A 563,805-nucleotide genomic window follows, 5' to 3' on the forward strand; every position below is an offset into this window, starting at 1 on the left:
CCCAGAGTAGTGGTTTTCAAAACATCTTTGGGGTTTTCTAAACTAGCCCCCACCATAACCATAGCATTTTATAAAACCGGTTCAATGGAGCTGCTCTGGTGATGCGGGACAGGCAGGAGACCTCACCGCAGCACGCCCCTTACAGGGCTCCACAGCCCCAAGGAGCCGTTCAAAGAGCACTGAGCTTGAGTCCAAGCACCTTTTCCTTTTATAAGCAGAACAAACCACCCCCAAGAGAGTTTCTGAGAGGCCAAGTGCTCCTAGAGAGATGAACAGTGCCACTTCCTGTTGCCACATTGTTAACTATTTATTGAATGAGGCAGTAAAGACAGAATGGAGAACGACACAGAATCCATGCTCTGCTACTGGGGTTTTGCTTTTCTTCTTCTTCTTGGCAATTTCTCAAACTATTAGGAGGTTATTTCAACACAAAGCAACGTGGACTTTAAAGCCCCTGGACAGCTTCACAATGACGATAAAAAAAATAATTAAAAAAATAACAAATTGTAGAACTAGGACTGTTTTATGTAAATTTCCCTTCCCGCCCCCCCATTACGTACAGAAAAAAAAAAAAAAACCATACAAAGAACATTGGATAGTTTTATATAAAACAAGCAAATACAAGAATCTGAAACTTTTCTCAAAGGCTGAGCAAGACATGAAGAATCTTTTAATGTCGCATTAAAAAAAAAAAACACATTAAATACACTATCACACCTGGGGGGCCCGGGAGGAGGGAGGAAGAGTTGTCCCTGTACTCAAGGAGCAGAGATTTGGCCTGTCAAAAAGTCAGGTGAATTTAGCCACTGGAGACCCAGGGCTTGCAGCTACGAAGTCACAGAATTTAGTTACAAGAACACCCAGACCAATCAATACCTGTGAGAAGGAAGCTGCGTGGGGCTGGGCCCAGCCGGATGCACCCGGGAAAACTGCAGGGTCCCTTGTGGAACAGGGCGTAACCCAGGAGCACAGAAGGCACCCTCAGCCCTCTTCTCTTCCAACGCCCCCACTCCCGGTCTCCTCTGTTACGCTACAACAGAAAGTTACAGGAAAGGAGGAAACTGCTCCCATGGGTGTACCCTGGTCTTTGAAGACTTTTCTCTCCCTCCTTCCTTTCCCCTTCCAACCCCTCCCGCGCCCCCTCCCACTCTCTCCCCACCACGCGCACACCCACAAGCACATCGAACGCACACGCACTCCTCAAACCCTTAATACTTCTGTTACCTTCAGCTCATATACGTGACCCATTCAGGACTGACCTTAAAACCAAAGCCATGTGTGAACAGCCATGAGATCAAGAAGGTTTCCTGGGAAGGGGAAGGGCTGGGAGGCTGAGGAAAACCCTCTCGTCCCTGCCCGGGAGCTTTAAGGACATTCACTTGCTGGGGCAAGGTCAGCACCTGGGCCAGCCCGAGGAGCGTCTCAGCTGCCAGACCGCGGGGCCCCTGGACCTTGCAAGCACAATTTCTGGACCTCACCCCGTTCTGGAACCTCCTTCCTCAGGGGAGTCCAGCAGGAGAGCTCTGGGTGGCCACTGGGAGGCAGCTTTGGTGAAGGGCATAGTCACCTCCGCCTGAGTTTGTCAGTAGCTCAACGCATGACCCTGGTATGAACAAGAACCGGGTGGCTGTGTCTGGCCACGTACCCTACACCCACTAAACTGGGTGAATTATTTTTCCACAGCTCACCTTGATTTCATACAGATAATTCCATGCGGGTTTCATATATATATATATATATTTACACACATATATATATATACTTTATATATATATGTAAATGTGTATATCCATATGTACACATATACATATATTCACACTCACACGTACACACACATAAGTATACACACATGTTTCCGCAGAAAGAAGTCCTGCCACAATTTGGCTTTTTCGGGACAGTGAAATCGATAACGTAGTATCTTACTCCACCAATCCCAGAAAATCAAGAGTGGTGCTTTAAAAAATGCAATTCCAAAATCTGCTGCCTTTCTTCCTTTTTAAAAAAAAGGTTAACAAAACTTTTCTTCCAAAGTCGAGAGACTTAATTCCATTTGATTGCACCTCTGCAAAATTGTAAAAAATTTTGAAGTAGACTAGAAAACGATGCCATGATATGGCTGCATGTCACTGTTCCAACGTCACCACCTCCACAGCCTGGCCGTCCATGGTGACTGCGCTGTCCGATATCCTGGTGGTCACAGGGGCCATGGCCACCTGCACTGGCCCATTGCCCTGGGCGAGGCTGGTTACCACAGTCTGGTACATGCTCACAGGGATCTGGACCAGTCCTGGGGAGACAAGGGGAGATGGTTGGTGGGGATTGGGTGCACCTTCCAGACTCTGGCTGGACAGGCCATTCAGCTCCAGCCTTTCAGGGTGTCACTGCCTGCGGCCTCAGCTAACTCAGATTTGTATCATAAAAATGGGTGCATCCCCATTGTCCAGATACAAATACAGCCCTTTTCTCATCTCCCCCCCGCAACCTTTTTATGCTTTTTTTAGGGCCACATCCATGGCACATGGAGGCTCCCAGGATAGGGAGCGGTAGCCTACACCACAGCCACAGCAACACCAGATCCGAGCTGCGTCTTTGACCTACACCACAGCTCATGGCAACGTCAGATCCTTAACCCAATGAGCGAGGCCAGGGATCGAACCTGCATCCTCATGGATATAGTCAGGTTCATAACCCACTGAGCCACAACGGGAACTCCTCTCACCCCATTTTAATTCTTTAAAAAGAGCCTATCAGGAAAGAAAATCTTGGAGAAATTGTGGAAACATGCCTGAAAACAGGGCCTCCCCAAACTGCCTGCCTGCCTGCCTGCCTCCAGCTTTAGGAAGCAAAGGCTCATTGGGTATGAAAGCTCCCATAAGCCAGCCCTCTGACTGCCTTCTCTAGGAAAGGCCACCAGTAATTTTCTTTGATATTCTGCTACACTGACTTCTTCAGCCCTCCCCTGCCTATGCTTAAGTTTCTCTCAGCTGAAGAAACTTCTCCCTCAATCCTATCCTGTCTTCTGGTCACTGTCCCTCTCCTCAGAGTCTGCTTATTTTACACAAGCAAGGGATTTCAGAGAAGGGCAGTCCTTCCTGAGAAAAACTTAATAATTTTATTTGACTTAAGGGAAAGCTTAAAAAAAGGTTTCCAATTAAATAAGACAGAATAAATGCACATACAGACCTCCTTTTCCTCCTAAAATTAAAATTACAGAGAAGGAGAAAAAAGATATAAATGAGGGATGTCACCAGATTTTTGGAAGACGCAAATGTACAGAGGTTCTGACTTATCAGAAAAGGGGAAGCTGCAACTCCTGTGTCCATGGAGGGCTCAGGACATGGAGGCTCGGCTATCGCAGAGCAAGGGGAAGAGGCCAAAAATAGGAGTGAGCTGAAAGCTTATACTCAACTGACTGGACCAGGAGGTCCCACCAATACCAACACAAAGAGCTTCGTGGATAGGACATCTGAAGTTCACCCACTGTATTGAGAAAGTACCAATACCAACACAAAGAGCTTCGTGGATAGGACATCTGATACCAACACAAAGAGCTTCGTGGATAGGACATCTGAAGTTCACCCACTGTATTGAGAAAGTAACCTGGAGAGGCCCCCCAAAAAGACCTACAGTGATATCTGGTGGCCGGGGAGGTGAGGGGGATGCAGAGACAATACAAAATCTGGCCTGTGGTTCTAATACTCACCATCCCGAGACCCCCACATCACCCAGCTCTGCCCTGAACACCCGACAACGTGTTTCAGTGTCTCACTCTTCAGGAAGGAACACAGAGGGAGCAGAGACAACATGGGGAGCAGCAGAAGAAAAAAAAAACAAAAAAACAACAAAAAAAACCCCCAAATGCCCCCAAACTCTAATACCTTTAGAGAGAGAAAAGATTTGTATCATAAAAATGGGTGCTTTTATTAAAAAGGGGTATGAGAAAAAAAATTTTTAAATCAAAGAGATGAAATACATTCCAGAGAAAGATCAGAAGGTAAAGTCAAGGAAATCTTCCAGAGGACAGAAAAGATTAAAAGACGGAAAGTAGGAGATTTCAAGAGGTCCGATAGTTGATGAAAGAGAATTCCAGAGATTAGAAAACACAGAAGGTGGGAAATGATCAGACACACTGTAAGTAAATTTCTAGAACTGAAAGAATTGAGTTTCAGATTGAAAGGCCCAGTAGAACAGATGAAAAAAGATTCAGATCTGAAGATACAGCTTTGCAAAATTTCACAACACCAGGGACAAAGCAAAGATCCCAAAGGATTTGAGAAAGGAAAAAAAAGTCATATACAAAGAACTGGAAGTCATAATCACGTGAGACGTCTCAAAAGCAAGCTGGGAGCTGGATGGGGCAATGCCTTCAAATGTCTGAGCAAAAAATGCTTTCGGTCTAGAACTCTCTATCCAGCTCGTGAAGTAACACCCAGGCCAGTTAAGTGGAGGCAGAATAAACACATATTCAGACTTGTACGGGCTTAAAAAATTGGCCCCATGCCGACTTTTTTTGGAAGCTCTGAAGGATGTGCCCCACAGAAATGAGAGGGAAAGCTTAAGAAAGAAGTGGCTGGGGGATCCAGGAGAACCCACTCTAGGGAGCTTTGGGGCAGGAGGAGGGGCCCAGGCCGGCGGTGGGGCAGCAAGTCTGGGAGGACGGAGGGGAAGAGAGCATGAGCTCATGGGGAAGAGTACCAGAGGGCCTTCCAGAAGTGGGCAGAACCATGATTACTCCTTAAAAAGGAGAAGAAAAAAGCAAGGATTAGCCATGCCCACGCAGTGAACAACTTTTAAGCTTATAAAATTTTGTTTATAATAATATAAACATAGAAACTGAGTTGTCAAAAGCTGTTATGTCTCAAGAAATAAGGATATAAGACTTCAAATAAATGAAGATACACATCACAAAAAAGAGCATGAAGTATTGCCCCTGTGGTACAAATTATTTCTTTAAAAAGGCCTCATAGTCTTTTTGTCACTTAAAACCATGTATCAGTTTGAGGAAAATAAAGATTAATTTTAAAAAGGGATGTGGAGTTCCCGTCATGGCTCAGAGGAAATGAATCTGATTAGGATCCATGAGGATGCAGGTTCGATCCCTGGCCTTGCTCAGTGGGTTAAAGTATCTGGTGTTGCCATGAGCTGTGGTGTAGGTTGCAGATGCAGCTTGGATCTGGCATTGCTGTGGCTGTGGTGTAGGCCAGCAGCTACAGCTCCGATTCGACCCCTAGCCTGGGAACCTACACATGCCCTGGGTGCAGCCCTAAAAAGACAAAACAGACAAACAAACAATAAAAAGGGATACTTTACTTTACCAAATATTTCCTAATGCAAGAAAAATCAAAGATAAAATCTTATTTTACAGTGTTAAATCGTATCTAATTGTTTTCTGGTGGTAAGTGTTGCCAGTTTAGGAATAAGTATTTGATGATGCAACATGAAATGCGATTTGATGTTCTATTTTGTTGACATTTGGGGGAAACCAGATTCACCCTGGTGTGTGTTAGTGGGAATGTTGGCATCCCTCACACTTGAGATGCTGGGGCCTAAAAGGAGGAAGGGGGAGGCCAGTCCATACTCACACACAATGCCGGGAGGAAGCAGGTTGAGGGGCCACGCACTGGCTTCAGAAGGCTGTTGGGTTCAATTTCTTTCATCTAGATCTTTGTAAATGGCTCTTACATGTCTCTAATCAATTCCTCTTTCTGTCCACTCCTTCCTCACACCTAAATTACCCTTCTGCAACACGTCATTCCCCAACCTCAACTTTTCAAATCTCCTGACGTTAAAAAGGTTCCCAAAGCTGATGATGAAGTTCAAATGTTGGGCTTGGCATTCGGGACCTCTCATGATTTGTTCAGTCTCATTTCTCTCACTCCTTGTGTTCTGGGCATCGCCCTAGACTACTCTCAGTTTGCCCAACACAGTGGTCACATTCCTTTCTCTGGGCCTTTGCTCAAGTTGTTCACCACCTGGAATTCCCTTACTGCCCACTCCTTCCCCTTTAAAACCCTTCTTTTGGAAGCCTATCCCAGCCCTAGTCAATAATGACAATAGCCTCCCTGGGATTCTCAGTAAATGCTGGACAGTAGAGTATAATCTGGTTTGGCTCAGTGACTGCAGTAAACAGGCCTTCCCACTAGACTGAGGGCTCCTTCAAGGCCAGGCCTGGCTCTGGTTCATGCTCTATTCCCCACAGTATGGGGGATTAGGTGCGCTATACATTGGCCTCAACGTAACCTCAAGGGCAGCAGGCCAAGGACTCTATTGCTGGCCTCGAGAGTGTGCAGCTGGGTTCTACTCCCTAGCTTCTAGACTCCAGGCACCGGCCTGAGTGTATGTGAATATCATGCGGCCCCTTCCATCACCCCAAAATATCTCCAAACTCTCTCTTCTGGTCAAAACAGGTGAAGTTAATGAAGTCACCCAAACTGCCCTGTGGCCAAACCAGGACACCTCCAAAGAACACACATATTAGCAAACAGCAACCAAAACCAGAAGCAAAGATCAGTCTTATTTCACTCTTCTTGCTTCGGGGCTTGACTCAGTACCAAAAGCTCCAAGGTTGGGGAACAAGTTACACGCTTTACATATACAGTGACTACTCGGAGTGGGGAGATTCCTGCTGACTGCGAGCAGCCACCCTGGGTTAGGACTGGGATGCAGTGAAACTCAAAGACTTGTCAGAGTTAAATCTCTTTTACCCCAGTTTAGGATGTCTCTGGGTTTCCCATGATGTGGCTCCACACCCAACAATGTTATTCAAACACTTGAGTACCATGGGAGATTTGCCCCAAAGTAACATTTGCTGCCCTCTTTTACAGCTCTTCAGTGGTTTCCAATGGCCCATGGGAATACGAAGTCCAAATCTCTTTGCAGGTATTTAAACCCTTCATGTCAGCCTCTGCTGTTCAGTTCAGCCTGGTGATCCCTGAATCTCCCCGCTACACACTCCGCCAGGTGAGCTATTTGATTGAGGTTCTCTACACACACCCTCCATGGTGCGCCCACAGTGTTACTTCTGCCCGGAATGACTGCGTGGCTTGTTCCTTGAATGGGCTCCTACTCATCCTTCTATAGTCAGCTCCAGGCTCTCCTCTGTCTTAGCTCCTCTTCTCCCAGGGGCCCACAGTACTTGGCACTGGCCTTCATGCAGGCAATGGTCGTATTCATTATTGCTGTTTGCATGTCTTATCTCCAAGGAGACGTTCCTTAATCCCTAATTCCTTAAGGGAGAGATGCAGTCTCAGATTTGAGTCCCCTAGCAGTCAGCACGTGATCAATAAATGTTTCTACGCTCGTGAATGACACCTGCCTTCTGAGAGTTCACACGTGTCCTCCTAGGGACTGAATGGTTGAAGTGGGTGAGCCTTGGGGTGATTAGGCTGTTTCAGAACGGGAGCTCAGTCCAGAAAACAGCAATATAGAAACGACTACCTCCAGAACTCCGCCAAATAAAACCATTTTAAAAGACTTCATCTTCTGTGCTTCACCTCAGTCAGGGAAGGAGCAAATCTGGCCCCTACAACTAGGTGACGAAATGACTCCCAAAGTTGTCTTGAGAGTGAGTGGTTGGTGACAGCAACGACATACCTAAAAAGCTTCTGGGAGGAAGGAATTCCATATACAGGGTCATTTTTATAACCTTAAATGCCTTGAAATCCCGAGTCTGTTCTTTTCTACATGCAGTTTCAGTCTACCTCTACCTCAAGTGAACGCATTACCGTCCTGTTGTGGGGATTTTAGAATCTCTCTCTCTCTCTCACAGCTATTTTGACATGGGATTAGATTAAATCGTCTCAGTGTCTCTGACCCAGCAGCCTTTATGTCCATGGTCAGGGAAAGGGGGAGGGGGCCAGAGGCTTGGAAACCCAGTGCGCGCTAAGTCGGGCTGGCTGCCCTTGGAGGAGAGATGATTAAATGCTGAGGTCCAGTAATCAGGCCAGGATTGTCCCTGCATCTGCTCAGCCGGCCCCTGATTAGCCCTAATCTAGAAGGCGTATGTTAATCTAAGCTTGTATTCTGGGTCATTTCAATTGATTAGGCAACAGGAAGCCCTGCCCCTTCTACTTTGAGGACTTGAAGTTCTCCTTTTTGTCTTTCAGAGAGAACGTGCACAACCCTAATAAGAATTTCTTTTCAAAGCCCTTCCTCTCACAGATTTCTGCTGAGGCTCAGGAACAGGAGGCAGGGCAGCTATTCTTCCCTGTCATAAATGACAGGCAAGTTCCTTTGGCAGACCACGGACTTATCATAAAGGCACATACTTATAAAATCCTCAAGATTTTAGTACTCCAATTTCTAGTACCCCCATCTTTCAAAGCTATAAGAAACCTTACAGTTATTTCAGTTTAGCAAATCCAATCCCCCTTTTACATTCAAAAGCAAACAGATAAAAGGTTTATTTAAACAAAACAAAACGTGGACTGAGAGAGACTGAGTGACTTCTTTTCCCTCGAGATGACTGGGCATCTGGGCCCTTGACCTGGGAGTCTCTCACACCCCCGAATGCCCTGCCTCCCACATCGCGGCCAGCAGGGACCTAGAAGGGTCACTGTGGGCTCGCTGCTGCCTTTCTGCTCAGCTTCCTGGTAAGGTTCACAGAACTGGCCGCAATGGAAAAAGAGGCCAAAAGGGACTCAGGAACTTCAGGTCCCAGCATAAGGACTCCTTCTTAAGCAGCAGTCAGACCAAAACCCTGGAGGAACTGCTGGCTTCAGGACCACATTTCCTATAAAAGACAATGAGACCTGACCCTGACCTATTTTTATCAGTTGGGTATCATTCTTGAGCCCAAAGGGTCAAACGCACTCCTCCACTCTTTTCCTGCCTCAACAATTACACCCTCTCAGTTGCTCAGGCCAAAACGTTCAAATCAAGCCCTTTCTGACTCCCGGCGCAATTCATTAGCAAATCCTGTCAGCTCTCCCTTCCACCACGTCGACTGCTGCCAACCTGACAAAACTCGTATCCTCTCTTGCCTCAGTGAGATTTTAGCTTCCCTCATGGTCACCCTGCCTCAACCCTCGGCTCCACTGCACTCTCTTCTCTCCCACACAGAAGCCAGAGGGACCGTCTAAGACTTTCACACGATGTGACAGACGTGGGGACGTGTTTTGAAAATTCAGACATTCACTTAGTCTTGTTTTCTGCAAAACAGGTCGCGCGGTTCTGCAGTGGTCTGTCTCTGATGCTGTCACCAGGGGAGGCTCTGTGGCCGACCAGGGGCGCCAATGAGAGTAACTTTAAAGCTTAGGGTCACAGCCTTGCACACTCTGGATTTATCACTCACGAGCCGATCTGCTCTATTCCTGACCTCTCCTGAGGTAATGATTTTCATCACTTACCTACTGTGTAACGGATCTCTCTCTTCCTCTCTCTCTCACACATACACACACACGTGTGTGTAAATGGAATTTATTTACTTAGGAGAAATCATTTATTTATCCCAAGACCAACAGCTTTTAGTATTCTGAGATCTGATAAAAAAAATCTATACATCCCAATTAGCTAAATCTTTCCACATCCCCCACCCCCCATCATTCTCCCACACTTTCGGTGGCTCTCTACTAAGGGAAAAATGAAATCAATAGCCAACAGATGAAGGATTACACCAGCCTTTCCCACAAATACTCTACACCTTCCCTTCACCGCAACCGTATCTGTCCCCGCAGTACTCCCAGCTACCACGCATGCTTACTCAGGCAGATCCCTCTGCTTAGAATTAGCCAGGTCGACCTAAGTCCTATGCTTTCCTTTTTAAAAAATTTTTAAAATTTAATTTTATTTATTTATCTTTCCTTCTTCTTTTTATGGCCACACTTGTGGTATATGGAAGTTCCCAGGCTAGGGGGAAAATTGGAGTTCCAGCTGCCAGCCTACATCACAGCCACAGCCACACAGGATCTGGGGTGCATCTGTGACCTACACCACAGCTCACAGCAATTCCGGATCCCTAACCTACTGAGCGAGGCCAGGGATCACTCCCTCACGGACACTGTGTTGGGTTCTTAATCCACTGAGCCACAAAGGAAACTCCAGCTAAATCCTTTTCTTTCAACAATTTCCATGTTTTTTGTAGAGTTACCCCAGACCTAACAGCTCACTGGGCCCTCTTCTTCATGGGATTTTGCCTCCCCATTCATTTGGCACCAGATCTGTGCTAACTTGTTTCCAAGTGGTTATTGTTTTTCTCTACAAAAACCTGCTTGCGTAGATTGTTGGCAGCACTGTGTCTTTGAATACCGAGCAACTTGAACACAGTAGATGCTTAACAATTGAATGTGACAATTGATGATCATGTTCTTCATGATTTTCAGGAACCTGATCACATGTCCCATTAGCCTGTGCTTCTGCAGCCAGAAGAGCCTTAAAACCTTGTACTCTGTTCCTGAATGAGTGGGATTTTCACCACAACATTCTTAAGGCAGGACAGCTGAATGCGGTACGGCAGTTCAGGTGCATTTTATGTGAGGGTAAAATAGGCTGTTTATTTCCATTAAAGGCTTTTCAGTCAGAAAGACCTACGTGTGTATCCTGGCTCTGCTACTTACTAGCCTGTGAGCCTCACTTTCCTCATATGTAAAATGGGAACTACTAATTTCACAAGGCCGTTGGGAACTAGATGTGCTAATGCAGATAAAATCTGGCACAAAACCCGGCACACAGTAGGTGTACAGTAAATGTCAGCTGCTTTCAAAGATGACTTCGAATAAGAGGTCTGGGTGAAGTCCGGCTGGGTCACAGATGTTAGACAAAAGCTCGCCGGAAGCAGAAAGGAAAGCAGAGACAGCACACATCTCCTTTCAGCAGTGATTTGCTCCTGCCAGGAAGCACATCGTTTTGCCAAAGGCCTTCAAAGATGTAAAGATTAGAGATAAAAGCCATGAAATCAGGGCAGATGGAGTGGCAGGTAGCTTTTCTGAAATGGTCAGAACTGGCACTGGAACTGTATCATGACATGTATGAAATAGCTGCCGATTCACTGTATCAGTAAATAAATAACCTAGGCTAAGCCACTAATCAATACGAAGAATGTTAAACAGATGATCAGGGGTAGTATGATATGATGTCAGCACACTGATAAGCTTCTAAACCCCAAAACTAGTAACACAGGCTAGAACCCAGTAAAGTACAGCACTGCGGGCCTGGTCAGGGTCACCCAGACCACAGACTGCCCTCCGCCACCCCACCCCATGACAAGATAGAGCAGGACAGACAGCCTGAGAAAGAATGGGCCTTTCATTTGCCCTCACAATCTGGGAAACCTTTGGGAATTGTTGTTTGCTGTAACCGAATCTTTCAGCCCAAAGGTCTTTCAAGTTGGTCATGAAAATATCTTTAGCTGGGAGAAAAATATTGATGGTTGTGAGAGAAAAATAGCTAAACGAATAAATTATCAAATAAAGACAACAGTTGGGAGAAGAGCAGTAATTCTTAAAACCTAAAGGAAAAATTCACAATATAATGCCACCTGTGTTTTATGGACATGAAAGCTAACTGTTAGGCAAATGCTGGCTTAAAGAGGGGACCAGAAGACTGTGACCAGAAAGGATAGGAATAAATAAGAAATGAAACTATGTATTGTTATCACCCAAGTCACTTCTTGTTTTTTTGTCTTTATCTTTTTGCCTTTTAGGGACACACACATGGCATATGGAGGTTCCCAGGCTAGGGGTTGAACTGAAGCTGCAGCCGCCGGCCTACACCACAGACATAGCAACACGGGATCCGAGCCGCATCTGCAATCTACACCACAGCTCGTGGCAATGCCGGATCCTTAACCCACTGAGTGAGACCAGGAATCGAACCCGAGTCCTCATGGATGCTAGTCGGGTTCTCTAACCGCTGAGCATGACGGGACTCTTCACTTCTTATTACCCAAGTCACTTCAGGTTTTTTTTGGCCATGTCCACAGCATGTGGAAGTTCACGGGCCAGGGATCAAACCCATGCCATGGCAAATGACAACGTTGGATGCTTAACCACTAGGCCACCAGGGAACGCCACTTCCGCAGTTTTTAAAGAGCCATCAAGGGCATAGACAGGTGTTTTTAGGGATGACAGGGAGGAGGAAATCCTTTAAAAAATCTTATCTTCAGGCCTGGAAAGAAGTTTACATCAGTGACTGCTGTCTAAGCAAAGCTACAACTATAGGAAGGAAAACAGGCACACTGTGTTCTGGTATAGAAATGGGAGAGCATGAGAGCAGATCACGTAAAGAAGCGAGGGCATCTAGGTAGGCAGAAGATAAAGAGGCTGAGAATAACAAACAAGGCAGAGGGAACGAGGACAGACAGGGACAAGAAAAGGAAGGTCATGGAAAGAATGTCACTATCAAATCAAAAGGAGATCCAGGTAACCGCCATCACAGTAAGTCATGGGAGAAACAGAAAAAGCCTTTCTCTCCCAGTGGTTCTGTTTCTGTTATATTAGCTGCTTCTGGGACATTTAATCTTCCTTTTCCGTGTTTTTTAAGTCTGTGGCTTTTGGGTGCATTTGAGGGATTTATGGATTAAAATATGTATTACATCTGGCAAGTACTGAATATTCTCATGAAGCCAATAGCTGTCTCACAAGTACCTTGGTGTAACAGACACGTCTCAGCAGCCAAGGTTTTCTCCCCTCTTGCTGGACAATCTCGAGCCTCTCTTGGGAAAATCGCTTACTGGAATAACTTTCATAGCCGTGACTCTGACTAGGGAGGACAGTGTCACTGTGTCCCTAGCCTTGATTTTGGAGACCACTAAGAAAATCTTCTTGCCTGCATCCCATAAGCCAAACGCTAAAAGTGAATTCATTTTTACTTTAGTAAATGGGCATGTACATGCCCAGGAGAACACCCGATCAGAGATGTATGGAGAAGGGGAGGAGGTGTCTAGTAAATTTCCAGAGATCACTGGGAAGGAGGGTGGGGAGAACTCCCAAAGTCTCCAAAGCCTATGGAGTGGACAAGGTATGAGCAATAGTGTAGCAACTAGATCTGACATGATAGAAACCTCAGAAGAAAATTATGGAGCTGCTTAGGAGTTTGCAATGAAGGCTAGTCAGGAGTTACCCAAAGTTAGGAAGGGTGATTTATTTACTTTTCTGTTATTATTTTCAATTTTTTTGCTATGGAAAATTTCAAATAGACACAAAAGGAGAGACTAGTCTAAGGACCCCCCCCTTCCCCCACCTGCATATGTCCACAATCAGCCCTTGCTTCTTCTATCTGAACAGTGATAGACTGAGGCAAAAAAGCTTTCAAAGATGTTCTCATGATTTTTCAACCCCTTATTGGACCCAATCTGCAGAGCACCACTTAGAAAACAAACACTAAAACTTTCTAAGAATACATAAAGGGCAGAATTTCACTTGTTTTAGGTAGTGAGACACCTGAAGACAGCAGATTGGAAAGTAGAAATAAATAATTATGGGGTTTGATGGTCACAAAGAAAGAAATCTATCTTAATAAACTTCATTTTGATCAACTATTTATCCTGCCTGTCCTATGCAGACTATATTTGTATAACCAAATTGTTAACGGGACAAATTCCTTACAAAAGAATTCCAGCTAATAAAGGCCGAAGGAATGATAATACTAGAAAAATCACTATTTTGAAACTCTTAGTGAAATAATGGATCTCCATAAATTCATCAATGGTTACTAAAACTGTTAGGTGACCAGGTAATGAGGACTGCAGAATAGAGGAATCCCACTACCCGTGCAGGATGCAGTTCCCAGAAGGGTAACCTCCCGCTGTCATCATCTTTCTGCAAAGATGAACCCCCTGTGGCATTCTGTCAGCAGCCACTCACAATGGGCCTGAGGCACTGGGAAAGAAGGGCCACCAGAAAGTGTGTGTGGGTGGGTGGGCAGCTGCAGGAAGACCACCTCTGACATCTGCCTGGGAGTTACAAAACCTTTGGTAAGTGCGCCAGCACACTGAGTGCTAACGGTGCGGCCGCGGGTGAAAGCCGATCTTAGTCAGTTCTCAGCTGAGCTAAAGGGAGGACAGGGCCTTGCCCCACTCTGCCCCTCCAAACGGGAATTTATGATGTGCTTTACTTGAAGCAGACTTATTTTCTAATTATGTCTTCTGTAAGCTAATATGAAAACTAATTTGTATTCTTTAAGTACCCAGAAGCCGGATGGGGGGTGGAGGAGGTGGCCCAGGCTTACCCTGGCTTGCTTAGAGAAACTGGCCAAGGATTTAAATCGTGTCATGAGTAATCTGCATGGCAGATAATCTGTGTGCAGCAGCTAAGAGTTGACTATATTTACATTTATAAAACCAATGGGCCATTTCTGTCTTATAGGGTTACTATGAGGATAAGGAACACCACATGATTCAAGTTCTTGAGAAAAGACAGACTGTCTAAATTGGAGGTAGCACTGGCCTCGCATCGAGGTTTTCTCCCAGGAGTCAAGCAACCATGTGGCAGCTACCAGAGCTAGACAAATGGAGGAAGCAAGCTTACAGACCCTGCCCCTGCTCCCCCCAGAGTCGCTGAAAATGGAAGATGCTGGCTCAGAGCTCCAGCCCCAGGAGTGTTGTCCACACCCCATGTTGTGCACGAATGTTGTACATGTGCTCTTGGCCCCCGTGTGTTCACATGCCCTCTTGTCAATGAGAAGCTCTGTTCCCTGAGAAAGCAATTCCCTCGTCCCAACAGTAGGGCTGTGAAAGCTTTAGGCAGGGAAGGCCGGAGAGCAGGTCAGCTGTAAGGAAACACTCCCCAAATTAACCTTGCTCAGGGTTACAACTCATCACCAGCATCAGCAGCATCATTATCATCATTATTACTACTGTTTCGTGAGGGGTGGGCAAAGGACATGAAATTCTTGGAGGAAGAAGAATTTTAAAGGTGAAAAGACAAATCACAGTCAAGTAACATGGCTGGAAAAAGCTGTTCCAAAATCATTCAGGCAAATTTCCTTTCCCCCCTCCTCCAACCAGGGTAAAATTCAAAGTCCAGGGCTCACTTCAATAGGCAAGACATTTCAGGAGTTTCAGACCCGTTTCTAAAATAGTCCTGTCCATGAGAACACACTGCAGAGATGCACACGCTGTAAGGTGGCTAGAGAGTATTTGGAAAATGTGGCTAGTGTACCCGAGTCTCAAATTTTATTTGATTTTAATTAATTTCAGTTTAAACAGCCAGAGCACAGCTCTGAAACCTTCCCAGAGCTTCCAGTGAGCCGACTCCACATCATAAGCATGTTTCAGCCACACACACACTGGAGACCATGATAAGAGTTGCCTTTGTTTAGATGGAAATTCAATCTGAAATTGGATGCTCTGCATTCACCTAAAATATATTTTCCTGGCACTTTCCTTACTTATGTCACAGGTTTCTCCTTTGCTGCCCTACACCATCAACTTATTTTAACAAGCCTTACCTCCTAGGCCCCTAGGTGAGAAGCTTTATCACCGTTTGGGAACACTAGAGTATAGCTATACATTAGAGTGCTACAAGCAGTAGGGAGAGGCTGGTCTGGGCAGAGTCAGAAAACTGCTGGACGCCTCTGTAGTGAGCCAATCTGATAGCAGGGTCTTTGTAGTCTAGCTCAGAGCAGTGTCTCAGTTTCCACATTTAGACCCCTTCAACAATTCTCAGATCCATTTGCTGGCTTTACAACGGAAAAGATTTTTTTTTTTCTAATCAATTCTACTTTCGAAAACCCCATTTAGGCTCTGAAAATCTCTAAATTGGGGCCTTTCTAATAATGAAGATTTGGTATAATTATAATGTCACAGGCAATTGTGCTGACAAAGCAAAACCAATATGTCTCCTTGCTGGGCCTTTGCTCTCAGTCTGACCAACGGGAGGAGAAAAGAGGCTTTGTCAGGAGCAGATGTGCAGTGGGAGGCCCCAGGAAAGCAGATCTGTTGAATGAAGCAGGTGCCCCTTCAACATTCACTTTACTGCCTCCAACCACAACCTCCCTTTCATTTGATATCCTGCTCTTGGCAGGAGGATGGGGAAAGAGCATCACACAAAAAGGAAGCATGTTTATCCTGTTCAGATTACTGCTCTGCTGGGCTGCTGCTGCTGCTGGGTTCTGCACATTTGCTCTTTATTAAGCAAATGGTAGAGCTGGGAAGTGAATCCCTGTATTTACACAGGTAATCTGAGAGCCAGAGGGCCCCAAACTATACTGGCGGCGATGTGCAAGCTATTAGAGTTAATAACAGCGTGCTGACATTCCTTCAAAATCCTAATGGAAGCATAAATAAAAAAAGCAAAGTCCCCCTTACCCAAGAACCTTAAAAACTTTATTCTGTAAGAATTTTTCCAGTTATGATATTCTGGTTCTTGCGTGAACAGTGATTAATCCCTTTTTTACATGTTCAATTAAAACTACTTTTTCATCCACATATTGAAAAGAAATGACTCCAATTAAACTTGTCCAATTATGATTCTGGATTTAGTATGCAAAAAAAAAAAAAAAAAAAATCCCTTTACAGAATATTACCTGCAATGACAGGCACCAAGATTCTGTCTTGGTTACAGGGAGCTGGAATCATCTAAGACCAGAATCTGTCTTTCGAATACAAAGACTCAGAAAGATCTGGGGACCTAAAGGGAAGGAGAATGAGATAACGAAACATGTAACTTGGCCTTGAGGACACTGGGGATGGACAGACCATGGTCAGTGGTGTCTATCTGCCTGATGGCAGGCACCTTCTTATAAATCTCTGACCTGAAGCCCTGACCTGAGTCCTAATGCCCAGAACATCCCTGGCTCATCAAGTTTACCCAAGCTGAGACCCCGACAGTCAGACCAACCTGGGTTTGCTTGCGTGCTAACTTCCTCTGGGGCCCTGAGGAGTCAACTCTGCAGGCATTCAGCTTTCAACATGGGAAGCATCTTAAAAGCATCTGAAGGCCATGGCCATGGCTCAGATGAATGCTAAGAATAGAGACCAATGCATAGTGGTCATTTTCATTGTAAAGGACCTCTTTTTCTCCACAGGGCCTAGATTAACAAGTCCTGGTAAACAATGAGGAATGCCTGAGACTCCGCAAGGACAAACATGAATCTAAACATTACAATGCCACTTTTGAGAGGCAGTCCTGCTCCTTCTGAAGGTATCCACAGGTCAGTATCTGTGCAGGAGACAAAGGCACCAAAGAACCCCAATAACTAGAAACTCCTCCAGCTATGGGAGCAACGTCTGGTGAGTGACAGAAAAGGCCTGCTAACTTTGGAGAACTGAATCTCAGTTTTGTCTGCCCCAGCATGCCTGAGGGACACAATATGTGTCTATCGTTACAGAGGCTTTCTGAACGATTCTCAGTGTGAGTGTTTGATAAACACTGGTAGTCGAGGCAGCAGTAGTAGGAGTTAATAGCTATTATGTGCTCATGATGCTGCAGGCACTACAGAGAAGCGGACTAAGTATTCTCCGCTGCCCCTAAAATTCATGCTCTCAATATATCCCCCTGGGTGGGGGAGACTGGGGAGTCAGAAAAACTGCCACTTCCCTCTGAGAGCTATTCTGGAAGGCATTTTTAGACTTGAGGAGGTCATAATGAAGGGAGCAGGAAAAGTGGACAAGCTTCTATGCTATGAAAGGGCTGAGTGAGCAACATACACGGGGAGGAGAACTGTAACCCCCTTGGGGTTCCTGCATCGAGAGCCCCGTTACACATCTCCAGGTTCCCATCTCTCAGAAGCAGCCACATGAAATCTCAAATTCATCCAATGGTAATAGCTTCTTTCAGCCTGTAACCTACAAAGCTCTGGATATTTAATCCTTTGGGGGGGGGTCACCATAAATCTCTTATAGCACCTGACCTCAAGATCACTACAGCTAAGAGAAATTTGCACTTGTGAGGCCACCAAGTGGAAATGGGCAAGTGGCCTAGGTCATGAATAAAGGGACTAGGAAGTGGGTCTAGGTGTCACCACTGCCTCCTGTCTCAGGTTTTCCTGCTCAGGACTCTGCAGTGCACAAAAATAGGCCAGTTCTTCTTGTAACCCTCCTGCCCAGCTGTTTGCTGGCTGCGGATTACTGTAGTCATGTGGTAGTTTTTTTTTTAGCAAAGCCATGCTGTCTACGAGCTGAGAAGGTCACTGGGAAGGAAGGCTCATGAAGTATTTCTGTTGCCCTCCCCTGGGCAGAAGGGGCACAACTTGCCAGAAGACCACAGTATGTTTGCTACGGCCTCTAGGTCAGTGCTATCCAACAGAGCGCTCTGCAAGGATGGAGATGTTCTGGATGGGTTTGGTCCATTAGAAGCCACTAGCTACACGTGGCTATTTCAACTTAAATGTGAATAAATTAAAACTACGTAAAAAATTCAGTACCTCAGGCCACAAATGACTACTGAGCACTCGAACTGTGGCTAAGTGTGAATAACTGAATTTTTGTTTAATTTTAATTAAGTTGCATTTAAATTCAAAGAGCCACACATAGCTAGTAGCTACTGAATTGGACACACCTTTAGATCTTGAGTTTTGATGCCATTTACTTATTTGCTTCTGTTAAGATTCATCATGATGCTGTCTTCTAAAGTGAGCAAAATACAGCTATGATCATTCCTTAAAATAAGCCTGCAAAATAGTGAGCCTCACCAAATAACAGTTTAACCACAAAAACAGGAAAGTGATGATTTTCGCTGGTTTTATACCTTCTTGGTTGGGTGGAGTGGCAAGATGGAGTGAAGGGGGCAAAAGCAAGCCCATATAGGCAGGAGAAAGAGTCTTGGAGGTCTGGGTTTGGTTTCCAGTTTCATCATTTAGTAGCTGAGCGATCCCGGGCAAGTCCTAGCTTTAGCTGCCTCTGCAAAACAGGGCTCTAAGCGCTGCTCTACCCACCTTACTGGGGGAAGGCGGAAGAACACAGAGTGCTCACTTAGTCAGTGGCAAGGGGGTCACGCTGGCGGTGGTAGTAGTAGTAAGACTAGTGGTAAAAAAATGAAAAGGAAAGAATGACGAAAGAAAGGAAAAAGATGAAAGCGCTAAATAATTATGCTCAAGGCATACAGACGGCAGATATAGAGCAAAACAGAAACAGTTATTTTCCGTATGACATCTATGAACACGTTTCCCAGAATGAAAACTATTCATCTTAAAAGTTAGCTGACTTAAATAGGGAAAACCCTGTCTGCAAACACAGAGTTTCCCTGAGCAGCATCCTGTTCGAGCCTGCTCTGTGCCGCTGCCGAAGCTCCCCAGTCACCCCAGTTGCAGGCCCCATTCATGTACTCAGCTCTTACCCTGCTTCTTTCTGAACCATAGCTCAGATCTCTCCTTATCTTATCTGTTCCAAGATATAACCTTTCCAGGTCTCTAAGTATGTCCTATTCCGCCCCCATTTAAAAAAGACTTATGGTTCTGAAGGGGAAGCAGCTGTAGGACCGATCGATCTTACAGAACGGGCAATGCCTCAGTTTGGTTTGCCTGATACCATCCTAGTATCTTAGCTTCCCTTCAGGTCTCCCTCTTTGTGGAAAGGAGGGCCATTTACTTTACAGGAGGGTGGCCTGAAAACCCACAGTTCCATAGGCGCTGCTCTCCAGGGACTGTCAGGATGGGGGGGCTTGCAGCCCAGGACTCTCAGCTCACATACAACGCTGGTGCTCAGGGGCTGCCTGCTTCCAGTCCCAGAGGAACTGAACGCACCATCTTCGCATTTAAAGGTACAAATACTATCAAAGAATCAAAGAACACAACAGTTCTTTTTAAAGCTATTATCACGTTTTACAGTGAATGAATATGAACCTTTAAATAAAACTTTACTTAATACATTTATTTACTTAAAATTTAATTACAATACTGAAGCAAACAGTGATTTAGGGCACACTAGAATAGCATATCAGTGTCTTTTGGAAGGAGCGACACTGACGTATTTCCTAAATTAATTTAATATTTACATCCCCACTGACTCTTTTGGGAACAGGTCCACATACTAATGTGTCCAGAGAATGAGGAGCACAGAAAAAGGAAGAATGAGAGATGGCTTTTATAGCTTATCAAAATGAAGACGTGGCATTTTAAAGAAGAGCTGGAACAGTCCATGTTGTAAGTAATGATGGATGATGGCGGTGGTGGTAAGGAGGAAAAAGTGAAAAAGTCGTCTTTCATGATGGAAGTTGAAATACAAGGCAGTTGCTCAGATGCGAAGAAACATTATGCCATCAGAAGTAACTAAGGCCACACTAACTACGGCAAACACTGCACTGGAAGAACAGCAGCCCTGGCCATGGGGAGTGATATAACCAAATGCAGGAGCCATTAAACAATGTCACCTTCAATCAAGGTTCCTTCGATTTCCTTTACTCAAGGTTACAGAAAAAGCTCTGATCTATTCTTGATTTTACAGTACTCATCTCTGGAGCATAAGTCCTTTACCTGCATAAGGTAAGCAGTTGGATGCATCCTAAAGACTGGAAAGCAGGGTCTGTGACAGTACTGTGTGCTCTAACAGCCTATTTGGGGGAATGCTGGAGGAGACATTGATGCTGACAGCTAATAATAATTTCATGTTTATGATGTCTCTATGTGTCAAGCACTGTGCTAAGCACTTTCCAGGAATCACTTTATGTCATGCTCACAACTACCTTCTGAGCATGGAAGTACTGCTACACTAATTCTTACAGCCGAAGCTTAGAGAGCTTATGTGCTTGCCCAAGATCACAGACCTTGGGAGTGGTGCAGCTTTTAGAGCATCCATCTAGGCCTGCAGGCCCTCCCACCTCCCTCACCCCTCCTTCTACTCTAAGTGCCATACCAGACACCCACGAAGTTAAATGACCCCAGCCACACTTTCTACGGCAGAGGTTCTTAATGTTTTGGTGAGGGGGGTGGGGGAATGGGAGATCTCTCTGCACATCTGATCAAAGCTATGAATCCCAGAAAAATACAAAACTTTTGTACAGAATTTCTCAGGGTCCAGAGACTCAGGTTAAGGATGCCCTAATGTTTGTCTAATACACAAAAAGTAGGTTTCCACAGAAGATTAAAACACATATGTGGTGCCCACTTGGGTCCAGCTGGGCTTACTTCTTTATTATCAGTACAGGGACAGGCTTTCGGCCATCCTGTCTCACTTGGGAAACCTTGCAAGGATAGGAATGTGTGTTCCAATCTCTCATGCAAGGACCCCACCCAAAAGTCCTGCTCCCTTTTATGAACTTCATGGTTCTGTTCTCACCCATCTACCCTTTTATCCCCCTTGCTAAAAAGGTTAATTTTTTTAAAAGGTATTCCCATGGGCATAGTTGAGATTAAATTCAACTGGGGAAACATACACATATTTTTTAAGTTTTTAAAAATGTCAAAGAAAAACAGGGAGGGGAAAAGATGATGCCATGTTCAGTGACATGAAAAGAAGACTGTTTTTTCTAAAAGAATTAGAAGACAGATTTAGTTTGATTTTGCAGTTAGTTGGAATGGGTAAGAAAATGTACCTGTGCTTTCTAGTGCAGAGACTGAGTGCGGTCTCTGGGCTGCAGGAAAATTTTATGTTGATGAATCTTAAGGGGAACCTCAGCAGCAGGACTGTTGCCAGGGCCAGGCCAGAACAAAGAGGGACGTATGGCACTGCAGAGAAATGAGAAGAGCTGCTCTTTCTCTAAGTATAATGTTAATGCCTTATCACCGGCTTTAATTTTTAAACAGACCCAGCCCTCCAGTCCGCTTCTTTCCGTTTAGGGCACGAGGAAGGTAGCTGGTCCCTGGAGTCAACCAGGATAGCACACACAGCGGGTGGTCTCTGGGTGGACAACAGTGAAGAACACTCTGGGGAAACGACATCAGGGGCTGGAGGCAGAGCCAAGGGGAAGGCTGCAGTGAGCAGCAGGGGAGGCACATCGGCAGCCGACTTGCTCCAGGCAGAAACGTACACCCCCTGAGCCCTTCCCCACACTCCCCAACCCCACCACCTCGGACGCTCTTTTCCTCGAGTCAGCTGGGGAGCCTGAAAGAGCTTGGGTATAAACTGAAGGGCTGCAGGAGGGCTTGGGCAGAGGCTTCTGGAAGGTGAGGAAACAACTCTTTAGATGTGTTTACTTCCTTCTGACCATCATCTACTTCTCTCCAAACAGCAGCCACCTATCCCCCTCATGTCCACTGACTGTAAGGTGATCAGCTCACTGAAAATACTTAGGTCTGACAGCCGGCTGCTGACTGGTTCTGTGAATTATGCAACCAGAGAGACACAGAGACCTATGGGCTTCTCCAGGCTGGCAGTCCTCCCTGCATGTGCATGTCTGCATGTGTGTGTGCGTGCACGGGCGTACAGGGAGGGCTGCTGGACAGGGGAGCACCTGGCATCAGAAGCCACCAGAGCATCCCTACAGCCATCAGCTGGGGTAGATGGGCACTACGGCTAAACGAGACCAAGGCAAGTGGCCTTCAAAAGAGATGGGGAGAAAGGCCTGACATTCCCAAACTTCTTTCTTAACATTAGGAGACGATCATCACTATATTTGTGGAGTCCAGGCAGAAATCGGCTCACAGAAAAGGGAGGCAGCACAGCAGAGTAGTTTGGAAACAAACCGCCTGGATTCAAATCCCACTTCTGCCACTCTCTGTGTGAACCTGGCCAAATTACTGAAACTTTCTGTGTCTCAGTTTCTCCATGTGTTAAATGGGGACAACAGTGTTTACTGCATAGGTTTATTCTCAGTTTTTCTTTTTTTAATTTAATTTTACTTTTTCTTCTTAGGGCCACATTTGCAGCATATGGATTCCCAGGCTAGGGGTCAAATCAAAGCTGCAGCTGCAGGCCTGCATCACAGCTACAGCAATGCCAGATTCAAGCCAAATCTGCGACCCTCACTGCAGCTCACAGCAACGCTGGATCCTTAACCCACTGAGCGAGGCCAGGGATCAAACCCACAACCTCATGGTTCCTAGTCGGATTAGTTAACCACTGAGCCATGATGGGAACTCCAGGCTAGTTGGGTTCTTAACCTGCTGAGTCACAATGGGAACTCCTGAGTCTTAAATAAGTTAATGCATATAAAACACTTAGCAGCATGCTTGCATAAGCAAGCATTTAAATAACATTAATGGGACAATGAGACTGAGAGACAGAATGTAAGATCAATGTGGAAAAGAATGTCTATCTTGGAGTATACTGTAAGTGGGGAGTCTCCTGACCATTATATTTAGTATAAAAAATGAAACCAAAGTTGGTGGAAAAAAAAGAGAAATTAAAATTTCAAAGTGCAAGAACTGCACATCCACAGACTTCTGCATAAACAGAATGGATGGCCACAGTTTCTTTTTTTTTTCTTTTTGGTCTTTTTCTAGGGCCGCTCCCGCGGCACATGGAGATTTCCAGGCTAGGGGTCGAATCAGAGCTGTAGCTGCTGACCTACGCCAGAGCCATAGCAATGCGGGATCCAAGCTGAGTCTGCCACCTACACCACAGCTCACAGCAACACTGGATCCTTAACCCACTGAGCAAGGGCAGGGATCGAACCCGCAACCTCGTGGTTCCTAGTCAGATTCGTTAACCGCTGAGCCACGAGGGGAACTCCATGGCCACAATTTCTTAGCCTAGACAGAGACATTTGGTTTGGCCTTAAGAAAATGAGCACCACTGCAGCAGGGACAACTGTCTCCTCCAGCAACAATTAAGTGTCCCATTACTCAGTTCACTGGAGCAGTATTCAGTGCACTTGCTTCTCACTCCTGGTCCATCTCTGTAATGATGAATACTCCCCTGTCCCCTTGCCCTGGTGAGGGGAAAACTTAAATTCATTAGTTTTTTTGTTTGTTTGTTTTGTTTTATTTTTTGTTTTTTGTCTTTTTGCTATTTCTTGGGCTGCTCCCACGGCATATGGAGGTTCCCAGGCTAGGGGTCTAATCGGAGCTGTAGCTGCCGGCCTACGCCAGAGCCACAGCAACGCGGGATTCGAGCCGCGTTTGCAACCTACACCACAGCTCACGGCAACGCCGGATCCTTAACCCACTGAGCAAGGGCAGGGATCGAACCCGCAACCTCATGGTTCCTAGTCGGATTCGTTAACCACTGCGCCACCACAGGAACTCCTAAATTCATTAGTTTTAAAACTTCTTAGCAGTTCTGCTAAAAGACTTGGTAGGATTTTTTAAAGGCTAAAATAAAGCTTAATTTTTCCAGATGAATTTTAAAATTATTATAAAGCTGACTCCCCCCAGAAACCCTTTGGATCTTTGATTGAATTTTTTTAAATTTAGAGACAGGCTTTTCACTAAACTACTAAAAATAATATTACAATAATAAAATATAACAGTATAAAGAACAGAATAAATGGATGAATAGAAACAGAAATGCCCTACACAAGACCCTACAGTCTATTTAGAATTCTGCCTAATAAAGATGACATTTCCATCTTTATGTTTAGAAAGGATGGATTTCAACCTTTTTATAGAATAAATGGTATTGGAGTAATTATGCAGGGGAAAAAAAAATCAATTCAAATTCCTACCTAATGCCATATACCAAAGTATATTCCTGATATTTTTTAGTATTTAAAAATAAAAATTGAATTCATAGAAGAACTGGCATATAGTTATTAGAGATTTATTTGATTTGGGGCCTATGTAAACATAAAGGCAAAAGAGAAACAATTAAGGAAAGAGAAAGTTAACTGAAGTGAAATATAATCCAGTGTTGGCAAGGGGTTAGTGAAGCAGGTTCTAAACAGTACTGTTGCAAGTATTAGCAAGCGTGAGCTATGTGGAGAGGAAAAGAATCAAAGATGTGGGTGAGATTTTGTACCAAGATGAACAGTTATTTTTGTTGTTAATTTTTTTTTTTTGCTCTTTAGGACCACATCTGTGGCATATGGAGGTTCCCAGGCTAGGAGTCAAATCGGAGCTACAGCTGCCAGAGCCACAGGAATGCAGGATTAGAGCTGAGTCTGCGACCCACACCACAGCTCACGATAACGCCAGTGCCTTAACCCACTGAGCAAGGCCAGGGATGGAACCCTCAACCTCATGGTTACTAGTTGGATTCGTTTCTGCTGTGCCACAATGGGAACTCCATAAATAACTATTAATAAATTATCAACAATAGGGGATTGGTTATTATGATGGATAATATGACGAAACATCAGCAAGTATTAAAGCGATCTTTCCAAGAAATACTTAACCTCATGAGAATGGTTAGGATATTTCAAGACAAGTTATAAAATAGTAGAGACATGATCCTAATTAGGTTAAAAAAATTTATGCATAGGGAGCTTTTTTTTTTTTTTTCTTTTTTTTTAAGGGCTGCACCCGAGGCATATGGAGGTTCCCAGGCTAGGGGTCTAATTGGAACTACGGCTGCCAGCCTACCCCACAGCCACAGTCACAGCCACGCCAGATCCGAGCCGTGTCTGCCACCTACACCACAGCTCATGGCAATGCTGGATCCTTAACCTTAACTGAGAGAGGCCAGGGATCGAACCTGTGTCCTCATGGATACCAGTCAGGCTCGTAAACCACTGAGTCAAGATGGAAACTCCAGAATCATAGATTTTTATAATCAGGACCAAAAAACCCAAATGAAAAATACCCCTCCCCCAGCAAATGTGATGCGCCCCCTTTTCTTGTGGCTTCATTAGAAAAAGTATCTGCTGTTTTAGAAAGTGTTGATCCTTTCTTAGTGGTTCTGATACGAAGCTTGGTGGACAAGCTGAAGCAGATGATTCCCATTCCCTTTACTGATGAACTATGGACTCCAAAGGTTTGTTTTGTTTCCTCCTCCACCTAACTTTCTTCATTATTTTTGCTGAAATAGGGAGGAAGATGAAAGATGTGTAGATCTGGTTCTCTGAAGACTGCTCACAGTGGGTGGCAAGGTTGGGGGAGAAGTGAATGTCCCTCAAGGAGCTCCTCAACCCGGCTGAGTCCCGGAGTCCATTAGCAAAGGGAGTAGTCCCTTTACTGTTGGGGTGAGACAGGGTCCAGAAAAAAGAAGTCTTTAGGGTATAACATCTGTCAGATCTGCCTTGGTGAGTTGGAATTTAAACTTCTGCCATGCAGGTGACATTATCCTTAACTTGAAAACCACCGTCCTACACTGCCCCGGCGTCCCTCACTGGTTCCTGTACTCTATCAAGCTTCACTCACAATGGTCCTCCCAGAAGGAGGACCTCTAGTTCTATCCCGGAAGACACTGAAACCCCTGCTTCAGGCCTGAACAAGCCAATATCCACATTGCTTTTAGAAGAAACCTCTGCTACACTGCCAATAGGACACAATCTAAAAGTATGAAAAAAGAATTCTTAAAAGTCCACAGAGATAACAAATCAGTTGGTTAAATGGGAAAGATGTGGTTCCGAGTGCCAGAGTAAATCCTACAGCGCTCTGGGTAAAAATGTTAGAAGACAGAAGGAGCATCAGAATTATTTGGATCATATCCATTATTAGATTCATCCTCTGGATTCCCAAGGGACAGATGACATGACTGGCTTTTGCCTAAAATTACTGAGATAAGGCATAGCTCAACGGTCTGATTTGATACAGCACAAGAAAGTGTTAAATCCAACTCTCCAGTCTGAGTTCACACGTGTTGGCAGGTCGCAAACAGGGAAATGGTCTGCTATGGGGAAGCACTGGCTTTAGGATGCAGATCATAGCTTTCTCTTAGTACAAATGCAGCCAACAACATGAAATGTCAATTCAACAGATTTACCCAACCCCAGCTACTGAAAAGAAGCAGATTCTGGGGATCAGTACTAAGTGTGACCCACTTTTATTTCATGCCTGTATTCAGGTCTACTCGGGCGGGAGACCCAGAAAGTCCTTACACTTACCTATAAACTCATCTATCTGAAAAGGTGAGGCTGCGGAGGAGCTGGAACTACAGAGCAGTCTGTTCTCCCCACTCAGACAGGTCAAGACCATTAGAAGGGATAACGAATTCTCCTATCAAACCCACACAGTGAAGTACTTTTAGCAGTTCCATAGTGAATGACAGCAACAGCACTTCAGAAGAGTTCAGAAGAGCATGACATAGTCGGATATCCTACCTCCCCTTCAAGGTAGATTAGGACTCAGATGAGGAATAGAGAAAGGTAAGGAAATAGGAGTAGAATTCTAGCTAAAAAGGGAGGTTTTCCTTAATTCTACCTCTGGTCCATTTCATCCTGAACATTCATGGCTAGAAGGTGCCCTTTGACTTGCAGTGTTGTTCTAAGATCAACTCTATCTCTCTTTGGGTTAGTTCACGGAAGCCCGTAGCCCTATAGAAAAAGCAGGCTGTAGCTGCTTTGGGTGTTTTGTTGGTTTGAAGGAAATGATTCTCAGCAGCCACATGGCTCTTTACACTTCCTATGCTATTCTTCTCTTGGGGTAGAAGTGCTATCTTCTCCCCACTTTTGAAGGAGGATGCAGCATTGTGTCTTTCTTCAAAGATTTTTCCATCTGACATGTTATCCAGTTCCTAGGGATCTACCCTAAAAAAAAGTGCAGGGACTTCTCTTTCAGCCACTAATGTGATTAAGGAACTGTCTGCCTAAATAAAAGTATGTTATTATCTACCTTATCCTCTTTCCAGGACTTTAATCTACAAATCTCCAGAAACCATAGAGTACTTGATTTGTCTTACTTAACCTAATTATATGTATATTTTAAAAGCTTACGAAACAATCACAGAGTCTCACAGAACAGGGCTGGTCCTTCCCTGTGACCCAGACTTCAGAGGCACTTCCCCCCGCAGCCCGAGTCTTGGTAACCTCCTCCCAGAGCCTGCCAAAGTGGATCCAAAGAGCTGAGCTGCAGTTGTAAACTCTTATCACCACATTTCTATGAACTTTATCCCTTTTGTTTATTTAGGGTATCACCAATATCTAGGAAGTCAAAGAGCTGGGAAAGAAGGGCAGGGTGGTGGCATGTTATTGGCTAAATCCAGAGGTTCTTGGTGAGGCCACATTTAACCGGAAGCAGAACCCACAGCATCAACTCCAAAAGTACCTTCATCACAGTATGCTGGCTGACCTTGTGGTGGGATGGTGGTGCCTTTTTTGGGACAGTCAGAACATTCCTCCCACCACAAGGCACTTGCCCACAAGACAGTATCTGCTATAGTAAAGAACACTGATCTATCCCATGGGAGAAAAAGGACCAAACACAACCCACAGAAAAATTTTAAATCCCTTTCAGCAAATAGTCACTTTTCAAATAAGCAATTCAGTTAGACAGCCATTATTATGGCTTCCCCCCACCCCCTCAGGAGACCCTAAGTTTCCTATTAGTGAAAGGACTCAGAGGCTCCTAGAATTTTCCTAGGTACCAGCTGCCTACCAAGGTAAAAAAAAAACTCACATCGAAGTTCAACCTCATGCTGAAGGGTTTGCTGTCAGTCATGCTGTGAAGGTTTAAGTGGAAACGAGGAACAAATTCAATAAAATATTTATGCTTTCTTACCATTAGCATCTTGGACTCCAGTAAGTGCTCCGACGGCTGCTGCGGTTTCCCCAGACAGGACGATCTGTCCCCCGCCTTGCAAGGTGGCCTCAGCCAGGGTGGCAACAGCATGGGCGGCAGCTTCGCTGTGGGTACAGGAGCAGAAGAAGGGGATGTGAGCTGAACAAAGGTACAGCACTGCAATGAGACAAACCAACCTTTCAACCCTGCCTACCTAGGATCTCTCTACTGACTGCATTTGTGAGCCTACCAGCAAACAAGGGATTCCAGTGCTACTGATAGAACCAGAGCAATTTTTAAATGATAATAATTACAGCTAGAGAAATCCCAAGTCTTTCATATTTATATGAATGAATAACGTGAGATTTTCTTTAAACCTAGGAGATGAATGTTTGAGGACAGAGGCACTCAGACCTAAGTTCTTTATCAATATCAATCAATCAAGTGCTTGCAAGCCACAGTGGAAGATCTGATCCATATTCACAATGCAAAAGCCATTTTGGCTGTCAATCACAAGAGTTTTTTTTTTTTTTTTTTTTTCTTCCTTTCTCTTTACGGTAACACAAGGCAGATGACCTGAAACTGCTCTTTTATAACCAAAGATGGATGATTATATGAGGAGTCAGCTACCTGGACTTGCTATTCAATTAATACTGAGTAATAACTATTTGGTTCCAAATACGAAGTAATGGTTGACTAATATCCTGCAAAGTTCACCCCTTCCCTTTGCCTTACTGTGCATGTAGGCAGTGCTAAATTAAGACTTAAAAGTTTAAATTATCACTTTAAGTCCAAGCTCCTCTAAAAACAGAATGAAATAATAAATCTCCCTTCACTGCAAATTCCCTGCAGAATAGAGAGTTGTTAACTACCTGTTTATAGTGAACATCATTCTAGCAGTTTGTCTCCCATTTTTCTTTTCCTTACTATATACTTAAATAACACCCCCCGCCTTTTTGGGTCACACCCGCAGTATACGGAAGTTCCCAGGCCAAGGATCGAATCTGAGCCGCAGCTGCGGTAAAGCTGGATCCTTAACCCAATGTGTCAAGCCAGGGGTCAAATCTACACCTCAGCAGCAACCCAAGCCACTGCAGAGACAATGCCAGATCTTTAACCTGTTGTGCCACAGCAGGAACTCCTAATATACCCATTTTTATTGATTCTATGATGATACAAACTATAAAATGTATTACTGTCTTATGTGCCCATAAAAAAGAAAAAGTTCCTGACAATTGTAATTTAAAATGTGAAAGAAAAAACAGATAAATTCATCACCTCTTTGGGGAAAGTATCAGGTGCCATTTTACAGTTACTGAGGGCATAGCAAAAGCGGGCAGGGAGGAAAGGGTGGTGTCATTTAATTTATTATCAGAGGTGGACCAAGTTCTGGGTTTGACACCAAAAAGCCAGTTGATTCAGCTCTGTTCTAAAGCTGCAGACTTCGTTACAACTCTGGCGGTCATCTTGCAATCACAGGCTACAGGTTAAGATGGGCAAGGGGCTATGGACTGGTTAGGGTAAACACGTAGCGACGGTGGGCAAAGCAATGTGTACTCAACTTAACAGGGTCACTTTCATCTAAGAAAGTCAGCAGACAAGTAAAGCAACTAACATGGTCATTCCTCTGGGGAAGACTTCTTGGTCACCAACAGGATGTCAGGAAGCAGTTTAAGACACCCAATGGACAGAAAATAGAAAATTCTCCCCTTTTGGCTAACTTGCCTTGCTTTTAAAATTGTTATGTGTGTGTTTAAAAAGCTATTTTTTTCCTCTGATACTAACAAAATTTATGTAGAAACTTGTATAAATTTTATTAAGTATAAAATAAATTTTAAATATCATGCAGATTTAAAAGGGATTTTCCTTCTAATCTTTTTTTTTTTTTTTAGGGCCACACCTTCAGCATATGGAAGCTTCTGGGCTAGGGGTTGAATCAGAGCTGCAGCTACAGTCTATACCGCAGCCACTGCCGAGGTGCATCTGCGACCTACCCAGCAATTTATGGCAATGCTGGATCCTTAACCCACTGAGTGAGCCCAGAGATTGAAACCTCATCCTCATAGAGACAATGTTGGGTCCTTAACCTGCTGAGCCACAACGGGAACTCTCTTTCCATTTAATCTTAAACACAACTATAAACCAATAATCAGGATTATATCATACATAGTTTTATACCCTGCTTTTCCTATCCGACTTTGTATTTCTTCACGTAAATATTCTTGGACATTTATTCAAAATAAGTTAAAGCACAAAATTGTTGCTGTCTTGGGAGTTCCCGTTGTGGCTCAGCAGGTTAAGAACCCAGCTAGTATCCATGAAGATTCGGGTTTGACCCCTGGCCTCACTCAGTGGGTTAAGGATCTGGTGTTGCCATGAGCTGTGGTGTAGGTCACAAATGCAGCTTGGATCCCATGTTGCTGTGGCTGTGGCATAGGCTGGCAGCTGCAGCTCCAATTCAACCCCTAACCTGGGAACTTCTATGTGTCGCAGGTGCAGCCCCAAAAAGAAAAAAAAAAAAGTTGGCTGTCTCCTCCTTTTCTAGTTGTTTAGCTGTGGTTTAGTTGTTTAGCTTTTAATTTCCAGACTTCCTTTGACTTAGTTCAAGATCATGATTACATATTTCAAATTTATTACTTTCTTCATAAAAAAGTTTAGGATGGAATTGAGGTTGAATAAAAAGCTGATCAGAATTAGAGTTGCCAACCAGCCCATTTAAAAGCTAAGATCCTTTTCTATGCTAAAAGATACTTTAGATCTGACAACCCCGCCAGTTGCTGCGTAGTATATGTAACATGGAGGGTCAAGCCAAAGCGGACCCTTGACCCAGAACTACTACTTTACATTTTGCACGGTAGATTTTCATTTCAGAGTGCTTTCTAAGTATTTATTAAGGATAGTAAAATGAATGATTTAGTGCCTAGACCTTTAACTTTCAGTATTTTTTCGGAGAAACTTGTGTCAAATAATACTACTAGCCAATTCTACAATGTTCAGCTACCACTGATTAATGATAAAAATATTTAACACTGTGACCTGAGACTTCATAGAAAGCCAAAAAGCACATTAATTGGAAAATGCTTCAGCTATGTAGTATTTTATTTTTTTATTTATCATTATTATGGATCAAACCTATGCCACAGCAGTGACCTAAACCACAGCAGTGACAATGCCAGATTCTTAACCCACTAGGCCACCAAGGGAACTCCTTTTAAAGAAGAAAACTGGTATATGGGAATTGTTTATATGGAAATAGGAGCTCTGCTCACAGATTACCTCGGCAACTGTTCATTCCCCACAGTTTTTGTTTTTAGGGCAGTAGCTGCGGCACATGCAAGTTCCAAGGCTAGGGGTCGAATCAGAGCTGTAGCTGTTGGCTTACACCACAGCCACAGCAATGCCAGATCTGAGCCACATGTGTGACCTAAGCTGCAGCTTGCAGCAATGCCGGATCCTTCATCCACTGAGCGAGGCCAGGGATTGAACCCACATCCTCATGGACACTAGTTGGGTTTTCATCCTGCTGAGACACAATGGGAACTCCCATAGTTTTTAATCACAATTTACAATAATAATTTTTTTTTGTTTTGGTCTTTTTAGGGCTGCACCTGTGGCATATAGAAGTTCTCAGGCTAGGGGTCGAATCAGAGGTGCAGCTGCCGGCCTACACCACTATCACAGCAACATGGGATCCAAGCTACATCTGGGACCTACACCACAGCTCACAGCAACGCCAGATCCTTAACCCACTGAGTGAGGCCAGGGGTCAAACCCACAATCTCATGGACACTAGTCGGGTTTGTAACCACTGAGCCAAGATGGGAACTCCTATGATTTACCTATGACCATCAAAGGTGATGCCCTGGCACTCTTAGATATATGCTTGCAGTGTGCAATTTCATAAGCTGTAAGGGGGAGAGCAGCTACCTGAGCCCTGACCCCGAAGTGTACCTGTATCTAGTCAAAGCCATTTTATGATATCATATTTATGATCTCTGAAGTTCTAAATATTTGAAGTCATCCACAGGTTGATACGGTTAGATATTGCATGTCCAATCAGGGGCCAGGGCAACACAGTGACGCATGGATCTTTCATGTGACGCATAAAGACCACGGTGATACCTGTGGTCAGCAGACCATCATTTCCAAATCTATTCTAACCACTTACACTAGATTTCATGGGAAATGATCAAACTGTACTGCTAGAAGGTTACCTTTACTTCAGAGGTGAATAGGGATCAAAATGTCTCGAAGATACCACTTCACAACTTTTTGACAAAAGCCATTTTCAAACCAGAGTTACAAATCAGTAGTTTCCATCAACTTTTTATCTGCAAGTGTCCACTCTTTATCTACAAGGAAAAAGAGGCAGTTGCACAGTCCCTGCCCTCCATTTCCAGAGAGGATTTCTGATCTAGGCTGTCCATTCCATGTTACTGAACAAATAAATATAAGTCTATAGATTAAAACTATCTTTTAACAGTATCTCCAATTTTAAGTCAATATTTTCATCTTTAAAAAACAGTAAATTTTTCCTTAAAAATATTATTCATGTCTTTTTTTAAGCAAAGTCTTTTCACAGCACAAGAACAGCCACTCTTTCTTGGGAAGAGAATCAATTTAAGCATTTATTTCCCCACAGCACTGAGTCAGTCGTAGCACTATGCACAGTAGACACTCAGTAAAAACGGTCTCACTGGCAACTACATGATGTAAATTTCTACCAGGGCAAATGCAGATTCAGTCTCCCAATACTGATCATGTATTTCTATGCAAGGACTCTACTGACTGACTTTGCAGGACTTGTTTAAGAGGGAATATAAGCCTAGGGCAGCTTAACCAACAAACTGAAACTTCAAATTAATCACTGTATTGTGGCAAGCAAATGTTTTCACTTCCTCTCCTATCTGGTTGTTCAGGGTGAATAGCTCTTTTTTTTTTTTTTAATTAATTTTTTGAGCTGTGATTTCTGCTTTTCATTTGTTCACTTTCTCTCCCCATCTCTTTCCTAAAAGGATGGATTTATTGTGTATCTTGAAAATAATTAACTACTTTTCAGATTTTTAAATGACAATTTCTCCATACCCCCTTTGGGTTATTGTAATGCCAGGGTGAGGTCCAGGTTGTCTGAGCCCAGGCCCTCATTGTAACTTGCTACCCAAAACTCTTTAAACTGCATGGGTGAAAGACAGATCTGTCCATCTGTCCTGCACCTGTCTTTCCTCTCAACAGTTGAAGGAGCCCCTCTGCCTTCTTGTTCCCCACCTGCCATTCCATGTAGCCTGCCTCTCTCTCTTCACTTGCACCACATCTGCTGTTTACAGTGTAGCAGAGGTGCAGGTGACTATTAGAGAACCATGCTTGTTCCAGCTGCACCTGAAACAAGACAGGCTGGAAGAAGCAGCTCTGAGGAACTGCTTTGTTATTATAGGAACCAAGACCAGATTCTCAGTGTTTTTTTCACCAAGATGACTTCCAGTAACAAATTCCATGCAGAGACTGGACTAGGTCTCATCCCACAGAGAAGCAAACACCAAGGGCTTGTGTCTTGGGTCCAATCCTCATGACATTAGACAGTGGATTACCTCTATTGGAATTAGAAGCCCACAATGTTCTCCTAATAGCCTACTATAGTCTAGTCTTCGATGCCAGGCTTGGCTTCCTCATCCCCAGCAGAGGTTGTAACACACCATCCCCCAACATTCATTGGGGCGATGAATTATCTGATTGCAAACAGATTTCAACATCTCTTTTCTCCTCCTACATGCCACGGTGAACCATATTCTCCTTCCTTTGGAGTAAACACTGTAGCCACCTCAGCTGCATCTGAGTTTGTTAACAAGCCCTCAGGGGAAACCATTACCCTCCTTGCCTTTAGAAATAAGCCCGGTCCTTACACTAAAGGGAGCCAGAATGTGCTTCGTATTTTCCACTATGTACCGGGTCCCAGGACACTCACGCTTCACTGGAATATCCAAGGTGCTGGCTCAATGAAATTAAGTTCTTCTGGTCTTTAATGATGGCCTATTAGGCCCCAAGCTACAGTGAGGGGTTATGGACCAAAAGGAAGGAGTTCTCACTCTGGCCAGAGTGTTCAGGAAGTTTGCGTGCCCTCTCTCAAAGGCAGGACCGGAATTGCATCCAAGTGTAAGGAATCAAATAAGACATTCATGTTACTGAAAAATGACATAGTTCAATAGGCTGAGAAAGAAGTTTCTATCCCAGGTCACTCAGGCACTCACTGGTAACTGGGCAAGTGTGTATACATTTCAGTTTTTTTATACCTAATCAACCTCCCGTTCCTGGACATACTTCCTTGAAAAATCACTTTTTTTTTTCTTTTTTTTTTTTTGCTTTACCACACCCACAGCATATAAAAGTGCCTGGGTCAGGGATTGAAAGCCACAGCTGTAACCTGAGGCACAGCAGGTGACAGCCGCATGACAATGCCGCATCCTTAACCACTAGGGCACCAGAGAACTCCCTAAATCAGTCACTTTATCTCCACTCTTAATACTAGTTTCCAAGCCTTTGACAAGTCACACCTGTACTGCCTCTTCCTGACTGGCCTTCTATTTCTAATCTCTTCTCACTATAAGCAATTCTAAATAGACAAATGTTAAAATATAAGTTAAATGATAATAAGTATAATTCCTGAAGTACTAACTATAGGCCACACACTCATGCGAGTTTTATTTTTTCTTAATTTTTATTAAAAATTTTTTTTTTTTGCTTTTTAGGGCCATATCTGCAGCATATGGAAGTTCCCAGGCTAGGGGTCATATCAGAGCTGCAGCTGCTGGCCTATGCCACAGCCACAGCGATGCCAGATCGAAGCCACATCTTTGACCTACAACGCCTCTCACAGCAATGCCAGATCCTAATCCACTGAAGGAGGCAAGGATTGAACCTGAATCCTCATGGATACTAGTCAGGTTCTTAACCTGATGACGCACAATGAGAACTCTGAGTTTTATATACATTATTTCATTCAATTTTTATGATTCTTCATGATGAAAATTATCTTATTATAATGATGATGAGACCAAGGCTCCGGGGATACATTTCTCAAGATCAAAGGGCTACCAAGTAGCTGAAGTAGGATGCATTCCTGAATCCACATGACCTCAGAACCCTCTTTTTAGCCACCATACTATACAACCTCATGAAAATCTTTTGTGCTTATGCCAGTCAAGGCTTTCTAGGGTCTATCACAGCCAATCTAAACCTTAGCTGAACTTCATATTTTGGAGGAACTGATCCCCTCCCTCTGAATTCCTATGTTCATAGTATATGCTATACAATTCAACAATGAATCACACTCTGTTTGCTAAGTGTTTTACTTAAATCTCCCCAATGACAGTATGGTTTCTTTTAAGGCAGATATTTATTCTCTCTTAGAGCACTCTTGATTTACAACCTTACCTAGCAGAGTGCAAGAGTTCAATGACTATCTGAGACTAAGAGCGGCTGTGCATTATAATAGCAGCCTTACTGTATGCTGGGCACTGATCTAAGGATTTCGCATCCACCGACTTTTCCAATTCTCTCAATACCCCTTCAAGGCAGGCACAACTTTTACCCTCACAGAGGAAAGCCTGGGCATTGAGTTCAAGTAAACCACCCAAGATCAAAGAGCTAGCAAGTTGACAGAGCTGGGATTCAAACCTAAATAGTCTGACTTCAAGGCAGACACTCTTTTAATGATCAGTTAAAATGCCTGGGCCTACTGAAAATAAAATTGTCAGCAATGAACAGTAAGAAGAACATGGGGATGATTTTTTCTGTTAACAACCAATAGAAGGAACCACCAGATAAGGAACAATACTTTTTTGGGGGGTGGGGTTTGGGCTGCACCTGCAGCACATGGAGGTTCTCAGGCTCAGGGTCGAATGGGAGCTACAGCTGCCAGCCTACACCACAGCCACAGCAATGCCAGAGCCGAGCCGCATCCGAGACCTACACCACAGCTCACAGCAATGGCAGATCCTTAACCCATTGAATTAAGGCCAGGGATAGAACCCACATCCTCCTGGATACTAGTCAGGCTCTTAACCCACTGAACCACAATGGGAACACCATCAATACAATTTAATTTTGGAAACTACTTATTACTGGAGTATTTCATTCTGCAGTATCCTTCCTAAATATACCTAAAGAAAAAAAAATTTCAATTGTTCCCAATAATCCAAAACTTATTTTATTTTGAAGTCACTGATAAACAAGGGAAACAAATTTCCTCAAAAGTCAGTAAAATAGCTCTTGACCAGCTAAAACATGAATATTCATAACAAAAAGCAGTGTCTTTTGCAGGGTAAAAGGAAAATCAATCCTGAAGTTTCTTCATTTTTTATTATATCCTCTGGTCCCTTTGAAAACACAAAGTACTCACATCTTGCTGCTTTTGGTGTGTTAATGAGCACAAAATGGGATAAAGCAAAAGGGACCCATGTCCCTTGAGCAGCAGGCTTGAGCCGGAAGTCAGAAAGCCTGGATTGGTTGCTGAGGGTGGAATGGGATGGGAACAAGGTGGGTGAGGGCTGACAATTTACAATATTCTATGGGCCAAGAGTATTAAGTTCCAAATGCCAATTGTGACAAACTGAGGCACAGCGTTTCTCTTTAAATCTGTATGTAGGGAGAGATTCGCCCTCCTCTTTTATCGCCCACCCCTGCCTCCACCTGTTGAGTGCCATGGTGACTGTAGCTCCCTGTTGCATCTCCTGAGAAGCTGCCACTGCGGCCTCTGCCAATGATGCCACCGCCTGGGTGGCCTCTGACGCTTGCGTTGTCTGGATGGTCATCTCACCTCCCTGTAATGTGGCCCAGTTTTGCTCCACCTAAGGCAGAAGGACATGATAGTTAAAACATCAAAGTCACAAAAGGATTATGATTTTTTTAAAAGTTATTTTTTCTAAAAAATTTCTATGTGCTCTGCCAAATATGTACACACTTATAAATTAATATGACTTACAACATATTTCAGCATGATATCTTTTGTGCAAAAAGGGAGTATCAGAATATATATTTGAATTTACTTATATCTGCATAAAGAAATTCCGCAAGGACACGAAAGAAACCATTGAAAATATTTTCTCCAGTGTGTGCAGGGGGAGCAGTTGTGGAACAGGCTGGATAGAAGACAGAAAGCAGGATTTTCCACTGTACACTTTCAAATAACTTTTTAAATGTCTGAGTCATATCAATACAATACCTATTCTAAAATTAAAGTTTTTGAATAGATCCTAAGTACAGTTCTAAAAAAGTTCAAACTGTAGCAAAGGGAATATAATGCCAGTACTTCAGACCCTCTGCCCAAAGGCCGCTGCTGTTACCTATTTCTCACGTATCTTTGCAGGAATATTCTCTAAATAAGCAAGCATATTTACGCTCACACTTCACACACACACAAACACCCCTACTTACTTTCTAATCCTTTCTTTTAAAAAAGAAAAATGGCAGCATATTCTACATAGCTTCTTTTTTTGTGAGGGTGCTGCAGCCACGGCCTGCAGAAGTTCCTGGGCCAGGGGCTGAACTGCACCACAGCAGGGACAATGCTGGATCCTTAACTGCTAAGCCATGGGAACTCCTACATACCTTTTTGCACCTTGCTTTTTTCACAAACCATGCAGCTCTGAAATGATTCTGTTTTGGAATGTATCAAACTGCTTCGTTCATTCATGATTGGTAATACTGGCCATATAGCATTAAATTATATAGAATGTTGCCATATACAGTATACTTTGAGGAAGTTAAATTACAGGGTAAGGCACAAAAGATTAAGATGGTAGTAAGGGGTGGAAAAATGGGAAGAAGCAGATGAAGAGATTTCTATTCAGAGTAATGACAGGCAATAAATAAATCAGCTTAGGTGTGAACGTTTCTTTGGAATTTACTATTCTTGAGTCTCAGTGCTTTAGCTGTGTTTGCTTGAGCTCTTGTTGCTCTCCCTTTCCATCTTTTGGGAGCCATTGTGTGGTAATATATGCCTGGATGTCACCATGTCCCAGAGAAAGGGCCACAAATTCTAGAAGGGAAAGATATTCAGAGGATGTATAGTTAGCTTCGGTGCTTTTCTGAGAGAGACCTACTACAATGAGGCCCTTCAAACCCTGGCTACCCTCGTCCCTCCAGCTATCATGAAGCACCTGAGTCTCTTCCACACTTTCACACACTGTGATGCCCTGCAGGTGCTGCTCCCTTGGCAGGAATACAACTGCCATCCTTCAGCCTTGGCTTTCTCTTCACCCCTCCAGCGGGAGGCTCAGGTGAGACTGGAGCTGAGATAGGTCCACTTAAAGACAACTCCCTGCAGTCCAAGGCTCAGGACCTCTCCTCCGTGTTCTACAGCACCCTGGGCTTGCTTCTACTAGATCCTTCCCTCACTGCCACTCTCTCGGACGTGTTTTCTCTACCATCTACCTGTGTGCTCTTTAAGAGAATAGTCTTTATTTTCCTGTACCTGTAGTATATATGGTACCTGGCACAGGGCTCAGACAGCATTTATTGAAAGGATAGGTGAAGACCATACTCCTTTGTTCATATTTTCCTACTTGTTTTTCAGCCACCTCTTATTTCAAATAAATTAATATTCATAAAAGAATCCATTTAAAATAAATTATGCTACTTCAAAACTGTTACATATGTTGATGATTCATTTTTTTCTTTTTATGGCCAGACCCATGGCACATGGAAGTTCCTGGGCCAAGGGTAGAATCAGAGCTGTAGCTCGGTCTACAGTACAGACACAGCAACACCGGATCTGAGCCACATCTGTGACCTACCCTACAGCTCACAGCAACACCAGATCCTTAACCCAATAAGCCACAATGGGAACTCCAATGATTCAGTTTAAAATTCAAGTCTGTAAAGTTTGTGTTCTGGTTTCTTCTGCTTTTTATAGACTCACACATATCACTATTATATCATTCTACTTCAAATTTTATTTCTTATGACACATAATGCAATTAATACCATCAATACCAATTAATGGTCTTATCACACAACAGAATAAATTCTCAAATCCATTTGCATTTGTAAATATGCCATCAAAGTTGAAATTGTAGGAGTTTCCGTCATGGCTTAGCAGTAACAAACCCGACTAGCATCCATGAGGGACGTGGATTTGATCCCTGGCCTCACTCAGTGGGTTAAGGATTTGGTGTTCTGTGGCTATGGTGTAGGTCGACAACTGCAGCTCTGATTCAGCCGCTGGCCAGGGAACTTCCATATGACGCAGGTGTGGCCCTAAAAAGAACCCCCCGCCTCCCCAAAAAAGAAAGAAAGATATATAAATATTTTGAAATCAGCATAGTTTATTTCATATTATTTTAAAATTCTTTTTTTTTTTTTTTGCCTTTTTGCCATTTCTTGGGCCGCTCCCACGGCATATGGAGATTCCCAGGCTAGGGGTCTAATCGGAGCTGTAGCCACCGGCCTATGCCACAGCCACAGTAACTCGGGATCTGAGCCGCGCCTGCAACCTATACCACAGCTCACGGCAACGCCGGATCGTTAACCCACTGAGCAAGGGCAGGGACCGAACCCGCAACCTCATGGTTCCTAGTCAGATTCGTTAACCACTGCGCCACGACGGGAACTCCAAAACTCTTTTCTTATTCATTTCTAAATAATTATGTAATGTGTTCCGTATCCCTAATTAGTTTTAAGCTGCCCAAGGTTAGCGATTTTGTTTGTTTCTTTGTAACAACTTAGATTATTGGATATTCTCAGAATACTAAAACAGGTTTTGGAGACTATTTATAACCAGAAGAGACAGGCCCACAAATGGTCCTTCTTATAAATGTAACCAAATACAACTAACTGGATGCTGAATGTAGTAAGGTCTAAGGTAAGAGTTCTCACTGGCAAGGCTAAGATAACAAAATGACCTCACAACTTCTCAAAGTATATGTATTGTTTATTTTTGTAAAAGCACTTTCTGTTCCTTGGGAGAAATGAGGCTAAATACAGGCAGCAGGATGTTTCTACTGAGTCATCTAATGCAATGCCTTATGGCTTGAAGTGAGATATGCCTTATGGCCCAAGTCAGTGAGATATTTTGTTTTTTGTTTTTTTTTTAAATTTTTAAATTTTTTTTTGATATTTTGATTAAGTATAGCTCAAAGCTAAGATGCTAACAATCAAGTCAATATCTAAGAGAAATCTGAAGGCAAAGAGAAGCAAACTATAAAATCGAAAATACTTTTGCCACTTTCTGAGAGAACCTATGCTTCTTCTCTTCATATCATTTTTGTTTCATTGGAAGTGTAGGAAGAGTTAAAAAAATGTTGTTGTGTATTGAACCCATGCCACAGCAGCAGCCTGAGCCACAGCAGTGACAATGCTGAGCTCTCAACCACTAGGTCACCAAGAAACTCCAGAATTTTTTTAATCTCACTGAATTTGGGTATTTGCCAACAGATTATTTGTATATGCCATCTACCCACTCACACATAGATGACTAAAAAATAATGTTAGTGTGCTGAAAAAGCAACAGATATGTGACCGAGATATTTTTATCTTTCATATTTTCCATGAACTTCTGAATACACTGAATTACCTTTGTATATGTGGAGTTATTTTGTAAAATGAGTTTCAAGGACTTTGTTTTTAGAGAAGTGTTTAAGAAACTCAAAATTACTTTATTAAATAGTGTCCAGGCAACATTCAGTTGGGAAACATGGTTAATAACTTTGAATAAGTCAAAAAGTAACAAATCCCATAAATGTACCCACCCCTGTCTTTGCTGCCTCTTTTACATCTCAAGGGGTGTCTGTCCTTTAGTTTGAGTGTTTTCGGACTGACCGATTTTTCACTCAGCTAATCCATTCTCTTTCATGATGTGTATATATTATTATTATTTTTTTCTTTTTACAGCCACCCCTGTGGCATATGGACATTCCCGGACTAGGGGTTAATTCAGAGCTGCAGCTGCTGCCTACACCATAGCCACAGCAACACTGGATCTGAGCTGCATCTGCAGCCTATGCCATAGCTCTGGCAATGCCAGATACTTTACCCACTGAGTGAGGCCAGGGATCAAACCTGCATCCTCACAGAGACAACGTCGGATCCTTAACCTGCTGAGTCACAATGGGAACTCCTACTTTTAAAAGTAAGTATCCTGTTGACTTCTAGTTTTCTTTTTCTTTTTTTTTTTTTTTTTTTGCCATTTCTTGGGCCACTCCCGCAGCACATGGAGGGTCCCAGGCTAGGGGTCGAATCGGAGCTGTGGCCACCAGCCTACGCCAGAGCCACGGCAACGAGGGATCCAAGCTGAGTCTGCCACCTACACCACGGCTCACGGCAACACCGGATCCTTAACCCACTGAGCAAGGCCAGGGATCGAACTGCAACTTCATGGTTCCTAGTTGGATTCGCTAACCACTGAGCCACGACGGGAACTCCTGACTTCTAGTTTTCTATACTGGAAAGCCAAAGGTCAGCTCCTGCCCCAAACCCTCCCAGTTTCCCCAGCTGGAAACATTCTTTCCTGAAGGCACAGACCATGCTGCAGCATCTCTACAGCAGGGACCAAAGTTCACTTGTGTAGACAATTCTCTCTCCCTGAGTGCAGGGTTCCTGTGCAAATCAACCCGACACATCTAACATCTCAACTGCTACCCGGCAGGGGCTCAACACATGCTGGCTGGCAGGAGCCTGCTGCGTTTCTCTTCATCTCACTGGCCGTGACCCGCGCCAGTTCTTTCCCTTTCCTGGGATGCACAAATGAAAGGGGCTCTCTCATGTTCTGAGCGAAAATATTCCAGGGTTTTGAACAAGGCTGAGACAATACTTTAAGCTTTATTTTTTATATTGCTCTTTGACATCTGTTGGCTATGTTTCAAACTTCAGGAGTACAACCTTTAGGGGAAAAGTCCACAGTGACTTAACAAACCATTTCCTGAACTTCACTGAAGGTTCAAAGCCTAGACAACATTTTTCTAAATGCACTACCTAGCTTCAACACTCACTCTGTGCCTTTGGGCCAGTCACCTAACCTTTGTTTTATCATGTATAAAGTGAAGATGATAACAGAACCTATACTTCCTAGCGCTGAGTACTTCCTTTAGTGAGTGCTCAATAAAAGTTAGCTACCTTTAAGTTAACATCTCATAATTACCTCGATTTTGATAGGGAAGGATTTTCTTGTGAAGCCTTTTCAAAGGCATGAATAAAATGCAATAAATTATGTCTACTGATATACAAACATATCCCTTCAAAGAATGTTATAGTCCGCTCCAGTTTTAATGATCTAATTTTTTCCATAAAGCCCAAAGTTTAAATTCTTTAGGATTCACAGCATAAAAGTACGGAATGGATAATCCATTTTTTTCTGTACTATACAAAATGCTATGTTGCAAATGTAAAACTGTAAGTTCCTCACAGGTCTAAATCATAAAGATCCATACATTTCAACTGGTATAATTAACATACACAGAGTAAGCTACTTTGTAAAACTGTCATGGTCTGATGTTTTGAAAGGTTTAAGTAAAATAATGGTACAGATGTGTAGGCTGCTTAGAGTCTCTTCATCTTCCAGACCCTCCCTTCTCCCTCACCTACACGTTCAAGTATTCAAGTGGATACAGACAGAATCCTCCTTCTTACCTCTCCATCAGCCACAGCAGAATAATTCACCTGGGCAACAGTGACTGTAGTTGGCAATTCTGAAGCATCGGCCAATGTGGCTACTGTTGCCCCTGTACCAACCTAAAGACACATAAGGAAAGGGATAAATGTCAGTAGACTGGTCCTTCTGCTTCTCCTTTACTCAGAAGACTCATTTAAAGCCATATTCAACTTGGATAACAATTAATACACCTTGTAATGTGAAATGAATTACCGAAATCATATCTTAGATACTAACATGAGCTTCAGAGTTTTACTTCAATCAAATAAGTCAATATTATTCAATCAAATATTCTTCAAATAAGTATTAGAAGCTGTCACTGGTGCCCCATGTCAGTCAACCAACTTTCTATTCTCACCCCAACCTGAATTTAATTTTTTAAAATTTTTTGTCTTTTTAAGGCTGCACACTCAGCATATGGAGGTTCCCAGGCTAGGGGTTGAATCGGAGCTGTAGCCGCCAGCCTATGCCACAGCCACTCCAGATCCGAGCCGTGTCTGTAACCTACACCACAGCTCATGGCAACGTCAGATCCTTAAACCACTGAGCGAGGCCAGGGATTGAAACTGTGTCCTCTTGGATACTAGTCAGATTCATTTCCCTGAGCCATGATGGGAACTCCTCTATCTTAACTTTAGAGGCTTCCTATCTATCAACAAATTGCGTTTTATCTCATAAGACGTAATATCAAAGAAATATCTCCTGGCCACTGACAGAGTGAAATGGTAAAAAAAAAAAAAAAACAAAAAACATTTTTACAGTGCTTTGATTTGGAAATATTCAGAAAAGCTATCTATAGCTCTGTTTAGCAAAATGCAAACAACTTAAAACACCATTCGAAAAATCAAGTTCAGGTAGAAAGATCCTGGGGAGCTTCATACAAGAATTTGTAGAAAGAAAACTTTTTCCAGTCTGAGATGAAGTGCCCATAAATCCACCTTAGAAACCACAATTTGGTAACTCTTAACTTTACTTACCTGGATAAGAGAGACAGTGCCATCGGGGTTACTAAAGGTCTGGACTACAGTCTGTGATGGTACAAGATGGGCTATACTATGTGTGGTTGTGGCTTGTGTTTGTGTTTGCTGATCTTCAAAAGCATACAAAAGGTCCTCCCGCCCATGCTGTTTATAACAGTTTTTAACTATGGTCCGTAGTGCCTGGGTCCATGAAACCTGTCACCAGAAAAAAGGCAAATTAAGTACAAAGAATGCTGGTTATTCAATCCCACTATGGAATAAGCAGGTGCTTATTTATCAAAGCAAACCAAACCTGTATGGAGTAACTCTCTCAGGATTATTTCCCATAGACTGATTCAGACACAAGGAAATTCAGGACTAAGCACCAAAGCTTTCACACCAGTTTCCTTTCTGATCAAAATGTGGTTTCGCTTTTGGGTTTTAGACTCTGTTCTAACCTGAGGCCAACTTTTAAACGTCTCACAAAAGAAGGTGACTCTTTTGTCAATAATTTTATACTTAAGATTCTTAGTAAATTTTTAGAGCTAACTGAAAACAAATATGCAGAACAAGTAAGGGAGGACACCTGGTGTAATCCTTCTTCCTTTTGGCTGTGCCCACAGTATGTGCAAGTTCCCAGGCCAGGGATCGAACCCAGGCCACAGGAGTAACACTGTATCCTTAACTTACTGAACCACCAGGGAACTCCTAGTCTTTCTTTTTCTTCTTCTTTTTTTTTTTTTTGTCTTTTTAGGGATGCACTGGTGGCATTATGGAGGTTCCCAGGCTAGGGGTCGTACTGGAGCTATAGTTGCCAGCCTATATCACAGCCACAGCAACGAAGGATTCGAGACCTATGCCACAGCTCACAGCAACATTGGCTCCTTAACCCACTGAGCGAGGCCAGGGATGGAACCTGCGTCCTCATGGATACTACTCAGATTCATTTCCCCTGAGCCATGACGGGAACTCCTAGTCTTTCTTCTTTCTAAAAACAAGTTTCGTCATCAGTGGACTTGACCAACTTAACAGCTCTCTCTTTTCATATTTTCGTAGTGATTCTTGCTAACCAGAAATAACGACATTTCTAAGTCTACAAAGTGATTAATACCTTTACTTCAAGTTTATTCAGTTTTTCCAAGCACCTTATAAAATTAAAACTGCCCCAAAGGGCAACAATGCAGAGATAAGTGTAAGCTCACAGACCCATCCTAAGTCTTTATAGTGATGGAGTAATGAATGGGAAAGTCTATAAATTAGAGAATATCAAACTTCTTTTGGGGGACACATTCAACACAATATTTGACACAAATATTTTTAGACTTTTTATAGCACAAGAAATAGGATAACAAAAACTAGGTGGCTGATTCAGAACAGAAAAGCAACAGGCAACTCAGGCCAGAGGAAGCCTCACCCTTTGCTTTTGCTCTTCTGTGCGGACATCGCTCCGAACATTTGCCCATGGGATATCTTCAGGCCACCAGATGGGCTTGCAGCTTTCTTTACCCCAGCCTGGTTTTCCTCGACCTGTGGAGTATTTCAGCATCTCTGGAATAAATGCCCGAAGCTGGGCCTAAAAAACAAGAGCATGGTCATCAGTAGTCACGAAAGACATCTGGGATATATTTGTGTCTCCCAACAAATTCTAAGGTTATAAAATAGAGAGTGTCCCTGGAGGCTATTGGAGAGTTCCAAAATGCAACACTGAGAACCAAATGTTTCCCATAGGTTATTGTAGCTCCATGAATGATGGAGAATTATACAAATGTTTGTAAAGTGCACCTTAAGCTGTGTTTCATACACCTGTTCCAGTAAGATCAAGAACATCTGCCTCCATGTTTGACTTCTGCCCCCTAAGATGCTTATTTCTCTTTTATCTTATTTTTTATTTTTTGGCTGCCCCATGGCAAATCGAGTTTACGGGCCAGGGATCAGATCCCAGCTATAGCTGCAACCTACGCCGTGGCTGCAGCAACGCCAAGTCCTTTAACCCACTGTGTTGGACTGGGGATCAAATATGCGTCCTGACGCTGTAGAGACACCACTGATCCCATTGCACTCTGATGGAAACTCTGCTTATTTCCCTTTTAGTATGTCCATACATTCAAGGTGTCAAACAAAGTCGACATGTTTTCAACACTGTGCTGGAGGAAGTAATCCGAATCATTAGATGAGAGAAATAAGAGATGAGAACAGATAAAATTTGTAGGTGATATGACTGTGGATCTGGAAATCTCCAGAGAATCAAATGAGAAACTACTATAAACAATAAGAGAATTTAGTAATGATGTGGTTATAAAATATATGGAAATAAATGGACTTTACTGAATAAAAAGGGAAAATAACCCTAAAACTCATCTTAAAAAGTTTCTAGTCCAATGTCTGACATACAGATATACATAATGAAGTATGTATTGATTTTAAACACATTATGGACTTCAAATTTTTTTAATATAAAAATTTTATTGAAGCACAGTTGGTTTTACAATATTGTATTAATTTCTGCTGTTTAGCAAAGTGATTCAGTTATACACACACGCACATTCTTTCACGGGTTCTTTTTCATGTGCTTCATCACAGGATACTGAATATAGTTCCTTGTGTTATATAATGGGACCTTGTGGTTTGTCCATCCCATATACAACCAGTTTGCATCTAATAACCCCTAAACTCCTAATCCATCCCTCCTAACAGAGGAATCTCTTGATTTCTATCCTAGCTGAAGATTTTCTCCCTGACATAAAGAAACAGACTGGAGATAGAGTAGGTTAGATGGGTGGGTCAGCTTACTGTGTCCTTGGGGTTGCAACCCAAGTCTTTGAGGAATTAAAAACAACTCTGGCTTCATTCAAATGTATTTTACAAATCAAATCCAGACCAAACAGATGCTAAACCACAGAGACAACTACCAATCTTCCTCCCTAGACCTACTTCTTTACTTTGAACCTGGTGGTCTATAGCTCCTCAGAGATAAGCAGCATCCTCCATCTAAGGACACACTCATATTGCATCTAGAGCCTAGGACCATAAGGAGAGGACAATTTTAGCAGGAGTCAGACCCAAGGACATGGGCCTATAGCTGTAAATTAGAGAAAGAAAAAGAGAGAAATGAGAATACTTAAGTATTAATGAGAGAATGAATACAGCAACATTGTATTGAAGAGACTATTTAAATATCAAATATTCTCATTTAAATATTATTTTACCAGAGGATAATGCCAATTAGTACATAATAGAGAATCATTAACCCAAAACAGTACTGTTCAGCTAATAAAGAAAGTTCAGTTAACAGTATTTACATCGTTAATTCCTGTGCCGAGCCTGCCATTTCACCTCTTTCTAAGTTCCCCATCTCCCAGACAGTCTCCTGCCTGCAGGATATGATATAATGCACTCACTCCATTATATATTTGGCTCTGCGGCATCAGGCAGCAGGCTAATAGAAATGTATCCATTTGCAAACCCAGGCTATCAGCTGGTTCATGAGGTCACTTCTTCAGTTATTTTAAGAAAGTGCATCTCAAAGTCATTTTCCCCTTTATCCTGGCTTCCTGCGAGCGTCTTTTTCTAGCCTCAGATAAACAGAGAAGGAAAAGGCTTATGTAATCCTCGCACACAATATTTACATTTTTCCTATATTAAAAAAAACAATGGCTTTCTCAGATGGATAAACAAAATAGACTCAATACCACAGACTTTTATAAGTCTCCCCTTTCTCTCAATCCCATTAACGGTCTTTGTATCCACACCTAACAAAGTGGGGAGATCATGAAATAAGAAGGCCAAATATCTCTAAATTAACAAAAAGCTAAAATTTTTTAAAGTCCTAAAAGATGTTTTATGTGCTAGAAATTTCTGGATGGGAAATGTTTCAAAACCCTAGGAAAAAGACAGTACAGGCTAACATGAGAAGCAGGAAAAAGAGAAGCAGCACAAAGAAAAGGTTACTTCCACAGGCAAAAACCCCATTCAGCTAAAAAACAGACCCAGTGAGAAATTAAGTTCCAATTCAGAGTCAGATCTTAGCTTTTTAAAGTACTAACTGTCAGCTGTATAAAATTTGCCCCATTTAGAGTTCCCTGGGGGCCTAGTGGTTAAGGATTTGGTGTTGTCACTGCTGTGGTTCTGGTTCAGTCCTGGCCCGGGAACTTGTGCATGCCATGGGTGCAGTCAAAAAAATTAATTAATTTAAAAAATAAAAATAAAATTTGCTCCTATATCAAAATAAGAGGCAAAAAGCACTTTCTATTATAAAAGTAAACTTTTCAAGTCTGTACAGATTGGGGATGAAGGACAATCTTTGCTTTTAAATGCATAGTGATAATATGACTTCACTGAAAGGCAATTTTCCACCAGACTATTTTCATACTGTCCCGAATAAACAGTGCCACGGCAAAAGGGAGATGAATAAGGTGAACGAGCTGTCCAGAACAGAAAGAGTTAAATCATTCCTTTCCAGAATTCAGCACTGTGCTCTCATTACCAGTTGGACTAATTACTGGTCCCGGAGAGTTTTGGAAACCCAAGCTACTCAATGTGCTTGTTAAGGGAGGTTTGTCTTTAATCCGCAGGGGAGACAATCAACAGGATCAGCAAAGGTAAAGCCCATCCTCTCCGGCTGGCCTCTAATTGGGCCACAACAAGCTTTCCCAGCTTCCCATTCAGAGTTAGGGCTCTAGATGGGCTTCCAGTGCCCAGCGTGGTCAGCAAGGCCACCTCAACCTAGTAGAGAGTAGGAGATACCACTCTTTCCAGGGCACATTCAGCAAGAAAAAAAGATATCAAATTTATGCCAGTGGCAATCAAAAGTAAAGATTATGTGGAAACCACAGACGGTTTTGTTTTTTTTTTTAAAAAGACTTTTTCTAAAACTCTAAAAATTTTAATCCAGCCACAATGAAACAATATTTCTTCCTATGCTAGAAACTTCCCACTTGTAAACTTAGTTACTTCTTTGCTGTCCAAACAAGGCATAATCCTATATTCTTAAATACCCTTCTCCTCTTATTCTTTCCCTCTCTGCTCTGCAAGTACTCAAGATGAAGGATTTTGAAGCTCCTGATGTCCATTTAGGTTCAGTTACCAAGAAAAGGCGTTTCAAACCAAAACGTTGGCCAAGTCCACCTCTGAAGAGGTCAGAGAATACATAACAAATTTAAAGAAAAGGCAGTTGAAATCAAATCACACTGAAAGGTGATGTTTTCTATACTCTACAGGAATGTAGCAGGGAAGGAAAACTGAAGAATCTTCAGACTGTGATTTCATTATTTTAATTTAAAATTAAGAATTTCCATGTTGACGGTCCCAATCATACTCAAGTGGACATTTAAAGGGCATTAGAAAACAAAAGCAAAATGATGTTTTGCTCACTATTGGGGATTATCTGCACCACTGACCTCCGTTCATAGAGATAACTTAAGTAGCTTTTCTTTTTTTTCTTTCTTTTTTTTTTTTTTTTTTTTTTTTGCTTTTTAGGGCCGCACCTGAGGGCTATGGAGGTTCCCAGGCTTGGAGTCTAATCAGTACAGCTGCCAGCCTATGCCACAGCCACGCCAGATCTGAGCCGTGTCTGCGACCTACACCACAGCTCACGGCAACGCCAGATCCTTAACCCGATGAGCGAGGCCAGGGATCGAACTTGCAACCTAATGGTTCCTAGTCGGATTCATTTCGTCTGTGCCACAACAGGAACTCCGAAAAGCGGCTTTTCTTGCTAGAAGTACCAATCCTATATTCCCACATTCCCTAGTAGGGCCAGCAGAAACACTGGCTTCATTTAATCTCATTTTTCCATAAAACATACTCCCATAGAAACATGGGAAGAACAGTTCAGAAGGAAAAGTAAGTTTAGAGAATTCGAGGGACAGTCAATGAAGACATTCCTCTCTCAAGCCAACACTTCTGCTTCTCTCTCTCCACATCCCATCAATGTATTAAATTGTCTCCCTCTCATTAATCAAAGTGCTCTTAAAATTCTACCTTCTCTTTGAAGGAGTCTCAGGTTGGTCAATTTCTGCTAGCTTATCCTACTTGTACTCTTTTGTATAAAAATTAAAATAACACAATTGACATTTATTATTACATTTAGAATGGATAAGCACAGGGAACCATATCCAGTCTCTTGGGATAGACGATGATGAAAGATAATATAAGGAATGTATATATATGTATGTCTGGGTCACTTTGCTGTACATCAGAAGTTGGCATAACATTGTAAAATGAACTATACTTTAATAAAATAAATATAAAAAATAAAAATAAATAACAAAGTCCTCTTTTTGACTCACCCTCCCCAATCTAATCACCTGTCCAGAGTCATTAATTTGATGAACATCCTTTCTTAGAGGCCAAATTCTATGTGTTTACATAAATATATGTTGTAAAGGCACAGTTTTATGTGATGGAAGAAAACATATTGTGCATGTTTTAGTACAACTTTTTTTCCGCTCAACATTCTGTCACAGAGATCTTCTCATGGTAGTGCAACTAGAAGAATCTTATTTTTTAAAAAACAGTTGCCTAGTATCCACGATACACATTTTTCCTTTTTATTTAACCATTCTCCTATTGATAAGGATTTAGGTAGTTTACCCTGCTTGTACATGTTTCTCTGAGCACATGTGTGAGTTTTTCTCTAGCAGAAAAGTGGAACTGCTGGTTAAAGGGCACATTCATTTAACATTTTAATAGATACTACCTACCTGCCCTCCTAAAAAACTTTGTCAATACTATTCCCCCCAACAGTGTAGAACAATATCCTTTATTTCAAAAGCTCCCTTTACGTTTTTTAATTGCCCTGCTTTTTTTCTCTCTCTCTCTCTTTTGTCCTTTTAGGGCTATACCCACGGCATATGGAGGTTCCCAGGCTAGGGGTCTAATCAAAGTTGTAGCCATTGGCCTATGCCACAGCCACAGCCACGCCAGACCCAAGCCGCGTCTGTGACCTACATCACAGCTCATGGCAAGGCCAGATCCTGAGCCCACTGAGCAAGGCCAGGGATTGAACCTGCAACCTCACGGTTCCTAGCCGGATTTGTTTCCGCTGAACCATGACAGGAACTCCCTGCCCTGCTTTCTTATTTTGGCTCACCTAATGTGGGGGAAATGATTTAATTTTCACTACTAGTGAAACTGAGAATCTTTTTATATGTTTACTTATTTTTTCTTTGTACGAACTGTAAGTAGTACTTTGTTTACTTTTCTCATTATCTTTTTATTAATTTGAAAAAATGGTAATGTCTTAGACATTCTTTGTCATATAATATGCAACTATTCTCCCCAGTCTAGTTAGTTCTGTTCTAAATGTGGAATTTATACACATGTTCCCTTCTTAGTATTCCTGAATATACCCTTAAAATTATTTTATTCTTATTCAAAATATGCTGTATCATATTCATGAACACAGCCAATGTTTTTGTTCCCTTTACACTCTCTTAATCTCACCTTGCCTATCTAGTACTTACAAAATGTGGAATGGTATCATATACACAAACATGCTTTGATCACTTTAGACAACTTTATACATAAACACACTTTGATCACTTTAGACACAGTAAGCAAAGCCTACTGTGCATATAGATTCTGATACCACATACAGTAGGAGAAGTATTAGGAACTCTTGCCCATAACAGTGGTTCTCAAAGTTGGCTGCACAATGGAATTGCCTGGGGAGTTTAAACACTGCAGTGACCTAGATCTCATCCCCAAAGACTTTGATTTAATTGGTCTGGAGTGTGGCCTGGGCACTAGAATTTCAAGTTCCCCAGATGGTTCTATTGTGCAGCCAAGTTTGAGGACCACTGAACTCATTAAAATACTTTTATCCACCCCTTCTTCTTTAAAAATTTTAATTGTAGTAAAATGTATGTAACATGAAATTTACCATTTTAAAATGTACAATTCAGTGGCATTAAGTATATTCACAATGCTGTACAACCATCACCACTATTTACAGAACTTTTTCGTCAAACAGAAATTCTGTACCCATTAAGCAAAAATTCCTTTTCTATTTTCCCCAGTCCCTGATAACGTCCACTCTCCTTCCTGTCTTTATGAATTTGACCATTCTAGATAGCTCATACAAGTGGAATCACTATATTTGTCCTTTATATTTGGCATATTTCACTTAGCATAATGTTTCTAGAAGAAACCAGATCTATGCTTTTTAAAAACAAAACAAAATAACACTCAAAAAACCTCAACTGACAACTGATGAATGTTTTCTAAGTAAAACATGTTAATCCCGGTGAATAACTTCTTTCAAAGAAGCTATCACTGTGCTGAATGTTTCTTAAGGTTTCCCTGAAAACTGGTGAAGAATTGCTATCCTGTTGCATCATCATTTCAAGGGAATATTAAAGCAACAAAAGATTCCCCAGTGAGAGTAAAAGGACAATAAGTTCAAGAGAGGAGGAAAGGGAGAAGGGGAAAGGGAATGGACTTTTTTTTTTGGTCTTTTTAGGGACACGCTGGCGGCATATGGAGGTTCCCAGGCTAGAGATCCAATTGGAGCTGTAGTCCCCAGCCTATGCCACAGCCACAGCAATGAGGGAACTGAGCCACATCTGCGACCTACACCACAGCTCACAGCAATGCCAGATCCTTAACCCACTGAGCGAGCCCAGGGACCAAACCCGCATCCTCATGGATCCTAGTCGGTTTGTTAACAACTGCTGAGCCATGACGGGAACTCCAAAGCAATGAATTTTAACCAATAATACCAGACTGGTCTTTTCCAGAGATATTTCTTCTATAATTATAATTATTAATTATTAAGTTTTGTCTGAATCTCTTCTAACACAAATTCCAAGAAGATTAACAACTCCCAAGAACAAAAGATTTCATAGGACTCAAGTGTAGTAAAGAACATACTGATTATCTACTTAAAAAAAAAAAATCATAGTTAATGCTTAAAGACTTCAAGAAAAGATGTAATTCCTTAAACTCAAAGTGTCATGTGGGAGTCAGCGGCACTGGCGTCACCTAGAAATTAGAAGGCAGATCCTCAGGTCCTACTCCAGACCTACTGACTCACAATGTGCATTTAAACAAAGTGGACTCTCAGGTGATTCCAAAGCACAATGAAGTTTGAGAAGCACAATCTAGCCCATCCTCTCGTCTTTGGTCTGAAGTATCCTAGAAAATTTTGCTAGCCCAGCTTTCAGAATCTCTGAAAAAACATGTCTTCATTATTTCATTATAAAGGGGGTTGCAGAATCTATATCAAATTAATGGTTTCTTCTTCTAAACCTTTTCTCAACCTTCTTCAGTACTTATGCAAAGAGACAGACATAAATGGGATAAGTTCTAGCCACTATTCATTTTTTTCTTCTTTTTCTTTTCTTTTTCGCGCTGCATTTGTGGCATATGAAGTTCCCAGGCCAGGGGTTGAATCGCAGCTGCAGCTTCAGACTACACCACAGCAGTGGTAAATAACACATTGGATCTGAGCCGCATCTGCGACCTATGCCACAGCTTGTGGCAACACCAGATCCGTAACCCACTGAGTGAGGCCAGGGGTCAAACCTGTATCCTCACAAAGTTGGGTCCTTAACCTGCTAAGCTACAATGGGAACTCCCTAGCCACTATTCCTAAAGATGACCAGAAATTCAATTTTTCATTTTTTTCATTAAAAAGACTACAGAGCTATGTGTTTCTAGTATACACATAAAAAAGACTTTATCAGGAGTTCCCGTCGTGGCGCAGTGGTTGACGAATCCGACTAGGAACCATGAGGTTGCGGGTTCGGTCCCTGCCCTTGCTCAGTGGGTTAAGGATCCGGCGTTGCCGTGAGCTGTGGTGTAGGTCACAGATGCAGCTCGGATCCTGCGTTGCTGTGGCTGTGGTGTAGGCCGGTGGCTACAGCTCTGATTGGACCCCTGGCCTGGGAATCTCCATACGCCGCAGGAGCGGCCCAAGAAATAGCAAAAAAAAAAAAAAAAAGACTTTATCAGAATCAAGTTATAACAGTAAAAACAGAAGCTTCTCAGGTAAACATTCTATTTACTCATAGAGAATTATACTTTTACCAAAAACAAAAACAAACAAGCAAAACATACAAAAACCCAAAACTACAAAGCTGCTTCCTAAAAGAACCAGGGCATTCAGTTCATAGAGGATTTAAGATACTCTGTCATACGTAATTTCAATCTGTTGAAGACAATTTTATGATTGTTAGAGCAAGTCAAGAAATTCTTTTAAAGCAGTGACTGTTCAGTGTAGATTACCTGAAATACTCAATCTGAATGATGAGAACAATAATAGTTCTACAGAAAAAAAGAGGGAGAGGGAGAGAGGAGAAAGCACTGGCAACAGGGACTTCACTAAACCCTATTTGTTTGTCACTAGCTTGCTTCTTCTTCTTCTTCTTTTTTTTTTTTTTTTTTTTTTGTCTTTTTGACATTTCTAGGGCCGCTTCTCTCGGCATATGGAGCTTCCCAGGCTAGGGGTCCAATCGGAGCTGCAGCCACCAGCCTACACCAGAGCCACAGCAATGTGGGATCCGAGCCTCGTGTGCAACCTACACCACAGCTCACGGCAACACCAGATCCCCAGCCCACGGAGCAAGGCCAGGGATCGAACCCACAACCCCATGGTTCCTAGTCAGATTCGTCAACCACTGAGCCACGAGAGGAACTCCTGACACTAGCTTACTTAAGAAGCTTCCAGGGATCTGATTCAAGCCGCAGTTGTGACCTACGCTGCAGCTGTGGCAATGCCGGATCCTTAACCACACAGGCCAGGGATCGAACCTGCGTCCCAGTGCTCCAGAGACACTGCCAATCCCACTGCGCCACAGCAGGAACTCCTGGCTTCTTCTCTTTTTGTCTCAATTTTTAAATACACTGTCACCTATACTGTTCCACTTCAATGCTAAGCAAAATAAAAACTGTTGGTTTATTAACTTCCTCTAAGTGAAAAATGGGTGAGAAATTGTATGATTAGGTTATTTAAAAGGTAATATAGGTAGCATATATAATTAGTATAAATAATTAGAAATAATACCTTTGTGTGATTCCTTAGTTTTCAAAGTACTTTCCAATATAATATCTCATTTTTTCTTCCTCCAGCTCCATAAGGTAGGAGGGCACTTTCAGAAATGAAACTGAGAACCAAAGCTACTACATAGTTGACTTGGGTCTTAAAGATTAAATCTTCTAACTCTCTCACAAACTATACTAACTTTCTAGTTAGTAAAAAATTAAAATAATGGAACATATAACATTAGAATAATATTGAATATAATTTACTCTCTTTGGATGATTCAGAACTCATTTAGGATTGTATATGAAATTATATTTGTAAATTAGGGTCATCAAAATAAACATTAGTTATCTCCACAGCTTTCAGTGCAGATAATTAATAGAGCTGTCTTGTTAATCCAAGTCCATCTCTATTCCAGAGCACTTTTAGAATTCTGGAATTTTAATCGCTTCAAGGAAGTTATGAATTACCCATATAGTCTCAACTCCAGAACTGGTGTCCACTTAAACTTACTTTGTCTTTTACGCTACAGACGATATCTGAGCTCTTCTTCTTTGACTATAAAATAGAAAGCATACACACACCCTTTCTCTCCCTTTCTGGAGAGCAAAGGTTAAATAAAATACCTCTGTAAAGAACTATTGAGCCTTCCAATGCACAGGAGCCACAGAAGAGAAAATTAGGTTTAAAAAAAAAAAAAAAAAGGAGTTGCCGACACCTTCAATGGAACCCATTAAAAAAAAAATCATATTTGGATAAAGCAAAGCAGAAACACCATCAAACTTGCACTTTAAAAAATTCAAATTTAACATAAAATATGAAAATACCTTTTTGGGTTTCTACCACGGTTATAAAAGTAATTCATGCTTATTAGACAAATAAAATGAAAATAACCTATAAGGTCACTATACATAATCACGTTAATGTATCACTGAACATCCCTCTAAAACTTCACACATACTCACACATGTGCAGGCAAGTTTTGTGTGCATATTTTAAACAAATGAGATCAATTAACTCAATTTCATGTTCTTTGGGTAGGGGGTGGGGAGGAATCTAGCCCCCTCAACAGAAACAAACAAAAAAGTTCTAAACCCCTCAAATCAGAGTACATAAGAAATGCTACTATCCGTTTTTGACTTAATATACCACAGTATTACGCTACTGCAACAGCGAGTAAATCATTTTTAGTGTCTAATTTGTCACTGCATATTCACTTCTAGTCTTTTTTGGGCTAAGCTGCTCTTCTTTCCATGTAAATTCTAAACACCACTACTATAATTTATTGAATCACACTTTCCTCAGATTTTCCTATTGTAAACAATGCCATGAACATAACATCTTTGCTTACTTGGAGGGCATGATGCACACATTTAAAATTTTGCCAACCTGCCCCCTGGAAAATGTACATTCTATTGATGGTGCTTATATTCCCCAAACCTTGCATATCTAGGTTTGGTTTGAAATAAAACCCTGCTTTTACTACTTACTAATAGTGAAAATCTTTAGATTTGATAAGTTTTTAAAAGAAAAGGTATTTGGCTTACATTCAAAAAAAAGTGTCTGGAGTTCCCGTCGTGGCGCAGTGGTTAACGAATCCGACTAGGAACCATGAGGTTGCGGGTTCGGTCCCTGCCCTTGCTCAGTGGGTTCACGATCCGGCGTTGCCGTGAGCTGTGGTGTAGGTTGCAGACGCGGCTCGGATCCAGCGTTGCTGTGGCTCTGGCGTAGGCCGGTGGCTACAGCTCCGATTGGACCCCTAGCCTGGGAACCTCCATATGCCGCGGGAGCGGCCCAAGAAATAGCAACAACAGCAACAACAACATCAACAACAACAACAGACAAAAAAAAAAAGACAAAAAAAAAAAAAAAAAAAAAAAAAAAAAAAAAACCAAAAAAACAAAAAAAAGTGTCTGAGGAAAACAAAATAAAATACAATAAAATAACAAAAAACAAAAAAAACCAGGATCGAATATTCAGAAATTCTCATTCAGCTAGAAGCTGGGTTCTTCATTATTCTACTCGCTCCTCCTTGTCACTTGCTTGTTTTACTTGTTGTTTGCTATTTTTTAGTCCTCATCTGAGCTGAGAAGGGTAAGGAGGAAATGGACGATGATAAAAAAGATGGACGCTTCTGATAAGGTACCTGCGAGACCGACCCATGACATTTAGCTTCCCGGGGATGCAGCCCTACACCAACTTCTACTGAGTGCACGGTTAACAAAAACGGAAAATAACAGTTGCTTTGTTTTGCTTTTTTATAGTCGCCAGTGTGGCATGTGGAAGTTCCCAGGCTAGGGGTCCAATCAGAACTGCAGCTGCCAGCCTGCGCCACAGCCATGCCAGACCCGAGTTGTGTCTTCCACCTACACCACAGCTGACGGCAGCAACAGATCCTTTAACCCACTGAGTGAGGCCAGGGATAGGACACGCATCCTCTTGGAGGCTACTCAGATTCTTAACCTGCTGAGTCACAATGGGAATTCCCAGAAAATAATCATTTCAAATGTTTTACCTCCAACATATTAATTAAACTGTTTGCTCTGACTTCTATGACCATTAGTAAATTTTCCTAATTATGAGCAGCTGTGATGATTTAATACAATAAAAACTTTGGATTATCTGGTTTATATTATTATTATATTAAATATTAAATTAAAATCTGCATAAATATACAACTCATGGATACAAAGGGCCGACTGTATTTAGAATATAGATATTATCTGGTGCTGGGCAACTGTACTGGACAGCAATGAAGAATGGAAACCAAGCCCTTGCTCTCAATTCTAGCGGAGGAGACAGATCACACACAAGTATAAATGTTAAAAATAAGATAATTTCAGGTACTTATAAGTGTTAGAAAGACAACAGGGAATGCATTAAACTGTGACTTGGTGGTAAGGACAAAGCCAGTGAGATGGGCAATTCAAGAGAGGCTTGGGATTTCCCTTTGTAGCTCAGCAGTAATGAACCCAGCTAGTATCCATGAGGATGTGGGTTCAATCTCTGGTCATGCTCAGTGGGTTAAGGATCTGGCATTGCAGTGGCTGTGGCATAGGCTGGCAGCTGCAGCTCCAATTCAACCCCTAGCCTGGGAACTTCCATATGCCACAGGTGTGGCCCTAAAAAGCAAAAATAAAATAAAATAAAAAAATTTTTACAGGAACACAAAAGACCTTAAATAGCCAAAGCAATCTTGAAAAGGAAAAATGGATCTGGAGGAATCAGGCTCCCAGACTTCAGACTATACAACAAAGCTGTAATTATCAAAACAGGATGGTTTTGGCACAGCTCGCTGGAACAGGATAGAAAGCCCAGAGAGAAACCCACGCACCTATGGTCAACTAATCTATGACAAAGGAGGCAAGAATATACAATGGAAAAAAGTCAGTCTCTTCAGTAAGTGCTGCTGGGAAAACTGAGCAGCTACATATTAAAAAATGAAATCTGAACATTTTCTAACACCATACACAAAAATAAACTCAAAATGGATTAAAGACTTAAACATAAGGTCGGATACCATAAAACTCCTGGAAGAAAACATAGACCGACCACTCTGACATAAATCGCAGCAATATCTTTTTTGATCCACCTCCTAGAGTAGTGAAAATAAAAAAATAAAAATAAAAATGGTACCTAATTAAATTTAAAAGCTTTTGCACAGCAAAGGAAACCATTAAAAACAATGAAAAGACACCTCACAGACTGGAGAAAACCTTTGCAAACCAAGTGACTGACAAGGGACTGATCTCTAAAGTATAAAAACATCTCACATAGCTTTACATCACAAAAACAAACGGCTCAATCAAAAAACTGGCAAATAGACATTTCTCCAAAGACAGAGAGATGACCAAAAAGCACATGAAAAGATGCTCAATATCACTAATTATTAGAGAAATTCAATCAAAACTATAATGAGATATCACCTCACACCAGTCACAATGGCAATCTTTAAAAAGTTATCAAAATAAATGCTGGAGAGGGTGAGAAGGAAAGGGAACCCACCTACACTGCTGGTGGGAATATAAATTGGTACAAACACAATGGAGAACGGTATGGAGGTTCCTTAAAAAATAAATATAGAATACCATATGATCCAGCAATCCCACTATTGGGGATATATCTGGAGAAAATCATAATTCAAAAATGTACACACACCCCGGTGTTCACTGCAGTACTACTTACAATAGCCAAGACACAGAAATAACCTAAACGTCCGTTGACATCAACGGAAGACTGGATAAAGAAGACGTGGTACATACATACAATGGAATATTAAAGAAGAATAAAATAATGCCATTTGCAGCAATGTGGATAACCTAGAGATTATCATATTAAGCCAGACAGAAAGACAAATGTCCTATGATATTACTTGTATGTGGAATCTAATAAAAAATGATACATGGAGTTCCCATCGTGGCACAGTGGTTAACGAATCCGACTAGGAACCATGAGGTTGCGGGTTCGGTCCCTCCCCTTGCTCAGTGGGTTAACAATCCGGCGTTGCCGTGAGCTGTGGTGTAGGTTGCAGATGCGGCTCGGATCCCACGTTGCTGTTGCTCTGGCCTAGGCCGGTGCTACAGCTCCGATTGGACCCCTGGCCTGGGAACCTCCATATGCCACAGGAGCGGCCCAAGAAATAGCAACAACAACAACAACGACAAAAGACCAAAAAAAAAAAAAAAAAAAAAAAAAGATACAAAAGGAAAAAATGGTGGTAGAGTAGGGGCAAAACAGGAAAACCAAGGCTTACACCTACGCTGGGACTTGAGCAACCAGACAGACTGCGGCACCGTTAGCTGAAGTGAGGAATACCAGGGGAGGAACAGATTTGGAGTAGAAAGTGGGGGCAATCAAAGGTTCTGTTTGGGGCATGTTAGGTACAGGAGCTCTAACAGTGGTATAAGCTGGGGTATAGATAGCATATAGATGGGATATAAAGCCCAAGAACAGGAAGAGATCACCTGGAGGAGAGTGTCGCATACAGAAACCAAGAAAAGACAGTGTTGAAGAAGGAAAGAGTAATCAACGATGTTAAACACTGCTGGAGTCTGAGTGAGATAAGGAAAGAAAACACACAACTGTATTTAAAGCTAGGAAGTGTTAATAAAGAAATATGGTAGAAGGATATGTTATAATAAAGGCATTTGATCTCAATCAAGGTATCACTTTTAAAACAACAACAAAAAAAAACTTAAAAGGGACAGTCTCAGCAAAATCACTGAGGTATGCTGATTAATCAGACTAAGTACATTTTGACTTCCCCTCTCAAAGGGAGAGGAGAAAAGCAATAATTCAGGAGGGTGTCCTCAGTTTTCCAGTCATATTCTCTGGAGAGGGGATCCTGCCTTGGCAATAGTATGGTGGTATTCAGAATTGATACAGAAAGAGGAACAGCTCAGCCCAAGAAGCATGAAGGCTTACTTGCCCCACCTGGTTGTGATTCATCAAAGTCCTAACAGTCTCCTGTCCAAACCAACTCCAGCTAAAGGTTTCTCCATCTAACCCAAGGGCCCAAGCGAAAGGAAAAAACTGCTAACAGAAGGAGAAGAGCATATCTGCACCCATGGTTGGGAGCATTTTTTTGGCCCTACATTTTCCTCTCCAAGGCTGTTAATGTTTCACCATCAGACTCCAAGCTACATCTCACTCCAGTGGTATATCACTGAGGACAAAACTAAGAAAAGTGATCTGGGGCCCGCCCACACCTGGGCGCCTGTCTTTGTGTCTCCTCCTCATTTCCCGCCCCTTACCTGGGTCATTTTGTCCACAGAGACTGGAATTCCATCTATGGTGAGAGGCGGCAGCTCTGAGTTAACCTCCTGTGGCGCAGGGGCGTGTTCTGCCAGGGCCGACTCCAGGTCTTCCAGGATCATGCTCTTGTACTTACGCACCTGCAGGGAATTAAGGGCAGAAGTAAACAAGATGCCCAACAACCAGGGAGGGTTGGTGCCAAGCAACCAGAGTGGGTGGGGCTGGCCTCCCTTAGCCACTGCAAAGTCCTAAGAACAAACACTTCTACAACTAGCAGATAAAAATACCTGCCGACCCCAAAGACATCATATGGTACAGAATTAAATAAAAAAGATGATGAAATTACGAGTAACAATGGTAGAAAAACTTTACAAGAATACTGCTCCTCGGTTAAAATCATGTTTTCTCAGAGAATGGTGCCCCATTACCTGTTACAGATCTAACGGGAATGGCATTCATTATTCTGCATTTCCCAGGACATTAGAAAAAACCTAGCTGTGGCAGTTAATTACCAAAATCATTTCGGAGATCACTGAGGACTTATGTCTCTAAAATTCTAAGCAACCTATTGGAAATTTTCCTACGCCACTACTTTCCTGCAAAGCTAATCATCAAACAGGATATTCAAGTGTATAAGAGGCTGGACTGAAAGGCATTAGAAAGAAAAACCAAGAGGTATACACTGTAGCTGGGTGTCACAGGTGCCACTATCAGTAAGGCCCAGGGTCAGAGAGAGCACCACAGGTCAAGTCCTCCTCCTTTCTGCTACTCACTGGTGACAGAGGTGAACTTCAAACTTGTGATGCCTCTGGAGCTAGATACTGTTGCTCTGACTCCATTCCTTCCACTGCGCAGTGAAAGATCTCTCAGAGAACAGAACTTAGCAGCACATTGTACATGTACACATTCTTCCACCATGAGCAGAAACGGTAGATAAACTGGATCTTACAACCACCAACAATGGGTTCACTCACAGGCATACACAAGGGGGATGAGGACATATCTGGGGATAATGAAGCCATGGAATTATACAAGTGTGACAAGATGGGATAGAAAATTAACTTGCTTTCAGGGCTCAGGTCATCATCTTAAAAAAAAAAAAAAAAAAGTGTAAGAGAAAACAAGTTTGCCTAGAAGATATGACGTTTGTCTGCTAAGTGGACTAAGCTATCAATCATGATATACTTCCTCATAAATACCTCATTATGAAGGTTAAAAGAGAAAGATTCCCATGCTCCACCTCAAGCATACGGAACAGGAAAAAATTGTTGCCTATAATGTACAACTTTTAAAGAATTTTCCAAAAAAGCAACGATAAAGGTGATGAAAGAAAAATAGTGCAAAAGATGTAGAATCATTATTACTCTAGACACTCAGTTTTATTGTTTCTAATAAAAAAGAAAGTTTCAAAAATTGCTGCCAATGTATTTATTGCAATTAAACAGCTGTGTTGCTATGGTATCTTTAATGATTCATATTTTCTGATTTCTATACTTCCGTATCTTGCGTAGAGTTTTTTACACCACCGACCCACAGAAAAACTGAGTAAACCTAAGTTGTGGTCTTTGAACTTCAATGTATCAGGTTAGATCATTATATTATTATGTATGCCCACAGTAAGAGTGAATGATTATAGTATAAAAATAAATTCACTGTGCAGAAACACTTGACAAAGACAAAAAACATTAGGTTATTACTATTATTACACTATTAGGTATCTTCAAACAATTTCAGTAAAATTCCAGGAATTCATATTTAAGCATTTTACTAAACTTATCAGTGCTATACAATTCCTTAAATATATCCTGTGTTTTTGTTTTTTTTTTTAAATGCTGGTCCAGCATCCCTCAGAGTAATTTACAATGAAACAAATTCAAGTGTGACCATGTTTCTAAATTTGCTTAGTAAAATTAACTAACTTTCTCAGAATTAAAAGCCAGTGCTTCAATTCTACTAGATCTATCAATTTTGAGATGAATTCCCCCCCCCCATTTATCATTCATTTGAAATTGGGATGAATCCTAAAATTACTGTAGACCAGGTATTATGGGGCACTGCAGTCATTGTGTAAGCATGGCTGTTATCCCTCGAGGCATGACTACAACCTCTCGATTTTTCAATCAACAAACCATTTAGCACCATTTCAGGAAGGAATGTTAAAAAAGAAAGAAAGAAAGGAATGTGAGTCTTGGTTGTCTGATAACTTCCCCAGTGATCTTTCTGGTAAAACCAAAAAGCACTAGCATCAAATTTGCTGCACCTTGGAAAAAGTCTGAGAGACAAGAGCAGAGCTCTTTTTAAAGAAATGCAGCACTACTCATGCTCTCTTGGCAGACAAAACAATATTACATGAAAACCACACAGACAAAAACGACTCTGAAACAGAAAGTAATTCAGAAGAACTGGACTCTGAATGTGAAAAAGTTTTAGGAACAGCTAAAAAAATTTTAGAAATAGGTAATCTGCCTCACATTTTCCTTTATGTATTTACAAAAGCAGTAGGATTAAAATCTACATCTAAGTAAGCCTGAAAAAACTTTCAATTCAGTATAAAATAAAATTTCTAACTGATAAGCACTGTGACAGAGTTTGTCAATGTTTTTTCTCTTTTTTGTAGCACATAAATAATGGTGCATCTTATAACTAATGTATCATAGATATGATGAAATGCAGGGTTTTTTCCCAACTTCCACCTTCTATTTCAAAAACCACAGCTAAAGCTTCTGTCATTTCATACCAATATGTCACTGTCAACTAACTGGTTTCACAATTAAAGTTAAAAAGAATTTCAAAACAAAAGTGATTTGCTTTTTTTTTTTTTTGGTAGCTGATCTGCCAATCAATCGCTCTTCTTCCAATTCATCTTGTATACTGGTGACATTCAAAATTTCTGAAACACTGATATAATAATCAAATACCAATTATTGAACACTTGCTATGTGTTAAGCACTACATACATTATTCAATTAATTCTCACATAATTCTATAAAGAAACTACCATGATACTTATTTTGCAGATAAGAAAATTCAGGCTTAAGTAACTCAACCAAATCATATAGCTAGCAGAAAGGGATACAGCAGAAAATCCAACTAATTTTTAAGTAGCTCCAAATCCTTTACGTTCAGCCACTTCACTATTATTTATCTTTTTTCTTAAAAATACTTACAGAGGAAAAAAAAAAGAGAAAAAAAAAATTCCTACAGTTCCCCACCACTTATGGGATGAAGCCCAAGCTTCTCAGTCTTGCATTTCAACCATTCTGATCATTCCCTACTTTCCCAGTACTCTGTACCAGGGCCACCAGGTACAGCTGTGCATGCCTAGCTCTGTAGACCATGTGAACAGCACCCTCTTGAGTTCCCAGCACATAGCCCAGGGTCCTACTGGGCAACTTTGCTCACCACTCTGCCTCTTTTCTAGGGGGTGGGGGTTGGGTGGGGGAGTTGGCGTGCAGAAGTTCTTGGGGCAGGGGTTGAATCTACACCATAGTATGACAATGCTGGATCCTTAACTCACTGTATCACCAGGGAACTCCACCATTCTCCTTCTTTAGCTGGCTGGCCTCCTCACTAAATTTTGCATCTAGCAAGTTCTTTTCTTTCTCTGGGTCTTTAATTCTGCTTCTTATCCACATTTATCCATTTTTCAAGCCCCAATTCAATTTCCACTTCCTCTGAGAAAAGTTCCCAAGTGTTCTTGCCACAATTCTCTTACTCCTTTAATTTCCTACACTCCAATAGTCATGTGTCACTTATACTATGAAACAGTCTACATATTCAGACATGTACAGATAATACATTAATAAACACTCTCATAATTACCAGATATGAAGAGTATTTAGAATGTTTACATGAACCACTGGAGTTCTGGGCACAGAATGTGCTTGTTGGGGATTCAGGAATTGGCTGCTACAATCATTAAGGTCAACAGGCCTTTAGTGAGCTTGCAACAATGGTCCCAGACAAGATACCGTAATTCTTATGTATACTCAAAGGTTTTCTGGATAAAAGAGGAATCCTTAGGAAGGTCTCATAAAAGACTTTTTTTTTTTTTTTTTTTTGTCTTTTTGCCATTTCTTGGGCCGCTCCTGTGGCATATGGAGATTCCCAGGCCAGGGGTCCAATTGGAGCTGTAGCCACCGGCCTACACCACAGCCACAGCAACGCAGGATCCGAGCGGCATCTGCAACCCACACCACAGCTCACGGCAACGCCAGATTGTTAACCCACTGAGCAAGGGGAGGGACCGAACCCGCAACCTCATGGTTCCTAGTCGGATTCATTAACCACTGCGTCACGACAGGAACTCCTCATAAAAGACTTTTAAAATTATTTTTTACCTATGAGCCCCTGTGAGATTAACAATATACTGTCATCTGAGGTATGCAGCCGAGATGCCTAAAAGCAGTGCTGCCTTCAGACCTGTGATCCAGAGCCAGGCCACAAGCTGTGGCCCATGAAATCTATTGGTTCCATCCTGTTCTGTCTTCAGTCCCAATGTCAGCCTCTTTCCTCTACTGCCTCAGTCCAGATCTCTAGTTTTCCCCTTGCTCCCTGGATCTCTAGTTTTTGTTTTGTTTTTTAAATTTAATGATTTTAATTTTTTTCATTATAGCTTGTTTACAGTGTTTGTTTGTTTTTTTTTTGGTTTTTTTTTTTGTCTTTTTGCCATTTCTTGAGCCACTCCCGTGGCATATGGAGATTCCCAGGCTAGGGGTCTAATCGGAGCTGTAGCTGCCAGCCTACGCCACAGCCACAGCAACTCGGGATCCGAGCCACGTCTGCAACCTACACCATAGGTCACGGCAACGCCGGATCTTTAACCCACTGAGCGAGGCCAGGGATTGAACCCGAAACCTCATGGTTCCTAGTTGGATTCATTAACCACTGAGCCAGGCCAGGGATTGAACCCGAAACCACATGGTTCCTAGTTGGATTCATTAACCACTGAGCCACAACAGGAACTCCTGGTTTACAGTGTTCTGTCAATTTCCTACTATACAGCAAGGTGACCCAGTCACACATACATATATACATTCTTTTTCTCACATTATCATGCTCCATCATAAGTGACTAGATATAGTTCCCAGTGCTGTACAGCAGGATCTCACTGCTTATCCATTCCAAAGGCTGGATCCCTAGTTTTGAATCCTGAAACCTCAAAGGACTTACATGGATGGAATCCTTGTCTTGGACTTTATAGCTAACAATGCTAGTTATTTGTTAAATAAGTTAATAAATAATAGGGATTTTACTACACTGATTTTAAAATATGCCTCCACATTTCATGTAACTTGAAGCCATTTTTAAAAAGCTTATCTAAATAAGTGAATGACTTAGAATAAGAAATCATGACCAAGTCCAGAGTCCACTAATCTACGGGGAAGGTGGAATTAAACAAGGGTAGGGGGATGATTTCAAAGAAGCTGGTGATAACCCCAGAGCTATTTCTGGCTTCTACGACTATGACTAATTTCCGCATCCATAGAACTGATTAGTCATACCCAGTGTATCCACATCTAAGTGCTATGGATTATTGACTCTGGAGAAAGAGCTCCACCCTCAGAAACCTCCACGGTTCTTCTGAAGAAAAATGGGAATTCTCTCTGTCAATAAAATATTTTTACGCCTATTCCTACAAACCTAAAAGTATGTATCATGGCAGGCAGCCACCAAGAGAATGCCCTTAGGACGCAACTACTCTGTTTCTTTTTCCAAAATTCTTTTTTGGCAGTGCCTGCAGCATGTGGAAATTCCCAGGCCAGGGACTGAACCTGTGCCACAGCAGTGACCCAAGCCACCCAAACAGTAACAACACCAGGGCCTTAACCTATTGAGCCACCAGGGAACTCGAGGGTGCAACAACCTTAAAACACTGATAGCTCTACGTTTTACTATGGGAGCCACACCTTCATTCACTAAGAATCACACTCAAAAAGATCAAAATATTCAATGGAGATAACTGTATTACAATTATGAGAATGCCCTTATTTTTCTAAGATGCATGCAGAATATTAAGAAGAATTGCAAAGTCTGTATTTTAAGTGGTTAGCCCTAAAAATGTGTGTGTGTAGATGGCAGATAAAGTAATTACGCCAAAATGCACAATTACTGAATCTAAGTGGTAGATGTAGAGGCATTTATTTTACTGTTCTACCTTTCCGTATATTTATACTCTGGAAGACATATTTTGCTTCTAATTCTACTGATATTGATTCTTTATCCTGTATTTATCAAATATCAGTCAACAGAAAACTATTTTCTACTTTTTCTCTCAGTCTAGGTTATTGTATGACATTTTTTCCTGTCTCAGGAAATATCTTTTGTTTTCTGTAGAGGATTCCAACAATTTTTAATACTTTCAAATTTTTCAGTAAATAATTTTCAGAGGTATTCTTCTGAGTTCCAGTTGAAGCTTTTTCACAGATCACATTATTTTTATTAGCAGTAAAACAATTTAAAACTTTTAATACTGAGGAAGACATGCCCAGATTTGATGTTTGTCAACAGCATGACACTCAGGGCTGCTTGTCAGACACCATTTTGTTTTTTGGTTTTTTTTTTTTTTTGCTTTTTAGGGCCACAGCCATGGCATATGGAGGTTCCCAGGCTAGGGGCTGAATCTGAGCTACAGCTGCCGGCCTACACCACAGCTCACGGCAACGCCAGATTCTCAACCCACTGAGCGAGGCCAGGGATCGAACCTGCAACCTCATGGTTCCTAGTAGGATTTGTTTCTGCTGTGCCACAACGGGAACTCCTACAGGCACCATTTTGAGCTAGAAGGCTTCTACCATATTTCTCTAAGAAAAAGTCCTAATATGCACCCTATTCTAGGGCCTTAGGAATCAGAGGGAAAACTCAAAACAAAATTAAAAAATGTTAAGAAAGAACCACAATGGGAGTTCCCATCGTGGCGCAGTGGTTAACGAATCCGACTAAGAACCATGCGGTTGCGGGTTCGATCCCTGCCCTTGCTCAGTGGGTTAACGATCCGGCGTTACCGTGTAGGTCGCAGACGCGGCTCGGATCCTGCGTTGCTGTGGCTCTGGCATAGGCCGGCGGCTACAGCTCCGATTCGACCCCTAGCCTGGGAACCTCCATATGCCGCGGGAGCGGCCCAAGAAATGGCAAAAAGACCAAAAAAAAAAAAAGAAAAAAGAAAAAGAAAGAACCACAACATTTGTGTGTGTGGGAAAAAAAAATAAAATCTCAACTGATTGCTAACTCTGAACTACTGAAGTGGTTATGTTCAACAAGGGAGGAACCCAATAAATGTCATTTGGAGCTAATACATTTTATTCTGATAAAAACAAAATGTGATTTAAATCTGGATAGATTATTATTCTACTAATGATTCAAAGTTACTTCAGCCAGAGAAAGAATAGTTCACATTTAAGTATGCAAGGGTAAAACTTTTTTCTTTTTAGGGCCACAATCGCGGCATGTGGAAGTTCCCAGGCTAGGGGTCTAACTGGAGCTACAGCCGCCAGCCTACAGCACAGCCACAGCAAGCCAGGATCTGAGCCGCATCTGCGACCTACACCACAGCTCTCAGCAACGCCAGATCCTTAACCCACTGAGCGAGGCCAGGGATCGAACCTGCATCCTCATGGATTCTAGTCGGGTTTATTAACCACTGAGCCACAAAGAGAACTCCTAAAACTATTTTTATAATGCTAGCAATGGATAGATATATAATCAAAATATTAAACTATATTTCAACACTGGAGCAGTGTTAAACCAATTCTTTCAAGAAATAACAAGAGATTTAAAGCATGCAACTCAAATATCAGTGATTAATAACATGTTCCCAAGTTTGCCTTATGAAGTTCACATTTTGAGTTATTTGTCATTGTGTTTCAGACATAAATTAATGATTGTCTTACAAAATCTTGCATTGGTTTCTTTATATATATATATTTTTTTGGCTGCCCCATGCCATATGGAGTTTCTGGGCCAGGGATCAAATTCGAGCCACAGTTACGACCTAAGTCGAAGCTGTGGTAATGCTGGATCCTTAACCCACTGTGGTGGGGCAGGGATTAAACCTGCGTCCCAGCGCTCCCAAGATGCTGCTGATCCTGTTGCGCCACAGCGGGAACTCCATTTGCATTGGTTTCTTAACAAACACAACATCATTTTTTTTTTTTTCCATCGCATCTGATGAGGTAAAATACCTTGTTATGGAAAGCAGAAACAGAAATGATCCTTTTTTTTTGATGTGCATAAAGGAGTTTGAAAACCAGATCCAATTCCCACCTCTGGATGAAGGAAAGAGAGAACAACTACTGTGCGAAGCAAAGGATCAAAAGAATGTGAACAAAAACCTGCAGAGAGCCAATTCAGTTTTCTTACCACATTCTCCAAAGGTGCTGCACCAAACACCTTAAAGACAGGGTTGGGTTTGGAGGGTGAGATACAAAGGACAATAGCTTGTTGTCCCACTCGAGTAGTATATTCATCTAACGTGGCTCGAAGTTTCCTGAATCAGAGAATGAAAACAAAAAACAGTCAAAGATAGAAATCACAGTGACATAGACACAAGATTTACTTTGCTTGAGACAATTTATTCTAATTAGATATGTGTTCCTTTACCTGAATTGTGAAAACAGAGTGTGAAGCTTAATATCCTGTTCAGAAAAAATCTGTATATACCTTTGTCCTAAAGACCCATGACTGGCCCAGTGATAGAAGGATCGACCTCAGGTTTACCACTGGACACAGCCAAGACACAATGTTGAATACAGCGCATAACATGCATTTTTTTTTTTTTTTTTTTTTTTTTTTTTGCTTTTATGGCTGTACCCACGGCATATGTAAGTTCCTAGGATAGGGGTCAAATTGGAGCTACAGCTGCCCGCCTACACCATAGCCACAGCAATGCAGGATCTGAGCAGCACCTGTGACCTACACCATAGCTCATGGCAACACTGGACACCTGACCCACGGAGCAAGGCCAGAGATCTACCTTCGTCCTCATGGATACTAGTCGGATTCATTTCTGCTGAGCCACAACGGGAACTCCCCATAACATACTTTTGATCTTAGCAATATCAAAGGGGTTTTCTCTTACTGCTGTTTATAATACACTATAATAATAAGATTAATTCTGAGACGTCCTCTTACACACTTTATTATATTATCTCCATGTTTAATGATGGGGCCTTCTATGACCTGCTTCTAATTTCTTTGACTGATAGTATCATTGTTTATGTCTTACATAATTTTATTGAAAAATACTACATCAAAAGTGCATTTCCTGGAGTTCCTGTCATGGTGCAGTGGTTAACGAATCCAACTAGGAACCATGAGGTTGGGGGTTCCATCCCTGGCCTTGCTCAGGGGATTGGGGATCCGGTGTTGCCGTGAGCTGAGGTGTAGCTCGCAGACATAGCTTGGATCTGGAGTTGCTGCGGCTGTGGTGTAGGCCGGCGGCAACAGCTCCGATTCGACCCCTAGCCTGGGAACCTCCATATGCCGTGGGAGCGGCCCAAAGAAATGGCAAAAAGGAAAAAAAAAAAAAAGCATTTCCAGATTTTCATTGTGATATAAATAATAATCTTCCCCCACTCCAGCTGTGCCCATAGCATGCAGAAGTTCCTGGGCCAGGGACCAAACTCACACCACAGCAGTGACCCAACATAGCAGTGACAATGCTGGATCTTTAACTGCTAGGCCACCAGGGAACTCTGATAACAATAATTCTTAGTCTTGAAGTATTTTACAAATGAGGATGGAGTAAAAGAGCTTTTTCAAATATGTCAACACTAGATGAAAGAAACTCTGTTCCTTCCCTCTGAAATCATTGGAGATTATTTTAACGTTCCACATCCTATAATTCTTCTGGTCTACACTTTCAAGTAACTGGTGAGTCATGCCAATTCAAATGAAGCAAAGCCAACATATCACAATAAAGTTTTCCATCTTTCTCCAAAAGTATGTACTGTTGTGCCTATGCCCCTATATCAAAGATGTTTCTATAAATCATATGTTCTAATTCCTCCTGTCTGTACTATTATAGACAGAAACAAGATATCATTAAAGGGAAGAAAATTGTTTTGGCCCATCTCGTGGTATATAACCTCTTTGCTGAAAAGCTACTATTACATATTTTCTGAATTTTGTAATTTCCGTTGTGGCGCAGTGGAAATGAATCCAACTAGTAACCATGAGGTTGTGGGTTCGATCCCTGGCCTTGCTCGGTGGGGCAGGGATCCGGCATTGCTGTGAGCTGCGGTGCAGGTTGCAGACGCGGCTCAGATCCCAAGTTGCTGTGGTGGTGGCACAGGCCAGCAGCTGTAGCTCTGACTCGACTCTTAGCCTGGGAATCTCCATATGCCGCAGGTGCAGCCCCCAAATTAAATAAATAAATAAAGTAACATTGGAGTTCCTGTCATGGCTCAGAGGAAATGAGTCTGACTGGTAACCATGAGGACAGCAGGTTCAATCCCTGGCCTCGCTCAGTGGGTTAAGGATCCGGCATTGCTGTGAGCTGTGGTGTAGGTTACAGAGGAGGCTCAGATCTGGCATTGCTGTGGCTGTGGCACAGGCCGGCAGCTATAGCTCTGGTTGGACCGTAGCCTGGGAACCTCCATATGCCATGGGTGCAGGGCTTCAAAAGACAAAAAAAAAAAAAAAGTATTTTTCTGAATTTTCGTTTCAGTTTCTTATAATTTTCTTATGTTCTTAATATAGACTCTTATTTTCTAGTTTGTCACATATCATTTACATGAGCTGACACTTCATTTGGAGCCACTACTACAATAAGCATTTAAAAAATTTGTATATAGCATTTAAAACATACAAGAAACTTCTGGAACTTTTATAGAGATTAAATTTCTTATCATATGAGCGCATGTTGTGCAATCTGTCAAAATATTAAGTCTTCCAGGTACCACACCTGTGTAATAATCTTTCTGTGCAATCCAGAGACTCTTCCGAAGAAATGAAAATGAGCAAAGGACCACATATCAAACAAGAAATCTGATAGCATTCCTTGAAGGAATGAGGATAAGATAGAATATACACTCACGTGTATATTCCAATTCCTCTCTTCTCATTCTCTTGAAAATACTCCAATCATTGCATCCTTACCACTCCTTTGCAAACACTCTTGCCCAGTTTAATCATGACCTCCACATTGCTAAATCTAATGGTCAATTTGCATCTTATTCAACCTGCCAGCAGTATCTGACAGTGCTGATCACATGCTCTCCTGCAAGAAACAATTTTTACACTTGGTCTCCAGGATACCACTCTCTTGGTTTTCTTCCTGACTCATTGGTCGCTTCTTAGACTCCTTTGCTAATTCCTTTCATTTCTCTAACCCCTAAGGAGTAAAGTGCTTTAGTCCATACTCATTCCCTTGGTGACTTTTTCAGTCTCATAGTTTCAAATACTATCCATGTGCTTATACATTTAGACAAGACACTGCCTTTGAATTACAGATTCATATACCCAACTGTTTATTCTGTATCTCCACTTAATGGTTAAGAAGTATCACAAACTCAGTGTATCCAAACCAAATTCCTGGTTCTGCTCTATCCTCACTCTCATACTTGTTCCTCTTCCAGTAATTATCATCTCAGTCCTTCCAGTAATCAGACCAGAAACCCAGAGGTCACCCTTCACTCCCTTTTTTCTCTCATACATCACATACAATCTGTCAAGGAATCATGCTGGAATTACTTCTGAAATATATCCAGACACTGACCACATCTTACCACCTTTGCTACTATCACTTGATTTCAAGACACTGTCATTTCTGGCCTGAATTATGACCTCCTAATTGGTCTTCTTGCTTCCATTCCTATATCCCCAGAGTCTGTTCTCAACACAGCAGCCTGAGTGATACTTTTAAAACATAAGTCAGATCATATCATTGCCTTGATCAAATGTCTTCATTGACTTCCTACGTTACTCAGAGTTAAGAGTGAAAGCCCTTATATTGGACCAAAATACCCCATGAGGAGGCTATCTACTCCTACTCTGACTGCATCTCTCATTCTGCCCCGAGCTGTTCCTCAAACATGACGAACACATTTCTTCCCACTTCGGAACCTTTGCTCTTATATTCCCTCTGCCAAAACACTCGTCTCTTAGACATCAACAAGGTTGCCCTTTCACCTACTTCAGGTCTCTGTTCAAAGGTTGCTTTATCAAAAAAGACTTCACACACCATCCCTATAAGAAAAAAGAAACTAATATATCCCCCAATCCTCTTAACTTTCTATTTCCTTCCTCGGTTTTGTTTTTTTCATAGCATTTTTTAATAATCTGATATTATTTCATATTTGTTTATTTTCTTTTTCCCTCCACTAGAATATACGTTTTTAAGGGAATTTATTTCATTAGCTGCTATATTCCCAAGGCCTAGAACAATGCCTGGTACATAGCAGGTATATAAATTTTCTCTTAATGAATATGATATTATACATCTGTTAATCATATTTCCAGTTTCATTTATTTACTTTTGTAAAAGTACCTTCAAGTCTAATTCTGTCATCAAGGAATTTAACTTGGTATCCCTTGATGAACAAGCTGACTCTCTCATCCACACTCTAAGTATTTGAGGAACAGCAACAATATGGAAAAGGAAGCCCTCACCTAAGCAAACGTGTTTGCTGTCTCTTCCGGATTGATGGATTAGACTCAAACACATGAGGCCGTTTCCGTTTCTTTCCTGTTGCCACAGCAGCAGCAGCAGCCATTCCCACAGGTCCTGAAATAATAACATATGCACTGAGATCAGGCAGAGTCAGTTAACTGTACAAGGCAAAAAACAATTACAGGTACAAAAAGTAGCATTTACTTCCTAATGTGTTATCAATAAATATAGAAAATTCCTGATACCATAAATATATTTCATGACTGTCAACATGGGTCATATTTTACCATTAAAACTTAGAATGAACCTTTCAAAAAAGTAAATGACTTACACCTCCCCACCACATACCAGCTTGAATTTTATATAATGTTTTACAGTTTTGTTTGGCCAGCATGCCCATACTGTTAAGACAATACTCTCAGAGGTGCTAGATGAAACTGCAGCATTGTGAAGAATCTAAAATTAAAAAAGTTATAGATTTCAAATTTCATTTCCATCCCTGTGCCCTTTTTTCCATTACCCTAAGACACTGCCAAGTTAAAGAAGTCAGAAATAATCACTAATACTTGAAACTCAAACAACATCACCATCATATATAAGAGGAATATCTGGAAAGAATATCATCTTAACTGGAAAATTTTTTCTTGAATATCTGAGAATTATACTCAAAATGGAGTTGCTGAGCACAAGGTCAAATTGATGAAAGCATCTAGCAGGAAAGAGACAAAAACTGGCATACTCTAAGGGAAAAAATGTTAATAAAAATTGGTGGGGGAGTTGCTGCTGCGGTGCAAAGGGATCAGCAGTGTCTTTGCAGTGTCAGGATGCAGGTTCTACCCCCAACCTGGTGGCAGGGTGGGTTAAAGGATCAGGTTCTGCTGCACGGGTTAAGGATCCAGCATTGTCACTGCAGTAGCTCAGGCTGATGCTGTGGTGTGGGTTTGATCCCTGGCCCAGAACTTCCACATGCCATGGGTGCAGGCAGGAAGGGAAAAAAAAAAAAAGCTTAAACAAGAATCCAAAAGGATAAACTTTAAGGTAAAACACTAATAATGTCACAATAGTATAAATCAAAACCTTATGGACAAAAAGAAATAACAAAAAATTAGGGAAGAAGTGGGCAACAACTAGGAGACAGTCATTGCAATATATGTTACCAAGAAAAGGCTAGGTTTTTTTTGGTTTTTGGTTTTTTGTTTTTTTGGGTTTTTTTGCTTTTAGGGCCGCATATGCAGTAGATGAAAGTTCCCAGGCTAGGAGTCAAATCGGAGCTGTAGATGCCGGCCTACGTCACAGCCACAGCAATGCCAGACCCAAGGCGTGTCTGCGACCTGCACCACAGCTGATGGCAACGTGAGATCCTAAACCCACTGAGTGAGGCCAGGGATTGAACCCGTGTCTTCATGAACACTAGTCAGATTTGTTTCTGCTAAGCCACAATGGGAACTCCTAGTTTTAAAAATATTGGAGTTCTGGAGTTCTCTTGTGCAACAGATTAAGGATCTGGTGTTGTCACTGCAGCAGCTTGGGTTGGCTACTGTGGCAGGGTTTGATCCCTTCCCATGGGCAGGGCACAAAAAAAAAAAAAAAATCAGTAACTCTTACAAAAACAAACAACCCATTTGGAAAATGGACAAAGGAAATATGAAAAAGAAGAAACATCAGTAGTGCTCTGTCTTGTCTTCCTGCACTGATTGGACCTCTTGCTCATACAAGGAAATTAAATCAACACTGAAATACTATTTCATACACACTAGACTGGCAAAAATGAAAAATAACTGACAATACTAAATGTGGTGAAGATGAGAAGCAACAGGCACTCTAGTACACTGCTTACGGGAATGCAAATTAATAAAACTATTTGGAAAGACATTTGGGGTATCTAGTAACGTTGAAAATGTCCCTGTCTCTGCCGTCAAATTCCCCACCTGGGTTATACCCTCAAACAATGTCTTTCAAACTACAGATTTTTACCCATTGGTGGCTCGTGAGTAGTTTTTTTGTTTTTTAAAGAAAGTGGAATAAAGTGAGAAAGATTACAATATATCAGAGAGTTTATCACTTGCAGTAGGGGTAAGTATGACTCCATGAGAAATTGTTATTTCAGTTGTACATGCATCTGTTTATTCTAGATGTACCGTAGAATGTATTACTGTGACACATTGTTAAAAAAAAAGTTTGAGGAGTTCCCGTCGTGGCGCAGTGGTTAATGAATCCGACTAGGAACCATGAGGTTGCGGGTTTGGTCCTGGCCTTGCTCAGTGGGTTAACGATCCGGTGTTGCTGTGAGCTGTGGTGTAGGTTGCAGACGCAGCTCGGATCCCGCGTTGCTGTGGCTCTGGCGTAGGCCGGTGGCTACAGCTCCGATTGGACCCCTAGCCTGGGAACTTCCATATGCCGCGGGAGTGGCCCAAAGAAATGGCAAAAAGACAAAAAAAAAAAAAAAAAAAGGTTTGAAAGCCAAAACCAAGATCTCACAATGTGCATAAGAAAATAATTTTCATTTGCAGCAATTGTAATAGCAAAAAATTATAAACAACCTAAGTGTTCTGTCAATATATGAAACAAATAGTCAAAATGAAAATATATTACATTTTCAACATAAATGAATCTCAGAAAAATAATACTGAATGAAATAAACAGAAAAACAGTATCAGAGTGATACGATTAATATAAAGTTTAAAATATACAAAACAATGCTAAATATTATTTATTGATACATAAACACATATTAAAAACATGAAAGAAATGCAAGAGAATGATAAAGACCAAATTCATAATAGTAATTACTTCAGTGAAGGGAGAAGAGGAAACAAGATTTAAAAAAGGAGTAACCATGGAGTTCCCGTCGTGACTCAGTGGAAACAAATCTGACAAGCATCCATCAGGACACAGGTTTGATCCCTGGCCTTGCTCAGTGGCTTAAGGATCCAGTGTTGCTGTGAGCTGTGGTGCAGGTCACAAACTCAGCTTGGATCTGGCATTCCTGTGGCTGCGGTGTAGGCCAGCAACTACAGCTCCAATTTGACCCCTAGCCTGGGAACTTCCATAGGGTACAGCCCTAAAAGGACAAATAATAATAATAAATAAAAGTAAAAATAGAAAGGAATAACCAGCTACCCTTCTCTCTCCATTTACCTTATACCTCTCTTCATTATTTTCTTCAGAGTATTCAGTGCTTTCCGAAATTCTTTTACTTTATTATGTGTACCCTTCTTCCTACCACTGGTCTGTAAGCTCCTTTAGGAGCAAGCTCTTGCCTGTCTTGTTCACAGCATCTATATAAATTTTATAGAGTATATGGTAACTCCTCAATGAATGCTGAATGATTAAATGACAAATCATTCCTACCAGTTGTGCCTCAATTTCCACATCTGCCACATGAAAAGGTTAGATCAAACTCCTTTGCTAATCTTAACACTATGACAATGCAGTACAGTAACTGAGCAAAACTATATTTCAAAAGCCTCTTTCTTTCTAAGAAAGAAGTTGACCTGGGAGTTCCCGTCATGGCTCAATGGTTAATAAATCTGACTAGGAACCATGGGGTTGTAGGTTCAATCCCTGGCCTCGCTCAGTGGGTTAAGAATCCAGCGTTGCTGTGAGCTGTGGTGTGGGTCGCGGACGCAGCTCGGATCTGGCGTTGCTGTGGCTCTGGTGTAGGCTGGCGGCTACAGCTCCGATTCGACCCCTCAAGAAAAGGCAAAAAGACAAAAAAAAAAAGAAGAAGAAAGAAGTTGATCTGGATTCATTATATTAGGATGCCCTCTTCTGGGAAGCATAAAAATTTCAAAAATATATTTTACAACCATTTTATATGCATTTTGTCGCCACGTCTTATTTTTATTTATTTTTTATTTTTTGTCTTTTTTAGGGCCACACTCACGGCATATGGAGGTTCCCAGGCGAGGGGTCAAAACAGAAATGTAGCCACTGGCCCACAAGACAGACACAGCAATGCCAGATCCGAACTGAGTCTGTGACTCAAACCACAGCTCATAGCAACGCCACATCCCTAACCCACTGAGGGAGGCCAGGGATCCAACCTGCGTCTCACAGACACTGGTCAGATTCGTTTCCATTGAGTCACAATGGGACTTCACTAAGTCTCATTTTTAAATTCCAGAAATACACAGTGGATAGTAACTGACAGCAATAAGTTTATTTTCATTGCAGCTGTCTTTTTCCTCTTAAATACAGTATGTGCGCGTGTGTATTTATTTATATTTAAAAACTGGCTATTCCTAACCATTGATTTCCTATCCACTTTTCCTAAATATCTTCTCAGATCAGTGTTCCTTATACAATTTAGACCCATCTAGGCATGATTTACTTAGAGTCTTCCACATAGTGCTAAACATACAATGTAAACAACAAAGAGAATGACAGAAAATATAACCCTGCTTTAAGTCATTTAGAGGTCCAGAAAATCCCCAAACCTTAAATTGGATTAAGATGATCCAGGATTGCCAGTGCCCTTGGGCATCTGGTAAAAGGAAAAAAAAAAAAAAAAAAAAATCCTCTCTAGAGGACAATATTAATAGTTTTCCAAAGATACACATATCCAGCATGCATTGAAAAATAACCAATACATGAAGAGAAAAACCAACATGAATAAGCAACAGCATTAACACATAACAGAAACAGTCCCATAGGCACTTCAGAGAGCAAAATTACTAAAAGGCCTGAAAAATCATAATGCTTCCTTTATTCATGGATATTAATGGAAAAAAAATTTTTTCCATAAGAACTGAAAACACCTAATACTGCAAATGAGGTAGGGAGGGAAAAAAAAAAAAAAAAAAAAAAAAACTAGAAATGCTAAAATTAGAAAACAAAACTATTACCAAAATTAAAAACTCAAATGAAAGACTTTAAGCACCTGAGACACAGATGAAGAGAAAAATTAATAAACTGGAAGACAGTCTAAAGAAACTACATGAATGAAGCACAAAGAGACAAAAGGGTGGTAATACAGAGACAGAAACAGAACAGAAAGAAAGAGACATGAAGGACTCAGTGAGGAAGACTAACATGCTCAACTGGAGTCATAGAAGGAAAAGACGTGAACGGAGGGGAAGCAAAACTGAAGCAAAATGTAGTAGCTAATATTTTCCAGAATTGATGAAAGACATCGATCCACATAATCAAGATGTAAAAGAACCCTAAACAGAAGTTGGATGTAAGGGGGATGTATAAAACAACTATGTATAAAACACCACTACGATCTTGCAGGGCTCAAAATATACAATTAAACAAAGAACAACAACAGCATACAGGTCAAGAACAGGGGGATCATATTCAAGTGTTCTAAGAAACTTGCATTATCCCAAAGAAGACAAAAGTATCAATTACATAAGACTATGAAATAAGTGAAAGATATGTATTTCTAGGTGTACCACTAATAGTAAAAGTATATATATAACTTCCAAACTAACAAGAAAAAAAGGAAAAGAAAAAAAGAAAGACTTTTCAATCACTCCAAAGAAAACTGAAGGAAAAGGAAAGAGAACAAGTGGGACAGAGAGAAAGCATACAGTAAACATGATCAATTTAAACCTAAATAGGAGTTCTGGTTGCGGCTCAGCAGGTTACAAACCCAACTAGTATCCATGAGGATGCGGATTCAATCCGTGGCCTTGCTTAATGGGTTTGGGTTAAGGATCAGGCATTGCCGTAAGCTGTGGTGTCGGTTGCTGTGGCTTAGGCCAACAGCTGCAGCCCCAATTTGACTCCTAGCCTGGGACTTCCATATGCCACAGGTGTGGCCCTGAAAATTTTAATTTTTTTTAAATAAAAATAAAAATAAAGCTGAATATATCAGTGACTACATTTAATGTAAATGGACTAATTCTCTCACTTAAAAGTAAAAATTGTTGGAATGGATGAAAAAACAAATCATATCACTAGTATTATATAATTCTGGAACTAAAGTCTCAGTGTAATACAGGTACCAGTTGTAAATGGAGGCTTAAAAACAAATCATGAAGATGTGATGCGAAGATAAATGGGAGTGCCTGCATCCTAGGCTCTTTCGGAGAAGCACAGTACCAGAGTGAGGCCAAAAATGAAGAGCTTGGACATTACCTGCGGCAGCCAGATGGGCTGTTACCTCATCAGCTGCTGTAGAGTTGAGTATGTCTGAATCATCATAAGAGGTGTCTTCAGGAGATGAAGGAGAGTCTTCATCAGCACTCAACATACTGTGTTCAGTGTAGGTGGCCACATGGACCTGCTGTACTTGCTGGGCCACTGCATGCGCTTCTATGGTAGCCATGTGTTCAGTCTGGCTCACTCCGTGTTCCTCCATGAAGAGCTACTGTCAGAAAAAAGGCAAAGAACAGGACTCAGTGTATGATATAATGCAATACTTAAACTAAGGTATTTCCCTCAAGAGCAGAGGAACTTTGATAAGCCTTTGATTTTTACTATACACCTCACCACACCAAGACACAGGAAATGGGAAGCACCATTCCAACATGACATAAAAATGGTAAAAGAGAACATTGCTGCGGCTGTGGCATAGGCCTGCAGCTGCAGCTCCAATTCGAGCTCTAACCTAGGAACGTCCATATGCTGTAGGTGCAACTACAAAAAGAAAAAACACAGCTAATAAAAGAAATTTAGAAGTAAAAAAAAAATGGTAGAATATTTTGCTTGTATTAAACTATTCTGATGGAAATTCACTGTGCTAATTTTATACCTCAGGTGACGAAACAATACATATCCTTGATATTACATAGGATAAAAAAATATAGTATTTGACACTGTGGACCTAAAAGGAGTAAGTAAAATACTTAACATTTTCTTTCCATTTCAAACACAAATGAGAGTTAAACAATTTTTTCCCCAAAATGGTCTTTCTGTTTATAAAACTTCATTTCTTGTAAACCCTGAAATAATGCAGTAATGTATAAAGTAATAAGATAAAGGTGTGCTCTCCTACTGCACTTATAATCTGTCCCCTCTTGCCTCTGCCCCAACCTACAAAAGTATATTACCCTTTAAAAATTTTTGAAGCATACATACATATACACACACACATGATTTTAAAAAATAGGTTCACAAAACATGTATTATTCTATAATTTCTTTTTCATATGACAATATATCTGGACATTTTGACATGTTGAAATATACAGATCTAGGGAGTTCCCGTCATGGCTCAGTGGTTATCGAATCCAACTAGGAACCATGAGGTTGTGGGTTCGATCCCTGACCTTACTCAGTGGGTTAAGGATCTGGTGTTGCCGTGAGCTGTGGTGTAGGTTGCAGACATGGCTCAAATCTCATGTTGCTGTAGCTGTGGTGTAGGCTGGCAGCTATAGCTCCGATTGGACCCCTAGCCTGGGAACCTCCATATGCCGGAGTGGCCCTAGAAAAAGGCAAAAAAAGACAAAAAAAAAAAAAACAAAAAAAACCAGATCTACCAGACTTCTAAATAGCTCAAGAACACTTCATTGTATTGCTATGCTGTAATTATACAACCAGTCAGCTACTGGCATATAGCAAGGCAGCTTCTAGAGTTTTGCTATTATTAATATCCTTTCATATAAAATTTTGCATATTGGTTCCTCATAAAACTTTAAGAAGAATTACCATATGATCCAGCAATTCCACTTTTGGGTATCATCCTGAGAAGATTGAAAATACGGTCTCAAAGGGCTATTTGTACACCAATGGTCATAGCAACATTATTCACAATAACCAAGAGGTGGAAGCAACCCAAAAATCCATGAACAGATGAAAGAATAAACAAAATGTGGACACACATACAATCGGATGTTACTCAGCCTTAAAAAGGAAGAAACACAAACTTAGAGGGGAACTTCCTCAATTTGATTTTTTAAAAAATCTACAAAAAGATCTAGTTAATATCATACTTAATGGTGAGAAACTAGAAGCTTTCTCATGATGATCAGAAACAAGACAAGGATGTCCCCTCTCACCAGTCCCTTTCAACACTGTACTACAAATCCTAGCTAATGTAGTAAGATAAGAAAAAGATGGAATTCCCTTGTAGCACAGCGGGTTAAGGACCTAACTGTCACTAAAGGGGCTCAGGTCACTGCTATGGTGTGGGTTCAATTCCTAGCCTGGAAATTTTTATTACCATAAAAATGCCATGGGCACAGCCAAAAAAAAAAAAAAAAAAAAAAAAAAAAAAGGAAGTAAAACTGTCTTTGTTCACAGATGACATAATTATTTATATAGGAACTCCAAAAGAATCAACAACAGTTAAAAAACCTCCTGGAACTATTAAGTAATTATATAGCACTGTTGCAGGATACAGAGTTTACATACAAAAATCAAATGCCTTCCTATATACCAGCAATGAACAATAGGCTAAAATTAAAAACACATTATCATTTACATTAGCAATCCAAAAGAATGAAATACATAGGTAAATATCTAACATAACATGTACAAGATCATAAGGAAAATTATAAAATACTGATGCAAGAAATCAAAGAAGAGGAGTTCCTTCATGGCTCAGCAGGTTAAGTATCCCGTGCTGTCACTGCTGTGGCTCTGGTTACAGCTGTGGAACAGGTTCAATCCCTGGCCTTGGAACTTAAGCCTGTGCCACCCCACCCCCGGTCCTCAAAAAAGGAATCAAATGAGAACCAAAATGGAGATATTCCACTTCATGAATAGGAAGACGCAATAATGTCAAGATGGCACTTCTTCCTAACTGAATCTACAGATATAATGCAATCCCAATCAAAATCCCAGCAAGCTATCTTACAGATACTGACAAACTGATTCTAAATTTAAAAGGAGAGGCAAAAGACTCAGGATAGCTAACACAATATTGAAGGAGAATAAAGCTGGAAGACTGACACTACTAGACCTCAAGATTCACTATCTAGCTAGTGTGGTACTGGTGAAAGACTAGACAAACAGATCAATGAAACAGAAGAAAATAGATTCCCATAAATATAGTCAACTGGATCTCTGACAATGGAGCAAAGATAATCTCTTCAACAAACAGTGCTAGAATACTGGCTGGATATCCACCTGCCAAAAAAATGAATCTAAACACAGCTTTTACACCCTTCACAAAAATTAACTCAAAATGGATCAAAGACTTAAGAGTAAAATGCAAAACTATAAAACTCCCAGAAGATAACATATGGTAAAAACCTAAATGACTTGGGTATGGCGATGACTTTTTAGATATAATACCAAAGGAATCATTCATGAAAAAGAAGAACTGAAAAGCTAGACTTCATTAAAATAAAAAACTTCTGCTCTACAAAAGACATGGTAAAGAGAATGAGAAGACAAGCCACAGACTGGGAGAAAATATTTGCAAAAGACACATAAAAGGAGTTCCCACCATGGCGCTGTGGGTTAGGAATCCAACTACAGCAGTGTGGGTCACTGTGAAGGCACTGGTTCAATCCCCAGCCCAGCGCAATGAGCTAAAGGATCCAGTGTTGTCACAGCTGCAGCGTAAGTCCCAGGCTTGGATTCAATCCCTGGCCCAGGAACTTCCATATGCTTTGGGTGTGACCATAAAATTAAAGAAAAAAAAAAAAGACACTTATTAAAAAAAATCTTATAAAGGGCTGTGTTCCAAAATACACAGCTCTTAAAACAGAACAGTATGAAAATGAACAACCCAATTTAAAAATGGCAAAACACCTGAATAAACACCTCATCAAAGAAGATATACCTATGACAAATAATTACGTAAAAAGATTTTCAGTATCATATGTCATTAGAAAATTGCAAAATCAAACAGACAACACTACACATCCATTAAAAATGACTAAAATTGACCATGATGGAATATAAGAAAAGGAATGTGTCTGTGTGTGTGTGTACATGTATATATATATATAATATATATGTATGACTGGGTCACTTTGCTGTACAGCAGAAACTAGCACAACATTGTAAATCAACTATACCTTAATTAAAAAAAAAAAAAAAAGAATGACTAAAATCCAAAACACCAGCACCAGCAAATGCTAGTCAAGATGTGCAGCAACAGGAATCCTCATTCATTGCTGTTGGGAATGCAAAATGGTACAGCCACTTTGGAAGACACTACGGTGATTATTACAAAACAAATAAACTCTTACCATACAATTCAATAATTGTGCTCCTTGGTACTTACCTGAAAGAGCTTTAAAAAAATGTCTACAAAAAAACCTGCACACAGATGTTTACGGCAGCTTTATTCATAGTTGCTAAAAGTTGGAAGCCACTAGAATGTCCTTCAGTAGGTGAATGAATAAACTATGGAACAGCCACACAATGGAATGTTTTCGGCACTACAGAGAGAGAAGTTATCAAGCCATGAAAAGACATGGAGGAACCTCAATTGTGTATATTACTAAGTGTAAGAAGTCAACCTGAAGAGGCTATAGAATGTTTAATTCCAACTATATGAAGTTCTAGAAAAGGCAAAACTATGGTGAGAATAAAAAGATCAGTGGTTGCAAGGGGCTCAGGTGGAGGGAGGGATGAACAGGTAGAGCACAGAGAATTTTGTGGGGCAGTGAAACTACCATATATGATACCATAATGGTAGATAAATGTCTTTATACATTTGTCTCAATCCATAGACTGTACAAAGAGGAAACCATAATGTAAATTATGGACTTGGAGTGGTAATGATGTGTTAATGTAGACGTTGTAACAAATGCAGTGGTGATGTGGGATGCTGATAGTGGGGGAGGCTGTGCCAGGGTGCAGGGTAAAGGGGTACATGGTAAAACGACCTTTTCCTCCATTTTATTTGTCAATTATACCTAATAAAAGTGAAAAAAAATCCAGTTAAAATAAAAGAAATTCTGACGCATGCTACAATATCGATGAACCTTGAGGGCTTTCTAAGTAAAATAAAGCCAGTCACAAGAAGACAAATACTGTATGATTCCACTTATGGGATCAGACAGTACCTAGGGTACCAGGGTAGGCTAGTACCTAGGGTGGTTAGTCAGAGAGATAGAAAGTAGAAGGCTGGCTGCAAGGGGCTGGGGGAAGGGAAACCGAAGAGTTGTTTCACAAGGACAGAGTTTCAGTTTTGGCAAGATCAAAAGAATTCTGGAGATCACACAAAAATGTTAGTGTACTTAACACTACCGACCTGTTCAGTTAAAAACAGTGAATTTTATGTTATGTGAATTTTACCATGATTAAAAACATTTCCCTCAAATACCAGCAACTTCTGTGCAAAGAATAAATGACTAATCTTAGAGCAGAATAATAAAACGCGCCCTTATTACCTTTTATAAAACTTTGCATATTATTTGATTTTTTAAAGAATAGATTCTTAAAGGTAAATTTTCTGAGTCAAGGATATTTGTATTTTTAATTTTTACACATACTGAAAACTTGAATGTTTAATTTATACACTAACATAAACTCTACTTGCACAGACATCTGAAATTTGACCATTATATAATGGTATACAACAATGCCTATCTAGAGTTTACCAAAAAATAAAATTAAAAGGGTAGTCATAGAGATATAGAAATAGGACTCTTCTGGCTACAAGAGAACATAATTATCTATTCCTGCAGAACTTCTCATTTTTCTTCTACTCTATCTTAAAACTCTCCTTCTCTGAGAACATCTAAAATTCTTTGCTCCTCTCAATTAAGTGCTTTCTTAAGTCCCACTCTGATATGTTGTTCTTCTTCAGGTCAACTGTTCCCATGCAGATGACTGAATTTTTACTTTTCTGAGGCTCTGGCTTCTGTTTTATATTCTTGAGCTCTTTCAAAATTTTTTTTCTTTGGCTTTTAATTATCTCTTTTCACTCTCATGCCATTATACATATAACAACTCATCCTTGTAACACAGTGGTTCTTAACTTCGGGACTACTAAATTATCTCAAGGAGTATCCTGTATTTCAAAATAAAATTTAATTACAAAATAAAACAACTACAGGAAGCCACAAATCCAAAAAAGATTAAGAATCACTCAGCTATCATCGGAACTCCTTTTCCACGCTATCTTTTCTGCTGGAAGTCATATCCCCGCCCTGTATCTCTGTGTGACACAGTACCTTCATCAACAAACTCAGACCTTTATTTCTTCAAGTGGAGCTTAAGAAAAGGTACCTGGCAAAGTAATACATACTTAATAGAGATACTATTTTTGCATCTCTTCTAGAAGTCTGAAATTACATCAAAATTAAAAAAAAAATTCTTTTAAAGAGAGGTACCTGATAAGGTTTCTTCTATATCCTATGTTTGGTGTGTTTTAAAATATTTAAGGGAATATATCCCTGATGTGCAAATATCAAAGGTACAATTTAACACATTATTTCACACCATTAAACACAATGTATGAGAGGAAGGCACCATTAAAATACTATTTGTCCATTCATTACACTGTTCCGTCTTAAGAGACAAATTGCTTAGGGCATTTTAGGTTATTCCAAAATTGTTTTTAAATGATTTGGGATTAGATGACATCTAACTGCTTTTCAAAGGGATTTGTATGCTGCACTTGGCATAATGGATTTCAGTTCTTTTCTCCAGAATGCAGTTCACAGCCTAAATCGATAGACTGTCTGCTTCACAGGCTTGTCACTTCTGCTCAGTGCCTCATCTCTTTCTAACTCTCTCCTCATCCTCTCCTTCAGCCTCACTAACCAGTGTGCTCATACTCTATAAAAACAAAACCATTTCAGACTTCTCTGAACCAGAGTGGGCTACTTATAAATGATGCTTTCAATATTTTCATAAAATAAATCATGCATACTGATGAAGATCATCATACCCCATCCAAGTCATTGTTAGAGAGGCATTCTAGTTTTTATCTCCAAGAAGTCAGATTCTCTGGACAGCAAAAGTGATAGGAACTGCTAACAGATGAAAACATACTATATAGTATGAATTGAAACAAAAAGAAAAACTGCACAGACTATTACCAGATACCCAGAACTCCTGGACAAGTTATTTAACCTCTAAGCCTCAATTTCAACATTTTTTTCCTTAATGAAAAAGAAAAAACAAAAACCAAAACTCTCTTCAAAAGTATATGGAGATTAAATGAGATTATATAGAAATAATGTGTGGAACACATAAATGCTCAACATTAATTATGATAATGATGACAGAATTCATGACTTCATCATTCTATTCTTCTTGACTCATTACTGACTAGTCTCTCAAGGGCTGGGCCTCAATTTTCTCATATTTAAATTAGGTAGACACTCATCTCTGTGAAGATATGGTTTTCTTAACTGTGTGAAAAAGATTCTGAGTCAGGCATCTAAAAAGCCCTTCTTTATTAACTCCAATGACTCAACCTCTGTTGTCCAAGACATTAAAATAAGGCAACCATATATAGGAAACCAATGCTCCTAACATAATTTCATGAGAGTACACAAAATGGAGAATGAGCAGATGGACCTGACAGTGATTCCTCTGAACAGATAGGAAAAGCAGAATGAAGAGTTCTCCTGAGGTGTACTCAAGCTGTCATTGCAGCACCTCAGGTCACTGCTATGGCACAGGTTCAATCCCTGGCCTGGGAACTTCCACATGCCCTGAGTGAGGCAAAAAAAAAAAAAAAAAAGAGAGAGAGAGAGAGAGAGAGAGAGAGAGAGAGAAGCAGGATGAAAGCACAGGCTACATGTAATGACCTGTGATTCTAAACATCACATCCAAATACAAAAACCTATCTGTCTATTACCTGGAACAGCACTGATATTTGGCACATTAGTCAACACTCCATTTAAAAAAAAAAAATCATTCTCCCAAACAGTAACATACCACGGTAGCAATTTTACTAAAACCTGGTTCTCAGCCTGAATCATCACTTGGGGTGCAACATGTACTTTCATCTAAAGGTTCTTCCTTAATATATAATCTATAAGGGATTAGAGGAGGAGCAGTTTTGTATTAGAGGAGTAGGTGTGGGACTAAAGATAATGGAAGAAAACACAAGAAAACACATTTTCTGGTCTAGAGCACCCTGGTAGTTGTAGTCAACAATATCTAAGGAGGAGTTCCCGTCGTGGCGCAGTGGTTAACGAATCCGACTAGGAACCATGAGGTTGCGGGTTCGGTCCCTGCCCTTGCTCAGTGGGTTAAGGATCCGGCGTTGCCGTGAGCTGTGGTGTAGGTTGCAGACGCGGCTCGGATCCCGCGTTGCTGTGGCTCTGGCGTAGGCCGGTGGCTACAGCTCCGATTCAACCCCTAGTCTGGGAACCTCCATATGCCGCGGGAGCGGCCCAAGAAATAGCAACAACAACAACAACAACAACAACAAAAAAGACAAAAGACAAAAAAATAAAAAAATAAAAATAAAAACCAATATCTAAGGAGCTACTGGAATTTGGATGAAATGTCCAAGGGGGGGTTAAAGTTACTCTAATCCACAAATAATGAGATTAAGTGTAGAGCATTTTAAAAATCAAAGTTGGAAGAGCAGGCCAGGAAATCCAATCAAGGTATAACTAAACTAAAAGAAAGCATTAGTCTCATCAATAGCATTATCATATCAAAAGAAAAGCTGAAAGATCGCCTGAGGCCAGAGCAGAACTGAATCCACAGCCAAACTAGGGACAAGAAAAGAGAGAGGCTCAACTTAATTCCTAGACATGCCCAGAATTATAAATTTCATAAGTAGAATAAAAGTTTTACTCAACAGAACAGCTTTTCTCAAAAAAGCCTAAAGCCAATGACAATATTTGATTTTGGGGGGACAAAGGGTAACAGATCAAAATTTTACCACAGCAGGAAAAATTTAAAAACAACTGTTCAATAAAGTCAAAGTGAAAAAAAAAGCAAAGTAAAATGTGGTTTAATTCTGAGTAATAAAGGTAGCTTAGGACAAAAGGAATCCATCTGACCTTCCTAGGAATATTCTCTTTTGAATAGCTCAAGGATGATATTAAAACAAAACAAAACAAAAAAACCCACATCACTAGGCTCTATAAAAGAAAAAATGAGGAAGCCTTAGATGCAGTTTATTGTTCTCCATTTTCAGACTCCAACTATAAATAAAAATACAGAAAATTAAATACAATACAAAGCCAAATGTAAATTTATAAACCATGGCAACATAAAGGCAAAGATAAGGCTCAGAGAGGAGGAGGTTAGGAGAGTGCCGGTGGAGGAAGGGCTAGGAACACAACACTAAGGCCCTATTCTCACCTATTCTCACAAGCGAGGGAATCAGACCAAGAGCAGATATTAATTACAATCTGTCAAAAGTAGAGGGAAAGGAAGGGAGTACTGGGAGGTAATGCTTATATATGACCAGTTTTATAAATCAAAGAAAAGTAGTATAGACATATCGTTTAAAGTTATGGAGGTAATGCTGTTTGATAACACTACAAACATAAAAGGAACTGTCTCTGCAAAGTGAAAACAAGGTGTAGGGGAACAGTGTGGCAAGAGGCCATTGATTTTTTTACTATAAATCCCTTTATTTGAACTTTTTCATATGAAAGTTTTTACTCTGACTTTACATAAAACAAACTTTAAAAACAATTAACTATAATACAGGCTTCCAAACTGATCCTTCCGAAACTTTAAATGACATAATAGAGGAGTTCCCACTATAACACAGCGGGTTAAAGGATCCAGTGTTGCTGCAGCAGCAGCATAGGTCCCAGCTGTGGCTCCGATTCAGTCCCTGGCTTTGGAACTTCCATATGTCATGGGTACAGCCATTTAAAAAAAAAAAAAAAAAAAGACATGCAAGAGCAAACTGTCACTAGAAAAATCAGGTGCCTTCCTCGTGCTAAGAACCAAGAGAATATAGTTCAAGTTTAGAAATAGTCCTCACCTTGAGTAAGCCTAAATTCCTAAATTAGAGCTTCTGAAACTAATTTATAACTGTATTCACATATTTTTTCATTCCAATGTTGATAAAATTTCTAAATATTGGCGTTTCCTCGTAGCTCATGGAATTAAGGATCCCTATTGTCACTGCTCTGGTTTAACTACCAGCTGTGGGATGGGTTTGACCCCTGGCCTGGGGCCTTCTGCATGCTGAGGGTGTGGCCAAAAAAAAGTAGAAAAAAATTTAAGTATTAATTAATATTAATAACAACCCAAGAATCCAGTTAATAATGATGCTTTCACATGGTATGTGAGAAAAACAACATACAACTACATAATGACCTAAGAGTGACTGGATGGTTTCATGAAAATATAAATTCACTGAAGGCAGGGTCTGGGTTCAGTCCCATGAATCATTAAGTAGCTATCAGAATTTGTTCCTTAATTAATGCTGGGGGGTGGTGAGGGGACGGAATTAAGATGGCGGAATAGAACGACTAGAGCCAACTTCTCTCATAAAAACAACAAAATTACAACCAAATCCTTCAACCAAAAAGACTGGAAACTTACAAAAAGTATCCTACTCCAGAAGACAAAGAGGAGGCCACATCAAGACGGTAGGAGGGGTGACTATGCCATATAAGCAACCCCATAACCGCCAGGTGGGCAGCCCACAGACTAGAAAGTAACTGTATCACAGACTCACCTACAGGAGCGAGAGTTCTGAGCCCCACGTCAGGCCCCCACACCCAGGGATCTGGCATTGAAGGCCAGGGGGGCTTGGATGCAGGAGCTCCACAGAACTGGGGAAAACGGAGGCCCCATTCTTGAAAGGCACACACAGGCTCTCACGTGCACTGGGTCCCAGGACAAGGCAGAGGCTCCACAGGAATGTGGGTCAGACCTGACTGCAGTTCTTGGAGGATCTCCTGGGGAAACAGGGGGTGACTGTGGCTCGTAGTGGGGGAAGGACGTTGGAGGCGAAGGTCTTGGAAATATTCCTCAGCTGTGTATTCCTGGGGAGGTGGCCATTTTGGGAAACTCTGACCCCACCGTCAGCGCTGAGCAGCCCCAGGGCAAACAACAGTTGGGTGGGATCTCAGCCCCGCCCCTCAGTAAACAGGCTGCCTAAAGACACACACCCCCCCCCCCCACAGCTGCCTCTAATCCCACCCAGAGACAAAGCCCCACCCACCAGAGGGATAGCAATCAGTCCCTCCCATCAGGACGCCTACAGCAAGCCCCTACCAACTTCAGCGCCAAGAGGGGCAAACACCAGAAGTAAGAGAGGCTGCAACTCTATTGTCTGCGAAAAGGACACCACACCAAAAGCCTATAAAAGCGAAAAGGAAGGAGTTCCCATCATGGCTCAGTGGTTAACGAATCCAACTAGGAACCATGAGGTTGCCGGTTCGGTCCCTGCCCTTGCTCAGTGGGTTAAGGATCCGGTGTTGCCTTGAGCTGTGGTGTAGGTCGCAGACGCAGCTCGGATCCAGCATTGCTGTGGCTGCTGTGGCTCTGGCGTAGGCCAGTGGCTACAGCTCCGATTAGACCCCTAGCCTGGGAACATCCATATGCCCTAGAAAAGGCAAAAAGACCAAAGGAAAAAAAAAGGGAGAGAATCATAACTCAGATAAGGGAGCAAGAAAAAAAAAAAAAAACCAGAAAAACAGCTAAGTGATCTGGAGATTATCAGCCTTCAGGAAAAAGACTTTAGACTGATGATGCTGAAGATGATGCAAGACACTGGAAATAAACTGGAGGCAAAGATGGATAATTTACAGCAAACACTGAGCAAAGAAATACAAGATTTAAAACTGAAGGAAGCAGAGATGCAAAATACAATAACTGAAATAAGTGCTTGGGGGTAACTGGTTGCACATTGTAATTACTAAAACTCAACCCAGGCAATTACGATTTTTCTTTTTTTTTCTTTTTGTCTTTTTAGGGCTGCACCCGCAGCACATGGAGGTTCCCAGGCTAGGGGGTGAATGGAAGCTGTAGCTGCTGGCCTGTGCCACAGCCACAGCAATGCCAGATCTGAGCCCTGTCTGCGACCTACACCACAGTTCATGGCAATGCTGGATCCTTAACCAACTGAGCACGGCCAGGGATTGAACCTAATCAGATTTGTTTCCACTGAGCCACGACAGTAACTCCGCAGGCAAATTTAGTTTCTATAATTTTCCTATAAAGTTGTGCTGGCTATTCATCTCGTCTCTCAACTTCCAAACCCTCTCTTCTATACTTGTTCTGAGCTGCTCTCTAGCCAGCTCTGGGCTAAGTCGGCCAGCTTTTAGGTTTTACCAAGGGGAGGCATCAGGCTAAGAATGGGAAGAGGCAGGGACAAGAGATTTCCTCCTGTTTGCGTTCCTATTAAAGTTGCTCCAGCAATAGAACACAGCCTCACTTCCCAACTCCAGCTGTGCCCCTTCACCCCTGTTGGTTGATCACAGCTGCATGGCATCCCACTAAGAGGTGAGACTACCAGCTCTTCAGGGGCCCCTCTGAACTCCTAGGTTCTTCTGTTCCCCCAGCCCAAGGGGTGGTAGCTGTTTCCTATAGTTATTAATATCTGGATTACCTTAGTGTCTACTTTTGCTCTTTTAGTCTTCCGACACCTGTGTAACCAATTCCCATAATTAAGTTCTCTGAAATACTTCACATAATTTATTAGGCCCTAACTGAAGAAACTATGTACCTTTGCTGAAATCACTCATAGAGTGCTGGTAAGCAGCAAAACTTTACATCGATTTGTATAAGTCAATACAATAAAATGTATTGACTTTTATACTATCAATAAAGTGATTCTAAGAACATTTTTATAATGCCACCACTAGGGTTTGTTTCTATACACTGATGGAAGCTGAATACAAAAATCATGAGTCTGCTTAATCATTTTAAGAAAGGCTGAATTAGAGTATAAAATGCCTCAGGAAGAGAGAAACTGACACAGAAGAAGAGGGCAGAGACAGAACACTGCTAAACACAAACTTTTAGCTGTTTGAGTCTATCTGCTCTTTAAATAAGATTCTTAATAAGTCTAACATTACAGCAAACCCCAAAATCAACGTCAGAGTAATAAAAGCCTTTTTATGAAAATAATAGTGACAATCACAAGGGAGATTCGTCATACTATTCAACGAATATACTGAGTTAGGTATTTGGACAAACAAAAGAAGATGTGATAATAATGGCAACTCTGACCTTTACCTACCATTCTAAGTTCTTGGCAGACTATGGAGATCTACACACACCTACTGAAAATCAATAGTTGGTACTATTATCTCCAGTGTGACTTTCAGAGATTTAATTTTTGTTTTGTTTTTTCTTATTACACTACTAGGCCCAAAGAATCTAGCACTAGAGCAAGCCAGGTATGCAAAGTCTCTTCTCCATTCCACCTCATACCTGCTTAAAGGTTTATCCTCACTTCAACAACAGGGTGGTTAAGAATGGAGATCCTGGAGCCAAAGTATTGGATTTAAATCCTTGCTCTGCCCCGCACTACCGCCTTAGACAAGTTTCACTCGACTTCTACATTTTTAGTTTTATCGTCCCTCAACTGGGATATTAATAGAACCTACTTCATAGAATTATTATAAGCACCAAAGAAATTAATTTCTATAAAATGGGACATGGTATATAATGCATGCTATGTAAGTGTAACCTATTAGTATTAGTATTACAATTCTACATAAAGCCAGAGATAAAGCACAGAAACGCCAAAGGGAAAGTTACATGATTTACCTTTTACACTGGAGGAAAAAATGCTTATAAATCACAAACTAGGAGTATAAACCATACAAGGGCCTTTGTCAGAGCATAGTTTTTTTTCTTTTGTTTTTTTTTGGGGGGGGGTGTCATACCCACAGGATATGGAAGTTCTCAGGCCAGGAATTGCATCTGAGCCACAGCTGTAGCCTATGCCATAGCTGTAGCAATGCTGGATCCTTAACTTATTATGCTGGGCTAGGGGTAGAACCTGCACCTTATCAGCAACCCAAGCCCCCACAGAGGCGGCTTGGGATCCTTAACCCACTGTGCCACAGTGGGAACTCCTTGAACATACTTCTTTTTTGAACTAGAGGCCCTTTTGAGGATGTGTGAAAACGACAGGCTTCCTCCCTAAAAAACTGCATACACACACACACACAAAATTTTCCAAAATATTTCAGTGTTTTTGGAGTCAAATCACAAATAGGTTATTTCAAGATGCTATAGCTCTACCAAACCTGTAAACACTAGAGGGTGCCACAACCAAAGAAAACCGTAAAGAAAGCACAGGGAATTTCAGGCTACTTAAAATTCGACTGGAAACCATCCTTGTCCAGAAAACAAGTGAATCTACTTCAAAATACATCAACTCTTCTGCAGGCTCTAGATCAGCACTGTCCTACAGAAATTTCTGCAATGATGAAAATGTCCTAAATTTGCACATGTCCAAAGTAGCAGCCACTAACACGTGTAGCTACTAACCACATGAAATCTAACAATTGCAACTAAGGAATTAAATTTTTAATTTTTATTTAGTTTTAAATAATTTTAATATAAATAGCCACATGTGGCTATGACTACAACACTGAACAGTGCAGTTCTTCTACATTCTTTTTTTTTTTAAGCTTTAAAACAAACTGCTTCTGATTGTTGTTAAAGAAATTTCTAATAGAGTGGGTGCAAACAACAATTCAAGCAATGTGTCCTTTGTGATAATTCAACACTATTTAAAAAAAAATGTCTCTCTCTCTCACTCTACAGGTATTCACAATCAAAAGTAAAGCTTTCAGAGTCCCCTGGTGGCCTGGTGGTTGAGGATTTGGCATTATCACTTCTGCGGCTCGGGTTAGATCCCTGGCCCAGAACTTCTATGTGTTGTGGGTGTGGAAGGAAAGAAGGAAGGAAGGAAGGAAGGAAGGAAAGAAAGAAAGAGAAAAGTAAAGCTTTATTTTACTCATTATAGAAACCTGCCTGCTCAATTACCTGATTAAGACCCTAGGTTAAAAGAGCTTAAAAAAATAAGTACAAATTGATAAAGTTAGAAGGCTTCTGCCTTTAAAAAGGACTTTTCTTTAAAAAAGAGAAGGAGGGAGTTCCCGTCATGACACAATGGAAACCAATCTGACTAGGAGCCATGAGGTTGTAGGTTTGATCCCTGGCCTCCCTCAGTAGGTTAAGGATCCGGCACTGCCATGCGCTGTGGTGTAGGTCGCAAATGTGGCTCGGATCTGGTGTTGCTCTGGCTGTGGTGTAGGTCGGCAGTTGTAGCTCCGATTGGACCCCTAGCCTGGGAATTTCCACATGCTGTGAGTGCAGCCCCAAAAAGCAAAAAAGCAAAAACACAAAAAAACAAAAAAATAAAAATAAAAAAGAGAATGGGTTCCCATTGCGGCTCATGGGTTAAGAACCCAACAGAGTTCAATCCCTGGCCTCGCTTAGTGGGTTAAAGTTCTGGCGTCACTGTGGCTGCGGTGTAGGTTGCAGATGCAGCTCCAATTCAACCCCTAGCACAGGAACTTCCAAATGTCAGAGGTGCGGCCATGAAAAGAGAAAAAAATATAATATTCTAGTGGTAATCATCAGCAAGGACTAAGGGAGCAGTGAGAAGAGAGAGCACAAGGACATGCAGTAAGTCTCATGAAGGGGAAGACAGTCTTCAGCCAGGAGTTTGTCAGGTGCCAGAAGGAAAGAACGGGCCTGGAGGCTCAGACAACAGCTTGTGAAAGCATGTGGCACAGTAAGAGGACATCAATAAACATCCAGATAGCAGACTCAGGAGGAGTCTGGGGACCAAAGGAACACACAGCTCCTTGGCTACCCTCACACCAGATTCCTTCTTTACACTGTAATTTAATCTACTAAAAATAAAGTGATTTAAGGACACGAATGCTGACCCACCTGTCAAAGAGGAAAGTCGTCTCCACATTACAGCTTACAACCCTGTGTCTGTCACAGTGCCCTGAGTGAGAAGGTACCTAATGAATGTTGATGACAATGATAAAAAGGATTAGAAAATGCATTCTCAAATATATATATTCAGATGCTTATTAACAGCTATAAATATCAATAAAAAGCAGGTGAGTTGCTTTAGCTATCCCTGGATGAGAAACATGGTGGGTAGGATTTAGCAGGCCCAGGCATTTGCAAACAGGTCAGAACGCAGCTGGCTCTTTATGCAGAAAAATCATTTGTCCACAGCTGCTCCCAAAAATCAAATAAGTAGTTGTCATGTGAAAGCAGGATTAGGGGCTGCCTCAATTTCCATTAAGGAGAAATAACAAATTGCCCCAAGTCCCACCCCTCTATCTCACCAGCACAAAGGACACTTTTATTCAGATCCTGCTTGCTGTGAAATATAGCATTGTTGCCTGGTGCTTCTGCGGTGGGCCTCAATACTGCTGGATCTGCCACTATATTCAGTTAAAACTGTTTCTTAGATTCCGTTGGATACTCCAATGCACAATTTTTCTTCTGAGATAACTTTTTTCTTTTCCTTTTTGAGATAACTGAACTACGACTTGTTTCTGGATAAAACTATGAATGTATAAGTGTTAGTACTATGGATCTAGGAATCTCTGCTGTTCAATCATTCATTCAATTCCGCAAACATTTAGTGAATTCTTATCAGGTACTCCTAGATTATTTTAACATTAGTATTCCAAGAAAAACTATGACTGGCAATTCTAATTGTTTATCTTTAAAAAATTTATTATCATAAAAATGACATATGTTCTTTTAGGGTAATTGAGAAAATCCAAGTCAGGAAAAAAACAAAACAGAAACCATCACCAGCTGAGACAGCCACATTACCAAATTAACAATTTGGTGTACATGCTTCTAGCATTTTCCCAAATATTTTATTTTATTTTATTTTATTTATTTTTATGACCACACTTGCAGCACATGGAAGTTCCCAGGCTAGGGGCTGAATTGGAGCTGCAGCTGAGGCCTATGCCACAGCCACAGCCACACTGGATCCAAGCCACATCTGTAACCTACACCGCAGCTTGCAGCAACACCAGATCCTTAACTCACTGAGCGAGGCCAGGGATCAAACCTACATCCTCATGGAAACTACATCAAATTCTTAACCCACTGAGCCACAACGGGAACTCCCTTCTTGAGTCGGTTGATTCCAATATTCACTACTATAAACAGCACTGCAATAACAATTCTGATATTCAATAAATAATGTTGAATCAATGAATAAATGATTGGTTTGCTAAACTAAGTCTTTTAAGTACACGCCCAATTATTTCCTTAGCTTTTAAGAGACATAAAACTTGGAGTAATCATTCAGTTATGATTCTGGACCTGCTATTATAGCAGGCATAGAAAGGTGGTACGGTTGGAGTTCCCGACATGGCTCAGCAGAAACCAATACGACTAGAACCATGAGGTTGCGGGTTCGATCCCTGGCCTCGCTCAGTGGGTTAAGAACCTGGCATTGCCATGAGCTGTGGTGTAGGTCGAGGACGCAGCTCAGATCCCGCGTTGCTGTGGCTCTGGCGTAGGCTGGCAGCTACAGCTCCGATTTCTCCCCTAGCCTGGGAACCTCCATATGCCTCGGGTGCAGCCCTAAAAAGCCAAAAAAAGAAAAAAAAAAGAAAAGAAAGGTAATATGGTAAAAACAGCAATCTAAACATAAAGATAAGCACATAATACTTTGTAGAAAATGGTGGACAAAATTAAAATATCATCCTTAATAGTGTAAAAGTAAAGTACGGCTCCCAAAAGCTAAAATACAGAAAGAGGGTATGTAGTGCAAAGAACTTACAGCCATTCTATAAATGACAAGTTGAGACTCTATTAAAAGTTGGTGCAGGAGTTCCCGTCGTGGCGCAGTGGTTAACGAATCCGACTAGGAACCATGAGGTTGCGGGTTCGATACCTGGCCTTGCTCAGGGGGTTAACGATCTGGCGTTGCCGTGAGCTGTGGTGTAGGTTGCAGACACGGCTCGGATCCCGCGTTGCTGTGGCTCTGGCGTAGGCTGGCAGCTACAGCTCCGATTAGACCCCTAGCCTGGGAACCTCCATATGCTGCGAGAGCGGCCCAAGAAAATGGCAAAAAGACAAAAAAAAAAAAAAAAAGTTGGTGCAAGTTCTCACTGTGGCTCAGAGGGCTAAGAATCCAACCGCCGTGGCCTGGGTCACTGTAGAGGACTGGGTTGGAGTCCCAGCCCAGCCCAGCCCAGCCCAGCCCAGCGGGTTGGTTAAAGGATCTGGCGCTGCCTGCAGCTGTGGCATAACTCGCAGCTGCAGCTCAGATTCAATCCTTGGCCCGGGAACTTCCATATGCTGTGGGTGTGGCCATTAAAAAAAGAAAGAAAAGAAAGTTGGTGGATCAAAAAATAAATGTTTATCATTTAAAATTATAAAGATGATTAATAAAAGACTTTCAAAAATAATATAAATATCAAATGAGAGAATGGAGAGGATAGGAAAAGTGACTTAAATGCTTATTTTTTCATATTAAAAAAGTCCAGATATTGTCTAAAGTTGATAATTCAAGAAACAGAGGTTTGCACATATTAAGCCTCATGGAAGTAATTCCTAGAGAAGCTAAAAACAGAAATAGTGAAATAGTTTTTAAAGGCTATCTCTGGACAGTAGGGCTGGAGACTAATTTTTTTTTTCCATTGTAAACTCTTTGTTTTTGTTAGGAAACACAGAGAATATCCTGATGAAATTGGCTAAAAAAACCTGTAACTATTCCCTTTGGATCCCCTAACTATACCTTCTTATTGTGATAACCAGTCAGACCCAGCTGCTGACAGAGCTTTTCTTTAACCAGAGGCAAACTTAAAATGCCCCAGACCTTGGGGACTAACTAGTCTAATTTTCTCATTTTACAGATTAAGTTGAGACCCAGAAAGGCTGAGTTACCCAAAGTCACAGCTCTAGTTGGTGGCAAAATCAAAAGTCGACCCCACATCTCCAATCCAATGCTCCATCCACTCCATCAGTCCCAGAGCACAGTCTCTAACCATTATCGGCTTGGGCGTGTTAACTTTTATCGCACACTATCATGTGTACATCTTCAACCCAAGATTTGGGTTTTACTGAGGGTTCAGTGAATTTGTACTATAAAATCGTCATTTTGAAATGAAGTGATCTTTTTCAAAATGCGCTCGCAGTCACCTGTCCCAGTCCCTCTAACATGCCTTCTATTGCCTCCACCCTTCAAGCTCTGCCATCACTGTCTTATAGCAGCCCACTGGCCTCGCTCAGTGGCTTAAGGATCCGGTGTTGTCACAGTTGCAGCGTACGTCACAGGTGTGGCTTGGATCCTGTGTGGCTGTAGCTGTGGCATAGGCCAGCAGCGGTAGATCCAATTCCACCCCTAGCCTGGGAACTTCCATATGCCAAAGAAAAGTAGAGGACAAGGGACTAACTCTTTGAGGAAAATGGAGAACTGTGCACACATTTTATGTAATTGTTTAAAATATCTTAATTGAGAGTCCCTATTATGTATATAAATTATTATTTGTATAGATTACTTACATAAATTTAGAAATGATTAAAAAAACATGTAAAAATGGGGGCCAGATCAATCACTGGAAATCACGTATATGCAGAAGAATCAAGACCTAATAACCAAAACCCTAGTACTGACTATATTTTCCAAAAACTATGCATAATTTATGGACTGTGTATTGTCTCACTAAATTTAAAATATATAATACTGAACATTTAAAAGCATGCTTTCTCATACATGGAGCTGTGCCTAAGGAGATAAGTGAGGCAAGAGCAACACTGATGAATATTGAAAAACAGGTTGAGCAGTAAGCTTAGCACTCATTGCTTTGTGCTTTACTTCCTGCATTTTACTCCCTCTGATCCACTGTGAAATGAAGGCCAAGGAACACATACATGTGTGTTGGGTGGTGGCAGTGTTAACTGAGGCTTTTTTAAAAGTCAATCATATATGAAAGCACTTTTATAACTGCAACATGATACAGAAACATATGGCAATATTTTATTTTATGGTGAAGCAAGAAAGCAAAGCAGAAGAGGAAATAATTACTGTATCGTCCATGCAAGCGCTTATCCGGCATATGAGTTCCAGGATCATGGGTAGGACCATAAGCAGATCCAAATCTCCTCAGAGGAAAACCATATAAACCAGAGCAGCCCCTCATACCTATTTTGTTTGGGTATGCTTGGTTTTTGTTTGGCTTTTAAATGTGAATGACTCGCCAACATTTTAAAATAGGGAAGTAACACCAGTAAGCAGTACCGCATTAAAAACTTGGGCTGGTGAGTCAGTTTTGTCATTTACTAGTCTGGTGACTCTAAAGCTCTCCACATGTTTCCTTATTTATAAACTGATAAAACTGGTAATAATGTATTAATACCTTCCTGGTAGTGTTGATATGAAGATTAAATGAAATGATATAATTAAGTAAAGGACTCAGCAGAGTGTCCCTCCCCAAATAAATGCTGTTACTTCAGACTGGCAACAAGTGACTGGCTAGAGGGAGCAGGACATGCTCTTATCAAAGTTCTCTTCAAGATGCCCATTCCTGGGCTCCCTTGATCATTTCCAATGCCTGTTTAGTCTCGCACCAGAGACTGAAAACTCAATAGCAACAAAGACTGCAATGCAATGTATAACTGCTAAGGAAGAAAATCAAAGGAAGAACGGGGCTCAAAGGAGAGAGTAGTTAATCCAATCAATCAAATATTGTCTGAGGACCAGATCCTAGGCAAGAGACTCAGGGATAAGAAGGCAGAGTCCCTAACCTCAAGGAACATACATTCTGGAAAAGGGAGCCATAACAATAAAGACAGAAAGGAGGAAACGAATCTGACTAGGAACCATAAGGTGGCGGGTTTGATCCCTGGCCTCGCTCAGTGGGTGAAGGATCCGGCATTGCTGTGGCTGTGGTGTAGGCCAGCAGCTATAGCTCCATTTGGACCCCTAGCCTGGGAATCTCCATATGCCGCGGGTGCGGCCCTGAAAAAGCCAAAAAAAAAAAAAGAATAGGCAAGAATTTCAAGAAGTGGCATGTGCTATGCAGGGGATAAAATAAGGCAATATGATAAGAAAATGGCGGTGGGGCGGGGAACAGTGGTCTCTGATGGGGCACATTGGATATGCAACCTGAATGGGTGAGAAAAAGGCAGCCACAGGAAGAGCCTGGTGAAAAGGGAAAGGGTAGAGGGAGACAGGATGGAAAAAAAACCACGAAAGGCCTTTGTAGACCTTGGAAAGGAGTTTGTTTTTAATTTTTATTTTCTGTCTTTTTAGGGCAGCACCCACAGCACATGAAGGTTCCCAGGCTAGGGGCTGAATGGGAGCTGTAGCCACTGGCCTATACCACAGCCACAGCAACACCATATCTGAGCTGTGTCTTCGACCTACACCACAGCTCATGGCAATGATGGATCCTGAACCCACTGAGTGAGGCTAGGGATCAAACCTGCATCCTCATGGATGCTAGTCAGATCCGTTTCAAGCCACGATGGGAATTCCCTGGAAAGACGCCTAGACTGTATTCTGATCAGGAAAGATTTTATGGAGTAGCTAGCTATTTGAGAGGTGTTGCTGGGGGCTAGGAAGGGGAGTGGGGTAGAAGTACTGGGAGCAGAGGAAACAATGTGGCATATGGAGCATGACCAAGCATGCCAGTACACCAGAGGTTCAGCTACCTGGAGCCACATGATGGGGGCCTTATGTGTTGTGCAAAGTAATCTGTACAGCATCTTATAGTTCAGTGGTACTCAATATTATGAAGATCCCTTTATAACAAGGGAAGGAAGGGAGGAGGGAGGGAGGGAAGAGAGAGCAGGGGGTGGAATCTCTACTACATGATAATTTTATTTATTTAGAAAAAACAGATAATGAAAAGAGTATACTATAGATTAGTTTATTTGAAAACTCAAATGTAAGCAATACTTTAAAGAGATAGTATCATCTATACGGTCTACAAATAACTGCAGGTCACAAAGGCCCACTACAGTAACTCCTTAAAGGCCATTCTTAAAGCTCTAGGCTACAGGATGCAGCACTGCTAAAGAGGATAAGCAGCATCCTGCAAACATTCCTCCCCGCTGTGTGAAGAATCATTTGGGAAGGACTAGGCTAGAGGCAGTCAAATCACTGATGGAACTAATTCAATGGTCCATAAGGGAACACTAATGGGGGCCTGAATTAAGACAATGGGGATAGCTGGGTCACTTTGCTGTACAGCAGAAATGGACAGAACACTGTAAATAAACTATACTTTAATAAGAAAACTTTTTTTAAAGACAATGAGGATGGAAAGAAAGTGTGAAATATCTAGGGGATGAAAATGGAAAGGATTTAGTGAACAACGGGATGGGAACAGTGAAGTTCAGGATGATGACAACGTTCTAGGCCTGGGTTGAGAACTGGCTCATTAACAAGACAAGGAACAACAAAAAAAAAAAAGCGGGTCTGCAGAGGAAGACAGTACATTACAATATTTATACAAATAGATACTCAGATCTGGAACTGTGATACAGGGACAAGTGTGATGCAGGTGTAAGTTGGGACTCATGAACAAGGAGGTGGTAGTGAAAGTACAGAGCATGAATAAAATTGACCAGGAATTATATGTAAAGTGGGATGATAAAAGAAGCAAGGAATCTTGGGAATATTCAAAGGGGCATATAAAGGAAGGGAAAAAAAATAACGTGTGAAGACAAATGAGAAGTTAGAAGGAAAAATGAGAATCAGGAGACAGTAGTGTCATAGAAGGCACAGGAAGAGAAGTTAACAATATCAAATGCAGTGGAAGAAAGGCTGAGATAATGACTGGCCAAGAGATTCAATTTCTTCATTCATGCAACATATACATAAAAATTATCCATGTGTATCAAGCATTGATGAAGGCACAGAGGAGAGAGCTGTGAACAAAAACAAGTCCTCGCCTTGTTAGGCTTTACATCCTACTGGAAGAAGGTCAACTAAACAAATATACACATAATATTTTAGGGAGGGGAATATGAGGGCAGGGGAGGGTATTGGTCAAGAAATGCCTTTCTGACAAGAGCTCTGAGCTCAGATCTGCAGGAAGTGAGGGAGGCAGCATGAAATGCTTGGGGGAAGAGTATCCAAAACAGCAAGAACAGCAAACACAAAGATGCTGAGACAGGGGCATGCCTGGTGTGATCAAGGAACAGCAAAATGGCCCATGTACCTGAAGCACCCTAAATCAGGGGAGGAGAAGCAGATGAGGTTGGAGAGGTTAGCAGAGTCAGCTTTGTGGGACCTTGAGGGCGACATAAATAAGAGCTTTGGATTTTACTCTGAATAAGATGGGAAGTCTTCGGAAGGTTTTGAGCAGGGGTTATAAATGTAAACTGATTTTCTGTACATTGTTCAAAAGATCACTTGGGCTGCTATGTGAGAGTAGACAGAAGGGAGAGAAAAGTGGAAGCAGGAAGACCAATTACAAGGCTACTGAAAGATAAGCATGTGAGCATAGCTTGGACCAGGATAGCAGCAACAGAGGTGATGAAAAGTAGTTACATTTTGCATGTTTTGAGGATAGAGCTATCAGGATCTCCTGACAGTTGGGATGCAGGGTAGAGTGAAAGAGAGGAGTCTAAAAATGACTCCAAGGCTTTTTGGTTTGAGCAATTGGAAGAACATAATGGCCATTTACTGGGATGGGAACAAAATGTCAGAGGAACAACTGAGATGCCTATTATAGAGCCATGTGGAAATGTTGAATAGAATATCGTGAACTGGAGGCTTAAGTGTGCTATTTTTTTAAACTGCTTTTACATGTTTTAAATGCTTTTTATCACTTATTTTTGCTCCTTTTTGGAACAATATAATTAAGATTTGCAGTTATATTCATACAAATATTGAGGTAAACATTTACTATTTAGGTTCATTCATTTCTGGATAAATCAACTATTAAAATGCCACTATTACCCTTTCTAAGGTAACAACACTAGGTCACAATTACCTATCATATCTCAGATTTCTGTCAAACATTTTTCTTTACGAATGTCAAAAGAGTCTATGAAAACAAGATAACTACATAAGCAAGTTAAACTATGTTGGAGAGATTCAAGGACATCCTCTGTATTATATGAATACAAGGACAAAGAAGCCAAAACTTGCAGTCAGGAATATCTAGTTTTGATTTCTAACTGCATAACTTTGCAATAAAATCATAAAATTTCTACGTGCTTCTGTTTGGTCATGTGCAAAATTGATAAGGATGACGCCTGCCTCATAGGGTAGTAACAATAATAACAGCTATCATTTATTGAGCCTTTACTATGTGCTAGCTGCTTTTCTAAGCACTTTTACATATATGATCTCATTACAGTGTATGATGTAATCCTCACAACTCCATGAGGTATTATTATCCTCACTGTCATGATGAAATGAGGCACAATGAGGTTAAGTAACTGTTTTAAAGCAAACAGGAAATGAGTGACAGAAACAAAATCTAAATCTTGTCAGTGGGCATAATGGTGCTCTATAGTTTATAAAACGTGTTCATATTTTGTTTTTAAAGGGAGGTTCAGCACAGTATTAGAATGAACAATGGGAAATTGCTTTTTGCAGGTCCAAAACCAAAACCAGCAATTTCATATAGTTCAACCCAAACTATTATGCTATAGCCACTTAAAAAAATGAAATGTGAAAATGTTAACTGGAAAGCTCTATGGAAGGTATTATTATTATTATTATTTTGTATTTTTGTCTTTTTCTAGGGCCGTACCCACAGCATATGGAGGTTCCCAGGCTAGGGGTCTAATCGGAGCGTAGCCGCTGGCCTACGCCACAGCCGCAGCAATGTCAGATCTGAGCCCCATCTGCGACCTACACCACAGCTCACAGCAACGCCAGATCCTTAACCCACTGAGCCAGGAATCGAACCCGCAACCTCACGATTCCTAGTCGGATTCGTTAACCACTGAGCCACAACGGGAACTGTGAAATGTGAAAATGTTAACAGTAAAACTCTATGGAAGGTATTATTTTGAACAACAATAAATAGACTCTAAGAATTCACACAACTGTCCCAATGAGAAGAGTATGACAGGGAACAGAGAGTAAGTATGAGAATCCATTCAGATTTCACATCAGTCAACGACCAAAAGTCAGTCAAAAGTCTGTTATATATCCAGCCCAGATTACCATTTGCACCCTCGGTATTTTTTCCTTTTTCTTTTTTCCTTTCCTTTTTCGGGCTGCACCCTCGGCATACAGAAGTTCACCGGTTAGAGTTCAAATCAGAGCTGCAGCTTCCAGCCTATATCACAGCCACAGCAACATGAGATCCAAGCCACGTTTGCGGCCTACACCACAGCTCACAGCAACGCTGGATCCCCAACCCACTCACTGAGCGAGGCCAGGGATCAAACCTGTGTCTGGGTTTGTTACCACTGAGCCACAACAGGAATTCCCTGCACCCTTGGTATTTCTGAAAAATTTGGAGACAATCTCAAACTGACATCATTTTCCCCATGCTACTCATTACCACCTGATGTAATATTTATCATTTTTCTCAACTCATTAGAAAGTAAGCTCAAAGGGGCAAAGATTTTTCTCCTTTATTCAATGCTTTATTCCCAGCACCTAGAACTGTTCAATGGTCACAATAATCACTCAAATTTGTTTACTGAATGAGAAATAGAATTTCCTAAATTGGACAAGACATATGAAATGCATTTTAAGACAAAGATAAAGAGTACTCAAAGATTTTGTAATATAAACAATAACAATTAAACCTTTCTAAATAGCACAATGGTCCCTACCACAAACACGTCAAAAAGTTTCAAACATCTAAATAGTACCTATTCAAAAATTAAAGTCCCTGTATTTACTTTATGAATGATCCATTAAAATAAATTATATCTTGAATTACTTACAAAATTAAAATTAGAATAGCATATAATCAAAGTTTCAGACATAGTAGTAAGAAGGAAAAATCATCTTAGAATCCTAGGAAGTTAGAGAAATGTAAAAAAGCACATGTTTTAAGAATAAAATTTACAAAGTAGTTAAATATAAAATTAAAATGACTTCACTTAAAACTATGAAAAATTTCCAGTTTAGAATTTGCTTAACCTGTACAAGCTATCCCTAAACTTAAAGGGCAGTGGCGGGTGGGGGAAGAAATGCCAACCTAAGTTTCTAAAGACATGAAAGCTGCCTGAACATTTCCACTATATTTCCTGTTTTAAAAAAATCACCAAAAATTTTCCATGACTATGAAGATGTTGCAACCATTCAGATGTTATTTGGAAAATCATAGAGCCCTGTACAGAGGGATGATAATAATCACCCTATAAAATAAAAAATATTTTTCTCACTACCAATTTCTCAACATGATCTTTGATAACATTCTAAAAAACAGAAGAGGAAAAGGGACCATCGAATGTAATTTACCACATACATTTATCGGCAACCACTTGGTCCTGGCCACAATAGACATCCTACAGCTGGCTGTCAAACCACCAAAAGCTGCTTGTCACCCACCTTCCTAGGAGTTTAGAACTAAGCTCACTTGGGTCAAAACAAGTCAACGGCCTTTCTCAGCAGTGGTAATATACTGGTATAAAAGTGTCAAGTATAATTCCGGCTGCCAAGATTTTGTTCTTAAGAACAGACTTGTAACTATTAAAGGGGACATTAAATAAGAGCTATTGCCTACAAGAAAAGGGCTATCTGCATCTGTAGCTTGATTAGGATAATACTTCTGAGGTCTTGATGCGTAATCAAGCCAGAGGAAAGAGAAGTAGAAAAATCAACAACTATCAAAACCCCAAAAAGAGTGAATAAAGAGTACCCTACTGAAAAAAAAAAAGTGTATGCCAGTAGCAATATGTAAATAAAAGTAGGATTATAATTTAGAACAGATTCCATATGTTGTGCAAGAGGGAATATTCACTGACTTAGTACAGTTAATGGAGTATTAGAGAAATATTACAGAAGTATTAAAGGATGAAACAGACTGATGTGTACTGACACAGAAAAATGTCCACAATATACTGTAAATTGAAAAACAAAACAAAACAAAACAAAACAACACAGGTTATAAAATCTGCTAGAATGGCTGTGGTTTCATTTTTTAAATTTTTTTTTAAAAAGGTAAAGACACCATTATAGGCAAACAAAAGAATATAGAAAGATACACTGAAACTGTTAAGAATGCTTTTCTTTTGTGCAGAATGGAATTGTGAAGAGTTCTGTTTTATAGATTTTTTTCTGCCTTTAAAATAACAAATATGTAGCTATTTTTATAATAGGGGGATGGAGGGTTAATCTCAGGTCTGGGAAAGAAAAGACAAATAGCATGACAAGCCCCTTCCCCCTTCACCAAATGAAAAATCTGAGGACTAACCTCATGGAATCAGAGATATATATGGTCATTAAAGATGCCCAATATCCTCTGCGAACTCTTTTAAACAGAATCCTATGTAGAACCTCAAAATATAAGACTAAACTCAGTGAAGGAGCTGAGGAATGAAGGAGGCATTCATCCCCCTCACCACCTGCAATACCCTCTGAGGGCTCCTTAGGACTCCACAGAGGACAAGTGGAAACTCCCAGATTAATGCAAGTCTTCCTTTGTGCAATTGGGAAACTGAGGTCCAAGAATTAGCCTCTTGTTAAGATCTCTGCCTTACAGACTGGTCCCAGGGTCATTTTATACATAAGCACTACAGACACAGTTCTTGGAGCCTGCAAGCTTTTCAAACACATACAGAAAAGTTTAGAGAAAACTAAAAAAACAAAAGAACTGACTCCAAAAGGCCAAAAGTATGAACAATCAAAATTAATAAATGTCAAAAAAAAGAAGAAAAAGAGATATAAAGCTTCTTGATGTTCAACATGATTCGAGCACGTTACAACTCCCTAGTGGCTTTGCAAATGTATGTTTTTCTATTGTCTGAAGTTCGTGTTTAGCTATACATATCCATCAAGGGTAACTCGAGCTGGCATCTGCCACTGAGGAAAACAAGTGGAAAAAAGGCAGCAAAGGAAGGACAATTGTTTTGGAAACTGAAAAGAGACAAAAGGTATGTTAATCCAATAGGTGGATAACTATAGAGATGAAGGGATGCTAAAGTCCGCCCTTGGAGAGTAAAATCAAATACCAAAAATGACTCAAACAGCCTAAAATAATAAGCAGGATCTCATAGAATAAATTTGAGTAAGCATCAACATAATATTCTGGGAGTTCCCATCGTGGCTCAGTGGTTAACGAATCCGACTAGGAACCACGAGGTTGTGGGTTTGATCCCTGGCCTTGCTCAGTGGGTTAAGGATCTGGCATTGCCATGAGCTGTGGTGTAGGTTGCAGACGCAGCTTGGATCCCGCACTGCTGTGGCTCTGGTGTAGGCCGGCGGCTACAGTTCCGATTAGACCCCTAGCCTGAGAACCTCCATATGCCACGAGAGTGGCCCAAGAAATGGCAAAAAGACAAAAAAACAACAACCAAAAAACCCCATAATATTCTGTTCATGCATAATATTCTGTTTATTTTATTCTGCATAAATTCTGCATAAAAAAAAAAAAAACCCAGGAGTTCCCGTCGTGGCGCAGTGGTTAGCGAATCCGACTAGGAACCATGAGGTTGCGGGTTCGGTCCCTGCCCTTGCTCAGTGGGTTAACGATCCGGCGTTGCCGTGAGCTGTGGTGTAGGTCGCAGACGCGGCTCGGATCCCGCGTTGCTGTGGCTCTGGTGTAGGCTGGCGGCTACAGCTCTGATTCAACCCCTAGCCTGGGAACCTCCATATGCCATGGGAGTGGCCCAAAGAAATAGCAAAAAGACCAAAAAAAAAAAAAAAAAAACCAGGGTAGAAAAATACAAAATGAAGAAGACATGTGCCATCATCACAGAAAAAAATAAGACTCAAGAGATGCTGGTTCACACTAAATTTTGTATGGAAATAAGCATCATGTCAGGCATTAGATATAAAAAGTGGATAATGAAAAGCTGCTTTCTGAAGTTCCCGTCGTGGCTCAGTGGTTAACGAATCCAACTAGGAACCATGAGGTTGTGGGTTTGATCCCTGGCCTCGCTCAGTGGGTTAAGGATCCAGCGTTGCCATGAGCTGTGGTGTAGGTCGCAGACATGGCTCAGATCCCGTGTTGCTGTGGCTGTGGTGTAGGCTGGCAGCTACAGCTCCAACTAGACCCCTAGCCTGGGAATCTCCATATACCGCAGGAGCAGCCCTAGAAAAGGCAAAAAGACAAAAAAATAGAAGAAAAGTTGCTTTCTGCATGCCTGACCACAAGTGTATTTAGTGCTGGGCATTTACTTTTTAAAGATGTATAAAAACCCCACTATATTTCATTGGGACTGTGAAAAGGCCAATTATTTAAGGAGAGCTGAAAAAAATAGAGATGTCTAAACCTAAAGAAAAGGGCTTTAATATATTAAAGAATTATTATGAGGAATTAGAAATATTATATGGCCCTAATAAGAACAGATAGGCGAGACGTTAGTCTAGATAGGGCAGATTTCTAGCTAATAGATTATTCGTCTAACAGGAGTGTGAGGACAGAGCAGGTTGTCAAGAAGCAGTAAGCAGGAGTTCCCCTGTGGCAAAACAGACAAACTGCATGTTCAATCCCCAGCCTGGCACCAGTGGGTTAAAGGATCCGGTGTTGCCATAGCTAGGTCACAACTGTGGCTCAGATCTGACCCCTAGCCTAGGAAATCCATGTGCCTCAGGGTGGCCAAAAAATGAGAAAAAAAACAGCAGCAGCAGCAGCAGTGAAGAATGCTTTCAACAGGTATCTTCATGCAAAGTAAAGACAACCACTAGAGGGCACTGGAGAAAGGGGCCTTGCACATATCCTAACAATCTAGCACGCACAAAGAAATGGAGCAAGATGCAAACTATAGCCTTCGGAACGCATAAGCAATGAGATTCTGCTGTAGAGCACTGGGAACTATATCTAGTCACTTATGATGGAGCATGATGGAGGCAAATGTGAGAGAAAGAATGTATATAGATATGTGACTGGGTCACCTTGCTGTACAGTAGAAAACTGACAGAACACTAAATCAATTAGAATGGAAAAAATAAAAATCATTTAAAAAAAACCACAAAGTAACAGAACAAAAGAAAAGAGAAGAAAAAGACTCTAAGATCCTATACGAGGAGATTCTGAACCATGGACTTCTCAGGTGTGTATCAGGAAGACTGTCCCAGATGACCTGAATACATCCCCTTGCCCTTCATCCACTGAGAGAAAAAAACCTACTGATACATAAGTCTGCTGCAGTTTAGGGGATATACAAACATACACACAAACGGAATTACACAGACAGTATAAAAGAAAGGTTTGGTTTGGTCTTGAGAACTGTAACAAAAGAAACCGAAAGACTTTCTTAGAGAAATGCAGGGGAAAACACTCTTCTGCTATCACAGTCTTAAAACATTTTAAACAGTGTCCTTATTTCTATTTTTTTTATTATTATTATTTTTAGGGCCTCTCCCACAGCATACGGAGGTTCCCAGGCTAGGGGTCTAATCCGCAGGCCTATGCCAGAGCCACAGCAATGGCAGATCCTTTATCCACTGAGCAAGGCCAGGGATGGAACCCACAACCTCATGGTCCCTAATCGGATTCGTTTCCGCTGAGCCACAAAGGGAACTCCTTTTTTTTGGGGGGGGGGGTCTGAAGAGACAGAGAGAAACCTTAAATGCATATTATTGAGAAGCCAATCAGAAAAGGGTACATCTTCTGATCTGATCCCAACTATAAGACTCTCTGGAAAAGGCAAAACTTTTCCAGAGACAAGAAAAAAATCAGTGGTTGCAGGACTGGGGGTGGAGGTGGGGGAAATAAAGTGGAGGACTTTTAGGGCAGTGCAAATATTCTTCATGATATTATAATGATGGATATGTGCCATTTGTCCAAATCCACAGAAACAGACAATATCAAGAGTAAACCCTAAAGTAATCTATGGGCTTTGGGTGATTATGATGTGTCAATGTAGGTTTACCCTTGGCAAAAAAAAAAAAAGTACCATTTTGGTCAATGATGTCGATAATGGCTGAGACTATGTGGGGGGGGGATATAGAGGAAATCTCTGTACCTCCCTGTCAATTTTGCTGTAAATCTAAAACTGTCCTCAATAAAAATTGCTCGTAAAATCTTTTTTAAAAAGATGAAGCCTACAATGAGTATTTACGTGCCATTTAAACTATGTACTATTTATGATTTTATCTTTTCTTGGCAAATAAACGTCATGGTTACTGAACAGAACTGATATTTCTTTTGACCTAAGTGCCTTTAACTCTTGTGCACTTTTTTCTTTTGGCTGCACCCTTGGCATGTGGAAGTTCCTGGGCCACGGACTGAACCTGTACCAGAGCAGTGACTCAAGCCCCGCAGTGACATTAACCCCCTGTGCCACAAGGGAACCTCCATCCTGTATACTTTTTAGTTAGACCTTTATTAGCAAATCATGTCACTGAAGGAAGGGAGCAGAAAGAATATGTTATAAAATTTGAGACAAGTGCCACCATAGGTTATTGCTGGCAAACATGAGCTCCATCAAACTATTATTGTTTATTTATTTATTTAGAGCTGCACTCACAGCATACGGAAGCCCCCAGGCTAGGGGTTGAATCAGATCTGCAGCTGCCAGCCTACACCACAGCTCACAGCAACACCAGATCCTTAACCCACTGAGCAGGGCAGGGATTGAACCTACATCCTCATGGATACGAGTCAGGTTCGTTACCACTGAGCCACAACAGGAACTCCCAAATTATTATTTAAAGAAGGAAAAGTCATAGGTATTTCTCTCACCAGTGAGTGTTAGAAAAGCTCCACCACCAACACACTCTCTTCACGCAGTGAAAGTGACCCACTCCCCTGGTTTCTTCAGTCCTTCCCCACCACCATGCATCCTATATATTCAAGTGTATTTAATTTTATAAAACTATTACTATATTTATCTGTAAATTATAAAATATATATATATATATATTAGGAGTTCCCTGGTGGCTCAGTAGGTTAAAGATCTGGTGTTGTCACTGCTATGATATGAGTCTGACCTCTAGCCCAGAACTTCCACATGCCATGGCTGTAGCTCTGCCAAATATTTATATAATTACTATATGTAAACTGTAACATTAAATAACTATACTATTCAGCATAATCTAACTACAGGCTATGATCTAGAGGAGTTTCTGACTATGCCTAAAAATCCCTGTCCCCCATCTTTATTATGATTGCTTAGAGGAACACCAGTGTTTGACATATGTATTTTTTAAATTATTTTAGGTTAATAGAAAAATGAAACAGAAAGTACAGTGAGATCCCGTACACCCCCTCCACCATCTCCCTCTTCTATTAACATCTTGCCTTTTTTTTTTTTTTTTTTTTTGCCACAACCGGCATGTGGAAGTTCCCAGGCCAGGGATCAAATCTGTGCCACAGTTGTAACTTGTGCCACAGCTGCGGCAACAACAAATCCTTAACCTGCTGCGCCATAAGGGAACTTCCAATACCTTGCTTTGGTGTGGTTAATTTGTTAACAACTGAAGAACCAGTATTAACTAAAGGCCATAGTTTCATGAGAGTTCACTCTTTATGCTGTAGTCGGGGGTTTTTGACAGGGGTATGATGACATACCCTCCATTACAGTACCATACAGAAGGGTTTCACTGCCCTCAAGCCCCCACATTCTCTCCCTCTCTCCTCCCGAACTGTGGCAACCACTGGATCCTTTCACTATTTCTGTAACTTTGCCTCTCCTGGAACTTCATACGGCTAGACTCATACAATAAGTAGCCTTTCAGGTTGGCTTCTTTCCCCCAGTAACATTTATTTAAGGTTCCTCCATGTCTTTTCATAGCTTGATAGCTCATTTCTTTTTAGTGCTTAATCCACTATATGGATTTACCAGTTATCAATTCTTTATCGCATGGATCATGCCTTTGGTGTTGCATCCAAAAAGTCATCACCAAACTCAAGATCATCTAGGTTTTCTCCTATGTTATCTTCTAGGTGTTTCGTAGTTTTGCATTTCACACTTAGGTCTATGATCCATTTTGAGATAATTTTTATAAGGGGTATGAAGTTTGTGCCTAGATTCATTTTTTGGCAGGTAGATAGATATCCACGTGTTTCTGCACCATTTGCGAAAGAGATTATCTTTGCTCCATTGTCAAAGATCAGTTGACTATATTTACGGGTATCTATTTCTAGGCTCTCTATTGTGTTTCACTGATCTGTTTGTCTAGTCTTTCATGAATACCACACTGCCCAGATTACTGTAGCTTTGTAGTGAATCTTGAAGTCAAGTAGTGTCAGTCTTCTAACTTTATTTTTCTCCTTCAATATTGTATTAGCTACTCTGGCTCTTTTGCCTCTCCTTACAAACTTGAGAATCAGTTTGTCAATATCCATAAAATAACTTGCTGGGATCTTGATTGGGATTGCATTGAATCTGTAGATGAAATTGGGAAGAACTGACATCTTGACAATATTGAGTCTTTCTATCCATGAATATGAAATACCTCTTTCAGTTCTCTTTGATTTCTTTCATCAGGTTTGTAGTTTCTTCATAGAGATCTTGTATATATTAGATGCATACCTAAACATTTCACATTTTCATAGTTAAAATCAAAAAACTACTTAATATTAAAGAGATAAGCATCGCATCTGATAATTTTGTTTACTCTCAGATAATTTTAAGAACATGTTAAATAATACCACCTAGCTCTTCCCAGATACCACTTATATGGTGTTTCCATACTAAGAAATATGCCATCGATATCTGCCAATCAACAGATAGTAAATTTTCCAGATATATGTAGAATACCTGATTTGGAAAGCTTTTTTTTTTTTTTTTTCATTTGCCAACTAAGAATCAATGAAAATGAGATTATAGCCCTTATACATCTGGCAATTTTATGTAATTCATAACTATATCCCATTCATATTAAATAGTACCCCAAAACACATAAATTTAAGTGCAAAGGGGGGAATAAAAGGGAAAAAATTAACTCTGGTATCTTTGGATGGTAAGGCTACAAATTTATCTTCATTTTTTATTTTCAAAATTCTCTACAAAGATTATACATTACCTTCACACTCCATTAAATCAAATATTATACAGCACATAAAATGAGTAAACTATAACCACATGGGTCATTGTATCTTTCCCATGAATATAACACATAAAGGGAAGGTTGCTAAATGCAGGGAAATATTAAACATCAAATTCAGAATTCAGAATAATGGTCACAGTTGGGAAGGGACAAGATGAGGAAGGAATGCCCAGGAGGCTTTAGTATTATCTGTGGTTTTTTTTTTTTTCATTTTATGGCTGCACCAGTAGTATATGGAAGTTCTCAGGCCAGGGACTGAATCTGAGTCACAGTTGCAACCAACAACGCAGCTGCAGCAACACCGTATTCTTTAACCCACTATCCTGTTCCAGGGATCAAATCTGCACGCACAGTAACCTAAGCCACTGCAGTCAGATTCTTAACTCAGTGTCCCACAGCAGGAACTCCATCTGTGATATTTTATTTCTTAAGTTGGGTAGCAGACAGATGGTATTATATGGTCATTATATTGTTCTATATCCTTATTTACGCCTGAATTATTAAAAAAAATTTTTTTTTCCCCAGGGCCACAGGTGTGGCATACAGAAGTTCCCTGGCTAGGGGTCGGAGCTACAGCTGCTGGCCTACACCACAGCCAAAGCAATGCCAGATCTGAGCCACATCTACAGTCTAGACCACAGCTCGAAGCAACACCAGATCTTAACCCACTGAGCGGGGCCTGGGATCAAACCAGCACTCTCATGGATACCAGTCAGACTGACTTCCACTGAGCCTCAACAGGAATCCCTAAAAAATTCTTAAAGGCAACAGCCACTGGAGTCATACCAAAGTAGTAGTACTTAACTCCAATCTCCTCAAACTACTTAACTGGGATAAGTAGAGGAATAATAGATACAAACGTATCTCCTTATAAATGAGAAAATTCTTTGGAAAACTCAGTTATTCTCAAAGTGAGTTTTCATGTGTGTATTTACAAGCAAATAACAATCTGAAACCTGTATCCCATAAAGTATCTGCAGCAACCATTCCAATCTGTGCCTTACACACAGAACTCAAAATTAAATCTGTTCAGGAATTGTAATATATAAATTATTTTTAATTTCGCCTTACTCTACATTTCTACTTACAACTCTGTTTTAAAGCAGATTTTTTTACTGGTCAGTTTTAAAACAGTATTTAGTCTTTTAAGGATGTCATAATAAAAATAAGATTAATTTCAGACTTATATTTTCCAGTTGATGATTTAAAATGGTTTCTAGGAGTTCCCATTGGGGCGCAGTGGTTAACGAATCCAACTAGGAACCATGAGGTTGCGGGTTCGATCCCTGCCCTCGCTTTAGTGGGTTAACAGATACGGTGTTGCCGTGAGCTGTGGTGTAGGTCGCAGACTCGGCTTGGATCCCGCGTAGCTGTGGCTCTGGCGTAGGCCGGCAGCTACAGCTCCGATTGGACCCCTGGCTTGGGAACCTCCATGTGCCGAGGGAGCGACCCAAGAAATGGCAAAAAAAGACCAAAAAATAAAAATAATAATAATAAAATAAAATAAATAAAATGGTTTCTAACCAGGACATGGCATCCATGACAAGAATCGCAAATGGAGTAACACAACCCTATACTAGCTGAACCCTCTCATGTTGTTACACAGGTCTGATAAGCACCAAAGTTTAGGTAATGTCTATCCTATCCAACTTTTTGGTAGTATCCATTGCCAATGTGAATTAATGATTTTTAAGGACATAAGGTAAATTCATAAGCTGTTTGAAGAAACTTCTTAAAGTAGACTCAGTAACTTTTAACATGAATCAAAAAAGCATAGTTTTCATTGTTAGAAATACCTGATTATCTCTTACAATCTTTACTTGAAATAACAGGAATAAGTTTTTTAAAAATAGGGATTAGGAGTGAGGGGTGGAGAAAGACCTGGGATGGTTTAAAACTAATACCGTTCCTTTCCATTTCTGCCCCAACTTTATTGCCCATTCCTACATCCTAGATGTAAACTAGAAATAGATTGTAATAAATCATTTGAAAACAAAAGGAGAAGTACTATTTAACAAACTCTGAGGTTATCAAAACATAGCAAGACGGATTAGGCTTCCACACTAAAAGAAGAGGGTATATATCACACCATCTTACAGTCCAATTCCTTCCCCCAAAAATACATGCTAGGGTATTCATACGAAAGGTTTCCTTAAAAAGGAAAATTACTCAATTACTACTACCTTGGGGGGGAGAAGGGGGAGATAAATTAGGAGTTCAGGATTAACATCACACACTACTACATATTTCAAAAATATAAACAACAAGCATCTACTTTATAGCACAGGGAACTATACTCAATATTTTGTAATAACCTATAATGGAAAAGAACCTGAAAAAGAAAAAACACATATGTGTCTACACATGTGCTTCTGAATCAATGTGGTGTACACTTGAAACTAACGGATTAGGCTTCCACACTGGGAGTTCCTGTCGTGGCGCAGCGGAAACGAATCCAACTAGGAACGAGGTTGCGGGTTTGATCCCTGGCCTTGCTCAGTGGGTAAAGGATCCGACATTGCCGTGAGCGGTGATGTAGGTCACAGATGTGGCTCAGATCTGGCGTTGCTGTGGCTCTGGTGTAGGCTGGCAGCAACAGCTCCGATTAAACCCCTACCTAGCCTGGGAACCTCCACATGCCACGGGTATGGCCCTAAAAAGACAAGACAAAAAAAAAAAAAAAAAAAAAAAAAAACCTAACACACACTGTAAATTAACTATACTTCAATTAAAAAAGGAGAAAAAAGATAAAACTATCTACTTTGGTCTGCAGTTTATATAAACCCAATACTTTTATTCACTATTCTTCATAAAAAGTGATTTAACATTCATCTTCTATAACCCTTTTTGAAAAAAACTTTACTAGATCAAGCATAGGCTGTGACCTATTGAAATGTAAATGAGATGTTTGCTTTTCAGATGAGACTCAACTTACTTCAAATCCTCTTAAACCACTACAAAGTTAAGGACCCAAAAGTAGAGGACTCATTAATGGAAACTTAACAAGGCTGAAATTGTTGGCTCTGTAGGAACCTGTATATCTGTATGCTTTTCCTGTGTACTCCTAAAGTCAGTTAATTCTAATTTCAACATCACTTATATTTAATTCTTTATTTCATCATTTGCATTTACCAAGTACATTATCATCCATATTCCATTTGTTCACCTATTCTCACCAATGTCTGTGGAAAAGCTGCCTGATCAAGAATGCCTGGATGATGCACAATAATGGATGGAGGCAGTTACACAATTTTATTCACTGAGTTCTATCCTGTTTAAATGTCATCGTATCACATTCGTTAAACAAGTACCTTTTGAGCACTTTTCTGTGTAAAATCCAGGACCAGAAACTGAAGGGAGACCTGTAGGTGATTAGTTTAATCCTCAAATAGCTTATAGCAGCAGTTCTCAAGTGAACTTACCCTAGGTATTCCTGTGACTTCTCCAAGAGATCAATGAGGTCAAAACTACTTCCGTAATAACTAAGACATTCTTTGCCTTTTCTCACTGTGCTTATATTTGTACTTATGATACAAAAGAAATGGTAGGGTAAGACTACTGGCATGATGCACAATTTAAAGCAATGACACCAGAGTTCCCATTGTGGTGCAATGGGTTGAGAATCCAACTGCAGTGGCTTGGGCTGCTGTGAAGCACAGTGGGTAAAGGATCTGGTAGGTTACAGCTGTGACCTGGATTCAATTCCTGGACCGGGGAACTTCTATATGCCATGGACATGGCCATTAAAACAAAACAAAACATAAAGCAGTGGCACCAAAATGTACTAGTAGTCATTATATTCTTCACCTTCATGTACTCACAGTAAAAAAAAAAAAAAAGTCAATTTTACTTAAGAATGTGTTAATGCAAGCGTAAAAATTATTAATTTTATTAAATCTTTGCCTTAAATTGTCTTTTTATTACTCTGCATAACCCACTGGAAAGTATGTATAGGGCATTTCTACATTTGGAAGTGTGGCAACTGTTTTGAAAAGCACATAAACCATACTTTGAGCTGCAAACTGAATTATCCACTTTTTCTCAAGGAATCCATTTTTACTTGAACAAGTGGCTGACAAACTATATGGTTATTCAGACCTGGGTAACTGACAGATGTGTTCTCAAAAATTATAAAGTGAGGAGTTCCCGTCGTAGCTCACTGGAAGCAAATCTGACTAGCATCCATGAGGACGCAGGTTTGAATCCCTGGCCTTGCTCAGTGGGTTAAGGATCCAGCGTTGCTGTGTAGGTCGCAGCCAGCAGCTCATGGCTCAGATCCCACATTGCTGTGGTTCAAGCCAGCAGCTACAGCTCCAATTCGATCCCCAGCTTGGGAACCTCCATATGCCACTGTGCAGCCCTAAAAAGACCAAAAAAAAAAAAAAAAAAAAAAATTACAAAGTGAGCCTACCACTTCAAGGAAAACAAATGAGAGCATTTGGTTGACAATAAAATTTGGTATTTCAGGTGATAATTAGAATTTGGAAAACTTGCAACTGCCACATGAGCTTGACAGCTTTCCACTACTTAAAAGTCTTTTCTGATGAGGCCAGTGGTAGTGTTAATGAATATGATTTTTGTGTCAACATTTGGAGAATGTGCTAACTCAGTAAACTAATATTTTCTAAATGACCGATAAATGGGTTATAAAATCATGCACAGGTTAAAAGAGCCATTCAAAGCTCATGATAAACCAATATATTTCAACATAACAAAGCACAGATATGGTTTCAGACTCCACACTGCAATTCACCTTTAAGAAATTAACACTGCTAAATTTTAGTGTAATATCAAAGAATATCCACAATAATCTAACAAGGTTCTTAAAATACTCTTCCCTTTTCCAACTATATATTTGATGCGAGGCCACATCTTCTTTTACCTTACCCAAAGCAACATATTGCAGGAGACTGAGTGCAAAAGCAGATAGGAGTATCCAGTTGAGCCAGACATTAAAGAGATTTGCAAAAACTGTTGAATCACTCTTCTCACTCAATTGTTCTTTGTTTTGGAAAATACAGCTACTTTTTACTAAAATATTTTACTTAGTTTAACATGTAGTGGGTAGATTATTATTTTAAAATTAATAAACATTTTTTAAAAATTGTTTTAATTTCTAATACAGTAAGTATCAAAAGTCATAACCCACATAAACAAAAGCTCAAGTTGATAACTGTTAAGAGTATAAAAGAAAAGGGTCCTTAGGACCAAAGATTAAGAACCACTGGCTTACACTGTAACAAAAGAAAGAAGAAAAAAAGAAAAAAGAAAAAACTCTACAAATAATAACCCAAGGTAGAATATTATGCCTACCCTTCTATTCTTGAATATTCTAGCTTTATTTAAAGGAAACTTATACTACCTAGTTCTTGAAATAATTTATTTAGCACTGCTGTCAATACAATCAAAATGAGTAATTCATTTAGCAAGCATGAAAAGGCCTCAAGCAATACCAAGATAATGTGTTAAACCAATGTGAACTGATGAGTTTTTCTTTACTCATTTTCTAAATAAGTGGCCTGAACTAAAACTGGTCTTATTTACTTTGCTGGTATAAAATTAACCTATAAAGAGAATTTTTTCATGAAGGACTATAAAATATACAATTCTCTTGGAAATGCACCCCACATAATCAAATCAGTAATGGAAAGCTACAGAATTTGGTTCCTTGCCTATCAAAAATAGAGAAAAAAAAATACTTTTATGTATCCTTAAAGATAGGCTAAGCAAAAATATGTGTGTATGTCCCTTTAAAAAACCACAAATGATTGCTTATGTGCATAAGGTCCTCTAAAAAGTGTGTTTTTTGTGTGTGTTTTTGAATGTCGTTTTGTATCCTGATCCTCAGCACCATATTTCCATTATGGCGCAGTGTAAACAAATCCGATTAGGAACCATGAGGTTGCAGGTTAAATCCCTGGCCTTGCTCAGTGGGTAAAGGATCTGGCGTTGCCGTGATCTGTGGTGTAGGTAGCAGATGCAGCTCAGATCTGGTGTTCCTGTGGCTGTGGCTTAGGCCAGCAGCTGCAGCTCCGATAAGACCCCTAGCCTGGGAATCTCTATATGCCGCAGGTGCGGTTCTAAAAATCCAAAAAAAAAAAAAAAAAAATTTATGCTACATTAATCAGTGGCTATACACTACCCAGAAAGCGGAACGAGTTGAAGCTACTGCAGTTTGTGCTTACCAGCCCAGTTCTGCTTATGCTGGCTTCTAGGCCACACATGCTATATAGGGGCCCTGACAAAGTACATTAGAGTCAGAGGAGTTTGGTTATGTGGAAGGCAACATGTAATGAGTTAGCTACCATGTATCAAATACTTCACCCGAATTTTCCTTAAATCTTCTCATATCAATGATTAAGTAGTATTATCTTTGTCTTAAAATTAAGGGGATTCAAACTCAGAAAGTTTAAGGAAAATGCTCAAGGATGCAAAAAGTTAGTAGGTAGCACTATCAAGATTTAAACCCAGAGCCCCTGCAGTGGGGTTGTATGCTGGCCCCCAAAAATATGTCCACATTCCAACTCCTGGAAACTATGAAAGTTATCTTATTTGGAAAAATAGGTTCTTTCAGATGTAACTAAGTTAAGGATTTTGACAAGAGGATGTCATCCTGGATTACCTAGTTTGGTACTAAAGCCAAGTATCCTTATAAGAGTAAGGCCAACACAGATTCCAGACAGAAGAGTAGGAGACAATGTTCCCATGGAGTCACAGCTGGAAGAAGCAAAGAACAGATTCTTCCTTAGTGTTTCCAGAGGGACTGTAATCCCACAAAGCCTGATTCCTGACTTTTGACCTCAGAATTATGAGAGAATAAATTTCGGTTGTTTTAAGGCACCAAGTTTATGGTAATTTGTTATAGTAGCCCTAGGACACTAATTATCTTTCCAGCAAACCTCATTACCTTTCCAAGAAGGTTTAAGGAACTAAGGATACTTAAACTAAAATAGAGACAATTCAAAGGACTTTATCTTTTTATTTTTTAAAAGAAAAGAACTCTAGGAGTTCCCGTAGTGGCTCAGTGGTTAACGAATCGGAATAGGAACCATGAGGTTGCAGGTTCGATCCCTGGCCTTGCTCAGTGGGTTAAGGATCTGGCGTTGCCATGAGCTGTGCTGTAGGCTGCAGACGGGGCTCAGATACCACATTGCTGTGGCTCTGGCATAGGCCAGTGGCCACAGCTCCAATTAGACCCCTAGCCTGGGAACCTTCATATGCTGTGGGAGCGGCCCTAGAAAAGGCAAAAAAAAGAAAGAAAAAAAAGAAAAAAAGAAAAGAACTCTAGGGAGTTCCTGTCATGGCACAGTAGAAACGAATCCGACTAGGAATCATGAGGCTGCAGGTTCGATCCCTGGCCTCGCTCAGTGGGTTAAGGATCCGGTGTTGCCGTGAGCTGTGGTGTAGGTCGAGGACGCGGCTCAGATCCTGAATTGCTGTGGCTGTGGTGTAGGCCAGCAGCTTTATCTCCGATCAGACCCCTAGCCTGGGAACCTCCATATGCCGCATAGGTACGGCCCTAAAAAGACAAAGAAAAGGAAAAGAAAAGAACTCTATGTATTTTTAGAAGTCCTAGAGAGCAGAAGAGAGACAAGTAAAAATTACAGAGAAATTTCAGTTGAAATTAAACTTTCTAACCATCTAAAGTACTAAAGACTAAACAGACTTTTAGTAGGTAGTATCAACCAAAATGATCTCCTATCACTGGATGTGTTCAAGAAGAGACTGAGACCATGTAACTTTGGAGAGCTAAGCTGACTCAGAATCTCTATCCCAAGTTTCTAAAAATTATAAAGTATTAGACGATACCACAAAAGCCTAGTAATAAGGTAAAGTATTACAAGTGAATTTTACAAGGTTTCTACAATCATTTATTCAAATAAATACTACCAGCTATGTGTCAGGTACTGTGCTTGGTGATGGACACTAATGTCTACTTTCATAAAGCTTATAATCTGGTGGGAGAGAGAGACATACATCAAGTAACATACCAACTAATGTAAAATGACATGGACAGGAGTTCCCACCGTGGCTCAGTGGTTAACAAACCCAACTAGTATCCATGAGGATGTAGGCTGCATCCCTGACCCCACTCACTGGGTTAAGCATCCAGCGTTGCTGTGAGCCGTGGTGTAGGTCATAGATGTGGCTCAGATCCCATGTTGCTATGGCTGTGGCTCTGATTCGACTCCTAGCCTGGGAACTTCCATATGCCACGAGTGTGGCCCAAAAAAGATTAAAAAAAGAGAGAGATGTGTATAGACATACATGGTGACAGAAAAGTACAAAAACAAGGTACACCTGGAGTTCCCACTGTAGCACAGTAGGTTAAGGATCAGAGTGCTGTGGCTCAGGTTGATCCCCGGCCCTATGCAATGGGTTAAGGATCTGGCATTGCCACAATTGTGGCACAGGGTATAGCTGTGTCTCAGATTCAGTCCGTGGCTCGGAAACTCCCATATGCCATGGGTGCAGCCAAAAAAAGAAAAAAGAGAAAGAAAACGTAGGTGGGAAGATCTGGTAAAACTTCCCTGAGGAAATGATGCTTGGGTAGAGATTTCAATAAAATGTATAAGATTTTACCAGATAGAGAGGAAAAAGCTTTCCAGGCAGAAGGACCAGCAATAACAAAGGTCTAATAATGGTTAGGGAAGCATGTTTGATACGAAAGAGTCCAAAAAGTAAGTGTAGCCACATTAAGTTTTGCCTTCATTCTGAATGGGCAGACATGATCAAATTGCGTATTTAGAAAAGATCAACTAATCCTGCCTGCAATGAGGAGAATGGACCGGTGCTCAGTCACAGTGGATACAGGTGGACCAGTTATAGGTTACTGCAACAGAACAGGAAACAACAGCAACTCAAAAAAAAAAAAAAAAAAATGGTAATAATGGAAATGAAGAGGACAATTTGAGCTTATTTAGATTAAACAGTGAGTTCCTGTCGTGACTCAGTGGGTTAAGAAACCGACAGTCTCCGTAAGGATGCAGGGGTTTTGGTTTGTGTTGCTTTTTAGGGCCATACCCATGGCATATGGAGGTTACCAGACTAGGGGTTGAGTCAGAGCTACGGCAATGTGAGATCGAAACCGAGTCTGTGACCTACACCACAGCTCACGGCAAAGCCAGATCCTTAACCCACTGAGTGAGGCCAGGGATCGAACCCGCAACCTCACGTTCAGATTCATTTCCGCTGCGCCATGACAGGAACTCTGAGGATGCAGGTTTGATCCCTGGTCTCACTCAGTAGGTTAAGGATCTGGCATTGCCACAGGATGCAGTGTAGGTGGCAGATAGGGCTTGCACCCAGTGTTGCTGTGAATGTGGCAAGGGCCAGCAGCTGTAGCTCCAATTGGACACCTAACCTGGGTACTTCCATATGCCGCAGGTGTGGCCATAAAAAATAAAATGAAAATAAACAGAAAGCTAGACAAAATGTGATGATATGGAAAAACCAAGGTTTCTGATCTGAGAAAATTGGTGAAACAGTGGTTTTTTTACCCTTCACTGAGGTAAAGCATGCAAAAGGGTCAAGTTTGAAAAGGAAATCTCATTTGGGGATGAAATACATCTGAGGCATCCAAGAAATATCAGTCAGGCTACTGGATATAAAGTTCTTAACCTCTGTTGGTAGGCCAAATCTGAGTATGCATATTTACATGAAACAGCTGTATATTCTTTTATCTTTAAGGTAAAACAGTTCTTATTATAAAGTCATTATTCTTAAAAAAGATAATCTCAGGAGTTCCCACTGTGGCTCAGCAATAATGAACCCGACTAGTATCCATGAGGATGTGGGTTTGATCCCTGGCCCTGCTCATCGGGTTAAGGATTCATGGTTTGTAGCTCTGATTTGACTCCTAGCCTGGAAACTTCTATATGCCACAGGAGCGGCCTTAAAAAAAGCAAAAAATAAATTAATAAAGATAATTTCAAAATCACGCTAAATAAAATCACTACCTTACTTTGGTTATTAATACTAATCAAAGATTACCTATTTAAAGGACATTAGCTGTATATCATTTAGTTATAAAATGATTTCTTTAGAATGAGAAGTATCCATCATGGTGGATTCTCAAGTTAGAATTAGCTACTATTTTCACAACCTTCAGACACAAAAACTGGAAAAAAAAGTTTGAGGCAAAAAGTTTGTACCTTTTATTCCCCAGAACGTCTACCTCCCCCTATGTCTGAAAGATACAGACTTCAGTTCTTTTATTTTTTTGCTGCACCCACGGCATGCAGAAGGACCAGGAAATGAATCCGCTCCACAGCGGTGACAATGCTGGATACTTAACTTACTGAGCCACCGGGGAACTCCTGACTGAAGCATCTTTTTTTCTTTTCTTTTTAGGGCCACACTTGCGGCATATGGAAGTTTCAGGCTGGGGTCAATTTGGATCTGTAGCTGCCAGCCTACACCACTGTCATAGCAACACCAAATCCAAACCATATCTGTAACCTACCACAACTTGCAGCAACTTGGAATCCTTAACCCACTGAGTGAGGCCAGGGATGGAACCCTCATCCTCATGGATACTAGTCAGATTCTTAACCCGCTGAGCTATAATGGGAACTCCTGACTTGAAAACATCTTATTGTCAAACATAAATAATAAAGTTTTGCTCCTGCAAAAGATCCTAATTTTCAAAGTAGAAGGGAAGAGTATACACAAATCAGACTTCTTTTCTTCCAACACAAACCTCCATAGGCTTGATATTCTACTTAGAGGAAAAATGACTAGACTAGTTTAGATGTTAATTGTGATAACTAAGGAATTTACTCAAGATTTGCTTTCCATTTTGTATATTAAAAAAAAAAAACAAAAAACAAATCAGCTATCAGAAAGATTAAAGACAGAACTAATGAGTAGGTAGGAAAATTGCCTTACATTACTAACTCGAAAGAGAATCCACTGCACAAAATCTTTGCTAATTTTGAGAAAGATCTAGTATTCTTTACATAAAACTAGAATTATACATATGACATACTTGAAACAGAGCATGAATCAGACTACACAGCATTTGTATTTATAAACATATTTACATTTTATGTACATAAAATCTTTTGAACTTCCCACAGAAATATATGCTTTAAAAAAAAAAAAAAAAAGGCATGAGTTCCCCCCATGGCACAGTAAGATTGAAAGCATTTCTGGAGCACTAAGACGAGGGTTTGATTCCTAGCCCAGCACAGAGGGTTTAAAATCTAGTGTTGCTGCAGCTGTGGTGTAGTTCACAACTGCGGCTGACCCCTGGCCCAGGAACTCCATATGCCTCAGGGAAGCCAAAGGGGGAAAAGTACTTTTAACACTTTTGTATTATATGACTGCTACTTCTAATATCACTTTGCTGTCAATGGGAATGTAACAATTCAGAAGATTCCAGGGTAAAATAAAAAAATCAATAACATATTGAGACAAGCTCCTTCACTTCAGAAACCACCTACAAATAAAAATCTTGACTTAGGAAGCGTTAGGGCAGAGTGGAGAAAAAACAAGTTAATATGTGAATGAAATTAAGGTTAACCCAGGATTTAGCTTTCACTCTTCACTAAGTAAGCTTTCACAGGCAAGCCCTTCCGCCCTTACTCCAAGTTACCCTTAACTCAGCAAAACCACACAGCACATGAAGCAGACAGTAAGCCTTCCCCAGACAAATTTGTATTTAGACAGAAACTTTAAATACCTTTTATATTTCATTAAAATGGATTTATTGGAGTTCCTGTTGTGGCTCAGTGGAAACGAACCTGACTAGCATCCAAGAGGATGCAGGTTCGATCCCTGGCCTTGCTCAGTGGGTTAAGGATCTGGCGTTGCCATGAGCTGTGCTGTAGGCCAGCAGCTACAGCTCTAATTCGACCCCTAGCCTGGGAACTTCCATATGCTGTGGGTGTGGCCCTAAAACGCAAAAAAAAAAAAAAAAAAAAAAAAAAAAAAAAATTTATTTATAACTGCCTCATTAGGAATGCTTCAGAGCAGAAAGACAAATCAAACATTTTTAGATATTTCTGGTTCAAGACAGCATGCAGAGTATTACTCTACATTATCACATACAGTACACATATATGCAGTGTGTATGCACACGCCAGTACCTACACATATACTTAGGAAAGTATCTAAAACTATATAATTAAAATATTGTGAAGTTATCTATTATGGTAGATTTACAATTATTTTTAATTCTCTTCTCTTTGCTTTTCTATAATGAACACATATACATGCCTTTTTACCTTAATAAAATATATTTGTTTAACATGTTCTAACAGAGACCCAGAATTTCAGAAGTCGTTTTTATTTAGAAGAAACTTTACCAATTTTGTCCTCTTCATTTTTCAAATGAAGAAAAAGGCCCAGTGAGGATAAGTTACATGTCCAATATATGATAGTGACTCCATAGGGCTATAAATCTAATATTCACATTTATGTCTATTTTTCTGATTACAGAAATCAATGCGTTTTCGTTCAAAAAAAATATATATATATATACACACACAGTGGGGTTTTTTTTTTTGTTTTTTTTTTTTTTGGTCTCTTCAGGGCCACACCTGCAGCACACAAAGATTCCCAGGCTAGGGGTTGAATTGGACCTGCAACTGCTGGCCTATGCCATAGCCACTGCAATGCCAGATCCGAGCCACATCTGTGACCTACACTGCAGCGTATGGCAGCACTGGATTCTTTAACCCACTGAGTGAGGCTAGGGATCAAACCTGCATCCTCAGAGACACTAGGTGGATTCTTAGCCCGCTCAGCTACAACAGGAACTCCAGGAAAAGCCATCAAGAAAACGAAAATCACCTATGCTTATAAACCAAAGATAACCATTGATTTGGGGGTTTTTTGTTTTCTTTCTAAAAATTTTCACAACAAAAATAATACATTTTCAATGTAGAAAAACTTTTAAAAATACAAAGAGTAAAGAAGAAAGACAAAAAAATTAACACTCACTTAACTGGTGATATCAGAATTATTTCTTCTCTAGACTCAGTTCCTAAGGCCAGTTTTGGGTCAGCAAACTAATTCTATGATAGTGTCCTTATGTAGCAAACCCTGGTTGGTTCTTTAATGTGATTATTTTTATATGAAAGATCTACTCCTAAAATTTTTATTTCACAATTGTTTAATGAAAGACAAAAGACCAAAAAACGATGAACAAAGAAAATACTCCACTTCTACCTGGGTATCTTCTTTTTAGACTTAATGAATGTAAAGATAATCCACAAACACAAGCCAAATTGCAAGTTACAAAACACAATATTCTAAGATTACCCAATGTTTATTCTTATAATTCTTTTATTTACCAATACCTTTACAGGGTATCCTATAAAACACTACCAACTGGCATTAATTACAGGGGAAAAAAATCATGAGTTAAGAGCAAATATATTTATAAAAACAAGCTAATAAAACATAAATTACAGAACCATCATTAATACAGTTAGCAAGACACTTAAAAATACCCATTTTATCTCATCCCTTCAAAATTTCTATCTTCTACATATTTTATAAAGCACATAAATGTACCAGTACAATAACAGGAACATCATTTTAAATAAACGTGATTCAGAATGTGTGCTCAGGAGTACCCTGGTGGCTCAATGGGTTAAGGATCTGGTATTGTCACTGCTGTGGTATGGGTTCAGTCCCTGGCCTGGGAACTTCCACATGCTGCAAGCACCCCCACCCCAGCCCCCAAAAAAGAATGTGTGCTCAAAATTTTACTACTAAGGGTAACAACAAAAGCTGGAGATCACTGCCCAAGATCCAAGGATAGCTGACAAAACTGTCTCTTTCATTCCCTTTCTCTATTTATTTAAGCATGCATACATGCCACAACCATGGCATGTGGAAGTTCCCAGGGCAAGGATCTGTGACCTGTGCGCCAGCTATGCCACAACAGAACTTCCTCTCCTAATCTAATTTAAAAGATCCAAAGATTAGAAGAAAAAAGTAAAAATGACTAATTATCTAAAACTTCAGAATGAAATATTTTGGGAATTAAGTAAGTTCCATATGAAATATTATTAAATAATTTGCTTAAATTTCCAGATTTGGAGTTCCCGTCGTGGCGCAGTGGTTAACGAATCCGACTAGGAACCATGAGGTTGCGGGTTCGGTCCCTGCCCTTGCTCAGTGGGTTAATGATCCGGCGTTGCCGTGAGCTGTGGTGTAGGTTGCAGACACGGCTCGGATCCCGCATTGCTGTGGCTCTGGCGTAGGCCCGTGGCTGCAGCTCCGATTCAACCCCTAGCCTGGGAACCTCCATATGCCGCGGGAGTGGCCCAAGAAATAGCAACAACAACAACAACAACAAAAGACAAAAAGACAAAAGATAAAAAAAAAAAAAAAAAAAAAAAAAAATTCCAGATTTTATCAATGGCTTAAGAAATGTGAACACTAGCAATTTGTTACCATTATACCACCTTAAATCTCAAAACATTCAAAACTGTCAGATTTCAAACAGACCCCATAAGATAAGCCAATGGTGTTTTCATTTCATGGTCAGAAAAATTTAGCAAGGAGAGAATAAATGTCTTGCCCCAGATCACTAGTTTGAAACATGTGCATTTTAGAAGTTTTCCAAAGTGTATATAAGCAACTGCCAACTTAAAAATGAATTTGCGTGCAGTCTATGAACTCACTTTCTGGGGGGAGGGATGAACTGGGGGTTTGGGATTGGCATATGCACAATGAGGGAAATGGAATGGTTGGCCGACAGGACTCGTGGCACAGAGAGCTCTAGGCAAAGTTCTGAAAGAGAATGAATGTGTGTACATGTATAACTGAATTACTTGGTTGTACAGCAGAAATTATCACAACCTTGTAAACCAACTAAACTTCAATAAAACTTTAAAAAAAGAAAACTCACTTCCTCTTTAATACACTAATAATTTGATCCTGCCACAAAGCTTGTTGTATATAGTGCATGAATAGATAACCATATATAGTACAAGTGTGAATCCTAGAGTATAAAAAAGCAAGGAATCTAGATGACTTGGCAAAATTCTGAAACTGGTTAAGCTTTGCTTTGGCATTCCTCCCATCCTCCTAGTTGGTCCTACTCCTGTTCCCTAAAGGTACCTTATATCTTCTCGAAGTCCCTTACCCAAGACACCTACTCAAAATTTCTTTCCCTTGCTTGACCCATCCCAGTCAGGATAACTGATTTCAGGTAATTAACACAACCAACATCTCACTTACTCATTAACACTACCAAAAAGGCTCTTAACTTTTCTGTGTCAAAAACTGAGAATCTCATAAAAGTCACAGTCACTCTCTCCAGAAAAATCACACAGGCACACACAAAATTTTTCAAACAATTTCCAGACAGTCAGGTTCACACAGCCAAAATATATCTATGAATCCCAGAACTACAAAACCCAAGTTAAAAAATCTTGCACTTAACATATAAAGATCACAAAACCTCAAAATCCTTCAAAAGGAACTTACATTTTAAGAGACTATAAACTCAACTACACTATATATGCTCAAATACAAATACTCTAATTGCTAAAATTTAAGTAACCTCCCAAAATTTTTAATGCTGTAATTCCCTTGATAGGAGAGTAACAGGACTATTTCTAAGCATGGGTCATCTATTAAATTGGGTTGTATTGGCCCTACCCTTATATTCAACAATATTCTAGAAATCTATTATGTTTAATTATCATGAATGACTCATGGCAAAACAATACATAAGTGCACACAAACGCATGCAGAAATTTTATTTCATTTCTTAATTGTCAAATCCAGTTGCCAAATTCCCTGTTAAAATTCCCTTAATCGCTATCCTCAGCTTCTTCAACCCTATACCATTTATCTCTTCAGCTATGCTTTTTCAACTTCCTTCACGGGCCTTTCTTCTTCCACTTGACCCTCAGAGGTAGGTAGATTCTACCTACCCAAGGTTGTCTTTAGTTGTTTCCTATTGATACTATACTCTTTCCAAAGTTTCTACATGTTATATTAACAAACATAAATCTACTAAAAGGTCCCCACTTCCCCTTGAGCTCCAGTACAAAGCTTCAGGTACCTAAACTATTCGACATATCTTGATTCCCACACCTACAATCATACCCTATTAATTTTCTCCTCCAATTCTGTTCTCCCTTTACATTCCCCACCTTATTAGAGGCATCGTCATCATCCATTAACCAGCTATAATCTTTAACTCTTCTACATTCTTCCCAATCAGACTACAATCTCAGCAGCTTCATTTCCCACTACTGCCCAAGTACAGCGAAATCTACTTGCTATTTCTCAAATCAGACTATCACTGCCCTTCCTCTAGCCTTTTCTTTCCCATCAATAAAACAGCTACTCACCCTTCAAAGTCCTACTTAAACACCCACTACATGAAAAGTCTTTTCTAACCTCATGTATTCTATCACTCATCCTTTCCCCAGAAGAATTTCCTCCCTCCTTCTATAGTCCAGGACACACCAGGACTTTTTCTTTCGTTACACTGTTTTAGTTCTTAACAAGTTCTATTATAGTTAGTTGCACCCTTATCTTTCTTTCCTATAGACAAGTCCATGGTTTGTTACTCTTGCACCTAGCACACACCTGGAATATAGTATGTCTTTAATCAATGTCTGGTAAATGAATGACAAAACTCCAAAGTCAGGACATATTTCAGATTATTTCTCAGTGAAGGGTGTATCTCATCCTCTTTTGAACACAAGACAAGAATTAAATCCCCTAGTCCCTAGCTCCCCATTTCTAGTCCACTGCTCAGTTTTAAGCAACAGCTCATGGGGCATTGCCTCACTTCCTCTTGTTCTTTGTAGGTTTAGCTGCCAGTCTAACCACATTACAATTCAGTGGCAGCAGTAAAACAGATCCTCCAACTTCTAAAAAGCATAGACTTTACAATTACCAACAGCAAAATACAAGCTCTTTTTTTTTTTTTTTTTTAAATGATCTAACATTTACTCAAAGTTCATTCTTCATGATTCTGAAAAAAGCCTGGAATAGTTTATCTAACAGGCACCAATTAAGAGTTAAGAAAACATCCAAATTATCAGCTAAACTTTTCACATTTGTAACCACAGAAATTGGCATACATGAACAAACCTAAATATTATGTTTATATACTAAATACACTATAAACAGTAGAAAGTGTACATACCAAACTGATGACCCACATAAAAGTTAGCTTTTAGCTTCTTTTAAAAATACTACACCCCCAAAATTCCAGTGATCATCCTCATCTATAAAACTATATTCTTTTACCTGTATTCTTTCTTGTACTCTTTCCCCCTCTCCACCAACTCTCCCCCAACACACACACACACCCCCCTCTCCCTTACTAGACATGGCTTACTCAAGAAATTATCTGATAGCTTGGTAGCAGTTTCATAAGGCAGGCTACCAGACCTGGAATTCTGGAGAAGATTCCTTATGGTCAGTTTATTTTCTAAGTGACTGTTGTTGATGATACATCACAGACCGATCTCAAGAGATCACAAATGTGGCAAGCATGCCTTGAAGGCCGCCTAGTTTTGTTTTTTGGGGTTTTTTGTTTGTTTGTAAAAAATATAATATGAAGTTGTATTTCTGATTTTTCAGTTATATAAATGATCACATTTTACAAGTAAAGATCACATGATGAAATCTTTTTGACACTTCAGTAACTAAATTGCACCGAGTGGGGCTGAAAACATATTAGCCTAATTATAAACCGTACTTCAGAAAAATACATCTATTTCAAAAAAAAGAAAAGAAAAATACATACATTCCAAGGCATATATAATCTACTTATTTTCCTTAAGCAGTCCAAAAGCCTTTTCATTTTCTAAGTTTTGTCCATATTACATCAAAATAACTTCAGGCAAAGCATTCTTGTTGCTCCAGGATTAAAAGTTTCCAAAAGCTCAATGTGGTTATAATCTTCTGGAAACACCTGAAATTGATTTGTTTCACCTCCTTTACTATTCCTCTTCCAGCCTGTTCTCCTTAGTAAATATACTGATGGATAAACGCACTAACTTGAAAAGCCAAAAAAATGGATAATCCACACCTTAGTTAATAAGGAACTATATGATACATAATGCTCAAAAATTAACATATATCAGAGCCTTAAAAAAATAATAACTGGACTTGATCTAAATAAAATGTTTCTAAAATAAATTTAACAAGTGGGTTTCTTTTTCATTGCTGTTTTACTAAGCATTGATGGAAAATTCTATCTGGGTAAGTTCAGGCTGAAAACACTAGCTTTAGCTCTCAAGGAAAACATGAAAGAACAGAAAATGTCCTTCAATACAAAACATTTTTTGAATTTTTTTTTTTACAAAATCAAAGACTGGTACTTATCTGTAAGATTGATTTTACAAATCTTTTAAAATATGTATTAATAAGCATCACAGTCACACATAAACTAAATTTAAATATCAAATTTCCTGAATTACAGACCCAGAGAGTACACCAAAACTCTTGAGTTAGACACTTCTGAGACTCAACAACCCACAGAGGCCTCTCCCCTTATCCTCCAACTTTTCAGAGTGGCACTACAGTAGATGAACAATCCCACTGCAGCATAAAGGACTGGGCTTGCCTAAAGATATATGACAAAAGTTGAACCTATGCAATAACTTCCTGTTCTTCAGAGACTGTAGGGTGTCCTTCCAAAAGCTGACAGTTTATAGTCCCTTCTAGAAACCAAAAAATCAGCATGTCTTTTCAAATACTTGTAAAAAATTTTTTTTAAATTTCAATAATTACTGTTTATCATTATTACCCTTTAACAAACATTTACTGAATGCTTTATTACATATAAGAGGTATTAAAAATTAACCCCAGGGAGTTCCCGTCGTGGCGCAGTGGTTAACGAATCCGACTAGGAACCATGAGGTTGCGGGTTCGGTCCCTGCCCTTGCTCAGTGGGTTAACGATCCGGCGTTGCCGTGAGCTGTGGTGTAGGTTGCAGACACGGCTCGGATCCTGCGTTGCTGTGGCTCTGGTGTAGGCCGGTGGCTACAGCTCCGATTCGACCCCTAGCCTGGGAACCTCCATATGCCGCAGGAGCGGCCCAAGAAATAGCAACAACAACAACAAAAGACAAAAAAAAAAAAAAAAAAAAAAAAAAATAACCCCAGACCACAAGGACCTTGAATTTCCCTTAAAAGTCACCCATTTTTATTATTTCACATAAAATACTTCCTGAATACTGCTTGAACCTATCATGTACAGGCAATGTAAATAAATCATGGGAAGTTGGTCGTTAGCTCCCTAAAAAATCAGAGATAGATATATAACTGTGATTTAATAAAACCAAAAAACCCTACAATTTTGGGTTCCGTTGGAATATACATGAATTGGGATGGAAACCCGAAATCCTTTCTCTTTTTAATTTCCTCTGTATCTAGACAAGGGTCCTCATTATATCCTACTCCTATAGTTACTTCCTTAAATTCAGAACTTAATTTCCTTAAAACCTGGCAAGAAAACTATTTCCATGAAAACTCCTGGCTTGGGAATAAGAAACCCTTCCCGCCATCCCTCAAATGAAAATATGAGCACTGACTCCTAAGCAAAAATTTCTGCACAATTTTAGACCCAAGTTAAAAATAAGTATTCTACATTACATATGGTAATTGTTATGTTTGTTTTTGCACTCATAGAATAAGGAAATTACACTCAGACGCACAGACAGAACTAGCCATATTTTCACCACCTATGGGATGACACATCAAGAACTTTCAAATACAATCTTAGGGAGTCAGGCTACTACTACCCAATTAAGGGAAGAAAAAAAAAGAAAAAGAACCCAGCATTTCTAAGCCGCCTCCCTTCCCACCCCCCCTCCTGGAGTGAGGAACAACCCAATAACTTACTGTTTAAGGCCAAAGGAAAAGGAATTTTTTAAAAGCTGGATGGAGACAAAATGGGGAAAAGATCACTGTGAGCTGTGACCCCTCCTATGATGCCCTCCCTGGGACAAAAGGTACAAGATGAGCATGCCCACTCTCCTGCAGCACTGTCCGAGTTGACAGGCTCGCTCACCTTTTATCTTAAGAATTTCCCAATACATTGTTTCTACACACTTGGGAAAATGCGAATTTTGCTCTGAAAGAATTAAACACGACCAACACCAGCTCTCAAGTAAGCAATTAATATATTCTAATCTAATGCTTAAGAAAGGAGACCAGGCAACAGCTCCTCCAAATGGCTTGGCCAGATATCATTTGAAGCCCTAAAAAAAATTAAGATTTTTAAACAACCTCAAGTTTTGATGGGCACAGTCAGATGCACTGTGGAAACTTTGTGACCAGAAGCAACGACACAACAGGTGAGAGAGGCGGTGGACATCATTGCCCAGTTAAGCGGGTAACATGCAAGGGCAAACCCTTGAGTTCCCCTGAAAGACTGGGGATGTGGGATAATACCCATGCACAAGGACTTCTAGAGCCCCTGCCTTTCCAGTGGCAAAGGTCCGGTACCTTTCCGGGGTCGCGCCACTCCCCCTTGTCCCTCACCCAGGGGACCACCACCCTAAGCCTAAAAAGAACAGAGGCCCCTCCACCGGCAGCATCTCAGCTGGAGAAGAAAACACAATGTCGCTCCTTATTTCTGCGTACAAAAGGATTTTGCGCCCTCCTTCTGGAACAGCCGCCGCTGCCGCCTCCTAACTTGCAAGAAGGTGGGCAACGCGCCATATTCCAGCGTCCCCCAGTCTACCTGGGTAACGAGCCCACGCCACCCCGGAGGGAGAAGCTTCGGAGGTCGCCCAAAGAGCCAACCTCCTCTCCCGCAGGAGACAGCGACTCCCGCGCCCCGGCCCAACCCGCCGCGCCGCCCGCGGACCAGACCCGAGAAGGGCAGAAGAGGCGAGCTGGGAGCTGCGGCTCCGGTCCCGCGCAGCCCGCCCACCTCCCGCTCCCAGGCCGGCGCGCTCCCGGGCCTCTCGCTCCCGAACCCGCGGGAAGGCCGAGCCCGGGCCCCAGGTTCCACGGCGGACAGGAGGCCGCGGCCCCGAGAGCCTCAGGCGGCGGGGGAGGCCGGAACCCTGGGGCTCTCGGGAGGGCAGCGCCTCCCTCCCGAGCCCGCCAGGACGCCTGGGGCCTAGTGCGGCCTGCGCATCCTCGGGGTGGCGGTTTGACTGGGCCGGGCCGGGGCCCCCCGCCCGAGGCGGGCCGAATCCGGCGGGGGCCCAGGCCTGGAGCCGGGGGCGGCAGGGTGCCGGCTGCGGGGCGGGCCGGCCGGCCGGCGGGCGGGCGGCGTGTTGCGGCTGCGCCGGGGCTGAAATAGCTGGAGATTGCGCGGTAGGGCACTCACCTCAGAGCGGCTGCGCTACCGTGGGCCTGCGCCGTGGAGACTGCGACCGCGCCGGCTCCTCGCAGCCTCCTGCCACCAGCGGCAATGGCGAGCGCTGCCGCCTAAGCCGCCGCCGCCGCCGCCGCCGCCGCCGAGGAGGGGAGGGGAGGGAGAGGAGGCACGCACGCGACGCACGGGCTAGGCTTCCCCGCCCGGCAGCCGCCATGATGGGGAGGTCGGCGCTGCCTTGGCGGGGCTTCCCGGAGGGGTTCGGGCTCCGGCCCCCGTCGCCCCCTGTGGCCTCCGCCTGTTCACTTTGCCCTTCCGAGGCTTGGATGGGGTTGGAATCACGGAAGGGGCTGCGTTATTCTTCTGTGGACGCCCCGGAGAAATAACGCGGGCGGCCCAAGATGGTTGCTAATCTGGAAATAGTCACATTTCTCGCCCCCCCACCCCCGGGAATTAGGACCTCCAGAGGGTTCCTAGACAACCGGAGAGGGGGCTTCCCCGCCTTTTTGTCGGCGCTGCCTTGCCATTCGCATCCTCACCCTCTCTTTGGAATGACCTTTGCCTCCCTCTTTCAAACCCTGCCTAGGTATTTAAAAGCAAAAGTTTTTGTGCAAAGCAATACATTGTTTTCGCTCATTCATTCGGCCGGTGAATATTTCCAGAGGGCCCTTTCTGTGCCGCATATTGTTCTGGGCGCGCTGGAGGTACGCCTCTTAGGAAGACGAACTCAGAGCTTATATGATAAGTGGAGGAAGCCAGAGGCAATAGGAACCCCCATGCCTGAGAAGTAGGGAGGGGTGTAGAGTAGTAGAAAAACTAATGTTAGAGACTCGGGAGAGGTAGTTTTTGTTAGTTTTTTTTTTTTAATTACTCAATGAATTTTATTACATTTATAGTTGTACAATGATCATCACAACATTGTTTTTTAAATTGTGCGGAGATCACCTGCATCAGAGTCACTCAGGCTGATTTAAATATTGGGCTCCAAAGGGTGTCTCCAAAATCCTGGTTTCTTAGCCCAGGAACCCACATTTTTAACACTCCCCCTCTCACCCCACCCCATCCCCAAATACACAGTATTCTCCCGGTGATTGCCATGCATACCATAATTTAAGAACCGGTGCTTTAGGGAATTACGAAATATCTCAAAGGATGTCAAAAAACAGTTTAACAAGACCAGGACACCTTAGTTTTCAACAATATTCCATTTACCTCAAAAGTCAACATAACTAAAAACACGTCTTTTTATGCAGTGTTTCTAAGAAAGTGACTGAGTATCCCCACTTACCACCTAAGTGCTCAAGCCAGCAACCTACAAATGATCCATCACTCCTTCCTCTCTCAAGTGCCTTATCTGGTTAGATTTTTTTTTTTTTTTTTTTTTTTTTTTTTGTCTTTTTGTCTTTTTGCCTTTTCTAGGGCTGCTCCCGCAGCATATGGAGGTTCCCAGGCTAGGGGTCTAATTGGAGCTGTGGCCACTGGCCTACACCACAGCCACAGCAATGTGGGATCCGAGCCACGTCTGCAACCTACACCACAGCTCACAGCAATGCTGGATCCTTAACCCACTGAGCAAGGCCAGGGACCAAACCGGCAACCTCATGGTTCCTAGTCGGATTCGTTGACCACTGAGCCATGACAGGAACTCCTGGTTAGATCTTTTAAAATAGGTGTTCCCTGTCATTTTTACTGTGGTCCAGGTAACTGTCATCTCTCATCAGGAAGCTGCAATAGACCCTTCATGGTCTCCCTGTCACAGGATTTGCCCTCTGCAATCCATTCACCCTCCAGCTTGAATGATCTTTCAAAAAAAGTAAACCATGTCATTTCTCTCCTTAACAGCCTTAATAACATTTGGTTATGCATAAGTTAGTCTAAAATACTTTGAGGTGCCTTCAGGGCCCTTCCTAATCTCACCCCCTGCTGCCATCTCTACCCTCAACTGTCATAGACTTCTCCCTCAGGCTACAGTTGAACTGGGAAGCTGGCGGGTCACATAAGACAGGAAGTTCTCCCAGCTAATAACTCGTGTAAGGGCTGCTCTCTGCACAGAACTTCTCTCTCTACTCCTTCCATTCATCTGCTTAAACCTGCACATGAATAAATCCTAACTACTCCTTAAGGTCCCTTCGAGGAAACATTCCCTCATTTCCCCCTTCCATCATCACACCCACTACTTACCACCTATGTTTATTGAGCCCTCACAATGTGTCAGGCCCTATTTTAAGTCCTTTACACACATTATCTCTTTTATTTAATTCTCAAGTGGAGTTGATGAAATGGGTACTGCTATTATTATTTTCTCATTTTGCTGATGGAGAAACCTGGGTATGCAGAAATTGCTTGCTCAAACTCAGATAGTAAAAGGTGGAGCCAGACCTGAAAGCCATCAGCCTGACCTCAGAATTGTGCTCTTAACCATTACCAGCTTTTTTCAGACTGTAGGTTGAAACCCACTGATGAAGCACAGAATTAACTTAGTGAGTCATGACCAACATTTCATAAAAGAAATAGAAAATATCAGAGAACATCAAACTTAGTAACACTCTTGTTCTATGAAATTCTTATTTCAGATATATAAATATATGTATGTAGATGTGTATGTTTATGCTAGATCATGCTATAAAATGCCTTTATTTTGGGATTACAGTTGCAAAAAGACTGAAAGCACTGCATTACTCTTTCTGCACAGTACTTCTCCAGTCATGTATCCTCCACAATCCTGTGAGGGCAGGGATTTTGGCCAGCATCTCATGCAAGGCCAGTTTCACAGTAGACCTTAAATAGCGGGAGACCTCTGTTTCTACCCTCCTCGGAAATACGAATTACAGACAGCCTTCAGACCTCAGTACCCAATGGTTCCAGGACCCCCACGGATAACCAAAATCTGAAGATGCTCAAGCCCCTTATATAAAATGGCATATGTAGGGTTTGCATATAACCCACCCACATCCTCCCATTCTCCTGTGAACTTTAAATCACCTCTGGATTACTTATAATACCTAATACAACGTAAATGCACTGCAAATAGTTGTTAGTACAATGTAAATGCAGTGTGAATAGGTGCCCTGTGCATGGCATATTCAAGTTTTGCTTTTTGGAAATTTCTGAAATTTTTTTCAAATGTTTTCGATCTACTATTGGTTGAATCCACAGATGTAGAACCTGTGGATTCAGAGGGCCACTGCACTTACCTAAGACAAGGGAGCCTGGGAACCTTAGTTGATCTGTCCAAAAGGCTAAAAATAACCTGAGATTCTAGAATCAATCTCAGAAAAAAGGCAGAAAAATCTACCATAACAAATTAAAGAAAAACTATATTGCAACAAAGTTACAGTGATTATGTTTTGCACAAGGGAGACAGAAACTGTAAACAGTATAATATGGGGAGAAAACTCCATACGGGTAGGTAGTAAATGCATTAAGAAAAAAATGTCTCGAAATGCCATAACCTTGGGGCCCAGAGCAAGTTAAAAAGGAAGCTTAGACCCTTGAGAAATGTCTTGGAGCCCAGCAGCCTGGGCAGTGCAGGAGATTCCCAACTTGGCTTTGCTTTCTGTGAGCCATGGTCATTTGATTGACTATAAAAAAATTACAGCACGTGGTAAGTACCAAATGAGGGGTGATACAGATAGTAAGCACTCTGAGAGTCAGAACTGAAGTTACATGGGAACTCCTAGGGGGAGAGAGAAACAGAGAGATGAGCTGAGGCAGCTGTTCTCACAGGGGACTCTTCAGGACTCACTGATAAACTGCGGGGAGTCCCAAGAGAAGCAGCCTCCCCATCTCTACTTAAGAATGTGTGCAGCCCCCACCCCATAGGGATGAATGGGAAGCTGGCCCTGTGAGCAACTTCGGGGGAGGGTTGATGCTGGGGACATCAAGGGCTGGCCTAGGCAGGGTCTTCATTTCCAGAGAGCACTGGCCCCAGTGGCCACTGCCCATACTTTCAGAGGCCACCGGCCTCTACTGGGGAGGCATGAGACATCAAAACATGGGTGCTGGAGTCCAATTCCCAGTTCAAAGCCTGGCTGTACCACTTCCTACCAGGAAACTTCAGCAGTGGCTTCACATAAGCTTTGTCTTCTTTACCTGTGACATGGAGGTCAAGAGGGAATACTCCTAAAGGACTTGGAACGGTGCCTGGCACCCAGGAAGCACGTGGTAAGTGCTGGGTATTATTAGCTCTTCCCCATTACCATTCATCATGTAAACTGCTTGGTACAAAATACAGGTGTGTGGAGTTCCCATCGTGTCGCAGGTGTGTGGAGTTCCCATCGTGTCGCAGCGGAAACGAATCTGACTAGGAACCAAGAGGTTGCAGGTTCAATCCCTGGCCTCGTTCAGTGGGTTAAGGATCTGGTGTTGCCGTGAGCTGTGGTGTAGGTCACAGGTGCAGCTCGGATCCCACGTTGCTGTGGCTGTGGCTCAGGCTGGCAACGGTAGCTGTAATTGGACCCCTTGCCTGGGACCCTCCTTTTTAGGATGTGGCCCTAAAAAGCAAAAACAAACAAAACAAGATGCAGGTGTGAGCAATGATGGCTGCTGTGCTGGAGACGTGATGAGTGAATGTTCCTGAGCACTTGTAAATATCTCTGGGGACTTCCCCAAAAAGCTGGGGAGCATATTCAAGGGATGCCAAAACAAGGGATTTGTGTAAGAAAGCAGTGTGTAATAAGGTTAGAAATGTTGGGGTGAGGGTTTTTTTTTTTTAATTCCTGAGGGTGATTTGGAGAAGAGGGAAAGGGAAACTACTGTTACTTTTCTAAAAAAGATATTTGATGTGTTAACATAACTTTTTAAATTTATTTTTTTATTTTTTCTTTTTTGGCTGCACCCCCGGGCATGTGGAAGTTCCCGGGCCAGGGAATGAATCCACTGTAACTACACTGAATCCTTAACCCACTGCACTGGCCAGGGATCAAACCCGAGCATCCACACTGCTGCAGTCAGATTCTTAACCCACTGTACCACAGCAGGAACTCCCATGTAACAACTTTTATTATTTTTTTATCTGTTTTTTTGTTTTTTCTTTTCCCCTTTTTAGGGCCATACCTGTGGTATATGCAAGTTCCCAGGCTAGGGCTCCAGTTGGAGCTGCAGATGCCGGCCTACATCGCAGCCAAAGCAACGCCAGATCCAAGCCACATCTTTGACCTACAGCCATAGCTTGCAGCAATGCTGGATCCTTAATCCACCAAATGAGGCCTGGGATCAAACCCTCATCCTCATGGACACTATGCTGGGCTCTTAACCCACTGAGCCACAACAGGAATTCCATTTTCACAGGGCCCTTCTTTCCCTGAACCCAAGCTCTGCTGATGATCCCCTGTAATATAGATCTCCTCCAAACTGTTTCTCAAGGGTCTGCCCTGTACATGAGACTTGAAACTGTGATCAGGGTCTCATTTCATATGGATGCTGCAAGTTCAACAGGTTAAAGCCTGACCTTCCTCAAAGCTCCTCCTCCTGTGATCCCTGTCTCAAATCAGTGTCTGTGGGTTATAATGTCTTAAATCTTTTTTTACATTTCTTCACAGTTCAATTCAACACATATTTATTGAGTATCTACAGTGTACCAAAGCCTTCCTTGGTGCTGGGGTTACAGTGGGAAACATGGGCTTTGTCCTTCTAGACTGATTAATCAATCAAACATGGGCTGATTAATGCTCTTTCAGTTCAACTGAAATACACTAAATTCTTTTTTTTTTTTTGGCCACACTCAGGCCAGATATGGAACCTGTGCCACAGCAGCAACCTGAACCACTGCAGTGACAGCCCAGATCCTTAACCTGCTGAGCCAACAGGAACTCCACACTAAACTCTCTTAAATAACTATTTCGCTTATAACATTAATAAATTTCCCTCAATGCTTTTTCCCTAAAAGATTTTTTTTTTTTTTTTTTTTTTTTTGCTGTTTAGGGCTGCACCCATGACACATGGAGGTTCCCAGGTACAATCGGAGCTACAGCTGCTGGCCTACACCACACTTCATCAGGTCCTTAACCCACTGATCAAGGCCAGGGATCGAACTTGCAACCTCATGGTTCCAGTCGGATTCGTTTTGGCTACACCATGACGGGAACGCCTTCCCTAAACATTTTAAACAGCATTTATATATGGAATATATTCACTTTGCCTTTTAAATATTGCATTTAAATTGCCTGATCTAGAGTTGTCTTCCATATGCAGTAGGTGCAGCCAATAAATAAATAAATAAATAAATATCTGATCTAACAAACAAAACCTTCTTGTATACATAACAACAATAACCAACTTATTGAGTATTCACTAAAAGTCAAGCACTATTGCAAGCTCTTGTATGAATTCATTAATTTTTATGAAACCCTATCCATTATTATCTTACTGATTTTACAGGTAAGAAAACCAAGGCAAAAAGTTCAAGTTACTTGCTCTCAGTCAGACATCTAGCAAGTAGCCATTAATCAAATAACTCTTATAAATATAATATATTAAACTTATAGTGAATGTCAGATTCTATTATTTGCACACTTGTAAAAATCTCTAATACAAGTCTAAAATCAATTATTCAATTATTTATTTTAGATGGGAATCACGAGGCTGATTTGTCAGATTTTCTTTTTCTTTTTCTTTTTTTTGCGGTCTTTTTAGGGCTGCATCTTCGGCATATGGAGGTTCCAGGCTAGGAGTCAAATCAGAGCTGTAGCTGCTTGCTTACGTCACAGCAACAGCAACTCGGGATCCGAGCCGAGTCTGCGACCTACACCGCAGCTCACGGCAAAGCTGGGTCCTTAACCCACTGAGAGAGGCCAGGAATCGAACCCTCATCTTCATGGATGCTAGTCAGTTTCGTTAACCACTGAGCCAGGACGGGAACTCCCAGATTTTCTAATATAAAACATTACCTAAATCTTGCAAACGTTGAAAATGCCAAATTATTCAGAATTAAGGTGAACACAAAAATGTGAATACTATGGAACTGGTTTATTTCATCATTCTCATACTTAATTCTGAACCTTCTTAGGGTTAAATGACATTCACGGTACCAAGCAAATTGAGGTTACTGCCTCAAGCCTATTGGGTTTACCTTTGCAAGAGAATCGGGATTCCTGTGTCAGCAGTCTGAGGTTGATTTTTGGCCAGAATGTGTCAGAGAGATTCTTGTGCCTTCTTGTGAACAGCCAGTCCCTTCTATGTGATGCTTTGTCAACAGGGTTCTCCTAGACCCTACACTGTAGATTAGATTCCCATGATGCCTTACCTACTACTGATCAGGTTATGAGGTCTGAAGAAATCTGGTAACCACCCAGGCTCCCTCCCCCCTTGATTAGGTCCAAGTGACCTCTTTATTGGATGACTGTATCCTTTTCCTATTCTTGCCCTGTTTGCCATAACCCCCAGTTCATTCTAATGACAAAAAAAAAAAAAAAGGTAGCTGAGCCAGACTGTAGAAGGTCCCAGTGGCCTCCTTAGGAACTGTTTCATAACTCAGTATGCAACAGATAGCTTTTGACAATTTTGTGCAAGGTACTAACAAAATGGGAATAATGTAGATTCACCAGGAATCCAAATATGAGTTGAGCCACTGGTCCCTAGGGGGCACTCAAGACTTTCCCCTTCTTCACCCTGTGTGAAGTCAGGATGAGCAAGAAATTTCACCCCACCCCGCCCCCACCCCATGAAGGAAGAAAAGCTTACTAAGATTGGAGAATATGGATTAAGTTACATTTCCTCAGGGTAGAGCCTTTAAAGGGTAAAAGGTTCAGCCTGAGTGGATTCAGTCTTCTGTCTTCAACTTACCCTAAGGGGTTACAAGGGCTGCCCTTGCCCTACTTGGAGCCACCCCAGCAAGCAGCCTCTCCCCCTACCCCCGTACACTGAGGAAAGCTTGGGACAGCCCCAGCCTTTGGGCAAAGAGACTGTGGATTCATCTTTCTCTTGATTTTCTCTGTTGAGAGTGGCCTTTTGTTCATTAGGCAGTAAGATTCTAAGATGTGGAATTCTTTTGTGGCTCAGCCGGTTAAGGATTTGGCATTGTCACTGCAGTAGCTTGGGTAGTTGCTGTGGCACAGGTTCCATCCCTGGCCCAGGAACTTCCACATGCCTTGGGAACAGCCAGAAAAATTTTGAAAAAGCGTGAAATGATTCTATGAGGACAATGTAAGATAAACTAAAAAAAAAAAAAAAAAAAAAGATTCTAAGACTCACATTTGGGCATCCATGGGGGAACATGGACAGAGACATCTAGAGTCCAAACTGTTTTTCCTGACCTCTGCATTGTGGTTTGAGGTCAAATAGCCAGCTAATATAAAGTTCTCTTTTGTCTAGTTGTGTCATTGCTGCCTGTTCATATATGTCCCCCGGGGACCTCATGGGAAGGGGAGATGGCTGGCCAAGGCAGGGTTTAGGCATTCCCAGATCCCCAGCCAAATATCATCTCCTTATTATGTTAATGTCACTCCTTGAAAGACATGCTGCACAGACTTAAATTAAGCTGGAGATGGCCAAAAGAAAAGAAAAAGACCCCTAGGGGAAATCAAGGAAAATTCAGTACTGCTTGGTAACTGATGAGATACTGAGTGACGAGGAGGGCAAAGGTCAGAGGTAATTCCAAGGTTTTAAGAATTAAGTGATGGAAAGAGGGTGGTGGTGTTGTTGACAGTTATCTAAAGGGACAGCCTATTTACTTATTTACTTATTTGCCTTTTTAGGGCTGCAATGGGGCATATGGAGGTTCCCAGGCTAGGGGTCCAATTGGAGCTGTAGCCGCTGGCCTACACCACAGCCACAGCAATGCTGGATCCTTAACCCACTGAGCAAGGGCAGGGATCAAACCCGCAACCTTATGGTTACTAGTGGGGTTCATTAACAACTAAGCCACGATGGGAACTCCAGGGACAGCCTATTTCAATGGAAAGAGGATGTTTGCTTTCAGACAGATTGAGTGACAGTGGCAAAAGGGAAGTCATGTGTTGTGGGAAGATTATTCTGGGCACAGTCAACAGCCTGGAATGGAGGAGGGAAGGTTGAGGCAGAGCAGTCAGAGTGAATGGTGAGTGGAGATGCTGCAATGGAAGGGGGGGAAGGATTTGATAAGACACAGGGAAGAAAGCTTAATCAGGGCTTGGAGATTGATTAGATTTTGAGAGTGACAAGTGAGTGAGTTATCCAATAACTCCCTAAGACTTATGTAGGAGCTTTGGACAGCTGCTTTTTTTAATGAGATTATTCTCTCATTTCATTTACTTATTCAACAAATACCTTGTAACAGTGACCTATGAGTGGGACTCTGGATGAGACTAGCTCAATAGGTTCCGCCTTCTCTGGAAACTGCCCCCATTCACAAAAATGGTCCCCCAGAAGTCATGCCTATACTTCTGAAACACCTCCTCCCCCTCCCCCCTTTTTGCTGAGTGATGCAGGCATAATCATCTGACCCACGCTGTGCCAAGTTTAGGAATTTAGGATGTTTGGCTAAGAAACACAGAGACTGGAGTTCTCTTGTGGTGCATCAGGTTAAGGATCTGGCATCAGTGCAATGGCTCAAGTCACTGCTGTGTCTCAGGTTGGATCCCTGGTCAAGGAATTTCCACATGTTGTGGGTGCAGCCAAAAAAGAAAAAAAGAAAAAAAATTGTAGAGAAAGCAACTAAAACTCTGAATGCGAAAAGAAATACAGTTATCTCACTAAATTTAAGACCATCTGAATGTCTGTAGAGGAAGAAAGATTAAAAAACCATGTGTTAAAATAAAAAATAAGTTGTGTTTAAATTGATGGGATACTAAGGGGTTTTGCTTATTTCTCTTTCTCAAAATTTTATTTTTATGATTACATTATTTTCATACTGAATGCAATCTTCCAGATGAAAGATTTGTAGAAATAAATAATACCAGATCTAATTAAAGGAAAGCTTACTGTAATATTAGGCTTGCCTCTTTTTACATTTGAAACTTCTATGGTAGGAAAAGAACTTCAGGGAAGTACAATGCATAATTTTGGCAACCACTGGGTAATTAAACAGGTTCTCCTCACTGACCTTTTAAAATTTAGTTTTGTTGTTGTTTCTTTTTATGGCTCCACCTGAGGCACATGGAAGTTCCTGGACCAGGGGTCAAATCCAGGCTGCAACTGGGGCCTAAGCCACAACCATGGCAACACTGAATCCAAGCCACATTTGTGACCTACAGAGGCAATGCTGGATCCTTAACCCACTGAGCAAGGCCAGGGATCGAACCCACATCTTCACAGAGACAAATCAGGTCCTTAGCCCTCTGAGCCATAACAGGAGCTCCAACATCTTAAAATACAGTTTTAATAAAATTTTAAAAGAAAGATATATAACACATAAAAGTGGACAAATCGGAGGAGTGGAATTCCATGAAACTGCAGCATCACCTCACCTGTGTTACCTGTGGAACCAGCACCCTGATGGAGAATTAGAACATCCCCAGAACCTCGGACTTCTCCCTCATGTCTCCTTCCAGTCATTACCACCCCCTTCTCCCTCAAAGGGGACCATCAGCCTGACTTTGATACCGTAGATTAGTTTTGCCTGGTTTTGAAGTTTACATACCTGGAAATTTACAGTATGCATTCTCTCGCATCCTGCTTCTTTTGTTCAAGATTGTGAGATTCACCATATCATACATAGCTAGAGGTCCTTCCTGCAGTTTACAAATATGCCACAATTTTTCTATTCTACTGCCACAATTCATCTGTTCTACTGTTGTGGACATTTGAGTTTCCAGTTTGATAATACTATTAATAACGCTTGCGTTTTTGTTTTTTTTTCTTTTCACAGCTGCACCCATGGCATACGGAAGTTCCCAGGCTGGGAGTTGAATCAGAGCTGTAGCTGCTGGCCTACGTCTGAGCAATATCAGATCCAAGCGTGTCGGTGACCTACACCACAGCTCGCAGCAACACCGGATCCTTAACCCACTGAACAAGGCCAGGTATTGAACCCGCAACCTCATGGTTCCTAGTCGCATTGATTTTCACTGTGCCACGATGGGAGTTCCTTCACAGATTTTTTTAATTCACAAAAATTTTAGGAAGGAAAAAGGGAAAGGCTAAGGGCATTCATTATAAACATATATGAATAGTTAAATCATTATTATTATTTTATTTGCTTTAATTTCAAAGTTATCTACTTTTTAAAAACAGACATTCAAAACTGCAACATGGAGTTCCCGTCATGGCGCGTGGTTAACGAATGCGACTAGGAACCATGAGGTTGTGGGTTCGGTCCCTGGCCTTGCTCAGTGGGTTAACGATCTGGCGTTGCTGTGAGCTGTGGTGTAGGTTGCAGACGCGGTCGGTTCGGATCCCGCGTTGCTGTGGCTCTGGCGTAGGCCGGTGGCTACAGCTCTGATTTGACCCCTAGCTTGGGAATCTCCATATGCCGCGGGAGCGGCCCTAGAAATGGCAAAAAGACAAAAAACAAACAAACAAAAAAACTGCAACATAATCTGTCAACCGCTTACTTTTTTCTTTTTTGTTCTATAGACTATTATAGATGAAGGGGTAAAGAGGTCAAATGGAGCAAACCTCAAAATGATTCTCCACTGGAGCACTTTGTGCTCTGAGGCACTGAGCTTTGAGTATAATCTTTCAAAATTATTCCAAGATTACATGCTTTATTAGAGATTTATTTATCTAGAAAGCATTTTATGGAGTTCTCTTGTGGTGCAGTGGGTTAAGGATCCAGCACTGGAGTTCCTGTCGTGGCACAGTGGAAACAAATCCGACTAGTATCCATGAGGATACGTGTTTGATCCCTGGTCTTGCTCAGTGGGTTAAGTGGTGTAAGTCACAGATGCAGCTTGGATCCCACATTGCTGTGGCTGTGGTGCAGGCCGGCAGCCGCAGCTCTGATTCGAACCCTCCCTAGCCTGGGAACTTCCATATGCCGTGAGTATGGCGCTAAAAAGCAAAAAAAAAAAAAAAAAAAAAAAAAAAAAAAGTATTTATTTAAGCTTCTGAATATATTACTTGTGGTTCAAACATTAAAATATTTATAAACGCATACAGTCAAAAGTCTCTTTCCGGAGTACCCGTCGTGGCGCAGTGGTTAACGAATCCGACTAGGAACCATGAGGTTGCGGGTTCGGTCCCTGGCCTTGCTCAGTGGGTTAACGATCCGGCGTTGCCGTGAGCTGTGGTGTAGGTTGCAGACGCGGCTCGGATCCCGCGTTGCTGTGGCTGTGGCGTAGGCGGGTGGCTACAGCTCCGATTCAACCCCTAGCCTGGGAACCTCCATGTGCCGCGGGAGCGGCCCAAGAAATAGCAACAACAACAACAACAAAAGACAAAAAAAAAAAAAAAAAAAAAAAGTCTCTTTCCACCTCAATTGTACCATCTATCTAGTTTTTTTTAACTTAATGAATTTTATTACATTTATAGTTGTACAATGATCATCACAACCCAATTTTATAGCATTTCCATCCCAAGCCCCCAGCTCATGCCCCCATCCCCCAACCGGTCTCCTTTGGAAACCATGAGTTTTTCATAGTCTGTGAGTCAGTATCTGTTCTGCAAAGAAGTTCATCGTATCCTTTTTTTAGATTCCACATATAAGTGATACCATATGACGGTGGTATCTCACTGCACAACTGCACTCAGCATGATAATTTCTAGGTCCATCCATGTTGTTGCAAATGCCATTATTTCTTACCTTTTTATGACTGAGTAATATTTAACTGTGTTTATGTACCACATCTGCTTTATCCACTCCTTTGTCCACCGCTATTGTATATAGTGCTGCAATGAACACTGGCGTACATGTACTTTTTGAGTCATGGTTTTCAATGGATAGATGTCCAGGAGTGGGATTGCTGGATCAAATGATAATTCTATTTTTAGTTTTTTGAGGAACCTCCATACTGCTTTCCATAGCGGTTGCACCAATTTATATTCCCACTAACAGTGTAATAGGGCTGCCTTTTCTCCACACCCTCTCCAGCATTTATTATTTGTAGACTTTTTGATGATGGCCATTCTAGCTGGTGCAAGGTGGTACCTCATAGTAGTTTTGATTTGCATTTCTCTAATAATTAGTGATGCTAAACATCTTTTCATGCGTTTTTTTGCCATCTGGATGTCTTCTTTGGAGAATTGTTTGTTTAGATCTTCTGCACATTTTTTGATGGGGTTGTTTGTCCATCTATCTAGTTTTTATGCACCCCAGGAAGTAGCTACTGCTGTTGGTTTCTTATTTTTCTTCCAAATATTTTAATATAAGCTACCATGAAAATATACTTTTCACTTTTTTTTTTTTACAATGATAGCATATTCTTTTGTTTTTCTGTTTTGGCTGCACTCATGGCATTCAAAAGTTCCCAGGCCAGGGACCAAACCTGCACCATAGCATGGACCCAAGCTGTCAATATACATATACATATATATATATGTATACATATATATATGGCCAGAACCACACTAGAATTAACCTATCCTAAAAAAGTAGCAATAATTTCTTAGTTTCATTAAATATCTCATCAATGTTCATTTTTCCCTGACGTTTCAAAAAATTGTTTTGGAGTTCCCGTCGTGGCTCAGTGGTTAATAAACCCAACTAGCACCCATGAGGACATGGGTTTGATCCCTGGCCTTGCTCAACAGGTTAAGGATCGGCATTGCTGTGAGCTGTGGTATAGGTCAAAGATGTGGCTCGGTCCCATGTTGCTGTGGCTGTGGTGTAGGCTGGCAGCTACAGCTCCAACTTGACCCCTAGCCTGGGAACCTCCATATGCTGTGGGTGCGGCCCTAAAAAAACAAAGAAACAAAAAAAAATTTTTTTCTCATTGTTTATTTAAATCTGGAAATGAATAAGGTCTGTATATTGTGATGGGTTATATGTCTTTTTAAATCTTTATTTTATTTACTTATTTGTTTGTTTGCTTGTTGGCCATACCTGTGGCATATGGAAGTTCCTGGGCCAGGGACTGAACTCACACCACAGCAGTGACTGGAGCCACTACAGTGACAATGCCAGATCCTCAACCCACTTTGACACAAGAGAACTCCATGAGGATATGGGCTTGATCCCTGGCGTTGCTCAGTGGGTTAAGGATGTGGAGTTACTGTGGTGTAGGTAATTAGGGTTGGGTGAGATCATGAGGGTGGGTCCTCAGGATGGTATTAACTTCTTTATCAAGAGAGAGGGAGATAGGAGATCTCTCTTCTATCAAGAAATACAGGAGTTCCTGTCGTGGCACAGAGGTTAACGAATCCGACTAGGAACCATGAGGTTGCAGGTTCGATCCCTGCCCTTGCTCAGTGGGTTAACGATCCGGCGTTGCCGTGAGCTGTGGTGTAGGTTGCAGACACGGCTCGGATCCCGCATTGCTGTGGCTCTGGCGTAGGACAGTGGCTACAGCTCCGATTGGACCCCTAGCCTGGGAACCTCCATATGCCGCAGGAGCAGCCCAAGAAATAGCAAAAAGACAAAAAAAAAAAAAAAAAATATATATATATATATATATATATATATAATGTGCGGCCCTAACCTGGAAGGGGGCCCTCACCAAGGATCTCACCATGCTGACACCTGGGCTCAGATTTCCACCCTCCAGAACCTGAGAAATGAAGTGTTGTTTAAGGCACCTAGTCCATGGTATTCCAACAATCCAAACTGCCTAAGAAATTCCCATCCATGAACCACTCCTTCCATCTCCCCTGGGAAGGAGGCGACACTCATTGATCAGCGATGCTGGAGAAGGACCTTTTAGAGAGATTATCCTCTGGATGATATGATCCTGGCCTCCCCGTGATCCACTCCAGAGTAGCTCTGGCCCTGCAGAGGGCAGTTCTACATGGTAAATCTACCATGGGGGAGGGACCCACCAGGAAGTATGTGGCTACCAATCTAAGTCTGTTCCCCAATTCCTTTTATCTAATAATGTTGATATTTTATCTCTATTTCTGCATTGCTTCTATGCTCAGTGTGCAATAGACTGCATGTACGTGTATCCCCCCAAATTCATATGTTGAAAATTACCCCTCAACATGATGGTATTAGGAGACAAGGCCTTTGGAAGGTGATACGGCCATAACAATAATAATAGGGGGCATCCTTGTGAATATAATTAGAGCCCTTATAAAACAGATTCCAGAGCACCCACTTACCCCTTCCACCATGTGAAGACACAGCAAAATGATGGCCCTCTATGAATGAAGAAGTAAGCTCTCACCAGTCACCAAACCTGCTGGCACCTTGATCTTGACCTTCTCAGCCTCCAGAACTGTAAGAAATAAATTTCTGTTGCTTATAAACCACTCAGTCTATGGTATTCTGTTACAGCCGCCTAAACGGACCAGAGGGAAATTCTAAACACAGCAGATTATCTGATACGTTTGTATGAAAAATTCAACTGAAATGCTGTAGGAGGGTATGCTCCATAGAAAACAAATTAAATTAAAAACCATGGTAAATATTAACTTAGGGGATGTGTGGGGAGGGCAGGGGAGCTGTACAAACAATGAAACTAAAGCACAGTAAATCGGCAGGCTCAGCATTCTTTCATCCCAGACGTTTATTGATAGCCCTCATCAGGCCAGGCATGTTCCCAGGCTCTGGGGACAGAGTGGTGAACAAAGTGCCTTCCCTCAATAAATAGAGTCAGAATTTAAGTCAATAAGTACATAACATAATACTAGGATGTATGTGTGGTAGGTTTGTGAAGGAAAGGAAAATGGGAAAAGAGATGAAGGGGGAGGGCATTATTCTAAACAGGAGGGTCTGGAAAGACTTCTCTAATCAGGTGATATGTGAGCAGATTCATGGCTGAAATAAGGAAGTAGGTCAGACAAACATCAGGGAGGAATGTCTTCTGGTAGCGGCAAGGGCAAGTGCAAAGGCCCTGAGGTAAGGATGTGCTCAGCATGGTTGCGTGTTTGCGGAACAAGTAAGGCCACTGATGCTGGGGAGGAGCGATGGAAACAGCAGGGGGACAAGGGTGCCAGAGCCAGATACTACAGGGCGTTGCAGGATGTGGCAAGACTTGAAGACTTTTTTTTTTTTTTTTGGTCTTTTTAGGACCGCACCCATGGCATATGGAGGTTCCCAGGCTAGGGGTCGATTTGGAGCTACAGCTGCCAGCCTACACCACAGCCACAGCTATGCTGGATCCGAGCCGCATCTGCGACCTACACCACAGCTCACGGCAACTCAGGATCTTTAGCCCACTAAACGAGGCCAGGGGTCAAATCTGCGTCCTCATGGATACTAGTCAGGTTCGTTAATGCTGAGCCACAATGGGAACTCCCAGTATAACGCAGTTTTTTAAATCATATGCCATACTGCTCTGACAAAGCCAAAAAAAACCAACACAGGAAACAAAAACCACCAAAAAGCCGAATGACCTCCCATGTTCTAGTTCCACAGGCAATGACAGGGGTGACCTCCTTCTATGATGCTGAAACCTGTTCCCTGTAATTGTCACCCACTGGCCTAATTCAGCTATTTGGAAAGACCCCAAGAAGGCTGCTCTTCCGCACCCCCACGAGGGGAATCAGGTGTGTGAAGCAGATCTCTCAGGAGACGCTCTGAAGCTGCCCGTCGGCCTGGACTCTTCTCACCAGACAGTTTCCTCACAGAACCAACTCAACTCGTGATAAGCAGCAGCACAGATGGGCAGGCTGGGGGCTGAGATAAGGGATGGGACAGGGTTTGAACTTAAAACACAACGGACCAAGCCTTCATCATGCTCTGGGCCATGCTTAGTGGGAGAGGTCACGAGGGAGAACTCACACTCGCTGTGTTCACTATGCTCTGGTTTAGTGCTACAGGCTTTATATACATTATTTCATTCAATCCTCAAAAACAACCCTGTGTGGGAGTTCCCGTTGTGGCTCAGTGGTTAAGGAATCCGACTAGGAGCCATGAGGCTGTGGTTCTATCCCTGCCCTTGCTCAGTGGGTTAAGGGTCTGGCGTTGCCGTGAGCTGTGGTGTAGGTCACAGATGCGGCTCGGATCCTGCGTTGCTGTGACTCTGGCGTAGGCCGGTGGCTGCAGCTCCAATTCGACCCCTAGCCTGGGAACCTCCATATGCCGCAGGAAGCGGCCCTAGAAATGGCAAAAAGACAAAAAACAAAAAAAACCTGTGTGGTTAATATCATTGACTCGTACACTCTAAAATGGTTAAGATGGATGTGTTGTACAATATGGGGAATATAGCCAATATTTCATAATAACTGTGAATGAAAAGTAACCTTTTAAAATTGTATGAACAATATTTGAATTTTTAAGATTACAATTTAAATTTAAAAATAGTTAAGATAGTACACTTTATGTGTATTTTATCACAATTAAAAAAAAAAAAACCTTATGTGGAAGGTATTGTCCCCATTTCTCAGAAGAGGAAACAGAGACTTAAGAAATTAAGCACCTTTTTTTTTTTTAGGGCTGTACCCACGGCATATGGAGGTTCCCAGGCTAGGGGTCTAATCAGAGACGTTCCTGCCGGCCTACGCCACAGCCACAGCAACTCAGCATCTGAGCCTTGTTTGTGACCTACACCACAGCTCATAGCATCACTGGATCCTTAACCCACTGAACATGGCCAGGGATCGAACCCGAAATCTCATGGTTCCTAGTCGGATTCGTTTCCGCTGTACCACGACGGGAACTCCAGAAATTAAGCACTTTTTAGACCTCAATAAAAATTATTTTTTTAAGAAAAGAGGTGTTCCTGGTAGTGCAGCGGGTTAAGGACCTGGCATTGTCACTGTTGTGGCTCAGGTCACTGCTGTGGGTTCAATCCCTGGCCTGCAAATGTTCACATGCTGCAGGCATGGCCAAAAAAAAAAAAAAGAAAGAAAAAAGAAATTAAGCAACTTCAAACTACCCAGCTAGTAGCTGTCTGAGCCAGGTGTGCCTGGCTTCAAAGCCAATGGCTTTCAGCCCTGCTGGGAGGTCTCCAGGGAGGAGGTAGATGCCAAATGAAACGGAAGGAATCAGCTCTAGGAGGGGGGATCATGGTCTTTCTTTAGAGTCTCACAGTTTTGCCGGCTGCCAGCTTGGCAGTGAGCAGTGAGCAAATGCCGAGGTGAGGCTCGTTAATTACCATCCCCCCGCGCTCAGCAGCTCTGGGAGAGGGGGTCCATCAGTCTGTTTCTCACCCATGAAGGCCATGTCCACGGGGGGCTCCGCTGTCTGCAGCAGGGGGACACGCAGCTCTGTGACTTCTTGGAGACTCCGCAGGAGGCTCCTTTCACTTGATTTTGGGTTCTGAATTAGCTGAATTTTTAGATGATGCAAATCCAATTCTTTCCCTGGAGGAGTTGGAGGAAATGACAAGTACTTGACAGAGGGCAAAGAGACCATCAGCATAGCATTAAAACCCAGTGAGGAGAGTGGGGGTGGGGGAGGGAAGGCTTAGGAGGACAGGTGAAGGTGTGATGAATAATTACAATAATAACACCACCGACCATTTTATAAAGCACTGTTCCAAGCACTTCACATGTATTAATTCATTTAATTTTCATAACCATGTTACGGGGTTATCAGGTGTTATAGTTAGCGAAAGAGTACACAGTTTATAAAGCATTGGCTTATCCTATATTCAATTTCCACCAAAACAAAGTGGAAGAGTGTTTCTTATAACAGACAAAAACTTGAAACCACCTGGAGGTCCAACATCAGGGACTATTAAAGCCATGGCATTGAAGCAGATGCAGGTAGGTAAGTAATAATAATAATAACCATTTCTATGCAGTGCTTGTCACCACCACCTGCGCTTTACATACATTATTACCTCCTTTGACCTTTAAACAACCCTTTCAGGGAGATCCTCATAGGGCCCCATTTTACAGGTATGGAGACTGAGGCTCAGAAGCCTTAGATCGTTAGCTAGAGTAGATTTGAAACCCAGCCCCTTCTTACTTCAGGACCTAAGCTCTTATCTATGATGTATCCTGGCTTTGAAGCCTGGAAGGTAAAAAGTATTACACAAAACTGCTACTCACAGGATCACGATCCATAAAACCCGAGGCCGTGGGAAAACGCCAGCCGTAACTACAGTGTGTGAATTCAGTAAGAGGGTGATCTGAGTGAAATGAATGGAAGGTGTTCTCTTTAAATACAGTTGTTAAAGGAAGCCCCGTCTCTTCCCTGCTTTCAGGGGACAGACCCCCTTCGCTGTCGTCATGCTCTGTGCCACTTTGAACATCCGGACCTTCATGTCCTGGGTTCCAAAGGGAGAGAGGTGGCAGAAAAGAGTTGTTTTCCTTTCCCAGTTTCCCTGGGACCTGTAGACCTGTCCTGACAGCTCTTGGCTGAAGTCACACCCGCTTGGAGCAGAAGACTGTGGCCCAGGTGTCTCTGGGGCCCACAGGCCAGTGGAGTCCCAAGGCTTCTGGGAGCCCAAGACTTCATTCACACGCCTCGCCACGGGCACCTGTGTCCTCACACGTGCCATCAGTGGCCCAGGGTGACTCGGGGGTGACACTTGGCTCCTTCCTTGACTTGCAGAAGACAGACCAGGCCCCCAGAGCTTCTGTTGGTGTCGCTGTGTTTACCGATGATTTCAGAGGGCAGACTGGAGGTTCACATCAAAGCCGCATGATATCCTCACCTTTCTTAAAAGTCTTTTGCCTTTCTCGCCAGTTCTGGCTTCTCACCACCTCTCTGCTCTTCTGTGTGTCTTCTGTTTGCTCCTCTCACTCTTCTCTCCTCTTTCCTAGTCTCCTCCCAGCTCAGGGGCAAAGCCAGTAATTCCTCCCCTTGCCTCTTGCAGAACTGCTTCCCCTCAAATCTCCAGGAGACTCAGCAAGGTTCTTTTCCTCAAAAGATACCTCTTTTCCTAAGAGAAGTTCTAATAACAATTGTTTAGCAAAAAAGACTTGTTAAAAACAAAACCTCTGCATTTGTGATCATCTGTGGTCAGCAGACCCAGAAAACAGACTGGGTAAGACAGGGATTTGTGTGCAGGTTTACTGGGACATGCTCCTGGTAACAACCCTGAAAGAAATGAGGGCAGCAAGACTGACGAGAGGGGGAAGTTAAGCTCTGCTGCAGTTGAAGTCTTTATCTAATCCTGCAGAAAATTCTGGAACTGGGATGGCCCTTTGGAATTACGCCATTGAGGCAAGGGGGCCAGGCCTTTGTGCTCCCCTCTCCACATGCATATTAGAGGTCAGTCACTGCATGACTTCGGCAGCAGAGGACTGGTTTAAATGGGGACAGGGCAGGCAAACTCCCAGCAGCTGTGGGAAGGAGCACCTGGCTCCCGGGGCGGGGAGGCACATAGATGGCAAACACTGCATTAATAATAATTTTTTTTAAGTATAAAATAATTGGGAGTTCCCATTGTGGCTCAGCAGTAATGAGCCCAACTAGCATCCATGAGGATGTGGGTTCCATTCCTGGCCCCACTCGGGGGGTTAAAGATCTGGCATTGCCGTGGCTGTGGCTCAGGCCGGCAGCTGCACCTCTGATTGGACCCTTAGCCTGGGAGCTTCCATGTGCTGCAGGTGCGGCCCTAAAAAGAAAAAAAAGTATAAAACAACCTAAATGCCTATCTACAGGGGATCTGATAAATCAGTAATGGTACATCCATGCCAATGAATACTACGCAGTTGTTAAAAGCTCAGTCTATTTACTGACATGGTGTGGTAGTCAAGATATATTCTTAGGTGAAAAAAACAACCTGAAAAATGGTATTATCTCATTATTCCATTTTTACATTTAATAAAAATCTTTTTTTTTTTTTTTTGCCATTTCTAGGGCTGCACCCACGGCACATGGAGGTTCCCAGGCTAGGGGTCTAATTGGAGCTGTAGCCACCAGCCTACACCAGAGCCACAGCAATGTGGGATCTGAGCCGTGTCTTTGACCTACACCACAGCTCACTGCAATGCCGGATCCTTAACCCACTGAGCAAGGCCAGGGACTGAACCTGCAACCTCATGATTCCTAGTCGGATTCATTAACCACTGAGCCACGACGGGAACTCCAATAAACATATATTTAAATATATATATATTCTAAAAATATCTAGGCCAAACTTTTAATACAGACTGCCTATGGAGAAGCAATTATACTAAAAAATAAACAATAAGCATTATTTTTATTATAACAATAAGTTGAGCCTAAAACCTTTAAGGAAAAAAAAAAAAAAAGTCCTAGCCAAATGAAACCAGGTAGCTGTTGATCAAATTTAAGCCAAGGAAGTGACTTTTCTTGCTGCCCACTTGAATTTCTCTCACCATCAGTTTTGTGTGAGAAATGGTATTTCTCTGCACTTCCTGCCTTAAATTGTGCTGCAGCTTAAGCAGCTGTTGAGCAGCTGTCACGTCCTGTTCCAACACAGAGGTGGCTGTGAGCACCTAATGGGAAGGCTGTTGGCTTGCTGTCCAGTGTGGGAGGAACAGGAAGAGCTGGGGTTGCCCAAATTCCACAGTTTTGTTGCCAGGCAACAAACTCTCTGGCTGTCCCTGCTGCTCAGTGTCCCTTGAGGCAGGAATCCTGGCCTTGTCATCATTATCATCAAAAGAACAATGACCACTTATTGAGTCTACTGTGTGCAGGCGATGTACCAAGCATTTTACATTCATCATCTCATCCCCTTCTCACAAAAAGCTTGTAAAGTTATACACAATTTTTCTGTTTACAGATACGAAACAGAGGTCTGCACTACTTTGCTAATACACTAAAGCCACTGAACTGTACATTTATGGCACATGAAGACTTTCTCAAAGCTGTTTTAAAAGAGGGAGAGAACTAAAGTCCATATAGGGGGGATAACTTGCCCAAGATCACAGAGCTGCAAAGTGACAGGATGTTGTCAGCAAGAAGGAAGCAGGTGATGGATGCTTGTAGTATCTGCTATACCAGACCTTCCGACAGCCTGCAGACACAGCCTGAGTCTGTGGGGACCATGGGCTCCAGGGTGGGCAAGCCCTCTGGGCAGTCATTCCAGCTGTGAGCAGTAGCTGCTGGGTTCTTCAGAGAGTGACCCTAGCAGTGTGGAGGTGGAGAGGGGGTGGTAGGAGAGGGAGTGAGAAAGACCAGTGACATCTCTCATGGGAAGCCCCTGCCAAAAATGCTCCACTGTGTGGATGGCTGTATCAGTAGCTGCTGTAAATCAGCCACGCACCAGGTGGAGAAGGGGCCAGAGTTGCTGCTAGGGTTCTGTTCCAAGGGTCCTGGGAGCTGGGCATCCAGCTAGGGTGTTAGAGAGGTAGGGGGCGCGGGGAGGAGGTCTCTGTGGGAGGGGCAGTCCCAGGCTGGGTCTCAAATCGCTGTCTCCACCCGCGCTGGAATATGTCTTTCCTCTCTGTTTCCGAACCAGCTGTGTGGGACTTGTGCTAAGGACACGTGCTTGTGCTGCTAACCAGACAACGGGCAGCATTATCTTGAAATAGTATGAGAAAGTTTAATGGCTTTGAAATCCTTTGCCTTATCACAAGAAATTTCCATAAGAGCTGTTAAACACTTTAAAGATAATTTTAACTGCTGTAAAACTTTGAAGGGTGGTAAAAACACTTTTAAATTTTTTATTTCTTACTCAGGCAAAATTTCTCACTGATAGTGATTACTTGGAACTTGAATAAATCATTATTCAAAAATCTTCATTGGCAATTATTTATCGCCATTGCAAGCATATAAAAAAGGAGTTCCTGGTAGTGCAGGGGGTTAAGGACCTGGCTTTGTCACTGTAGAAGCTTGGGTCACTACTGTGGTCTGGGTTTGATCCCGGGCCAGAGAACTTCCAAGTTTCTCAGGCGTGGCCACCCCCCAAAAAAATAATTTGAAAGAGTTATGTTTGTGCTCTATTTACCATCTCATCTCCTCTGCAGAGCAGCATGGCCCAGGCAGCCACTGGCCACACGGGGCCACTGAGCACTTGAACTGTGGCCGGTCCAAATGGAGATGTGTTATGACTGACAAAACACACCAGATTTCAAAGACCTAGTAAGAAAACAAGAATGTAAAATGCCTCATTAATAATTTTTATATTGATGACATGTTGAAATCATAGTATTGTGGATATATTAAGCTAAACTATGTTATATAGGTTTTTTTATTTTTTTATTTATTTTATTTATTTATTTTGTCTTTTTGCTATTTCTTTGGGCTGCTCCCTCGGCATATGGAGGTTCCCAGGCCAGGGGTCTAATCGGAGCTGTAGCTGCCAGCCTACGCCAGAGCCACAGCAACACAGGATCCGAGCCGCGTCTGCAACCTACACCACAGCTCACGGCAACGCCGGATTGTTAACCCACTGAGCAAGGGCAGGGACCGAACCCGCAACCTCATGGTTCCTAGTCGGATTCGTTAACCACTGCGCCACGATGGGAACTCCATATAGTTTTTTTTAAAAGTTATGTTCATGGACGCAAGCTCAGGTTTCTCATTAAAATTTGAAAATATTTTATTTGGAAAATTTTATACAAATTCAGAATTTAATATGTTCTCTAATTGTTTTATATTTTATTTTTATAATTCTTTAATATAAAGAAAACATAATTATTTTTTCCATCAAGTCCCATACAGATGTTCCCAATTCGCATCTAGTTTACTTGAATGTGCCGCAAAAATGTGGATGCTTCCTATGAATGTGAAAATTTCCAAGAAGGTATTTTTGAGCATCTTTAAGGTTTGGAAAGGCATTTTTGAACTTTTTTCTTTTTCTTTTTTTTTTTTTTTGGTCTTTTTAGAGCCACACCCGAGGCACATGGAGGATACCAGACTAGGGGTCGAGTTGGAGCCGTAGCCGCTGATCTACACCATAGCTACAACAATGCCAGATCCGAGTCTGTGACCTACACCGAAGCTCACAGCAACGCCAGATCTTTACCCACTGAGTGAGGCTAGGGATTGGACCTGCATCCTAAATGCATGCTAGTCAGGATCGTTTCAGCTGAACCAGGATGGGAACTTCTAGAAAGGCATTTTTGAGCACCTTGCCATGCCTGGAGCACCTTGCCATGCCTGGATTCTGGGTTTATACAGGGCTGTACATAAGGTGTATTGTATAGTGTACACAGGGATAATTATTCAAAGGAACTCTTTTTTGTCCTAATAAGGAAAGGACACCTGACAAGGAGCTCCCAGTAACCTCCTCTGTTGGCCACAGAATTCGTGGGCATCTTAGTAAGGCTTGGACCAGCCAAATAGCAGTGGGCAAGGAGGCCTCAGTCTGAACAGAGTGACAAGAAGAGACGAGGCCCTTTGATTTTCAAGCTTTATGTTTAAGTAGAGCCTCTAGCCTGGCTCCATATTACATGTTTCCAGGACATGAGGCTTTCTCTCTTTCCTCCTGTAAACTCCAGAAGCCCTGGCTCGGCTGCCAAGCATCTGTGTGCGGGTTTCCTATAATCCACATGCCTGAGGCAAGGCATGCCCAGAAGTCAGAGGCCCGCTACCCGGATGATTGTAAACTTGGTTAATTTCTGCATGTGTGGCTTTAGCAAACCATTTAGTCCTCATTATGGGCCAGCCAAGTGCCAGGGCTGACTTTCTGTTTCCAGCCTCGGCCCCTGGGGCAGAATCCTGCACTCTCTATAAATGGCCTCCAAAGTGCAGGACGCCCCCTGTGTACCCTCACTTGTATAAGTCTAGATGCTGGCATTTTCTCAGCTCCTCCGAGGTGAAGCCCAGGAGACAGTGCATTTCACGAATCATCAGGGAGCTCTGAAGGTGATGGAGACCAGTGTTAGATCCCAGACTTTAGGGACACTTCTCAGAAAAGCAGAGAAGCAACGTGGCATCTGCTCAGATAAATATTGCTTTGTCAAATTCTGGGTGGCCTCAGGGTTGCTCTGTGATATAACTGTCACACCTTCTCCATCTTTGCTCCAAAATACCTACATACTCGTGCCTAAAACAGTTGCTATACAAGCGTAGATGGTACACGTTACCATAAAACTGTACACACGTGTGGATGTACATGGAGGAGGGGGTACTTAGTTATAAGAAGTGTTGTATTCAAGGTCCTTTTCTAAAGTGCAGAGAACTATATTCAGTATTTTATGATAAACCATAATGGAAAAGAATTTAACTGATTCATTTTGCTATACAGCAGAAATTGACAAGACTGTACCAACCATATTTCAATTTTAAAAAAGTGTATTAAGATGATAGCGGTCATGTCATGAGTGTAATTTACTAAGCTAAATTTTATTTTATTTTTTATTTTTTTTTTTTTGTCTTTTTTGCTATTTCTTGGGCCGCTCCCGCGGCATATGGAGGTTCCCAGGCTAGGGGTCTAATCGGAGCTGTAGCTACTGGCCTACGCCAGAGCCACAGCAACGCGGGATCCGAGCCGTGTCTGCAACCCACACCACAGCTCACGGCAACGCCGGATCACCAACCCACTGAGCAAGGGCAGGGACCGAACCCGCAACCTCATGGTTCCTAGTCGGATTCGCCAACCACTGCGCCACGACGGGAACTCCAAGCTAAATTTTAAATAAACATTTTAACTTAAAAAAAAACCTGCCTAGTTAAAAGGAAAAATTGATAAAGCCTTTTTTTTTTTTTTTTTTTTTTTTTGCTTTTTAGGGCTGCACTCACAGCTATGGAAGTTCCCAGGCTAGGGGTCCAATCGGAGCTACAGCAGCCAGCCACAGCCACAGCCACGCAGGATCTTAGCTGCGTCTACGACCTGCACCACAGCTCACAGCAACGTCAGATCCTTAACCCACTGAGCAAGGCCAGGGATCGAACCCGAAAGCTCATGGTTCCTAGTTGGATTCGTTTCCACTGCTCCACAATGGGAATTGCTAATACAATCTTTTGAAGAAAGCCTGTTAAAAGAATTTCAGCCATGAGTTCCCACTGTGGGTTAAGAATCCAGCTACAGCGGCTCAGGTCTCTTTAGAGGTTCTGGTTCAATCCGCAGCCTGGCCCAGTGGATTAAAGGATCCAGTGTTGCCTCAGCTGCAGTGTGGTCACAGCTGTGGATCACATTCAATCCCTGGCCTGGGAACTCCCATATCCATAAAAAAAAAAAAGAAGAATTTCAGCCATTTAAATGTCCAATAATAGGGGGATAGCCACGTTAATCACAGTAATAATGAGTTACCACTCACTGTACACTTTACTCTGTATTAAGTACTAGTCTAAGTGTTTCATATGCGTTATTTCATTTTTTTTAAAGTGGTCAAAATAACCCAACAGAAGAGGACCGTTGTCATGACTCTTCATTTTCTGGATGAGAAAATTGGGGCAGAGAAACATTAAGCCACTCATCAAAACCACATATCTAGCTAATGGCAGAGGTGGGAGTCGAAACTAGGACTATTAGGTCCTATGACCAGCTGTCAACCACTAAGGTACCCAACCACCAATGGTAAGTTTTCACAGCAATACACACTATTGATGGAGCTATAATCCTTCAAATCTTCTAAAAGGAAGGTAACTTTTCCACCTCTATCCCAATGTTAAGATGCATATACCATTTGTCACACAATTCCACTCCCATCCAAGAGAAACTGCACGTACAAAATGACAGTTGTGTAAGTGTAAATATTCATTAAAGGGGAATGGCAGAATAAAGTTTGGCACATCTATGGATGGCAGCTTTCTTAAAATGCAGTGGATCCCTATGTACTGATAAGGAAATGTCTCCCATGAGCACTGGGCCATGAAAAAGCTAGTTGTAGGACCCCTTTTTTTGGTTTTTAAGGCTGCCCCTGAGGCTTTAAAAACCTGAGGTTCCCAGGCCAGGGGTTGAATCGGAGCTGTAGCCACTGGCCTACATCACAGTCACAGCAATACCATTTTTGAGCCGAGTCTGAGACCCACACCACAGCTCACGGCAATGTCGGATCCTTAACCCACTGAGCAAGTACAGGAATCGAACCTGCGTCCTCATGGATGCCAGTCAGATTTGTTTCCACTGAGCCACGACAGGAATTCCCTCTACTTCAATTCCTGACCCCAATACTAAGTCTAGCAAGTTTCAGCCCAACTCCATCATTAACTATAACATGACTCTGATCCCTGCCCCAGGAACTTCCATATGCCACGACAGGAACTATGGAAATATTCCATATTTCCACTAAACCACGACGGGAACTCCAGGACCATTTTTAAAAAGATGTTTTGCATAAGAATAGAGGAAATCTGCAAGGATAAAAGCTAAACTGTTAAGAGTTCCCTCGTGGCTCTGTGGTTAAAGATCCAATGCTATCACTGCTGTGGCTCTGGTTACTACTGTGGTTTGGGTTCAATCCCTGGCCCAGGAACTTCCGCCAAAAAACTCACCTTATTAATGTTAAAAATGGTTTACCTCCGAGGAATGGGGGGAAAAGGGGACTGAAGGGAAGATTTTACTTTTACTGAATTACTTTTTATATTTCTGAATTAATTCTTTACGTCAGTGTTATTACCTTTGTAATTAAATAAACTAATATGGAAAAAAATTTAATGTTCTCAACCAATTTTTAATGATATGGGAAAATAATGCAACAAGTAAAAAAAAACAGAGCATGAAATTATGTATACTGTATGATCTCAGCTACAGAAAAATGCATTTAAAATCCAGGGAGGAAATATATCAAAATGTTAATAGGGACTGCCTCTGGGTGGCAGGATTAGAGGTGAGTGTTTTTTTTCCCCCTTTTTTTGCTGTTACTTTTCTATACTTTCTAAATGTGTCTTATTATTTTTATAATTAGAAAAATTTTACAACCTGTGTGCCAAAGGTGCACACAGCTTGTAAAACAAGCAGCTGCACCCACACTGTGTGGCATGACGATCCAGGATGCCCAGGCGCCTGAGCAACACTGCTTCATCACAAGGGGACAGATGAGAAGTAAAGATGGTTTTTTCCTCCATTTTTTCTCTTTTTTTTTTTGTCTTTTGTCTTTTTAGGGCCACAACCACAGCATATGGAGAGTCTCAGGCTAGGGGTCAAATCAGAGTTGTAGCTGCCAGCCGATGCCTTAGCCACATGGGATCCCAAGATATGCCTACAACCAACACCACAGCTCACGGCAACGCCAGATCCTTAACCCACTGAGCAAGGCCAGGGATCGAACCCACATCCTCATGGATACTAGTCAGGTTCGTTACCACTGAGAGACAACGGGAACTCCGAAAATATATTTATTTTTAATAAAATATATTTCCTCTTTATTATACAGTTAGGAATATATATCTATACCTGCATATTTTTAAAAATTATGTGTCTAGCTAGGGTATTTTACCTCTGAATTTCATCTTCAGGGTAGTGAAGGATCCTGCCGGGATGCAGGGGGAGCCCTTCAGCCAGGCTCTCTGAGGCGCATAGCCCTTTGGTCTTCTCTTCCAGCCAACCTCGCCCTCCCCACCTTGGTCTCTCCTGCTCCAGTCAAATCACCTGCCTGGTGACTCTGCCACTGAAAAACCAGCCCAGTCACATGCTCTGTCAATTTGGTCACCACTGTTCTCGGGTGGCTGTTGGGTGAGAATGCTGAACCCTAAGCACTTGATGTAGGCCCCCAGAATTTTGTCCCTTCAATAAAAGAATTCAGCAAAGAGACTGAGGGTAGTGAGGCAAACAAGTGTTTATTTAAAGAGAGGAGATAGGTGTGAGATAACACAGGCAAGGTTTATTAGGGGATAAGAGAGAGGATAGGTACCAAAAAAGCACAGGCAGGGTGGGAGTGGGGGGTGAGAGTAGAGGTAGACGACAGAGAGAAACCAAGAGAGGAAGAAGGCAACGAGCCTCGGAGGGCCTTTAAATCACTCGTAGGGGGCAGTCCTTCTGAGCTTCCTCTGGCCAATCACCTTGCTTTGTTTGGCTTTGGCCTGACTCTGGGCCCTCCCCTGTGTGCTTGAGCGTCTTTTAGCCAGGATGGATTCCAGCACCAGGGTCTCTGGAAGTTGACAGGTTGTACTATGGTCTGCTGCCCCTCCTTTCTCTAAAGAGAGAGAAAGGGTTCCTCCTGAGGAACCCTTCTGCGAGTGTAGAGCTCCCAAGGTCTCCTCAACCTCAAGAATGAGAAATAGGAGGTCTCCGTCTTTTATTCAAGCAGGATGCAGCTTTTATCTTGAAGTTATCTGTCCACAGGGAACCGATTACAGTTGCTCAGCCGGGACCCATCTATCTCCTGCTTCACCATCACCCTGTGTCATGATATTGTTACTCTTAACATTCCAAACTATAAATAAGAAAAATAAGACCATAAAATGCCGAAAACTCAGCTGGCAATTCAAGTGGCATAAATTAATTGTACAGAGTCTTTGCAAGGGCTGTAACCTCTCTGTGTCCCCCACCCAGTGGGGTAGGGCATGAGAGCCAAGATAGGGACATGAAAGTAGGATTGCCCAGGTTCCATCAGCCTGCAGCTGGGGAAACGTGCCCTCTTCCCCTTTTCTAGAGGATGCAGCAGGGGTGGACTAGAGCTTTGGCATCAGACAGCCCAGGCTTGAATTTCACCTAGTCACTGCTGTGTGAATGCAGGGAAGTTACTTCACCCCTCTGAGCCAGAGAAAATCTGCTTACAGAAGATTCTCTACTTCTTGCTCCGTGTGTTTGAAAACTCTTGTCTCAGAGACCCCTCTGGCAACAAAACACAGATTTTCTGGCTCCACTCAGACCTCCTTGTGGCCAGTGCCTGGGCAACACTTGGGACATGGTGGAGAGAAAGCCAGACCCAAAGTGACTGTGTCAAGGAGACATTTCAGGTAGCAGAGGGGAGATGCTGGGGCAATGCGAGCTCCCTTCAGGCAGACAGGGACCTGGCCAGGTTGGGTGGGCCTCATCAAATACCAGCTAAAAGTGGGCTCCAAGGAACACAGATGGCAACCCCGGAACCTGAGACGCTCTCTGGTGACACACACAGGGGACCAGTACACCCTACCTGGGCCTACAGATCTGCTGGAGCCCCAGTACTAACATCACAGGTTTCAGTCAGCACAGGAAAAAGACACCTTTGAAGCTCTGTTAGGCCCAGGATGAGAAATAAATCCACATTTTCAGAGGGAAATGGAAATGTAATATCCTTTTCAGGTTCCTGGTAGCCCTGGCACATTCCAAACCATGAAGAATGGACCATCTGTTTATTTATTTATTTATCTAAGAATGGACATTTAAAAAAAATTGGTACCTCCACTATGGAAAGCAGTATGGAGCTTCCTCAGAAAGCTAAAAACTACCATATGATCCAGCAATCCCACTCCTGGGCATATATCCGGACAAAACTATAATTCAAAAAGATACAGGCACCCCTATGTTCACTGCAGTACTATTCACAATAGCCAAGACATGGAAACAACCTAAATGTCCATTGACAGAGGGATGGATTAAGAAGATGTGGTATATATACGCAATGGAATACTACTCAGTCATAAAAAAGAACAAAATAATGCCATCTGCAGCAACATGGATGGAACTAGAGATATTCATACTAAGTGAAGTAAATCAGAAAGAGAAAAACAAATACCATATGATATCACTTATATCTGCAATCTAATATATGACATAGGAGTTCCCATCATGGCTCAGTGGAAACTAATCTGACTAGTATCCATGAGGATGCAGGTTTGATCCCCAGCCTTCCTCAGTGGGTTAAGGGTCTGGCATTGCCGTGAACTGCGGTGTAGGCCAAAGACACAGCTTGGATTCCCCCATTGCTGGGGCTGTGGTGTAGGCTAGCAGCTACAGCTCTGATTAGACCCCTAGCCAAGGAACTTCCATATGCTACAGGTGTGGCCCTAAAAAAAAAAAAAAGACAAAAAAAAAAGTTAAGATATGGCACAAATGAACCTAACTACAAAACAGAAACAGACTCACAGACATAGAGAACAGACTTGTGGTTGCCAAGGGGGATGGAGGAGGGGGTGGGATGGACTGGGAGTTTGGGGTTAGCAGATGCAAACTATTATCCATTTAGAATGGATAAGCAGGAGTTCCCATTGTGGCACAGTGGAAACAAACCCGACTAAGAACCATGAGGTTGCGGGTTGGATCCCTGGCCTCGCTCAGTGGGTTAAGGATCTGGCGTTGTCGTGAGCTGTGGTGCAGGTTGCAGACGTGGTGCAGGTTGCAGACGTGGCTCAGATTCTGGGTTGCTGTGGCTGTGGCATAGGCCAGCAGCTGTAGCTCCAATTTGAGCCCTAGCCTGGGAACCTCCATATGCTGTGGGTGGGGTCCTAAAAAGCAAAAAAAGAATGGACTTTTTTTTGCTTTGTCTTTTTAGGGCCGCACTTAAGGCATATGGAAGTTCCCAGGCTAGGGGTTGCCACATCAACTTGGGATCTGAGCCACACCTGTGACTCACACCACAGCTCATGGCAGTGCCAGATCCTTACCCCACTGAGTTGGGTCAGGGATCGAACCCGAGAACTCATGGATACTTGTCTGGTTCGTTACCCTTGAGCCAGGACAGGAATTCTATGAATGGACATATTTTTAAAGCCAGCTGATTTTTCCTGGTCATCTTTTCTCTATAAATTCCATGAAGGGAGTTCCCGTTGTGGCTCAGTGGTTAACGAATCCGACTAGGAACCATGAGGTTGCGGGTTCGGTCCCTGCCCTTGCTCAGTGGGTTGACCATCCGGCATTGCCATGAGCTGTGGTGTAGGTTGCAGACGCGGCTCGGATCCCACGTTGCTGTGGCTCTGGTGTAGGCCAGTGGCTACGGCTCCGATTGGACCCCTAGCATGGGAACCTCCATATGCCACGGGAGTGGCCCAAGAAACAGCAAAAAGACAAAAAAAAAAAAAATTCCATGAAGGCTGAAAATCTAGAGCTCACCGCCTCTAACACTCCTTAATCCTGCCCAGTCCCAACACGAAGATATCTCTGTATAATTTCTGATGAGGAAAAAACATTTCACTGAGGTGATTTCACAGAATTTTTGTCCCTTGTCTCCCAGCTGTGACAGAGTGAGCTCAGACTTTGAACCCCAGGGCAGCCCTGTTTTCTGAAATGCCTGACTCATCCAGGCTTTCTTGAAGAAAGTGAAGTGAAATTATACCCTCCCACACTCCTTTAAAAATGTATACTCTGAATTCCAGTTGTCGTAGTAACATCTTCCCGCTGCCCTGGTGCCTTTTATATATTTCGATGCTGATGGACCATCAGTTACCATGAGAACAGGAGTGGTTTCAAAAAACAACGAATCTTGTAGTGCTTGTCTTTGTCTTGTGAAAAACAAAACCCACGTCCACAGGGACAGCCTCAGCAGAGCTCAGGTAGTTTACTGATGAAAGGATGCAGGTCTCAGTTAGTAAAAGCTGGAAACCACTAGAGGTTCACTTTATTTGTTCTCTGAATTGTATCTGGGAGGGGTACTTTAAAAAAAATTTTTTTTGGTCTTTTTGCCTTTTCTAGGGCCTCTCCCCGTGGCATATGGAGGTTCCCAGGCCAGGGGTCTAATTGGAGCTATAGCCACTGGCCTATGCCAGAGCCACAGCAATGCAGGATCTGAGCCGCGTCTGCGACCTACACCACAGCTCACGGCAACGCCAGATCCTCAACCCACTGAGCAAGGGCAGGGACTGAACCCGCAAACTCATGGTTCCTAGTCGGATTCGTTAACCACTGCGCCACGACGGGAACTCCATGTACTTTTTTTAAAAAAGATTCAAACGCTCTATTAATCGTAACTCAAGTGAGCAGATTAGTTTTAAATGCATATTCCTACCCTCAGCCTTGAAGACAAATTTGTCACTCCTGTCACACAACTGTAATCATTCTTTCAGCCATGCTTTTCTCTACTCCCCCAGCCTGACCTGGCAACCCACTAGTGACCAGGCAGTGCCAACTGACCAGATGCTCCCTGCTATTTCAGACCCAAGGTCTATGCATTTATTCTTCCTTTCATAGCTGAATGTTTGGAAAATGTAAGCCCTTTGAATTCAATCAAGGACAAAACCAGGAATGTTCAGAATTCTTTGCCTAGTCCTATTTGTTAAGTGATTTAAGCTTTCCATTCTGATATACAGAATTAAATTTCAGCTGAGAATTTTCCGTAATTTCAGAGGATTTTTGAGTGGGAAAAAAACCTGAAGGTAGGAAGAAATCAATCCCACAGTCTGAATAGCAGGCTGTGTCAATGACACATTCTTTTTTTTTCCTTGGCTGTGCCTGCGGCATGTCGGCGTTCCAGGCAAGGGATTGAACCCACGCCACAGCAGAGACCTGAGCTGCTGCAGTGGCAATGCCAGGTCTTTAACCTGCTGCACCACAAGGGAACTCCTAACACGTTCTTTAATTAGTCCTATGGATGTAAATAACATGTATCATGTGCTTACCATGTGCTAGGCACATGGCTCAACACATGACAGGTATTATCTCATTTAATCTTCCTGATACCCTACGAGGTAGGTTCTGTTTTCAATCTTTTATGCATGAGAAAACAGAGCCACAGACATTAGACAACTTGACCCAAGTCACATACTACCTACCCAGTGAATTACAAGCATCTTGCTCCACAACCCATGCATTTGATCACCAAGCCAAGTATAAACCTACTCTCTATAGAGACATCCTTGGTCCAAGGCCAGTTGTACATCTGGGCAAACTCAGCAGCAGAGGCAGCAGTAAGTGGGCATCATTCTCTGAGTTCCATCTTTCTGCCTTGCCACCTTGCTACCCCTGCCCCAGCAGAAGAAAATGAGGCTCAGCTATGAGAATCAGTGCTCTGTGAATCAATTCCTCATCCTCTGGGAAACAAGGTGGCTTCTAAAAAGCCAAAAGGCTCCATAAAAAGATTTTGATTTTTGACCCAGTACTCTCACTCATGGGAATTTATTCTAAGAAAACTATTCAAAACAAATCTGTATACAAAAAGGCTTTCATTCAGCATTAGATACCCTAGCAAAAACTGGAAGCAATATAAATGTCCCACTATAATGAATTTTTGGGTAAATCATAGTACATCAACTAAATGGAACACCACATAGCCATTAACAGACAGCAATGAAGATGATTAAACGACCAGTTAAAATGTTTATAATTCTACGAACATATTCAGTTCAGCTTCTGAAAATTACCCTTCATCTAAGACTACGGCAATGCTTTAAAAAATGTTCATGGTAAGTGAAAAGTAGAATATAAAATATGTTTGTGCTATTACAATAATAAATGTGTAAAAAATGAATTGACTCTGTTTGCAAAGGGCCTGAAAAGACAGGAAAAAATATGCAGGAGTTCCCATTGTGGTTCAGTGGTTAACAAACTCGACTAGTATCCATGAGGACGAGGGTTCGATCGATCCCTGGTCTCACTCAGTGGGTTAAGGATATGGTGTTGCCATGAGCTGTGGTGTAGGCCAAAGATGCGGCTCAGATCCCGTGTTTCTGCGGCTGTGGCATAGGCCAGTGACTACAGCTCTGATTCAAGCTCTAGCCTAGGAACTTCCCTATGCTGCAGGTTCAGCCCTAAAGAGACAAAAAAAAAGAAAAAAAAAGGCCAAAAGAATAATGGTCGATCCTGACTCATCTTGGTATCCTCAATACCTAGCCAATGCCTAATACATATGAAATGGTCAATCAATATTTTTGGATGAATTATAAAGCATGGAAAAAAATGCTTGCTACATCAGTATGGGAGAATCCAGTTTCTTAATTTTTCTTCCTTAATAAGTTTTTTTTTTTTTTTTTTGTCTTTTCTAGGGCTGCTCCTGAGGCATATGGAGGTTCCCAGGCTAGGGGTCGAACAGGAGGGGCTGTTGGCCTATGCCACAGCTCACGGCAACACTGGATCCATAACCTACTGAGCAAGGCCAGGGATCGAACACGTGTCCTCATGGATGCTAGTTGGGTTTGTTACCGCTGAGCCACAATGGGAACTCCATGATTTTTTTTGTGGTAAAATACGTGTAACACTTATCATTTTAATCACTTCTAAGTGTATGGTTTAGAGGCATTAAAAAAAAGAGAGGCATTAAATACATTCACAATATTGTACAACCACCACTGCTATCCATTGAGAATTTTTTCATCATCCCAAAGAGAAATTCCTAAACAGTAGCTTCCTGTTCCTCTCAGCCCCTGGTTACCACTATTCCACATTCTCTATTTTATATATTTACATATATTTATATTTTATATTTGATTCTCTCTCTATTCTATATAGAATTTACCTATTCTAGAGAACTCGTGTAAGTGAACATGCAGTATTTGTCCTCTTGCGTCTGACTTATTTCATTTAGCATAAGGTCTTCGAGGTTCATCCACATTGTTGCAAATGTTAGAATTTCATTCCTTTTTCAGGCCAATAGTCCATTGTATGTGTGGACCACAAGTTGTCCATCCATTCATCTGTTGACGGACACCGGGTTGTTTCCATCTTTTGGTCACTGTGAATAATGCTGCTATGAACATGGGAGTCAAAGATCTGACTGGCTTTCTGCTTTCAATTCTTTTGGGCACATACCTAGACGTAGAATTGCTGGATCATATGGTAATTCTATGTTTAACTTTTTGAGAAACTGCCAAACTGTTTTCCACAGTGACAGCACCATGCCTTGAGCTATTTAAATGGAAAACGAATCTATTCCAAAAGCCTCATGTCAGCTTGGCCTGGAAGGACGGCCTATGTCCAGATTTTAGGAGGGCCCAGTTCCACTGGGCTGTGAAATGTGGATGCCCTCTCTTAATGACAGGGCAATGGAGGAGCCTCCAGGAGAGGGTGACCAAGACAGGTCAAGTTAAAATGGTCAGAGGGATTGGGTGTTTGGCCAGGTGTTCCTCTTCACAAGGAGCTGTCTCCGAGGGTGTGAAAGGCTGTCACGTGGCAGAGTGGACAGACGTTACTGTAGCCATGGAAGGAGAAGGGAAGCTGGAAAAAACCTACCAGGAGACCAACTTTGGTAACACTGCTTTTGAGGGCCAGAACCTGCCCTGGTGGTAGCCACAGGTGGCAGAGGGGGTTCCTAGGATGGGTCATCGCTACGGCTCCAGGACCCTGGGAAGCCAGGGAAGAAGACAGCACAGAGCTCACACTTCCTGGGCTTCTTCTCTTGTTGTTCTTCCTTTGAACAACAACTACAAAAAAACTACTACAGGTGGCCTGATGGTTAGGACTCAGCACTTTCACCATTGCGGCCTGGGTTCAGACCCCAGACTGGGAACTGAGATGCCACATCAAACATGCCATGGCCAAAATAAAAAACAAAAAAGGTTGGAGGATTTTTTGCAATGGAAAAAACCTCACTTTCCTTTTTACATAGGAAAGCAAGAAGCACACAGTCTCAATGCAAATGTAATTTGTGGATTATGAATTTCACTTTGATAAATTTAAACATTAATCAAAATAAATTATTTAAGAAGTCATCTTATTTTAATCATTTCCCTAGAAGCTGGAGGTGCAGAAGAAAATGAGATCAGAGACAGGAAGAGTTTTGAACTGAATTTTGCTTACTCAGGTATCCTCACGGCTTTGGATACCTCTACAGGTGGCTCAGTAAACAAAACCTGAGCGCACGGATGCAGCATTTGAGGATACATTTCTTCTTTAGCTGGAAACTCCTATACCACTTGTTTCTCAGCCTTGTCTCCTTTTTAACTGTTTGTGGGTCCTTTTGACTTATTACCAAAGTAACATACTAATACAATAGTTACTAGTGCTGTCCAGCAAATATTTCTGGTCTTCCTCTGGGGTGCATTGGGCATTGTGTTTCCCCACTCCCTCAAAGGTAGGTGTGGCCATGTGACTTTCTTTGGCCAATAAAGTGAGAGAAGTGACTTGTATCATTTCCAGGGAAAACTTTAAGGGTCCGTGTGCAATTTCCACTTCCTTCTTTCCTTCCTGCTGCCCAGCAACCTGTGACATTTTACTTGGTGGCTGCTGCATAAGTCTGGGTCCCTGAATGAGGATGACATGGGCAGACCCCCAGGCTACCCTCAATGGATACAGAGCCTGAAGGAGAAAGAAAAACCTTTGGGACAGCCCTTCATGAACTGCAGCCTTAATAAGAAACCTTGTTTTAAGCCACTGTGATCAGGAATTTATTTGCTACTGTAGCATAATTAGCTTGTTACAAAAATCCTTCAACAAATGTTTATGTGCCAAGGTGCTGTCGGTATAGCTGGGAACAAGAAAGCGGTCAATAAGCCACCAAGCCCTGCTATCAGAGAGCTACTTTCTAGCAAGGAAGACAACCATTAAACAACGAACTGTACAATTAGCTGTTCAATCGTCAAAGCATGGAGAAGCACAGGGCCCTGAAGACTGTACAACAAAAGACCTAATTTGGCCCCAGGGCAGAGAGACTTCTCCTGGGAGACATAAAGCTTGCACCTAAAGGCTGATGAGGAGTTAGCCGGCTGAAAGGGAGAACAGTGTTCCAGGCAGAGGGAACAGCAGGAGCAAAATCCCTGAGGCAGAAGGGAACTTGAGCAGCAGGGATGCTGAGAACAGAATGGAGAAGTGCTGGGATGCCAGGAGGCCGGGAGGCAGGCAGGGGCCTGGCTTTGGGCCACAGTGGGAAGTTTGGCCTTAACCCAAAACCAGAGGAATGTTCGGAGGAAAAGAGTAAGGTGATCCTAACTGCATTTTTTTTTTCTTTTTCTCTCTCTCTCTCTCTTTTTTTTTTGGCAGAGACGTGCAGCAGCCTGACGCAGGATCAGTTCCCAGACCAGGGATTGAACCCTAGCTGCAGCAGTGAAAGCGCTGAGTCCTAACCACCAGACCACCAGGAACTTCCTTAACTGTATTTTTAAAGAGCAGCAGCCAACTCAGATTTTTTTGTGTGATAAGAAATGTCAGGTATGGAGAAAAATCAATCCTTAGTTGGCCCTGATCCGCAAGACAAAACACAACACAGCCCCCAAACCCAGCAGCGGAGGCTTTGCCTGCATGTGGAGCCTGCCTCCAGGAGCCTCTGGCCACTGCAGGCTTCAAAGCAGGTGGCATCGCCGCGGCTGTCGCAGCTCAGGGACGCAGGCTGCATCCTCCCACCACCAGGGGGCGAAGAGGAGGTGCGCAGCGCGGCGGGGCGCAGACTCGGATTGTGACAGCACGTGGTTACGGTTACGGTGTGCGCTCCGCGGAGGCCTCTGTTCCTCCTTTCTACGTTTACTCTCAACTCCTGTTTATCAAGGAGCCTGAGACCAAGAGGGCCCCCTGTCCAGCAGATCGTGGTCCCTCTTCCCTTCCTCATTCTCCCGGACAGCTGCTGCGTGCAGCTCCCCCCAGACTCCCTTTCTTCCAGGCTCTTGCTCTCCTCCTCCACCTGTGACAGTTCTTTTTCTTCCTTCTACCCCTAAATCAAAGGAGGCTGTTCGCAAGCTTCCTAACTCGGTGCTCCTTTCTTTGCACTACCCTGACGAGCTCTCGGCCCCAACCATGAGCTTGCGTTGGAGTACCTCTAAACCTACAACCCCGACCAATAGCTCTATAGGGAGCCCTGGTCCCTGACTCCTGACTCCCGAATGCCTGCAGGGCATCTCCCTGAATTTTCCATGGCCGCCTGACGTCCCCCAGAGAGAAGGTGTGATTCACTTCGCTCATGTTTTACAGCCAGGTGCCCAACCTTGGTGCAGTCAGGGAGGGTGGGAGAGTAGGGGTGGGAAGGAAGCGGAAGTGGTAGAGAGCATAGCCAAAGTGGGGCACAAGGGGAGAACCAGCGTATAAATAGAGACCACAGGAAGAGGAGAAATAAAACAGATATGGGGAGTTCCCGAAGTGGCTCAAGGGAAACGAATCTGACTAGTATCATGAGGACGCAGGTTCAATCCCTGGCCTTGCTCAGTGGGTTAAGGATCCGGCGTTGTCATGAGCTGTGGTGTAGGTCACAGACGTGGCTCAGATCCCACGTTGTTTGTGGCTGTGGTGTAGACCAGCAGCTACACCTCCGATTGGACCCCTAGCCTGGGAAGCTCCACATGCTGGGGGTGCAGCCCTAGAAAAACAAACAAAAAAAACACAAAAAACAAAAACGAAAACCAGATGTGGAAGCACAGGCTGAGCTAGGAGAGCCAAGAGGGATGGTGTCAAGAAAGCCCAGAGAAAAGAGACTTGAGAAGAAGGGAGTGGATGGCAAACAGGACACTGGCTTTGGCAATTACCAAATTCCATTCATTCAGAGACATATTTTTTTTCACATTTGAACACAATGTATCATATAACCAATGGTACTTCATTGTTAATTTGAGGTGAGCCCCTCCCACCTCATTCTTAGTGGTACATAAAATAATGTTATGGTTTGCAACCTTTTTTATTTTTTTGTCTTTTTTGCCTTCTCTAGGGCCGCACCCACGGCATATGGAGTTCCCAGGCTAGGGGTCTAATCAGAGCTGTAGCCACCCGCCTATGCCAGAGCCACAGCGATGTGGGATCCGAGCCGCGTCTGCAACCTACACCATAGCTCACAGCAACACCGGATCCTTAACCCACTGAGCAAGGCCAGGGATCGAACCTGCAACCTCATGGTTCCTGGTCAGATTCGTTAACCACTGAGCCACAATGGGAACTCCTAGTTTGCAATCTGTAGAATTGTAGAATTAATGCAACAATGACAGTTATCAAGCAATTTCACTGGAGCAGTGGAGGCAGAAGTTGAATGTGATGGATTAAAAGAAGACATTCAACAAAACAACTGCTGCTAGACTTAAAAAAATGTCAACATGGGAGTTTCCATTGCGGCTCAGTGGTAACAAACCTGACTAGGATCCATGAGGACATGGGTTTGATCCCTGGCCTCACTCAGTGGGTTAAGTATCCTGTGTTTCCATGAGCTGTGGAGTAGGCCTACAGCTGCACCTCCAATTTGACCCCTAGCCTAGGAACTTCCATATGCCACACATGTGGCCCTAAAAATGCAAAAAAATTCCCCTGCCCTGCACAGGAGGAAACTGTTTCAGATTAATGGAGACCACAAAAACACAGTGGCTAAACACAATGTGTGATCCTTGATTAAATCACTGGTCAAAAAATAATCTAGCTCACTGGGAAAAAATTCATTAGGAGAAAATGAGTAACAACTATAAAATTATACTGAATTGAAGTCAATTTCTTGACCATGATAATCCTATTGTGGTTATAAATGAGAATGTCCTTATTCTCAGCAGCTAAAGTATTTACGAGTGAAGAATAATAATATATGTGACTTGCTTTAAGATGTTTCAGGAGGGAATCCCTATTGTGGCTCAGTGGGTTACAAACCCAACTACTATCCATGAGGATTCAGGTTCAATCCCTGGCCTCGCTCAATGGGTTAAGGATCAAGCATTATGGTAAGCTGTGGTGTAGGTCAAACACAAGGCTTGGAGGCTATGTTGTAGGCCAGCAGCTGCAGCTCTGATTCAACCCCTAGTCTGGGAACTTCCATATGCCACAAGTTTGGCCCTAAAAAAAACCCCAAAAAACAAAAAAAAGGTTCAGGAAAGAAAAGTGCATATATATATATATGTATATAAAGTATATACATATACATATATATACACATGTATATGTATATATAAAGTGTGTATATATACACACTTACTGTATGTATACATACATATTTTAACATTTTGTCACATTTGCTTTCTATGTATGTAAAACACATAGATAAATACACATTATATGTATAATATGCATATGTATTATATAGAGATCCACAACTTTTTTTTTTTTTGGTCTTTTTAGGGCCACACCCAGGGCATATGGTAGTTCCCAGGCTAGGGGTCAAATCAGAGCTGCAGCTGCCAGCCTACACCACAGCCACAGCAATGTGGGATCCATAACCCACTGAACAAGGCCAGGGATCGAACCCACATCCTCATGGATACTAGTTGAGTTTGCAACTCACTGAGCCACAACAGGAACCCTGAGATCCACAACTTAACACTTTCCCACATTTGGTTAGTCACTCTGATTATCTGTATATAAGAAATACATATGCACATATACATATATGTATGTTTACATGTATTTGTATTATTCATTATGTAATATATACAATTTATTACACATGCACATGTATGTCTATACATACATTCACATATACACATACTGTGTGCAAATGTTAGTTCCTGAATCTAGGTCAATTTTTCTCAACTAGGGATGACTTTGCCTCCCAGATTTGGTGATGTCTGGAGACATTTTTGGTTGTCTCATTTGAAAGGGTGCTACCAGTATCTGGTAGGTAGAGACCACGGATGCTGCTAAAATCCCACACAATGCACAGGACAGGCTTCCAAAACCAAAAATCATCCAGCAGGCCAAAATGTGAATGGTGCCAAGGCTGAGAGCTCTGGTCTAGGTAAAGGCCTAGGTGTCACTGCACTTACTTTCAACCTTTTGGTAAGATTGACATTTAAAAAAATACAAAGTTGATATAAAAAAAAGAGTGAGAGAGGAAAAATATATGACAGAAAGGTAAGGAAGAGAAGGAAAAAGTGTAAGCCGATTCCTTCCAGGATCTTGTCTATAAAGGGATGGATTACAGCTGGAGGGAAAGAAAGAAGGCAGTGCTGCCCACTGCACTGCACCGCCAGCCCTGCTATGAAGAGTCATCCTGCGTGTCCCTGCTTATGGCACCTGACCAGCATCCTCAGGCACCGAGGCCAGACCAGCTGGAGTTCCTGGTCAGTGGCAGGATGAGGTGGGTCTCTCAATTCTCTCTCCTGTCGACTTGAGAACGAGGCATTTGGGAAGCTGACTGAGGAGGAAGCATAGAAAGAGCTGGAGTCATGGGGACCATGACAAGCTGAGGTTGCAGAAAAGCAGATACCAGGTCTAAGCAGAACTTAGGACACAGTGAAAAGCTGAGCGGAGCAGCGGGGACAAGCGTCATCAGCTGGTGAAGGCACAACAGAGGCGCAAGAGTAAGGACTGCCGCCGGCCTCTGAGCTCTCTGGCTCCATCCTGAGCCCTGGGGTCCCCCAAGGGTCCTGCCCAACCCGTAGGTTCTCACCTTGTGCCTCCCCATCTCTGTGCCCTTGTTCAGCTCCTGTGACCTGCCATGCTCCCCCCTAACTAATTCAGTCCTAGTTAACACCTTCCTGGGGCAGATCCAGGTTTTGTAGGGCCTTACGAAAAAATGCAACAACCAGAAGACACAATTGCTAGGACTTCACCAGCCCTTCCTGACACTTCCTCCTTTTCCAATCTCAACTCCAGCATCACTTCCTTGGTAACATCTACTTGTCCTTCTCTCCCTGCTCCACTAGGTCAAATCCCTCCATAGGTAATTCTCTGCCATCCGACCCAATGGCCACTGGTTACACGAGGCCATTTAAATTTAAATGAATTACAGATAAATCAAATGAAAACCCACTGGCCACATTTCCCACACTCAAGAGCCACACGCATATGTGGATGTGGGGATGGTACTGAACATCATGAATACAGAAGATTCCCATCACTGCAGGAAATTCTGTGGGACAGTGCTGGTGCCGTTGTCAGAGCCCCAACTAGCGATCACTCACTTTGTCCAGCTCAAGGCTGAGGGCCGTCACAGACTGCACGTCAGATGGACCAATCGGAGTCACCCCTCACCCCCATGCCTGGCACACAAAAGGTCCTCTTTATTTTATTTTATTGTCTTTTTGTCTTTTGAGGGCCACACCTGCGGCATAGGGAGGTTCCCAGCCTAGGGGTCTAATCAGATCTGTAGCCGCCGGCCTACAACACAGCCACAGCAACACTAGATTCGAGCCATGTCTGTGACCTACACCACAGCTCATGGCAACACCGGATCCTTAACCCACTGATCGAGGCCAGGGATGGAACCCCAAACCTCATGGTTCCCAGTCGGATTCATTTCCACTGAGCCACAACGGGAACTCCCAAAAGGTCCTCTTTAAACATTCATCAAATGACTGAATGACTGTGCCTGTCTTACTGCTTCAAGTATCTCCTTCAAACCCTGCCCCAGACTTCAGGGAGTCCCCACCCTTGCTTCTTAAGATTGGGTGGGGGGAAGTCCTTCCTTTTTGAGATGGAGGGAAAGGAGCTGGCAGAGAGGGAAAGCTTGAAAGTACAGGAGAAAGACTTGCCCTAAAATAAAAATATACACTCTCCCACATATGGAAATATATTCATATTACCACATAGGAAAAAGCCCAAGACTACACCAAACATGCCAACATGTTGGCAGAGCTTATCGCCAGAAGGGTTAATAGGGGTGAATCTAATTACCTTCTTTGTGACATTTGTTTTTGCAGAGGTTCCCTGTGTATGTTATTAATAAAAGAGATAATCAATTAAGTAAGCTCTACACCTAAAAATGGAAGAGAAGGAATACAGAAGCCAAGAGGAGGTAATTCCAAACGTGCAGTCTTCCCCAAAGACCAAGTGAGGGTGGACGGATGCAGAAGGTGGAAGAGAACTATTCAGTCTTGAGAGCCTCCAATTCCCGGTGAAAGGGGACGAGGCTGAGACTAGAACCGGGGTGCCTCTTCTAGCCCCAAGCTCAGTGCCTGCCAGATGAGGCTGCTGGAAATACGCTGATGAAGCATGGAACAAAGAATAAAAAGAGGTTGGAGGAAAGGCACCTGCTCTGACATCTGGTCACCCTCACCTCCCTTATCTCCCAGGCTTTCTGGACCTTTGCTAGCTAGCTGTCATCAGCTTGTTAAAATGAGATATAACTCACATACCACAGAATTCACCATTTTCAACTAATTCAGCAGTTTTTAATATATTCACAAGGTTGTGCAACCATCACCACTGTCAATTCTAAAACACTCTTCTCGCCTCAAAGAGGAACTGTGACCCATTAGCAGTCACCTCCTATTTCCTTCACCCCCGAGAACGACTTATCCATTCTCTGTCTCTAGGGATTTGCCTATTCAAGACAGTTCATACAGATGTCATTACATAAGATGTGGCCTTCTATGTCTGGTGTATCTCACGTAGCACAATGATTTCAAAGTGTATCCATGTTAAGGCAGGTTTCAGAACATCATTCCCTTTAATGGTCAAGTAATATTCCACTGTGTGGAAGGATCACATTTTGTCTAGCCATTGTTCATGGACATTTGGGTTGTTTTCACTTTGGGTCTATGATAAATAATGCTGCTATGACTGTTCATACACAAGTTTTTGTGTGAATGTATTTTCAATTCTCTTGGGCTTATATGTAGGAGTGGAATTGCAGAATATATGGTTTATGGTAACTCAGCTTGTACACACTGAGGCGGATGGAACAATTGAGACCAGCTATATAGCACAGAGACCTCTACCCAATATCCTGTGATGATGCATGTGGGAGAATAATCTGAAGGAGAACAGATGTGTGTGACTGCATCACTTTGTTGTACAGCAGAAATGATCACAAACTTGCAAATCAACTACACACCAATACAATTTTAAAAAACAAAAACCTTGGAGTTCCTGTCGTGGTACAGCAGAAACAAATCCAACTAGGAACCATGAGGTTGCGGGTTCGATCCCTGGCCTTGTTCAGTGGGTTAAGGATCTGGCATTGCCGTGAGCTATGGTGTAGGTCACAGACGCAGCTCAGATCCCGCGCTGCTGTGGCTGTGGTGTAGGCCGGCAGCTGTAGCTCCGATTGGACCCCTAGCCTGGGTACCTCCATACGCCGCAACTGGGGCCCTAAAAAGCAAAAACAAACAAACAAAAAACCCAAAAAACAAAAAAACCTCAAAAAACTCTACTTATAACATTTTAAGGAACTGCCAAACTGCTTTCTATAGCAGCTGCACCATTTTACATTTCTGCCAGCAACAGACAAGGGTTGAATTTTCTCTACATCTTTGACAACATGTGTTATTGGCTTCCTTTTTAATTATGTCAGCAACTTTGCAAGGGGCACTTCCATTCTAAAAAATGTCCTCTACCCACACGCACTGTCAAATCTTCCTCCCCCGCCATGGACACGTCGCCTGTTCCTGTGGTCGCTGTTCATGGCACTCTGCCTCCTCCCTCACCCTTGAACAGAACTTTCTCACAGTGAGGAGACTCGCCTCCCAGGGACCGCGTGTGGCCAGCGTGTGGCCAGCGTGTGGACTTGGCCACTGTGACTCCCTTCACATACCCCCCTTTGAATCCTCACCCACAGGAAGGATCAGGATCCTGGCCAATTTGGGTTTAGGGAAATAAAACCAGCAGAAATCAAGGATCTATGTGATCATCAGAGGCCCCCCTGGTACCCTACAGAGGCAGTCCCACCTTCCTCTTAGTCACCTTCATAAACTGTACAATGAATGTGTGCTATCTCCACTAAAATAGAGGAGTTCCCATTGTGCTCAGCAGGTTTAAAACCTGACATAGAGTCTGTGAGGATGCACGTTTGATTCCTGGCCTCAATCCTTAACTCCGAGTGGGTTAAGGATTTGGCGTTGCTGCAAATGTAGGTAGCAGACGTTGCTGTGGTGTAGGCCGGCAGCTGCAGCTCTGATTCTACCCCCAGCCTGGGAACTTCTATATGCTACACGTGCAGCCATAAAAAGAAAAAAAAAAAAAACATTGAAATAGAGAGTTCCCTGGTTGTTCAGTGGGTTAAGGATTCAGATTTATCACTGCTGTGGATCTGGTTACTGCTGTGGAAGAGTAATATAATATAATATAGTATAACACAATATAATAAACACATCTTCCCTCCCTTGTGATGGAACCCAGGCATCAGCCTCTTTCATGAGGCTGGAAGCGCTTAAAGGGTAGGAACCCTGTCTTATCTTCCCAGTGCTCAGCATAGGAGATGCTCAATACATTGTTAAAATGAGATACTTTTGTTGAAGAAAGTTGTGGGCTTTTTCCTTTCCTTTAGGGTTTGTTTTTTGTTTTTTGGTTTTTTTTTTTGGCCCCACTCATGGCATGTGGAAGTTCCCTGGCCAGGAACTGAACCTGCTCTGCAGCTGCAGCCTGTGCCACAGCTGCAGTAGCACCAGATCCTTAACTTACTATACCACACTTCCTGAAGAAAGTTTTAAATGGAATGTTTCACCAAAAAACTGAATTCCTCTCAAAGTAAAATGTCACAACTTTTATATGACTTGTGTGTGATAGATCAGGTCATATACTATAACACCCCCACAGCTCTTTAATTCAAAATTCCTAATGGCTTCTCAGAGCCCCAGCCTTCCAATGACAACAATACTGAAACAGCCCTCGGCCATTCTGCTAAAAACTGGGTGGAAACCCAAGCACACAGTGCCCCATCCAATCAGATCAGTGCTTCCTCTATTCTGATGCTTACAACCCTTTCCACTCATCACTTACCCATCTCTAAAGAAGGCATTTCCACCTCCAGATGATCTCCTAAGCTTGTAAAAGTCTGACGACCAGAAGGCCTGCCGTCCCCTCAGTGGTGTTATCTGTGCCGTGGACAAGATCAGCAGCCAGCTCTGCAGGTGCCATCTCCCCAGCGTTCCAATAAACATACCTGCTCAGACATGGGCTCCTGAACCCAAGCCAGGCAGAAGAGGGCTTTAGACATCCTACGAGTTCAGAGGTTTGTCAAGCCTTTTAGCATCTGATGAGGCAGCATGAACTAGAGCTTTTCCACAGGTCTGGTCCAGCAGCAGAACAACCTAGGAGTTTAGCGGAAACGCAAATTCTCAAACTCCACCCATCCTTCCAGGTAGAGCCCAGCAATCTGTGCTCTGACAAGTCCTTGGGTGACCGTGGTGCATGCAGTTTGGAGAAAGACTGGAATAGAGTTGGTGCGTCCACAAACAGAAACTGCTCAGGTCCAGCCCAGCAGACATAGCTGAGTGGAAAGGTGGCCCTGTTTCCCAGGCCTGTAGACAGAACAAAAATGGCCCCTTTCAGGTTAAGAGGAGCACCCATCTTCACCTGAGCTAGCTGAGCAACAGCTCCTCTGGTGACTAGGTAATGGCTACACTGAATCCACACAGACGGTACAGCCAGACGTGTGTCATTGCCGGCAAACTCAAGTACGTTCCCAGCACCTTGCTTCTCTGATACAGAAATTCATGGGGTTGCCCTTTTTCTCTGATATTTATGAAATCCTGAGCCCTGGGTTGCAGCCTTCCTTAGCAAGCTTTGTGAACCACTGAGGTCCTCAAAAGGCAGCCGGTGACATCATGATAAGCAATTCAAACAAACTGGATCATCTCTGGACCGGTGCTGCCTTGAGGAATCAGCTTTGAGCTGAGAACTGTGAATGGAGACAACAGTGCAGGTGTCAGCACCGGGGGAAGTGGCAAACGTGCCAAGAAGGTGGCAGGAGGCAGGGATGGAAGGCCAAGTTATTCAGAGGTGGTGCTTACACTTAAAAAATGCACCTCCTTCCAAGTTTCTCATTTGGGGCTTGTGGGCAGTTTTCTCTCTTAAGTGTCTCCACGCAGGCTGGGGAGATCCAGGAATATCAGCCAAAGTCCCAAGGCAAATTTTTAGCACCAACTCTGTAACTTGGAGTCAGCCAAGTTCAAAAGAAAGGCTGCAGAAGGTGGGAAGAAAACGTAAGTGTAGAGAAAAAGACGGGTGAAGGAAAAAGGAACGCAGGCTGACCTGCCCTCTTCTCCCCAACCACTGACTCCATCAGCTCATCTGAGCCCAGGCAAGAAGGTCAGAGCAGGATTGACAAGCCTGGTCTCCCTGGTGTCTGTGGCTCATTCAAATTAGACAAGAGTCAGATCACTGATAAGAAAGTTAAAGAAAAAAAAATTTAATTTTTCCTGAAAAAGACAAGGAAATGGAACTGTGCCCCCAAAAGGGATGTTCATAAGCCAATCCTGTGCTTTTCCATATATTCTCTAAATATGTACCCTTTTTGGCAGGGAACCCCCCCCCCAAAAAAAAAAAACTCAGGCAAGCTAGAACTGCCTTTGGAGAGTGCAGTTTAATTCTGACCCAGAATTCTAATAATTTTTTAGAATTCTAATAATTTTTTAAAGTCCTATCAATTCCACCACACTGTGTGGGGATTACTCACTTTTTTCCCCCTCTTAACTTCTGAAAAACCAAAGCGGCTCACCGTACCCGCGTTTAGCTGAGGAGTGAAACGTGTTTATCATTAGTGACCACAGAAAAGCACACTTAGCTTGCGTCTCAACTTGTCTTGAGTAAAGTCTATTTTTGCTTGCAACGTAGTTACTACCCTGATCTCTCGTCCCCAAGTTCTCTCCTAAGTCTTGTTCTTCCCCTTCTTGGACTTGGTGGCGCCCGGCCAGCGGAAGCCGCGCAGGTACAGGCAGTGGGCGGCGTTGTGCGCGATGTACTGGAGGTTCAGCATGGCCGCCGGGCTCAGGATGTCCACTTCCGGTTTCTTCGGCTTCTTCCGGTGGGACCGGCCCTGGCCCTTTCTCTTCCCTTTACCTGGCTTTTAAGACAAGAACATGTAAGGGACAAAAATTAGTTGTTATAACCTTGACATATATAATTTTCAACATTTCCTACTGAATTTTAGGGAAAAAAATTCCTAAAAGGAAACAAAAACTTCTATGTGGAGTGGGAATGGAGGTCATGCAATCTAATGCCTATCAAGCCCCCCAGATTAAGAGACCCAACCGAATGCACCTGTGTGGATCTTGCTTGCATTGATTAGACAAACAGGCCCTAAAAAGGCGTTTTTTAGGTAATTGAGGAGATTTGACAATATCAAGGAATTATTAATTCTATTAGGTCTGAAAATCAATGGTACTGGGTCATGGCAGAAAATTTTCACAGGTTTCTGAGATGCACACTAAAATCTGTAGGAATGAAATGAAAGAAGGCCTGAGATTTGCTTTAAAATACTGCACTCCGGAGTTCCCGTCATGGCTCAGTGGTTAACGAATCCAACTAGGAACCATGGGGTTGCGGGTTCGATCCCTGGCCTTGCTCAGTGGGTTAAGGATCTGGCGTTGCCATGAGCTGTGGTGTAGGTCGCAGACGCGGCTCGGATCCTGTGTTGCTGTGGCTCTGGCATAGGCCGGCAGCTACAGCTCCGATTCAACCCCTAGCCTGGGAACCTCCATATGCTGCGGGAGCGGCCCAAGAAATGGCAAAAAGACAAAAGAAAAAACAAAAAACAAAAACAAAAACAAAAAAACCCTGCACTCCTCTTCCCAACCCACCCCCAAAATAAAGGCTAGATGAAGAAAAGGTAGCAAAATGCTAATAATTTCTGAATCTGAGATATGGCTACATGAGGATTCATCTTATGATTCTATTTTTGTGCATGTTTGGAAATTTTCCTAATAAGAATAAAACATTATATAATCAGGATCAGATATATATTCTTTTTTTTTTTCCTTGTCTTTTTGCCATTTCTTGGGCCGTTCCCGAGGCATATGGAGATTCCCAGGATGGGGTCCAATCGGAGCTGTAGCCGCCGGCCTATACCACAGCCACAGCAACGTGGGATCCCAGCTGTGTCTGCAAACTACACCACAGCTCAGGGCAACACCGGATCCCTAACCCACTGAGCAAGGCCAGGGATCGAACCCACAACCTCATGGTTCCTAGTCGGATTTGTTAACCACTGAGCCACGACGGGAACTCCCAGATATATATTCTGACACGTGTTATGTGATTGTCTCTACATCATTAAGCAGTCACCAGGATTAAGTGAGACATGGATATAAGGCAGTTAGCCAATGTCTGACATGAAGTAAGCATTCATTAAAGGATGTTGCCATCACCTTTATTACAGCTAATTCTCAGAGCTGTGTTTCGAGGGAGGGAGGTATTATTCTTGTCTTAAAAATGGAGAAGCAGGGAGTTCCCTTCGTAGCTCAGTGGTTAATGAATCTGACTAGGACCCACGAGGATGCAGGTTGGATTCCTGGATCCATGAGGATGCGCGTTCCATCCCTGGCCTCCCTCAATGGGTTAAGGATCCAGCGTTGCCGTGAGCTGTGGTAAGGTGGCAAACACAGCTAGGATCCCGCATGGCTTTGGCTGTGGCCAGCAGCTGTGGCTCCAATTTGACCCCTAGCCTGGGAACCTCCATATGCCGCAGGTGCGGCCCTTAAAAAAAAAAAAAAAAAAAAAAAAAAAAAGAGAAGCAGAGGCTGAGTCACATAGCAAACCAGCATCCACCAGGCTCAGCACCTGTGCTCTTGCCACAACCACACTGCCAGGTTAACCCCCTGTGGGCAAAGTAATGGATACTATCCGAACCTGCGAATAAACTATCTCTAAAGTTTTACTAAAGCTACACAAAGCTGAGTGGAATTCTCTGTGCCTTATGACTCACATATACAGAAAGTAACAGATGGAAATGTATTATTTAGAAAGTGTCTCCTCTAGGCAAGGGAAAGGAAGAATGTGTTAAGTTAGCAAGGACGCCTGTGAGGGCTAAATGTTTGTGTAAAATAGATGTCCTGTCATAGCACCTCACTTTAAAAATGTCCCAAGATAAACAAAGAGAAACAGTTGATGCGTTAAAAACACTAAAAAAGGAGTTCCCATTGTGGCTCAGTGGTAATGAACCCAACTAGCATCCATGAGGATGCGGGTTCGATCCCTGGCCTTACTCGGTGGGTTAAGGATCTGGTGTTGCCATGACCTGTGGGGTAGGTTGCAGACACAGTGGATCTGGTGTTGCTCTGGCTGTGGCAGAGGATGGCACTTGTAGCTCCAATTTGACCCCTAGCTTAGGAACTTCCATATGCCACACCTGCAGCCCTAGAAAAGCAAACAAAACAAAAATGCTATAATACATTTTTGAGTGAAGTGGAGGACTTGTTCCTAGATATAAAACCCAGGAATGAAGATGAGATGTATCTTGCAACATAGTGGCCTGGTTTCCGTGAGGAAATCCAAATGAAGAGAAACAACATGGAGCCCCGTATGATAACTGCATCTCCTGATAAAGCATCCCCTTGGGGTGTGGGATGTATACTTCCATAAACTCTTTAATAATTTTGAGTCTTGGCTTCCTTTCTGATTTCATACTTTTTTTGCATGTCAAACACACTTGACTTACCTGAAAGAATTGCAAAAAAAAAAAGTTATGTGTTTATTTGTATTTTTTAAATTATTTTTTTTAGCCATGCCCATGGCATGTGGAAGTTCCTGGGCTGAGGATTGAACCCAAGCCACAGTAGCAATCCAAGCCTCTGCAGTGACAACGCCAGATCCTTAGCCTGCTGCACCGCAAGGGAAGTCTAAAAGTACATGTTTTAATCTCCAAAATGGTTTGAGAACTAAGATTCACACAAAATTTGGACATTTTTATTCAAAGTTCTCATCTTTTTGTAGAAATTGGCAAACTGGTTCTAAAATTCATATGGAAATTCAAAGGATATAAGATAGAAGTTTGACTTTTTTTCAAAGTTCTCATCTTCTCATAGAAGTTTCTAAAATTTATGTGGAAATGCAAAGGACTTTGAAAAAAGATGAACAAAGGCTGAAAGACTAACCTACCTATTTCAAGAACTATTACAAAGCTACAGGATCCAGATAGTACAGCTTTGGTGTTAAGATAGACAAACAGATTAACAGAAGAGTCTAGAAATAGATCCACACATATACAAACAACTGATTCAACTGATTTTCTCTTTTTTTTGGTCTTTTTATGGCCGCATCCACAGCATATGAAAGTTCTCAGGCTGGAGGTCAAATAGGAGCTGCAGCTGCTGGACTACACCACAGCTACAGCAATGCAGGTTCCAAGCTGAATCTGTGATCTACACCATAGCTCACAGCAACATGGGATCCTTAACCCACTGAGCGAAGCCAGGGATCAAACCTGCATCCTCATGGATACTATAGTCAGGTTTGTTTCTGCTGAGCCACAACAGGAACTCCTCAACTGATTTTCAACAAAAGTGCCAAAGCAATGACAATCTTCAATAAATGGTGCTGGAACAATGACTATCCATTTGCAAAAATATGAACTTCAATCTGTACTTGCACCGTATGCAAAAATTAACTCAAAATGGCTCACAGGCCTAAATATAAAACTCCAAACTATAAAATTTATAGAAGAAAATATAGGAGAAAATCATTGTGACCTTGGGTTAGACAAAGATGACTTGGATATGACATCTAAACTGATGTCTATAAAAGAAAAAATTGATAAATTCATCATTAAAATTAAAACTTGGTCTCTTCAGAAAGACAAATACCGGGAGTTCCCATTGTGGTGCAGCAGAAAGTAATTTGACTAGGAACCATGAGGCTGCAGGTTCAATCCCTGGCCTCTCTCAGTGGATTGAGGATCCAGCATTACCGTGAGCTGTGGTGTAGGTCACAGATGCCGCTCGGATCTGGCGTTGCTGTGGCTGTGGCGTAGGCCAGTGGCTATAGCTCTGATTGGACCCCTAGCCTGGGAACCTCCATATGCCACAGGTGCAGCCCTAAAAAGACAAAAAGACAAAACAAAAAACAAAAACGAAAGAAAGACAAATACCATATGATATCACTAACATGTGAAATCTAAAATATGACACATATGAACCTATCCACAAAACAGAAACAGACTTCCAGGCAAGGAGAACAGACTTGTGGTTGCCAAGAGGGAGAGGTTTGGAGGAGGGACGGAGTGGGAGGTTGCGGTTGGCATATGTAAGCTATTATATATAGAATGGATAAACAAAGTCCTACTGTAGAGCACAGAGAACCATATTCAATGTCCTATGATAAACCATAATGGAAAAGAATATTTTTAAAGAGAGTGTGTGTATGTATATACATGTGTATGTATAACTGAATCACTTTGCTGTACAACGATATTGTAAATCAACTATACTTCAATTTAAAAAATTATGGGGGGAGTTCCCATCATGGCGCAGTGGTTAATGAATCTGACTAGGAACCATGAGGTTGCGGGTTCGGTTCCTGCCCTTGCTCAGTGGGTTAAGGATCCGGCATTGCCGTGAGCTGTGGTGTAGGCCGCAGATGTGGCTCGGATCCCGTGTTGCTTTGGCTCTGGCGTAGGTCGGTGGCTACAGCTCCGATTAGACCACTAGCCTGGGAACCTCTATATGCCGTGAGAGTGGCTCAAGAAAAGGCAAAAAAAAAAAAAAAAAAAAATTATGGGGAATTCTCTGTGACACAGATCAAGGATCTAGTGTTGTCACTGCTGCGGCATAGTTCAATCCCTGGCCTAGGAACTTCCACATACTGTAGGCACAGCAAAAAAAAAGAAAAAAGAAAAAAAAAAGGCCTAAATATACTTTTTAAAATTATGATTTCAAACAAACAAAACTTTTGCTCTTCAAAAGATATTGTTAGGAGAATGAAAAGTAAAGCCACAGATTGGGAGAAAATATTTGCAAATCATATGTCTTAAATGTGATGGTTTAATGGGAGTATACATATGTCAAACTTATCAAACTGTACATTTTAAATATGTACTATGTTATATCAATTATACCTCAATAAATCTGTTAAGAAATTATTACAAGGGAATGAAAAATTTCAGTTTCTGAGCTGGTTGGGTCATTTGAACACAGCCCCATAGCTCTTGACTGTTCCTGGTCTTCTTTTTTTTTTTTTTTTTTTTTTTTTTTTTTTTTTTTTGCTTTTTAGGGCCGCACTAACTGCATACGGAGGTTCCCAGGCTAGGGGTCTAATTAGAGCTGTAGCCGCCAGCCTAGACCACAGCCACAACAACTGGGCATCCAAGCCACACCTGCAACGTACACCACAGCTCACGGCAATGCCAAATCCCTAACCTACTGAGCGAGGCCAGGGATCAAACCTGCAACCTCATGGTTCCTAGTCGGATTTGTTTCCACTGAGCCACAATGGGAACTCTTGTTCCTGATCTTAGAACACAGAATTCCTGACTTAAAACCCTCCAAACTCCTGGAGTTCCTGCCATGGTGCAGTGGGTTAATAATGATCCTGTTTCTCTCTGTGGCAGCACCGGTTAGATTCTGGGCCAGGCCCAGTGCAGTGAGTTGAGAATCCAGCATTGTTGTAGTGGTGGTGAAGGTCAGAGCTGTGGCTTAGACTCAAGCCCTGGCCTGGGAACTTCCATATGCCAAGGGTGCTGCTGAAAAAGAAAACAAAAAACAAAAAAACTCTCCAAACTCTTTAATGAAAACGAATTTGGCTCCAGCCGCACTGGCCTTCATCTAGCTCCCAAACTTGCCAAGCCTGCTCCCCTCTCTTCCTACAGACCTTCAAGGGGGGCGTAATCTGTTCTTATCTTTGTGCTGGCCTCTGCTCAAACACCATTTCAGAAAAACCTCCCAGACACCGTGCGTATGGTCTATAACTAGGGTGAGCATGTAATTTATGGCCAAACCAAGACACTTCAACAGACATTAACTGGGACGGTCCCAGGAAAGGGGGAGGAGGCGCAGATGGTTTCCCGACAACCCTCCCCCGCAGTGTCACTTTCTGTGTCCTCACCCAAACATTCTTCACTATTTAACAGTATTTTTTTGGTTGTTATTTAAGTATTTTTTGTATGTTTCCCTAACCAGAAAACAAATCAGTTTCGTCTCCGTGTTCCCTGAATTCCTATGACCTAGAACTATGTCTGACACATTGTAGGGATGAATAAAATATGCTGAGTGAATAAAATGCGACTCAGATGCAATGCAGACACAGGATTTGGAAAACAAATGTAGATTTCTCCTTTTCTGGATTTTAAGATGCCTCCTTCATTCATTCAACAAATATTTAACAAATATTTCCTGTGCATGATGCCCCATTAGATGGAGAGCAAAGCAGGTCTGGGGTCTTGTCCTCAAGTGACTTACAGTCCAGTGAGGGGGAAAGCCACAAATACCCTGACTCACCAACTATGCTGTGAAGGAGAGCCCAGGGTAGGTGGCATTATGATGACATGGGATGGGTGGGGAGTGACCGAGTCTGAGACATAATGGAAGAAGGGTTCCTTAAGAATGGCCTGTGGGCTGAGGGGTAGGGAATTCCTAGACAGAGTATTTTTAAATTATTTTTATTTTTTGTCTTTTTAGGGCTGCATCTGTGGCGTGTGGAAGTTCCCAGGCTAGGGGTCAATTGGAGCTGTAGCTGCTGGCCTACACCACAGCCACAGAAATGAGGGATCCGAGCCACGCCTCCGACCTACACCAGAGCTCATAGCAACGCCAGATCCTTAACCCAATGAGCAAGGCCAGGGATCGAAACTGTGTCCTCACGGATGCTAGTCAGATTCGTTTCTGCTGAGCCGCAACAGGAACTCCCTAGGCGAAGTAAATAGCCAGTCAAGTTAACAACAAAATCAACGTGGCTGCCCATTGAGAGGAGTTGAGGCTGGAAAGGTAGGCAGGATGCAGCTCTGGCCTGCAGGCCTAGTAATCTAAGGTGGATGACCTTTATCCAAGGAGCCATGAGAACACATCGGCTCAAATGGCTTTACTTATTTATTTATTTATTTGTCTTTTTGCCTTTTCTAGGGCCGCTCCCACAGCATATGAAGGTTCCCAGGCTAGGGGTCGAATCAGAGCTGTAGCCACTGGCCTATACCAGAGCCACAGCAATGCAGGATCCGAGCCGCCTCTGCGACCTACACCACAGCTCAAGGCAACACTGGATCCTTAACCCACTGAGCAAGGCCAGGGATCAAACCTGCAACCTCATGGTTCCTAGTCAGATTTGTTAACCACTGAGCCACAATGGGAACTCCTGGCTTTACTTATTAAATCATTCTGCTTCAGTTTTCTGGTCTCTGAAAGGTAACGGTAGTGTCAACCATGTGAAGGGACTGAGAATAACTCTCAATTTAATCGAGAGATATTTAGTGCTCTTACATGGTGATTAACTGGAAGGAACATGGGCTTACATTTCTATATTATGGTCTAAGGAGGTGACGAGTAAGGCTTTCCATGGCCAAACAGGCAAAGCACCATAAGTGAGGTGCAGAGGGCTATGGGCACTTAGGGAGCAACAGGGGAACAGAAGTTGCATCAAAGATGGGTCAGTCTTTAAGCAGATGGATACCTCGAGATGAGACAGGGGCAGAAGGCTTCCAGAAGAATGTGGGATGTAGTTTTGGTTTTGGTTGCGTTTGTTTGTTTTTTAAACAGAGATGATAATATGGCAGATAAAGCTCCAAGAGGTTGAGGCCCTTTTACCAGAGGCTCCCAGAACTATGCTCAAGCAGAGCAGGGTCTAGTTCCACAAGGCCCTAAGGTGGGCGCGCTACAAGGTCACAGCCATTCTGGGATAACAGAATTGGCAGAGAAGGAGGACGAAAGAGATGGACAGGCCTTGGCTAGCGATAGCAGGCTACTGCCAGAATCCAGGCAAGTGGTAGTAAGGAGGCCATGACCAACAGTGGCAGTGAGAGAGGCAGGTCGCAAGGACTGGGGCACAGGAATGCTTTCGCATTTGCCGCCAGCAGAATGAATGAGCTGGATTTGAACACAGTTTGAAAAGGCTCTCTGGTAAAAAGATCCAGAGGGAATTTGGAAACGGAGGTTTGGCGTTTCAGTGTGGTTTGGTTTAAGATGGGGGTCTGTGAGCCAACGACTTAGAGCTTAGACAGAAGTAAGAATGTTGCAGGCTTTCCTGGACATAAAGTGCAAGAACTCCCTGCACAAAAGCTCTCCTCCAAAGCCCTTCCTCAAACTGGGGTTGGAAAGGATAATCATTGTCTAGAGCGGGCACTCCCCGCAGCACCAGGGCTCATTGTCTATTTCCTTAATCCACAGAGAAGAATCCCACAAGTGACAGAAGGCTGGCGGCAGCAGAAGCTAAGTTCCTGGCCAGCTGCTGTTGGCGTTAACTGGTGTTCCGGCATTTTCTGGGTGTGAAAGTTGCTCAAGAGAACCGAGGGACTTCAACCAACCAACTCACAAAAAAACCTTTCAGCCTGATTCAGCGGTTGCTGAGCTCTTCCGCGGCGGGCGCAGACCACCCAGGAAAACCCTCTCCCCCTCATTTTTATCCAAAGTGTTCATTTCACGGGTTGGGCACCACTCAACACAAGGAGATGAAGGCGCTGATCTCGTGGCACGGGCAACAAGTCTTAGTAAAGCGTGCCTCTACCAGACAGACGGTATTAAACTAATTTAACAAGAGCCTCAGAACCTCTGATGCTTAAATAAGACGTGTATTAATTACCATGGTAATGCTTTCTCAGTTGAGCAGGTGAGTGTGGCATGGGTTCCCAATCCTGAAATAGAGAGAGAGACCCCAGTTCTCCGCAAGGCCTGGGGGCTGTGCCCCCGCGCCCATTCCTGCCGCTCACCGGGCTGCCACCACCGCGCTCTCCAGCGAACCGCCGTGGGCCCGGGGCTTCGCCACGTTTCTCGAGTCCGCTCTCACCCTTCCGCCCGAGGAGGTCTAGGCGCTCGCGGGAGCCCAACGCGGTGAGGGGGCAGCCAGCCACCCAGCGGCCGCCACGCGGGGCTGGGACCCCCGCCACAGAGAGGCAGCGGGCTGCGCGACTCAGTGCTTCGTCGCCTCGGGGCCTGGGGCTCCCGGCGGGCGGTCGCGGGAGGGCGGGCTCACAAGCTCTGGGCGGTGCGCGCCGCGGGGGCGGGGCCGCGCGGTGTTTACGTGTTGCCAGGACACCGGGGCCTGGCTCCCAGCCTGCCCCGCGAGCCTGCGCCCGCCTTCCTGAGAGCGGGCTCAGTTCCCTTCTGGTCGCGCCGCGCTGGCTGGGTCATTTCACCTCGCGCGACGGCGACCCAGGCTGCTAGTGCCCAGAACCCCGCTGGCTTTGGGCGAACAAGTGGGCGAAGGCGAGGTCCGGATGGTGCCCCGGGTGAATGAGGCTGGCCTTAGAATAGGAGGATTCGGCTCAGAGTATGAGCTCGGCCCCTCACTGGCTGGCCTTGGAAAAGTTACGGAAGACTCCATGACCTTTTTGGAAAAGGAGATAAAACCTCTGAGAGTCGAAGTGAAAATAACATGGGGAAATGTTTGTAAAAGAGCCTGTAAAAAAAAAAAAATAAATAAATAAATAAAAATAAAAATAAAAGGAGTTCCCATCGTGGCGCAGTGGTTAACGAATCCGACTAGGAACCATGAGGTTGCGGGTTCGGTCCCTGCCCTTGCTCAGTGGGTTAACGATTCGGCGTTGCCGTGAGCTGTGGTGCAGGTTGCAGACGCGGCTCGGATCCCGCGTTGCTGTGGCTCTGGTGTAGGCTGGTGGCTACGGCTCTGAATAGACCCCTAGCCTGGGAATCTCCATATGCCGCAGGAGCGGCCCAAGAAATAGCAAAAAGACAAATAAATAAATAAATGAGCCTGTAATGATACAAACATTCGTAAAAAGGGCCTGAAAAACAAAACCTAGAGTGAGATTAGGCAAGAAAGGACATGGTAGATGCAATTCTGCTTCCAACCCTGAGTTCATCCTGACTCAAGAATGAAGAAGAATACAGTTTGGGAGCAAGGACTCTCATTCGTTTTTACGACTTTTTTTTTTTTTTTGTCTTTTTGCCTTTTCTAGGGTCGCTCCTGCGGCATATAGAGGTTCCCAGGCTAGGGGTCCAATCGGAGCTGTAGCCGCTGGACTATGCCAGAGCCACAGCAATGCCAGATCCGAGCCGCGTCTGTGACCTACACCACAGCTCATGGCAATGCCAGATCCTTAACCCACTGAGCAAGGCCAGGGATTGAACCTGCAACCTCATGGTTCCTATTCAGATTCGTTAACCACTGGGCCACGACGGGAACTCCTGGCTCTTCCCTTTTTATTCAAGTTATTAGGCATCTATCTTGTGTCTGTTAGTTCTAGGCCCTGGAAATTCAGCAAAGTTCTTTTTTGGGGGGAGAGGGTTGTAGAATGGGGGACATGGTGTACATTTAAAATGATAGATGTTAACAGGATGTAATACATTGGATGTATTAAATTGATGTGAGGGCTGCTGGCTTATTTTTTTATTTATTAGAACCACACTTGCGGCAAAGTCCCCTGCCCTCTTCCTGTGCTCTCTCCTCTGTTGGCCCCTCTCTTAATCCCTGGGTGGGGGTGGCTCACACTCCCTGTATACACCTCTTTGGATCTTCACAATTCTCTCAGGTTAACCCCTATTAGGCTCACTCCCAAACCTGTTCCAGCCCTGCTTTTCCTGAGTTTCAAATTGGAGGTTCAGAACCTTACTGCTGTGTTTTAAAATTGAGCTGTCCTGGAGTTCCCTGATGGCTCATCAGGTTAAGGATCCAGCATTGTCACTGCTGTGGCTTGGGCTGCTGCTGTGGTGTGGTTTTGATCCCTGGCCCTAATTTAGCTGTCTTAAAAGTAGATCTGTGCCTGGGGGTGACATGGAGTGTGTGTATGTATGAGATTGACTCCGCAAAGGCTTAAGAGAATAATTTGGGAGTGATAAAAATGTTCTCTGCATCCTGCTGTGGTGGTGGTAACACCAGTGCAGGACTGGCTACATAATTTGCATGGCTCAGTGCAAAATGAAAACATGGGGAAACAGGGGAAAATGCCACCAAAGGTATTAAATTATGAAACTTTTCCCTTTTTTTTCTGTGATTGCTGTTTTAGTTTGCTTTTGAATATTGTGTTTCCCCAGGGAATAGGGACACTCCACTTCCCAGGTATCTTCCCTTCCCAAAGGTGCCACCTCACATGGGTGACCTCGAAGGAAATATAGCCCCTTTGCTGGGATGTGCTTGGTAACCTGGATCCTGATAGGTGAGATGCTCACTCTCTCTGAATGTGCTGAGGTGTGCCCTGAGACATCTGGGTGCCAGTCTGACTCTGAGGTGGGGGCGGAATGGGTGAGAGTGAGAGTTGGGTGGTGTGAGGGTGACAGGAAATGAGATTCATCAGACTTGAGACTCCAAGCCCTTCTGTCCCACAAGATCCATTGTTTGATCAGGCTTCATCTACAAAACATAAATTCTAAAATAAGTTAAGAATTTCAAGGAGTTCTCATTGTGGCTCAGTGGGTTAAGAACCTGACTAGTATCCACGAGGATTCGGGTTTGATCCCTGGCCTCACTCGGGTAGGTTAAGGATCCAGTGTTGCTGCGAGCAGATGTGACTTGGATCTGGCATTGCTGTGGCTATGGTGTAGGCTGGCAGCTGTGGCTCCGATTTGACCCCTAGCCTGGGAACTTCCAGTATTGCAGATGTGGCGCTAAAAAGACAGACAGACAGACAGACAGACAGACCGACACACACACACACAGAATTTCAAGACTGAACTCCGAGCATTGAATCTCAGAGCCCTTCTGAGTAGTACCCTTTGTGACCACTGGTCACATGCTCAAAAGGCTGGCCCTGCATATATATATACACACATTTGTCAAAATTTATTACATACTTCAAATGAATACCATTTATTATAAATAAATTATATCTCAATAAAGTTGGTTTTAAAACTTCAGCTTTTAGGAACCTCAACCTTACCTTATCTAAATTCAAACCATTGCATACTATGTGTGCATTTCTTTTTATTTTGGATAATGGCATCAGCAGCTGCCTAGGCACCCAAGTATAAGCTAGTTGTCTTTGCTATCTCCCTCCTCATATCCAGAACTCTCACATACACCTACTTTAGCTGCCTCCTGACTTTATGTCTGTGGGTAGTGCTAGCTGTGCCCAGTCACCCAGGCTCAAACTTCCACTTTTTTTTTTAGGGCTGCACTTGTGGCATATGGAGGTTTCCAGGTTAGGGGTCTAATGAGAGCTGTAGCTGCTGGCCTACACCACAGCCACAGCAATGCGGGATCTGAGCTGCATCTGCGACCTACACCACAGCTCACAGCAACCCAATGAGCAAGGCCAGGGATCAAACCCACAACCTCATGGTTCCTAGTCGGATTCATTTCCACTGTGCCATGATGGGAACTCCTATTCTGATATTCTTTTTAAAGCATAGATTTAATCATCTCTCACTCATTTCCAAAAACTTTCAATGATTATTTCCTACAAAGTCAAGAAATCCTTGGAGTTCCTGCCGTGGCACAGTGGGTTAAGAATCCAACTGCAGCAGCTTGGGTCTCTGCAGAGGTGCAGTGGGGTTAAAGGATCTTGGGTTACTGCAGCTGTGGATCTAAGGTGGCCAAAAAAAAAAAAAAAAAAAAGGAACTCCTCAGTTTGGTATGTATGGCCTTTCAAAATCTTGCCTCAGTCTTCTTTTCTAGCTTTATTTATTCTCTCTATACCTTATTTTTGGCACATCCCTCTGTCTCCGGGGTTTGTTGCACTCACACCTCCCAGCCTTCGCTCACACAGTCCCCCTAACCTGGAATGCCTGCTCCCGCTTACCTGCCGAAAGCTTATTCCACCTTCAAGCCCAGCACAAAATAGAGCATCTCCGTGAGCTCATGAGTCACTACCAATGCACCTCGTGCCTGTTAAAGTGGGCTAAGGCCTCTGGCACTGCACTTACTTAAACCGTAGCAATGTGTCTACTTGTCTCCACCGGTGGGCAGCTTCTTGGAGGCTCGTCTTCGTATGGCACAGCAGTAGTGGGAGATGTCAATGGAATGCTTTGTATGAATCTGTGGGAAGTATTATTCCTTTCATTCTGCCAAGCCCGGCTACTTCTTCATTCTCCTTGAACGGTGAGCCTAAGTGAATGTTGCTCCGCTCCCCTCCTTTCTGTGAAGTCTCCTAATTTTTTCTGAGATGCTCATTATGCTGCGTGTTCACCTCCATCAGCCATCTCATGCCTGTCTGCTCCTGCTGTACTCCAAGCCGTGGCTGATCTCCAAGTCCAGTCCTCAGACTCTGATGATGTCTCCTCTCACATGATGTCTCATCTAATGCCAGTGACTCTCTTGGGATGACACAAAATTGTGAGAGAATGGCCTCCATCTGAGCTCCACTCCTCAGGCCCCATTATTTCCTGGACTTAGGGCATCTCACCCCCACATCAGTCTCTCTATTTCCACGGTCCGTAGCAACCCCGCTCTCCCAGTTTCCCACCCTTTGTCATCTCTGATTTATCTCTTGACTGATGAGCCCATCACCGAGGCCTGAGCAGCCTTTGGAAATTCTCTTGTGTTGCTCCTTCCCTGGACGCTCTCATCACTTCAGACTAGATCTTCATAATTTCGTGCTGCAAATAATAGTTAACGTTGATGGAGCGCTGTCAAGCAAGTGTGGTTAGAGAGAATACCTTGCCCCAGTTCACTCAAGCAGCTCTGTCTGTCCAGTTTATGATGGTAAACACTGAAATTTTCAGGAAGGTACCCTGGACTTGAGGCCAGATGTGGGTGCAAGCCTTGGCCTTGATATTTATTAGTAGGCAACTGGGGCAATTCTCTGAGCTTCACTTTCTTCCCAGGCTGCGGTGAAGGTGATGTGACAGAATGTATGTGCAGGTGCTTTATAATCAAAGTGTTTCCAGTAAACCTGACTTTAAAAGATATAGAGGTGTGGGGGGGGGGAAAGTGGAAGGGGGAAAGGTGGATAAAAGGGTACACAGGTTCAGTTATGGTCTGAGGATCTCATGTAGATGATGGTGACTATACTTGATAACACTATATTATATAATTGAAATTTGCTGAGCGAGTAGAACTCGTGTTCTCTCTCTCTCACACACACAGGTAACTATGTGAAGTGATGGATGTGTTAATTCGATTGTGGGGATTCTTTCATGATGTATACATTTATCAATCATCATGCTGTACACTTTAAATATATTATAGTTTTGTCAGTTATACTGCAATCAAGCAGAAAAAAGATATAAAGCATAAGAGAGCCTGATTTGTCAGTGGGTAGGTGGGCATAAAATGCATGGTCTAACAACAATTGGTACAACTTCAATGGCAGCACTGTTTCACATTGACCAAATGGGTCATCAGCCTTTGCACTGGAGAAAGCCTTAGCACTGACCTGCAGGGAGCTGAGGAGTGGGGCTAAAAGGCAACTTCCTTATAACAAAGAACACAGGTTACTGTTTTGTTTTTGGTTTTTTGCTTTTTTTTTATTTTTTATTTTTATTAAGGGCCACATCTGTGACATATGGAAGTTCCCAGCCTAGGAGTCTAATCGAAGCTGCAGCTGCCAGCCTATACCACCACAGCCACAGCAAGGGGGGATCTGAGCCACATCTGCTACCTACACCACAGCTCATGGCAATGCCAGACCCTTAACCCATTGAGCGAGGCCAGAGATCGAACCCAAATCCTCATGAATACTAGTTGGGTTCCTAACCCACTGAGCCGCAATGGGAAGTCCCACAGGTTACTGCTAGAATCAAAGGAAAATGTCATTGACAACATAAGCCAGTCTTTTCTTTTTTGCCTCGCTGGCAGCATGTGGAAGTTCCCAGGCCAGGGACTGAACACGAGCCACAACAGTGACCCGAGATATGGCGATGACAATGCTTAATTCACTGAGCCACCAAGGAACTCCTGAGCATTTTTCTTAAATAGTAGTCCACTTAAGAATCACTTAATGCTTAGGACTTAAGATCCATTTATTCTATAAGAATAGAAAGTCTTTCTGTATAATTTGGAAGATGATGTTAAATTAGGTAACTATTCAAACTCACATTGGAAAAGCACTAGTTAATTTTATCTAAGAGTACACACATTATGTCTTCTTTATAAATAGTAACGCTAACTGTTGTTCTTTAAAAATAAATACCATTACTAGAATTGAAGCATGGATTCTTAGACTATCCAAACTTAGAATATTCTATCACTATCTTTCTATAGAAGTTATAGTTAAAAATTCCTATTTCTTCCTTTCTACTCTGGTGGTCTCTCTCTGCCTTCCTCCTTCTCTTCCTTCTTTCCTTCTCTTTTTATCTATTAAGTTCAACCATATAGCAATGCATTTACTTCACCCACGGTAGCTCAAATATTGAAGAAGAGATTATAGAGGAAATAAAATGGTCTTTGCATATAATCTCTGGTCAGCTACCAGGGTCCCAGCAGTGAGAGCCATGAGGTGGAGTAAGACCGTGTGGGGCAGACTTAGGAGAGGAAATTATCTAGAGCAGGGGTTGGCAAACTCAGATAGTAAATATTAGGCTTTTCAGGCCTCATGTCCTCTTTTTGCAACTACTCCATTCTGCTGATGTAGAATGAAAACTTTTATAGATAACACATAAATGAATGTACGTGGCTATATTCCAATAAAACTATCACGGAAAACTAAAATTTGAATTTCATTGAATTTTAATGTGTCATAAAATATTTTTCTTCTGTGGATTCCCCCCAGCCATTTAAGAGCATAAAAAACATTCTTAGCTCATAGGTTGTATAAAACTATAGGTGGGCCAGATTTGGCCCATGGGCTATGTATAGTTTGCTGATCCCTGAGCTAGAGAATTTAAATGCTATTTATTTATTCTTGCTGAGGGTTTCTTTAATAGGGAGGGAAATGAAGTGGGAATAACCAGCAATTATTGAACACTCATGTTTAGCAAACATTACTCTAAGTAATAATATATTGACACATTTACTCTTACAGCTCCAGAAATTAGGTAGTATCATCATTCCCATTTACAGGTGGGGAATCTGAGGCATAGAAATTAGCTGTGTCACTAATGACACAGCTAACAGAGGCAGAGTCTGGATATAATAACTCACCAAGTTGGGTCCAGCACCCTCAGCCTGAGCCCTTATGCTGTATGGCCTTTCTGGGTAAAATATCTCACGTCTTGCGGCAAAGCCATATTTTCATGGGCGTCCACATGGAGGATCTTTGTCCCGCCAGCTCCGTTAAGCATTTGGACAAAAAGTTACAGAATGTTCAAAGTAATGCTTCCATTTGGAGGCAAAGGGACAGACGGCATTATCTTATTTAGTGAGAAAGTCACTGTCACCAAAGGTGTTTGAGCAGAGGTGGGACGACTTTTGTACTCTTGCAGTTCCTTAGAAAGACTTTGGTTATTTTCTTTTCTATAAAATAAAAGGAAAAATTTTAAATCTTCACTTTTTGAAATTTAAATCTATCTAATTACTAAAGGAGCAAACAAGCTGAACCTCTCCTCATAGCCCACTCAGGTACAGTCTCATTCCATGTAAGGGATCTGGGAGTCTGATTGGCCGGAACTGCTGGGAGGGTATCTATCATATTGCTTTGGCCTATAATGATTCTCCCTCAACCTCATTCCCACCGCAGCAGACACACATGCTCGCTTGCACTCTCTCTCTCTCTCTCTCTCTCTCACACACACACACACCATTCTTCTTCCCATCCGTACCCTGTCTTCTAAAATTTCTTCTTCACTGGAAAATGTTTGAAAGCAGTGTTAGGGAAGAATGATTTGATTTAATTATTTGATATACTAAATTTATACACATATAAGAGGATATGGAAAAAGAGATGTTCAGGATAAATGATAAGAGCAAGAATAGAACAGTACATTGTGCTACCATTTGTATTAAAAAAAATGTTGGTAAGGAGGAGATGGGTGTTATCATGGGAATTTTCTGAAATAATTAAAAAAATAGAAAAAATATTGATAGTCATTACTTTTGGGGAACAAGATGGGGATCTGGGTTGGGAGATTACATTTATCATTGTGTACTTAGAAAATTATTTGTTTTTTTTATATGTGTCTTCTTAACAAAAATACCACGACATAAACGTATTCTTCAGTTTTACACATGGTCCCTCATGTCATATCCTCTACTCAAGCCTAAAATTCTTTCTTTACTTGAATCACCTTTGATGACATCAAATGCTGCAAGTGTTTGAAATTAAAAATAACTTCCCCTGAGCCTTGCCTTACACCTCTAATACTGAGAGTAAATGAATCAATATTGCTATTTGCTAGTGCCTGATGAGTTTTAGGGGTTGAATTGTGGCCCTCCAAAAGGTACATCCACGTCCTCATCCTTAGAACCTGTGAAGATAGCAAAAGATGTAATTAAGATTACTTAGCTCATCAATTATGGCATCCAATGAGATCAAAGCTGTGAGTCTGATTGTTGTATGAACCAGGGCCATTTTGGTCCAAAATCACAGGTGCATTCTTTTTTTTCTTTTTCTTTTTGGCCATGCTCACTGCATGCAAGAGTTCCTGGGCCAGGGGTTGAGCCCTTACCACAGCTGTAACCAGAGCCACAGCAGTGACAACACCAGATTCTTAACTCACCAGGGGACTCCTCACAGGTGCATTCTTAATCTCAGCTAGCTTTACTGTAAATATGGGTCATCTCAAGAGGACTAGAGGGAAGAATTCCAACTCATCACCACTACTTGGGGAGAAATAGAAACCATCAAAACACTTGTCTTTATATAACAATGATTAACAATTGTTAAATGGAAGAGCTGGGGATCTACAGACAAGAAGGTTAAGAAAACCACACTGGAAATATCAGCAGAAAGCACTGAAATGGGTGGTTTCAAATGTTCACTGGAAAGCTGTTTTCTCTAGAATCTCTCGAAAAGTCCCACCACCAATCTGAAGAGCACACTGGGAAGCTGTTGCGACTCACTGTCTACCCATACATCTGGTTGCAACTGCCTCCCTATAGGATGTATGCTTCCCTGGTCCAGTGTCAGGCTCACCCATGTGAACTGCTTTTTTGCCAGTGGAATATGAACAATTTGACTAGTGCCACATCCAGGTAGGAGCTAAAGCTACATAAATGCATGTGGGTGTTTTGGCCTTTTGATCTTCTCCTTCATTATGAGAATGGTCTGTCCCAGGTAGGGGTTATTCCATCAGCCTAGTACCAGAATAAGACAACATATGGAGCAGAGCTAATCTAGCAAGTCAACCTGAGTCATGCAGAGCTGTAGCTGATCCCCAGAACCAAGAACAAGAAAAAAAGATTTGTTGTAAGTCACTGAGATCTTGCAGTTGTTATATCAGTCTACCCCCTGGGAATACTAATATAAGATTTTATATAGTCATCCCTTTAATTATATCCTTCCTTTCTAGATCTAATGTCTTTAAGATTCTCCTATGTTGAAGAAGTTAAATACCAAACTTCTAACTTCAGTTCAATTCTCTTTTTATTAAAGTGCTTCAGTAGATAAACAGTATTATCAACAATCAACACAAACTTTACTGAAATATTCACAAATAAAAATCTTCATTATAAATCACTCAAATAATGTTCTTCTATGTTGTAACAGTAATCACTATTGGAGGCTAAATTTACTCCTAACCACACACATACATTCTCAAATTGGGAACATCAAGCCAGTTACTGAAATCTATGGGGCTGGCTATCAGTACCTGAATGCTAGTCCCAGCAAATCAGTGGTAAAATGATATAATTTGAAACTAAACACTTATCCTTGGTGCATCAGTTTTTCCATGTACACTGAGAATTAATCTTCCCTTAGAAAATATTTATTAAAAAAGTAAGAAATGTTAAAGCTTAGCATACATCTCTGATTCAGAAAGCATTCATGTGCATATTTTTAACATCTGTTCTGGACACAGATACTCCATACTACTTAACTCAAAATAAATAGATTGATAATTATTCTTTCCTTTAGGTAAAGGTTGTCTTTTCACTTAAATCACATTAAAATCACAAATTAATAGGGTTCAGTAATGATATACTCAGTAAATTATTTTAATTGCAATGAGGACTGCTGTCCTATTCAAGCAAAATTTACAGATTTTCAGTTTTATCCATTACATACTTACATTCTTTCTGACCTCTCAAAAAAAAAAAAAAAAAAAGCAGAAATCCTACTACCCTAAAGCACAAAAAGGTGAAATCCAAGCTATAATCAGAGTTTTGGCAAAGTTCCTTCGGAAATCATTAGCAACTCTATCATGACTTCCAAAAGAAACACTGGTTGACCACGGATGAAGTAAATATGCTGATTTTGACTAGACCTCCTGGCCCAATTACAGTGGCCTGGTGTTATCATAAAAAGGATTCAGTAGTGTCTATGTTGCAGGGCAGGGGCATTTAAAGTAAAAACACTTGAAAATATAGATGGCATAACTGTGAGGACAGCTGAGAAACAAAATGATCCTGACAAATCAGAAACTTTTCTAAAAACCTTGTTTCAGTGAGGAAATATGTGATTCCGCTGTAAAAGAGAGGTGTTTAAAGAGGTCAGTACATCAACCCTTATATTTTCAAAGAAACGTGTAATACTTGCAGGTAGAAACAGTATTGCTAAATCTCCACATGACACTTTGAAACTGCTAGCAGTAAAAAGGGGAAAAAATCATTAATCAACATAGAAGAAAAAGAAAAATGATAAGCTGTGATGCTCTTGCTGTTCTATTCAATTAAAAAATAAATTGATCATGAACACAAATGGATACACCATCTCAATAAATAAAACTTCCTGTAGTTAACTTGTCATTTAAAAATGAGCTGGATGAAAAGGATAATTTTCTGCAATGTACTCAGTCATTTTAAGACTGAAGCAGTTTCAGAAAAACATGAAATGTTCTTAGAAGAGGCCTGACTGTTTTATATTGATGGTGGCAGAGCACTCCATGCCCTATACAGAGTACACAAGGAAATAATTTTCACACCGAACACAGATCTCTTAAGGAATAAAGAAAAAAGACTTTACACAATATACCTTTCTATAACATGCAGTATTTAGGTAATAGTAAATCATCATCCTTCACAAAGAAGGTGCAGGTGCTCTAAAAATCATCTTCGAGCTAAAAATTTCAGAAAGAGGTGAGTGTCAAAATTTAAAATTTTAAATACAGACTTAATTTCAAAGTTGGGTTTGCCAAACATCTGGTAGTCCAGGTGAGCAAGAAGAAATTTTATGAGCCACACTTCCCATTACCTATAAGGAAGGCCATGGGTCAAGTGCCATAATAAACTTATTCACACTCCTGGGGCCAGCAAAGCCTAGCCTGGTTCTAGGCAAGACTAAAGCAGGGAGAAGTCTCACAAAAAAAACTGTACAGGACTTTCCAGCAAAGAGATTTTATGGGCAACTGGGCACCCAACTGACTCCAGGGCAAGTAGATCAATTTTTATGACTCAGGATCCCAGCCTTATACTATCTCCAGGCCTAAAAGCCCCCAGAATAGTCCTGAACTACACTAGATGTCCTGGGCTGGGCCAGCTCCACCCTGGACAAGCGCTCCTAGAGCTTGAAACAAAGGCTAAATGGGCAGGGTAGGCAGAGCACCATTTATTGGAGCCAACCACTCCCTATCAGATACTTGTTGACAAGAGCTCAGTCAGTGGTTCTGGAGCAGCTCCTCCCAACAGATGGGCTGTGAAAACACCTCTCTCTCCAGCCAGAGCTCATATGAATAGTGGAAATCCTCAGGAAGATCCAACCGCTGCCCCAGCACACTCTGCAAGCAGTTATCCACAGGTGAAAACTCAGAGTCCTGGGGTCTGTCATACCGGCGGCTGTTAAAAGCCTCAATGTTGGCCCTCAAGGTGCATTCTTCTGCTTGGAAGTCCCACGGTCTGGCATCAATGTCTGTGTTGGGAAGATAGGAAGAAAAGATGTATACAACTCAGGACACTGCTCTCTTAGCACAGAGCATGGTCTATGGGATACCAATATTGGAACTGCACAGAATTTCCTCTTCTGTAAAGAGCAATGTACAAAGTATAGAATATGCTGTTGCTCAGGTTTAAAAAATGTGCATATGCCCATATACATATGCTTATATATGCAGAGACTGTCTTTGGAAGAGTCTAGAAACTGGTTAACAGTGATGACCACTGAGAAGGAAATGAGGGCCCTGAGGGAGGTAGAGTTGTTTTTATGGTATTTCCTTTTCATTATTTCACTTTCTTACTAGTTAGGAATACGTATTATTTTCCAAAATGGTAACTCAGTTCCTGTTATTGAACGTTCCTTGGGGATGGGAATTTCCTATTTGAAAAAAAAACCATCAGTTTTTAAGGAATGGTAAGAGGCAGGAAGAGGCACAACGAGGAGAATCAAAATGGACCAAGGTCTGAACACTTTCCTGATTCCCTGGAACCTCCCCCAGCACATGGTAAATCTATATGTCAGCTGATACTAAGACTATGAGGTGAAGGCTACCATGGAAGTAAAAACAGAAAACAATCTGCTTTGCTTCTATTTATCTTCCTTGTGTCCCCCACTCTACAAACGCAGTTTGGGTTTGTGCTCGTGATGGCAGAAGCAACAGACATGCCATTTGCAGGATAAAACATTTCTATATTTTTAAGAATCTATAAGAATTTAAATTAATTGCACTTATATGTCTTATAGTTGAAGATGCATACTGGCTTACTAGTCATCAATCATATACTTCCTCAGTTCTCCAAACTCTTTTTTTTTTTTTTTTTTTTTTGGTGAAGAAGAAAAAGATAGCTTTATTGCTTTGCCAGGCAAAGGGGGGCCACAGTAGGCTAATGCCTTAAAGACTGTGCCCCTCTCCAAACTCTTTACTGCAGCATCCTCTAAGTTCAGGCACATGACAGATCCCAGCAAAGACAATCCATTATTCACCGAACCAATAACTCTTAAACCCAAATATGCAAATAATGGTCAAATCCCATCATAGCAAATGTCAATACAATGAAAAAGCTCTCCAAAATAAATTTTTTCAACTCTCGCCAGCCTATAATATCTTGGTAGGCCAGCCAGGTAAATAACGCCTCTTTTTTTTTTTTTTTTTTTTTGTCTTTTGTCTTTTTGTTGTTGTTGTTGTTGTTGTTATTGTTGCTATTTCTTGGGCCGCTCCCGCGGCATATGGAGGTTCCCAGGCTAGGGGTCTAATCGGAGCTGTAGCCACTGGCCTACGCCAGAGCCACAGCAATGCGGGATCCGAGCCACGTCTGTAACCTACACCACAGCTCACGGCAACGCCGGATCATTAACCCACTGAGCAAGGGCAGGGACCGAACCCGCAACCTCATGGTTCCTAGTCGGATTCGTTAACCACTGTGCCACTACGGGAACTCCAATAACGCCTCTTGATGTGAAGCAATATGCAGTTCATTATAGTACATTACCTAGAATGTACTATAGCCAAAAAGGTTTACCTTGAATTCATCAAACCCTCAGATCTACCTTTCAGCTTACAAGTAATACCAAAGATAAAGAAATTAGGTAAATGAAACCGCAAAGAAGCAAGCAGGAAGGTCTAGAAGGTGGATGATATGCAGGACAACTGGCCTAGTTCTTCAATTATGTCAGTGTTATGGAAACAAAACAAAACAAAACAACTCTGTGAGATTCAAATCAAAGACTATAACAACCAGATAGAATTTATGGTCTTGGGTTGGATTATAACTTGGGAAAAATAGCTTTAAAGAACACTTTTGGGGCAGCTAGGGAATTCTGAACATGGATTTGATTATTAGATAAAATGAAAGTGTAGAAAGGTGAAGATAATGTTAACTAAAAAGAGAAGAAAATAAAATAGCATACACAATTTGCTTTCATTTAAATAAAACGTATGCATATACATAGAGAAAAGATCTGGAAGAACATATAAGATTTTAGTGGCAATCTTTAGGTGGTACAAATATGGCATAAATGTAATAGTATTTTAAAATGTTTGCTTACTTGTATTTTCTAATTGCTTTGTAATAATAAAAGATTATTTTAGTTTTAAAAATCTCTTGAAGAGACCTGTCACTTAGAGGAATGTTTTGGAAAAGGATAATTATCCCTCAATTTACTTGTTTTATAAAATGAATTTTTTTCTTTTTAAGGCTGTAACTGTGGCATATGAAAGTTCCCAGGCTAGGCGTCAAACTGGAGTTGCAGCTGTGGTCTATACCACAGCCACAGCAATACCAGAACCAAGACGCATCTGCAACCTACGCTACAGCTTGTGGACATGCCAGAATCCTAACCCCCTGAGCAAGGCCAGGGATAGAACCTACATCCTCACAGATGCTATGTCGTCTTAACCGGCTGAGCCACAGCAGGAACTCCATAAAGTGGATTTTCATAGTATACATAGGACAAGGTAAGTGCTAGAATCTGGGGCAGTGCTTTAAGGTTTTTTTTTTTATCAGTACCTGAATATAATCACATATTTTCTCATCTAAAACATGTAACAATTCATACCAAAAGAGTAGCAAATGTTTATTTAGTTCTGTTTAAACCCTGGGCAAAAGCCCTGAGAAAACTCACCATTCCCATAAGCCCAGTCATCATTCATGCGGTGGCGTACTTTCTGGTAAATGGCTGACATGGTTTTCATGTTGCTTTTCCTCCACTGGCGCCCCAGGTACTTGGTCTGTATTTTGAGCAGCTTCAGGACATAAAGTTGCAGCATGGCCTGTTTGACCTTGAGAGCCCGCTTTAAGATTGGAGCAGATTTAAACACTACCAGCATCTGCCCATTTAAAGAGGGTGGGAGTGAAGAAAGATAGATAAGTGTCTAAAGTTTCTTGGAATTTCCACCTCACAGACAAATTAAGCCAAACCTTGTTAACCTCAGACTACCCTGGTAAGTTTTGGGAAATCTGTGGTCCAAGCTCCACTTACGCTTGGTCATAAGAACAGAGAGGATCCACTCTATTTATATTCCATAATTCAAAATTTCTAATATTCAAAGTGCCGAAGAAGTTAGTCAGCCACACATCCCATTTCCATTGTTACCAGTTTCCTACGTATCTTCTGGAGATAATTTTGTGTACGCATATATTATTTTATTAACAAAAATGATAGCAACTACATATCCTTCCACATTGTTCCGTATCTTGATTTTTATTTAACAATATTTCTTGAAAACTATTCCATAGCAGTATAGAACTGCTTCATTCTTTTTAATGGTTGTATTAATATTCCATTACAAGGATGTACCATATTTAACCAGTTGGTCACATATTAATGAACATTTAGGTTGTTTCCAATCTTTCATGATTATAAATAATGCTGTAATGAATAATCTTAGGCTTGTATCATTTGGGATATGTACTATAATCTAAAAGATAATCCCAACTTCCCCACCAGAGCTGCTCTGAAGGAGAGATCATATTAAGTTCCCTGAAAAGAAATGGACCATTTAATAATTATCTCATGTAGAATAAGTGCCCAGAATTAGGAGGTGCTAAATCTTACAGAGCATTCAGTGTCTATCTATAGACAAAGCAGGAAGTCCATATTTACTAAAGATAAAGAAAATTCAGTCAGGTGGACACCGTGATCTGAAGTTCCACTCACCATGGTTCTGGAATGCTTCCATTTGGTCAGTTTATTGAGCAGCCTCAGAAGGTTGATGCAGGAAAAGAGATTCCTCCAGCAGAACTGGTTGTTGTCTCCAGCTTCCTGTAATAAGGCATGTTCATCATTATCTCAACACCTACAAGGCTTTCATTCCCACAGAAATCTGGAGGTCACTGTTGGTCAGTTTAGGTGAGACCTTCCATATGAAATGCTACCTCCTTTCCATCCTGTTTCTCACACACCGAGGCTTCAAAGCATGTAATATCCTTCATCTGAAAACACACAGCTGCCAATTCTGGAAGACTCTGTACCTAGAGTAAGTACTAGAGAAAGATGATATATGAACACAGGAACTTCATTTAAGCAAGCTTTCTTGTATAGCTTTTTGCTTTAGGAAAGCTTATGTCTGTAACTGCTAGGAGTTATTCTGGTAGATTTCAAACTATATTGGATGGATCTGATATTCATTACAGTTTATTTTTTTAAAATCAGTCTCCACCCTCCTTTATCAAACCACGTTGCAGTTTAAGCAATTGCACATTAAGCAATTTAGCTTAATTCTCTGGCATGGAAGGAAAAATGGCACATGGTTAATTCAAACCAGGTGGTTCTCTTGAATGTTTCTTGATAGTTTGTGAGCACCCAACCAGTGATAACAGATGGATGTCAGATCAGAAACAGGTATCTGCTCATAGGAACATCTTTCAGGAACGAAAATAAGAGTCTTTATGGGTTTTGGGGACTGTAACTATACACTGGTGTCAGAAGCTATACAAATCAATGAGCGCACATGGTGGTCAAACTAACTTCTTGAAAATTCCTCGTGTCTACCATGTGAATGGAGAATGAAGGTGTGGGAGACGTGCAGAAGTGAGCTGCTATCTAGTAAATGGAAGATTACTCCCTCCTCTCCCAAGTTAATTTGAAGTAACCAAGACAAACACACATCAATTATGGAATGAACAGGAGTTCCTGTTGTGACTTAGTGGGTTACAAACCCGACGAGTATTCATGAAGATGCGGGTTCCATCCCTGGCCTGGCTCAGTGGGTTAAGGATGTGGCGTTGCTGTGAGCTGTGGTATAGGTCGCAGATGCGGTTCAGATCCCATGTTGCTCTGCCTGTGGTATAGGCTGGCAGCTGCAGCTCCAGTTTGACCCCTAGCCTGTGAACTTCCACATGCTGCAGGTGCAGCCTTAAACAAAAAAAAAAAAAAAAAAAAAAAAAAGAAAGAAAGAAAGAAAAAGAAAAAAAGAAAAGCAAAATCAAAACATAACAAAAATCAGAGTTCCCGTCATGACTCAGCGGTTCACGAATCCAACTAGGAACCATGAGGTTGTAGGTTCGATCCCTGGCCTTGCTCAGTGGGTTAAGGATCCAGCATTGCCATGAGCTGTGGTGTAGGTCACATAAACAGCTCGGATCTGGCGTTGCCTTGGCTCTGGCGTAGGCCAGCAGCTACAGCTCCGATTGGACCCCAGCCTGGAAACCTCCATATGCCTCAGGTGCGGCACTAGAAGAGGCAAAAAGAGCAAATAAATAAATAAATAAATAAATAACAAAAATCTTCTGGGATTGGAATTCCTATCGTGGCTCAGGGGTTAACGAACCCAACTAGGATCCATGAGGTTGTGGGTTCAATCTCTGGCCTCACTCAGTGGGTTAAGGATCCAGAGTTGCCATGAGCTGTGGTGTAGGTTGCAGACACTGCTTGGATCTGGCGTCGAGGTGGCTGTGGTGTAGGTCAGTGGCTACAGTTCCAATTCCACCCCTAGCCTGGGAACTTCCATATGCCACAGGTGCAGCCCTAAAAGGCAAAAAAAAAAAACCCAAAAAACTTCTGGGATTATCTGTATTACCTGATTTAGGAAGTTATAAAAATTAAATTTAATAAGAGATGAAAGGATCAGTTATATAAATTTAAGTGATATGAACATATTTTTATAGGTCTTTCTAGATATAAATCAAATCCAAATTTAAGAAATTTTATAATGAACTGCCTTTTAAAAACTAACTTAATAATTTCACTTGCCTAGATATAAGAGGATATTCCAAACATTTCTTTGCAAATGGCTGGGTCATGCAAATTCTGACCCAATGCTTTGGACAACACTTCACCACTCCATCTATTGCCTTACCACTAGAGGATGAGATTGGGCAAGACACTAAGAAACTTCTAGCTCTGATACTCAGTGACTCCTAAATACAATGTGTGTTTATTTATAAATTATAAACGGATTGTTGTAGCAACATGATGTATATTATAAAGTGCACAGAAATATAGAAAAAAGGATATTAATACACATAGAAGATCTAATATATTCCACCCCTAAAGCATCGTGTTGCACATCCTACTTCTCATACCACTGCTCTAAACAACCACCCAGAGGAGGCTGAGCTTCCTACAGTACTTGCTAAGGCCACACCCACTGCCTCTTTAGCAACCTCCTTCCAAAGGCCATACCTAACTTCCATACAATCATATACTCATCATCCTTCTCTTATGTTTGGAATTTAAATTTAATGTCTTTTTAGTGGGTTGAATTTGGAATATAGACTTTTGGAAAATTGTGAGACTTCCTATGTCAGGTAGGTGAGGAAACTATTCAGCACATGAGTAAAGATGGCCTACTGGAGAGAGAAATATTTTGACAAAATGAGAACACTTTAGAAATTAACATGCCATTAACTCTGCCTTTATTTCATGTCCATTATATGTGTAGTTGGAGTGCCAAATGAAGTTGAACTCAGTTCAAATTCAGAAAACTGAAAAAATATGAATCGAGATTACCTTAGCCAAATAATTCCACTTCAAGGAATTTATCTTAAGGAAATAATCAGAAATGAGGTACGAGTATATTCATTTTGGATACGAAGAACACTGAAATAAATGCCCAATAATAGTAGAAAACAATCTTTAAAAAGAAATTAAGTAGTGGGGGGGGTTTCCTTGTGGCACATCAGGTTAAGGATCTGGCATTGTCACTGCAATGACCTGGATTGCTGTTGTGGTTCAGGGGTGATCCCTGGCCTGGGAATGTCTACATGCCTTGGGTGTGGCAAAAAAAAAGTAGTGGAATATTATGTGTAGCTATTAAAAATTATGTTCTCAGGAATGTTTAATAAAATGATATTGTGAACATTTAAATTTTACCATGTAAATTGAAACATGTAAAGTTCTTATTTTTTTAAATAATATGTATATGTGTATGTATATATATATACATATATATATGAATGATATATACAAATGAATATATTGAATGAACCAATATATACATGGTTAACTGCAGCAAAATATATTTTTTTCTTTTTTCTCATGCCCATGGCACATGGAAGTTCCTGGGCCAGGAATGGAACCTGTGACACAGCAGTGACAACACTGGATTATTAACCTGCTGAGCCACCAGGGAACTCCAACACTAGTCCTTTCTGAGTGCAGAAGCCATCAGATTAGATAAACAAACCACTGTGTTGAAGGCCTGTGTGGAGCGAACTTGCTAGTTAAGTCCATTACTGGGCTCAGGGAATTCTTTTAAAGTTCAAGTAAAAAAACAAAAAACTGATTACCAAATGAAACCAGCAGGTGCCACTGTTGCTTCACAGAAAGGACAAGAATACCTAGCATGAGTGTTTTTTATGCTAATTTCTACTTATGTGACTGAGAAAAGAGAACACATTGTATCAAGAAATAGATTCAGGTCATAAAAGCTGACTTTATGTTTTGAAATACCCTACTAATTGAAAAGGGTGGGTTTCTTTGTTTCTTCTTCTTTTTTTTTTTGCTTTTTTAGGGCTGGACCCATAGCAAATGGAGGTTCCCAGGCTAGGGGTCGAATAGGAGCTACAGCTGCCAGCCACAGCCACGCCAGATCTGAGCTGCATCTACGACCTACACCACAGCTCATGGCAATGCGGGATCCTTAATCCACTGAGTGAGGCCAGGGATTGAACCCACAACCTCATGGTTCCTAGTTGGATTTGTTAACCGCCGTGCCACGACGGGAATTCCTGAAAAGTTTTAATGCTATCTGTGTACTACTGTTTCTGTGAGAAAGTGCATTCCTCATTCCAACTCTGAATGGCAGGGACGCATTGGCAGAGGGTCTCCACTTTGGCTCTGTTGCTTTCAACTGTAAGGTTCTGGCAGCTACCTAACTTCTCCATCTACAAAACATTAATACCAACCTCATACAGTTGCTTTAAAAATTGACTATCATAAATAAGGTTAGACAACTTATTACCTCTCTCTGCAGTGTTAAGAAGCTCTCAACTTCCTTGACTACTGAGACCACATCTAATTCAGACAGGAAGTCTCTGCCCAGGTGCTAAAAGAAGTGCTAGACTTGGTGTCTCAGGACTCAGGTTTTTCTCTAATTCAGGGTTGATATCTATGAGGAGTGGATCTGACAAGTCACTTCATCCACTGGGCCCCTAGGTTTCTCATCTTTGAAATAGGGGGGTAGGCCAAATGGCACTCAGGTCCCCTCCAGCCAAGAATCCTACAGTTCTGTAAAACTTGTGCCCCAGAAGTTACCACCATTCTACTTTTGCGCAATATACTTTTCTGATGTGACACTTTGCAGGTATTAAACTGGGGGACAAGGGGTTGGGGAACACACAGGCACTGCCATCCGATCATTTATTGAACTCCTTCCATGTACTGAACATGGTGCTAGACTCTGGGGATATAAAGATGAAGATGGTACTGTCTCTTCCTTCAAGGAGTTTTCTGTCAAATGGGGAAACAAATACAGATAGACAATCACAGTGCAATGGGGTGAGGCTATGGGCTGAGGTAATAGCTAAGTTGATCTTCAACATGCTGTTGATCAGCCAGTTTCACAGGATTCAGAATAACTCTGAGGGACTTTTCTGATTTGCCTAAAGCTCTTTCCAGCATGAGGAGCTTTCTGGGTCATCCTTCTGGGGCCAAATCGACTTTTGCCTCAGAGAGACAAAGACAAATATTTTCTGAAGTACACACTCCTGGGTTGTATAACCTATATGGAAATGAGAATAGGCTGAAGCACAGCAAAAAGAAGACAGATAATTGTTTTAGGCTAGAACAGAAAAGAGTCTCCGGCCATTCAGCACGGATGTTCACATTCAACTTGACTCCCATTATCTTTCTAAATTCTCTCTCCTCAGTGTTTTGCACTGACGCTTTTCCCTACAAAACGCTGTGCTCAGCTTTTCCAAATCTTTCTCAACTGGGTCGGCAGCTCTAAACCCCTCCTACCTCTGTGCTCTTGCCAAGGTGCCTTTATTGATCTGAGACTCCCAAACCAGGGCATTAGGGGGCTAGAGAAGAAAAGGAAGAACAAATGCCAACCTCTGCCACCTGGCAATTTCAAAGGCTACCAAATCCCCATCTGCTTACCAGACTCTCTGTAGTAAGCTCTGGCAAATCCTGGATGGTACAGCAAGGGTAATCCAGGACCGAGATGCTGCAAGATGCAGAGATAAGGACAGCTTTTAGGTAAATGGCAATGGCAGGAAATGGCTATATGAGAAAGGGCAGGAGTTATTTCTCCTCGGCAGGCCCCATCTATTTCCCAGATTGCTTAGTGACTTTAGCTCAAACTGAGGGTTCTGATGCCAGCAACGCCAGATCCAATCTCCTCCTCATGGCCATGAGAGAAACCAACAGAGTTCTTTCAGGCTGGCCCCCATATGGCAGAGGCAAGAGAAAGCCGAAAGACCTCTGTATGGCCACCTTTCTCCTCCCTTCTTCAATGAAATACATAAGCTTGTGTGCATTTGTGTTTCTGTATTTAAGAGTATGCTTATGTGTATGTGTGAATATAACTGCTTTCCCAGAGATGCTGCCCAAACTTATCCCACTTCACAACAAATAACCTATGGCTATGAGGATGAAACAAAGACCTCTCCTGTGGCTCTTACCAGATGTTTCTGAAAGCCAGCAGGTCTGGGAAATGTTCGGCGAAGCCACTCCTAGAGGAAACTTGAGACAGAGGCAGCTTCCTGCAGCAAGGCCAGTCTAGTAGCTCAAGAATGGTAATAGCATCTGCCCCCCAAAATAGGCAGTGAGGGACTAAAAGAGGGCTGGAGACTCTGTGGTAAACCCAGGGGTGCAGGCATGAGTCAGAAGGGGAAATAAGTACTGCATGATGACAGGGACACAGTCACTCAAAATGACAGCTCTCTCTCTCTCTTTCCTCTTCTCCCTTACTCACTGGCACAATGCAGAATTTAGACTAGCTAATCTCTAGTGAGCCTTCTGGTTCCGACATTCCATGAAGTTTTAAACAGCAATCCATCTGAACTAGAGTAGTTGGAAATGGATAAATGATGTTAGCAAAGTGGAGATTTTTATAAAGAGGAATATGAACCTGTCTCTACATTTTGAAAGTCAAAACTTCTATCCAAGCAGAAGGCAACAATTTATTTGGCTAGAAATAAGCCAAGAAACCCACAAAGGCAGGAGAGGAGAGGGCAGTGGATCTACCTATAATGTTGCTCATCATCTTATTTCACTCTGTTGGATTCTCCCAAGGTTGCCAGTTCAGTTCTGCTCCATTAGGACAAACATTCTTGGCTGGCTTATTTACTCATCCACCCACCTCCCACTGACAAAGCCCCATGGCAAAGTAGGTACTGGTGATCAGGAAATGAGGGTGGGAAATCAAAAATGAATTGTTTCGGGAGTTCCCGTCGTGGCGCAGTGGTTAACGAATCCGACTAGGAACCATGAGGTTGCGGGTTCGGTCCCTGCCCTTGCTCAGCGGGTTGACGATCCGGCGTTGCCGTGAGCTGTGGTGTAGGTTGCAGACGCGGCTCGGATCCCGCGTTGCTGTGGCTTTGGCGTAGGCCGGTGGCTACAGCTCCGATTCGACCCCTAGCCTGGGAACCTCCATATGCCGCGGGAGCGGCCCAAGAAATAGCAACAACAACAACAATAATGCCGAGGGAGCGGCCCAAGAAATAGCAACAACAACAACAACAACAACAAAAGACAAAAAAAAAAAAAAAAAAAAAATGAATTGTTCCAATCTCAGTGTACTGAATTCTAGCCTTAGGGGGCATAAAGTTACAAGTTTCTGGCATATCTAGATTTTAGGAGCCATGAGGAAACTGTGCAACAACGACCTGTGGGTGCTCAAGTTTCTTGGGATCATGCAACAGTAAAGCTTGCAGATGATACACAGAGGACCACTGCATCCAGATCAATCTTGGCAAATGGTGTAGTCTGGCACTACTGCTCTTTCAACTCCAACCTGAACCTGATGGATGCCTACTGGATTGTCTGACCCCTGCTTCGAGGCCCATGGTGCAGGGAGGCATTTAGCTCCTGAACCCCACTCCCCAGCCACAGCTGACGGATCCAAAGATGGACCTCTATCCCTGGGAATGTGGAAGGGGGATTGAGAGCAAATTCAAGTTCTGAAGTGGCACAGGAATATGTTTAGCTCATGTGGGCATGTTTTGCCAAGTGGCCTGAGAGGCAGATAAAACTGTTTATCAGTGAGAAAGGAAAAACTGGAGTGCAGGTACAGAGGCTTAGTGGCCCTGGATGGAGGTGGAGGGCTTCCTGGGCTCCCTATGCTACAGACCAACCCTGAGGCCCAGAGCAGCATCTTTGTCCTAGGTTCCTCAGGATAACGTACTGCCCATTTTCTCTTGACAAATTCCCAATCCGTGTGAGCCACATCCAGTTGGTTTTGGCTACTTAAGAGGGTTGACTGATACACACAGGTGCCTTCATGAAGCTGCAGCCCTTACCCAGCCGGACCTCCACTTTCATTTTCCTGGGTAACCCCATGAGCACTTATCAAGTGCCATTTTTAAGTGAGTGTACAAGCCTCTGTAGTTAGAAAAATACCCATTCTCCAATGCTTCCCCTAAACAGAAAAAGTAAAGCACTCTCAAATATGTTTATCTTAACTAATGCTTATAAAAGTCTATGATATAGCCAGAATATTATTTTATTTAAAAAATTTTTTAAATTCTCATTTTAAAGACAAAAATACTGTGGCTCAGAGAAGCAAAGTGTCTTACACTCGAGATTACACATCTAGCAAGTAGCAGATCTAGGACTTGTGACTTCAGATTCTGTGTGTTTTAAACTACATACAAGTAGGCTGCCTCTCCAGGATGGGGTTTCAGGCAGTGCTGACAGACTGGTGTGGCAACATCTCCTAGCCCCTCTGCAGTCACCTCCAGTATCAGGTCAGCCTTCTTCTATTTTAGGAACTTTGCCTCCGATAAAGCACTTCTGGTCAACTCTACTGATTAACATGCTTCTAGTTCTTAAGGAAGTAGCAAACCGAGGACGAAGCATCTACTCTTAACCTCCCAAGTCCCCACTTGGCTGGAGCAATCCACAGCAATTGTGATCAGAAAGCAATTTTTGGAGTGCCCTTCGTGGCTCAGCAGTTACCGAACCTGACTAGCATCCATGGGGATGCAGGTTCGAGTCGTGGCCTTGCTCTGTGGGTTAAGGATCTGGTGTTGCCGTGCTGTGGTGTAGATCACAGACAGAGCTCAGATCCCAAGTTGCTGTGGCTGTGGTGCAGGCTGGTGGGTACAGCTCCAGTTTGACCTCTGTAGGCTGGGAACCTCCATTTGCCACAGGTGTGGCCCTGAAATAGCCAAAAAAAACACAAAAAACAAAAACAAAAAAACAATTTGTGTTTTGACCCAGAACTCTGCTGCTTACTTTAGGGATCTCACCAGCATGTTATCCTAAAGTCAGTCAATTAACCTCCCTGAATTTTCCTAATTAGTGAAATGGGAATAAAACTTTTGATACCTCTTAGCACTGAGGAGATTAAATGAAATAATGGATGTGAAAATACTGTATTTTTTTAAACTAGAAATTGATCTATCTATAGTCTATTATCTACCTTTGGTTACAAATTCTGTATAACACTTTAAAAAGAAGTATAATTGACCCAACTTATGATTTATACTAGAAATCACGGTTGGCCGGACAGGTAGCCTCCTTCATAAAAAACAGTTTTCTGGATCCTTCTGCCACAGGGCTGAAATTCATTGCTGCAGTTTCATTTCTTTGAGTTGTGGCATTTTAGGATTTCAGAACTATTAAAATACAAATGTCTTTGTGAAGAGGCCAAACCATACACCCCACCAGCTAATACTTCAAGGAAGTTAAATTTGACAGTGACAGCTTTAAGTTCTCCCGGGACACCAGGAGAACTGAAAGGTGGCTCAGACGCAATGTAATTTCTCAACCATCCCAAATAGCCTTTTGAAATAAACCTGTCCAGAGTCCTTACCTGTTTTTGGCAGTGATGTAGGACAAGATATTTTGATTGAAGAATTTCAGGATCAATGGAATGCAGTTAGCAAATACCAAATGTTGTGATACATATTCAAACTGAATTAAAAGATCAAAGCAGAAAGGATGCTTATTTGGGGGAGAATAGAGGGTCTGTATGAAAAAAAAAAAAGATGCAAGTACAATTCTATTATCCATTCCTGAGAATATTCACTGTCATCTTGTGTTATCAGCCTTCCTGCCTGGGAAATGGGGAGAACCGTCTTCAGCCAGCTCATCCTACACAGAAAGGGACGTGTGTACATCCTACAGTGTGTACATTGCAAGGGCCTGACCTAAAGCATAAAACATAAACAAGCCAGAAAGAAAATCCCACTCCAGATAAATAAGAAGAATTACTGTGAGATTTGTTCCTAAGCTCTACAGGAAAGGAAGGCTCCCCGAGGGAGTTGTCTTCCATACCAAAGCTCTGGCTCATAGTGTTTCAACAGTGATTGATAAAGAAGGAACAGGTGCAGCCTAGTCCTGGCAACCTAGTCCTGGCAACTGCTAGCATCACTCACTCAGGATGGATACATCACACAGTAACCAAATGAACCACTGGTATGCAGGTTCCAGCAAAAGTCTAGTTCACTGTATTAGCTCCATACTTAAGACTATCAGTATTTGAATGAATCAATCAACAAGAGTCCTTCAGTCAACAGATACTGCACTGAGAATAAGGCCAAGATCTCTTTGATGGGCTAAACAGCAGAACATAGGGCTCCATTTTGCTCTCTTGAATCTGGATCAGGTTTGCACCCAGGAAGACCTGCTGGGGCAGTGTCAGGGAGTTGTGTCACCATGATTTACCCATGATACACTGAGGAGCATCAGGTAACAGTTTGTCTTCAGATCCAGAACCTAGACTCCTGGGACAGTACAGAAACTGGACTGAAAAAGCAGAAAGTTACAGTGGTGTAAATTTAAATCCCTTAGCTCTTCCTGATCATTAAGAAATAGGCATGGTAGCAAGCTAAACTGCCCCCTGCCTAGATGTGTGGTTAGAGGTGGGGAGTCATTTTATCTTGCCCATTTCTCTCTTCTGCTCAAATATTTTCCCTGGCAAGTGGTCCAGGGTATTTTCCAAAGCCTCAGATGGAGGAGCCAATACATACCTACTAACAAGTGATGGGAAACATTTTTCAGTTTGAGACATGTCTGTAGCCTTGTCAGGAGTCACTGACACATACTGGCAAGGCCCATCAAGCCATCCATCTGTCCATCTGGTCATCCACACACTGCCCACCAAGAGAAGCAGACAGAAATCCATATCCACAGTTCCCTGTTCTTTCTACTAGGAAATCTATCTCCTCCATCCCTATTCTTTCCAGCCCTGATGCTGCTCAGCGAACACTGGCAGGAGAATTGTGAGTATTCAGGGTTCCCTAACGCACCCAAAGATGTCTCTGAACATACTGAAGTGGAGAAATGCCCTGGTCGTACAGTCAAACCCTCCATGGACGCAGACCCTGCAGGGCCTTCCCTGCACTCTGAGGACCTGCTCTTCTACCAACAAGCCTGGTCCTGACTTCTTGGGAGGAAAATGGGGCAAAGCCTCTGTGCAGGAATGAGAAGCCTCCTTCTCCTCTCCACGTCTCACCACAGAGAACATCCATTCACTGCCCCCATGTTCTCCCATATCTTGGCAACACCCATAGCACCAAGTCCAAACTCAGCATGGCAAACAATGCCTTCATGGGGAAGCAGGTTCTTAACTTTTTTAGCCTTAGTGGATCAAATAAGACCCACCTCATAGGGAGTGGAGAATTACTTGAGATCCTCATGAACTTAACAGAGGGCTGAGCACATTGTAAGTGTGCAATAATTATGTGCTAGCACATGTTCTTTTTTGTTGTTTTTTTTTTGTTTGTTTTTGTTTTTGTCTTTCAGGGCCACACTTGTGGCATATGGAGGTTCCCAGGCTAGGGGTCTAATCAGAGCTACAGCTGCCATCCTACACCACAGCCACAGCAATGTGGGATCCGAGCTGCATCTGCGACCTACACCACAGCTCACAGCAACACAGGATCCTTAACCCACAGAGAGAGGCCAGGGATCTAACCCATGTCCTCATGGATGCCAGTCAGGTTCAACAACCGCCAAGCCATGACAGGAGCTCCCTAGCACATGTATTATGCTCTGCTCCCTGCTGTCTTCTCCAGCTTCGGGAATCACCAGACCTCCCTATCTCTCTCCAGCCCAGGCAGAACTCCAGCAACATTTAATCAGTTTCTAAAGGGAGTTTACTCTCTCCCTTCTGGACTTTCACAAATTAGCTTTTCTGCTTGAAATGCTTGCTGTCCTCCTTCCCTGGTGACTTTGGTATCCTGGCTAATGTCTGTTTCTTTAGGGCTTGGGTTAGAAGTCACCTCTTCTCCATCTCAGGCTGGATTAGGTGTTTCCATAGCAGCCAATGATTACCTGAATCACTGCACTTATCACTCCATAACTGGCTATTTATATATCCATATCCTTCACAAAACTTCAAAACCCTTAAGAGCCAGAACTGTGCATTTTACAGAATTACATCTCAGAGTTACAAAAGTGCTTCACTAACGGGAAAATATACTCGACATACCCCCCACCCCCGCCTTTGGTGCATGCTTGACTCTTCCATGGCATCAAAGCTGGCTGGGTATATTCCCAAGAGGCTAGGGATTCCTACTTACAACCCTTAGATAATGTTCCAAGGACACAGAGATTTACACCTTTCTAGGACAATTCCCCACATCCCACTTCAAGCCTGTGCAACAAGTATCTGGATTCCCTGAGACAAAGAAAAGTCTTAAAGATGCTCAGCTGGACTACAAAGGCCCTCTTGTTCTTCCTTTGGGAGGCAGGACCTGGAGGACACCTGAGACCAGAGGAGAAGCGCTCCTAGCTGCTCACCTGGTAGATATGGTTCAGTTTGAAGTGTTTGAGGAGGAGCAGGAGCAGGGCAGAGATACTCTTTACGATGATCTCCTTGTGCCTGTTCACATCAATGCCCAACTTCATGCTCTGGAGAACAGTGATGCTACAATGGAGGGAGGAAGGGTCAGTGCAGAGGGTGGCCTCACAGAGAGGCCTACGAGGACCCAGGTATTTGGGTCAGATACAATATACGCAAGGGAGCCAGAAGCTGAGAAACCTGAACTGTGCTGGGGAAACCTCCGGAGTTCCCACTTAGGAGTCTGTCTGGAAAAGGTGCTCTGATCTCTCTGTTTCTCTCCATTCTTTGGCAAGCTCATTGCTTGGCAATGTCCACCCACATACCTGTGTAGTCAGTCAATGGCACTGATGTTACCCTCCAGACTCTAAATTGTGAGTTAAAAAGAGCACAGCAGAGAGCGCTGCAGTGGAAAGAGGCTACTAGTGGCAGAGAAGAGGTCTTTTTGGAGATAATCCCTGTAAGTGTAAACAAGGTGAGACCCTGCAGACAAGACAGCTAGGATTTAGCAGCTGCCCCGGTTGAAGCACTCACGGCATCTCCTCAGGCAGGACATCTGCCAGGATATTGATAGAGTCAGTCTTAGCCTTGGAGGTGGGGGCTGCCGCCAGCAGAATCTTAAGTAGAGCAATCTGGGAAGAAGAAAATGAGGAAATCCATCCCTGTGCATCCCATTTAACAAAGCTATTCTTTTGCAACTCTCCTAGGGGAGAGGCCTTCTTCTAAGTTCTTCCCTCAATGACCCCAGCCTCCAGAGGACAAATAGGTACCCAGTCCTGATAGGCCTGCTTGTGAGGCTGAGGAGCCAGAAGAGAGCTTGTGGATTGTTCTGCTTCGAGTCTTTTCTTTCCAAAGAGGATGGAAAGAGGAGTTCCCATTGTGGCTCAGTAGGTTAAGGACCTGATGTTGTCTGTGAGGATGTGGGTTCAATCCCTGGCCTCGCTCAGTTGGTTAAGGATCTGGCGTTTCCACAAGCTGTGGTACGAATTGCAGATGTGGCTCGGATCCTGTGTTGCTGTGGCTGTGGTGTAGGCCTCAGCTGCAGCTCTGATTCAACCCCGAGCCTGGGAACTTCCATAGGCTGTGGGTGCGGCCCTAACAAGGAACCCCCCACTCCACCCAAAACCCAAAGAGGATAGAAGGAGCAGAGCAAGAGGGGCAGTGCCTAGAAAAGAGGTGGGAAGTATCAGCAAGATCTCACTCCTCCTCCCTTTTCCTTCTTCTGCTTCAGACCACCGGCATCCTTACCATCACAGTCTGAAGCCACCTAGCACATGAGAGACCACAGTCGCCCTGAGAGGACTAAGGGCACTTATTTAGGAGAAGCCCCCCCCCCGATGCATCCAGCACTGATCCCACCTCATCCTCCACCCCTCCGAAAGGACTTGGGAGTATAGCCGAGTCCTCCTACCTCTGAGAGAAGCCCTGAGGAAAGCTCAAAATTCTAATGTGTTAGAGAATGCCTTGCCTAAAGGGTGAAGGTTCAGGAAACAAGCTCCAATGACAGATGGCTCAGCTTGAAATGGCTCTCTGTTAGGGCAGTTAAGGCAGCTCTGGCCTGGTCATCTCCTTACCATGTACTGGGGGAGGCTATACAGCATGCCCTGGTAGAGGATTTCACACGGCGTCTCTGGTACCACCTCTTCCCCCTATGGTAAGAAACACACAGTTTGTGCAGGCCATTTCCCACTTGACCAAAACTTAATGTTTCTGGGAGCTGGGAGTCAGATCTGGGTTCCCATCCTAGCTGTGTTAATGATTCATTGACCTTGGGTATGCTGCTTTCCCTCTCTAAGACTTAATTTCCTCTTCAGAGGATCAGTGGGCTGGCCTAGATGACCTCCGAGGGCTCTTCCAGCCCTGAGAATTTATGATTTTGGTTTTTCCACTATATGGAACCAATCCAGAATTCTTTCTATGTCACTTGCTAGATCAGGAGTCAGAACATCCACTGAGGAGTCGGCTCGGACCACTGCTTTGCTAGACATAGAGGGGCTCGACTCAGGCCACACTGGAACCAACACCACACAGAGGCACCTTCTACAGTGTCAATGTGAGGCCCTCTGAGAGCTCTGGGATGCTCCGAAGCCAGGAAGGAGAAGTATGTGACTCAATAGAGAGGGTCAGAGGGGCATTGGGTAACCCACGGCGTGGTGAGGGAGGAAGGCGTATTAGCAGGGAAGATTTTAGCTGGAAACGATTTTTCTTTCCTTCTCCATTACCCCCTACAACATCCCTTCCTCCTTTCTGACCAGCCCCCTCATATGCAACTCTGTCCTTTAATGACCCCATCTCACCCTTATCAGAGGGGAGACAGGGCCTCTGGTGCTCCAGAAGCTACCCAGGCCACTGTCATCTTTGGCCAAGGCAGTCTTTCCTCCCCCCAGATCCTGCTATTACTCAGCAAGGATCACTGCCATGAGACGCTGAAGCAGGGAGCAGTAACCAGACCCTTCTATCCCACACAACTCAACTCCTGCTTAAATGGACATAAATCTTAATAACGCCAGCAATCCTGCTCTCTAAAAGACCCATTTCATACCTTCTGCCCTCTCTTCAAACAATCCCTTCATCCCACAGCCCCTCAACAGTTACTGACCCTGCCTCTCACTATATGGACAAAACAGAAGCAATCAGACAGGCTCAGCCTCATCTTTTCAACATCAAATCTACCTTCCTTTTTTTTGGCCACGCCCACAGCATATAGAGGTTCCCGGGTCAAGGGCTGAGTCCAAGCTGCAGCGTCAAGCTATGCTACAGTTGAAGCAACTCCAGATCCTTAACCCGCTATGTCAGAGCGGGAACTCCTCTACCTTCCTTCTTGACATGAAGAATCAACTGCCTGTGCTCCTATCAAAGGCCAACGCTCCACTGGATCTCACACCCTTGCTTTTTCAGTTCTACAATTATCTCCTTTCTTCTGGATCATCCTTTTTTAGGACATAAACATATTCCAGTATCGCCTAGCTATAAAATGTTCCCTTGACCCCACACTCCTACAGGTCCATCCCATTTCTATCTTCCCTTTCATAACAAGACTTCTATGTGGTTTGTCTATGGGGACCACGTCTCCCTCCTGTTTTTACATTCCATTCTCGCCATACTCCAACGAGGCTTCTAGCTCCACCACTTCACTTGAGGTTCTTTTTTTTTTTTTTTTTGGCTGTGCCCATAGCATGTGCCAAGTTCCCCAGCCAGGGATCGAACCCGCACCAAAGCAGTGACCTGAGCCACAGCAGTGACAATGCCAGATCTTAACTTGCTGAGCTGCAAGAGAACTTCCACTTGAGGTGGTTCTTATCAAGGTTATCGCCAGGTCGCCAAGTCAGTGGGCACCTCAGGTCTTATCCTGCTCCATTTATCAGCACCATTTGACACAGCTGATCACACTCTTCTGAAAGACTTTCTTATTTTTATGGTATCACAGTCTCCTGAATTTCCTTATTTTTCTTTTTCTTTTCTGGCTCCTTTCCTGACTCCTCCCACCCTCAACATAGTGGTGTGCCCCAGGGCTTTGTCCTGGGGTCCATTCTCTTCTCTATCTCTATTCCCTCCTCAGCCACCTTTACGGCTTTTAACATTGTCTATGAGTCACCAGTTCCCAAATTTATTTCTCTAAGCCAGTCCTCTCTAGAACTCTAGATCCTTACATCTAATTGCTTGGCATGGGTATCTAATGGGTATCTAAAAGTTACTACAACCAAAACAGAACCATTGATAGAACAGAACTCATTTTGACAAATGGTACTTATTCCTGATTGCCCTTTTGTCTCTCTATCCACATCCAGTTGAACTGCAGCTCTTGTCAGCTATACCTCCAAAATATAACCCAAATTCATCCACTTTCCCCTGCCCCCACAATTACTACGTGGTCTAAAACACTGTCATCTCTCACCTTGACTATTGTAAGAGCTTCCTAACTTCCTTGCTTCCACTGTTTCCTAGCCCAGCTTTTACAAACAGCCAATCTTTTTTTCTTTTCTTTTCTTTTTCTTTTTCTTTTTTTTTTTTTTTGGTCTTTTTGTCTTTTTAGGGCTGCACGCATGGCATATGGAGGTTTCCAGGCTGAGTCAAATCAGAGCTACAGCTGCTGGCCTACGCCGCAGCCACAGCAATGCCAGATCTGAGCTGCGTTTGTGACCTACACCACAGCTCACGACAATGCCGGATCCTCAACCCACTGAGCAAGGCCAGGGATGGAACCCGAAACCTCATGGTTCCTAGTCAGATATGTTTCCGCTGCACCATGATGGGAACTCCCAATCATATTTTTAAAAATAAATCAGATCATGTCACTCCCTGTTTAAAATCTCCAAAGGCTCACCTTTGTACTTGACCTTGAGCTCTCTATCTTTTCTTACACATCCTGTGTAAAGTGGCCCCAGGCCATCTCTCTGAATCCCAGGCCCCAAACCCTCCTCCTTCTCCCTGCACTTCAGCCACACCAGCCTTCATTCACCATCTAAGACTCTGAGCTTGCTGTCACCTTGTTACTGAGGCTGTCCCTTCTGCCTGGAGTGTTCTTTCCTCTCATGTTCTCACGGCTAGCTCCTCCTATAACTCGGATCTTGGTTAGCCGTCACCCTCTCAGAAGTCTACACACCCCCACCGCCAATCTAAAGTAGTCTACTACGTTATATGTCATCTTACTTAAATTTTCTTTGCCATATCTATCCTTCTCTGAAAGTCTTCCTGTCTCCTTAATTATTTATTACCCCTTTTCCCAAGTTTAACATATTGTGAAAGTAGAGACTTTGCTTTGCCCAGCCTGAGTTAAGAGTCCAACAGCATACACTTAGTCCATGACAGCACCGCAGACAGATTTCCTCCTGTGCAGCGCCCCCTGACTCACCAAAGACATGGGGCACTTCTCCAGCTCCTCCTCATTCTTGATCTGAACATCTGCGATGGAGATATACTTGTGCTGCGGAAGAGAAGACATCAATAAGGGCCTCGATCACATGTGTACCAGCCTCTCGCTTAACTTCCTCAATGACAAGGAAATGTCCTGCTTATGGGTCTGTCACCTCAAATAGGAAATGTCCTGTTTATGGGTCTGTCACCCCCCATAGACCATGGACTCTTTGAAGGCAGGAGTCTTACTCACCTTTGCAGCATGAACACCAGTAAAGTGCTTTGTATTCAGTATTTGTTTATTCCACGTTTCCACATTGGTTGAAGAGCAGCAAATACCTTAGCATTTTTTTTTTTTTTTTGTCTCTTGACTTTTGTCTTTTGTCCTTTTAGGGCCGCACCCATGGCATGTAGAGGTTCCCAGGCTAGGGATCTAATCGGAGCTGTAGCCACCGGCCTACACCACAGCCACAGCAACGCCAGATCTGAGCCGCGTCTGCGACCTACACCACAGCTCACAGCAACGCCAGATCCTTAACCCACTGAGCGAGGCCAGGGATCAAACCGGCAACCTCATGGTTCCTAGTCGGATTCGTTTCTGCTGCACCACAACGGGAAATCCATACCTTAGCATTTTAACTTCAACCAAAGTGCAAGCGGACATGAAGGCCCTTACCACTGGACCACTGCCCTGAGAGTTTTGCTGCATGTGCGTGTATGTGTGTGCAGGTGTATGAGTGCATGTGTGCACAGAGTGATAATGGGAGGGGGTAGGGCTCAAGGTCTGTGGAAGGAATGTTTACTCTTACTTGTGCTTTCACACACTTTGGAGTAAACTGCTACTCAGTCTTGGGCCTGTGGAAGTTAGTGAGTCTCTAAGGAACAAAGTGAGAGGAGAGGAAATGAGGAGTGGGAGGAGGGCAAAGGAAAGAGGAAGAAAGGAGAACTTTTTCATCTATTTGAATGCAGGACACTGCATAAGTAGGGAGACACTTGATTTTAACCTCTTCAGCCAAAATGCCTACAGAGGAAATACAGAAGAATAGGTTCAGAACATGTCTGGTGGAGGAGCCCCACCCAGGGCCCAGGAGCCGAGTCATCCCACTTGCCTTGGTCGCTCCCTATCTCTGAAGACTGAGAGCCCACCCTGGTCACCTGTTTGAGGGTCTTCACACTCTCATGGATGGGCCTGGGTAATCCAACCAAGGTATCTGTGTCCCTGTGAAATGTAAGACATGCCAGACCATAAGGGTCAAAAGTACAGAGAACTCCCGATACCCCCTGGAGTCACATGGACTACATCACTTTCAACATCTGGTACTCTGGAGCTTTCTCTGCAAGCTTCCTGGTCACCCATCACTGCTTGAGGACACAAAAAAGAACAATGGTACAGAGATGTGTCCCTGAAAATTAGGATTTTTGTGTAGTCTTTTGGGGACCCACCTCTAGGAGCAGGATCCTATTTAAAAGGGCATGTTGCCCAACAACACTTTGGACAGTGAAACAGCAGTAATGGCGGCTTCTCAGTTTTGTAGCAGCCAGTGAAAGGACTCGTGAGGCTGGGGAAATGGGGAGACACTGAATCTGTTCTGACCATCACTGCTTCACAGAACTCTGGCCCATCAAGAAGGGCTTATGGGGACCATCTAACAACATTCTGATGAGGGAACTGAGGCATAAGAGGGAAATGACTTATTGTTCAAGGTTCTACATCTAGCTCAGAACATAAAAGTTCTAGGAAACTGGAAGGAAAAAATTCCATGGCAAAAACTCAAAGCAGTCACTGGAAGTGGCCCATGGCTCTGGGTCGTAATCACCACAGCCAGGCAACATCTCTCATTCCAAGCCACCCACTCCTCTGGTCCCCTAAGAACCACACTGCAAGCCAGTTCTGACTATCCAGTCACTTACTGCCCCAGAGTGAATCCGATGAACTTGTTCCTGCTCATCTCCAAGAAGTGCTCAATGTCTTTCTGTCTGAGAGGACAGTGGAGAGCCAAATCCCAGAGAAGGGAAGAAAAGCAAACCTTGAGATAATCTTACTGGGCTTCCACCCTTCCAGTTGGAGAACTGGAACAGTAGGGGAAGGCAGCAACCAACAGAGGGAACTTGAAACCCAGGAGTTCTGATTCCCAGCCAGCTTTTTTTTTTTTTTTTGCCTTTTTGCCTTTTCTAGGGCCGCTCCTGTGGCACATGGAAGTTCCCAGGCTAGGGTCTAATCAGAGCTGTAGCCGCTGGCCTTCGCCAGAGCCACAGCAATGTGGGAACCGAGCCACGTCTGCAATCTATACCACAGCTCACGGCAACGCCAGATCCTTAACCCACTGAGCGAGGCCAGGGATCGATCCTGCAACCTCATGGTTCCTAGTCGGATTCATTAACCACTGAGCCACAACGGGAACTCCCCAGCCAGGTTATTGAGCCTTGACTCCACCCTGGGCCTTCAGTTACTGACACCCCAAAGCTCAGGGTCCCTGGTGATATCAAACTTACCTGACCTTTGGGGCCCAGGGTAGACCCTTGGGAAAGGTCACTCGCTCAGCAGAGAGGGGTGCCTGTGAAGGTGGAGGTGGTACTAGAGGGTCCTGCTCTAGCAAGTCTAACTCTCCATCCAAGGTTCGTTCTCCATCACCGGCGGACTCCTCTTCCTCTTCTGCGGCTGGTTCCTCAGTCTTAAAGAGATCTCTTTCGTTGTAGATGTCCAAGCTGTCCTGCTTAGTAAGGAGTTGCTGGGGTGGGGCAGGAGGGCAAGGAAGGGCAGAAGGAGAGAGGGAAGGTGTACAGAGATCTCACCTGGACATCCTTGTCTGAGACCACCCCCTCCGCAGGCTGCTAGACTTCAGGGAACATGGAGTAAGAACCCACCTCTAGTGACAACATTCCCTTCTCATTGCAACCCTACTGTCCCCACCAGGCCCAATTCCAGGACAAGCAGCTCTCAGGCAACCACACCAATGGCTGGGAAACAGAGCATGGATAATCTCAAAGTCACAGTTACTTAGCTTTCAGAAAGCACTGATATCTTTTTTTTTTTTTTGCCAGTACTTTCCGTCCTAATTATGCTCTACTTAGGTGAACATTCAATTAGTTTGCCTTCTGTAAGCACACACCAGCTGGCTGACTGAGGAAGAGGAGGACAGAAGCTTGCTGCTAGGCAGAGGGAAGCGAGTTTGGAATTTTAAATCTTGTCACAGAGAAAAAAAAGATTGGACAGAAATAGGCCAAAAAGTGAACAGTGACTGCCTCTGGTTGTTAAGATTGTGGGTGACTTTTTTTTTCTCCCTTCTTCACATTTTTATATTTGTTCTAAATTTTTTACAATGAGTAAGCTCTACTTTATAAAACAAAAAATAAAGGTTAAAAAAAATCACATTGCAGATAATATAGACTAGATTACTGAGTCTGACTGTCTGGGCCTGTCACTGGTAGCTGCTGAACTCAGGTAGATCAGGCAAGTGAATTCATCAGAGCACAATCAGGTCTCAGAGCAACTTGTCATTGTGACTTTTCCAGAGATGCACATTATATCTAGAACCCTAATCAGTCATCTTGAAAATGTAAGCCTCTGGTTTCAAGGCCAGTAAAGAGCATGTCTGGCTCAGAGTAAATCTTCTTGCTACTGAGAAAATGATAAAGCGCCTCACCCACACTCAGGTACCTATGCCCAGGATTATACCCTAACTGCTGTTCAGGATGCTAGGGAACTCCAGGCCCTGAGGTCCAGGCCAATGACCCTGTAGCAAGACGTGAATCTATGGTGTGCTATCACAGTATTACATCTTGATAGCCCAGGAACCTGTCAGGGCTGGGGGATAGAGACCAGAGTAAGGTTTCAGGTTGGTCTCAGAGCAAATAGGGGCAGGTTATGTGTCATTTACTGTTCTTTTCTACTACATCCAGCACTGCTTGCTTAGAATCTTGATTTTTGGCCAGCCAGTGTCACAACCCTACTGTCTACTTTAATTCATACCCTTCGAGAACCACGGCGACCTCGCAGTTTGGAGGGTGGTGGTGCCAGCTGAGACTCCCCCAGGTCGAGAGTGTAAGAGGGCGGGGATGCAGCACGCATGCTCTTCACCACCTGGATACTGTCCTCAGCCAGTGGAGGCAGGCCCAGTTCTGCCCGCTTCTGTACTTTGAGAGCTTGCAGATGCTCAAATCCACCAAGAGTAAACTAAGGGGTAAACAGGAAAGGGGCAGAGAAGAGAAGGAAGGGAAGTCAGAGAAAGCAAGGTCAAGGAAGCATGGATGGAGAAGAGGAGCCACAACCTTCAGTCCCCTCACTCCTTCTCCTTAATTAGGAAGAGATAAGATAGGAAGAGGCAAAAAATGGGTATTATCCTGTCTCAGAGGTGGTTACTATCCCTCAGAGCTCAGAGGTCAGAATAAAGCATTATTTACTGACCTACACTGGAAACATAACCAGAAACTAGGAGCGGGACGACTGGGGGACTCCAGGAAACTGCAACCCTTTTTAAGGAGCACATGCAGACACATATATAACCCCCAGAGTCACTCAATTTCCTCTGTAGTCATATAGTTAACAGGCAGTGCCTCTATGTGTTGTTAAGCCAGTCCTGTGGGGTGGAGGCCAGAGATGAAGGATCGGGTTGAATAATTAGTAACAAAACTGCCACCACACACTAATGAGGACTTTTTAAAGCAAATTCTCTATTTAACTGGAGGGAGGGCAGGCACTAAATCCTACTTTTTGTTTGCTTTTTAGGCCACGCCTGTGGCATATGGAGGTTCCCAGGCTAAGGGTCGATCAGAGCTGCAGCTGCAATCCTACGCCACAGCCACAGCAACTTCAGATCCAAATCTCATCTGCAACCTACACCACAGCTCATGGCAATGCCGGATCCTTAACCCACTGAGTGAGGCCAGGGATTGAACCCACATCCTCAGAGGGTGCATTACTGCCGAGCCACAGTGGGAACTCCCTAAATCCTACATTTTATAGCTAGAGAAACTGAGGCACAGAGAGTTGCCCGAGGTTCCTCAGTATCAGTGGGAGGCCAGACCTCCCAACTCTTGTCCAGTTTTCTTTCTGCGACACATCAGCTCTATCAGGGGAAAGTGCAGTGACACCTCAACTTAAAAAGTGGCACTTCCTGAAAGCCTTCCTGCTAAAATCTGGAACAAGACAAGGATGCCCATTCTCACCACTTTTATTCAACATAGTACTGGAAGAACTAGCCACAGCAATCAGACAAACAAAAGAAATAAAAGGTATCCAAATTGAAAGAGGTGAAATTGTCACTGTATGCAGATGACATGACACTATATATGGAAAATCCTGTGGACTCAACCCCAAAACTACTAGAACTGATCAACAAACTCAACAAAGTAGCAGGATATAAGATTAACATTCAGAAATCAATTGCATTTCTGTATACTAACAATGAAATAGTAGAAAAGGAATACAAAAATACAATACCTATTAAAATTGCACCCAAAAAAATCAAATACCTGGGGATAAACCTGACCAAGGAGGTGAAAGACACATGCTGAGAACTATAAAACAGTAATCCAAGAAATAAAGAGGATTCAGTGAAATGGAAAGATATTCCATGCTCCTGGGTTGGAAAAATTATTGTAAAAATGTCCATACTACCCAAAGCAATCTACAGATTCAATGCAATCCCTATCAAATTACCCATGACATTTTTCACAGAACTAGAACAAACAATACAAAAATTTATATGGAACCACAAAAGACCCAGAATTGCCAAAGCAATCCTGAGGAACAAATACCAAGCAGGAGGCATACCTCTCCCAGACTTCAGGCAATATTACAAAGCCATAGTAATCAAGACAGTGTGGTACTGGTGCCAAAACAGACATACAGACCAAAGGAATAGAATACAGAACCCAGAAATAAACCCAGACACCTACAGTCAATCTTTGATAAAGGAGGCAAGAATATAAAATGGGAAAAAGACAGTCTTTTCAGCAAGCGGTGCTGGGAAAACTGTACAGCCACATGTAACTCAATGAAACTGGAACACATCCTTATACCATGCACAAAAATAAACTCAAAATGGCTTAAAGGCTTTTTGTTGTTGTCTTTTCTTGTCTTTTTAGGGCCACACCCATGGCATATGGAAGTTCCCAGCCTAAGGGTCCAATCAGAGCTATAGCCACCAGCCTATACCAGAGCCACAGCAACACAGGATCAGAGCTGTGTATGCGACCTTCACCATAGCTCACCAGATCCTTAACCCACTGAGCGAGGCCAGGGATGGAACCCGTGTCCTCATGCATGCTAGTCGAGTTCATTAACTGCTGAGCCATGACGGGAACTCTGGCTTAAAGACTCAATGTAAGACAAGACACTATCAAACTCCTAAAAGAGAACATAGGCAAAACATTCTCTGACATCAATCTTACAAATGTTTTCTCAGGTCAGTCTCCAAAGGCAACAGAAATAAAAGCAGAAATAAACCAATGGGACCTAATCAAACTGACAAGCTTTTGCACAGCAAAGGAAACCAAAAAGAAAACAAAAAGACAACCTACAGAATGGGGGAAAATACTTTCAAATGATACAACTGACAAGGGCTTAATCTCTAAAATATACACACAACTTATACAACTCAATAGCAAAAAAAAAAAAAAAAAAAAAAAAAAAGCCAACAATCCAATGGAAAAATGGGCAAAAGACCTGAATAGACATTTCTCCAAAGAAGATATACAAATGACCACCAAGCACATGAAAAAATGCTCAACATCACTGATCATTAGAGCAATGCAAATCAAAACTACTATGAGATACCAGCTCACACCAGTCAGAATGGCCATCATTAATAAGTCCACAGATAACAAATGCTGGAGGGGGTGTGGAGAAAAGGGAACCCTCTTGCACTGTTGGTGGGAATGTAAACTGGTACAACCACTATGGAGGTACCTTAGAAACACTATATATAGAACTACCATATGACCCAGCAATCCTACTCTTGGGCATATACCTGGACAAAACTTTCCTTGAAAAAGACACATGCACCCATGTGTTCACTGCAGCACTATTTGCAATAGCCAAGACACGGAAACAACCTAGATGTCCATCGACAGATGAATGGATTAAGAAGACTGTTGTATATATACACAATGGAATACAACTCAGCCATAAAAAAGAACAAAATAATGCCATTTGCAGCAACATGGATAGAACTAGATACTTTCATACTAAGTGAAGTAAGTCATAAAGAGAAAGACAAATACTATATAATATCACTTATATCTGGAACCCAATACATGGCACAAATGAACCTTTCTACAGAAAAGAAAATCATGGACATGGAGATCAGACTTGTGGTTGCCAAGGGGGAGGGGGAGGGAGTGGGATGGACTGGGAGCTTGGGGTTAATAGATGCAAACTATTGCCTTTGGAATGGTTAAGCAATGAGATCCTGCTGGGAATATATCTAGTCACTTATGATGGAGCATGATACTGTGAGAAAAAAGAATGTATATACATATGTGTGACTGGGTCGCCTCGTTGTACAGTAAAAAATTGACAGAACACTGTAAATCAGCTATAATGGAAAAAAATCATTAAATTAAAAAAAAAGTGGCACCTCCCATAAGTCCAGCAGAAACAGGTAACACCTGATTTCTCTAGGACAGCATTATTGCCCCTCCACTAGCTAACAGCTGCCCTGTTCTGCCTAGCTCCAGCCTCCTGGAATCAGAGAAGAAACTGAGGTGACAGAGGGCACTGCTGATCTGATGAGAGGCGAGAGGGAGAGTCATCCACTCACCATAACTACTTTCCAGAGCAGAAGCAGGACCTTCTTTATGGGGAAGTGGGGAGCCAGGCCACTGCAGAACTTGGTAACCATGGAGAAAAGCAGAAGGGCAAAAGGCTCCTCATTATGCATGGAGAAGCCTGGGGTGGGGGTGTGGAGAGAGGCAAGAGAGAAAGTGAGGATGAGGCAGCTGAAACCCCGTCCCTGTAATACTGTTTCTGGACACACGGAGGAAGGCACTCACCTCCCCCAAAGAATATGAGTACCTGATCCTTAGAAGGAGGCTTAGAGAGCCCCCAGAAAGAGTCCCCTAACGGGCAGGCTAGGGGAGGCCATGGCGCTAAAATGGCATAGTTCCCAAAGCTTGAGGGTGCATGTCAAACTAGAAGTATCAATAATAAAGTTGCTGCTTTCTGGCTGAAGGGCTCAGTGCATTTTGTAGATCACAACTCAGTTTCCCACATCGATGAATTTATTTTTAAAAATCCTGCAGGTCTTCATATCTTATCCCTGTCTGATGATAACACCAACTTATATTTTCAAGGTAAGTCAACTCTTTTTTTTTTTTTTTTGGCCATGCCTATGGCATGTGGAAATTCTCAGGCCAGGGATCAAATCCGTGCCACAGCAGTGAAAATGCTACTTCCTTAACCAGCTGAGCCACCAGGGAACTCCATCAACTCATTTTTTTCATGTGGGACTGATGATGGAATGGGAGAGGGATGACTATTCCCATTTATAACCCAGAAAACCAAGGCACAGGGAAGACATATGACTGGTCCTAGCTCATAGACACAGGGCAATCAAGTCAGGCCCTCATGCTAGCCACAAAGTATCCCTGTCCTAAAAGAAGGGATGTTAATTCTCTTTTTTTATTCTTTTTTTTTGGGAGTTCCTGGGCCAGGGACTAAATCTAAATCAGAGCTGCAACCTATGCCACAGCTGTGGCAAAGCCAGATCCTTAACCCATTGCACCACAGCGGGAATTTTGGGATTTAAATTCTTTAAAAAAAAAAAAAAAAAAAAAAGGAAGAAGAAGAAGAAGAAAAAAAGCTGTGTCTCTCCTAGGCAGATGCTATGCTTCCTCTCCACCACAAGCACCTCACGTGCCACTTCTTACTCAATTCCGTGCGGAAGGTCTCCCGGGCGGTCCTCCACCCGCAGGAGTCTGTCTCGCGCTCCAGGCGGATATTTTCCACCATTAGGTACATGACACTCAGCAGCACCCTAGGGTTACAGAAGAGTCACAACAGGTTCCCAAGGCAGTTCCCAACCTGCCTCGGGGTGGTCTCTGTGGGGGCCCAACCCAGTGGAATTAGCAACTTCTAGTGGTCTGAGTGGGTGTGAAATTTGGGCAAAGGTAACCCTTGCTAACCATGCCCTCCCTGTTCCAGGCCCACGGCCGGCCCCACTCACCGGAGCTCTGTGCTGTCGGCAATGGAGATGGCTGGTTTCCGAAGAGCACTGCTGCAGGCCTGGCTGTTGCTGCCACAGGGACGAGGGAGAAAACGGGAACCCACAAGGCCTCTTTACTCCCTGTGTTCCACATTTATCGTATACACAAACATGAGTACCTGTCATTCCCTGGCTATGCAGCTATAAAGAAAGTGGTCTAAAGTAAAGGAGTCCATGGAATACTTCTGCTACCTCAGTGAACCCTTCCATGTGGTGAAGACCAGCGAGGGCAGGGTCTCTGATATTCAGTCCTCTCACAATCCCTGCCCTGTCTAGTAGTGCTGGATGCAAAATAGATGCTAAGCAACACTTGGTGAAAAATAAACAGATTTCACCCACCTCAAACTCCTAGGTAATAGACATGCGCAAAATGAAGGGTCACTATGGTGGCAGCAGCAGATAAGGCCACCTCCACAGCTACAGCCCACGAGGGAAAGAATTGGGCGCGGTAACAGGAGTTGCTCCTGTCCCTCTTGGGTCATGTTCTTATATGGATGATGCCTTCCTGGATTCCAGAGTTAGGCTGAGGTGAGAAGACGTTTGGATAAAAATGCAATCCAGGATAGGCCCGTGAAGCCCAGAATTGAAGCTGTAAGCAGGGCTGAAGCTCAGGGAAGAGGACAGAATATCCTTTGAGCATGGCTGGATGGAGGGGAACTGTCAGTGAGCTTCCACAGAGGTCTCTATAGGGAGGGAACCAGTATGGGAGATGAGGCACCCTTCAGGGAAGGGGGCTGCCAGCCCTCCCCTCAGGCTCTCACTCTATTTCCATGTGGAGCAGCTCCAGGAAGGTCGAGAAGGTCCCCATCTGATAGAGCAGGAAGCAGTTGTACCTGGACCAGTGTAGCACATCGACCTCTGAATCACATTCCCCAAAAGTGCCTAAAGGACCAGACAGTGCCACAGGGGTTGAGGAGGAGGGGTTATCCCAGTTCTTTCCCCCCTGCCCCATGATCTTAATACTAGGCTGCCAAAGGGAGGACAAGGGCCCCCAGAACTTCCTGGAATGAGGCAGGGGAGAGGAGCAGCAGTCTCCAGGGTTAGGTCCAATGTGGTCATCACAAGCCTGTCTTAAGTTCAGGTTCCCTGAGAAGCAGATCCAGAGATAAGGATTCAAGTGCAAGTAGTTTATTTGGGAGCTGATCCCAGGAGCCATCAGCAGAGAAGTGGGGAAATGAGCTAGGGAAGAGAAGGCAGCCAGGAGCTCCATCCCAAGTGGGGGAAAGCTCTGGAAAACAGTGTAAAACACATGACTCAGAATCATCCCACAAAGAGGGGTGAGGTAGTTGGGCTATTCCTCCATGAACTGCTGGCAGCCATTGATGAGTGCTGCTGGATTGGGGGGCACAGAAAGCCCTCAGGCAAAAAGCTACAGGTGCTGGCAGCTAGAAGTTGGCCAGAGCACCAGACCTGGAAACCTGGTTGGGCACTTCCTTGTTTGCTACAGTCTTCCCTTTACCAGATGTTCACCTTCCTTCCTCTCCATTTATGAGTTTCTTTTACATTTTTTTTCTTTTTTAAGGGCTGCACCCACAGCATATGGAGGTTCCCAGGCTAGGGGTCCAATCGGAGCTATGGTTGCCCGCCTACACCACAGCCATAGCAACATGGGATCCTAGCCACATCTGTGACCTACACCACAGCTCACAATTCCAGATCCTTAACCCACTGAGAGAGGCCAGGAATCAAACCCTCGTCTTCATGGATGCTGGTCGGGTTTTTCAACTGCTGAGCCACTTCGGGAACTCCTCTTTTAGTCTTTTAGCTCCCAGCTAGCTGGTTCTGCCAATAGTCCTCTTATTTATGATCTCAGGGCTTACTACTCCAGCTAGGCTACCTCGTTTCTCTTCCAACATCTGGCTAACAGGTCTCTTCTGGGAAACTTTCCTCAGTTAATCTCACTGAGTTCTGAGCATCTCCAAATTACAGCATCCATTCCTGCTGCTATGCTGGCTTGAATCTTCTAAATGCCAATGAAAAACAATGCAGAGAGTCCATGTGTAAATTTGTGACGCCCACCCTGCCTCCCCTCAGTGTCAGAGCCAGGCCACAGCTGATGAAAGAAGCCTCCACGCTCAGCTGGTAGCAAACTGTCAGCTCTGGCTACACTGACCCTCTTGCTAGTTTCCACACACGATTATAGCCCAGGTCAAGGCAGAAAATGAACACTATAATAAATCCTGGCATGCCTGGAAAGATAAATGCCAATCTGAAAGGATGCAGAACAGTGCCTACCACCATCTCCTCATCTTCCACACAAGCACAAGCTAACTCCTAGCACATGACAAGATCTGTCTTTGAAAGGCAGGGACCTTGTTTTCCCAGCATGGCTTGCCTCATCCTAGTCCTGATAACACCATTTCTCTCCCTAGTCTCCACCCTTCTCAACTTGGCAAAGGTGGCTACTCACCTTGGGCCAGGTAGAGAACAGCCCGGGCCACCTTTAGTCGCCGCTCCCTACTGACCACCTCCAGGCGGTCCAGGAGCCCCATCACATAGGCCTTCTGGGCATCTTCCTCCAACTCCAGCCACTCTTTACCCTGCACTGGGGACAGAAGGCCATACAGATCTAGTATCAGCTGTTGCCTCCCTTCCTGGAAAGGTTCCTGATAGCACATCCACCTTTGACCTTAGCTCCCAACAAATTCTTTTCTTAAAATCCTTCCTTATTTAGCTGAGAACAAATAAGGGGTAAAAAAGGAAAAAACCCAAATGTTCTGGCCCGAACCCACTCTATAGCTTCATCTTCCTCCACAACCCCTCCATCTCCCTAATCTCCAGCCCAGCCTATGCTGTTCTATCTCTCTGCCTTTCCTCAAGGAGTTCCCTCTGTTTCCCTATTTATCCAATTCCTATTCATCATTACAGTTTCAAGACAAAATTACCTCTTTCCTACTAATGCTCTAGCCAGAAGCTCTGTCTCCCAAGATATTTTGTACTTTTTTCCCTCTAACAACACTTCCCATTTGCCCCCTGGCCTCAGCTAGTTTTGTGACCTACACATCTCCCCTAAACTATCTGACTATGATCTCTGTAAATTCATCTTCATCCTTGCCTCCTGCATCTCTGGCACAAAAGAGGTACTCACCATGCATTTTTTGAGTTGAAAATTGAATTGCCGCTGAGTAAGGAAATGGAAGCCTGAGTGGATCGCAGTGAGGGCATATGAAATTATTACTAGATGCTATTTGGAATGGGGCAGAGTTGAAGAGAGGGGTTGAACACTGAGGTTCAAGGACTAGGCTGGGCACAGGGTGATAGGCAGCAGGGCACCAGTCCAGCCCCCAGCCCCCCATCCCTCTGCTCTCTTAGATCCTTGATGTCAGGGAAAGGGACCCAGCTCAGGCTTCTCTTGCTTCCATGCTGTGACCTCTCCACTTGAGATACAGGGAATTTTGTGTTCCGCATGCAAGAAGGGATAAAGTTATATGGTTAATGAGAGGATGAAGAAGGATCACACTTTATTTTAAGCTTTTTCTGGATTAAGCTGGGATATCATGGAGGGGAAGAGCAGAGCTCTATGAATACAGATCTGCAATCACCTTGGGTCTTGAAATCTTCTTCAAAGCACCTCCTGTTAGTGGTGAATTCCGGGTTTTCAGTGTAGCTATACAGTTCTGCGGCAGGAGAGATAGGACAGAGTCACAAACATTTAGCAGATCCTTATAGAAGGGGCCTGGGGGAGAGAAAGAGGCATGAAAGAACTAAAGCTTCCAACACATTCCTGTGTCCAATTCAATCCAGAGCCAGCTTCCTCCTTTTTGGAGCAGTTAAAAATAGGCCTTTGTGTCCCTGGGTGATTAAACCATCAAACCTGTCCTCCTCCTGCCAGCTGGCCGCTCTGGCAGAGAAGGCAGGCTTCGATATTTGGTGAGGGCCAGGAGGAGGGTTGGAATAGAGAGGGCTTAATGTCATCACTCCTGTTTCTGAGGGCTGCAGCCCTTTCTGCTTGTCAGCTCAGACTGGCACTATCCTGTCTCCAGGGAGAAAGGAGGGCAACACAACTCGTGAAATTTAGAGACAAGCTCCTTGCGCCATTCAAGGAGCCAGGGTGAGGGCTGGAGAGCATGTATTAGATGGCTCTTTGGGGCTGGAGCCAGTTCATTTTCTCCCTGATAAGTTTCCTTGAAGGTTATAGAAGTTTAGGTTCCTGCTCACGGCCACACAGGCAGGGGCAGCATCAAACCGTGCAGAAGCAGCTTTGACTGCTGACAGGCTGCCTGTGCCCAGGAAAATCTACCCTCACTGACAGCACTCTCAACACAAAATGTAGAGAGCTTATGAGAAATAAAAATGCCCTTTCTTACGCACACACACTCCGCAGCATTATACCAGTACTGTCATCTTAAGGAGATGGAAAAGTGAAGTCATCAAGTCAATAGGTGAGAGAAAGACTTCCTCAAAACTCTGTTCCTCAGCTAAGACTCTTGCTGGAAATTTAACGGTCACAGATAATTTAAAAAGCAACAGAAATTCACTTACATTCCAGCCAGGTGCCTAACAGTTAAGAAACAGCTTGTCTGAGAGCCCAGGACTTTTTTTTTTTTTTTTTTTTTTTTGGCTTTTTGGCTTTTTGCTATTTCTTTGGGCCGCTCCCGCGGCATATGGAGGTTCCCTGGCTAGGGGTCTAATCGGAGCTGTAGCCACCGGCCTACGCCAGAGCCACAGCAACGCGGGATCCGAGCCGCGTCTGCGACCTACACCACAGCTCACGGCAACGCCGGATCGTTAACCCACTGAGCAAGGGCAGGGACCGAACCCGCAACCTCATGGTTCCTAGTCAGATTCGTTAACCACTGCGCCACGACAGGAACTCCTGTTCTGTTTTAAAAGTGTTTATCCAAGCAGTACCATATTGTATAAATTATTTTTTCTTAGAAGAATTTTTATTATGTCTTTCAATAGTTTCTTTTTCTGGGGAGTTCCTGTCGTGGCTCAGCAGTTAACAAACCCGACTAGGATCCATGAGGACGTGAGTGCAATCCCAGGCCTCGCTCAGTGGGTTAAGGATCCAGCGTTGCCGAGGCTGTGGTGTAGGTTGCAGACGTGGCTCAGATCTGGCGTTGCTGTGACTGTGTGTAGGCCAGCGGCTACAGCTCCAACCCCTAGCCTGGGAACCTCCAAATGCCACAGATGCGGCCATAAAAGACCAAAAAAAAAAGTTTCTTTTTTCTTTTTTGGACATGTCTACAGCATCTGGAAATTTTGGGGCCAGGGATCAAACTTGTGCCACAGCAGCGACCTGAGCCACAGCAGTGACAATGCCAGATCCTTAACCCTCTGAGCCACCAGGTAAGTTCAAACATTGTTTTTTTTCCAGTTTTACATGAAAAACAGTGTGATAAACACATCCACTCACTTAACTGACACTAAATAGCTTTTATTTTTATTGATTCATTTATTTATTTTTTGGCTGCATTGGTGGCATATGGCAGTTCTCAAGTAGGGATGGAATCTGAACCTTAGCTGTGATCTATACCATAGCTGCAGCAACACGGATCCTTAACTCACACCACCAGGCTGGGGTTCAAACCGATGCCACTGCAGAGACAACACCAGGTCCTTAACCTGCTGCCCCATAAGAGGACTCCTAAAAACATCTTTTAGATTTGTGTGTTTATGCAGGTGTTTTTTTTTTTTTTTTTTTTTTTGGCTGCACCTGCGGCATATGGAGGTTTCCAGGCTAGGGGTCAAATCGGAGCTATACGCACTGGCCACACCACAGCCACAGCAACACCAGATCCAAGCCATGTCTGCAACCTATACCACAGCTCAAGGCAACGGTGGATCCTTAACCAACTGAGCAAGGCCAGGGATCGAACCTTCGTCCTCATGGATGCTAGTCAGATTTGTTTCCGCTGAGCCATGATGGGAACTCCTATGCAGTTTTTTGATGCATGTATAAATTATTTTGTCACTGTTTCTTTCCCCCCAACATTACGTTTTTAATATTGATATTGAAGCTATTGATATAGATCAGTTACTTTAATGACTATATAGTAGCTTAATATGTTGATATACACAGTTTACCCATTCCCCCCAGTAATCTATTTCAATTGTTCACATCTTTGTGTTTTCTTGGGCCCAAGCATTTCTTTAAAGTATACATCTAGAGTTGTCGGCTCATAATAGTGTGAATTCAACTGTGCTAGATATGATCAAACTACTTTCTAATTTTACACTTTGTTCCCTCATGCCAAGCACTGTATAAAAAATACTCATTTATTTGTGCCCTCACCAATCCCAGGCTTATAAATTTTGCGTCTGATGATTGTTGAATAATATCTCATCTTTTTTTTTTGGCTACACCTGAGGGATGCCAAAGTTCCTGGGCTAGGGGTCGAACCTGTATCACAGCAGTGACAATGCTGGATCCTTAACCTGCTGAGCCACCAGAGAAATCCAATATTTCATCATTTTAATTTGCTCTTCCCCATTTACTAATGTAATTGAACATCTTTTCATATATTTATTGACTATATGGTTTGCTATTCTGTGAATTCCTATTCATATTCTTTGACCATTTCTCTATTGTAGCTATTGGGTTGTTCATTTCTCTGTGTATTCATATTCTGGATTCTAATCCTTTGTTGGTTATTAAACTTAGTTCTCTATTTCTGTCATTCATCACAGAATTTATTCCCTATGCTTATCCACAAGAACGTCTTTTAAAGTGTTTGTCTCTTTTCTCTGAAAAAGCATGTCTGAAGTGTCAATTCCATGGAACATGGTATTTACCCTTCACACGACTTCCACCCAAAGCTCATTTATTAATACCTGGCATTCATGGCACGTGTAACATGGAGGCCCTTAATGTGAGGAGATGCCATTTAGTCTAAGCTACAAATCCAGACAGAGAGTTGCAGCCCAGCACTGAAAGAAGAGTGGAATCACTTAGCCCCAGCTCAGAAACATCCAAGCAGAGCTCCACTGTGATAGATATAGATGACATGTCCAGCCTTGTTCAGCTGGCCCGTTGTCTATGGAGTTTTTCTCCTGACATTGCTGACATTTCAATAGGGACAGGTATTGGGAGAAGAGGGCAAGATGGAAGAAGAGAAAGGGAGAAGAGATGGACTGGCAAAGAGATGGAGAGGGTGGCAGAAAGAAGGGGGCACACAAAGATATGGGTAAATATGGGAAGAGAAAGAAAGGAGAAGGTGGAGAGAGAGAGGATTTGAGAGTACATCGAAAGAGAAGATGGGTGAGTAGAAAAGAATAAGAGAATGAAAGAATGGAGAATATCATAGCCAAGGGAACAATAGCCACGGAGAGAAATGTGAAAGCACAGAGAGAGATTTACCAGTGGAAGGTGGAGAGAAGAGGGAATGTGCAGAAGGGTCTCTGTTCTACAGCCATTTACTGAGAACAGACGAGCTGCCAGGGGAGATGACAGGCACCTTCCCTCTCCTCCTGGCCATCCTTCCACTCCACAGACCCATCTCTCTCATACCTGACAACTCTGCTGCATGCCCATCTGCATCTCCATATTCAAATTCCAGGGTGGGGCAGTCCACAGAGCCCTGTAATGAAGAAATCATTGTGGTAACTTGGGAAAAGGGTTGACAAAAGGAGACTATACCCTCATTTCATCGTCTTCCTCTCTTGAAGGCCAAAGTTAGATCAAGGAGACAACTAGGAGAGTCCCACCTGGGCCTTTCATCCAAGAAGTACTCTCCTCCAAGCCAAAATTAGAGGCTCAGTGTAGAGCTGGCCTGAAGAGTCCTACACAGAATCAGAAACTCTGGGTAAAGGGTCAGAATCATGAACAGATATGAAAGCTACAATCTGTGCCCATAGCTGATCTACATAAACCCATACCAGAAGAACATTTATCTGACCTCCAGAAAAACAAGATGACAAACTGGATTCTGCCTTGAGCTCTGTCACGAACCCATTATATGATTTTGTATGATCTCATTCTGTGGATCATAGTTCCCATATATAAAAAGAGGTCCTTCAGCTCCAATATTCCACAACTTTAGGACTGTCAAATAAAGTAGCATTTCAACTTCAAGTTGTATTAAATGCTAGATTCCTATAATGTTGTATGTATAAATTTATAATCCATTTAATTTTTATTTATTTATTTATTATTTTTTTATTTGTTTTGCTTTTCAGGGCCGAACCCATGGCACATGGAGGTTCTCAGGCTAGGGGTCTAATTGGAGCTACAGCTGCCAGCCTAAGCCACAGCCACAGCAACACTAGATCCGAGCTGCATCTGAGACCGATACCACAGATCGTGGTAATGCTGGATCCTCAATCCACTGAGAGAGGCCAGGGATTGAACCTGCAACCTCTTGGTTCCTAGTCGTGTTCATTTTCACTGCGCCACAACGGGAACTCCTATAATCCATTTTAAAAGGTTTTTTTGTTTGTTTGTTTGTTTGTCTTTTTGCCTTTTCTAGGGCCACTCCCTCGCATATGGAGGTTCCCAGGCTAGGGGTCTAATCGAAGCTGTAGCCGCCGGCCTACGCCACAGCCATAGCAACACAGGATCCGAGCCGCGTCTGCAACCCACACTGCAGCTTACGGCAACACCGGATCATCGACTCACTGAGCAAGGCCAGGGATTGAACCTGCAACCTCATGGTTCCTAGTCTGATTCGTTAACCACTGCGCCACGATGGGAACTCCAAAAGGTTTTTTTCTTAAATATCTGAAATAGATATTCTCTCTTTTTCTTTTTTACCACATCCTCAGCATGTAGAAGTTCCAGGCCAGGAATTGACCCTGCACCACAGCAGTGACCAGAGCCACAGCAGTAAAAACACAAGGACCTTAAAAACACTAGGCCATCAGAGAAGTCCTTAAAAGTATTTTTAATATAATCCTACCACCAACCTCTGTAAATATTGTGGGGTATTTCCTACCAGTATGTAATAATACATATGAATTAAAAAATTTTTGAATCTCGGAGTTTCTGTTGTGGCGCAGTGGAAACGAATCCACTAGGAATCATGAGGGTGTGGGTTCAATCCCTGGCCTCGCTCATGGGTTAAGGATCCAGTGTTGCTATGAACTGTGGTGTAGCTCGAAGTTGTGGCTCAGATCCTGCATTGCTGTGGCTGTGGCGTAGGTTGGCAGCTGTAGCTCCAATTTGACCCCTAACCTGGGAACCTCCATATGCCGTGAGTGTGGCCCTAAAAAGCAAAAAAAAAAAAAAAAAAAAAAATTTTTTTTTGAATCTCAACTTTTGTCACATGTTCTGACACATATCTTGAACAAATTACTTAACCTCTTTGCACCTCAGTGTATTATAAAAATTATATTTGGTCCTTGCCTCCTTACCTCCCTTTCTGGCATAGAGCTCCTAAAACTTTTGGAATTTCCTGAGCCATAGGAACGTCTGTTGTTCACAAGGAGCTCCTGTCAAACAAATCTGAGTTTATTTATGCTAACGAGGTTACTCACAGTGAGAGTTTCAAAGGAGGGCTTCCAGGGAAGGGAGGAGGCTAGATACTGAGTTCAATCAAGTGGCCAATGGTTTAACCAACCATGCCCACCAGGTCATGAAACTACAAATAAAAATCCTAAAGCATTTGGGCACATCAATGTACTAGAAGGGTAATGCCCCAGAGAGGGCATGGAAATTCTGCACCACCCCACTGCAATTCCTTGTCTTATGCCTCTCTTCATTGGCAGTTCCTGAGTTGTATCCTCTACAAATAAAATCATAATAAGCATAGCACTTTTTTGAGTTGAGTTGCTCTAGCAACTTATTGAACCTGAGGGGGATAGTCATGGTAACCCTTGAATCTGTAGTTGGCCAGGCAGGTAGCCTGGGGACCCCAGATGGCTGGCATCTAAAGTGGGGGCAGTCTTATAGGACTGAGCCCTTCGCTTGTGGGGTCTATGCTAACTACAGGTAGTGTCAGAACTGAACTGGTATCAGGGAGTTGTTGGAAAATGACATACTTATGTTTCTCATCTGTAAAATGAGGACAATTAATAGGGTCATTGTAAGGACTAAACGAATTAATATAGGAAAAGCACTTAGGAGTTCCCATGTGGCACAGCGGGTTAAGGATCCTCACTGTCACTGCTACAGCACAGATTTGATCCTTGGCCCAGGAACTTCTGCGTACTGTGGGTATGCCCCCAAAAAACCCAAAAAGCCCCAGAAAAAACAAAGGAAAAGCACCATTGTAGGTGGTTATTCAGAATTTTACTTACTTATAATTTTAATATTATATTACGAAAGCATTTCTCATATTACTATGACTCACTTTAAATAGCTAAGTGGACAGCTGGATACCTGTTGGTTTACTTAACCAATTCTCTATTGTTGGATATTTATTTTTAATTTTTTTTTACTATATACATGAAGCAGTAATACACTTACAAGGTTTTTTTTTTTTTTTTCACAATTAGGATCTTTCTTAAGAACAGATTCTTATGAAGGGAATTAATGCATCACACCTTATGACTATTTGTATGGCTCTTTGTACATGACAAATTGTTCCCCAAACCCACAGTGCCAGCAAAGTGAATCATGTTTAAATCCACTATAGCAAAGAGTTCCAAACTTCTGGATTACAGAGACCAGCAAGAAAAAAAAGGAGTAGCATTGGGAATGACATGAGGTTGTTGACATTTTATTCTGCTAAATAGAGACTTTAAAAACCTTTTTAAAAATATGAGAGTTCTCGCTGTGGCAAAATGGGTTCGATGGTGTCTCCGCAGTCGCAGCGACATGAATATGATCCTTGGCCCAGCATAGTGGGTTAAGGGTTAAGGTGGTGCTGCAGTTATGGCATAGATAACAACTCCAGCTCAGATTCAGTCCCTGCCCTGGGAACTCCATATGCTGAGCAGGGCAGCCAAAAAAGAAAACAAAAACAAAATGTATTATATTAGAAAAAAGTTTAATATCCTCCAAATGGAAAGGATATAATATTAGAATAAAAGATAAAATTAAAATCAGTGTTTTTCAGAACTTTTGAACCATAAGTCAAAATATAAGTCAATGTTACATCATGTCCCAACACACACAGAAAACTGCAACAATGGGAGTTCTCTGGTGAGATGTGGTTAGAACTCAGTGCTTTCACCACCACAGCTCAGGTTCAATCCCTGGTCTGGGATCTGAGATCCTGCATCAAGCTGCTGCCATGGCCAAAAAAAAGAAACAGCAACAACTCAACAAAACAAAACAAAACAAAAAAACTGGAACAAAAGTTTAACAAAATAATATTTACCATTACTGTATGTGACACACTAGTATTTATTATTCTAAAAAATGTTGGTCTCAGAGTTCCCATTGTGGCTCAGTGGAAACAAACCCAACTAGGATCCATGAGGATGCAGGTTTGATCCTTAGCCTTTCTCAGAGGGTTAAGGATCCCGTGTGGCCAAGAGCTGTGGTGTAGGTCGCAGACACAGTTCAGATCTGGCGTTGCTGTGCCTGTGGTGTAAACTGGCAGCTGCAGCTCTGATTTGACCTCTAGCCTGAGAACTTCCATATGGTCCAAGTGCGGCCCTAAAAAAAGTAAAAAATAAAAAATTTAAAATGTTGGTCTCAATTCACTGGTTATCCTCTACAGTTTGAAAAACCTCATTTTAAATTATATACACCCTTTAAATTTAATGTATAGAACTACATTTTATGAAAAAACTTGCCTTAATGCCCTGAATTTTCCTCATTTTGCCACAAATCAGTTTTGTCGAGGACTTTGGGAACCAAGAGACCTGAGGTGAAACCCTTTGATTAGGTTAAGAATCTTTTAATTAAGCAAACAATTATTCTCTAGCTTCCTCTAAAGTAAAGATGTCCATACAGTAGGTTGCTGGGAGAGAGTAGGTCAACAGTGTTCCTATAAACACGGTGATGTACAAGGAGGCTCTCTTGACTTGTAATTGCCAACAGTAATTCTCTTGCAGTAATTCTTTAGACGCCCCAGAGGGGAAAGAAAATCATCTCCCTCAGGATTGTCTTCCATAGGAATGCAAAAGGGAGGAGGGAAGGAAAAGCGAATCGTCCTCTATCTGAGAGGGTCGAGCCAAGAGTCTGGCACCTGGGTGTTGTGGAGATAGGGGATGTACTGACAGCTAAGAGCAGCTCTTCTGCTGCAGTGGAAGGTGGAAAGCTAGTGTTTCCAGCCAGCCTTTGGGCAGGCAATGAGCTCAGATGGAGAGCACTGCAGTTGTCCCTTTCCAAGCATGCAAAGTGCAGCTGCAGACAGCCAGGAAGTAAACTGCGGTGCAGGTGGAAAGCTCTGAGTCCTGGCTACTGAACTCGATGGCAAGAGTAAAGTACTCTCAGAGCCTTTCCCAAAGGAAGACTTGATAGGTAGGAAAAAGGCCCCTTGGTTCAAGAGGAGTTCGAATCCCTCTCCCCCAATAGAACATATCATTCCAAAATTATTTCATTCACTCCCACATTGTCTCTCCAACCCCACTAGATGTTAGTGCCATGGGGCAAAGACCTTTTCTGGTTTACTGCTGTATCCCTAGCACCTAAAACAGTGCTGGGCCTATAGAAAGGACTCGATAATTGTTGAATTAATAAAAGACTCACTCCCCCCTCAAAAAAGAAATAATTTGAGCAAGATCAATGTCTCTTTGGGGAAGGAGGCACAGGGTATCCTAAAAAGCCAGATTGGAAGTAAAGCATGGGGAGGTGATGTGATCTAGCATGACAAGAGGGCTGAGCTCTACCTCTGAAAGGTGGTATGACTTTGGGCCAGTCTTTTCGCATCCTTCATTTCTCTCTCTCTCTCTCTTTTTTTTTTTTTTTTTTTTTTTTAATGGGATGATTTCTACTTGTCTGTATCAAAATGGAGAGCATACATGAAATCCCTTTGGAACTGAAATACCTTTCAAATGGTAAACCACAGACTGGGATGCCTAAGACCTGGCTTCTAGTCCCAGCTCTGTCCCTTGATGATGAAACTACAGAACCAAGAGCTACTATGTACTAACCAACTACATACACTGTGCCCGCACTGACTAAAATATTTCACATTTAATTATCTCTTTTTGAGTTTATCATAACTTTCTGAGGTAGATAACGTTAACCTCATTGCAGAGATGAAGAAACTGGAGCACAGAGAGGTTTGTAACTTGGCCAAAAGTCACACAGACAATAAATGACAGGGCTGGGATTCAAAACCTCAAAACCTGGTCTGACTGAACCCAAAGCCTGATAATCCTGGCCACTATGCCAGATGTATGATCTTCGACAAGTTACTTCTGTCTCTCACTTCTGGAAAAGAAAGGGCTAACCCAGATGATGTCTACAGATCTTTTTGTGGTCTATTCTCCTGATCCCATGCTCAGATCTAATTCTACTCTTGCCTAGTTGATGGAAACTGGCTGGATGAGGGGGTGGAGGGAGTGATGCTAAATCCTCCTAATTAGGATTTCTTTTAAGAAGAGGGACTATTCACATTCTTATCTGTGGGTTTGTATCCTGGCTGGTCCTCCACTCGCTCCAGCACTCCCCACCTGACTCGTGTATCCTGAACCCCTATGGGGAGGGGTCCTGAAGTTGGTGAAAAGCCAGTCCAAGGTGGGGGGTGGAGGGAAGGGGAAGGATCAGCTCGGGGAACCTAGGGGTGGGAGGGCGGCTGCCCGCACGCTGGTCCCTCTTCACTGCTGCGGAGAGCTCGGGCCTCGCACCGCTCCGGCCAGTCACTTCACCTTTCCGCGCCCGTTCCCTCCTCCGAAAATCGCGATACGAATTGCCGCTTCAGGGGGCTGCAGCGATTAAGTAGGTAAATATTTGAAAGTATCTGGGACGCTGGAGATCGCGCTATGTCTTCGGGCCCCCAGAGGGGAGGCCAGAGGGCTAGAAAGCCCCAGACCCGCGTAGGAGGCGGGCGGAGAGGGGTCAGGACTGCAGAGACCGGAGTCCAGGCGGCGGAGGACTCGGCAGGGGCCCCCTGGGAGGGGCAGCGGGGGGGCGCGCAGGGGAGGAGGCCGGGGCCGAAGCACCTCAGCCGCCGCTTCCCGCACCGGCAGTCTCCCGGCCCCAACCGAAGCTCTCCGGGCTCTCACCTCTGACTCCCGCCGCTGGCTTCTGAACGCCTCCCGGCCCTTAGGCGCCACCGGCTTCCCTTTGCCGCTGCCGTTGCCAACGCCGTTGCCGTTGGCCGGCGGGCTCCCGGCCCCGGGCGCCGCAGGGTCCTCCATGCAGCTCTTGTCAGCGGCTCCCCTCAGCCGCTGGCCGCTCTCTGCCCGGGGCGACCCCGCAGCCGCCGCGCGCCGGGAGCCAGGTCCCGCCCCCTCCACAGCTATTGGTTGAGGCCCCTCTTCGCAGCCCCGCCCCTCAGTTTGATTGGCTGTTACACCGCTCCGTGCGCGACTTGGAGGAGGTGGGGGCTCATTCAAGGGATTTGTTCCCCCCCTTTTTGCCCAGTCCTGCAGCATTGCTGGTGTGGGAGTTTGACACTCCTGGGTCGGCTCTCGGCTCCACCTCCACCTTCCGGGCCTTGAGCCTTAGCTGGTTAACTCCGTTCTCACTCGGTGTTCCTCAGCACTCACCCGCTCCTAAATAGCGACCTTTTCGAGGAGCTCTAGTCTCCGCCTCCAGCTTCACTGCAGTCTCGGTTTCCCCAGCCGCAGACCTCTGCCCCGAAATCCCGGCTCCGGAATACGTCCCAAATCCCGCTTCAATCGAAGGGAAGGGATGGCACCTCCGGGTGGCCAAACACTGCAAGAAACTAGGGACTCTCCCTCTTAGGAAGCTGAGATATCTGAGGAGAACTCATCCCACTCTCCAGTTAGAAGAGAGGGCATGGCTGGAAGACTTGGAGTTGAGGGATGCAGTGGGACGTTTTTTTTTTCACTGAAATTGCTGGTTCCCATCTGGGCTACTCCTGGCCAAACTGCTTTCTCTGCTCTGAACGAGGATACCTTTCTCATGGAGTGAGCTAGGGAGTAAATGTTGATTGGAGAGCAAGCCCCCCCGCCCCTTTCTCCTCAGTCCTTTCCTTCATTCTAAGATCCCTGCTAGGGGCTCAGTATTTCCTGTGGCAAATGAGGCTGTGTGGTTTGCCAACTCTGATATTTACATGAAAAGCAGTTTACAGGAATTCCCTGGTGGCCTAGCGGTTAAAGATCCAACATTGACACTCTTGTGGCCAGGTCCGATCCCTGGCGGGGGAACTTCCACATGCCGCTGGCACAGCCAAAAAAAAAAAAAAAAAGCAACTTATAGTAAACATGGTAAATATGTAGGCAGTCTGTGATCGTAATAAAAGCTCCAAACAAGCAGCCAGATGGGAATGGGTGGAATTGGGGAGACTGTTGAACTGCCACACTGTGCACTGGACACTTTCCAGATATATCATATCTGATAGGTTGTCTTCACTGATCCAATATTACTGATAAGGAAACCAGGACTCTCAGAGATTAATTACTCCTCGCAGTTCCCAAGGATACTATCTGGTGTCAGTGTATTTTTTAGTGGAGGAAACTCTGCTCTGAGTTAACTTCTATTCTTCCCTAAAGATTCTATTTAGTCCATTTAGTCATCATCTCCTCCTCCAGAAAGACTTTCTTTCTTTCTTTTTTCTTTTTAAGGCGGCACCAGGCTAGGTGTCGAATTGGAACTGCAGCTGCCAGCCTACGCCACAGGCACAGAATGCCTGATCCTTAACCCACTGAACTGAACAAGGCCAGGGATCAAAACTGCATCCTCATGTATACTAGCTGTGTTCATTTCTACTGGACCACATCGGAAACTCCCCAGAAAGCTTTTCTTTTGTCCCACCTCAACCCACTCAGGCTGTGCTGGTGTCAGCCAAGTCTGCCTGGATCCACAATCTTTATATTTTCTGCTACATCCTGAAAGTAAAGGGCCCCCAAAGCCCTTCTTGTATTATATCTCTCCCTCACACTTTCCTCTCTAATTTAGAGGTGACAGATCAATGCAGAGGGGAGCACTCCTTAGAGGTTTCTGAGTTTCCTTCTCTGCCTGGTCTCTAACATCTTATTTTACCCACCCACATTTTCCCATTCCTCTCTCATTCCAACCACCCACCTACCTGGATATAAACTCTTTGAGAGTAGCTTTTATTCATTTGTGTATTCCTCATTTATGTGTGTTTAACACAGGATTTCTTCTATATTACTGACTGAAAAATGTCTTGTTGTAGGGGGTTGTCCTGTACACTGTAGGATGTTTATCAGCATCCCTGGTCTTCCTTCACTAGATGCCAGCAGTACCCTCCCCCTAAATGTGATACCAAAAATGTCTCCAGATATTGCAAAAATGTCCCCTGGGGGAAAAAAATCTTCTGTGGTGGAGACCCACTGGCTTAAACAGAATTGAATTGATATGAATTTCCAAGAAAGTCCCTGGCTCAAGGCCTAAACCATTTGATTTTGGAATTTTTTTCAGGGTATAATTTTGTTAAACTCTTAAAGATTCATACTCTGCTTTAAAATTCACAACCCACGCCTAGCTCATCACTGCTTCAGTGTGGTAAACCTGTCACAGCACAGCCCATTGGGACTTCTTAATAAAAGAATTAATTTTTTTATCTTCCCTCTTCCTTAAGCTCCTTACTTCTGCTCCTTAAGCAGTCAGAGCTCTAGGATTGACAAGCCCAGAACTCCATACTCTCTTTTGTGAACCTAGTCAATCAGCAGAATCCCCAACAGTGGTGGCAGACAGGAATGGCCACCTTTGAAGCTTTGTTCCTTTTCTGACCTATCCTAGGTTTGAGGATAGCTCTCAGGCCCCCTCTGGCCTCCGTGCAAAGCCATCTTCTAAGCCTAGAGCTCCATCTGGCTTCCCTTTGGAGAAGGGGTTTTTTTAAAAATGGTGCTATGGACATTGGAAAGAATTAACATGAGCCACCTCAACCCACTATCTTTTCCACACTGCAGTGAAATGGGAGACAGTAAAGATCTGACAGCTGTCTGATCATGATAGGCCCAGACTTTTAGAGCTTATCCTAAGGAGGAAGATATCTAGAAACAACTACTGGAAGAATTAATGGAAGACTTTGAAACTGTAGGCAATGGAGTTGGCACACACTCAATTTCTTCTATCTTATTTGTCAACAAAGAAGTGACAGCATAAATACTACTGACCACAGAGGTACCCATAAATATACCTTGGAGCCAATTAGGGGCTGGTCTCCTTCTTGTAGAGATGGCTCCAGTGCTGAGTTATTTTTAAACCCCACTCACTACCACTTTCCCTTGTCTTCCAGCTCAGGTATTCTGAGGCTGCTGGCACAGGGCTGGAGGTATAAATAGGTATAGTTACAATAACCAAACATACCCCTTTCCCCATATAAGCATTCCACTTTAATCCACAGAGGTCAGATATGTGATTAAATAGCTAACACCTAGCATTGAAAAACCTTAAAAGTAAGATTGCAGGAAGTCTTAAAATATCTAGTTTTTGAGGATATCGGGCAACCAGGATAAAATAGCAGAAAAAGGATAGAATATTCTTTTTTTGCTCCATCATCAGCACATGTGGATGTAATGAGGCAATGCAAGTTGTAGGGTTCTAGACTGAGACACGGAATTGATATTTATGCAGTACCTAGTGTTTTCTGGATCTTTAAGCAATATTTTAAAAATTAAATCAGGTCGGAGTTCCCTGGTGGCTCAGTGCATTAAGGATTTGGTATTTTCAGTGCAGTGGCTTGAGTCACTGCTCTGGTATGGGATTGATCCCTAGCCTGTGAACTTTGCATGCCACCGGTGTAGCCAAAATCAATCAATCAAGCAATCAGGTCATTAAATCCTTTCTCTAGGAGATAAGCATTATCCATTTCACAGGTAAGAAAACGGAGGCTCTAAGTGGTTATAAAATTTGGCTCAAGTTGTAAATGGTAGAGCTGGTCAGGTCAGCCTGACTCTAAGCTTTTTCCACAATATCACAAGACGGAGAAATTGCACAGCAGTGGATAGCCTGGGCTTATCCTGTGAACTTGAAACTAAGACCCAGGCACCCAAGTTTCCATCTTTCACAAAAGAGGAGTCGAACCTTGCTATAGGGGAGCAAATCCTGTCAGCTGGCTCAAAGGCTCCCCCTGCTAATGGCTGCATTCTCCTCCTCAACTAGAGTGGGCCAGCTTTGAGCCATTATCAATTGCCCAAGCTCTTCTAGTCCTGGGGCCCTTAGTTTAGATAAACAGAAGTCAAAACGTCATGAGATTCTGATAGGGAAGAAAACATCATGCATAGAGGATGCAGAACTGATTAGATTGTCAATGAAAGAAAGTGGCTGCCTTTAACTGCTATTTCTCAAAAAAGAGCTACTCTACTGGTAGCTGAGAAAGAACAGGGGGTTGGACCCATCCTCCGACTATGATCTGGTCAGACAAAACCTGACTTAAGAGACAATTCTCTGCTAGATCCATTTCTTTCTTCTCTTTGATTGGATGTAGGCAGGTCCTGGGTGTCAATGTCTTTTGGCCCCAAACTTAATATGCCAGCTTTCTGTGCTCTCCAGCTAAGGGGGGCACACAGAGGGTTTGGGGGACCAAAAACCAGGCTTTAATTTCTCTGCCTTAAGCCTATACTTCTCAACCGCTAAGGGTGATGGCTCCGAAAGCGCAGGTTCTTTATACACATAACTGAATGGGCGATGGGGGATGTTTATGAGTGGAGTAACCCACCATGGAATAAGGGCTTCAAGGCCGAGGCCACTCAGATATGCCTATTGGTAAATGCTTCAGTTTTTTACATCCTTGCCCTATAACAGGCTCTCTGGCCTTTTGCCCATAAACCTCCCTCATCTCTGAATTCCTAGTTCACTGAAGCAAGGAATACGCTCAGGACAGGAATCCATTTTAAGAATATTTTATTTATCTTTTGAGATTACATATTCATTATTGCTGATCTAATACAATCACTTAGACATAAAGATTTCCAAGAGCCTCTCAGAAATGGTGGTCCTTGGAGGTTTTATTTCCTTTCAGTAAGATGACAATGAGAACTAGATGATTATTTATATATATATGTATTACGTATGTATATATAGTTTAGAACTTGTCCACATATAATTTGCTGGTGTTGCCTATTTTCTTTCGGTACTTTTCCTTTATTAAAAAGCTTAATGCGACAATGCATTTTGATTTCTCTTTTAAAACCATGACAAAGTTAATTTTGAGAAAACCACAGGAGCAGCAATTTCAGATCTGTTCAGAGAAAAGCCAAGCAGCAGAAAAGCTTTGCAGGAGTATGTGGCCATAGGGAGCCGTGCTCATTCGGGAGGGGAGGATGAGGAGGTAGGAGGGCCGAGGGAAGGTTGACCAGATACCATTTTTTTTTTTCCTTAAACGAGAAAAAGAAAACTGAACATTTCATCAGAAGGCAAAAAAGACCGTGAAAACTAACACAAATTCATTGCAAAGAAAATGGTAAGTATCCCCACAAGCCAGGGCCACATATAAAGAGATAATTAGTCTTCTTTCTCATGCTTGGAGATTCCTAGGATGCATCTAAGGTGAGGGCTTGAGGGAAGAAGATACATTTGTTCTGATTACAAGGCAGAAAGAATACTGACCATATTCCAACACCAAGGCAGAACCCGAATACTCAGGAGGCCTAGTCCTCCTTTTCCTTAATGGTCATGGCACAGGGTCCCAGAAAGGAAGGAAGAGTGGTCAACTGAAACTTAAGAGACAAATACCTCACCATGGGGAGCAACACTGGCAACCTAACCTCGAAGCCCAGTGGGGCTCCTTTTTCATTTGGAGTGGGTCTCTTTGCAGTCACAAGGCAGACGGAGTATGCAATCAGGACCAGCACATAGTAAGCTCCACAGGCAGCCAGTCTTTGCTGAGAAACAGGTTATGACTTCTGGCTTAAGAATATAATAGGCTAGAGTCCAGATACTTGTCTAATGGAATATGCTCTGGATATAAGATGAGACACAGATCTCATCTGCTGAATCTTCTGCTAAAGGGATCCAATTAATTAATAATAATAAAAAATCAGAACTGGGTAGGCAAAAGGAAGAACTAGTGGAATTTTCAGCATTTATGGATCTTCATAAAAGAATATAGCCACATATGTGCTGAGATATATGGTCTCTGAGGAAGCAGCCTCTATGGCCTGAGCTCGCGTACTATTTAAATGAGGCAAATAGCTATTTACCCTAAGGTTCACCTCCCTTTCTCCAAAAGGAAAGTCACTTCCAGATTAGCTCTTAGGGCATATGTGAAGACCAGGGGAAGTTGGAGAAGGTAGAAAATAGGGAGCAGAATTAGGTTGTAATGACCCTGGGTGGTCTTGTGTTTCCTTGAGTCACCTTGGTCTTAAGACTTTAAGAGAAAAAAGGGAAAAACAAATAGACAAGAGCGAGAGTGTTAAATAAGTTTAGCAGGGGGCAGAATGGACTCATTGCATTCAAGATTCCTAGGGCCATTCCAGACTTTCTTAAAACCAATCTGGTCCCAGTGGAACCCTTAAGACCAAATAGGGCAGTCTCCAAAAGGAACCCAACTCTTATGTGGGACACAAAATTTCAGGCTGCTCATATTGCAAATGTTTTATAATATTGGAATCACTCAAGAAACCACCTCTGCAGTACAGAATCCTAAGATGGACAAGGCCAGAACATAAAAAGACATCCTAGCAAAGAAGAAAGACCACAGACCAAATTGCAGAGACATTAGATCTCAGTTTCATCAGTGGCAATGGCCAAAGGGAAGAATGTCTGATGGGGTTCAAACTAGCTCTGATCATCTGGATTCAGTTTACAGTGTCATCCCTGCATAGCTTAGCCAGTTAAGCTGCAAACCCCTTCCCAGGAGACAGATATATTTTGCTTCCTTAGGGTGCTGAGCTGTGGGCCTGAAAGGCCTGCTGCATTTCCGAAGCCCTGGTCTCCCGCATCCCTTGGAAAGCAAGCCTTTTCCTGCTCAGTTTCAGAAGGCATTTTAGGTAACAGGAGGAAGCTGCATTTCACAATAAGCCTCCCTTTTCTGAGACAGTGCTGATCTGGAGGGAGCTTCCTGGCAAACTATCTGCTTAAATGACAAGGAAGTCAAAGTATGGGCCCCACGGGGCCGGCCCTGACTTCCTGAGCAGAGGCTAGTTGGGTTAGAAAGATGGCAAAACAAATGTCTGACAAACATCAGAGCAGCTGAGGAAAGTAACAGAGGCACACTCCTCTTGGAACATGAAAGTGTAAAAATGGACATAAATCTTTAAGGAGAAGAAAGGAGTCCTGGGCAAGGAAGGAGACTCCTGGGAAGCACAGGCACAGCTGGGTCCTTGGCACAGCTCGCCAAGGCCACAGCACTCCCTCCTGCCCAGCCATTTCATAAAAAAGGCAGTGACAGTGATGGTCGAGGCCGGGAACCCAGGCCCTGTTAATTCAGCGGCTTCCAAGAGGCCTCACCTGGGGAAGGGCCAAAGCTGAGAAAGGCAGCTGCTAAAAACTGATTCCAGAAAACCCAAAGACCAAGGAGTCTGGAATCCCTGGGCTAACTCCTGAGCCTGGATAAGAGAACAATGACCAGTGCCGAGGATCCAGCCAATGGGGAATGAGGCGAAAGATGCACTGGGAACCCCATGTCTTCTCCTCCTCAGCCGGTCCTCTGCAGCTCTCCCAGCCCACGGGGCAGCAACCACACTCTGGGCCAAGGCGACAGGCACAGGAGTCTAGATTTTAATAAATAAATAACCTAACATATAGGGTGAGCACGGCGGGCAGCTGATTGGAGAAGCAGCTTGCTGGGTTCTTTCCCATATAGGAGTGGAGAAAAGACTAGGAGTTTTATTCCTTAAAATTTCTTCTGGCTTGAGTTACAGGAACTTAATACCTGAAGGGAAAAAGAAAGATGAGACTCTGATGTTATCAGCTTGTGGGGATGCTGGGACATGAAGAGCCTGTACACAAAGGGGAAATGAGCAGGCAGGGACTTCTCTGGAGTGTGTGGTGAGGGGAGATAAATATGGTGCTTTTTCACATCAATGAAAAGGCCACTTTTCCTCCCCACAGGGGTGCACATCACTATCAGGAAGATGACGTGGCGAATTCAGGAAAGGGAGTACTATTTACTATCTGGAGAAGGCCTCAAAGGGTCCTCTGGGTGTGGCAGTGAGGAGGAGTGGGTTTATTTTTTGAGCTCATATAAATATGGCGATGGATGCAAAGACCAAATTCAGTGCAGGAAGCTCTTCGCTACCCAGGCTTTGCTGTTTTTCTGGGGAGTCCAAGGTACCTGTAGTAATTGGGCTTGAAGGGCCCATTCTTGTTGAGTCCCAGATATTTGGCCTGCTCATCTGTCAGCTCGGTCAGGTGAGCATCAAAGGTGGGCAGGTGTAGGCTGGCCACGTACTCATCTGAAACAGATCACAACAGACCTGGTATAAGCATTCATGCTGCTTGTCTGGGGCTCTCTCTAGCTGTAAAAATTTTTTTTTCTTTGTAATTTTTTTAGGGCTGCGCCCTCAGCCTATGGAAGTTCTCAGGCTAGGGGTCGAATCGGAGCTGCAGCTGCCGGCCTACACCACAGCCACAGCAATGCTGGATCTAAGCCACGTCTGTGACCCACACCACAGCTCACAGCAACGCCACATCCTTAACCCACTGAGAGACGCCAGGGATCGAACCTGCCACATCATGGTTCCTAGTTGGATTCATTTCTGTTGTGCCACAACGGGAACTCCTACCTTCTAATTCTTGAAGCTGAATGAAAAATGCTCAACTTTTGCTTACTGGACCTCAATTCTAAGGAACGGTTGCTTTAACTTAAACCTACTGCTTTTCAAAGGAATAATATTTCCTCTTCACAAGATGTTTCAGTCTTGAACTTTGCCTTCTCCCCAGAAAAGTGAGGGAAAATGAAAGAATAGGCTCTAGCATCTAAAAGAAAGGATGGGATAATGGGGGGACTAAAAAAATGGGAAGCTCTCAACTTTTTAAAATTATTATTATTGTTTTAAATTAAGGTATAGTTGATTCACAATGTTTCTTCAATTTCTGCTGCACAGCCAAGTGACATAGTCACACACAGTTCCCTGTGCTATACAGGAGGACCCCACTGCCCATCCATTCCAAGTGGAAGTTTGCTTCCACTAACTTTTTTTTTTTTTTTTTTTTTTTTTTAAGGGCCACATGCTTGGTATATGGAGGTTCCCAGACTAGGGGTCAAATCGGAGCTGTAGCTGCCAGCCTACACCATAGCCACACCAATGCAGGATCCAAGCCGAGTCTTCGACCTATACCACAGCACACGGCAATGCAGGATCCTTAACCCACTGAGCAAGGCCAGGGATTGAACTGGCATCCTCATGGATGCTAGTCGGGTTCGTTAACTGCTGAGCCGTGATGGGAACTCTCCACCAGCTTTTGTTGAACGCTATACTTTGGGTCATGCAGAAAAACTAACACCTGAGGAAATCAGAAAGGAGTGACTAAAGGAGGACCTCACACTGTTTGCTTTGCTTTCAGTAGTCTTAGATATTCCAGGTTTTTATTTACATTCTCATATTAGTTATTTAGAGTTTTATATCATTTCCTATGTATTTGTTAGGTCTCTGTAACATAGATTGTTCTACTTTTTTTATGTCCTTCCAAAATGTCTACTGAAGGAAGAATATTGCAACTTCTAACAGGTGCTGTGCATCTAATGCTAAAGCAAAATAAAACCAGACCAGATTTATTCCCTGATCTTTGACTCGGGAGTTTATAAACACACTGTATCAGTCCAGGTGCTTGAGGCAGGTTCTTTAAAAATTTAAGACAGTTTAATGTTTCCCTTGTACAGAACAGCCACATAACTAACCTCTTATCAGAGGCTATTCAGAGTCCTTCCTTTGGCCTGAAACAATGGGGTCAGAGTTAGAAGCTACAGTAAGAAAGTCTTCTCGGTCTGGGAAAAGTTTGGTAGGGGTTCCTTAGCAGCCTAGAAGTGGAATAAGTCTGATGTCACAAGGTAGGAGATGATTCTCTGTCTTAGGAGAAAGTTGTTTTTTTTTTTTTTTGATCTTTTGCCTTTTTAGGGCCGCACCTGCAACATATGGAGGTGCCCAGGTTAGGGGTCGAATTGGAGCTACAGCTGCTGGCCTACACCACAGCCACAGCAACCTGGGATCTGAGCCACATCTGTGATCTACCCCATAGCTCATGGCAGCACCGGATCCTTAACCCACTGAGCGAGGCCAGGGATTGAACACATGTCCTCACGGCTACTAGTTGGATTCGTTTCCACTGGGCCACAATGGCCGAGATTCTTTTCTGGCATAATAGATACTTTGGGAAAATCCCTTAAAATTCACAGGCAGGTAAACTAAATCACAGCAAAGTGTCAGGACTTCGTTAAGGCAACCTATTTGGAAAATGTCATAAATCAACTGGGGATGCAATTTAGGAATCCTAGCTCCTACTTTCTAAGATGAAGATATCTTTTTTTCCAGCCCTAAGGAATATACTGCCCCCAAGCTTCGCTTAGCCTCTGACTGTGAACTCCTTGGTAAGGATGAGGATAGAAGAGCTTATGCTTACCCATTTTCTTGGGCAGCAGGTAGACATCCTGCTTATAGCGACCCTCAGGAGCATTGTAGAGCTCTATCAAGGCAAGAGCCTAGAAAAGCAGAGAGATGGATGCTGACATGCCATTCACAGCCATCTACTCCAAATCACGTGAAATGCTGATGGGGTCATGACCTCTCCAGCCTGCTGCTCCCCCCTCCGGAGGCCTTACCTGAGTAGTAGCGGTGATGGAGAGCACAAATGTAGGCACTGTGGAGCAGCTTAGGTTCAGCAGACGGCCCTAGAGAGCAAGGGTTAACACATAAATGCGTTGGTTAGAAGAACTCTCTAGCTTTGAAGAGTGAGGGAAGAATAGGACTGCCATTTTCCAAACACTTCCCAACTAACATCTGGACAAAAAAGCAGGTGTTACATCAATGGAAATGAATTGATTGACATTTAAGTGAAATGTTAAAAAATTCTGGAAAATCTGATGAACTGTAGTAATAAGATTAAAAGCATCTCTGAGATTATGTAAAAAGGAATAGAGATGGTCATATGATACTGAGGCTTATGCTAAGGTATTCAAGGGTCCCTTGAATTTTCTACTTATTACAACAGAATATCTTCCTTCTGAGGCATATATAATTCCTTTGAAAAACTGTCTTAAACAATGATCTGGTCAAATCCAAGGGCAATCTCTCCAGGTTGTGATAGGACATATTTTTTAGTTTGGTTTTTTGGATGTGATGTTTTCTGTGCTTTTCCTTTTTTTTTTTTTGGTCTTTTTAGGGCCATGCCCGCAGCATATGGAGGGTCCCAGGCTGGGGATCCAATTGGAGCTGTTGCTACCATCCTACGCCAGAACCATAGCAACGCCAGATCCAAGCCACATCTGAGACCTGTACCAGAGCTCAAGGCAATGCTGGATCTTTAACCCACTGAGCAAGGCCAGGGATTGAACCCCCAACCTCATGGTTCCTAGTCGGATTCGTTTCTGCTGTGCCATGATGGGAACTCCTGCTTCATCCTTAATTTGGTTCTCCTGAATTTGAGGGCAGCCATTATTTCTAGTGGGTAATTCATAGAGTTATAAGGACTAGAGACTTCTCCCAATGCCATTCTTCCCTACTTTATTTCCCAGGAAGCTTTACCAGCTTTTTTTGGTTGAGCCATAACAGCCAAAAACAACTGTGGTATTTGCTTTTGTCACCAAAACTACTAGATGGACCTCTTTGGGTGACTAGAAATAAGTTACCAGACAATGGAGCTGACATTAAAGCAATTAATGTGTATTTAACAACCTGCCCCTCCCCTCCCTGTACACTCTCCTTTATAGATGCCCTGAAAGCATTTGAGAAGATGAGATAGGTGAAAAAAGATGAAAAGAACAGGAAGAATATGTAAGCATAAATTTAAAGGCCCCTAGAGGAAGACAATATATGTTTTAACACTTCCATACTCAGTTTCTTTAATTAAAAAGAAAAGACTGAAAATCAAAACTCAAGGAAAGTATTACTATCCTCCTTGTAATCCTGGTATCTTTCCCTGAAGAAGAGAAAGTGTCAAGGTAAAACAGGGGGCCTTGTTACAGCCGTCAGAAATCTAGGATAGAGAAGAGAGGCTGCCAAGAAAGGAAAAGTGGCCAAACAGTGACATGGAAGACGAAGTGGAATGAAAGTCAAGAGTAAGGCTGAGCTAGAAGAAGCCAGGAGAGGAAAATATCAATCATACAGCCAATGTGTAGCTGGGTATCTACTAAACATCTGGCTCAATTTAGGGGAATAGACACTCAGAAACAGGGAATCTATTAGCAAAGACATGACCTTCCCAGAGTTTGCTTAAGATTGTTTTAGCTACAGCCAGGAATATCTACTTTGTGCTTACTGATTAAACCAGCCCACAAATGACATTATCTTTTTATAAGCATCACTCAAAGTGCCAATGGTTCTATCCGTTAATTCCTTCCACAGTAATAGTCATCATCTGACTCAACCTGCAGAGTGACATAGAGAGACAGGATAATTGGTGAAAAGTGGGGAACCAAAATAGTTTCTTAATTGCTGAATGAAAAGACCTTTCACAATCAGATGTAAAATCCACTGGTAAAGTAGTTAAGCTTCTGCTTAAGAGGAGTTGAAAGTCTAAGAGAACATGAGGAGGAGGGGACCTGGCTTAGGCAGGCTCTCCTATCAGGGATGAGTCTCCCCACCAGCCTCGGGTCTTACCTCTGCCAGCAATACTATCCTCTTGCCATCGGGCCATATTACATGGTCAACTTGGGATCTCACTCGCTCCCAGGTCAGTTCTGGTGTCCGCAGACTCGCCTGGAACACATACGGCAAGCACGTCATCAGCCATGCCAAGCCCTGCTATCTGGATGGAAAGATGTTGAAGGGAGCCGTTTCAAATAGCAAGTTGAAAGGAGCAACCAACATGCCAGATGGAGAATACCTGTCCCGGGTTGGTTAGGACTGGTCCATTTCAGGGAATTTAATCTTAGGCCCAGCCAGGGAGGGATCACTCAGGATGTCATTCCACCACATACACTGTACGCCCACTCTCTGCTGAGCACAGTAAAAGGTGCTAGGTGCTATGGGAAATACAAAAGAAACCAAAAACATGGTTTCTGCCTTCAAAAAGCTCATACCTTAGTTGGGGACACAAAACAATACATATGTGAGGGGATAAAAGCCTTCAATACTTACAAAGCAACATGCAAACAAGTGCAAACTAATACAGTGCAAACTGAATACATGAGTGCTGAAGAGATACAGAAAAAAGGAGGGTCAGAGCTGAGTGAGATTAGAGGAGGCTGAATGTCCTATACGTAGGTAGCATGCTGGGGTCCCAGGTTCTGCCCTCGTGTCCCAATGTCCCAGGTTCCACCTTCTCAATGATGGTGGTTCACCCTAAAGTTACAGAAGCTTTGTGTCCTAAGTGCAAGTGTGACGTAGCCTTTAGAGAAATGCTTAAATGGTAAAGCTCCCAATGGCTCACCCTCCTTCCATTTCTGTATATTGTATATTCCGAGAACAAGAGAAGAAGTGTTAAGTTTATTAACAGCAGCAATCAAATAACAGTCACAAGGTTTAAACTTAAGACAACAACTTCCTTCTTCCAAGAGGCAATACCTAAAATAGAAAAGGACTCTGTACTCTAAGAGTACCCATTGGCTCAAATTGGTAAAATTGAGAAGCTCTGCCAAATAGTAGTTTTCAGACAAATAAAGAGAAAAACTTTAGTTATTCAATAACCATTTATTGAGTACATACTATATTCTAGGCACTATAGCAAAGATCACTATTTTAGAAAAGACCATGAACTCCTAGACTAGACTGTGAGCTATTTACTGACAGGAACTGTATCTTCTTTTCTTTACTAATCTAGTGGGAAAGAGAGACATGTAAGAACATTTCGGTATATTCAGGACTTTATTAATGGTCTGGATAATTTCTTTATTAGGTAGATGGGAAACATAATCTCTCTTGAGATGTCAAGTTTCATAAATTAGTTCAACCCAACTAAAGGGCAAACAAAACTTTACGTGTACCTAATCTTTGACTAAGAAAATTCACTTTTAGGGCTCTAGCCTATAGAAATACTTGTTCGAGTTCAGAAATAAAAGTGCCCAAGGATGTTTACCCCAGTGTTAGTTGTAATAGCAAAAAATGTAAATCAACAAAGGAATGGCTAAGTAAATCAGGATAATTTCATACAATGGAACATTATGCAATCCTTAAAAAAGAAATTAGGTCCATATCTGTTATCATGAATGCCATATATTAATGTTAAGTGAGAAAAATCAAATTGCAGAAATAATACACTATAAACCCAATTTTGTAAATTTTTTACTTCTTTTTTTTTTTGGTCTTTTGTCTTATTAGGGCCCCACCCATGGCATATGGAGGTTCACAGGCTAGGGGTCCAATCGGAGCTGTAGCTGTCAGCCTACACCACAGCCATAGCAACGCCAGATCCGAGCCGCATCTGCGACCTACCCCACAGCTCATGGCAACACAGGATCCTTAACTCACTGAGTGAGGCCAGGGATTGAACCCACAACCTCATGGTTCCTAGTCGGAGTTGTTTCCGCTGTGCTATGATAAGAACTCCAATTTTTACTTCCTAAACACACTTATATTGCTTGCATTTTAAATTAAGTATGACTTTAAAATTAGAATTTTAAAAAGAAATTTCATAAATAAACACGCTATAAACAGAGTTAAAAAGAATTTAAGCAAATAGACCATTTTGGTAAGTTAAGGACATACAAAGTAAATCCCTCAATCCTTAGAAATATCACCAATACGATAACCACGTAGAGCCAAGAGATACTCCTTGGTGACACTGGGAATTTTTTATTGAGATGATGAGACTTTAAAGTATTTCAAGTTCTTAGTGTTTCATACTCTTAATCTTCCATTGGACAAGCAATCTTGGTGACTGGGAGTAAAGAGCTGACACAATTAACGAGTCTCCTGTCTTAGGAAGTATTCCCTGGGAAAAAACATAACGGTGGAATCAAAGAAAGAGCACTTTGGAGTTCCCATCATGGCTCAGCAGAAATGAACCTGACTAGAATCCATGAGGATGTGGGTTCGATCCCTGGCCTCGCTCAGTGGGTTAAGGATCTGGCATTGTCATGAGCTGTGGTGTAGGTCTCGGAAGCGGCTCAGATCTGGCGTTGCTGTGGCTCTGGCATAGACTGGCAGCTGCAGCTCCAATTGGACCCCTAGCCTGGGGTCCAACGTGCTGCAGGTGCAGCCCTTAAAATCATAAAAATAAAATTTAAAAAAAAAAGAGCACTTCTTATGACCATCATAAAATGATCAATCCTTGGGAGAGGTGGTTTACTAGAGCAATGGGATGGCTATGATGCAAACAAAAGATATGAGGGTTTAAAATGGGGTTTGAAGAAAAACTTGGTTATCTCTAGCATTGCCCAGGCAGCTCCAAAAACCTATTAAAGTCTATTTGGCAGTTATACTCCTTGAGGGCAGGGTTTCCCAGGGCTAGCACAGTTTTACAAGGATTTCTCTTAAAGACATCCAATTGTCTTTTCTGTGATTTACAATCACTAAGCAATCTACCAGGAAAAAAGTTCCCTATACCTACCCACTTCCCAGACTAGGTGTACATCCCACTCTAAAGCCAAGAACAACAGTCAGTGGTTATAGTCCTGCAACACATGGAGGCAGTAGCAAGTCTCAGGTTATAATTCTTTGGCTGGCAAAAACTTTTTCTTTTTTTCTTTTTTTTCCCCCGCTTTTTAGGGCTGCACCCATGGCATATGGAGGTTCCCAGGCTAGGGGTCTAATCAAAGCCACAGCTGCTGGCCTACACCACAGCCATAGCAATGCCAGATACGAGCCGCGTCTGCGACCTACACCACAGCTCATGGCAATGCCGATCCTTAACCCACTGAGTGAGGCCAGGGATCGAACCTGTAACCTCCTGGTTCCTAGTCAGATTCATTTCCACTTCACCAGGATGGGAACTCCTGGCAAAAACTGTTAAAGCACGTGCACATAATGATTTTAACTACTTGAACTATGAAGCTTACAATATATAGGCTGTCTGTGTGATACATAAAGATAAGTAGGTCTTTTTTCAAGAGAAAGGAAGTAGGTGAAAGAAAGACTTGGCCAAAAGGCAGCTAAGAGCACAGTCCCTATCACAGATTCCCAAAGTACTCACGGTATTCTTTTTTTCAGAAAAAAATACAGCCTTCTAAATAACCAACTCTTCTTCATCTTCTTTTTTCAGTCACGTCTGCAGCATGTGGAAATTCCTGGGCCAGGGATGGAACCTGAGCCACAGCAGTAACCAGAGCCACAGCAGTGACAATGCTGGATCCTTAACCCACTGAGCCACCAGGGAATGCCTAAATGACCATGAGCTATTCCCTCCTAAAAATGCAGTAGTCAGCATCTCAGGGAGAGGTCAACTATAAATTCCTACACAAAAAAAGACCCTCAAATTTTTGATTACTAAAAATCTAGGCAAAAACATACCCAAATCATTCTCATTCACGGTTTTGCTGAGCAAACTTAGCCACTCAAAACCTTCCAATGGCTCCACTTGTATCCAGAATACAATCTACAGAGTAAATTCTAAAGGCCTACAAAGCTCTACATAACTCGCCACCTCCTTGCTGCCTCTTATTCTCCTCCTCTTGCCCATTCTGTTCCTGCCAGTGACATCTTTTCTGTTTCTCAAATACATCAAGCACGTTTCTATCTCATGATCTTTACTCAGCATTCTCTCTGAACAGAATGCTCATTCGGGTTTTGGATCAAATTCTATCTCCTCAAAGATACCTCCTCTGACCCCCTAACTAACAAAGCATCCTCAACATCCTCACCTTTCTGTTTTACTTCAATATTAGGCACTAACTGACAATAACTGTCTACTTACTATTTATTGTTTTTAAACAGGGTCTGTTTCCCACCCTAGAATAAACACAAGCTCCAGGAGAGCAGGCATATTGTTCACTGCCACTTTTTCTGCCAAATAGTTACTTAGCACAGAGCACAGCAAATATTCAATACAAATTTGCTATGTAGTGAATGAACATTCTGGAATCAATGACTAGTTGAGTTTGCTATTTTCTTTCTTTCTTTCTTTCTTTCTTTTTTCTTTTTTTTTTTTTTTTGTCTTTCTGCCATTTCTTGGGCTGCTCCCGAAGCATATGGAGGTTCCCAGGCTAGGGGTTGAATTGGAGCTGTAGCTGCTGGTCTATACCACAGCCACAGCAATGCGGGATCCAAGCCGCATCTGTGACCTACACCACAGCTCATGGCAATGCCAGATACTTAACCCACTGAGCAAGGCCAGGGATCTAACCTGCAACCTCATGGTTCTTAGTTGGATTCGATAACCACTGAGCCACGATGGAAACTCCAAGAGTTTGCTATTTTCTTAAATTTCACTACCATTTAAGGTTGAGTAATTTAATTTTTCCAAAGCCATCCTAAACATCTTCTTTTCTGGGCCATTTAGTTTAGTCCTATACCTTCTGCTAAGAAGAGCACAAAGAGAGTTGAAAGACGGCTCTTGGCTAGGCTAGCGTCACTGGCAGAAACTGGGGCTACCTAGCAACACCTGCAAAAGTGGGTCTGGTCTCAAGGCAGCAGCCAGGGTGATCCTTTAAAAAAAAAAATCATCCTTTTAAATCAAAAGTCATAAATCACACAATGGCTCCCTAGTCCTCTCAGAACACAATCAGGAGTTCTTACGATGGCCTCTGAGGCCCTATGAGATCTGGCGCATTACCTCTCTGAACTTAGCTCCTTTTCCCTGCTCCATGCTCTTCTGCACCAGCCACACTGGCCTCATTTTTAATCCTCAGATTAGGCCCAGTCGTGCCTCAGGGCATTTGCTTTGGCTGTTCCCTTGGCTTGAAACTGTCAACTAAAAGTCAGCATGGCTAATTCCTTCAGATGTGCTCAATCTTTACCTTCTTAATGAGGCTCATTCCTTGATCCCTACATTTAAAATTACAAATAGCACTCCTGATTCTCCTTACCATGCTCTACTTTTTTTTCCCATGGTGCTTTCACCTTCTAACATCCTCTAAATTTTACTTATGTTTATGGTCCTTCTTCTCACTGAAATATAAGCTCCATGAGGGCAGGAATCTTTGCCTGTTTTGTGCACTGATCCCAGGCATCTACAACAGCACCTTGCATATAACAATCACACAATAAATATTTGTGATTGAAAGTAAAGAGTCTCCTGGCCTTTATCCTGAGAGATTACTTACATCTGGGTTGCCGCTGGAAGAGAGATTACTGTCACAATTTGAAGTTAATCTGAAAAGCATGAGGAGATACTAGTATAAAGTACAGAAAAACAAAAAAAAATTGGATTGAAAGTCAAAAACCCTGGACTTTGTGCTCCGATTTCGTTTTCGAATCGATGGCTATGACTGAACAATGCACTTCAGCTTTTCGTTTCCCAAGTGAAAATCAGGAATAAGGATAATGCCTTGTAGGGTGGTCAAGAGGATGAAATGAGATAAAGCAAAAATATAAAAATCATATGATCGCATTTGGAATTATTTTTATCTTAGACTTCTTGAGGGTTTAAAAGGAAAATTCTTTCCTGCTTCCCTAACTCAGAAGATTTCTCTCTAGGCTTCAGAGCATGACTACTTCTCTCTAAGCTTTTTCCTTTTGGGAGCTCTATAAGCAGATTAATCCAGAAAAGGACAATCATGGGCTAGACAGTTTTAGAAATACTACTATCTTTGTCCCTTCAGTAAAAGGGCAGTATGGCACATAAGTAAAACTCAACCAAAAACTAAATAAATTATTCATTATAAGCAAAATATCACGGTAAGACAGAGAAATGGAGCCATGCCACTCAAAACCTTCAAGGGTAGAAATAGGCTTTAGCAGGCTGGTTGTTCAGCTATTTTTTAAAAAAATATTTTTTTTTAGTTATAGCTGATTTACAATGTTCTGTCAATTTCTGCTGTACAGCAAAGTGACCCAGTTATACATACATATATATATATGCATTCTTTTTCTGACATTATCCTCCATCATGGTCCCTCACAAGTGATTAGATATATCATGGTAAGACAGAGTAATGGAGCCATGCCACTCAAAACCCTCAAGGGTAGAAATAGGCTTTGGTAGGTTGGTTGTCCAGCTATTTTTAATAACAGAAGAATAGAGAACAGAGTTGAAAAGAGAAACCATTTAAAATAGATATCCAACAGGCTCTCAGTATATTAACTGATCCTTACCTGGCAATGCTGAAGCTCAATCAGAGCAGCCCTCAGTGGAGATGAAAGCATGCTTTGCTTGAGCCATTTACCCAGAGAGAAATACAGTTGTGCCAGAAAAATGCCACAAAAATTTAAAACCAGAGTGAAAGTCACACTGAGAGATACTTTGGTAAGTCTGTAAAGAAATAAATAACACTTCTATTAACTATTACTTGGGCAATCAAGTAGGGCCAACTGTTATGGTGGATTGGAAAATTTTAGGGTGAATATAATAAAATTAGAGAACCAAAATGGTAGATTTTTCCAGGTTTGAGGAACACATGCTGCTGAATTGATTGTGACAATTACACATCCAATTACTATAGTTTGGAAAATATGTTAAGGGGAGACCTAGCCCCACGAAAGAGGGAGAGAAAAGGAAAACCACCACGTCTGACGGACACAGTCAGTCTTAAGCAGTGTTCTCATCCCAGCCCATAGATTTCCCTGCCTTGACTTGTTTCCTTGAACCAACCTATTTATCTCACCTTAGGGGTAGCAATCAAATATCCCCAAAATACTGACCAGCATACTGACTCATATTTACTACATCTTTTTTTTTTTTTTTTTTTTTTTTTTGTATTTTCTAGGGCTGCACCCTTGGCATATGGAGGTTCCCAGGCTAGGGGTTTAATCGGAGCTGTAGCCATGGGCCTACGCCACAACCACAGCAACGTGGGATCCGAGCCGCGTCCTCAACCAACACCACAGCTCACAGCAACGCCAGATCCTTAACCCACTGAGCAGGGCCAGGGATTGAACCTGCAACCTCATGGTTCCTAGTCGGATTCGTTAACCACTGAGCCATGACGGGAACTCCTCTTTTTTGTATTTTTGACTTTACCTAGCTTAGTCCTAAACACAAAGATAAAATGGCTTAGACTATAAGTAGGTATCAAGCTTAGTAGAAAAAAATAAATAAATCATTTGAAATGATTGAGATGAAGAAGCTTTGTAGAATCCATATGCATAGGCCATAAGCCTAGTAAGTGAACAGACTGTAAGCAGCTCTGCCAGGACAGTCATTTGAGAAGGGCTTGTGACCCTGCTCTTTCTTCTTCTAGTTTATGTTTCTTGGGAAGCAGAAGGAAAAAAGGCCCCAGTGATGAGTCACTTGATCTTACCACGTCAATCTCCGTGTTCGAATGTCCCATGTTGCAAACGATGCAGCTATTTTTCATACGGTCCAAATGCTCTCTGGTTACCACATTCTTGTTACCTTAAAAACAGAAGAGATGTCCACGTGAAAAGGAATGAAATTGGACCCCTGCATCATGCCATATGTAAATTTAACTTAAAACGGATCAGAGCCCCAAATGTAAGGGCTAAAACTATAGCACTCTTAGCAAACATAGGAATAAATCTTTGTGATCTGGATTAGCCAATGGTTTCTTAGATACATCACTTAAAGCACAGACAACCAAAGGGAAAAAAAATAGAACTGGATTACATTGAAATTAAAAACTCTTGTGCTACAAACAATATGCTAAGAAAGTGAAAAGACAACCTACAGAATAGGACAAAAATATCTGCAAATCATACGTCTGATAAGAACTCTTACAACTCAATGATAAAAAGATAACTCATTTTAAAAACGAGTACAGGATATCTGAATAGACAGTCTTAAAAGAAGATGTACAAAACATGATCAGCATCATTATGGGTTCCCACTGCAGTGCAGTGGGTTAAGAATTCAACTGCAGCAGCTGCTTGGGTTGCTGCAGAGATGCAGGTTTGATTCCTGGCCTGGAGCAATAGGCTAAAGGATCCCACATTGCTGCAGCTGTAGTAAAGGTCTCAGCTGTGGCTCAGATTCAGTCCCTGGCCCGGGAACTTCGATATGCTGCAGGTGCGGACCACACAAAAGACGATCAACTTCACTAGTCATTAGGGAAATACAAATCAAAACCACAAGGTGACACTATTTCACATATACTAGGAATGCTGTAATTAAAGACAAAACAAAACAAAAACCCGAAAATAAGATGTGTTTGCAAAGCGTGAAGAAATTTTAACTCTCAGCCATAATAAACTGATGCAATTGACTTTGAAAAAGTTTGGCATTTCCTCAAAATGCTAAAAGCAGAGTTACCATATGATTCAGCATTTCTACTTGTAGGTATATACCCAAGAGAAATGAAGACATGTTCACAGAAAGACTTGCGCACAATGTTCACAGCAGCATTATTCACAATAGCCAAAAAGTAGAACAGTCCAGTGTCCATCAACTGATGAATGGACATCATTGAAATGTGACATAAATTTAAAATGGAATATTATTCAGCAATAAAAAAGAGTGAAATACTGATAGATGCTGCAACGTGCATAAACCCTGAAAATATTATGTTAGGTAAAAAAATAAGCCAGTCACAAAAGACCGCATATTGTATGATGCTGTTTACATAGGCAAATCTAGAGAGATAGAATTTAATGGTAGCTTAGGGCTGGGGAGAGGTGGAAGATAAAATGAGGAGCCATTGCTAATTGTATGGAATTTCTTTGGGGGATGAAGAAAATGTTCTGGAATTAGATAGTGGGGTGTTGCACAATGTTGCTAAAAATTACTGAATTCATATTTTAGAAAGCTGACTTTTATGGTAAGTAAATTATATCTCAATAAAAAAAAATTAGACTGTGGTGATGGTTGTATGACCCTGTGAATTTGCTAGAGAATACTGAACTGTACTCTTAAAATGGGTGAAATGTATGGTAAGTGAATTACATCTCAATAAAGCTATTTTCTTCTTCTTATTTTTTTTGGCCATGCCTATGGCATGTAGAAATTTCCTATTTGGGGATTGAACCTGTGCCACAGCAGCAACCCAAGTGCTGCAGTGACAACGGCAGATCCTTAACTACTGAGCCACAGAAGAACTCCTTGATAAAGCTATTTTTTAAAAAAGAGATCGAGTGATTGATGTGAAGCAATAACAGTTGCTTGTGGTCTCTTTTTGCCCCCAGCTTTCCTTGACGCTACAAATAATATTTTTATTCTTAAATATTTTGATTCTCCTCCTTTAAGATACAATTATAAAAGAAACACAATATATTCCCATGGTTTATGGTTCTAACAAAGACAAAATAGTATCTCAGTCCAAGGAAAGTAGCCATATCTGCATATTCCCCTCTACGACTCAAAATCTACCTCTCTGGGAATTAACAGAACTACCATTCTCACTTTCTCTAACTATGAGGATTTTTTGCTCTAGCCTTGCTTTAATTACAAGGACTAGAGAGAAATACACACACTTTTGGAGGTAAAATAAAACATCCAATGTACAAATTTAAGATCTAGCTTCCCAAATAAAACTCATCGGTAGCCATTGCCTGCATAACTAAGGATGGATGGAGATAACAGAAGAGTTTAAAGGGCTGGTGAGAAACTTTCTTCTAGGGATGACTTAATGACATACTTTTGGTTGGAGCTCTAAAGAGGGAGAAAGAATGTGAAAGACGGACTGCTTTTGTGAACTAGAATCTTTGTTTTTTAGAGTCTGGTTTTGTTCAGAACATCTCCAGTTATGTTTCACTTGTTCCATGAAAGCATTCTCAAGGGCCACCACATTTTATGTCCTAATCATACCTGTACAGGTAATAACAATGTCCACTTGTCGGATGACCTCATTTAATTTCACCAGTCGAAATCCATCCATGCTGTAAAAATAAAGCATGATCAATTAACCTGAACAGACAGCTGGGGAGCCTTTTGCCACAATCTCAAAAGCTATTATCTAAGCTTCTTTGGTACCTACGTCACTTCTCAATATAGTTGGACTATTCTTAGCAGTGAAAAATTCAAATCTTTTCCTTAGTTCATATAGGACAGAAATAAAAGGTTCTTTTGTATCACTGGGACCTAATTCTTCCTGATAATAGGGAGGCAGGGTTAACCATGAGATTCCCCAATCAAATTTCTAGAAAGTGCAATTTTTTTTCCTTTTAGGGCTGCAGGTGCAGCATACGGAGGTTCCCAGGCTAGGGCTACGGCTGCTGGCCTACACCACAGCCAGAGCAACGCAGGATCCCGCATCTGTGACCTACACCACAGCTTGTGGTAACATCAGATCCTTTAACCCACTGAGTGAGGCCAGGGATTGAACCTGCCTCCTCATGGATACCAGTCAGGTTTGTTTCCACTGCACCCCAATGGGGACTCCTAGAAAGTGCAATTTTACCTGAACCTACTACCTCACGGAAACTGCTCTCCTCCCCGAGATTATCAATGAGCTCCTGAAGGCCAAAAAGTTTTTTTCTCAGACCCCAAGATTGCTTGATTTCCTCCGCTACATTAAACTATTTCCCTTCCTTAAAACTCTATACTCTTCAGAGTTCGTGATACTGTTTCTCTTGGTTTTCTTACTTTTTTTTTTTTTTTTTTTTTTTTTTTTTGTCTTTTTAGGGCCTCACCTGCGGCATACTGAGGTTCCCAGGCTAGGGGTCTAATCAGAGCTATAGCTGCCGGCCTACACCACAGCCACAGCAACGCAGGATCCAAGCTGCATCTTCGATCTACACCACCGCTCACGGCAATGCTGGATCCTTAACCCACTGAGCAAGGCCAGGGATCGAACCCGAGACCTCATGGTTACCAGTTGGATTTGTTTCCAGAGCACCACAACGGAAACTCCTTTCTTACTTTTCTGATTGTTCCTTCTCAATTTCAGGCAATCTTTAAATGTTGGTATTCTGTAGGGCACTCTTTATTCTTTCAGCATTTATCCAATCCCTTTCCTTGGCTATAAAAGATGCCTCACAGACGGCTGATCTGCACATTGATATCTTTAGCTTAGATCTCTGCAAAGCTTCAGAGCCATGGATGAAATTCTCCACTAGACAGCCCCTCCACAGGCCCCACAAGGACCTCTAACTTACTGTGCATGAAGAGACTCATTGTCTTCTCCATGCCACCAACCCTATCTATCTCTTCTTCCATATTTTCTATCTTAATAGCATTGCTGTTCATTCAACTGTACGAGCCAAATAAACTAGAATGTCCTAGCCTATTGCTTCTCCCTAATTAAAACTGTCACCAAATCTGGTTGATCCTTTTTCCTTAATTCCTTAAAATCTCTAATCTATCCCTTCTCCATACAAACTGGCATTATGTTCAGGTCTTACTAATTCTTGCCTAGATTGCTACAGCAGCCCCTGGCCCAGTCTCATCACCTCTGGGTTTATGTCTCTAATTCATTTTGCAGGGTGATTTCCCTTCATGTAATTTGGATCATATCACTGCCTTGCTTAAAATACTTCAGTCGCCTGTTCTCAGGATAAGACCTAAATACTTCTGTTGATATATGATATAAGATTATACTGACATATGATTCCTACCTCCGGTATTACCATTCCCCCAAACTTATCCTATCGGCCAGCTTCATCAAAACACTTCCAGCTTCTTAAACATAAACATGCCACGTGTCTCCGTCCTAGGTGACCTTACACATGGTCCCTGCACCTAGAACTTATTTCCAAACTAACAAGTCACTTATACAAGTTTCAAGACTCGGCTCCAATGACAGCTCTTTCTGCCCCCTTGCTCTTTAGATGTTTCTCCTTTGTGCTCCTACAGAAGCACGTGCTTCTCCACAGCACAGCACTTGGTACACTGCACAGCGGTTTGTCTGTATGCTTCTCAAAGCAGGGACCTTGTCTCATTCATCTATTCATCTTATTCTTCCTTGGCACAGAGCACAGGACCTGACATAGAATAAGCAATCAGTTCACGTCTATAAGATAGTTTGAATCAGTATCTCCATCAGTATTAAAGCATGTTCCCATTTCTCTAATGAACCCTGAAAGTGCTAGAATGGTGATGGTTCCTTTGTGTGCTAGAGCTCCGACTCAGATAAAGCTCACAGCTCCAATGGAGAAATCTGTGTGTTGATGGCTAGGGTGTGTGAAGAGTAGAAGGAGAGGGGAAAATGCTTATGGTAACATCTTTATGTCCTGCCCCCTCTATCCTGGGTACCTTCCTCTTGAGGGTTAATGGTAAAGACTGGGTGGTTATTCAGGCTACAGACCCCAGGGACTTTGCAGTAGTTTTCAGGGACAGCGGTAGTTCCATCCTGCTGAGCGTGGCAAGAGACAATTTCAATACTAGCTACCACTTAGTGAATATTACGTGGCAGCACCTCTACACTTGATATAATTATATACTTATTATATAATGTATAATCATATGTAATGATTATATAATTATATTATGAACTTTCACATTTGAGGTAGATAAGATTACCCACATTTTACATGAGAAAGGAACTATTTTTTTTAACTTTTAATTTTGGAATCATTTCATACTTAAGAATTATATGGAGAGTACCCTTCAATTATAATTATAAGACTACCCTTCTGTAAGAGTTATAAGACTGCACCCCTAATTTGGATTTGTCTGATGTTTCTTCCTGCATACATTAGGAATGCATTTTGGGGAGGAAAGTGACGCAGGTGCTCTTTTCAGTGCATCACTTCAGAAAGGACCTGATTCCAGCCTATGCCTTTTCCGTCCATTGTTTTCAAAGAGAGAAGGATTGCCTGTGGAGACGGTAAGGGGCAACTTGTTCTCTTGGCTCAAGGCATCGCCTGTTACTATTTCCACAGGAGTTCTAAACTGTAGCTTCTCTGATAGTCTCTGAGCTCTCAGAGTAGAGTTCCTTGATCTTTGGAAGATGGGTGCTTACAGTTAATAGGAGCCTCTCCGGATCTGGGCCCTTCTAAGATAAAATGTGGCATTAACCAGGTCAGTCTTTGGAGGCAGCTGTAAGATCACACGTTAGACGGTGGTGCAGAGGAAAGAGCCAGTCTCCCTTTGCATGCTTACCAGGCTTGAAGAGCACAGATGGGGTCAATCTCAGTAACATACACAATGGACCCCATAGCTTTTAAGGCAGCGCAGCACCCCTTCCCCACCTGAAGAGGGGAGAAAATATGCATCATAAGGCAAGTCACGAAGAAAACAGTTTCTCAAAGCTTCCGGTGAAGTGTACCCTCCTTTCCCGCCCCCAAAAGGAATTTCACTGAATAGATTCATGCTTGGGGAAGAACAAGAAACACAAATAAGTGAATGCAGTTCATAAACAAACTCCTAAACCCTGCTTAGCACATGCATGTGCATAAGAACACCCACACTCACGATTTATAATCAAAACACAAGCTAAAAGAACATCATAAACACGAGTGCTGGAACAGTCAGAAAATCAACTTAAAAAATAGCAAAAATGCAAAGGGAAAAAGAAAGATTGTACTTTAACCAGAGAGCCCTTGAAGTTACTTTTTTCCCATCTAAAGTGGTACATGAGTGTACTTTTATGTCCATACAAGTGAAAAAGTCTAGTGTATTTCAGCAAAATATATTTTAAACATCTAATAACTGAAAAGTTATATCTTACCTCTCCGTAGCCACAGACCACCACCTGCTTTCCACCGAACATCATGTCTGTTGTCCTTTTAAGTCTATAGAAAAAACAAAAAACCCAAAAAACCCCATTAAATCAGAAAAATCTCATTTCTCCCTTGACATTAGATTTGAGCCTTTTTATTGTCATGTTTTTCTTTTTTTTTTTTTTGGTTTGGGTTGTTTTTTCATGTTGAAAGCAAGCCTGGTTTCTTTCTTAGAGAAGCTATTTAATGACCAGAAAGAAAGGTTCAATAAAATACATTTTTTCTTACTCCATGCTATCCAATCAATTCCATCTACATGTGAGGCCTTTTTTTTTTTTTTCCTTTTCCCCCCTTGTCTTGGGAGTGGTGCAGAAGGAAAGAAGCTATAGACCACAAGGTAACTGTTTTTTTTCCTTGTCTTTTTTAGGGCCGTACCCGTGGCATATGGAGGCTCCTGGGCAAGGAGTTGGGGGCTGTACCCGCCGGCCTATGCCACAGCCACAGCAACACTAGATCTGAGCCGCGTCTGCAACCTACACCACAGCTCACCACAACGCCAGATCCTCAACGCACTGAGCAAGGCCAGGGATTGAACCCACAACCTCATGGTTCCTAGTCAGATTTGTTAACCACTGAGCCACAACAGGAACTCCCCAGTTGGAAAGTTTATCACTATCTGAAGGTGCCCATGAGCTCTTACTACTCTGCAGGTTTCTAGAACATGGATGAAGTTTTCCTCCTTTCTTTGTTTTTCTTTTTCGCATGCACCCACAGCATATGGAAGTTCCCGGGCCAGGGATCAAATCTGAGCTGTACCTGCGATCTATACCACAGCTGCAGCAACGCTGGATCCTTAACCTACTGCGCCAGGCTGGGGATTGAACCAGCATCTCTGCAGAGACAAGCTGGATCATTAACCCACTTGGTCACAGCGGGAACTCCCCTATTTGTTAATTAACTTTAATTCCTGCTCCACTGCTTCCATCTTACTCTCACTTTCATTCATTTCTGACATTAAAGTATCTTTCTTATCTGTAAGACACTGCTTAGGAGGGACTCTGTCCATGACCCAGTAGAGGTATCTTTATGCATCTTTTATTAAACTTATAGGCAAGACTTGGGACTTGAAAAATATAAAAGAAACTTAGGGAAGTTCCCATGTGGCACAGCAGGTTAAGGATCTAGTGATGCCACAGCAAGTTTGATCCCTGGCCTGGTAACTTCCACATGCTGTGGGTGTGGCCAAACAAATTTTTAAAAATTAAAGGAAACTTTGTTGTGTATGAGTAAATATTTTTATGAGTATATATCCAGATCATTATTGATTTTATTGGGTACAAAGCCAACACTGTATAACATACATATGTGGACAGAACTAGGGACAGTCTATTAACAGACTGACAGGTTGAGAATTTACTCAGATGTCCAATCTATATGCTAATACTGTTGACTCCAAGAAGTAATAATTAGAGAATTCCCATCATGGCACAGCGGAAACGAATCCGACTAGGAAACGTGAGGTTGTGGGTTTGATCCCTGCCCTTGCTCAGTGGGTTAAGGATCTAGCATTGCCATGAGCTGTGGTACAGGTCGCAGATGCGGCTCAGATCTGGCGTTGCTATGGCTGTGGCGTAAGCCAGCGGCTACAGCTCTGATTAGACCCCTAGCCTGGGAACCTACATATGCTACAGGTATAGCCCTAAAGAAAAAGAAAAAAAAAAAAAAAAAGACAAAAAAATAAAGAGTAATAATTAACAATAGTTTGAATTTGCATTTGATATCACTCCCTACTATACAAAAATAAAAAGATTTCAAAGCAAAAGTCTTCCCTTAAGATCTAACTCAATTCTAGACGTTATTGTACGGTTCCAGAATGAAGCAGCAACAGAACTAACACTGAACACCAGGATTCACACCTTATCTCATTTAATCCTCACAACAATTCAGTGAAGTAGGTCTTAACTGCCACCATTTTACAGATGAGGAAATAGACATAGAGGTTAAATAACTAGTCTGAGGCCTCATAGGTAATAAATGAGAGAGTCAGTTGTCAAATCAAGGTCCTTCGTGCTCCAGTGCCTGTGGTGTCACAAACTGCCAGGGGTCCAGGCTAGTAGGCCTAAAGGCCCTTTCTTTGCTTCTCCCGTAACCTATACAGGATGGAAACCATTTGGCTTGGCAATATTCTAAACTGACTAGTTTCACATAGGCAATTACTGAGTCTTCCTAGCAAGAATGAAGGAATGTCAGGACACAAAGGTGGAAACAGAATGTGGGCACTGCAGAAGCATGGTGTTTGATATTGTATATTTAGGTAGATTTCTGTCAGACTTGCAGTTCTTTTTTTTTTTTTTTTTTTTTTTTTTTTTTTTTTTGCTTTTTAGGGCTGCACTCATGGCATATGGAGCTTCCCAGGCTAGGGGTCGAATCGGAGCTGTAGCTGCTGGCCTACACCACAGCCACAGCAACACAGGATCCAAGCTGTTTCTTCGACCTACATCACAGCTCATAGCAACACTGGATCCTTAACCCGCTGAGCAAGGCCTGGGATCGAACCTGCATCCTTAGGGATGCTAGTCAGATTCGTTAACCACTGCGCCACGATGGGAACTCCCAGAATTGCAGTTTTTACAGATTTGAAAAACTAGAAATGCGTCTGGGAAATGACCCTTTGCTCACCACAACTTCCCAGATAGCCAGAGAATTACATGATAGTTGGAGCTTAAGAACTGACAACCTGACCTAGAAGAGAAACATAGGAACCTTTTCCTAAATCATCAAAGATACTTATTTGTTTATAATGACCTTCGTTACTGACTTTCAGGGTCCAAAGCAAAAACTCTGCCACCAATAGATAGGGGCTGGTCTGACTTCTTAAAAAAAATAGATTTGCTTGTAATAGTGATAGCAATGGTAGCTCTGGGTTATAAAATATTGAGTATGATGTGATGACAGATTCAGAGGTGCAACACAATCATTTCCAGAAAAAACTAAAATAAAAAAAATTTAGAACCTCAATTCAGCAACTCAAGTTCATCCCAAAGATAATGATACATTACCCATCAAGAATTGATTCACGGCAACAGTAGAGGTTGTCAAATTTCTGTTTGGTAACTGAGTCATTGACATTCATGGCTGGGACACACAGCTTCCCAGCTTTGGATAGCTGGTACAGCCTGAGGATGAAAGAAATCAAGAACATAAAACAATGAGATACTGCAATCCACCATCAGTTTCATATCAAATTTCACAAATATGTTAACTGAGTAGGCATGAGAGCCTGAGACATAACTAGTTTCATCCTGTTAGGTGTATATGGAGAAATAAAGAATATCTTTCTAGAGCCTTGTATACAGCTTAGAAGTAAAGACCTTAGTCAAAAGGCAGAGGAAAATCTTTGATCTACCTTTAAAGTTTAAGGATTAAAATGTAAAATTTTAGGAGTTCTCGTCATGACTCAGTGGTTAATGAATCTTGACTAGGAACCATAAGGTTCCTCGCTCACTGGGTTAAGGATCTGGCGTTGCTGTGAGCTGTGGTGTAGGTCACAGACTCGGCTCAGATCTGGCGTTGCTGTGGCTGTGGTGTAGGCCGGCGGCTACAGCTGCGATTGGACCCCTAGCCTGGGAACCTCCACATGCTGCAGGTGCAGCCCTAGAAAAAGAAACTAAAGACAAAAAAAAAAAAAAAGTAAAATTTTGGATTGCTTACTAATTTTATTTCTTTTTAATTATAAAAAAGAGTAACTTAAAGTACTATTTTCTTCTTCTTTTTTTGGCCACGCCCATGGCATGCAGAAGTTCCTGGGCCAGGGATCAAAACTGAGCCACAGCAGTGACCAAAGCTACAGCAGCTTCAACACCAGATCATTAATCCACTGGTGTTACCAGAGAATTCCTTTTAAAAGTACTTTTTCTCCCCCTTTTTAGTGCCATACCTGCAGTATATGGAAGTTCTCAGGCCAGGGGTCAAATTGGAGCTGAAGCTGCCAGCCCACACCACAGCCACAGCAACACCAGATCTGAACCACATCCTCGACCTACACTGCAGCTCACTGCAATGCCAGACCCTTAACCCACTGAGTGGGCTAGGGATTGAACCTGCATCCTCATGGATTCTAGTTGGGTTCATTATCGCTGAGCCACAATGGGAACTCCTTAAGTACTATTTTAATTCCACTACTCTAATGCAACAATTTTAACTTTCAAATAGTCTCAATTTTAGGAGTTCCTGTTGTGGCTTAGCAGGTTATGAACCCGACTAGTATCCATGAGGATGCGGGTTTGATCCCTGGTTTCTCTCAGTGAGTTAAGGATATGGCACTGCTGTGAGCTGCGGTTTAAGTCGCAGGCATAGCTCAGATCCCAAGTGGCTTTGGCTGTGGCTGTGGTGTAGCTCTGATTGGACCCCTACCCTGGGAACTTCCATATGCCACAGGTGTGGAAGCAAAAAAAAGCAATAAAAGCAAAAAAAAAAGTCTCAATTTTATCATTTCAGTATATATATAAATATGTATATCTCTATATAGGGTTTTATTTAAGTCAACTAAAAATTAGAACCAGGTGTTTTATTCAAAATTCATCCCTTCCTGCGTTGCTGTGATGCAGGCCAGCAGCCAGAGCTCCGATGTGATCCCTAGCCTGGGAACCTCCATGTGCCATGGGTGCGGCCCTAAAAAGCAAAAAACAAACAAACAAAATTCATCCCTCTCTAAGGGTTTGAAAACATGGTATAACCCATAGTTTTATACATTCAAAAAGATCACAATTTTAAGATAATATTACAATATATTGAAACACTGATGGTGGCTTATTCAGAATTTACTTCCCTAGAACTGTAGGTTCTTTTCTGGGTGAATAACAGGAAACAGAAGTGATAACAATCTTACTCACGGCATTATGCTCATTTGAGAAACAGAACCCTAAATCCTGGTTCTTCATGTGAGAATATAAGCCTATAAGGGCCCAGGTTTTGGTCTGTTTCCCCCACTGCTAGATCCCGAGCATGGTCTCTAAAGTAGTTCCTGGTTCACTATAGAAGTTCAATAAATACCCATTAAAAGAATGTGTGTGTATATATATATACATATATATATGTGTGTGTGTGTGTGTGTGTGTGTATAACTGAGTCACTTTGATGAGCAGAAATTGGCACAGCATTATAAATTAACTATACTTTAATGAGAAAAATTTAAAAAGTACTTGTTCAGTAAATGAATTCATCCAAAAAAGATAAGCAGTCATTGCATTGCAATGACTAGAAAATACGAGGATGGCAATTGTTTCCCACCCATTCCCCCATTACCATTTTAAGTTTGTTATTTGTGTTGCTAATTAAAAAAACAAGTGTGCAGACTCAGGTCTCATCATTTTAGGCAGGTTCCAATTTTTAACATCACGTATTCTCTATATTCGTGATTACAAGAATACATATCCAGGCTGCATAAATCCTGTGTGTCCGCGTCAAATCTTACCTATGGACTCCAGTAACACTCTCCTCTACTATGCCCTTGATTTTCTTGAACATGTTGGGATACTTCTTATAAATCCAGTGAGTAAGATCTCCTCCATCATCCAAGATCTGCAATAATAAGCTTGATAATGTCATATTTCATATTTGCCAAACGGTCATGCACAATAACTTAAAGCCAGTATAATGACCAAACAGTCACTACACTGAAGAAAAAGACGATGAGGGTGAAAGGCCAGTTGTAATTCTCACAGCCAAGTGACGTTCCCACAGGACACACCTGCTAGATCAAAATATACAGCAATGCAGTGAGGGTTTTCTTATGGTCCAATAGCTTGACTGATTATCTAGATCTCTAGCTCTTGATGGTACTGCAGACAGTCAGAAAGCCTAAATTTGATATTAGCACATTTATATGGGTTAAATTTGGGATTTAAAATATAATTAAAGCTTAAATAATTAGTCTCCCTCCCAGAACAATGGCTTACAAAACTGTATTTGTTAATCCTTTACTTTTTTCTCTAAGTACAGGCATTCCCCTACCCAAAATGATCAGGCAGCACTGTAGGGTTTTGCCTAGCACAACCTCACACTCTCTATAAACCAAATTAAAAATAACCAGGGAACTGCACAGCATGTAGGTGTGCAAACATGCCTCTGAACAGCTCATCACTATTTCAGGTTCGGATGCTGTGCCCACTGGAGCTTCATCAGCAGAGGAAAGTTTCTGAATAATAAATAAGCTAATGAAAGACCAGCTTAGAATACTATTAGGCAGTAGGCTGTGGCATTTCAGCCCTTCCTCTAGCTGTTAGAAATGCTTGGCAGGACTTGCCAAACTGATACACCTACTCTCCAGGAAAGACCCATAGGACTGAGCTGCCCTCTGCTGACGTGCACCCATTTGGCAGTGCCATCAGTTGTCAACTCTACTACAAGTGCCAAAGTTGCCACCCTGGATGGCTGGGTACACGAAATTTCCAACCTCACATCTACCACCTGATTTCTTTTTTGCTTCTGCTCTTACGATGGATCTATTTTCTCTGATGCTACTAAACCTTATTTTAAGAGCAGAGATCCAAGGTGGGACTCTTAATAAAACTCTTACACTGCTCCATACTGCAAGTCAGTGCTCCATCTTCTCCCAGTAGAAACCCTCAGAACAGATGCCCTAAGAAATGAAAAGGCTCCTCTGAGTTTCTCTCTGTTTACATGTGTGAAATCCCTCATGGAGTTTTCCCTTGCAGCCTCTGGTCCCTAATCACACAAAAGATCAGAGACAAAGAAAGACTGTCTTGAGTCTCACTATCCTTGTCCACTTTTCCCTTTTAATAAAGGTATCGAATACACTCAGGGAATTGCTATCGCTACTATTAATTTAATGATTGTAGCCCATAATTCTCACCCTGTCATTCTAGTGCAGAAAATTCTTGGCACCTGGGAATCTTCCTGAGGTTGGAAAGCAAGTAAAAGTACTAGCTCTTGACAGGATCCAAAAAGGTATGGGTCCTGTTTTCTGGGGTCCAGTTGCTTTTATTCTTTGTCTTACTCTCTGCCAACATTTCCAGCAGTTTGTGTTGGCTCTACAGTGTATAAAAACTTACTGTGTACAATCCCTTGTTTTCTCTATGTTCATGACTATAAAATTAATGTTTCATTTCTAGTAAAACCCAATGGCATATCTCCTTTAGTGTCTGTCAGTCACACTTCCTGCTGTCACTGTTAAACTCTGCTGGAATGAGTTGACTCATCTTACAGCCAACTCCTCTTTCCCTTTCAGGATACCAAGGCTTTAAATCCAGCTTCCTCAAACCAACATTTAGTGCAGTGTGACCTGGATCACAGAATCCAGAAAGATAGGTTGTTTCTCACTGTTGTGTACCAGGCGAAGCCTACTCTGTAGTTTTTAGCAGCAAGCAACAGTTGGGCTACAGCTTCAAGGATTCTTGTTTCAGAAGGTTCCCCAATTTCTTTTCTCACTCATATGCAGAATGGTTTGTAAAGTAGGAATGCATCATACTTGGTGCAACTTTTTGCTTCCCCTTGTAAATCTAATATTCTATCAGCCTTTAAGAACTTGATCTTTTAAAATGAAATAACGCCATCTGCAGCAACATGGATGGAACTAGAGATTATCATACTAAGTGAAGTAAGTCAGAGAAAGACAAATTATCATATGATATCACTTATACATGGAATCTACAATATAGCACAGATGAACCTATTTACAAAACAGAAATGGACTCACAGACATAGGAAACCAATGTATGGTTGCCAAAGGGAGAGAGGGATGGACCGGGAGTTTGGGGTTAGTAGATGCAAACTTACATTTAGAATGGATAAGCAATGAGGTCGTACTGTAGAGCACAGGGAACTATACCCAATCTCTTGGGACAGACCATGATGGAAGATAATATAAGAAAAGGAATGTGTGTATATATATGCATGATTGGGTCACTTTGCTATACAGCAGAAATTGGCACAATATTATAAATCAACTATCCTTTGTTTTTTTTCCAACGACCCAAAAATGCTAAGTTTATTTTCATTGTCTTCCAAGATCTGTTGAACTGTGAATCCAAAAATCAACTATCCTTTAATAAATAAAAAAAGAACTTGGTCTTTTAGGAGTTCCCTTGTGGTGCAGCAGGTTAAAGATCAGGTGTTGTCACTGTGGCAGCTGGGGTAACTGCTATGGTGAGGGTTTGATCCCTGGTCCAAGAACTTCTGCTTGCAGGAGTTACAGGCTAGGGCAAACAAAAAACAAAAAACCACAAAACTTGATTTTTCTTTTTAGCTGTACCTGTGGCATATGGACGTTCATAGGCCAGGGATCAAACGTGAGCCACAGCTGTGACCTACACTACAGCTGCTGCAATACAGGATCCTTAACCCACTGCACCAGGCTGAGGACTGAACTCATGCCTAAGTAGTGACCCAAGTTGCTGCAGAGACTATGCCAGATCTTTAACCCGCTGCACCACAGTGGGAATTCCAAGAACTTGATCTTTTAAAAAATGAAACAGGAGCTCCCACTGTGGCTCAGCAGGTTAAAGACTCAATGGAGTCTCCATGAGGATGCAGGTTCAACCCCTGGCCTGGCTGCAGTGTAGGTTGCAGATGCAGCTTGGATCCCGCCTTGTCGTGGCTGTGGCGTAGGCAGGCAGCCGCAACTCCAATTTGACCCCTAGCCTGGGAATCCCCAAATGCTGCAGGTGCGGCCGTTAAAAGAAATAAAAGAAACAAAAATAAAAACTAAGCAAAACCACCATCCCCCTCAAACTGCCATTCATCTTACTTAAGGTGAGAAATTAATAAAGAGAAGAAATTTGAACTTGGAATCCTGTCAGGTTTACTACAAATTTAGCATGTGATTCTACAGAGAATGCTAATTACCACAGGAGCTATGTGTGTGCATGTGTGTTTCAATCACTGTTGTTGTTGGGGTGCTGGTGGTGAATGGTGGCGAGCAGTGGTAGGGGACGGTGACTCATTAATCTTACATTAACCAGTCATGGTGAACCCTGAGCAGCATTTTAATGTTGCTGATGAGTATGAGTGCTTTGTAGACCAGCACTGACAACTATAAGCACTTTGAGGCTATAAAGAGATTTGATATTCTTGGGATGCCGTAAGTATAAACATCTGGTTCTGCTGGAAGCCCAGGTACATTAGTCAGTAAAGGAAGCATTTTCCTTCCTTCCTGTTGGGAAACCTCCCCCACACCATCCCCTCCCTCCTCTCTATACCCCAGGTCCCAACAGAATTGTGTTAGCAGAACTCTAACCCACTGGGAATTCCCATGGTGGTTCACGAACCTGACTAATATCCATAAGGACATGGGTTCTACTTCTGGCCTTACTCAGTGGCTCGATCAGTAGGTTAAAGACCTGACGTTGCCGTGACCTGTGGTATAGGTTGCAGACTTGGCTTGGATCCTGCGTTGCTGTGGCTGTGGCATAAGCCAGCAGCTACAGCTCTGATTCCACCCCTAGCCTGGGAACCTCCATGTGCCGCAGGTGCAGTCCTAAAAAGACAAATGATTAAAAACAAAAAGAAAGAAAGAAACCTAACCCACCATGTTTGGCTGCCAGCCCTCCACATTCACACATCTATCAATGCACCACCAAAAGTCATCTTCTGACTCTCCTTTCCAGGCAAACACAGGAAATCCTAAGAAAAAAGGAACAAAAAGAGACCATTAAGGGATGAAAAAAGGACTGACCCTTTGGCAAGAAGATGCTGGTTTTTCCTAATTCCAAACTCTCTCGTTCTGCTGTACTTTTTGCCTTGACTTTCTTCATTGATCAGTATTGCCTTCACAGCCCTTTCACCTACTCCTTTGTCTTTGGTGGTCATTTTATTCTTCTCAGACCAAAAAGGACAAACAAAAGGGCCAGGAGTATATTAGATGCTAAAAATATGACTAATGGCAAAATGAAGAAACCAGAAATATATACATCTTTCTTTCCTTCTTTCCTTCCTGCCACACCTGTGGCAATATGGAACCTCCTGGGCCAGAGATTGAATCTGAGCTGCCGCTGTGACTACACCTATGCCAGTTCCTTTAACCCACTGCACCAGGCTGGGGATCAAACCTGCGACTCTGCAGTGACCTGAGCAGCGGCAGTTGGATTTTAACCCACTGCACCACAGTAGTAACTCCTTTTTGATCCTTCTTGCTTCATATAGTCATCCCATCCCCTTCATCAGGAAAACTCTTACCCTCTCCTCTCTCTGTTAAAATGTTGTTACAATTCATTGCCCAGTTATGTGTCATGTTCCTAATGAAGCTTTATTAACTCAGCTGGAAGTGAGCTCTCAGGGAATCTGAACTTTTATAAGCTCTTTGCTAGTATACTTTGTGGGTTGTGATCTCCTGTGGTATTATCATATGTCCTTGTATTATCATTATTTATATGTCTTCTCCCCCTAACCACAGTATAACTGAATGCAAAGACATCATCTCATTTGTCCTAATATCTCCTAGAGTAGGTCAATAAGCATTTGTTGAGGAAAAAGAGAAATGAATACATATGTACAACTAATTGGCCTATATATTTATATATAAGTACTTCATACACATAATACATTAATAAAGACTTTACGAATGAATGAATGCAAATGAAAGAACAAATAAAATGCTCAAAGTACTTATGAAGAGAGATAGTCATGCACTAAAGAGATTCCCCAGGATTTCTTTTTTTTTAATGTAATGATTTTAATTTTTTCATTATAGCTGGTTTACAGTGTTGTCAATTTTCTACTATATGGCATGGTAACCCAGTTACACATACATGTATAGATTTTTTTTTCTTATATTATCATGCTCCATCATAAGCGACTAGACATAGTTCCCAGGGCTACACAGCTGGATCTCATTGCTTATCCATTCCAAAGGCAATAGTCTGCATCTATTAACCCCAAGCTCCCAATCCATCCCACTCTCTTCCCCTCCCCCTTGGTAACAACAAAGGCTATTCTCCAAATCCATGATTTTCTTTTCTGTGGAAAGGTTCATTTGTGCCGTATATTAGATTCCAGATAAAAATATGTAAAGCTTCACGAATTTGCATGTCATCCTTGCACAGCGGCCCGTGCTAATCTTCTCTGTATCGTTCCAATTTTAGAATATGTGCCGCTGAAGCGAGCACTCCCAGGATTTCTTAAGAGCTCTAAAGCCATGTGTTTGGTATCCTGATCTGGGTTGTGCTGCCAAAGAGTAAAGGCAAGAAATTGGCAGAGTCCAAATTTCTCTTATTTCTTTTGTCCTTCAAGTGTCAGTGACTGTTGTGATCAAATATTAATCTACCAGGTCAAGCAGAAGCACCTGTTTACTGCTCAAGCAGAAGCAGAAGCATTAAATCAGAGCATACTGCTGAAGAACCAATGGGACCACACATCCATGCCTGAAGCGTTTTCTTTTCTAATCCATATGATCTCACACAGTGAATAGTGTTCACTGGTGCTCTAATATTAGCAAGTCAAGGCAAAGCATTAACTAATAATGGAATATTAGACATAAGAAGATACTCGTGACTATAAAGCAGCACAGTTACCCCAATCTTATTTAACAAGAGAAGCCCAGAAAGAGAGCAAACTCATCAAGAATAGGGATCCACCAAGACATGGAAGCAGCCTAAGTGTCCATCAACAGATGACTAGGTAAAGATGTGATATATGTGTGTGTATACATACACACACACGCATACACACACACACATATAAATATATATACACATGTAAATATATACACACATATATACACAATGGATTATTACTCAGCCATGACAAAGAATGAAATAATGCCATGGATAGATTTAGAGATTATCATACTAAGTGAAGGAAGTCAGAGAAAGAAAAATATCATATTACTTATATGTGGAATCTAAAATAGTACAAATGAACTTATTTCTAAAACATAAATAGACTCACAGATGTAGAAAACAAACTTATGGTTACCAAAGGAGGAGGTGGGGAGGGATAAATTAGGAGTACAGGATTAACAGATACACAATACCGTATATGAAATAAACAACAAGGATTTACTGAGTAGTATAGGGAACTACATTCAACATTTTATAATAACCTACAATGGATTGAAAAAAAGAATACACATATAGCTGAATTTTTTTTTTTTTTTAGTGCCGCACCCATGGCATATGGAGGTTCCCAGGGTATGGGTCGAATCAGAGCTGCAGCTGCTGGCCTACATCACATATAGCTGAATCATTGCACACCTGGAATTAACACAATATTGTAAATCAACTATACTCCAATTAAAAAAAAAAAGAATAGGAGTTCCCGTCGTGGCGCAGTGGTTAACGAATCCGACTAAGAACCATGAGGTTGCGGGTTCGGTCCCTGCCCTTGCTCAGTGGGTTAACAATCCGGCGTTGCCGTGAGCTGTGGTGTAGGTTGCAGACGCGGCTCGGATCCCGCGTTGCTGTGGCTCTGGCGTAGGCCGGTGGCTACAGCTCCGATTGGACCCCTAGCCTGGGAACCTCCATATGCCACGGCAGCGGCCCAAGAAATAGCAACAATAACAACAACAACAACAACAACAAAAAGACAAAAGACAAAAGACAAAAAAAAAAAAAAGAATATTTCTTCCAAGACAACTTTTAAATGTCAACTTTCCTTATAGATATATAATGAAATGATGAAACTTTACTGCAACTTACTTTACCCAAAGATGAAAAGAACATACAAAAGATCTTACCACTTTCTGCTAGAGCAGCAGCCACTTCATTGAGAGTGGAATAGATGTTGCAGGCAGCCCATCGACACTGTGCCCCCAGGGCACCCAGAGTTTCCATAAGCACCTATATTAAAGAGAAAGCAGAAGATGAGGGAGTTCCCATCGTGGCTCAGTGGTTAACAAATCCAACTAGGAACCATGAGGTTACAGGTTCGATCCCTGGCCACGCTCAGTGGGTTAAGGATCTGGTGTTGCCATGAACTATGGTGTAGGTCACAGACACGGCTCGAATCTGACATTGCTGTGGCTCTGGTGTAGGCCGGCAGCTGTGACTCTGATTAGACTCCTAGCATGGGAACCCCCATATGCCACAGGTACGGCCCTAGAAAAGACAAAAAAAGAAGAAAAAGAAGAAGATGAGCAAGCATGGGCCAAAACAACTGGTCAAGGAGAGTAAGTTTAGGTTTACATTTTTGACAATTTGAGAAAGCATATTAGGAATAACTGAGGCCAATGATTTTCAAACTGTGCTTTACAGAAACTTCCAATATTTTTTGAGGAGAGGGCCAGGGTTGGGGGTAGGTATGGGGAAAGTCCAGTTGAGCTCCATGCTTTTACTCATTTAACATATTGGGCCTCTCTGTAAGTTTTAATTAAACCAAGGATTTTAGAGTCAAAACATCTTTTTTAAAAATGACCAATTTATAGTTCTGTTTCTTCTTAGAATATAGAAAGCTGCAAGAAAAGTTCCACCCTAACAACAATAAAAAGCTGGATAATCTACAAAACCACAATTTTTCTTGAGCCCATTGAAGAGCTGACATCATAATGCAACTGAGGAACTGAAGTCCAAAGAGCAACAAATTCCTTTAAGGAGAGAGGGAACAGTGCTTCACTGTTGGAAGGGAGTAGCTGCCATACATTAGGGTAAGAAAAAAATAGCTAAAGTTTTAATGAATTATTAGTAAAGGCTGAGTGTGGGAAAGTGTCAGTATGAAAATTCTGGTAGCCGCAGGCATGAGGTTTCATATTCACATGAAGCTCTTTTCCAGGGACTTCTACTCAAGGGCTGACATGAAAGATTCGGGGCAAGAAGCTGATTGGCTGTCCTCAAAGATAAGCATAGGAGTTCCCATTGTGGCACAGTGGTTAACGAATCCAACTAGGAACCACGAGGTTGCGGGTTCGATCCCTGGCCTTGCTCAGTGCGTTGAGGGTCCGGCGTTGGCGTGAGCTGTGGTGCAGGTCGCAGACACAGCTCAGATCCTGAGTTGCTGTGGCTCTGGCATAGGCTGGTGGCTACATCTCTGATGAGACCCCTAGCCTGGGAACCTCCATATGCCGTGGGAGCGGCCCAAGAAATGGCAAAAAGACAAAAAAACAAACAAAACAAGACAAAACGATAAGCATGCAACCTGGGGACTTGCCCTCAATCTTCTCTCACAAGATGCAACTTTTAAACTGCAGCAAGAGAAACAGGAAAATTATACCTGCCACCAGGGACCAGGTAAAGATCCACTGCTTCTGGGGAAGGGTAGAAGCAAAAACTCTGCTCCTGGGAGAATAGTGGAAACTCTCTTGGGCCCAGCATCCTACATTGATACTAAGTAAAGATCTCCTATCTCTGCAGGAGGAAATTATCTCTGCTCAAGACCTAGCACAGATAGAAGGCAAAGTTTGGCTATTATAGAGAAGAGAGGTGGGAACACTGAAAAAGTCCTACCTTCACAGAGGCCTGCCTGAGGCTGAGGCTAGACCAGACCCAGGCCTAGCTCCAGCAAACAAGGAGCAAGTGGGACATGTACTGGGAGAGAGCACCCCCCTGTGGCAGGCAAGTGAAGAAGTGGCTGAAAGCCTGAGCGCGAGGCTGAAACACTGAGGAGAGCCTTCTGGCTTGGAGGAATTTGAATTCTTTTGTATAGAACAACAGAATTGAAATCCAGCCCAATTCATGGCAATAATAGAAACTAACATACTACCATTCAATATAAAATTTCAAGGCACACAATAAAGTAAAAAAAACAAAACAAACAAAAAAATTAACACATGGTCAAGAAAGAAAGTACTCAAGAGAACCAGACTCTGAGATGAACTAGATGTTTGATCAGACAGGGACTTTAACTATGATTAATACATTTATATTAAGGGATCTAGTAAAAAGATGGACAACATTCATGAAAAGATAGGAACTCTCAGGAGAGAGATAAGTATAAAACTAAGTCAAACAGAAACATTATAAATTTTTTTGAAAAGGGATCAGAGGTTAAGAATTCTTTCATTACAGAGTTCCCGTTGTGGCTCAGAGGAAATGAACCTGACTAGTATCCATGAGGATGTGGGTTCAATCCCTGGCCTCACTCAGTGGGTTAAGGATCTGGTGTTGCTATGAGCTGTGGTGTAGGTCGAAGATGTGAGGTGGATCCCTCACTGCTACAGCTGTGGTGTTGACCAGCAGCTACAGCTCAAATTGGACACATAGCTTGGGAACTTCCATATGCCACAGGTGTGACTCTAAAAAAAAAAGAATTCTTTCATTAGGTTTATCATCAGACTGGGTATATCTGAGGATAGAATCAGTGAACTTGAAGACAGATCAAAAGAAATTAGCAAACTGAAATACAGAAAGAAACAAGAGTAGAGGGGGGAATCAGAAGAGAGCATCTAAGATCTATGGTATACTATGAATGGTCTAATTTACATGTAATTGGAGTCGTAGAGGGAGAAGAAGAGAACAGTACAGAAGGTGAAGAGCTAATGGACAATTATCTTCCAAAATTAATGAAAGAGAATCAAGGAAGAATGCGATCCCAAGAGCAAAGTTAACACTACAGTACAGATCCATGAAAAGAAAAAGGAACCAAGGCTCCTTGGAGAAATGGCTGATTCCAGGGAGAGAACAGAGAATGTACAAGATCATCTTGTAACAGAACCAAGGAAGTGCTCAAAGGCTGAAAAGGATATGTCAAAAGACAAAGCACAGAAGCCAGCCTAAAGGGGTTCCTCCTGCCAAAATTAGAACAATTCTTATCATAATAAATAACAGTAACCAACTATAGCCTATTAAATAAAATAGGAAACAAAGACTCTATACACATAAAGATAAATGAGTGAATAAATAGAAGTTTGATGAAGAATGGGATATTTAACAGTTTTGTATTACTTATTAACAAGAAAGGGAGAAAAATAACTTTTACAATAGAAAAGTTTGTCAGATACCACCTCAAAATGAACATCAGTTATAGGACAAATTGAGATCAAGGGCCATCTGATAGGATTAAGTGAAAAAAAAAAAAAAAAAAAAAAAAAAAAAAAAACCACCAACAATCAGCATCATTTCCTACCAAAGGTACATATCTGAATCTAATAATAAGGAAGGATCTTAAAAGTCTGAATTAAGGACATTCTACAGAATAATTTGTCTATAACTTTCAAAGTTCCAAGTTCATGAAAGTCAAAGAAAGACTGGTGAACTGTCCAGGACTGAAGGAGACTAAAGACAGATGACAACTAAATGGGACATATAACTATGGACTGAATCGTTTGGTTATAAAAAAATATTGGGGCAATTAGTGAAGCTCAAATGGGATCTGAGGCTTAGATGGCGATAATGAATCAATGTTAGTTTCCTAATTTTGAATGGCTGTACTAGCTGCACAGGGCAATATCCTTGTTTGTGGAAAACACACACTGAAGTATTTGTAGGAGCATCATCGGGTTGGCAACTTACTCTCAAATGTTCAGAAAAAGTTATCTGTACTATATTTGCAAATTTTCTAAACATCTGTGTTTATTTCACATTTTAAAAAATTATTAAGATAAATTTAATTCACTGACTTGGTCCTGATTTCTTTTTACTTCAATATGTAAGATGGAGATAGGCTTTTTATTTAGGGCCGCACTTGAGGCATATGGAAGTTCCCAGGCTAGGGGTCAAATCAGAGCCGTGTCTTTGACCTAAACCACAGCTGATGGCAACGCCGGATCCTTAACTCTCTGAGCAAGGACAGGGGTGGAATTATGTCCTATTGTGTCAGGTTCACTACTGCTGAGCCTTCTTTTTAAGAAGGCTGTGTACCATCCTACTGCTATGATTAAGAGCCATTTTAATAAGGATAAAGCGTTGGTAAAAAAGTTTGTTTTAAAATTTCCTGACAGTGGTTAACTTTGTGTACTGATAATTTTTATTTTAAAGAATCTGTATGTTCTAATATTTGTATACTAAATAAAAATTCTTTTTTATTTTTATTTTTTATTTTTTATAGCCACACCTGTGGCACATGGAAGTTCCCAGGCTACGAGTTTAATTGGAGCTGCAGCTGAGGCCTATGCTGAAGCCACAGGAACACCAGATCCGAGCCGCATCTGCGACCTGCACTGCAGCTTAAGGCAATGCCAGATCCTTACCTACTGAGTGAGGTCAGGGATCAAACCCGCATCCTCACAGAGACAATGTCGGGTCCTTAACCTGCTGAGCTACGAGGGGAACACCTAAGTAACAAGTCTAATAAAAAAAGGATTTGTAAACAACTCCACTAATTTAGGCTAACCTCTTCATATAATTTGCCCAAGGCCATATAGTAAGTTAACAGCAGAACTACTCTTAACGGCTTAATTTCTTTACCTTTCAATATCTGATCCCATTTTTTCCCTCTCATTTTTTCACCTTAAAGAATTTCTCTCTTACAACTAAGATTCCTGAATTTGTCCAACAAAAGAATGCTTTGAGACTTACCTACAAAGCAATATCTATCAACTAGAAGAGTGGCTGGGACCAAGAATATAAGGTCTATTTAAAGAGCTATGAGTCAAGACTGCTGGCCTCAAGCAGGAGAGAAGGCAGGTATGAGTGGGAGAAGGGCAGAGCTTGGAAGCTGGTTTAACTAGACTTTAAATCATTGCTGTTTAGAAAGAGTAGCTCAGGAATCTGGTTAGAAGGAGCTATGGAAACACACCTGAAAAACATAAATAGATTCAAGTCTAGTAGAAACACAGACAGGAAACTGTTACCTCTGTTATCTCTGGAGCATGGAGACTTTGTCTTTCTATATTATAGATAGTGGTAATGCTTAAATATTATAAAATGTACATGAACTACTTTTGTAATTAGAAGAATAAAATAAAGATTTAGAATAAAACAAAGCAGGAGTTCTCTTCTGGCTTAACGGGTTAAGGGTATGGTGTTACTGCGGTGGCTTGGGTTGCTGCTGTGGCATGAGTTTGATCTTGGGCCCTGGGAACTTCTGTATCCCGTGGGTATGGCCAATAAATAAATAAATAAACAAAATAAAACAAAGCAAAATGTCTTTGTAACAACTTTTTTTTTTAAAGGAAAAAGAAAAAAATGTGGGATGGGAACAGTAAAAAGAAAGTAACCTTGAAGAGTGGTAATGTTCAGTGAGCCAGGGGGTAAAAAAGAAACTAGATGTAATTTAGCAACATGAGACAGTACAGAGGCTCTTACTATTTTAAGCCACCACACTCAAGTCTCATGTCCCTGACCAGGGAAGCCCAAAAAAGTTTCCACGAGTGTTTCTGCCTTGATTCATTAGTCTATAGCTTCAAAAAGAGACAGCCTTTCAATTTATTACACTAATTTTGGGCCGCAAAAGTACTCTTTTCCTCAGAAATACGTAACCCAGAAAAGTGTCACAGGGAAGATGCTACAGTAGCTATCTGTGTCTCGAGGAATCTCTGCTGTTCTTAATAAAGGATATGGCCACATATGTGTTGTGCACCAGCAGACAATCTTTTTTTTTTTTTTTCCATATGCTAAAGATATTTATTATTGGAGTTCCTGTCGTGGCTCAGTGGTTAACGAATCTGACTAGAAACCACGAGGTCGCGGGTTTGATCCCTGGGCTCGCTCAGTGGGTGAAGGATCTGGCATTGTCGTGAGCTGTGGTGTAGGTCGAAGATGCGGCTCGGATTCCACATTGCTGTGGCTCTGGTGTAGGCTGGCAGCTGTAGCTTCCACTGGACCCCTAACCTGGGAACCTTCCATATGCAGTGGATGCAGCCCTAAAAAGCAAAAAAAAAAAAAAAAAAAAAAAAAGTGCAGGACAGTCTCCTACAACAAAAAATCATACCATATCTGGCACAATTTTAAAAGTTCCAATGAAAAGCTCACATGAGTGAGAAATCTATAATTATCTGAGTTTAGAACTTTATTCCACTTTACAGAGCAACAAAAGTACTGTTTTAGTTTTAACACAAAAATAATTAAGACTGCAACAAGTATGTAAATTAAAACTTTTTCGTTGTTATTCATAAATTTACAAGAAGCTTATAATTTCAGAAAATTATATAATTTGGCAATACTGCTGATGCTCTGGAACCAGTAATACATTTCTATATATATACATTTGTAGCACTCTCATTCAAACAACGCATATAGGCAAGTAGAAATATCTGACTATTCTACTAAACTTGTACTCAAGCACTTACATATTGAAATATACATTATTTTATTATTATAAATTGCTTTCCTTTTGTTCTTCCTTCATATTTCAATAAGATTTATTTTTACAACATTATATGTACCCTAGCTATGTTATATTTGAATTTCAAGAAAATATAGGAGCATTGCAGAATATTTTTTAATAAAAAGGGATCACTGAATCTGATAAGGGTGAAAATTACTGGTCTAAACCAATCATGGGGAGTTCCATCGTGGCTCAGTGGTTAACAAACCCAGCTAGAATCCATGAGGCTAGGGTACGATCCCTAGCCTCAGTCAGTGGGTTAAAGATCCGGCGTTTCCGTGAGCTCTGGTGTAGGTCACAGACACGGCTTGGATCCCACATTGCTGTTGCTGTGGTGCAGGCTGGCAGCTACAGCTCTGATTTGACCCCTAGCCTGGGAACCTCCATATGCCTTGGGTGTGGCCTTAAAAAGACAAAAAATTAAAAAAAATAAAAAATAAACCAATCATGGTAACCCCAGTGCTTTTGCCAGGACAGTGGGGCATGGGCATGTGATCTAGTTCTGCTCAATGACATGACAGAGTATCCTGGAGGAATTCTGGGAAAGGTTTCCTTGCTCTAGGGAGAGACGAAGAAATGGTTCTTCTTCCTTTTCATGTCAGTTTGTGATGGCAGGAAGAGCTGCAGCCATCCTGCTGAGCCTGAGGATGAAGTAAGCCCAGTGGGGAGGCAGCTCCCAGAGAATCAAAGACAGATGATTCTATGGAGGAGACCTGAGATCCTTCAGCTGAAGTCCGCCTTACCCTTGGACTTGTAGCCATGTAATACAATAAATTCTTTTCTGTGTGGTCTGGGTTGAATCAGGTTTTCTCTTATTTGCAGCTGAAAGCTACCTAACACAGAGCTGCCCTGTAGCAGTGACACTGGAAGCAAAGATAAGGGAAGTAGCGTAGAACAGTGGAGAAAGCAAAAGCTTGGGAATCAGATAGACTGAAGTTTAATTCTAGATTTCATGATTTACTAGCTGTACACCCTTGGGCAAATTACTTAAACTCCCTGAGCCTCAGCTTCCTCGTTTATAAAATGGAAACAGGAATATGTGCTTTATGTGGCCATTACGAGGGTTAATGAACTAACACTTATTAAGCTCTTAACCTAGTTCTTGGCATGGTGCAAGCCCTCAATAGCTGATGGCTATTATTAACTACTGTTATGTGGAGGGAAGAAAAGGACTCACAGCAGTCTGAGCAGTGATGTGTGTACAACCCACAATTTTGGCTCCGGCCAAGGGTTTTTCTCCTTGAGCTCTCTTCCTCAAAGCCATCAGCGCCGGCATTTCTGCAAAGGCCCAATACATACACAGCAGTATTAGAGAGGAGGGTATGAGAGGTACAGAATAAATAGTACTAATGTACTAAGATCCTTCCCTGATCAGGTTCTCAGATTAGGTTTCTCAAGGGATCAAGACATTTAAACCTGAGGGACTTTCAGAGGCAAACGCTCCCGTGTTTGATTTCTGTATCCCAGTCTTCTGTATCTGGTCTCTCTCCCCCCTCTTCCATGACCTGCTAGAGGGTAATCCCTCCCCACACTGTTTCCTGAGCTCATATTTCTTTTGTTACAACTATTCTTCAAAATCACAGTGAAATTTCACAAACTACTAGACCCCAGAATATAAAAAGGGATGAATATGGATGAAAAGACACTGGCAGCTTGAGAAAGAAAATGCATTTGTTTTCTTTACCTTGTTCAGCAATTTCAATTTCTCTTCGTCCAAACTCCGCCTGTTTGATGTTCTTGACACAGAAGTCACTGCTTCCCTTGGAATTCTTTTGCTGCTTGTCCCTGGGGGAGGTCTCATCATCCGAGCTATCTGTATATGAAGCCGCTGGAATGACAGAATAGAAAACCTTCAGAAGAAAAAATAGGTTCCTCTAAAACTCCAAACCATGGAGTGAACAGAGGCCTTGCTAGTAATCCAGCACCATGTAAATGTATACATTTGGCAAGCATCTAATTGGCGCCGAAGAGCTGCCTCAATCACCACCTACGGAAAGTGCCATCCACAGGCCACAAAGGAGACACTGAGAGAGGTTTCCAAAGACATTCCCCCTGGAAACTAGGGCTAACTTTACCTTCAGAACATGCAGAGGTCCTTGAAAATGAAAAAAAAAAAGAGAGGTTACACCAGTAGGTTCAAGTTCTTAAAGCAAGATCATGGTCATGAACCTATGAGTTTCTGGGATCTCAGCTACCCTTCAGTTTGCTGCTTAAGCACCTGATGTAATTTGTGTTTTAGGACAATAACTGAACAGATAAGACCTAGAAAATAAGGAACCCATGGGAAACTAATTAAGAACCACACAAAAAGTGTTTGTCTCACAAAACAGAGCTTTCTTTTTTTAGACTGGCTCTGATGAGGCTGAGCTATGCCCGCAGACCCAATTAGACATTGACAATGAAGTATTCAGTGTGCTCTCCCTTCTTGCTGGCCTCGGTGAGTTCTGCATTAAGCATTTTTGACTCCCAAAGAAGCAGATAAATCCTCTTTTGGTATAATTAAATGCTCTGATGACTAGTCCTTTTGGCAATATACACTAGAGGGTGGACAGTCTTAAGACTTTTGACCGTGGCTAACAGGCAGCAGCTGCTGCTGCTGCTGCTATTCCCATGTTTGACTGAGGTCTTTTTAGTCTTCGTATAATTCTGGAGTTGCTAACCATTTGCTGGATGATTTGAAGTAATTTCTTTCTTTATGTTTAAGTTTCTGAGGATAGTTTCTTCCCAAATAGTTCTCAAGGTTTGCGGCACGGCAGCGGGGGGAAAGGAAGTTTGGGGGACATAAAGCACTGTCTATAAAGCATTATATGTTTTTCTCAATGAGATAAGAAGTACTTCCACCATTTTTTTAAGGGGAGAAAGCTGAAAAAGCTCAGAGCTTCTAGAGTCACCTGATCTACTTATATCCAGAGAATTAAGGCATTTCTGGGATTTCTCCGTGAAGGGTCTATCTCTGGGAGGGCTGTAAAAGGCAAGTCTGACCTTGCCCGGTTAATCAGGCATGGCACTACAAAGCATTTGGGCAGCAGGGGCCCAAGTGTCTCTCTTAGAGCTGGAAAACTGCCCTGGTGCAAAGTCCTACCACGAGGCAACAAGAATGAACATGGGCACCAGAGGAGGTGAGGGAATTAATAAATCCCAGATGGACTTTTGTTCTGTACAAAAAGGAGCTAATCTGTACAAAAAGTCTACGGTTCTCCCTCCCAGGGTGAGTGAGAGCTCAAAGTACCTTTGGCAACAGAGCTCAGAAACAGTTTCCTGGGCAGTCATCTGTTTCACTAATCAATACTCAGAAAAAGATTATGAGTCGGAGGCTCAGGGGAACCATGCTTCTACCAGCTGAGAGAGGAAAGATAACAGTCCTCCCTTATCCTGACCCAAATTTACAGGAAAATTGCTTTTGAAGAAAGTGTTCATATTCAGAATATCCTGAAATTTCAAACACTATGCCAGAGCTATGATGATTTTGATGCTTCCCAATGGCTGTTTATATATAGTGGTTATGTGTTCTGGAATCAGACTTTGGTTGAAGTCTCAGTCTTTGCTTCTGGGTGTGTAAAGCAGAGGTGATACCAGAACCTGTTTCATATAGGATTGTTAATTCATTTATGCATTCAGGCATTCACAATTCAGTTGTTCATTCAGTCAATTTTTTATTGCATATTTGCTATGTACCAGGCACAGTCTAAGTATTGGGGATACAGGGCAGATGTGGATTCTCTTTGCTTTCGTGGCAAATAACTATAAAATTATTTATAGTTTTTCTTTCCATATGGTTGTAATATGTGCTATGATGCAGACTGATATAATAGGCAGACATGACTTGTCAGAATCAAGTTGTTGAGAAGATTAAGATAATGTATAAGTACAGTGCTTAGTGCAATGCTTGGCATAAAGTAACTAAGCACTTGATAAATAATACCTTATATTATTACTGGCTTTTGCACACTTTTTTTTTCTGGTTGTACCCATGGCATGTAGAAGTTCCCAGCCCAGGGATCAAACTCTCACCATAGCAGTGACAGTGCTGGATCCTTAACCTGAAACTCCTGTACGTATTTTTAATTCAACTCCAAATATAACAACTTTAATGGTCCTCACTTAGCTTTAGGATTCCGAATGGGAAAGGAATGACATACATACATACAATATTATTTCAGGGTTTTTTTTCTACCCCCTTCATCCACTAATCTACCCGCGCAGCAGGTGGATGGCTGGCAATGATTTAAAAGGTTGAGAATGGAGTCCTAACCCTTCCCAGAACAGCTCTCCTTTCCTACGCCTTTTCAGCTGCTAAGGATGAGTCAGGAAAAAAGCCAACCACACAACAACAACAAAAACCCCCTAAATTCCCCTTAAGAGAGGTACTCAAATTTTTGACTTGAGTCATGTTCTTCTAACTCAAAGAAAAAAAAATCATTTATACCACTACCCTGTTCTTAAAGGAAAGAACAGTATTTTCTTAACAGTATTCATTCAACTGGTTAAGGTTAGTTCAACCAATGTTTTTCTTTGAGCCAAAATAGATTTGTTAACAAAGAGCCCTTTATACAGACTTGTTATCAGGTGAGAACCAAAAGTATCAGTTGTTTAGCCTGTACTAATATGTGCAAAATGGCCAACAGACCTAGACCAAGAATGTTATTTTTGCAAACACAGTGGAAAGATTATTCCTGAACTAGTCTGACATTTATTTTTTTGAACTCACAACTCATTCCTGCCAATATATTTAAAGTAGCTTATTAATGAACATAGTTGAGATAGCATTAAAAATTCTCCCTAGAGAAATTCAACACATGTATACACATGCTTGAACAGTTTCTTAATTGTTTGCTATTGTCAGCATACTCTGAAGCCCAAACTCATAATTTAATTAAAACTGAATAACTGATAATCAAGACAATAACCTACTAAAGCACAGGTCTGAGACCTTAGCTGTAGCTTCACCCGTAATTGATTAAGTGACCAAGTTTCAATTTATCCAACTGTAAAATAGGGAGTATAATAGATCCTCTCTTTCCCATGCTCTCCCTTTCCCCTAACTCCCACCAGAAAAATCATATGAACAAATGAGATAATCACAAAAAAGGGTTCAAATTCTAGGTAGAAAAGTAATACAAAGTACAAAATAACTTTACTATGGGATGTTCCCCTGTTTCAAGGTATCTCAGAACCAAAACATAACTTGGTGAATCACTAATCTACAATCTACCCCATGGAACATGCGTACGTATGTTCTATGGCTCAAGCCTGATAAAGCCTTCCCTCCCAGCAGCTGTGATACTCTGGGTTCTTGCCAGTAGATGACTCCTGCCTGAATTAGTCCTATTAGACTATTTTAAGTCAGGCAATTCCTCTTGGGCCCAATCTTTTCATTTGGAAACAGAACAACAGAAATGACCTGTGTGTGTGTCAATGTACAGGAGGTTTCATTGATGAGGAACACTCTAGAAGTATGTTAAAAGCTATGTGAGCAACCGAAATACAAACAAACAAAACTTTGGTACTTGGAAAAATCTGAAAATACTTCAAGTTTTAGAAGAATCAATTATGGACTAAAGGACTTTAGCCTTAATTCTTTATCCTTAATCAATGAACACACTGCAAAGACAGCTTTTTCAGAAATATATCACTGAGAATGATCTGACTTTGTAGAAAAATCTCCTTTGTTCATTTGTTTTTATGAGGTTTTGTGCTTACAGAAAGAGTTTTAAGAACTTTTTTATAAAATAATTTCAAGGATTAATGTAGCCCTAATGCCTTTCAGTTTCTATTGAATATGTGAATTAACTCATCTCCTATGAATCTAAAAGGTATTAGTTATGAGCCGTCCTTTGAAGAACCATCCTTTTCTGTGTTCTGTGATTCACACGAGGAACCCAGCTGAAAAGGCTGCAAGAGGTTCCTAAACAAATGCCTAGCAAAACTCAGTATGAGGAGTAGGGAGTGTTGGCCACAGTCTAAGTAAGACTCTAAGTATCTTCAGCAAAACAAACACTTTGGACAGGAAGGTATCTTTCTTTTTTTTTTTTTTTTTTTTTTATTTTTTTGTCTTTTTTTGCCTTTTCTAGGGCTGCTCCCACGGCACATGGAGGTTCCCAGGCTAGGGGTCGAATCGGAGCTGTAGCCGCCGGCCTTTACCACAGCCACAGCAACGCCAGATCTGAGCCATGTCTGGGACCTACACCACAGCTCACGGAAATACTGGATCCTTAACCCACTGAGCAAGGCCAGGGATCGAAACTGTAATCTTATGGTTCCTAGTCAGATTCGTTAACCACAGTGCAATGACGGGAACTACAGGAAGGCATCCTTTTTTGAAGTGTCATAAACCTTTGTCTAGCTGTTCACATACAGAGAATGTACCAGAGATGTATACTCCTTCACGGGATGTAAAGTAGTATAGTAAGAATGTCTCTGGGGAGTTCCCTTCGTGGCTCAGTAGTTAACAAACCTGACTAGGATCGATGAGGATTCAGATTCAATCCCTGGCCTCACCCAGTGGGTTTGGGGTCTGGCATTGCTGTGAGCTATGGTGTAGGTCGAAGATGTGGCTCAGATCCAGCACGGCTGTGGTGTAGGCCGGCGGCTACAGCTCTGATTTGACCCCTAACCTGGAAACTTCCAGATGCCTAAAAAGCAAAAAAAAAAAAAAGAATGTCTCTGGACATCTTTCCCCAATATTTATTTATTGAGCACCTCTTATGTGAAACCCAGTTTCAAGTGGTGGGAATAGAGCAACACAAAAGAGATAACAATTTTTGCTCTCGTGGATCTCATACTCAATTAAGGGAAGAAAGAAAACAATAAATTATATGATAATAAGTGCTACAGAGAAAAATAAAGCAGGAATATTTGATAGGGAGAATTGGGTAAGATATCTGTACAATTTTTTTTTTTTCTTTTTATGGCCACACCTGTGGCATATGGAAGTTCCTAGGCTAGGGGATGAAGTGGAGCTGCAGCTCCTGGCCTACGCCACAGCCACAGCAACATGGGATCTTTGCAGCATCTGTGACCTACACAGCTTGTAGCAATGCCAGATCCTTAACCCAGTGAGTGAGGTCAGGGATCGAACCTGCACCTTCACATAGGCTACACCAGGTTCTTAACCTGTTGAACCACAATGGGGACTGCTGTGCAATTTTAAAAAAGTAGCCAGGAATGGCCTCAATGAGGAGGTGATCTTCGGTTAAGAACTAAAGGAGGTAAGATAGCCAGCGAGGGTATCCTTGAGCATTCCAGGCAGAGGAAATACCAAGTGCACAGGCTTTAAGGCAGGACAGTGCCTGGCACGTTCAAAATAACAGTCAGAAGGACAGGACACTGGAGGGAAAAAAACAGCTGGGGAGGAGAGAAGTTTGGGAAAGTAGCAATGTGATTCAAAGTAGAATGTGAGAGTGGATGGTTTAGGGCCTTGGAGGCCATTGTCAGAACTGTAGCCCTTAGAGTGAAACTGGGAAGCCGTTGGAGGGTTTTGAGCTAAGTGATATGACTTGACTTACTTTATTTATTATTATTATTTTTTTAAGGGCTGCACCCACAGCATACGAAGGTTCCCAGACTAGGGGTCAAATGGGAGCTGTAGCCACCAGCCTACACCACAGGCACAGCAACGCCACATCTGTTGAGCCACATCTGCAACCTACACCACAGTTCATGGCAATGCCAGATCAATCCTTAACCCACTGAGAGAGGCCAGGGATTGAATTCAAATCCTCATGGATACTAGTTGGGTTTGTACTGCTAAACCACAATGGGAACCCCGACCTGACTTATTTTAAAAGAATGAAGCTAGCTGTAGCACTGAGAACAGACTGAAGAGCGGTAAGGCTGGAACTCATCAATTCAGTTTTTAAGATATGGGAGGGTTGAGATGCCTATAAAACATCAAAAAAAAAAAAATCCAAGTGAAAGGACTGAGTAGGCAATTGAATTGTCTGGGTCTAATGTGCAGATGAGAGATTTGGGTTAGAGAAAAATTTTGAAAATCAAATACCAATACATGATATTTAAAACTATGAGACTGGGAGTTCCCGTCGTGGCGCAGTGGTTAACGAATCCGACTAGGAACCATGAGCTTGCGGGTTCGGTCCCTGCCCTTGCTCAGTGGGTTAATGATCCGGCGTTGCCGTGAGCTGTGGTGTAGGTCCCAGACGTGGCTCGGATCCTGCGTTGCTGTGGCTCTGGCGTAGGCCGGTGGCTACAGCTCCGATTCAACCCCTAGCCTGGGAACCTCCATATGCCGCGGGAGCGGCCCAAGAAATAGCAACAACAACAACAACAACAACAAAAAGACAAAAGACAAAAAAAAAACCAAAAAAAAAAAAAACAAAAAACAAAAAAAAATAAAACTATGAGACCGAAAAAGTTCACCTGAGAAGAGATAAACAGAGAAGGGAAGAAGTCCAAGGATCAGTCTTTGGGGCTCTCCAATATTAATTTCTATAGTCAACTAAATGATAACGTATGCTGAAAATGGGTTCCAAGTTCTTATTGACATCATTTGCTTATCTTCTCATATTTAGAAAGCTGTAATTCCGTTACTCCTGGCTTTTCATTAGATGAGTGCAGAGCTTTTTCTGCCTCACCTCATATAACTTTCTCAATACCTCTCTGTTACGAGCACTGCAGGCTATAAGGGTTTTCCAGGATCACACAACAAGTCACACACTGATCAAAGCCTAGAAATGAAGGCTTTCCTAACTCCCAGTCCAAGACTAAAGGCAGCAGGCATCTCCATTTAGAGTTTAAAAGAGTTTGATGATTACTGATGTGGAAACAAAACAAGGTAAAAGCATGCGTGACACTGCTGCAAAAGAAGCAAACACAGTCTTAGGTTTCGTTTTATTTATTTATTTATTTATTTTATTTTTTATTTGTTTCTTAGGTTTCATTTCAAAAGCGCTTTGTTTATGGAAATATCACCTACCATACTGAGGTGACCATATCTAGAATATTATATTTATGGGAGTAAGATTTTGAAAAGGACATTTAATCTGGAATATATCCAGATGAGGTTAACCAGGATGGGGGCGGGGGGGAGGGGAGGAAATGCCTCTCAAATCAGGCAACCAAAAATGGTGATTCTTTTTTTTTTTTTTTTTTTTTTTTTTTTTATTGAAAGAATTATATAAATTTTATTACAAAACATTAACATTTTTTTTTTTTTTTTAATTTTATTTTCCCACTGTACAGCAAGGGGGTCAGGTTATCCTTACATGTATACGTTACAATTACAGTTTTTCCCCCACCATTTCTTCTGTTGCAACATGAGTATCTAGACATAGTTCTCAATGCTATTCAGCGGGATCTCCTTGTAAATCTATTCTAAGTTGTGTCTGATAAGCCCAAGCTCCCGATCCCTCCCACTCCCTCCCCCTCCCATCAGGCAACCACAAGTCTCTTCTCCAAGTCCATGATTGATTTTCTTTTCTGAGGAGATGTTCATTTGTGCTGGATATTAGATTCCAGTTATAAGTGATGTCATATGGTATTTGTCTTTGTCTTTCTGGCTCATTTCACTCAGGATGAGATTCTCTAGTTCCATCCATGTTGCTGCAAATGGCATTATGTCATCCTTTTTTATGGCTGAGTAGTATTCCATCGTGTATATATACCACATCTTCCGAATCCAATCCTCTGTCGATGGACATTTGGATTGTTTCCATGTCCTGGCTATTGTGAATAGTGCTGCAATGAACATGCGGGTGCATGTGTCTCTTTTAAGTAGAGCTTTGTCCGGATAGATGCCCAAGAGTGGGATTGCGGGGTCATATGGAAGTTCTATGTATAGATTTCTAAGGTATCTCCAAACTGTTCTCCATAGTGGCTGTACCAGTTTACATTCCCACCAACAGTGCAGGAGGGTTCCCTTTTCTCCACAGCCCCTCCAGCACTTGTTATTTGTGGATTTATTAATGATGGCCATTCTGACTGGTGTGAGGTGGTATCTCATGGTAGTTTTGATTTGCATTTCTCTTATAATCAGCGATGTTGAGCATTTTTTCATGTGTTTGTTGGCCATCTGTATATCTTCTTTGGAGAAATGTCTACCCAGGTCTTTTGCCCATTTTTCCATTGATTGATTGGTTTTTTTGCTGTTGAGTTGTATAAGTTGCTTGTATATTCTAGAGATTAAGCCCTTGTCAGTTGCATCATTTGAAACTATTTTCTCCCATTCTGTAAGTTGTCTTTTTGTTTTCTTTTGGGTTTCCTTTGCTGTGCAAAAGCTTTTCAGTTTGATGAGGTCCCATGGGTTTATTTTTGCTCTAATTTCTATTGCTTTGGGAGACTGACCTGAGAAAATATTCATGATGTTGATGTCAGAGAGTGTTTTGCCTATGTTTTCTTCTAGGAGTTTGATGGTGTCCTGTCGTATATTTAAGTCTTTCAGCCATTTGGAGTTTATTTTTGTGCATGGTGTGAGGGTGTGTTCTAGTTTCATTGCTTTGCATACAGCTGTCCAGGTTTCCCAGCAATGCTTGCTGAATAGACTTTCCTTTTCCCATTTGATGTTCTTGCCTCCCTTGTCAAAGATTAATTGACCATAGGTGTCAGGGTTAATTTCCAGATTCTCTATTCTGTTCCATTGGTCTGTCTGTCTGTTTTGATACCAGTACCACACTGTTTTGATGACTGTGGCTTTGTGGTATTTCTTGAAGTCTGGGAGAGTGATGCCTCCTGCTTGGTTTTTGTTTCTCAGGATTGCTTTGGCGATTCTCGGTCTTTTGTGGTTCCATATAAATGTTTGGATTGTTTGTTCTAGTTCTGTGAAAAATGTCATGGGTAATTTGATAGGGATTGCATTGAATCTGTAGATTGCTTTGGGTAGGATGGCCATTTTCACAATATTGATTTTTCCAATCCAGGAACATGGAATATCTTTCCATTTTTTTACATCTTCTTTGATTTCTTTGATTAAGGTTTTATAGTTCTCGGCATATAGGTCCTTTACCTCTTTGGTTAGGTGTATTCCGAGGTATTTGATTTTGTGAGGTACAATTTTAAAAGGTATCGTATTTTTGTATTCCTTTTCTAATGCTTCATTGCTGGTATACAGAAATGCAACTGACTTCTGAATGTTAATCTTATATCCTGCCACTTTGCTGAATTTATTAATCAGTTCAAGGAGTTTTGGGGTTGAGTCCTTAGGGTTTTCTAGGTATAGAATCATGTCATCTGCATACAGTGACAGTTTGATCTCTTCTCTTCCTATATGGATGCCTTTGATTTCTTTTGTTTGTCTAATTGCTGTGGCTAAGACTTCCAAAACTATGTTGAAGAGCAGTGGTGAGAGTGGGCATCCCTGTCTTGTTCCAGATTTGAGTGAGAAGGCTTTCAGTTTTTCCCCATTGAGGATTATATTTGCTGTGGGTTTATCATAAATGGCTTTGATTATATTCAGGAATGTTCCCTCTATACCCACTTTGGCGAGGGTCTTGATCATGAATGGATGTTGAACTTTGTCAAATGCTTTTTCTGCATCTATTGAGATGATCATATGATTTTTGACTTTTTTTTTGTTAATGTGGTGTATGATGTTGATTGATTTGCGTATGTTGAACCATCCTTGTGAACCTGGGATGAACCCAACCTGGTCATGGTGTATAATTTTTTTGATATGTTGTTGGATTCGGTTGGCTAAGATTTTGTTGAGAATTTTTGCATCTATATTCATCAATGATATTGGGCGATAGTTTTCTTTTTTGGTGGTATCTCTGCCTGGTTTTGGAATGAGGGTGATGGTGGCCTCATAGAATGTCTTTGGGAGTATTCCTTCTTCTTCAACCTTTTGAAAGAGTTTAAGGAGGATGGGCACCAATTCCTCTTTATATGTTTGATAGAATTCACCTGTGAAGCCATCTGGTCCTGGGCTTTTATTTGTAGGGAGTGCTTTTATGACCTCTTCAATTTCATTTCTGGTGATTGGTCTGTTCAGTTGGTCTGTTTCTGCTTGATTCAGTTTTGGCAGGCTGTAAGATTCTAGAAAATTGTCCATTTCTTCCAGATTGTCAAACTTATTGCCATATAGTTGTTCATAGTATTCTCTTATGGTTTTTTGTATTTCTGCTGTATCCGTTGTGATTTCTCCTTTTTCATTTATAATTTTGGTGATTTGGGTTCTTTCTCTCCTCTTTTTAGTGAGTCTGGCCAGGGGTTTATCAATTTTGTTCACCTTTTCAAAGAACCAGCTCTTGGTTTTATTAATTTTCTCTATTGTTTTTTGAGTCTCTATTTTATTGATTTCTTCTTTGATCTTTACAATTTCCTTCCTTCTGCTGACTTTAGGACTTCTTTGTTCTTCTTTTTCTAATTCATTTAGGTGGAGGGTTAAGTTGTCAATTTGGGATCTTTCTTCTTTTTTGAGAAAGGCCTGTATTGCTATAAATTTCCCTCTGAGCACTGCTTTCGCAGCATCCCATAGATTTTGAGAGGTTGTGTCTTCATTATCATTTGTTTCAAGATAGTTTTTAATTTCCTTCTTGATTTCCTCATTGACCCATTGGTTTTTTAGTAGCATGTTGTTTAGTCTCCATGGAGTAGGTTTTTTCTCTTTCCTTTTCCCATGGTTGATTTCTAATTTCATGGCATTGTGGTCAGAGAAGATACTTGAGATAATTTCTATGCTCCTAAATTTATTGAGATTCGCTTTATGTCCCAATATGTGGTCGATTCTTGAGAATGTTCCATGAGCATTTGAGAAGAATGTGTATTCTGATTTTTTTGGATGTAGTGTCCTGAAGATATCAATTAAGTCTAACTTTTCTATTGTTTCCTTTAGGATCTCTGTTGCTTTATTGGTTTTCTGTCTAGAGGATCTGTCCATTGATGTGAGGGGGGTATTTAGGTCTCCTACTATGATTGTATTCTCATCAATATCTCCCTTTATGTCTGTTAATATTTGTTGTATGTATCTGGGTGCTCCTATGTTTGGGGCATATATGTTGATGATAGTAACATCCTCTCCTTGGATGGATCCTTTAATCATTAAATAGTGTCCTTCTTTGTCTTTCTTTATGTCTTTTGTTTTAAAGTCTATTTTGTCTGATATGAGCGTTGCAACTCCTGCTTTTCTGTCATGTCTATTGGCATGAAATACTTTTCCCCAGCCTTTCACTTTCAATCTATATGTATCTTTTGTCCTAAGGTGAGTTTCTTGTAGGCAGCATATTGAAGGTTTTTGCCTTTTTATCCACTCAGCCATTCTGTGTCTTTTGATTGGGGCATTCAGTCCATTGACATTTAAGGTGATAATTGATAGATGATTATTTATTGCCATTTGATCCTCGTGTTCCAGTTGATTCTATGGTTCTCCATTCTTCCTTTCTTTTTTTTTTTTTTTTTTTTTTTTTTTTTGGTTGGATGGTCTCCTGTTATTATCTGCTTGAGTGTATTTTTTTTTTTCATTTTTTGCAAATGCAATATTTGGTTTTGGCTTGTGGTTGCCCTGTTTTTTAAGTATGCTAACCCCTTCCCATAATTGTGTGTTTTAGCCTGATGGTCCTGTAAGTTCAAACACTTCATTATTATATTAAAATTAAGAAGAGAGACATACATACAAACAAAAAGGATTATTTACCTCCTAACATCCCTTGCCCACATTTTATGGTTTTGATGACTCTTTTATTTTTTTCTTTTTAATTTTATTTTGTTTGAAGCATGTTCATGATTAAATCTGTATGCTGGCTTATTTGAGTGACTGCTCTCTGATTGTATCTTCCTCAGTCCTAGTTCTTCCTCTTCTTCTTCTTCTTTTTTTTTTTTCTTTTCTTTTTTCTTCCCTTTCCTTCCTTTCTTTTTGGTTTAGAGAAGCCCTTTCAATATTTCCTTTAACCTGGGTTTTGTGTTGCTGTATTCTTTAAGTTTTTGTTTGTTGGGAAAAATTTTTATTTCCCCTTCTATTTTAAATGATATTCTTGCTGGATAAAGTATTCTAGGTTGCATATTTTTTCCTTTGAGCACTTTAAATATCTCTTGCCATTCCCTCCTGGCCTGTAGTGTTTCTGTAGAGAAATCAGCTGATATTCTTATGGGGGTTCCCTTGTAGGTAACATTCTGTTTTTCTCTTGCTGCCTTGAGGATCCTCTCTTTATCACTAACTTTTGCCATTTTTATTATGATGTGTCTTGGTGTGGGTCTGTTTGGGTTCAGTTTGTTTGGGGCCCTCTGTGCTTCTTGTATCTTGAATCCAGTATCCTTTAGATTTGGGAAGTTTCCAGCAATAATTTCTTCAAATATATTTTCCATTCCCTTATCTTTTTCTACTCCTTCTGGAATTCCTATTATGCGTAGATTGGCCCGTTTTATATTATCCCATAGGTCTCTTATATTGCTTTCCAGTTTTTTGATTCGGTTTTCTGTCTGTTGACCAGATTGAGTGATTTCCATTATTCTATCTTCCATATCACTGATTCGTTCTTCTGCATTATTCATTCTGGTTTTTACTGCCCCTAGTTCAGTTTGCATCTCTGCAAATGAATGTTCTAGTTTTTCTTGGCTCCTCCTTATATTTTCTAGCTCCTTTCTGAGGGTATCTGCATTGCTGTTCATATCTTCTCTTAATTCCTTCAGTATTTTCACTATTTCTCTTTTGAACTCCATGTCTGTCAGACTGCAGAGATCAGTTTCATTGTTGACTGTTTTAGGTGAGTTCTCCTGTTGGTTTGACTGGGGGTGGTTTCTCAGCTTCTTCATCTTGCTTGTTGTCTTCTTTCTCCTGAGGGAGTTGTACTCTCCGTTATCGGGTAGTGTTTGCCTTGTCACTGCCCTGGAATATTTCCTGAGGGCTGTCGTTGTTGGTCAATCTTTTTTTGAGGCAGTGTGGCTTTTCTGGAGTGTTGATGGGGCTAACAGTGTTTCTTTGAAGCAAAGGAGGACTTCCTGAGGGCAGACAGGACTGGGAGGTCCACCCCACGATGGTAGCAGATTTCACTTGGTTCTCAGCACGCCCTGGGGTCTTGGGCGGGTAGCAGGGCCCTTGGAGACTCAAGAGGTTCCTCCCCAGGGCAGCCCGACTCAGAAAGACCGTCTGAGATCTTTTCCCGATTCCGCCAGGCTTGTTGCAGCTTTTCTGGGCTGCAGGGGGTCCTGCCTGGAGCTGGCAGTCCTATGCAGCTGGTCCACTAGGTCTCAGCACCCCTTGGGGTCTTGGGCGGGTAGCAGGGCCTTTGGAGACTCAAGAGGCTCCTCCCCAGAACAGCCCGACTCAGAAAGACCGTCTGAGATCTTTTCCCAAGTCGGCCAGGCTTGTTGCAGCTTTTCTGGGCTGCAGGGGGTCCTGCCTGGAGCTGGCAGTCCTATGCAGCTGGTCCACTAGGTCTCAGCACCCCTTGGGGTCTTGGGCGGGTAGCAGGGCCCTTGGAGACTCAAGAGGCTCCTCCCCAGGGCAGCCCGATTCAGAAAGACCGTTTGAGATCTTTTCCCGATTCGGCCAGGCTTGTTGCAGCTTTTCTGGGCTGCAGGGGGTCCTGCCTGGAGCTGGCAGTCCTATGCAGCTGGTCCACTAGGTCTCAGCACCCCCTGGGGTCTTGGGCGGGTAGCAGGGCCCTTGGAGGCTCAAGAGGCTCCTCCCCAGGACAGCCCGACTCAGAAAGACCGTCTGAGATCTTTTCCCGATTCCGCCAGGTTTGTTGCAGCTTTTCTGGGCTGCAGGGGGTCCTGCCTGGAGCTGGCAGTCCTATGCAGCTGGTCCACTAGGTCTCAGCACCCCCTGGGGTCTTGGGCGGGTAGCAGGGCCCTTGGAGACTCAAGAGGCTCCTCCCCAGGACAGCCTGACTCAGAAAGACCGTCTGAGATCTTTTCCCGATTCCGCCAGGCTTGTTGCAGCTTTTCTGGGCTGCAGGGGGTCCTGCCTGGAGCTGGCAGTCCTATGCAGCTGGTCCACTAGGTCTCAGCACCCCTTGGGGTCTTGGGCGGGTAGCAGGGCCCTTGGAGACTCAAGAGGTTCCTCCCCAGGACAGCCCGACTCAGAGAGACCGTCTGAGATCTTTTCCCAATTCGGCCAGGCTTGTTGCAGCTTTTCTGGGCTGCAGGGGGTCCTGCCTGGAGCTGGCAGTCCTATGCAGCTGGTCCACTAGGTCTTAGCACCCCCTGGGGTCTTGGGCGTGTAGCAAGGCCCTTGGAGACTCAAGAGGCTCCTCCCCGGGGGAGCCCGTCTCAGAAAAACCGTCGGAGAATTAGGTCGATCTATTCACGGCCTGGCTAGGCTTGTTCTAGCTTTTCTGGGCTGCAGGCCTTTTCTAGGGGCCTGGTGGTGTTTGGTGCTGCTCTGTGGAAGTGTAGCCCCTCCAAAGGGCAAGCAGGCCTGTGCAGGGAGAGCCCCTGCGGTGGTAGGCTTCAGGCAATTGTTGAGGCCAGCCCTCCTGGATGGCAGGCAGCCCCAGGTTCGGCGAGAGCGTAGGGGGTGGCGGGGGTGGGGGGAGGGAATGCACTGGGAAGCACAGCTTTCTGCTAGCTAGCGGGCCTGTAAGCTTGCTGTGGCGTGGGGGGTATTCTATGGGGACCCACCCCTTCTTCTCTCCCCTCCCCAGCACGGGCGCAGACCAGGCTCTTCTCCCAGGTTCCCTCTGAGGCGGCTTTCCACTTCCCCGCCCCTAGAGTATTGCTCCCTTCCTCTGCGACAGCTTTGTTTTCTAGTCTCCCAGGCAGTCTCTGCCCCGTCAAATGGTTTAGAGACCTCCCAAGCAGTTTCCGCTCTTCCCCGCCCCCCTAGCCCGGGGACTAATCTCTGGAGCCGAGGTCTCGGTGCCCAGCCCCCACCCAGGCGGCGCCCCCCGGCCCTTTCTTGGGGACTAACCTTCGGAGGCGAGGTCTCTGTGCCCAGCCCCAACCCAGGCGTCCCCCGGCCCCCTCTCGGGGACCAACCTTCAGAGCTGAGGTCTCGGTGCCCAGCCCCCACCCAGGCGTCCCCCGGCCCTTTCCCGGGGACTAACCTCTGGAGCCGAGGATTCGGTGCCCAGCCCCCACCCAGGCGTCTCAATTTTTGGTGACTGTGCCCGTAGTTCAGATGGTCCGTTGGGTTCTTGATCGTTTTTCCGTACTCCGACTTACTGCTACACTCTTCTCTGCATCTGGAGATTCCTCCGGTTCGTTTGATCTTTCCCCCGGTAGGAGACTTTCCAGGGTGCGGGATCCCTTTCTCCTCCGCAGTTCCCTTTCGGGAGCGCCCGTCCCGCTCGGATTCACCTTCTCTCACTCTCCTCTTTTCTCCCGTTCTGCCCAATAATGTCACGAACTTCTTGCCGTTATTGGAGTTTAGGTTCCTCTGCCAGCGATTGGTTGTTGTTCTGTGCGAGTCATTTCTTCTGTAGATGTGCTTTTTTTGTTGTGTTTGTGGGAGAGGGCGAGCGTGTCCCCCTACTCCTCCGCCATCTTGTCCTCTCCCAAAAATGGTGATTCTTATTTCTAAGTAAAATCTTTAAGGGAGTTCCTGTTGTGGCTCAGCGGTTAACGAACCTGACTAGTATCCATGAGGTCGCAGGTTCGATACCTGGCCCGGCTCAGTGGGTTAAGGATCCAGTGTTGCTGTGAGATGTGGTGTAGGTTGCAGACACAGCCTGGACTCTGCATTGTTTTGGCTGCAGTGTAGGCTAGCAGTTGCAGCTCTGATTAGACCCTTAGCCTTTAACCTCCATATGCCGTGAGTGCAGCCCTAAAAAGCCAAAAATAAAATAAAAATCTTTTAAGTTTTAAGGATTATGTAAGAGCTTATTGGGAGCCACATTACTAGATAAAGTAAGGATCACCCTATGATCTAAAATGTTTCCAAAGAGGCCAGATGGCCATTTGTCAGGGTACTATCAAGGCAATTCCAGCATCCCATGGGAAGATGCACAACTGACCTTTATTTTCCATGTCCCAGCATGTTTTGATTCCATGTGCCTGAACTTGGTATCCTTAAATGGATATATAAAGTTGATATATATATTTTTTTAACTATAGACATGGCAATTACACATAGTTCAACCCAAAAGGTCCAACTTTACCAAGGTGACATCAGTCAATATCACTCATCAATGAGCTATACCAGGTACTATGTGAAACCAAGGGCACCTAACTCACTCTTCTAGTTCAATAGGCATTTTTAAAGTACCCTCCCTGCATATGGGGATTCGTGGGAAGGCAGGCATTGGTCTTCTCTGCAGGAACACAGTTGGAAACATAGATCCAGTGCGTAGGGAAAAGTTCGAGCTGGAGTTAAAATTTAGTACTATTATTATTTAGTACCAATTTCTTTTCTTTCTTTCTTTTTTTTTTTTTCTTTTTTGTTAGTTAGTTTGTTTGTTTTAGGGCCACACCCATAGCATATGGAGGTTCCCAGGCTAGGGGTCCAATCGGAGCTACAGCTGCCAGCCTACACCACAGCCACAGCAACGCCAGATCTGAGCCGCATCTGTGAGCTACACCACAGCTCATGGCAAAGCCAGATCCTTAACCCACTGATCGAGGCCAGGGATCGAACCCGCAACCTCATGGTTCCCAGTCAGATTCATTTCCACTGAGCCAAGATGGGAACTCCTGAATTTAGTACCAATCTTTAGATAACACGCACAAACTCAAGAGTCAAAAATGTTACACAGTGTTTTACAATTCATATTTTCACAATGATAGTTTCCAGAGTTATACTAACTGGTTCATGAATTTTCAACAGTTACTGAAAATTATTTTTCTGCTGGTTATTTCCACAGAATAAGATAGATCCAAAACTCAGTATCTTTAGATGAAAAGCACCAGGGCTTTACATTATTTGCTTTATATCATTCAGTTATTGCAGGGGAAGTATAAAAAGTGTAAATGACAATATACCTCACCTAAAAGCTTCCCAAGTAAGTTTTCTTCAATTTACCTAACACTACTCTCCTATTCGTGTGAAAAACAAAATTTCAGGTCACAATAAAAATTTTCTAATGAATATTACTCTTTATAATGTGCAGAGGTAACTAGGAAAAACACTCAGCTTCCTACCATATTCCTATGTAAGAGCTAAATAAAATAGCTCCGTATTAGATTAGACACATGCTGGGCACTGCTGCACAAATGGCCAGTGCTGACAAGGGGTCCCACATGTCAATATTCATCTGGCATTAAATGATGATGCAGGCCCATGGCTCATATATTGGAATTAATGGCACTGCAAGAAAGGAGGGGGTAACAAACAATACAATGAGTGTCCTAGCTTAGAAGAGAAGGCTAAGGGCTCACTTGACTAGCTACAAAGGTTTCACTGTTTCTCCAGGCATCAGATGGAGGCATGGGGAACCCCTCTTCTACTTTCAAAGAATGGAAAAAAACGCAAGTTTTCACACATTCTGTTCAGTGAAGGTCCTCAGTGAGCAACATAATCTCACCCTCTGAAGAATCAGAGCTCAGTTTTCTTAATCACTCCCTTCTGCTTTTATTGGAAGAGGAGGCTCTATTAAGCTCCACTCTGAATCCCCGACAGGAATCCAACAAGTCCATCTAGAATTTTGGTCTGAATTTCAACTGAGAATCAAAGTGTTTACACCAAAGCACAGGCTTGATCGAGCTTACTCAGCCTTGGATAGACAGGAGGGTCTGGTGATCACCTAACTGGCCTCCACAGGGAGGCCCACAGCAGTTTGGTACTCACCTGAGCTGTAGCTGTCAGTAGATGACTGAGAAATGGAGCGAGACAGAGAGCGACGTCCAATTTTGGTGGGACGTTTATTGAATTCTTGCTTCTGGTCAGCGAACTGGATCTGCTGAGGAAAAGAACTCTAGTCACATAAAGGAAGAGACCCTCCCCTTGGAAACAGCAGTTCAAGGCTTTACCTTCCCTAACAGGGGATCTGATTGTACCCACCCTCACCGGGAATGTTAAGACTCTGGAGAGAATGATTTTTCATTCTTTACCTACTCTGTTTCTATCAAATTTAAATCCTTGATCTACTCTCTAACTATATATCTTCTGCAATAAAAAAGAGAATGGGATAGTCTGGTTAAAATACATGTTTAGAAAATTGAGTCATATTCCGAAATCCCTTCTAGAGTTTCACTGAAAATTAAAGCTGGAAAGAATCTTTGAGATGATCTATTCCAATCTTCGTATGTCTAAGATGAGAAACTGTAAGGTAAAGTGACCTGCCTTCAGGTGTTTTAAGATGCTCAGTAAATGGTATGGTGTAATGGAGAAAAAAAGAAAAAAGAAAAAAGGCTTTCTCTTCGTACAGAGCTTCCTGGAGCTGCATTCAAATTCTGGCTGTGCCACGCATTAGCTATGTGACATTCATCAAGATGCTTTTTGATTCTCATTTCTCAAAAATACAACAAAGATAAAAATACTTCAAAAGTTTTAGAGAGGGTTGCATGAAACGATGTGTGTAGACTGTGAAACACAGTAGAAGATTCAATACCCTCTTTCCTAGTTCCCACTCCTACAAGTTCACTGTTCTTTATTTTATTTTATTTTTTTTCACAGCCACATCTGCGGCATACGGAGGTTCCCAGGCTAGGGGTCGAATCGGAGCTATAGCTGCCGGCCTACGCCACAGCCACAGCAACTTGGGATCTGAGCTGCATCTGCGACCCACACCACAGCTCACAGCAACACCGGATCCTTAACCCACTGAGCAAGGCCAGGGATTGAACCTGCATCCTCATGGATGCTGGTCAGATTAGTTTCTGCTGAGTCATGACGGGAACTCCAAGTTCACTGTTCTTATAACTCCTGCAGGTACTCACTCTAGCTTTTTAAATACTTTCTAAAATGTGTTAATTAGCTTGTCAGTACTAATCAATAAAGATTAATTTATTATTTTTAATGTTCAGTTCACAAAATACTAAAAGCCATGGGACTGATCATTTATTAACTATCGCAGATGTAGGAATGGATAACTGGACAGGATATGTGTAAACGTCAATATTCTGGAGGTTGCATTTTGGACAATACCTGATGACGACTTTCTTAGAATTTTATCTTTTTCCTATTGTTGGAAGTTCCAGTGATACTTTAGAATACTTTACAATTCATATCATTATTCAACAAATAGCTTTTTTTTTCTTTTCCCCTAATTGAATGCTTGCATAATTGCTTAGATTATTCTGGATCCTACTGGCACGGAGGCAGGAAGGATCAAAGATCTGACAACTGACTCTGCCTTTCATGATAAAACAATGGTTCCCTGAGGGGCAGAACACAGAGACAGCAGACCACAGGGAAAGCAGCAAGTGCTGGTCCATTTCCTTCAGTGAGAGGTGACTGCTGAGTCATTTGAATGTGCAGTCAAGGGGACCAACCAAGGGCCAAATCACATTAGTTCTGCATGCCTTTGAGGGGAATTCACAGCATTTCACAGCTATAACAATAAAGCCCATGTAGTACTTTAGGGTTTGTTGTCAGCAATAGGAAGAATCATTGGATCAGAAGCTTTTCCCAAAGTGAAAGATGGCAAAATTATTTTGCTAAAGTAGCGATCTATTCCAAAAAGATAAAGTGGGAGTTCCCGTCGTGGCGCAGTGGTTAACGAATCCGACTAGGAACCATGAGGTTGCGGGTTCGATCCCTGGCCTTGCTCAGTGGGTTAAGGATCCAGCGTTGCTGTGAGCTGTGGTGTAGGTCGCAGACGCGGCTCGGATCCCGCGTTGCTGTGGCTCTGGCGTAGGCCAGAGACTACAGCTCCGATTGGACCCCTAGCCTGGGAACCTCCATATGCCGCGGGAGCGGCCCAAGAAATAGCAAAAAAAAAAAAAAGACAAAAAGATAAAGTGTTCTTTCTATGCACTCACATGGGATGTACAAGAACTCCTATGGACTTCTATCATAGCACTTATCACACTGAATCCTGTACAAACCTACCAGCAGCCTGTACAAACTAGGCAGGAGCTATGTATTCACCCTTATATCTGCTGGCACAAACGCCTGATACAACCATGCACTGAAACAATGAATCTTAACTCTGGCTTCGCCTTTTGTACTTGATTAAATATTAAGTAAATATGGTAGCCATAAGCCAAGTTTAAAGTTAAAAGAATTTTTAAGGGCCAAAAAAAAAAGTTGGCAAGGGGTAGAAGGTGGGCAAGATGATGGGGAGGGGAACAGCCATCAAGCTCAAAACTCTGGCTTCCATTCCAACAGGCTTGTTCAAGACAATGATACGTCTTTATTCTTTTTTATCGGCTTATCTGTGAAAAGGAGTAGTTATTGACTTTCCAAAGAGCACAATGAGTCACTAATTGTAACAGTGCCTACTTTTAAAGAACAACAGATAAACACTACCTTGGGTAGGTACTACGCCCCCACCCCCGACACACCACTAGAGGGGGCCAGTCACTCTACTTCTCTAGATTTGTAGGGTTGGGGTGGGTGGGCACACATCCATTTACCCCAACAAGACTAAACCTTGTAGCCATCTAGCTGCAACATCATCTCAAACCAGTTTTCTTAAACTGAGCTTTCCTCTCTATAAAGTCTCCATTTATAGCAATCCCTCCTGCCCAGGTCAAGTTTAGGCTATCTTTTGGCACTAAAGACTAGGCTATGTAGGCTTTTTCTACTGTGGGATTTACCAGGTAAATCTTGTTTACTTGGTAGGCACTGAGCTCAATTTTTTTTTTTCAAGATGGAAGAATATTAGAAAGAGACTGACCACTTACATACAATAAGTTATACAATTTTCCCAAGGAATAAATATTTATCTTTTACTGACAACCCATCCCTGATGCCCACCTCCCTCCAATAGCTAAGTGCCGTTACATTCTTCACTCTTACTTGTAACACAGTAATCTTCCCACCCCACTTGTCGTACTGATTCGAGGCCTAACTTTCCTCCCTATCTGAAAATCAGTCCTTTAAGGTAACCTTCCTTATCCGTTTCAAAGGGATCTGCCTAATTCCAACAGGCATCAAGGCAAAGAAGGGAAGACACTCTCAGGAGAACGGCAGCTCACCTTACGCCAGAAGAAGGGACAAAAGCAGGAAAGGAGGGAAAAAGCAGCTGGCCTTTTACAGTAATGGCTATAGCAGGAGCAAGACTGGTAAGTAAGAGCTTAGCCTCACCTGGGCTTTAATCCCAGAGTTGCCACTGACAATGTATTTCTTCTTGTTGCTCAGCATAGTGACATTACCAGCCCTACTGCCACCTCTCCAGTCCAGGGACCCTTGTGCCTAGGCCTTTAAACTTTCCTCATCAGCAATTCTGTTGGCTCTGGTTCGAGCTAGCTTTCCTTTCTCTCTCTCTCTCTCTCTTTTTTTTTTTTTTTTTTTTTGGTGGTGGTGATGGAGGGGGGAAACCCTGAAGCAGCTCCAACAACCCCTCCAGCAGCAGAGCCCAGTTTAATAAGGCACTTCTGTTAGTGGCTCTTTGGCCTTTCCAAATTCTAGTGGCTGTTTTGCTTTTATTATTTTTTTTCTAAACACCTAATTACACGGATCCTTTGACCTCTAAACCTTAACAAGTCCCTTGACAAGGCCCAACTTGCATGCGCATAACAATAGCTTATTTATATAACTGGTGCACTTTTTTGCCTGCTATAATTAACTTGCTAATTAGGTTCCTTTTTAACCTTACCTCCGCCTTTTCCATGTCAGATGACTTTAGTTAACCTAGTCTCATTAGAAAAAAATTAACTATAGAGGCACTAAAACAATGAGGGAATTTATTAAGATGGTAAGAAAAAAAATTGGTGCCAAGTGCTCAGTCAGCTCCTACCCTACACTATGTCCTTGGGTTAGTCAGACTGGGGACACTGGTTTCAGCTCTGTCACAAAGGAAATCAATTCTCTCAGTAAAGTAATTGCTTTACTCTTAATTGTGCATCTTATGTATAGGTTTTGACATTTGGTTTCTAGTCCCATTTTAAGACTGCTGCAGATTAGTGCTGAGTGATCTGCTTGCTTTTTTTAAAAAAACTTTTTTTGAAAATCTTTTTCATGGAAGATGTGACTATGGTTTTAAATTTCATATTCTTTCAGAACCTCTAGAATCACGAAGACCTTGTTACATATCAAATAGTCAAATGAAAGGGCAGGAGTTGTTCCCACTGTGGCTCAGCAGAAATGAGCCTGACCAGCATCCATGAAGATGCAGTTTGATCCCTGGCATTGCTCCTTGGGTTAAGGATCTGGCATTGCCATGAGCTGTGGTGTAGGTAGAAGACACGGCTTGGATCCCACATTGCTATTGCTGTGGTGTAGGCTGGCAGCTGCAGCTCCAGTTCAACCCCTACCCTGGGAACTTCCATATGCTATGGATTCGGCCTTAAAAAAGCAAAAAAAAGAAAGAAAGAAAGAAAAAAGGGGAAGGAATCACATTATTTATTTGTTGATTTCTGAATGGGACCCAGTGAAAAGGAAAGTTATATTCAACTGTATGTTACAGAAATAGAGGTGGAAATGGGATTTGAATTCCTCCTTAAAAAATGAGTGCTTAAGAGTTCCCTGGTGGCCTAATGGTTAGAGATCTGGCATTGTCACCACTGTGGCTTGAGTTCCATCCCTGGCCCAGGAACTTCTGCATGTGGCAGGTGTGGCCAAAAAACAAAAAAACAGTAGCAAAAATTGAATTGAGCACAAGAAAGAACATAAAATGCTAGATTCTTTTTTAAGGATAATCTTTATTTTGAGAGAAAAGTTCCCTAGAAGAACAGAATAAGAGGAAGAGAACTAATCTTTATTAAGTGCCTATTATGAAGAGCCCTATGGATATGTTACTTCTGTTAATCAGTGCAAGAATTTTTAAAAATAGCCATCATTATCCCCATTTGATAAATGAGGAAAGTGCAGCTGTGAGAGAACAAATGATTTGCCCGAGGGCTCCCAGCAAGGAAGTGGGACTGGAATGTGGGCCAAAGGTCAGAGGTGAAGCTCTCTCCACTATACCACACCTTCTGGAACAGAAGACCAGAAACTCCCCTGGTCCTAACCCAGGTTCTGCTAGCCTACCTCACTGCTCTTAGTTTATCTTGAATCTATTTAATTTAAAATTACTCCTTAAATTTACTTTATTATCAGAATGGGTTTCAGAAATCACATCATCCCAGATGATCCTGGGGCTCTGACCAAACCACAATTCCAGGAGTTCCCTTCGTGGCTCAGTGGTTAATGAACCTGACAAGCATTCATGAGGACATGGGTTCAATCCCTGGCCTCACTCAGTGGGTTAAGGATCCGGTGTTGTTGTGAGCTGTGGTGTAGGTCATAGAGGAGGCTCGGATCCTGCATTGCTGTGGCTGTGGTGTAGACTGGCAGCTGTAACTCCAATTAGACCCCTAGTCTGGGAACTTCCATATGCCTCAAGTGCGGCCCTCAAAAGACAAAAACAAACAACCCCCCCCCCGAAACCCACAATTCTAAAAAATGGCTAAATCATCTAAGAATTTGAAATCTAACAGCCCTTTAATTGGCAATGTTGCTCAATATCACTATCAAAAATTGAAATGAAAATTAACTGAACTCAAATATTGATGTTCACTATCACCCATGACAATCTTGATTTCTTATTCACAATTTCACAAAATTATTTTTCTGCTTGCTTGATGAGTCTCTAAATTTCTGCTCTTCCTAACCAAGTCTCTTTACCCTAGTACATTTTCAGCTGGTTCCTCATTTTCCTCACTCAGGTGTAAAGGAACTCCTTGGTCTAATGGCTTAAGTCACTAGGCTTGAGCAGAGGGGCTACAGATCTATACAAAACACAATCAGAAGACATTTTAGGATACTCTTGGAAAAGCCTTCCCACTTAACAAGTTTACCTAACAAGGCAGTTCTCAAATTTTAGCTGCATCAAAATCACCCCGTAGGCTCAGTAAAATGAACTGCTGGACCCCTATCCAGGGTTTCTGATTTAGTAAACTGGGTGGGGCCCCAGATTTTGCCTTTTTTTTTTTTTTTTTTTTTTTTTTTTGCTTTTTAGGGCTGCACCCACAGCATATGGAGGTTCCCAGGCAAGGGGTCTAATTGGAGCTACAGCTGCTGGTCTACACCACAGCCACAGCAATGCCAGATCCATGCTGTATCTGCGACCTACACCACAGCTCACAGCAACCTCGGATCCTTAACCCACTGAGCGAGGCCAGGGACCGAACCTAAAAACTCATCCGGTTCCCAGTCGGATTGGTTTCCGCTGAGCCATGACAGGAACTCCGATTTTGTATTTCTAACATGCTTCCCGTTGATGCTAATGCTCCAGGTCTGAGGACAACTTTGAGAACCACTGCGCTAACACTTCTCCAAGTATGAAGAAAACCGCCCTCTCTAGACTCTCTCCTTAACCAACCATGTTATCCTATCTGTGGTTACAACCATGGAGGCACATTCACAGGCAGAAAAGAAAAGGTTATTTCAAAGATCAGAGAATGGAATGGGGTGATCCTTTCTTTATACCCAACATAGGGGAGAAGGGAACTGGGTCTAATTGTGATTTCCAAACTTTAAGGCTGTTAAGAACAGCTGGTCAACACATAAAGAGAAATAGGACTCAGCGAGAGAATAGACGATCTGTTTGCCCTATAGAGGAGCATGCTGGGAGAAACAAATTCATTCCTTTTCAAGTACATAAAGCAGTATTATAAAGGGTGGTGATCAGAGTTCTCTCTCTGTATCTCCATTTCTTAACATTTCCAGTACTTAACATCTGTAATCCTCATTTGCAAAATAGGAACAATAATACCTACTGTGTCTATCTCAAATGTGTGCTAAGAAAACAAAATAATGAGGAGTTCCCATTGTGGCTCAGAAGAAACGAATTGGACTAGTATCCACGAGGATGTGGGTTCCATCCCTGCCCTCAATCAGTGAGTTGGGGATCTGATGTTGCCGTGAGCTGTGGTGTAGGTCGCAGACATGACTCAGATCCTGCATTGCTGTATAGGCCAGCAGCTGTAACTCAGATTTGACCCCTAGCCTGGGAACCTTCATATGCCTCGGGTGCAGCCCTAAAAAGCAAAAAAAGAAAAGAATTATGTGAGAGGGTTTTGGAGATGACATAATGATACACAAGTATAAAATATTAACTTTTTTTTTTTAGGTCAGAAGTTCTTCATCGAGAGCCCATGGATTTCTAGACACTGTAAAATAGAATGTAAATTTTTGTGCATGGGTATGTTTTCCTGGAGAGAGGGTCCGCAGTTTTCATCAGTTTCTCAAATGGTTCTCAGCTTTAAGTGTCAATCCTGACCCAGAGTTATAGTCAAGCTACCTCTACTACTATTAGAGGTTTATGTCTCATTTCCAAGTAGGTATGGCTCAAGCATTCTTAGAGACATTTCTCCCTTCCAAGCCAAATGAGCTGCTGGAACAAATTCTTCACCTATAAAAGGGATTACTTCTAGCCAAAAGAAAATCGGGTAACCAGCTGGCTGGATACTCAAGAAAGTCAATCAGATTTCCTACGGAAAAGTACCAAGAAAGGCTGAGTGGGAGGAGGAAATAATAAGATGTAGAAACCAAAAAAAAGGTTACTGCTGATCTCCATGCACATAAGAGGAGGTATTTCTCACCTACCACTAGGGACTAAAGATTTCTCAGGGGAAGAAAAACATTAATAAGGACAATCTTTAAATGGATGAGCTTCCCAACCTTGTGGAAGTAAAACTGCATGAACAGGGCTAAGAAAACCCAGCACATGAAAATAGCTGAGGAGCAGAGGTTCTAGCAGTTTTCCAGTGACTGATGGAATGTTAACTCGAAGCCCTGCCTTGTCAATTCTCAAGACTGGGGTTCTTCAAACGTCGTTCTGGCTTATTTCTCTGCTGGGAATCAGATATGTGAGTACTGTCAGCTGCTGTCTGTGGTTTTGAGCACTATTCTCTGAGGGGTATGCGAGTTCCTTTTCACCAAAAGAGGAAGGTATTATAATGTACTTTCTCTGCTAAATCTGCCCCCTGAAAGAAGGTTTGAGAGCCTCGTCATATTTCCTTTGGGGCAGGGATAGTCTCAGTGGGAATTTCATTACATTAATATGTAAACTGGAACCTGTGTCAGACGTTTGTTAAAGCTTTCTTAAATTGAAAATTTCACCTAATGTGGTAACTGGCTCCAGCGTTTTCTCTTGGGGGAAGAAAAGGACCTCACAGGTAAGGTCTGGCAATCTAGAGGCAAATACACCAGAGGGTGCTCCGAGGCTCACTTTGGTGGCTTAGTGGATATGGGTGGCAGCCTAATGAAGCACTTCCAGGCCAGGTCAGAAATGAACAACTTAACATAGTATCTGAAAGAAAGCCTCAATCTTTGGCAGGGGAAGGAGAGCAGATGAGAAACCGAGTTACTGAAGACAAGCTCCTCTCTACTTTTTCTCATTGCTGTTTTAAAAAATTTACTGATTAAAGATATCTTCCTGGAGTTCCTGCTGTGGCTCAGTGGTAACAAACCCAACTAGTATCCATGAGGACTTGGGTTCAATCCCTGGCCTCACTCAGTGGGTTAAGGATCTGGCGTTGCTGTGAGCTGTGGTATAGACCGATCAGACCCCTAGCCTGAGAGCCTCCATATGCTGCAGGTGTGGCCCTTAAAAAAAAAGAAAGAAAGATATTTTCCTGGTTTTTGAGTGAGGGGGGCCAGGAAGTCACTAAATAAGAAAGGTGCTACACTGAAAAAAAAAAAAAAAAAAAAAAAAAAAGCAGAGTTGTGCTTTATTAAAGAACAATTTCTAAAAACTGGGAAGCCTTAGGTAATATCTTTTGAGTAACAGTCACACTAAGTCCTTTAGGACAGTTACCTTGTTCACGAAAGTAAAAGGAAGGTAAGTAAGGTAAGTAGGTAAAAGTCCAGTAGAAGCTCCTCTTGAGAGGATGTGCTTCCGTGTATTCTTTATGAGAATAAGGGTCACCATAAAACCTGCGTTCATTCTAAACTGGCACACTAGTGTTCTGTGGAATTCTTCTGTAACATTCCTTTATAGAATTGCCAAAGGTTAATATCTTAATGTGGACCCTCACCTAAGAAAACCAGAATTCCTACTCCCCTTTATTATTAGTGAGTGGCTGGAGATTCAAAAACAAACTTAAAACCCGACTAGAATTATTACTTGAAACCTTTCCATTAATTCTAAAACATTACATTATTTAAAATAAACTTGTGGGTGGGGAGGATTTCTTTTGATCCAATGTTTTAAAACTGAGCACAAGGTTCTGGAATAACATTAAGGACAAGAACAAAAGTAATAAACCCAACAAAAATAATAAACAATAGTTGTTACAGGAGTTGAAACGTGGTCTCATCAGTTGGGCTTCTGTTAGGTCTACTGTATATTCAGTCTTATTATCGATGGTTATTTCTCTAAGTCCATAATTCCATAAACACTGAAAAGAACTTGCAATATGTTATTAGTCTAACCAATTTTCAATAAGGAAATATATATATATATCACACAAACTGGTATACAGAATGTAAGAAATCAGTCTAGACTCACAGACTTTGAAACACTTATGGTTTCCAAATGAGACAGGTTGGGGGGTGGGGGATACACTGAGGGTTTGGGATGGAAATGCTATAAAATTTGGTTGTGATGATCGCTGTACCACCATAAATGTAATAAAATTCATTGAATAATAATAAATAAAAATTTCAACAAAACAAGAGAAATCAGTCTAAACCTGGAAGAAAGCAGACAGTTAAGAACACGAGGACAGTTGCTGTTTTCAAATAAAAATTTAAAGTTAGATCTAAAATATAAGGTTTTACAACAACAACAACAACAAAAGACAAAAAGACAAAAGACAAAAAAAAAAATAATAAAATAAAAAAAGGAGTTCCCGTCGTGGCGCAGTGGTTAACGAATCCGACTAGGAACCATGAGGTTGCGGGTTCGGTCCCTGCCCTTGCTCAGTGGGTTAACGATCCGGCGTTGCCGTGAGCTGTGGTGTAGGTTGCAGACGCGGCTCGGATCCTGCGTTGCTGTGGCTCTGGTGTAGGCTGGTGGCTGCAGCTCCAATTCAACCCCTAGCCTGGGAACCTCCATATGCCGCGGGAGCGGCCCAAGAAATAGCAACAACAACAACAACAACAACAACAAAAGACAAAAAGACAAAAGACAAAAAATAAAAAAATAAAATATAAAGTTTTATGTGCTAGTTCTTATCAACAAATAAGTCCTTATTATAATTATATTTTAAAAAAACCCCAAAACCAAAGCAAACAAAAAAATCCCAAAACAAACAAGCAAAATATTTACCAGGCAAATAAAGTATTTTGAAGAATATTACCAAGAAAGCTACATAGTTCCTGCATTTTAGAAAGACACGTACAAAGGAAATTTGGGGAAATGTTTTGACTGGCAGGAGAAAAATGGGCGGATAGGAGAGAAATGTCTTAAGTCTTTTCAAAGTTAGAGCATCATGTTTATAAGTTCTATTTTTGTTTTTGTTCCCCCCCCCCACTATTATTTTTCTTTACCCCACGAGGAATAAACTAAGCATCAGCTTCCAAACAGAATGCAAAGCAATCACAGGATAACACAATCCATGCACAGCACCAGCAGCAGAGGGGAAGCTCCAGCCCAGAGCAGACAACCGGGCAATATGCTGACGGACCAGGCAGCTCTCAGACCTTCCCAGCGCGCTCATAATTAAAAAACAGGGGTTGAAAAAAAAAGAAGAGAAAGCAGCAAAGGTGACCCAGGAAATAGGAACCGATCAAAAATTAGAGTAATAACTGTTTTCCCAAGCTCAGGTTTTGGTAGGGACTTCTCACAAGTGATCCCTGTCACCTGTCAGAAATGGCTGCCTCATTATCAAGAAACGCAAGGAAAAGCAAAGTGACCAAAAAACTCACCATCCACTCAGGCACGTGAAAAGCTGAGGTGCCCTCTTTACCGTCCCAATTCTCCATAGTGCAGCCTTGGGTAATATATGTCCTGAAGCAAAAGGGAAAGCTGGTTTGGAAAGGCCAGGGTTTTCTGAGTGCCCCAAAGCAGAACCAAACCTAGTGATTCAGAAGTTCACAATATCTAGCAGAAGCGGCCTCTCCTTTCACAGAGGCTTCCTATTAAAGTCAAGATCATTAGTCAACTGCCTGACAAGTCCCTCACTGGCCCTTACTTCAAATCTTCTGCTTTTGATTCAAACCAGAGCCGATGCAAGGTTCTGCATCTGGGCACTCAACTTCCTACTGGGCACTCACTGTTTACGGCTACCCGAACACTCTCTCCCCACCTCCCCCAAGGGGATTTTCTGCAGCAACAATAGTCAGGCGCCCTTTCCTTGCCAGTGTGTAAGGCATTTGTTAATTTTCTCCCGCCCCTTGGAACACGTCATCGGAGGTGCTGATACCAAGATCAATAAGGATCGAGGTCAAGAAGGCACACCCATGTCTCCAGAGTTGCTCGATTTGGATCTGTAGAGTAAACAGGCGTTTCCTTGAAATCAAGAGTTCCTTATGGCTTTCAAGTTTAAACAGTTATGCAGAAGCTCCCCATCTACTCACACCGGGGATCTGGCACCACACTCAGGCATAACTCAAGTTAAATTCTTATTGCACAGGAGATTCAGATGGCGCCAGGGATGATCTCTAGCAAAACCAGAACTTAGCTCTGAAGAAAGTTCTGGGACCACAACTCCCTCTGCTGGCTCCCTGTGCTGCCAGAAGACAGATGCCCTGGGTGGATGAGCTGCTTCCCTGAGGCTAGTCAAGAGCTACCACGGTGTGGGCAGGTTTAGGGGGAGCCAGGGTTTCGAGTCAAGACCAGTGCTGCCCCTTTATTTTACACATACCCGTTTGTGCCTCTTAGTGTCCTACCCCTATTTTGCCCCTCCCCACGTTCCCCCTCCCCTCTGGTAACCACTCGTGTTTTCTCTACTTTTGTAGTCTACAAGGATAGAAGGTACAGCACAGGGAATATAGCCAACATAAGTTTTTTTTTTGTTTTTTTTTTTAGAGCCACAGCTGCAGCAAATGGAAGTTCCCAGGCTAGGCGCTGAATTGGAACTGCAGCTGCCGGCCTACACCACAACCACAGCAACATGGGATCCAAGCTGCATCTGCGAGCTACGCCACAGCTTTCAGGGATCAAACCCACATTCTCACGAACACTATGTGGGTTCCCAACCTGCTGAGCCACAATGGGAATCCCCTTCTAAATAACTTTAAATGGAGTATAATCTATAAAAATATTGCTGTATACCTGAGACTAACATAATTTCCCAAACAACTATACTTCAATTTTAAAAAAAGGGAGTACCCACTGTGGCTCAGCAGGTTAAGGACCCAACATTGTCTCTGTGAGGGTGTGGATTTGATTCCCGGCCTCTCTCAGTGGGTTAAGGATCTGGTGTGGCTGTGGTATAGGCCACAGCTACAGCTCTGATTTGACCTCGGCCCAGGAATTTCTGTATGCCACAGGTGCAGCCATGAAAAGAAAAAAAATTTTTTAAAGACTAGGGCTGCCTCAAAGTCCCTATCTAATGCTAGCTTTTACTCACAGGATTGGTTTCAGAGAGAAACAGCATGTCAACAGAGCCGTCACATACACTACCACCTTAAGGGACCTCAGGGCTGCTTCCTCCTTATGTCCCCATACCTGCTCCCACTCTGTACACACTTTGGAAGTTTGGAAATAAGACAAAACTAGAGTACCATATTATCCAATAAGAGTACCACAGATTTCAGGCACAAAGGAAGCCCAACAAGATATGCCTGCTTTGGTCTCCTTCAAGGACCAGGGACTCTTTACAGTGTTAATTCCCATTGCAGAGGATGATTTCTCTGGAGCTGAGAGTCATAATATTACAATTAGGATTATAGGTTCATGGCCCTTGAGGGCTTTCACTGGTTAAAAGAATGGTTCTTTGGATATGGAACAGAAGACAGGAAGGTAACTTCTAGGGGAAGAGGTATTACTCTAAGATGCTGGAAAGGGCAGAATTCAGATGACTGACCTGGGGGTCCATGCTTAGAGAGAAAGACAACTGAAAACAGATGGGGACTTGCTGGGCCAGGTGAATGCAGAGGTGTCAAAGGATCAGAGATCACAGGGCAGGTGGAGACAGAATACCAAGAGAGAACAGCAGCGGAGGAAGTATAGGAAGCTGTAGTCATAGAAGAGCTATGGAATAAAGCAATTTGAGTGATGGCAAGATATAGAAGGTCGATGAAATGCAGGAGCGATTTGAGGTCAGGGTGTCAATTTTGATAAGGCCCTCTGAGAGCAGGTTAATTTGGACAAAGCAACCTCCGTTTACTGTCCTCTGTCTGCTCTCCCTTTTATTTTATTTATTTATTTATTATTGATTTATTTATTGTCTTTTTGCCTTTTCTAGGGCCAAGGGATCTGAGCCTTGTCTGCGACCTACACCACAGCTCATGGCAATGTTGGATCCTTAACCCACTGAGCAAGGGCAGGGATCGAACTTGCAACCTCATGTTTCCTAGTCGGACTCGTTAACCACTGCACCACGATGGGAACGCCTCACCTGGGTTTTAAATGCAACATATTTAAAAATGATTGCCCCATCTTTCCTTTCCGCCCACCCTTCAAACAAGTTTCTTCTCACTCTTCTATCACTGTTCACTGTTCCTTCAGTCACCCAGATATAAAACCTCAGTCATGTTCGATTTCTCCCTTTTCCCCAGTGCCCAGAACAATTGGTTACTAATGGTTTTTGAGCCCTCCTACCAAGCCTCTCATCTCTTCCTCCCTGTCCATTTTTATTGCCTCCTAAAAACCCTCTGTAAATCACTTCCAGGAGGATCTCCCACTGCTTATTATCCCTATATACCCTGTATCCCCAGGTAAGCTGTATTACCTGCCATCTCCTAAAGGTAGACTGTACAAGAGAGAAGCTAAGAGCACTGGTCTTGGAGTTAAACAGACCTCGGTTCAAATGCTGGCTGACATGTAACTAACCTTTCTAAACCTCCAGTTTTCTTTTCTTTTCGGCTGCACCCATGGCATGTAGAAGTTCCCTGGCCAGAGATCAGACCCACGTGACAGCATGCCACCAGGGAACTCCCCAAACTCCAGTTTTCTAATCCATACAATGGAAATAATAATAGTCCTCTCACAGGATTGATGCAAGGATTTTTTGAAGTGCACATGGGAGTTCCTGCTGTGATGCAGTGGGTTAAGAATCTAACTGCAGGTGCTCAGGTCGCTGCGGAGGCATAGCTTTGATCCCCAGCTCCGTGCAGTGTGTTACAGGATCTGGCATTGCTATAGCTGTGGTGTAGGTTGCAGCTGTGGCTTGGATTCAATCCAAGGTGCAGGAAGTTCCATACACCATGTGTGTGGCAATAAAAATAATAGCAATAAAGTGTAGATACTTAATAAATGGTCGCTCTTACTCATGTCATTGTTATGCTGTCTCCTTTGCCACCTTGATGCCTTTGCTCATGCATTTTCTCAAACTGAAACGCATTCATTCTGCCACAGAATCTAACCTAAAAAAAAGTTATCTCTTTTCTCTAATACTGTTACTTTGTCACAACACTATTTTCACCTTTCCTCATATTTCAGTTGTGTGTGTGTGTGTGTGTGTGTGTGTGTGTGTGTGTGTGTTATCCCTCATTAGATCCCAGGCTCTTCAGGGCTTAGCTTTGATTTGCCTCGAGTGTCTGGCATTCGGTGTGGGCTTAAGACACTGTCCAATCTTGTATGCTGTACATATACCTTATAATACTCTGGGGCAACTTGCAGAGCCAATGTGTTCTACATATTTATGTCCATTTTATAGGATTTGGAACATTATGATATCTACCAAGGCTTCGTTATACTACCGACCAAAGCAACGACTTATTTGTGGTGAGTCCTTAATAGGTTTTTAGTCTTTAATTATAATATTATCACTGCAAGAATATACAATCTGCTTTCCACTGCTTGATCTGCATCAATTATAATCCATTATGATCTGTATCATAAGGAAGCTTTTCAGAACAAATCAAGGCCAAAAGACGTTTTCTGCTGTACATCAGAAATTAACACAACACTGTAAATCAACTATACTTTTTCAATAAAAAATAAATAAATGGAAGATGACTGGCCTCATGGTAGTGCTAAAACATAGACTTTTGGTTGGGAATAAAAGAATAAGCATAAGTAAAAGATATAACTTTAGCAGGCTAAATTAAATGTCATTTTAGCTGTAACTTTTTTTGTTTTTGTTGTCAGTGTATGTTTTAACTAAAATAGACTTCCTTTGAAAACTATATCTGTAATGACTCTGAAACAAAAATAAAACAGTAGCTATTACATTCAAGAACTGAAGGTCTATTAACTGAGTGGGACTGCATAAGGCACAGGGTATTGGTGTAAATACTAGTTATAAAGTTGTTTTCAATCTGATTTAATTTTACCCTACTGTGCCTTAGAAGATATACCTATAGCAAGGGCAAGAGTGAGGCCCCTGCGCACCATTATCTATAATAACTACACTTAGCATTTAGGATCTTGCAATTTGAAAAGGTTACAGAAACTGCACCTGCTCCTGCAGCCTTCAAGCTTTACAAAAATTGACCCAGTGTGTGAACAGCTCCAAAGAATCTCATTTCATTGCAAGAACATCAACTTGAAGCTCTATGTGCCAATAGTGTTCCTTCCAATGGTGACTTTTTTGGGGGGTAGGGCGGGGCTTGACATGCAGCAGCTTACTGTGGGATCTCAGTTCCCAGACCAGGGATTGAACCTAGGCTGCAGTGGTGAAAGCACTGAATCCTAACCACTAGACCACCAGGAAACTCCCCCCTACCAGTAATGATTTGATACAAGCACCATCATTAAGTAAGTGAGGGCAAGCCAGAGTGACCACCTGCTTGGGGCTGGAGGGTAAAGGACAGGAAGTTAATATCTCCAGGGCCAAAGTTAAAAAGAACCAGGCAAATAACGGAGGAAAAAAAGAAAGAAAGAAAGAAAGAAAGAAAGAAAGAAAGAAAGAACGAACCAGGCAGTGGTAAAGAAGTAACTACAATGGCAGAAGAGTTTTAAATAGGAGGTGATAAGTCTGGAGCCTAGCAAGTCATAAGGCACAGGGCAAGGAAGACAAGATTGTGACTGGTCCTCTATTCCTGACTTGTCACTAATGGTTTTATTAGATTTTGGCAAGTCACCTAATTACTCTCCTCTTCAGTTTCCTTATTACAAAATAAGTGGGAAGTGGGTAAGAGGGCACTGTGGAAGGTTAGAGCTGGTTCCTTCCAGTTCTGATATTTCAGTATTTCTCATCCACCCGGTTTCTCTGAGGCCATAAGAAAAAGCAGTAACTACTCCTTAGTCATCTAAGTGACTTAGCTTATTGCAGAGGCTAAGGTTCTTACCACCGAGTTCAAAGTTCCAGCTGGTCAATTATAAGGCTGGCTGAAATCTGCTAGGCTTTAAATCTCCCTCGCCCCTTCAAACTTGAAATGCCCACATTACCAGAGCAACTGGAGTTGTTCAATCCTCTGACCCCACAACTTAAATATTAGGCTTCCTACTTCTTGGTTCCTCAGTAATCTTAAGACTCATATCCCACAGGTATTTTAGGCTCCACATGGAGACATATCAGTACTGGGAAAGACCACAGGCTTTAGAGTTATATAAGCTTGGGTATTTTTGTTTGTTTGTTTGTTTGTCCTTTTAGGGCCGCACCTGTGGCATATGGAGGTTCCCAGGCTAGGGATCTAATCGAGCTATAGCTGCCTGCCTATGCCAGAGCCACAGCAACGCCAAATCCGAGCTAAGTCTGCCACCTACATCACAGCTCACGGCAATGCCGGATCCTTAACCCACTGAGCAAGGCCAGGGATCAAACCTGAAACCTCATGGTTCCTAGTCGGATTTGTTTCTGCTGAGCCACGCACAACAGGAACTCCTAGGTTTAAAGACTGGCTCCATTACTTACTAGCTGTGTATCTTTAGGTAAGCTATATAACTTTTTGAGCCTTTGCTTTCTCATCCGTAAAAGAGAATAAAACCCTCCTCATACTGAAGTTATAAAGAGTAAAGAATACATAGAAATACATAAGAGCACTTAGCATTGTGCCAACTATTTTGTTCAACACTAGACATAGAAGAGTAGTACCAGATGGATTTGAATCTTCAGTCATCACTTACCAACTGTGTAACTTCAGGCAAATTACTTATCCTCCTTAGTTTTCTTATCTGGAAAATGGCACATTAAGAATATCTACCTTATATGGAGTTCCCGTCACGGCTCAGTGGTTAACGAATCCGACTAGAAACCATGAGGTTGCGGGTTCGATCCCTGGTCTCGCTCAGCAGGTTAAGGATCTGGCATTGCCGTGAGCTGTGGTGTAGGTCGCAGATGCGCCTCGGATCTGGCATTGCTGTGGCTCTGGTGCAGGCTGGAAGCTACAGCTCTGATTAGACCCCTAGCCTGGGAACCTCTGTATGCTGCGGGAGCAGCCCTAGAAAAGACAAAAAGACAAAAAAAAAAAAAAAGAATATCTACCTTATAGAATTGCTGAGAGGATCAAATAAATTAACATATATAAAGTACTTAGAATGGTGCCTGGAATTTGTCATGATATTTATAATGATATTTATAATTTACTATTCTTATTAATCACAACACATTTAAATTCATCTTCTCTTCTTAGATATGGTGAATACATTCAATGGAACCACAATTCTTTTCCTTTTTTTTTTGGCTTTTTAGGACCACACCCATGGCATATGGAAGTTCCCAGGCTAGGGGTCGAATTGGAGTTACAGCTGCCGGCCTACACCACAGCCACAGCAATGCAATATCCAAGCTGTGGCTGTGACCTACACCACAGCTCATGGCAACATCAGATCCCCAACTCTCTGAGTGAGGCCAGGGATCGAACCTGCATTCTCATCAATACTAGTCAAATTCGTTTCCGCTGCACCACAATGGGAACTCCCGAACCACAAATATTTATTGAGTGCCTATCATGTGCCAGGCAGCAAAGAAAGACAGTCCCTGCCCTGGTGGTGCAGGAGAGAGAGAGAGGCAATTAGATAAGTAATTACCCAAAAAGTGTGCAAAATGATAAGGTAAACACAAGCTGCTACGGGAGTACATGGCAAGAGTACCAATCATGTGTACTGGGAGTGTCACATCCAAGAAAGGTAACGGATGAGCCGGGGGTACCTGGTGTGCATTGGGTGGGGAGGGGAATGAGAAGAGTGCTCCAGATAGAAAGAACATGTTCTCCACATCATCTCTTGCAATCTGTCCTAGCATCTTCATACCTACTGCTTAAAGCTTGACCGTCATCCTAGCCATCAGTGCTTCTTAAACTTGAATATGCCTACAAATTATCTGGAGATCTTGTTAAAATGCTGATTCTAATTTAGCAAGTCTGGAATACATCCCAAGAGTCTACCTTTTTTTTTTTCTTGGCCACGCCGCAAGCATGCAAAACTCCCCGGCCAGGGATCAACCCCACACCACAGCAGTAACCCATGCCACTGCAGTGACAATGCCAGATCCTTAACCCACTGAGGCACAAGGGAACTTCTGAAGATTCTTTATCTTTAACAGCTCTCAGATGATGCCAATACTGCTGAGACTACACTTTAACGGGGCCTAGATAACTCCATCCCTGTGATAGTCTGTATCGATTCATTAAATTAACATATTTATAAGTGGTTATCATCAGCACAGTTATTTAAAAATATGATTACATCACTCCTGGTTCATAATGCCTCAAAAGCTCTCCACTGTCTTCAAATTCATACTCCTTAGCACGACACACAAGACCCTTTATGACTTAACCTCTGCATACTTTCTGAGCCTCAGCCCTCAGCTCTCTGAATTCCCCCACATTCCCACTTAAACACACACACACACACACACACACACACACACACACACACATACCTTACACACATACATCTTCCGAAATGTAGCTTAGCTCTAACTTCCTTCAGTACATATTTCCAGCTCCTGGTCTAGGTTAAGAATCAACTCTCTAAGTTACTGAGTAATCGCCCAGACTGATCTCTATTACAGCACATATCAGTACTAATACTATAACTGAACATTTGTTTCCACACTAGGACTGCAATAAATTCGAGGGCAGATATGATATGTCTCATTCCTGTATTCCAAGCACATAGCAAACAACCAATGAATGTGTGAATGAAAAGAAAAAAAAAAGACTTAATCTAGGAACAGCTAACTCAGTTAAACCCCACCTGAAGGGTAAAAGGAAGGAAAAGGTTACATTTAGAATGGATAAGCAATGAGGTCTTAATGTATAGCACAGGGAACTGTACCCAATCTCCTGGGATAGAACATGATGCAAGATAATATGATAAAAAGAATATATATACACACACACATATACACACACGTATATATATGTATATACACACGACTGGGTCACTTTGTTGTACAGCAGAAATTGGCACACTGTAAATCAACTATACTTCAATTTTTAAAATATGAAAGAAAACAGGGAAGGAAAAGGGACACAGGTATGAGTAAGAACTGACAAAATCATAAAAAGAAACATCCTAACAAAAACTATGCCTAGTACAGCTAAATGTACCTCCTTGCCACTGACTGATCCAGCCACTTTTACAATTAAGGAATACAGACGAGAGAACACTAAAGCAGGCACCAAGCCACCTTTCCCCACTCCCTGCTAAGTCCTCTGGAATCTGGGAGTGGAGTGTGGACTTAAATCCTCAATCTCCTGACACAGCTAATAGAGTTCCACTTAGGTCAGAGTTCAGTTTGCTGCATAGTTAGCACCTCTAGCTAAAACTGTTCTCAAAAAGAGGTCACATTTAGACTTGAAAACTTCTCCTTAGACTTGAAAACAACCAGAATAAGAGTGGGGAGGGATCTATATTCAGGGCCCTCATTTTTATCACATAGTAGGAAGTGGGAGAAGGGTGTAGGATAAGATAATGAAACATAATGCCATTAAGTAAATGCGGAATGTGGATTTTTCACATTTCTTTTCTTTAAAATTAAATTGACATATGACTTACCTATGGAAAAAGTATACAAGTCAAAGAGTTACATTTCGATAAAATTTCAAAAGTCAGCACACCTATGGAACCACTATCCAGATAAGGAAACAGAACACTACCAGCACTCTAGAGTCTTGCCCCTGCCCCTCCCCCCCCAGTTATTACCTTCACTCTTCCCTAAAGGGAATCTCTGATTCCTATCACTACTTATCAAATTTTGAACCTGATATAAATACCATAAAAGATCTATTCTTAAGAGGCTGATTTTTTCTGCTCAATATGCTTCTAGGAGTTATCCTAGTATGTCGCATTGAGGAGTTCATTATTTATTGCCTGAAAGTATCTGACTGCATATTCATATTCTTTATGTATGCATATTCATAAATTATTGAATCCATTCTCCTGCTTAAAGTTTGGGGGCCTTCAACAGGCACATGAAAAGATGGCTCAACATCACTAATTATTAGAGAAATGCAGATCAAAACTACAATGAGGTACCACTTCACACTGGTCAGAATGTCCATCAATAATAAGACTACCAATAAGAAATAATGGAGAGGATGTGGAGAAAAGGGAACCCTCCTACACTGTTGGTGAGAATGTAAATTGGTATAACCACCATGGAAAACAGTATGGAGGTTCCTGAGAAAACGATATATAGAACTACCATATGATCCAGCAATCCCACTCCTGGGCATCTATCTGGACAAAACTTGCATTGAAAAAGATACATCCACCTCTATGTTCATTGCAGCACTATTCACAATTGCAAGTCATGAAAACAACCTAAATGTCCATCAATGAATGAATGGATTAAGAAGATGTGGTACATATACACAATGGAATACTACTCCACCATAAAAAGAACAAAATAATGCCATTTGCAGCAACATAGATGGAACTAGAGATTCTCATACTAAGTGAAGTAAGTCAGAAAGACAAATACCGTATGATAACACTAATATGTGGAATCTAAAATATGGCACAGATGAATCTATCTACAGATCAGAAACAGACTCGCAGACATGGACAGCAGGCTTGTGGGTGCCAAGGGGGAAACGGGAGAAGAAGGATGGACTGTGAGTTTGGGGATAACAGATGCAAACTGTTACATTAAGAATGGATAGGTGGAATTCCCCTTGTGGCTCAGCAGTAACAAACCCGACTAGTATCCATGAGGATGTGGGTTTGATTCTGGCCTCACTCAGTGTGTTAAGGATCCTGTGTTGCTGTGGCTGGCAGTTGCAGCTCTGATTTGACCCCTAGCTTGGGAACGTCCATGTGCTGCAGGTGCAGCCCTAAGAAGCAAAAAATAAAAATAAAAATAAAAATGGATCGGCAATGGAGTCTTGCTTTATAACACAAGGAACTATATGTCCAATCATTTGTGATGGAACATAATATTAAAAAAAGAATGTATATATATATATGTCTGACGGGGGCACTTTGCTGTACAACCGAAATTGACACAACAATGTAAATCAACTATAATAAAAAAAAAATTGGGGGGGGGGTCTTTTCTTTTTGTCTTTTTCGAGCTGCACCTGCTGCATATGGAGGTTTCCAGGCTAAGGGTCTAATTGGAACTGTAGCCGCCGCCGGCCTATACCACAACCACAGCAATGCAGGATCCAAGCCAAGTCTGTGACCTATATCACAGCTCAAGGCAACGCCGGATATTTAACCCACTGAGCGAGGGCAGGGATCGAACCTGCATCCTCGTGGGTGCTAGTTGGGTTTGTTAACCACTGAGCCATGATGGGAACTCCTGGGGGTCTTAAAATATAATGTTGCATGGAGTTCCTGTAGTGGCTCAGCAGAAACAAATTTGACTAGCATCCATGAGGACGCAGGTTTGATCCTGGCCTCACTCAGTGGGTTGAGGATGCAGTGTTCCTGTGAGCTGTGGTGTAGGTCACAGATGTGGCTTGGATCTGGCGTTGCTGTGGCTGTGGTGTAGGCCAGTGGCTTCAGCTCCAATTCAACTCCTAGCCTGAGAACCTGCACATGGCAAGGGTACAGCCCTAAAAAGACAAAAAAAAAAAAAAAAAAACCAAACAAAAAAAAACCCACACAACAAAATAATGTCGTTGTGAATGTTCTTGTTTATGACATATTTGATATGTATGTAGGAGTGGAATTGTTGGATTATAGGATATGCATGTGTTCAGCTGGAAAATGTCAAGCAATTTTCCAAAATACTTGTACAACTTTACACTCCTACCAGCAGGATATCAGTGTTTCAGCTGCTTCGTATTCTTGCTAATGCTTAGTATTATGGGTCTTTTTACATTTTAGGTATTCTAGGTAATAGCGTCACATTGTGATTTTTGTTTGTTTTGTTTGTTTTTGGCCACAGCTGTGGTAAGTAGAAGTTCCTGGGTCAGGGACTGAACCCATGCCCACAGCAGTGACCCAAGCCACTACAGTGACAACAGTGGCTTCTTAACCCAATACATCACATGGGAACTCTGTCATATGATTTCAATCTGCATCTCACTACCACCACTACCACTGCCATTGCAACTGAGCACATTTTTAATGGCCTATATTTTATTGATGTACATTTACTCTATACCCACTTCACTGAGCGTTTTTAACATGAATGGATGGTGAATCTTGCCAAATGCCTTTTCTGCATCTATGGAGATGATTGCATGATATTTATCCTTCATTTTGTTAATGTGGTGTATCTAATAGATTGATTTGAAAATACTGAACCATTCTTGCATCTCTGGAATAAATCCCACTTGATCATGATGTATGATTCTTCTAATGTACTGTCAAATTTGGTTTGGTAATATTTTGTTCAGGATTTTTGCATCTATGTTGATCAGGATTACAGGCCTATAACATTGTTTTGTGTACTAAAATATACATAAGGCTTGCCATTTTAACCATTTTAAAGTGTACAGTTTAGTGGCAATAAGTACAACCGCATTGTTATGCAACCACCACCACTATTCATCCCTAGGACTTTTTCATTATCCCAAACAGAAACTCTATACCCATTAAACAATAATTCCTTGTTCCCCTTCTCCCCCAGCCCCTGGTAACCACTATTCTACTTTCTGTTTCTTTAAATTTGACTAGGTACCTCATATAAGTGGAATCATATAATATTTGCCCTTTTGTGTCTGACTTATTTCATTCAGTGTGATGTTTTTAAAGTCCACTAATATTGTAGCATGTATCAGAATTCCATTCCCTTTTCAGGGCTCAATAATATTCCACAGTATGTATAAACACATTTTGTTTACATATTATTCATCCATTGATGGACATTTGGGTTATTTCTACCTTTTGGCTATTGGGAATAGTGCTGCTATGAACATGGGTGTACAAATATCTGTTCAAGGCTCTACTTTCAATTCTTCTGAGTATATACCCAGAAGTGGAATTGCTGGATCATATGGTAATTTCTGTTTAATTTTCTGAGTAACTACCTACTGTTTCTACAGAAGCTGCACCATTTTACATACCCATCAGTAAGGCACAAGAGTTCCACTTGGAGAAACTGGAACCTTTGTACACGGCCAAGCACATTTTTATGCTAATTGGCCATTTGGATATCCTCTTATGTGAAGTGGCCTTTCAAGTATTTTGCCTATTTTTCCATTGGGTTGTTAGTCTTTCTCTTATTAGTCTGTATAAGTTCTTTATATATTCTGGTTATGAGTACTCTGCAAACATCTTCCACTCTATGGCTTGTTTTTACACTCAGTGTTGTCATTTTTAAAACTTTTAATCTTTAAATAATTATAGACAGAAAAAAAATGTGTAAAATAGTGTAGCATTCCCATATACACTTTACCCAAGTCCCTCTAATGTTAACATCCTATAAAGCCAATTATCAAAATTAATAAATTAACACTGGTATAATACTATGAACTAAATTACAGACTTTATTTGGATTTCAAACATTTCTCCACTAATGCCCTTTTTTTTGGTCTGAGACCCAATCCAGGACCCCACACTGCATTTAGTTGTCACGTCTCCTTAGTCTCATCCAATCTGTTATAGTTCCTCAGTCTTTCATGGTAGTTGACTGAATCCTGAAATAAAGCTAAGTACTGATCAGATTTAAATCAAAACCAAAACAAAACACCTTTATATTATCTGTTCATCTTTTTTTTTTTTTTTTTTTTAGGGCTGCACTTGCAGCATATGGAAGCTCCCAGACTAGGGGGTCAAACTGGAGCTGTAGCCACCGGCCTACGACACAGCCATAGCAACGCCAGGTCTGAGCCACATCTGCCACCTACACCACAACTCACAGCAACATCAGATCCTTAACCCACTGAACAAGGTCAGTGATGGAACCCACATCCTCATGGATACTAGTCAGGTTTGTTACCTCTGAGCCACAACAGGAACTCCCTTAGAGACATTACTAACCCAAAGTCTTACAGTACTCCTTTTCCTCACCGATTTTATTTGGAACGTGATACTTTCTTTTGTTTATGACTTTTAATAAATTTAGGGGGTTAAGTACCTTAAGTGTTCAGAGGCCCTCTCTTCTTAACATGAACTAAATGTCTATATTTCCAGCTCCTGGGAGTTCCCGTTGTGGCTCAGTGGTTAATGAATCCAACTAGGAACCATGAGGTTGCGGTTCAATCCCTGGCCTTACTCAGTGGGTTAAGGATCCTGCGTTGCTGTGAGCTGTGGTGTAGGCCAGCAGCTACAGCTCTGATTGGACCTCTAGTCTGGGAACCTCCATATGCTGCTGGTGTGGCCCTAAAATGCAAAAAAAAAAAAAAAAAAAAAAAAAGGCCAGCAACTGAAGTTTAAGAAGCTGCCACCAGAAAAGTAAGAGGAAAATCCAAAGAGAATGGTGATATCAGGAAAGGAGATTATTTCAAGAAGGAAAGAGTGGTCGGCTATTTCGAACACTGCTGAGAAGTTTAGTAAGATGACAGCTGAAAATAGTTCACAGGACTTGGCAGCATGGAGGTTTTGGTGACTTGAGAGAGTAATGGGAGTGAAAGCAGGATTCAGGAAAACTAAAGAATGACAGGGAGGTTAAGCAGGAGAGACAGTTTGAATAGACATATCTTTTGAAAACCTGGGCTGTGAAGCAGAGCAGAGAAATATGGAAATAACTAAAGAGGGATTACAAGTCAAAGGAAGTTGTGTGTGTGTAAATGTGAGTGCATTTAGAAGTGTAAATAAGAGAGGTAAGTAGGGCTGCTAGATAAAATTTAAGACATTTGGTTATATTTGAATTTCAGATAAACAACAGATACTTTTTCAGCCTAAGTGTGTCCCAAATGTTGCATGGGACTATGTGTTGTTATCCGAATTTCAAATTTAACTGTACATTGTATTACTGTTTCTGTCAAGTTTAACAACTTTAGGGGTAAATCAAGAAGAAAAGTCTCCTGAGAAGAAAGAATGGGATCCAGGGCACAAGTGGAGAAGCTATTGTTGGTTAGGATTAGGAATACTTTTTTCTTTGTTATAGAAAGAAAAAAGAAGGAACAGATACAGCAGTTTACGGATGATGGTAATAAGATGAGGGAACCCACATCCAAGAGGTTCCCTCCTCCCTCACCAACGAGTTATGACATAATATCAATTAAAGTAGGTGGGGAGGAAGGGATGTAGGAAAACTGAGACGCATTAAGAGACAACTGGTTTAGAGTAATTTAAAAACACACAACTAGCAGCAACTGAAAGTTTCTAAGTAGGGTAGTAATATCTCTGCAGAATGCTATGATAAAAATATAAAGGAAGATGCATTCAAATGACAATGGGGCTGAAAAATGAGAGCAACTTTAAGGTCAACCTTAAAGATGCTTAAAGTCTGGATTTCCATATTACTACTATATGAATGAAAAAGAAACAAATTTGAGAAATTACATAAAGGAAGAACTAGCAAGATCTAGATAAAGATCTGGATGCAGAGTTGAAGGAAAGAAATGTTCCTATAATATATATATGAGAAGCCATTTTCAACATAGTACATTCAAATTCCATGCATTCAGCAACTTACATCATTGCTGCTTTTACGTTTGTGGAAATAACTACTATGATTATTTTCCCTTACCTGACTCGATTTTCTGCCAGGAAAGTTTTTTTTTTTTTTTTTTTTCCACACCTGCGTGGTCACGGCAGCATTGTTACAGCAGTTGCAACACCAAATCCTTAACCATTAGGCCACCAGGGAACTCCCCCCTTTTTTTCCCCCAAAAGTGCTAATCACTTTCCAAAATTCTTTTTCTTTTACCCTTCCCCATGAAAGTCAAATAGAGAATATTTTGATGAGTTTCAAAGCAAATCAATCAGGCATAACTGTGATTAGGAAGCAGATCTTTTTACATCCAAGACTAGGATATAATATAGTTAAGAAGCAAATATTTGCCTAGAATCTGAACATTAAAGAAAACTTACTAAGGAGACTGCCTGCCACCATCCTCCACATAACAAATAAAGCACTGCCTAGCAGCCAATTTTTAGAAGTTGAGTTGATGACTAATGTCTGTAAGATAAAGTCTTTGAAGGAAAGAATATATAAAATACAGTAGATTCTCACTATTCACTGTTATATTTTTTATTTAATTTTTATTTTATATTATAGTTTACATAGTTATATTCTAATAAAGTTTGACAAACACTGAAATAAAGGGTGCAGAGGTTTACTCCTCTGAAATAAAAGGTTAGGCTCCTAGGAGTCTCTGATTTCATTTTTGTTGTTGTTCTTTTGCTTTTGGTCGCACCGTTGGCGTATGAAAGTTGCTAGGCCAGGGATCCAACCTGTGCTGCCTCAGAGACAATACCAGATCCTTAACCTACTGCACCATAGCACAAACTCCTCTGATCACATTTTTGTCAAATTAGCAATGGATAACTTGTTTTATGTATGTTGTATGTTTCTATTTAAAAGCACCTTACTTGGAGTTGCCCAGTGGCCTAGCGATCAAGGATCCAGCATTGTCACTGCTGTGGCTCGGGTTCAATCCCTGGCCAAGGAACTTCCACATGCCTACCGCATGCCAAGAAAACAAACAAACCAAAAAACCCCCACCTTATTTTATTTAACATATACTGTTGATTCATTAACATTGAACTCACAGCCAATGTTGTTGAATGAAACTCACCTAACACAAATTTTTTTTGGGGGGGGGTCATGCCTGCAGCATGTAGAAGTTCCCAGGCCAGGGATCAAACCCAAACCCAAGCCACAGCAGCAACGATGCTGGATCCTTCACCCACTGAGCAACCAGGGAATTCCTATGAGAGTTTATTTTTTATTTTATTTATTTTATTTTTGTGGCCACACCTGTGGCATATGGAAGTTCCAGACTAGGGGTTGAATCAGAGCTGTAGCTGCCAGCCTACACTATAGCCACAGCAATGCCAGACCCAAGATGCATCTGCCAGACATATGCCACAGCTTTCAGCAGCACTGGATCCTTAACCCACTGATCAAAGCCAGGGATCAACCCACATCCTCATAGCTACTAGTCAGGTTCTTAACCCACTGAGCCACAACAGGAACTCCGAGAGCTTATAAGAAGGCAAGAGCACTGCCTTGTTTGACCTCCACTGGGGACATGTGTGTCAAATGACTCAAATTTTTTGCTGCTCTGTGCATGTCCTCAAATGACCCCTGAATGGACCATGAGTAGTGATTTGGGGGTTACAAATAAATTTAGCAAGTAGCCAAATTTGCAAACACAGAATCCTGGAATAATGGGGATTGACCGTGCTGTTGTATTCACTTGCTCAGAATGATCTCAAGGCAAATTTGCTTTGATTTTAAAGCTTACAGTTAATTATTGTCTCAGATGTTGTAAATACCTCCTGAGGTCCATAAAAACCTTGATTTTGCTTCTAAGTACAGTTCTCTACAAGATAAAGATGTTTTAAAGCCAAAATCTTCCAAGTCTGACAGTGACAGAAAGTGGAAGAGAATTCAAATTTCTTTAAGCAATGCTGCCATCATAGTGTTAAGAGGAGTCCACATCTGATAGGGATAGAGTAGGATAGTTATACGAGTAGTTGAAGAAGTCCTAGTATCAGGCCATGAATGGACAGGGAAACCACTGTAAGTTAATAATGGCTCAAGAAAGCCATTAGAACATCTTGGAATGAAGCAGGCTTGCTTAACTATAAAATCATAAATAAAAACCTGAGATATGTCTCAGGTCATTACGTGAAAGATAAAATGAGGCCTGCATTCAATTCAGCAAGATAATGATCCTTAGGACCAAGGACAGGAATTTAAGGGAAAGATGACATTCCAAAGTAGGACACCCTCATTATACAGAAATCTGAGGTGATTCAACATATTTTAGCACATGTTACCACCCTTCTGCTGATGTGAATAAGCACCAAAACAGTCCTAGTTTGACCTCATAGGGTCAAATACACTTTTACTCAGTACTAAGGAGTAGCTAATGATGTAAGCCTCAAAGGAGGAGGGAGAAGGCGGTCTTTTCCCCCTGCCCACTTTTCTTGGATTATAAAAATGTAGCCCCCCTGCATCAGAAAGCTGATGTAAACGATGAAGTGAGAAACGATGGTAACCTACAGTAGGTGACAGTGATACAAATGAAGAAAAGCAGACAGAATAGATTTGATAAACCAACTATGATGGAAAAAATATAAATCATTAAAAAAAAGAATAGACTTGAGGTAATTTTGAAAGCAGAACTTATAAGACTTGTTAATGAATTATAAGCAGGAGGTGGAAAAAAGAAATAGAGAATAATTTCCAGTTCTGGTTTGAAAACTGGTTGAGGGTGATTTATGAGGGTGAGAGAAACTTGGGTGGGGTGAAAGAGATAAAGTTTTATGGAAGAAACCAATGTTCACTTTGAACATGTTAAATGTGGAACATCCGTGAAACACTTACATGGACACAGAAAGCAGGTCAGTATATCTGAGTGTCTGGAGCTCAAGTAAGAGACACTAGAGGTAGCTACACTGGAAGCTGTCAAGCTCATGGGGACAGATTTGAGTTTTCCAAAATTCTAATTTTCCTTTGAAAGCTTGAATTTTATCATTGACAACAAACGCTGTCTATTTTCCTCGAAGTAACAGGTTCACTTTGTTCATTTTCCAAAAAATGTCTGCCAATGCCTAAATCTGAATAATTAAGATTTACCTGTCAGTTGTTTTTTCAAATAAAAGTGTTGTGCTATTTAAAAAAAAGAAAAAGAAAAAGAGGCTAGTTCAGTTTCAAAGCAACTCAAAAACCTGCTTTCCCCTAAGACAACCATCATAACTCAACATGCAGCAGAACTGCTTTATGTATACTTTCCACTTCACTAAAAAAAATGAGAGAAAACTATACTCTAATGTTGATATTTAATAAAAAAAAAAAAACTTCAGTTGCTTCATCAAGAAAATTCTTAAGTAAAACTGGAAAAAATTTTTAGTCACAAGTGCCTGGCAATGAAGAGTACAATGACAATCAATAGTTTGATGCTACTGCCGTAATTCATGAAAAGGTGCTAGTAGTTTTATCCACCATCGCTAATGCACCGTTAGTACAAATGTCAATGCAATGGAAAAGGCAAATAGCATGCTAATATTAATAAAAAATAGTTTTGATCTCATGGACCCCATAAAAGGGTATCACGGACTCCCAGAAATCCACAGACCACACTTTGAGAACCACTACATAAGAGGAGACCACTGGGGATTAACAAAGGCTTTGTGCAAGGAGACATGAATTTTTTCACCTGCAAATCAGTGTCTCAGAAAAGTTTTCATTCTTACAAATTCTATAACCTCTACCATTAATGGTGGGAATTTTCTTCTTTTCTACAGTCCCCTTTTATTCAAGGGCCCTTCAAAGTCAAAAGCATTTTCTTTTCCTTCTTTCCTTCTTTCCTTCCTTCCTTCCTTTCTCTTTCTCTCTTTCTCTCTTTCTCTCTTTCTTTCTCTCTTTCTCTCTTTCTTTCTTTCTTTCACAGCTGCTGACCTACACCACAGCCACAGCAACATGGGATCTGAACCATGTCTTTGACCTACACCGCAACTTACGGCAATGCTGGATCCTTAACTCATTGAGAGAGGCCAGGGATTGAACCTGTATCCTCATGGACACTAATCACATTCATAACCTGCTGAGCCACAGTGGGAACTCCCAAAAGTATTTTGATAATACTGCTAAATGGTATTTGGTCTTTTTCACTTTTCATTTTCTCAGTGGTATAGAGTAGAGTTTTCCAGAGGCTATAAGACGTGTGATGATGTCATCACTGTGCTAATAAAATGTGTGCTTCTGTATTTTTGTGTTTTCTTAATTTATCAAGTCTGATTTCAGGTACAGATAAAAACATGTTCAGCTCATTACTTCTATGTTCCTACTGTCTATCTTCAGTTATACCTGCTACAATTACAATCTCTGTCATTTCATTATCATTCAATACATTGTTATTTTCAAATCCCAGAGATTTCCTTGTGTCTATGTGGAAATCCAGACCCTATGAGGAAACGGTGCAGCCACTGCAATCTGAAAGCCAAGAGATCCAATGATTGAGACCTGATTCTGAGCTGCTCTGTTTTTTTGTCTTTACTGTCAAGAAAACAATAGAGGCTAGGGCATTCAGAAAGAGATCACTGCTAAGGGATTTGAGTAACAAAGTAATATTAGGAGAGGTGCTTAATTCTGATAATGTGGAATCCAGGGAACCTAGTATCTTCATAGAAAAACGTACTCTGACCCACCCTTCCAGTGAGGCCCTTTAATTCAAGAAACTGAATCCTACCTCTCTAACCAGTGCAACAAAGGCCATTTCCTTCAAGTGGTCATCAAAACTATCAAGGATATTCTGAATGTGGGCTAACAAGACTATATTAGCTCTCAAAAGAAGAGTGATTTGAAGCTCATCCTTGTGCCACTGAGCACATGGCAGAAAGAGAGCATGACATTTTCCAGGTGCAACCCAACTTTGGGAGGACTAGATTCTCTATGGTAAAAGTTTTTACTTTTGTAAAAATAGTTGGGAAATCTCTGAATTGACTACTGCTTAAGAACTCCCAGATCATCTATTATGGTGAGTAATATATTTCTAGTACTTACAATGAGGCTTGCTTCAAAATTACTACTAAGAGAATGTAATGAAGAAATACACAGCACACACACCCAAGAGGAATATGTAGGGATGATAACACTGTTTATAAAATCCTGAGAATCAAAAGAACAAAGAAAGAATAAAGGTCTCACTAGATTCAAAAAAGTCATTTCAAGAGCTCACTCTTGAGAAAGTGAAGGAAAGCAGAAGAGCTACTGCTGAACACAAATATATACAGAATATATATGCAAATTAAATTCAACAATCACCATTCTAAGGTAACCTGAAGAAAATGACCAAGAACACAATCAAGATTGTAAGAGGCTGGAATTGTATAAAACGTTTTACATACAACCCAGGGAGTTCATCCTTCAGGCCTCAGCTCAAATGTCACCTCTTCGGGAGTTCCTGTTGTGGCTCAGCGGAAATAAATGTGATCAGTATCTATGAGGACACAGGTTTGATCCCTGGCCTCGCCCAGCAAGTTAAGGATCCAGTGTTGCCGTGAGCTGTGGTGTACATCGCAGACATGGCTCGGATCTGGTGTTGCTGTGGCTGTGGTGTAGGCCAGTAGCTGCAGCTCTGATTCAACCTCTAGCCTGGAAACTTCCATATGCCACAAGTGTGGCCCTAAAAAAAAAAAAGAACAAATGTCACCTCTTCGAGGCCTTCCCCAATCACCCTATTTGGCCAGGCCCCCATCACTTATTTTCTTCAATTATCTTATTTTCTTCAATTACCACAATCTGAAATTACTTATTTTTTTGTTTTCCCATTCTGGAATTTAAGCTTCAAGAGAGCAGGGATCTTATCTGTACTATTTACCTAGCATAATGTCTGACACATACAGACACTCAGTATATATGTATTGAAAACACACAGCCTCTCCCTTGCAAGGCCTACAATAGCAAGAGAGATTATAACAACAACCAAAGAGCTCCAGGGACACAGCTCAACACCTGTGAGATCTGGGAAGGCTTCACCAGGGAAAAATCAGATATGGGTCTTGAAGAAATAATAAGTTACATCTAACTCTGTAAGTTTCCAAAATGTCATGGTGCTTTACAACTTCATGTTTTTGTTTTTGTTTTGCTTCTTAGGGCCACATTTGTGGCATATGGAGGTTCCCAGGCTAGAGGTCAAACCAGAGCTGCAGCTGCCAACCTACACTGCAGCAACGCCAGACCTGAGCCATGTCTGAGACCTACACCGCAGCTCATGGCAACGCCAAATTCTTAACCCACTGAGTGAGGCCAGGGATTGAACCTACATCCTCGTGGATACTAGTCGGGTTTGTATGGGGAACATGATGGGAACTTCCTACAACTTCATGTTTTTAATAGCAACGATAAGGAATATGAGACTAGTTATAAAGGGAAAACTGACAGCAGAGTATTTTCTGGTGGAAGGAAACATAAAACAGCAAAATGGCTTAGATCAATGTGTCTTAACTTTTTTCAGAGCCAGACCCTCTCTCTAGAATCTAAGCATTTGGTCTTGCTTACACAAAACTTGTTATACAATTTCAAGGAGTTCACAGATCCATTCAGATTGACAATCTAGATTTACTTAGGCCCAAAGGAAGAAGATACATCCTGGGAACCCTCCAAATAATAATCAAGGAATCGGAGGGGAAAAAAACAAGAACAAAGGTTGTCATTTATTGTATATTCACCACATGCCAGGCAGCACTGCATGAGGTTATATACATGACTCATTTAATCCTCAGGACAATGCTAAAGATAGGTTTTTAAGATCTGGATTTTATTTTTTTATTTGTTCATTTGTTTTTAGCTAGGTAACAAAGGTCGTGGCACAAAGTTCAAGAGACACACATTACCTTGGAGATCATTTCATATCAGCATTTAGAGCTGCCTCACTTTACCTCTTGCACATTATTCTAGTCTATAGATGTACAATATTTATTTAACTAGTTCCTCACCAATAGACATTTAGATCATTTCCTATCTTTTGCTATTTACTTGCATACCACCATGGTAGTACATAATGAATATTCTTCTATATATGATATTTCATACATGTGTGAGAATATCTATAGGATAAATGTCTGGAAGTATTAGTTATTATTCTTTTTTTTAAGTGACTTTTGCCATTCCCTCTACCCCCTAAATTTGGATACAATAAGAAATGAGAGGAATGTGTCCACCAGTCAGTGTATCTACCAATTACTTCACCTTAGTTTTACAGGCTTATTTGTATACATAGATATAACCCAATATCCCTTTTTCATCTTTTCAGAAATTGCTTTGGAACCCACAGGGGAGAGAGGCCCTGGTACTCAAAGTAGATTAATGTGTAATATCTAGGAGTTCCCTTCGTGGCGCAACGGGATTGGTAGTATCTCTGTACCAGGACATAAGTTCGATCCCCCACCTGACACAGGTGGTTAAAGGAGCTGGCCTTACTGCAGCTGTGGCATAGGTTGCAACTGTGGCTTGGATCTGATCCTAGGCCTGGGAACTCCATATGCTGCAAGGTGGCCAAAAAAGAAAAAAAAAAAAAGGTAAAAGCTTTCAAGTATGAAAAAGTACTTGGATATAAAAGTAAACAGGAGTTCCCTTCACGGCTGAGTGGCTAACAAACCTGACTAGGATCCATGAGGGTGCAGGTTCAATCCCTGGCCTCACATAATACGTTAAAGATCCAGCATTGCCATGAGCTGTGGTATAGGTTGCAGATGCGGCTCGGATCCCCTTTTGCTGTGGCTGTGGTGTAGGTCAGCAGCCGTAGCTCCGATTCGACCCCTAGCCTGGGAATTTCCATATGCCATGGGTATGGCCTTAAAAAGCAAAAAATAAAATAAAATAAAAGTAAACAGGGTAAAAAATATACCTGAAAGAAGATTTAAATATCGCTACTTAGTGAAATGAATTTATTTTAATTATTGGTATTGGGTGTCTTCCATCATTTCTTCCCCGGCAATATAAAAATCCAGACACTTACATCCATCCATTCATTAGGCTATAATTATATCTTTCCAAGGAATGTAATTGTTCACTATCAGTATAAAAAAACTTGATGGAGGTGGCAGAGTTGAGGAAGGGAAGCAAAACCTTCCCATTAAGCAGCAGCAAACAACTAAAAATAAAGATCAATGAATCTTACGATACTTACTAAGTGATTTCAAGTTTAGACCAGTAGTTCTGAGTTATTTAACCTGCCTTCAGGCAGTTTCTTATTACGGCTAGTTTTTTAAAAAATAGACTTTACTTTTTAAAGCAATTTCAGGTTCATAGCAAAACTGAATGTACAGATAGTTCTCAGGTATTCTCTCCCCTCCATCACACACAGCTTCCCCCCATCAACAAACAGCCCCAGAGTGGTATGTCTCTTACAATGGATGAACCTATGCTGACGCATCACTAACACCCAAAGTCCAAACTTTACATTAGGGCCCATTCTTGTGGTTGTGTATTCTATGGATTTAACAAATGTATAATGACACATATCCACCACCATTACACTATCATACAGAATAGTTTCACTGCCCTAAAATCTTCTATCTCTGCCTACTCATCTCTTCCACCCTCCACTCCTGGCAGCCACCGACCTTTTTATTGTCTCCATAGTGCTGCCTTTTACAGAACATCATACAGCTGGAATTGCACAGTATGTAGCCTTTTCAGCCTGGCTTCTTTCACTTGGTAATATGAACTCAAGGTTCTTCTGTGTCTTTTCATGGCTTGATGGCTCATTTTTTCTTAGTGCTGAATGATATTCCATTATTTAGATGTATCATAATTTGTCCATTCACTTACTGAAGGACATCCTGGTTGCTTCCAAGTTTTGGCAATTATGAGTAAAGTTGCTATAAACATCAGTGCATGGACATAAGTTTTCAACTTATTTGGATGAATACCAAGAAGCACGAGTGCTGAATTGTACGGTAAAAGCATATTTAGCTTTGTAATAAATTGCCAAACTGTCTTCCAAATTGGCTGGCCCATCCTGCATCCCCACCAGCAATGAATAAAAGTTTCTGCTGCTCTGCGTCCTTACCAGCATCTTCTGTGCTTTGTGTTCTTGAGCTGGCCATTCTAATAGGTGTGTAGTGGCAACTCACTGTCTTAACTTACATTTCCTTGCTAATATATGATGTGGAACATCTGTTTATATACTTATTTGCCATCTGTATATATTCTTTCGTGAGATTTTGTTAAGGTCTTTTGTCTATTTTTTTAACTTGGTTGTTTTCTTATTGTTGAGTTTTAAGAGTTCTTTGTGTATTGTGATTAACAGTCCTTTACTAGACAGGTCTTTTGCAAATATTTTCTCCAGTCTGTGGCTGCCTTCTCATTCTCTTGATGCAGCCATTTTTAAACGACCAGAAAATTGAGGTTCAAAAACTTACCTACTCAAGGCACACAGTAGGAAATGGCAAAACCAGGACCTAAACTCTGCTCTTACTATCATTCCATGTTAGATTTGCTAGGACTTGGAAAAGTAGAATCCTGAAGGAAAAAGCAAAGCAAAACAAAGCACTAGCAACCACTACAACCATTCTGGTTCTGAAAAAAGAAAACCAGGGATTTCCCATTGTGGCTCAGTGGGTTAAGAACCCGACTAGTAACCATGAGGAGGCAGGTTTGATCCCTGGTCTCACTCAGTGGGTTAAGGATCTGGCATTTCCATGAGCTGCAATGTAGGTCACAGACACGGCTCGGATCTGGTGTTGCTATGGCTGTGGCTTAGGCCTGCAGCTGTAGCGCCAATTTGACCCCTAGCCTGGGAACTTCCATATGGCGCAGGTTCGACCCTAAAAGGCAAAAGAAAAAAAGGAAAAAGGAAACCACACACCCTCTCCTTCTCTTATCTCATAAATTCCCTCGGATCATCTCTTCCATCACCACATTTCAGTTACCATGCATGTGCTAATAACTCCTAAATTTCTACTTAAAGCCCAGTCTTTCTGATATACATGTCCAAGTGCCTTTTGGACATCTTCACTTACATATATACCATGGGTTCCTCAAACACAGCCTTTCCAAAACTCAACTCATGATTTCATTGGACCTGTTGCTCTTCCTCCCAAACTCTCTATCTCAATAAATGGACCTCCATTTCAGAAACCTCAAAGTCGCCCTAGCACCACTTTCTCCTAATCTGCCGTTTCATTTCCAGAAGTAGCCCCAATTCATAAAATTCTGTCTCCTGTCCAACAACATCACTTTCACACAATTCACCAATCCCTTTCTAATTTTACTTCTCTCCTTATCTAGTCTAGATTTCCTGGTCCATCTTACAAATGACTCTCTCTCTCTTTTTTGGGGGCCATACCTGCAGCATGTGCAAGTTCCTGGGCCAAGGACTGAAGCTGTACCATAGCAGTGATCCAAGCCACTGCAGTGACAACAACAAATTTTTAACCTGATATGCCCAAAGAGGACTCCCTGAAAATGACTCATAAATAGCTCCATACCCTCTCTCTCTACATTACTTATGTCAGGCAAAACCTCAATCTTGATGCCCCTACCCATCTATTTATATCATGTTTGGGCCTAAAGGGCTAAATTTTGCAAGAAAAATACCATGTGACCAAGCTGACTGATTTCACTTTAATTTCACTTCCCAAAACCCAAATGAGTATCAATAGCACCTCAGTCATCTTATGAAGTTTCTTTAGAGGTACATACTCCCCCTGTCCCCTCAAATTTCTATCCTCACTTTCAAGTGACATTCTTACTTTACATAGATAAAAGAGAAGAAACAGAAAAAGAAAATACTTGATATAAATTTACATTCTCAGGAGTTCCTGTTGTGGCTCAGCGGTTAAGGAACCCGACTAGTATCCATGAGGATGCAGGTTCGATCCCTGGCCTCACTCAGTGGGTTAAGGATCCAGCGTTGCTGTGAGCTGTAGTGTAGATTGCGGATGCAGCTCAGATCCCGAGTTGCTGTTGCTGTGGCTGTGGTGTAGGCTGGCAGCCGTAGCTCTGATTGGACCCCTAGCCCGGGAACCTCTATATGCTGCAGTGCGGCCTAGAAAGACAAAAAAAAAATTTACCTTCTCATCACCAGGCCTACCTCATTTGCCCCAGCTTGGCCTTCGTTCCCCCTTTTACTGAAATAAGGGTCTCACTTTGTGCTCTACAGTCTATTCCCTCTCAAGTTCTTGAGGTCTTGCCTCTCTCCACATGATCTGGCACTTATCTCTCCAAAAAAGTTTATCTCTCACCATTTGCATTCTGCCTAAAAATACTTCACTAAAAACCAACCTTCTTCTCCAATTTAGGGCCTTTGCACATGCTGCCTTCTTTCCTTCATAATTTGCAATTTTTTATTAACTCAGTTGTTTGTCTATTGCTCCCATGCAGTTGACTCACCATCACCAGCACAATGGCCCTAGGCAACCACTGATCTGCTTCCTGTTCAGGAAGCAGATCAGTGTTAAGGAAGTTCCTGCTTCCTTAACCCACTGGCCTTGCTCAGTGGGTTAAGGATCCAGCATTGCCGTGAGCTGTGGTGTAGGTTGCAGATGAGGCTTGGATCCTGCGTTGCTGTGGCTCTGGTGTAGGCTGGCGGCTACACCTCCGATTTGACCCCTAGCCTGGGAACCTCCATATGCCGTGGGAGCGGCCCCAGAAATGGCAAAAAGACAAAAAAAAAAATAATAATAAAACAAAATAAAAAATTGGATTATGTATCTTATTGAGTTGTAAGTTATTTATACATTCTAGTTGCCAGTCCTTTTCCTGCTATATATATTGGAATAGTTTCTCCCATTCTGTGGTTTGCCTTTTTTACTCTATTTTAATTTTATTTATTTATTTTTTTAGGGCCGCAAATGACCCCAGGCTAGGTGTCAAATTGGAGCTGCAGCTGCCACTCTACACCACAACCACAGCAATGCGGGATCCAAGCCACGTCTGTGACCTACACCACAGCTCATAGCAACGCCAATTTCTTTCTTCCGTCTTTCCTTCCTTCCCCCCTGCCTTCCCCCCTTCCTTCCTTCCTTCCTTCCTTCCTTCCTTCCTTTCTTTCTTTCTTCCTTTCTTGTCTTTTGTCTATTTAGGGCTGTACCCACGGCATATGGAGGTTCCCAGGCTAGGGGTCGAATCGGTGGTACTGCTGCTGGCCTACACCACAGCTCACAGCAAAGCTGGATCTTTAACTCACTGAGCAAGGACAGGGATTGAACCTGCGTCCTCATGGATACTAGTTGGGTTCATTAAATTCATTAACCACTGAGCCACGATGAGAACTCCGCAACGCCAAGTTCTTAACACACTGAGTGAGGCCAGGGATCAAACCTGTGTCCTTATGGATACTAGTCAGGTTTGTGACCCACTGAGCCACGATGGAAACTCCACAAAATAGTCTTCAAAGTCAAAATTGCTAGCACAGAAGATACTATAATTGTTCATACACGCCAAACATAGATTGATCTCAGGATGAAGATTTTATTCATATTAAATGTAGGACAAATAAGGAAAAATATGAAAGTTTAAATTCTAAATTCACTATAAACAGTCCACAAAAAACAAATAATATCCTAGTGCCCTCTAGTGGCCAGAAGCTGCAGGGATAAGCCACACACAGAGAAAAGGGCTAAAAAAACACTATGCAGAAGAATACTGAATACTGACAAATGTGACTAATATTTTCATTTCTTCTCATGTTTTCTTTTCTTTTCTTTTTTTGTGGCTGCAAAAGTTCTGGGTCAGGGATCGAACCCCAGCCATGGCAGTGACACCAGGAATAACAGTGACAACGCTAGATCCTTAACCCTCTGCGTCACCAGGGAACTCCTCCTCACTATTTTACAAAACAAGTTTTTTTAAGTAAAAAGGAATATGTTTTGGGAGTTACCATATAGCAGAGCGGAAATGAATCCAACTAGGAACCATAAGGTTGCAGATTCGATCCCTGGCCTCACTCAGTGGGTTAAGGATCCGTCGTTGCCGTGAACTGTGGTGTAGGTCCAGATGCGGCTTGGATCTGGTGTTGCTGTGGCTCTGGTGTAGGCTGACAGCTGTAGCTCTGATTGCACCCCTAGCTTGGAAACCTCCATATGCCGCAGGTGCGGCCCTAAAAATGCAAAAAAGACCAAAAAAAAAAAAAAAAAGAAAACTGGTTTAAAAAAAAAAAACAGGAGTTTTAAATTTGCATTTCCACAGTATATTTACTATACAAAGGAAATGGAGACCAGAGATCAAAAGAAAAGAGAAAGGATTTTACATAACTGAGCAAGGATGTAGAAATGGTTTCAAAATACATAGTTTAAATACACATTCAAGATACATGTTAGCATACATTTGTATAAAAGGCAATACATAATAATGGATAGTATTAGACACGTACACAATATGTGCCCTGGAATGAAGCACAAAATATTGTCAAAAACAATAATTACCTGTGGAAACCAGAGGGGAGCAGAGAGAAAAGGGGGATTTATACATCTATATATCTTATTTATTTATTTAGACTTTTTAGGGCTACACCCACAGCATATGGAGGTTCCCAGGCTAGGGGTCAAATTGTAGCTACAGCTACCAACCTACACCACAGCCACAGCAATGCAGGATCCGAGCAGTGTCTGTGACCTACACCACAGCTCACAGCAACGCCGGATTCTTAACCCACTGAGCAAGGCCAGGGATTGAACCCACGTCCTCATGGATACTAGTCAGGTTCATTAACCACTGAGCCACAATGGGAACTCCTATATATTTTAAATATGTATAATAAGCACTCTTAAAATATAGGTCAATCACTTTGAAACAGTGAAATGGAATTTTACATACTAACACATGAACTCCCAAAATAGGTGGCAAGAGAATAAGACTTTGTTGAGAATAGTTTCAACTGGTGGTTATAATTAACTAACTCTTGTTAATTACAGAGTTAGATTAACTTTCAACATTCTCAAATATGCAGAAGGAGAGAAACAATACATCAAAAGTGCTTTCTAAGAGTTCCCATTGTGGCTCAGAGGGTTACGAATCTGATTAGTAGCCATGAGGATGCGGGTTCAATCTCTGGCCTTGGTCATTGGGTTAAGGATCTGGCATTGCCGTAAGCTGTGGTGTAGGTCGCAGATGTGGCTCGGATCCCATGTTGCCCTGGCTGTGGTGTAGGCTGGCAGCTGCGGCTCTGATTAGACCCCTAGCCTGAGAACTTCCATATGTCATAAGTGCAGCCCTAAAAAACAAACCAAAAATTCTTTTAAAAATTTTTCCATTATATAGAGTATTGAATATATTTCCCTGTGCTATACAATAGAATTCTGTTGCTTATCCATCCTATATACAGTTTGCACCTGCTAGTTCCAAACTCCCAATCTAAGTGCCCACCCCACAAACACAAGTGTGTCTTCTATGCCTGTGAATCTGTTTCTGTTTCACAGATAAGTTCATTTGTGCCATATTTTATATTCCACATATAAGTGATATCATATGGTATTTGTTTTTCTCTTTCTGACTTCACTTACCATGATAATCTCTAGGTTCATTCATGTTGTTTCAAATGGTATTGTTTCATTTCTTTTTTATTTTCCACTGTATTTATTTACAACACCTTCTTTATCCATTCATCTGGGGATAGATACCTAGGTTGCTTCCATGTCTTGGTTATTGTAAACAGTGCTGCTATGAACACTGGAGTGCATGTATCTTTTTGAATTAGAGCTTTCATGTTTTCTGGACACATGCCCAGGAATGAAATTGCTGATCACACAGTAACTCTATTTTTCATTTTTTAAGGAACATCCACACTGTTTTCCATAGTGGCTGTACCAATTTATATTTCCACCCACAGTGTAGAAGGGTTGCCTTTCTCCACGCCCTCTCCTGCATTTATAGTTTGTAATTTTTTTTTCTGTCTTTTTAGGGCCATACTTGAGGCATGTGGAGGTTCCCAGGCTAGGGGTTGAATTGAAACTGTAGCTGCCAGCCTATGCCACAGCCACAGCAATGCCAGATCTGAGCCTCATCTGAGACCTACACCACAGCTCATGGTAAACCTGGATCCTTAACCCACTGAGCCAGGGATCAAACCTGCATCCTCATGGATGCTAGTCAGATTCATTTCCACTGAGCCACAATGGGAACTCCTATTTGTAAATGTTTTGATGATGGCCACTCTGACTGCTGTGAGGTGATACCTCATTGTAATTTTGATTTGCATTTCTCTAATAATTAGACATGTTGAGCATCTTTTCATATGCTTGTTGGCCATCTGTATGTCCTCTTTGGAAAAATGTCTGTTTAGGTCTTCTGCCCAATTTTTGTTTAGTTTTTTGGTTGTGCCTGCGGCATGGAATTTCCTGGGCCAGGGAACGAACCCACACTGCAGTTACAGCCTGAAACACAGCTGCAGCAACACCAGATCCTTAACCTGCTGTACCACAAGGGAACTCCCTGCCAATTTTTTGACTGGGTTGTTTTTAATATATTTTTCTATATCAATTCTGCTCAATAATTTATTCCTTTAAATATTTCCATTTCCACACAAAGCCTCCAGAATCTGAAGGTGGAAATCCAAAATGCCTGCTCTCTGCCTAACTCATCCTTGAACAGGTTCTTGCAGTGTATTAACTCTAATGTCATTTTTCCAAATGGCATTTCACAAGTTTTCCAGTAGGTCCTGAAGAATTTCAACCTGAGCTTCAAAGCCTTTTGCTAATTCTACATATACCTCCACCTCTGAGGAGTCCCAGCCTCACTTAGCCTGAGCCTTCTAATCAACTGAAATTTCTTGGTATATTCACTTACCTTCTCCTCCTTCCACCTTTTTTTTTTTTTGTCTTTTTAGGGCCACACCTGAAGCATGTGGAAGTTCCCAGGCTAGGGGTCTAATCGGAGCTGCAGCTGCTGGCCTACACTACAGCAACATGGGATCTGAGCTGCATCTGCAACCCACAAAATTGTGATCAAAGTAAAATGTTTATTTTAAACCTCTAAATTCTGGCAGTAATTTGTTATGCAACAGTACTAACTATAATAGGTGTTACACAGTAGTAGACAAGCTCTTCACTTTATACTATTTGAAGTCAATATGGAATTTTTTTTTGTTTTTTTTTTGGCTTTTTGCCATTTCTTGGGCCGCTGTCTCGGCATATGGAGGTTCCCAGGCTAGGGGTCAAATTGGAGCCATAGCCACCGGCCTACGACAGAGCCACAGCAATGCGGGATCCAAGCTGATGGCAGATGCCGGATCCTTAACCCACTGAGCAAGGCCAGGGATCGAACCTGCAACCTCATGGTTCTTAGTCGGATTCGTTAACTACTGAGCCACGACGGGAACTCCCAATATGAAATCTTGAAGACATTCTATTTCACTTTTTTTTTTCCTACTCTTTTTTTCTTGGCTTAGAATTTCAGAGATATTTCTGTTATAATTCCAAACTACTTATTTCATAGGTGTGGAAACTTATGCCCAGAGAAGTGAAATCATAGGACAAATTACAGACCAAATTAGTAGTAGAATACAGATCAAAATCCATGCTTCTTGATTCTCAATGTAGTGTTTTTTGTCTGTAACCAAACCTTCTTTGTATTTTCTCCTTCCTTTCTTTATTCACTGCCTTTTCTTGTGGCAGAAAGGCAGCCAAAATAATATCAAACAACCACCTTTTTATACTTCCCTCCAAAGAGCCCAGACCTAATTCCAATTCAAGGATTTAAAAAGCATTTCCCAGTCCTGCTGTCTCTGTTCCTGCTGAACCTCTAGCAATGTGTGGTGTGGGCCTCCTGGGCCAGCCAATAAGTGGTATGAATTATCACCAAGAGAATGCAAATTTGCTGCTAGGTATACTTTGGTAACAAGAAAATTTATAGAACTTCCAGCAAGAAACCCATTCTCACCTGGATTGAAACCTATCATCCTTTGGCAACTGTAAAATTTAAATGTCACCTGCAGAATCTAACAATTTCCTAATGAAGGTCTAACTAGCAGTTAGGGAGGCTGGTGTATTAGGGTCAGAAGGAACCAAGTGAAGAAAATTTGAAAATCAAAAATAAACCAAACAGCACCAGAAAAACACATGGTAATAAAGAAAGTGAAACAGAGGGAAGGGGCATGGAGGTAGCACGACTGTGAAGTTATACAACATCTTCCATAGCCCAGATTAGAACTATAGCTGGATTTGCAGTTTTTCATTTATATTCAACCAGTTTCTATATATTAACTTCTGTAGCCTGTCCCCAAAGTAAGAGTGCCAATAAAAGGGGCTTAAAGTTATTAAAGTTCCAACTTAAAACTTGATATTAGTCAAATGTCCATCAACAAGGTTTTAATTCTACAAACCGAGATGCCTTCAAACAATGGAGTATTATATATCAAAAGATGAAGCTTTTTTTTTTTTAGGGCCACACCTTCAGCATATGGAAGTTCCGAGGCTAGGGGTCCAATCGGAGCTGCAGCTGCCAGCCTATGCCTCAGCCACAGCAACACCAGATTGGACCTGTGTCTCTGATCTACACTGCAGCTCACAGCAATGCCAGATGCTTTAAACCACTGAGGTCAGGGATAGAACCCATATACTCAGGGATTCTAGTCGGATTCCTAGCCTGCTGAGCCACAGTTGGAACTCCTAAAAAGATGAAGCTTTTTGTACTCATATAGAAGGTTCATATATATGACCTTTTGGTGTAAGAAAGGAAGGATAAGAATAAATATGTGAATTACTTATACTTGCATAAAGAAACAGAAATGATGACTAGGCCATGAAAAAAGTTTTTGGCTATTTACATGCAAGTTCATTACCAATGGCACTGCCTAGGGAGAGACTTAGGATTGTTAGAATGACAACTTTTGCTCTTTCCTGAAGCTTAAGGATGAACTGGACCATCTGAAAAAGAATGTTTAATTTAGCACTGGTTGGCACAATAGGGTCTGATGCTGACTGATTTCTTTTTTCTTTCTTTTTTTTTTTAAGGGCCTCACCCATGGCATGTGGAAATTCCCAGGCTAGGAGTCATATCGGAGCTACAGTTGCAGGCCTACGCCACAGCCACAGCAAAGCCAGATCTGAGCTGCATCTGAGGCCTACACCACAGTTCACGGCAACACTGGATCCTCAATCCAATGACCCAGGCCAGGGATGGAACCCATATCCTCATGTTCCTAGTCAGGTTCGTTAACCACTGAGCCACGAAGGGAACTCCCTGATGCTGACTGATTTCTAAAGTCTTCTCAGATTCAGATAAGACATGACTTTTTCTCCCTATCTGGATTAGATGAGTAATTGCCACACATTCTTTCTCCTCCTCCATTAATGTATCACCCGATGTTTTACCTCCAGTAACCCCTAATCGATATTTATAATTTAAATTAATACCTTACTATCTGATTCTAAGTACTCACCTAGTTTCTGCGCCATGTGTTTTTGGCTTCAGCTGTTATCGTTCCCCCCAGGTTTTAACTGTAGATGTTTGCAAGTTACTGATCAGCTAGCAACGGGTACCTTTGCACAGTGCCTCCAGGGCACATTTAACTATACACCGTGGAATTATTTTTTTATGTCAATCCCCAAATCCTAAGCCTTACATCATGCCATAAACCTTTTATTTTCCTTGGTTTTCCAGTCCTGAAAGCTTAGAATCTATTAACTCAAAGAGTGAGAGTTTCCAACATGCAAAAAGAGAAAAAGTTATTAGTTAGCTATACTTCTCAGCCGCTGGGAAAAATGACTAAGAACCAACACAAATAGCTATAGGTAACAGATTCTAATCTTGTACTTTAAAAGACAGAGAATGTAAACACAATACTCTCCCCTCTCAGCTTCTACCCTTTCTTGTAGTCCTTCCCAGTTCCTTTACCGCCTCTTCCCTTCTTCTAGGGAGGGAGGCCCAAGCAGCAGCTGGTTTACTCACAGCGAGCTTTGTTTGATTTACAGGGCAACAGAAATGCACAAGAAGTCAGGCCCCAAAGAGAACTATTTGTTTATGACTGGATCAAATTCTTTTCATCCAGGTAAAAAGACCCTTAAACTAACAAAAAAGAATTGAGAGAAAGGAGAAGCGAAGGAGGATTTTCTAGTGAAAAGCTAAAGGAAATGGGCCTGGGAACCTGCTAACTACATAAATTTCTAGATACTGGGCTTCTGATTTCTGAATCCTGTTACTAGTGGCCATGGTTCCAGATCTAGGGAACAAACTGAATAATGGCTACAACGTTATTATTTAAAAAGCTTTCAACCATTCACATCTTTGGATCCTGGAATAACACTGCAGTTTCAACTTTCCAGTTTTTATAAACTAGAGCCAAGAGGAAATTACAGGCAACATCAAGAGTGGATACACCCAAACTCAGCAATATATCTCTTTTCAGAAACAGAAGGGAAAAGGGAATGATTATTTTTTTAATCTACCCCACCCCTGTGCTATGAAATGAAATGAATGTCTTTTTTTTTTTTTTTTTTTGCTTTTTTTTAACAGCCGCACCCATGGAGGTACCCATGCTAGGTGTCAAATCAGAGCTGGAGCTGCCAGCCTACGCCACAGCCACAGCAATGCAGGATCCGAGCCGCATCTACGACCTACACCACATCTCATGGCCACACTAGATCTTTAAGCCACCAAGCAAGGCCAGGGATCGGATTCATTTCCACTGTGCCTCAACGAAAACCCTGGAAATGAATACTTTTTAAAAACTTCAATTATAAAACTCATCCATGTTCACTGTGGAAAACAAACAAGAGACAAAAATCAATCACAGTCCCAACACTCAACTATTATCATTGCTGACCTTTTAGAATATGTCCTTCTGATAAATTTTTATGGGCAAAAAAAATGAGATGATGTCATAACTTTTTTCCATGTAAATAAATATATCATTACATATTTCATGTCTATAAAGTCATTAAGTACTGTAATTGAGAGAATGGATTTTGAAGTCAGACAAACATAACTGGGTCCCAGATCTCCTACTTACTGTGCAATTTCATTTTATTTATTTATTTATTTTTTTAGGGCTGCACTCAGGGCATACAGAAGTCAGAGCAGTAGCTGCTGGGCTACGCCACAGGCACAGCAACAACAGATCTGTAGGTGTCTGGAACCTACACCATTGCTCATGGCAACACGGGATCCTTAACCCACTGAGTGAGGCCAGGGATGGAAACCGCATCCTAACTGGATTCATTACCACTGAGCCACAATGGGAACTCCTTACTGTGCAATTTTATTTTACTTACTTATTTATTTATTTATTTATTAGTCTTTTGTCCTTTAAGGGCCACACCTGCGGCATATGGAGGTTCCCAGGCTAGGAGTCTAATTGGAGCTGTTGCTGCCGGCCTACGCCAGAGCCACAGCAATACGGGGTCCAGCAACCTACACTACAGCTCACAGCAACGCCAGATCCTTAACCCACTAAGCGAGGCCAGGGATCAAACCTGCAACCTCATGGTTCCTAGTTGGATTCGTTTCTGCTGTGCCACAACCAGAACTCTGTTACTGTGCAATTTTAGATAGGTTATTTATAGTAAACACTCAACAACATATGCTGCATAAATTGTGTATCTCTACAATGTTTTATAAAGTGGCTAGTATTCCACTGAATAATATATCCTAGTTTATTTAAAATCCCTTATTGTCCAAATAAAGTTGTTTCTGAATTCATAGTATTATAAATAACAATCCAACAAACACTAAATCTAAATCTTTCCATGTCTGTGATTTTTTTTTTCCTTTAAATTTCTAGAAGTAGAATTGTAAGTCAGGAATTCCCACTGTGGTGCAATGGGATTGGTGGTGTCTCTGCAGTGCCAGGACACCAGGACACTGGATCCCAGGCCCTACACAGTTAGTTAAAGGATCCTGCATTGCTGCAGCTGTGGTGTAAGTCGCAACTGCAGCTTGGATCTGATCCCTGGCCTGGGAAACCCATATGCCATGAGGCAGCCAAAAAAGGAAAAAAAATTATTAAGTCAAAAGGAATAACATGTTCTCTACTGCCAGAATAACATGTTCTCTCCAGAAGAGGTGAACCTTTTTTTTTTTTGTCTTTTTGCCATTTCTGGGGCCTCTCCTGCAGCATATGGAGGTTCCAGGCTAGGGGTCCAATCAGAGCTGTAGCTGCCAGCCTACGCCAGAGCCACAGCAATGCGGGATCCGAGCCGAGTCTGTGACCTACACCACAGCTCACGGCAACGCCAGACCCTTAACCCACTGAGCAAGGCCAGGGATCGAACCCGCAACCTCATGATTCCTAGTCGGATTTGTTAACCACTGAGCCATGACGGGAACTTTGAGAAGAGGTGTACCATTTTATAATCCTATCTGCAGATATAAAAATGTTCATCTCACTCCTTTATATACATAGAGATTTATAAAATACAAGATTCTGATAGAAAATTCCATCATTTCAGAACTGGAAATGAAAGTTTCCCTTGCTCCAAGTTTTTTTCCTATTTGGAGGTCAATTTTTATGCAGCCAAATATACTGACCACATATGAAGGGGTTTAACTTGGGGCTATCTATCTAGCCAATTGGTCTATGTGCCTATTTTTATGGCAATATCATATAGTTTTGATTATAGTAGCTTTGTACTATAGTTTGAAATCAGGAAGCATGATGCCTCTGACTCTGTTCTTTCTTATGACTGCTTTGGCTATGAAGGGTATTTTGTGGGTCTACATAAATACTAGGATCATTTTTTAAATTTCTGTGAAAAACGCCATTGGAATTTTCTTAGAGATTGTGTTGAATCTATAAATGGCTTAAAGTAGTATGGACATTTTAACAATATTAATACTTTCTGACCCATAAATATGGGATGTCTTTCCATTTGTTTGAGTCCTCCTCAATTTCTTCCAACAAAGTCTTGTACACTCTTGGTGGGAACGTAAATTGGTCTAGCCACTATGGAAAACAAGAGAGAGTTTCCTCAAAAAATTAAAAATAGAGCTATGACAAGTTCCCATTGTGGCTCAGTGTAATGAACTTGACTAGTATCCATGAGGATGTGGGCTCGATCCCTGGCCTCACTCAGTGGGTTAAGGATCTGGCGTTCCACGAGCTGTGGTGTAGGTCCCAGTCATGGCTCAGATCTCACGTTGCCATGGCTATGGTATAGACGGGCAGCTACAGCTCTGATTTGACATCTAGCCTGGGAACTTCCATGTGCCACAGGTGTGGCCCTAAAAAAGACAAAAAAAAAAAAAAAAATAGAGCAATGATCTGGTTATTCTAATTCTGAATATATACTCAAAGGTAATGAAAATGGGATATCAAAGAGATTCATGCAATCCCATGTTTATTGTAGCATTATTCACAATAGCTAAGATACAGAAACAACCTAAGTGCCCATCAATAAATAAATAGATAATTACAATAAGGTATATATGTATATACAATAAAATATTGTTCAACCATGAGAAAGAAGGAAATTCTGCCGTTTGCAACAACATGAATAGAACTTGAGACATTATGCTGAGATAAACGAGACAAAGACAAATACTGTATCATTTAACTTAATATGTGAAATCTAAAAGAGCCAGACTCATAAAATCAGACAGTAAATGGTGATTACTAAGGGGTTAGGGAGTGGGGAGAATATGAGAGAGGTTGTTTAAGGGTATAAGCTTGTAATAGTAGATACATAAGACCTGGAGATCTACTATACAGCACAGTGATAACATCACACGGGCTGAGACTATATCTTAATTATTTCCACCACAAAAAATATATATGTGATGTGACAGAGGTCCTAGCTAACATTAGAATGGCAATCATACTGCAACATATAAATATCAAATCAACATGCCATACACCTTAAACTTAAATAATGTTATATATCAAATACATTTCATTAAAGCACAAATATATGTAATTAAGATATTTCTAAAATAAATGTTTATAGCAAATAAATAAATTAAATTAAAAGATTTGTTGAGTTATATGCAGAAATAAAATGTATCATAGCAATAATACAAAGGATGAGTGGGGAGAAGTGGAAGTATACTATTATAAGATTAACATACTATTTCTGAAGTGCTATAATATTATATGAATGTAGTCTCTGATAAAGATGTGTACCATAAACTCTAAAACAACTATTAAAAAAGAGAAAAGAAAGAGTTATAACAGTAAGTAGTTGGAAGATAAAAGCAAATAATTAAAATACACTTAATTAATATGAAAGAAACAGGAAAGGGGGAACAAAGGATAGACTGGGGAAAAGAGAAACATACAGTAAGATGGCAGATATACACTCAACCATATTAACAATCACATCAAATATCAATGGTCTAAACAACCCCACTTAAAAGCAGAGGTTATCAGATTGGATAAAAGCAAGATCCACCTATGTGCTGCCTAAAAGAAATAGACAGATACAAACACACTAAAAGAAAAAGAATGAGAGTTCCCTTGTGGTACAGTGGGTTAAGGATCTGGAGCTGTCACTGCAGTTGCTTGGGTCGTTGCTGTGGTACAGGTGCAATCCCTGGCCCAGGAACTTCCACATGCCACAGGTGTAGCCAAAAAAAAAAAAAAAAGAAAAGAAAAAGAATGGAAAAAATATACTATGCTAATACTAATCAAAAGAAAGCTGAAGTGACTACATTTTATATACATTTTCAGGTGATCTGAATCTAATTATATGATGATGAGGCACTCAATATACACTAGCTTCAGCTTATTAATCATACCTACTTCTTTCTGAGGATTAAAGGCTTGAGTCATTAAAAATTATATGTCTCATTCAAGCAGATTTTCTGTATACTTTACTGAGGGGAAAATTTTGAATGCGTTTTCCTCTACATAAATTGTCTTTTGTTTACGATTTACTAACATTTAAATCTAATATATAACTGGATGCTTCTCAGCCTCACACACTAGTGGTGCATAATTCCTAAAAATAGCAAAATTAAGTAATAAAGGCATCCATGCACTATGTCCCCACCCTTCAGGCAATTATTCTTGAGAAAAAGAAAATACAGAAACTTTAACACCCCTCCCTCAGTGAATTTAACCAAATAATTGTTTCAAAATACTCTCCATTTGTAGCTTTTTAAAAATTACAATATGATTTCTTTTTTAAAACCTGATATGGCTTTACTAATATCAAGTAAAGTATATTTCAGAGCAAAGACTATTACCAGGAATAAAAGATGTCATTTCTTAATCATAAGGGGTCAGTTCATTAAGAACATAATCCAAAGTGGTTCTATATCTAACCAAGCTCCAAAACATATGAAACAAAACTGCCAAGAGGAATAGACAAATCCACAGTTCCAGACAGAGATTTCAATAGCCCTCTCTTAACTGATGGAATGGACGACCAGAAAGGATTATAGAAGACTTAAACAACACTGTCAACCCACTTGCCCTCGATGATGTTTATCAAACACTCGACCTGAGAGCAGCAAAAAATACATTCTTTCAAGTGCCTGTAGAACATTTAACAGGATAAAATGTATTCTGGGCCATAAAACAAGTCTAAATGAATTTAAGAGAATTCAATTCAAACAATGTACATTCTCTGCTGACAATGAAATTGAAAACAGTAACAGAAAGATACCTTGAAAGTCCACTAAACATCTGGAAATTAAAAGAAAAAAAGGAAATTAGAACTTATTTTAAGCTAACTGAAAACATAGTCTATCATGGAGCTCTCCAGTGGCACAGCGGGTTAAGGATCCATGTTGTCACTGTAGCAGCTCAGGTCGCTGCTGTGGTTTGGATTTGATCCCTGGCCCAGAACTTCCACATGCCATGGACATGCTCCCTGACCCCCACCCCCTGCAAAAGAAAGAAAACATAGTATATCAAAATTTGTAGGATATAGCTAAGCAGCACTTAGAAATGTATTACGCTAAACACTTTTATTACAAAAAAAAGTCAAGTCAAAAACCTCAGATCTGCCTTAAGAAACTAGAAAAAGAAGAGCTAATAAAACCCAACGTTGCAGCACTATTTTCAATAGCCAAGACATGGAAGCAACCTCAATGTCCATCTACAGAGGAGTGGATCAAGAAGATGTGGTAACATATACACAATGGAATATTACTCAGCCATTAAAAGGAACGAAATACCGGCATTTTTAGCAACATGGATGGACTTAGAAATTATCATGCTAAGTGAAGTCAGTCATACAATGAGACACCAACATCAAATGCTTTCACTGACATGTGGAATCTGAAAGAAGAACAGAATGAACTTCTTTGTAGAATAGACACTGACTCACAGACTATGAAAAACTTATGGTTTCCAAATGAGACAGTTCAGGGGATACGCTGGAGTTGTGGGATGGAAATCCTATAAAACTGGATTATGATGATCATTGCACAACTACAAATGTAATAAATTCATTGAGTAATTAAAAAAATTCAATTAGGCAAAAAAAACCACAATGTAAACATAAAAAAGGAATAATAAAATCAGAATAGAAACTAATAAAATACAAACTAGAAACTAAATAATAGAGATCATTGAAACCAAAAGTTAGTACTTTGAGATGAATGAAACAGATAAAACATTAGTCAAATTGATGAGGGAAAAAAAGAGAAAGAAGATCCAAATTAACAGTATCAGGAATGAGGAGTTCCCATCGTGGCACAGTGAAAATGAATCCAACTAGGAACCAGGGGTTGTGGGTTTGATCCCTGGCCTCCTTGCTCATTGGGTTAAGGATCCTGCATTGCTGTGGCTGTACTGTAGGCCGGCAGCTGTAGCTCCAGATTTGACTCCTAGCCTGGGAACCTCCATATACCAAGAGTGTGGCCCTAAAAACCAAAACAAACAAAAAAACAAAAAAAAAAATATCAGGAATGAGAGAGGTAACATCGTTATAATTCTACAGATATAAAAAGGAAAATTAGAAAATATTATGAGTAACTTTTTCTAATGAATTCAACAAATTCCTTGAAAGACACAAAACTCATTCAAGAAGAAACAAATCTTTCTTTTTTTCTTTTTTTTTTTTTGCTTTTTAGGGCCATACCCACAGCATATGGAGGTTCCCAAGGTAGGGGTCAAATCTGAGCTACAACTGCTGGCCTATGCCACAGCCACAGCAACGCAGGATCGGAGATGAGTCTGCGATATACACCACAGCTCATGGCAACGCCAGATCCTTAACCCACTGAGCGAGGCCAGGGATGGAACCCCGAAACCTCATGGTTCCTAGTCAGATTGCTTCTGCTGAGCCACAATGAGAACTCCGGGAAGAAACAAATAAATCTGAACAGCCCTATTAGAGAAAGTGAATTTGTGGTTAAAAACCTTCTTCCTCATATACACAAAAAATGGGCTCGGATGGCTTAACTGGTAAATTTCACTGAATATTTAAAGAAGAAATAATACAAATTTTACACAAACTCTACAAAGACATAGTAAGAAAAGATAACTAGAGACTAATGTTTCTCACTAATAGAGAGTCAAATACTCTTAGCATATTTTTAGAAAATCAATTCTAGCAATATATAAAAATAATATGTCACAATCAAGTGGAGCTATCCTACAATGGGAGGTTGCTTTGGCATTTGAAAATCAATTGATGTAATTTACCATATTAATAAACAAAAAGGTTAAAACTATATGATCATCTCCACAGGTGCAGAAAAGCATTACATACAAGTCTTTATACATACATATACTTCCATTTTTCTTGGGTGGTTTTCTGAGAGTATAATAGCTGGAGTGTAATTCTGCCCCGTACAGAATTACCCAAACAGGTGACATTTTTTTTTTGGCCACACCCACAGCATTCAGAAGTTCCAGGGCTATGGACTGAATCCACGCCACAGCAGTGACCCATGCCACAGCAGTGACAGTGCTGGGTCCTAAACCTACTGTACCACCAGGGGACGCCATGGCAACTTGTGCTTAGGGCCTCCACATCCACCTGGCTGAGATCTTGTACTGTGGTCTGAAGTTCTCCCCACTTGACCTGTCTTCCTTCCCAGGCTTCCTTCCCAGCTGTTAGTCCTCTATCACATTCTGAAAGCTCTCCTGCCTATTCCTGGCTCCCTTTCCTCTATAGTTTACAGGTGCTTCCTTCCTTCCTCCAATAAATCTTATGCCTCTTGTGTCAAGCCTGACTTGACATCTGCCTCTTGGAAGATCCACACTGACACACGGAACATAATTTAACTGAGGAAAGAATCAGCTGTTTAAATTGGTCCTGACTCCACATTCTTCACAGCCAACATTGTTTCAAGCTGCAATATGGTTGGCTTCTCTGTGTTTTTGTTTGTTTGTTTGTTTTTTGTCTTTTTAGGGCCGCATCCGTGGCACATGGAGGTTCCCCACCGACGAGTGGAATTGGAGGTGCAGCTGCCGGCCTATACCAGAGCCACAGCAAAGCAGGATCCGAGCTGCTCTACACCACAGCTCATGACAATGCTGGATTCTTAACTCACTGAGCAAGACCAGGGATTGAACCCGAGTCCTCATGGATACCAGTCAGGTTTGTTAACTGCTGAGCCACGACGGGAACTCCTCCTATGTGGTTGGCTTTTATTGATAAGCAGTTAGAAGTCATGGCGCCAGACATGAGGAAAGAGACACAAGTTTTTAAAATCTTAGTACACTGTGAGCTCTTTTAGTTATTTCACTTGAACGCTCAAATACGTTTGCCTCAGGAAACAAAATCTCTCTAAGTGAATCACCATGTTTTTCCTTGTCCTATCTGAACTGAGAAATAACGTAGAGATCTGGGCAGCACTGAAGGCAACGGCACCATTCTCTGGCATTTAAAATGTCCCGAACAACAAGTGAGTACCAGCCCAAGGCTTCTTCATCCCCATCCCCAAGGACAATCTCAAATCTCAACCCGAGGATGGATGTTATGCCATCTTGTAACAGACAACATTCATTTCAATAGGATTCCCTCTGTGTTGTTTTTTTGTTTGTTTGTTTTTGTTTTTTTAAGTTTACATTTGGCTTACTGCTCCATCGTTCTCTTCCAAAGGGATGGTCTTAGGAAATCTGCCAAAGTTTCTAAATGACTGAAACAGATTAAGAAGCATGAAGCCTATAATGATCAGTGGTTTTATTTTAGAACCTCAAGAATCAAGCTGCCTTGTTGTGCATAGTGTGCAACCTGCTGGGTGTGGCTAACACAAGCTAAACCAATTCTCCATAACCTGCCCTCTAGGACAACAATTCTCTTTATTCATAAGACCAAAATATTCCACAGCAGTTTTTCAAGGGAAAGAGCTTCTCAAGTCTTACCTTTTGGCCTTACAGCTTCATACTATAAAAAGTTCTGAGGGATGAAGGTAACACCATTACCCAAAAACTACATCAGGACATTCCTTTTAGAGAACTATAAATTTGCCTGCCCTCAGTTTCACCTTCTTACCAAGTCTCCTAGTCCAGGCTAAATAATTCCTCTCTTGCTCCAATGTTAATAAACCTTCAGATATTTGGGAGTGTCTCTCTCTCCTGGATCTCATAGTTGGCAGATTTCAGTCAACCTTGCACGCTTAACATCTTTAAATGATCTTCATAAATTCATCTATTTATCCCTTTCAGCACTACAGTTGTTCTCAGAACTCACCACCTTCTGTTTCTATCATGCTGACACTGTGCTAAATGTAATACTCCCAGTGGGCTCTTGCCAACTCCCTCTGCTGTGGCACAATTCTTCTTTGTTCGCTGCTTAGAATAGCACTAGCTTTCCTTTGACTGCCAGATCACATTTCAAGCCCAAACCAAGTTACTGCCATTACTGTCAAGTCTCTCTTGCCCTATGGGGTTTCTTTCATTCTTTCTTTTTTTTTTTCAATCCCCTGTCAGATCTCTTGTATCTCCTCTTCAGCCTCTGAAACAAGAGTAGACTTGTGCCCTAATGCTAATTTCCCAGACAAATGAATATTGTTCATATACCAGCTGGATTAGTACCAGAAATTGCTTACTGATAATTTTCATAACTAAGTTATTCCCCCTCTGTTGGAGCCCTACTTCAGATTTTTCGTTAAATCTTCACTCAAACCTATATCTTCTAGTAACTATTTTAAGTTAAAACAAAATAGGTTTATATGTTCCATAGTTCATTTAATTCAACAAATTATTACTAAGCACCCACTAGATGCAAGTGTTGTGAATAATGATGAATATATCATTTTGCCTTCAAACAGTTCATAATCTTGTTTGAAAGAAAGACATGTAAATATATGTCATATTTACAGTATACATGACAGTGTAATAACACAATAGTGGAAGATTACATAAACTACAAAGGTCAGGAAAGGTGGTAACTTTAAGAATGAATAGGAACCCATTAGACCCAGAACAAGGAGAGGACATTCCAGTCTGAGAGAAATTCCAAAACAAAGGCAAAGAATGTTGAAAAGTGTGGGATGTTTGGAAAACAAGTAGCGTGGTTTACTACAGTGTAAAGGGCAGGCAAGGGGAAAATGGGAGGAGGGAATGAGAAGAGAACCATAGAGTTCCCACCATGGCTCAGTGGTTAACAAATCTGACTAGCATCCATGGCCTTGCTTAGTGGGTTAAGGATCCTTCATTGCTATAGCTGTGGCCATCAGCTACAGCTCCGATTCGATCCCTAGCCTGGGAACCTCTATGTGCCCTGAGTGTGGCCCTAAAAAGCAAAAAAAAAAGAAAAAGAAAAAAAAGAAAAGAAACCAAAGTAGTAGACCCTGAAGTGCCTTGAAGCTCAAGGCAAGGAGTTTAGACTTAACCATGTGAGCAATGAGCAGAGGTTAAAGAAATATAACAAAGGAAGCTACGGAATTCCCGTGGTGGCGCAGTGGTTAACGAATCTGACTAGGAACCATGAGGTTGCAGGTTTGATCCCTGGCCTTGCTCAGGGGTTAAGGATCCGGCGTTGCCGTGAGCTGTGGTATAGGTCACAGACTCGGCTCGGATCCCGAGTTGCTGTGGCTCTGGCGTAGGCTGGTGGCTATAGCTCCAATTAGACTCCTAGCCTGGGAACCTCCATATGCCACGGGAAGTGGCCCAAGAAATGGCAAAAAAAAAAAAAGGAAGCTAAATGACCAGTGTTTTAGAATAATCACTCAACTCAAGTATAGAGAAGAAAATGGAAGGCGGGGGAAGAGGTCAAGAAAATTAGTCCCGTGTCAGCCACAATAGTCCAGGTGAGATGTAAGGGCTTTAAATTTTAATTTTTTCAGGAGAAAAACAGTCAGAATGCTATTTGCAGCCTAGTGCTTACTGAGTATCAACTATGTGAAAGGTGCTGTATTATATGCTTTCCATATATTTTCCCATTTAATGGTTACTCTAGCCCTGTCAGATAGTTACCAGCATCTTAACCTAATATAGAGGAACCTGAGACTCAGAAAAAACAAATAAAACTCAAAAATACAACCAACGAACCACCAAAAAGAGTCAGTTTCAGTAAGATGTCATCTGTATAGTTACTGTGACTTCAGAGTAGAGTGCACCCTTAGTCTAGTCACAGACAGCCTCATTTTCTCTACTTTAATTCATTTAGTCAGCAAATACAAACTAGTAATTAGAATGTGCTAGCATTACATAATACTACTGTCAGTGAGTTTACAATCTGGTGGAAGAAAGACATAAAATCACACAATAAAATATAATTAGAAGCTAATAAAGAATCATAAAAGAAAATGTGTTGGGTATTATGAGACAAGAGAAGAGGAGAACTTCATTTAGGCTCGAGAGGAGGAGAAATCAGGGAAGGCTCTTGGGAAAGTAACACGTGAGACGGAAGAGTGACTGGGAAGGATGAGCTGATGGTGAAAATGTGCTTCTCTGCCTCTCTGGGCTGTTACTTCTAGTCACTTCATCTCATTGCTGAAAACTCTTACAACTAGCTCATGGCTCTGAGTGTTCAAAATTCATGGTATAACGTATCTTCAATGTTCGTGGTACAGAGGCTTGACCACAATTCCTTTTTACCTTTCCAAGTTTACACCAGTAAACTTGTCAGTACCTACAAATTCTACACTCTTCAAACTATTGACTTACAAAAAAATGTACAATCTAAAAGTTGAGAGTTAAGTATTGCTTGGGGCAAAATGAGGATTATAGCCCAGGAGGCAGCATTACAGATGGCTCTGGGAAAATGCTCCAAAGAGGTAGGGGGAATATCAGTATACATGTGATTTTAGTGAAGGGGGAAGGTACCTGCAATCAAGCATACATCTTGCAGAAGGTTGCTGCTGGTCTGCTGAATGTGAGCGCTAGTCATGAGAAGCAGGCATCACCATGAGGAATTTTAGTGCTTTTATAGATCTGAGGAGATGTAAGAATTGGGGTTATAAAATCTTCTCCTGAAAATATTTAACTGTCTGAGGACCTGTTCTTCCAGCTTTCCCAGAGCACAGAGCATCTCACTCCTGATCTCCACCCTGAGCTCCTTTCAGGGGGTGCTAAGGGTCAGCAGCTGCAATGGCTCATGATTCAACCCTTGCAGAGGCAGACGGCAAGTGCCAATCTCCAGCTCACAGAATCTAAAATTTAAATACTGTATTTCATCAGATCTAAGATGTCATCCATTGGAAGACTCACCATTATTTCACATACCAATAAAAAAAAAGTGGGAGTTCCCGTCGCGGCGCAGTGGTTGATGAGTCCGACTAGGAACCATGAGGTTGCAGGTTCGGTCCCCGCCCTTGCTCAGTGGGTTAAGGATCTGGCGTTGCCGTGAGCTGTGGTGTAGGTTGCAGACGCGGCTCGGATCCTGCGTTGCTGTGGCTCTGGCGTGGGCTGGTGGCTGCAGCTCCGATTTGACCCCTAGCCTGGGAACCTCCATATGCCGCGGAAGCGGCCCAAGAAATAGCAAAAAGACAAAAAAAAAAAAAAAAAGAAAAGAAAAGAAAAAGTGCTACCAATTAAACTGATATCTCAACTTCAGAGATAACAAAGAAAAAAAAAAAACCCTCCTAAATTCAACTATGGTATCTTAACTCTGATAGCAGCTGCTAATACTTTTATCAGTCTCTCACTCTATATTCCACTTTACCTCTTCCACCTCAACTAAGCTCTGGTAACTTGACCCTTTTATGCTATCCCAATCTGTTAGCTCTTGCTTGATAGCAAAAAATGAGACTGAAATTTAGAGACATGAATTTAGGCAGCAATTCTATAATTTACAGCACCAGCTGCATAGGCACAGACAGAAGCAGAGGAGGCAGGCTATAGGAATAATCCAGGAACCTGGGGACTAGTGGAGGATAAGAACCAAAGGGGCTGAAGGCACTTACAGGTAACTGAAATGACCAATCATTTGTGACTATCAGTATTTATAAGTCAATGCTTTAAAATACTTATATCTCAAAATATAACAGACTTAAAACTACCACATGACCATGAACCATCAGTGAAGCTGTCTGTAATGATCCACACTAGCCTGTCTATATCATGTCGCTCATATGTCTCAGCACCAAAATCACATGCCCTTTACCACAGCAAATTAGTCTTTTTTTTTTCTTTTCTTTCTTTCTTTTTTTTTTGTTTGTTTGTTTGTTTTTGTTTTAGGCCCCCACCTGCAGCATATGGAGGTTCCCGGCTAGGGGCTGAATCAGAGCTGTAGCCTCTGGTCTATGCCACAGCTACAGCAATGCCAGATCCAAGCCCCATTTGTGACCTACACAGCAGCTCATGGCAACGTCAGATCCTTAATCTACTGAGTGAGGCCAGGGATCGAACCTGCGTCCTCATGGTTACTAGTCAGATTCGTTTCCACTGCGCCTCAACGGGAACTCCAGCAAATTATTCTTCATTATAAAAATGTTTATTTTTTGAGATCTCTTTAGACTAATTCCATTATCTGAATGTTTCTGGCTTTTAAATTCACATAAAGAATCTTCAATACATATAATTATGTGCTAAGACACTCTTAGAAAAAAACATTTTGGTGTTTTGGATTTAAATTATCTAAACTAGAAATACAATAAATCAGAACAGATCAGATCCCATGTGTGTGGATACAGAGTCATCTTCTATATAAACAAAGGTGTGTACTTCTACACTGTATGCCTGGTGATAACAGTGAACAGGTACAACACCCTCCTGACAAGTCATAAGAGCACGAAAATACTCCTGAAGGTTGAGACATTCTCATCTAAACTATCACTTCCATGGGATATAAGAACTCAGTGAATTATTTTAAATATGTCTGAATATAAAGCAGGGGTCAGCAAGCTATGGCCCAAAGACCATTTTGGCACACTGCCTATTTTTGTAATAGCTCATGAACTAAGGATGGTTTCTGTATGTTAAAATGATATTTTAAAACTTTACAACAATATATCATGGTACACGGAAATTACATGACATTCAAACTTCAGTTTTCTTAAATAAAGTTTTATTGGAACCACAGCCACACTCATTTTGATTTACATGTTGTCTATGGTTGTTACTTTGTGCTACAACAGCAGAGCCGAGTTGTTGCAACAAGGACACGTGGCCTGGGAAGCCTAAAATCCTTACTATCCGACAAATTCCAAAAAAAGTTATCTAACCACTAACCAAAAAAAAAAAAAAAAAAAAAAAAAAAAAAAGTTTTATTTTATTGTATAATTCGATGGTGACAGTGACAATTATTTCCAAATGAGCACAAGAGCTTGAACCAACAATTTGGAAAATGATGACCTTAGTCAATTAGAATTAACAAAGCTTAGTTTAATAAGTAAATTAGTCTTAATTCAACTGGTAGAATGACAAGTATCAAACATACTCTTGCAAATGTGCCACTTAACAAGAGTTCATCTTTTTTTTTTTTTTTGGTCTTTTGTCTTTTTAGGGCTGCACCCACAGCATATGGAGGTTCCCAGGCAAGGGGTCTAATTGGAGCTGTAGCTGCCAGCTTATGCCAGAGCCACAGCAATGCCAGATCCGAGCTGTGTCTCACCACAGCTCATGGCACTGCTGGATCCTTAACCCACTGAGTGAGGCCAGGGATCGAACCCACAACCTCATGGTTCCTAGTTGGAATTGTTTCCGCTGCGCCACGACGGGAACTCCAAAGAGTTCCTCTATTTCGTTTAGTTCTTATAAGCCCTTACCCTGCTTTTCTTCCATTTATTCCCCAAGTAACCTTTTGTAAGAACTCTCCAAGTCTCCTCTAGGAATTTTAGGGAAAGCTACATAAAGGTATATAGTATTTTGTCACTGCAACCCTACCTAGGCACCTTCCACAGCTGATATATTTCCATATGTTTCAGGAAAATAAAATAAAACAAAACAGCAAGTATCCTCATGAAATGTCAACTGAATTGTGGCCAGCAGGTGGAGACAGTTTCTAACCAAACTAGAGTAGCAAAATTTGAGTTCAAGTTGTAGTGGAAAATTAAACTATCTTTTTAGATCCTTACCTTGAAATATTTAGTTAACTAGATAGGACGACGTGATTTGTTTCCCCTACTTCAGCAGTAAAACCAGGCTACCTTACGTTTCTTAAGTTGGATTTAACTAAGGGATCAAAATAGAAAGGCTGATGCTGATCACTTCATTCCCAACAGAATACGAACCTACTTTATCGGCTAGATTAAAGGTTTTCTTCTCTCGCCAATAAAAACATATTTTCTAATCATTTACTCTCAGTGAGGTAAGTATCTTTCCTCTCAACTCAAACCTCAGGCTTTCTTTTGTATACTCTCAAACTACTTGTTTACATAAACTGGGAATACTATTCAGCTATTCAGCAAGTAATAATTTTGATAAGAGCTTCAAACATTATTTACCTTCATTAACAAAAAAATCCTTCTCAAAGATTTGTTCTCATTTTATAAACAAGAAAAAAATTTTCTTTTATATACTGCAAATGATAGGAACAGAATCATGGTTCTAATTACTGGGCCACTAGTCCAGAGCTATAAGGCAATTTCTCTAGCAGTAGGTAGGAGGAAGGAAGCTGATTTTATTAGGCCTCAGGCAAAAGCATCCAAGTACTCAGTACCTTGGAGCCATTCACTACCTTCCCCAAAGCTCCCAACAGGAGCTTCTCTCCCTCTAATTTCAGTATGCACAACTCAGGCAGGTTTTAAGAGAAGCTTATTTCCGAGTAAAGCATGCTAAGTGCAAAGGACTCATAGGCAACCCCTGCCATCATCACGACCCAGGGGACATATGCAGTACAATAATTTCTAATTGGAATAAGTAACAGAAGCTCCCTCTCTTTGGAGAAGCCACCTCTCTATAATCTTTTCCTGTCACGCCCCCAACCACCTCTCTTATAGTTACACATTGCACAATATATAATCACACACACACACAAACACAGAGCCTTAACAAGTTGGCTTCCTACTTCAAGAAAGGTTGACATCTTATACTAAATCTTAGAAAAAAAGAACATAAATGAAAGCCTCTAAAAACTCTAATTCACCAAACAAGGTTACACAGACTATAACTTAGCAAGTTTAATTTAAAATGAAGAAACACATTCATCTCTCTCTCTCTCTCTCTCTCTCGCTCTCTTTTTTTTTTTTTTTTTTTTTGTCTTTTTGCCATTTCTTGGGCCGCTTCCGCGCGCGGCATATGGAGATTCCCAGGCTAGGGGTCGAATTGGAGCCGTAGCCGCTGGCCTACGCCACAGCCACAGCAATGCAGGATCCGAGTCGTGTCTGCGACCTACACCATAGCTCACAGCAAAGCCGGATCCTTAACCCACTGAGCAAGGCCAGGGACCGAACCTGCAACCTCACGGTTCCTAGTCGGACTCGATAACCGCTGCGCCACGACGGGGACTCCCACATTCATCTCTTAAAAGGCTCCTTTCAGAAGTCATTTACTTTGAGTACTGCTCTAAACCACTCAGTATCAGAAGGTTCAGACATTTTTATTTCACCTTTCAGGTCATGTGAAATACAGTCTTTAGCACTTTAACCTTTCCATTTTAATAAATCCCGGGCATATACTCTCTCTATCAATTTCACGGATAAAAGCCAAAATATTTAAATCCAATAAAAGCCAACATGACACCAGAAAATACTTTATCTTTCTTCCCTGGATGTTTCTGATTTTTTGATCAACTAGCTAACTGGAAGGAAAGTCTGTGGTTGACAGTGTATTATGGGGATCAGTGGTTCTTCACTGGCTCCTCTATGTAGCCTCTCCTCTACTCCTATTAGTTTCTTGATTACTTTCAACAAATACCCATTTTGAGTAACCCTAAGTGATTTCCCCCAAATAAGAACCTTGTAACCATTTTTAAATCTCCAATGAGTTTCTATAAGTAACTAGAGGTAAATATGGAAACAGCAGAGCCAAGAGGCTGGCATAAGGTACAAGATTCCAGGGTCTAAAATTAGCTATATTATTTATCCAAAATATATTTAGCAAATAAAAGGCAACAGTATGCATGTAGAGAACCTTTAAGAAAAACTGACTAATAATCTATTTTTATCCTGACTTTGGCCAAATTACTTAAACCAATGGCTTTATCTCCACATATATTCGTACAAACCCCCAGCAATGCCAGCAACTGCTGAGAGAATATAAGGATTGAGCAAGATCTTCCTAGTTAGAGACAATGTGAGTCCACCAGGGCATGCAGTAACCTTCCAGGGATGCCTGTGGTTAATCCTTTTCTCTGGCCATTCAGTGCTTGCACCTTAAAACAATAATTAGGCATAATTCTGTAATTGTTTTTATGGAACATTCATATACTTACTTATTATGTGCCTATCCGTGTTGAGTGTTGTGTTTAAATTTTCTTCCCTATATAATGGGAAAGTCCATGAGTCAGCTCACTAACAAAGGTCTGGAGAAATACCACATGCCTAGATGGGGGCTCAATTCTACAATCCATACAATTGGTCCCCCTGCTGCCTCTTTTTCTGCTGTCAGAATCTAGGCTTCTTTTCAAGATGCTATTGAGTCCTATTCCCTGAGCTTAACCTAGTTGCAGTTTACTGTTCTCAACCTAGGGACACAGACTGACTCACATGTAACATTTTTAAAGCTGCTGCTCTGCAGTGGACATCCCTCATAAAACCTTAATCACAATAAATTTAGTTAAATCCTTTAAAGCCAGATTGCTCTAGCTTCACAGAACAAGGCTGGCTGCTCAGCTTCAATTCCCTGGAGAGAAGGGAGAGGCTCTACTCTATTATGAAACCAGCTTGCCTAATCAAATTCCCTTTCAGAGAAAGAGGTCAAGGAGAACAACTGCTGTGCTATTTTTCAATTCTTCCATCCAAGAAATGACTGTGATTGACAGGCACTATTTCTTTGAGTTCCAGTGGCCTACTGCCAGATCAACTAATTGTTCCATAGTTAAAAGAATGATACCAATCCACCAAGCTACATGACTCTCCATAATCATAATACATAATACTTCACATCTGTAAAGTTTTATACTATTTAAAGCTTTCTCTCTCTGTCTCTCAACACCCCATTGGTTTTAGAGATGCAGTCAAAACAATTAAGAAAAAAATAGGAAAAGGCACTGGGAAGGCAGAGAAGACATTATCCTCATTTTAAACACTGTGAACCTGCAACAAAGGCAATATATCACTTGTCCAGTATTAGGTAGTGGATCTAAATATTGGGTCTAATATGCTGTTCTCCTATTGTCCTGCAATTTCCTACACATTACATATCTTTACAGTCTCTTTAATATGTCTACTAATCCTGTTATCAGCTCCAACGTATTGAAACTTTACTAACAGAGAACAGCGTGTTCCATCAGGTTAGTGTAGAAGATATAGATTCCGGCAGTATAGTAGGAAGAGTGCCATTTGGAGAGTGAGATGGGTTCAAAGTCTTGCCACTTAGGGTGTATGACGTAGGGTAAATTGATAACTAGCTCTAATTTCTTTATCTGTAAAATCAGTATACCATCTACCTCACAGAACTCATAGAATTAAATGATTTAACACATGTTAAGTGCCTGATACATAAAAGGCACTCAAATGTTAATGCCCTCCCTTGGAACAGTCCTAAACAGATCACAAGCCCTTGAAAGAGGCTAACTCATCTGATTTCAGCAACCCCTAAAAATTATGGGATGAGGATTAGGGAAACTGGAACATTAACATTAATGTTTTCCTGGCACTTCCCTCAGACATGTGGGGTTTTTTTGGCTGTCACTCTAATGAGCAGCTTTTAGAGATGCAGTCAAACCAATTAAGAAAAAAATAGGAAAAGGCAAATGTGTCCAAATAAATAACATTTATCATGGGTACACAAAGTAATTGTTCTACAAACTAAACATATACTTGAACAGCAGCTAGAATACACCATTCAGCCTCTCAGTGAGGTAGAAATGAATCAATGTTACTTTTCCTGCAAAATAACTAGTTAGAGCCACACAAAAAGAATAATACGAACATTAATTTTAATAATCCTTCTCCACTACTACTGAATAAGCCAAATGGGATAAAGCACTTTCCACAACCAATAAAGGATCACACTGACTATGAAATAAGTTCCTAAGAGTGAATTAACAGTCTCTTCAAATGAATTTCTTGAGTTTAAAACAAATCACGCCTGAGTCTTATTCTCAATATCATTTATAAAGTCATACTAAGCCATCTCTTTCCTGGGATTTATTGTATTTCATTAAAAGATAACTGCTATAAATAATTCAATGACTTCAACATGTTAACCCTGACCTATAAGAATTTGTTGTTACTGTTTTTATTTGAAAAAAGTTGGATGTGTGTTGGGTTCCCTCAGATAAATTTTATTCTGTGGCCATAATCGATTTGTGGCTTCTCTTAGGACATTTTCAAGGCCATATTTAGATACTGATACTAGTTGAAGGGGCATACATATATTTGCACATAACTGTTATGTAGTACAAGAGTATTTTTTTATCTCTCAGTCATGGAAAATCAGCAACAAACATATTTCTCATTAAAATTAATTTAGCTTTGTTATTTCTTGGTTTCCTTTTCTAAAACTTTTTTCCTCAACCATTAAAACAGAGCTTCCCAAAACTAAAGTTTCAAAGATAGAAAGAAGGGAATGCTACTAGATGTCTTTGCTATATCAATTTGAAGAGAGGTGGTTAAGCAACATGCTTTTAAGAGTAATGATTCTCCAACATATTAGATCAGATAGACTTAGCAGATATACATAGAACGTTCCATCCAAAAGTAGCAGAATACACATTCTTTTCAAGTGCACATGGAATATTCTCCAGGACAGATCACATACTAAGCCACAAAGCAAGTCTGAGTACATTTAAGAAGACTGAAATCATATCAAACATCTTTTCTGACAACGCTCTGAGACTAGAAATTAACTAGAGGGAAAAAAAGAACTGCAAAAAATACAGATATGTGAAGACTAAACAATAAGCTACTAAATGGAGTTCCCTTAGTGGCTCAGCAATTAATGAACCCGATTAGGATCCATGAGGATGCAGGTTTGATCCCTGGCCTCGATCAGAGGGTTAAGTAAATGGCCTTGCCAGGAGCTGTGGTGTAGGTCACAGATGCAGCTCGGATGCCGTGTTGCTGTGGCGTAGGCTGGCAGCTATAGCTCCAATTTGACCCCTAGCCTGGGAACTTCCATATGCCGAGGCTTCAGCCCTAAAAAGAAAAAAAAAAAAAAGAAAGAAAGAAAAAGCTACTAAACAACCAATGAGTCATCAAAGAAATCAAATCAGAAATTAAAAAAAAAAAAAAAAACCCTGGAGACAGATGAATCCCTGGCCTCGTTCAGTGGGTTAAGGACCTGGTGTTGCTACAAGCTGCAGTGCAGTCTGCAGATGCACCTTAGATCTGGTGTTGCTATGGCCCTGGGCCTGCGACTACAGCTCCAATTCAACCTCTATCCCAGGAACTTCCATAAGCTGCAGGTTTGGCTTTAAAAAGAACAAATGAAAAAAAGAAAAGAAAATGATCCAAAATCTGTATGACAAAGTAAAATAAGTTTTAAGAGGGAATCCTATAGTGATAGAAGCCTATGTCAGGAAACAAGAACAATCTCAAATACACAATCTAACCTTCTGTCTAAAAGAATTAGAAGAAGAAAAATAACAAAACCCAAAGTTAATAGAAGGAAAGAAATCAAAAAGATCAGAACAGAAATAAATGAAATAGAGACTAAAAAAAAATAGAAAAGATCAGTGAAGCTAAGTGCTGGTTCCTTGAAAAGATAAAATGAGAAACCTTTAGTCAAACTCATCAATGAAAAAAAAAGAGTGGGCCCAAATAAATTAAAATCAGAAATGAAAAAGGAGAGGTTACAACCAACACCACAGAAACAAAAAGATCATAAGAGATTACTACAATTATATGCCAAAAAACATCTATTTTTGGACAACCTAGAAGAAATGGACAAATTTCTAAAAATATACAATCTCCCAAGACTAAGACAAGGAAGAAACAGAAAATATGAACAGACTAATTACCAAAAACCATATGTATCAATGATTAAAAAAAACTCCTGACAAATAAGAATCCAGGACCAGATAGCTTCACAAGTAAATTCTACCAAACATTTAGAGAAGAGTTAACACTATTCTCAAATTATTCCCCAAAACTGTAGAGGAAGGAACACTTCTGAACTCAATTCTATGAGACCAGCATCACCCTGATATTAAAACCAAAGACAGGACACAAAAAAGAAAATTACAGGCCAATATCACTGACAAATATAGTTGCAAAAATTTTCAACAAAATATTAGCAAACTAAATTCAATAATATGTTAAAAGTAGAGTTCCCGTTGTGGCTCAGCAGTTAACGAATCTGACTGGCATCCATGAGGACCCAAGTTCGATCCCTGGCCTTGCTCAGTGGGTTAAGGATCTGGCGTTGCTGTGAGCTGTGGTGTAGGTCTCAGACAAGGCTCGGATCCTACATTGCTGTGGCTGTAGTGCAGGCCAGCAGCTGTAGTTTTAATTCGACCTCTAGCCTAGGAACCTCCATATGTAATGGGTGCAGCCTGAACAAGAGAAAAAGAAAAAAAAGGTAGAGAATAAGAACTTGCTACTGTTCATACCCGATTTGCTTTAATACCACCTAAGAAATGAAGACCTAGAGAAAAAAATTAGGGGTTGTGGGATGGAAATCCTTAAAACTGGATTGTGATGATCACTGTACAACTACAAATGTAATAAATTCATTGAGTAATAAAAAATAAATAAATAAACCAAAGGGACTTAGAAATACATATTTAAGAGAAAAAAAAAGATTTGCTTTTCTAGGAATAAAGTTTCATTCAAAAAAAAACTGGCTTAGCCATAATTATTTATCATTATAAAATGACAGATTTTGTGACACTAAATGATTAATTTTATCATATTATCATAAAATTCTTTTGTGAACACCATCCCATCCTGCAAGAGTCTGTGGTTAACTTACTAAAAGTAATTTAATAACACAGGTTCTAGAGAAAGAATATATGATTTGAATCCCAGCTCTGACTTTCACTAGCTGTGTAAACCTTCAGCAAGTTACCTAATCTCTGTGCTTCAATTACTTCATCTATAAAATAGGAGGAAGATAATAATCCTACCTACTTAATAAGGTTGTGGTAAGAATAATTATGTATGTTCCATAGAAAAGTGCTCAAAACAGTGCCTAGCATATGGTAGGTACCTAAAGTTAGTTTTTTTGTTGTGTTGTTTTGTTTTGTTTTGTTTTGTTTTGTTTCCAGTCACACCCATAGCATGTGGGACTTCCCCAACCAGGGATCGAATTCAAGCTACAGCTGCGGGCGGCAATGCCGGATCATTAACTAACCCACTGCACCACAGCAGAAACTCAGAAAAAAGTTAGTTTTGCATTACTTTCCTGCAAATTTTTATAGGGTTTTGTAAAACAAATGGATAAATTCATGAGGAATGTGCTTGATGACAATGCAAATGTTCTTTGACATTAATATTAAGGATTTTATTAAAAGAATGTGCAGGGAGTATGGGGGGTGCTTTTAAACATTATTTATCTTATAGCAAGTGAAGTAAAAACAAAGATTCTGATTTATTCCCTCGAACAAAAATACAATGAAAAGACTCATTATGAGGAAATAATGGAGTAAACAATTCCATGTCTCCTAAAAAACAGCAATTAAATAACATTACTTTTTTTTTTGGTCTTTTGTCCATTTTAGGACCGCACCTGCGGCATATGGAGGTTCCCAGGCTAGGGGTCGAATCAGAGCTGCAGACACTGGCCTATACCACAGCCACAGCAACACAGGATCCGAGCCGTGTCTGTGACCTACACCACAGCTCACGGCAATGCTGGATCCTTAACCCACCGAGCAAGGCTAGGGATCGAACCCGAAACCTCATGGTTCCTAGTCGGATTCGCTTCTGCTGCACCACGAAGGGGAACTCCAAAAAACATTACTTTTTTAAAAACACCTTTTCTTTCACATTTGCCCAGAATATTTTTCACTGTTGTATTACCTTTTTTTTCAGATCAAGCCAGAAAGCCATATTTGACACTGTTCCTCTGTCACGTCTCTAAAATGAACTCATATTTGAAAATGCTACTCAGAACATTCATTCATTCATTCAACAAACATTTACTGAAAGCTAGGCACCAATGGCACAAAGATGACTAAGATATGTCATCATCTTCAAACTTAGTCTATTAGAAGAAACAAATGTATAAAATTACTAGAAAAGGAATAACGTATAATAATAGCAATGGACTAAAACATAGTTATAAATAAAAGTTTAAATCTAAGCATTCATAATTAATTCAAAAACAAAACAAAACAAAAAATCCTAATCAATCACCACTGGAGAATGCTAGTAAACCAATTCATTATTTTGAAAATTGATAAATAAAAGGAAAGAATCAAGCATTCACCCTGACTTTCTGATATGAACTATTATACTGGGTAATCAAATACTAGAAAAGGGTAAGTTTCTCTTCACAGAAGTTCCCCAGCTAATAAATAAAGAATAATAGATTAGAATGTCACCATTTTGCAGCTCTTAATGATTTAATGGATCTAAGCAAAGATCATCAATAGCTACTGATATCACAAAGAGACAAACAGTACCTCCTAATGGAAGTATTTACCACTCATGAAGAAGTCTAAGCAAACTTGCAAATTTAAGTACCAATTTACAGGAAATGCAGAAGAGAAAGGAACAAGCTAAAAGGCACCACAGAGAAGCAATCAGCAAAATTCAGACTCAAGGAAACTCTACAAGATAAATGACTCAATTTCTTCAAGAAAAAAATCACACGAGAAAAAGAAAAAGAGAAAGAGATGGAAAGTCAAAAGACAAATCAACCAACTGTACTCTAAAAATTTCAAACATACTGAAAAAAAAAATGTATGTATGACACAATCAGGGAAATGCAAACACTCACTGGGTTTTGCTGCTATTAAAGAATTATTATTAATTTTTAAAGCATGATAATGGAATTACAGATTTATTCAAGCCCTTATCTTTTAGAGGTGTATATGAATACATTTATAGGTGAAATTTTGAATGTTTAGAATTTGCACCCAATAATCTGGGGGGGAGTGGGTAGGGGGAGCACAAGGTGGGTGATGGAGTACATGTTTGACATTGTCTAGCATAAAAAAAACCAAAACATTAAGAAGAAACAGTAAAGGTCGAAATAATGAGAGAAACTATGCATAAAGCACTTAGTCTGTACATCACAAGTACTTATAAAGTTTAATGATTGTATTAGATGACTTCTCAGGTACTTTTCAACTCTGAAAGTCTAAAACTCTATGACCAGATTATCTTTATTTATTTATTTTATTTTATTTTATTTATTATTATTATTTTTTTTTTTTTTGGTCTTTTTGCTATTTCTTGGTCTTGGGCCGCTTCCGCGGCATATGGAGATTCCCAGGCTAGGGGTTGAATCGGAGCTGTAGCCACTGGCCTACACCAGAGCCACAGCAACTCGAGATCTGAGCCGCGTCTGCAACCTACACCACAGCTCACGGCAATGCCAGATCCTTAACTCACTGAGCAAGGCCAGGGATTGAACCCGCAACCTCATGGTTCCTAGTCGGATTCGTTAACCAATGCGCCACAACGGGAACTCCCAGATTATCTTTAAAAAGGTCATTTTAATCTCTAAAACTCTTTGGTTCTTCCACAGGGATCTGGCTCAATTTTCTTCTCCCACTGGTTAATAATAGCACACAAAAACACTGAACAACAACTACTTTTAAAAAGCACATGAACTGGGATTGACTCCCAGTTCAATGCTTGGAGGTTTTAGCTATACCACCCACTTCAATTCTGGAGTCTGGATGTTATATTGCTTAATTACTAGGTTAAACAGCCAGTACTGACTAAACACATGGAAAATTTTGCTTTATTCACTGGTGTTAACTCTTGTGCTTCTTTTTCCTACACATAGACAGTTTGAGAACAGTGGTCCAGAAGGTCCTGGATATAGAAAGACACTTTCAGGAAGGCCCTGAGATCAAAAGTATTTTTGTAATAATACTAATATGATATTTTCCTTTTTTTATTCTCATCATAACTATCCAGTAAAGTTTCCCAGAGGATAAATGATCTGTAGAAATGCAACAGATCGAATGCAAAAGCAGATATGAAATTCAAGCTGTTTTTAATGAAGCCAGATATCAAAGAAATTTGTGAAAATATAAAACAATGCCTTTTTTCCAATTAAATGTTTTCTTGTTTTGGAAAATATACTTATTCTTCATGAAAATGTTCCTCATGTTAATATGTAGTGGGCTGATTATTTTTCAAATAAACTATGTAAATATTTTTTAAAATTTCTCAGTTCTAAATAAGTAGTAACATATTTACTATTTTTGTCTTAAACAAACCAAAATTGTCAGCTTTAATTCCTAATCAATAAATATTGGTGGATATAACCCTCTCACACAAAAGCTTTTTGGGATTTTCAAATTTTAAGAGTGTGAAGGGGTCCTGAGACCAAAACGTTTGAGAACTACTGAACACACACAACTCTGATTATGTCTGTTACTTTATTATCTTTCATTTACATTTTCTGCTGTATTGCTGCAATTCTTTCATTTGCACCTACAAAGGACACTGGTTTAAAGAGACAGAGGATTACTCCTCATCATTATAAAAAGATATGAAGAATTTAATCCCACAGATTCTACAAGGTCAAGAAGAACATTTCCCTTTGGAGGGAGACTGGCACTTAGTCCAAGAACCCAAGTTCTTTATTTTATAATATTTTTTCCTTTTCATTAAGACTTGCCAAAGCTAGAGTCTTCAATGCCAGTTCCCTGATACCATGGGAAGATATGACAAAACAATCCTTCCTGGTCAGAGTAGGAAAGCTAGTCATCTGAGGACACAGAGAGCTGTTCATTTCCTTGCCTTATGGATTCTCCATTAGGAATCTATGCACTGACCTCTGCCCAAATCTTCCAACAAAAACTTAAAAGTTTAATTCAGTTCACCAAACTTGCATGAGCTCTTGAAGAAATGACTCAAGGAAACCACAGATAGGAGAGAGAGAAAAGAATGTAGTCCTAAAAAGCTGATGCTGGCTATAAATACACACTTACAAATATACATATAAATGAAAACACTTAGAGTCGGCTGTTCCATCCTCACTAACCCTTGAACAGCAGTGCACCCTTCTAAGTCATTCTTCTAATCTTTTACACTCTAAGGCTTTCTTTTTTTTTTGGCCACACTGGCATGCAGAAGTTCCCAGCCCAGGGATCGAACCCATGCCACAGCAGTGAACCGAGCAGCTGCAATGACACCACCAGATCCTTAACCTGTTCAGCCACAAGAGAACTTCTCCAAGGCATTTTTTAAAATAAAAGTATAGTTGATTTACAATGTTGTGTTAGTTTCTGGTGTACAACATATATTCAGTTATATATATGTGCTTTTTAAATATTCATTTCCATTATGGTTTATTATAGGATATTGAACATAGTTCCCTGTGCTATTAGTAGGACCTTGTTTGTTTGTTTTTTTCATTTTTTAAAATGATTTTTATTTTTTCCATCATAGCTGGTCTTTTTTTTTTTTTAATCTATACTATATACAGTAGTTTGTATCTGCTGATCCCAAACTCCTAACCAAGAGAATTCATGTCCTTATTAATTCCCTTAAACTATTTAGCTAGAATACAGTCTTCCTAACCCAGAGAAATCTTGAAAATAAATTATTTATAGTAAAAGTATTCAAACTGGAGTTGCTGTCATGGCACAGCAGAAACTAATCCGACCGGGAACCATAAGGTTGTGGGTTTGGTCCCTCGCCTTGCTCAGTGGGTTAAGGATCTGGTGTTGCCGTGAGCTGTGGTGTAGGTCGCAGACACAACTCAGATCTGGCATTGCTGTGGCTCTGGCGTAGGCCAGCAGCAACAGCTCCGATTAGACCCCTAGCCTGGGAACCTCCATATGCCGTGGGTGCAGCCCTAAAAAAGACAAAAAGGCAAAATAAATAAATAAAAGTATTCAAATCGAATAATATACTAACTAGGCTAGAGGACAGTGCTAATAAAAAAATTAATTTTTATTTTTTGTTTGGCCACACCGACAGCATGCAGAAGTTCCTGGGCTAGGGATCAAACTTGTGCCACATCAGCAACCCAAGCCACAGCAGTGACAATGCTGGGTCCTTAACCTGCTGAGCCACCAGGGAATTCTACCCCCCCCCCCAACCCTTTTTAAAAATGGCTCCATTGTAAAAGGGTTTAAAAATATTTAAATGATTTTAATACTTGGATCTCTGCTTGTTTGTTAAAGCCTCAGGATGTGTCTATTCTTGGGAGGCTTCTTCCCTGAGGACCAAACTAGACCAGATTAGAAGATTGATTTTAAAGTAAAAAATGACCACCTGATGCTATTTGGAAGCTAATATGGAACAAGACAGTGATATGAGTTCAGGTCTCAGGGCCTGTATTACAAGAAGTATTGCTCTATTCACTCGATCATAGAACACAATAAATCTCTTTGTTTTAAAGATAAGCACTGAACTCTACTAGAATCAAAGCTAAAGGAATTATCTAAAAACATCTTAAATATAAAACTTTAGGATCTTAAAACTTTTGAAAAGAAGGTGAAGTTTAACTCGTCTGGAAAATTCTAATCACTACTTTACCTATGACAAATAAACTTGTTTGATTTATATATTTATCACAAAACACTTTAAGTACATTAAAAAGTACAGAAAATAGAGGCCTTCTATTTCCAGTCAATATGGAAACAGGTAAAGGATTTACCTACCTGCCTCAAACAAACAAAAGAACAGACAAAATATATGACACAACAGGTTTGAAGATACTGTTGCTGAGACAATGAATGAAGGACAGTGATCCTCGAGGAAGAAGCAAAGTGAGTTCTATGAATCCCTCGGCTTACTACCTTGAGACTATTTCCAGGGCATAGGTCAGGGAAGAAGAATCCAGACTCACTTAATTGAGATGAAGCTGAAACTGCAGCAACACAGAGTGCTGGAGAAAAGAGGGCTGTACAGTGACAACACTCTGGAGAGATACATGTTCAGTATACCTTCAAGTACTTCACAGAGTACTGATCAGTAAGTGACCACATGTAAGGAACCATTCAAAGGATTAGAGAGAACACTAACTGGCTCTTAAACACAAAAGGAATAATGCCTGTTCCTACCAATCATAATGGAAAACCTCATAATTTAAGGGCCCTGGGTAGAGTATTCAGAAGAGTGTTGAAGAATAATTACCAAAGACGGAAAACTGCTCTGGCTCCACCTAACAAATCTTAAGAGCAAGACCAGAAAGAGTCCAACTACATCAATAAATTAACTGACATGTAACAAACAACAAGATTCAGTACCCAACAAGGTAAAATTCACAACATCTGGAATCCAAGCAAGTTTACCAGCATGTAAAGAATCAGGAAGATACGAGCCATAAAAGGAGAAAAAAATGATCAGCTGAAACCAAGAGAGAATTGACACAAATGTTAGAATCAGCAAACAGAAGCATTAAAACAGTTATTATACCTGCATTCTATATTCAAAAAACTATGTATAAATATGGGGGAGATATATATATATATATATTTTTTTTTTTTTTTTAAAAGGGCTAAGTCAAACTTCTGTAGATAATATATACAGTCTCTGAGATGAAAAACTCAATGGATAGGATTAACAGCAGATTAAAAAAAATAATAAGAAATTAATGAACTAAAGATACAACAAAAGAAACTCTCCAAAATGTACTAGAGAAGAAAAAAGGGGAAAAAATACCATCAGTGAGTGTGGGAGCCCTTTAAGCAGCCTAATATATATGTAATTTTAATTTCTTGAAGGAGAGGGAAGAAGGACAAAAAAAAATATTTGAAAAATAATCACCAATTTTTCCAAATTTGATAAAAACAATATACTCATAGGTCCAAGATGCTCAATAAACCTCAAGAACAAGAACACTGGGAAAACTACATCAATAACATAATAATCAAATCATATAAATCACTGGTAAAAAGCCAGTCTTAAGCAGCCAGTATGTGTAACTGGGTCACCATGTGGTAGAGTAGAAAACTGACAGAACACTGTAAACCAGCTACAATGAAAAAAAATAAAAATCATTATATTTTTTTAAAAAAAGCAGGCAGAAAAAAAAAGACATTATATGTAGATTATATAGAGAGGAACAAATATAAGGATAGGAGCAGATTCTCATCAGAAATAATAAAAACCAACAGTGAAGCAACAGCTTTAAAGGAATTAAAAAAAAAAAAAAAAAAAAAACCTGTCAACCTAGAATTCTATACACAGCAAAAAATTTCTTTCAAAAATAAAGGTGAGGAGTTCCTGTTGTGGCTCAGTGGTTAATGAATCCGACTAGGAACCATGAGGCTGCAGGTTCGATCCCTGGCCTTGCTCAGTGGGTGGAGGGTCCGGCGTTGCCGTGAGCTGTGGTGTAGGTCGCAGACACAGCTCGGATCCCATGTTGCTGTGGCTGTGGTGTAGGCCGGCGGCTACAGCTCCGATTAGACCCCTAGCCTGGGAACCTCCATATGCCAGGGGAGCAGCCCTAGAAACGGCAAAAAAAAAAAGAAAAAAACCACACACAAAAAACAAAAAACAAAAAAAAAGGTGAAATAAAAACATTTTCTGTTACGCAAAAGAATTCATTACCATTATGCCAACATCAGAAGAAATGTTAAAATACACCTTTAAGTAGGATTGTACCAGATGAAAATCTGAATCTGCACAAAGAAATGAAGAGTATCAGAAAGAGTAACTATATGGGTACTTATAAGATTTTTTTCTTATTATTTAAATCTTTTTCTAAGATAGTTTATTGTTGATACAAAAGTAAAAACAAGATGGCCGGGTTAGTAATAAAAGGAGAAAATAAATGACAAAAATAGCATAAAGGCTGAGAGGGAAGAAAGAGTAATTCTTCTATTGTCTAATACTATAGTAAACTTTTTTTAAGCTTACTGTAAACTTTTTATGCTGTAGGTGAAGTGGTATAACACTGTTTAAAGGCAAACTGTGATATGCTGAAGATGTATACTACAAACCAGATTTAAAGCAATCATAAAAACAAAACTAAACCAAAAGCTGCCAACAAAAGAATAAAATGATAAAAATTAACCAATTAAACCTAAATAAGACAGAAAGAAAAAAATGGAACTAGAACAGATGAGACAAATAGAAAACAAACAGCAAGATGGTAGAGTTAAACCTTAACCATAACAAAAATCACTTTAAATATAAGAGGTTCAAACAAATTGAGTAAAAAAGAGATTATCAAATGCATTAATAAAGCAAATCTCAACTATATGTTTTTTGGTTTTGTTTTTTTTTTGCTTTTTAGGGCCATACCCTCAGCATATGGAGGTTCCCAGGCTAGGGGTCTCATCGGAGCTGTAGCCACCAGCCTATACCACAGCCAGAGAAATGCTAGATCCGAGCCATGTCTGAGACCTACACCACAGCTCACAGAAACGCCGGACCCTTAACTCACTAAGCAAAGCCAGAGATTGAACCCACAATCTCATGGTTCCTAGACAGATTCATTTCTGCTGCGCCATGATGGGAACTCCTCAATTACATGCCAAATACAATTGTTAGAATGGCTAAAAATAAAGACTTCTGATACCAAAAATTGATAAAGATGTAGAGGTACTCAAAATTTCCTATATCACTGGTGAGAATGTAAAATGGCAAACCACTTGGGAAAACAGTTTGGTAGTTTCTTAAACATAAACTTAGATGATGAAACTATTATATTCCTAGATTTTTAAAGAAGAGGAATGAAAGCATATGTCTACAAACACTTCCACACAAATGTTAAGAACAGCAATATTTATAATAGCCCCAAGCTGGAACTAACCCAAATGTCTGTCAACAGATGAAAAACAAAATGCGGACTAGCCATACAATGGAATACTACTAAGCAATGAAAAGGAATGAGTTGTTGACTGATAACAATTTGAATGAATCTCAAAATGATGACGCTAAGTGAGTGAAACATAATATCCCTTCCCTCTTAAAAAAAGAGTACATACTGAATGATTATACTTACATAAAATTCTAGAAAATGCAAACTCATCTATTGTTATATAAAGTAGATCAGTGATTGCCTAGGGGTGAGGTTAGGTGGGGGGAAGGGACAAAAGACTTCAGAGGTGATAGATATATTCCTTATCTTAATTGTGATGACAGTTTCACAGTTGAATGCCTGTGTCAAACTTTTTGCCTTGCCTGCAGTATGTGGAAGTTCCTGGACCAGGGATCAAACCTGCACCAGAGCAGCAAACCAAGCCCCAGCAATAACAATGCTGAATCCTTAACTTGCTGCACCACCAGGGGAACTTCTGTGCCTCTTTTCTATGGGGTAGATTTTTATTTATAATTCAATAACTTTAATGATCAAAGGTCTACTCAGGTTTCCAGCTCTTCTTGAGTCAGTTTTGCTAAGTTACTTTTATTTCTAATTTCTTTTCTTTTTTTCTTTTTTCCTTCTTTTTTTTTTTTGCTTTTTAGGGCCACACTTGTGGCATATGGAGGTTCCCAGGCTAGGGGTCCAATTGGAGCTACAGCTGCCAGCCTACACCACAGCCACAGCAAGGCCAGATCCGAGCCACATCTGGAACCTACACCACAGCTCATGGCAACACTGGGTCCTTAACCCACTGAGCGAGGCCAGGGATTGAACCTGCAACCTCATGGTTCCTAATCGGATTAGTTTCCACTGTGCCATGATGGGTGTATTTTAACATTTCTCTAATTTCTATTATTACTTCTTCTTTGACCTTTGATTTACTGAGAGCATGCTTTTTAATTTCCAAATAAATAATTTTGATCATTTTTTAGTTAAATTTCAATCTTAACTGAAGTAAGAGGACATAGTCTGCATAGTACCATTCACTAGTTTTGTTGAGATCTACTTTATGAATTTGGTATGCATTCAATTTTTTTAAAAACTACTTAAAAAGAGAGTATATTCTCATATATTAAGTGCAGGACTCTGTACAAGCCCACCAAATCAAGCTTGTTGGCTGTTTCTTCAACTCTTCTCAAATTTTTTATCTGTTTGGCCACCATAAAAACAAAAACAAACAGATTTATCTTTTTCTTATAACTGTATTTATGTATTTTCTTCCTGTATTCTGTCTATATATTTTGAGGCCCTACTATTGAATGCATAAGGATTTGGCATTATTATAGCTTCCTTTTACAACTTTTTGTGATGATTTTAAACTCTAATAATAATGTTTCCCTTCAAGTTAGTTTTGCCTACTATTACCTGTAGGCCAGCTTTCTCTTAGAATATCTTTCATACCTTTACTTTCAATCCCTGATTCCTTATGTTTCATTAGGTTTGTCTCTTACAAACTGCATAGAGCTGGATTATTTTCTATTCAATCTGACAATGTTTCAGTTATCTATTACTGCATAAAAAACTACCCCCAAACAGTGGTAAACAATGACCATTTATTATTCTCATGATTCTGTGGGCTAGAAATTCTAGTAGGGCACAGCAGAGACAGCATGTCTCTGATTCACAATGTCTGGGACCTCAGATGGGATGGATGACACATGGATGAAGGTGGCTGAGATGTCTCAAGAGGAGCTATCTGTTTAAGACCTCAGTTCTTCTCTCCAGTAATATTTACTAAGGCTGGACTGTCCAACATGGCTCCTTCACACACTCAAATGGCTGACAGTTGACGCTAGATTTCTGCTAGTAGCTCACTGAGGCTATCAACCAACGTCTACACGTGTCCTCTCCATTTGGACTGGGTTTCTCACAGTATGATGCCTGGATTCTGAGAGCAAGGATTCCAAGAGACATAAGCAGAAGCTACAAGGCTTCTTACGACCTAGCCTCAGAAGTCTCATTCAACTGGTCAAGCAAGCCACTAAAGCCAGCACAGATTCAAGCGGAGGAGAAGAATAGACTCCATCTCTGAATGGCAAGAAGGGAAGACATTGACAATGGCCACTTTGGAGACAAAGCTACCACAAACCACCCTCTGGCCCCAAAAAGTCCCTTCACATGCAAAATACACTCACCCTCTCCTAAGACCTTCAAAAGTCTCATCTCATTATGGCATCAGCTTGATGTCCAGAATCTTGATATCTAATTCAGGTCCAGGTGTGATTGAGGTTCCTCAGATGCAGTTCCTCAGGTACAGCTACTGGAGTATAATTCCTCTTGATCTGAATAAAGAGATAAATTATCTGCTCCCACACACCCAATATAAAAACGTACAATAGTGAGACTGACTCAGGATAACCACAATAGACACTCCATTTAAAATACAAAGAAAAGGGGCAAGGAAGAGGAGATACATAGCAGTTATTTTTCCACAGCAATACTGAGATTTAATCAGACACATATCAGCAGTTTCTTGGTCACAGCTCAGTTCTACTCTCTGAAAGTGATTCTTCCAAACTCTTGGATCCACCCTGAGTCACCCTTCCTTTTACATAAAAAATGGTTGATATTTGCAATGAAGTAGCCTTCTCAGCCTGCTTCCTACCTGTAGATGGTTGAGAAGTCCAGAAGCCTATTTTTTTATTCTTTTTTTTCCTTTTTAGGGCGGTACCTGTAGTATATGAAGTTCCTGGGCAAGGGGTTAAATTGGAGCTGCAGCTGCTGGCCTGTACCACAGCCACAGCAACATGGGATCCAAGCCACATCTGCAATTTATGCCGCAGCTTGTGGCAATTCCAGATCCTTAACCCACTAAGTGAGGCCAGGGATTGAACCTGTATCCTTATGGATACTAGTCCGGTTCATAACCCACTGAGCCACACATGAGAACCCCCAAAAGCCTATTTTTATGCTTTATTGTCTCTGTTCCTTTGAATCCATGCTGAATTGGTATAGTTTATTCAAAATCCTGCAGATTTCCTATGAATCTTACAGGGGGTTCACTCCAGTAGACAGAGCCATACCCACCTTCTCTATTTTAATTCCTGTGCAAGGCTACTGTAAGAAAACACCCTTAAAATCCTTAGAAGCCTTCTTGTTTAACTAAGAAGATCTAGGAGATGTTCCCTCAAGATCTTTAGATATCTTGTTATCTAGCTAAAGGTTCTATGAGGCACTACATTCAATCTTTCCAAAGTCTTAACAGTGGATTTATAGTTGCATCCTTGAGATATTTACATTGAGGCCATGTTTTTATTGGCAGCATGTTGACTTTTTTTTTTTTTTTTTTTTTTTGGATAAGGCTGCACCTGCGGCATATGCAAGTTCCTAGGCTAAGGATCTAATTGGATCTGCAGCTGAGGCCTTCGCCACAACCACGGCAACACTGGATCCTTAACCCACTAAGCTAGGCCAGGGATCAAACCCCCATCCTCAGGGAGATTATGTCAGGTTCTTAACCTGCTGAGTCACAAAGGGAACTCTAGCATGTTGAATTTAATCTTTGTCCTGAAGCCATTTCTTTAGAAGTCACTGGCTATCTGGAGCAACTGGGGATGATAAAAAGTTTTATTTCCCAACATAACAAATCGTGGGTTAAAAATATTTCCCCTCTAAGTTCTGCTTTAAAACTGAATAGCTCATTTTTTAGCTCATTCATGTTTGTATTTGCACCTTAGGCAATTAGAAGAAGCTAGATAATACTTTTCAACATCCTGCCCAGAAAACTCTATCTTCTGTGTTACCACACATGACAATGTTATTAATAAACCTTGAACCACTATGACCAGGTAATAAAGGCTGCCTTTTATCCAGCCTCCAGTAATACTTTTCTGTGTTTCAAGCCTTTACTAACAAGTCTCCCCAGGGTCCCTCCAGCTTCTACCCACTACCAACTCCCAAAGCCAATGCATATTTTGGGTTACAGCAGTACCTCATTTCCAGGAAACAAATTCTGTTCAGATTATCTATTACTACAAACTACTCCAAAGCTTACTGGCATAAAATGACAACCATTTTATTATGTTCATAATCCTGAGGGTCAGGAATTCACACAGGGTATAATAGGAATGGTTTGGTTCTGTTCCATGACACCTGGGGCCTTGGGTAGTGTGGCTCTAATGGCTGAAGATGACTAAACTGGGTCCATATGCCTGGCTTTTTCTCCATGTGATGTCTACTGTGACTGGCATGTCCAAGATGATTGCTTCACTCACTTATATGACTGGCAGTTGATGCTGGCTGTTGGCTGGGAGCTCAGCTGGGCCTCTCCATCTGGCATGAGCTTCTTACAGCATGACAGCTAGGTCCCCAGATTGAGTGTTCCATGAGAGAACATTCCAAAAAAGAATGTACAAAAAGGCTAGATGGAAGTTGCAAAACTTCTTCTTCTTTTAAACAATAATTCTTACTTTATTTGTTTTTCTTGGCCACGCCCACAGCATGCAGAAATTCTAGGGCCAGGGGTTGAACCAATTCCACAGCAGTGACCAATGCCAGATCCCTAACCTGCTGTACCACAAGAGATTCCAGAAGCTGCAAAACTTCTCATGACCTAGCCCTGAAAGTTCTAGAATGTTAATTCTGGGTACATTCTATGTCAAACAAGTCACTAAAGCCAGGCCAGATTCAAGATGAAAGGAGAAAATAAACTCCACCGGTAGGTAGGAGGATGGCATACATGTCAGCCATCTTGGAAGCATGCTGTAACAGTGACTCTGTCTTTTAACTGGTGAGTGTAATTCATTTACTTTACCATGGTTATTGATGCGTGTGGATTTATTTCTACCATCTTTTACTGTTTTTTATTTATCCCATCTTTTTTATGATATTTACCACATTTTTGATTCCTGTTTTCTATGAGATTGAACAAGTATACAAATCATAAACTCAATAAATTATCACTTAGTGACAACAACCATGTAACTACCACCAAGGTCAGGAAATGCAATGTTACCAGCACCCTGGAAACGTCCCCCATCCCCCCTCCCTAATCACGATCCCTTCTCTTTTCCTCAAAGATTACTATCATGACTTTTAACACCATATGTTAGAGTTTTTAAGCTTCATGTGTATGAAACCATGTAGTATGTACTCTTTTGCTGGCTTCCTTCATCCAGCATTATCATCACTCGACCCTGATCTTGGGTATACCAGCAATTTATTCATTTCCATGGCTTTAGAGTATTCCATTGCATGAATACACCACAATTTATCCATTCTACCATTGATATTGTCCTTTGAATTTTAAAGTTCAATGACTATGTTCTTAAAAGTTCCAGTCTTCAAAAACTCTAACAATATATCAATGGTGACGAGATATTATTCGAGAAAGCACTTTCCAAGGCCACCACACATCCGTTGTCCAAATAAAAAAATCTTTAGAACACCTTTAGCTGTGAGAATCCCATGAGGATATTCCTATAGGGAAGTTTTGCATTTGCTTCATCCAGATGCCATGGGGCTATCACTAATTCAGGACTATTTATATGTTAATTTCTCAGCTTTCCCTGAGCTGCAGAGAAACCAAAGTTACAGCAGGACAAGTCCATGGAAACAAATTCTCAGAACTGGGTTTTTTTGTTCTGTTTTGTTTTGTTTTGGCTTTTTAGGGCCACACTTGTGGTATATGGAGGCTCCCAGGCCAGGGGTTTAATGGGAACCATAGCCGCCGGCCTACACCACAGCCAGAACAATGCCAGATCCCTAACCCACTGAGCAAGGCCAGGGATCGAACCCGCAACCTCATGGTTCCTAGTCAGATTCATTTCTGCTGTGCCATGACGCAAACTCAAGAAAAAACTTTTTTACCTAAAGTTCACAGTATGGACAAACTTCCTTGATATCTACATCACCAAAGAGATGTTTTTCCACATCAAATTTTCAGTGCTATGGCAAACTTTTGAGGAACTAGCTTTATGGAGGGAGGCAGGAAAGTGTCTTGTTACTGTATGGCTGTTAAAATGGAAACCTCTTGGTTATCTAGGGCAGCCATAGCTTTAGCTCACATACCTACCACTTCGGTTTTAAATACCCTCTTCATTTTCTGCACCTGAGAATTTTCCTTCCTTTTTTTTTCCCACGAGCTCAGCTATTGGACTTAAAATAACATTTATTATAGTTTATCTGTCATTTGACTAGGAATTTTTAGTGCCCTTTTGCCTCTCGTTAAATGTAAAGCATATGACAGGAAAACAAACAAAGACCATAGGAAGCAAAACTCAAAAAGAGGAAAAAAAGAAAAAACTTCTGCCTTTTATCACAGACAGGACAGAGCACTCACAGATCCAAGGTTACCTGCACTAAGAAGAGCCTAATTAAAGGAATGCATATACTTTGCTATCGTATCTGCATCTCTTTGTGCTCCAGTGGTTAATGGAAGAGGACACTATACCAAAGGAGTCCTAAGCACAACTGACAGCACATCTAGAAGGCAGAATCCTTCAATCAGGGTGACTTGGATACAATGAGGAAGGGTCTTAGGGAACTGAAAAATAAAGTATTAAGATATACCTAAAAGTCTCCTAATGGGCTTCATCTTCTTTTCAATAAACTTTGACTTCTCCCCTACCAAGTACTATATAATTACATCCGCAGGAATAAAGACAGCCTGAGTAAAAAACTTTCATCAGTAGTGTAAGTGAAAACACTATTCAGCTAGTAAGTGAGTAGTTAGGGGAGAAAATGGAAATAAGAAACAGTAAATGAAATCCAGACACTAGGACAACATCAATAAAGAATATCTTTTAATGTCTAAAAATCCATGTAATACCACAAATTACTTGTTTGACATATGCTATGTACAAAGCATTGTATTTAATGATAGGGTACAAATATAAATTAAGAATCAAGCAAATTCATCACATAAGAGAGAGCTATAAACATTGTAAACTTTAAAGTTACCTCTAGGGAGTTCCCTTCGTGGCTCAGTGGTTAACGAACCCAACTAGTAACCATGAGGTTGTGGGTTCAATCCCTGGCCTTGCTCAGTGGGTTAAGGATCCGGCGTTGCCATGAGCCGTGGTGTAGGTTGCAGACACGGCTCAGATCCCGCGTTGCTGTGGCTCGGGCGTAGGCCGGTGGCTATGGCTCTGATTCGACCCCTAGCCTAGGAACCTCCATATGCAGCGGGAGCAGCCCAAGAAATAGCAAAAAGACAAAAAAAAAAAAAAAAAAAAGAATGTCCAGAACTAGTAAATATATAGAGACAGAAAATAGATAAGTGGTTGCCTGGAGATGGCATGGGGGTGGGGGTGGAGTGGGATAAGCAGGGAATGACTACTGCAAAGTTCCTTTGGAGGATACAGAAAATGTTTTAAAACTAGATTATGGTGATGGCTATACAACTCTGTAAACATACAAAAACCACTGAATTATACACCTTAAATGAGGGAACTTTACAGTATGGAATTTTACCTCAATAAAGCTATTTTAAAAAAGAGGTCTGGAGTTCCCATTGTGGCTCAGTGGAAACAAATCTGACTAGCATCCATGAGGACTCAGGTTCGATCCCTGGCCTTGCTCAGTGGGTTAAGGATCTGGCATTGCCATGAGCTGTGGTGTAGGTCACATTCGTGGCTTGGATCTGGCGTAGGCCAGCAGCAACAACTCCAATTAGACCCCTAGCCTGGGAACCTCCATATGCTATGGATGCAGCCCCAAAAAGACAAAAGACAAAAAAAGAAAAAAAAAAAACCAGTCTATTTATTTTCATAGAGGTTTTGTTTTATTTTGTTTTTTGGCGGTGCCCACAGCACACAAAAGTTCCTAGGCCAGGGAGCGAACCTGTGCCATAGCTATAACCAGAGCCACAGCAGTGACTTAACCCGCTTAGCCACAAGGGAACTCCAAAAAAAGGTCTTTGTATTTTCAAAAAGTTAGAACATTCTACCAAAAGAGAAATTTAGCTTACCAAGCAATGTTCAAGATCTTATTTATTTGTTTGTTTAAACAAATAAAACAGTGAAGTCCATCATTAATGCTGTCTCCAAAGAAGCATAAACCCTGCCCCAACTCTCTAATGCCTCCTTTGAAAGTTACAGCTTTTTAATACATATAGATCATTTCCACCTGGTCATACCACGATACTCTACCAAGGTGAATTTCTTTAGGGTCTAGCCGATAAAAACACTATCCTCAAGACAGCATAAGGATTTAAAAATCACCTCACAACTGCCAAAATTCGGACTTGGAAATTACTAATTTAAATTAGAACTTAGAGTAAAAGGAGAGTAGAATGAAATAGCAAGTCTGTCTAAAAGTCTTCAAAAGAAATTATTTCTCACTTTCACTCTCTCTAGATGTTCCCCATCAATTTTTTCTTAAAATAGATAATGTGATGCCTTCAGTGCTTTTTTTCCCACGTTATAAGGACTGTGAAATAACTAGGTGGTACTACCATTCATCCAATCATAAATGACAAAAAACTCATCTTCCTCTCATAACACAGAGCATCTACCTAAACACACAAATGTCACCAAATTCCATGAATTCTATCTTAATATTTCTCTTACTATAGCTCCTCTTCTCTATTTTCTTAGGTCAGGCCCCACCCTCTCTTACTTAGGTCACCAAAACAGCCTGATTATTCTCTTTGCCTTCAATACTAGCTTCACCCCCATCGCCAATGTATTATCCACACTATAGTTCAAATCTAATAAGGCTACCATGATCTCAATAAACCGGACGGCTTGCTTCCTGCATGCACACACACGCATCTCTCTCCCACGCCCCCTCCTTCCTTCCCTCCCTTCAAACTAAACTGATACTTTAAATTAAACTGATATCTTCTGTTCATGTTACTTTTTTTTATTTTCACTCAAAACATAATGATCATTTCTTGGAGTTCCCGTGGCTCAGTGGTTAACGAACTAGGAACCATGAGGTTGTGGGTTCGAACCCTGCCCTTGCTCAGTGGGTTAAGGATCCAGTGTTGCCATGAGCTGTGGTGTAGGTCGCAGACGCGGCTTGGATCCCGCGTTGCTGTGGCTCTGGCATAGGCCAGTGGCTACAGCTCTGATTCTACCCCTAGCCTGGGAACCTCCATATACCGAGGGAGTGGCCCAAGAAATGGCAAAAAGACCAAAAAAAATAATAATAATAATGATCGTTTCCCTTTCTCATTAAATATACTCGTGCAACATAATTTCTGATGGCTGAATATTATTACATGTATGGGTGTACCATATTTTTCTATGTCTTCACAACTTAATATATTCATGCTGCATAGTAAACAAAAAAGTTTCTCTTCAACATTGTCTCTTGCTTACCTTTCCTTTAAAATCTATTTATATCTAAAATTAAAATTAAGCTATATATGTGTGTATATATATATATATAGATATATATACATTTTTTGCTTTTCAGGGCCACACCTGCAGCATATGGAAGTTTCCAGGCTAGGGGCTGAATTGGAGTTGCAGCTGCTGGCCTACACCACAGCTCACAGCAATGACAGATCCTTAACCCACCAAGCAGGGTCAGGGATCAAACCCATGTCCTCATGGATACTAGTCGGGTTCGTTACTGCTAAGCCACTATGGGAACTCCAAGCTATTTTTGTTAATGTAAAATAAAATCATCTGAGTTTCATATCTTTTATAGCATTAATGGTATTTATTACATTCTAATTTGAGTATTACATGATTTATTAATTCTACTCTATTTTCACCCTCTAAATGTATATATTTTATTCAGCTTTGGTTGCCTCCTCCCCCACCCTTCCTACCACAGCATCTAATTTAGTACCATTATTAAATACTCAATGATATGGGTGATTTTCCAGATAAGGTGACCCTGCTAAAACTATTGTCAGCTATGCTATTATCTAGATCCCTCTGAGATGACTTTTTAGTTCAGCCCTCTTCCAAGGTATGGTTCCTTTGCATTTCCTTGTATTCTGTGAGTTACCCCTATTATCCTTATAATATCCACCTCCCCCCACCCACCCCTTTCTTTTTTTGCAACCAAAGAAACCTGATTAAAGGCTAGAACACTTTGTAATCACTCAACAGACATTTGTTTGTTGAGCAAAACAGTGAATGAATGTTATGAAAGCCAATTAAATGTGCACTGAGAAGGAAGAAAAGGATATAGGAATGTACTGAAACGGGAACATACTAACTACACCTACAGTAAGTCTCCAACCCAAAACAGTTAGCCTCATTTTGGACAACTTTTCCCGATTGCTCCCATCCTTACAGTTGTTCTTGCCACCGGCTTTGAAGTCATCCTTAATGCCTCTCTTTCTTTTAGCCACTCATTGAATTCATTCATATTTCCTGTTTGCTCTACCTTCAATATATATGCAGAACTTAACCTCTTCTCCCATCTTCAGGAGTATCACCTGGTCCAAACTATCATCATCTCTCATCTGGTTACTGCAATGACCTCCCAACTGGTCCCCTTGCTATCACCCTGACCTCCTTCAGTCTATTCTCCACTTTGCAGCCGGAATGATCTTGTTAAAACTTAGGTCAGATCATGCCCCTCTGCTCAAAATCTTCCAAAGGTTTCCTACCTCACTTAGAGCAACGCCAAAGCCTAAAATCCTTAATATGACATATTGAGACCATATGATCTATCTCCCTTACCTGCTGGTTTCATCTCTACAACTGCCCCCCGCCCCCCCTTTCTCTACTCCAGACACACGGGCCTCCTTGCTATTTCTTAAAATCTCCTGGTATACCGCTCGTCAGGAGCTCTGCACTTGCCATACTCTGCCAGAATATTACTCCTTCATTCTCTTATAAAAAGCAACTCCTTTAAGGTCATGTCATTCAACTATACCATCTCTTCCCCTCCTGGTTACTGCCTCTCTTACTCTAATCACACTAAATTCCACCATTAACATAGGTTTACTAGATAAATAATAGGTATAAGTGGAAGTTGTTGGATGTGGCTTCTGAAAAAGTCTTTTTTTTTTTTTTTTTTTTTTTTTGTCTTTTGCCTTGCTCTCTTCCTCCTTCTTGCTGGCTATAATTTAGAAATAATGCTTTGAGCTCCAGCAGTCATCTTAAACCATAGGAGAGTCCCTGAGAAGGAGTTCCTGCTATGGCACAGTGAGTTACAAATCGGACTGCAGCAGCTCTGCTCACTGTGGAGATGCAGGTTCAATCCCCAGCCTGGCGCATTGGTTTAAAGGATTCAGTGTTGCCACAGCTCCAGCGTAGGTCGCTGCTGGGCCTCAGATTCTACCCCTGGCCCAGAACTTCCTATGCTGCAGCTGCAGCCACTAAAAAAAAAAAAAAAAAAAATTGACCCTAGGGTTGGAAACAACATACTAAGAATGATGGAACACAATGACAGAAGTTTGGGGTCCCTAATCTTTGGGAAGCTACGACACCAATCTTGTAATCCTTATTTCTGTAGTTCTTTATAAATTAAATACAGTACATACATTCTGAGGGTTACAGCTGAGTAGAATGAATAAATCATTTATATAATTTACTCAGAATATAATAAATGCTGTAAAAGATGTGAAACGATGATTTTATATGACCAAATCTAGCATATTTTATGAGAAAATAAACCCATGTGCATATAAGACATTGTTATTGGCAGTTAGTGTCACATGAGGTTAAATCTAAGTAGTACAGATTTTTCTGGTGCACATTACCCAGGATTCTGTTAATAAAGGAAGTAGAAACTGAACACTGAGATAGACACCTTAGAAGTTCTTCAACACTGGGTGATTTTAATACTGCACAGATGGCCCATTAAGACCTTGGCCTTGGAGTTCCCGTCATGGCTCAGTGGTTAACGAATCCTACTAGGAACCATGAGGTTGTGGGTTCGATCCCTGCCCTTGCTCAGTGGGTTAAGGATCCGGCTTTGCCGTGAGCTGTGGTGTAGGTTGCAGACGTGGCTCGGATCCCGTGTTGCTGTGGCTCTGGCGTAGGCCGGTGGCTACAGCTCCAATTAGACCCCTAGCCTGGGCACCTCCGTATGCCATGGGAGCGGCCCTAGAAAAAGGCAAAAAGATAAAAAAAAAGACCTTGGCCTTGAAGTTCCCTTACCTTATCTCTAATGATATTTTCCTTCTTTTTACCTCAGTCAACCGGTAGCAAGGTCACACTCCAAATCTTATCAACACCAGAAATTATTACATCTCCAAAATAGCTAATTTGTATATTCTGCTCTCCTTTTAGCTTACTTGTTTAATTCTCCTATTATGACCTCACATTGACTTTAGCTCACTGATCCTTCTATTTTCAATCTTTTGGCCATCTCCTTTATTCCCTTTCCTTCTTAACCATGGTTCCTTATCCTTATATTCCATGAATCATCATTTTAATAACACTCTTTACATCTTCTGGGCTCCATACCCACAAAGCCAATTTGTCTACTAGTCATCTCCATTTAGATGTTCCACAGAGACTTCAAATCCAACATGTCTAAAACTAAGATATCTTCTCTTACCACCTGTTTTACCTCCCGTGTTGTGAATGGCATCACCATCCACCCAAATGTCCTAACTAGCCATACCGCTCTTCCCCGTCTTTTACTCCTCCCCACAATAATCAGGACCTGATTCTACATCTGGCATAACTCTAAAAAAAAATTCATCTTTCCACACCCAATTCTAGACTTCTAGTTTGTGCTTCCATATCTGAAACAGATTACTAACCATTCTTTTTGCATAAGGTACTAACTGTTCTTCCTGCTTCTACCCTGATGCATTCTCCCCATTCTCTGTACTGCATCCAAAGTAATCTAAAATGCAAATTCAATCATGGCACTCTCCTACTAGCTTAGAGATACAAAGGAAAGTTTCAGGAAACAGGGCAGCACAAGGTAGTGCAGAGACTAAAGTTGCCAGGACATTTCCTGGTCTCTTATTTCTCTGCACACTATTAAACTTCACTCCCTCAGGTTACTTTAAGTCACTGGGAACATGGCCACCAATGGCTCCAGGGTAATCCCAGAAAGTAAAAAAATAAAATTTGATATATGTAAATATATTCCATTTTTATTCAACATATTCACTGCCTCTCCCTGGTGGAGGATTAGACATTCCTGCCCAGCTGACATCAGGCTTGGGCATGTGACTTGCTTTAGTCAACTAAATGTGAAGAAATGACACATCCCACTTTTAAACAGAAACTTTCACAGAAATGGTATGGTTCTACCAAGTCTCATCATTTCCCTCCACCACAAGGGCAATATCTCAGGTAAGAGCAGCATCTCTAGCCCGGGCCCTGGAACACAGCCCATGACAGATACACCATATGAGCAAAAAATAAACTCTTGGGAGTTTCCATCGTGGCTCAGCAGCAATGAATCTGACTAGCATCCATGAGGATGCGGGTTTGATCCGTGGCCTCGCTCAGTGGGTTATGGATCTGGTGATGCTGTGAGCTGTGGTGTAGGTCGCAGATGCAGCTCAGATCCCACTTTGTTGTGGCTTAGGCCAGCAGCTATAGCTCTGATTTGACCCCTAGCCTTCCATACGCTGCAGGGACAGCCCTAAAAAGCAAAAACAACAACAACGCCAACTCTTGTTACTATAACCCACTAAAATTGGGGAACTGTTTGTTACCACAACATAACCTAGCCTAAGCTGATTTCTATAGTATATCATAAGGAAGGCATCTGGCCTGGTTTTGATGACATGCTCTGCTTAAAACCCTTCAAGGACCTTAACGTGCTTACTACAGGAGTCCAAATTCCAGCAGAGTTATAAAGACCTTCTGATTTGGTCCTGCTTACCTCTCCCATCCTCATTTCCTGGGACTCCCATTTATATTTCATATTCTAACAATACTGCCCTGTTTAGAGAGCTTTCAACAGATAATGTGGTTTTTAACTTCCATTTTTTGGTACATTCTGCTCTTTATTAAAGGAATGTTATTCCTCCTATCCCAGCCCAATCAACCCCAAATGCCTGTAATTCCTTTAAGAATCCACTTAAGGAGTTCCCGTCATGGCGAAGTGGTTAACGAATCTGACTAGGAACCATGAGGCTGCGGTTCAATCCCTGGCCTCACTCAGTGGATTAAGGATCCGGTGTTGCCGTGAGCTGTGGTGTAGGTTGCAGACGCGGCTGGGATCCCACGTTGCTGTGGCTTTGGCGTAGGCTGGCGGCTATAGCTCCGATTCGACCCCTAGCCTGGGAACCTCCATATGCCGCGGGAGCAGCCCAAGAAATAGCAAAAAGACAAAAAAAAAAAAAAAAAAGAATCCACTTAAACAGAACTTCCTCTGTAGAGGCTCATATAAACCTACCTCAATTAAGCACAATTGGTTGCTCTTTCCTCAGTTCCACCACAGGATTTTGAATATCCTCTGGCAGCCTTCATCCTGCTAGTCTATAAAAATTTATATTTATCTTTCCAACTACACTATGGACAAGGCCAAAAAAAAGAATAATCTTCCAGATTGGAAAGAGCAGAACACACTTGTTTAAGAGGAAACCAAAGCCTGGGATAGAAGAAAAGATAATAAAAGAGCATATAGTAGCTTTTTTAGTGTTCAAATCTCTAGGACCAGATAAGTTATAGCCTAAGACATTGAGATCTCCATGATACCTCATGAAAAACAAAAAGAGAAGCTAGAAAACTAGAAACAAGAAAATTCTATTTCAATTCTCTCAATTTCAAATGATAAACAAAAGACTAGATCTTAGAAACTATAAGAGTTTAACAAGGTTTCTTATACTATATATAAATATAACCTCAAAATGGACTAAAGATTTAAATATAAGACCTGAAACCATACAACTTCTAGAATACATAGGCAGTACACTCTGACACTGGTTTTAGCAGTATTTTTTGGTATGACCCCTCAGGCAAGGGAAACGAGCAAAAATAAACAAATAGAACTACATCAAACTAAAAAGATTTTGCAGAGCAAAGGAAACTGTCAACAAAACAAAAAGACCACATACTGAATACAAGAAGATATTCGCAAATGATATATTTGATAAGGGGCTAATATCCAAAATACATAAAGAACTCATATAAGTTAATTAAAAAAAAATCAAAACAACCCAATTTAAAAATGGGCAGAGGATCTCAATGACATTTTTACAAAGACATAAAGATAGCTAACAGGCACATGAAAAGATGTTCAGCATCACTAATCATCAGGGAAATGCAAATCAAAACCACAGTGAGATACCATCTCACACCTGTCAGAATGGCTCTCATCAAAAAGACAAGAAATAATAAGTGTTAGTGAGGAGGTAGAGAAAAGGGAACTCTCATGTATAGTTGGTGGGAATGTAAATTGGTGCAACCACTATGGAAAACAGTATGGATATTCCTCAAAAAATTAAAAACAGGAGTTCCTGTCATGACTCAGCGGAAACGAATCTGACTAGCATCCATGAGGACACAGGTTCAATCCCTGGCCTTGCTCAGTGGGTTAAGGATCCGGCATTGCCCCGAGCTGTGGTGCAGGTCGCAGACACGACTTGGACCTGGTGTTGCTGTGGCTCTGGCGTAGGCCAGCGGCTACAACTCCAATTCGACCCCTAGCCTGGGAACCTCCATGTGCTGCAGGTGTGGCCCTAAAAAGACAAAAAATAAAAACTAAAAATAACACTACTCAGAGTTCCTGTCATGGCTCAGTGGTTAATGAATCCGACTAGGAACCATGAGGTTTCGGGTTCAATCCCTGGCCTTGCTCAGTGGATTAAGGATCCAACCTTGCTGTGAGCTGTGGTATAGGTTGCAGACGCAGCTCGGATCCCGCGTTGCTGTGACTCTAGCATAGGCCGGCAGCTACAGCTCTGATTGGACTCCTAGCCCGGGAACCTCCATATGCAGTGGGTATGGCCCTAGAAAAGACAAAAAATAAAATAACATAAAAAAATTAAAAAATAAAACTACTATACCATTCAGCAATTCCATTCCTGGGTATTTATCCGAAGAAAACAAAACATTATTTTGAAAAGATATATATACTCCTATGTTCAGTGCAACTTTTCTTACAACAGCCAAAATATGGGAGCAACCTAAATGTCCATCAATAGATGAAAGGATAAAAAAGATGTGGGATATATAGATATATAGACACACACATACACACACAGTAGAATATTTCTCATCCATAAAAAAGGATGAAATCTTGCCATTTGTGACAACATAGATGCACCTAGAGGCTATTGCACTAAGTTAAATAAGACAGAGAAAGACAAATACCATATAATTTCACTTATATATGGAATATAAAAAACAAAACAAACAAACATAACTAAACAGAAATGGTCATAGATACAGAGAACAGAGAGATGGTGGCCAGAGGGGCTAGAGTTGGGGGAAGGAGAGAAATAGGTGGGGGAGATTAAGAGATACAAACTTTCAGTAACAAAATAAATGAGCCACAGGTATGAAATGTACAGTGTGGGGAATAAAGTCAATAATTATGTAAAGTCTTTGTAAAGTGACAGACATTAACTGGACTTAGCATGGCGATCATTTTGAAATACATAAAAATATCAAATACAAATTTCAAATAACAAATTTGTTGTGTACCAAAAATCAATGGATTAATTACATTTCAAAAACAGAAAAATGAGCAAACAAGCAAATTCATGGAAGAAGAGATTGAGTTTGTACTTACCAGAGGCAGGGAGTGGAGCAGGGCAATTGGATAAATGGAGTCAAAAGCTACAAACTTCCAGTTATAAGATAAATAAGTACTAGGGATGCAAAGTACAGCATGGTAAATATAATTAACGCTGCTGAACGTTATGTATGAAAAGTTGTCAAAAGAATAAATCCTAAGAGTTCTCATCACAAGCAAAAGGTTTTTTTCTATATCTTTAATTTTGCATCTATATGAGATAATAGATGTTCACTCAACTTATTGTGGAAATCATTTCATGATATACGTAAGTCAAATCATTATGCTCTACACCTAAAACTTGAACAATGCTATATGTCAGTTATAGCTCAATAAAACTAGAGCGGGGGGAAGAGTTTGAGAAGGATTCCCAGCAATATCCTGTCAGTTGACATAGAACATAGAAGGTAAAGAGAGCACCAGAAGCCAGAATGGGTTTAATAAGAAAAAAATCATTCTAACCTAATTTTAAAACTACTAGACTGCCAGACCAGAGAAATAACAAAGAACAGGTCAAATACATCTCATTGAAACAAAAAATGATTACGTTAGGTGACTGGGAACCGGCTGCACCTTCCTGAGATTATTAGCCAGTGACTTGATATCAGTCTGGACGGTGGGCTCTCATGCTGTCACTGGGTTCTATATTTGGGCTTACTTTAGTCAATGTTTATTAATACCCTGAAGATTAAGTGGTAGCTTATAAATTTTCCTAGTGATATAAACCTGGGAAGATAATACCACGAAAGACATAATCGAAAGTCAAAAACATCTAAACAGATAGAAAAAATGGGCCAAAAATGCAAAATGAAATTTAGCAAGGAGGTAAATGCACTTATCTAAAGAAAAGTGTAAGGGAGTTTCTTCATGGTTCAGCGTTTAACGAACCCAACTAGGATCCATGAAGATGCAGGTTCCATCCCTGCCTCGCTCAATGGGTTAAGGATCTGGTGTTGCCGTGAGCTACAGTGTAGGTGGCAGACTCGGCTCAGATCTTGTGTTGCTGTGGCTTTGGCTGTGATGTAGGCTGGCAGCTGTAGCACCAATTCGACCCCTAGCTTGGGAACTTCCATGTGCTGCAGGTGCAGCCCTAAAAAGCAAGGGGAAAAAAAGTATGCTACTAGTAAGAAATCAATTTTAATATTAATTGATGATTGAGAGTTTAGTTGACTCTAAGCTTAAAATGAACCTTCAGTATGAAGTGTCAGCTTGAAAAAAACAGCTTACACAAATTCAGTGAATAAAATAACAGTACAGTGACCTGAACTGAGAAGAAAATCACTACAGGTCAGGCAACTTCCTGAGAATTATAATTTAAAATATGACCTTTTACAAGTGATACTAACCACATATAATAGATTCAAAAGAGGATAACCAGGAGGTGGTAATGGGACTGGCAAATTATATTACATGAAGAAGAACTAAGAGAATCAGGAATGATTTCCACAGAGAAGAGAAGATCTGAGGTAGAAAAAGTAGTATCAGAGCTGTTTCCAAGTTTTTTGATGGCTGTTAGATTGAATGGCAGGAATTATGCTTTATACATTTTGTGCTTATTCCCTATGCACACAGTTCCAAACTTTGCATATAACAAATGCTCAAAAAAATTTTTTTCTTTCTCTTTAGGGCTGCACCCATGGCATATGGAAGTTCCCAGGCTAGGGGTCGAATTGGAACTACAACTGCCATCCTACACCACAGCAAGGACAGATCTGAGCCACATCCATGACCTACACAGCAGCTTGCAGCAATGCCAGATCCTTAACCCACTGAGAGAGGCCAGGGATCCAACCAGCATCCTCATGGATATTAGTCGGGTTTTGAGTTCTTAACCCACGGTGCCACAATAAGAACTCCAACAAATGCTCAAATATTTGAAGTTCAAAATCAACTCACCTGTTGATGGCCAAGCCAACGAAGACAGTTGTTAATACAGAAGTATCTGATGTGAACTACAACTTAACAAAGGGATAAGGCTAAAGGAAGGAAACTTAGAAACTAAAGCAAAAACACGTAAAGACCCTAACTGAAGCAAGCAAGCTACACAGGATATCTGAGGCACATTACTCTGAAAGTTAGAATTTCTCTCTTGTTTTAGATGATATTCTTGACCATACCAACAGTTATATCTCAGTTCTTTTTGTAAATATTTCCCTACACTAATCATTTTTTTTTCACTCTTCCTTTACAAAGAGCAAACTGAAGCTAACAGAAGCTATTTGGCACCAAGCTGTGTGACAGTGGTTAACCCTGAATCAGAACTCTTAAGCTTTTTACGCATAACCTCTTTGATTAAAACCACTGGACTCAGTAGGGATGCAGTAAACAAGTATAGTACTTAATTTAGTAACTCAACCCCAATTTGGTAATACTTTGGTTTCACTTTTATCACTCCCGCAGTCATCCAATCTCTAAATCCAGAGTAAGCCTGGATTAAAACTGTAAAACATATAGAAATTTTTATTTCTTAAAGCTTAAATGCTAAAACAAAAAACTGAGATTTGAAACCAAAGATTTGGCTGCTTAAGGCATAGCTATGGCACCATCGGTTCTATCATAAGCAAATCTTGGCCAACAGGGTATGCCAGGCACACACCACAGTTTCTCCGGAAACCTAAGTGGCTTCCTTTGTACACCAGAGATCTGGTGCAGAGCTGCAGCAGTGTTAGTGCCAGAAGGCAGTGAGAAAAACTTTAGTAGAGGAAAAAGAGGTCATGTGTATGAAGATAAGCACATCTGAGATTCATTTTGTTTTATATACATATTAAAAACATGAAACTCAGAAACGTGAAAGAAGGCTGGAGGGGCACAGAACTGGATGGTGTCCAAGGAGGAGTTACACCAGGATTTTTAAACAACAAAATGCTAGTCAGCTCTAGTAGTAAAATCTCTAAAGGAATGCCCTAACAAGTGCCCACACTCTCAGCTTCCTCCCCAAGAAGGCTCATTTACATCATAATGGTTGCCAAGGTTACTTTAATTCCGCCACAGCTCCTTTCTCCAGTGGCTAATCTGGAGCTCTGGCCTGGGTGGTACGCATTAACAATTGAGGCTAACTCAAAACTCAGGCTACTCAAAAGTTCATGACCCACAAAAGGAGAATTCCAGCAACCAAAAACGCCTATGCCTAGTCAACCCATGATTCTTACTGCTACCTCAGGGAACTCTCTAGAAGTCAGTATTTTCACCTGCCCTAACCAAAGATTCTGGTAGGAAAATCCAGACAAATAACATAAATTTTATAAAGAGTAACAGATCGGGAGTTCCCGTCATGGGCAGTGGTTAACGAATCCGACTAGGAACCATGAGGTTACGGGTTCGATCCCTGCCCTTGCTCAGTGGATTAAGGATCCGGCGTTGCCGTGAGCTGTGGTGTAGGTTGCAGACGCGGCTGGGATCCCGAGTTGCTGTGGCTCTGGCGTAGGCCAGGGGCTACAGCTCCGATTAGACCCCTCCCCTAGCCTGGGAACCTCCATATGCCGTGGGAGCGGCCCAAAGAAATAGCAAAAAAAGAGTAACAGATCAAAGCAGTGATTGCTTTAATGCCAGTATTTTTCCCTTTTCTTTAATCAAAACAAGGCCATTATCTGAAAAGACAGTGAAAAGTCTCTCATATGGCTCACCACTATTATCTTCTAAGAATGACAACATATGGTCCTGGCTATATAAGTAGTACCTAAACTAGACATAAACAATGAAGCCAGTATATTTTGTATTAAAGCAACAGCCAAACAGAACATATAGTAAGAGAAAAAGTGAAAGGGGAAGTAAAGACCAAAAAAAAAAAACCAAAAAAAAACCAGCAAATTTTCATAAACACAACTCCAAACATTATCTTTAAGTACAGTTAGATTAACAAAAAATGTTTCAATGATAATTTGTTATGAGAAATATGACTCCCAAAGATAGTAACAGTGAAAGACTCAGGGGTAGTATCTGCAGATATCCTAATTAGCCATCAGAAGCTTCAAAGTTTCACCCAGAGGAGAACGGAAGTTTCACATTTACATATTTTTATTGTTTATTCTCTTTTAACCCCACTCTCATCACCCTTCAACTGAGGCAATCATTGTAACGTATTTAATGTGTTTAGATGTTTTCTTATAAACTGTGTGATGTGTTTTACTTATATTTTTAAAATTTATATATATGCTATTGTGTTACATATCTCAGTTTGTTTTCATTCAGCACTACGTTTTTCAGATCCCTCATGCTGCCATGTGCACATGTAGTTCACTGCTTCAAACTGCCAGACAGTACTATCACTGTTTACTCAACATTGGGAAAAAAGTATGGAAAACAAGATTGTTTTCCAAGGCACAAATAACAATGTAATGAATGACCACTTGTGGACCTGTGGGAGAAACTTTCGGATATATACCTAGGAAAAGAAGTGCTGGGTCATAGGGAATAGGTAATGCATATTCTGATTAAGTACTACCCTCCAAAATGGCTAGACCAGTCTACACCTCCACCAACAAGGGGCCAGAGTAACTGAGCCACTACTTACAGGCACTGGATTTGGCCCTCCAAATCCTTTTTCTCCTATAATATCTCATCCTCTTCTGCTAGTCTCTGCCCTTTTTGCTTTTCATATCAGTGTTACCACATCAGAACTAAGAAGGCAAGGATTTCCACCCTTGCTTTTCCCCTGATCATTAAGTTCCCTATTCTAATTCAACGATGCTTCAGGTTCCCAAGGCCTCCACTAACCACGAAACTTATGAGGAAAAAAAAAAAAGTAAATGTTATTTTATTTTATTTCTTTGTCTTTTGTCTTGTTGTTGTTGTTGTTGTTGTTGTTGTTGCTATTTCTTGGGCCGCTCCCTGCGGCATATGGAGGTTCCCAGGCTAGGGGTCCAATCAGAGCTGTAGCCACCGGCCTACGCCAGAGCCACAGCAACACGGGATCCGAGCCGCGTCTGCAACCTACACCACAGCTCACGGCAACGCCGGATCGTTAACCCACTGAGCAAGGGCAGGGACCGAACCGGCAACCTCATGGTTCCTAGTCGGATTCGTTAACCACTGCGCCACGACGGAAACTCCAGTAAATGTTATTTTAAAAAGGTTTAATTCTGAAAAAGTCATTAACTGAAGTTTACTTGTTACACAGAAGACTAAGAAATTCCTTTTGTATATATACATTTCAGAGACACTCCTATTTTTCTCTGAGGATTCTATAGTCCATCTTCTTAGTCCTTTTTGGGAGGCCTTGGAGGAATATCTCTGTTTCTTTGGAACTCTTCAATCCAGGAGCTGGATTACAATCAGTGTTTCCATCTATACTCTGAAAATCTGAGGACTCAAAGGGATCGTGTCAAGACAAAAGGGGGTTACTTATGCCTCTTCAATTAGAACAGCACAATAAAATTTTCTTAATCTATAAATTTTGTTTCCTTCTAAGATTCAGTCTGGAGAACTGGTTCAGTAATAAAGGTTTATTCAGAAGTTCCTTGATGGCCTAGTGGGTTAAGAATACAGCACTGTCACTATTATGGCTCTGCCTATAAGCTGTAGCACAGGTGTGACCCCTGGCCTGGGAACTTCCACATGCTGCGGGCATGGCCAAAAAAGAAGGAAAAGAAAAGGTTTATTCACTCATAACTAGTTGGGAGTATTAATTGGTATTACCTCTATTGTGTAGGCAATACTCATAAAATTAAAAAAAATACATACCCATTGAACCAAAAATTTCACTTGTAAGAATTTATTCTACAGATGTTCAACACATATATAGAAATATATTCATTATAGCTTTGTTTATAAAGGCAAAATATATTGAAAACAATTCCTGAAGGACATATAAAAAAACATTCTGGTTGCCTCTAAGGAGAGCAATCAAGTGGCTAGATGACAAGAGGATTTTTGCTATATACTCTTTTTTTTTTTTTCCTTTTTAGGGCCACAACTGTGGCATCTGGAAGTTCCCAGGCTAGAGGTCGAATCAGAGCTGCAGCTGCCAGCCTACATCATGGCCCCAGCAATGCCAGATCCCAGCTGCATCTGTGACCTTTGAGGCAACGCCAGGTCCTTAACCCACTGAGCAAGGCCAGGGACGGAACCCATATCCTCAGGGACACTGTCGGGTTCTTAACCTGCTGAGCCACAACAGGAACTTCACATTTTTTTGCTATATAATGTTTTTAATATATCATTCTAATAACCTGTATTCTCTTCTAAAGTTACTTCTAGCCCTCACATTCTGATTTTAACATACTGACTTCCAATCAAATAGTATTTTTTTTCAAATAATCGGAAAAAGAAAGCAGTTGAAAGATAACAAGAAGCCAGCTTTCGTTTGGCAAGGTGAATGTGTCTATACAGGATAGTACTAAATTTAATCCTGGCACTGCCTCCTCCTTTAGAATGAATTTCCTTCTAACTGGATCTATTTTTTTTTTTTTTTTGGCCACACACACAGCATTTGAAAATTCTTGGGCCAGAGCCATAGCAGTGACAACACTGGATTCTTAACCCACTGTGCTATGAGGAAACTCCCTGGATCTCACCTTATTTTTTATTCGTATCAACTTCCCTTGAGTTCATCAAGCCAGATCTATCAAATGAATTACCTTGTCCCTAAGAACAGCTAGAAAGAAATAATATATCCATGTAAATAACAGATGGCAGTGTCATGAAGCTTAAAATTCCTTTTTTTTTTTCTCTTTTTATGGCTACAAGTGCAGCATATGGAAGTTCCCAGGCTAGAGGTTGAATTGGAGTTGCAGCTGTGGCCTATACCACAGCCATAGCAATGCCGGACCCTTAACCTACTGGGGTGAGGCCAGGGATCGAACCCACATCCTTATGGACACTATGTCATGTTCTTAACCTGGTGAGCCACAACAGAACTCCTCAAAATTACTTTTGAACTGTGCTGTTCAATATATAACCACTAGCCACATGTGGCTAGTGAACACTTGAAATGTGGCTAGCCCAAATTGAAACGTGCTGTCAATATATAATATACACCAGATTTCAGACTTAGTACAAAAAAAGGTAAACTATCTCAACTTTTATATGGATTACATGTTGAAATTGTAACATTCTAAATTTACAGGATTAAATGTAACCTATAATTAAAAATTACTTCTACTATACTTTCTGATTAACTCAGAGACCCTGGTACATTTCTGATTAATTCACTTGTTCACATGTCACAAAAAACTATTTCAAAATTTTACCATTTTAGTTAAATTTCTAAACACTTTTTCCTTTTCCCCTTTCAGCCTCAGAGAAAATAGAAGGGTAAACTATAATGCTGCCTTTAGGTCTATTTACAAAATTGTATTTTCTTTGAAATAAAGCTTGCAGATAACATTGTTTTGGCCAGGTTAAATAAAAAGTGATCCAGGGCTTAAGGAACACTGATGGTTTTACAATAGTGTGGTGCAACAAAGAGCCCCAGATGGAAAATTAAGACACCTGGACTCTGGACTCTAGTTTCAATAAAATTTTTTTTTTTTTTTTTCGGCTGCGCTGTGGCATATACAAATTCTCAGGCCAGGGCTTGAACCTGAGCCACAGCAGTGACAGTGCTGAGACTTTAACCACTAGACAACCAGGAAACTCCCTAAAAAATTTAGTTTTTCAATCCTAATTTTTAGGAAAAAAAAATAGCTTCCCTGAAATTAACATGTTATATTAAGGAGTGACTTACTTTATTTGAAACTCCATCAAAAAAATAAAAAACATGATGGAAGTTCCCTTTGTGGCTCAGCAGTAATGAACCAGACTAGTATCCATGAGGATGCAGGTTTGATCCTTGGCCTCACTCAGTAGGTTAAAGGACACAGTGTTGCCATGAGGTGTGGTGTAAGTCCCAGATGCAGCTCAGATCTGGTGTTGCTGTGGCTGTGGTCAGCATCTAGAGCTCTGATTCAACCCCTAGCCTGGGAACAACCATATGCTGTGAGTGTGGCCCTAAAAAGACAGAAAAAAAAAAAAAAAAAAAAAAGCAAAGGATTTAACTGATTTAAAAAGTATAAAGAGCTATAAATGGTAAAATTGTTACTGTAGGATAATGTAATTTTGTCAATATTTATTCTTCTTCCTGTCAATTTAATAGTGCTCTGTACCCAAGGTTCTCCCATTAGCCATCTCTGTCCTCCCTATAATCCTTCTAAATATAGTTACTATCATGATAAGGACCTGGTATGATAACTTTTAAAGCTATTTCTTGACTCCCTCCCTCCCATTTCCACTCTGAATCCAGTTCAAGACATTTTCCTTTAGATGTTACACTAATATTTCAAACACAAGGTAATAAGCTGAACTTGAGTTCTTATTCTATAGTACCTTAACCAAGTACTCATATTATGATTTAGCCAAATAAGCATTTGGTTGAATATAGTAAGAACTCAAGTTCAGTTTTTTACATTGTATTTGACTAACATCATAATATTTAAGCACAAAAGACACAACTATGTTTGTTTGTTTTTACCCCTTTTTACCCCTCTGAAAATTCATGAAACAAAAATCTAAACAAATGTTTTGAAACACACTCTAATATCTGCTCAAGAATATTTACTATCTTGTAACTCTTAAATTATTTATATTTACAGATATGGAAACTGAGCTGCTTCCTTGGCAAAACGTAGCATTTGTTTTTTGCATTTACAGTTGTCTGCTCTGAAGCCTTGGATAAACACTAAGTAGAGTGCTTAATAGCATTTAACAAACATTAATTTTATTTTATTCAGCATCCCTATTAGTAAGCTGTAATTGCTTACCACAGTGCTATTGTAGCAACTAATTCATATTTATAAGTGCTCCAAAGAGAGTATTATTTGATACTCTGCTACATCTTGGCAGGGTCCCAACCTTCCTAGGGTGCCCTTCCTTTTCTTCCCAAGACTGGGACAAAGGCTTCAGGAGTCCAACTCTAAGTCCCAAAATACCTATTGCCTTTGCTCCCTTTAAGCCAACAGCCCTCCTGCCGAGCCTCTCAGTCTTCAAGTGGAATATAAATCTACCATGATCTCTGCTACATAGTCAAGGAACAGTTTTGGAGAAAAAGAGTAGATAAAACTGTAAGATCTACAAAGTAGGCTTTAACCCAAAGGAGTCAACTGCTTTTTTTGTTGTTCTTTGCTTTTTGTTTCTTTTCTGGCCACACCCTTGGCATATGGAAGTTCTTTGGCCTGGGATCGAATCCGAGCTTCAACCTACACCACAGCTGCATCAATGCTGGATCTTTAAGCCACTGTACTGGGCCAAGGACCAAACTTGCCGCTTCACAGAGGTAAGGTGGATCATTAATCCACTGGGCCACAGTGGTAACTCCAAGTCAACTGGTTTAATGTGATGCTCTTGAATAAAACCAGAGGTGCTTTAGAGCCATCAAGTTTCATCATGCCAATATGTACTACACACTGTTCTTGTTGTTACTGTCTAGTCAGAGAGCCTGAAAACCCTTGGGCTCTTCCCAAAGGCTTAATTATTAGTGCCATCTGAGAGAGCATCTAACCAAGAAGGTTCCATACAAGAGCTGAAAAGTTAATACTTAAGTTTTAATACTTAAGTTTTCATGTGTGTGACTGCATCAGGGATTAAATTCATTCAAGGGACACAAGTAGTGAACTGGTAAGGGGAGAGAAGTATGTTATAAATCAACGGTTCACAATCGGGGCTCAGCCCTAAAATCACAAACATTTATTAAGCAGCTATTATATGTTAGCATTAAATTGTGAAAAATCCACCAACAGCAAGCCAAATACCAATGAACAAAAAGTGGATCAGCTAACCAAACAGAAGAGATTAAAAGACACTACTTCCCCAAGGTAAAGGGAAAAAATCTCAGTGATTTCTGGGATACTCAAAAGATCCTAAACACCATAAAAATTTATAAGCCACTAAGATAACTCAGAAGACAGTGGCAGAAAAAGAATTTAGGACTAGCCAAGCAAATTAATGGGTATATTCAAACTGGAAATAATTATTTTTGGATATCATCATTAGTGGGGTTCAGAACATGCTACCCCCAAATATGGCACCTTGGCATATTGAATATCTGAAGCCTTGCTAACTTCCCCGTAGTTTACTATCCTTAGCTCAAACCTTTCTTTTCTTTTTTTTTTTTTTCCCTTTTCTTTTTAGGGCCGCACCAGGGCATATGGAAGTTCCCGGGCTAGGGGGTCAAATCAGAGTTGCAGCTGCCAGCGAAAGCCACAGTCACAGCAACATGGGATGTGAACTGACTGCGACCTACACCACAACTCACGGCAATGCCAGATCCTTAACCCACTGAGCGAGGCCAGGGATCGAACTCACATCCTCATGAATACTAGTCGGGTTGGTTACCGCTGAGCCACAATGGGAACTCCTGGGTTTTCATTTCTTTTTTGTTGTTGTTGTTGTCTTTTGTCTTTTTAGGGCCACACCCATGGAATATGGAGGTTCCCAGGCTAGGGGTCAAATCGGAGCTGCAGTCGCCAGCCTACGCCAGAGCCACACCAGATCTGAGCCGCGTCTGCGACCTATACCACAGCTCACAGTGACACGGAATCCTTAACCCACTAAGTGAGGCCAGGAACTGAACCCGCAACCTCATGGTTCCTGGTTGGATTCGTTTCTGCTGTGCCATGACAGGAACTCCTGGGTTTTCATTTCTGATGAAGGCTCTGTCTCACGTAAAACATTAAATAACTTTGTATGCCTTTCTCTTGTTAATCTGTTTTCAGTGCACTTTACAAAGTCCCAGCCAAAGAGCCAATGAGGGTAGTAGAAACCAGAATTCATGCTCTGACAATCATGAAGAGACAGCCAGAACACCCCACTCGCCACGCAAAATATAGCTAAAAATCCAGGGACAACTGACAAGCCAGTGAAAGGAAAGACTCCTTACCAAAGTCAGCCTCCCAGGTCTGCAGTGTCTGGTCCAGTGAAGGTAAATTTCTCTTTGTCAGATTAGCAGGAGAAAAACATTTCTAAGAATTAGTTTTATGGATTGTGACTCCTAGGAATTTGGTTCTGCACATTGGTTATTGATACCAGAAAGAGTCACTGTTTTCCTGTATCTCTGTCTTTTGCGTCCTTTGTCATAAGGAGGTTCTTATGCCATGGAGTACAGTGGCTTGACGCAGGATCTCAGTCCTCCGACCAGGGATTGACCCCAGGCAGCAGTGGTGAAAGTGCCAAGTCCTGACTACTAGACCACAAGAGAACTCCCTATAAGGAGGTTCTTTATACCACCTACAAATACAGGTCTTTCCTTTCTTAGACTATCTTTGGGAGAAACTCTGGATTTTGGAGGGGATGGGGAGGAAGCGTTCTGCATCTGCAGCACCTTCTTTGGGGATGGCTCTTGCATCCACTTTTAAGTCATAAAAAGGCTTATTTGGCTTAGAGTCACAACAAAATAGCTATACCAATAACAATTTGGACTTTTATATCTAAAAGGACTTTTAGAGAGCATTCACCTTAAACAAATGTCCTATTAGTATCTATGGGAAGATTAGATTGGGAAAAAGAAAAAACACACAAGAGAATGCCTTGGCTTGTCTGGAGGTGAAAAAATTCCCTTAAGATTAGGCAGCAAGATCAGGCTTAGACCAGGCTTGAGATTTATGTTAACACTGATAGCCAGGAAACAGTTTTGGCAAAGGCCCCAAAAATGTACAGGCCTTGCCATGCTAAGCCCCTTACAAATATATTTTGGACTCCTACTGCAAAGAATTCATTCGACTTTTTTTTTCTTCTCTTTTTTTTCTTTTTAGGGCCACACCTGTAGCATATAGAAGTTCCCAGGCTAGGGGTTTATTCGGAGCTGCAGCTCCCAGCTATGCCACAGCCACAGCAAAGCAGGATTCAAGCCATGTCTGCGACCTACACTGCAGCTCACAGCAACGCCAGATTCTTAAAACACTGAGTGGGGCCAGGGATGGAACCCTAGCCCTCATGGATACTAGTCGGGTTCGTTTCCACTAAGCCACGATGGGGACTCCCTGGACTTTTTTAAAAGAGAAAGAAACAAGTAGTAATTACCCAAGAATTTTGACAACATGCAAATATGCCCCCGAAATCCTTATTAGAGGAAATTTATATCCTTTTCTCTGTGCCTTCAAGATGTAAATTTTCAGGAGTTCCCATTTGGCTCAGCAGGTTAAGAATCCAACCAGTATCCATGAGGATGCAGGTTTGATCCCTGGTCTCACTCAGTAGGTTAAGGATCTGGCACTGCTGCAAGATGCAGCATAGGTCACAGACGACCTATGAGACGAGGCTCAGATCTAGGATTGCTGTGGCTATGGTATAGACCAGCAGCTGCAGCTGTTTCTGCCCTAGCCTGGGAACTTCCATATGCCACAGGTGTGTGTCCCTAGGAAAAAAAAAAAAATATATATATATATATAAATTTTTTACTTTATCTTCTCTGGGACCTGAAAGCCATCTCTTTAAAATGCAAACTTCCAAGGAAATAATTTTTAACCTCCCAACCCAAAGGAAAAAAAAAAAATTAAGCCTTTATGGAAACAAACTGCTACCTGACTTGTTCCACAGGGTCCCTTGCCCAAAATTTGGTCCACAGTCTCCAAGATTACTTTTTGAGGAAAAAGGAAAATCCTAAAAGTCTACTCCACAAATACTGATTTTCTTAAAAAAAAAAAAAAAAAAAAAAAAGCTTTAGGGAGTTTCCTGGTGATCTAGTGGTTAAGATTCAGCACTTTCACAGCTGTGACCTGGGTTCAATCCCTGTCTGGGAACTGAGAACCCTCATTAAGCTGCTTTACGCCACAGGCAAAAAATAAAGAAAGAAAAAACATACTTGGATTAGAAAAAATAATAAGGTAAAGATGAGAATTAACTCTTAAATTAGTGGATTGTGTGTTTATGTATTTATACTTAACACATGGCTAAGCTTCAGAATGAAAGCTATGGAGTTCCTGTCACGGCTCGGTGGTTAACGAACCCGACTGGTATCCATAAGGACTGGGGTTCAGTCCCTGGCCCTGGTCAGTGGGTTAAGGATCTGGCATTGCCATGAGCTGTGGTATAGGTTGAAGATGCAGCTCAGAATACCACTCAGATGCTGTGTGGCGTAGGCCGGCAGCTACAGCTCTGGTTTAAACCCTAGCCTGGGAACCTCCATATACTGCAGGTGCAGCCCTAAAAAAAGAGACAAAAGACCAAAAAAAAAAAAAAGCTATAAGATTTGTTTACATTTGCCTTTGTTTTTGTATATTTACATGTGTGTTACACATACATATTTTTCTGCCTCCAGATGATATTACCAAATCAATTTATAAAATCTAAAGTTGTTCTATTCCAATTTGCCTAGAGATAAATGAGTGCTTCTATAAGTTAAGTATTCCAAAACTCTCAAAAAATAGAAACTAATCCAAATGTTCTTTTCAAATTCATGTGATCTGGGATGCTTTTTGTTTAAAAAAAAAAAAAGGCTAATTTAAAATCGGGGGTTGGGAGTTCCCTGGTGGCCCAGTGGATTAAGGATCTGGCATTGTCACTGCTGTGGCTCTGAACTGTGGTGTGGATTTGATCCTTGGCCCAGGAACCTCCACATGCCATGCGCATGGCCAAAAAATTTTTAAAAATAAATTGAGGTTTAGTAAAAACAAAGTAAAACTTCAGAGTTGTCAATAGTAAAACACAGATAGATGTACAATTTTTTCTACCTAGATTTACTAGTCAACAATCTTATTTTATCCCTACTAGATGTTTAGGATTATAGAACTGTAAATCCAACCTAAGAACAAAATGTACAATAAAAATGAATTTCTTGATAAATGTCAAGCACAGCAGAACTAAAAAAATTTTGCTGTTTTTTTTTTTTTGTTTTTGGCCATGCCTACAGCACATGGAAGTTGCTAGGCCAGGGATCCTGAGTTGTCACAGCAGCAGTGTGAGTGCCAAAAGCAGTGATCCAAGCTGCTGCAGTGAAAACTTGGGATCCTTAACCCACTGCACCACAAGAGAACTCCTACATTTTACTGTTTAGATTCCTTGCTTCTATGGTTTTTAAAAAATATTTGCCTAATTGCTTTCTTTCTTTTTTGTCCGCACTTACGGCATATGGAAGTCCCCAGGCCAGGGATCAAACCTGCACCACAGCAGCAATGCCAGATCCTTAACCTGCTGTACCACAAGAGATTTCCTATATTTGCCTGATTTGTCAAAAAGAAAAAAATAACTTATAATGATGACTAGCTTTAACATCTCATGAAATTTTGTTTTAAAAACTCATAACTTAAAAATTATTTTTAAAATAAGTATACAGAACAAAATAATAGAAGATAATTCAATAGTAAGAAAAATAAAATAAGTAAGCATAATTGTTAAAAACAAGTAAATTAATTAGATGTAAGAGGAATGAAAGTTTACTTTTTTTTTTGTTTGTCTTTTAGGGCCCCACCCGAAGCATATGGCAGTTCCCAGGCTGGGGGTCAAATCGAAGCTGTAGATACTGGCCTACACCACAGCCACAGCCACAGCAATGCCAGATCCGAGCCGCATCTTTGACCTACACCACAGCTCACGGCAACACCAGATCCTTAACCTACTGAGCAAGGCCAGGGATTGAACCCAAGTCCTATGGATACTAGCTGTAGTCTTAACCCGCTAAGCCATGATGGGAACTCCTAAATATGTTTAGTAATAGTTATAACTAGTTAGCTAGTCAATTTATAACTACTTAAAAATAGTTCCAAAATCTTTTTTGGTAACTTGAAACCTTAAAACTATACTAAGTTAAATGATTTATGATCATTGAATATTTAGGTCAGGCATCAATTAAGATAAGATACTGAAATTTTTTTTTTTTTTTGTCTTTTTTTTTTGCCATTTCTTGGGCCGCTCCCGCCACATATGGAAGTTCCCAGACTAGGGGTCGAATCAAAGCTGTACCCGCCGGCCTACGCCAGAGCCACAGCAACGCGGGATCCGAGCCACATCTGCAACCTACACCACAGCTCACGGCAAAGCCGGATCCTTAACCCACTGAGCAAGGCCAGGGATCAAACCCGCAACCTCATGGTTCCTAGTCGGATTCGTTAACCACTGAGCCACGACGGGAACTCCAAGATACTGAAATTAATTGCTAAATACAAGTTTATCTACTTATGGCATAATCTTTACAGAAAGATTAAACCCTGATTCGACCCCTGGCCTGGGAACCTCTATATGCCATAGGTGCAGCCCTAAAAAAAAGACAAAAAATAAATAATTTTTGGGGGGGGGTCTTCTTAGACAGATTGTGCACTTGTAACAAGCTCTCAGGTGATGCCCATGCTTCTGGTCATAGACCAGTTTGAGTAGCAAAGACCCAAGAGATTCCAAACTTAATAAACTGCCTTTAGGAAGATAATATGAGAAAAAGAATGTATATAGATGTTATGACTGGGTCACTATGCTGTACTGCAGAAATTGACACAACGCTGTAAATCGACTGTACTCTAATGAGAAAAAAATAAAATTTAGGGCGTTCCCATTGTGGTGCAGTGGAAACGAATCTGACTAGGAACCATGACGTTGCAGGTTCAATCCCTGGCCTCACTCAGTGGGTTAAGGATCTGGCGTTGCCATCAGCCACTGTGTAGGCCAGCAGCTACAGCTCTGATTGAACCTCTAGCCTGGGAACTTCTGTATACTGAGGATGGGGCCCTAAAAAGACAAAAATAAAAAAATAAAATAAAAATAAATTTAAAAAAATAAACCACCTTTAACTATAACCTGAGAACTTCCATATGGAGGTTCCCAGGATAGGGGTCAAATTAGGGTTTAATCTTTCCATAAAAATTAAACCAGAAGTAGATAAACTTGTATTTAGCAGTCAGTATTTCAGCATCTTATCTTCATTGGTGCTGGACCTAACCATTTAGTGATTATTAATCATTTAACTTAGTATAGCTTTAAGGTTTCAAGTTAACAAAAAGATTTTGGAACTATTTTTAAGCAGTTATAATTTAACTAGCTAACCAGTTAGCAGGTGGGCCCTAAAAACACAAAAAATAAAATAAAATAAAAATAAATTTAAAAAAATAAATGTCTTTAACTATAATTAAACTTCCCATGTAGACTTTCTAGTGGCCCCTCTAACTGACACATATTTCAGAACAGCTTGAATGTTATCTTCTGAGTATAAATTAGAAGTTATCACTTTGTTTTAAATATAATCTCTTGTGAGTTTGGTTTGAATGGACCAGTCCTAAGAGGTAAATAATCCCTAAGTGTACTAAAAACATGAATTTCTGGATTTGTAAAACTGGAACATGGAAACCTCATAAAGTTTCTGCTCTACTGTGAAGCCACCCTAGTGGACAACCAACTAGTTTTCCTAAGGTGATGCAACTTGGTTTCAGTGCTGACTTCCTCAAACTGCACCAATTCCTTGTTTCTAATAATTGCTCATACTAACTAGACTGTATTTATTTATTTTCCTATCTACATTCCCTACTCTCTCCTTGAGTGCAAAAACAGTATTTTGATTTAATAAATCTACCACTTAGCATCGTTTAAGTGGTTTTTGCACAAAAGAAGCTCAGAATGTACAAGTATCCACCAGCAGTAAAACTGCTTCTCTGCTTCTACAGTACAGTCTAGCATAGGCCCTAAAAAGGAACTAGCATTAGGCCAATCATCTTTTCTCTGTTATAGAAACAGACAGGTAGTAAATGTAGTAAAAATTCCTATTCTACTTCTGCCTCCCAAAGCAGAGTGACCCAAGAACTAGACCCAGTCAAGCTTTACCCAACAAAAGCTTTGTTGAAGAAGACACTTTACCTGTCAGGAAAAGAAGTCCTTCTTTAACCTGGAGCAGGTAATGTCAACTTGAAAGGCAAATGCACACAACTATCTACCTGGGGTAAAAAAATGTTCTTCCTACAGTCACATCTCATGTAATTCTTGGCAATGCCTTAAAAAGAAAATCAGGCGTTATTTTGGAAAAGTTGGTATTACCAGGATGGCCTTTTTAGAATCTTTTTTGGGGGGAAGGGGGTGGCAGGAGTCAAACCTGTGCCACAGCAGTGACCTGAGCCACAGCAGTGACAATGCCAGGTCCTCAACCCATGGAGCCACTAGGGAACTCCTAGAATCATTCTTAAGTTAAATAGAGTGTTCACTCAAAAATTACTTCTTCATGTCCAGCTACATGTTAAGAGAAAAAAACTGTTAATAAGGACAAGATAAAGAGGGGGAAAAAAGAACAAACTCAGAGTTCCCGTCGTGGCACAGTGGTTAACAAATTCGACTAGGAACCATGGGGTTGCGGGTTCGATCCCTGCCCTTGCTCAGTGGGTTAACGATCCGGCGTTGCCGTGAGCTGTGGTGTGGGTTGCAGACGTGGCTCGGATCCCGCGTTGCTGTGGCTCTGGAGTAGGCTGGCAGCTCGGCTCCGATTAGACCCCTAGCCTGGGAACCTCCACATGCCGCAGGAGCAGCCCAAGAAATGGCAAAAAGACACCCCCCCCAAAAAAAAGAACAAACTCGAGCAAGTAAAATATTAAAATTCATTTGGGGACAAATAGAGCTATCTTATATTCCAAATAGTCCCCATCTTACATTACAAACAAAAATAAATTCCAGATGGATTGAAAACCAAAAGATAATAAATACGACCATGAAACGCTAAAGAAAGTATAAAATAACTGGCTTATAAACCTCGGGTAGGAAAGGCCGTTTTGAGACAAAACGTTTAAGTCATAAAAGAAAAAACTGGCCTATCTGACTATATAAAAACTTTGAAAAAAAATTGCAATATATACACAAAGAATATCCAGAAAATATAAAGAATTCCTATAAGCCAAGACGAAAAAGACAAGTCAATAGGAGGGCAGAGCGCTATTTTACCACATCCCCAGCACCTGGCACATACTAGTAGTCCCTCAGTAAATATTTGTTAATGAATAAATATCAATAGCCAACTACAAAAAAAGAATATAAACTGCCAATATATGCAGGAAAATATTCTCAGCCTCACCATTAGCAGGAAAAAATACTAATGAAAAAATAGTAAATTACTTTTCTCATAAAAGGTGTAAAAAATATCCAGTATTGGTGAAGGTGTAGTAAAAGCGTTGTCATGTATATAATTAATTGATATGTAAAGTAGTACTATATTTTTTAAGGCAACATGACAAGATGTATTAAGTTTAAATTATGGCTATCAGAGTTCTCCTACAGCCCAAGAGGTTTAAGTATCTGGCATTGTCACAACAGCAGTTTGGGTCACTGCTGTGGCACAGGTTCGATTTCTGGTCCAGAAATTTCCACATGCCTTAGGTGTGGCAAAAAAAAAAAAGTGACTATCTTTCAAATTAGAAATTCTACTTTTAAGTATCTATTCTAGAGAAACACTTAAACATAGCCAAAGAAAATGCAAACAGATAGTTACTACAGCATATAAAAATTAACCTAAATGTGCATCAACAAAAGAATGGTTTAATATAATAATCAATAGTGGTATAGACTTTGGAAATTAATTCAGCAGTTAAAAAGAATGAGATATATAAATGTACTGATACGTAAAAAGCTCCAAGACATGCCATTAGGTGGAAAAAACAACCTGCAAAACAATATATATATAATGTGCTTTTATTTATGTACAAGTGATTATAAAACTACCAATTTCTCTGTGTACGATATGAGTGTAAAGTTGAAAAAGATAGGTTGATAGGAAAAGTCACCTCTGGAGAGGAGAATAAGACTGGCTGAGGGCCAAGGAAGATGTCTGCTTCATTAGACTGAAGTATAAGAATATATTCAAGCATTCCTCATGTAATTAAAAACAACTTTTTTTTTTTTTTTTTTTTTTTTGTTCCCAGGCTAGGGGTCCAACCCAGTCGGATTCGTTTCCACTGCGCCAGAACGGCAACTCCCTGAAACCATTCGGATCACTCTAAAAGATATGGTATTGTTGGCTACCTTTTCTTGGAAACTTTTCTTCACTGATGGCTACCATTTACTGAACACTTATTCTGTTCTGGCATTTATCTATCTTTCTATCTTATCTCATGTAATCCTCATAACAATTTTATCAGATGAGTATTAGTATCTTTATTTTACAGATTAGAAAATATGGGCCCAAAGAGAGTAATTAAGTTGCTCAAGGCTTGGCCAATCTTTGATGTTTTGGAGATTAGTAAGATGAAACACTGCCCACAGCAGTAAGAGTAGGCTTTGCCACACTGCCAGCCCCTTACTTTTCTGACTAAACTCCCATGTGAAATCTGCTTAAGCTATTGAACCTAGGCTGCTGAGTCCACTCTGCAACCTTCTGGATCCCAGGATCTATCCTTTTTCAAGGGGAGGCTTTGTGTTCCTTTCATTCATTCCCTTCCCACTCTTTTCATCCTCTCAGCCAGTCCAGTCATCCCAGACCTTTCCACTGTGTTCTCTCCAATCTGCTCCTCCATTAGGAGCAAATTCTCCTGTGGCATCAGCCTCCAGCAGGAAGATCAAGTTACAGGGGCAGCAGTAGCACCTGGCACCTGGTATCCGGAACTACAATAGTGCAACCCAAGCTGCAGCATCTCTCCTACCTGGCACTGGCAAACGTGGCATCTTTCCCAAACTCATTCTGTGTATGATTGTGTGTGTGTCTGTGCACACACATGCATGATTTTGGGTGTTGCTTTTTAGCTGTGTAGCCATGAAGCAAGTTCTCTGCTCTGAAAGCTACCTCATGTCCTTTTTATAATATGTCCAATTCAGCCAGAGTTGACTTCTGCTGTTTATGGAACTCTGAGTGATGCACTGTTTGAACCTAACCATTTTCCTTTTTAGTTGCCTGAATCCATGGAGCTGAGAGTTGCTAGAGAAAATCAGAAAACCTGGCAGGTTGATGTCACTATAAATTCATAGTTGTCAACCTCATATGCGTGATCATGGTTGCCTAGCAATTTCTCTAGTAAGTTCACTTTCCCCTGACTGCAGATGATTATTTCATACTGTTTCTGTTTACTTCTAATCTCACACGCATTCTTCTTTTTAAACCAGTGATATTAAATGCCTTATACTTGTTATAAAAACGAAAACCACCAAAAGGGAAGACATGTCCTTCATTCCGTCAAAGTCAGCCTCTCCACGGGTGCTCTTCTGCCTTCTCAACTTCTTCCCTTGCTTATTTCCTCTTTCTGTTAGAGCCTTTCCTACAGATTTCCTCTGACCCCCATTATCTCCTTTCTGCTACCATCCTATCTTTTTTATTCCCTCTCACAGCTAAGTTTCTTGAAGTTTTCAATGCATGCTATCTACACTTTTTTTCTTCCCACAGACTCTTTAATGCACTTCTACTACTAAAATCCTTAACCACACGACGCTCTTGCTAAAGTTGCTGATGTCGATCAGATTGGAAAATACGGCTGTTTTTTCGTCCCTCATCGTATCAGACCCCTTGGCAGCATTTGACACCAACTTCTTACCAAAACACCTCCTCTCTTGGCTTCTATGACACTGCTCTTTACTAGTTTTCTTATTTCTCTGGCTGCTCTTTCTCTGTCTTCTTTATGGGCTCTTTCTCCTTGATCCTAGGTGCTCTGCTCTTTCCATTGTTTTTTCCCCGAGGTCATCCACAGCATTCCTGTACCTTTGAATATCATCTGCATGCCAACAACTCCCCAAATTATTTCTTTAACTAAGACCCCTCTTCTGAATGCCAGTCTTGTGTGTATATACAACACCTACTTGCAGTTGAACTAGTGTCCCAAACAGAATTTATCTTTTCTCTAATCCTCAAAATACATTCTTCTTGTTTTGTTCATATCAGTAAAATGGTTATTTACGTATTTTTCCCTTTTTTTAAAAGTTGTTTTTGGAGTTCCCGTCGTGGCTCAGTGGTTAACGAATCTGACTAGAAATCATGAGGTTGCGGGTTCGATCCCTGGCCTCACTCAGTAGGTTAAGGATCCGGCATTGCTGTGAGCTGTGGTGTAGGTCTCAGACACGGCTGGGATCTGGCATTGCTGTGGCTGTGGTGTAGGCTGGCGGCAACAGCTCCGATTAGACCCCTAGCCTGGGAACCTCCATATGTAGCGGGAGTGGCCCTAAAAAGACAAAAGACAAAAAAAAAAAAGAAGAAGAAGAAGAAGGGTTCATATCAGAACATTGCAGGAGATAAAATCTGTAGGGAAGATGAAGCCAGTCCGGGTCTCTATCAGCTTCCTTAACTTTTTTTTTTTGGGGGGGGGGTTGGTGGCCACACCTGCTGTATATGGAGGTTCCCAGGCTAGGGGTCAAATGGGAACTGCAGCTGCTGGCCTATACCACAGCCCCAGCAACTCTGGATCTGAGCCTCAACTGCGACCTACACCACAGCTCACGGTGACACCAGATCCTTAACCTACTGAGCAAGGCCAGGGATCAAACCCGTGTCTTCACGGATACTAGTCGGGTTCATTACCGATGAACCACAATGGGAACTCCTCAGCTTGCTTAAGCAATGACAGCTCTGCAGTATTCAGTAAGGCTCTAAGGAAAAGCCTGATTTATACTCACGGAAACTCATCTAGCAGCTCTAGAACCTCTATACCCTTCCTTAATACAAGTTCTGAGCTAAGAACAACCAAATGTCCCAAACGAATACATTTCTATTGATGGACTCTTGTGGGAAACCATCAGCTATCGAGGCAACGTCCAAGAGGGAGAATGGCTAAGAGAACTGTGGCAGAATACAGCTGGGGAAGAGGGGACTGAAATCATATGGTTTAAATCATTGAATTTAATCAAAGCAGTTTCACTTAAGAACTATCACAGAAGAAAGTTCACTCTGTTGCTTTCTCCTCTCTCAGCTCTCACCAAATTACCGGCTATAGGGCATTCAGACTGGAAAAAAGCTCCTACAAATTCCAGAGAAACCTGATCAATCTAAGTAATAAAACTTTTATCGGGGGAGTGGAATTTCACCTGAACATGATGGCAGGGGGATGGATCAGAGCAGCTGCCAAGATTTACCATTCTTCTCCCACCTACCTCATCTGTACCCCTCTGAATCATTTAAATAAGAACTACCTGGAGTTCCTGTCGTGGCGCAGTGGTTAATGAATCCGACCAGGAACCATGAAGTTGCGGGTTCCATCCCTGTCCTTGCTCAGTGGGTTAAGGATCCGGTGTTGCCGTGAGCTGTGGTGTAGATCGCAGACTCGGCTTGGATCCCGAGTAGCTGTGGCTCTGGCGTAGGCCGGTGGCTACAGCTCCGATTAGACCCCTGGCCTGGGAACCTCCATGTGCTGCGGGAGCAGCCCAAGAAATGGCAAAAAGACAAAAAAGGAAAAAAAAAAAAAAAAGAACTACCAAGAAAGAATGAAGTCTGAATGAAGATTCCAACAAATCTCTTCCTCTTCACCCCTTTTACTAGGGGGGAGGGGAACACTTGAAAGGAATGATCTATAAAGAAATTCACTTTCCCTTTTCAGGAACTATCCATTTCTCTTATTAACTAGACACTAAGTACCTAAGACATTAAATACACAACTGCAACTTCAGCTCTGAGCAAGCTCCTAAAACAGTTCTTAATGGTCAATCTTCCCCAGGAAGGAGAAAAGAATTCAGAAATTATACTAATACAAAATAAGGGCTGCCTTCTCAGAAAATTCATAAATGTTCACATAAATACAGTAAGGCCATCAAACAAGCTCAATAAATAAAAAGAAACTGCATATTAGTGAAGTAACAAACATCCACAAACAATATAAATTAAAGGTTCAATCTAAGCTTTGAGCAGAGAAATACCTCAAAGGAAAAGCAACAGAGTTTGGGCATGAGAGTCATACAGATCACGGTTACTAACCATGTAACCTTGAGATAAATTCCTTAATCTCTCCACCCTCCAGTTTCCTCAATAAAACAAGGATAACACCACCTATTTCTGAGAGCTTAAGTAAAATAATATATTTAAAGCTTTAATACAATGCCTGGGACACAGCGGAAAGGCTAACAGTATGCTCCCCTTCTTATTTCCAAAATGTTTAATTAGAGATTGATTCTTAGAGGCAAGACTTAAAAAACAAGGACAACTCTTAACTGGACAGGAAGGAGGCACATAGTCTTCAGATATTGCAGATTTATTTGTAATTTTAAAAATATAAGAACACACTTCTCAGATTATCGCTAAATTACTAAGGTAAAAACGCACCATTGATCTTGAAATGCTTTTTTATATACACATAAGATCCTCTTCTCCCTCTCTCATAATTTTACAATTTGTTGAGATTCTACATTTGTACAATTTTTTCCTATCCTCTTCCTAAAGTCTTGACTCAGACTCTTCTTAGTTTGGTTTTGGATGACCTAAGTTTTTTTTTTTTTTTTTTTGCTTTTTAGGGCCGCACCCATGGCACATGGAGGTTCCCAGGCTAGAGGTCCAATCCGAGCTACAGCTGCTGGCCACAGAAACAGCCACAGCAACATCAGATCCGAGCCGAGTCTACGACCTACACCACAACTCATGGCAACACGAGATCCTTAACCCACTGAGAGAGGCCAGGGATCGAACCTGAAACGTCATGGTTTCTAGTTGGATTCATTTCTGCTGCACCACAACAGGAACTTCTTGGATGACCTAAGTCTTAAACCAGACAGACACACCTTAGAGTTCACTGAGTATGTTGAAAGCCTTCCAGGAGAAAACCAGAACCCAGCAACTAAGAAGTCAGAATCAGTGCAGCATAATGAAAAGGACATGGGCTTTGGAAACAGACTAAGGTTTAAAACAGAGGTTAAAAAAAAAAATCACGAATTCACATCGTGCCTCAGCCATAACGAACCCGATTAGTATCCATGAGGACACGGGTTTGATCCCTGGCCTTGCTCAGTAGGTTAAGGATCCGGCACTGCCTTGAGCTGTGGTGTAGGTTGCAGACTCGGCTCAGATGCGGCGTTGCTGTGGCTATGGTGTAGGCCAGAAGCTGCAGGTCTGATTTGACCCCTAGCCTGGGAACTTCCATATACCACAGGTGTGGTCCTAAAAAGACTTTTTTAAAAAAATCAGTTTTAAGTCCTACCTCTGCCACTTTCTAGATCTAAAACTTTGGTCAAAGCACTTTACCTCTCTGGACCTCATTTCCTTATCAGTGAAATGGAGATAACGCCACCTATATCTCATTTTGTAGCTGTCAGGATTAGAAAAGTGCCTACTGAAGTTCCCACTGTGATGCAGTGGGTTAAAAATCTGACTGTAGTGGCTCAGGTCCCTGTGGAGGCTCGGGTTTGATCCCAGGCCTGGGCCATTAGAGCTCCTTGGTGACCTAGTGGTTAAAGACTTGGCATTGTCACTGCTAGGGCTTGGGTTTGATCCCTGGCCCAGGAACTTCCCTATGTCATGGGTATAGGGAGGAAGGAAGGAAAAAAAAAGAGAGAGAGAGGAAGAGAGAGAAAGAGAGGAAGGGAGGGAGGGAAGGAGGGAGGAAGGAGGAAAGGAAGAAGGATGCCTATAACAATTCCTGGCATGTAAAAGGCCAATTAATGGTAACTGTTATTAGGGTCAATCTGCCAACTGCCTTACTGAATATTTTGCAAGGCTGTACTTTCCTAACTGGCAAAAGGAGTAACTCTGCTCCCACATTCCCATGACCAAATCCAAAAGGTTCCATTTTAGTAATCCATAATTAAACAAATCAAGAGCTTAAAGAATTCAGGGCAAGAAAGTGCTAGCCTGGCTCAACTCATTCTCTGCTGACGATAACAAAGCCAGCGAAATGTGGATTTGTCTGCCAAAAAAAAAAAAAATCTGCTTGAACATGGTCATTACTGATATTGACGTAAGCACAAACTCCTTGTGGTTCCTGGGCTCCAAGCCTTATTATCAGAAAGTTTTAACTTTTCTGAAATAAACCCTCTCCTGCCTTGTTTTCCCTGCTATGCTATGACAATCCTAGTACCCGATTTTCAAAAACAAGGAAGAAATCCTCAAACTATTGCTATTACATTCACTGTCGAACTTACCTTCCTAGTTCACAAATCACTTCTCAGAGATTTTGGTTTGCTGAGTTCACTTATGAAGAAATAATATATATACAAATATATGACAGTCACAATGACAAGATCTGGTGCCCAGAGCACCACAAGTTACAGGGCGGAGGTAGATGCCAAAGATAAGATGGGACTGAGTAACCTGCATACCATATGTTCACTCTTATTAACCGTTGCACTTGGGAATTCTGGCTCTTGTAAAAAGTTTATTTCCCTTGTGTGACTGAGCAGAGTAACAGTGCGAAGAAAACTGATCACAGATACACAAATGGAGTTACAGACACCATCAATGGAAATAAACTTAAGATAAATAAGCTTGTATGTGACAGTTAAAAATAAAAGCAACAGTCACCAATTACATAGCCAAAGGCAGCTATTTCAAGTCTAAGTACCTACAGTCCTTCCCTACACTAAAATAAAAGGAGAAGGAAGTCAAGGTCAGAATGATTATTTAAATAAACTAAAAGCCAGGAAAGTTTCAACAAATCGAAATGTCACACTGCAGTCCCTTGGGGAGGTGACTTTCAACTTGGAGAAAGGTCAGTCTCATGCACTTGTTTTAATATAACTTATTCAATACCAAGAAAGTTAAAGATTCTGCCCCCTAAAAGCAGCTCAGTAATGCCTTTTATTAGTTGTGTCACACAGCTGCATCCTTCCCCAGAGCTTAGCCTGCTTAACTTCCAATAGAGAAACTGTTTTTTGGTTGCAATTAACATTGTAAGGCAAGCTCAGCCCTGTCTTCCACAGCCTTGGGGCTGCTGAGTAAATCTAGAATCATGGAACCTACATTTTGATGCTGGAAAAACAGGAAGGTGGTTCAGCAACAAGGAAAATGGTTAAGAAACACAACCTGAATTAGGAAAAACAGACTGACACGCTGGCCTGTGATTTTTTTCACTTCTTTATGTAGAATCTATTGAATTGTGTGTACCTTTCAAAGGAAGCCATGATGGCATGCATTTAACATGATGAGAGGAGGGAAAAAACAAAATCAATTCTCCATAATAGCTATTATTTCTGAAGCCCTCACAGTATGTGCCAAGTTCAATGCCAAAGCCCTCTACAAATACTTCTAATCTTCACTCGTACTAGTAACTTCATTTTATAAAAGAGAAAACTAAGATTTAGAGAATTTGGAAATTACCCAAAACCTAGTTAGTGGGGGTACTAGGATTCGAACTCAGGTCTGCCTGACTGTAAATCCCATGTTCTAAAGGCAATTTGTCAAACACTCTTACCAAAATACAGAGTTTACACAAAAAGACCCTTAATCACAGGATCTGGCCAAAGTTATAAAGCAGCTTGACTGGTTTACAAACGTGTTTCAGATTTCCAGACTCGAATCTAGGTACTACCAGCACTGGTGCCTGTGCTGCCCCTCTTTCCTCCTATAGCTCCTCCCATGGGAGATTCATAATGCAAATGTGAAGACAATGTCCTAAAGCATCATTAAACACAGCTTTCACTCTTGCCTCTGACACTGTCTGATCATCTATATTTGGGTAATTCGAATGAAAGGGTTCTCTGCTCTATACCTTAATAATGAGGCAGTTATAAGAAAAGTTAGGCTGGATCCAAGGTTCCACTTCAGCTGAGTCCCACACAGTGAAACCAATGCAGACTGTTATCATTTTCTCAATGTTCTGATAAAGCAATTAAAAATCATTCACAAAACAAAAAAACCATAAATCACCATGTTCACATCATGCCTCAGAAATTAGAGCAATCATCCCTTTTGATGTGATCCACATTGCTGTTTTTGCAATATTTCCCCCTTTTTTTTTCCTGTACTGACTTAGCTTTATGAGAGGAGAAACACACCATAGATAGAGCCATCCTAAAAATAATACTGGGATGGGTATTAAAATCACACATCTAGGCACACCTACTCCTTGGTGCTCTTCTTCAAAACTCTGTCTGGAAGAAACTGACAGCTGAGACAGAAAACCCCACTGTGATCGCTTTTCCCAAAAAGAGAAGCATTCCTAACACTTCCTAACACTTTCAGATCATAATGAAAGACCTAATAAAACAATCACCTCTTCATACACAGTACAATAATCTTGGTGGCGACCAACTACTGGGCAGAGAGAACAAACCTCTGAAGAGAAAAGAGTGAAGAGAGTCCATTACCCTTCTACATTCAGAGAGGATGTAAGGAGATCGCAGAATCTGGAATGAAGGGCACAGCATCAGTACTGCTCGATGGAAGTGGTTGGACAAGAACGGCAGAAAGTCATCATCTGCACAGAAACCACACAACTGAGGATCTCAGAGCGAGGTAACTACTCCTTACTCGTTCTTCCAAGAGAGAACCCTTACTGCTGAGTGAACTCTCATAAGCAGTGAGGTTTTTCTACACCATCGGGGTCTTCTCCCCGACAGTCTGGAACATACACACGGAGCATGTCGGGGAGTTCAGCGAGGGCTAAGATTAGGTGGCTCTCCTCTCCCAGCCTACTATTCCAAGTAGTAGGCGAGAGCGCTACCTCCATGTTATTCCCAGCGAAGTACGGCCGTACCCCCTGGAGTCTTCACTCCTCAGCATGGGGCCAGGAAGGGGGCATCTCCGAGAGAGCGGATTTAAGGGCGAAAGGGATCTCTCGGCTTCTACGATGACAAGAGAGGGCGTGGAGGGTGGCGCCGCGCCGCGAGGATCTGCGGTTCCCCCTCCTACCCTCCCTCTCCGACAGAGGCAGCCCGGCCCCAATACCTTCTTGACTGTACGCGGCGCCTCGGTGACGGTGCCGTCGGGGCTGACCAGGGCCTCGCCGCCGTCGCGGTGTCTCTGATGCTGGTGATGAGGGTCGCTCCGCTTCATGGCCGACGCCTGAGGCACTTTCCCAGCGGCGGGGCTGAGAGCCGCGGCGGGCCCCGATCCCGGGCCAGGGGCCGGGGGCCGCTCCGCCGCGGGAGCTGGAGCCTCAGGGTCCCCACCGCCTGCTGGAGGGGCCATGGCGCTCACAGCCGCCGTGCTCAGTCCCAGCTGCGCCTCCGCCTCGGAAGGGCTCAGGTCCTTCAGCTCCACCTCAGGCACCTTCGAGGCAGCCGCTGCCGACACGACCTGCACCGACATCACCGCCTCCACTGCAACCGCCGGCTCAGACTCCAGCTCCAGCTCGGCCCCGCCTCCCGCCTCCCTTCCCCTTCCCTCCCCCATTCCCCCACTCCTCCCCTCCATCGCCTCCGCTCCCACCCACTTCCTCCGCCTGCCCACCCGCCCGCCGGCCCCGGCCTCTCCCTCCCCTCTCTGCCCCGCCCCGCCCCGCCTCGCCCCGCCCCGCCCCGCCCCGCCCCAGACCGCTCCGTCCGGCTTGCCCGCGCGTGTGGTGCCACGGAACCTGTAGTGCGCTTGCTCTGGGCCGAAGGCGGCGAAGAGACGGTGGGACCTCAGCCCCCGACCACCCCTGCGCGCCGCCGGGGGCGGGGCCCGCGAAGCCCCCTGGGGGTTGTAGTCCCGGTCGCCCTTCCTCCGGCAAGCGGGATTCTGTAGCAGAGATGGAGCTTTAGCGCCGGCGACTAAAAGAAAGAAGTGAGGATAGGTGACATGAAGAAGAACATGAGGAAGAGAAGGTCTCCAGAGGAGTTGCGGCTTCCGAGGAGCTAGCTCTAGAAACCCTAAGTTTGGGAAGGTGGAGGAAGATTGACTCTACCCCGACAGTGTAAATTTCTTCCTAGGGTGCACCTCTGCTATCACGTGAGCAGGCATTTAAAGGAAAAGCGGTGGGGAGAGAGCTGGCCTCAGGCTTAATCAAGTGACTTAATTTTTCTGCGTCCGTGAAATTAGGACCTCACACCTTTACTGGCTTTGTTTTTAGAAGGAATAACATGGTCCTGTTTTTAATTGCCTGTTGTGGCAATTTCTGGCACATTCTGGGCTTGGAGTTTAGTATCAGTCTAAAAAAGAAGTTAGGTATCACTAGGTCAAAATTTCAAGACTAAGGAATGAAAACCATTGCCTTAAACAAAGCCAATTCTTTTGCCCTATTAATTCTACTAGGGATATTGTAGAACCCAAGTTTGTATGCCTGTGGCACGGTGAGGCCAAACAAATCGAAACATCAGAGTTTGGAGCAGAGGAAAGTTTATTGCAGCGTGCCAGGAAGAACAGCAGCTGGAGTTCAAAAAACCCTAACTCCCCCATAGTTTTCAGGGAAAAGTTTTTAAGGCAGAATTGGGGTTGAGGGCTCCAGGGTGTGTGATCTTATTCTAATGGGTTGGTGGTGCCATAACCAGGTGATATATCTCTGGGATCTCAGCCTTCTGGTTCCAACCGGCCTATTGCTTGTGGTCAACATGTGGTCACCATTTTCCTCCTGGGTAGGGGTCTTAGTTTTAGTAGAACTCAGACACACATCAGATTGTTATCTATATCCCTTCAGGAGGAACAAGGAGTCCTGTGATGCTATTGTCCTGCTGACATCTTCAGCTTGCTCTTTGGAACTTGGGGAAGGCCTGGGAAACTAAAGCCCTTTGGGTTTTTTGTTAGTTTGTTTTGGTTTTTTTTTTTTTTTTGCCATGCCTGAGGCATGTGGTGGTTAGTTCCTGGGCCAGAGTTCAAAGTGGGCCAGAGCAGTGACCCTGGCCACTGCAGTGACACCATCAGGTACTTAACATTGTGCCACAAGGGAACTCCTAAAGCCTTTTTTTTTTTTTTTTATATATATACAAACAGCAGACAGGGAGGGCCTTGCAGAGTCTTGCTGGGTTCCAGGGAGATAATTGAAATTCGGATTAAATATATCAACAGAGAAGAATATTAACTAAAATATAAATAGCAATTGTTTTAAGCGATGGGATGTGAAGTGTTTTTTTTTTACCTTGTACTTTTCTGTATTATTTTAAAACTTAAAACTTATTTATTTTAATTTCTTTTTGAAGATGTAAACCCAAAGACTTGTATGGCAGATTTATTTTGAATAATGAAAAGGTATCTGAAACTAATGTCCAACAACAGAGGAATGATTATATAGCCTTTAAAATTAAGTTTGCTAAGAACTTTTTTTCAGTGATGAAGGGAAATAAATACTTATGATAAAATAGTGAGCTAAATAAATTAGCATATTTTATTTGATTTTGTTTTCTTTCTTTTTTAGGGCATGCCTGAAGCATCTGAAAATTCCCAGGGTAAGAGTCACATTGGAACTACAGCTCCCGGCCTACACCACAGCCACAGCCACACCAGATCTGAGCCACATCTGTGACCTGTATACCACAGCTCACAGCAATCAACTTAACCCACTGAGTAGGGCCAGGGATTGAACCTTTGTCTTCATGGATACTAGTCGGGGTCGTAACCCACTGAGCCACCATGGGAACTCCTATTAGATTTTAGCTATGTAAATAATACTTGAATAAAAACAGTACATTAAAATGCAATTGCCTCTGGGTGACAGATTATGGGCTAGGTCATTTCTTCTTTATTCTCAGAGAAACTGAGGCAAAGAGGACCTTAGAGTTTCTGGTTGTTCATAAAGTAAGTGATGGCCCTGACAAGCCCAGAAGGCCACTGAACATCTAGTCTTTGGAATATTTTTTCCCTGGTAAGAAGGAAAGGGAGAAACCACCTGCCTTGGTCTCCTTCCCTGAGCTACTGCTGTCTTGGAAATTTGTTCGGAGTTCCCTTCATGGCTCAGCAGAAACGAATCCGACTAGGAACCATGAGGTTGCAAGTTCGATCACTGGCCTTGCTCAGTGGGTTAAAGATCTGGTGTTACCATGAGCTGTGGTGGGGGTCGCAGACGTGGCTTGGATCCTGTGTTGCTGTGGCTGTGGTGTAGGCCGGCAGCTGTAGCTCCAATGTGACCCCTAGCCTGGGAACCTCTACATGCTGTGGATGCAGCCCTAAAAAGAAAAAAAAAAAGAAAGAAAAGAAAAAGGAAATTTGTTCATTCGTGGAGTATACTATCCTGAATGGAGTCTTTTCTATCTTGCCTTCGAAATTTGTGCCTCACACTATGAGTTGGAAGGCATCTGAACACTGCCATTTCCACAAAGCCCTCAAGTCCACCAGACGCAAGAACTTCTTAAGCTTTCTCTTCACAGTCTGGCTTTCAGAATTTCCTTCCTGTTACAAAGAACCAGCTCAGAGCTTCATCCTCCAGCTGTCGGAGAAGAGATTAGCAGCTCTATAACTGATTTCATTCTTCCCCCTAATGCACAAGGGAGCTGCGGTACAGCCACCTGGCATGTGTCGAAGCTCATAGGCAGCAGCTGCCTACCTGGACGGCCGCTAGACTTGATTACCAACGGGGTGAACTCATTCTTCAATGGGATGTGGTTACAAAACATAAGGAGTTGAAGTGCTGGAAAGTAACTGATATTCATCCTTTATTTATCCAGGCACCATCCTCTGGTTGAGGCCAAACATCAGGGCACATTCTTGCCCATTGTCAGGTCCATCCTACACACCTGCTGCTTCTGCCATCTTTGTTACTGAGGAACAGCAGGCACGGCCAAAAATGAAAACACTGTAATGGAAACAGGATGATGTAGTTCCCATCGTGGCTCAGCAGAAACGAATCTGACTAGCATCTATGAGGAAGCAGGTTCGATCCCTGTCCTTACTCAGTGGGTTAAGGATCCAGCGTAGCCGTGGGCTGTGGTGTAGGTCACAGATGAGGCTTGGATCCCACATTGCTGTGGCTGTGGTTTAGGCCAGTGACTACAGCTCTGATTAGACCCCTAGCCTGGGAACCTCCATATGCTGCAGGTGTGGCCCTAAAAAGACAAAAAAAAAAAAAAAAAAGTGAACATTCCAAAAACATGATACTTTAAAAATGAAAGCATACTGGCAGAATTTTTTAAACTCAATAAATTAAGAAGTAAGAAATTAAAAATAGGAAAAATATAATTTATCTTTGCACCAATTGTTGAAGAATGGTGACTTCTTTCGTGGGTTTTATTTTAATTTTTTTTAAGTTGATTTACAATGTTGTGTCAGTCATGGTTTTTATATTTGTGTCTAATGCAGATTTTTAACTTGATAGGTGCAATGCATTGTGTAGCTACAGTTTTCTGGAAAATCAATTTCTTAGGAATTGTTTTTCAGACCTTCAATACATTTTTTTCTCTAATTGAAAAAAAATAGAAAAGGAAATAATCAGCGGGTCAGTCCAGACAGATCAACATCTGAATAACACGAGTGCCAGAGAGAGATAACAAAGAAAATGAAGAGGGGGAAATTCATCAAGGAAAGAATTCAAAAAAAGGGAGTTCCCGTCGTGGCGCAGTGGTTAACGAATCCGACTAGGAACCATGAGGTTGCGGGTTCGGTCCCCGCCCTTGCTCAGTGGGTTAACAATCCGGCATTGCCGTGAGCTGTGGTGTAGGTGGCAGACGGGGCTTGGATCCAGCAGCTACAGCTCCGATTAGACCCCTAGCCTGAGAACCTCCATATGCCGCGGGTGCAGCCCTAGAAAAGATTAAAAAAAAAAAAAAAAATTTGACCACAGAAGCTCAGGTAGCTACAGAGGCAAGGATTCCATCTGCAGCCCAGCACAACAGGTTAAGGATCCGATGTTGCTGCAGCTATGGTGTGGGTCACAGCTGCAACTCAGATTCAGTCCCTGGCCCGGGAACTTACATATGCCACAGGTACAGCCATTAACAAAATACACATATAGGAGTTCCCATTGTGGCACAGCAGAAATGAATCCAACTAGTAACCATGAGGTTTCGGGTTCGATCCCTGGCTCACTCAGTGGGTTGAAGATCTGGTGTTGCAGTGAGCTATGGTGTAGGTTGCAGACACAGCTTGGATCCTGCATTGCTGTGGCTGTGGCCAGCAGCTGTAGCTCCACTTCTACTCCTAGCCTGGGAACCTCCATATGCCACGATGCAGCCCTAAAAAGCAAAAAAATATGTATATAAAGAAAAAATTAAAGCAGGCAAAAGCAAGATATAAATACCTTATGTATGCATAGCTTTCATACGCTCTTTCATGTGCACATACAAAAATATAAAAATGGGTTAGAAGGAAACCCACTGTATTCAGACAGCTATTTTTCTGTTGAGGAAGGGGAAAGTGGGAGGAAAAGTGGGACAGCAGTGCTGGTCAAAAGGAACTTTAGCTAAATCTGTCACACATTATTTCTTTTTAAAAAGTAGGATGAGGCCTTTCCGTCATGGCGCAGTGGAAACGAATCCACCTAGGAACCATGAGGTTCAGGTTCAATCCCTGGCCTCGCTCAGTGGGTTAAGGATCTGGCGTTGCCGTGAGCTGTGGTGTAGGTCGCAGACATGGCTCGGATCTGGCGTTGCTGTGGCTCTGGTGTAGGCCAGCGGCTACAGATCCTATTTGACCCCTAGCCTGGGAACCTCCATATACCTCAGGTGCGGCCCTGGAAAAGACAAAAAAAAAAAAAAAAAGAAAAAAAAAGTTATTTCTGAGTAGTGGGAAATAGGTGTGTTTATTAAGTTGTTCTTTGTGTCTTTTGTCTTTCTAGGGCCGCACCCGTGGCATATGGAGGTTCCCAGGCTAGGGGTCTAATCAGAGCTGTAACCACCGGCCTATGCCGGAGCCACAGTAATGCGGGATCCGAGCTGCATCTGCAACCTACACCACAGCTCAGGGCAACACTGGATCCTCAACCCACTGAGCAAGGCCAGGGATCAAACCCGCAACCTCATGGTTCCTAGGCGGATTTGTTTCCGCTGCGCCAAGATGGGAACTCTTCTTTGTGCTTTTCTATGTCTTTTAGATTTCTTAGATTGAAAAAAGACTCATGCTGGCAGAGGAAGAATAGGGGCAGTGAACTTACTACTTAAAAGAGCCAGCTGGAGGGGTGAGAGCACGGAGACCTCAGCGCAACTGCACAGCCACAACGTGTCCCCCAAACGAAACTCCTTTTGGACCCTGACATGTTTCTTTCAGGCATCTAATTCAGGAGTCTTGTAGGAAAGTGGCCACTGTGGCTCAGTCCAGAGATCTGGCGCGCCTATAAAAATATTGCAATCCACATCCACAGTTGGTTTGGGGAACCTCCAGGGTTTCCAGTTTCCAACAGCTGCCTGTCTGCATTCACGAAAGGTGGCCTCACAGTGCCCTCTAGTGGTTACAGAGCCTCTCAGCCTCCACAGCCAGACAGGCTTTCTCAGCTTTTCAAGCCCAAAATAAACAACCCCATTCCCCATCCTTTATGTAAGTAACACTACTAAAGACAGCAGAGATGGAGGAAATGTCCATGAAGAAACAAATAAGAAAGAAAATCGTTAACATTTCGCCTTATTTCAGAAAAGATCTTTAGACAGCACTGACCCTTTTTTTTTTTTTTTTTTTTCTGGCCACACCAGCAGCACTTGAAGTTCCTGGGGCCAGGACTTGAAGCTACAACCTACACCACAGCTGTGGCAATGCTGGATCCCCAATCCACTGGGCTGGAGATGGAACCCTTGCCTCTGCTGCAACTGGATCTGCTGCAATCAGATTCCTAACCCACTGCAGCCCAGTGGGAGCTCCAACACTGATCCTGTTTATTGTTTTGGATTGCTATTGATAAAGACTTTAAAACAGCTCCACTACTGAAGATAGACAATAGCCAATACGCGCAAGGAAATATGTTCAACATGACTAATAATTAGAGAAATACAAAATCAAACCTACAGTGAGGTATCACCTCACAGCAGTCAGAATGGCCATTATCAAAAAGTCTATAGGAGTTCCCATGTGGCTCAGTGGGTTAAGGATCCAGTGTTGTCACTGCAGTCACACGGGTTGCTACTATGGCACAGGTTCTTTCCCAGGAACTTACTTCCACATGCCTCTGGTGCAGTAAAAAAAAAAAAAAAAAAGTCTGCAAAAAATAAATGCTAGAGAGGGTATGGAGAAAGGGGAACCCTCCTACACTGTGGGTGGGAGTGTAAATTGGTGCAGCCACTATGGAGAACAGTATGGATGTTCCTTAAAAACTAAAAATAGAGTTACGGTATGACCCTGCAATTCTACTCCTGAGCATATATCTGTAAAAGATGACAATTCTAACTCAAAAATATAAATGCACCCCAGAGCAACACTATTGACAATAGCCAAGACATGGCAGCAAACTAAATGTCCATCAACAGATGAATGGATAAAGTTGTGGTATACATATACAATGAAATATTACTCAGCCATAAAAAAGAGTGAAATAACGGCATTTGCAGCAACATGGATGGACAGAGAGACTATCATACTAAGTGAGGTAAGTCAGACAAAGAAAGACAAATATATGATATTACTTATATGTAGAATCTTTAAAAATGATACAAATTAACTTATTTACAAAACTGAAATAGACCCACAAACAAAGAAAACAAACTTAGAGTTACCAAAGGGGAAAGGGGGGAGGGAGGGAGGGATAAATTAGGAGTCTGGGACTAACAGGTACACACTACTGTATATAAAATAGATTAAAAAGATAAAAAAGATAAATAACAAAGACCTGCTTGTAGAGCACAGGGAACTATATTCAACATCTTATAATAACCTATAAATGGAAAAGAATCTGAAAAATTATCTATCTATCTGAACCACTTTGCTGTACACCTGAAACTAACACAATATTGTAAACACTATATTTGAACTTAAAAAAATAGCTCTGCTACTGTTGAGTGGGGCGGTGATGGCAAGAATAAGCAAGGCAGGCAAGCACAAGGCGAAGGGAGTGGCCAGAGGGAACACAGCACCAGGGAAGCCTGGAGAGGAGGACAATCCAAAGGTCAGAAATGACAGTGGAAGGAGTCTGGGTGGCATAGTCAGGAAGACCCTGCGCCCAGTGGCTGTCACTAGCGACCAGGTTGTGGGCAAGTCATTTTGCAAACTAGCTCCTCCGATCCTTCTGACTGAAACAAGAGGCAGTAGAGTGCAGTGGCCGAGAGCCAGGTGACTCTGGAGCCAGAGGGCCCTGAGGCAATCCCAGTGTTGTCACTTACTCCGTGGCTTCAGGCAAACTGTCGAGCCTTTCTGTGCCTCAGCGTCTTGGGGGTGGTAAGGATGCCTCATAGGTCTGTTGTGAGATTCAACAGGTTTGTACATATAAAATGCTTAGAAGAGAGCTAGCGAGCATTTAATAAGAATTAGCTGCTATTGTATTTATTATTATACACATGTAAAGTACCTAGAATATGATCAGTCAGTTCCTTTTCCTCTTTCCCTGGAACTTGGCTCTGGGCAAATCGCTTGTGCCCCGATCAGTTGAGCTCCCCTCCTGAACACTGCTAATACCCCACGATACCCTCCGAGTTGTCTGGAGGAACTGCCCCCGTCCCTCCACAGATCTGTTCCGCAGCATCCTGAGCCTAGTTTCCAGTCTTCTACGGACATCTTTTTGGAGGAAGTGGGGCTGACAAGCTTCCCTCCGTGAAGCCGGAATTCCTTTGACTGCTCAGGGGAGGAAGCCAAGGATCAGAATGCACCTGGTCCGGAGTTCCCGTTGTGGTGCAGCGGAAATGAATCCAACTAGGAATCATGAACGTGCGGGTTCGATCCCTGGCCTCACTCAGGGGGTTACGGATCCGGCGTTGCCGTGAGCTGTGGTGTAGGTCGACGACACAGCTCGGATGCCACGGCTGCTGCTGTAGCTCTGATTAGACCCCTAGCCTGGGAACCTCCATATGCCATGGGTGCAGCCCTAAAAAGCAAAAAAAAAAAAAAAAAAAAAAGAATGCACCTGGTTTCACAGACATCTCTTGTAGAGGCAAGAGGTCCCAGAGAGGGGCCCAGGATTGCCCATCTACACTCCCCGGCAGGGGACACTTGCTTCCAGTCATCACCTCAGGAACAAGCTGTGTGTTCTTGCCCACTCATGATCAATGTGCAGTGAGGCAGCTGTGGCCAGAGCTTCTGTCCATAAATAGAGCCAACTGGCCAGGAAGGACGGCCAGCACATCAAGCTGACATCAGCTTAACATCTGTCAGTGGTGACCTCATCAGCACCAAGCTTGTGGCCTTCCAGAACAGCCCGAGGAGGATGTGGGAGAAAAATGAGATCAGGACCAAGCAGATAGTGAAGTCAAGATGGGGGCCTATGGAAAGCAGCAGACTCAGAGTTTATACAAAAACCTTTTATTTACTGTGTATGCTTCGTCTCCCTATCCCTACCCACTGATCTGGAACCCGGCCAGCTGCTAAGGCTTCTTGCTGTCTGGTGCTTGAAACTGGGGCCTTGGGAACTTGGGTGGGGGTTATGGGAGGTGGGAATCCCTTCACCCACTGGTTATGGAAGTTGAAGGAAGCTCTCCTGCTTGGCTGAAGCGTTAGCAGCTTCCCAGGGTAGCCCCTCAAGTCAGAGGAGCCACCCCCCACTGGACAGAGAAAGAGGAAGAGCGAGCACGTATCTCTTGGTGGCCCAGAGGCTCCCCGGGACTCACGGCTTCTATACCACACCCGGCGCTATAGCTTTAGCTGAACCTGTCTCCCACCTGGAGAGGGGAGGCCAGCAGTAAAGGGGCGGGGGTGGGAGACAGAAAATGCTGTAATTCTGGGTCATCATCAACAAACAGGAAACAGGAGAGGGTGGCCTGGTTGAACTGAAATGGGGAAAGGGGGTGCAGGAAAACACAGGGTGGGTTACTGGCCTGGGGTGGAGCTGGCTGGACACTGAGAGGTTACAGCCCCGTGGGCATGGGCACACCCACCCCACAAGCACCCCGGAAAGGGAGGAGGGAGCTCCATCCCCACTTGGACAAAGGGCTAATGGCACAATCAACACTTTGGGTCTGCGAGTGCCAGGGAAGGGCACCCCCGGCACAGAAAAGGGCAGCCAGCCCTTACCTGCCAGACATGGGCTTGGCTGCCTCCCTGGCCACCACTGCCAATTCCCTGTACCGCCACCACTGCTTCCACCTTTTCTGGCCCACCAGAAGCTCTACATACCCCATGACTTCTGTTGGAGATAGATGCTGCCAGCCAGGCTCCAGCTGCTGGGGCAGAAACAAGGACCCTGAGCTCCAGGGCCTGGCCAGGGGTGAGGCCTATGGGTGGCAACGGCAGGGCTCTTTCCCACAGTCCTGCTGCGAGAGCCAGACACGAGGAACTCTCCTGGGGGCGCCGCTGGGCCCTCGGGTTCTCTGGAAGAGCAGACCCTGGGGAAGCACCCTCAGGGAGGAAGATGAGCCTTGGAACGTATTTGTTCCTCCTTCTTGTCCCAGGTCCTGCTCTCCAGGCTCAGAAGTCCGAGTCTGCGTCCATGAGTTCTGCCTCCATCAGGTTGGTGCGGGAGTGAATGGGCCCCAGCCCCGGCCGGCGGCCCTGCACCCAGGCCATGGGGGCTGGGGCGCTGGGCTCTGGGCAGAAGGGGTGGGAGACCAGGGTCCAGGTTCCCTGTCGGCAGGATTCCCCAGCTCCCCAGGCCGCTGCGGCCACCAGGCACTTCTGCCGGGGCAGCTGCGGCAGTCGAGGGACAGCGCTGGAGGTGGGCGCAGGGCCCGGGGCCGGGTGGTGGGGCTCGGGAGGCGGCACCAGCGGGCACACCTCCTTCTTCCTCTTCCTCCGCTTCTTCCTCCGGCCCAGGCGCTTCTCCAGCTCCGGGGAGATCTCTGCCTCAACCAGCCAGAGGTTGGCTTTTTCTTCCGGGGGCACTGGCAGTGAGAGAGAGAGCATGAGCCTGGGACCCTCACTCTGTCTACAGCACCCCTTTTCTCCTGGGATCCCTACTCATTGAGCTCCGGAACCCAGACTTTAGGTCCTCCAGGGCCTCCCCCTCCCCCGCTGGCACCCCCTCGTGCTCCAGTGCCAGAAACCTCTAGGCTCCGTGTCCCCCATCTTCCTACGGGCGCAGGAACTCCATACCTGGAGTTGCCACGGGGGTGACAGACACATCCTGGGGCAGGATGGCTCCTCTCCGGGCCACCATCTTGGTGACATGCTGGGCCCAGGCAGAAGACACATCGGCCGAGGGCTCGTTGAGGTCAAAGGCCAAACCCGCTGTGGGGATGGAAGGAAAGGATCAGGTACCCTGATGGCTTAGTGCCTCTTGGGGCCGCTCCTCCCGCGTCCTGCACCGTTCGCCTCCCCCCGCCCACGGCTCCCACTGGACTTGGCACAGAAAAACCGCCCCGCCGATCACAGCAATCTCTCCCCGTCCCCACCCTAAAGAGAGGGGCTCCCAGAAGCCAGAAATCCAGCCTGGAATTCCTCCAGCCCAAGGAGAACAGCTGGAGAAGAAGGATGCTGACGAGGGAGATGAGTTCTTTGGAACCAAAGCACCAGCAAGCGGATCGGAGGGCGGGAACAGAGAGGGGAGAGTGGCCGGGACGAGGGGGCACGAGAGGAGAACCGACGACATGAGCGAGAGGAGGGAGCGCCAAGCCTCACAGCCCTCGAAACAGCCCAGGGAGGGAAGGGGCTCCAGAGAAGGCGAGGCCGGAAGCTCACCCACAGGCCCGTCGTGGGAGACGGTGTGCATGCTGAAGGAGAGCTCCTGGCCTGGGTTCTGCAGCAGCTCGCGCCGCTTGGAGAAGGCCTTGGCAATCATCTTGCTCTTCTTTATCCGTTTGGGCTCGTCATCACTCTGCCCGGTCAACCTGAGGACAGAAAGGGTGGAGGCGTGGGGGAGCCGCTGCTTCCCCTCAAATCTTGCAAAAGACCAGAGAATCCGCTGCATCCAGGGAAGCAGCCTGCAGAGGGCCTCGAGGCCCCAAGGACCCTGAAGGGTAGAGGGCCTCTCTGCAAAAAAAAAAAAAAAAAAAGGGCGGGGGCGGGGGCTAGATTGCCAGACTCCAGAGCCGAATTTTCCAATCACTCCACTCATTATAGACTCTGGGAGCTGGCTCAGCCCTGGGCCCATCCGCCCAAAGACAGGAGGTGCCACCAGGGGGCAGTGGTGAGCCGCAGAAAAAGGTGCTTTCCTGGGCTCAGGGCAGGCCAAGGCTGTGCTGGGACAGGTGAGTCCAGACACAGCCTAAAGGATGCCTAGGCTGACAGAGCAAGGCAGCAGGGTCAGGATGGGTTCATGCTGACCCCACCTGCACCAGGTGCGTCTCCAGATGAGCAGTGTGGCCTTGGTCCAGACCCAGGTGCTCATGGCAATGCCGGTTCCAAACATGGCAAATAGGTTGATCTTCTCCACCAGGAGGCTAGGGCGATTCTTGATCTCACAGTCAGGGATGGGCTTCTTGGTGGGCAGCCCGATGGTCACATTGGCCTGGCACCTGAGGCGAAGGGTAGTAGACAGGTGAGGCTTTCTTGGGTCTCCTGGGTGGGTGCCAGACAGAAAATCCAAAGGCTTTAGAAAGAGCGAAGCCCACTGCACAGACTTGCAATCCTGGGTGATCATTAGAGTCACCTGGGTGCCTTTAATGACTCCTGTCTGGGCCGCACCCGAGACGGGTACGTCAAATCTCTGGGGGAGGAACCCAGGCATCAGTGTGGTTTAAAGCTTCTCGCACAAAAAGCTGGAGGCTTTAAGAAAGAATCTGGGAGTTCCCATTGTGGCTCAGTGGTTAAGGAATCCGACTAGGAACCATGAGGCTTCGGGTTTGATCCCTGGCCTTGCTCAGTGGGTTAAGAATCCAGCATTGCCTTGAACTGTGGTGTAGGTCGCAGACACGGCTTGGATCCCTCATTGCTGTGGCCCTGGTGTAGGCTGGCAGCTACAGCTCTGATTCGACCCCTAACCTGGGAACCTCCATATGCCGCAGGAGCGGCCCAAGAAATGACAAAAAAAAAAAAAAAAAAAAGAAAGAATCTGGTGAGTTCCCTGCATGGCTCAGCAGTTAATAAACACAACTAGGATCCATGTGGATGAGGGTTCGATCCCTGGCCTCGCTCAGTGGGTTAAGGATCCTGCACTGCTGTGAGCTGTGGTGTAGGCCAGCAGCTGTAGTTCTGATTCACCCCCTAGCCTGGGAACTTCCATATGCCACGGATGAGGCCCTAAAAAACAAAGAAAAAAAAAAAGAAAGAATCTGAAGCAGTCAGGACTTTTTTTTTTTTTTTTTTTTTTTTTGTCTTTTTGCCTTTTCTAGGGCCGCTCCTGCAGCATATGGAGATTCCCAGACTAGGGGTCGAATTGGAGTTGTAGCCACTGGCCTACACCAGAGCCACAGTAACTCGGGATCCAAGCCGCATCTGCAACCTACACCACAGCTCACAGCAAAGCCGGATCCTTAACCCACTGAGCAAGGCCAGGGATCGAACTCGCAACCTCATGGTTCCTAGTTGGATTTATTAACCACTGTGCCACGACAGGAACTCCAAGCAGTCAGGATTTTAATGAGCATTTTAACTACTATTCCTGGTATGGGTAGATGCTGCACTTCTTTAAGCAGCTGAGATACCTTACCCTCTCAGATTCATCCTCATTCTGACAGTAAAAGAGCACAGGCAAAACTAGAAAGCATTAGTGGGTTGTTGACCTATTGCAGAGGGGTAACTACGTCTTCCTTTTTTTTTTTTTTTAAGGGCCACACTTGCAACATATGGAGGTTCCCAGTCTAGGGGTCCAATTGGAGCTATAGCTGCCGGCCTACGCCACAGCCACAGCAACTCGGGATCCAAACTGTGTCTTCGACCCACACCACAGCTCACAGCAACGATGGATCCTTGACCCACTGAGCAAGGCCAGGGATCAAACCTGCATGCTCATGGATACTAGTGGGATTCGTTAACCACTGAGCCATGACAGAAACTCCAAGGGGTAACTACTTCTGTGCAGAGATTTGCAATAAGCTCTCTAAGAGTACATGAGTAAACATGCAGCAAACTCCTGCATCTGGAGTCCATAAGCAATGAGATTCTGCTGCATAGCACCGGGAACTATATCCAATCACTTGTAATGGAACATGATGGAAGATAATGTGAAAAAAAGAATGTATATAAATGTATAACTGGGTCACTTTGCTGTACAGCAGAAATTGACAGAACACTATAAATCAACTATAATAAAAAAATTTTTTTAAAAAAGAGTACATGATGGAGTTCCCGTCATGGCACAGCAGAAATGAATCTGACTAGGAACCATGAGGTTGCGGGTTCAATCCCTGGTATCACTCAGTGGGTTAAGGATCTGGCGTTGCTGTTGCTGTGAGCTGTGGTGTAGGTCGTAGATGTGGTTCAGATCCCGCGTGGCTGTGGCTGTGGCGTAGGCTGGCAGCTGTAGCTCCAATTGGACTCCTAGCCTGGGAATCTCCATATGCCTCTGGTGCGGCCCTAAAAAAAAAAAAGAGTACATGAGAAGCAGAGAGCAACTTCTGTGGCCAACACAGGGTCGGTCAGAGAAGCCAAAACATGATGGCCTAACAGTTACAAATGCGCCAGTCAGACAGCTTTGGGGAGCAGAGGGGAGGGTGGAGTTAAGGAGGGACTGAGGGCTGTTTGCAAATTACAGAGCAACTAACAGCTTAAGCACCCAGAGCAACCTGCAGTTGGGCTGTGCCTCCTGCCACTGAGGCAGGGACCTGGCAGACCCCTGCTGGACAGCAGAGGAGGGTCGTCTCCAGCTCCCACCACTGTGGGCCCCAAGCCCCCAGGCCCCCACTCACAGCACGTAGTCCCGGAAGCTGCGCTCCCACTCAGCCTGGTTGAAGAAGTCATAGAAGTGGCAGCTGAAAGTGATGAGCACAAAGCCAAAGGCCAGGAAGCCAAAAATGCCTGTGGAGGGACGGGCGGGAGGAGATGGGGTGTCACCAATCCCAGGTGTGGAAGCGGCAGTGGAGAGGGCGGTACTCACCCCCCCAGGGCCTGAAAGACGGCTGAGTCTGGGGTGAACTCAAGCTGGGCTCAGTTCAAGAGCTGTATTCTCCAAAATAAGGCAAAATCTGGGGGCACTTGAGGCCACTCAGGGCGGGGGCAGTGGGAGGGAAGCGGGTATGAGGAAGCCTTGTTGACATGAACTTGAATTCTTCCACTTGAGAAGGATGCTACCTTCTCTTTTGAGCTGTTGTTACCACCACACACACACACACACACACACACACACACACACACACACACACACACACACACAGCCCTGTCTTGCCTTCCTCACTGCTAACTTGCCGCACAGTGTACTGCGGCCCCCAAGACCCTCCCTCGGGGGTGCGGTGCGGGGCCGGCCCTCTCACCCAGGCGCAGCATGGTCTCGTTGATCTTGCTGGCTGCCTTCTCGCTCAGCAGCCCAGGGTGGTTGCTCTTGATAGAGAACAGGGTCATGACCCCTGAACAGAAGGAGACGGCAGACATTATCGAGGGCCAGGCCCCTCTCCTGGGAGGGATGGGTGTGTGGCAGGGGAGGGTGCCATGGCCCTGGCATCCCAGGACTGGTGACTCCTGTGCTGATTTAAAGCTTAGGAACCGGAGACACTGGAACACAGCCGATGGCAGACGTGCCATGGAAAGCCTGGGGCACAGCACAGATGGACAGTTGAGACAAAAGATGCCTCAGTCCTAGTGCGACACCCTCCCCCCCCCGACCAAGTAAGGCAGCCAGGTGAAAGCTCTTATGATGGAAGAGGCATAAGAAACTCTAGAACAGCGCTGGCCAAGAGAAATACAATATGAGCCATGTGCATAACCTCAAATTTTCTAGAAGCCACCTTAAAAAGACGCAAATGAAACTAATGTATTTTATAAACAATATATCATTGGTTTTGTGTGTGCGTTTTATTTTATTTATTTATTTTTTGCTTTTTAGGGCCGCACTCACAGCATATGGAAGTTCCCAGGCTAGAGATCTAATGGGAGCTACAGCTGCTGGCCTATGCCACAGCCACGGCAACGCCAGATCCAAGCTATGTCTGCCACCTATGCCACAGCTCATGGCAACACTGGATCCTTAACCCACTGAGTGAGGCCAGGGATCGAACCATATCCTCATGAATCCTAGTTGGGTTTGTTTCTGCTGAGCCACAACCGGAACTCCTGTGTATGTTTTTTATGGCCACTGGCAGCCTATGGAGTTCCCAGGCCAGGGATCAGATCCAAGCTGAGCCATAGTTGCAACCTATGCATGCCGAAGCTGTGGTAGCGCAGGATCCTTAATCCATGGTGCTGGGGGTCAAACCTGTGTCCCAGCACTGCAGAGACACAGCTGATCCCACTGGGCCACAGCAGGAATGTCTAAACAATATATATCATTGTTTATGACACTATCATTTCAACATGCAATCTGTACAAGTTGTTAATGAGATAGTTTACTTTTGTGAGCGCTGAGTCTTTGAAGTGTGGTGTGTATTTTATACTCATGACACATCTCAGTCTGGACTAGTTTCAACACACGAGGCCAGTGGCTACCATACAGGACAGCACAGATAGAAAACATAAATCAGAGGCTTGGCCACTGCCAAAAAGAGGGAGAAGAGGTGGGCTGAACAGATGGCTGACAGTGCTGAGGAAGTTTACAAAGAAAACTCAACAAAAATGAGCTGAGATACAGAGGCTTATTGTGGAGGTGGCAGATTGAGACAGGGAAATGAGGGAACAGAATCTGTGCATGTTGTGTAAACTGTGTGTGTGTGTGTGTGTGTGTGTGTGTGTTTGCACGCGTACACTGTGGGCAGAAAGGACGAGAAGCCAAGCTCCAAAGACTGAGCGGGTATATAGATTTGGGGCGCACATGTGAGCAAAGGCCCCCCAGTTGGCCCACGTGGACAGGGTAGGTTCCTCGGAGTGTTCATCACACAAGGGCATCTGGCCAGTGCTGGGCAGGGGCTGGAACCCAGCACAAGCTCTGCTCAAGCCGTGAGCCCTGGCACAAGGCCCAGAGTCAGGAGAGTATTTTTCTGGCCCACACAAAGGTGCTGCCCCACACCAAGGGCTATGATGCTGTGTCTGCCTACCTTCCACTTTGCCCCAAAGCCCTGGGCAAGGGCAGCAGGGCCGGCAGGTCCTGGCTCCTACTTACACAGAGCAGGTGCTCAGCACATCCTGCTGCCCCACCAGTCCTGGTCCTGACTCACCTCGGATGAGGAAGTAACCGCCCACAACCAGCACCAGGCCGATTGGGGCCAGCACAAAGCCGGCACGGTATCGGTAGTTCTTATAGCCCACAAAACAGATGCCACTCACGGAGTCCCCATCCACCTGTGACAGGAAGGGGTGGGGGTGGGGGGTAGAATCTGTCACTGCTCCCGTCTCCCAAGCCCACCCCACTCAGTCCCCCCCCACCAGTCACTATACCTGGGCCACAGCAAGGATGGCCACAGTGAGGACAAAGGGGAGTGACCACGTGAGCAGGTGGAAGTAGGAGGTCTTGCCCGAGAGAGGCTGGTAGGTGGTCCCCAGGGCTTTGAAGGAGGTGTGCCAAGCATAGGTGAGGACCACAAACCAGACGACACCAGCCATCAGGGCGTAGTACACGATGACAAAGATGATGACGCAGGACAGTGTCTCGTTAGAGCTGCGCAGACATGTGAGGTGTCACTTGGGGTGGTCATTGTGCCAGCCTGACACCAGCCCTTGACTTTTTTTTTTTTTTTTTTTTTGCTATTTTAGGGCTGCACTTGCAGCTTATGAAGGTTCCCAGGCTAGGGATCAAATCGGAGCTGTAGCCATCGGCCTACACCACAGCCACAGCAACACGGGATCCGAGTCACATCTTCGACCTATACCACAGCTCACGGCAACGCTGGATCCTTAACCCACTGAGCAAGGCCAGGGATCAAACCCACATCCTTATGGATCCTAGTCGGGTTTGTTAACTGCTGAGCCATGACGGGAGCTCCCACCCCCGTCCTTGACTTCTAAGGTCTGGAGTTCCCCTAGGAGTCAGGGCTTGCAGACTGGACTCGGGCCAGGAGTGAAGAGGAGGTGGAAGATGCCCCTTTGAACGGTCACAATCCAGGAGCTAACGCTGGAGACCTTGGGTGCAACGAGGCAGCGCTGAATCCTACATTGAAATCTCCATTTCAAATCCAACCTGCCCCTTTTATGGAAAAGACATGTCAGCCTCCTCCCTTCGCTCACCCCTCGGGGTCCCCAAGGCACCTACGTGGGCTCCCCAAGCCTCATGGTGCCATCAGCGCGGCAGACGATCTCCCGGCGGGCACCGTCCATGAACTGGGCCAGCCAGCCAATGCTGCCCACGAAGAAACAGGCATTGACGTAGAAGAGAATGACAGCAGGGTAGCGATTGGAATTCCGCCAGTCAGCCACAAAGGTGGCCTGGAAGACAGAAGTGGGGCCCGTTCTGTGAGGTTAGGGTTATTCTGCTGCTCTTATCTGAACCCCAACCCATCTTATCCCCACCCTTCCCCGGAGACCCTGCCAAGGCCTCCTCGCCCCACTCCCAGAGCCCAGCCTCGCTCACTGACCATCGCCCCCCTTCCTACTTGACAGGCTGGCTGAGGGTCCTGGGCCCCGCCACTACCCCGACCCTGCCGCCCCCGGGCCTGCCCTCGGCTGACCAGGGTGAAGAGCGTGCAGAGGCCCGTGACGGCCCCGAAGGCCGCGATGTAGCTGTGCATGTCCTGGTGCTCGGCCTCGGTGAAGAGCGGGTTCTGGCACTGGATCCCGCAGCCCTCCACGTCCTCGTACCAGCTCTTGGGGTTGTCGGTCCGAACCAAGGGGGCCTCGCATTGACCTGAACTGTTGAACTTGATGTTCTGCACCTCATTCTGGCAAGGAGAAGGGGAGAGGAGCGTGCCAAGGGAGGCAGTAGGCTCGGGGCCACCTTTGGTTTAATAAGAGGCATGGGGGGCAGGGGGCGCGTGGCTGAGAGGCTGAGAACACAGGCGCTGCAGACGACCTGCCAGGATCTGAATCTCCGTCTTCCCAATGACTCTGCAGCCCCGGGCAAATTATCTGACCTCTCTGTTAGCTCAGTTTCCTGCTGTATGAGCTAGCAATACCTACCTCATGGTGTGGTCTAAGGGTTAAATAAATATAAGGTGTAAGATGCCTACAATGGCATTTGGAAGGTAGCAGATAATAATAATTAGGGTTATGGCATCATTGCTGTTATCATTCATGCTCTCTCTTTCACCACCCAGAACTAGATCACATCTCTGTCTTGGGTTCTCCAGCTGTTTTACAGCGAACCCCTTGACTCCCGAAATACACGATGAACTTCCTGTGGATGGGGCCTGTGATCCATGATGCCTGTAACCCCCCAACATCTAGCAGAGCGGGTGCTCGAAAATCTTTTATAAATAGATAAATAATCCCTGATGGACTGGTGCCGTCAGCGAGCTTCAGTTGGGGTCTGTGACCTGCTGACGCTGTGGCTGTAGACTCAGGATCTCCCTGTAGACCCTGGGCTCCCCTGCCCCAGCCCTGCCTCCTGCTGGGCCCTCTCCTGTACCTGGTCCTGCCCCACAGAGCACTCACCGGGCAGCCCTCAGGGAAGTGGTCGGGGGTGCAGCGCAGGAAGTCGGGCCAGCCCCGCTCCCTCTCCACGATGGCACAGGGGCCTCGGGTGGCCTGGCAGAGGGTGCGGCTGGGCAGCTCCACCCGGTCGTTCTCGCACTTGGGCATGTACACGGCACACAGCAGAGGCTGGATCACCGCCCAGCAGCGGGGGGCGTTCCGGAGGCCTGGGGGTAGCAACAGTGGGGACACGTTACAGCCAAGTCCCTTCCTCACGCCGGGCCACAGACACAGCTATTCCCCAGGCCTAAGGCGCCTCTCTTTGCCACGCTGCAGGCCATGACTGCTCAGAACTGCGAGGCACAGAATTTCTCAGCAGGGCATTTGGGCAGGACATTTTTTTTTTTTTTTTTTTTTTTTGGCAGTGCCTGCAGCATGCAGAGGTTTCCAGGCCAGGGATGGAACCCATGCCACAGCTGTAAACCAGAGCCACCAGATCCTTAACCAGCTGAGCCATAAGAGAACTTTCAGCAAAAGATTCTTTATGCTGCAGGACTGTCCCATGTACTGCAGGACATTTAGCATCCCTAGTCCCTGCCCATTAAATGTCAACAGAACTCCTAAGTCCTGGTGACAACCCAAAAATGCTCCCCTACCCCTCCGACTCCGGGGTGGGGATTAGAAGAGACTTGAAGAGGAGCGGCTGGGGTGCTAGTGACAATCTATTTCTTGATCTGATACTGGTCACGTGGGTGTATTTACCTTGTGAAAATATACACTTTCTGGATGTCTATTACAGTTCCATTAGGCTTTTCTAAAAACTGCCCTTTCCAAATGCCCTGCTAGAGAATGTTAGCCCCCGTGGCTGAGGACCCCAGGTGGATGGACCTTTTAGCTTTTTGGGGGGAGTCTTAAAATCTTTACAGTCCACGGGAAGGAGGGCTGGGGGCTCCACCCCCACAGGACCCACACATCAGAACCAGGAGGTGTCTCCCTCTGCCCAGACCCCAGGACCCTGTTCCTCTTACCAAGCCGAGGTGAGATAGAGAACAGGTAGGAGCTTAAGAAGAGGTAGTCGGGGGAGCCAGGTCCTCCAAAGCCAGAGGAGGAAGCAGGAAATCAGATGGAGAGAAACAGAGGAGGCTGTGTCCAGCGCAGGGGGAGGAAAGGCGTTGTCAGCAAGATGAAAACAGATGGAGGTCTCCCAGCACCCTGCCTGCCCCCACCCCCAGCCTCTACTCTGCTTCCCCCGGCTGGGCTCACTCAGCACTCTGCCCCCTTTGCCCTGCCTGAATCCCTGCTTCCGGAACACCTAGTTCCCAAACAAGAAGTTGTATTAGGAGAAGCTTCTGAGGGCGTGTGAGGCCAGCATGGGTGACCGTCCAGGCTGGGAGTGGTGCGGGCAGGTACCTGCCCTTTAGGGGAGGGAGGCAATATAGCAGAGGGATTAGGAGCAGGGACACTGCCATTAGCCTGCCTGAGTCCAGATCTTGGCTCTGCCCTTTCCTGGCTGTGTGATCTTGAGCAAATTACTTTGGGGAGTTCCTGTTGTGGCGAAGCGGAAACGCATCTGACTAGTATCCATGAGGATGCGGGTCAGATCCCTGGCCTCAGTCAGTGGGTCGGGGATCCGGTGGTATAGGTCGCAGACATAGCTCCGATCCCATGTTGCTGTGGCTGTGGTGAAGGCCTGCAGCTGTACCTCCGATTTGACCCCTAGCCTGGAAGCTTCCATGTGCCATGGGTGTGGTCCTAAAAAAAAAAATTACTTTATCTCTCTCTAGCCTCAGTTTTCTCATCTGTGAAATGAGGATAACAGATTTACCCCCGTGGAACTGTGGTGCAGAGTGAGATAACAGGTCAAGTGTGCTTAGCACAGCATATGTCATACAGTAAGGGCTCAAGAAATAGTCGTTGTTGGAGTTCCCATTATGGCTCAGTGGTAACGAACTCAACTAGTTATCCATGAGGACTCGGGTTCGATCCCTGGCCTCACTCAGTGGGTTGGGGATCCAGTGTTGCCATGAGCTGTGGTGTGGGTCGCAGACACAGCTCGGATCCTATGTTGCGGTGGCTGTGGTGTAGGCTGGCGGCTACAGGTAGATTTGAACGCCAGCCGGGGAACTTCCATATGCTGTGGGTGCGGCCCTAAAAAGACAGAGAAAGAAGGAAAGAACGAACAAACAACGAACGGGGCGGGGAAGAGGGGGGAGGAAGAAATAGTCCTTGCTGCTCTGCTTCACTGAGGCCTCTGGCCACTGCCAGCTCTCACCAGACGAAGCCCATCCCGGAGTGTAGACCAAGTTCCTGTCACTTGAAGAAGCAATGTCCTCGGGGGAGGAGTCCCAGACCTGACTCACATCAGAATCACCTGGGGGACCCTTATCACTCTGGATGGAGAACCCCAAAAGTCTGACAGGGTGTGAACAGAGAACACAGCCGTGGCTGCCAGGGGTGGGGCAGGAGAGGAGTTTGCCTACCAAGGGCCAGCACAAGGGAACATTCGGGGTGATGGGACTGCTCGCAACCTTGCATACGGTTTGCTGGATCCACAACTCCATGCGTTTGTCTGAACTCAGAACTGTGACAGCAACGAAAAGGTGGATTTTACCAGATGTAAATACATTTTAAATGGGAAGGAGCGCCCCAGAGTAAAATGTATTTTAGAAGGGCAATAGGCAGGTGGTCGATGTCGTGGAATACGGGCTGGCCTTCGCGACTTGCTCCATCACTAACACGTGGTAAAAATGATGTTCCCAGACCCTCGAGCCTGGAGAGTAGAAGAAGCCGTTTGGCTTTTGCCTGGTCTCTTGGAACACTCGTTCTTCGAACACCAGTGGCCATGTAATAAAACCAACTATCCAGAGGCTGTCCTGCTAGGGAGGCTCTGGGACCAGAAGAAGAAAGAGAAAGAGATGCTGGGTTTTTCCAGTTATCCCAGTGAAAGCCACAGATATCAGGGAACAGAAACAAGCCATCTCTGCCAAGCGCTACCCAGACTGCAGATTCATGAACAAAAGAATGGTTCTTGTTTTAAGCCACCAAATTTCAGAGTGGTTTGCAATATAACAATAATAACTAGAACACACACACGATATTGTGTTATTTTTCTGGATTTTGTGATGTTTGTGGCAATGACCAGCTTTTTAAAATGTGTAAATTGTTTTTCTTTTTTTCTCATTTTAAATATTGTTTTGTACTTTAAAAACTCCTCAAGGGAGTTCCCTTCATGGCTCAGTAGTTAACGAATCCGACTAGGAACCATGAGGTTGCGGGTTCGATCCCTGGCCTCACCCAGTGGGTTAAGGATCCGGCGTTGCTGTGAGCTGTAGCGTAGGTTGCAGATGCGACTCAGATCCCGCGTTGCTGTGGCTGTGGCTGTGGCGTAGGCTCCAATTAGACCCCTAGCCTGGGAACCTCCATATGCCACGGGTGTGGCCCTGGAAAAGACAAAAAAATAATAATAACAATAAAAAAATAAAAATAAAAATTCCTCAAGGAAAAGATAGACTATTGAAGAAATCTTGCAAACTACTGCCTTTGGGATGGATAAGCAATGAGATCCTGGTCTACAGCACTGGGAACTATATCTAGTCCCTTATGACGGAGCACGAAAATGTGAGAAAAAGGAATGCATAGGTGTATATGTGACTGGGTCACCTTGCTGTATAGTAGAAAATGGACAGAACACTGTAAACCAGCTATAATGGAAAAAAATAAAAATCATAAATAAATAAATGAATCTTAAAAGACAATTGAGGAGGCATCTAGGAAAAACTAAGTTGGCTCCTTACCCCATAGCTTACATAAAAATAAATTCCAGAAGAATCAAAAATAACTACATTATTATTTTTTTTGGCTACATCCATGGCATATGGAAGTTCCTGGGCCAGGGACCGAATCTACACCATATCAGTGACCTGAGCTGCTGCAGTGACAACATTGGATCCTTAACCCACTGCATCACGAGGGAACTCCAAACAATAACTACATTATTTTTGTTGTTGTTGTTGTTGTTGTTGTTGCTATTTCTTGGGCCGCTCCCGCGGCATATGGAGGTTCCCAGGCTAGGGGTTGAATCGGAGCTGTAGCCACCGGCCTACGCCAGAGCCACAGCAACGCGGGATCCAAGCCGTGTCTGCAACCTACATCACGGCAACGCCGGATCGCCAACCCACTGAGCAAGGGCAGGGACTGAACCCGCAACCTCATGGTTCCTAGTCGAATTCGTTAACCACTGCGCCACGACGGGAACTCCTACATTATTTTTTAAAACTAGAGTGCTAGAAGAAAAAGTAGAAAATGTTTCTTAAAAAATTAAAAAAAAAAAAAAAACCCCTTAGAATGGAGAAAGCCTTCTGAAGTATGGCACAAAACCTAGAAGTTATGAAGTAGAAGATTTACAGAAAAGACTTCAGAAAAAATAGACAAATTTAGTAGGGTAAAAAACAAACAGGATTGTAAGAAAAACACTACCCTGAGAAAATTTATTTCCAATACATATCACAGGTAAAGAATTAATTTCTTTATACACATAAAGTTCTCCCAAATCAATAAGAAATCCATAGTCCTATAGAAAATTAGGCAATGACAAACAACAGAGTACACACAGAAAATACAAATGACCTTTAAAAACATAAAGGGCGGGGGGCAAAAAAAAAAAAAAAACATAAAGAGGAGTTCTCTTGAGGTATGGTAGGTTAAGGATACAGCATTGTCACTGCAGCGGTTTGGGTTGCTGCTGTGGCATAGGTTCAATCCCTGGTCCGGGAACTTCCACAAGCCACAGGTACAGCCAAAAAAAGTAAAACCATGAAGAGATACTCAGTCCCACTCTTAATAAATGCGAAATAAGGATTTATTTGATTTATTTGAGCTGTGGTGTGGGTAGCGGACACGGCTCAGGTCTGGCATTGCTGTGGCTCTGGTATAGGCAGCTCCGATTCAACCTTTAGCCTGGGAACCTCTGCATGCGTGGGTGTGGCTCTAAAAAAACAAAAGACAAAAAAAAAAAAAAAAAAGTGAAATAAAACTACAATGACAGGAGTTCCCATCATGGCTCAGAGAAACGAATCTGACTAGCATCCATGAGGACACAGGTTCAATCCCTGGCCTGGCTCAGTGGGTTAAGGATTCAGAATTGCCATGAGCTATGGTGTAGGTCACAGACTCGATTTGGATCCCACAATGCTGTGGCTGTGGTGTACGCCAGCAGCTATAGTGCTGATTCAACCCCTAACTTGGGAACCTCCATATGCTGCTGCAGGTGCACCCTAAAAAACAAAGACCGAAAAAAAAACACAAAACTATAACGACATATAATGTTTTAACCTTTAGAGGGATAAAGACCAAAACATTTGAGAATACTATACCGGCAAGTGTGGGGGAAACTTGTATTTTTGAATGTTTTCAGTAGAAATAAAAATCAGTAAACACTCCTGGAGATCATTTGACTTTAGCTGTCAAATATTATACTAGCAATTCCACCTAATCATTCACAAAGATTGTATGTAAGATTATTCATTGCAGCATTGTTGCAATAGAAAGCATAGAAACATCCTTAATGTATACCCCATCAATAAGAGACCTACTTAATAAACTACCACACATTGGGAGTTTCCGCTGTGGCTTGGAAGGTTATGAACCCAAGGAGCATCCATAAGGATGTAGGTTTGATCACTGGCCTTGCTCAGTGGATTAAAGATCCGGCATTGCCCTAAGCTGTGGTGTAGGTCTCAGATGCAGCTAGGATCTGGCGTTGCTGTGGCTGGGGCATAGGTTGGCAGCTGTAGCTCTGATTAGACCTCTAGCCTGGAGACCTCCGTGTGCCTCAGGTGTGGCCCTAAAAAGACAAAGGACAAAAAAAAATTCACGACATTTTAAACTTAAAAAGGAATTTCACAACACATAAATCAACTATACGTCAATAAAACTTTTTATTTTATTTATTTTTATTTTTATTTTTTTTGTCTTTTCAGGGCTGCACCTGCCAGTATATGGAGGTTCCCAAGTTAAGGGTCGAGTTGGAACTGCAGCTGCCGGCCCACACCACAGCAATGCCAGATCTGAGCAGTATCTTTGATCTACACCACAGCTCACAGCAGTGCCAGATCCTTAACCCACCGAGAGAGGCCAGGGATGGAACCTGCGTCCTCGTGGATACTAGTCAGATTTGTTTCCACTGAGCCAAGACAGGAACTCCCAATAAAACTTTTTAAAAGGTGGGGGCGGGGGAGAAGGACTTGGGGAGAGGTTCCCACTGTGGTGCAGTAAGTTAAGTATCTAGCGTTGTCATTGCAGCGGCTGCTGTGGTACGGTTTGATCCCTGAGCCTGAACTTCCACATAATGTGGACACCACCAAGAAAAATTTCAACATCCATCCATGATAAAAATAATAACTGGGGAGTTCTCATTGTGGCTCAGTGTCGCAGGTTCCATCCCTGGCCTTGCTCAGTGGGTTAAGGTTCTGATGTTGCCATAAGCTGCATCGTAAAGTCGCAAATGGGGCTCAGATCCAATGTTGCCATGGCTGTGGCGAAGCCGGCAGCTGCAGCTCCAATTCAACCCCTAGCCCGGGAAATTCCATATGTTAAAATTCTTTTTAGGTGTGACCCTAAAAAGAAATAATAATAACTTGGGTTTGGGGGGATTTTTGTGTGTCTTTTTAGGGCCAGACCCTCTGCATATGGAGGTTCCCAGGCTAGGGGTAGAATTGGAACTGCAGTTGCTGGCCTACACCACAGCCACAGCAGCACCAGATCTGAGCCAAATCTGCAACCTACACTACAGCTCCTGGCAAGGCCGGATCCTTAACCCACTGAGCGAGCCCAGGATGGAACCCAGTCCTCATGGATACTAGTTGGTTTCGTTACTGCTGAGCCACAACGGGACCTCCAAGAATAATAACAATTGGAAAAATAATAATTATTGGAAAATTAGGAATAGAAGAAAACTTCCTTAATCTGATAAAACATAACTACAAGAAATCTACACTAAACATCATATTAAATGGCGAAAGCAAGAAAAGCTTTCTCTATTTTTTTCATTTGTTAAAATTTTATTGAAGTATATTTGATGTAGAATGCTGTGATAGGAGTTCCCACCATGGCTAAGTGGTTAGCGAACCTGACTAGCATCCATGAGGACGTGGGTTTGATCCCTGGCCTCGCTCAGTGGGTTAAGGATCCAGCATTGCCGTGAGCTGTGGTGTAGGTCGCAGATGTGGCTCGGATCTGGTGTTGCTGTGGCTCTGGCACAGGCCAGCGGCTACAGCTCTGATTGAACCCTTAGCCTGGGAACCTCCATATGCCATGGGTGTGGCCCTAAACGACAAAAAAAATTTTTTTTAATTAAAAAAAAAGGATGTCGTGATAATTTCTGTTGTACAACAAAGTGGTCCAGTTATACACACACACACACACACACACACACACACACACACACACACCCCTACCCTTTTTCAGATTCTCTTCCCATACAGATTATCACATAATATGAGGGAGAGTTCCCTGTGCTATGCAACAAGTGAAAAGCTTTCTCTTTAGGATGCGAAAAAAAGTCAAGGATGAAGGATGCTGCCACTATTATCACTTCCATTTAACAATGTACTGGAGGCCTTAAGCAGGGCAGTAAGGCAATAAAGATGAAGATACATGGCTTGAAAAGGGAGAAACGAAAATCCTTATTACCAAATGAGATGACTAGGTCTGCAGTATAAATTTAGCTAGTTTACTGGACTCAGAACCAATCATATTTCTATACACCATCGACAAACAGAAAATGAAATGCAAAGGCGCCATTTTATAACAGCATAAAATACATCAAGTATCGGAATAAATCTACCAAATAATATTTAAGAACTGTTAGCAGAAAACTGTAATATTGAGTAAATTGAAGATCTAAATAGACAGAAATAAATAATAAAATCATTAGAAGACTCAATATTGTAAAGATGTCTTTTTTCAAATCAATCTGTATACTCAATGTAATTCCAATTGAAACCACCAATAAATATTTTCATATTAAAAGACAGGGGAGTTCCCGTCGTGGCGCAGTGGTTAACGAATCCGACTAGGAACCATGAGGTTGAGGGTTCGGTCCCTGCCCTTGCTCAGTGGGTTAACGATCTGGCGTTGCCGTGAGCTGTGGTGTAGGTTGCAGATGCGGCTCGGATCCTGTGTTGCTGTGGCTCTGGCGTAGGCCGGTGGCTACAGCTCCGATTCAACCCCTAGCCTGGGAACCTCCATATGCCGCGGGAGCGGCCCAAGAAATAGCAACAACAACAACAACAACAACAAAGACAAAAAGACAAAAAAAAAAAAAAAAAAAAGACAAAGGGTCAAGAATAGCCCAGAATGTCTATTAGATATTGCCATAATATAAGGTAGAGGTTAGCCTAAAGTTCACAAAGGATTCTTGGAGAGAATTTAGGGGTCTATGAACTCAGATGGGAAAAAAATATCTGACTGAAATTTAGTCTTTCTTCAATTATGAATGTAACAAACCACAGTAATGTTAGCATTGCCTGCGGCTTTGACGGCAATCAGATATTTTTGTTAGATATCCCAAAATATTATTACAGCCTCGATATTATTGCGGCTATTAAAACCAGACTATATCTTATTTAGTGTACTGATAAAGAAGCACATATATATTAGATCAAAACTTGATTTTTTAATATTTGATAGCCACATTTCAATATAATTCATTTCCTTTGTAATCTTATATGCTTCCTTTCAATCTTATGTGTTTTACTTAATCAATTAAAAAATATTAAACTGGGAAGTTCCTGGGTGGCTCAGCTGGTGAAGGATCTAGCACGGTCACTGCAGCAGCTCAGTTCATTGCTGTAGCTCAGGTTTGGTCTCTGGCCCAGGAACTTCCATATGCCATAGGTGTGGCCCCCCCACCCCCCAAAAAAAAACTGTTATACAGAGAAGGGGCCCATAGGTTTTACCAGACTGCCAAAAAGGTTCATAACTCAAAGAAGGTAAAGAATCACACTACAAAGATATGATAATTAAGACGGTATAATCTTGGCAAGACATAGACAAATAGACCTATACTACAGAATAAAGATCCCAGCAACAAAAATATATTTGCACACTTGACTTACGGTGGAGCAGTGGAGAAACGATATTCTTTTTAACAAATGATATTGAGACAATATATATGAAACTGGAGTTTTAAAAAATAAAGTCCAGGTGAATTATATACCTAATGTGAAAGAAGAGTCTACATTTGGGGGAATATAACACAAGAGAATAAATTCATAAATTTGTGTAAGGGAGTTCCCGTCGTGGCGCAATGGTTAACGAATCTGACTAGGAACCATGAGGTTGCGGGTTCAGTCCCTGACCTTGCTCAGTGGGTTAACGATCAGGCGTTGCCATGAGCTGTGGTGTAGGTTGCAGACGCGGCTTGGATCTGGCGTTGCTGTGGCTCTGGCATAGGCCAGTGGCTACAGCTCCGATTCGACCCCTAGCCTGGGAACCTCCATATGCCACGGGAGCGGCCCAAAGAAATAGCAAAAAGACAAAAAAAAAAAAAAAATTATGTATGAAAGGACTTTTCAAAATAAGACACAATAAGCACTAAACATAAAAAGATTGATAAATTACTACCATAAAGTTCAGAACTTCTCTTCAACAGAAGATGCTAAGAGAAATGAAAAGGCAAGCAAGAGAATAGAAAACATTTTAATATGTATCAACCAATAAGGGACTCATATCTAGCAGATATAAAGAACTACAAATCTTACAAAAATGACAGTAGCCCTATAGAAAAATGGACCAAAGATCTGACCAGACGCTTCCCAAAAGAAGAAATCCCAAAGGACAGTAAACACTTGAAATGGGGCTTAACCTCACTAGTAATCAGGGGAATGCAAATTAAAACCACAAATACACATTGCAATATATTTACTAGACCGCTAAAAATGTAAAAGGCTGACAATACCAAGTGTTGGGAATCACATGGAGCAATGGTAACTCTTCTACAGGAACAGTGAGGGGTAGAAGCTGGTACAACTACTTTGAAATACTGTCTGGCATTATTTAGCAAAGCTGGGTATGTATACCCTATCCCCTAGCAATTCCATTCCTCTCAGTAGGTACCTAGAGAAACCGGTCCTGGGTGCACCAGGATGTACAGAAAAGAATGCTCACAGCAATGTTATTCACAGTAGCAAAAAACTGGAGACAACTGAAATGTTTAACAACAAAATGGATAAATAAATTGTGATATATTCTACAGTGGAATACTATTCAGCAATGAAAAAGAACTGCAACGACATGAATGAATCTTACAAAATATGTAGAGCCAAAGAAACCAGCCATAACAGAATAGACACAGCATGACTCCATTTGTATCAAGTTCAAAAACATGCAAAACTGAAATATACTGTTTAGGGATTCTAAAACTAGACAGAAAACCATAGAGGAAAGAGGAAGTGATTATAAAAACATCAGGGTAATAGTTAATTCTAGAAGAGGAAGAAGGGGGATGTGATTGGAAAAGAAAAAAATGGAGCTCCTGGGGGGTGGGAGGCACCATCAGCTTGTTCTTAACTCAGGGGTCACTTTATAGTTGTTTATTTAGCACCTCTGGGTCTTGCGCACTTTATTTATACATGCTACCTTTCACAATTAAAAAGTTTAAAAAGTAAAAAATTTGAAGCAAAAATGAAAACTTAGGCCCATGGGTGTTTTTCTGTATTTTTATACTTTCCAAAATATATTTTTTAAACTGATTCTAATCATCAGCCAGGTCTGGGAACAGCTCTAAGGAAATGCTTCCAGATCTGCCCTTGCAAATAACCCATGTTCACCAACAAGAGACCCCCCTCTTAATCTCTCAACTGCATGTCTGAGCTCAAGGCACATGAGAAATTCCTTCCCGCTTCTCCTGCTCTTTCCCATGGGCTATCCCTGGCTGGAGGACCAGCCACACAGCCCTGTGTGCACACAGAGCACAGCAGTGGTCAAAGAAGCTACGTGCTGGCTCTCAGGGACATATTTCCCTCGCCAGCCACAGGTCTCTCTGCTTTCTTACCTCATTTACCAAACCAACCAGATCTGGCCAAAGGTGGACCATGGCCCAGATAGTATGTTTGTCTGGTAAGCTTGGAATGCCTGAGAGGAGACATTTCCAGCTATCCTGAAGAAAGATGCTGAATGCCTGAAGAAGCCCAAGTCCAGAGAGTTCCAAGTCAGGAGTTCCCACTGTGGCTCGGTGGTTAATGAACCCAACTAGTATCCAAGAGGACACGGGTTCGATCCCTGACCTTGCTCAGTGGGTTAAGGATCCGGTGTTGCCATGAGCTGTGGTGTAGATTGCAGATGTGGCTTGGATCTGGCATTGCTGTGGCTGTGGTGTAGGCCGGCGGCTACAGCTCCAATTCAACCCCTTGCCTGGGAACCTCCATATGCTGTGGGTGAGGCCCTGAAAAGACAAAAAAAGACAAAAAAAAGATAGAGGAGGGACCGACCTGAGTTCTACATCAACCTAGAAACTGAGCTATCGACTTCCTCACTTGATGGCCATGCTTCCAAAGGCTCAGCTATCTAAGCTGAGGAAGCACATACTGGCCACCTTTCTTTTCTTTCTTTTTTTTTTTTTTTGTCTTTTGTCTTTTCTAGGGCTGCACCCACGGCATATGGAGGTTCCCAGGCTAGGGGTCTAATCGGAGCTACAGCTGCCAGCCTACACCACAGCTCACAGCAACGCCGGATCCTTAATCCACTGAGCAAGCCCAGGGATCGAAGCCTCAACCTCATGGTTCCTAGTCGGATTCGTTAACTACTGAGCCACGAAGGGAACTCCCACCTTTCTTTTCTTTTTCTTTTTTTTTAAGGCTGCACCACTCGTGGCATATGGAAGTTCCCATGCTAGGGGTCGAATTGGAGCTGTAGCTGCTGGCCTATGCCACAGCCACAGCTCACGGCAACGCCAGGGATCAAACCCATGTCCTCATGGATACTAGTCGGGTTCATTAACCACTGAGCCACAACAGGAACTCCTGGCCACCTTTCTTCAGCAACTCCTATTCCAGATCTGCCGGGAACCTCCACATAGATGTGCAATGAGCGCCTCTAATTCACATGGCCAGAACAAACCCATACTTGTCTCTCTTTTTTTGGCTGCACCTGCAGCATGCAGAAGTTCCCAGGCCAGGTATCGAACCCATACCACAGCAGTGACTAGAGCCACAACAGTGACAACACCAGATCCTTAACCACCAGGTCACCAGGGAACTCCTCACCCATACTTTCTTCCTAAACCTCTTCCTCTTGCAATCTCCAGCTTAGTGAAAGGGAATGGTATCTTCCATCCAAGCCTGAAACCTGGATCCTCCTCCTCCTCGCTCATCAGCAAGTCCCACTGGTTCTACTTCTGAAACCTGAGAATCTGTCCACTTCCTCCAGATTGTTACCCGGGTCCTGACCACCATCACCTCTCACTTGGACCACTTACTGCAGTCATCCTTTAAACAAACAAGCCTCGGGAGTTCCCGTCGTGGCGCAGTGGTTAACGAATCCGACTAGGAACCATGAGGTTGCGGGTTCGGTCCCTGCCCTTGCTCAGTGGGTTAAGGATCCGGCGTTGCCGTGAGCTGTGGTGTAGGTTGCAGACGTGGCTCGGATCCCGCGTTGCTGTGGCTCTGGCGTAGGCCGGTGGCTACAGCTCTGATTCAACCCCTAGCCTGGGAACCTCCATATGCCGCGGGAGCGGCCCAAGAAATTGCAACAACAACAAAAGACAAAAAAATAAATAAATAAATAAATAAATAAATAAACAAACAAGCAAGCCTCCAGGTTTCCCTCCTTCTGTCGCTTCTTCACACAGAACTCAGAGACCCTTCTAAAATGCAAATATGATGTCATCTCTCTCTTACTTAAAAGCCTGCAGTGGCTCCTTACCTTCTGGATAACAACCAAACTTCCTACCCTGGGGTATGAATGCCTTTATTTTCTTTCTTTTTTTTTTTTTTGTCTTTTTGCCATTTCTTGGGCTGCTCCCGCGGCATATGGAGGTTCCCAGGCTAGGGGTCGAATTGGAGCTGTAGCCACCAGCCTACGCCAGAGCCACAGCAACGCGGGATCCGAGCCGCGTCTGTAACCTACACCACAGCTCATGGCAACGCCGGATCATCAACCCACTGAGCAAGGGCAGGGACCGAACCCGCAACCTCATGGTTCCCAGTCGGATTCGTTAACCACTGCGCCACGGCGGGAACTCCTGAATGCCTTTATTTTCTAATTCTCTGGGTCTAATCTCTTATAATTCTAACCTTCACATGCTTTGATCCAGCTCTACTAATTTTTTTTTTTTTTTTTTTTTTTGGCAGTGCCCACAGCATGCCCACAGCATTCCAGGGTCAGGGATCGAATCCAAGCCACAGCAGTGGTAACACTGGACCCTTAACCTGCTGAGCCGCCAGGGAACTCCTGAAATTCTTGTATTTCCTAATAAGTACCAAGTCCTCCCACTTTTACACTTTTGTGTATCCTAAATCCTCTTATCCCTCCCCGCCGACGAACTTTCCTTGGTCCCAGTAATTCCTACTTATTTCTCAAGTGGTGGGTTAAATGTCAGTTCTTCTGGAGGGGTCTTCCGTTGCTTCCCAAAGTCATTTGTGTTCCTTCAGCATCATACCTGATCACAATACCTCTCATAGATATCACTAAAGCCTATTTACTTGTCTGCCTTCCCCTTGACAGCAGGGATCCTGCCTGAAAACTTCATCTTTATCTGCCCAGAACCTGATCCAGGATGACATGTAACAAGCACCCAATACCTAACTGAATGAATGAGTGACCTCAGAACTGAGATTTTTTTTTTCTTTTTAGGACCACAAACGTGGCATATGTAAGTTCCCAGGCCAGGGATCGAATTGGAGCTGCAGCCGCCAGCCTATGTCAGAGCCACAGCAGCACCAGATCCAAGCCGTGTCTGCGACCTATACCACAGCTCACAGCAACACCGGATCCTTAACCCACTGAGCGAGGCCAGGGATTGAACCCGAGTCCTCATGGATGCTAGTTGGGTTCATTAACCGCTGAGCCACATTGGGAATGCCCAGAACTGAAACTTTTAAAAAAGTGAAAAAAAAAAAAAAAACAGGCCTCTACCTTCACAAGCTTACAGATGAAGACAACCTGAAACATCTCCATCCTTCACCCACAAAAACACCCCCAACAGCCCGATGCTACTGACCATGTCGATGCCAAAGCAAGACCACCAGCTCAGGACAGGGTGAATCGCCAGCCAGAACTCCCAGCTGAAGGTTTATCTGAGGTTCTCAGACTTGGCTTGGCTTCACTCTACCCAATGATCCAGCTCAAATCAACACTTGCTTCTGGCCCTACTTCATATACAGTCCAACACAAGGGCCAGATGCAGAAAGAGAACAGCCAGAACACAAGCACAAATGGGAATGGGCTGAGGGGTGAAGGGTGACAGCTGAGGAGAGCTCAGAGTGAACTAAGGACCGGGGCTCAGTGCTGGCACCCCTGCAGGCCCCTGCCCCACCAGAGCCACAGCTAGTGAGGTTCAAACCTACACACCTAGAGGATGGTTCTAACTCCTAAACTTTCCTGCCAAAACCACTCCTGCCTGCTCAGCAGCTGCTCTCAGGGCTAGAAAGAGGTTCATACCCTTCCTCCTCCCTGACTTGACAGTAACTACAGAAGGGCAGCATCACACACACATTTAACTTGAAAGGACTTAACTGTGGGCTACTGGAAAATAAATGAGAGAGACAGAGAGAGAAAGAATAGCCTCTCATAGTGTGAGCAACTGAGAACTAGGTGAGATTCTAGTGCTGAGACTTTTTTCTTTTTTTCTTTCTTCCTTTCTTTCTTTCTTTTTTTTTTTTTTTTTTTTATTTAGGGCCACACCCTCGGCACGTGGAGGTAGCCAGGCTAAGGGTCAAATTAGAGCTACAGCTGCCAGCCCACACCACAGCCACAGCAATGAAGAATCTGAGCCATGTCTGCAACCTACACCACAGCTTACAGCAACGCTCCTTAATCCACTGAGCGAGGCCAGGGATCGAACCCGCAACCTCACAGTTACCAGTCAGATTCATTTCCGATGCACCACAACAGGAACTCCTCGTGCTGAGACATTTAGATTTTTCCATATAGCTGGCTCCTAAACTCAAAGGCACCTTGTTGATACCTTTCTTTCTGCTCTTTTCTTTTCTTTTTTGGCCACATCCCCAGCATGCAGAAGTCCTAAGGCCAGGGATCGAACCTGTGCCATAGCAGCAACCTGAGTCAGCGTAGTAACAACACTGGATGCTTAACCCAATTAGCCACATGGGAATGCCTGTGTTCTTTTATTTATTTTTTAATTTTTAAAATTAAAGTATAATTGATTTACAATATTCTGTCAATTTCTTCCATACAGCAAAGTGACCCGGTCATGCATACATACACCATTCTTTTTCTCGTATTATCTTCCATCATGTCCTAAAAATGTGGAATACTTCATGAATTTGCATGTCATGCTTGTGCAGGGGCCATGCTAATCTTTTCTGTATCGTTCCAATTTTAGTATATGTTCTGCTGAAGCAAGGATCTTATATTATTATTATTGTTATTCACTCTTCTGCTCTTCTGCACTTATGTAACTTTAAAGTCTAAAATGATATTTTCTGTATGCCCCTTCTTATATACTGTATATTACTAGATGTTGCATATTTATATATATTACCATAAAAGAGTAAATGTATGCAAAAATCACATAGATCTTATGTTGTGGTCATATGTGGATTTTTTCACAGCTACTGTTGATTACACATGGTTTCTGCCTACAGCCTTTGTGTGTGTGTGTGTGTGTGTGTGTGTGTGTCTTTTTAGGGACACACTGGCGGCACATGGAGGTTCCCAGGCTAGGGGTCAAACTGGAGCTGTAGCCACTGGCCTACACCACAGCAACGTTCAAATCCAAGCCTCGTCTGCAACCTACACCACAGCTCACGGCAATGCCGGATCCTTAACCCACTGAGTGAGGCCAGGGATCAAACCTACACTCTCATGGATACTAGTCAGATTTGTTTCCGCTGAGCCACAACGGGAACTCCCCTACAGGCTGACTTTAGAAATTCATGCCAACATCGGATGTGGCTCCACCATGAGTGCCATCTCCTAAGTTCTTCCTCTGGCATCTGTACAAGCCAAGAATGGCATAACTTTGTCCGATATCGGGCAAAGGCTCTGGGAACTCTAGTGGCCAAGCTGACAATGACAGGCAGCCTCCCCCATCAGGATCCTTACTAGCCCTTGGAGCAGAACTGAGATATGGGGCATCCAGGGCCTATCGAAAAAAGGAAGTTGTCAGGTCTCTCACCAGATTTTGCTTTTTTTTTTTTTTTTCTTTTTTTTGGGGGCCTCGATCAGAAGGACTTGGGCCCCCCACTTCGGCACCAGGGAGTGAGTCTTCCGGACGCCATGGCTTTTGCTTTTATTTCCTTCTTCAAGGACAATTTTGCAATCATACTCACTACGAGCAAGAGATGGCAAGGCCAGTTCCCTTCCCAAGCCTTACTCAGGTCCCCAGCCCAGAAGAGTGACAGGTGGGGGGCTAACCCACTCCACACTGCTAGGAAGGATCTGCTTGGGTTCAGTCTGGTTTTTCAGGCCCGGCCAGGTGAGGGTTCTGGGACTTCAGATCACCATGGAAGTATCCACACGCTTCCCACATCCCAGAGCTAAGTATCCTTCCGCAGCCCTGACCAGTCTGAAGATCCAAATTTCAAAAAAATCCACGAATAATCGTTCGGAGAGTCTCATTCCCTCACAACTCAGACAAGGAACCAAGATCCCATTTTCCAGATGGGGAAACTGTGAACTCTCTGGTGACAGCAAGGTTAAGGTGACAGTTCTCTGGACTTCCTGTCTCCCAAAATAAAATTTCTGACACTTTCCAGTTATCTTTTAATTACTCATCACCAGAGGTTTCTTCTCCTTCGCAAATTTCACTCAATTCTTCTCCCCACCCTCTCCCTCAAAGCCTAAATCTTCTACCCCCATCTTTCGCTCTTCCCTCTCCACTTCGATTTCCCAGCGGTCTCTTCAACGGCTAAACACCTCCTTGAAATCCCAAGGGCCCTGCTTCCCAAGTGGCTCTTAGGTGGAGCATCTGCTCTTTTAAAAAACGTCCTTTCCTGTGTCTCAGAGCTCCCCGCTCGCGGGCCCCTCATTCCCCCGCATCCTTTGCTAACCCGCCCTGCCCAGGCCCTTTGTGACCCGCTTCCTCAACTTCCTCGCCCTCCCTCCTCGTCACCGAGGGTCCCAGTCTGTACACAGCCTCTTCCCAGAGTTTCAGACTCTGTTCCTCCACCTCTCCAGGGAGCGGCTCCCGCCCTCTCAAAAGTTCAGGCCTGAGCCTATTCTTTCCAAGAACCCCCGCATCCCACCACCTCAGCCTCGGGCTCCGGCTCCCGCGCACTTACCCGACCAGAGCACCAGCTTGCCGTGCGCTTCCTCCTGGGAGTCCGAGTCCCCGGCCAGCAGCGTGGAGGTGGCCCCGTAGGGCAGCGCCGAGCCCAGGCACACGTTGTAGCGCAGCGGCTCGCAGGGGGCGGCCCGGCCGCAGTGGCTCAGCGGCGGCGGAGGGCCGGTCACCGCCGCGCTCCGTCTCGCGCTCCCGCCCGCGCTCCGCGGCCCAGGCCAGGTCGCGTTCCCGCTCAAGGCCGCCCCCCAGCCCGGGTCCCCCAGCAGCACCAGCAGCAGCAGCAGCCCCAGGAGCAGGAGCTCCGGCCCCCGTGCGAGGCGGGCAGCGGCCATGGCCAAACCCGCCAACTCAGCAGAAGCCCCGGCGCCCCCGCCCGCTCCCCGCAGCCCCCCGGCCACACGCGCAACCCGTGGGACCGCGGGGCCAGCTCAGGCGACCCGGGCGCCCCGCGAGTCTGGTGCCGGGCCCCCCTCGACGCGCCGCGCGCTGCGGGCCCTCGGCGCCCAACTTCGCAAACTTTGGAACCCGGGGCCCATGTTGGGCGGCGGAGGCCCGGCCCGGGATGCGCAACTTCCTACCCCTTCCTCTGGTAATCCCAGTTATCTTCAGCCCCGGGAGCCCCCCGGGCCCCCAATCTCCAGCCCCATTCCTTCTCCCACCGTTAAAATCACCTCCTGGCGTCGCGAAGGAGGCCAGGCGCGGGCCGGAGAGGCGGGACTCGGTCCTCGGCTGCGCCCCCGCGCCAGCCCGCGGCCCAGCTGCCCCCTTCACCAGAGCGCGCCGCAGCCCCCCGACTTCTCCCCGCCAACTACCCGGCTCCTTTGTTGCTCTAGCTCGCTCGGCTCTCTGGAATGCACGGCCCTCGCCGAGCCAAGCCCGGCCCCCCCTCCGCCACGGCTGGGGGAGGGACTGGCCGAGGGAGGGAAGAGGAGGGGAGGGATGCGAGAGAGGAGGAGCTCGAGCTTCAGCGTCCCGGGCGCCCCGAGAGGCCCGGGCCAGGGGGCTCTGGTGACCCCGCCGCCGCCCCGGGGCAAGAGATGGGTGGAAATCACGGCCAGTAGCTGTCAAAGGCTCAGCAGCCCCCTTGACTGGCCTGAGGATGGTTCAGCTTGGTCGTCTGCAGGGAGTGGACTCTTCTGGTTTACGGTGGTGGAGACAGAGGGGTGTCTGAAGTCAGCTGAAGCCTCTACTACGTCCCGCCCTGCTCCCCAATCCGCCAATCTTTTCTGCTTTTGGTTAGACCTTTCAACTTGTCCTGGGCCCCATGGAGAAGACCAAGGGTTTGCGGTTCCCGCTTGTCCAAGTCCTTCCAGCTCGGGACCTGTGTGAGAGATGACCTCAGATTCCCTCAGGACAGCTGCCCCTGCTGCTGTGAGAGCAGGTGTCAGGAAACCAAAAGTGGGGCATCAAGTCTTTATTGCTACAAGTGTGTGATGCTCTGAACTGTGGTTGCCCACAGCTGGCCCTGGAGTGTCTTTGGTTATGTCCAAAAGAAGGCAGTCCCTCTCTGATGACGCTCATATGCTGGCCTGGCGGAGGAAATTTATGCTGCTTTCCTTCCCTACCCTGCTTATTTTACTTTTTCTCACTCCTTTGCTTTCAGTCACCGAGTCTGATTTCACTTTGTAGGAGTTTACACCTTTTAATTAGCAGGGGTCCAGCCAGGAGAGTGAGCTTGCATTGAGCAAATTTTCCATGTTGCTGATGGGGCAGCACACAAGGGTGGTTTTCCTCTATCCCTTCAGCCTAGCCCAAGTGACTAGTTCTGTTCGGTTTGGCCATTTTATTTTATTAATATTTTAATTTTATGGCTGCACCTGCAGCCTATGGAAGTTCCTGGGCCAGGGACTGATCCAAGCTGCCCGCCCTGCAGCTGTGGCGACTCTGGATCCTTTAATTCACTGCTGGATGGAACCCAGGCCTCCCCAGCTACCCAAGCTCTTGCAGCCAGATTCTTATCCCACTGTGCCACAGCAGGAACTCCTTGGCCATTTTAGAGCAAATGAGCTGTTGCCCTTCAGCTACCATCCTCAAGCAGTACATAAAGCACAGAGAGAGAGGATTTAATTCTATTTAGCAAGTCTTTCTGAAATTCTGGGATGTGTGTAGCACTGTGATAGGCATAGCATCCCTGAAGAATGTGAGAATTTGGATTTTTACTGTGGCAGTAAGATTCTTGCCCTCAAGAAACAGGAATGTATTATGACAAAGTAGCAAAATCTCCTTCCTCCAGGGCAAGGACCTTATTCTATTCTCTGGATCCACACAGCATCCAGTGCTGTCAGACATGCATATTCATCACTTGATAAATTAACTGCCCAAATGAGGTGTACAGTGAATGTACGATAGGAATTTATAGTGGGGAAAGGTCAGTGTGGGTAGAAATGGAGGAGGTAGAATGCGAATCTAGCCCCAAAGTGTGAGTAGGAGACGTTAGAAAAGTAGAGAGGAACACAGCTGACATTACAAGTGGAGGAAACTGACTATAGCTCAGAGTGTGACTGGCCTGGCAACCAGGACCTAGTAGGAGATGAGTAGAGAAACTAATGGGTAAGAAGCCTCAAATGACAAACAGAGGAAATAAGGTTTCATTCTCTTGGCAACAGGGAACAGTGCAGATTTCTGATCAGAAGACTGATATGTTTAAGAACATTAATCAATAAACAAGGTCCTAATGTATAGCACAGGGAACTATATCCAATCTCCTAGACTAAACCATGATGGAAAATAATTTTTTTTTTCTTTTGCTCCACAGCATATGGAAACTCCCAGGCTAGGGGTCCAGTCGGAGCTACAGCTGCCGGCCTATGCCACAGCCACAGCCACATCAGATCCAAGCCTCGTCTGTGATCTACACCACACAGCTCATGGCAATGCCAGATCCTTAACCCACAATGAATCCATGCATTAATCTTTTGGATTCATTTCCACTGCACCACAATGGGAACTCCCATTTCTTTTTTTTTAAATGTTATTTTCCGAATTCCCGTCGTGGTGCAGTGGAAATGAATTCGACTAGGAACCATGAGGTTGGGGGTTTGATCCCTGGCCTCACTCAGTGGGTTAAGGATCTGGCGTTGCTGTGGTTGTGGTGTAGGCTGGCAGCAACAGCTCTGATTAGACTCCTAGCCTGGGAACCTCCATATGCTGCGGGTGTGGCCCTAAAAAGACAAAAAAAAAAAAAAAAAAGAAAAAAGAAACATACATATATATATATGTATATGTATGACTGAGTCACTTTGCTGTACAACAGAAATTGGCACAATATTGTAAATCAACTATCCTTTAATTTTAAAAGAGTGCCGCGGGAGCGGCCCAAGAAATAGCAACAACAACAACAACAACAACAACAACAACAAAAAAAAATTTTTAAAGAGAACATTAATCAGTCAATGTGAGGATGCTGTGAAGGGCAAGAAGCTGGAGGCAAGGGAATTGGGGGAAGGCACCGGTGATTAAAGGAAGAAGTTGGATAATCTATGTCATCAGGGTATAATATTCCCAATGGAAAAATAATTTAAAATATTATGACCTGCCTCAGTAATTTTTTCTGTGCTGTAAATGAAATGGCTCTTACGTCTAAAGTCTGAGCCACAGAGATGGTCGCCTGATATCACAGTGATCCTTTGCTTTTTGGGTTTTGGTGGTTTTTGTTTGTTTGGTTTTGGTTTTTGCTTTTGTTGTTTTGCTCTGCCTGTGGGATGCAGATGTTCCAGGGCCAGGGGTTGAACCCATGCCGCAGCAGGGACCATGCTGGACCCTTAACCTGTTGGGCCACAAGAAAACTCCAATTTTCTATCTAGTTGTGAAGGAGCCAGATTTGAAGGGCTATGGGGGGTTCTCAGCATTCCATGCATTAGGCAGAAACCTATGCATGTGCTCAGGCAGCCCCTTACCTCTCTGCCTACAAATGTTAGCAATTCTTCAGGTACGAAGGCGCTAGCATTCCTTGTCCAAGATTTCTTGGGAAGCAAGCAAACGAATCACATCACTGTAATATAGTACCTTAATCCTAGATATAGGAGAGGGTAAACTGAGATGATCCTACAGGGCTGTCTTTCATCCAGAATGTTCTTCCTTTCAGGAGGAGGGAGATAGGTTAATTTCTCAACTCTCAGACTCACCGTCTAAGAAGTGGAGATTCGGGAATTGTGACAAACAGGAAGTCCGGGAGAAGAAGGAAGGTGTTCAGTGAGCACTGGGGAAGACACAATTTCCTGGTGGTTCCTGAATGGCATTCAGGGTCTGGGAGAAGGCTCCCCCATCCCCTTCTTTGGGCTCACCCATCCCCTTCTTCAGGCTCACCAAGACGGCCAGTGTCTTTTAGAGACTCCTCACAGTGATCTGACGTGCTCCCGAGCTCCAACCTCATGGTAGCAGGGCGTGAAGTGCTCCTCTCCTGAGCCACCCCCCCACCCAGTTCCTCCAGAGTCTTAACTCCATTCACATGTCATAACACAGTCCTTTTGTCAGATCCAAGAGAAGCTATCCTATGTGAAAATGTGTTACAGTGCTCAATTGGCTACAAGTAACTTCTTGATTTCTGAGTCATTCTCACCAAATATTTTGGCATTTTGAAGTCACAATTCAATGGTGACTTTTTGTTTTTTGGCCTCTTGGCCTTCCACTTGAAAAGAATGAACACGAGGGAGTTCCCTGGTGGTCTAGTGGTTAGGATTCCACACCTGCTGCCTGGGGTCATTCCCTGGTCTGGGAACTAAGATCCCACAGCAAGCTGCTGCACACCATAGCTGGATCGGGGGTGGGGTGGGGGGCAGGGAGGGAGGAATGAACCTGAAAGTATCTCTGAGCCATCCATGGGTATCCTTGAGATCTTGTTTGTCTCCTTATGGACTTCAGTTGTCACACTGGCCAGAATTTGGAGCATGATTGTGGCAGTGATCCTGTTCGTTCTTTCTTCCAGTATTTCTTATTTTACAATTAAGAACATCAAGTCAGAGGGAAAGGAGCTAAATAAGGTACCTCCTCCGAGGCAGGACAATAGATTGGAGTTAGAGACCCGAGTTGGGACTTACTAGCCAAGAACCTTTGAACACCTTTGTCTAAGTCTCTATTTCTTTCTTTATAAAAATGAGATATTATCAGTTGTGCTTCAACACACCAAAAGTGAACATTCTGAAAAGGAAATTAAGATAGCAATTCCATTTACAAAGCATCTAAAGAATTAAATACTTAAGAATAAATCTAACCTAGGAGGTGAAAGACATGTACACTGAAAACTACAAAATGTTGCTGCAAGAAATTAAAGAAGACCTAAATAAATGGAAAGATATTCTGTGTTCACGGATAAGAAGACTTAAGAAGGTTAAGATAGCAATACTCCCCAAAGCTATATAACACAATCCCTATCAATATGCCAACAGCATTTTTCACATAAATGGAAAAGTTTGTCCTCAAATACTGGGCTCTGAATAGCCAAAGCAATCTTGATAAAGATGAATAAAAGTAGAGGACTTACACGTCACGATTTCAAAACTTACTATAAACTGCAGTGATTAAAGTACTGTGACATGGACATAAAGATAGACATATAGGCCAATAGAATAGAATACAACGCTCAAACATAAACCCTCCCTATATGCCAACTGATTTTCTAGAAAGGTGCCAACACCATTCAATGGGGAAATGACTGTCTTTTCAACAAGAAGTGTTGGGAAAACTGGATATTTATATGTAAAAGAAGGAATTGTACCCTTAACTTATACAAAAAACAAAAATTAAGTCTAAGGATATTGTTTTTCTTTTCTCAATAAATAGCACCACCATTTACCCAGCTGTCACCACAGCAGCTCAGGTCACTGCTGTGGTGTGGGTTCAGTCCCTGGCTGGGGAACTTCCATATGCTTTGGGCACAGCCAAAAAATAATAATGGGTGACACTGTCACTGGTGGTGACAATTCTCTTTTTTTATACTAAAGGGCATAGTTTTTCTTTTCTTAATAAACAGCACCACCATTTACCCAGCTGCACCAGGCCAAGAACCTTTGAGTCATCCTGACTCTTCTCTTTTTCTAACATCCCACACCCAATCCATCAGCATATCCTGTCAGCTACACCTTCAAAATATGTCTAGATTCCAACGACTCCTCATCACCTCCGCAGCTGCCAGCGTGGTTGGAGCTCCCATCATCTGTCTCCCGGGCCACTCCAAGAGCTTCCTACCTGAGTCCTCTGTTTCCCTGTGTCCCCCTACAGCCCATCCTCCAGCCAGGTGCCAGGGTGATCCTTCTAAAATAAAAGTCAGATCCTATCATTCCTGTGCTCAGAGCCCTTTAATGAAATCTCATCACACTCGGGGATAAATTCCAAGATCTCATGGTGACATCACCGAGGCCCTGTCGACCCCTGGCAACCTCCTGGATCTCATTTGGTGCTATTCTTTTTCTAGCTCACTTCATCTCAGACGTGTTCTTTTTGCTGGTCCTTAACACACACCAAGCAAATGCCTGTCTCAGGACCTTTATACTCTTGTAGTTTTATAGCAAGCTCACATCTCACTTCACTCGGGTCTCTGTTCAGATAGCCCTCCTCAAGAACACATTCCTTACAATGGCTCCAGGGAAAATGAAATACTTAAGTATAAATCTACCAAAAATATGTACAAGATCTGTATGGTGAAAATTATTCATTGCTGATGAAAGAATGAAAGACAAACTAAATCCTCAGGGAGACACGTTGTGTTCATGAATTGGAAGATTCAATATAATAAAGATGTCAATTTTCCCTAAATTGATTTCCTAAATGTCTAAGTTTAACATAATTCCTATCTAAATCTCAGCAAGTTGCTCTGTAGACAGACACAAGTTTATTCTAAAATTTACATGGAAAGTGAAAGGATCTAGTGTAGTCAAAACAGTTTCTGGAAAAGAAGAATAAAGTGGGAGGAATAATATTTTCTAGATATTAAAGCTTGCTATAAAGTTACAGTAATCCAGACAGTGTGGGAGTTCCCGTTGTGGCTCAGTGGTTAACGAATCCGACTAGGAACCATGAGGCTGCAGCTTCAATCCCTGGCCTTGCTCAGTGGGTTAAGGATCCGGCGTTGCCATGAGCTGTGGTGTAGATAGCAGTCGCGGCTTGGATCCCGAGTTGCTGTGGCTCTGGTGTAGGCTGGCGGCTGCAGCTCCGATTGGACCCCTAGCCTGGGAACCTCCATATGCCGCAGGAGCGACCCAAGAAATGGCAAAAAGACAAAACAAAACAAAACAAAACAAAACAAAAAAATCTCACCAAAGAGAATATATAGTGGCAAATAGTACATGAAAGGATATTCATTATTACTAGTCATTAGAGAAATGAAAACTAAAGCACAATGAGATAATAACAACATAGTTATCAAAATGGCTAAAATAAAAAACAGTGATTAACACCAAATGTTGGCAAGATTGGAGAGAAACTGGATTACTCATACATTGCTGGGGAATGCAAAATGATACAGCCCCTCTGGAAGTTTGTCAGTTTCTGAAAAAAGCATAATATACTTATCATACAACCCAAATAATCACACTTCTGGACATTCAGCTAAAAGAAATCAAGACATTTCTAAGCAGGAACTTGTACATCAATGTTAATAGCAGTTTTATTGTAATAGCTCAAAATTGGAAACTATCTACATATCTGTTGTTTTGTTTTGTTTTGTCTTTTAGGGCCGCACCTGCGATATATGGAGATTCCCAGGCTAGAGGTCCAATTGGAGCTGTAGCTGCTGGCCTACGCCACAGCCTTAGCAACACCAGATCCAAGCCACGACTGTGACCTACACCACAGCTCACAGCAATGCCAGATCCTTAACCCACTGAGAGAGGTCAGGGATCGAACCTGCGTCCTCATGGATGCTAGTCAGTTTCGTTTCTGCTGATCCATGAGGGAACTCCAGAAACTAAGCAAATGTCTTTTAATGGTGAATGGTTTAACTGTGGTACATCCATACCATGGAATACTACTCAAAAATAAAAAGGAATGCACTACTAATACACAAAACAATTTAGATCTCAAGGGAATTATGCTGAATGAAAAAAGCCAATCTCAAAAAGATACCTACTGCATGATTCTGTATATGTAATATTCATGAAATAACATAATTATAGAGATGGAGAATGGATTAGCGTTGCCAGGGGTTAGTGATGGTGGAGAGGGATGGACAAGGCCATAAAGAGGTAACACCGACACAGTGTCTTGTGATGATGGCAAAACTGAGGGTTTCGGGGCTTTTTTTGTAACAGCTTTATTGAGATATAATTCATATATGCAGTTCAGTACTTTGATTGCAATGATGATTACTCAAGGCTACACATATGATAAAATTACATGGAACTATGCCCACATATCCAATGACTGCATTATAACTGGTGAAATCTGGAAGTTCCCATCGTAGCTCAGTGGTTAATGAATCCAATTAGGAACCATGAGGTTTCGGGTTCAATCCCTGACCTTGCTCAGTGGGTTAAGGATCCGGCGTTGCCGTGAACTATGCTGTAGGTCGCAGACAAGGCTTGGATCCCCAGTTGCTGCGGCGTAGGCCAGCGGCCACAGCTCTGATTAGACCCCTAGCCTGGAAACCTCCATATGCTGCAGGTGTGGCCCTAAAAAGACAAATAAGGTAAAATAAAGTAAAATGGCACCTGGCACATTATCTTTGTTGAATGAATGATGAGTTTGCCTGCCTTCCTGTAGATTTACATTTTGTTTATTGTGTCTATACATAAATTGGCCCCTACAGTCTCCGGCCAGAAAGCACCTTCATCAAGGTATCCACCCAGACGCTCCATTCAGAGGAATTTCAATTGCCTTTTTTCAGTAATAACACTTTACTACATGCAATCCTCTAGTGGGGAATAAGCATCTGATCCCATTCTACTCATTCCTTTCCTGCTCCAACCAAGCCTTTGGGAATATGTTCTCATTTAGAGTCTTTCTGTGACAGCTAAACCTGCAGCTATGAGAAGACAGCTAAATAAAGGACCTTGAATCTGGACAGAGTTGACCCTGTGTTCCTTATAAAGAGCTTCAGGAGGTCAAGGCTTCAGACAGATTTGTTCAAATATGCAAAATGAAGAAATTTTATAAGAAAAGGAACCAAAGAAAGATCATTAATCTCTCGACCATCTATCTTGTTACATATGGTCATGGGAAAGTTTACTGTGCCGTCTGCGATAGGCAAAATAATGGGTCTTAAAGATGCCACATCCTAATCCTCAGAACCTGTGACTATGATGCCTCACGTGGTAAAAGGGACCTTGCAGATGGATGTGATTCAGGTTAAGGATGCTGAGATGGAAAGATTAGCCTGGATTATGCAAGTGGGCCCCATCTACTCGTATGGGTGCTTAAAAGTGGAGAACTTTTCCTGCATGCAGAAAACAAGAGAGATGGAGTGGTAGGGAGGACTTGATCTGCTGTTGCTGGCTTCGAAGATGGAGACTTCAAGAAGCTGGAAAAGGCAAGGAAAGAGATTCTCTCTTGGAAACTCCGGAAGAAATACAGCTCTTCCAACACTTTGACTTTAGCCCAGTGAGACCTGTATCAGATTCTGACTTACCGGACTATATGATGATAAATGTGTATCATTTTACGTACTAAGTTTGTGGTGAGTTGTTACAGCAGCATTAGAAAACTAACATAGCAGAGTTCCCGTCGTGGCACGGTGGTTAACGAATCTGACTAGGAACCGTGAGGTTGCGGCTTCCATCCCTGGCCTTGCTCAGTGGGTTAATGATCTGGCGTTGCTGTGAGCTGTGGCATAGGTTGAAGATGCGGCTCGGATCCGGCGTTGTTGTGGCTCTGGTGTAGGCCAGCGGCTACAGCTCCGATTGGACCCCTAGCCTGGGAACCTCCATATGCCGTGGGAAGCGGCTCTAGAAAACGCAGAAAGACAAAAAAAAAAAAAAAAAAAAAAAAAAAAAAAAGAAAAGAAAGAAAGAAAACTAACATAGCAACTTACTGTGATTACAGCTTTTCTAATAGCTTTGCTTGTAAGCAACAGAAACCCAGTTGCACTTCCCTTATTCAACAAAGCAGGCTTTTCTGTAAGTACACAGAGTCTCAGGGAAAGCAAACAGGACAGCTGTGGAGCGGCAGAAACGTTGTAAGACTGCAGTGAAAGCTGCTAGCAGGAGTATTCTTCCTCTGCCCCCTTCTCTCTGCCTCCCTGCCCTACCCCCAATCTGTTTCATTCTGCTCTTTCTGTAAATAGACTTTCTCTGCTACTCAGCCTATAAGGTCTAAGAAGCTGAGCCTCAGATTCCTTTTGCCATCTCCTTCTCCACCAGACCAGTCAGCCCAGGCTGCAACTAAAATCTCATCCTTGATTCCAAGGTCCCAGGAAGGGAACTCTGGCACAGTTTGGCTTAGATACCTGTTTTGGGTTGAACAGATATGTTAAATCCCTAACTTTCCAGTTCTTCAGAATGTGGCCTTATTTGGCAATAGGGTCACTGCAGATGTAGTTAGTTAAGGTGAGGTTATACTGGAGTAGGGCAAGGTCTTTTTCCAATATAACTGGTGTCTTTATGAGAAGGCCACAGGAGTTCCCGTCGTGGCTCAGTGGTTAATGAATCCGACCAGGAACCATTAGTTTTGGGTTTGATCCCTGGCCTTGCTCAGTGGGTGAAGGATCCAGCGTTGCTGTGAGCTGTGGTGTAGGCTGCAGACGCGGCTCGGATCCAGTGTTGCTGTGGCTGTGGCGTAGGCAAGCGGCAACAGCTCCAATTAGACCCCTAGCCTGGGAACCTCCATATGCTGTGGGAGCAACCCTAGAAATGGCAAAACGACAAAAAAAGAAAAAGAAAAAGAAAAAGGACACAGACAGAGGGAGGATCACCACATGAAGATGAAGGCAGAGGTGTAGTTATATTGCCACAAGGCAAGGAATGCCTGGGGCCACCAGAAGCTGGAAGAGGCAGGGAGAAATCCTTTCTTAGAGGCCAGAGGAAGCATGGCCCTGCCAACACCTTGATTTCAAACTTCTGGCTTGCCGAACTGTGAGACAATAAATTCTGTTGTTTTGAGCCATCCAGTTTGTAGTCCAGTTGACTTTTGACAACACAGGTTTGAATAGCACTGGTCTCCTTATATTTGGAGTTTTTCAATAAATACATACTGCAATACTACATCGTCAGGGCTGGTTGACTCTGCAGATGCAGAAGTGCAGATACAGAAGGCCGACTGTGAAGTTCTCTAGGGATTTCTGACTGCATGGGGTGTTGGTGCCCCAACCCCTTGCATGGCTCAAGGGTCAACTATACTTTGTTACAGCAGCACTAGGACACTAATACAGAGCCTAAGCCAGATCTGGTCAGTTCTGTCCAGGAGACCAGGTCTTATAGTGCAAACACGGCTTCTCAAGACCCATCTTTAGACTTTGGAATAGGAGGCCAGTTTCCAAAGAAGGTAGAATCACTGTGAGCTGGGCAAATGCACTGAAAAGCTATTCACTCTGGTTCTTGACAGCTAGGACAAATAGGATATTCTGATTTTCATTTTTATTGTTTGTTTTACTTTAAAATATTCTTTTACCCCTCTGGAATGCGTTGCAGTGTATGAAGTGAGATATGTATCCAAGTTACTTCTTTTCCGTAATGTTATCCACTTGTCCTAACCCCCTCCTCTCCTCACCGTGTTGCCTCTCGTATATTAGTAGGCACTGATGATTAAAACCATTTCTATAATCTCTATGCTATGTCATTCATCTGAAAGATTGACCAGGCTCCTGGCATGGTAGTGAGGAGACTCTAGAGCTTAATTTCCAATCTCAGTTCTAGAGTTTGGTTACTCCTTGCTTTATTCTCTCCTATGACTATTTTATCCATGGCAGTTTGGAATATCTAGTTACTTACCTTTTTTTGGGGGGAGGGAGAGTGGGTTTACAAAATGTTCCTAACCTTTTTAGACTAATAGAACAGAAGAACTCTTCTGGGGAAAGAAGCTGTGCTGTTCTCCTTTTCTGAAACTGGTCCCTGGCCCCATTAACAAATCTGGTCTTTGGGATGAAGACGAGTTAGAAAATAGCAAAGGACTCACATATCACACTTCGTAATGAATACGTACCTGGTACACAGCAGGCACACAATAAATGTTAGGTAATCATTAGCATGAAGGCCAGACAACACCCAGTCAAACTTGCCAACATCTAACAAGCCTTCATTCCCACATCTCCCTCCACGTCAAGTCATGCATGACAGTGGGAAGGGGATGTGACAGGCTGAATAATGGCCACCCCAAAATGTCCCATGTCCTAATCCCCAGAACCTGTAATTATATTACTTTACATGGTAAAGGGACTTTATAGACGTGGGTTAAATTAAGAATCAAAGAGATGGAGTTCCCGCCATAGCACAGTGGAAATGAATCTGACTAGGAAACCCTGGCTGTGATCAGTGGGTTAAGGATCCGGCATTGCTGTGAGCTATGGTGTAGGTTGCAGATGAGGCTTGGATCCTGTGTTGCTGTGGTGTAGGCTGGCAGCTGTAGCTCCGATTGAACCCCTAGCCTAGGAACCTCCATGTGCCGCAGGTGCGGGCCTAAAAAGACAAAAGACAAACAAACAAACAAAAAAGAACCAAAGAGATAATTTGGGTAGGCGCGAATTAATCACAAGGATCCTACAGGAGAGATATATTAGAGTCAGAGTCACACACACACACAAAAAAAGACGTGACCAGGAATTCCCATTGTGGCTCGGTGGTAATGAATCCAACTAGCATCCATGAGGATACATGTTCAATCCCTGGCCTTGCTCAGTGGGTTAAGGATCCGGTGTTGCTGTGAGCTGTGGCATAGGTCACAGATGCAGCTCAGATCCCGCATTGCTGTGGCTCTGGCGTAGGCTGGCTGGCAGCTACAGCTCCAGTTCAACCCCTAGCCTAGGAACTTCCATCTTCCATATGCTGCAGGTACAGCCCTAAAAAGAAAAAAAAAAAAAAAGTGACCACAGAAGTAGAGGCTGGAGTGATGTGTTTTATTTGTTATTATTGTTATTATTATTATTTTGCTCTTTAGGGCTGCACTGAGAGCATATGGGAAGTTCCCAGGGTAGGGGTCAAATTGGGAGGTGCAGCTGCTGGCCTTCGCCACAGCCACATGGGATCTGAGCAGAGTCTCAACCTAAGCAACAGCTCACAGCAACGTCAGATCCTTAACCCACTGAGCGAGGCCAGGGATGGAACTTGCATCCTCATGGATACTAGTAGCGGGGCTCATTACTGCTGAGCCACAAAGGAGAACTCCTGGAGTGATGCGTTTTAAAGATGGAAAAGAGGCCAGGCACCAAGGAACGCATGTTCTAAAAGCTGGAAAATGGATTCTCTAGGGCCCTCAGAAGGAACTTAGCTCTGTGCTCACCTTGATTTTTTAGCTCAGTGAGACCCATTTTAGACTTCTGACTTCTAAAACCTAAGATAACAAATTTGTGTTGAATTAAGCCACCCAATTTATGATGATTTGTTACTGCAGCAATAGAACATAGAGAAGGAATTAGAACTTCACTGAACATTCTGTAAAATTTGTCCTCAAGTCCTTGTTTACTGTAGTGCTTGAGGCCCTAGGGGTACCTTTCTTGCCATGTCATCCCAAATTTTCATCATCCTTTAGGACTTTTCTCTCTACTTCTGCCCATCCAGCCTGATTTCTACAGCTCCATGAAACTTCCATTCACCCACCTTTGAGGCTCAGATTTGGTAGCTGTTGTAAGATCCTGGTGTTAACCCCACATGCTTGAGACTAGGGTTATTAGAAACAAATTCAGGGAGTAAATTAAATCGAAACGTGAAATTACATTAAGAAATCTTTCCAAAATTGAGGCATATTCCCTCCTGGCATCAGGCCAAAGAGTAAGAAAGCTAGATAAATGCCGAGAGCCAGAGACAATGAGAAGAGAATCTAGCTGGAAAACACTGAACCACACTCTAAGTTCCTGAACATTTGCATAGGGCAGTTTAAGGCTTGGGACTTGGTCAGAAATTCCCAACCCCTTTTGTCTAAGCCCAGACGGCTAAATGCTGAGAGACGGTAGAGACTTAAGTGTAGTTTGGAGTTTAAGAAATTTGGATTTGAATCTTTGGTCTGCAGACCAGCGTTCCTGGTCTTTTCCTCCAAGAGGCCCTAAATGAGCCCCCTGCCAGGTAAGCTTCTCAAATTCGGTGAACCTGGAACGTGCATCACCCCAGCTCCTAGCATGGACTTCTGGGTCTGCATCACCAAGTGAAGTAGTAAAAAGTGCAACTCTGGCTCTAAGAAGGCGCGCTTTTTTACTCTTCTCTCCCGGAATAAAAAGCCCTTATTTTTAATTTATTTGGGATGATTTTATTTTATTTTTCCATTCTGTTACTATCTGGAGCTAAACTGGCTGGGGCCCCGGGCGGCTGCTGGAAAGGCGCCCTTCCAGGAGCAGAAGGCTGGCTTAAGGGAAAGCGGGGCGGGGAGAGAATTCGCGACTCTGTCTTCCCTGCGCGGGAGGGCTTCTCCCCACGCTTTCCTCAGCCAGGCCAAACCCCTAGCGTGAGCCCCGCGACGGCGGGGCGCGGCGGGGGGAGTTGGGGTACGTCCGCTCAGCGGCGGGGCCGCGCCGCCCCCAGGACGGGGGATGGGCGCGGAGGCGCCGGGCCAGCCGCCGCGGGGGCGGGGACCACCCACGGCGCCGCGCGGCTCCGCCCCGGCCCCGCCCCGCGACGCGCCAGCCGGGCCTCCCGGGTCGCCGCCCTCTCGCGCGCTGCTCGGCGCTGGCGAGCCCGGCGCAGAGCCGGACGGTTTTCCGAGTCGTCACTAAAACGGGATGGGCCCCGGTACCCAACGCCCTCAGATGAAGGTGGAGGAGAGGACTGGAGGTCTAGACTGGGCCTGAAGAGATGACTTCTCTTTATCCCTCCTCCCTTCCCTGCGGAGAGGGCTAGACTGTGATTTCCGGACAGATCCTTCCCTAACGCATCCTGAATTTGGGTCAGCACATTAATGTAATTCACTTTAGTTCGGGGGGAAAAATGAACGTCAGGTTTGGGGATAAAATTACGCGGTTCCCAGATGCGAATTAGGAACCCCTCGATCTAGTTTAGACCAGAGAGGTCGCGGTTGCGGGAGGGGAGTAGGGCATTTGGTTAAGGGGGTGGGGGTGGGGGGTGGGGAGGTACCTCCTGGAGGCAGGCCCCCCCCACTCCCTTCCCCCACCCCAGGCTTGGCTCTTATACCCCTCCCCTTCCAGTTGCCGGAATGGAAAATTCATGGAGTCTAGCTTAGCCCAGGTCAACAAACTTTTATTGCCATTTCTGGCTCCCCCAGCCCCAGCAAGATCCCTGCTTACATTGTAGAAACACTAAGCTCTGATGCAGAGGAATGGGGGGTATTACCTCTCTTTCTTTGCACACTGCCAAGGTTAAGAAATACCCCACTTGCTGGGGAGGAAGGGCCAGACAGGGGAGGAATTCAAGGGCACCTATGGCTCAGTCCCACCTCTGCTGGCTTCAGAATATAGAGAGCATGGTTCCAAACATTTTTTTAAAGGAGGGGAGAAGAGATGAGTTTGGCTGCTATTGGACCCCTTGCCCTTGCTGCCCCGTTTCCATGGAAATGAGGGAGGGGCAGGATGTAGCTCACTCAGACTACCTGGGAGGATGGCCTGCCAGGCAGTTAGTAAACACATCGCCTTCCACTCCTACCCAGCACATACAACTGTCCCCATCCGACCCCCATGCTCATTGCCTGCTCCACTCTCTTCCCTTCTGGAGCTGGTATCATGTCAACTGGACTCCAGGCGGGGTTCCTGGTGTCCACTCCCCAGGAAGGTCTCGCTGGCAACAGCCAGAATCTGAGAATGTTCAAGCTCAGGAGCAGCCCTAGCAGAGTTGTCAGTTTTAGCGCCTCTGTGAGAAGCCTAATGCCCGCACAACTCTGTGCCCCTGCTGTTGCTCAAGCAACTCTGCTCAGACAAAACAAAACAAACCAAACCAAACATAAACCCAAATGCTTAAGGTTAGAAACAGAACAAAACAACAATGCTGAGAGCTAGGAGGGGGAGAGGGGCCACATCCTTCCCAGCCTTGAGCCACCTGTGCACCCTGCCTTCTGCAATCTGGAGTTGCTTCTTCCCCCTGGGCTCTCACTCTGGGGGGCTGGAATCCAAATCTCCATTTGGTGCTGAGAGATGTAACCACGGCTGTTGGTTGATGAGGCTTGCCTGCTGCCCTACTGAAGAGGTGCAGGATGGATTCTCAGTACCATGGGTCAGCCCGGTGCTGCTGGTTGTAGAGCTGTAGCTTGATCTGATCTTTGATCTGACTCATGAGGATCATAGACAGCAGGATTCCCACCAGCTGGGAAAGGTGAGACAGAATTGGTCCTCGGCAATGAGTGTAGCCCTTGTTTTCCCTGACCCCGCCTTCCTAATGCAGGTCAGCCCATCACATCCCCTGCTCCTCAGGACTGTTAGTGCCTGACACCCTCACTGATCCTCAGGTGCCCTCCCCCAAACAAAGGAGTCTTTACAGAATTGTGAGACCCACAGTTTTACAGGGTAAGGTACCTGGGGGATGGCTAGGCCCAGTGCCACACCACCGAGTACGAAGAGGTTGCTGTGTATCCAGTTGACCAATCTGTCAATACAGCCATTGGTGTAGATGATTTTACTAGCTTCTAGGTAGTCAAGGGCCTGCATACCTTGGCCACACATGGTGTTGATCACTGCCTGGGGAGAGAGTTGAAAAGCCAAGTGGGACTCTCATTCCAATAACTTTTTCTTTTTCTTTCTTTCCTCTTCCTTCCTTCGCAGTGCCAGCAGCATGCAGAAATTCCAGGGCTAGAGAGTAATTGTGCAGAGCCATAGCAGTGACAATGCTGGAACCTTAACTGGGGGAGCTATGATGGAACTCCCGCAATTAACTTTTTCTTTGAGGCCCTAGCTGATGGGCTTCCCAGCCTTCCTAAACAACACTGTTAGCGAATATATGTGGAGGGTGCTTGATTGGAAGTCGCTAAATGCAGACTTCCCTTCTTCTGAGAGGTCCGAGTCCAGATGTCCTTGCTTTAGAGATGTGTGTCTTCTGAACCCCCTGTGAGCTACAGGAGTAAAAAATTAGCAGAGCCATCAGATTGGGGTGAAGAAGAACTTCTAACTGGAGTTCTCTTGTGGCACAGTGGGTTAAGGATCCAGTGTTGTCACTGCGGGGCTTGGGTTGCTGATGGGGCACAGGTTTGCCAAACAGATTTTTTTTGGGGGGGGGCACACCCATGGCATGTGGAAGTTACTGGGCCAGGGACAGAATCTCAGCCATAGCTGTGACCTATGCTACAGCTGCGGCAACACTGGATCCTTAACCCACTGCACCTAGGCTGGGATTTTAACCCGGGACTCGGCAGCAAGTTGGATCATTAACCCACTGCCACAGAGGGAACTCCTGTGGCATAGGTTGGATTCCTGGCCTGGGAGCTTCCACATGCCACAGGCATGACCAAAGCAAAAACAAAAAGACAGCTGCCTATAAAACAGATTGGCTAAACCAGTGGCAGAGCCCAATAACAGCTGCCCTAAACAGAAAGTAACTCAGATCACCGTGCAGGAGGAAATGAGGCGGGATGTGTGCTCACCTGGTTGGGGACAGGCAAGCAGCAGGAGTAAGGCACAGAGCAGCGCTCACGGCTGGGGTTGTCTTCTGAACAATTGAAGTACATGTTCAGGGACCAGTCCTTGTAGGAAATCCCTCCACAGCAGCCGAACTGCAACAAAGCCCACCACAGGGGTTAAGAATCACCCACCCCTCACAGTGAGGGGATAAGGAGAACTCTCAAAAGCTTCTACTTGTAAGTTCAGGTTGTGTTTAAACTTGAGAAGCTCATGCTTCTCAGGGGCCTCCACCTGAAGAAGTTTTCTTAATTTCTATTACTTCATATATCTTGTTATAATTTGTATGTAATTTTGTTTTACACATTCAACTTTTGAGCTCCTTGAGGGCAGTGTCTGGTTTTGCAGTCTTGCACAGCATAGAGACTGGCAAAAGGAGATGTTCCAGAAATACTGGTTGAAATAATTAAAGGATGAGTGCTACCAACATTTGCCGTAATATAGAGAAAACACATGAGAAGAGTCTTCAATATTGCGGGCCCATAATTAAAACCATGAAAGCAAACAGGATCCAAGTCAAGAGTATTGCACCAAGCAAAGGGGAACTCAGCCCTGGTCTCAAAAGTACTTTTGTGGAATTCCCGTTGTGGCTCAGCGGTTAATGAACTGGACTAGAATCCATGAGGACGAGGGTTCAATCTCTGGCATCACTCAGTGGGTTAAGGATCTGGCATTGCCATAAGCTGTGGTGTAGGTCTCAGACTTGGCTTGGATCTGGCGTTGCTGTGGCTGTGGTGTAGGCCGGCAACTGTAGCTCCAATTTGACCCCTGGCCTTGGAACCACCATATGCCTTGAGTGCAGCCCTAAAAGCAAAAAAAAAAAACAAAAACAAAACAAAAACCAAAACACTTTTGTTTTAAAATTTAACTTTTGACTCATTGTTCACAACAGCTAAAAGGTGGGAGTGATCAAGGAGTTCCCGTGGTGGCTCAGCTGTTAAGGAATCTGACTGGCATCCGTGAGGACACAGGTTTGATCCCTGGTCTCACTCAGTGGGTTAAGGATCTGGTGTTGCCATGAGCTGTGGTGTGGGTCACAGATGTGGTTTGGGTCCTGCATTGCTGTGGCTGTGGTATAGACCAGCAGCTGCAGCTCTGATTTGATCCCTAGCCTGGGAACTTCCATGTGCTATGGCTGCGGACCTAAAATGAAAAAAAAAAAAAAGTGGAAGTGATCAAAATGTGCATCAAAAGATGACTGGATTAACAAGATGTGGTAATACATATAATGGAATATTATTCACCCTTAAAAAGGAAGGAAATTTTGATATATCCCACAAAATGGATGAATCATGAAGACATGCTAAGTGGAACAAGCCAATCAGAAAAGTACAAATACAGTGTTCAGAGAGACTGAAATTCATAGAGAAGGAAATAGAATGGTCGTGCCAGGAGCTATGGGGAGGGGAAAATGCAGAGTTAGTGTTTAATGAGTAAGGAGTTTCAGTTTACAAAGATGAAAAAGTTTTGGAGATGGATGGTGATGATGGTTGTTCAACAATGTGAATGCACTTAGTGCTAAAGACCTGTACACTTAAAAATGGTAAATTTGATGTATGTATATTTTACCACAATTTTTTGGGGGGTGCCATGCTGGTGGCATTCGGAAGTTCCCAGGCCAGGGATTGATCCTGCACCACAGCAGTAATCAGGGACCTAGCAGTGACCCGAGCCACAGCAAGGAATTCCTACTTTACCACAATTAAAAAAAATATATAACTTTTTGGGAGTTCCCATCATGGTGCAGAGGAAACGAATCCGACTAGGAACCATGAGGTTGTGGGTTCGATCCCTGGCCTCGCTCAGTGGGTTGAGGATCCCGAGTTGCTGTGATCTGTTGTGGGTCGAAAACTTGGCTTGGATCTGGTGCTGCTGTGGCTGTGGTGTAGACCGGCGGCAACAGCTCCGATTAGACCCCTAGCCTGGGAACCTCCATATGCTGCCGGTGTGGCCCTAAAAAGACAAAAAGACAAAAAAATAAAAAAAAAATATATATATATATCTAACTTTTAGAGGTCTCTTGTGGTGCAGCAGATTAAAGATCTGGTGTTGTCACTGCTGTGGTCTGGGTTCAATCCCTGGCCCAGGAACTTCTGTATGCTGCAGGTGCATCCAAAAGAAAAAAAAATCATCTAACTTTTGAAAAATATGCCCAGTTCCCCTTCCCCCATAAGTAACCACTTATAATAGCTTCTTTTATATCTTTCCAGATTCCTTTTGCAAATATGAACACATATTCTTTCCTCCCATTTTTTACACAAATGGTAGATTATTCCATTTGTTCCGTGCCCTTAAAAGTACTTTTTTTTTTTTTTTTTCTTTTTTAGGGCCATACCCTCAGCATATGGAAGTTCCCAGGCTAGGGAACTTCCATATGCTGCATCTGCAGCTGCAGCCACAGCCACAGCAACACCAGATCCAAGCTGCATCTGCGACCTACACCACAGCTCACAGCAATGCCGGACCCTTAACCCACTGCGAGAGGCCAGGGATTGAACCCTCATTCTCATGGATACTAGTTGGATTCGTTTCCTGTGCCACAATGGGAATTCTCTAAAAGTACTTTTGAAGGTATGTGGTTTGTTTTGTTTTGGTTTGTTTTTTTGCCAATCTCCTTCCCAGAATTCATTACCTGGCAGGTAATGAAGAAGCCCTTCAGCCTGGAGGATGAGGTGTCTCTTGGGATGACACTGACTTTTGCCCACAGCTTCCCAGACCACTAGACGACTCCCCCTACTCTTAGCCCATACCTTCTTCTGGCCAAAATCAATGAGATTCTGCAGATCCAAGTCATCTCGGTAGTGCACGATGGCATTATTGATGATCTCATTCACTTTCCCCCGAGCCTGCCAGAAACATGAGGAGAGAATCAGAACACAGGACTACCCCCTAACCAGCTCTTCTTTGCAGAAATAGCAATAGTCAGTGGTCACCCTTCTTTATGTAAGTCAGCCCTGAAATCAGACCCCTTGCTAGTGATGGAAGATGGCCAGTGCTGAAACCCGTTTATCCCTGAGTCCTCAGGTACCAGCAAGAAAAATGCTGGACCTGTTGTTGCCACTTGGCAGAGCCACATTTCAAGATAATCCAATATTTATCTATCTCTGAATACAATTACACAAATATTTGCTGACTGATGCTAAGCAGCAGAACTAGTTTGAGAGGAGGGGATGATTTTTTTTTTTTTGGTAGAAAAGGACTTACTGAGCTGAGGCACTGACCTCTAGTGGACATAAAAGAATTGCATCTCTTTAGACAGATCCGTGTTATTTTAGGATTTTACTAAGCCAGAAGGACTAGGACATTCTGAATTAACTCAGTGGCTCTCAATTTCTTTTCTTTCTTCCTTCCCTTTTTTTTTTTTTTTTTTTGGCTTTTTAGCGCCGCACCCGAGGCATTTGGAGGTTCCCAGCCTCGGGGTCAAATTGGAGCTGTATCTGCCAGCCTACGCCACAGCCACAGCAATGCAGGATCTGAACCATGTCTGTGACCTACACCACAGCTCATGGCAACACCGGATCCTTAACCCACCGAGCAAGGCCAGCATCCTCATGGATGCTAGTTAGATTCATTAATCACTGAGCCACAGTAGGAACTCTGGCTCTAATTTCATAGTTCTACCATGCTCTCTTCCTTCCTGCTCCATTAGTTTTTCTCGGCATTTCCTATTCATAGTCCTATAGTCTGCCCCTGGCAATCATTTGTGCTTCAGGAAAGAAATTCTGGTTCTTAATTAAAAGGGCTGTCACTGGGGAAGTTCTGTCTTGGCTCAGTGGTAAGAAACCGGACCAATATTGATGAGGATGTGGGTTTGATCCCTGGCCTCGCTCAGTGGGTTAAGGATCCGATGCTGTAGCTGGCAGCTGCAGCTCCGATTCAACCCCTAGACTGGGAACTTCCATATGCTGCAAGTGCGGCCCTAAAAAGATGCCAAAAGAAAAGGGGGGGGCTGTCACTGAATGGCAGACCACCTCCAAATATGGTAAGGACTGTTCAAAGTCTTGTTTGCTTCTCCCCCATCCTTACTTTTGTTTATCCCAATAAATAATTTTTATAAGAAATAAAAGGCTCTTCATGTTGTCTGTGGTCCACTTGATAATTAAAATTTTACTCAGCCATTTGCCATTAAAGCTTGCAGACTACTTTAACTTTGCGTTCATGGAATTTACTTCACTGTTGACCTCTCAGACTGTCAGAGGTAAACACCTGACAATCTTGAAATCCTCTTTAAATATAGCAACTTTAAAGGCCATTCGTTCATCCTTAAGGATAATCTTCAAAGGCTGATGCTTCTCAGGGGAAGGACCACTGTGGTTGATCAGTCAGGCTAAGCATGGGTGGGAACCTTCCCTTCCTCCCTCTGGTTCACATCTGAGGAGGCCCCTTGGTTCCCAATGTTACCTTGTCTGAGAACACAAAGCCCAGGACGCCGGCTGCCAGCTGTAGCAGGAACACGATGGTGAGACAGAGCGAGAACTATGGGACGCGGGTGGGAAAAGGAGACAGTCTGTTACCATGCTGGGCTGGGGCTCCTTCCAGGCCATGGGGAGGTGCCAGGGGCCATGGGGCACTTCTCCCAGATGCCTCTTACGCAGTAAAAGCAGCTGCCTCTGGGATGCTGTCCTGGGGGTGGTGACCCTGTGCTGGTCACCTGAGCTGAGCTCTCCAGGGAGGAGTGGACAGCATAAGCCTTAGGGGCGCAGAGGGACAGAGGAAACTGAAAGGCAGGCATGAGAGGCGTGGAGAGGAGGGCCCAGGGCCTTTCTGGGGGTGCCCCGACCACTTACTGTCTGCAGGAGGCAGATGTTCTCTCGGAGAGATCCGATGCAGCCGCAGAAGGTGAGCAGGAACATGAGGACGCCCACCACGATCAGCAGGATGGCAGGGTCCACTGCCAGGCATGCCAGCGCAGCTTCTGGGGGAGGGGGCTGTCTCTCAGCCTGACTGAGCCGGGTGCCGACTGAGGACTGAGGCAGGTACCAGGGGTGGGGTGGGGGTGCCCCCCAAACTGTTCTACTCTGGTGGAGGAATCTCCAGCGTGTCTGGGTGAAGATCACGGTGGAGGGGGGGCAGTACTGCCTTCCCACGTGGAGAACACAAAGGGCCCAGAAGGGTTTGTGGCATTTAATTTGAGGAACTAACAAAATAAGAGCCATTATTCCCAGGCTTAACAGAGGAGGGACCACTTCCGCTCCAGAAAAGAATTAGAATGGCATTAGGCTTGCTGGCTTTGCAGATGCCGTTTCCTGGAGACTTTGTGCAGAGGGATAGGAATGGAGGTTGAGTTACTCTGCAACAGCGAGGGACAGGCTACAGCCTCAGATTACTCTCTGCATCCAGGGGCCTACCTTCTTTCCCTAACAGGCCCTAAGCCTAACATGCAGGCAGATCTCAGAAGATTCGTGGGAGCTCAGGGAAATCCAGGTGGACTAGCTGGGGTGGCCTGCTGCCTTGGAGTCGGCCGCTAAGATCTGGCTAGCGGGTGGCTGCCCCTTATAGCTTCACAGCTTATGTGGGACGGAGGCCTGAAGGAGGCAGAGGAGAGAGGGGCATGCAAGAGTCGTGGGGAGCTGGCTGGGGGCCCATACTCACCTGCATGCTTCATTAGCCGAGCGTAGATTCCCACGGCCACCATCACCATGGAAATCACCTGGGGAGACGGGAAAGGAGCCACCCTCAGGTTTTGGAAACCAGGGAGCCCTAACTGCTGTGAGTAGCCTTAAAGGAGAGGAGGAGGAGGACAGGCTTTTCCTGGACTCAAAGATAAGCATCTTCTTCCTCCCCAGTGACAGTGTTGATGCTATCTGTCAGTGCATTACCTCCTTAAAAGATGATCTCATTTAACCCTCACAACACGGTTATCTTTCGAGGCACCTATTATCGCCATTTTACAGATGAAGAAATTAAGGCAAGGCACGGTCAATACAGAACAGCGGTTAAGATAACAGGCTTTGGAGCTGAGTCAAATCTGCGTCCATGCTGGACAATTCTCTGAGCTTCAATTTTTGAACCTCAAGATGGGAATTAAAAACAACTACATCTAATAAGATTCCTGTGAAAATTAAATAAAATAACGCATGGACAGCATTTAACACAATGCTTGATAATAAATAATCTATCATTACTAATAGTTAACTTCCCAGGGTCACATAGAAATTCTGTGAAGTTCTGAGTTGGATCTGGCTACATCAAAGAGCAGGTCTTCAAGCTGAAGCAGGCCTGCCTAGATGGACACTCCCAGGTCCCTTGGAGGTCAACATGGTGTCAGATGCAAGAATGAAAGTGCAAACCAGCGTGAAAGAATGCTTGCGTATGAATGCATGAATGACAAACAGCAGGGCTGCCTTGCAAAGGAAACTTTATCTCTACAAACCCTGATTTCAGTGTGGAGGAAGAGAGGAGTTTAGACCTTTCAAACTTCCTGGCTTCTCCCTGAGAGAACAAACTCATCAGAGACAACCAGGGCTCCCTTAAAGGAGCATTCTCTGTCCCCCACCCCCAGGCCTCCAGGAGTGCAGGGTGGCCCAGTGTAAACATCTTTTGCCCCCCTTTCTTTGTGCCCAGTCCCCAGAATGGTGCTAAGCAGCAGTGGGCTGTCACCATGGCAATAGCTGGGCCCATGCTCTGGCTACAGGGGGTTCTCAGCATCAGGGAGAACTTGACCAATTCAAGGCGGAAAGAGAGGGCTGGCTGGACGCCACTGTCCTGCAAGATAGAGACCAGTTGGGAAGAGCCATCTTGGGGCTTTGATGGGAGAAGGGAGTTGGGCCCCTATAGCAGGTGACAGGGTCAGACTAGTCTCTCAGCAGAGACATTTTCCCTCAGGGAATTCCACTATCTGGTGCATTTGGCAGGAAATGGTAAACTCTTACCTAAAACCATGTCTTTCAGGACCCTTCTCGGCTTATACACATGGCCCGCTCTCCTTGGCCCCCAATCATTTGACACCGCCTCTGACTCAGGGCCAGATGTGTTACGTGCTGGCGCTCCCACTCTTTGTCTAAGGGAGAGGGAGCTGCTTGCAGAGCCGAGTGTGGGGCCGGAGGGGCTTCTTGTCCCACAGCACAACCAGGCCCAGGGAGCAAGTGGGAGTAGGTGGAAGGCAAGGAAACCACCGACAGAGATCCCAGTCATCCTGCCAGCCTGGAGGCACAGCCCTGAGCAGAGTGATTAGGCATCTCTGTCTGCCCTTTAACACTCGCCACAGCCAATTAGGTTCTGAATATCACTTTACTGAATCATTTAAAAATATGCATCTGCTCTTTATTTCTGTTGCTTCCAGGCTCCTCAGTGTTTTTTCACATGTTAAATTTTCACTAGGGTGTATAACATTCCACAAAGATGGTCTCCCATCAAATCCTAATACAACTAAAACAAGAAAGGGAAAGAGATGCCACATGTCCCAGGGTAACCTCATTCCATGTGTGGGCCTGTAATGATAGCTGTTGCTCTGTCTCTATCTGTGGAAGGTAAAACAGTGTCCTCCCAAAGATGTCCTGTCCCAATTCCCAGAACCTGTGAATCTGTTACCTGACATGGCCAGAGGGGCTTTGCAACTGTGATGGAGTTAAGGATCCTGAGATGGGGAGATTATCCCAGTCGGCCCAAGATAGTCTCGAGGGACCTAATAAGGGGGGCGGGGCGGGGGGGACCAAGTCAGAGGAGGCATGTATGACGGTGGAAGCAGAGGTTGGAGTGATGTGGGGAATAGCCTCTAAGAGTTGGAGAAGGCAAGGGAACAGATTCTTCCCTAGATCCTCCGGAAGGAACCATCCCTTGATTTTTTTGGTTGTTTGTTTTTTAGGGCTGCACCTGCGGCATATGGAGTTTCCCAGGCTAGGGGTCGAGGAGGAGCTACAGCTCCCGGCCTATGCCACAGCCACAGCAACATCAGATCGGAGCTGCATCTGTGACCTACACCATAGCTCATGGCAACGCCGGATCCTTAACCCCCTGAGCGAGGTCAGGGATCGAATCCGCAACCTCATGGTTCCTAGTCAGATTCATTTCCGCTGCGCCAAGATGGGAACTCCCACTATCCCTTGATTTGAGCCCACTGAGACCCGTTTTGGACTTCTGACCTCCAGAACTATAAGAAAATTAACTTGTGTTGTATTAAGCCATTAAATTTGTGATAATTTGTTACAGCAGCACTAGGAAACTAATATACTATCCAAATTCAATTCCTCAGCAGCTAGGTAGGAGGTACTCTGAGGACCACAAAGATGAGCATGACGGGTCCCTGCCCTCAAGGAGACCTCTATGTTATATGGCGGGGCAACAGCATCTCTAGCCTAACGCAATGCTTCTTAACCTTGGCTGCCATTAGAATGGGAGTGGGGAGGAGAACTTAAAAACTCCTGATGCCTAGGCTGCCCCCAAACCAAGTATATCAAACTCTCTGGCACTGGAAGCCAGGCAACAGTGTTTCTGAATGCACTCTAGGTGATTCTAACATGCAGCCAAGTTCAAGGACCCCAAGCCTAAAGCACACTCAGCTCTGGACGTAAAGTAGCAGCTGCTGGCTACGTGAAAAACCAGATTAAGATGTTAATGTTATTATTAATATTCAATATGATTGTTAATGATACTGCTTCCCTGGAACTTACTAGCTAACTCTAAAATCCTGCATTTCTGTCATGGATCTGCCTCTTGATCCTGGGGTCAGAGCTTGCCCTTTCACACTTCTATTCCTGCCCACATCTCCCACCCTGAATTCTTCCAAAGTTAGTGCTGCTGCTCTTCACAGCATAGTATTTTAAAGCTGAACAGAAGCTTAGAAATGAGCTCAACCAGTCACCTTTTTTAAAAAAATAGATGAGGCCAAAAGAGCAAAGTAATATTTGACCAAGCGCACATGGGTGCAGTGGCAACATCTGGACTAAACCCCATTTCCAATCTCAGTCGGATGCTCTCTACACTGTATCAGTCTTTGCTACAAAATCCTATGACACCCCATAATATCACCAATGACCTCCTTTCATGATGAGGATGGAGATAAAGACACTTCTCTTCTCAGAATAGCTTTTCATATTCTGGCTAGAATGAAGCCTCGCTGGAAACTTTCAAAAGCCAGACACAGTTTTTAAAATAGCTGAGTCCAGCAAAAGGCGTGCTCCTAAAGAGCTGTTGATCAAATTATATAAAATAATTTGCATGCACCTGTATCTTTATCCTTATGTAAGGTGGGTTATCACCTTATAATGAAGTGGCCATCCCCTGGGCTCTTTGGAGAAATGGCTGATTGTAGGACTAGGGCAAGAAATAGACAAGATAATCCTGGAGCACCTTGTCATGCCAGAAGGTAAGGAAATGCTCAAAAACAAAACCCAAACCCCATACCAATGTGGATATGCCAAAGCGACATCGAAATAAAAGAGCATGGAACTATTACCCCAAATATAAAATAAATAGCCAGAGTTCCCATCATGGCTCAGGGGAAAAGAATCTGACTAGCATCCGTGAGGATGTAGGATCAATCCCTGGCCTTGCTCAGTGGGTTAAGGATCCAGCGTTGCTGTGAACTGTGGTGTAGGTTGCAGGCACAGCTCGGATCTGGTGTTGCTGTGGCTGCAGCTCCAATTAGACCCCTAGCCTGGGACCCTCCATATGCTGCAGGGGTGGCCCTAAAAAGACATAAATAAATAAATAAATAAATAAATAAATAAATAAATAAAATATCCATGAGTCCATACTGATATAAATGACTTAATAAATACATAAATGGGTGAGGAAAAAATCTCCCATGCAGAAGAATTCTAAATAATTTAGGTGACTGCACTGCCAAGAAGGTGGAGCATAACTCCCCACTCCTACGTGTGGGCTGCACAGAGTAACTTCCTTCCAAAGAAAACAGTCTGGAAAAGGAGGGGGAAAGGCTAGCTTTCCAGTGGAGAAGCCTGGCAAACACTACCGCAGCCAGCGATGAAGGTCAACATCGACAGAGCTAAGTCGTTGGTATATGAGGTGAAGCGATGAAAATGGCACTTCCAAGTTCCCCTGATGGCTCAGCAGTTAAGGATCTGGCATTGTCGCTACAGTGGCTTGGTCACTGCTGTGACAAGGGTTCAATCCCTGGCCTGGGAACTTTCAAATGCTGCAGGGACGGCCCCCCTCCCAAAAGAGGCACTTCCCTGTTGTGGGCTTCCTTCCCCAAACCCATAACCCAGTGTAACCACGAGAAAACATCGGGCAAGTTCCAACAGAGGCACATTTTACAGACTATCTGACCAGTACCCCGCAAAACTGTCAAAGCCATGACAAACAAGGAAATTCTGAGAAACTGCCATAGCCAACGAAAACCTAAGGAGACATAATAAATAAATGAAATTTGGTATCCTGGATGGGATCCCGGAACACAAAAGGCATTACGTAAAAAACTAAGGAAATCTGAATACAGTACAGAACTTAATGAGAACTTGTAAGATGTTATTAATAAGAGACACTGGGGGAATTCCCAGCATGGCTCAGTGGTTAATGAATCCAATTAGTGTCCATGAGGACGTAGGTTCGATCCTTGGCCTTGCTCAGTGGGTTAAGGATCTGGCGTTGCCGTGAGCTGTGGTGTGGTCGCAGACATGACTCGGATCCCGCCTTGCTGTGGCTATGGTGTAGGCCGGCGGCCACAGCTCCGATTCGACCGGGGAACCTCCATATACTGCAGATGTGGCCCTAAAAAAAGACGAAAGACAAATAATAATAATAATAATAAGAGACATTGGATGTGGGGTGTATGGAAACTGTATTATCATCTTAAATTTTCTGTCAAACGAAAACTGTTCTAAAAAATGAACTCTATCCTGTGAAATCAGATTGTTATGATCATTATATAACTACAGATGTGATAAATTCATTTGAGTAATAAAAAAAATAAAAAATGAACTCTATTAAAAAATAGCCGGAGTTCCCGTCGTGGTGCAGTGGTTAACGAATCCGACTAAGAACCATGAGGTTGCAGGTTCGGTCCCTGCCCTTGCTCAGTGGGTTAATGATCCGGCGTTGCCGTGAGCTGTGGTGTAGGTTGCAGACGCGGCTCGGATCCCGCGTTGCTGTGGCTCTGGCGTAGGCCGGTGGCTACAGCTCCAATTCAACCCCTAGCCTGGGAACCTCCATATGCCGTGGGAGCGGCCCAAGAAATAGCAACAACAACAACAACAAAAAAGACAAAAAGACAAAAAAAAAAAAAAAAAAATAGCCACCCCCAATATGTTAGTTTTATAAATCCACACTTTTTAATATCCTATTTTCTTAAACGGAGATTCACCTACATGCAATTTTACAACCTTTAATCGGGGTGATTTCTCCTTATGCCAAAACATATAGCGTCAGATCTTAAAACTGTTCAGGTGACAGGACACTAGGAAGCCACCGTGCTCCGACAGTGTAGGCTCTACAATCTTGACATATTGGGTTCTTTTTGAAGCTGTAATATGCTATTACTGCCAACTCATTTACAGTCATTTGACTTTCCCCAGTTATCCCAATAATGTCCTTTATAACTGTTTTTTCCTTTTGTCTGATTTGGAATCCAGTCAAGGATCAGGCATTTAGTGATCAAGTCTTCTTTAGACTGGAACAGTTTCAGTTTTTTCCTTTGTTTTTGTTTTTTTAAGACACTGACTTTTTAAAAATTGTGGTAAAATACATATACCACAAAATTAACCAATTTAAAGGGTACAGTTCAGTGGCCTTAAGTACATTCATATGGCTGTGCCATCACCACCACCATCAGGTTCCAGGACATTTTCGTCACACCAAATAGAAACCTCGTACCAACTACCGTCATTTCCCATTCCCTCCAGTCCTCCAACCCCTGGCAACCACAAATCTGCTTCCTGTCTCTATGGTTTTGCCTATTCTGCCCATTTTCTATAAATGGTATCACACAACATATGGCTGTTTGTGTTGAATTTCTTTCACTTAGTACCGTTTTCCAGGTTCATCCATGTAGGAGCAAGTATCAGTACTTCTTTCCTTTTTATGGCCTAATAATATCCCATTGTATGGAGAGAACCCAATTTGTTTATCCATTTACCCACTGATGGACATTTGGGTAATTTCCACATTTTGGCAACTGTGAATAGTGTTGCCGTGACTATCCATGTGCAGGGTTGTGTTTGAATATCTGTTTTCAGTTCTCTTGGGTACAGACCCAGGAGTGGAAGTGCCAGGTCATATGGTAGGTTTCCATATGTACGTTTATTAAATTCTATTTTTAATTTTTTGAGGAGCTGCCAAACTGTGTTTCCACATCCACTGGACCATTTCACATTCCCGCCAGCAAGGTACAGGGTTCCAATTTCTCCATATCCTTGCCAACACATCCTGATTTTCTTCTTTTGACACTGACATTTTTTATAAGTCCAGGCTGGCTGTTTGGCTTAATGTCCCTCAATTTGGGTGTCTTATTGTTTCCTCACAGACTCAGATGACACATTTTTGACAGGAATATTACACAGATAACATATCGTTCTCAATGTACCATGCAAAGAGGCATGACATGCTAATTTCTATCATAGGAATAAGGAACAATTTTACTAACAGATGATAAGGCTGTTAGAAGTATGTCTCTGCCTCGTATCTCATAAAACAATAATATGGCGAAACTCGGAATCCTTTCCTAGTTTTCCATCATGGTTCCTCTTCCTTGCTCTCTCCCTTTGCCTTCTGCTTGCACTTGCTCGCGCTATGGTCTTGGAGAGAAGGTGGTCATGGGAGAAAACAGAAAATCTGGACAAGCCTCTCCGTTATTTTGACTTTTTTGTCTGTAAATTGGGATGAGACAGTCATGATGTGACACGTGTGAGGAAAACTTAATTTAGGCTCCTAGGACATGACTTTAGGGCATCGGCACTAAGAGAGAAATGGTTATAGGCCCCAAGTTGTCCTAAACAAGAGTTCCTTTCCTGGCTCTAACGCCCAAACACTGACGATTCCAGGCAAATTAGCCCTTGGCGTCCGTTCCACTGGGTTGCACCTAAAGACCGCGGTGGTGTGACAAGTTCTGAGGAGTGGACCTAGGAAAGGCCCTCAAGACAACAGTGGGATCTCTGTTCCTGTGATATACATACGAAATTTTTTTGTAAACTGTAAAATATAAAGCCACCATTGATGATACTCTCCCTCTGGCTAACAGTAGCAACGTGAGCAAAGGGCATCAAGACTGAGGGAAGTCAGGCTCAAGGGGGGCCCTTACCTAGACTCCACCCCCATCGATTTGCCACTCATCCTCCCCCTCTCCAGGTCCATCCCCAACAGGTGACTCTAGGAGCCAGTTCGAACGGTGATAGTAACAGCTGCCTTTTGTTGAGTGGTAAGGGCTGGGCACCGGGCTAACCACTGTATACATACTATGACCACAGCCCCCAAAGGGCGTTAGGATCTCCATTTGACAAAACTGATGTTGGGAGAATTCACTGAGTTAGCGAGCGGCTGAAGTGGGACTGGAACATAGGCCCACATGTCTCCAGAGCCTTATGACCTCGGCCACTGGGCTGCTTTCCTCTCTGCCTCACAGCAATCCGAGGACATGCGGAAAGGAGCTGCCTGCAGTTGTCTTGGGCTAGCAGCTGGTAATCTCCAAACTGGGTGGGGCTCAGGCAGGGAGAAGTAAGACAGCAGCAGGAGGGCCCAGCAGGGCCCAGAGGGAAGTCCCTGGAACCAAGCCTGGAGGGGACAGATAAGCATCACGACACAGGGCCCACCAGCCCTGGAGAGAAAGTCCGCCTTGTCTGTCTTCCACATTCTGAAGTCCAGTCTATGAGAACCACGGGAATCCGTCAGAGTGCTTGCCTCTTCTTCTGCAGGGAGTGGCCGGGGACAGCTGAGAGTAGAGTGATTCTCTGCTCAGAAATCAAAACACTGTCCCTACCCAGAGGACATTGGGAGGAAGGGGTCTGTACGTCCAGTTTCTCGATCCTTTCTATCCTTAGATCTGGGTAAAGTCAAAGAAATCACAGCCTACTGGCCCCAAAGCAGGGCCCCCTCTCTCATTGCCCAGGATCTGCACACACTGGTCCTTCTGTGGTCATCCTGGCACCACTGTTCCCGGGTTTTTGAGGCAGCAACTCTGTGCGAAACCAGCTCTTAGTTTTCTCCCTCTGGATTGGATGGAACTGTCCTGCTGGAGTGGAGTCCGCAGGGCTCTTTTCCCTCCAATGTCTGGGCCAAGCCTTTAGCTCCTTCCTTAGACTGTGGCTGGTTTTGGTTTTTCAAGATTATAAATGAGGAAGGGAAGTACACAAGGGCTCATGGTAGTATAAACACTCAAATTCATGGCCCTGGGATTACTAGCCTGACAGAGAGTCTGCTATCAAGACTCTGAGAGATGCTACCTACATGTTTTCCTTATTCTTTTTTTTTTTTTGCTTTTTAGGGCGGTACTCGCGGCATATGAAGGTTTCCAGAATAGGGGTCGAATCAGAGTTACGGCTGCCTGTCTGCCACAGCCACAGCCACACAGGATCCGAGCCGCGTCTGTAACCTATACCACAGTTCACAGCAACGCCAGATCCTTAACCCCCTGAGCGAGGCCAGGGATCGAACCTGCAACCTCAGATTTGTTAACCACTGAGCCACGACAGGAACTCTCCCTTATTCTTTTCAAAGTCTGCTTGAAGTTTATGTTTTTCTACTCGGTACAGATGCAGAGCTATCTGAGGAGTTAAAAAGGCATACATGTGACTTGACAGCAAAGAGTGTGGTTCTTGTTTTCATTCTTGGTGGTGGTGGTGGGGTTTTTATAAAAATAATGTGATAATTCATTTATTGCAGCCATCTCGTCTATGGGGAAAGGAGGGGAAAAACAGGGGCAGAAATGGGCGCTGCCTCCTAGCACATTTAGATGGGGGGGAGTGTGTGCTGGGGGGTTGGCATGCCCAAGACTGATAAAGCATGTACCAGTCCACTGCCTTCCTTCTGCACAGGGAACAGAATACAGAGAGATAAGGAAAGTCAGCTACTTCTTAACTGAAAGACTAAAATACAACTTTTGTGATCTTGGGGCAAATCTCTAAGCCATGGGATCTAGTAACCCGGTAGCATAATTCTGGGGAGAAAATCAGAACTTCTGGGCAAAAACGGAAGTGAAAATTGAAACACGAACAGGAAGAATTGGTCCTTGTCCCAAAGGAACCAGAAGCTTTCTGTGTCAGACTCCGGATGCCCCAAGGATCAGGGCCCCTAGAGTAGGAAGAGGGATAGCCACTGACATCCCTGCCACCACTGTCCCCCTGCCACCATAGCGTATGAGCCCAGACGATGTTGGCCACCTTCCTGATGTGACCCAGGCCCAGACACAAACACCATCCATACACAGTCCCCCGGCAGCTGGCCAGAAGATGCACTCTGCTCAGAAAAGAAGTGGGCCTACAGTCCCAACCACGGGTGCCTTCTGGAAAGGGGGAGTTTGATTAGGATGGTGGAAGCCTGCAAAAAAGAAACCACAGTAACCAGTCCCTAAAGAGGGGATGGGAAGAAAGATGACCCCTGATTTGGGGAAACAGCTCTTCATCTCTGGCTGGACTTATGTGGAATGGACTCTGTGGCTCTGGACCTGGGAGAGAAGTGACATTCAGTAATGCTGAAAAAGTACTGTCCCCTGGGAAGGTCAATGTCCCAAGGATACTGGGACACAAGAGAAATGCATCTTTAGATCCAGCCCCAGGTCTTGAAGAAAGAAAACTGTCCCCAAAGTGATGCATTCATCTTTAAATAGTTCACAGAGGCAGAAAAAATTCTCCTTTAGAGGAGAAAGATTAAGGACAGAGAGACAGATATATTGGCTTAGGGTCACACAGTTAAGTTGGTGCCAGAAAGAAACTGGGCCTCTTGTCCTTCGGTGTGCTATTTCTAGAGCCTCTGACTTTTTATAAGTCTAAAGTAGGACCAAGAAGGGGCTCTTCTCTAATTTGAGGTGGTGCCAGCTTGGTTGGCCAGGTCCTCTGACCTTGAAGGAAGCATTCGTACCAAGATAAATGGGTCTATGGAGCCAAACTTTCTCCCTGGCTATGATGTCCCAAAGTCATTTATCCGGTGAAAGGCTGGTGGGATGGAGTGGGGAAGTCCAAGAAAATGACCATGAATGCAAGTGTAACAGATGCATCCAGCTGTTATCACCAGGGACCACAGATTAAGGTGAAGCGCCAAAGCCTCCAAAGGAGATGCAAAGTTTTAGCTGACAGAGAGAGTCAGCATGAAGAGCTGAGATCTCTGGGATGCTAGTGCTGGCTCTGAGGATGGCACGTCATTGGCCTGGAACAGACAGTGAGCAAGTAGGAGGGTTCTCCAGGACCTGCCCCTAAGTGGGGGTTCCCCTTAGGACATTCCCCAGCCTGGCAGAGTGGTGGCAAGATTTTCTTCAGTTCTTCCCTGACCTCCAGCTGAAATAGAGCCTACACCGTGGACTAGTTGACTAGTTAACTACTAATACTGCTAACACCAGCTATTGTAGCAGCTGTCTGGGCCAAGAACTTCCCCCTAGAGGCACTGTGGCTCAGTAGAAAAACCACCAGATCAAGCCACTAACCATCTGTTGGACCTAGCGTGAAACAACATCTCTGCGCTTTGGCTTTCTCATTTATAAAATGTGGGTCCTGGACAAGACATCTTCCCAAAATGTTTTTTCCAGTTCTAAAACTGAGAATTTGTTAGGAGTTCAAACTTCATTCTTCCCAGTACAATGGCTGAGAATGAGCTGTCATCACCACCCTTTGAGATTTCTCTCATTTTTCCCAACAGGCTAGCACTTAGGTACTTGGTGTGTGTTCACACCATGGCCCCCGTGAAACCTTTCCAGCAACTTGCTTAGATGCCTAGTCTGCACCCTCTCCTAGGAAATATATTTTAGACTCCTTCCTCCTGCAAGTCTGAACTTTAGGTCTCAGGCAGAGGTGGGCAAGTGTAATGGGCTCCGAGAGCCGCAGCTCTGATGTAGTTGGTGCCGGAAGAAAATCAGGGAATCTGGAGGTCGGGGTGGGGGTCGGGGTGTGTATGGTGGGTCCCACTATGTTCTCAAACCCGGAGGGCCTCAGGGATTCTCTAGACATGAAACAGGATTGAGCTAGCATTTCAAGATCTGGTCCAGCTGCATTCACAGCTCCAGCAGAGTATTTCCGACATCCTTGATCATGTGGCGTTTGATTTTACGGAGGAGAGACCAAGGCCTACAGAGGTGAGCGTATGGCCCAGGTTAGTCAAGTTAACAATTAATGGCAGAGTGGGGATGAAAATCCAGGCAGCCCCAGTCCAACATTTTTTTCCACTTTTCCAGCCCTAAGCAGAAGATTCTGAAAGGACCCCTGACCTTCCAGTCAAACACAGGGTCCTATTTAAAGAATCTGAAGACTGTCAAACTCCAGGGGCTAGAGTCTGGTCCCGAGCAAGGTGAGGCAAAGTTTGAGACAGTGCTGGGAAAGGCATCTACACCCGGAGGCCATTCCTGTCCTTTTTCCGCCTTTTGCGGGGGGGAAGGGAGGGTAGAGGCCTGCAAAAGGAAGAGATGAGAGCCCCTTAACCCCTTCTCTCTGAGGTAAGGGAGAAGGAAGGTTTGGGTTTCCCCCTCTTCCTCTTTTCTTTGCTATCAGGGCCTCCCAGGCCAAAAAATCCCCCAACGATGGGATTTTTAACTACTAAGACTGCTAACACGTATCAGTGGGTCTGCCTTCGACCAACAAGAAAACCCACTCCTCCCGCTCAAACCCACCTTTTTTTTTTTTTTTTTTTTTTTTTGGCCTAAAACAGACCCTCCTCCGCTGCCCATGGAATACCCATAAGTCTTTACTGAATCCCTTGCAGACCCCCCCCACCCCAACACCCCCTACACACAAGGCGTCACTGTGGTGTCCCTGCCTAGGATAAATTACCCCAAAGTGCGGTCTTCCCGGAAAACTAGGCAGTGCGGCTCACCACGCTCGCCTCGAACCCGGCATCCGGGGACAACCCTCCTCAGCCGCGGGCAGCCCACTCAGCCCTCCAGGGGGTGCCCTGCCGCCCAGATGCCCCCACGAGCCCCCAAGACTCACCCAGAAGAGCATGTTGAAGAAGAAGAGCAGGTATTTCACCAGCGGGCTGACGAAGGAGAAGTCCTCCCCGTAGGCAGCCGGCGCCCGGGGTCTCCGGGCCATGGTCCAGCCGCCGCCGCCCCCGGGGGCCTATCTCCCCGCGGCGGCCGGCCCACCTGAGCGCTCCGCGCCGGGAGGCATGAGCCGCGCCACCGCTGGAGCCCGAGCGGCGGCGAAGCTGCGGCGCGGCGGGAGGTGCCCGCGCCGTGCGTCCGGAAGAAGCGCGGGCTGAGGAACGGCGCCGCCACTGGAGCCGCCGGGAGTCGCGGGAGCCACCGCGGGCAGCGTGAGCGGCTGAGACTCCGCTGCGGCCAGAGGACCAGCCCGGCCCGCCGGGCTCCCAGGAAACCGGGCCCGCCCCAGGCCGCCCATTGGTTGGTCTGCCAAAACCCGACTTCTCATTGGCCAGCCTCTGGTGTCACTTAGTGTCCAACCATCCCTCTTTTCTGAAAGGCGGGGGAGACACCTGTTCTGCGAGGGACAACTTGTTAAAGGGTCAGTGATTCTGCCTCCACCCTCAAGAAGAAAACATCCAGGCTGCAGCTATTCAAGGGAAAAAGGATCAGAAGGAATGCACGCTGCATCACACACCCACTCCTCTACGCAGTTGCTGTGCACCATATGCAAACACACATACACTAAAATCAACAAGTACGTAGACCATATGTTGAGCAATGCGCTGAAAACTGTGGGACACAAGAATCCGGGGTTGAGGGGGATGACAATAAAATCAGAGACAAAACGAACCTACATATAGCAATTGAGAATATTTAAGAGTAGCTGCAGTCCTGTTTAGTAACTAGATATATACGTATTTATGTATATATATTTATGTATATGTGGGGTTTTTTTGTTTTGTTTTGTTTTGTTTTGCCGCACCAGCTGGCATGTGGAAGTTCCCAGGCCAGGAGTTGAACCCGTACCACAGCAGCTACCAGAGCCACTGCAGTGATAACACTGCATCCTTAACCTGCTGCACCACAAGGGAACTCCAGTAACTGCATATTTTAAATGCTTATTTCAAAAACTCTATAACCCAATGGTGGAAATTTGGAAACATCACCAACAATGCTACCATCCTAATTCATCACCGTTTCAATCCTCACCTCCCTATTTAAGTCTTGGTGTCTTGGTCTACACCGGTTTTAAACACGGTGATCTGGCACGCACAGGTTGAGTGAAATGTAGGTGGTGGACCCTGCCTGGCTACCATAAGTAACACAAACACGAATGCTGAAGACTGTTTGTATCACCACCCCCAACCCAAACTCAGATGTTGAAATCTTGCCTCCCAAGGTTATGGTATTAAAGATGGGGCCTGGGGTGGGGGTGGGGGGGTGGTTTTGCTTAGGTCACAAGAAATGGAGCTTTCATGAATGGGATTAGTGCCTTTGTAAAAGAGACCCTAGAGCGCTCCCTAACCCTCTCTGCCAGGTTAGGACACAGCGAGAAGACAGCTGCCTAGGAATCAGGAAGTAGGCTCTCACCAGAAATTGAATCTGTGGGTGTCTAGATCTTGGACTTTCTAGCCTCCAGAACTGTGAGAAATATATTTCTGTTGTTTATAAGCCACTCAGTTCATAGCAGTTTCTTTATAACAGTCTGAACAGAGTAAAACAATTATTTCAGCCTCATCAGTTGTATGACTTGGGCCAACTTCTTAATCTCCCTGAGTCTTATTTTCTTTCATGTTACCTAGGGAAGGTGCTGGCCTAATAACATTGACGTGAGGATTAAATGAGATAATGCACACAAATCACTTAGCATAGTTTGGCATATAGAAGGGCTCACCAAATGCAATATTTTGTTTGAACAGAATTTAGAATCCTGTCAGGAAATATGGTAATTGCACAAATAACTATAACATATTTAGTGGAGAGTTGGTGAAGATAGCATGGCCAGTGAAATTGGAGGAGGATAATATTTAGAATAGCAGAGACGAAGGAGAAAAGTAATCCAGGTGAACCAAAGGTGAACCAGAGCCTGGAGCTGCAAAAGCACACTGTGTGTTTACTGAAAAATAAGCAGACCGGTTTGCCTTGAGCATAGGTGATGCTCAGTATGGCAGTGGAAGGTAATGCTGATTGACGCCAGTCTATGCTGAATTGACTTAAAATCATGGAGGGACTTGAATATCAGATTGGGGAGTTAGCATCTAATTGATTTGGAAACCAATTAAATTTGGAAGAAAGGAATAATGTCAGACCTGCTTTTTTTTCAGTAAGAGTGAGAAAGAGACTGAGAGGAAGATTTGTTGGAAGATCACTGTTCAGGAGTTCCCTGGTTTGTCACTGCCGTTGTGCGGGTTCGATCCCTGGCTGGGAAATTTTGCATGCTACGGGCGCAGCCAGAAAAAAGAAGAAGAAGAAGAAGAGAGAAGATCATTATTAATAGCCTAGATAATCAGACATTAAGATATTTAGGAGAAATGGACAGATCTGATGGGAAGAGATAGAAGTGAAGATAGAATCTGGGAAGATAGAAACTCTAAGGCTTGGCTATGCTGGGAGGTAAGGGGGATAGCAGCGCCAGGGTTTGGGGGAGTCTAAGAAGTGAGCCAAGGCCGGGTTACTGGGAGTTTGGCCATTAACAGCTTAAGGTGACCACTTGGAAATTGAGTATGAAGTGGGTGGGGTGGGGAGAAGCCGTTTTATAAGAGGTTAAGGAGTGAATGGGTAAGCAAAGGGTGGGCACCCATTTTCAGATGTTAGCGGGATGAGGGTGAGGACTGAGAAAAAGACAAGCTGCTGAATGTTTCCATCAGATGATCATCCAGAGACCAGTTTTAGTGCAGACAGGAAGAGGAAGGCAGGGCACAAGGGATCAAGGACGGGATGGAGGGTGGAATGGAAACTGAGGGTGAGGACTGCGGACCCTTTAACTAGAAGTCAGAAGGTTATGGGAGCCTTAAGGGACCTTAGAATGAAGGGAAAATTCTCTTTAGCATACAAGAGACCTGATATGTTTGTAGGCAAAACAAGCTAGTAAAAAGGGGTTGAGATGGTTAATGGCTGGGACAAGGTGGTTTGGGAGTTAATGGGTAGAATGGGACCAGGAGCCAATGGGAGGACCACGATGCCCATCATGGGGAAGTCAAGGATGGCACCCATCCAGCAGAAAGCCAAGCAGCTATAGAAGAAGGAATGAGGAAGCTCTCCAGGTTCCCAGGTGGAACATCTCCAAGATAAATTATTAAGACAAAAAAGCGATTGAAGAGTAGTGCATTTAAAAAAAAATAACTGTTTTAAAAAGAGAGAGACAAAAATAAGAAATAACATTTGTATTTGCTCACACCTACCTAAATAAACTGTGGAAAGATACAAAACCTGTTAAGAAGGGAGGTTACATACTTGAGGTGAGGGATGAGAACTAAGAAGTGAAGAGGAGAGACTTTTTGCTATGCGCCATTTTATTTGTTCCGATTTTTTATGCATGGAGCATATTAACGATTCAAAGTATTGCGCTGAAAAAAAAACCACATCCTTATTATAGAATGCTATGAAGCCATTTAAAATGATGTAGGAGGAGTTCCTGTTGTGGCGCAGTGGTTGATGAATCCGACTAGGAACCATGAGGTTGAGGGTTCGGTCCCTGCCCTTGCTCAGTGGGTTAAAGGATCCGGCGTTGCCGGTGAGCTGTGGTGTAGGTTGCAGACTCGGCTAGGATCCCATGTTGCTGTGGCTCTGGCGTAGGCCGGCAGCTACAGCTCCGATTCGACCCCTGGCCTGGGAACCTCCATATGCCGCGGGAGCGGCCCAAAGAAATAGCAAAAAAAAAGACAAAAAATAAAATAAAATAAAATAAAATGATGTAGGAAATACAGATACTGACTTGAGAAAAAGTCCATGATACAGGACGTGCAGAAGGCAGATTGTTGAATGAAGTATATAAAGTATTTGATGACCAAAAAATAGTTTCAATTTATTTCAAGTCCTTGGAAGGCATTTTAATCCTTTGAAATATACAACACGGTTATTTAAAATAGAAATCACAAAGATTACATAGTAATATGTAAAACTTTAACAATATGAGTGAAAAAGTCCTAAATAGCATATTCATTGCATGAAATATATGTCAGTAGCAACAGAGGATGAACCAAAGAAAATGTGAAAGTAAAATCAGTTGCACTGACATAATGGGATGTGTAGCAATTTCTAACTTTAAAATAATTTTAGGAGTTCCCGTCGTGGTGCAATGGAAATGAATCCGACTAGCAACCATGAGTTTGTGAGTTCGATCCCTGACTTCACTCAGTGGGTTAAGGATCCGGGTGTCACCGTGAGCTGTGGTGTAGGTCGCAGACGTGGCTCGGATCTGGCGTTGCTGTGGCTGTGGTGTGGGCTGGCAGCTGTAGTTCCAATTAGATCCCTAGCCTGGGACCCTCCATATGCCTCTGGTGTTGTCCTAAAAAGACAAAAGATGAACAATAAATAAATAAATTAATTAAATAATTTTAATATTATCATATGCGATTGTGAAAAAAATTAAAATATTTGAACGATATTTCCATAAAGAAAAAAAAAAGGAGTCATGTGTTTGGAGCCAACAAGGTATGTGAAGGATTTCTTGTCCTGGCGAAGCAGAAAGGAATCTGAGTAGGAACTATGAGGTTTCATGTTCAATCCCTGGCCTTGCTCAGTAGGTTAACGATCTGGTGTTGCCATGAGCTGGGGTGTATATCACAGATGTGGCTCGGGTCCTGTGTTGCAGTGGCTGTGGCTGTGGCTGGCAGCTGGACCCAATTCGACCCCTAGCCTGGGAACCTCCATATGCCGTGGCCCTAAAACCAAAAAAAAAAAAAGAAAAAAAAAAGAAAGGAACAATGACAAAGGAGGTGGAAGTGTGCAGTGGGAGCTTTAAGAAGGAGAAAAGGAACAATGACAAAGGAGGTGGAAGTGTGCAGTGGGAGCTTTAAGAAGGAGGAGTTTGAGGTAGAGCAGGGCAGGAAACCAGACACAAGATGGTTTAGCAGCAGTGATAGCCCAGCTGGGTTGGGTGAGAAGTGTGGTGATATCAGTTAGCCAGGCTAGTAAGGTCCTCAAAATCAGCCATGGTAGCCTGGAGAGCCCACTGTGAGAGCCCGGAGAGCCCACTCTGAAAACTATAAAGGCTGGAAACTGCAAAGAGGTAATTCTGGGATGGTTTGAAATGTGCCACTGAAAAGCCCATCTGTGGATTCTAAGATGGTAAAGAATTATAATTTTTTTTTTTTTTTTTTTTTTTTTTTTTTTGCTTTTTAGGGACGCACTTGTTGCATATGGAGGTTCCCAGGCTGGGGTCTAATTGGAACTACAGCTGCTGGCCACAGCAATGCCAGATCCAAGCTGCATCTGTGACCAACACTACAGCTCATGGCAATGCTGGATTCTTAACCCACTGAGCAAAGCCAGGGATGGAACCCACAACCTCATGGTTCCTAGTCGGATTTGTTTCCACGGTGACATGACAAGAATTTCTAGGATAGTAAAGAATTAAGTGCAGGCATTCGAGTCTAGGAGAATGTAAAACTTTGTCTGCAAGCCTTTGTTTAGTGGGGTTTTTTTTGTGTATTTTAATTTTTATTGATATACAACACACCTACAAAATGTGTCATTCTTTTTTGTTCAGGTGCTCTTCTATTTTTTCTATATATTCTTCTAAAATCTGAGATCAATACAAAACTATACATCCAGAGGAATCCCAGTTTCGTAAAATAAAAATAATTATATCTCTAGGTCTTATAGAAGGAAATACATCATGATATAAATAATGATTATCTCTATATGGTAGAATAGTGGTTGCTTTTTATTCCTGTTACTTTTCTTTTTCTCTAAATTTTCTTTTGGGAACATTATTTTTTTGGCTGTGTCCACTAGACCAGTGGGGAACTCCTTTACTGAACATGTTTTACTTTTATAGGCAAAAACTATTTGGAGTTCTTGTTTTTACTTTTGATTAGATACATTTTAAGGGAGTTCTCTTGTGGTGCAGCTAATTAGGGATCCAACATTGTCACTGTGGCAGCAGGGTTTGATCCCTGGCCCAGGAACTTCCATATGCCGTGGGCACAGCAAAAATAGAGAGAAAAAAAAAAACATTTTAAAATACATAGTAAAGTAGAAAGAATAATCCAAAAACATCTATAGTTTTATTACCAAATGTTTGCCATGTTTGCTTTCTCCATTTTTTGGTTTTGTTTTGTTTTTCTGGCTGGAAGTTCTGGGGCCAGAAAGCAAACCCACACCACAGCAGCAACCTGAGCCACTGCAGTGACAATGCCAGATACTTAACCCACTGCATCACCAAGGAACTTTTATCTACTTTTAAGCTATACCCATCATAACATTCTACCCTTTAATTTAGTTTTCCTATCTAAAAACAATGACTTTTTTTTACATAACTAAATCATAATCTCTGATAAATGTAACCATAATTCCCTAATATCATTTTGTACCCAGATCATACTCTAAATTGCCTATTTTAACCTCAAAATAGCTCTTAGAGCTAGTTTGTTCAAATCAGGATTTAATCAAGAACGAGTCATTGTATTTGGTGTTGTGCGGGTTTTTTGTTTTTGTTTTTGAAGAAACTTGATTTAATTGGAACCTCACGGGCAACTACAATGTTTCGTGAAGAAGGTGGCATTTGAAATCTGAGTCCTTAAGGGTATGTCAGAATTGACACGGGTAGAGAAGTGAGGCAGTCATTTCAGGAACAGAGATCAAAGTGAGAAAATGTAAGAGAGACAGAAGGTAGCAGATGTGTTTGGGGAGTGGCAAGTAGCCCAGTTTATTTTAATCAAAAGAAAAGGAATAATGGAGGATAAAGTTAGCAAGATAAACTGGAGGCAGATCATGAGGGGCTTGAGGTTTTTTCCAGTTTACTCCGTAGACGGTTTGAGAATACTAGTGAGCCCCCAGGAATGAATAACCCAGCAGTCCATCATGCCTATAGGATGGTGTCTGTGCTTCGGTCACCTGTATATCCCTGGCACATAGCAGAGCATACCTTGTGGGATGCTCAGGATATATTCATTGTTGAAAATATGGCTCTATGGAAGGATTTTTGGTTCGATACTAGAATGCTAAGTGTTCTTTTGGAAAGATTTAGTAATGGTTGGAAATGGTGGTGAATAGAAAGAATTTAAAGAAGAGAGCTAGCTGAATGAGTTGGAGGAATTGAAGACAGCTTCATAAAAGAGCTAGGGTGTGGCTAAATTAGAGGGAGAAACAGCATAAGCAAAGATGAGAAGTCAGGAATGAGTTGAGGATAGCATAATGACTAGAAGGAGAGTGTATTTTTTTTTTTTTTTTTTAAGGCTGCACTTGCAACATATGGAAGTTCCTGGGCCAGGGATTGAATCCAAGCTGCCGTTGCAACATAATTTGTGGCTGTGTAATGCTGGATCCTTTAACCCACTGTGACACAGCTGGAACTTCAGGAGAGTGCACTTTGGGGTGCTTTAAGAAATGAGATTCCTGGAGTTCCCGTTGTGGCACAGCAGAAATGAATCTGACTAGGAACCATGAGGTTGCATGTTCAATCCCTGGCCTTACTCAGCTGGTTAAGGATCCAGTGTTGCCGTGAGCTGTGGTGTAGGTTGCAGACTTGGCTAGGATTTGGCATTGCTGTGGCTGTGGTGTAGGCTGGCAGCTGCAGTTCCTATTAGACTCCTAGCCTGGGAACCTCCATGTGCCAAGGGTGTGGCCCTAAAAAGTAAAAAAAAAAAAAAAAAAAAAAAAAAAAGAAAAAGAAAGAAATGAGATTTCTAAAGATAGGGTCAGGAATGGTTTAGGAGGTCTAAAATTGGTCAGGTATCTATTGTTATAGAGTAAATGACCTCTCTCATACTTGAACTCAAGATCTGGGGTTTTAAAAATTGTATCTACCTATGTTTTCTCAGATTAGAAGAACTTTTAGCATAAGAAGAAGAACAAAATTGGATAAGATTATTGAGTCTAAGAAGAATTAATAACTCATGAATGCCTAAATGAAGGGAATATTAAAATGGATTTATATGGATTGTGTTCCTCTCAAATTTGTTAGACAATTGAAATATGATACTGAGCACAACTGCATATATGAAATGGGGATATGATTGGCAGTGTTAGCAAATTTAGTTAAACTTAATGAGGAAAGCAGAACATTTGCTGAAAACCACATAGGAAATTGTGTACTCTTATTGAAGCTTGGCAGTTTTTCGCCCTTTCAGGAGGTTGGCCCCTCCTTGACTACATATTCAAGTTAAGGCACAACCCAGATGCATCTGTCCCCTGCACAAAGTGTTCACAGATGTCCTACAAGCAACTTCTACTAGTATCTTTTGGTCAAAATTGGGTCACACTGCCGCCTTAACTGCAAAGTGTTTGGGAAAATAGGAGTTCCCATCGTGGCTCAGCAGTAACAAACCTGACTGGTATCCATGAGGATGCAGGTTCCACCCCTGGCCTCACTCAGCGTGTTAAGGATGTGGTGTTGCTATGAGCTGTGGTGTAGGTCACAGATGCAGCTTGGATCCCACGTTGATATGGCTGTAGCGTGGGCCAGCAGCTGCAGCTCCAATTAGATCCCTAGCCTGGGAGCTTCCATGTGCCACGGCTACAGGCCTAAATAGACAAAAATAAATAAATAAGTATTAAAAATAAAGGGTTTGGGAAAATAGTGGTATTAACTAATGTACTACTTCTCGAGGGGGGAAGAATAAAGCTCTATTTTTAAGAAAGAAGGGGGAGAGGTTCTGAGGCGAAGGCTAGAGAAACATTTGTCACAAGTGTTTATTCTATGTTAGAGTATCTATCAGAATATGTCTGTATATGTTGATTTGGGTGTTTGTGTGAGCCTCATGTGTGAGTTAGGGTCAACAGAATTGGTTATAAATTCATTCAATAAATACCTGAAATATTCGTTTCTTGGAAAAAGCAAGTGAAGATGAATGAGCCACTATTATTGCCCTTGAGGAGCTGACCATCTCGCTAAGGCATCAGGCATGCAAATAAGTCTAATGGAACCTTCGGACCATCGGCCCTGTTACCAATGTGAGATCCTTAACCTACTAAGTGAGACCAGGGATCGAACCCACATCCTCATGGATACTAGTTGGGTTCCCACTGAGCCACAGTGGGAACTCTGTTATTTTTTAAATTGAGTTTCTGTTACACTAGTTTAAGTTACCCTTTCTTTCAACCAAGTAATGCTTATCGATACACCAGGAAACCATAGGAGGCAGTGATTCACAGCTCGGGACAGGTCAGGGGGATCACAACCAAGCACTCCATCTTTACAAAGGCCTGGTAGCAAGTCAGAGCTACTTCTTAAAAGGATAGTATAACCTGCAGAGGATAGCACACCTTTGCTCCCAAATCCCAAAGGTTTATGCTGTGATTCGCCTGTAGGAGTTGGCCCAAGACTTCATGCAGCACTTCTAGCTGTCATAGACACTTTGAACACCATCGTGGTTGCCAGGTCTTATGACAAGTAGCAGAGAAGCTTGCCTGGAAGTCTGGACCTACTGCAGAGCCTTCTCTCGTTCTGAGTCCTACTCAAACGAGCAGCTTTTCAGGTCACTCAATAAATGGGTCAGAGTGGCACTCCCACATGAGGTATATGTAGCCTCCAAAATCTAAAGCGGTCCACCAGGCATCGTGTCATTCTAGAGATAGGAGGGACCGGGTGGGCCTGTGTTCATTATCTTGAAAAGGGTTTTCTCAAATGCTCTAAGCCACTGGACCCCTAGAAATTTTACTTTGGAGGGCTTCTGAATTTTTGTGGGATTTATTTCCAACAATGTGCTAGTATGGGTACCTAGTTGCTATTTCCTGCCCATTGGGTCCAATTCATAGGATATTGTTAATGTAATGGACCTGCATGATGTTCTGTGGAACAAAAAGATGATCAAGGTCCCTGCAGACTAGATCATGACGCAGCGCTGGACAGCCAATACAGCCCTGAAGTAGGACTGTGATGGTGTGTACTGGTCCTGTTGGCTGCAGCACACTGCTTCTGATGGCCTTTACCAACAGGTATAGAGGAAAAAGCATTCACTTGATCAGTAGCTGCCTACCAGGTGCCAGGGGATGTGTTGATTTGCTCTGGCAAAATTATCACAGCTAGAACAGCTGCCACAATTAAAGTCACCACATGATTAAGTGTACATGAAACTGCTTCCATTCTCCAAGATTCACTTGTCTTCATTGGCCAAATAAGCAAGTTGAATTGGGATGAACCGGTTCACATACATGCTTAATGGCATTGAATTGCTCAAGTCTTTGATAGTGGCAGAAACTCAGGGAAGTGATGTTGCTTTTGTTTTCTATATTGGTGGGTAGAAGCTACCCATGGGTTCTAAAGGCTTCCACTTGCTCATACAACTCAAAAAAAAAATTTAAAAATGGGCAGAATATTGAAATAGATATTTCTCCAAAGAAAACATACAGATGGCCAATAGGCACAGGAAAGGATGCTTATCATTGCTAATTATTAGAGAACTGCAAATCAAAACTACAGAGGTACTACCTCGCACCAGTCAGAATGGCCATCACTAAAAAGCCCACAAATAATAAATGCTGGAAAGGGTATGGAGAAAAAGGAACCCTCCTACCCTGGCGGTGGGAATGTAATTGTTGCAGACACTGTGGAAAATAATATGGAAGTTCCTCAAAAAACTAAAAATGAGAGTTACCGTATGATCTAGTAAATCCAAATTCTAGGCATATACCCAGACAAAACTGTAATTTGAAAAGATACATGCACCCCTATGTTCATAGCAGCACTGTTTACAATAGCATAGTCATGGAAACAACCTAAATGTCCAATGACAGATGCATGGATAAAGAAGATGTGCGCGCGCGTGCGAACACACACACACACACACAGGAGTATTACTCAGCCATTAAAAAAATGAAATAATGCCATTTGCAGCAATATGGATAGACCTAAAGTTGTTATATTAAGCAAAGTAAGTCAGAAAAATAAAGATACCATGTTATCACGTATATGTGGAATCTAAAATATGACACAAATGAGCTTATCTATGAAACTGAAACAGACTCACAAATGTAGAGAACAGATATGTGATTGTCAAGGGGGAGGGAAGGACTGGGAGTGTGGGATTAGCGCACACAAACTATGACATGTAAGATGGATAAACAATAAGGTCCTACTGTGTAGCACACGGAGCTGTATTCAGTACCCTGTGATAAACCAGAATGGAAAAGAATATGGGAAAGAATATATGTATAACTAAATCGCTTTGCTCTACAGCAGAAATAAACAAAGGCTTTCTCTTGGCCTTTCCCACCACAAATTAGCCCACATGCCATGAATTAAAAAACCAATCTGCCAGTTGCTGAGTATACTTATGCCAATTTTACATTAGAGAACTGGGAAAAGAACCAGAGGGTAGTTGTAAGAACACATTGGGCCCACTGAGAGATAAACCTGAGGCAGGCATCTGTTGATCACTCGAAAACCATAAACCTCTCTTCTGATTGTTGGACCACAGTGACATTTGGGATCTTCAGAAGTTAGTATCAGTTTACAACCAGTGTCCAGCTTTCCCTAAGATATTTATTTCCCCTTTCCCAATGCAGTCATCCAGGGACATGGTTGCAGTTCCTATTAGAGAAGGCTGGGAAGGTTTCACAAATCTTTATAAAATTTTGACTGTATAACAGGTTCCTTCTTCAAGGGACTGGATTTCCCGGGTGCAAGGAGCTCCGCATCTATGAGCTTGTTCCAGTCTGGGAATTGGTTGAAGGGCTAGGATTCTCTACTGCAGTAATTCATGTCAGAATTCTGTTCCCCAGACCCAAGCCTTTCCTATTTGCACAAATAAAGTAGACTAATAGGCTGCCCATCAATTTCAGTTTTAGGAACACCGTGATCAACTGGCCAATGCCAAGGATTTCTGTGAGGAGTTCCTGCCATGGTTCAGCAGTTAACAAACCTGGCTAGTACCCATGAGGATGCGGGTTCAATCCCTGGCCTTGATCAGTGAGTTAAGGATCCAGCATTGCTATGAGCTGTGGTGTAGATTGCAGACACATCTCGGATCCTGAGTGGCTGTGGCTGTGGCTGTGACATAGGCTGGCGGCTACAGCTCTGATTGGACCTCTAGCCTGGAAACCTCCATATACCTTGGGTGCAGCCCTAAAAAAATAGACAAAAAAAAAAATCTCTGTGAGTCAGACTGTTGTATTACTCTGGTTCTCTTGTCAATTACAGTGACCAAATTATCTTTGACAATTAAGTGCTACCACTTGGCCCTTGTCACCCTGGGGACCTCATCATCCCCACTGAATTCAGGGAACCCAGTCTAGTGATTGCAGTTCTTACTGGCATTCCTGGCCTACAGAGAAGAGCCATCTCAGAATTCCTTAAAGAAGCTGGACCTCTCCCTACAAACATACTTTCTCATTGTCCTGGGGGTCATAGTCAAGGGTGGGTGAGCAAGCCTTCCATGATAAAGCTACTTTAACCTTCTAACTTTGCCTAAGCTTTTAGAAATTTTCCTCTAGAGCAGTGGTTCTCAACTGGGGGCAGTATTGCCCCCAAGAGGCTTTTGTCAATGTCTGGAGAAAATTTTGGTCGTCACAACTAGAAGGGTGCTACTGGAATCTAGTGGAGAGAGGTCAGGGATACAGCTAAACAGGGCCAGGACTAGGATGAGGTGAATGATGCTCTCAGAACACAGAACTAGTTGCCTTCCTCACTTCACCCTGGTCTTGGCTTTGCTACTACGCAACCTACAGTGCACAGGGCAGCCCTCCGCACAATAGAACTACCCAGCCCAAAATGTTAATACTGCCAAGGTTGAGAAAACTTGCTACGTGCTATACTCTACTCGCTATAGTATGTGTGTGTGTATACTTGCTCTATATAGTATAGTATAGTATCTTGCTAAGGAAAATTGATTCAGTCTAGGCCATCTTTGGGTCCATATTTCTGTTATGTAACCAAACTAATGGCAAGAACCATTTTCAGCATCTTGAGCTAACATATTAAATCGGCATCTCTTCTTCAGGAGCCTATATCAATACATTGCCTTGGTCCAACTTTATACTTCTTTCACCTCGATCCCATGCTCTTGGGGTTCACTCCTACACATATTTCCTTGGTTCATATAAATTGGTAAGTTCACCCATAAGCTCTGGGTCTGTGAACTTTCTCCAGTCTGGGAATTGATGGATATAAATTGGAAAAGAATGCAGTTCAGGCTGTATCTCATTTCTTAACAGGTTCTTCTCTGTACCTCATGCATGAGACGTGCTGTAAGTTAAACCTTACAGGCCTACGGGCAATGAGAAGTAATAGCGACGGGTTCTTAGGAGGACCTGCAGTCCCTTGCAAGGGGAAGGCCTTATGAGTTCTTCAAGCAAACAGAGTCGGTCACAGATTCTTTTTTGTTCCTTCTGTCTTTTTCTTTTAGGGCCACACCTGTGGCACATGGAGGTTCCCAGGCTAGGGGTCGAATCAGAGCTGTAGCTGCTGGCCTACACCACAGCCACAGCAAGACGGGATCCGAGCCACATCTACAACCTACACCACAGCTCTTGGCAACGCCGGATCCTTAACCCACTGAGCGAGGCCAGGGATCGAACCTGCAACCTCGTGGTTCCTAGTCAGAGTCGCTAACCACTGAGCCACGACGGGAACTCCTATCACAAATTCTTAATGGAATGATATGGAAAAAATAAAATATTGAAGTTATAATTGAACTTTGCATTTCAAGTGTTATCAGTTCTTTCTGAATGTGATTTCATTACATTAAAACAGATGCAACTTGTCTCTTTTTGAAAGATAAGTTGGGTTTCAGGAGTTCCCATCGTGGTTCAGTGGTTAACGAACCCAACTAGTAACCATGAGGTTGCAGGTTCGATCCCTTGCCTCGCTCAGTGGGTTAAGGATCCGGTGTTGCCATGGGCTGTGGTGTAGGACACAGACGCGTCTTGGATCTGGTGTTGCTGTGGCTCTGGCGTAGGCTGGTGGCTACAGCTCCTATTAGATCCCTAGCCTGGGAACCTCCATATGCCGCAGGTGCAGCCCTATAGAAAAGACCAAAAAGGCAATAAATAAATAGGATTTCATTGAATGCATTCATTCTGTTTATGAAATCCATATACTTGTCACAGTAATTGCTAGGGTAGAGATTACTCTTCTAAGGTTTTCTTTCTTTCTTTCTTTTTTTTTGACCTTACCTTTAGCATGCAGAAATTCCCAGGCCAAGGATCAAACCCTCACCGCAGCAGTGACAACACCAGATCCTTAACTCACTGACCACTAGAAAACTTGCACCACTAGCAGTTTTCACTAGTTTCACTAGTCTTAAATTTCATGTCACCTTTATTAAAGGAGAGTTGTGATTCACTTTTTCAGGGTGACATATTTGCAACAGGATAGTATTCTCTGTGGTACTTTTTGTGGACATTAACCACGGAGGAAAACCTGTGATAATAGAGTTAAGCTATTTAACCTGTGAAAATAATTTGCATCCTTGTATCCAGAATGAAGTTATGCTTATAGAAGTATTGAAACAAGGAGTTCCCACTGTGGTGTAGGTTAAGAATCAAACTAGTATCCATGAAGATATGGGTTTGATCCCTGGCCTCGCTCAGTGGGTTAAGAATCTGGCGTTGCCATGAGCTGTGGTGTAGGTCGCAGACTCGGCTTGGATCTGGCATTGCTGTGGCTGTGGTATAGGCCAGCAACTGCAGCTCTGATTCGACCCCTAGCCTGAGAACTTCCATATGCTGCAAGTGTAAGCGCCCCCCCCCCCGCCCCTAGAACTTCCACATGCTGCAAGTGTAAGCCCCCCCGCCCCCAAAAAATGTGTTCAAACACGGTGTAGCACACATGCTGTGGGCACGCATTATACATCGAGCATTGTGCTGAGTACTGGGGTACACATTTGAAAAAAATACAGCCTTCGGCAAAATCTAAAGAGCACACAATCTAGCTACAAGCTCAGCTAAATTGTTCTGATTTGAAACACAATTTGGGCTCTGCTTTACTAATGATTACAGGAACTAAATTTGAAAAGAATCAAGATAATTCTGGAAACAACATACCAGCCCCTCTTTCAAAAAGAAAAATACGTTAAGCTGCTATACAATTAGGACACATTCATTACAAAAAAATACAAACAATAAAAAAGAAAAAAATTAAAATCATCTGTAAGCTCGCTGTCTTCCAGAGTTTTTTCTAGGCACCTGCATGCACATACATGGATATTTTTCACAAAAATAAGTTTGATTTTTAATATTTTCCAGAGACCTAGACAGCATCTTGGAGCGTATCTGGAATTCTTAAACAACAAGGGAAAGAATTCTGTAATTGCTTGTCCCGGTAATACTGCTAATTTTTCGTACGTAGTTATTTGGAGGTTAATTCTTAGTGAGTGCAAAAAGTGTTTGTAAGTGTTCACTTTGATGTGGAATTTGATGTTTGTCAGAGGGTTTTGCCTAGTGGTTTGAAAGAGAGGTGGAATCTGAAAACCAAGGGAAAAGGAAAGTGACCTTAAAACCATCTTGAATTCATGTCAGGAAGCAGCAAAGGCAAAGGAGCCATTCATTAAAAACTTGGTTAAAAATTAAAAAGTGGTCAGATTGGCCTTGATTGCCTGGGGCTGAGGGGATGCCCAGGATGTGGGACTTTGTGCTCAATCTGAAACAGTCCAGGACAAACCAGGATGACTGGTCCTCCTAGTCAGAGCCTAGCCTTTGGAATCCGTGTTGTACACACCTTATTACAGCGTAAATCTTTTGTTTTTCTTTTTGGCTGTGACCGAGGCAAGTGGAAGTTCCCAGGCCAGCACTGAACCCATGCCACTGCAGCAACAACTGTGGATGTGGACCGCTGGATCCTTAACTCACTGAGCCGCAAGGGAACTCCTACAGCCTAAAATCTGAAATGTTCTGGATTCTGAAACCTATCTGTCCCTAAGGATTTGTGATGAAGGACTGTGGATCTGGGAGTGTATGGAGTAGCTCTAGAAGGAGGCAGAAGCAATGAATCAAAACCACTTCCCTCTACCCAGACACACAAGGAAGAAAACAGGCTGGAGGGCAGGGATAGAACAGTTTGCACATCTTTTGACGGTGAACCATGTGACTATATTTCCTACGTATAAAATAAATGAAGTGTATTGTTGAAAAAAAGTGGTCAGTGTCTGCTCCAAATTAAGCTTTCTTGGAGTTCCCATTGTGGCTCAGTGGGTTAAGAACCTGACAATCTCTATAAGGATTCAGGTTTGATCCCTGGCCTCACTGAGTATTGCTGCAAGCTGCTGCATAGATCACAGATGCGGCTTGGGTCCTGTGTTGCCATGGCTGTGGTGTAGGCCAGTAGCTGCAGCTCCAATTTGACCCTAGCCCAGGAACTTCCATATGCCGCAGGTGCAGCCCTAAGAAAAGCTTTCTGGTTATTTATAAAATCAGTGGTTTCTAGTATCACTTGCTCACTTACTCTTCTTGGCTGTATCTGTAGCATTCTTTCTATACATATCACTTCACCCTCCAGAAACAGCAAGTTCTAGTGTAGGCAGACAAAGTTCTTTGGAGACATGATACTTTAAGAGTTTCCAAAATGGGAGTTCCCGTCGTGACTCAGTGGTTAACGAATCCGACTAGGAACCACGAGGTTTTGCGTTTGATCCCTGGCCTTGCTCAGTGGGTTAAGGATGGCTGTGAGTTGTGGTGTAGGTCGCAGACGCAGCTCGGATCCCACATTGCTGTGGCTCTGGTGTAGACCAGTGGCCACAGCTCCAATTCGACCCCTAGCCTGGGAATCTCCATATGCCATAGCAGCAGCCCAAGAAATGGCAAAAAGACAAAAAAAAAAAAAGAGTTTCCAAAATGGGACTGTAGGACCAGAATCGTTCAGCTTGAGGAGGGGACCCTCCCTGCAAAGGTCATAGCTCTTAAGCAGTCAGAGGAAAGTGACATTTGTAACTTACTATGTGCCAATCACTGTTCTAAGTGCTAGGTGCCTGAAAAGTTAGGAAACGTAGGGTAAATTGACTTTTAAATTGTGTTGGAGTTCCCTGGTGGCATATTGGGTTAAGGACCTGGTGTTGTCACTGTTGTGACAGGCTCAGGTCAATGCTCTGGCTCTGGTTCCATCCCTGGCCCAGGAACTTCTGCATGCTGTGGGTACAGACAAAAGGAAAAAATAAAATTAGCTTTTCAAATAATATGTTCAATTTTTTTTTAAGTCCCCAAGACATCTTTTTGGCAAAATATCTCTAAATTTGAAACAATGGATAATGTGAAAAAAAGTTCATTTTATATGCATAAGTATATGTAGACATATATATATATATACTCTGCAAATACTTTTCCCTATATTTTTAGAATTTTTAGACACTATTTATTGTGCCATTTTTAGATTAAAATTGGACCCATTGTTTTAATTGGGATTGTCCAAGAGTTGAAGAAAGAAAATATTTATTATTTGAAAAATGAATATCCCATGTAGTGGTATCCCATTTGTGTCATTTGAGGCAGTCCATAAGGCTTCCCTTCCCCTACTTCTCCCTCTTTTATCACCATCCCACACTTGCTAATCCAATCATAATCTAATCTTATTTTAAGATGTTGAGGAGTTTCCTGTGGCACAGTGGGTTAATGATCCGGCTCATCCCTGTGGCATTGCCAGTTTGATCCCTAGCCCAGCACCATGGATTAAGGATCCGCCATTGCTGCAGTTATGGCATAGGTCACAGATGTGGCTTGGATTCCGTGACTCAGGTTTGATCCCTGGCCTGGATGCAGCCAAAAAAATAAAAAATTAAGGAGTTCCCATTGTGGCTCAGCAGTAATGAACCCGACTAGTATCCATGAGGACGCATGTCCAATCCCTGGCCTGGCTCAGTGGACTAAGGATCCAACATTGCTATGAGCTGTGGTGTAGGTCACCAAGGCAGCTCAGATCCTGTGTTGCTGTGGCTGTGGCTGTGGCATAGGCCGGCAGCTGTAGCTCCAATTCAACCCCTAGCCTGGGAGCTTCCATTTGCTGCAGGTGTGGCCCAAAAAAGCAACGACAACAAAAAAATTAAGATGTAGAATCACTTATTAAATGCAAATATTCCTGAGAGGGTCTTCCAGCCCTATATCTACAATTCATACTATAAATATTATACATTTTGAAAACATTTATTCTGTATGCTCTCCATTCAACCATCCAGAAATCAAAGGATGATAGAGCTCAGACAAATCTAAAGAGTTTGAAATCGGGCCATTCTGATTTGCGGGGGAGAAAATGTTTCAAATGCTTATGTGAGTAGAATTAAATCCTTGTCCATTATTTTTCCAAGCCCAGCATCCATTCCCCATGTTGGTACTAGCATTCTAGATTTCCTTTGGGAAATCACTCTACATTCCCTCTCAAGCTAAGTGTTTAAGGGGGACACCCTTGGGCCCTGGATTTAGGGTGTAGGACCCTGTTCTGGTCACCCTGAACATAGGAATTGATGTGATTTGAGTTGGTCCAATCAGAATGAATTCGATGGAGGAGAGGAGCATTACTGAAAGAGATTCCCCCTCTCTTTTGCTGGGACCCCTAGCATTATAGGTGAACTGCTGTCATGGAGGGCTACACAGATTTGAAGGTGATCCTGAGAGGGGGCAGAGCTGAGAGATGGGGTGAACATTGTTTGAGCCCCAAGATCCAATGGTGCCTGAAATTAGCCCTATCCTTAGACTTTTCAGTTAGGTGAGTCAATAAAATTAATTTATTTTGCCCAAGTCAGATTGAAAGGGATTGCCAATCAGCTTGCAACGGAAAAAGAGTTGCTATAGACTGAATATTTTGTCCCCTCCCAAATTTATTTATTTATGTATTTATTATTATTATTTTAGGACCTCAGCTGCAGATGTGGAAGTTGCCAGGCTAGGGGTCCAATCGGAGCTGTAGCCGCCAGCCTACACCACAGCCACAGCAACACGGAATCCGAGCCGCATCTGCGACCTAAACCACAGCTCATGGCAACTCCAGATCCTTAACCCACTGATCGAGGCCAGGGATCGAACCCTCAAACCTCATGGTTATTAGTTGGATTTATTTTCACTGCACCACAATGGGAGCTCCCCCCTCCCAAATTTATATGTTGAAACCTAATGCCCAATGTGGTGGTGTTGGGGTGGGGGCACTTTGGGAGATGACAAGTCATGAGAGAGGAGCTAGCTCCTTGCTCCAGCCCTGGAAAGACACGGCAAGAAGACGACCCTCTAGGAACCAGGAAGCAGATTCTCATCAGACACCAGATCTGTGGGGAGACTTGATCTTGATTTTCCCTGTGAGAGAGACATTTCTGTTGTTTATAAGCTACCTAGTCTGCGGTATTTTATTAGAGCAGCCAAATGGACTCAGACAAGTACTGAGTGCCCCACATTCCACCCCGAAGTGTGCTGTGGGTATCAACAACCCTCACTTTTCCTTAGGAATTCATTCCGCACGCAAGATCGCCATGACGTAGCCAGATCTAGGAGGCCTGTTTTTATAGCTTAGCCACTGATTCTTTTAATTCTGGCAATTGCCTGATGACCTCTTTTTAGCAGCTCCAGAAGAAAGAAGCACTGTGGGGCTCTTTCAAAGCTGGATCTTAAAGGCCAGATGAACCACCGTTAACGGTGGTAACCAGGGTTGGCCTGGGCAGTCCAGAGGCAGGTGATCCGCCCCTATAGTGTGGGCAGCTTTTCCTGCGATGCTGGACCCCAGAAAGAACCCACTACCCTTTCCTTACTGAGGTGGGAAATAACCCCAGAAAGTTTGGCTCTCTAAGTCTGGGATAACCACGAAATGAGTCAGCTTTCTGGAGAAAACCCTCCTTCCCACAGTCTGTGATTCACCATCTCTGCCAGGCCCCTACCCCCACCCGGTAAGCCCTATGCATTTCTCTCAAGAGCATAAGAATCCCTTATATTTGAAAAGCATTGAAGTGCTGTACCTCTTTCAAAGTGCTTGCGCATTCATTATCTCATTAGGATACCAGATTTGCTATTTTTTCCTTTCGATTCATTTTTTTTAAACACTCAAATCCAGTGGAGAAATTTTCTATGTGGCTTTCAATGAGCCTTGAGAGGAGGAAATCAGAATTCAATCCAAGAGGGGAAGCATTCCTAGAGCCGCAAATATAACCCTTTTCTCTTACACCAAAAATAACTAGAGGGCAGAGGCTAGAGTCTAGAACAAAGAACATTGAGTGGGTGTTGAAACCTAGGTTCTAGTTCCAAATCTGCAGCTAAGTAGCTGTGTGACTCAAACAAGCCCCTTAATCTCTCTGTGCTTCAGTTTCTTTCTTTGTAAAATGGTAGCGGTGAGGCTTCCTGGGGAAGTTGCCTTGATACTTCCTGAAGGCCTTTAAATCTCTGAGGCTGTATGGCTTGGGGACCAAAAGAGCCTAAAGGGACTGACTTATAAGCCAGTTGGCACATTTTAATAAGCCCAGCTGCTGTTTTGGGGTGTGCAGAGGAGAACCCCTATCCAGGGTGCCAGGACCCCTAGCCCAGGACAATATAGAACTGAGCAGGGCCGACTCCCCAGAGATGCCAAGGCCTCCCTCTTGCCCGCCTCTGATGGCGGTGGTTGGTTGGTGCTGGTTCGTTGGTTAAAGGCAGGTGGAGCACCTGACTCACTCATAAAGTTCTGGCCTATTGATTGATCAGAAAACCCTGTGGCCTGTGGAACCACAGAGGTCAGTAGGGTTCTTGGAAGCAAAGGGCAGTGGAACCCTGGCATTTTCATGGTGATGTGGCTTGCATAGGGCTCGGCAGGCCAGGGTGGTCGGCTCTTCTTAGCAAACAGAGACCAGCCCAAGAATGTCTCTTGCTAAATTCACCCTTCTCTTTACAATCCTTTTCTCCAGCAAACACTATGCTCCGTGGGGAGGCCAAGAGAGCCTTTCCCTGCCACGGACTCCTTCTGCGTGACTCTGCGCTTCAGTATATCCCAGTTCATCCTTCCTTTTGCAATGACTGCTTTTGTGGATGTCAGTGGTTTATCTCACTAGAGCCTGAATTGTATATTCTTTGAGGGCAAGGACTCTAATACCTTGGAGTGCCTCCTACAGTACACAGCTCTGCTTTTGTTCTGGGCCATCCTTCAACCTGTTCCCTCCTCCCCAGCAAACAAAACAAACAACCAACGACCACCACCACAAACAGCAGCAAACTCCCGAAACTTCCTGGTCCCCTTTTGTATCTGGTCCTCAGGAAATGTTTCTTTGTTCCTAAACAAATTCATGCTCAAGTGCTGATAGCTGCTAAGGCTTATTTCTTACCCATTCCCTGTCACAGCTCCAAATATGTATTTGCATTTCAAGAGGGACAATGGATTCAATGTGGCAGAAACACTCCCCTTAAAGGAACAAGCTTGTTTCAGGGTCCAGCATCAGACCTAGGATGGGAGAGATTTCTGTCTTTAAGGAAGAGCCTTTTTGGTCCCTGCAATTACCGAAGGAGCCTGTGTAATATGAGGTCAGAGCTATTGGAGGGCGGCCTGGCCAATCAGGCCTCGCCCTGAGCTGGCAGTGTCATCCTAGTCATAGTCAGACCTGCAATTTTAATACCCCGAACAAATTCTGCCACATTGCATTTGCCAGCTTCCTTACATTTCACAATGTTATTTTGTTGTTTCTGGGATCCTTTCTCTTCCTCCTTAAATCTTGGCTGAGGCTCAGATGCCCCTGGCTCTGTACAAGCTGTCCTGCCTGACAAGGATGTGGAATCTTGGCATCCTCTGAGAACTCCTCAGATTTGTCTGCCCTGAGCCCCTCCACATGCTGGGCCTATGCCCCTTATAGCCTTTCCGGCTCCCCTAATCCCAGGACATCATGACCTGAGCTTAAAACAGGACCAGAGAAAGGAACCATATTCCAGTAAGTAAAATCAAATTTGAATTAACTCCAGGAGACAGGCTGAGTCTCCAGAGCTTCCAGATTTGTGTCAAAAACGGGTGACTGCTGGAGTTCCCATTGTAGCTCAGCGGGTTATGAACCCCAATAGTGCCTATGAGGATGTGGGTTTGATCCCTGGCCTCACTCAGTGGGTTGGGGATCCGGTGCTGCCCTGAGCTGTGTTGTAGGTCGCAGATGCAGCTTGGATCCCACGTTGCTGTGGCTGTGGTGCAGGCCAGCAGCTGCAGCTCCGAGTCCACCCCTAGCCTGGGAACCTCCATATGCTGCTGGTGTGGCCCTAAAAAGCAATCAATCAATAAAAAGGGGTCACTTTCTATTCCAGCTGTTTGCCCATTCTGAGTTTTGGTTCCAGGCCAGTATTCTCTGCCACTCACCTTGTCCCACCTCACCCATCGGAAGGTTAAGAATGTCCCTGTGAACAGAAACTGGCCAGTTCCTTTGAAAATCAACTTGATTCTTTGAGGGGGAGGGTTAAAAGGGTCAGACACAGTTCTGGGACATCCTTAAGTGATCAGATGCTCTGAGGTTTTGTATTGGTGTTAATATGCAAACATAGGCAACCCATGTAGGAGTTTGCTCGGATGCGTAAAATACGGTGGCGATAAAGTAATAAGGCAAATAAACAAATATAAAGAAGGTTAAAATGTCTCTTAAGTTTGGAATTCTAAAATAACAGAGTGGATCTCCCTGGTGGCTCAGTGGGTTAAGTTATCACTGCTATGGTGTGGATTCGATCTCTGGCCCAGGAACTTCTGCATACCATGGGGGCAGCCAAAAATAAATAAATAAAATAACACTGAGTCCCATGGGAAAACCAATGCCATCACATCCACTGTGCTCCCCCATGTCCACAGCCTGGGGGTGGGGATGAGTCTTGGAGGAGAAGGAAAAGAGCCAGCTCTCTTCCAGCCCTTGATCCATCCTGCCTGGATCTGCATGGTCTATGGTCACTTCAGGAGTTCCCACTGGGGCTCAGCAGGTTAAGAACCCGATGCTGCCTCTCTGAGGATGCAGGTTCTATTCCTGGCCTCACTTCGTGGGTTAAGGATCAGGCGTTGCCGCAAGCTGCAGCATAAATTGCAGATGCAGCTCGGATCCACTGTTGCTGTGGCTGTGGTATAAACCGGCAGCTGCAACTCCAATTCAATCCCTGGCCTGGGAACTTCCATATATCGCAGGTATAGCCATAAAAAGCAAAAAAAAAAAAAAAAAAAAGAAATGTGGTCACTTCAGTCGTCTTCTGTTCGGTTATCTTGCCCTTTCTGCTTCTAGATGTTGATTTGGCGGATGATAGAGTAAAAGCCACGGTGAACCTTCTGGAGAGAAGAAGCCCCATGGATCTTTGTTAGGTCACGATGTAGGGATTAGTGACTAGCTACATTAATGATTAATGATCAAGAAGCTTATGGGGAATCCATATAAAAGGAGATTTTCCAGAAAAGAAAGAAGGAGAAAGAGGGAAGGCTAAGGCTAAGCCTGAAGGAAATCTGCCAGCTGGTGAAGTACAGTCCAAGGTCATCCCTCAGCTGTATCTGTGGCTGAGTAGATTCCTGCCCAGCAGTAAAGCTAGAGTAGCCAAACCAACTTCGTTCTTAACCCCAGTTATTTTATACTAAAGGAGCTTACCATCAACTCTAGGCTTTTGAACCTCACCACTCTTCCCCAGCTTATTAGCAGAACCAGTTTTGGGCTAACACGGCCTGTGGAAAAGCTGCCTTGCTCAGTTCTCTGACTCACAACTTGCCAGCAAGTCATGACCGCCAGCACCAAAAGGGCAGAGTGATTCTGGGTCAGCTTTCTTTTATGCAAAACTAAAATACAGAAATCCAGATTTTTTTCTCTCAAATGATTAATTTGGAAGGTGATTATGTATTTGTTATTTATTTATTCTTTTTTTGGGGTCTTTTTTAGGACCTCCCCTGTAGCATATGGATGTTCCCAGGCTAGGGGGTGGATGGGAGTCTTAGCCACTGGCCTAAGCCACAGCCACAGCATCTGGGATGTGAGCCGCATCCTCAACCTATGCCGCACCTTGCAGCAACGCCGGATCCTTAACCCACTGGGCGAGGCCAAGGATTGAACCTGCATTCTCATGGATTCTAGTCAGGTTCGTCACACACTGAGCCACAACAGGAACTCCATGTTTATTTCTTCCTTTGTAAAAGGGTTTCTTCAGCTTTTCTATGGTTCTTTTTTTTTTTTTTTTTTTTTTTTTTTTTTTGTCTTTTTCTAGGGCCGAACCTGTGGCATGTGGAGGTTCCAAGGTTAGGGGTCTAATCAGAGCTGTAGCCCCTGACCTACATCACAGCCACAGCAACGCCAGATCTTTAACCCACTGAGGGAGACCAAGGGTCAAACCTGCAACCTCATGGTTCCTAGTCAGATTTGTTAACCACTGAGCCATGATGGGAACTCCCTTGTTCTGTTTTTTAAAAAGATTATATTTGGTATAGGGTTATATAATCACTTCACAAAAAACTTGGAAAAAACTGAAAAAAGGAAACAATCCTATATGACTCCATCCTCTTAGTGCATCTATCACATGCTGGCATTTAGAGATTTTTCTGCCCCATCTTTTCTCCTATACATGTTTTTCCCCTTCTAGACATTAAAGAATCTTTTTTTTCTTTTTAACCTAATTCAGGTACATGATTTAAAAAAGGTACTTGATAAATAAAAAGGAACAGTCTCTCTCCTTTATGCCTTGTGACCAATTAACTCTTATATATCTTTCCAGAAAATAGCTTTTTTCCTTTGGCCACGCCCATGGCAAGCAGAATTTCCCAGGCCAGGGATCAAACCAGCACCACAGCAGTGATCCATGCTACTGAAGTGACAAGGCCAGATCCTTAACCCAGTGAGCAACATGGGAACTCCTAAATTAGCTTTTTATATGGGGTGCATGGCTGGGTGGCTTGTGCTATGAGGGTCTGGGGGCAAGCAGCAGATTTGCTCCTATTTGGTATATGGACTCATGGACCATGTGAGCAGCACCTCTGTAGTATCAGAATTGTAACTTGTAAAACTTGGAACCTGCCAGAGATAGTGTTTCTGGATATGCAGCTAAAACAAGTGACAAAAGACCTGAAAAGGTCACCTTGGTGCTGATCTCAGAGAGGCAGCAGTGAGTGATGGCTTGGATTGAGATCTTAATTTTCTGCTCCGAGATTGAACCTGGGCAGCCTGGTTGAAAACCAGGAATCCTAACCACTAGACTTACTAGAGGCTAGAAGAAGAATTGCCCTGATTCTCGCCCCATGTTGAAAAAAAGAATGTTTCAAGGAGGCAAAGACTGTAAAAACAGGTATAAAGTTTATTGTTAGAGTCACAGTACAGCATGTGGGAGAGCACACAGAGAAGCAATTTATTTAAGTCTGAAGCAAAGAAGTAACACACACCCTACAGAGGAGTGCGGGAGTTCCCGACATGGCTCAGTGGTTAAGGAACCCAACTAGTAACCATGAGGACTCGGGCTCAATTCCTGGCCTCACTCAGTGAGTTAAGGATCTGGCATTGGTGTAGGTCACAGTCGCAGCTCCCAATTCGACCCTTAGCCTGGGAACCTCCATATGCCATGGGTGTGGCCCTAAAAAGACAAAAGACAAAAAATAAAAATAAAACAAATTAAAAGAGGAGTGTGGGTGCAGGACCCTCCCCAATATGTGTGCACATCTTTTGACGAAGATGGATTCCAAAGCAAAGGATGCTGGGATGGTATCAGGACTTATTATGGCCTGGCGTCCCCTCCCTTCCTGACCCCCTGGAGTCTTACCCTGCATGTGTAATTGGGGAGATCTGTTTGACCCCAGGAGTGATTGAATGGTCATCTTTCTTAAGTGGAAAGTGAAACAAGGCCTAAGAGGCCACAGACTCCTTATCAAACAGGCCCAAGTAACAGATGAGTTCCCAAAGACAAAGATACCCCCAAGGCCACAGACTACATGGCTCAACAAAACAATCCTGGTCTATAAAAAAACCAAGCACTCCCCTGTGGCGGGGGGAGCCTGAGTCTCGCTTGCTCGGAGCTCCCGACCACTCTGTTGGTCAACCAACTCCGCTTGCAATCTCACCGCTCCAGCCTCCGCCTCCTTCTTCCCGCAGTTCTAAGGCTCTCTCTACTCCAACTGAGCTCAGCTCCCTCAACTAGCTTTTTCCTTGGAGTGTCAAAGAGAAACAAGGCCTAGCTGACATGGCCTAACAAGTCCCAGCTGTTCTCAGCCCAGGGGCCCATCTACCTCCTACCTCAGTGCTAGAAGAAATTCAGAAAGAGGTTGATCCATGACCTTGGCCTTCCCATGATTTTGTCGTTTGACCTTTCTCAAAATTTATGGCCAATACATTTCCTTTCTGCTAAAATGTCTTTCATTTGGGTAGATGGCGTGTGTCAACAAATGAGCATATTGTTCACAAGTGTTTTTCTTTTCTTTTCTTTTCTTTTCTTTTCTTTTGTCTTTTTGCCATTTCTTGGGCCACTCCTGCGGCATATGGAGGTTCCCAGGCTAGGGGTCCATTAGGAGCTGTAGCCGCCGGCCTACACCACAGCCACAGCAACGCCAGATCCGAGCCGCGTCTGCAACCTACACCACAGCTCACGGCAACACCAGATCCTTAACCCACAGAGCAAGGCCTGGGATCAAACCTGCAACTTCGTGGTTCCTAGTCGGATTCGCTAACCACTGCGCCACGACGGGAACTCCTCTCTTAACTTTTGTACGTAACCTTATAGTGAACATTAATAGCAGTGTTGATTACATTGATCATATTGTACATCACATCCATTGTACTTATTTATTTTATAACTGGAAGTTTTTACATTTTGACTGCTTTCATTTGATTCCACCTTCCCGTCCACCACCCACCTCTGGTAACTATATATCGGATCTCTTTTTCTATGATTTTGTTTATTGTCTTTGAAACATAACAGACCCACAATGCTATTTTAGGTCCTGTTACAAAACATAGTGATTCAGTATTTCTATACATTTCCGAAAGATCCCCACGATAAGTCGTTACAATATGTCACCATACAAAAATATTACATAATTATATTCCCCACACTGTATATTTCATAACTACAACTCATTTATTTTGCAGCTAGAAATTAACATCTTTTAATCTCCCTCACCTATTTATTCCCTCCCTCCCTTCTGGCAACCACATGTTTGTTCTCTGTATCTATAATTCAGTTTCTTTTGTTATGTTTGTTCATTTCTTTTGTTTTTAGATTCCATGTATAAGTGAAATCATACAATATTTGCCTGACATTTCATTTAATATAATACCCTCTAGGTCTGATCATGTTGATGCAAATGGCATTGCATTCTTTTTTATGACTGAGTAATATTCCTATGTGTGTATACACACACACACACACACATATATACACATAACTTCTTTATTCATTCATCTAGCTATAGATACTTAGATTGCTCCCATATCTTGGCTATTATAAATAACGCTGCACCGGAGTTCCCACTGTGGTGCAACAGGTTTGGCAGTGTCTTGGGATTTCTGGGACCCAGCTTCAATCCCTGGGTCCCAGAGTTAAGGGATTAGAGTGGGTTAGGAATCCAGCATTGCCACTTACAGCTTGGGTTGCAACTGTGGCACAGATCTGATCCCTGGCCTGGGAACTCCATATGCTATGGGGCGGCCAAAAAAGAAAAAATTAACAATGCTGCACTGAACACAGGGGTGCAAATATCTTTTTAAACTGGTGTTTTCGGAGTTCCCGTCGTGGTGCAGTAGTTAACGAATCCGACTAGGAACCATGAGGTTACGGGTTCGATCCCTGCCCTTGCTCAGTGGGTTAACGATCTGGCGTTTCCGTAAGCTGTGGCGTGGGTTGCAGACGTGGCTTGGACCCCGCGTTGCTGTGGCTCTGGCGTAGGCTGGTGGCTACGGCTCCGATTAGACCCCTAGCGTGGGAATCTCCATATGCCGTGGAAGCAGCCCAAGAAATAGCAAAAAAAGACAATAAATAAATAAATAAATAAACTGGTGTTTTCATTTTCTTTGGATAAATACCCAGAAGTGGAATTTCTGGTTGGGACCGTAGTTCTATTTTTGCTTTTTTGAGGAATATCCATGCTGTTTTCTTTTTTTTTTTTTTTTTTTGTCTTTTGTCTTTTTGTCTTTTTTTTGTTGTTGTTGTTGTTGTTGCTATTTCTTGGGCCGCTCCCGCGGCATATGGAGGTTCCCAGGCTAGGGGTCCAATCGGAGCTGTAGCCACCAGCCTACGCCAGAGCCACAGCAACGCGGGATCCGAGCCGCGTCTGCAACCTACACCACAGCTCACGGCAACGCCGGATCGTTAACCCACTGAGCAAGGGCAGGGACCGAACCCGCAACCTCATGGTTCCTAGTCGGATTCGTTAACCACTGCGCCACGACGGGAACTCCCATGCTGTTTTCTATAGCGGTTACACCAAATTACATTTCTACCAACAGTGCACAAGCGTTACCTTTTCTCCACATTTTGCCCAGTTATTATTATTATTATTTTTTGCCATGCCTGAGGCACGTGGAAGTTCCCAGGCCAGGGATCAAACCAGCATCACAGCAGTGACCCAAGCCACAGCACTGACAATGCTGGATCCTTAACCACTAGGCCACCAGAGAACGCGCTATTTGCTGTCTTTTTGATAATAGCCATTCTGACAAATATAAGGTGATATCTCCCTGTGATTTTGATTTGCATTTCCCTGATTAGCGATGTTGAGCATCTTTTCACCTGCCTATTGGCCATTTGTATGTCTTCTTTGGAAAAATGCCCATCCGATTCTTTGCCCATTTTTAAATCAGATTATTTGGGGGTTTTTTGTTTGATGTAGAGTTCTAAGAGTTGTTTGTATATTTTGGATGTTAACCTCTTATTAGATGTGTCATTTGCAAATTTTTCCTCTGTCCATTGGGTGGCCTTTTCATTTTTTTGATAGTTTCTTTCACTGTGCAAAAGCTTTTTAGTTTGATGTATTCTATTTATTTATTTTCGCTATTAAGGGCCTCATCCCCAGCATATGGAGGTTCCTAGGCTAGGGGTCAAATCGGAGCTACAGCTGCCAGCCTATGCCACAACCATAGGGATCCGAGCTGAGTCTGCGACCTACACCACAGCTCACGACAATGAGCGAGGCCAGGGATTGAACCTGCATCCTGATGGATACTAGTTGGATTTGTTTCTGCTGCACCACAAGGGGAACGCCTCCATTTACTTATTTTTGCTTTTTGTTTCTCTTGCCTGAGGTGACATACCCAAAAATATTTTTAAGTTCATATACATGATTTTTAAGGATAAACGATAGCAACAAGCAACAAAAAGGAAAAATAGATAAATTGGATATTACCAAAATTAAAACGTTTAGTGCTTCACTTCAAGAAAGTGAAAAGATAACCAACAAAATTGGAGAGAAATTTTTTGTAAATCATATATGTGATAAGGGACTTGTATGTAGAATATATAAAAATCTCACAAATAATAAAAAGACAAAAATTAAATATGGTCAAAGGATTGAACAGACATTTCTTCAAAGGAGGCATACAGAATGTTTATATATGTATAACTGAATCACTCTGCCCAGCAGAAATTAACACAACATTGCAGATAAACTATTCAATAAAATAAACAACAACAACAAAAATAAAAAATAAACAAAAGAGGAGTTCCCGTCGTGGCACAGAGGAAACGAATCCGACTAGGAACCATGAGGTTGCGGGTCCGATCCCTGGCCTGGTTCAGTGGATTAGGGATCCAGTGTTGCCATGAGATGTGGTGTATGTCACAGACTCGGCTCGGATCCCATGGTGTAGGTCAGTGGCCATAGCTCCGATTTGACCCCTAGCCTGGGAACCTCCATATGCCACGGGAAGTGGCCCTAGAAAAGGCAAAAAGACAAAAAATAAAATAAAACATGAGGTTGCAGGTTCGATCCCTGGCTTTGCTCAGTAGGTTAAGGATCTGGCATTGCCATGAGTTGTGGTGTAGGCTGCAGACTCACCTGGGATCTGGCGTTGCTGTGGCTGTGGTGTAGGACAGCAGCTGTAGCTCCTATTAGACTCCTAGCCTGGGAACCTCCAAGGGTGGCCCTAAAAAGCAAAAAAAAAAAAAAAAAAAAAAAGAGGGAGAGAGACATACAGATGGCCAATATGCACATGAAAAGATATTCAGCATCACTTGCCATCGGGGAAATGCAAATTAAAACTATTAACAGGATACTACTTCATACTCACCAGGATGGCTGTATCGAAAAGACATATAGAAACAAGTGTTAGTGAGCATACAGAGAAATCGGAAACCTCACATTCCGTTCATGGCAGTGTAAACGGTGCAGTTGCTTTGGCAGTTCCTCAAAAGTTTGAACATAGAGATACAATACGACCCAGCAATCCCACTCCTTGGCATATACCCAAGAGAAATGAGAACATGTCCATACAAATGCTTGCCCACGAATGTTTAGTAGCACAATTCATAATAGCTAAAAAGTAGAAACAACTCCAATGTCCATCAACTGGTGAGTGGATAAACAAAATGGATATTTTATCCACACAGTAAAATATTATTCTGCAATAAAAAGAAACATATTACTGAAATACACTACAAATTAAATGAACTTTGAATACATTTTGCTAAGTGAAAGAAGCCAGACCCAAAAGATCACATATTATCTGATTCCATCTGTATGAAACGTCTGGAATAGGCAAATCCATGGAGATAGAAAATGGATTTGCCTACGGATGAGAGCTTGAAGGGAAAAATAGGGAATGACTGCTAATGGGGGTGATGAAAATGTTGTGAAACTGTGTAGGTGGTTGTGAAACTTTGTGAATATACTAACAACTATTGACTTGGACTCTAAGTGGGTGAATTATACGGCATGTGAATTATGATGAAACAGTCCTTTAAAAAATAGGCTACTGAGTAGATGTGTCATTGGGATTATTTACAGAGCTATCAGGTACAAACTGTTTCTCTATTATTTATATTACTATGGGTTCATAGCATTCCACAAATATTTGCTGGGCATCATATGTGTTGGGAAGATAAAAAAGCGGAAGAGCATCTCTTGCCCCAGCCAAGGAGACAGCACCCATACATAGAAGGTTAATTTAACTGGGCAAAGCAGCACGTAATAAATGCTATTGGATTCAGAGGCAGGCTTGCTGTCACAGACTAAGGATGGCTTTACTGAGGATGGAAAACACTGACTCTTGAAGGACAAATGGGGAGAAACAAAATCTAACACAATTATCATTGTTGAGCACTTACGCTGATGGGCACTGTTCTAAATAAAATACACAGAGAGGGGAACTTCCAGACCGGCATGGTAAGGAGTTATGTGGACCCTCTCTCAGCAAAACAACTTAACTGGTAAAAACTGTAAGACAAAACACACACTGTCATTTAAAATCATTTGAGGAGTTCCCATTGTGGCTCAGCAGTAAAGAACTGACTAGTAGCCATGAGGATTCAGGTTCGATCCCTGGCCCTGCTCAGTGGGTTAAGAATCTGGAGTTGCAGTGAGCCGTGGTGTAGGTCACAGACTCAGCTCAGATCTGGCATTGCTGTGGCTGTCGTGGCACAGCACTGGCTGGCAGCTCCAATTCGATCCCTTGCCTGGGAACTTCCATATGCTGCAGGTGCAGCCCTAAAAAAAAAAAAAAAAAAAAAAAAAAGACAAAAAATAAAATAAAATAAAATAATTTGAAGTTGTTCCAAGGGCATGGAGCAAACAGAAAAATATTATACAAGTTCCTATCATGGAGTGAGTTAAAGGATCTGGCATCGCTGCTGCAGCGGCTTGGATTCAATCCCTGGCCCAGGAACTTCCGTATGCCACAGGTGGGGCCATAAAAAAACCAACCAAACAAAAAAAAAACTTTATTAGTAAATCACTACACTTTAATGTTTTTAAAATGCAAGAAGAAAAAAAAGAAAAATATTATACGAGAAAACCTGCATTTTAGGAAGGATAATGACAGTCCACGGCACTTGAACCAGGCTCCTTATTCCCTTAGCCCTCCTCTCCCAGTCCCTTTTCTGGAAACTCTGCTGGGGATCTCTACTCTTTTTTGGGGAAGTTCCCTAGGCCAGGGATTGAACCTGTTCCATAGCTGTAACCAGAGCCACACAGTGACAACGCTAGACCCTTAACTCATTGAGGCACCAGAGAACTCCCAGAGAGCTCTATTCTTTTTTATTTTATTTTTATTGTATTTTTTTGACTGCACCTGCGGCAGGTGAAAGTTCTAGTCCTCGCTACCGAGGGGACCCAAGCCACTGCAGTGAAAATGCCAGATCTTTAACCCACTGTTCCACAAGGGACCTCCCAAGGGCTCTATTTTTTTTTTTAATTTTTTGCTTTTTAGGCCCCACCTGCAGCATATGGAAGCTCCCAGGCTAGGGGTCTAATCAGAGCTGCAACTACCAGCAGCTGCAACTACCAGGAGGCGCTTCTCATCCTCCTCGTTCTCTGTTGCCAAAGCTCTATTATAGGCATGGCAGGCTGAGAATACTGGGGTCCCATCACTCCATCCCCCTCCCACAAGCCAGTGGGTAGAGTAGGAGTTCTACTCCAGAAGCAACAGGCAGAGATCTGTAGCACCCCCCACCCCTACCCACTCATAGAACAGGGAAAATGGGGCCCCACCCCCCAGCTCTGAAGCAGTGGCACACGGGTTCTGCCCAGGAGGAAAGGCAACCCATTAAGGCAAAAAGTGTTAGACATCCGCCTGAGACTTTGTTGGAACAGAACCTGGAGAACTATGCTTAACGGTGTCGCGGAAAACAGAGATCTTGACATCAAGCAATTAAGAGGAGCTGGTAGCTCCATGGTACAAAATAAGACGGCAGAGTGGCTGGAAATTTAATAGAGAATCAGGGAAAGAAGAAGCCGAAAGGAGCCCTCCCGAAAGCCCATTCAACTCTGGGGATTGGGAGGGATGAGCACATGAGCCGGGTGGCTCGAGAGCAATCAGTGCAGGGCGTGGAGCAGAATTGAAAACATCCCCAAGTCACTGGCTGGTGTGTTGACACAGGGCCCATCAGGCGCAAGGGGCTTACATACAACCTCCGACCAAACACTGACTGAAGAAAAAGCTGCTCTGACCAGGGGCAGATCCTAGGAAATCAGACGTCAAAGTAACATCACACTCATCCCTGGCAACTGGGACAACTGTGGGCAGGCCTGAGGCCGAATCCTATCAGGAGTGATCAGAGAGGAACAGCCAAGCTCTGGACAAACATGGGGAGAAAAAATAAACTCCTTGAACTATGAGAGCAGTCTCCAAGCCCAACACACGTCTTATGATAAAGTGTAAGCATATAACCGGCTAAAGGGCCTTAAGTATAACCTGTGATTGATAAATAGCTGAGGCCAACCCAGGGTGAACCCAGGTGGCAAGGCTAAAATTCCCTCGTGGTTCAGCAGGTAAAAGACCAGCATTGTCTGTGCTGTGGCTCACTGAAGCTGCTGTGAGGTGGGTTTGATCCTTGGCCTGGGAACTTCAACATGACTTAAGTGCGGCCAAAAAAAATCAAAACAGGGAGTTCCCGTCATGGCTCAGCGGAAACGAATCTGACTAGGAACCATGAGGTTGTGGGTTCGATCCCTGGTCTCGCTCAATGGGTTAAGGATCCCGCATTGCCCTGAGCTGTGGTGTAGGTCGCAGACGTGGCTCAGATCTGGCATTGCTTTGGCTGTGGTGTAGGCTGGTGGCTACAGCTCCGATTGGACCCCTAGCCCGGGAAACTCCATATTCCTTGAGTACAGCCCGGAAAAGCCAAAAAACACACAAAACCCAAAAAAACCCAAACAACAGCAATAATAACAAAAAGGGGGAAAATGTCTGAGCAGGGGCATCAGAGGCTGCATGCCACAGGGGAAATAGACTTTGCAAAAGTAGTTCAGCCAAACCAGTAAAGAAATAAACAAATAATGAAACAAACAACAGCTACAACCTTCTTGATGGGAAACCAGGATCCATAGTTGCTATAATTTATTTACAAGTTTATTTATAATTTATTACTAAAAATGTCCTTTTTTTTTTTTTTGCCACACCTGTGGCATGTGAAAGTTCCTGGGCCAGAGATTGAACTCATGCCACAGCAGCGACCCAAGCTGCTGTAGTGACAGTGCCAGATCCTTAACCCATTGTGCCATAAGAGAACTTCAAAAATGTCCACCTTTTAATAAAAAAATTATGAGACATGCAAAGAAGCCGGGAAGTGTGTTCCATACACAGGGGGATAAAAAGAGCAAGCAATAGAAACTGCCTAGAGGGGCCCAGATGGTGCACTTAGCAGACAAAGACTCCAAAGCATTTATTATAAATATGTTCAAAGAACAAAAGGAAACCATATCTAAAGATTCAAAGGATTTATGATAACAATATCTCATCAAAGAGAATATCAATAAAGAGACAGTACAGGAACCAAGTGGGAATTCTGGAGTCAGAAACGAATCTGACTAGTATCCATGAGGACGAAGGTTCAGTCCCCAGCCTTGCTCAGTGGGTGGGGGATCTGGCATTGCCATGAGCTGTGGTGCAGGTCGCAGACACAGCTGGGATCCCGTGTTGCTATGACTGTGGTGTAGGCCGGCGACTATAGCTCTGATTCATCCCCTAGCCTGAGAACCTCTATATGCTGGGTGCAGCCCTAAAAAGACAAGAAAAAAAAAAAAAGAGCAGAAGTGTAGGACACTGTTAAGTGTATATGCATAATGGTTGTACCAGAAGGAGAGGAGAGAGAAAGACATAGAAAAATAACATTCAAAGAAATAATGGTTGAAATTTTCCCCAACTTGATAAAAAAAAACACTGACTGACACATACAATGCATGGCCTGGTATCTCCTTGTAGCCGATAGCAAAGTGCAAGAGGAAAAAGAGAAATTGAAAAAGGAACAATCAAGCAAAGAGGAACCTTGATGATTTGGAAAACTTTCAACCTATCAGTATCATAAAAGATGGAAAAAGTGCTCTAGTGAGAACACCAAGGGTGTCCATAGACAAACATTTGCTCAGAAGATTCTGCATGTGACTTATGAATCCAATTAACCATCTAAGCAGAAGCCAGGAGTAGGATCCAGGCCAGGAATAGGGGTTTTCCAGGAAGGATCCGATGAAGAATCCTTGCATCTGGTGGCCAGGACCTCCTTGACATCACAGAGGACCAACAAGGTTTTTGAGAATTTCATACCAATAGAAATACTGCCAGCCTGGGACAAAAGGGACAGACACAGGATGGAATTGTGGAAGAACAGCTCTGAGGGCAGAGCTGTGGAGACAAAGAGGCTAGAGAGGGTGAGGTCTCCCTGGAGGAGCCAAAGGACAGAGCGTAGAACCACAAAGGATCATTCAGATTTTGAAATCTTTCTTTTTTTTTTTTTTTTTGCCTTTTCTAGGGCCGCTTCCACGGCACATGGAGGTTCCCAGGATAGGGGTCTAATCAGAGCTGTAGCCGTCAGCCTACACCACAGCCACAGCAACACAGGATCCAAGCCGCGTCTACACCACAGCTCACAGCAATGCTGGATCCTTAACCCACTGAGCAAGGCCAGGGATGGAACTCGAAACCTCATGGTTCCTAGTCAGATTCGTTTCCACTGCAACACGACGGGAACCCCTGTTTAGATAATTTAGATGACATGATTTGAGACTCTTTGAAATGATATCTAAATGAGATTTGGAACTTAGAGTTGATGCTTGAATGGATTTAAACTGTGGGGAGCTCTGGGATGAGATGAATGTATTTCTGCACATGAAATACATCCACATGAGATGGATGCAAATTGGGGGAACCAGAGGGTGAACTCTACGGGGTTGAATAGTGTCCTCCCCACCAAATTCATGCTCACTCAGAACCTCAGAATGTGGCCTTATTTGAAAATAGGGTCTTTGAAGATGTAATTGCAGTTGATCCTTGAACCACACGGGTTTGAACTATGCAGGTCCACTTATAAGTGCATTTTTTTCAATAGTAAAGACTACAGGACTACACAATTTGCGGTTGGTTGAATCCAAGGATGTGGAAGCACGGACATGGGGGAACCACGGACATGGAGAAACCACGAATATGGAAGGCCGAATATAAGTTACTAAGCAGGGAGTCAGCATCCCTAAGCGCTGAATTGTTCAAAGATCAACTGCAGTTAAGTTAAGATGAAATCATACTGGATTAGAATGGGTCCTAAATACAATGTCTAGTGTCCCTAGAACAGACCCAAATACACAGGGACACTGGAGTGTGACAGTGGAGGCAGAGATTGGAAGGATGCCTCTACAAGCCAAGGAACACCAAGCTCTGCCAGCAGCCGCCAGAAGCTGGGGCAAAAGCTCAGGGTGGTTCCTCTCTCTGAGCCTCTGCAAGAAAGCCACCCTGCTGCTACCTTGCTTTTGGACTGTGTCCTCCTAAACTGCGAGAGGAAGAATATCCTGTTGTTTTAAGCCACTCAGTTGGTGGTAATTTGTTCTAGCAGCCCCAGGGCCGAGAATGTAAGTGCCAAGAGCATTTACTGAGGAAAGAATAATCTTTATAACAAATTGTAATGACACGACTGTATATACACATGTAAAAGAATGAAGTGGAACCCCAACATACATCACATATAGAAATTAAGACAGATCAAAGCACTAAAACTAGAAAACTCTTAAAAGAAAACAGTGGTAGGAGTTCCCATCATGGTTTAGCTGTTAACAAATCTGACCAGCATCCATGGAGACGAAGGTTCGATTCCTGAGCTCGGTCAGTGGGTTAAGGATCTGGCATTGCCATGAGCAGTGGTGTAGGCTGCAGATGTGACTCAGCTCCTGCATTGCTGTGGCTGTGGTATACACTGACAGCTGCAGCTCCAATTTGACCCCTAGCCTGGGAACCTTCATATGCCATGGGTGCAGCCCTAAAAAAGCAAAAAAAGAAAGAAAGAAAATGAAAACAGGGGCAAAGCTTCATGACCTTGAATTAGGCAATGATTTCTTAGCAGAAAAAGCATAAGCAATGAGAGAAAAAAAGTAAGTAAATTGGAATCATCAAAAAAAATTTTTTTTTGGTCTTTTTAGGGCCACACTGACGGCATATGGAGGTTCCCAGGCTAGGGGTTGAATCAGAGCTGAGCTGCCAGGGTATGCCACAGCCACAGAAATGCCAGATCTGAGCCGCATCTGTGACCTACACCACAGCTCACGGCAACGCCGGATCCTTAACCCACTGAGCGAGGCCAGGGATCAAACCTGTGTCCTCATGGATACTAGTTGGATTTGTTTCTGCTGAGCCACGAGAACTCTGGAATCATCAAAATTTTAAAAGTTTTTAAGAAAAATTTCATGCTTTAAAAGAAACAGTCAAGAAAGTGAAGAGATTCTATGAAATGGGAGAAAATAATTGTAAATCATGTATTTGACAGAGGACTTATATCTAGTATATTTTAAAACTCCTACACACAACAATGAAAAGAGAAATAACCCAATTAAAAAATGGACAAAGAATATGAATAGACATTTCTCCACAGAAGATATAAAAATGGCCAACAAGCACTAGTTATCAGTAGTCATCAAAGGGTGATCTTACAGTACTGAGTTACATATTGTTAAAAAAAAAAAGCAGTGGCTTGGAGTTCCCTGGTGGCCTAGAGGTTAAGGATTTGGCATTGTCACTTCTGTGGCGTGGGTCTGAGTCCTAGCCAGGGAACTTCTGCAAGCCTCTGGCACGGCCAAAAAAAAATGCAGTGGCATAAAATAATATGAATAGCATTGTATTGTTGGGGCTTTAGCATGTAGAACTGTAATATATTTGACAATAACAGCACAAAGGAGGCAGGTGGGCAAAACTGTATTGGAGTGAGGAAATGACACCAGAGGGAAGCTCAAATGCACAGGAAGAAATAAAGAGAAACAGTAAAGGCAAATCGGAAGGTTAGTAGATGGAACTCTGTAATACATACTTGCCCTCCTCCTCCAAGCCTCTTTAAAAGTCCTAATTATAACAATGTCCTATAAGGTTTTTAATATACATAGATGCAATATGTATAACAATAATAGTACACAAAAGAGAGAGGAGATAGAGTTATTTAGAAGTAAAATCTCTACATTTCACTGGAACTATTTATAATACAAATGCCTAGGTCTGCTGAACCAGAATTTCAGAGATTGGCCAGGGCTTTCTTGGTTTGTACTGTGCCTTTGTGTGAATTCAAAGGCTCCCCTTTCTCTCACTGCAGGTAGCTCCATGCCAGGGCCAGTGGCTTAGCAAGCAGAGCATGAACTGGCTCAGCCACCCTCTGGTCCTTGTGTACAGAAGGATCTGCAAGACTGTATGACAGAGGGGGCCCCAGGCATGACCCACATCCATAATTTCAAGATTGTTCCTCTAATAATTCTATTCAATTTTTCGAGATTGTTCTTCTAATAATGTACAACCAGCGTTGAGAGCTGCCGAGTCAGAGAAGCATTCAAAGAGAGTGTGAAGGATCAGGAAATGGATAAAATATGAGATGGGATTGTCAGGGAGGATTGGGAGGGGGAGCTCAGGTTTTTAATCTTGAAGACTGAAAGGACAGTAACAGAAATAGGGAAGTTGGAAGGAAACACCTGATTTGGAGGGAATGTGTTAACTGTGCTGAATTTGAAGTCTGGGCAAGACATTAGGAATGTTTGACTAACAGAAGAAAGATGGTCCCGGAATTGAAAAACTGTCTAGGATCCAGTGCTGCGGCGAGCGGTGGTGTAGGTCGCAGACAAGGCTCTGATCCTGTGTTGCTATGGTTGTGATGTAGGCCAACAGCTGCAGCTCCGATCCAACCCCTAGCCTGGGAATCTTCATATGCCAAAGGTGTGGCCCTAAAAAAAAAAAAAAAAACAGAAAAGAAAAACTGTCTATTTAGGGATCATCACATGGCATAACAATAATGAAAATAGACAATGTTTATAAAGAACCTATGCAGTGATTTCTTTTGTGCTGGACAGTTTATATAAACACGAGCAGCCTATTTATATAAGTACAAATATTTACGTAAATAGGCAGCATGTTTATATAAATATAAATATGTACGTAAATATGGGTATAAGGGTGACGACATAGTTATTTACTTCTTATATGTTTGGTCAGTGGTCTGGGATGGTCAAATGAGAGCAGAGGTCAGGAAGTGAGGGGGGACTGGGAGGACAAGCGTGCACCTGACTACGAGGCCTGTAAGCAGTGCTGACGAGCAGCAGGTAGCTAAGGAGAGGTCTCAGGGAACAATCCCAGCGTCTTAAAATGGGTAAGTGCCAGTATCGTTATGACAAGCGGGTGATATTTCTTGCTGGCGGAGTTCCCACTGTGGTGCAACAGGGTTAGCAGTGTCTTTGGAGCGCTTGGACACAGGTCTGAACCTTGGCCTGGCACAGCAGCTCAAGGATCTGGCATTGCCCCAACTCCAGCCTAAGTCACAACTGTGGCTCGGATCTGATCCCTGGTCTGGGAACCTCATATACCACAGGGTGGCCCAAAAAGAAAAAAAAAAATTGTCAATGGCTTCCCAAGTTCCATGGTTAGCTGTCAGGGGATCTCCTGTGGGACAAACCCCTTTGTCCCTTCTCAACCCTAGTAGGTCACATCCAGACTTGACATTCACCACGATCGGAGATCTGGGTGTTTTGGCATCTGGATCCAAAGGACTGGTCCTGTTTGCTAAGGTGACTCAGTACCTGGAACCTTGTGTGTCTTGAACAATGGATAATTTCCTGCAGATAAATGGTGAGGCATGAAGGAAAGGGGGAGGGTATAGGAGTTCCCTGGTGGCTCAGTGGGTTAAGGATTCGGTGTCCCTGCTGTGGCTCAGGTCACTGTTGTGGCATGGGTTCAATCCGTGGCCCAGGAACTGCTTCATGCCGCAGGTGTAGCCAAAACAGACAAACACAAAAAGGGGAGGATATAAGTAGGATTGGAAGTGGCAGCTTATTTGGAGAGGGGTGTGCAGCAAGTCCCACCCACAGTATCAGTGACACCTGTCCAGGGATCCTTCCCACACTGGCAGCGTCATCCCCTGGACCGCTGTACTGTGGTCAGGCCCCAGCCAGATTCCAGGCTTGGCCAGACTGGTGAGCAGGTGGGGATAGTTAGCCAGCTTACCTTTCTGAGAGACCCGTAAGGCCACCCTTTCTGGAAGGTCACCTCCTTTAGCATCCAAGCTGGTTTATAGCATCGTCACGTTCCGTCTCTCCTAGAAATATGCACACCCGTCAAATCCAGAGCCAGGAAGCAAAATTCCATGAAAGACAGCCTCACTAACCCTTTCCTTAGCTGCAGTAGCCATGGGCCCGTGCCTGGTAGGGTCTTTTTTATTCCAAATGGTCCCATGAGGAATCCAGCAAAGTGGAATCTGTACAGGGTCTTTCTGGCTGTATAAGGGGCACAGGCCCAGAGTTTCCCAATACAGCAGGAAAACAGAATCATTCTGATTTTCCTTGCTCAAAAAAACAGGGGGCCTGGAGGATCAAAAAATTAGGCAGCCAGGCGTTCTATTGTGACACAGAGAACAAGGATCTGGCATTGTCACTGCAGCAGATTGGGTTGCTGCTGTGGCTCAGGTTTGATTCCTGGCCCAGGAATTTCCATATGTCACAGATAGAGCCAAAAATAAAATAAAATAAAATAAATGCCAAGAAACAGCAGGTCTTTGGTGTGGTTGGAAAGTGAGGAGAAAACACTCTGGACTTAACCAGCACTGGGGATGGTGGCCATGGTGCTTATGGGCTCAGAACTGCAGGCTGCACTGGCTCACATGAAAAGCTGGAATTTAGCTCTAGAAGGAGAAACTTCCTTTACAATGCCGAGTTAGCCAAGGGGAGTGGATGCAGAGTGCATGTAAGCTTTTCCTTCTCGCCTGACTGGGAATCTCAAGGTTTGCAAGTTAGTTACTGAGTAACTGGTAGAGGCGGTTGATGTGACCCTAAAGCCTTTCATAAAATCAGCAGTTTAAAGAGCTGCTGCCAGACAGTGAGTCCAAGGTCAAAAACTGGGAGAAACCAAATCCTGGGCTAATTGCAGAGCTGCAGGGCAGAGAGAAACCAGTTGAAGGTATGTGATGCAGGAGGCAAGTGAATGGAGCAGGAGAGATGTGAATTTGTGTAGATTTTAAATCTGGCCTTGGACTGTCTCGATGCAGTGGGAATGGAGCCATCAACTCCCAATCAGGGAGTTCCCGTCGTGGCGCAGTGGTTAATGAATCCAAGTAGGAACCATGAGGTTGTGGGTTCAATCCCTGGCCTTGCTCAGTGGGTTAAGGATCCGGCGTCGCCGTGAGCTGTGGTGTAGGTTGCAGACGCGGCTCGCATCCCACGTTGCTGTGGCTCTGGTGTAGGCCATCGATTACAGCTCCGATTAGACCCCTAACTTGGGAACCTCCATATGCTACGGGAGGCAGCCCTAGAAAAGACAAAAAAAAAAAAAAAAAAAAAAAAGGACCCAATCAGACTGGAGTGATGGAGTGATGGGTTCTATGCCTTTAGAGTAACTAGACACATGGAGCCTTGGAGCAGACTATGAGTTGTCATTCCATAATTCCTCGTCTACTTGTTCCCTAGGAAGTATGTTATTAATTATATAGCCTTGGCAAAATCTTCTGAGTGGCCTTTCTTCTTCTCCCCATTCCCGTGGGCAGAGTTTGTGGGTCTCTCTCCTTTTTCTTAGTTGAAGTATAGGAGTCCTGCTGTGGCTCAGATGGTTAAGAACCTGACATAGTGTCCATGAAGATGCAGGTTCTATCCCTGGCCTCCCTCAGTGGGTTAAGGATCTGGCATTGCCACAAGCTGTGCTGTTAGCCGAAGATGCAGCTCAGATTGGGCATTGCTGTGGCTGTACAATAGGCTGGCCGCTGCAGCTCTGGTTCAGCCCATAGCCTGGGAACCTCTGTATGCCACAGGTGCAGCTGTAAAAGAAAAAGAAAAATTGAAGTATAGTTAATTTACAATGCTGTGTTAGTTTCAAGTATATAGCAAAGTGAATTCAGTCATACATATATGTATATGCATGTTTTCAGATTTTTTTCCATTATAGGTTATTATAAAATACTGAGTATAGTTCACTGTGCTATACAGTAGTCTTTGTTGTTTATCTGTTTTATATAGCAGTGTGTATATGTTAATTCCAAACTCCTAATTTATCTCTCCCCACCCCCACCCTGCTATCCTCTTTGGTAACCATTAGTTTGTTTTCTATGTTTGTGGGTCTATTTCTTTTTGTAAATAAGATCATTTGTACCTTTTTTAAGATTCCACATGTAAGTGATAACATACAGTATTTGTCTTTCTCTGACTTATTTCACTTAGTATGATAAATTCTACCTCCCTCTATGTTGCAGCCGATGGCAGTATATCATTCTTTTTTATGGCCGAGTAATATTCCATTGTGTATATATACCACATCTTCTGTTTTTCTTTTTTGGCTGCGCCCTTGGCATGTGGAAGTTCCCAGGCCAGGGATCCAGCCTGAGCCACAGGAGTGACAATGCCAGATCTTTTAACTGCTAGGCCACCAGGGCACTCCCACATCTTCTCTTTTCTATTCATTCATTGATGGACATTTAGGTTGCTTCCATGTCTTGGCTATTGTAAATAGTACTGCAATGAATATTATGGTGGGTGCACTGTCTTTTTAAATTAGATTTCCTTTTTTTCTGGATACATGCCTAAGAGTGGGATTGCAAGGTCATATGACAACTTTTAGTTTTTTAAGGAAATTCCATACTCTTTTCCACAGTGGCTGCGCCCTTTTACATTCCCACCAACTCTAGGAGGGTTCCCTTTTCTCCATACCCTCTCCAGCAATTTTTATCTGTCAACTTTTAAATGATGGCCATTCTGACCCGTGTAAAGTTTTGGGTCTTTTGCTCAGCACTTAAAGCACATGTATCTCTCTACTGAGAGTATTTATTTAAGCTGTTCTCCTCCCTAGACTGTGGCTACTTGAAGGTAGGGCCATTAGAAGTGCTTGGTTTGGTATTGGGTGCGTAGAAAGCACTAAATAAATAGCCAGCAAATGAAGGATTTGAGCCAAGACGGAAGGCACACATGCCTGAATCTGATCCTCCTCCTCCTCTTTGGCCTCATCTCCATGGCATTGTTCCTCTCATCCCGAGCTTGGGCCAATAGACCCATCTCTTTCTATCTGAGGTTCCCAGCCAAGAACTTGTCCTCTGCAGCCATATCCTTGTGCTTTCTCTGCCATGGTCCCCTCACTCTGGAATCCTTTTCTTCCCTCTTTTTGTTTCTGGACCTGGACATGTGACTTCACCCTTACTTATCCACCCCCTGGACTGGAAGTTCCCACCCCCCCCCTTTTTTAAGGGCCACGCCCATGGCATATAGAAGTTCCCAGGCTAGGGGCTGGATCAGAGCTGCAGCTGCTAACCTATGCCACAGCCACAGCAAAGCCAGATCTGAGCTGTGTCTGCGACCTAAACCACAGCTCATGGCAACGCTGGGTCCTTAACCTACTGAGCGAGACCAGGGATGGAGCCTGCATCCTCATGGATACTAGTAGATTTCATGCTGAGCCACTACGGGAGGCCACAACGGGAGGACTGGAAGCTCCTTGAAGGCAAGACTTATTTGTACTCCCAGCAGAGCCTGACCGGGGGCCTTGCACTCAACAGAGGCTCAGTCAATTGGCTTTTGTTCAGGGAAAGAATAAGTTCCTTTGCCTTTGAGTCAAGTGACCTTCTGGCCTCTGTCAGGAAGCTTCTCATTATGTCTTGGTTGATTGCCATTTATTTAAGAGGATTTGCTTAGGAGAGATGAGATGAGTAACTAACTGAGCAATGTGAAAATTCGGTATTCAATGGGAGTTTGAGCAGGAGTAGTTTGAAAATAAATTGTTGGCTTGATCAAGAGTGGCCACCTTAAAAAAAAAAAAACAAAAAAAAGGGTGTTCCCATCATGGCTCAATGGAAACGAATCTGACTAGCATCCATGAGGACACAAGTTCGATCTCTGGCCTCGCTCAATGGATTAAGGATCCAGTGTTGCCATGAGCTGTGGCGTAGGTGGCAGATGCAGCTCAGATCTGGTGTTGCTGTGGCTGCAGCATAGGCCGGTAACTGCAGCTCCGATTGACCCCTAGCCTGGGAACCTCCATGTGCTGCAGGCATGGCCCTAAAAAGACCAAAAAATAAAAATTAAAGAAAAAAAGAGTGGGCATCTAATTCCCGTTTCACTGTGGCCATTGAATTAATAGCATGAAGCTGTCTTGGACATGTGATGGGGAACTCTTGGCTCGCCTTCACTCTGTGAGAGCCAAATGGGTGGGAGGAAGAGGGTGGGGTGAAGAGACATTGCTACTCCGCTTCCTTTGCCCCTTCCCCCTGCCCTAGCCGTGGCATAATGACAGGTCGACACAAAAATCATAAAGTATTTAAGGACTTCTCCTGTGCTGCAGTAGGTTAAGGATCTGACCTTGTCGCTGAAACAGCCTGGGTGGCTGCTATGGCGCAGGTTTGATTCCTGGCCCAGGAACTTCCACATGCCCTGTATGGCCAAAAAAAAAAAGAGAGAGAGAAACAGAGAGATTTTGGAGTTCCCATTATAGCTAAGCAGGTTAAGGTCCTGACTTCGTCTGAGAGGATGTGGGTTCTATCCCTGGCCTCACTGAGTGGATGAAAGGTCCAGCAATCTTCGGCTTAGGTGGAAGATGCAGCTCAGAACCAGTGTTGCCCTGGCTGTGGTGTAGACAGCAGCTTCAGCTCCAATTTGACCCCTGGTGGGGGAACCTCCAATCACCATGGGTGCAGCCATAAAAAGAAAAGAAACAGTTAAGGTTTGGCTTTGTTTGTGCCCCACCTCTTTCCTCTCTTTTTTGCTTTCTTTTTCCCAGTTTATGGACTTCCCATCCTTCCGGGATGGAGAAAACAAAATTTGATCCCTCAGTAACCAGGATCAGAAAACTCACAAGCTAGCAGGGGCCAAATCAGCGAGGTAGGGATAGTGACCCTGTCATGATGAAAGGGCCAGCTGTTCCTCACTCAGGGGCTGCCTGATTTTGTGTGTTGCATAGTCATCCTTGTTAGGAGACTTGGCATCATCAGGAAACTTTTTTCAAGACTGGGAAAAGGGCAGGAGAGCTTATTGGGCATCCTTTTAGTGGACTGGGTCCTTTCAGTGGACTGCAGGCTGTGGTCTTCCGTGGGCTTTTCAGGGATTATCTGATTCTTAGAGGAGTTTGCACAGTTGATGGATCTTGGGGTGGGAAGACTCTCCTGGATTATCGAGGTGGGCCTTGTACGATCCACACGGTCCTCAAAATTGAAGGAGGGAGACAGGAGAGTCAGAGTCAAAGAAAAATATCTGACAATGTAATCAGAGAACCCAGGGTGCCGCAGAGTGAAAAAGACTCAACCTGTCCCTGCTGCCTTGAAGATGAGAGAAGGAGCTCAGGAGCCAAAGAATGGGGGTGACCTCCAGAAGGCAGAGAAAACAAAGAAACGAGTTCCCCCCTAGGGGCTCTAGAAAAAAGCATAGCATTGCTGACATCTTGATTTCAGCCAAGTGAAACCCATTCTGGACTTTTGCCCTCCAACTGTAAGTTAAATGAAACTGTAAGAGAAATCTGTTTGTTATTTTAAGCCAGCAAGTTTTTTGGTAATTTGCTATAGCAGAGATAGAAAACTAATACTAAGGTAGTTGTTTGGTTTTTGTAAAATGACCTGTAGAGTTGAGCTATAGAAAATTGAGAGGAATACAAACGCTAGAAAACTAATACTAAGGTAGTTGTTTGGTTTTTGTAAAATGACCTGTAGAGTTGAGCTATAGAAAATTGAGAGGAATACAAACGCTTCTGGTCCATAGTTATGCAAATGATTTCTGTTCACAGAACTGTAAAAATTGGTAGTCTAGTGTGCTAAAATCTCATTTGAATTGCTTTTAACATTTTGTTGGTTTTTTGAATCAACTAATGAGTTGAATAAAATCTTTGACACAGGTTAATTTTATACCGCATGTTATTTATTTTAGAAAACCTATTCTCTGGAGTTCCTGTCGTGGTGCAGTGGTTAACAAATCCGACTAGGAACCATGAGGTTGTGGGTTCGATCCCTGGCCTTGCTCAGTGGGTTAAGGATCTGGTGTTGCCGTGAGCTGTGGTGTAGGTTGCAGACACGGCTCGGATCCCGCGTTGTTGTGGCTCTGGCATAGGCTGGCAGCTACAGCTCCGATTTGACCCCTAGCCTGGGAACCTCCATGTGCCTCGGGAGTGGCCCGAGAAATGGCAAAAAGACAAAAAAATAAAATAAAAATAAAAATAATTAAAAAACCTATTCTCTAGCATAGTCCATATATATTCAGATAGTCTTTGTATTCTGCCCTCTGTGCCTTTGCATTTAAGCTCTAATAATACTTTTGAATCTACTGTCATACCACTCACTAATTTGATTTCTATTTTTCAAGCAGTCCAGTTATCACCAATTTCCAAAAAGCAGTGCTAGCAAGGCCTGTAGTTGCTATCTCAAGGGGAAGGTGTTATATGTAGCAAGATTTGGCCACCACGAGGTAATTCTTGGAGACGTGGGAAAGTGTCGAATAGTGTATCTTTTCAATAGCAAAGCCCTTAAGGAGTATTTTCTATGGAGGCAGTAGATGTATTTTGATGCTTCTTTTCTGAGAATTTGTGCTAACATCTTCCATACCAATGTGCTGCTGAACATATTTATCAACAGGGACTGGGAAAGAGCCAAAGCACTATGTGCAGGAGTAACTGGTCAACCTTGCAAAGTGCTGCCTCCCTGGGCAGGGTGGGTGGGAGTGGACTGAGGGATCGCTCTCCATCCAGCCTGACACAGGTTCAGGGAGACAGAGACGCTGCTGCTGCTGCAGGAGGCCGAGGCCAGCCTCGTAGCTGGAGACCCGGGGCTCAGAGATATGAAGTGACTTTGCTCAAGTCTTACAGAGGGTGAATGGCTGATGGCAGAACTTGGACCTTTCCCAGTCCAAAGCCCAGCTCCTTGGTCACATTCCTTATTTCAGGCGTGGGCTGTGCTGTCCAGAGCACGCAGTATAGCTCTCAGGAGGAGCAGTCCTGCTTCAAGGAGTTCTGGATTGTCACAACAATTAGGTGACACTGCCGCCATCTGTTATTTATTTACTTTTTACTTTAAAAAATTAAAGTATGGTTGATTTACAATGTTATGCCAATTTCTGCTGTACAGCAAAGTGACCTGGTCATACACACACACACACACACACACACACACACACACACATTCTTTTTCTCATACTGTGTTCTATCATGTTCTACCCCAAGAGATTGGATAGAGTTCCCAGTGTCGCACAGTAGGACCTCATTACTTTAGAGGGAATGGGCCAAGCTTGCTAAGTTACCCTGCCTGCAGTGAGCGTGACAATGCAGCACAATGAAAAATTGTCCTGCATCCTGTCCAACTTTTGAACGACTCCTCTGATATTCAAGTAGCTGAAAAACTGTCTATAATTATGTCTAAAACCTGCTCTTTTGTATATAAGCACAAAATACGTTTTACGCCGTTTAAAAATACAGTGGCTTTCTCAGGAATGCAAGTGAAGGGATGTTAGTTAAGGGATGATTGTACTCTGTTTTGTTCAAAATTTTACCTAAAGTTGTTCACCCATTTGGGAAATAATGTCAGGGGCAGCAATGTGTGGGATTAGAGTGGTCCATGCAACCGTTTGCCTTTGTCTTTATTTGCAGCTGTTTGAATTTACAGTGAGTCTGCTTTAAGTAACTATTATTTCATTGCATGTTAGTGTAGTTGTGCTCAAGCATTTGTTATTATTTCATTTGCAATTATACTCTTAGTAGATTAGTTTTGTTGTAATTAACCAACCATTATTCTTTTGTTTCTCCTTTATACCATAGGGGAAACATAATGATTATCTTTTAAAATTATCTATAGACATAATTTCATTGTAGTAAAAGGAGAGGGTGATACCAAATACTTGCTCTAACAGGTAGGGAGGAGTTCCCATCATGACTCAGCAGAAACGAATCCGACTAGGAACCATGAGGCTGCGGGTTCGATCCCTGGCCTCGCTCTGTGGGTTAAGGATCCAGTGTTGCCCTGAACTGTGGTGTAGGTCACAGACTCGGCTCGGCTCTGGCATGACTGTGGCTGTGGTGTAGGCTGGCAGCTGTAGCTCTGATTGGATCCCTAGCCTGGGAACTTCCATGTGGTGTGGGTGCCGCCCTAAAAAGACAAAAGACAAAAAATGAAATAAAATAAAAAATAAACAGGTGGGGAGATTAAACCACTGTAATGGAATGAGCACCTGGCCAGGAAAGAGCAAAACCTTGATGGGGGCTCTTGGTTCTGCCTCTAATTTTGAGCCTGTCCCAATCTCTCAGAGAGTGCTTCCTCTTCTGTAAAACAAGCATAACCTCAGCCTTCTGCTTTTTCAGGGTGCTTATATTAACTAAATGACATCATGTAAAAACCACACAAGTACGTAAGGGCCATCTCTCAACATAGCCATGAATAGAACATGCTTTTGGGGGATGAAATTGAATACTGGACAATGCTTTTATCACTCAGGTAGGTAAATTTAGGCTTTAAATTGTTTGCCTAAAAGTGTTGAATAGGCACTTGACAAAAGAAGAGAGCCCAACCAAACGGCTGATAAGCTCATGAAAAGGAACTTGACTTCATTAGTCATCAGGGAGCTGTAAATTGTAACTACAAGGCAATACCATTACCCACCCACCAGGATGACTAAAATGAACAACCATATGCCATGTTGCCAAGAACATGAAGCAACGGAAGCTCTCACACATTGCTGATGGGAATGCAAATTAGTACATACAACACTTTGGAAATCTGTTTGGCAGAATCAGTTAAACAAGCCTATGACCTGGCAATTCCCCTCTTAGTTATAAAGCCAACGGAAATGTGTACTTATATTTACCAAAAGCTATGCAGAAGAATGTTCATAGAAGTTTTATTTTTTTTTATTGATGTGTAGTTAATTTACAATGTTGAGTTAGTTTCTGGTGTACAGCAAAGTGACTCAGTTATACATCAATATATTCTTTTCCGGATTCTTTTCCATTATAGGTTATTACAGGGTATTTTTTTCTTTTCTTTTTTTTTTTTTAATAGGGCCACACCCTCGGCCTACGGAAATTCCCAGGCTAGGGGTCGAACCGGAGCTGCAGCTGCCGGCCTACAAGGATCCAAGTCTCGACTGTGAGCTACACCATGGCTCATGGCAATGCTGTATCCTTAACCCACTGAGCGAGACCAGGGAGCGAACCTGCATCCTCATGGATACTAGTTGGATTCATTTCCACTGTGCTATGACGGGAACTCCCTATTACAGGGTATTGAATCTAGTTCCCTGTGCTATATGATAGGACTTTGTTAGAAACATTTTTTTTTTCTTTTTGTCTTTTGTCCTTTTAGGGCCACACCTGTGGCATATGGAGGTTTCCAGGCTAGGGGTCTAACCAGAGCTATAGCTGCCAGCCTACACTAGAGCTCATGGCAACACCAGATCTTTAACCCATTGAGTGAGGCCAGGGATTGAACCCGGAACCTCATGGTTCCTAGTCGGATTCATTTCTGCTGCACCACGATGGGAACTCCAGAAACATTTTTATAATAACCCCAAACTGGAAATACCCCAAATGTCTACCATCAATAATGTAGATAAATTGTGGCTTATTTCTACAATCAATCGTATACTACACAGTGAGAATGAACCACGTGAAACAAGATACATCAATTTCACAATGTTCAGCAGAAGTCATATACACGATTATACATTGTTTGACTCCTTTTATGCAAAATTCAAAAACAGACAAAATTAATCTATGATGTTAAAAGTCAAAATAGCAGGTCCCTTGGAGGTGAGTTGTGACTGGAGGGAAGCATGAGGGGGCATTAGGGAAATGCTAAAAATGTTCTATTTTTTTATCTGGATGCTAGTTATATGGATGTGCTCATCTTGTGAAAATTGATTGAACTGTATATTTATGATGTGTGCATTTTCCTATGTTTAATTTGATTATTTTTAGAGAGATGATGAAACCAAAAAATAGTTGTGTACCTAGGCTTGTGCTGGTTTGGTCATATGCTTTGCTTGTTATTCTTGTGCCCAAGCTCTGGCATGTTTAAGGCTCCATTTGTGACCACAGAGCAGAACAAGGTTAATTCGATCATCCAGGGGTCAAAGTCAGCTTCAAGGTCCTGCAATCCAAGAAGGGGAGGTCAGGTCCACCCTTATGCAAAATACAAGAAAGATATTTACATGGGTTGTTAGTTTTCAGTTTTTCCTTCTCATTCTGGAAGAGGAAGGGGGGTGATGTGAAAAGGAAGTGAGAATGCATCGTATGAGATGACAGTTTGTGAAAACACCTTGCACACTGCAAAGCATTACAAAAAAGGTTATTAATAGAGGGCAAGGATAAGTGGGAAGACTGGCTTTGGGAGGCAGAAAGGAATAGTAAAATAGAAGGAGAAAATGAGGAGTGTCCCTCTGGTGGTATCTTTATTTTCCTCCCTTGGATCCTGGAGAACTTTGGGTCTTTTCTGGTGGTATCCGTCCATGGCGTTTATTTTCCTAGCCAGGCGGAGTCCCGATCTCCGCCGCAAGAGGGCGGTATTGCCACACTGAGCTGGGGTCTCATCCGCAGAATTGAGAGGCTTTTGCCCTGAGCACTAGAGGAATGGCCTGGGTTTAGTCTGGTTGAGGACCAGACTCGAAACTGGGCAAATCCTTTGTCCCCTTCTATCCCAAGCGAGCCATGGAGAAACTGTGGAGCTGGAGGGCAGGGAAGTGTTCTGCACTTTGCATTTCATCTCTAGTATATTCAAATATGAGGCATGGTGCTGGGAAGTTCAGGAGTGCTTTTCTTCAGTGGGCTAGTGGAGAATAGAATAGCCTTTGCAAGAAGAACTCCTTGCAAAATCTAAGTCTCTCTGGACCAGGATGGTGGCAGCTTTCAAATGGGGAATTTTGATACAATAGGCTTTTATTTATTTTTTGTCTTTTTAGGGCCAAACCTATGGCATATGATTCCCAGGCTAGGGGTCAAATTGAAGCTATAGCTGCCAGCCTACACCACAGCCACAGCACATGGAATCCAAACTGCATCTGTGACCTATACCAAAGCTCATGGCAACGCCAGATCCTTAAACCACTGAGCAAGGCCAGGGATTGAACCCGTGTCCTCATGGATCCTGTCAAGTTTGTTAACCACTGAGCCAAGAGGGGAACTCCACAATAGCTTTTTGAAAGACTCCCCATCAATTTGCAGCAACATGGATGGAACTAGAGACTTTCATACTAAGTGAAGTAAGTCAGAAAGAGAAAGACAAATACCATATGATATCACTTATATCTGGAATCTAATATAGGGCACAAATGAACCTTTCCACAGAAACGAAAATCATGAACTTGGAGAATAGGCTTGTGTTTGCCAAGGGGGAGGGGGATGGAGTGAGATGGACCGGAAATTTGGGGTTGATACAAACTATTGCCTTTGGGATGGATAAGCAATGAGATCCTGCTGTATAGCAATGGGACCTACATCTAATCACTTATGATGGAGCATGATAATGTGAGAAAAAGGAATGTATATGTGTATGTGTGACTGGGTCACCTTGCTGTACAGTAGAAACTTGACAGAACATTGTAAACCAGCTACGATGAAAAAAATAAAAATCATTAAAATAAAAAAAATGAAAGACTCCCCATCAATGTTTCCTTTGTTAAGAGAGTTCCCCCTCCACTTTTTCTCTCCCATGCTCCATTTCTGTGACTCTCCAACTCCACCTTAATAACACACACCAGACTCAGAAGGAGCCTAAATGGTCATTTACTCCTGTGTTTCTCAAATTATGCACAAGGATCAGCAGCAGCATCAAAATCAGCTGAGTGCTTGTTAAAACTGTAGATGGAGCCCTATCCCAGATTTGCTGAGTTAGAACCACTGGGTGGGCCACAAACCTGCATGTTTTAACAGGTGCCTACACCACTGCCCCCTCCACTACATGCAGGAGAGGTTGCACACTACATTTTGAGACATTCTTGTTTGGTTAGCCTCCCCAATTTGCAGAGGAAGAAACGAAACTCAGGCAAAGGTCAAGTGATTTGCCCAAGGTTATCCAGCTGCTCTGCATCATCCTTACAACGTAAATGAAGACCGACCTTCCACTAGTAGCTTTTACTCTACGTTTCTGAGAGCCCTAGGAGTTTAAAGAGGTGCTACGGGGATTCCACAGATATTTGATTGTAAGGTGATCTGCTTAAAAGAAAAAAAAAAACCTGTTATCGTTTGCAGGGCATGTGGGAGTACCCAGGCCAGGGATTGAACCCACACCACAGCGGCTGAGCTGCTGCAATGACAATGCCAGATCCTTAACCTGCTGTGCCACAAGGGAACTCCCATTCGTGACTTCCTTTAGTGTTTATGAGGCTTGTTTAAAATACTGTGTCAGGAGTTCCCGTCGTGGCTCAGTGGTTAACGAATCCCGACTAGGAACCATGAGGTTGTGGGTTCGATCCCTGACCTTGCTCAGTGGGTTGGGGATCCGGCGTTGCTGTGAGCTGTGGTGTAGGTTGCAGACGCTGCTTGGATCCCTTGTTGCTGTGGCTCTGGCGTAGGCCGGCGGCTACAGCTCCGATTCGACCCCTAGCCTGGGACCCTCCATATGCCGCGGGAGCAGCCTAAGAAATGGCAAAAAGACAAAATAAATAAATAAATAAAATAAAATACTGTGTCAGCAATTGTCATCCTTTATCCACATTTCATATTATTGAGATCAACACAAAAGTCTCACCGGTAGTACTGCCTGGCTTACATAAAATAAACGATTTAATGCCACTTTTGTCTGTTTTATACATTGGGATTCGGTGTAAAATTTCATGTGACAAAACGATTCTGCTGCTCTACGTGAAATTTATTGGGCACTCATGAAACTCCGCAAACACAGTGTTAAGCACTCTGGAAGTAAATGAAGATCACCCAAATGAGACGCAGCAGAAGCTATTTACTGAGAGATTTGCTGGCTAGCTGGGGAGTCAAACATCATCAGTTGCGTTTGGCAGAGATTCAAAGGCAGGCGGGGGAGTGGCAAAGCTCTATAGTGAGAAAGGGGAAGGCTTCCGGTAAGTCCTGCTGAAAGGTTGTTGCCCTGGGAAGGTGACTAGAAACGGTCCTATGTGATTGGTTTGGGGAGCGTATTTGGCTTTCTCTACTTGGTCCTGAGTTCGAAGCCAAAGCAAAATTTAGAGAAGTTGGCATTCATTGATTTGGTTAAGTCCAGAGGCTGTGGTTTGGCTTCCTGGACTGGTTGCTGTGGGTTATATATGGTCTGGCCATCGTCTGTCTGTATTTGTAGGCTCTCAGCATTTTATTTTATTTATTTCTTTAGTCTTCTTAGGGCTGTGCCCACGGAATACAGAAATTTCCCAGGCTGGGGGTCGAATCAGAGCTGCAGCTACTGGCCTATGCCACAGCCATGGCAACGCCAGATCCTTAATCCACTGAGAAAAGCCAGGGATCAAACCCAAGTCCTCATGGATACTAGTTGGGTTCATTACCACTGAGCCACAACAGGAACTTCTAGGCTCTCAGCATTTTATTTTATTTTAGTCTTTTTGCCATTTCTTGGGCTGCTCCCGTGGCATATGGAGGTTCCCAGGCTAGGGGTCTAATTGGAGCTGTAGCTGCCAGTCTACACCAGAGCTACAGCAACACAGGATCTGAGCCACGTCTGTGGCCTACACCACAGCTCATGGCAACGCTGGATCCTTAACCCACTGAGCGAGGCCAGGGATCGAACCCACAACCTCATGGTTCCTAGTCAGATTCGTTAACCACTGTGCCACGACGGGAACTCCAGCACTTTATATACATTGTTTCCCTTAAGCCCTGTCACATCCCCATGAGACTGTTCATATTATTATCTCAGCTTTATGAATGAGAAATGGAGTTGCAGAGAAGTAACTTGCCCAAAGTCAAGCAGCTAAGAAGAGGTAAATCTGGCTCTTGAACCCAGGCAGACTGACCACAGAGCCCTGAGTTTTTCAGTAATATGCCATATTTCTGCCTCTACAGAAAAAAATTGTAGAAATTGATAAATTTCTGAAACACATGAAAATGCAAGAGACTTAAGAATAGTCAAAACTTTGAAAGAGAATAACAAAGAAAACTAACATTACCCTTTTTTTCTTTTTCTTTTTCTTTTTTTTTTTTTTTGCTTTTCAGGGCCGCACCTAGCGGCATATGGAGGTTCCCAGGCTAGGAGTCTAATCAGAGCTACAGCTGCCAGTCTACGCCACAGCCACAGCAACGCAGGATCCGAGCCCCATCTGTGACCTACACCACAGCTCAGGGCAATGCTGGATCCTTAACCCACTGAGTGAGGCCAGGATCGAACCCAAAACCTCATGGTTCCTAGTCGGATTCGTTTCTGCTGTCCCATGATGGGAACTCCACGTTACCAAATTTTAAGACTTCTCTAAGTTCCTGCTGTGGTACAGCAGTTAAGGATCTGGCATTTTCTCTGCAGTGGCTTGGGTCACTGCTCAGGTGTGGGTTCAATCTCTAGGTGGGCACAGTGAGTTAAGAACCTGGTATTGCTGCAGCCATGGCTCAGATTCGATCGCTGGCCTGGGAACTTCCCTGGTCTGGCTGCTGGTGTAGCCAAAAAAAACCCCCAAAACCTTCTTATAAAACAATACATATATAGTGTGTGTATATGTATATATACACATATATATTTTTTCCAGTGTGTGTATATATATGTGTGTGCATATAATTGATCTTTGAAAAAATATATGTGTGTGTATAATTGATCTTTGAAAACGATCTAAAGCAAGACAATTCAGTGAAGAAAGGATGATTATTTCAATGAATGAGGCTGGACAATACACTTCAATGTATACTTCATACCATACACAAAAATTGAGTCAAAATAGATCATAGACCTAAACGTAAAATCTAACATTACAAAACTACTAGAAGAAAACATAGGATTAAATCTTTGTGATCTTTCTATCAGAAAAAGATTTAGATATGACACTAAAAGCAGCAAATCAATAAAAAAGCTTAGATTAATTGGATTTCATCAAAATTTAAAACTTCTGCTCTTCAAAAGACACTGTGAGAAGAATGAAAAGACAAGCCACAGACTGGGAGAAATATCTGCAAAACACAAATACAGATAGAATATATAAAGAGCTTTGAAAACAGTAAGAACAGACCACTCAATTTTTTTTAAGCGGGCAAAAAATTTGAACAAATATTTCCAAGAAGATACATGATTGGCAAATAAGCACACACACAAAAAAGATGCTAAACATAATTAGCCATTAATTAAATGCATATTAAAATATTAAAATATTACAAAGAAATATTGCTACATACCTATTAGAGTGACTGATTAAAAAGACTGATCATACCAAGAGTTGAAGAGGATGTAGAGGAACTAGAACTCATAAATCATTGGTGGGAGTGTATAATGGCACATACACTTTAGAAACAATTTCGTAGTTTCTTTAAAAGTTAAACACACCTACCATTTGATCTAGACAGTCCACTCCTGAGTATTAACCTAAGAGAAAAGAAAGGATAGGACCACACAGAGACGTGTATATGAATGTTCAAAGCAGTTTTGTTTTTAATAGCCCTAAACTGTAAACAACCCAAATGTCCATCAACAGGGGATTTAAAAACTGCAGTATAGGAGTTCCTGCTATGGTACAGTGGGTTAAGAATCTGACTGCAGCAGCTCAGGTTGCGCAGAGGCACAGGTTTGATTGGTGGCTTGGCACAGTGGGTTAAAGGATCCGGTGCTGCCACAGCTGCAGCATAGGGCTGCAATGTGGATTAAATCCCTGCCCTGGGAACTTTTATATGCTGCAGGTTGGGCCATAAAATAACAAAAACAAAAACAAAAAACCCAATGACAGAAGTTCCCGTCGTAGCTCAGTGGTTAAGGAATCCGACTAGGAACCATGAGGTTGAGGGTTCTATCCCTGGCCTTGCTCAGTCGGTTAAGGATTCGGTGTTGCCATGAGCTGTGGTGTAGGTCGAAGACTCCACTCGGATCCCGAGTTGCTGTGGCTTGGTGTAGGCCAGTGCTACAGCTCTGATTAGACCCCTAGCCTGGGAATCTCCATATGCCGTGGGAGCGGCCCCAGAAAAGGCAAAAAGACAAAAAAAACCCCAACATCTCCCCCCCCCAAAAAAAACCCCAACAACAGTGACAACAGGAGTTCCTTTGTGGCTCAGTGGTGACAAACGCACCTAGAATCCATGACGTCACTGGTTGGATTCCTGGCCTCACTCAGTGGGTTAAGGATCTGGCATTGCAGTGAGCTGTGATGTAGGCCAGCAGCTATGGCTCCGATTAGACCCCCTAGCCTGGGAACTTCTTTTTTTTTTTTTTTTTTTTTTTTTTTTTTTTTTTTTTTTTTTTTTGTCTTTTTGCTATTTCTTTGGGCCGCTCCCGCGGCATATGGAGGTTCCCAGGCTAGGGGTCGAATCGGAGCTGTTGCCACCGGCCTACGCCAGAGCCACAGCAACGCGGGATCCGAGCCATGTCTGCAACCTACACCACAGCTCACGGCAACGCCGGATCGTTAACCCACTGAGCAGGGGCAGGGACCGAACCCGCAACCTCACGGTTCCTAGTCGGATTCGTTAACCACTGCGCCACGACGGGAACTCCCCAAGCCTGGGAACTTCTATACGCCACAAGGGTGGCCTTAAAAAACAAAAAACATTTGTGTACAAGCTGTGTGTACATATATGTTTTCATTTCTTTTGGGTATTAATGTAGGAGTGAAATTGTTGGGTCAAGTGGTAGCTTTTTTTCTTTTTGCGGAACTGCCAGACTGTCTTCCAAAGTGATTATACCATTTTACATTCCTATCATTAGTGAATATGTTATGATTTCTTTCTTTCTTTCTTTTTTTTTTTTGGCCCTGCCTGTAGCATGTGTTAGTTCCCAGGCCAGAGATTGAACATGCATCACAGCAGTGATCCAAGCCACTGCAGTGATGACACTGGATCCCTAACTTGCTGCGCCACCAGGGAACTCCAAGTTGATTTCTTTATGTAGTGCCAACACTCGTTATTATCTGACTTTTTTTTTTTCTTAAGGGCTGCACTTTCAGCATACAGGAGTTGAGTGGGAGCTGCAGTTGCCTGCCTACACCACAGCCACAGCAACTCAGGATCTGAGCTGCGTCTGAAACCTACACCACAGTTCTTGGCAACACTGGATCCTTAACCCACTGAGTGAGGCCAAGGCTCAAACCCACATCCTCATGGATACTAGTCGGGTTCATTACTGCTGAGCCACAAAGGGAACTCCTAAATTTTTATTTATTTTTTTGACTGGTGTGTATCAGCTTGATGTGGGGTTTCAGTTCCCAGACCAGGAATCTGGGCCGCAGCAGTGAAAGTGCTGAGTCCTAACCACTAGATCATCAGGGAACTCCCTTCACAGACCTTTTAAACTGTAGAGAGTTTATTACCTTCTTTGTAATTAGAATGTAAACTCCATGAGGGCATAGATCAAAGTGGTCTTAACTAAATCTTTTTTTTTAAGGAATGAAGTAGGTAACCAAAATATCAAGTATCTTTCCTTTTGTCAGAAATTGTATCAACAACACTGTTTTCATTGTGATGTTGGTAGTTAAAATACCTTGACAATAACAACTGAGCACAAACTAATTACACAGGATGATAGGAATTGTACAATTTAATTGGCTTTGGAGTAAAACTGATTTGGATTCAAATCTTAATTTCCATTTAAGAAATGTGTAACCGTGGGCAAATTAATTGCCTATTTCTTAAAATGGGGATTTGGTTGGAAAATTGTTAAAAGGATTAAATGAGACCTTATAACTAAAGAGCTTTGCACATTGTACGCATTCATCAAATGGTAGCAGGTATTTATTACCGCAAAGGAGAAATAGCAATGTTGGGAAACTTTCTCCATAGAACAGATTCCAAGATTTCTATTTTCTTTTGTAAACTG

At 42.7% G+C, this 563,805-nt stretch overlaps 6 protein-coding genes and 1 long non-coding RNA gene across 26 annotated transcripts; all 7 read right to left on the bottom strand.

Annotated features, from left to right (window-relative positions):
* On the bottom strand, positions 283–134,553 carry NRF1 (nuclear respiratory factor 1). 7 transcript variants are annotated; one of them, XM_021078996.1, is made up of 13 exons: positions 134,418–134,524; positions 132,977–133,011; positions 94,952–95,028; positions 79,380–79,611; positions 73,292–73,406; positions 69,041–69,167; positions 60,682–60,822; positions 45,359–45,517; positions 43,963–44,160; positions 42,964–43,065; positions 37,030–37,187; positions 28,348–28,472; positions 587–2,287 (listed from the first exon to the last, which is right to left on the bottom strand). In XM_021078996.1, exons 4-13 carry the CDS (start codon positions 79,600–79,602, stop codon positions 2,124–2,126), a joined length of 1,512 nt encoding a protein of 503 aa, XP_020934655.1. In that variant the 5' UTR covers positions 79,603–79,611; positions 94,952–95,028; positions 132,977–133,011; positions 134,418–134,524; the 3' UTR covers positions 587–2,123. The 7 variants fall into 7 exon arrangements, with proteins under 7 accessions (XP_020934652.1, XP_020934655.1, XP_020934653.1 ...); XM_021078994.1 differs by lacking the exon at positions 132,977–133,011 and having other exon boundaries at positions 134,418–134,536; XM_021078997.1 differs by lacking the exons at positions 132,977–133,011; positions 134,418–134,524 and adding an exon at positions 112,545–119,139.
* LOC106508208 lies at positions 148,843–154,772 on the bottom strand. The gene is made up of 3 exons (XR_002340402.1): positions 153,357–154,772; positions 152,511–152,663; positions 148,843–149,632 (listed from the first exon to the last, which is right to left on the bottom strand). It is a non-coding gene; the product is annotated as an uncharacterized LOC106508208 (long non-coding RNA).
* On the bottom strand, positions 181,841–191,905 carry SMKR1 (small lysine rich protein 1). Its single transcript, XM_003484024.3, has 3 exons — positions 191,718–191,905; positions 191,292–191,658; positions 181,841–182,510 (listed from the first exon to the last, which is right to left on the bottom strand). Exons 1-3 carry the CDS (start codon positions 191,903–191,905, stop codon positions 182,316–182,318), a joined length of 750 nt encoding a protein of 249 aa, XP_003484072.1. The 3' UTR covers positions 181,841–182,315.
* On the bottom strand, positions 200,922–247,546 carry STRIP2 (striatin interacting protein 2). Of its 4 annotated transcripts, none has more exons than XM_021078826.1 (22): positions 247,344–247,545; positions 240,793–240,862; positions 236,882–236,956; positions 236,428–236,460; positions 235,750–235,884; positions 234,101–234,221; positions 233,301–233,363; positions 233,005–233,111; positions 231,897–232,024; positions 228,104–228,307; positions 226,627–226,862; positions 226,045–226,110; positions 225,289–225,352; positions 224,132–224,203; positions 220,854–220,928; positions 219,814–219,911; positions 219,240–219,366; positions 216,307–216,407; positions 212,427–212,493; positions 207,042–207,146; positions 206,007–206,211; positions 200,922–203,360 (listed from the first exon to the last, which is right to left on the bottom strand). In XM_021078826.1, exons 1-22 carry the CDS (start codon positions 247,476–247,478, stop codon positions 203,110–203,112), a joined length of 2,538 nt encoding a protein of 845 aa, XP_020934485.1. In that variant the 5' UTR covers positions 247,479–247,545; the 3' UTR covers positions 200,922–203,109. The 4 variants fall into 4 exon arrangements, with proteins under 4 accessions (XP_020934485.1, XP_013846269.1, XP_003134742.3 ...); XM_013990815.2 differs by having other exon boundaries at positions 233,301–233,369; XM_003134694.6 differs by lacking the exon at positions 236,428–236,460 and having other exon boundaries at positions 233,301–233,369; positions 247,344–247,546.
* Positions 252,101–433,714, bottom strand: AHCYL2 (adenosylhomocysteinase like 2). Of its 10 annotated transcripts, XM_021078829.1 has the most exons (19): positions 433,067–433,274; positions 391,220–391,366; positions 323,778–323,859; positions 312,663–312,774; positions 294,735–294,878; positions 294,228–294,328; positions 286,590–286,692; positions 283,446–283,540; positions 279,372–279,478; positions 276,958–277,074; positions 273,907–273,970; positions 273,339–273,427; positions 270,105–270,175; positions 267,646–267,740; positions 259,971–260,069; positions 257,975–258,043; positions 257,776–257,854; positions 255,491–255,611; positions 252,101–255,088 (listed from the first exon to the last, which is right to left on the bottom strand). In XM_021078829.1, the coding sequence occupies exons 3-19, from the start codon at positions 323,832–323,834 to the stop codon at positions 255,082–255,084; spliced, it is 1,530 nt and encodes a 509-aa protein (XP_020934488.1). In that variant the 5' UTR covers positions 323,835–323,859; positions 391,220–391,366; positions 433,067–433,274; the 3' UTR covers positions 252,101–255,081. The 10 variants fall into 10 exon arrangements, with proteins under 10 accessions (XP_020934488.1, XP_020934487.1, XP_020934490.1 ...); XM_021078828.1 differs by lacking the exons at positions 391,220–391,366; positions 433,067–433,274 and adding an exon at positions 324,126–324,693; XM_021078831.1 differs by lacking the exons at positions 391,220–391,366; positions 433,067–433,274 and adding an exon at positions 324,126–324,692 and having other exon boundaries at positions 312,663–312,771.
* Positions 442,605–470,671, bottom strand: SMO (smoothened, frizzled class receptor). The gene is made up of 12 exons (XM_003134680.5): positions 470,241–470,671; positions 452,800–453,005; positions 451,878–452,087; positions 451,463–451,635; positions 450,652–450,871; positions 450,432–450,555; positions 448,599–448,691; positions 448,038–448,146; positions 445,521–445,706; positions 444,931–445,079; positions 444,346–444,480; positions 442,605–444,134 (listed from the first exon to the last, which is right to left on the bottom strand). The coding sequence occupies exons 1-12, from the start codon at positions 470,572–470,574 to the stop codon at positions 443,722–443,724; spliced, it is 2,352 nt and encodes a 783-aa protein (XP_003134728.1). The 5' UTR covers positions 470,575–470,671; the 3' UTR covers positions 442,605–443,721.
* On the bottom strand, positions 485,485–506,236 carry TSPAN33 (tetraspanin 33). 2 transcript variants are annotated; one of them, XM_003134681.4, is made up of 8 exons: positions 505,886–506,236; positions 493,458–493,515; positions 492,653–492,780; positions 492,267–492,341; positions 490,616–490,711; positions 487,832–487,960; positions 486,771–486,932; positions 485,485–486,561 (listed from the first exon to the last, which is right to left on the bottom strand). In XM_003134681.4, exons 1-8 carry the CDS (start codon positions 505,985–505,987, stop codon positions 486,460–486,462), a joined length of 852 nt encoding a protein of 283 aa, XP_003134729.1. In that variant the 5' UTR covers positions 505,988–506,236; the 3' UTR covers positions 485,485–486,459. The 2 variants fall into 2 exon arrangements, with proteins under 2 accessions (XP_003134729.1, XP_013846276.1); XM_013990822.2 differs by lacking the exon at positions 492,267–492,341 and having other exon boundaries at positions 505,886–506,101.

Source organism: Sus scrofa, chromosome 18, assembly GCF_000003025.6.
Source record: "Sus scrofa isolate TJ Tabasco breed Duroc chromosome 18, Sscrofa11.1, whole genome shotgun sequence".
NCBI classification, from domain to species: Eukaryota; Metazoa; Chordata; class Mammalia; order Artiodactyla; family Suidae; genus Sus; species Sus scrofa.

Excerpts from the sequence above, each read along its gene's own strand:
- NRF1 (XM_021078993.1), bottom strand. The coding sequence starts at position 79,602 with ATGGAGGAACACGGAGTGAGCCAGACTGAACACATGGCTACCATAGAA. Across the intron at positions 45,518-60,681 it reads CTGTGGACAAAATGACCCAG|GCCCAGCTTCGGGCATTTAT; the intron begins GTAAGGGGCGGG and ends CTTGTTTTTTAG. Across the intron at positions 44,161-45,358 it reads CAGAAGAGCAAAAGCAAAGG|GTTTCATGGACCCAGGCACT; the intron begins GTGAGGCTTCCT and ends TTCTGGTGACAG.
- SMKR1 (XM_003484024.3), bottom strand. The coding sequence starts at position 191,905 with ATGGAGTCTTCCGTAACTTTTCCAAGGCCAGCCAGTGAGGGGCCGAGC. Across the intron at positions 191,659-191,717 it reads CTGGGTCGCCGTCGCGCGAG|GCGGGCGCAGGCTCGCGGGG; the intron begins GTGAAATGACCC and ends GCTCTCAGGAAG. Across the intron at positions 182,511-191,291 it reads AGCGCGGTGGTGGCAGCCCG|CCAGGTAAAGGGAAGAGAAA; the intron begins GTGAGCGGCAGG and ends TTGTCTTAAAAG.
- STRIP2 (XM_013990815.2), bottom strand. The coding sequence starts at position 247,478 with ATGGAGGACCCTGCGGCGCCCGGGGCCGGGAGCCCGCCGGCCAACGGC. Across the intron at positions 226,111-226,626 it reads CCCTGGGCCCCAAAGGTCAG|ACAGAAAGACATTGAGCACT; the intron begins GTAAGTTTGATA and ends CTGTCCTCTCAG. Across the intron at positions 219,367-219,813 it reads GTCCTGCCTGAGGAGATGCC|CATCACTGTTCTCCAGAGCA; the intron begins GTGAGTGCTTCA and ends CCTCCATTGTAG.
- AHCYL2 (XM_003134679.4), bottom strand. The coding sequence starts at position 433,653 with ATGTCGGTGCAGGTCGTGTCGGCAGCGGCTGCCTCGAAGGTGCCTGAG. Across the intron at positions 294,329-294,734 it reads AATTGAAATTGCTGAACAAG|AAATGCCGGCGCTGATGGCT; the intron begins GTAAAGAAAACA and ends GGGCCTTTGCAG. Across the intron at positions 283,541-286,589 it reads TGCTGCTCTAGCAGAAAGTG|GATTTCCTGTGTTTGCCTGG; the intron begins GTAAGATCTTTT and ends CTTTTTTCTTAG.
- SMO (XM_003134680.5), bottom strand. The coding sequence starts at position 470,574 with ATGGCCGCTGCCCGCCTCGCACGGGGGCCGGAGCTCCTGCTCCTGGGG. Across the intron at positions 450,556-450,651 it reads CCATCCTTGCTGTGGCCCAG|GTGGATGGGGACTCCGTGAG; the intron begins GTATAGTGACTG and ends TTCCTGTCACAG. Across the intron at positions 448,692-450,431 it reads CGGTTACTTCCTCATCCGAG|GGGTCATGACCCTGTTCTCT; the intron begins GTGAGTCAGGAC and ends CCTTCTGTTCAG.
- TSPAN33 (XM_003134681.4), bottom strand. The coding sequence starts at position 505,987 with ATGGCCCGGAGACCCCGGGCGCCGGCTGCCTACGGGGAGGACTTCTCC. Across the intron at positions 487,961-490,615 it reads TTGATTTTGGCCAGAAGAAG|TTCGGCTGCTGTGGAGGGAT; the intron begins GTATGGGCTAAG and ends GCTTTGTTGCAG. Across the intron at positions 486,933-487,831 it reads GCTTGCCTGTCCCCAACCAG|GCAGTGATCAACACCATGTG; the intron begins GTGAGCACACAT and ends CTCTCTCCCCAG.